The sequence below is a fragment of the Homo sapiens genome, chromosome 8, assembly GCF_000001405.40.
Source record: "Homo sapiens chromosome 8, GRCh38.p14 Primary Assembly".
NCBI classification, from domain to species: Eukaryota; Metazoa; Chordata; class Mammalia; order Primates; family Hominidae; genus Homo; species Homo sapiens.
The window spans coordinates 138,575,656-139,152,371 of record NC_000008.11 but is presented as its reverse complement, the minus strand read 5'-3'; the positions used below and the strand labels follow the sequence as shown (position 1 = coordinate 139,152,371).

The following is a 576,716-nucleotide window of genomic DNA, read 5'->3' as shown; positions in this document are numbered from 1 at the left end:
AGATGGTTTGATCAAAACACACTGAGAACACTGGAGCCCAACATTCACGTTCTGACAAGATCTCTTTCATGCTGGGCATGATTCTTACCCTCCATGGCACCCAGGTCCTGCATCTTTGAATTCAGAGTCACCATAATGGGTATATGTAAGCACATTCATGCTTTCCTTCCATAACTCCATTCTCCCATAGTTTTAACTCATACTAAAAAATCCCCAGACATTTGACACTGAAGCTAAGGTTACACATACCTGTGCAGAGGCGGCTACATTAAAAGATGATACTAAAGGTCATCAACCATCTAGATTTTAATTCACACATAAATCTCCCATGAAAAATCAGGGAAATAGGACTATCATTCAGCTGGACTAAGATGAATGGATCACCTACTATTTCTAAAGTGAGGATTTCACAGAAAATTGTTTCCTAGGAAGGAACCAAGTCTTTTTCTAGGATCAGAGACTCATCCCTGTATTTGTGTTTTGCTGCAGGCCAACTTACATGCACGCTTATGTGCACCAAACCTCAGAGTTATGCCCTATCCTCATATAACAAATGGAACCATTGCTGGATTTCCAGTTAGCACAGGGTCACCCTGTACCCAACCCAAGTGGAACCAGATGAAATGCTCTCTCCACATCACAATCTGGCTCTTGGCTTCATAGTTTATAGTAAGATGCCAGACTTCTTTGCAACAATCATTCCATAGTTTAAGAAGGAAGAAGTAAAGTGCTAAACAGTGGTATTTTAGTTTGAGGATGCCCTAAAGATTAAGGTGTCCAAAAAGGCAAAGTCAGCTTTAGCTCATGAGATGTCTCCACCTAGTCCCACCTAGTATTGAGATCTGTATCTCCTACAGCCATTTGTTTATAGAGAGGAGTGTACGCTGGAATGATGGCCACTTGGTCCCATGTAACAGCATCTAAAAGGAACTCTTGTTCTCTATGGATGACATAGTCCCATGTAACAGCATCTAACAGGAACTCTTCTCTATGGATGACACAGTCCCATGCAACAGCACCTAACAGGAACTCTTCTCTCTGGATGACACAGTCCCAAGTAACAGCATCTAACAGCAACTCTTGTTCTCTGTGAATGACATAGTCCCATGTAACAGCTTCTAACAGGAACTCTCATTCTCTGTGGATGACACAGTCCCAAGTAGGCATTGGTTCTGAGACTCATCCTTGGGCACTGGCTTCAGCTTACTGCCTGGATCAGAACTGCTTCACATCTGAGTGTCTGGGGACACTTGCAGGCCCTGCAATCCTCTAACCAGGGAAGAGGAGGAAGATCAATATTTAGGCAGAGATAGGGTAGATGCAGAGAACACCAAGCTATGAATATGGAGAATTTCCCAGAGCAACATCCTGTTTAGAAGTGACTTCAAGCCACATCTAGGTTCTTTCACTGAGTCCTCAGTTCTGTGCCAGTTAAAACACTAAATGCTAGGGACACACATCCTTATAGGGCACCTCGTATGCCTTTTCAGTGGTATGAGAGAGCCAGTGTGCTCCCTCTGTGACTCTAGCCGAAGATGAATATCCCCAACATAAAAAGCATGCTCAACTCAGACCCCAGTGGCAGACAGCTGCTTCATTCTCAGCCAGTACTCTCTTCAAATTTGACAGGCAACTATATCTTCTGTGGAAGTCTCTCATAGCACATTTTCTTTCGTATACTCAATGGGTCCATGTTGGATGGGGCGCTTGCCTCCCCAGTTAAAAAGAGAAACTGCTCTGGGTTTGTCGTTCCTGACTTTCCTTAAACCTATGCTTTCTTAGGTCACCAGTAGCCACTGTTTGTCTACAGACTTTCCCCGTGAAAGGGGTAAAGGCGTAGTTGAGGACAGCACGACTTCAGTGACCTTCCCAGCTGCAGTCTTTCCCTGCAGGGTGCTGCTCTGCACTATTCTTCCTGGAGCCTGGCCTTGCAGAAGGTATTTATAAAACCAATTTCCTGCCATACTAGAGGATATTGAAAGCCCCAAGACTTATTATAAGAAAAATGGGAAGGAGACTGGGATGTGGCCTTCCTGACTCACACCAGAAACATTGAGCTAAAGAGCTTCCTTGCCCACACTGCCCCCAGGAAGCGTTAGGTTTCTGACTTATAGTTTGTGTCAGAGATTTAATTTCTCATTAAACCAGGTAGAAAAAAAAAGTCAGTTGGATCAATATACACACGTCTAATTCCTCATAGCACTGGCCAGCCTTATACCTGCAAAAGATGGATACACCACTGTCTACACTTGTTCATCTGCAGCCTTGCTGGGAGAAGTCACTAAAAGAAGTTAGGTTTCCAAACCTAGACCCCATACCCATCGCTTTGTCAAGAGCAAAGTGCTCTTACATGGTTGTTCTAGTCACAATAATTCAAGGAGGCACTTGGCTATACTGCCTCCTTTCATTTTTAGGACAAATAAAGATGAAAATATGGCTAGAAAAACCACCAAGATCAGCAACGTTAAGTGGGACACAGTCTCACATGAGATCTGCAAGACGGTTTTGAATAATGTTGTCTAACAGATGCCCAACCAGCTTCAGGAATGAGCCTAGAAGGAGAAGAGCTAAGCCAGCTTCTTCTACCCTTAGTTATCTGGAGGGAGAGAGAATGCTGACCTAGTCTTATTCTGTGCATCTAATGGAGCAAAAGCAAAACTTGGAGAGGCTGGCATCTCAGACACAGGCAATAGAGGTAGTTTCCACCACTACTCACCATCTTGGGATGGGCGTTGTATACATGCACAACTGATGACAGTGTCAGATACACCAACTCTGAAGCAGAGTAGGTGTTAATCCAGTGGTTTATATACTAGGTTTAAAAATCTAAGACAAAGTATATCTACCATGTTTTTATCTCACTTGGGAACCTAGAAACTTCTCAAGTGCATAGCTTCCTTTGGCTTTCCACTACACCAGGCACACAAAGTGGCCACAAACAGCCATGTGCATGTGAGTCTCTTTGAAACAAAAGTTTTGAACTCCACACATGCCACTACTTAAAAAAAAAAAAAAAAGCCAGCCATGTAGGCTCAAGACCTGCCTGTTAACTTATCACACTCCAGTCAAGGGAGAGTCACACACAGCATCATCTGTTCTAGAATGAGTCTGACACCATATCTGACATTATCTTAACTCTACAGCTTTGCAAAAGCAGCCACAGGAACTGAGAAGACAGCCTGCAAGTGATTTTCCTAGGCAGGCCTGGGACAGCCCAGACCTAATGATCTTAAAATATTTTATAATGAAGAGACTCCAATGCTAAAGGCTCAAATATGCACTGAGCAGTCTTGGACAAAGGATATAATAACCTTCCTTGCATCATTTCTCATATAGAATTGGTGTTTTCCTCAGTAATGGTTGCCAAGTGCTGCTGTTCCCACCCTAGCCAATGGCAAGGCTGTCGGTGCCCATTTTGGCTTAGGCAGTAGTGACTCATTAATCCCATCCTTTAAGTATTATATCTAAGTTGTCTGTATTCCCTTATCTTGGTGCCCATGTAGTTGTGACAGGGCCTCTGCCCTCTGACTCATTCTTCCATCACTAAGATGCACATCTAAGCCAAGGGCTGAGCTGGCCCAGAGGAGCCCAAGACTGCAGACCTGACCATGCAAACCTGGGCAAGTCCAGAAGGTGAACAGTAAGTTTTGGCCCTGCATTGCTCTTGTTGTACCCTCCATGGCCAATGTTACCACAGTGGACAAACGTTATCAAGTTTGCCAGACCAGAGGAGGTTTTAAAAGTTATAATTTTACATTAAATGCACCAGCATTCCCTGGGTTGTCAATTTTTGCAAGTACTTTCTCACTTCTATTTACATAAAGAAGGTATTTTTGGAAATCCTTATTCCTCTGCAACTGTGGTATCAATCTGTAATACATTGTCCTCCAGAGGTATGGCTCCTCCCTGTCAGTTTTGGGAAAGTTTTGTGGAACTATGATGTCTGCAACATCAACCTTGACATGTGAGATTGATAGCATCCTTAGGTCTATAAAGAAATTGCTTTTCCCAAGCCACAGTTCTGTTTCTGCCTGTGTTGTCTCGGATCTTTCTGCCCACCACACTGAAATCCAGAGCTAGGCTAAAGGATTAGAGTTTCCACTCTATGAAGGTTCTAGAGTCCAATTCACACAGGAGATGCCCAGGAGAACCAGGGAAGTGGGATCTTTGCACAACTTAACAGATTAAAGCATCATCTGCTCTTTCTGGTGTGACCAGGAAAGAGTTGACAGTAATTTTTTCTTATAAAGGAGCCAGATGTTCTTCTGAGAGAGACCATTTATTCTTAGGTTGTTTTTTGCCTTCAGACCTTATACATGCTATTGTGTACATAGAAACTCAGATATGCTTTGGCTCCATAGAGCCAGAGGATCTTCTTTCATGATCTTGCAATTAGGGCCTGCTGCCTACGACAGGTCATCCGATATCCAACCAACAAGCGGAATCAAAAGAGGTCCTGTCATCCCCAGTCAGTCTGGCTCTTGGCTTCAACATAATTCATTTTCACCAACAGAATGCTATTAAGTGTCTGTAGTAATCCTTACGTACTATGTGTTTTGAAATGAGATATTGAAATGCCAAAATGTGGTATTTCAGTCTCTACTAAAGATGCCACAAAGGTTTTTAGGGGGTCCAAGGAGGCAAAAGTAGTCAATTTGGGGTCATCAAGTACTTCCACAGAAAGCTCATCCAGTATGGAGGTCACAGTCTCTAACAGTGACCTCTCCATTTATAGACTTCAGTGGGCATTGCAACGCTGTTTGGTTCTAGGTAATTTTATGGAGACCCCTGTTCTCTATGGACAATACAGCTCCCAACAGATTAACTCAGTCATACCTGGGCATCAATTTTTTTTTTTTTTTTTGGACACAGTCTTGCTCTGTTACTCAGGCTGGAGTCCAATAGCACAATCTCAGCTCACTGCAACCTCTGCCTCCCTGGTTCAAGCAATTCTGCTTGCCTCAGCCTCCCAAGTAGCTGGGACTACAGGTACACGCTGCCATGCCTGGCTTTTTTTAAGTAGAGATGGGGTTTCACCATGTTGCCCAGGCTGGTCTCAAACTCCTGAGCTCAGGCATTCTGCCTGCCTCAGCCTCCCAAAGTGCTGAGATTATAGGCGTGAGCCACTGTGCCTGGCCTGGTATCAGCTTTATCTTGCTGACTAGAGGAGGACAGCTCCCACCTGAGCAGTTGTGAATAGTCTGCTGGCCATGCAACCCTCCAATCAGATGTCTTTTTCTTCTAGTCCTCTGAACATCTGCACATGTTCTTCTTACTTCATATAAATCCTTTACTTGAAGTGTTCAATTGGGAAGCTTCTCGTCTTTTAGATTTTAACTCAAGCATCACCTTACCTGATAAGGCTTTCCTAAGTGTCAATGCACCTTAATAAAGCCTTCATTGGAAAGATATGCAATTATGATTGTTCAGTAAACCTGCTTGTTGGACCTATGAAGTATAAAATCCTTAAAGGAAAAATCACATAAGAGTTTAAGTCCTCGGTTTACAGGAGTTCAAACACCATTAACAAAATGAATGACCCTGAGAAAGTGATTTGGGGTACTCTTAAAGTCAGACTTAGCCCGGCCTACTTCCCCCAAAAGGTTTGCATCCTAAACAACTTAATTTGCTGGATCAGCAGCATCATTTTCACAACTAGTGTAAGTGGAAAAAACAAGGTATCAGAGACTTTGGTTCAGATTGTGACTCACCAAATGTCTAACAGCCATGTTTATTTTGTTTTCCTGAATCTCATGACCCTCATCTGAAAAAAAAAAAAAAAAACATGATTCTGATGCCTACCTGGATGAAATGAGTATTAGAGTATATAAAGTTGAATATGTAGAGTACCTGGCACATAGCCCATGACATAGAAGGCTATGTTCCATAAACCTTACTGGCTGACAAATCAAATGCAAAGGTAAGGCCGAATTTAGTAAGATTATAAATCTCTATACAGATATGGCAATGTTTTAATTTCATGAAAAGAACAAATTCTCATGATTAGGAATGCAAATCTTTGCCAAAGACAGCTGAAAAGAATTGTGTTTAATAGCAAAATAGCTTCTATTTATTGAATGTTTACTCTATTCCTGATTAAACATGCCACATGAAGCATCTTTTGATATTCACAGCATCATGAAGACTACAATCTTTTTTTTTTTTGGCAAATGAAATGGCAGATTCTGATGGATTAAGAATTTTGTTCTAGGCAACACAGCCGTAAGTGACAGGTCTCCCTGATGCTGAATCATGCCCTTTCCACCATAGTCTGCATTATCTTCAGCATGGATTCAGCACAGGTAAGCCCATGAGTCAGGGGAGCTCAGCAATTCTCCTTGTTGTGTTTCAGAGTTATCAGTAATAAAGACATTTGGCTTAATGATTTCAGAAACTAACTGGTCAAAACACTTATATCTCCTTGAATTTTTAGATTTAGTATTGTCCAAATGTCCATACTACCAAGAACAATCTAAAGGGTCATTGCAGTCCTTATCAAAATCCCAATGATATTTCACAGAAATGGAAATATCTTGAAGTTTACATGGATTCACAGAAGACTCCAAATAGCTAAGGCAATATTAAGAAAAAGTTGAAGTGATCACACTTTCTAACTTCAAACTATACCACAAAGCCATAGGAATAAGACAATATCCTATCAGCAGTAAAAATAGCATATAGGCCAATGAAACAGAATAAAGAACCTAGAAATGAACTCAAGTTTTCCATAAGGGCAACAAAAACATGAAGAATGGCACAGTGACAAGCACCTGTAGTCCCAGCTACTTGAGAGGCTAAGGCAGGAGGATTGCTTGGGGCTAGTTTGATTCTACCCTGTGCAACATAGTGAGAATCCCATCCCCTAATCTGTAGAACAAAAATACACAAAGGGGAAAGGGCAGAATCATCAATAAATGGTATTGGGAAACCTGGGCATTCACATGCAAAATAAGAAAATTGGGCTCTTCTCTTGCAACATGCACAGAAAAAAAATCAAAATGAACATTAAGACTTGTAAACCATAATTTTTTTTTTTTTTTGAGTCAGTCTCCCTCTGTTGCCGGGCTGGAGTGCAGTGGTGCAGTCTCTGCTCACTGCAACCTCCACCTCCCAGGTTCAAGCGATTCTTGTGCCTCAGCCTCCCAAGTAGCTGGGACTACAGGGCACACGCCACCACACTCAGCTAATTTTTGTATTTTTAGTAGAGACAAGGTTTCACCAATTTGGCCAGGATGATCTTCAACTCCTGACCTCATGATCTGCCTGCCTTGGCCTCCCAAAGTGCGGGGATTACAGGCGTGAGTCACCACGCCTGGCCTAAACTATAAAATTCTTAAGAAAACATGGGAAAATCTTAACATTAATCTTAGCAAGGATTTTGATTTTACATCAAAAGTATAGACAACACAAAAATAGACAAGGAATACAAACCAAAAATCTGCTTTATAGCAAAGGAAATGACCAGCAAAATGACAAGTCACTCAACAGGAAAGAATACTTGAGCAATATGTCCAATAAAGGGTTAATTTCCAAAAATATTTAAAGAATTCATGACTCAATGGCAAAAAAAAAAAAAAAAAAAAAAAAACTCCATAAAAAGAGCAAAGGACCTGAATAGGTATTTTTCCAAGGAAAACCTACAAATGGTGAATACGTTACATGAAATGATGCTCAACTTCACTAATCAGGGAAATGCAAACAAAAGTCACAATGAGATGTCACCTCACACCTGATAGAATGGCTATGATCAAAAAGATGAAATAACTTCAAGCAGTAGAAGAACAAACTCATACATTGTTGGTGGGAATGGAAATTGGCACAGCTATTATGGCAGACAATACGGAGGTCTCCCCAAAATTAGAAACAAAACTGCCATGTGATCCAACAATCCCACTTCTGGGTGTGTAACTAAGGAAATACAATTGTCTTGAAATATCTGTATTCCATGTTCATTGCAGCCTTATTCATAATAGCTAATATGGAAGCGACCTAAGTTCCGGCCAACATGAAGAAAAGTGGTACATACACAAAAGGATATTATTCCACTTTAAGAAATCCTGCCATTTGCAATATGGCTGAACCTGGAAGATATTATACCAGGTGATATAAGCCAAGCGCAGTAAGATAAAACTGCATGATCTCTTATGTAGGGAATTAAAATAGTCTTAGTAATAGACTATTGATTACCAGGGGCTGAGGTGGTAGGAGAGAAGAGATATTGGTCAAAGTGTGCAAATATTCAATTTTTAGATAAGTTCTAGAGGTCACATATGCAGCATGGTGACTTCAATTATAGTTATTAACTAATTAGCTAAGAGGCCTCAAGTATACTCAGATGGAACTGCATGAGGGAGGTATGTTAATGAGCTTGATTGTGGTAACTATTTCACATTGTATGCCTATATTACCCTTGTACATCTTAAATACATGAAATTTTTATTAATCATATCTCCAAAATGCTGGAAGATAGCCATCTCCTAGGTAAGGTCATTAATACAACTAGACAGGCTGACCTCAGATTTCAACCTTGCTCAGTTCAGTCCATACAAAGAGGCAGTTAGACCATTGATTATATTGACCTGGAAGGGATGAAGAGATTGCAGGAACACAAAAGCAGCATTTGGAGGAATTTTTGCAATAAGGAGTCCAAGTTTGATGGTTTCATACAACTAAAAAGTAGAAATTTTGTAGTCTGGAAGCACTTGGAAGAAACTCTAGGGAAAAAAAAAAATCAGACTGCCTCAAGCTGAGTAACTCAAAAAGCAGACTTCTCCAGATCCCATAGGGCTGAGTTTGATAAGGCTTTGGATCATCTGCACAGTGACAAAGTCTTGGTAGAATGTTCAATTTCTCAACATGGAAATCTTTCTCAAGTACTATTCCTAATTCAGCCCAGTTATGCCAACCCTGTGGCTCGACACAACAGCCTGGAATCTCAGGAATGCCTGGGAAGAAAACAGACTTCAGACCTTTCCAAACCCCTGGTCCCCTCTCCTATTGTACTTGTGAAGTAGAGCCATAGTCCTGGTTAGTCATCTGCTGCCAGGGCCCAAGTACCTCCAGCTTGGAAAGCTGGAAGTTTCCTTAGGTCACTTTGAGAAGCAAGCATGCAGTTAAGCTGCTGCATTGTCACCCAAAGCTGCAGCTGGGTCCAGGTTCTGTTTCTTTAGCATCAGGACTCCTGGTGTTCTCCAAGAACTGTTCCAGCTACAGAAGTCCCTTCAACAGGCAGTGAAAGGCTTCAGGGATTGTGAAAGCATCTGAAGGGATGTAAAAGTGGAAGGCTCATGTTGGACATCTACATTGAGCTCTGTCTTTCTCTGTCTCAGGCAAGTAGGGCAGTCACACAGGCAACAGGGGAGCTACTAACACCAATGCACATCTTGGATGAGGATTTTACACCAGCACAACTGTGATGAATGGGTCAGATATGCCAACTCAAAACAAAGATAGGCTTGAACCAAATGCTACATTTACTTAGTTTCATGAAGAGGATCCAGACCAGGAAATCCTTTATCTGCAATATCTTCATCTCACTGGGGGATTCAGCAGCTTTCCAAGTACACAGCTCCATTTGGCCTCTCACACAAGGAATGGACAGTGGCCCTAGACAAGAGACTAGTGCATGCGGGTCGTGTTAAAACAGAAGCTCTGGGCTCCATGTGTCATTAATCCTGTAAGTTCTATCCAAATAGGCAACCAGATCTGCCCGTTAACGTACCACCCCTGTAAGACCAGAATCTCAGTTTGTGATGCAGTCTCTTTCTGGTGTACCTGCTCTGAGTGTTTAGAAAGAAACCAGGTTCTATACATCTGGTAGTTTCTACTTATGTGAACCTTACCCACATAAAACTAATTGAAAGCACCTTCTACTCATGTCTATAAACAAACATTTTCCTCCTGACATAGAATTGTTTCAGAAGGAACAGGTTTTCTGCCTGTGTCATACTTCCTCTAACACAGATAACAGGAAACGAACAAGAAACAAACATGAGACAGCATGGAGGACAGCATGGAGAACAGCCTGGCTGCCTTTCTGGACTACTCAGGGGCTAAAGCTGGCCATGATATGGCCCACACATCACAGAAGGGAGTACCTGAAACCAGCCAAGACTTTCAAATTCCTCATGGGTATCTGAGCTCCATCCAATCAGATTGTTCCTCCCCTAGAAATTAGAACAGGAGAATTTATCTCCAGCAGATCAAACATTGGGTGGGTGGTTCAAAGCCCTTCCATTTATGAAAAGGGGGAAAAAAATCCAGCCTGTTAGACCCTCCTTGAATCCTGTCTTCTCTTCCCGTCACTTTTATAATGTGGTTAACTAGGTCCTAGGTTAGGAAAAAACATTTATTCAATCCTCCAACAAAACTAGGGCTCATATGAAAAAACACATTTCTAGTATATGTAACATGTAATAGCTCTGAAAATGAAACTAGATGCAAATCTCAGGCTTCTCCACAGGGCAAGTTCTAGCACTCAGTCCAAGATGAGAAAAGAAAGAATAGGTTAAAACATCACCGTCAATGCCAGTCACCTGTCCTTAGCCATAGTGTGTGCCTGGATGCTGTATGTGTGAAGTCAATGGAGATAGGAGTGGAAGGTTCAGGGAAACATGTGACATGGGGCTCATGCACACTACCAGTTGATTGCAGAGCCTGTAGAACCAATTTTACACCTACCAGTGATAAGGACCTTGGTGACTGTTTGTAGTTATAATAGTTAGGGTGACTCTGTAGATTTGGTGGAAGTCCAGCCCAAGGGAAACTTCAGTCTCAACTCGGCTGATTCATCACCTGATTGGACTCATGCCTCTCCAACAGACCCATTTCCCACCCAAATTCAGTTGACTGTTCCCAGAGAAAAATAAAGGGGTAAGAAAGTTTTCCGGCTTTATAGCTTCCAGCCCTTCAAACATTTTCCTGCCCAAGGCTCACTTCTGATACAACTCAAAGCTACGGAAATCTTTATGACCTAACAAAAGTTGCGTTAAGTGGGGGATGGGGAGTCCTAGGACCATTCCTCCAAACAAAATAACTTGTTTCTAGCTTTTGAAGGTGGTCTGGGTCAAACCATATGCTGAGAAACTTTGAAGAGACAATATTCAGAACCCTTAGCCCTCATTCATTGAGGGCATAGATTTAACCTTCCATAGCACCCAGGATCCTGTGACGTTGAGGTCAGAATGATCAGTCTGTTTGCATATATAACAGAGGCCCTCCTGTAACCCCTCTGGCTCTCCCATAGTCCTGGTCCCATGCTTAGATATCCCCCAAACAATTGACAGTTCAAGGGAAAAAAGCATGCTAGTACCAAGAAGGTCATGCTAGAGGATGAAGAGACCTGAAGTCCAGAAGGTTTCTAGAGCCCAATTCACACATGAGACTCCCATGAGAACCAGGGAAGTGGAATCCTCATACAGCTTGACTAAGAGGAAAGCATCACCTGCTATTTCTAGAATGAAAGGGAGGGATTTGCCATAGAAATTTTTTCTCTAAGAACCAGACCTCCTAGGATCAGAGGCTACTTATTCCTAGATTGTTACTTTTGCCTTGAGATCTCCCTACATGCACATGTGTGTACACAACTTCAGAGAAATGCTGTGTCTGTGGTAGGGTCAACTGAACATTTCTTCTTGGCTTTGGTATTAGCACCCAATGTCTACAGCCACAGGTCACCCTGTATTTAACCTCAGGTAGACCAACAACTACTAGGTGCTATCCCCAGATCTGTTGACTCTTGTTTTCAACAGTTTAATGTTGAGAACATACCATAAGGCTTCCTTGCAAAAAATCCTCCTACATTTCAAGGAGTAGGTAAATGACAGTGATATTTCAGTCTCCACTGAGGATTCCACAAAGATTAGGGTATCCAAGGAAGAAAAGGATCAATTTTAGGTTATATCTCCACAGCAAGCCCCATCCAGTGTGAGAATCTGTCTCCTACAGTGGCCATTTTATTCATAGTAGTCAGTGGGAAGGTACATAATGGTCATTTGGCCTAGGTAGTGGCATTCTGGTGGAAACTTGTTCTCTCTGGACAACATAGCTCCAAGCAGGCATCGATTTAAGAGTCATGCTCGGGCACCGACTTCAGCTTGCTGACTGAAGCAGAACAGCTTCACACCTGAGCAGCTGCGGGCAGCCTGCAGGCCCAGCAACCCACTAATAAGGTAACAGAGTAGCTGTCAATATTCAGGCACAGAGGGAAATAAGTGCAAAGACAAGCAATGGTTATGGAGAATCTCCCAGGGCAACGTTCAGCTTTGAAGTGGTTCCAAGGAACATCCAGTTTTTTTGTTTTTGTTTAAGTCCTCACTTCCATGCTTAAGGCCAGCGCTAAATCCTAGTGACACATCTCCATGTAGAATACACCTGTCTGTCATGTGAAGTACCTGTCTGCTGTTGAATTATGAAAACATTTTTGCAGAAAAACCATATGGTAATGTTACCTAGAGTCTTCCACAGGATTAGGGAATTGCCTGCTAGGTTTTCTGACTTTAGCCAGTGATGGATATACCCTGAAGATGGGAAAAAAAAAAAAAAAAAAAAAAAAGAATGGCAGATTCAGTGCTTGCTGAGCCAAGTATCAACTAGGGGTATACCTAGAGTGGTTAAATCTGATTAGTTGGTAAATTTTAGCTATGCTGCTAAAGGAATGGGGTTGGGGTTCCTCTGGGGACACATTCTATATTTCAATAGCAGACAGGTGCTTCATTCCCAGCAGTACTGTCTTGATCTGACATACTCACACATTTTTACCCTTCCTAGTCACTAATAGCCACCTTGTATCTATGAACTCTACCTTCAAGTGAACAAGGGTAAAGCGGAAAGTCCAGGACAGTACCAAGTCATTGATTCATTGATCTTGCACTGGTGCTTCTCAGCAGGAATGTGTCCCCAGAGGGACCCTGGCCCATTCCTTTTTACAACCAGCCTTGCAGAGAGGCTTCATCCTCAAAACCCCTTCCCTACCAAATCCGAGGCTATTGAAGGTCCCAAGACCCTGCATAATGATGAAATATGTAAAGGAAACTGTCTCTGGTCCTTGATTCAGGAATGCCAGTTCCCATGGTACAAGATAGCTTCTCACACCCATGCTGCCACATGAGCCACTAGAATGTTTCCAACTTTTAGTTTGTATGAGCAACTTCATTTCTAATTAAAACAAATTGGAAGATCAGCTTCATCTACACACCTGTTCTTTGAAGTCTATAACACTTGTTAGTCCTGTACCTACAAGAAATGCATACACTGCTTTCTATGCTGAGGTTTGCCTTGCTGGTGGAGCAGGGGAGTCATTACAGTAACTTGGATTCCTGAATCTAGACCCCATACTCAATAGTTCGCTGGTTGAGGGAACCATTGACAACTGGCTATCAGCTCAGTAACAAAGTGGTAAGAGAACAGATGGCCTAGACCATTTCTTTGAACACAGCATCCCAAGTGGTCAGACAGGGAGTATACTGTGATTTAACAGTATTCTGAGTCAGGCTTTTCCAGTCAGGAATGGACACACTGAGCTTAAAGCCTTTTCCATCCGCTGTTCCCATTGCTGCCCATCTTAGACTGTCCTAATGAACAAAGTTAGGCTCAAGGACAAGGGTCAGTGGGGAACTCAGTCTATTTCCCATTAGTGAGAAACACCAGGCCTGGAATTCACATTGGGAAGTGACACTACCTGGCTTTCAGGACCTCTTGCATCATCAGTAAGAATCCAGAACTTGATCCAAGCTCAAGCCTTCATTGGGCCTTTCATTTGATAGGCAAGCCATCTCACAGGCTACAACGTATGTATGGTACCAAGTGTCACCTACAGCCTTCCAAGTATTAGGAAGTTCTCTAGAGTTGTCTGGGGGGAAACAAGCTTAGAACCTTAAGTTTTCTAATGAGAGACTGTAGTGCTAACATTGGAGTCTCTACAAAACTGGAGCAAAATATTTTGTAAATATTCAACATAGTCCATAGTTTCACAGAAAAAAAACATTGTTAAACTAGAAACCATTTTCTTGATTCTCCATCTCATACAGATGGTGGCCCTGCCATATGGATAATCTGTGGAATTCCAAAATAATTTCACATGACCAAGTAAAGGGAAGCTGAATACTGCTTCCTCAGTCCTGATTAAAGAGATGGAGTAACTATGGCACTAAAGGCCAAGAGGTCATAGGGATACAAAACATGGCACCTACCCTCCAAAACAGGACTCACATGTGACCACTCCCAGGCTAAACAGACAATTGGCTTAGCTGGTGTTTTTGGAACTCAAGGTTAGAGTTTTCCATTGGAAACTGACACCATAGTTCTCCTGTCTGAAGCTGGACAGGTGGAACAGACTCAAAATGAGGTCTGAGGTCTGAGGCAGTGAGGACATGAAGCACCTTGGACTCTCCCCTTGCTACCATCCACAGTGTTCTGCCAGCTTCTCTCATTGACAAGTCCTGGGTGGAAGAAAGCTGGTACTGTATTTGGGAAACAGGCTTAAAGGTAATGTTCCTTGTGTTGGAGGGAATAAAAGGAATTGAAGTCAGACAGGACGAATAGCCACATAGTTACTAAGTACAGATGAGCTGCTCAGACTCCAGAGTTCTGCTGCATGCCATTTAGATGGACATTTACCATTAGGGTGCAGTTTCAACACAAGCTTGGTGAGGGGAAGAAAAAAGCATCTTTGCTTCTTTGGATTGTCTTAGTTTGAATCTGGATCAGATCCTTATAAGAGGCCAGTATTAGGGAATTGCTTACTGGGGACTCAGGCTCTAGACCAAGATAAATGCCTCCAAGATTAAAAAATACATACTTGGCTCATCTAGTCCTGGATCTGCCATTTAATCAGGAGAATCTCTCCCAAATGCATTAGGACCAGTCCTCCACATGCAAGGTGAAGGAACAACAAAAATCAATCATGACCTACACCAAGATGCAGACAGTTATATATTAGTCACTGTAACTATTCTCTATGCTGAAAAAGTTACATGGCTATACAATTCTTGTACGTTCAGACAGTTGTCACTATGTCTCAGATGTCCAATAGGAAACACATGACAAAAAGTTGAACTTTGGAGAGGCCATTGTAATGTGCAGTATGAAAACAGTGGATGGAATTAACCTCAAGTTAGATCTTATACAAGTACTTAGAATATGTCCAAAAATGACAAAACTTGAAGGATACATGGGAAAGTGAATTGTATACAAACTAAGTAGTGAAGTAGACATACAAATAGATTACCTGAAAGAAATGAAGAAATATTGATCAAGTTTTCCATGTGAAGACAACTATAAATCAACATGCAAAAAAAAGTCACCCAGAGTGCAGAATGTACATTTTAAACACCCACAGAACAAGTTGAAAGTGAATCAAAATTAACAGACTCACTAGTTAGAAGATGCCAGTTTACTGTGTCAATTGAGTGTCCCATTGCAGGTGATATTTTCACTCTGGTTAATAACCAGACAATCCTGTTATTAACTAGGTGTAGAACAAGGAAAGAACAATTCTGTATACCACTGGTTTATAACCTCCTTATGCAAGGGCAAGTTGACCGAGGGAAGAATGGCTTCTTAATTCCTCTAACCCTCAAGTCACTCCAGAGCCTCTACTTTCATTCTCAAAAGGAGGTGATTATGAATCTACAGGCTGGAGGGCTGACTTACTAGCTCCTGGATTGAGATGAATCACAATATGGGGCTACTTAGTGTCACTTGCCTGGCTGGAAACCTCAGCCCCCTAATCTACACAGCTGCCTAATGGAAACAAGTCTCCACTATGAGGAGAGACCATGGCTCAAGGGCAGACAGACATGCTTCCTAGTCTCCTGATTCAAGAGCTCTATTAGGTTGGCACAAGAGTAATTGTGGGTTTTGCCATTAAGAGCAATGGCAAGAACCACAATTACTTTTGCACCCACCTAATACCTAGCCTACCATATTAAGCCACAAAACGATGTCCCTAGCAACATCAGAATATCCAGATCCTCACCTTCCTTAATAATTAAACCCTGAGAACTGTCAAATGGTGTCTCTGCCAAGCAGAGGTCCAGTGCATAACAACTCTTTTCAGAACAATCTTAAATAATCCAATTTCTTCCCCTATACAAACTCTGATCTAGTATTTTTTGTCTCTACTGGTTCGAATTACTGGGACTTGTCTTCATCTACATACTTTCAGGTGTGAGTAATCTTCATGCAGGTCAACTTCAAGACAACTGGGTGTCAAGAGCAAGGAAGAAGACGGCCTATGAAGTGAATTTAACATACAATGATTAAAGGAAGTGCTACACTCTGCTGCCTCCTGCAAGTAGCACGTTGAAGACAGCTAAAGTCGTTCAAAAACCTGGAAAGAATTACTAAGATCCATAAGAGTTGACAAGAACGTGGAAGACTCCCATAACCACCTAACCGCATCCTGTGCGAGCCGCATAAGATGGTTTCTGGAGCTACTGTACAAACAGGTACAGGCTTCAGGAATACGAGCCTAGGTAGAGCAGCTACAAGCAAGCCTCTTACCTTAGGTTGCTGGAAGAAGAGATGTTGCTGACCCAGTCCCAGCCTCTGCATCTAGTCAGGGGAAAGGACTGTCACTTTGAGAGGCCAGCAGCTCAGACACAGGGACTGGGGATAACTCCTGCCACCACCCCAATCCTGGGATGAGCATTGTGCACACGTGTAACTGTGGGGATAGGGTCAGGTGGCAACTTGGAATACACACTTGGCATTAACCAAGTATTATATTTACTAGGTTGTATAAAAGGATCTAAGACAGGAACTGTTATCTACATTGTATTCATCTCTTTGGGGGACGCAAACTTTGTACATAGCTTCCTTTGGCCTCTCACCCACACAGGGCAGGTACAATGTCCACTCACAGGAGTTAAATGCATGTGAGTCACTTAGAGCTCAATGTACAGCTCTATGTACCCAGAAACAGTTTTGTACCTGTTAGGGCTCACTAATCTGTTATACTGTAGCCTGTCAATGCATCACTCCCCACTCCAGTTAAGGAAGAGTGCCACACATTAGGGGCTGTTCAGGAGTTTGACAACATTCTCCCCATTTATCTTAACTCTAGAGCTTGGCAAAAACCAGCCATAGAAGCTGTGAGAAGACAGACTTCAAGTCATTTTTATAGGCAGACCTGGATCAACACAGCTTGAGAAGTAGGAACTTATCAAAGCTCTTATGTGGAAGAAACTTAGATGACCACCTGCACTGACCTGTCCTGGATGAAAGGATGTCACTTTCCTTGTCTCTTCTCTCACATAAAGTCTAATTGACCTGGTATATTTCATTTCAAAGGATACCAAGTACTGTGCTTCCCACCTCATATGCCCAATAGAACTGTTCGTGCTCATTTTGCCCTAGTCAAGTGTCATTCATCCATCCTTTTCTGAACACTTCCAAGTTATCTTCAGTCCCCTCGTCTTGGTCCCAATGCACTCATGAGGGATCATCTGCCTTCTGACTTTATTCTTCCTGTTACAAAGGAGCACATCTGAGTAGAGGAGAGCACCAACCCCAGGGAGCCCCAAGCCTGCAAACCTGTGTGAACCCTGAATGGGAAGTGCAAGACTCAACAACCCTTCACTGCTAGTTTTGCCACTATGGATATATTGTAGACAAACATCCAATTTTTCTGGATAAATTTTACATTGTCTTAAATGTACTAGAGAGATCTTTGGTTTGACATTTTCACAAGTACTTTCTCAGTTTTGTTTACATAGAAGATTTGTCAAAATCCTTCCTCCTCTGTAGCCGAGTCAACGACACAGTCTCCTTTCAGAACATTTGTTCCTCTTTTGAGTGTCCTAGTTCTTGTTAGAAACCAGATTCTATGGATGCACGTTGGCAGCCTGCAGTTATGTGAACCTGAACACTGAAACATGGTTGAAGCACTTTCATGTCTATAGAGATGGCTCCTTTCAAACCCACAGACCTGTTTCTGCCTTGTCTTCCCTGATCTGTGTGCCCAGCACCAAAATCCCAAGAAACAAACCTGAGGTGGTTTGGTCTGGATAGGCCTGGATGTTCTTCCTGGCCCACTTGGGTGCTACAATTAGCCACAAACTCTCTACGAAAGAAGAAACGCCTGGATTTGGTCAGTATATACAATCGCTTTTGAAAAGGAAACTGGCTTCATCCATGTCTCTGCATTCTCAGCAAACTAACACAAGAACAGAAAACCAAACACCGCATGTTCTCACTCATAAGTGGGAGTTGAGAAATGAGAACACATGGACACAGGGAGGGGAACATCACACACCGCGGCCTGTCGGGGCATGGGGGGCTAGGGGAGGGATAGCATTAGGAGAAATACCTAATGTAGATAACAGGTTGATGGGTACATCAAACGACCATGGCACATGTATGCCTATGTAACAAACCTGTACACTCTGCATGTACATGTATCCTAGAACTTAAAGTATAATAAATTTTAAAAAAAAAGAAACCAGGAGCAAAAGCTCATGGGCTTCTATCAGTGACAACTCCTAGATATCAGTTTATGAAGCTGAGAAAGGCAGGAACCACAGTTTAGATCTCACCACCCTTAGAGCCAGTCACTTGTAATTGGCCACAGAGTGCCTGCTGCTCTGAATCTAAGCACAGAAGCAGCAGCACACAGGGGTGGAAGGCATTAGATAATGTGAGACGTAGACCATGTACACTACACTTTGTGCCCATTGAGCCTATAGAATAATTTTGTACCCAGTAGTTTAAGGAAGTGGTAACTCTGTACTTCAATGGATGTGACAGATGAGAATCCAAACACACAGGAAAACCTCTACCACCACTCAGCTGACTCTTCCAGCCCTTCTCCAACACACCTATTTTGTAACACAGTCCAGTTTAATTTTCCCAGATAATAGATCAAGATGAGCTAGCTCTCTTGCATTTCAGCCCCTAGGTTTCTCATTCTCCAAGATTCACTCCCACTGAACTCAATTCACCTGGTTATACAAAACTTCAAGGATATCATTTTTTATGACCCAAAAGAAACTAGTTATTAATGAAGTGTTCCAGATTATTCCTTTAAACAGGGTGATTTCCATGTTTTCAATTTCAGCTTTTGAAGATGGTTTGATCAAGATACCCTGAGAACATTGGAGCCCAACATTCACATCCTGACAAGATCTCATTCACCCTGGGCATGATTCTTACCCCTGAGCCACTCAGTCTGATGTGTTAGCAGCATTGTTTTGTATACCTAGTGTGAGGGTGGGGAAAAACTCCAAGGTGTCAGACTTTCAGATTTTGACTCAGGTTACTAAGAGGCATGTTTATGTCATTCCTGTGAATCTTATAATCCTCACCTAAATAGATGATTTTAGTATTGACCCAGATGAACTGATGAGTATTAGAGCATATGAAGTTAAATATACAAGGGTACCTGACAGCCTGTGACAGACGGTCTTCCGTAAACATTCATATTAGCTTATAGAAATCAAAACATAGGATGAGATTTAACTAGTATGATTAGCAGCTTTCTGTAATAGATATGAGGGTATACTTTTTTGGAGAATAACTTATGATCAGTCATGCAAATCTTTGGCAAAGGATTGATGGTATGGTGGTGTATGGTGAAGGGAATTGTACTGAATTGTAGACAGCTATCAGTTATTGAAACTTATTCTGTGCTAGACATTCATCCAAAATATTCCACATGAATTACATCTTTTAGTTCTTGGTTTTATGAGGGGATTAGCAGTCCATTTTACCAGTGAGGTATAATAGATTCAGAAGGTTTACGAACTTTATTCCGGGCAATCCAACCAGTGAATTACAGAAGGGTATCTGATGCCAAGTTATGCTCTTACCCCAGCCATCTTGACCCTCGTATTGGATTCAGCACAGGTAAGTGCCTGCAGCAGGAGAGCTGGGCAAGGCACCTCCCTTTTGGGCTTCAGTTTCATTATCTGAAGATGAAACATGACTTGGATCATGAGAATTCAGGAACCGCCTAGTCCTAGACATGACTATCTTCTGAAGTTTTAGAATCAGTGTTGTAACGTTTATACTACCCAAAGCAATTTGGAGACGTAATGTCTTTCAAAATACCACTCCACGGCTGTTCCACAATGAGGCTGTAATTGTGTTTCACATGTATCTTAACTCTGCAAAGAGCCACAGGAGGCTGAGAAGATAGACTTCAGGTTTCTTAGGCAGGCCTGGGTTAGCCCAGACCTGACAAGGATACCCAAGTTTCACATGGAGGAAACTCCAATGTTAGAGGCTCAAACATGCCCTGAGCCATCCTAGACAATGGGGTGTCACACTTTGTCCGTCCTCATATCAAGTTTTATTGACCTATATTTTATTTCAGCAAAGGTTGCTGAGTGCTGCCTCTACCACCTCCAAGCTCAATAGCAGAGCAGTTGGTGTCAATTTTGACCTAAGTAGATGTAATACCACCACCCCATTCCTTCCTAAATGAGACTCCTTCCTAAATTGTCTGCAGTTCCTTAATCCTTGTACCTATGTGGTCATAACAGAGCCTCTGCCCTCTGACCTCATTCTTCCCATTACAAAGAAGCATATCTCAGCCTGGCCCTAAGGAATCCTGAACCTGCAGACCTGACCACGCAAACCTGGCTGAGGCTAGAAAGTACAAGTTTTAACCCTCCACTGCTAATGTTCCCACAAGAGACAAACATTCAATTTGTCTGGATGAATACTTAGTTTTACTTTGATGTAAGTACTCCCAAGTATACATTGGGATGTCAATATTTTTGCAAGTACTTTGTTTTGTAAACATAGTCAGGGAATAGTAAGTTTCAAGAATCCCCTGTAACAAGAAATTTAGCTTATGATATAGTCTTTTTCAGAAGTATCTGCTCCCCTTCTCCTGAGGATTTTGGAAATAAACCAGGTTCCATGAGTCTTCTGGTCTCTACTTATGTGAATCTTGCCCCATAGGACTGATTGAAGACACCTCTATACATATATGTCTATATATAAACATTTCCCTCCCGCATGTAGGGCCATGTTTTGAAAAGAGCAGAATTGGTTTCCACCTATGTCATGCCTCTCTCTACCACTAAGATCCTAGGAAACAAACACAAGACAGCATGAAGGACAGGCTGGGCTGCCTCCGGGCCACTTGGGGAAACAAACAACTGGTCATTACAACTATCATAGAAGTGGGAGCGACTGCTACCAGCCAGGATGTTAGTGTCACCATAGACACCTGAGCTCCATTCACAGCTAACTTGGTTGACCTCAAACTAAACATTCATCCCCATCAAATCAACATCCAACTGTGACTCAAAGCTTTCACATCAGGAAAACTCCTTGATTCCTGTCTTGTCCCGTCACTTTTATGTTGTGGCTCAAATTCAACTGAGGGGAGGATAAATCAATTTTTCAATCCTACAGCAAAATCAGGGCTTATGTGAAAAACACGCTTCTAGTGTATACAATAGCTTTTGAAAATGAAGCCAGGAGCAATAGGCTCATGGGACCCTCCATCAAGCAAGTTCTAGATTTCAGAAGTGTAAAAAGCTAAGAGCAATGGTTTATGACATCACCAGGAATGTCAGTCACCTGTGCTTAGATATAAAGGCCCTGCTGCAGTAAGAACAAGTAAAGGCACATGGAAGGTTTAGCTAGTATAGAACATCACTCAATGCGCACTACTTTGTGCCCCTAGAACCTGTAGAATGAAATTCACACCCAGCATTTTAGGGAGTTCGGCAACTCTGTAGATATAATGGCTGGAAAGATTCCACATTCACTGATAATCCCACACAGAGGAAGTCCGTCTCTCATGAGACCAATGGGAAGATGAGTCAGCTGAGATTCACAAGGCTCTTCAGCATGCCTATTTCGAACATTTCAGTTTAGTTTTCAGAGAAGAGGCAGAGATCAGAGAAAACTATCATCCTCCAGCCACCAGGCCCTTAAATACTCCAATCCAAGACTGACTCCTGCTGACACAACTCTAATTATGCAGCCCTCCATCAAGATCTGTTACCTAGCAGAAGCTGAGTGTTAATAGAGGGATATTCTGGACTACCCTCTATATAGGCCTGTGCTGGTTAATGGTTGTTGACTGGATTAAGGAATACCTAGGGAATGGGTAAGACAATTTGGGGTATGTCTACGAGGGTGTTTTCAGAGAATATTGAAGTGCGAGTTAGTGGACTGAGTGGGAATGATCTGCCCTCAATGTGGGCATGCACCATTCAATCAGCTGGGGCCCTGAACAAGACAAACTGGTCTGAGCTGGAATTACTGTTTTTCCTGCCCTTGGAAATCAGAATTCCAGGCTTTTCAGCCTTTGGACTGCAGAATTTACACTAGTGGCCCCCTGAGTGTTTAGGCCTTACCAATGTGGTCTGAGCCTCACTACCAGCTTCCCAAGGCCTCCAAGCTTGTAGACAGCCTGGCATGGGACTTTTCAACCTTCATAGCTGAAGGATCCAATTCCCCTATTAAGTCTCCTTTCATGTATCTACATAACTTACTGGTTCTACGTCTAGAGAGCCTTAATATATATTGGTACCAGGAGTAAAGAAGAACATTTACATGTAGATTTTCTTAAGTATCTGGAGTTGGCTCTCTTATAAGATCCCAAAATTCTAAGGACTCTAGTAGTATAGAGAACATTGATAGCCCATGGCATGAACTAGAGAGATGAACAAAATAAGTATTTGTAAGTAATTCACCACTTATGAGGCAAGGAGCTTGGTGACTCTGCATATTGGTGACTCCACATATATTTTCAAACATTTGTAGAAAACAAAGGAATATGAATGTTGGTTGATCCTAACATCACTGGACAAAGTGAGGAAATGATGAGGTTCAAGAATTCAATTTCCCAACTCCAGCTCCAAATAGCCTAAGTGGTTGAGCATCTAAGTGTGACCCAAGTTGATCTCTCCAGTAGCCAGATCTGAAATTCCTAAGAAGTAAAACAAAAACCCTCAGGTGAGTGGCTGAATTACAACAGAAGTTGAACTCTCAGCCTCGCACAGTGTCTTTTAAAGTGAGGGCATTGGTTGGGAAAGAATGGAATCCTGTAAGTTGGGATGGGGACAGCTGGGAACATCCTGATGAAGCTGGAGACATAGAGTGCCTAAAATCCCGATGAGCCTTGTTTGTCAGGGACAATGACATCTTTACCCCACCCAGTGGTAGCCAGCTTTTTACCTCTGAGATTAACTCTGCATTGCCTGAGAAAAGAGTAATAGCCTCCCTGAGGAGGTTGCCAGAAAAGAATGCCAATTCTCCTCAGGATCCACCCTATATTCCTTTTTGCTTCGAGACCTGTAACTAGACTCATGCCCCAGCAGGCTCCCAAAAGATGAGAAAGTATGACTCATGAAGTGGTATGCTACCCAAAAGAACTGAGTTTTCTAATTATACAAACATATCTGGGGAACATATGAGGGAATGGATATTGAGGGTTTGGGGTAATCATGAAAAGAAACAAAGTTGGATCAGGCTAGATGTATTCATATGGGCCCACTAAGCAGAGATTTTGCATTTAACATTGCAGCTTGGAGAGTTAGAAAAGGCACTGGTTGGCCAAGATGTGAATGGATGACCCACTGAGCTAGCTGGAGATGCCTGGTCTTCCTTGGATTAAGGTGAGGCATGAATTAAAAGGCTTAGGGCGGTTGAAATACTAGGAAGTGTTTGTCACTTAAAACCTGCTGACTCATACTGAGAGGGTCTGGAAGACATACCTTTTGCTAATACTCTAATAGATTTGACGGAAGCCCTAGCATCCCTGAAGAGCTTCATATTTGTTCTTTGTGGACCAGATCTTATAGGGAGAACCACTGCCACTGAACTGGACAACTTAAATGTGGTGGAAATAATTAGGTCTTGGGGTGGTAGGGGCCAAGTGGTGGTATGCAAAGACAAACTGGACACAGTCATCACAATTGTCAGAGACCAACAATCTGAATTACGTAGATCCATGGCCTTGGCTAGATAATGTTTCTAGAAGTGAAACAGAAAGCCTACTAAATTTTTAGTTAGTCTGTATAACCAGGAGACTTCCAGGTCAAACGAGCAGTCTGACTCAAACAGAATCAAAATGGAATCATAGTCCCTCAGTAGATTCCCAGACTTGAGCCAGTTTATGAACCTAGAACCTATTGAATAAAGGGGAAGCCAGATCCCCTCCAGGACGGACCCCAGTCCAGCACCAGAAGTTTGTATATTAACCTGTCTCCCATTCTTCCCCCAAAGGGACTTACAGCCTTTAACCAGGGAAACTGCATCAGGGAAAAGCAGAGAATCAGAACTTTCAGGGACTGCTGGACACTGGATCTGAACTGACTTTAATTCCAGGAGATCCAAAACATCACTGTGGCACTCCAGTCAGAAAAGGGGCTTATGGAGGTCAGGCAGTTAATGGAATTTTAGCTCAGGTCTGAGCCCATTCTGTGGTCATTTTCCCAGTTCTAGAACTCATAACGAGCGAACATTTAGCTGGCAGAATCCTCACATTCATCCCCTAACCTGTGGGGTCAAGGATATTGTGTAGGAAAGGTAAGATGAACACCATTAGACATGTGTCTACCTAGGAAAATGAAGTCAAGAATAGTATCAAACCCCTGGAAGGATTGTAGAGCTTTGTGACACCATCAGGGACTTGGGATGCAGGGGTAGTGATTCCTACTACATCCCTGTTTAGCTTTATTTGGCCTGTGTAGAAAACACGTGGATCCTAAAAAGTGATAGTGAATGACTAAGCTTAACCAAGAGAATTTGGGAATGGAAATTATAGCTTCTGTACCTGATGTGGTTTCATTGCTTGAGCAAATTAACACATCTCCTGGTACCTGGTATGCAGCTATTCATCTGGCAAATGCCTTTTACTCTGTTTCTGTCCATAAGGCCCACCAGAAGTAATATTTTTCACCTTCTTGGTCTTATCTTATGGGTGTATCAACTCTAACCCTATGTGGTAATTTAGTTCAAGGGATCTTGATCACCTTTTCTTCCCAGAAGATACACTAGTCCATTACATTGGTGAACTTATGCTATTTGGACCTGGTGAGCATGAAATACCAACTAATGTGCACTTATTGGTAAGATATTTATATGTCAGGGGCAGGAAACAAATCTAAGATTCAAGGACCTTCAACCTCAGTGGAATTTCTAGAGGTTCAGTGGCATGCAGCCTGTTTAGATATCCCATCTCAGGTGATGGGCAAGTTGTTGCATCTGTCCCTTCTCACAGCCAAGAAAGAAGCACAATGTCTAGTGGGCCTATTTGGATTTTGGATGTAACACATTCCTCATTTGAGTGTTACTCTGGCAGTAAGTGACCCCAAAAGCTGTTAGTTTTAAGTGGGGCCCAGGACAGAAGAGAACTCTGCAACATATCCAGGCTTTATACAAGCTGCTCTGCCACTTGGAACATATGATCCAATAGATCCAATGGCATTTGAGGTGTCCAGGGTGGATAGGATACTGTTTGAACCCCTTGGCAAGGCTTCATAGATGAACTGCAGTGGAGGCCACCTTTAGGATTTTGGAGCAAGGGTCTGCCATCTGCGGGTAACTTTTGAGGCAGCTTTTAGCCTGCTACTATGCCTTACTAGAAACTGAACACTAGACCGTGGGCCACCAAGTTACCATAAGACCTGAGCTACGTATCACAAACTGATCATCATCTGACCCACCAAGCTATAAGTTTGGGTGTGCACAGCAGCACTCCAGCAAATGAAAAGGGTATGTGTGACTCAGCCCAAGCAGGTCCTGATGGCACAAGTTACATGAAAAATTGGCCCACTTACCCATGGCTTCTCTCCACAAATGCCAGCCATAAATATGGAGAATGTCCCAAGCAACATCCTTCTTTGAAGTGGTTGAGCAATATACCATACTCTTGTACTGAGTACTCAGAGCCATGCTTCAGCTGATGACATCTTTAAAGCCTCATGAACCATTTCTACATGAAGTACCTTGTTTCTAGTTAACATTCCTAGTTACACTGCCTTCTCACTGTCTGGACCTATGGACTCATGAATATCCTATGATCAGTTGACAGGAGACAAGGGCTTGGTTTCCAAATAGTTCTGCACAATATGAAGGCACCACCCATAAGTAGATAACTATAGCTCCTTTCTGGGACATCCTTGAAGGACAATGGTGAAGGAAGTTTTCCTGATGGGCAGAATCCCAGGCAGCTCACCTGGTTGTGCACTTTGGAAGGAGAAATGGACAGATGGGCTATAGCCAGTGGTTTGGCTAGATGATTAGGAACTTGGAAGGAAAGTAACTGGAAAATTGACAGACTTAGGGAAATGGTAAGTGGAGAGATCTGCATAAGCAAACGATGTAAAGATACTTGTGTCCCATGTGAACGCTGAGGTGTGATCTTGGCAGAGAAAAACTAACGATCAGGTGGATAGAAAGGACCCGTTATGTGGATACTGGGTTAGCCTCTTTTCCCAGCCACCACTGTAATTGCTCAATGAACTTGGAGTGGCCATGGTGGCAAACATTGAGGTTATACATGGGCTTAACAGACTTCCTCCACTGAGAGCCCAATCTGACAGCAGCAGAGACCAACACTGAGCCCCCAGTATGGTGCCATTTCCCCAGGGTAATCAACCAGCTACCTAGTGGCAGGTTGATTTCATTGGACCACTTCTGTTATAGAATGGACAGCATTTTGTTCTTACTGGAATAGACAGTTACTCTGGATGTGGATTTGCTTTCCCTGCATGCAATGCTTCTTCCACAAAATACTATCCATGGAATCACAGGATGCCTTATCTGCCATGTCCTTTCACATAGCACTGCTTCTGACCAAGGAATCAGTTCACAGCCAAAGTAGTGCAGCAACAGGCCCGTTTTTATGGAAGTCACTGGTGTTACCATGTTCCCCACCATCCTAAAACAGCTGGCTTAATAGCAGAAAAGCCTTTTCAAAACATCTCCAGTTCCAGCTAGGTGACAATAATTCATAGGGTTAGGACAAGGGTCTTCAGAAGGCTGTATATGCTCTGAATCAGCATCCAATATATATCGTATTGAAATGGAACTCTGATAGTCAGGATTCACAGGGTTCAGGAATCAAGGAGCGGACATGGGAGTGGTACTATTTCACCATTACCCGTGGTGGACACTCACTAGCAAAGCTTTTGCTTCCTGTTCTTGCAAATTTATGCTCTGCTGGCCTAGAGGTCTTAGTTTCAGAGGGAGGAATGCTTCCACCAGGAGACAATGATTCCACTGAACTGTAAGACAAGACTGCCACCCAGCCATCTCAGCTTCTCATACCTCAGTCAACAGGCTAATACAGGAGTTAGCATTGGCTGGGGTAACTAATCCAAACTGCCAAGGGGACATCAAAATGCTATTCCACAATGGAATTAAGGAAGAGTATGTCTGGAATACAGGAGAGTCCTTAGAACATCTTAGTGTTACCATGCCTTGTGATTAATGTCATTGGAAAATTACAGCAACCGTATCCAGGAAAGACTAGGAATGGTCCAGACTGAATACAAATTTGGGTTGCCCCATCAGGTAAAGAACCGTGACCAGTTGAGATACATCTGGGAGGTAAAGAAGATACAGAATGGGTAGTAGAATCCTGGTTATAAATGTCAGCTATGAACACACGACCAATTACAGGAAGTAAGACTAGTTGTCACGCATATCTTCTTCCTATTCTTTGTATATATATGCATAAAGTAAATACCTTTGTTTTCATTCCTCTTATTCCTTTATCTTGGAAGATTTGACTTTATATTGTGTTTGCATATTAATTATTCATCATAGTATTTAAGTTATGGAGTATCATAAGAATCATCCAACAACTCTACCTTCTCTAAGGCATTAGTGCATTTTTAGTTTTATGCATGATAGTTGTATCATATTAGGTGAAACAATTATCTTATTGTCTTTATTTGGAAGTTAGATGTAGTTTAAAGAGGTGCTTATGGGTGGCTAAGCTGATAAGGAGTAGACTTTTGATGGTTAGTTTTAGGTATCAATCTGACTGGGTTAAGGGATACTTCAATAACTGGTAAAGCATTCTTTCTAGTATCTCTGTAGGTGTTTCCAGAGGAGATTGACATGTGAGTCTGAGCAAGATCTGTTCTCAATGTAAGCGGGCACCATCCAACCAGCTGGCGTCTGGATAGAATTGAGAGAAGGAAAATTCACTCTTCCCCGTGAAACTGGGATACACTATTGTGAAATAAGAATTTCGGGCTCTCTAGCCTTTAGACTCTAGTATTAGTTCAGCAGATCCCCTGGTTCTCAGGCTTTCAGATGTAGACTGAGCCATGCTATCAGCATCCCAGGTCTCCAGCTTGCAGAAAGCCTGTCATAGAACTTCAGACTCTAGTCACATGAACCATGTAAACCTGGGCACGTCCAGAAGTGCCAGATTCAACCCTGCATTGCTAATGTTGCCACAGGGGAAAAACATATCCAACTTGTCTGAATAGGGGATTTTAAAAATACTCAAAGAAAAAATGCAAAGCACCCTGTGGGTTGTCCACTGTTTTGTAAGCACTTGCCCGTGTGAAGAGAATTTGGAAAGGCCATATCTGTTGGAATCCTTCCCTCTGTGCCAGGATTTTAGTCTGCTAGTCTCTTTCAGGGCTACCTGTTCCTACCGTCTTAAATCTTTACAGAAACCCAATTATGTAGTCCTATGTCAGATAGTATATTTATGTGAACCTTCACATGTGGAACTAAAAGCACTTCTCAAATTGATAGAAGATCCCTTGTGAGCTATTAGTTCATTTGCCCAAGTCATCCTTGATGTCCACCTAGCATTAGAATCCCAGGAAAAAAATCATGGAGGTAGCATCGAGGACAAGCCTGGCTGCCTTTGGGGTCTGCTTGGGCATGACAACTAGTCGATGACTGTCATGGAAGGGATGTTAGTGTCTACAACTGGCTAGAACATTCTTATTCATCATGATACTGGAGGTCCATTCATCACAGGCAGCCTGATCATCCCTGTCTTACATAATGGAGAAAAAGGTATCTCCAGAGAAGACATCTAATTGGAGACTCTCCAATATCTTTTACAGTCCTGAAGAAGTCAGACCCTATTAGACCTTGCTTAATTCCCATCTTCCCTTTCCATCAATTATATAGCTAAGTAGGTCATAGGTGACAGTGTATTTCTTCAATAATGCAATAAGATCAGGGCTCATGCAAAGCATTTCTAGCACAGCCTTTGAAAATAAAGCCAGGAACAAACTCAGGCTTAAAAAAAACACAAGACAACAAAAAAACCCAAGGGGTAAAGTCCAAGAAACCAGAAGTCTATGAAGCTAGAAGGGACAAAGCAGTAAGGCATCATCCTTTGCAGCAACGTGGATGGAGCTGGAGGCTATCATCCTAAGCAAATTATACAGGAACAGGAAATCAAATACCACGTGTTCACTTGTAAACAGGAGCTAAGCACTGGGTACACATGGACATAAAGACCGGAACGATAAACACTGGGGACTACTAGGAGAGGGAGCAAGGGATGAAAGGCTACCTATTGGGTACTAGGCTCAGTAGTTGGGTGATAGGACCATATATACTCTACACCCAAGCATCATGAAATATGCCTACATAACGAACTGCACATGTACCCCTGAATCTAAAAAGTTGTAGTGATCTAGTTTTTACTATTTAAGTGTACATTTCTAAGATAGGTAGACATGTTTATGGGGAAGATTAAAATGACTTGTGTTTTTAACATTCTTCATAACATATACCAACCCTTGATCTCTGCAGGAATTAAGAGTTTCTACACTAGTTTGCCAGTAACTTTGCTGAAGGAAATTACAAAAGCATGAATTCCTGAATCTGGGCCCCACACCCAGTAGTAAATAACCAACAAAGACCTATGAATCTAGTAACGAAGTGCAGGGAAGGACCAGGTGGTAGACCACACTGTTTCATTGAGCACAACATCAAGTGGTCACACAGGGTGTTTTTGGTAAACCGTCTTCTGAACCAAGCTTGTCTAAGAAATGGACACAAGACTTAACATTGCCCCTCTTCAGTTTAAAGCCTTCTCTATCTCCTGTTCCCACTGCTGCCCATCTTAGACTGTCCTAATGAACAAAGTCAGCTCCAAGGCCAAGGATAACTTTAGTCTATTTCATATTAATAAGAACTAAACCTGGAACTCATTTCAGGCAGTGACACTATCTGGCCTTCAGAACCTCCTGAATCATCAGCAATCTAGAATATACTCCTGAAAAGCCCAGTGGAGGCTGAGCTCATTTGATAGGCAAGCCATCTCATAGGCTACAATATGTGCATGGCTCCAGATGTCCACTAGTCTTAGTATTGGGAAATTTCTTAGTATTTCTGGGGAGAGGTATGAACCTAGAACCCTAAATCCTCTTTGAAGTACAGAGTCCCATGATGAAACTACGATAAAACATCATTGTTAAGACTCAGAGGTCTAATTCTGAGGCTCGCAGAGGCAAGGTGTTGTGTTTTTAAACCAGAAGACATTTTTCCTTAATTTTACCTATATGAAGAAAACATATGAGCTAGCCCTGAACATGGATAAGGTGTATGCAATTCCAGACATCTATAATAGTTTTATATTAAACAATTAGAGGAAAGCTGAATGTTCCCTCACTATTCCTGAGGAAGTATGTGGTTACTTATAATACTGTGAACCAAAATTCCATGCAAAGGAATGTGCCTGGTCTCCAAGAAAGGCAACTCATTTGCAGCCATTCCCAGGCTGATTGGACACTCAGTGATTTGAAGCCCAAGGGTAGAGCCTCCTCCTGGAACAATGACACCATGATTGTCCTGTTTCATGATGCTGGAGACATGCAGCAGACTCTAAAACATGGTCTGAGGCAATGAGGCATTGAAGCACCTTGATACTTCATTTCCTTGCATTCTCAGTCTTCTACCAAGTTCTCCCATCGACTGGACGCAGAAGACAGCAAGTTGGTACAGTACCTGGAAAATGTATGCTGAAAGTGTGCGCCATGACTGACTAGTCCATTCCTTCACTTCTGTGAGACAGGACCAATAGCCACATCAGTAGATACAGGTAAGCTGCTCAAACTCTGAAGTTCCACCACATACCATTTCAACAGATATTTCCCCATAAAGATGCAGTTCTAAATGAGGCTGGTAAGGGAAGAGAAGCAGCATTTGCTTCCTTGGACTATCTTAGTTTGAATTTAGATTTCAGTTGGGTATAAGAAATAGCCCAAACCCATTATTCAACCTTGAGAATACATTGGGAACCAGTCTTCCTTGTCTGTAACATGAGCAAAACTCAATTGTAAAGAGAGATAGATAACATTAAGTTATGTAACTTGTTATAACTTTGTTCCATGTATTGAAAAGCTATATTTAAGACATACATGGCAAAAATGAGCTAAAACTTTTAGAGATGAAGTCTTCACATATTTTATGTGCATGTAGAAATCAGTGGATGTGAAGATGAGATCGTAGAGGAAGATTATTGAACTTAAGGACAGCAATAGAAAATATCCAAAATGACATGCAGATAAATATACATGAACAGAACAGTAAGTTGCAGGCAAAAGTGGCCTAATACATGTATAAATGGATCACCTGAAGGACAGAGGGAGACATCTGAAAAGACAGTGGCTAAGATTTGATATTGGAAGACAACTGTAAGTCAATATATATTAAGTCAAACCTCTGAAGCACAAAGTGTATCTGAAGCACACATGGGACAAATTAACCGGATCAGTGAAGTGAATCATGGCAGTAGCAAGGACTCTTTAGAGTCCTCGATATCTGCTAGTCAAAAAGTGCCAGTTGGGAGTGTCAATTAGGTGTCCCATGGGAGTTGATGATTTTGACTGATTGATAACCAAGACCAGGCAATCCTGCTAGAGCCTAGGTGAGGAGTAGGTATGACCACCAGCAAGCAACATCAGCACCTCCTGGTTTATAAGCTTCCCACAGAAGTTGTCCTTCCAGGGATCAACAACTTCTACCTCCTTCCAACCCTCATATCACTCCACAGGCTTCAGTTTCATAATCACCAGCTTTGATAATGGAATCTGTGGTCTGGAAACTATCTTATTAGCTCCTTTTGTTGAAAAGAATCACAATATGGGTCTACTTTATAGTATCATTTGCCTGGCTGGTAAACTGCAGCCCCTATCCATGCAAATCCCCCATGGAAACAAGACTTTCCTCTGCTATGAGGAAAGAATACAACTTAGGGGTAGATAGAGAGCCTTCATACTTCCCAGACTCCTGATCCAAGGACTCTTACTACTACCTAGACCACCATTAAACTAAAAACACAATGTTATGGGAAACAGATGATCTTTGGATCCCTCCATTCCTTGTTAAGCCTTGTCTGGAAATTGCCAAGTAGCATCTGGACAGATGTTCTTTGCACCATGGCAAGAAGGCTCTTCCCAAAAAGTCTCCAGAAAATTAGTCTTTACCCATATGGATTCTAATATTTTAGCCTTTACTGGTTGCCTAACTACTGAGTCGTGAGATTGTCCCATCATCTAGGTACTTAAGAGTTGAATCAGCTTCACGTGAACCAACTTGAGAACTGACAAGATACCAGCTGAAATGTATTTTCTATTCACGACGATTCAAGGAGTTTTTCACCTATGCTGCCACCCTCTCAGAGGCACACTTGAGGACAGTTTTGAAAAGGATCAGAAAATAAGATCAACAATGCTTGGCCAGGACATGGAAGATTTCCATGAGTTTCTGACCATATCCTGCAGTAGGGTCATGAGATACTTTGAAGACAAATTGTACAATAAAGGAATATTGTACAGTTTCAGGAATATGAGCCCAGATGGAAAACAGGCCAACAAAATAATCTTTTATGTATCTGGAGGAAGCTGACCCAATCCCAGCCTCCACATGTAGCCAGGGGAAAGAATCACTTTGAGGCCAGCATCTCAGACACAGGCACTGGGGATAACTCCCACCACCACACCCCTATCCTGAGGTGAGCATTGTACATACATGCAGCTGTAGCAATAAGTCAGGTGCTAAGTGAGGTGACACTCAGCTTTAATTGAATATAGGTTTTATAAATGGATCTAGGACAGAAGATCTTTAATGTCTTCATCTCACAGGGAAAGCCAGGAACTACTCAAAGACACAACTCCCTCTGTGTCCTGTCTCCTACATGAGGCACACACAGTGGCCAGGGACAAAAGCCAAGTGCACATAGGTCATCTTGAAACCAGTTTTGGGCTCCATGTCTCACTGATGTCTTACTACTTTCTAGCCACATAGGTACCAGAGCTGCTGGCAACTGTCATTGCCCCTCCAGTCAAGAGTCCCACACATCAGGGGCTGTTTTTATAGGAGTTGGACACTATTCCACATTTATCTTAACTCGAAGCCTGGTAACAAACAGCTGCAAAAGATGAGTGAAGGCAGACTCCAAGTTATTTTCCTAGGCAGGCCCTAATCAGCCGAGACCTGATGAAGACTGTCTTAACAGCTCACATAGAGGGAACATTGTTAAAGGCTCAAATCTGTACTAATCTCTCCTGGACAATGGGATGTCACACTTTGCTTGTTTCCTCTGACATCAAGACTTACATACCTGATGTATTTCACTTTAGCAGAGACTGCTAAGCACTGCCGCTTCTGGCCAGTTCTCAATCACAGAGCACTTGGTGCATATGTGGACTTAGGTTTACATGACCCTTTCATTCTATCTCTTCTGAAATTGCTTCTCTGAGTTGTCTACAGTTCCCTCTTGCTGGCTCCTATGTAATCATGAAGGAACCTCTTCAGTCTGACTTCATTCTTCCTACTATATGAAGTACATCTGAGCTGAGGAAGCTGGCCCTCAAACCCAAGCCTGCACACCTAGCCAAGTAAACCTAGGTAAGTTCAGGAAAGAAAGTGCAAGATTCAACCCTCCACTGTTGGTTTTGCCACAAAAGACAAACATCTAATGTGATAAAGGACTTAAAGGTTTTTTTTTTTCCTTTGCTTTGTTTTCAAAGCATCAGTATTCCATGGGTGTCAGCTTCTCTGAAGGTACTTTCCCAATCTTTACATGATAAACAGGGTAAAGACACTTTTATTAAAGTAACTAGAGCTGTGTCACAGAGTGCCTGATGCTCTAAGCACAGAAATAGTGCTTAGGGCTACTCCTTAGGACTCACTCACACAGGAGTGAAAAGCTTTAGATTGCATGTGGCATGGCTCACACACGTTACTTTGTGCCCATTGAGCCTGTAGACCAAGCTTTGCACCTGGCAGTTTAAGCAACTGTTGACTATACCTCATTGGAAAGATTCCCTAGATTCCCATGAAAGTCCATCATAGGAAAACCTCTATCACACTTCAACTGACTCTTTCAAGTGGTTTCATGGGATTAGCAAGGCCCTTTTACAACATCCCCATTTCCCTACACAGAAAATAAATCAAGATGAGACAGCTCTCTTGCTTTCTTCTAGGGTAGCCTTCTCTGCACTAGCTTGGGTGCCCTTCACCTGGATGTCAAATGTTTGATTTCTGAATATGAAACAATTATGAGAGCAGAAGAGTTACAAGGAGTCATCATGAATATATACACATGCTGGTAGCCTGGGCCACAGACCCTCGAATGCTTTTCTCCAAGACAATTCCTGCTGACACAAGTGAATTAGACTCTCAGGAAAGACTGCTTTTTACGACCCAATAAGAAATATGAAAGAGGTATTCTGGATCACAAATTTAAACAGCCACTTCCATATTTCTATTATTCAGCTTTGAAGGTTGTTTGATTAAAATCACCCTGGGAAAATTAGTCAATACCAAGACCCTTAGCTTAAAAGTTCATTCTGGGCATGAGTTTTCCTCCACAGCACTTAGGCTTGTGTGTCTTTTAACTCAATCACCAGAATATGTACCTCTGTTCGTGATGCCATCCTACAACTCTTCGGCCTTAGTTGTTTCATACTCAAATGCCAACATTTGACATCCAGGTGAAGGATGTCCATGCCAGTGAGAATAAGAGGCTACAGTAGAGGAAGACATCATTTCCTGAAGTCCACGAAGCCTCCAGAGTTTGATTCACACAGGAGACTCGCATGAGAATGAACCAGGGGGAATGGGACCTCCACGCAGCTTGACTAAAATGAAAACATCACCTGTTATTTCTAGAACTACGAGGGATTTTATAGAATTGTCCTTTTTTTATGCAAAGAGTGAAGCCTTTTTTCTAGGATCAGAGACTATTTATTCCTGTGGTTTGTATTTTCTGCCTTCAGGTCAATGTAACTGCATGTGTGCACACAAAACCTGAGTTATGCCCTGTTCATGCAGTCAATAAAACTGTCCTTCCAATTAGCACAGAGTCTACAACAGGTCACCACATATCCAACTCCCACATTGAATCAGGAGTTGCTACCCCCAATATCTATCTGGCTTAGGCTTTAACAGTTTATTTTATCTAAGAAAGTGCCATCAGATCTCTCCCATACTATAAGGTTGTAGGTAAAATGTCAAATAGTCATTTTCTGATCTTCACCGAGGATGCATCCCAAGTCTTTTAGGGCATTCAAAGGAAGAAAAACACAGGTAGTCCTAGGTCATGAAGCATCTCCATAGACAGTTCATCCAGTATGAATATCTGCATCTTTTACAGTGGCCTTTCCATCTGTAGACATCAGTGGGCATTGTCATAAGGGCCACATGGTCCTAGGTAGTGGCATTTTATAAGCATCCTTATTCTCTGGAGAACACAGCTTCAAACAGCTATTGAATGTGATGCACTTGTGGGCATCAGCCTCAGGTTGCAGAATATATCTGAACAGCTTCGCATCTGGGCAGCTGGGGACAGTCCATAGTCCCAGCCGTCCCCAAACTGAGGAAATAAAGATTGATATTCAGGCAGAGGGAACACTGAGTAGATGCAAGAACACAAAGCCATGGGCACAGAGAATAATTTGTCAGAGCAACACCCAGCTTGGACGTGGTTCCAAGCCACATCCGGCTCTTCCACCAAGTCCTCAGTTCCATGCTTCATTTAAGGCCAGCCCTAAACACCAGTGACATCCCTATGTGAATTACCTGTTCCTCACGAAGCTTATGAGCTCAGATTTACCAACTTTGGCTATGTCCCTAGTCGGTGGATTGGCAGATCTAGTGCTGGCTAAGCATGTTGACTTCATCTTGGGGGCAGTCATCTTTGACTAGAGTCAAAGACCCAGTAGCAAACAGGTCCTTCATTTTCAGGCAGTGTGGTCTTCTGATTTGACAGATCACCACGAATCCAACCCAACTTGTGGAAAATCACTCTACATGTTTTTGTTCTATATCCTCATTGAGTAATAGGTCAGTGTTAGGAAGGACTATTGGCTCCAGTCATGAAAAGCCACACTGCTCTGGGTTTGTCACACCAGGCTTTCCTTACACCTATACTGTCCTAGTAGGTCACCTTTAGCCACCTTGTGTCTGAACTCCATCCTTCCTGAAGGAACAAAGGTAAAAGGAGGTAGTCTAGGAAAGCAGCACTTCATTGACATTCCCTGGCACCCCTCAGCATGGAGTTCCTTCCCATAGAGCCTCATGCCCTTTTTCCCTGTAGAGCCAGCTCTTCAGAAAGGCTCCCTCCAGAAAACCCATGTCCTGCCAGACAGGTTGGAAAGGCCAAAGGCTCATTCTAAGGGAGAAACAAGGAAACTGGGATCTGGTCTTTCAGAATCAAGCACCAGAGACGGTTCCAGAGAGCCTTGTCACCCACAATGTCGTGAAGCATTAGAATGTTTTTGATGTTTACTATTTATAAGAAGTTTAAACATGAAAAAAGTCAGTTAAGTTTGTATGTATTTGTAACTCTTCAGAATTTATCAGAACTTTTCTTGCAGAAACTGGAAATACTTCCTACACTGGGGTTAACCAGTAGCCTTGCTGGTGGGTAAGTCATTACAAAAGATGGGATTCCTGAATTTAGACCCCACATTCATTCAACAGTTCTCTTGTTGGCCATTTACTTTTAGTCCAGGTAACAAAGCTGAGACACCCCAGAATGATAGATTACATGTCATAGAATATATAACATACCTAATGGTTGGACAGGGTGTATGCTGGGATTTGAGTAGTCCAAATCAGATTCATCTGACTAGATGAGCACAAGACTAAGCATTGATTGCCCCATTCAGTTTACAGCCTTCCCCGTCCCCTGTTCTCATTACTGTCCGTTTTGGACCATCCTAATGGGCAAAGTTAGGCTCAAGGATAAGTAGAGAATGCAGTCTAATTCCTATTAATGACGAAAACTAGACCTGGAATCTACTTTGGAAAGTGACACTACATGGTATTCAGAACTTCCTGCATCAAATTTAGCATATGCAGCTGAAAGGCACAATGTAGCCAGAATATGTTTTATAGAAAATCCATTTAATATAGAGGACAAGACATATGGCCCCAAATGTAACCCAGAATATCCCACTTGTGGATAATTGGCTGGTATTTTGGAGAGACGTTTGTGATGGTTAATACTGAGTGTCAACTTGATTGAAGGATACAAAGTATTGATGCTGGGTGTTTCTGTGAAGGTGTTGCCAAGAGAGATTAACATTTGAGTGACTGGGCCTGGGAAGGCAGATCCACCCTTAATCTGGTGGGCACAATCTAATCAGCTGCCAGCAAATATAAAGCAGGCAGAAAAATGTGAGAAGGCGATACTGGCCTAGCCTCCCAGCCTACGTCTTTCTCCCATGCTGGACACTTCCTGCCCCTGAACATCAGACTCCAAGTTCTTCAAGTTTTGAGATTCAGACTGGTTCTCCTTGCTCATCAAGCTTGCAGACAGCCTATTGTGGGACCTTGTGATCATATAATAAACTCCCCTTTATGTATCTATCCTATTGGTTCTGTCTTTCTAGAGAACCCTAATACAAAGTTCAAGCCTGGAACCCTATGTTCTCTAATGGTATAGGTAAATCCTGAACAAAAAGCAGACCTGGAGGCATACCACCTGACTTTAAGATGTACAATACAAAGCTATAGTAGCCAAAACAAAGATACTGGCATAAAGACACAGAGAAGACCAATGGAACAGAATAGATAATCCAGAGATAAACACACATGTTTATAGACTTATTGTTGACAAAGTTGCCAAGAACATTGGGACAAACTTCTGAGTAGTGCTGGGAAAACTCAATATCCATATAAATGCTAGATCTCTATTGATCACACCATAAGCAAACACCAAAGCAAAACATGAAGACTTAAATCTAAGACCCAAGACTGTAAAATATTGAGGAAATGCTTCTGAACATTGGTTTGGCAGACTTTTTGGGTAAAACCTCAGCAGCACAGGCAATAAAAGCAAACAAACAGGATTATAGCATGCTAAAGCTTCTGCACAGAGATCAGTGAAAAGGCAACCCACAGAAGACGACTCCACCCCACAGAAGACGACTCCACCCCACAGAAGACGACTCCACCCCACAGAAGACGACTCCACCCCACAGAAGACGACTCCACCCTGTACGGTGAGTACTGCCACAGAAGACAAAATTATGTGGTTAAGTTGCTTTTAAAATAGCTTAAGTCTACCAGATTCTCTCCCAGTTTGTCAGCATTTTGTTGTGTAAGGAGAATTGGGAGAGAGAAAATTGAGGGTCCTTCTGAAACCACAACTTAGTCTATGACAGTCCTCTTCAGGATCTCTGCTCCTCTTCTCCTGAGTCTTTACTTTGAGAGAGAAAGCAGGGTCTATAAACTGGTATTGGTAGTCTGTCTTTATGTGAACCTCAACATATAAAACTAGTTGAAGCCCTTTCTATATCTATGAAGCCTTCTCCAGAATTTCAGTCCTGCTCCTTCACTACCACAGATCTTGTCCTGTGAGTTCAGTGTTGAAAACTCCAAGTAATATGAGGCAACTTCAAGGTCAGACCTGGTTGCCCTTTCTGAACCACACAGGGACCTACAACTGGCTGTGACAACTCCTGGATGGGAGACTGCTATTAACCAAGACTTTCATTATATGTGATGGATACTTATGACATTTATATCCATCTTGAGTGTCCCTGCTTGAACTTAAAATTCATCTCCAGAGCGGATATTACACGGGTGACACCTAAAGCCTTCCACTTCTAAAGTCAGATCCTGAACTTCCTAGCACTCCTTTGTAGTTAAGACCTAGGTGGAAACAAATCGTTTTTCTCCATTCGCAATGACAGGAGAGCTCATGTAAACAGGATGTTCTAGCATATGCAATAGCTTTGGAACACAAAACATGGAGCAAAACCTCAGGCTTCTCCACAGAGGTCCCAGCTCTCAGATCTAAGCTGAGAAGAGAAAAGCAGTTAATTAATGCTGGCCACCTGTGCTTAGCCAGAGATTATACATTGATCAGACCCTTAGTAGGGAACAAGTAGATGCACACTAATGTAAGGCTTTAGGTAATGTGTGACATTGCTCATGCACACCACCTGCTGCCCACTGAGCCCATAGAACAAACTTAGCACCCAACAGTGAAACTCTAACTCTTCATCCTTTCAATGGCTGGAATGATTTTGTATATTTGTAAGTGTTCGACATCCAGGAAAACCTCAGTGGTATCTCATCGGACTTGTCTTCCAATTTTTCTCATGGGGCCAGGCATGGTGGCTCACACCTGTAATCCCAGTACTTTGGGAGGCTGAGGCAGGTGGATCACCTGAGGTCAGGAGTTCAAGACCAGCCTGGCCAACATGGTGAAACTTGGTTTTACCAAACCCCATCTCTACTCAAAACAAAGATTAGCCGGGTGTGTTGGTGCACACTTGTAATCCCAGCTACTTGAGGAGAATCGTTTGAACCCAGGAGGTGGAGGTTGCAGTAAGCTGAGATTGCACCACTGCACTCCACTCTGGGCAACAGAGCAAGACTCCATCTAATTAACACACACACACACACACACACACACACACACACAATTTGTCTCATGAATATCACAAGTCTTCTTTAACATGCCCATTTCCTAAAAACTCAGATTTCAGGATAAAGGTTTAGGAACTTTCTTTTGCCTTCCAGCCTCCAGCTCCTTGAATATTCCATCGGAGGCTTAATATGGTGATACAACTCAGCTATACAAAGGTACACAGAAAAATGTCATAACAGAAGCTGGATGGTTTTTGGGGGTGGAGTGTTCTGAACTGTAACTCTAGTTGTGAACTTCGAGAAAGTTATTTTTAAGACCACCCTGAGAACAAAAGAGCCAACATTCAGATTCTGAGCACAAGAATTCAATGAGGGCATGAGTTTTACCTTCCATAGCACAGGCTCCTGTGACATTGGAGTCGGAAGGACCAGACGATATGTGAGCCTTTCCTATAACCACTTCTGTGTCATCTTGTTTCGTGTTCAGACATCCCCCCAGCAATGGGAGCAAGTTCAAAGGAATCGGGCATGCCAGTGCAGAAGAGGTCACACTAGAAGTTGAAGACAGTTTCTGAAGTCTGAACTTTGCAGAGTTCAATTTCACATGAGACCAAGAACTAGGAAAATAGAACCTTTACACAGCTTGATGAAACGAGTGCATCACCTGCCGTTTCTAGAATGACAGAGGAATTTGATAGAGAAATAGTTTCATTTCTAAGAAGGAACAAACCCTCCTAGATCAGGGACTACCAAATTACTAGGTATGTGTTCATACTGAGTTCTTCTTGCACACGTGTGTGTGCATATGATCAGAGATACACTGTCCCCATAGAGCCATTGGAAGTCTCTTGGCCTTGCAGTTAGTTCAGGGCATTTATAACAGCTTATCCCATATTCCCCATATTCAACACCAACTTGAACCAGAAGAGGTGCTGTCAAGCCTATCACAATCTGGCACAATCAATCTGGCTTAAACGGTTCATTTTAACCAAGATACTATTAGGCCTTTTTGCTAGAGTCTATTATGAGGAATAGGTAAAATGCAAACCAGTGATATTTTAACTTCACTGAGGATGCCCCCAAAGTTTAGGGGATCCGAAGCAGAGTCAGTTTCAGGACATGAAGTATCCCAACGAAAGCCCATTCAGTATAACATCTATAGGCCTTTCCATTTATAGATGTCGTTGGATATTGGAATAGTGGCCTCATCTCCTAGATAATGACGTCAATTCTTGCTCTCCGTTGTGCAAAACAGCTCCAGAATAGTCAATTCTGAGGACCAGGCTTAGATTTCAGCTTTAGCCTATTGATTTGAGCAGAACATCTTCATATCTAGGTGGCCGGAGAAAGTCTATATCCAGCAACCCCCAAATCAGTGAAGAGATTTCCTATGTGCCTGAATATTGTCAAACAGTACGTGCAGAGAACACCAGCCATGGGTATGGACAAGAGTTTCCCAATTTTGAAGTTAGTAAAAGCATGAATGTGGCTTTGAACAAGTCCTCAGTTTTGCCCTGTAGTTAAGGCCAGCATTAAGTTCGAGGGTCCCATCTGTGTGATGATCTTTGTTCTTAGCAAGAATTCAATCACCCCAAATTTTCATTCTGAGTATGCCCTTAGTGGGTAATTTGGCAGATCCAGTGCTTTCTGAGCCAAGTATGTCGATTTCATCTTGGAGGTGCCCATCATTGCCTAGAGTCACAAACAGCTCAGTAGCAGACAGAGCCCTTATTCTCAGGCAGTGTTACTGTCTTCTCATTTGACAGGCGACTACACATTTTCCTTATACTGATAAAGTATTTTTTCTGGGTGTGCCTGAGGATGTTGCCAGAGGAAATTATCATGAGTCAGTGGACTGGGAGAGGAAGATCCACCCTCAATGTGGGTAGGCACCATCCAATCGGCCGCCAGCATGGCTAAAACAAAGCAGGTGGAAGAACGTGGGATAAGCTGGCTTGCCAAGTCTTCCAGCTTTTGTCTTCTTCCCGTGCTGGATGTTTCTGGCTTTTGGACATCAGACTCCAGGTTCTTCAGCCTTTGGACTCCTGGACTTACACCAGTGGTTTGCTGGGGTCTCTCAGGCCTTCTCAGCCACAGACTGAAGGCTACACTGTTGGCTTCCCTGCTTTTGAGGCTCTTGGACTTGGACTGAGCCACTACTGGTTTCCTTCTTCAGCTTGCAGACAGCCCATCATGGGATTTTGCCTTGTGATCATGTGAGTCAATTCACCTTAGTAAACTTCATTATAGACATATCCTATTAGTTCTGTCCCTCTGGAGAACCCTAGTACAGTATGCATTGGAAATGTAATTTTTATCAGTTAGGAAGTCAGTTTTAAAATTTATACACATTTTAGCAACTATTCCTACCATTTGCCAGCCCTGTACCCATGAGAATAAGAAGTGCTACTTTCTACACTGAAGTTTGCCCATATCTGTGTTGAAGGTAAAGTTATTACAAGAACTTAGATTTCTGAGTCTAGACCTCCGCACCCAAGTTATCTATTGGGTTATCTCCTATGGGCCCAGGTAACAACGCTGAAAGACCAGGACAGAAGACGACATCACTTCATTAAACACCATGTCCCATGTGGTCAGACAGGGTATGTGCTGTGGTTTTATTTAACACATTTTGAGCCAGCTTGTCTAGAGACATGGACAAGACTAAGCACTGTCCCCATTCTGTTTGAAGGTTTCTTCCTACCCCATTCTCATTGCCACCCATTGTGATTTGTCCTAACCAACAAAGTCAGGCTCAAGAACAAGGATAAATGAGAACCTTTTTCTATTAAATGATTGAAATTAAACCTGGAGTTTACTTTGGGAGGGGACACTACCTGGTCTTCAGAATCTTCTGATGAAGAGTGGCAATCTAGAACAGTCTTCTGAGAAGCCCAGTGCAGCCCGAGTTCATTTGAATAGGAAGCTATTTTATATGGTTCAGTGTTAATGGCACCAAAAGTCAACTTCCAGGGTTAGAAAGTTGCCTACAGTTTCTGGGGAGAAGTTCAGGCCTAGAACCATATATTTTTAATTCCATAGGTAAAAGAAGTCTCTGAAACTGAAAACACTGCTTGTTCTGTGAACCTATGGATATTGAGTATGACAATGAGTTGTGTTTGTAAACTGAAAGCCATTGTCCTGTAATTTTACTCAGGGGATACAAGAGTTGGCCATGAAGATGGAAAAGGCACATGAATTCTAAGTGTCAAAAAGAATTTCATGTAAACAAGTAATGGGAAGCTGAACACTCCCTCACCCTTCCCTGAGGAAAGATGTAACAACCTGACAATAGAGACCATGGAAATGCAAAGTAGCATGCTTGGTTTCCAAGAGGGAAGACACTTGTGACCATTCCCAGGCTGACTGGGAAATGAGGTTAGCTGGTGTCTTTGAAACACCTGGATAGTCTCCCATTGGAGACTGACACCGTGGTTGTCCGGTCTGATGAAGCTGGGCCCATGGAGCAGACTCAGAATGAGGTCTGAGGCAGTGAGGAGGTGAAACATGTTATTACTTCCCTCCCTCCCATCCTCAGTCTCCTGCAAGCTTCTCCCACTGGCTAGGCCCAGATGAAAGCAAGCTGGTATTGTACCTGGGAAACAGTATGCTGAAAGGTAATGTGCCCCATGATTGACATAAAAGGAATGGAATCAAAGTCAGACAAGATGGATAGCTGCATCATCAGTTAACAGAGGCAAGCTGCTCAGACTCTAAAGTTCTACTGCACACCATTTAAGTAGATATTTACCCATAGAAATGTAGTTCCAAATGAGGCTTGTGAGTGAGGAGAAAGAATCCTTGTTTCTTTGAACTGTTTTAGTTTGACTCTATATGAGATGAGGAAGAGGCCAAACCAACACTCAACCAGGAGAATGCAACAAGAACTGGTATTCCACATGCACCAGGGGAAGGAATAAAAGTTGATTAACAGATACAGGCACAAGGAATATTTAATTGGTTACCTTAGTTGTTATAACTTTATACCACTTAAAACTTTGAGGCACTTTCCTACAGATATGAGTCATGTCATGAGTGTGAGTGGCTAAGTCTTGTTTCCTAGTGGCCATCACATCCTGTGGAAGACTTCAATATTTGGTCATAGCGTTAAGAGCTCTTGGTTTCACAGCCCACAAGCCCTACAAAATGACCTATGAGCATATGGTTATAGGAGTGTTTCATTATCACTGTCTTACGTTCAATAAAACATGCACAATGTAGAAGATGTCTAAATCAAACTTAGGAAGTCTCAACATCTAGGATGACAGTTACAGTGGTTGGGAATAGCAGTAAGCTGGATATTGCAGAGGAATTTATTGAACTTAAGGATAGAATAGAAAATATCCAAGTGAGAAAAATTAGGTATACTGTACATAGGTGAGTTATGGGCAAACTCAGTGGCCTAGTAGATGTGTAAGTGGTGTAACTGAATTAAGACATAATTCTGAGGAGATAATGGGCAAGATTTTTATATTTTAGGACAACTATGAGACATGGAATCAAATCCAAGATGTACAGGATACAAACAAGTTAACTGAATCAATGAAGTGAATCATAAGATTTAGCAGACTCATTTTAGAGTCTTTGATACCTACTATCAGAAAATGCCTGTTCAGTGTAATTCTTAAGGCAGATGATGTTTTAGCTGATTAATAACCAGTAAGACAATCCTATTTCTTAGGTGAGGGGCAAGGATAACCACAACCGCCTATGAACACCACTGGTTTATGAGCTTCCCGTGAAAGGCAAATTGTTTTTCCAGGGGAGAATAACTTCTTTCTCCTCCAACCTTCACACCATGATATTCAGTTTCATAATCACCTTGATAATGGAATCTGTTGGCTGGAGATCTTACTAGCCCCTCGGTTGAAATGAGTCACAATATGGGGTTGTTTTATATAGTCACTTGCTTGGCTGGAAACTTCAGCCCACTATACACACAGCTTTCTCATGGAAACAAGTCTTTGCCAAAAGGAGCAAGGACAGCTCAGGAGCAGAGAGACATCCTGCTTCCCAGGTTCCTGATTCAAGGACTACCACCTATCCTGCCATTAAGCCACAAAACAATATTCTTGAAGATATCAGATGACATCTAGATCTTTCTATTTAAGAATAATTAAGCCCTCTCTGTTAACTCTGGTACCATTTGTTGGGCAAATTTTTCTAGTATTTAGTAAGAGAAGCCTTTTTCCAGAAAAATTTCAAACATGAGACCCACTTCTTCCTTCCAGGTGAACTTTCCCTTTAATCCCTCCTGGTTCTTCTAACTACCAAGTCACGTCCCTGTCCCTTCCACCATTTAAGGTTCTTGTTAAGTGTCGAGTCAACTTAACACAAACCAACTTCAAGGTAACTGGCTGTCAAGAACCAGGAAGAAGGGGGCCAAATGTGGTTTTTATTCAGTCAATTTTGAGAAGTGTTTTGGCTATGATTCATCTGCCTTAAACAGCAAAATCCTCAAAAACCTGGCCAAGAAAATCACCAGGATCAGCAAGGCTTAACCACAACAGGAGTCCCATGAGCTTCTGACCATATCTTACATGAGGGACATTTGATGGTTTTAGGAGATATACAAACACTATTAGAAGGCAAGGTATAAATAAGTTGAAATAGTGAGCATTTTGTGACTATCTGCTCACTTTCAGTTCAAGCGATCATTCAAAGGCATTCATAGGACTTTCTCTCCCCTTCAGTAGTGAAGGCACATGGTTGTGGGTGCAAGTCTCAGGAGACTAATCTCTTTCCAAACTATTTCAGTACATCAGAAGTTATTGTCTAAACATCTAGATCCTGCATAGAGAACAAAAGAGAACCCAATTCCAAGACCATCTGTCTTAGAAGACTTAGGACACCCATAAAACCCTGTAATTTCTGCAGAGTTAGCAAGTTGGCAACTTTAAAGTCACACATTTTAGAAACAGGAGAGGGCAGATGGTCATGTTTATATAAAGAAAGACAATTTCCCACAGGCTCAAGAAAAAGGCAGAATTTAACCTGAATGGAGAAATAGGAAGAATGCTATTTACCATAACAAGTCAGAAGTATGATTGGCTCCTGGTTAGTCACAGGTCTAAAGGTGACTGAATCAGACTGAGTTTTTCTCCAGCACACCACGTATGTTCTATTCCTTCTGTGGAATGGAGAGAGGCCACTCACTGCCACTGGGATGGGGAGTCATGGCACAGTCCAGGATACAGAACTGCACAGCTCAGAAATGTGGGCATGATGTTGACTTCGAGAGCCCTTGGCTGTCCCTCTAATGGCCACTGTGGATCAAGCTCTGAGACCCTAACAGCTTGTTTCACAGCTCCCTGGTGACACTAGTCACAGCCTAGACTAGGACCAACTCAGCAATGGGACTCATCCTAAGATGAGCTCAAATACTTTGAAAAAACTTCGTGTCTGGTAGCAGAAGATGAGATGTGGACTCTCTCGGAGAAGGGAGGGTAGTCTACTTTTTGTTTACCCTGAGTCCTTGTTCTGAGTGGTGGATCTTGCTCAATTCAGATTTGATTATATCACGTGGCAGATTCAGGTCACACGATGACCAGGAGCTACAAGTAAATCAGCACTTACATTGGAGGACCAAGTGCAGGAAGTAGAGTACACAGTAGGTCCTCCCCTTGCCCCATTGGCAGGTTATGGTAGCAGTCTCACCATAACACAGAATGTGGAACTATTTTGGGTAAGATAAGACATCTCATCTCTAGCTGGTCACTCGGGGATCCTGCACTCATGGCTGGATTGTGATCTTGACAGATCTCACCCCCACCCCTAGACACTGATGTACTTGGCCCTAGGAGAGCAGAATCTGGTAGCATCTGGCTCCTGTTCACTCAGCACATGAAGTCCCTGTACATGCCAACATCCGATACTGTGATCAGTGGCTTTTTAAAGATCCTAGGGCTTCAGCAATATGAAGTGCAGGCCAAAGTTCTGGTGAATTCACAAGGCCCAACTTATGATGGACGCAGTTATTACATACTAAGGCCCCACCCTGACCAAGATAATGCTGAGGTAGGTCCCCAGTGTATCCTGAAGTTTAAGTGAGATGGACCTCCAGATGCATTGAATGGTAACTTGTTTACCTCAAAGTCTCACTTACCCACCGCCCTACAGATGCTCATGGGATCATCTCCCGTATCAACTTACATACCTATCCTCACCCTCAGGTTCTGCTTTATTAGTCAGCTTGACAGATGAGAACATAACTTGACCTGGAACTCAAGAGCAAGATGGGATTCAGGAATTGACCACAAGGTCCTAATTTGCTGGTTGTTGAGTGCAGTAGCAATACACCACTGCCACCCCTCATGTTCCAACATCACAATTCCCAAGACCCTCTAGGGAGGGGGGATTGGGACATGGTGCAGGCCAGGCAATATGCTGGTTTATATAAGGGCTCAGACACCATGTTGCATGGTATTTCCAGCAACAAGACAGAAAGGAAGGTGTTGCAGGGTGTTTCAGATGCACAGTATTTATTCTGGAGCTCTGTGATATGTTGATGGAAGCTTTAGCTGGACTTGCACCACAGTTCAACATCTCCTAAACAATCTTGCTTTCTCCTCCCATTCACTGACATTATCCCTGATCAACCTATCAACTCCTCAAACTCGGCATGTCCCTATATGCTGAGAATAGTTTAAACAGTGAAACTTACCATGTGTCAGCTTTGTGTCATAAGGCTTTAAAAATGGAATCCTTGTTGTAGTTCTCTGTGGGCACCCAGAAGAGATGGCAGAACATTGCTAGTCTGTTCAAATGGTCTGATAAGATCCAGGTTGTGTTTTCCCTCCCAGTGGCTTCAGAAGTGAGCTTTTCCAGCGATACCTTGGGAAAGGCTCATGGACCTCCCTGCCTCAGCATCTCAGAAGCCTGAGATAGGTTGGTCCAACCACTGGGAAGGCTTATCTCCTACGTCTCATGCCATGGGCCGTGATCCCCACATTTGATGTAAATTCTCGGGCTGTGTGATGGTTGATACTGAGTGTCAACTTGATTGGATTGAGGGATGCAAAGTAGTGTTCCTGGGTGTGTCTGTGAGGGTGTTGCCAAAGGAGATTAACATTTCAGTCAGTGGACTGGAAGAGGCAGACCCCACCCCTCAATCTGGGTACCATTTGATCAGCTGCTCTCACAGCTAGAATAAAGTTGCCAGGAGAAGATGGAAGAAGACTTGCTGAGTCTTCTGGCCTTCATCTTTCTCCCTTGCTGGATGCTTCCTGTCCCCAAAACATCAGACTCCAAGTTCTTTGGCTTTTGGACCCTTGGACCTACACCTGTGGTTTTTTCAGGGGCTCTTGAGCCTTCAGCCACAGACTGAAGGGCTGCACTGTTGGCTTCCCTACTTTTGAGGTTTTGTGACTCAGACTGATCCACCACTGGCTTCCTTGTTCAACTTGCAGACAGCCTATTGTGAACTTTACCTTGTGATCATGTGAGTTAGTTCCCTTTAATGAACTCACTCTCATATACGTATATTCTATTAGTTCTCTCCTTGTAGAGAATCCTAATACAGCCTCTCATCCTATGTCCAAGTCAATTTGACCTGCCCAAAGCTTGTTTGGAGGCCACGTAAAATTCTAGCTTCTCTAACCATTTTTCCAAGTCACCCCGTTTTCTTCCCCCTCTGGTCACAATCTTGTGATTGTTTCAGCCACCCTCACCCACTAATCCTTCAGCTATCCATCTCCAGGGTTTGATAATGTATTTAATTTTAGGACCTAGAGAACATTCTCTTGAATTTGGATCTGCAGATTTGAGATACTAGTATCTAGGCAGGTCATAATAACCCACAATTTCCTAATGATCTAGTGCCAGCTAATTCTGTAAAGACCTCAAAGACACGGGACCAGCATAACAACTTTTTAACAGACATCCAGATTAGCTGGTCTTTTCAAAAAAAAAAAAAAAAAAAAGATACTTAGAGTGATAAAAGCTGATGGTGTAGAGTGAGTCCCTAGTGTCACTCAAAAAGGTTTTCAGATTATACAAAAACAAGCAAGCTCCTGGAGCCAGGGTGTTACCTTCATTCCAAGGTGGCCTGAGAAGTCTTACAACAACCTTTGCGTTTACTTCCAGAGATCCAGAGAAGAATTAGAACAGTTACTGTTTTTTTTTTTTTTTTTTTTTTTTTGGTAAGGAAGCTCTCCCATTTTTCTCCTCTCCTTGACTCATTATTAGGCAGTCACCAGCTCAGTGGCAGGTAGACATCTCAAAGTCCCTCAGTCTTCACCCTTGGGGTCTGAGATGGTTTGGCTGGGTGTCCCCACCCAGATCTCAACTTGTAGCTCCCATAATTCCCACATGTTGTGCGAGGGACCCCAAGGGAGATGATTGAATCATGGGGACATGTCTTTCCCATGCTGTTCTCATGATAGTGAATGGGTCTCAGGATCTGATGGTTTTAAGAACAGGAGTCTCCCTGCACAGGCTCTTTGCCTCCTGCCATCCATGTAAGATGTAAACTTGCTCCTCTTCTTGCCTTCTGCCATGATTGTGAGGCATCCCCCAGCCATGTGGAACTGTAAGTCCAATTAAAACTTTCTTTTGTAAATTGACCAGTCTCAGGTACGTCTATCTGCAGCATGAAAATGGACTAATATAGGGTCTATTATCATTTATGGCAAAGTGAATGTTTAACCTTCTTGAGAGTTATCTAGCTTTTAAGATTATCGAATGGATCAGGCATTCACTTCACTCTAGCTTTACTACTTCACATTTGTATTAATTTTAGACGTTTGAAGAGATTTTTGGACATTCAAAATGCAACTGCCACATATTTCCAAGTGATTTAATAGACTTTCAATGGTGCTACAGATCCCTGCATGATTTACCTGGAGAAGACAGTTGGAGAACTTCCAGTTCCTTCAGATTCACACCTTCAGACAAGAGGGTAATGGTTACCGTGGCAAGTCTCTCTCATACCAAAGTCACTAGTCCTGCCTCTTCCTAAGGCTACATTGTTCTTTCAACATCCATTTCTACCTTCTCAGAGTGGCCTCAAGTTCTATTAACAGAAAAAGTTATCCAGACTAACCTAGGAAGTCCTGGTTTTGTGGGAGTCATAACTATTGCCTGTCTCACTCTGGGGATGAAATTCAATGGGCCTGTATTCAAGGGGGGCAAGGTAAGAGATACCTTAAGTCGACTTCCTGACTGTTCTAGAGGTCTGAGCTCTACCTGAGCCCCATTCAACACAGCTTCCCCTGTGATTTCTGCTTTTAGGTCTCTTGTCTAAATGTTGGCCTGGTACTTTTGTGCTCCAGATATTGGAGTGTTTTTGTACTCTAAATTTGGACTTAGTTTAACTCATTACCCTAGATTCCTCTCATCTTCCAAATCACTAAGTCATTTACCTGTACCCACAATAGTTGTACCACAACTCGTTTTATGAAGTTCTTACCTACTATTTCTACTTTGTATATTTGCTGCTTTATGGTCTCTTCCCATGTTGCCATGAATATACAGATCTTCCCTGTGGCAAAGTCTTATTTGTTCGATGTCTAGAGGCATTTAGATCCCTGGTCCTGCCAGAAGTTTCCTGAAAGAATATGCAAGCTGAGCATATCTGCTTTGGGTGATGCACCCCTGTGCTTTGAGATTAGGGTTAGCTTTCTCACACCTCTGAATTCTAGCAATTGTATTCCCATACTAGAACAGGCAATATTAGCAACCCCAATAATAGTTCCCACCAACTACGGATTTAAGAAATATGAGGCTCAGGAGAATGTCATCCCTTTGAAGTCATGGTGACAAGGTAGTGGCTAGCAATAAAAATATGAACATTAACTTGAGATTACCTTCAGAAATAACTTAAGCCTGTTGGAGTACACAAGTGTTCTCAGACTTTAGAATATGCAGCAGTCCAGGACAATGATGGTATGGGTTCTCTTGTGTAAAGCTTCTCAGCTTACAGGACAGTCTACAAGAACTTCTATAAGATCCCCAGAGGACTCTAGGATTATAATCCAGGTTTCCCTACTATATACAAATCCTTAGCTAATTGGCTGAGCTGCTTTAAGCTAGAGTCAAAGATTATACACATTCAAAAAAAAATTACTCCAAAGTTATCCCTAAAACTATTTGTCTATTTCTCCTATCCAATAGGGTACAGTCTATTGGATGATAGCAATTGCTCTGTAATACTGATGTCTCAGTGGGAGACCTGCATAGAGATCAGGAATGTTGGAAGTAAGGCCAGCAGTCAGTTTTGTCTTCTACTTACTCATCTGAATTGCCAGGCAATTACACATATTCAAGATCATTCTATAGGAGACTAGTCTACATTTTGTATCAGAAGCTATCTAGTTTCTCCTGAAGCAGTTTCATGGGAACCCTTCTCAAGACATGGAAGATGACAAATCCTGGAGGTTCCTCTTAATTCTGGGAATCTTACAAGTCAGGCTCCCTATGTGCCACTAGATGCCACATTCAGCCTGTTCTTGTAAGGGTAAAGTGACACTTAAATCTTGACTATATAGTATTTCCAAAGTCAAACCCCTAAATTCAATATCTCTAACTGCCCCACATCCCAAGAACTGGCCACCTACTAGATGTTTTGCATGTATTTATCCCGAGACAAACACTCCTAGTTCTGCAAGTGGAGATTCAGCTCAGGGCCCCAGAGTCCCTTGCTACTCGGAGCTTTTGTCACGTCTTTGTTACTGGCATAAGCCCAGTTCCTCACCCCTTAACACCCTGTTTATGGATAACCTTTAGACTGTCAGACCTACAGGATTTCTTCAGGTATAACAACTTTCTTACCCTACCCTAAACTCACAAGAGGATTCCTGACCCTCACCCTCATTCTACACTCTGCAAGTGTGCTGTGCCTTTGGGCTGTCAGTCTTGTCTCTAGCTTCACATATTTAGCAGCATTTAGACTTCCGTCTGCTCCACTAGCAATCGTAAGTAGTTGAGGATTTTGGTGTAGATCCAATCCAATTGCTTGGGCTCCAGAAGTTATCTTTTGGCCTGGCTATGCCACTGTCCTCACAGGCAGGCTAAAATGTTGTTAGCCAGTATCCAAAGATCATCCTACTCTTGAAGATTAACTCAATGGATGAGATCAAAGCAGAAGAGGTATCTTAGGAGATGAAATTGGTGATGTAAAAGTAAAAAGCAAGTGAAAAGATACAGAAACAGCATGGTATGGGCATGCAAAGAGGCCTGATGTGTGGTTTCAGAAGGAAGTTAGGGGAGAAGCATACTCAAGATAACAATAGCACTTTCTCTAAAAGATAGGATGCTTACTAACTGCTACCTTCAACAAGAGTATTTCCATTTCAGTTTAACAAGAGACTAGAACACAAGCCTTACTCGAGCAGGTTCATCATACCCCACCTATTCAACCCAAATCAGTTAGATCCTAAAGAGTATACCTGGACATATCAGAAGCTAGGACTCTCATCTTCATATTAGAAGAATTTAGCTCCTTCCAGTTCAACTGGGATGCAGCCAGGGGAGTTTCAGGGCTCTACCTCACTGATTCTGGCACTAGGATAGCATAAAACTACACAGCTGGAGAACACCAATTCATGTTCATGCCATGAGCACCTGCTCAAAACAGGAACAAGCTCCAGGGTAGCTAAGCATCCTGGCATTCAATTTCAGCAATGTTTCCAGGGATTTGAATACTTCCTGCCTTTTAAGGAGAGGAAATGGCTTTAAGAATTGCACAAACATTGGTCACCCCAAATCTACTTTTTAGGATCATCTGAAAACTAAGCCACTTATAAAATTGAAGATCAATTTTGAGGTTCAATTCCGGGCACATGGTGCTCAGGAGTTTCCTCAGAGGAACGTCAAGTACCACTAAAAACTAGGAACTTCAGGAAGAATTGTTAGAATTTGGGATTCTGAGACAGGAGAGATGCTTGCAGGACAGATTATCCCTCTCAAGGAGGCACATCCTGCCACCACCCAGGTGGTGGAGAAATAAACAGGGTAGGAGAAATAGACAAAGCTTTAGGGATAACTTTGGAATTTTTTTTTAGAATGTGTATGATCTGACTCTAGCTTAAAGCAGAGCTCAGCCAATTAGCTAAGGATTTGTGTATAGTAGGGAAACCTTGATTGTAATTCGAGTTCTTCTCTGCATTCCTTCCATCCGTAGGTGGCAAACTCTATATTGAGTAGGAGCACATAAGCTCCCAACTCAGAGCTTGAGATCTAGACTTCTGCAGTACTTCCCAATTGCAGCATCCTGGTAAGATGGCCTTACTAACCTCATCCATCTGTTCCTCATTCTCCTTTTATCTTTTGCATCTCATTGTCTCCTACTCTGCATCAAGGATGGTGGCAGGAAGAACAGTCAACATTCCATTAAGAGTGGGAAAGTGCTACCATACCATAGAAATGCAAGTCACTTCCACACTGGCTGCTGCTCCTTTGTGCTATTTTTCTGAGAACAGATGCTGTAGGATGACCATGTGCACATAAACAGGAATCCCAAGGCAGGGCTTTGGAGTAAGACACCACTAGAACAGGAGGTGTTATGGTAGCCACTGGCATGAGGGAGCCAATTTGGGAGGATGGGGCTGATGAAACATACAAGACTACAATGTGCACCAAAGAGATGAAAAACCTCCAAGTTTAGGAGAAGCACCTAGAAGGGCCAAGAAAAGGAGTGGTAAGGCACTCATTCTTCCTGCATGTGTCTTATCTTGATTTATCATGAGACTGTCTTGATGGTTCTGTGCCCCAGGCCTTGAACAGTGCCTGCGTCTCCTAGGCACTAGAGTTAGCAGAGGGAAGAACTCGCAATGCAGTGTCCAGGAAACAGGTGGCTGGACTGCGAGGCCCTGTGTCAGAGGCCAAGCTATACATTTCCCACATGGGTCTGACTCATTTCAGGATGCAAGAACAGGGCTTACAAGCCTTTAACTCTACATTCTAGCCAGTAGTACCCCGCCCCCGCCGACCATAAGATACCAGCTTTTGGATTAGGAGAAGGGGAGACAAAAGCAGGCCCTGTGGCAATGCATGTCCCAGGAGGGGCCACTGGGGTGTGCAGCTATAACATTGAGTAGGATGGGGAGGGCTCAGTCTGAGGACATGCAGGCCTCCACGGTAGTGTAGCTGCAGAAACCTGGATGCTGGCCATGGAAGCCCAGAAGAGCCTCAGAACTGTTTCTAGGACCTTAATGTCTGTGTGAGCTGGTAGCTTTTCTCTGTGGAGCAGGCTGAAAGGATAAGACAGGCCACTTAGGCCGCGTTCCCCAAAAGCAATTTACCATGAGAACATGTCTTAGTACACTCACTCACACCGTCTCGGAGGAGCCTCCAGTCAGCGCTGCCTTGCTGGGTTTACAGGACAATTAGGAGCCTGAGCTAAGGATGAAGGTTAAATGGAAGCAGGAAATAAGACTTTGTTTACAGGTAGGCAATCACCAGAGGCACTAGACTGGATCAGAAATAAAGGGTTGAATCCTCCACGCCAAAAACTACTTTGGTTGTTTGAGTAAAATCCAACCAGAAAATCCAGTCACCTTTTTTCTAAGACAGAAATACTGTGCTTAACACAGAAGGTGAAAGTGTATGGTAGCATTTCATTAGCAGACTCCTCGCAAGTACTGGGATTATGGCCACCTGCCTGATGGAGATTCACTACAGAATATTGGAAGCAAGAAGATTACTTTTGCTAGGTCAAGATTCTAGTTGTCCAGAATGCAGTTTCTGCCGTACAGTTTTATAGGTAATGAGCATTACTGAAAGACGCAGTAAGCCTTGCAATACTGCACCATACGGGAAGGCTTGCCAAATCCAACATCAGTATAGGTTTAGGCAAGAGGACCAGAGCACTTTGGGGCCCAGGGACAGAAGGCATGTGCCATTCTATTTAATGAATTAGAGGATTTCAGCTGCAAGAGTTTGAAGGGATAGCAAAGTTCACTACTACCTTCACACGCTTACAGGTCTCCCTTGTAATCTTCATGTCCCATCCAGTTAGTGTGGTCTAACTTGTAAGGAGATGCTTGCAAGAACCACAACCTTGCTTTAAAGACCAAAAGTTCTCTAAGTGGCCTGCACCTCTCAGTTCTAGGGGCACTTGCCACGTTAAAGGTCATTTGGCTTCCACAGCTGACGGGCTACCACTTTTCCAGCTTAACAAGCTCATTTTACCTTTTGTATAAAATCCATGCAGAGGTTTAGTTTGAACAGGCCCCAGGCTCCAGTCATTTTGAACTATAACAGGTGTCAAGATACCCGGTACTGATTGGGCACAGGGATGTCAGCTGCCATCCATTATGCAGGAGAAGATGTCATAAAATTCAATTTCCTTGATTTTTTTCCAGTTGAGTCATTACTTTCTGTTTAACCCAACACTTGGAGCAGTCTATTCTTGTTTACTAAACAAAGGAAAAGCTAGAAAGATCTTTCCTGTGGGGACCCTTCAGTTTTGCACAAACTGTCCTTCCTTACTTCCCCAAATCCAGTTTCACAAGCTCCCTGCAGCAGCCTCAGGGACCCAACTCCCCAGCCTTTTCATGGTGAGTTGAAGCTTCAAGATTTTGGTTTATTTCTAAACTGCTAGAAGAGACTAGGTCTTCACTGCCTCTTAAGAGGTAGCCTGAACTTCCTATATACAGTTCTCAGGGTCCTTTTCTTAAAGGGAAAAAGGGGCTTCCAAGGAAAGGAGGTACTCTGATGATTCCAGAGGTATATCTCCTGTGGAGCTAGCGCACTTCTGAGAGACCAGAGGTTTTCATATCTGCCCCCTTCAGGGTCATGGTGACACAGGGGAACAGGTGGAAACAACTAGAGAAGGCCTGAGGAGGAAATGGTTTGAGGGAGACCATTAGGAAGAGGCAACTTTGCCTTAATAATCATGAAAGCTCACCATTTCTGATCTTTCTGGAAGTCCACTCAACCCCTGCAGAGCCAGGCATGCTCCAGAGCTCCCAAGACCCTGGTGAGAAAAGGGGCCACCCACCCAGGCTGCCTTGTAAACCACGACCCACCCACATGAGAAGGGCTGCCTCAGGCTTCTTATCGACCCACTTGCTCCTCCCCCATACTTAACAGGAACAGTGCCCACCTAGCCTCGAATGCATTCTTGAGCTCCCTCTGCTGGAGCAGCTGGTGCCTTTTGGGTCATCAACAAGGATATTGACAACCACCTTAGAAACGAAAGACGAGGGAACAGGTCAACAGCTCACATCTTATTGCAATAAGCAGAGCGGCTCCTTCCTGGGTGTAGTCCTGACATTCCTGCGAGCCCTCAGGGGCCGATCCTGAAGACACGCTGGCACCTCTACACTCCTTTAAGAGGTAGTACTTCTGGTCCTCCATGGACAGAGCATGCATCTCCTGGGGTGCCACCAGGACATAGCAGATGTTTGCCTGGGCCACCCCCCTTGCTCCAAATACAGTGCAGGATGTTGCAATTTCATCACCTGAGCTACACACCTGTGCTGAAGCTGCAACTTGAGATCCTACACTACCCACCCAGGCTCCAGCAACAGGCCCTTAAGTTCTAAGATTGAATCCCTAAAGCCCTGAGAGGCTCTAGGTGAGCCAAGGCATCTATGCACTCAAGAGGACGCACTGCAGTTTGGCATCAGTAGCCAGCAGCATATCCTTATGAGTTCTGACACCTTTGAGGTGTAGAGGAAGGAAGAGGAACCAGGGCTGGGAAGTGGAAGAGGCAAGGTCTGACAGCCGGCAGAGGGAGAGTGCACCACCTTTGCTTTCAGGTGAGCAAAGAGACTAGGTTTTCACTGCCTCTTAAGAGGTAGCCTGAACTTCCTATATACAGTTCTCAGGGTCCTTTTCTTAAAGGGAAAAAGGGGCTTCCAAAGAAAGGAGGTACTCTGATGATTCCAGAGGTATATCCCGTGGAGCCAGCGCACTTCTGAGAGACCGGAGGTCTCTCAGACCTTGCCCCTGATGCCCAGTGAGTGCACAGGGAAAGCCCCTGCCTCCCCAAGGCCTCCCTCCTCTCCATGCCCCGTCTCTGATTATACTTTCTCAGAAAACATCTGTGTTTAACTTTCTACAGGCCAAATCCAATAAAGGAGAGCCTCTCAGGGCTTTAGGGATTCATTCTCAAAACTGTGTGAAGGAAGAACAATTTTGGACTTTGATGAGCAGACGTATACACATTTTAATTAGAAACATTTCATAAGAGAACATATTAGTGAGTAACTAAATGGGCAGCTCAAAGTTTTAAGTTTCACTGCGCACTAAGGAGTATTTATGATGCACCAGCATAAGTCCCTCACTGGTTTGGGAATCCCTGTTTGGCTTAAGAAGTGTTCCAAGACCATGGAATACTGTGGAGCTATAATGAAGAATGGAGTCATGTCTTTCCCAGTGGAACTGGGAACTTATCCTAAGTGATAGTTCCAACATGGAATTGAAGACTTATCCTAAGTGAAATTTATCTTATGTTTGATTTAGAAACAAATGCCTCATTCTAGTGGGAGCTAAACAGTAGGTACACATGAACAGGGAAATAGACAATGGGGATTTTGAGAGGGGGTGTGGATTGAAAAGTTACCAATGGGGTACACTGTTCACTATTTGGGTGATAGGCATGCCAGAAGCCTAGATCTCACCATTACATGATGTGTCCACATGACCGGTCTGTTGCTATGCCCCCCAAGTCTATAAAAATGTGATCTAGAAGCGCTGGTGTCCTAGACAGGACAATGAGGAGCAGGCAAGCTCACGTAGACAAGAATGCTGAAGTCAGAAGTGATTGGGAGGCTTCCAATTTAGCACAAGGGAAAGGAATTGGAGTGGACTAGGTCCCTGAGCATGACATGACATCAGACGATAGACGTAGTTACAGTGGGATCTTCTCTACATAAGATGCAGGCTTGGGAGAGCCTAGAAAACCTTCCACAACAGTTCTCTAAAACATACCCCAAGGGCCACTTTGAGCTTCTCTGCCTTTGTGGTTTACCATCATGACCAATGGTCAGATATGATCTGTGGAAGCTGTTGGCTGTTCTTAGGGCAGCATTTCACCTGGTTTCACTTACAATGCCTTTCCCAAAAGGAGAGGAAGCAGCAGTTACCTGGAATGTCTTAACACATGGCTCACTCGAGTTGTCTCAGAGGCCTCCACATTCAGCCTGCTGGATTATTTGCAGGTGAGCAATTAGAAACCTGAGCTATGAATAAGATTGATGGTGATGCTGGGAGTTAAGAATTGCTGTTTACAAGCAGGTAATTAAAGGAATCAGATTCAGTCAGAAACACCAGGGAAGAATCGCTCTGCCCACAAAGTTTCTTTTGTTGCTTTGAGTAAATTCCAACTGGCAAACCCAGATTCCACCTTTCTTAAACAGCATACTGTGCTTAACAAGTAAGGAGAAACAGAAGTATAGTAGCATTTTGTTAATAAACTCCTCGGTTACAGGGGTCACAGCACCTGCCTAGTGGAGACTATGCTATAGGATATTGGAAGTAATGAGAAATGGAGACTTGTTTCCCCCTACCCCCTATTGCTGCATCAAGATTCTGGATGTCCAAAATGTCGTTCATGGCATACTGTCTCACAGGGCTAGTGAACGTTATTAGAGTCATGTGAAGTAAATATTTGCTAGATCTGCTGTTAGTGTAGAACTAGGCAACGTGACCAAAGCACTTTGGCTCCTAGGCTGATGTTGAATGGGATAGCAAATGCCTTCTGTTAAGGAATCCTAAGGTTTTAGTTGCAAGCGTGAGGGACCAGCAGAGTCCTTAGCAGCCCCCTGCACACCCACAGGTGGCCCTTGTAAGCTTAATATAAATCCATAGTTAAATGCCTCCTTACAGTGGAGGCCACACAGAGTAACGCATGTCTTAAGGACTGAAATACTCCAGGGGGCCTGCTGTTCAGTTCTATGGGCATCTGCCATGGGAGAAGGCATTTAGCTTTTATGGTCAATTGCTGCCACGTTGGTGGCTGAACTTAAAGCTCATTTGACTTCCTTAGCACAAGTTTATGTAAAGGTTTAGCTTCAGAAGGCTCCAATACCTAATCATTTAGTCCTCAATGACAACAGGTGTCATACAAAATAAGAATCAGAAGATAACACCTGGTGCCTATTGGGCACGGGGATGGCAGTTACCATCCCATCTTGCAGAAGACAGCATGAAATTCAGTATTGTCCTGTGTTCCAGATGAAGACAGAATCATTTTGACTCATTTTCATTTAACTCAGTAGTTCTTTCAGAGACAACCCAACCCTGCATGCTTCTAAGCTAAACATAGAACTTTAGAGAAGATCTTCCCTATTAGGAACTTCCAGCTCTGCAAAAAACTGCCTTCCATTCTGCTTCCCAAATCCTGTTCCTCCAGCAACCATGGGGGCCCCCACACTATACTGCTTAGGAATTGAGGCTTCCTGAGACCTCTGTCCACTTCTCTTAAAGTGTGATTAGAGACTAGATCTTCATTGCCTTTTTAAGGTGACCCAAACTTCCCACAGGCAGTTCTCAAGGTCTTTTTCCCAAAGGGAAAGGGGGGCTTCTGAGGAAAAAAGAATATCTTTGAAGATTCCAGAAGTAGGTCATATGGAGCCAGTGCACTTCTGAGAGGCTGGCAAGAGGCTTCCATGTCTGTCCCTTGAGGGTCACAGTGAGACATGGGAGCAGGTGAGAACAGCCAGAGAGAGAAGACCCCGAGGAGGGGTTGGGCAGAGAGCGAGCATTAGGAAGAAGGAAGCAACTTTGCCTTAATAGAAAGGGAATCATGAAAGCCCACAATTCCTGATCTCCCCAGAAGTCCACCCACCTCCCGCAGAGCCATTCATGCTCCAGAGCGCCCAAACCCTGGCAGGTAAAGGGGAACCACCCACGCAGGCTCCCTTGTAAGCCGTGACCCACCCGGATAAGAAGGGCTGCCTCAGGCTTCTTATAGACCCTCTTGCTCCTCCCCCACACTTAACAGGAACAGTGCCCACCTGGCCTAGAGTGTATTCTTGATCTCCCTCTGCTGGGGCAGCTGGGGCATTTTGGGTCCTCAGAAGGATATTGACTTTGGTTCACGTGGAGAGTAAAGGGAACCAGTTAACAGCTTAGCAGCTTTTTTCAATGACCAAAGCATTCATTAGGGAAACGTGTTCCCTTATAGAACAGATTTAAAAAGTGGTTCATTCTTTTCATGTTGGATGGGGGTTGACAGAACAAACAACATCACCTTATTTCAAGGGAAAACCCTTCATATGTGGGATTGGTATATGAACTTGGGCTAAGACGACTGCATTTGATGGTGTTATATGACCACACTCCAGTAAGTTCTCAGGAACTTTGCTAAGATATCTATTGCTATTTGGAAATTACCTTTAAATATGCAATGCCTCTTCAAAAGTATTGACAATTCCCACACCTTTCAATTCAAGCTGTCTTTACCTTGTTAGTCAAGGTAATGTACCCATGAAATTTTTATGTTATAAATTCTCTTGGAGTAGACAGCTGGATATATTAGTGGCACTTCTTATTCAACAGTTTAACATGGATTTTATTTTTAAATTATCATTGAGGTGTTAAAATTAATCCACTTTTTCATTTCTAATAGATATAACCATCATGTAATATCAACCAGGTGACAAATGTACATTCCAAATAGTTTTGTATAGCCATATGCTTCTGCTAATCCATAGGAGTTAATTAACCAGGGAATAGGTCATCTGGAAAACCACTATGATCACTGAGCTCCACATAAACATAAATTTAATTACCTTGGAATTTTTTCCTCTATCTGAGATCCTAAGGATGGGCTCCCACTGACAACCCAGAACTTGAAGGGATTCATATGATTGTTAAGTAGAAGACAGATAAATTATCTCGCCAATTTTGCTCATTTCTGGCCTCTAGATTACTTCCATCTTTCTTTACCTTAATATCACATCTCACAGGACAGGTTCTGACAGTACCTTTCTAGGCAACAAGCATGGTATTGTCAGTCATTGGGAGACTTGCAAGAGACAGCTAAGGACTCAGATTATATACCTGCTGGGAAAGCCATCTGCATCACCTTCCCTGTGCTGCCCACCAGTGATGGCTGGCAGGCAGGCGCTTGAAAGTCTGTTGGGGTCAGCTCAGTTGTTGTATCTGTTATCTAATAGATGGTTGCTAGTCCTTATTAGCCCATCATTAAACTTAGGACACCAGATCTACAGTATTCTAAGACTGAGAATGGCAAAGGCCCTGGCATTACTAGGGCATGTCCAATATATGTTTAAGAATGTACAGTGCAGGGAAGAGGATTATAATAAACCTCCAAGAAATGTTGCTTCCTGCTCTTACAAGCCATATCCAACAGGAGAGGATGAGCACTTTCCATGTAGTAGCCTCTGTTTGTCCACAGTAAAGGACTCTTAAAATTGTAAGGACATTTCCTCAATATGCATCTTTAATTCTGGTCATAATACAACAAAACACTGATGAACAAAATTGAAAAAGACACAAACAAATGAAAAGACATCCATGGTTATGGATCACACAAACTCATATCATTAAAATGAATATCCTACCCAAAGCAACCTATAGATTCAATGCAATCCCTATCAAAATACTGATGTTGGTTTTCACAGAAATAGAAAAAAACTAGTAAAATTTATATGAAACAAAAAAGAGCCTAAATAGCCAAGGCAATTCTCAGCAAACAACAACAACAAACAAAACAAAACAACAAAACAAAACAAAGCCAGAGGCATCACACTACCTGACTTCAAAATATATTACAAGGCTAAGGTAACTAAAACAGCATGGTATTGGTGTAAAAACAAAGACTCATAGAACAGAATAGAAAACCCAGAAATAAATCTATGTATTTAGAGCCAACTAATTTTTGACGAAGGTGCCAAGAACATACACTGGGGAAAGACACTCTATTCAACAAATGGTGCTGGGAAAATTAGATGTTCATATGTAGAAGAATGAAACTGGACCCCTATCTCTCACTATATAAAAAAATCTACTTAGGATAGTTTAAAGACTGAATGTCAAGACCCAAACCTATAAAACCACTAGAAGAAACATAGGGGAAACACTTCAGGACATTGGTCAGGGCAAAGAATTTATGGCTAACACCTCAAAAACATAGGCAACCAAAACAAAAGTAGATAAATGGGACGGTATTAAACTAAAAAGCTCCTGCACAGCAAAATAAAAAATCAACAGGGTGAAAAGACAATCTTGTGAATAGGAGAAAATATTTTTAAACTATTCATCTAACAAAGAACCAATATCCAGAATATACAAGGAACTCAACAGCAAAAAAAACAAATAATCCCACTAAAAAGTGGGCAAAGGACATGAATAGATATTTCTCAGTATACACACATATGGCCACAGTTCTATGAAAAAATGTCCAGCATCATTAGTAATCAGGAAAATGCAAATCAAAGCAACAATGAGATATCATCTTACCCCAGTTAGAATGGTTATTATTAAAGGCAGACTACAGTGGTGTATACCTGTAGTCCCAGCTACTTGGGAAGCCAAGACTGGAGGGTTAGTGCTTTTGCCCAGAAGTTCAAGGCCAACATGACCAACACAGTGAGACCCAGTCTCCAAAGAAAAAATAGACCAAAGAAAAAAACAACAACAGCAGCAACAACAACATGGCCAGCACAGTGGCTCATGCCTGTAATCCCAGCACTTTGGGAGGCCAAGGCAGGTGGATCATTTGAAGTCAGGACTTCTTGACCAGCTTGGCCAACATGGTAAAACCCCATCTCTACTAAAAATACAAAAATTATCTGGGCATGGTGGTGCATGCCTGTAATCCCAGCTACTCAGGAGGCTGAGGCACGAGAATCACTTGAACCTGGGAGGCGGAGGTTGCGGTGAAATGAGATTGCACCACTGCACTCCAGCATAGGTGACAGAGTGAGAGTCTCAAAACAAAACAACAGATGCTGGTGAGACATGGAAAAGGGAGCTCTTAATACACTATTGATGGGAATGCAAATTAGTACAGTCTGTATAGAAAACAGTATAGAGATTTCTCAAAAAATTAAAAATAGAAATACCATGCAATCTAGTAATCCTACTACTGGGTATTTATCCAAAAGAAAAAGAAATCCGTATATTAAAGGGATACCTGCACCCTCATGTTTATGGCAGCACTATTCACAATAGCAAAGATATGGAATAAGACTAAGTGTCCATCAATGGATGAATGAAGAAAAATCCGGTATGTGTATTCAATGGAATACTATTTGGCTATTTTAATTTTATAATATATTTATTATAGAAATAATAAAATCGTGTCATTTTCAGCACTATGGATGAAACTGGAGGTCATTATGTTAAATAAGACAGGCACAGAAAGACAAATATCATATGTTCTCACTCAGATGTGAGAGCTAAAAAGTTGATTTTATGGAGGTAGACAGTAGAATGATAGATAGCAGAGGCTGAGAAGGGTGTGTGTGTTAGGTGTGGAGATAAGAGGAGTTTGGCCAAAGGGTAAAATGTTACCATTAGATAGAAGGAAAAAGTTCTTTTGTCCAATAGCAGAGTAGAGTAAGTATAGTTAACAACAAATGTCTTGTACATTTCAAAATAGGCGGAAGTGAGGACTTAAAATGTTATACGTACATAGAAATGATAAATACCGGAGGTGATGAATACCCTAAATGCTCTGACTTGGTCATTACACATTCTAGACATGTAACAAAATGTCACGTGTACACACTTGTATAAGTACAAATATTATGTATCAATAAAAAATTAAGTACAAATATTATGTATCAGTACAAAACTTTTTATTAAAAAACAGTAACCATAAAAAATAGGATGTGGCCGTGGAGATTAATCTATTACAACCTTCAGGCAGCTTTAGGAAGGGCTGATGTAAAACTGTGAAGCACATCAGCCCATTCAGGTGACAAGTGAGGAGTAATTCAGGGAATGCCCCCAGTGTACTCCCCAACTTCCCTTCCCTTCCCTTCCCTCTTTCTTTGTTTCTTTCTCCTTCTAGAATTTTGAGGGAACAGGAATGAGAAGCGCGATGCAGTTTTCCATGATTACTTCCAGAGTTTTTGGTGGTTTCTTTGTTACTTGGTATCTTGCATTCTTCTGGTCCTTTTGGATGTTTTATATTTGTTCCAACTTAAAAATATATTCTTATTAATATTAATTGTCAAGGATCACTTTGAGTTTTGTGACTACCTGTCTATGGAGGTTGATAAAATACAATACAAAGTTGCGGGTCTTCATAGTATGAACTTTTGATTAAGCTTACCTGTCTAGTGTCCCCTGAACTTGAAAATGACTCATTCAGAATTTTTAAAGGTCACTCTACACTTGGCAAAAATTATTGAGTAATGAAACCTTAGGGACAATTTAGGTTGAATGTGATGTAGTACATTTTGACTAAAATTGGTCATTTAGGAATGGATCAATCCTACCACCCTTCTCTTTTGCTCAATACTTTCTTCACACCAAAGTAGCTACATTTTCACAAAAGTCTTTTTCTTGTGAGTATTTGATCGAGACTGCTTATTCTGAGTGGGATATTCTTTCTTTCTAAATCTATTTTTTTGTCTTGCTTGCTTTTAATTTTATATAAATATTTAAACATTGGCTTTTTGACTCACAAGATATTTAAGGCCCATAAGTAAACAATTCATTATTGATAAAATTAAAGGGCATATAGGTTTGCTCATATAAACATTCTTATTATTCTAGTAAAAATTGTTTAGGTTCTTGTTAGTTTATGTATATAGTAATAATTATATATGTATAGGAATGTATATGCACACACACACACCATATATATAGTAAAAAGAATATATACTCTATATATAGTATGTGTGTGTATATGTACATAGTATGTGTGTTTGTGTATATATATAGAAACAAGAACCCAAACAATTTTACATTTTCTTTTTGATTCAACTGTTGCAGATTTTCTTTTTTTTATTTTATTATTATTATACTTTAAGTTTTAGGGTACATGTGCACAATGTGCAGGTTAGTTACATATGTATACATGTGCCATGCTGGTGTGCTGCACCCATTAACTCATCATTTAGCATTAGGTATATCTCCTAATGCTATCCCTCCCCCCTCCCCCCACCCCACAACAGTCCCCAGAGTGTGATGTTCCCCTTTCTGTGTCCATGTGTTCTCATTGTTCAATTCCCACCTATGAGTGAGAACATGCGGTGTTTGTCCTTGTGATAGTTTACTGAGAATGATGATTTCCAATTTCACCCGTATCCCTACAAAGGACATGAACTCATCATTTTTTGTGGCTGCATAGTATTCCATGGTGTATATGCGCCACATTTTCTTAATCCAGTCTATCATTGTTGGACATTTGGGTTGGTTCCAAGTCTTCGCTATTGTGAATAGTGCAGCAATAAACATACGTGTGCATGTGTCTTTATAGCAGCATGATTTATAGTCCTTTGGGTATATACCCAGTAATGGGATGGCTGGGTCAAATGGTATTTCTAGTTCTAGATCCCTGAGGAATCGCCGCACTGATTTCCACAATGATTGAACTAGTTTACAGTCCCACCAACAGTGTAAAAGTGTTCCTATTTCTCCACATCCTCTCCAGCACCTGTTGTTTCCTGACTTTTTAATGTTTGCCATTCTAACTGGTGTGAGATGGTATCTCATTGTGGTTTTGATTTGCATTTCTCTGATGGCCAGTGATGGTGAGCATTTTTTCATGTGTCTTTTGGCTGCATAAATGTCTTCTTTTGAGAAGTGTCTGTTCATGTCCTTTGCCCACTTTTTGATGGGGTTGTTTGTTTTTTTCTTGTAAATTTGTTTGAGTTCATTGTAAATTCTGGATATTAGCCCTTTGTCAGATGAGTAGGTTGCGAAAATTTTCTCCCATTTTGTAGGTTGCCCGTTCACTCTGATGGTAGTTTCTTTTGCTGTGCAGAAGCTCTTTGGTTTAATTAGATCCCATTTGTCAATTTTGTCTTTTGTTGCCATTGCTTTTGGTGTTTTAGATATGAAGTCCTTGCCCATGCCTATGTCCTGAATGGTAATGCCTAGGTTTTCTTCTAGGGTTTTTATGGTTTTAGGTCTAACGTTTAAGTCTTTAATCCATCTTGAATTGATTTTCGTATAAGGTGTAAGGAAGGGATCCAGTTTCAGCTTTCTACATATGGCTAGCCAGTTTTCCCAGCACCATTTATTAAATAGGGAATCCTTTCCCCATTGCTTGTTTTTCTCAGGTTTGTCAAAGATCAGATAGTTGTAGATATGTGGCATTATTTCTGAGGGCTCTGTTCTGTTCCATTGATCTATATCTCTGTTTTGGTACCAGTACCATGCTGTTTTGGTTACTGTAGCCTTGCAGGATAGTTTGAAGTCAGGTAGCGTGATGCCTCCAGCTTTGTTCTTTTGGCTTAGGATTGACTTGGTGATGTGGGCTCCTTTTTGGTTCCATATGAACTTTAAAGTAGTTTTTTCCAATTCTGTGAAGAAAGTCATTGGTAGCTTGATGGGGATGGCATTGAATCTATAAATTACCTTGGGCAGTATGGCCATTTTCATGATATTGATTCTTCCTACCCATAAGCATGGAATGTTCTTCCATTTCTTTGTATTCTCTTTTATTTCATTGAGCAGTGGTTTGTGGTTCTCCTTGAAGAGGTCCTTCATGTCCCTTGTAAGTTGGATTCCTAGGTATTTTATTCTCTTTGGAGCAATTGTGAATGGGAGTTCACTCATGATTTGGCTCTCTGTTTGTCTGTTATTGGTATATAAGAATGCTTGTGATTTTTGTACATTGATTTTGTATCCTGAGACTTTGCTGAAGTTGCTTATCAGCTTAAGGAGGTTTTGGGCTGAGACAATGGGGTTTCCTAGATATACAATCATGTAATCTGCAAACAGGGACAATTTGACTTCCTCTTTTCCTAATTGAATACCCTTTATTTCCTTCTCCTACCTAATTGCCCTGGCCAGAAGTTCCAACACTATGTTGAATAGGAGTGGTGAGAGAGGGCATCCCTGTCTTGTGCCAGTTTTCAAAGGGAATGCTTCCAGTTTTTGCCCATTCAGTATGATATTGGCTGTGGATTTAGAGCCTTTACTTCCTTTGACAGCCTTCCCATGCTTCCAGCATCCAGGCTGGAATCTCAGGATGACCTATGGTAAGTCCTGTGTTAAGAAGTGACTTAGAATGCCAGGTAGAAACTAAAATGTTACAGCCTCCTCTGGTTGCCACACGAATCCAAAGCAATGTACGATAAGCTAGGAAGTCTGTGGCCCGAGAGTCAGGGGTCACAGATTCTCCTCTTGGCTCCCCAAGTCAGCAGCATTGCATTTTTGATAAATTGTGTAAACTCTGATCCTCAGATTCCTTATGTGTAATGGGAGTATCTGGGCTGTATGATTTCTAAGGTTTTCTAATCCCAGCTGTGGGAGTCCATGAGTACTTGAAATTGCATAACCATACATGATTAGGCTCCTTTCTAAAAACAAATTTAAAAAATAGAAAGTGATGATGAATATTTCATGCTTATTATTTGGAAAATGAGTAGTTAGGAGGAAAGAGGGATTACCTGGATGAACAATAGCCTTGGATGCTGGGTTTGTAGGCAATATGCTTCATAAAATTCTATATTTATTTTTGAAAGGAGAAAGTTAGAAACACAGATGAATAACTTGCTTGAAGCATGAACATTATTTACAGCCACACCTGGGCAAGAGTCCCAAACGTGACTGAGTGTCAGGTCCATCCTAACTCCACCCTTCCCCCAACTCTTGCTGTGATACCCGTTTGTTACTCCTTTGACACTCCTTGATACTTTGGTACTTCTTGATACTTAATCCTTTGATACTTCTGGCATCTGGATCAACCTGTGCTCTGCGCTTCTTACTCTTCCTGCCTCAGTTATACCCTTTGTCCTATTGGTTGCAACTTTTTTTGCGGAGAGGGTCTCGCCAAAACCACAGAATTAATGGCACAGGGAGTAGGTAAAGCTCCATTTGAGCCAATGGGAACCTAGAAACCAAGTTAGAACCCACCACTATTATCTAGTGCCTGCTGGGTTTTAGCCCTTAGATACAGCTTTAAATATATCAGCTCACACAACCCTGGGGTATAGTCATGCATTGCAATCTGATAATTGAGAGTGATATTTGGATAGTTAACTATAGTGGTTTTCCAACTTACTTTTTAAAATATAACTTTGTTCCTCCAAATGGAACCTTATGTGGATATGTGTGCATGCACCTCAGTAACTCACACACTTACAATTCATTTGTAGGAAACCTACCCAGCAATTGCTCACTCTGTGCAGGTTGGGTATCCCTTATTAGAAATGCTTGTAATGAGACAAAGTTTTGGATTTTGGAGGTTTTCAGATTTTTGGAATATGTGCAATATACTTAACAGTTGATAATTCCGAATCTGAAAACCCAAAATCCAAAGTGCCTAGACTAATCAGCCTTTCCTTTGAGCATCATGACAGCACTCAAGAAGGAGGTAAAATCAGTTCACTAACAAAAAATCATAATATAATTGTGATTTCAGACAGATAAAGAGGAAGGGAGACACAGGGTGTTAGAAGAACATAGGAAAGGGAATCTATTGCTGCCTTACTGCTAGGGAGAAATAAGAGGAGCTGTGGTGGCTTCAGGGAGGAGGTAACAGTGAGCTGAATGAACCTTAAAGCAGGAGGAGGAAGAGATTCATGGCAATAGCCCTGTGGGGAATGAGGGAATAAGGAAGAGAAATCAGACTTCAGAGTAGAGCACAGTACTTCTGCTTACTTCCTTTAGAAACATATTTTAATTTCACGTATGAAAATTGTCAACGTTAAAAAAAGGAAGAGTCATTAAGAAAATTAAAAAACAAGTCACAGGTTGAAATAAAGTATTTGCAAAACTTACACTTGATAAAGACTTTTATCCGAAATATGCAGAGAACTCTTAAAACTAAAGAAATAAGCAAACAGACACCCAATTTTAAAAAACTGGCAAAAGACCTGAACAGACACCTTTCCAAAGATAATATACAGGTGGCAAATAAGCATATGAAAAAGATGTCAAATATTATTTGTAATCAGAGAATTGCAAAGTGAGACAATAATGAGATATCACTACATACATATTTTAATGGCTAAAATCCAAAAAATGACAATATCAAATATTGACAAGGACTCAGAACAGAAAGACCTCTTACTCATGGTTGCTAGAAATGCAAAATGGTGCAGCCATTTTGGAAGACATTTGGCAGCGAAATATAATGTTACCATATAATCCAGCAATTGTGCTCCTAGTTATTTTCTGAAATGAGTTGAACACTTACATCCACACAAAAACTTATACACAGAGGTTTATGGCAGATTTATTCATAAATCTTCCAAAAACTGGAAACAATTAAGATATCTTTTCATAGGCAAATAGATAGGCAAACTGTGGTACATCCCTGCAATGGAGTATTATATGGAAACAATAGGAATGAGCTATCAGGCCTCAAGACAACATGAGGAACCTTAAATGCTTATGGCTAAGGGAAAGGAGCCAGCTTGAAAAGACCCCCATTCTGTATGACTCCAAATGCCCTACTCTCATACCTTTTAGTATTTTTAATGTTGCATTTTGTTTTTGCATTGTAGTATAGTTATTTATGTTCATAGGTGTTTTAGTCTGCTTTTATAACATTTTGTTGAGTGAAGTATATTACAGAAACAGCCATGATACTTTTCAGCTATTCCCATCAAGGACTGAAGCTCAGAACTGTCACCAGTGCCCAAAGATTGGACACTGGGCATGAAGATATTGAGACAATCATTTCCAGCCATGAAGAAAATCAGCTGGTTATAATGATTAGCCCACATTGGAGAATGTAATGAATGAAGAAATGTAATGAAAATAGACATTTATGTGAGTGTTCTGCATCCAATAGTTAACCAAGCTGGAGGGTTCCTGGGGCTGTGATCTCAGCCCTTTGTAAAGTGACATATCTTGCTGCACACTGGACATGTGGTGCTGGCCAGAAATCAGCATTCCCAGTTTTAAATGGTAAAAAAATACACACAAACTAGCGAATACATAAAGTATGCAACATTGTACCATAAGGTCAAATTACACAGATTTTAAAACTAAAGACACACTGACTTCACCTCTTTGCTGCCGTCTCCACGGATTAGAGAAGTGTGTGTGTTCTCCCTAAATATGGCCAAATACCTGTGCCCATGCTGCCATGTTCTTTCTGTTCTGACTCACCAGGGGGACTAAGGCAAGCACCCCATCAGTCAGCAGGCAGTGGTGCAGAGGGCTGTTGGAGGTCTGCTAGCAGTAGACAGACTGGGTGGGAAGAGGCCTTCTGGGTGAGCAAACATAGCTCATTAACAAATCCAAGAGGATTGCTATTCAGAGTGTGTACCATGGACACTATGCATGAGAATCACTGATACAATTTCACCCAAATTTCAACTTGAATTGTAATAATCCCCACGTGTCAAGGGTGGGGCCAGGTGGAGGTAATTGAATCATGGGGGTGGTTTCCTCCATACTGTTCTCATGGTAGTGAATAAGTGTCATGAGATTTGATGGTTTTATAAATGGGAGTTATTCTGCATAAGCTCTCTTGCCTGCTGCCATGTAAGATGTGACTTTGCTCCTCATTTGCCTTCAGCCATGATTGTGAGGCCTCCCCAGCCACGTGGAACTGTGAGTCTATTAAACTTCTTTCCTTTATAAATTACATAGTCTCAGGTATCTCCTTATAGCAGCGTGAGGATGGACTAATACAATCCCTCTGCAGAGTTCAGCAGCAGTAGGAGGTTTATCCCCAAATGCTGGAATCAGAAAGTCTGAGATGAGGCCTGGGAATCAGCATGCCTATCAAGCACTCAGTTACCATACACACATGATGTTTGAGACCAACCACTCTGTCAGAGGTTGTACGGGGAGGCTGTTCTGACCCAGCATATCATAGGCTCACTTGCCATGGTAGGAAATCCCTTTCTCCACCTTTCCCCCACACTAACCCAGCTCCTAGCACAGGAAGGGCTCTTTTGTGGCGTTGGGGGGAAGGTGTATTGAGAATGTGAGTATAAATGAAGTAGCTCAGTAGCTCTGTGATGCAGTGCTGTGCCCTGTCTAACACTGGAGAGAGTGAGATTATCTTCACCAGTCCTCCTTCTGTGCTGGATCAGAGCAGTAAGGCATCTGAGGCTCCCTTAACAAAGTTCCACAAACTGGATGGCTTAAAATCACAGAAACTTATTGACCCACAGTTCTGGAAACCAGAGTCTGAAATCAAGGCATTCGCAGGGCATGCTTCCTCTGAAGGCTGTAAGGGAGACTCTGTTCCATGTTTTGTCTTAGCTCAATCACTGGGGCTCCCTGGTTTGCACATGAAGATGTAGTTCCAGTTTCTGCCTCTGTCATCACATGATGCTTTCCTTTCTGTGTCTCTGTGTCTTTTTTCTTCTTCTCCTAAGGACACCCATCATATTGGATGAAGGCTCACCCTAATTCAATATGACCTCATCTCAACTTGATCATGTGTACTAAGACCTCTTTCTCAAATAAGGTCACACTCACAGATACGGGGTTGAAGACTTCAACTTACCTTCCTGAAGGACAAATGCAACCCAAAACAGCATCTAAAACGTGATGATAAAAACACATTGTCACAGGTCATCCTGTTGGTCAGCAACAAAAATGATGAAGCTGGAAGATGAAATTTCCCTGTGGGGTGCCTGGATTACTCCTAGTTCTCTTCATGTGGTATTTAGAAGTAAGCCCTCTACAGTTAGATTGGCAATGCCTTTGAGGTTCATGGTTAAGCATGACATATGGAATTTCTCTGGGATCTGGGTATGTCTAGGCTAGAAAAAGAGTGACTTTTTATACCCCAAGCTGTTGAAAGGGGTCCCACTGCTTGCACCATTTGCTTAATTTAATTGCATTACAATCCTAAAAGATTTTATTTCAAACATTTTTCAGAATCCAAGCCTAGATGGACCCTTTACAGGGCACAATACACTTCTGCATTTTGTAGTAATAAATGGGTTAAAAACTAATTACTGAAGCACTCCATGGGAAGAATATGGCATGCATTAAACAAGAGACATTTTTGGAATCCTGACTATCCTTGGAACACAGGAGCAGATGGACACCTGAAAAACTCTGCCACCTGGTCAGTTCCACATAACTTTGTAAAAGGTCTTCTAGGTCATTTCTGAAGATGATTTTCTCACTTTGGGGGCAGAATTCATCCAGCAAATTAGCTGGCTGCAGATGCACCCTGAGGCCTGTAGTTGGCTGGGGTCCTGCTGAGGAGACGTTGGCACAGGCACCTGGTTTATGCCACTGGCAGCAAGAGTTGGCTTTGCATGCTGATGATGCTGCTGCCAAACACTTAATAGGTTTCAAATAATTTCTCCATCAATAATCCCATCTGTAATAAACATTTCACTTATTTTTCTTTATCGTGGGGCCGTCTGTCTTCCTTGTATCTTTACTGGACAAATTAGAGATTTCAATCCTGGTCTCAGTATAGGAGTTCCTGGTATAAAATCTATATCTCTATTGACAAGTTGTATAACCTTGGGCATGTTAATTAATCTTTCTCTGAATCAGGCTTCTTTGGTGTGAAATGGGGCTGATAAATTTGATAAGATAATTAAGATAATTTATGAAAAGCACCAACCCAAGACCTGCCCCACAGTGAGTGCATAATGAATGAACACTTTCGTTGATATGGTAGAACCCCATGATACACAAAATACAGTGAAGTCAGCAATAGGCCTCTATCTTCCATAGCAGGCTCATCCTTGTCATTTCACTAACTCTCGAATAACGCTATCTTATTTTTTTGTGTGTAATTATATTTGCTGATCTCACAGGGGCTTCACTGTAATGTAGTACTGGTGCAATATTTGAATGGGATAATATGCTTGGATATAGATTCAGAAATTGACAAGCCAAATACATAAAATTTGGCTTTATCATTGGTAATGCTTTTGTTTTTTAACATCAACACCCTGATATCTATACAGCAGTCATTATTCCAATATCAGTATATTTTAATGATATTATCTAACAATGCAATTCTCCAGTATTCTCCTTGTAGTGGATAAAGTGATACTTCATCCAGAATCTTTCCCCAAGGCTAATGCACCCATCACACAGCTGCTAGCAATATTGTTTGTGACGACTCATTGACATGCCCCTCACTGGGCCTGCTGCTTAACAGCAGAGAGCTGCCCCACCCTAAGGTGACACCCCCATCCAGGAGGTGGCTGAGACCCATGTCTGACTATACACGGATACAAACGCCTCAACTGAGGGGCCATCCCACAGCCAGAGCTCTCCATAATTGGCTGAGACCTCAGTTGCAACTACACTGCCAGTCAGCTTTCTCTGCCATATCTTACCGTCTCATTTCTTACTGTTGTACATACTGTGGATAATTCCTAATAAGCATCCTGCCTGTGATTTTCTATCTTAGATTTGCTTCAGACGACTTTCTTTTAAGACTTTCGTTTTGGAGATATACCTAATGCTAAATGACGAGTTAATGGGTGCAGCACACCAGCATGACACATGTATACATATGTAACTAACTTGCACATTGTGCACATGTACCCTAAAACTTAAAATACAATAATAATAAAATAAAATAAAGAAAAAAAAGACTTTCGTTTTGATATTCTGAAGAAGATCACACTGGTCCTTTCAGTCAGTGATGTTATTCTAAACACCCCTGCTGAACAGGTTGTAACCAGCAACCTAGAGGATATAGTGAGACATGTTTGTGTCAAAGGATTGCTAATAAAACCCACAGAAATCCAATTGTCTGCCACATGGGCAAAGTTCTAACAGCCCAGTGTTCTGGGTGCATATAAGGATATTCCTTTACAGAGAGATACAGCTTGCTGCAGTTTGTACCTTACAACCAAGAAAGAGACACAATGCTTGATAAATCTCTGGATTTTGATGGTAATATATACCACATTTGATGTTGTAATACACTTACTTATACGTAAATATAGGTAACTCATAAGATTGTAAGTTTTATCCAGGGCCTGTAGCTAGAAAGTGCTCTCAGCAGATTCATGCACGGTACAAACTTTGCTGCTGCTTCAGCCTTACGTGCCAGTAAATCTAACAGTACTGGAAGCGTCTAGGGCACAGCAACGTGTCTAGGAAGACCCCATTCATGAATCTCCGGAGAGACTTTCAGGGTTTTGGAGTAAAGCCATAATTTCTTTTGGACAATGATTCTCCTTTTGACAAGCACCTTCTGGTTGACGGGGTCCTAATCCATGTTGAATGCCCGATCTAGGACAAGTGACTCTGCAACCTCAATCTACTATCACCAGCTGAGTGTTACCTGAAAAAAAGGCTTTTGGTTAAACAACAATGATCTGTGAGACCAGGCCAAAGCCAATCCGTGAGGCATGGGTAACCTGCATGAGAAGGTGGTTCACATTCCAGTTAACTCCCCTGTGCTTCACCGTTTTCCCGACAACTCACATCTGTAGTCTCAAGTGCGGCTCCGTGATGCCAGTGAACACAACTGAAAAGAATCAATCAAGGTTCTGCTTCAAAGATGGGTGGGAAAAAAAGAAATCCTTCCTGTTTATAACATTTAGGTGAAGTCTTGGGACCTTGGCAGGTTATCTTGGCCTTATTTCGTCTTTCTCTCCTCTGTACTCCTATAACATTTTGAATCTGCAGCACCTCCACCCCCATTAAATTCTTTCTCCTAGAAGTGTGTTGCTGTCACTAGAAGAGAAGGGCTACTGCAAGACGGTCCCATGCAGGGGTAGCCCTGTAGGACTACTTCATAAGGTGGAGTGATCTGAAGTGGGAAGAATTGGGGTAGTGTTTTCATATGTCCATTTTGCAGTGGAAAAGACATTGCCTGTAGTGATTACAAATGGATTGGCTTCTTGGGGACTATGGAAAAAAAAAAACAACTCCTGGAAGTTAGGTGGCATATTTTAAAAAGATATGTGGATAAGCATCTTCAAAAGGGCATAGTGAATGAAGACATTTATGAAAAAACTAAATGACCATAAAAGGGAATAACACATGGGGTAAACTCAATAATTAGGTGGACAAGATGAGCATATGGATTTCGGTCAGCATATTTCCTTGGCAAGGCTGGCTCTTGCCTCATGCGTCTGTGCACATAGGATCTATAGCATCAATAATGGAGATTGTGCATGGACTCTACAACTTGGAGATGCTTCACCAAGCTAAACAGGACGCTGCTACCATCAAATACTAATAATGCCTTTATTAGAGTCTAATGCTAAGCACTCACTTTATAGGGTAACCAGACATTCAAATTTTCCCCAAGATTGGTGGTTTATGCTTCTTGCCCTTTTGACCCATTAGACACTTCCTTTCTTCTCAAACAATGCCCTACTTGAGATTATAAATCATGATCACTCTATAGATATTGCACCACTTCCATGTGTCACCAGATAGTAGGTATAGTATATCTTTTCTTTCTACAATGGAGTGGGCAACAATTTATTTTCATGGAAATGGATATGTATTCTAGATACAGATTTGTTTACCCTGCAGAAAATATTTTGAATAGAACCATCATTAAGTGACTTAAGAAATTCCTCGGTCTTTCACCATGGTATCCCAGTTTGCAATGACATCAGCCAAGGACATCATTTTTCTGTGGAGGATAACTTGTAATGAACTAAAATGTACAGATTAATTTATTTTTTCCATGTGCCTCAAAACAAAATCACTGGCTTGATGAAAAGAGGGAATGGGGTTCTGAGATTCAGGGCACAGTTTTGAGGTAGCATCCTGTGAGGCTGGGGTGCTGTACCACAAAATAAAGTATATGCCTTAAACCAATGGCAGTTTTTATCAGTTAGGGCCCAAACAGGAGAGAGAAACCACACAATATCTTGAAAGTGCAAAGTTTAATGTAAATAATTATAAACTATAATAGGGGATTACTCACAGGGGGCAAAAACAAATAGAAAAAAGAATACAACGATGGCAGATATGTAAAGCAGACAGCAGCACTAAGGCTGAGGCAGAGCACCCAGGGGAGGAACAAATCTGTAAGAACCCCATTCCCTGACTGGGGCTTAAATCTTGATCTCATTGGGAAGGATGCAGCCAAAGTCCACCAAATGACACAAAAGTTCACGGAGCTGTCACGCTGGTGGGGCTCACTGGAAATCTTCTGGGATACTGGGAAGGACTGTCCACAGTGGGTAACCATACCACAGAAATCACGAGAAGCCATTTTTCAGGGGTTTGGGGAAGCTGCCCATGGGAAGATGCTGCACTCGTGAACTTGCAGAGAAGCTTTCCTTTTCGGTGCCAGAGAAGCCCAAGGCTTGCAATTCGCAGGGCAGATGCTCCCGGGTGTTGCACTGGGGAGACACCCTAGAGCAGGTTGGGCAAAACTCCCTATGAGATGGTATAGCAGGCTGTTGGCTACCATGTGCTGCCAGGGTCTAGGAAGAGGGGCATTCTGCAACCAGGAATCTAAGCCCCATCCAACGGCAGTGTCCCTTTAGGACTGCATACAGATAAAGCTTTGCATTGTGCCTACTGACAAACTCAATCTATCTATAGGGTGTATTTCCATTATCAAAGAATAGGCAATGAAATATGGGTTTGGAGCAGAAAGGCGATAAGTTGATAACCAGCATTGTCCTCTCATATGACTACTTAGCTTCCATTGTCACCCCTATTCACACATTTTTACTTCTATCCAAGAATGAAACAACTTTATTTTTTTTATTTTTTTTTTATTTTTGAGATGGAGTCTTGCTCTGTTGCCAGGCTGGAGTGCAGTGGCACAATATCAGTTCACTGCAACCTCCACTTCCTGGGTTCAAGTGATTCTCCTGCCTCAGCCTCTGAGTAGTTGGGACTACAGGTGCCCGCCACCACGCCTGGCTAATTTTTGTACTTTTAGTAGAGACAGGGTTTCACTATGTTGGCCAGGATGGTCTCAATCTCTTGACATCGTGATCCACCCACCTCGACCTCCCAAAGTGCTGGGATTACAGGCATGAGCCACTGTGCCTGGCCCTGAACCAACTTTATATTTCCACCAGGCAAGATACAGCTATCCTTCTTGCAAGTACGGACATTTTCACATACTTTCTAAGTGTCAGGATGCACACTGCCAATAGTTATTACCCCCATAACTGGCCAAATTAATTACTCCTCAAAGACACACAGTGCCCCATATATGTTCTGTTACCAGTTGATTCCACAGTCACGAGCCCATTGGTGCACTTCTTTGGTATGAAGTGGGTTTCTTTCTTCAACATACACAATGTTGTCTGGAATGTCATGATGCTGAATAAGGCATTCTGTGAATTCACAGACGCTGCTGCTAGCAGAAGCAGTACAGGCAGAGAAGGAAAATCTACATCTAAAATCATATCCATTTTGGTGAAAGGAAATCTCACATGCTTCTATTAAGGAAGAGGACCAATGTAATCAACCTGTTACCAGGTGTCTAGGTGGTCCCCCACTAAGAAATAGTGTCATATTAGGGTCTCATTTATGGTCTTTTCTTTTGGCAGATCAGGGACTCAGCATTGCATTGGCCAAGTCACCCTAGATTTGGAAAGTCCAGGGTTGCACTAGCTGAACTCACTGGGAAACTGCCTTTTGAGATACCAGAGAAAGCCATGCATGGGGAGATACCAGGCCATGGAGCACCCCAGGAAGCTGCTTTCTGGGGTGTCATGGTAATTTGCCCACTGGTGGAATTCACTGGAAATCTGCCTCCTAGGGTTCCAGGGGAAGCCATGCAAAGGGAAGTGCTCCACCAAAGAACCCATATAGAAGCTGCTTCCAGGGGGTGGTGTGCTGGGGGAAGTCACCTCTGGGAAAGTGTGGCATGCTGTGCTGACTGCTGCATTCTGCAGGTGTCTGAGGCCTACTCTACTGACCTTCCTCCTGCACTGTCCCTTCAGCCCCCTGTGGTGACAAAGCTTAACATTGTGTCAGTTGTGAAGGAGAATGCTTACAGAGTCTAGCTCCATTATCACAGAGCAGGCAATACAGGGTGAGGCTGGAGATGAGACACAGTAAACCATGGAGGTCACATCATTCTACAGCGTGCTCTTCCCCATAAGCACATGCACGTGTCAAAGTCAAAGGAGGGAAAAAGAGAGTAGTCTATCTCTATTATTCCCAAGAGTTTTGTTTCCCATACATGCAACCTTATGCTTGATTGGTTTAGATGTCCAAGGGATGACTGCTGTAATCGGAATTTGCAGTAAAACTTTCATTAAATAAGAATCTGAAACTCCTTCCTAAGCATTTATTCCCCCTATGATATTACATCACCATGAGGAAAGGAGGGGCGCTGTGCTTGCTGGGGTGATTGGCTGTGATTATCAAGGGGAAATTCTGTTAATAAAACGCCATTGTCAAGAGACATACATGTCAAGAAAGACAATGTGTGAAATCCAAGGAATGCACTTTGCTGTCTCTTAGAAATCTCATTCCCCAAAATATCAGTCAACAGAAAATTGTGGCAATCCAATAAAGAAAGATCCACTAAGGATATGAGTCTCATGTCAATCAAGCCCTCAGCCACAGCACCAGGAAGAAATTCCAACTGACTGAGAGGCTGTCCGAGGGGCTGGGGAAGATGAAATGAGTGATCATAGAAGAAGGCTATGGTTTGTTAAATCATTCCTCCCAATAGCTACATAAGCAGTAATCAGAATGCATGTTTTGTCAATTCATTTAACCCCCTTTCTTCTCCCCATTACTTCATATAAAAATCACTGGTGATGCCAATATTTTAAGCTCCAGGTAGGAACTGAACTGTATCAATATTCTCTAAATCTCTCACTGTATTAGTCCATTCTCATGCTGCTATAAAGAAATACCCAAGAATGAGTAATTTATAAAGGAAATATGTTTAATTGACTCACAGTTCCGCATGGCTGGGGCGGCCTCAGGAAAGTTACAATCATGGTCAAAGGGGAAGCAGGCACATCTTACATGGTGGCAGGCAAGAGAGAGAGAGACAGAAGGAGAAAGAGAAGGAGAGAGGGGGGAGAGAGAGAGAAGGAGAGAGAGAGGGAGAGAGTGTCAAACACTTATAAAACAATCAAATTGCATGAGAACTCACTATCATGAGAACAGCATGGGGGAACCTGCCCCCATGATCCAATCACCTCTCACCAGGTCCCTCCTCCTGATATGTGGGGATTATGGGGACTACAATTTGAGATAAGATTTGGATGGGGACACAGAGCCAAACCATATCACTTACCTTCAAAAACATTGTAGTTATCTGTGAAATAAATGGAGTTTGAAATTACCTGGATATAATATGTTAGCATGAAGATCATTATGTGAACCTGAAGCAACTGTAAGAGGTTCTATGGGCAGTGCCTGGTTTATGGGCCATACCTGTTGCCCACAGGACATTTAGTCACCCTGCTACTTACTACTCCATGGCCTAGAAAAAATCAGCTTCTCTGAACCTTAGTTTTTCCATCTGTGAAACAAGTAAAGATGATAACTGAATTCTTGGAATTATTATAAGGCACACATAATATAAAGTCTACAAAGAAATTGGAAAATATTCAAATAGTATAAAATTGTGAGTAGTTATTAATTTTTATTGTCTTAAAAATTCTTGTGCTCTAGATGGCTAACAGAAAGGTCTTATAAAACTCTCACCTTGGTGTGTGTATAAAACAGGGTTCTAATAAGAAAAAAAAACAAAGAAAAAAACTAAACAAAACTGATGAACAGTATTTGTCAACAGAAGAGATCATGCTCTTAGTGTAAATATCTAGAAATATGCCCTGATACCTGCCATCAGAGCTTATCAGAGGCTTCTTAAAGCATTTTGGCCAGCCAGAGACCCTTTTTTATGTTTAGCTGTTTCAAAAGATCCAGGTGGCAGTTTAAAGTACATTCTAGAGCTAAAGCAGAGTTTCCTTTTCTGCATGACCTCCTGAAAACTTGTAGCCTAACGAGATACCCAGGAAACTGACCTGAACAGCATTTTTAACTATGGTACATGGTTATCTCCAAAGTCCAAAAAGACCCAAGGAACATTGTGTCCTCTTTTGCACAGTGGTACGGGGTGAAGGTGAAGCAAGTTCTCTCTGTATTTAGGAGGCTTATTCCAGTTTGTATTATACTCTGGATTCCCAGAAATGTCATTAATGTAGTAAAGTACTTATCCTGCTGAGAGTCAGTTGTAAGCCAAAATCTGACTGCTCTAATCCCAACTGACCAATGATATCCAGTGATATTTTGGTGCCCAGCGTTAGTGATGGTTCAGAGCCTGTGCCTGAGATAGTATTGGAATTTCCCTCTTACTGGTGCAGTTACCCTGGTCAATAGCCACAGGGTTTTCTGTGGCAATTGGATGTTTTAAATAATATATAATTTTTTTTAGCTATCTTTATTAACAAGTTTGAAAATATATTTCCCCATAATTTTATAATCTTGTACATCTAAATCTCCGAATCTACTATTGTACACACACTTTAAATTACTAATTTTAAAAATTGTGGGGTTTTTTGTTTATAGACATGGTCTCTGTCACCCATGCTGGAGTGCAGTGGCATGATCATTGCTCACTGGAGCCTCGACCTCTGGGGTTCAAGCAATCCTTCTGCCTCACTCTCCCAAGCATCTGAGATTGCAGGCATGCACCACCATGCCCAGCTAATTTTTTAAAAATTTATATGTTTAGGTACAGGATCTCACTATGCTGCTTAGGCTGGTTTAGAATTCGTGGGCTCAAGTGATCCTCCTGCCTCAGACTCCCAAAGGTCTGGGATTATAGGCGTGAGTTAGCGCACCTGAACCTAAGTTACTAATTTGATTTAATGTTTTTAATTTCAGTCTTTTCCTTTGAAAACTGGAAGTATTTTGCATGTTTGTTGTCCATGTTATTCATTTGAGTATTTGAGTCTACACAATTTTATGACTCTCTCGGTTTGTTTGTTTTTTCTTTCTTTCTTTCTTTTTTTTTTTGTTCCCAGGGTGACTCTTCTCTTTTCATGTAGCTTACTTTTCTATATCATCCTGTTGACTTTTTGTCCTAGATTTTTCTTATGTCATGGTTTTCTGCTCCAGTTTAGAGAGGCTGTGCCTCCTTGTATGTTTTGAAAAGTCAAATTGTTTAATTCTCATTGAAATGCAATTATATTTCATAGATGAAATAATGTTCTTTTCAGTCATCATTGAATGATGTGGTTTCTTTTCCAGATTGTATTTTTTCCAGTAGGTAGTAAGAGTGCTTCTCCTGGCATAATAAAGTGGTAGTCAGAAACTCTTCTCAGAGCTGCATGGGGATGTCACCTTGATGTGTTTCTAGCTAGTATGACCACAGGGAACTGTCCAGGGTACTGAATGTGTTTTTTCTTTTTTAAATCTCTGGCCTCCTTGTATAGAGCATTGCATCTTCATGGAATTTATAAATCCAGATCTAAATGATGCTATATGAGCTTATTGCTACTGTAGATGCATTGTCTCTAGCCTCCCTCAGTGGAAACATATGTATATGCATGCATGTGAGCATGAACACACACATGCCCCTTTAAATCTAATTGCTTTTATTATCTCTGTCTCTCTCTCTCTCTCTATCTATCTATCATCTATCTGTCTATCTATCTAATAAAACAGGATATGAACAGCATATAGTCTCTTTACATAGTTCTACCTTCTGTCTTGTCAGTAAAAAGCTAGCTCTCCTTCCCAATATATTGACTTATATGTTCAAACTCCTGTATGACCATCTACACCCACTTTATCCTGCCCCAGTACTGGATCTTGCAGACTGCTATTTCTGGTCATCACTGGGCAAGGCTTGAATCCCAGTTTGGATTCCATCCTATTGGCTATTTACTTTGGTCCGACCAATTGCTTTTGATCTAAATGAACTGAGCAAGGAAGGAAGGAAAGGAGGGAGGAAGGAAGGCAAGGAGGGATGGAGCAAGAGAAGGAAAGTTGGTCTATTGAGATGTTAACTAACCTTCAAAACTCAGCTCAGGGAAATCTTCCCTAGTCATTGTTGCTTTTGCTAATATCAGCAAGATCTTCCTCTAATGAGATCCCCAAATACTCACTGTCTACTGTATGAAATTTAGTACTTCTTGATGCCTCTTAAATCACTGCTGTAGAAAATTAACTTTTATAGAACACCTACCTGTGTCAGGCTCTGTATTGGTGTTTTGAAATGTATTTTTTTAATTCTACATCTCTAATCTTCAAAAATACCCATAAATTGTAAACATTCATAATTTTTAAAGCAGAACCTGCATCCTCATTTCACAGATGAAGAAACTTGAATGACTTGCCCAAATATACACAGTTTTAACAGGTGGGATAGAACAGATTACGCAACAACAACTTGAAAACTTGCTTATATCTACAAAGGTATTCATACAATTCTCACTCATACCACTTATTCTTTGCAAGTCAGATGGAACTATTCCTCATGTCATTTTCATCAGGACCTGGTTAGATGGAGCAACATCTGGAACATTGTGGCAGAGGAGGAGGACAATGCAGGCAAATGGTTGCTGGCTCCTAAAGCGTTTGCCCAGGATTTACACAGTTTCCTTACATATAGTCAAAGAAAGGGGTGTGGTCAAGTCTGATGTCCACAGGGTTGGGAAGTACAATTATTCTTCCAAGGGAAACAATATGTAATTTTGAACAATATGACAATGAATCAAAATGGTAAATAAAATCTGGCATTTGAAATCAAGTATTTTTTTCTTTCTCTGCTTCTAATCAATGTGTATTTCACTATTTGATATTTATTTTTGTTATGTTTTAAATGTATACATGCTAACTATGAATGCTAAACAGACTGAAACAGTTTAAGTGCAGGTTCTATGCTATTCTACTCTACAAATCTTTCCTAAACACTATTGTCAATATCAGTTATTTCCTTCTCTAACCTCTTATTCTTTAAGGTCTATGATCCTTGCCTCTGTTGCCCTGAGCTCTGCAGTGAAACTCGAACATTATTCAATAGAACAAATCCCCATCATCCTGGATCCATTGTCATTCTCCGTATGCTATTTTTTTGTAGTCTAGCTCTACATACATACAAATATACACACAAGGTATAAACAGTTTAATTACTTTCCCCTTTTTCTTTGAATGAAGACTAAAATCCTTGCCATAGCCTACCAGGTCCTGAGTGATCCGGTGCTCTCCGTTTCTCCAGCCTCATCCAATGCCTCCCCTGCTCAGCACCAGGGTCCCTGGACCTCAGTTCCGTACTCTTGCTAGGCTCTCCTCATCACAGGGCCTCTGATCCCCAAAGCCTGTAATGGCTTCTTCCCTTATTCACCACCATCCATTCTCATCGCCTCCTATATTCTGCTTTCTAACACTTAGAATAGGTGAAATTTTATGCTGATTTTGTGACCTTCTGTTTACTGCCACCCCAACTACATTGTCAGTTCAGTGTGGGCAGACATCATGCCTATTTTTTCTCACCTTCTCATCCAGCACAGTGCCAAAGTCCAGTGCCAAAGTCCAGCACAGTGTCTGTCATGGTGTAGGCTGAAGTTAACACTTACTGAATTAGTTAATAAAGCCTTTGTTGACTGCTGCTGTGAAGATACATTCTACCATTTCTGAGACCCTACTGATATCAGAACTGTTTATTTCAGACTACTGTGGTACGCAGAGAAGTGGCCTCCCAAAGATGTCCAAGTCATAATGCACAGAATATGTGGCTATGTCACCTTACATGCAAAAGAGTCTTGGGAGACGAGATTAAATTAAGGAACTTGAGATGAGGAGATTACCCTGACATCAACATGAGTCTAATGTAATCACAAGGCTCATTCTAAGAGAAAGAGAGGGGCAAGTGAGTGGGAGAGATTTGAGTATGACACATTGACGGCTTTGAAAATGGAGGAAGGGACCATGAACCAAGGGACTCAGGTAGCCTTTAGACAGAAAAAAAGCAAGGAAACAAATTATTTCTTAAAACTTTCAGAAGGAACACAGCACTGACAACACCTTGATTTTAACCCAGTGAAACCCACTTCTGATTTCTGACCTCCAAAAACAGTAAGAAAATACATTTGTGTTATAAGTCCCTAATTCTGCAGTAATTACCCACAGCAACAACAGATATTTAATACCTCTATTTTGGATTTTTTTTTTCTGATGACCCGCACTAGGGTTCAAACTCTACAAAGATAGGGTCCATATCTTTAGTACCCATCTTTATAGCCAGCACTTGGTTGCATCCCAGTCAAACTGACCTCTCCAATGGTTTGTTCACATTTGGAGGTTTTACTCCTATTTATCTTACAGGAGGGCTTTAGGCTTTGTGGTAGAAAGAGAAGAAAGAGAAGTGATCTTGAGAGATCCTCTTTGTTTTACTTTATTTCATATTAATCTGCGAAAACAATCAAGGAAAAACCAGTTCAGCTTACACATAATCTTCTAGACATGCCATTGTTTCTTGTTTCTTTCTTTCTGTTTTCTTCTCTTTTTTTTTTTTTTTTTTTTTTGGTTGAGACAGAGTCTCACTCTGCTGCCCAGGCTGGAGTGCAGTGGTCTGATCTTGGCTGACTGCAACTTCTGCCTTTTGGGCTCAAGCGATTCTCCTGCCTCAGCCTCCCAAGTAGCTCGGATTACAGGCATTCACCACCAAGCCCAGCTAATTTTTGTATTTTTTGTAGAGGTGGGTTTTCGCCATGTTGGCCAGGCTGGTCTCAAACTCCTGACCTCAGGTGATACATCTGCCTCCACCTCCCACAGTGCTGGGATTACAGGTGTGAGCCACCCCACCCACCCAACATGCCACTGTTTCTGTGACAGTTAATGCCTATAATGCCTGCCACCTTCCACACTTCCACACCTTCCACACTTACCACTGCTGCCAGATTTAGAAGTGCTTTTCTCTGCTCATGCATTGTAACTCATCCAAGAAAGTTTCCAGGAAATCTCAAGGCTACAATCAAGGTTGCATTTAAAGTATTTACTGAAGACTGCAGGGAGTGAGCTCACCAAGAAAGCTGGAGGACTATGAGATATTGGTGTACCTGAAGAGACTCCATAATAGTTACTCAAATTCCCTGTCATGAATAACTGTCTCCTAATAGGGTAGTAAAAATTATAATGGAAACATAAAATGCTTATAAGTGTGAGCTGAGGAAAAAAATCTTGGCTCATTTTGGGAAAAGAGAGACCCATTTTTCATCTCTGCTTTCCTACTCATTATATTATGTCTTACAAATTCAATAATCTCAAAGTCAGCTTTTCCCATCATATTAGGGACCCATCAATGAATTATGACCTTGCGTTACTCAAGGATTATGTGTAATCAAGATTTGCTTATTAAAGAAAAGGAGAAATGGTGAAGCAGCTTTGACCCTTAAACTCTTTTTGTCTTGTTTCAAATTTGAGTTTGTATTCATCTAAAAGGGAGATTTTGGCATTGAAATAAACTGAAATTTAAACAAGCCTCTTCTTCTGATTAACAGTTCACACATGTTCCTCTGCTGAATGCCTCCATGTCCTCCTTCTGCCCTAACACGGTAGACTCCATGAAGCCCTGGCTAAAGTGCCACATCCTCAAAGAGAAGCCCAATGGGGATGTGGAAAAAGCAAAATGTTCATTAAGTTGCCTTCTGCTGTAATCCTGGAACTCTGTTCATTAAACTTTCACTCAGGGACAATATTGCTCTTTATTCTTTCATAAAGAATATTATTCTGTATTATTTTGTGTTATCCTCACAGTAATCTTGCAAAGAAATCATTTTTCCATCAATTTTAAACATGAGAACTTGAAGCTTATAAAGATGAGGGAACTTATCCAAGGTAATTGCTGATTAAGGTAGCTTGAAGCCAAGCAGAAAACTGCTGATCTAATTCAAGTCTTTCATTTTCCCAATAGTAAGACTAAAGACAAAAGAAAAAAAAGTGAAATTTCTTCCAAACTGCTCCACAAGTCAGGATCAAAGGAATTATTAGAATGCAAACTTTTGGGCTTGATCATCAGTATATTTTTCAACACCTACATCAAAGAATATAGGTGTTATCTCATTCCTCTTTCACTGTGTATTTGAGAATACTGAGGTCCAAAAAGTGTAGGTAGAAACACTCTTACAAATAGATTTGGTTTCCCGTAACTAAATTATAATACCAATCATCAATTCTAATATTTGGTTAGACTGAATAATCCTGGATTCTGTCTAACGTTATTGACTTACTGAGAAATCAAAAACACCCCATTATACATCCATCCCCTTCATATTTATTCTAATGTATTTTCAGATTTTGGAAAAATAACACACATAACAAAAAGTAAATTCATCTCTTTATTACATACCCTAGCCTTAATTTTCTAGCTAGATAAAATTTCTATTAATAACTTATTGTGCATTCTTCTAGATACTGTATATTTGAATTTATAAATACACACACACACACACACACACACACACACACACACACACACAGAAGCTATTGGTGTTTTAAAATATAAGTGATACCGTAATACACATACATTCTATGAGCTGTTTCTTACTATGTTAAATCATGCCACAAAGAGAATGCATTAACGACTTACCTACCATAAGGTATACCACTGAAATAATTTAAAGCCCCTCATTAAAAGAAAGGTCTAGTGAGTTTGCTATTCTTTCCATTGATAATAATACCTTGGACTTATCTACTCAGGCTTAGTGATAAAAATAAAGATTTGTGAAATCAGAACACTAAGGTTTGAATCTTTCTGTGTCTGCCAACACTAGGCAAGTTCCTGAGATTCAACTTCCTTTTCTGTAACCCAGAAATGGTAATAGTTAGATCACTGGCACTTTTGCAAGATATAAATGAAATACTGCATAGAAAGTTCCTGGCACAAGGTGGGATACATTAAGTACTAATAACTCCTTTATTTCCCTCACATATTAGGTTTACTCCTTCCTATCAGACCATGAAACACAGGGAACGGTGTCATTCCCCTTTTACATTTCTTTAGATGACCTAGAATGAGCCTTGACATACCCAATTCCAGCATCTGTCTTTCTGAATGACTCCCAACCCCAACGATCATGCAACACATCAGAACCTACAATCCATCAGCATTACCAGCTTTGCACCATCCCTCACCCTCACGGAGTCCTCTGCCCTGTGTACCCAGTTTAGTTTCCATAGGCAATTATTATAATCACTCCCTTGCATCAACCTTCCAATTTCTTCATCCTTTCTTTCTTATTTGTTTTGAGGAAAAGCACCCAATTAGTTAAATCCAAATTTCTGTTACTCTGCTTTTGTATACATGCAGCTGAATGTGACTGGGGTGGGGAACACTGCTACACATAACTATGATGATTAGTTACAACTTGAATTCCTAACCATGGACTTCAAGCGGGCCACAGGACACCCCAAATGTCATCATTTTCCTTTTTACTCACTCTATCATTTGCATAGACATTATATCAAATCACCTTGTCTTTTCTCAAACTATATACATCCACTTCATTCATCTTTACCCTTACATCCTTTTACACCAAGAAAACAGAAGAAACCAGAAGAACAATTCAACACATTCACACTGCCTGCTACCAGAATCTGTAGCCATAGGCTGTGATATCTCTCCTGTTGCCATGTTTGTGTCAGTTCAACTTTCCATTTGTGTCCATGATCCCTTCCATTCTTTTCCACCCATGGATATTGCTCTGGCATTTCTACTCCTTTAATCTTATATGATTATTTTTGTTCTTATTCCACTAGATTACTGCTATCAGTATATGCAAACATGCTCTTATTTTTAGCCCTTAAAATACACATTCTTGATCTTACTCCTTCTCAGCGACCACCCCATTTTCTGTTCCCATACATTGAAAATATCCTCTTTAAAAGTGTCTATACACTCATTGTCACCAATTCCTCTATGCCCATTCTTTAAACTCAATTCAATAAGGTTTTAATTGTCACTTTCCACCAAACTTCTTCTGCCAGGATCATCAAGGACTGACATGTTGTGCAACCTAATGATCATGTCCTAATGCATACCTTATTGTATCTTTAAAGAATACTCGACCTGTTAATCCTCTCTACTCCTTGAACATATTCTATACTTAGCTCTGAGGTGCTACACATCCACTGTCTTCCTGCAGCACACATCATTGCCTTTCTCTTAACTATTTCTCAGCCCCCTTTTCTATATTATTCTCATTCTGCAACTTCTGAACACCAGAGTACATCAGATATCAGTCTTATGGTCTCTTCCTTTCTCTACACCCACTCCCTGTGTTATCTTAACCTGTCACAAGGCTTCACATAGTATATAACACTGGCAAATCCCAAATTTTATTTCCAAACCATTTTATTTCCAGACCAGACCTCTCTCCTTACTGTCAGCCTTCTGTATATAATGACTCACTCAAAATTTCCAGTTGCACATCTGGGTTACTCATGTGTCACAAGTCTAAATCTGAACTCCCCATCTCTACGCTAAATATTAGCTTTCCAGGTTTACCCTATCTCAGTTAACACCAACTCCAATTTTCTAGTTATTCAGACCAATAACATTGGGATCATTCTAAATTATGTTATTTTCATCATACACCATGTCCCATAAAGCAGCAAATTCTGTTAGTGCTGCCTCGAGAATACATCCAGAATCTGACCACGTCTTACTCTACTGCTGCTCACCTGCTACAGGCCCCACCATCTCCTCCCTATGTCACTACAATGGGATCCTGTCTACTCCTTTTTCTTTTGTCCTTGCATCTTATTTTTTATTCTCATGAGTTACCAGAGTGATCCTGATAAAAAATAAAAAAACAATATTATTAACATGTTCAAATTCTCCAGTGTTCTGCATGAAAACCAAACTACTTCCAATGGTTTAAGACTGTCATAAGAAAGAATGGTTTTTTAAAATTCCAATAGAAGACGTTTTTCTAACTGACAGAGAGAAAGCTTTATGTAAAAAATGAGGATTTAGGTTTTTCTCTTAGGATAGTATATATCCTTCCTCCCAACCCCTGTCAACCAGCAGTCTATTTTCTGCTTCTGTAAGTTTGACTATTTTAGATACCTCATATCTAACCTCTAACCTCATAACCAAGGCTCAAAATCGTGGTGTCATGCAGTGTTTACACACTATGAAATTCAGCTAGCATCCTTCATAGTAGAATTCACTGAATTTGAGGGCCAAAAGGTAAGGTAAGCCAAAGTGAAGGAGGAGCTGAAGATGACTTCTGGTTTCTAACATTCCAACATTTCAGTCCATCATTTTAGAAAACAACTTTCAAACACAAAATATTATCCAAGAAAAAACATGACTAGGTATGTACCTAGCATTTGTAACTTACAATATATTTTTAATATGAAACCCATGTGTCATGCAGTAGAGAATCCAAACTTTGCTCAAGTCAAGATATATTACACCTGTCACTATCTTCCCATCTTTAAACAGAATCACCCTGTCATGGAAGATTAGATTCATCAGGTAGAACATGTTCCCTTGGAAAATAATTCAGGCTCATTCCCCATTCTTTTCTGTAGTACCACAGATTTTTTCTTTTCAGTAAGCATTTTGAGGTGATGCAAGAAGAGAAATACCTGGCTCAAAAAATAGTACCATTCCTAAAAATAGTTGAAAATTAATTTAGACAATGCCTACATCAAAATATTCACCAAAATTTCAACATAATACTTGAAAAATAGGCCTTTTTTAAATACCTTAACATTCAGTTGTTATTTTTTATGAATTAATCACATTTTATTTTATTTGAATCATCTTTTTCTTTATTTTTACATCTTTATTGGGATGTAATTGATATACAAGAAAACTGTACATATTTAATGTATACAATCTGATGAGTTTGGACATAAGCATATGCCCAAGATACCATCACTACAATCAAGGTAATAAATATATCCATTATCTCCAGAATTTTCCCTGGTGTCTCTTTGCTTTCTTTGTAGTAAGAGCACTTAACATGAGATCTACCCTCTTAACAAAATTGTAAGGGCACAGCACCATGCTGTTAACTATAGGCACTAGGTTGTAAAACTGATACCTAGAATATATTCGTCTTATATAACTGTAACTTTATACACTCCCCATTTATCCTTCCCCCCAACCCCTGTCAACCACCAGTCTATTTTCTGCTTCTATAAGTTTGACTATTTTAGATACCTTATATAATAGAAATCACGCAGTATTTGTTTTTCTGTGACTGACTTATTTCACTTAGCATAATGTCTTTCAGGTCTATCCACCCTGTCACAAATGGTAAGATCTTCCTTTATCCTTAAATGGTAAGATTTCCTTCTATTTAAAGGCTAAATAATATTCACACACACACACACATACATATTAACATACACATATAACACTTTATTTATCCATTAGTGTTTGTCAATAGAGATTTGAGTTATTTTCATATCTTGGCTTTTGTGAATAATGCAATGTGCATGGGAGTTCAGGTCTCTCTTTAAGACCCTGATGTCAATTCTTTTGGTTATGTACCCAGAAATGGGATTCTGGGTAATATTGTAGTTGTATTTTTACTTTTTTGAGGAACTTCCATACTATTTTCCACAGTGGTACTACCCCACTGCTGAAGGGTTTAATGCATTTTGCAACACTAATATAATAAAGAAGAAAAATATATAAAAATTCCATTAGGGTGGAGAATCAATTGATAAAATATAACACCTACTTATAATTTTTTAAAATAGAAAATTAGTAATAGAATGAAATGTGTTTGACTTTATCAATGATATTCAAAATCATATACAACATCATACCTAACAGCAACATTTTAAAAGCTTTATGACTGAGATGGGAAATGAGATAGGAATGTTTAATATCCCCTCTTACATTCAATTTTTCATACCCAAAAGTCATGAAAAATACATAATTAAGATTAAAATAGGAATAAATAAAATAGCCATTATTTATAAACAATATGATTGTATAAATAGAACATTCAAAATTACCTACAAAGGAATGATTAAGATTAATAGGTATGAATATAAAAATCTGCTGAATTTTATATATAAGCATACTATACTAGAAAACTGAACTTTAAAAATGAGTTTCCTAAAACAGCACCAAAATATCAAATATATGGTCATGAATGAATGAATATAGTGGAACCCTCTACATAAAATCTACAAAAGATTATCAAAATAAAAAATGAACTACTAAATAGAAGGAAAATAAGTTTCCCTCCTCTTAGGATATAGAAAGCCACAACATAGCCTCGCTCCCAGCCTAATAATGAGAAAAGAAACAGATAATCTACAAAGTTATTAATTTTTAAATTTGTCAAAAAGCAGAAGTTGCAAAGCTACCAGGTAAACAATTCCATAGGATGTCTAACTCTTCTAGAGAGAGACAGGCCACACTAACTGTTTTTTCCTTAAACAGATGTGGTAGGTATATAAAGCTATTTTCAGAAAGAAAATAACTAAATTTTAATGGATTCTTGATGGCTGAGTGTGTATTAGTATGACAGTAAAAAGTGCTGGGAGTTCCAGATGTAAAGGGATTATACACCCTCTCACCAACTCCTTTCCTTGAAACTCTAATGGGTGTGCAGGGAAATTTTGAGGGTCAGAGCAAGACTTGGTTTCCTTTGCTGACACAACTTATACAGTTCTAATCAGCTGCCACTGATTACCCAAAACCCTCCCACATCCTGCAGCCCCAATTACAAAGCTTAGCAGATGCCAGGGCAGGGGTAGAGACAAGGCTGTTCGCTACAAAAAGAGGGGTAGGAGGCTCTTCTGTTCCAAAAATCAAGGCCACTTTCAGGAGAATAGAAGGGAGGAATAGAAACCTGTCCCCCACTCATCACTGATACAAGGCAAACCCCCTCTGGCACTAAGGAAGGGAAAAGAAACATGCAGTAATGGGCTGAGTAACACCCCTAGATACATCAAGTCTTTATCCCTAGAACCTTCACATGTTACCTTATTTGGAAAGAAGGTCTTTGAAGATGTGATTAAGTTAAGAACCTTAACATAATTGGGAGCTTATCCAGGATTATCCATGTAGGCCCTAAATGCAACCACATAAGATGGAGGTAGAGGGAAATTTGACTACACACACATAAGAGGAGCAGGCAGGCAATGTGACTGTGGAAGCAGAGATTGGAGGGATGTGGCCAAAAGCCAAGGATTGCACGCAGACCCCAGACTCTGGAAGAGGCATGGAATAGATTTTCCCCTGGAGCCTCTAGAGGAAGCATGGCCCTACCAACACCTTAATCTCAAAATTCTTGCCTCCAGAACTGTAAGAGAATAACTTTCTGTTGTTTTGAGCCACAAAGTTTGTGTAATTTGTTATAGCAGCCATCATAAACAAATACACCTGATCATGTCCAGGATCCTACAAGGATACAAAGCAGAGGCCTACTGGTTCTAAGAGGGAGAAAGAACACTTGCTCATCCCATATAGTACAGAAAGTCAAGCCCTGAGGCTGAGACACAGAGGCCCTGCCTAAGACTGATACTGGATCAGGAGAATCAAGAAACAACTACATCCCAGGGGGACCCTTAAGCTGGGTAACAGACAGTATCAGTGAACACATGAGGAGAGACAAGGGCAAGAGGAAACACCTCCCTCCACATGGTGTGGCATGAAGGGCCTTCTGCCAGCTGAGGGTGAGTCAGGCATACTAATAATAGTCTTCTAGGACACTTAGCCTCACCCCTAAAACAATAGAACTCGCATCATTTCACCTTGAAAGGAATTTGGAGTCTGTGACACGCTGGATATAACTATAACAACATTAAAACTCAAACCTAGCTTAACTACTAACAGAATTAATTCAACCTACTAATGTAAACACCTAACTGAAGGAGAGGTGTACCCATTTCTGAACACAAATATTATTTATTTCAGTCTTATACTGTTCTTTTACACATAACAAATGACAGACAATCTAAAATGACAAGAAATACATATATGTTGAAAGGGGTTGCTGAGAAACTTCTGTTAAGAGATAAAGTAAACAACAAAAGCAGACCCAGAGATGGCCCAGCTGTTGGAACTCTCAAACAGTAACCTTAAAATAATTACAATTATAATGTTTTAGGGACTAGTGGTAAAGATAAACAATATGCATGAACATAATGGGAAAATAAAGACATGAGAATTTAATAGTCATATGAAAGTGCTAGCAATGAAAAACATCATATCAGACATGAATGACTTTTCCAAAAAGCTTTAATAATCAAACTAGACAGAGCAGATATAATCAGTGAACTTGAAGATATAGCAATAGACATTTCCAAACAAACACAAATAGAAAAAGAGTAAGAAGATAATAATAACATAACAAAAATTTAGCTGTGAAACTATGTCAAACAATCTACCATATGTGTAATTTGTGTACCAGAGAGAGAAGAAAGAAAAATAAATAAAACAGGGCAGAATAAATATTTTAAGTGAAAATGGACATGAATCTCCTAAAAGTAATGAAAGACAGCAAACAGATCCGAATTCTCAGAGAAACACAGCAGGACACACTTAACACACCACAATCAAGCGGCTAAATAACAAAGATTAAGAGAAAGTATTGGAGGCAAAGCAGAAAGAAATATTAAGGCTGAGCATGGTGGCTCACGCCTGTAATCCCAGCACTTTGGGAGGCCAAGGCGGGTGGATCATGAGGTCAGGAGATCGAGACCAATCTGTCTAACATGGTGAAACCCCGTCTCTACTAAAAACACAAAAAACTAGACAGATGTGGTGGCAGGTGCCTGTAGTCCCAGCTACTCCGGAAGCTGAGGCAGGAGAATGGAGTGAACCCGGGAGGCGGAGCTTGCAGTGAGCCCAGATCGCACCACTGCATTCCAGCCTGGGCGACAGAGCAAGACTCCATATCAAAAAAAAAAAAAAAAAAAAAAAAAAAAAAAAAAAAGACACTGCTAATTCTTTTTTTTTTTTTTTCTTTAGAGACAGGATCTCACTCTGTTGCCCAGGCTGGAGTGCAGTGGTATGATTACAGCTCACCTAGCCCCAACCTTTTCCCACCTCAGCCTCCCAAGGAGCTGGAACTACAAGTGCACACCATCATGCCTGGCTATTTGTTATTTATTTTTTGTAGAGACAGGATCTCACTATATTGTCCAGGCTGGTCTTGAACTCCTGGATAAAGCAGTTCTACTGCCCTGGCTTCCTAAGGCACTGGGGTTACAGGTATGAGTCACCATACCTATCCTACTGCTAATAATTCTATTAAAACTCTTATTTCGTGTAAGCAGTCTAAGTACCTCAATTAAAAAGTAGAGATTGTCACATTTTGTGAAAAGTAAGACCCACCTATGTGCTGGATGTATAAAGACACAAATGATTAAAAGTAAAAAAATGGAAAATTTAACGCCAAGCAAACACAAGTCATAAGAAAGCTGGGGGGAGAGGGTGCTATATTAATATTTTTAAAGTAGGCTTCAGAACAAGAAATATTCCCAGAGTTAAAAAATAATAATTACATCAAGAATACATAACAATATTAAGTGTGTTTTATTAATTAATATAGCTTCAAAATACATACAGTAAAAACTAATAAAGCCAAAAGGATAAATAGACAGATCCACAATTGTAGTTAGACACATCAGTACTGTCTGTGAATGATCGAACAAGTAGGCAATAAAATCGGTAAGGGTATAGAAGACTCGAACTACACTGAGAACCACCTTGATCAAATGAACGTCATGACAGCAGCAAAATACAAGCTCCTCCCTGGTACATATGGGATAGTCACCAAAATCAAAAGTTATCTGGCCCCCGCTAAACACATTTTGTAAGTTTAACCAAATTTATCTTTCTGTCTTTCTTTACTTTTTTATTTAGTTTAACCAAATTTAAAACAGATTGAAATCATACAAAATGTTATCTGACCATGCATTTGTTATCTATTATGGTATAACAAATTACTACAAAACTTAGAAGCTTAAAACTACAAATGTTTAAATGACCTTCATAGTTTCTGTGGGTCAGGAACCCAAGCATGGCTTAGCTGGGTGGTTCTGACTCAGGGTCTCTCATGATGTCTCAGCCAAAACATAGGCCCGGCCTGCAGGCACCTAAGGCTCAGGCAGGGGATGACTGGATGCCTTCAGTCTGTCGGCAAGTGGGCCTCTCTATAGCCTGAGTGTGTTCACACGTGACAGCTGACTCTGCTCAGAGCAAGGGATGAGAACTACTTTGGTAAAATGAGGGAGAGGGGGTGACTACACCAGGGTGCGTATAACAGAAAATGGGGATCACAGGGGATCTTCTTGGAGGCTGCCCACCAAACACCATACCTATAAATAAATAAATACCAGAAGGCTATTTACATAAATGAAACAATACATCCTATTTACAGAATTGAAAATCTATAGTTTAAAGGTTCCAAGAACACTCAAATATGAATTTACAGGTTCATATAATTCCAATCAAAATACATAGCAAATATGTTTTGATTCTGGCATAATAATTCAAATGAAAGCATTGATTGAGAGGTGATCCCAAGAAACACAGATTGGAAGATTATTTTAAAGATGCCAACCAAGAGCACCCAAATTAATCTTTACATTAGAAATAATTCCACTCAAAATGTGTGGTGAATATATCTTGACTTAAGAATTGGGATAAGAATTCAAAGAAAAATTCTCACTTATAATTGGGAGCTAAGCTGAGTACTCAAAAGCATACAGAGTGATATAATGGACTTGAGAGACTCAGAAGGGAGAGGCTGGAAGGGGAGTGTGGGATAAAAAACCTACAGTTTGGATACAACTTATACTGCTTGGGTGATAGGTACACTAAAATCTCAGAATTCACCACTATATAATTCATCCATGTAACCAAAAACCATTTGTACCCCAAAAGCTATTGAAATAAAAAAATTTAATTAAAAAATAACGGGTGCAGCACACCAGCATGGCACATGTATACATATGTAACTAACCTGCACATTGTGCACATGTACCCTAAAACTTAAAGTATAATAATAATAAAATTAAATTTTAAAAAAATTTTCAAATAAAAATAATGTATTTGGAAGATGATTTCATGCAACCCAAGTAGAGGGATGGGGAAATGAGAAAGAAAAGAGAAAGCAGTCAATCAAGTGTGAGTTTTCCGCCAAGGCATTGCTATGGGCAACACCGAGCTTCATCCCAGTGTGCAACTTTGAGTTCCAATGTAGACCACAAACTTCACTCTTACCCTCCAAAATAGAAAAAAAGAAAAAACCTGGTGCCTTTATAGGTCAACTTCCATCAGTCATTGGTGGAGAGGGGCACTCCTGGGGATTTGGTGGCATTAATTTCTAGGCATTCCTAGCTTGTTTTTCACATCAGCAGAGTGGTGTGAAAACCCCTCAGACCTACAATGAAAACACCACCACAAACAAACAAACAGAATGCAGCTGGCCCCTAGCCCTAATGCAGCTGGACCCAATCAAACAAACAAACAGAATGCAGCTGGCCCCTAGCCCTAATGCAGCTGGACCCAATCAAACAAACAAACAAACAGAATGCAGCTTGTGGGCTTCTGTGCACAGAAATGGGAAGGTCTAAGAATTGGGCAGAGCACCACCTGCTACTACATAACACCTCTAGAGAATATCCCACGCCTTCACTGACATTTGCTCTAGGTACAGCTGCACACAGATCTGTGTGAAGATTCATCCTGAGCTTCTCACCTGAAAAGTGACCTGAACATCTATCTTCCTCAGTTCTGCCTCTGGACCATTGCTAAATCTATAGAAGTTCTCTTGGTCCACCTGAAAGCCCAGCTCAGTCCTCTGCACCAATTCATTCATGAGGAAACCCTCAAATGATAGCTGCCAAGCCTGTGGGTACATACTCCAGTCATCATTTCAGGTGAACAATTCTAGGAGCTGTTCTGCACATTTTCCAAGATGTCCAACAGGAACCAAGTCCTGACAGCTCACAGACAGGGCCACAGCAATGTGCATCTCTTGGTCTTCTTACTCTTTCACTCTTCCTTCTATGATTCCCTCTCTATTTTGGTTGATTGTCCCTAACCAGAAAAAAGAAAGGCAGTATCAGACTAAAAGGTACCAACCAAGTAACCATCATAAATATAAATGATTACAGAAGCTCTTATTCTTGTTATAATCCTGAGTGCAATTGTGATTACTGAGAAATAGTGTTACTACTGGTCATCAGCATTATCTTTATACTTATCCTGTTGAAAATAGTGGCCAGGCATGAGGGCTCATGCCTGTAATTTCAGTACTTTGGGAGGCTGAGGTAGGAGGATTGCTTAAGCCCAGGAGTTTGAGACAAGCCTGGGCAACATGGCGAGACTCCCATCTCTAAAAAATATTTAAAAATAGCCAGGTGTGGTGGTGCACACCTATAGCTCCAGCTACTCAAGAGGCTGAGGCAGGAGGATTGCTTGAGCCCAGGGGTTTGAGGCTGCAGTGAGCTGTGATAATGCCACCGTGCTCTAGCCTGGATGACCAAGTGAAACCCTGTCTCACCATAAAAAAAAAAAAAAAAAAAAAAAAAGAAAAGATACTTTGTTTCAAAGAGTCAAACATGTTGTGGATCTTTAAATAATTTGTCCTCACCTTTTGGGCTTCAGTGGAGTAAAAAATTAAGTCATTGTAAACTCTCAAGCACTATAGAATATGAAGTAAGATAAAGATAAAGACAAAGACTTTCTGAGGGGCTTTTGTTCCTCTAAATAAGCATAAATTCTTGTTATGAAAAAAGGTCAGGATCCCTCCACTCCCCAGGTAAATCATACATATGGTAAGTCATTGAGTAGAAAGATGCTTATCTACTCTAATGCTTATCTCCAGAGATGTCCAACATTAACATACTTACGTATTTCCCTTGAGACTTTTTAGCTATGTATATATACAAATGCATATAATTATTCTATAAATGTATTCTAAATATGATGATTATATATAGTATTTATTACCCTTTTCTAAGTTAAAACTGTGTTATAACCAAGAAAAAACTTATCTTTACATGTCTATATGTATATATAGTTGTGATTTTTAATGAATGTTTTAATAGTGTTATTTAGCCCACATCTTATTGTTGGAAATGTAGGGACTTTTGAGTTTGGACGGCCATGAACCACAGTCCTCCTAAAAGGAAAATCTGAAAACTTTTCTATGTAAGCTAGCTATTTAATTTCACTTAAATTTAAAGTATTTACTTGATGTACAGGTATTTATTATTTAATAAAGTATATGTATTGTTAATTTCTGCAAGCAATACTTTGGCATACTTTGGAGATATTGTGGTTTTGGTTCTAGATCAATGCAGTAGTCAGTCACATGAAATTTTGGTTTCCCAGTGCATATAAAAGTTATGTTTACACGATACTGTAGTCTATTTACTATGCAATAATATTATGTCTAAAAAATAATGTGCATATACATGTATGTTTATTGTGGCACTATTCACAGTAGCAAAGACTTGGAACCAACCCAAATGTCCATAAATGATAGACTGGATTAAGAAAATGTGGCACATATACACCATGGAATACTATGCAGCCATAGAAAAAGATGAGTTCGTGTCCTTTGTAGAGACATAGATGAAGCTGGAAACCATCATTCTGAGCAAACTATTGCAAGGACAGAAAACCAAACACCACATGTTCTCACTCATGGGGGGAATTGAACAATGAGATCACTTGGACACAGGGTGGGGAGCATTACACACCGGGGCCTGTCATGGGCTGGGGAGAGGGATACCATTAGGAGAAATACCTAATGAAAATGAGTTAATAGGTGCAGCACACCAACATGGCACATATATACATATGTAACAAACATGCATGTTGTGCACAAGTACCCTAGAACTTAAAGTGTAATAAAAATAATAATAACAATAATGTGCATATAAAAAATACTTGATTGCTAAAAATTTCTAAGGATGATCTGAACCTTCAGCAAGTTGGAGTCTTTTTGCTGGTTGAGGGCTTTGCCTGGATGCTGATGGCTGCTGACTGATGGGGTTGGTGGTTGCCGAAGGCTGGGATGGCTTTGGCAATTTTTTAAAATAAAAGAACAGTGAAGTTTTCTACATTGACTAACTCTTTCATGAAAGATTTCTTTGTAGCATATGATGCTGTTTGATGGCATTTTGCCCACAGTCGAACTTCTTTTAAAATTGAAGTTCATCTCCTCAAAATGTTGCCACTGCTTTATCAACTATGTTGATGTAATATTCTAAATTCTTTGCTGTCATCTCAACAATGTTCACACATCTTCATGATGAGTAGATTCCATCTCAAGAAACCACTTTCTTTGCTCATCCATAAGAAGCGCTCCTCATCTATTCAAGTTTGATCATGAGATTGCAGGAATTCAGTCACATCTTCAGGCTTCACTTCCAATTTTAGTTTTCCTGCTATTTCTATCATATCTGCAGTTACCTCCTCCACTGAAGTCTTGAACTCCTTATAGTCATCCTCGAGAGCTGGAATCAACTTCCTACAAATTCCTATTAATGTGGATATTTTGACTTCCTCCTATGCATCATGGATTTCCTTAATAGCATCTAGAATGGTAAATCCTTTACAAAAGGTTCCAATTTACTTCACCCAGATCCATCAGAGGAATCACCATCTATGGCAGCTACAGCTTTACAAAATGTATTTCTTAAATAATAAGACTTGCAAGTCAAAATGACTCCTTGATCCATGGACTGCAGAATGGATGCCGTGATAGCAGGCATGGAAACAACATCTATCTCCTTGTATGTCCCCATCAGAGCTCTTGGATGACCAGGTTCATTGTCCAAGAGCAGTAATATTTTGAAAGAAATCTTTTTCTTAGCAGTAGGTCTCAACAGTGGGCCTCAAATATTCAGTAAACAGCGCTGTAAACAGATATGCTTTCATCCAGGCATTGGTCTTCTATTTATAGAGCACAGGGAGAGTAGATTTAACAACATTCTTAAGGGCCCTAAGATTTTCAGAATGGGAAATGAGTGTTGGTTTCAGCAGCATTAGCCCCTAACAAGAGGGTCATCCTGTCCTTTGATTATTTGAAGCCCGGCATTGACTTCTCCCCTCTAACTATGAAAGTCCTAGATAGCATCTTCTTCCAACAGAAGGGTGTTTCATCTGCATTGAAAATGTGTTGTTTAAAGTAGCTACTTTCATCGATGATCTTAGCTAGGTCTTCTGGATAACTTGCTGCAGCCTCTCCATCAGCACTTGCTACTTCACCTTGCACTTTTGTGTTAAATAGAGTCAACTTCTTTCCTTTAAACGTCATGAACCAACCTCTATTAGATTTAGACGTTTCTTCTGAAGTTTCATTTTCTCTCTCAGCTTTCAGAGAATTTAAGAGATTTAAGGATTTGCTCTGGATTAGGCCTTGTAGCTGGTTTGATCTTCCATCCAAATCACTAAAACTTTCTCCATATCAGCAAGAAGCCTGTTTCATTTTCTTATGGTTCATATGTTCACTCGACTAGCACTTTTAATTTCCTTCAAGAATTTTATTTTGCATTCACAACTTGGCCAACTCTTTGGAACAAGAATCCCAGTTTTTGGCTGATCCTGGCTTTGGGCATGCCTTCCTCAGTAAGCTTAATCATGTCTAGCCTTTGATTGAAAGTGAGAGAGATGGAACTCTTCCTTTCACTTGAGAAGTTAGAGGTCATTGTAAGTTTCTTAATTGGCCTAATTTTAATATCGTTGTGTCTCAGAGAATAGGGAGGCCCAAGGAGATGGAGAGAGATGGGGGAAAGTACAGTTGGTGGAATAGTCAGAACACCCAACACTTACTGATTAAGTTTGCTATCTTATGTGAACATGGTTTGTGGTGCCACAAAAACCATGTTCTATTGTACTGTGATTACAATAGAAACATCAAAGATCACTGATCGCCTGTAATCCCAGCACTTTGGGAGGCCAAGGTGGGTGGATCACGAGGTCAGGAGATCGAGACCATCCTGGCTAACACGGTGAAACCCCGTCTCTACTAAAAATACAAAAAAAAAAAAAAAAAATCAGCCGGGCACGGTGGCGGGTGCCTGTAGTCCCAGCTACTCGGGAGGCTGAGGCAGGAGAATGGCATCAACCCAGGAGGCGGAGCTTGCAGTGAGCCCAGATCGTGCCACTGCACTCCAGCCTGGGTGACAGAGCGAGACTCCATCTCAAAAAAAAAAAAGAATAAATAAATAAATAAATAAATAAAGATCACTGATCACAGATCACCATAACAGATATAATAATAAAGTTTGAAATATTGCAAGAATTAAAAAAAATGTGATAGGGACATGAAGTGAGTATGTGCTTTTGGAAAAATGGTGCAAATAGATTTGCTTGCCTCAGGATTGCTACGAACCTTCCATTAGTAAAATATGTAATATCTGTGAAATGCCATAAAGAGATGCACAATAAGGCAAGCTATGCCTGCACAATACCCCTCCTAAATTATTAACATGGCCTTGGAGTTGCTCTCCTTGCCTCCGCTCCTTCCATTCCATCTTCTTCACGTCAGTCAGAATAAGCACTTAAAAAATAAAAATCACCTTCTGTCTCAAAATCCTGCAGTCTCTTCCTTGAAGGGGGCCAGCCCCTCCACACAGGTGGGTATTTCTTTTCAGGTGGAATGAGAGACTGAGAGAATAAATAAGACACAGAGAAAAAAGTATAGAGAAAGCACAGTGGGCCCAGGGGACCGGCGCTCAACATAGGGACTACCCGCACCGGCACCGGTCTCTGAATTCCCTCAGTATTTATTGATTACTACTTTTACTATCTCAGCAAGGGGAATGCGGCAGGAGAACAGGGTAATAGTGGGGAGAAGGTCAGCAAGAAAACATGTGAGCAAAGGAATCTGTCATAAATAAGTTTAAGGGAAGGTGCTATGTCTGGATGTGCACGTAGGCCAGATTTATGCTTCTCTCCACCCAAACGTCTTAGTGTAGCAAAAAGTAACAGAGCAGCATTGCCGCCAGCATATCTCACCTCCAGCCACAGGGTGGTTTTTCTCCTATCTCAGAATAGAACGAATGTATGATCGGGTTTTACAAGGAGACGTTCTGTTCCCAGGGACATGTAGGAGATGGAGGCCTTTCTCTTATCTCAACTGCAAGAGGCCTTTCTTTTTTACTAATCCTTCTCAGCACAGACCCTTTACAGGTGTCGGGCTGGGGGACGATCAGGTCTTTCCCTTCCCACGAGGCCACATCTCAGGCTGTCTCAGAGGGGAGAAACCTTGGACAATACCCAGGCTTTCTTGGGCAGAAGTCCCTGCAGCTTTCTGCAGTGCATTTTGCCCCTGGTTAATCGAGAATGGAGAATGGTGATGACTTTTACCAAGCATACTGCCTGTAAACATATTATTAACAAGGCATATCCTGCACAGCCCTAGATCCCTTAAACCTTGATTCTATACAACACATGTTTCTGTGAGTACAGGGTTGGGGCTAAAGTTACAGATTAACAGCATCTAAAGGCAAAACAGTTGTTCAGGGTAGAGATCAAAATGGAGTTTCTTATGTCTTCCTTTTCTACATAGACACAGTAACAGTCTGATCTCTCTTTCTTTTCCCCACACATCCCCCTTTTCTTTTTGACAAAACTGCCATCAACCCATAGTTGATTCCAATGGGTTGTATTCAAAAGGTGAAGAAAAGTTGAAAGCTCTAAGCTGTATTATCATTTGTAAAGAAAATTAAGCATAAATTATTGAGTCAATTATAAAATCAAATAAAATTTATAATAGAAATAGACCATAAAGCCAATAAAATTTAAACATTAATGAGATTCATAAAATTGTTTTGCTGAAACTTATTTTCCCATGTAGGGAAAAGAAAGCTCAGACCGTTATTGTGTCTATGTAGAAAAGGAAGACATAAGAAACTCCATTTTGAACTGTACTAAAAAAAATTGTTCTGCTTTGAGATGCTGTTAATCTGTAACTTAAGCCCCAACCCTGTGCTCACAGAAACATGTGCTGTATTGAATCAAGGTTTAAGGGATCTAGGGCTGTGCAAGTTATGCCTTGTTAATAATATGTTTGCAGGCAGTATGCCTGGTAAAAGTCATCACCATTCTCCATTCTCTACTAACCAGGGGCAAAACGCACTGCAGAAAGCCGCAGGGACCTCTGCCCAAGAAAGCCTGGGTATTGACCAAGGTTTCTGCCCACTGAGACAGCCTGAGATATGGCCTTGTGGGAAGGGAAAGACCTGACGGTCTCACAGCCCAACACCAGTAAAGGATCTGTGCTGAGGAGGATTAGTAAAAGAGAAAGGCTTCTTGCAGTTGAGATAAGAGGAAGGCCTCCGTCTCCTATGTGCCCCTGGGAACGGAATGTCTCATTGTAAAACCCAATCGTACATTAGTTCTATTCTGAGATAGGAGAAAACCGCCCTGTGGCTGGAGGCGAGATATACTGTGGCAATGCTACTCTGTTACTCTTTACTATACACTAAGATGTTTGGGTAGAGAGAAGCATAAATCTGGCCTATGTGCACATCCTGACATAGTACCTTCCCTTAAACTTATTTGTGTCACAGATTCCTTTGCTCATGTTTTCCTGCTGACCTTCTCCCCACTATCACCCTGTTCTCCTGCCGCATTCCCCTTGCTGAGATAGTGAAAATAGTAATCAATAAATACTGAGGGAATTCAGAGACCAGTGCTGGTGCGGGTCCTCCGTATGCTGAGCGCCGATCCCGTGGGCCCACTGTTCTTTCTCTGTACTTTTTCTCTGTGTCTTATTTCTTTTCTCAGTCTCTCGTGCCACCTGACAAGAAATACCCACAGGTGTGGAGGTGCTGGCTGCCTTCACTTCCTACTGCATGGAAAGAAAATTTCTGTTCCTTAGAAAGAAAATAGGGCTTTACGTGTACCCTGTCGCCTGCTGTTAAGTAGTTTCCTGTTGCTGTTGTAAGAAATAACCACACAGTTAGCGGCTTAAAACCAAACAATGTTTCAAATCTTGCAATTCTGGAGATTAGAAGTTTGGCATAAGCCCTACTTGACTCAAATCAAGGTATCCGCAGGGCTGCTTTCCTTCTGGAGGCTCTAGAGAAGAATTAGTGGGCTTGAAGTTTGTTCAGCTTCTAGAGGCTACCAACATCCCTTGATCCACAGTATAGTCTCTCTCTCTTTCTCTGTTTCTCTCTCTGCCTGTCTATCTCATCTACCTCCTTCTTTTACTTATAAGAATCTTTGTAGTTACTTTGGGCCCAGCCATATGCTCCTTAATTTAACCATGTTTACAAAATCTCTTGTGCCATATGTAGAAACATAATTACAGGTTCTGGAGATAAGGATGTGAGGATGTGGACATCTATTTTGGGGAAGGAGGCATTAACCTGCCTGCCACACCTGCCCACGTCTTGAGCTTCATCTCTTCCTTCTCCTCCTCTTATATCCTGTGCTCCAGCCATCCTGAACTACATGGGTCTTCCGGAAGACACTATACTCTTACACCCACCCTATGTCTCCACACTGGCTGTTCCATCTGCCTAGGACATCTCTTTCCTGAAATGAATACTTCCTACTTCTCCTTCAAGACCAAACTCGAGTACTATTCTCTCCCTGAATTCTTCCTGGTCATCCTCACATTCCACGTATGCAACACCCTCCTTTTGTTTACACAACTGTCTCTTCTATCCTCTTATTGTAATTACTACCCTATGTTATAACCATTTGTTCACTTGTCTTAGAGCACTTTGAGGTGGCAAACTCTGTCTCACTTATCTATATATCCCCCATGTCTAGGGTAGTCCTGGCGCATAAGAGACATTCAATACATTATTAATATATAGAAATGAATAAACAAATCTTATAACCAAGGTACAGTCTAGTCTGGTTGAATTAAGGTTTATTTGTTCATTCATTGACTTATATCAGGCATTTGGATTCAAATTGTGTTTATTGGACACCTAGAATTTCACTTCTCATGTTTTCCACTGAATTCTGCCTCACTTTTCAGCTTGGCAAGTATGATGCTTTCATGACCTCATGGACTCTTTACACAGCCTGTATTGTTCACATAAGCATCCTCATTTTTACACATAAAGAAATTGGAACACAAAATAGTTAAGAAACTAACCCTTGTTCACAAAGTGTTATCCTGAAGTATCTTGTGGTATAACCCATAGTTGATTCCAAAGGGTTGTATTCAAAGGGTGAAGAAAAGTTGAAAGCTCTAAGCTGTATTATCATTTGTAAAGAAAATTAAGCATAAATTATTGAGTCAATTATAAAATCAAACAAAATTTATAATAGAAATAGACCATAAAGCCAATAAAATTTAAACATTAATGAGATTCATAAAATTGTTTTGCTGAAATAAAAAATAAATGCCTGGTTGAAGCATTACATGGGCTGGGCATGGTGGCTTATGCCTGTAATCCCAGCACTTCAGGAGACCAAGGCAGGCAGATTGCTCGAACCCAGGAGTTCAAGACCAACCTGGACGACATGGCGAACCTCATCTCTACAAAAAAGAAAATAACAAAAAATTAGCTGGATGTGGTGGTGTATACCTGTACCTGTAGTTCCAGCTACCCTGGAGGCTGAGGTGGGAGGATCACCTGAGCCCAGGAGGTCAAGGCTGCAGTGAACAGTGATCACACCATGAGGCGCTCTAACCTGAGTGACAGAGGGAGACCCTGTCTCCAAAAAGAGGAAGGAAGGCAGGAAGGCAGGAAGACAGGCAGGAAGGCAGGCAGGAAGGCAGGCAGGAAGGCAGGAAGGCAGGAAGGAAGGCAGGCAGGCAGGCAGGCAGGCAGGCAGGCAGGCAGGAAGGAAGGAAGGAAGGAAGGAAGGAAGGAAGGAAGGAAAAGGAAGAAAGAAAGGAAAGAAAGAAAGGAAAGAAAAAGGAAGATTACATAAACATGGCAAAGACCTCTAATTGGGAGGTTGTTTATATTTTGACATTTTACTTCTTTTTGTCACATGGTTTTATTTCCTCACTACTTTTCTAACTCCTAATATTTAAAAAAGAATCACATACACGTTGATGTTACAACTCACCATGATATCAGTTTTGTTTTACTTGATCAGACATAAACACACCACTTACATATTGTCTTTCTTTTTTATTTTCTCTTTAACCTGAAAGAATTAAATTAATATGCTGGGTATTTTATGCCAGTAGATTCATAAACACAAACCTCTATCTTTGGTTAATAATGCATGACTATTCATGAATATAAAGTGATCCAGAATGCTTACATATTTTTTCATAATCATTCTAATAAATTTGAACATACATACACACATTTTCATATAGAATGTCAGAATGCTTACATATTTTTCATAATCATTCTAATAAATTTGCACATACACACACACATTTTCATATAGAATGTCAAGACTGTTGACAAAGTAGTCAAACCATAGTTACAAAAATGTGAAATTTGATTATATAAAATAAACATATTTTATGACTTAGATTTTCCAGGTGATAAGAACAATTAAAAAATTAATTGTGCTTTTTTAAACTTTTAGACTTAGGGGTAGGTATTTCATCATGTAACTATGTGATTCTCTTTTGATCTCTGGTTTGACTAATTGAAGATTTTTTTTTAAGATCAGCTTCTCATAATGAAACACAATGGAGAATCAAAACATGCAATTGAAATGCACATTTTATCTACCATGTGTCTATTTCCTGACCTATCAATTAAGACACCAGAAGGACCATTTTTCTATCAGTCCTTCAATATCATTCATTATCTTAATACATCATCATCCATTACTATGCATATAAAACAGAGACATTTTCTTGTTTAAAACTTTTCTGACGAATGTTCTACCTCTGCGATTATTTATTACCACTTAGGGCACACACATATTTATGAACAATATTTTATTTACTAAATCTGTCTATCTTTTTATTTGTAATTTTTAGACATCAATTTTATTCTTATACATTTTACTCAACCCTCTTTTATATAGGTCTATATTTTTTACTACTACTATACCCTTCACAGTCAAAGCTTTATTTTCTCTGCAATTAATTTTCATGCCATGTTAGATGAGTGTTTATCTCATTTTTCACTAAACTAAATTTCAAAATATGATTTAACAAATAATCATTTTAATTTGAAATGTGAACCACTCCTCGTCCATATATTAAAGTTTAAATAATTGATTGTCATTTTTCTACCACATTTTCTATCTCCTATATTGACACTACGGGATTGAAATTGTTTGAGGTTTACAGTAAATGTGCCATAAGACAGAATAAGCCTTTCACCTGTGGTCTTTTTAAAGGAAACTGTCTTGGATATTTTCCTATGTTTATTTTTTTTGGATATCCTTTACAGCCACTTTGCCACATAATACAACATCGCATTAAGATTGAGTTAAAGCTGTGTTTAAGTTATAAATTAATTTGGGAAAAATAAAAACTTTCACAAAAGTGACTGAGCCTCTCCAGGGAGATAGAATATTTATTTTTATAAATAAAAATAAATTTATTTTATATTTTTTGTTTCCGTTCACTTTTACATTTTTATTTGTTTTCAAATAGTGCATTTTCAAAGATAACACTGTGGTTTTTTATATTTCTGTCGTTGCTTATATGATAGAAAAAATTTTAATGATATCAAAGAAGAGTTGAGACACATTAGAAGCAGACATTAATCAATATGGCCAAGTTCATTCAAATCACTGCCTGAGGTTTTATCTACAGTGTGCCCACCTTCATTAGTGTAGTTTGTTTTCTGTGTTCACAGTCGAAATTAATAAACATGCACATTTCTAAGAATATTTAAAAATCTAGAACTTTCACTCCCTTCTGTAATTGAATCGCCACCCTCAGCCCCACTGTCCTTAACAGCTGACATTTCAATTACCCCAAGCTGCTTCTTCCCTGTGTAGAGCATTGACCCATTTGCAGTCGGTCCCAGAGCCCCAGGTTGCAACTGCTGGCTCTTCTACTGAATCCCATAAAAATTTGTCACTGGATTTTCCACAGCCACTGCTGTCACTGGTTTCTCTTCTGTCTGCCACTTAGTTGTTGACCATAGACTTTCCTTATGTTCCTTGGCAGGGGACCTGACAAGGCTTTGACAGTGATTCAGGATGACTTGGACCTTGGCAGTGGAGGGACCACAGCCAGGAAATGAGAAAGATGGTGATGATGCCTGTTGTCATTCTCCCCCAGCCTGACATGCCAACCAATGTCCACAATGTCCCCAGGACATCCCAGCCCTGTGCTGGGTGCTGCCATTTTTCCACAGGGTACCTGGTATCCTTACTAGAGACAGACTTTCCTACCTAATTTGTCTTCCCTCTTGATTGGGAACCAAACCTTTTGCTCCTCTGTGCAGATAGAGTGCTTTCTCCAGGCTCCTCTCAGGTGCAATCTTTTCTGCTTACCAGATGGTGGTTTTCACTCCATTGCTCTATAAGCTGCCATCTCAAATTCTTTCTCAGGCCTCTCCCAACATGTCCTTGGCTCAGTAGAATGCAAATTGTTGCTGATTAATATCCTGTGCCTATAAGTTGGTTAAAAAAAGTTCTACTCATTTCAAATATGCTTATCCATTCTTTAGAGCTGGTCTTTAACTGGACTAGGCAACCTTTGAAGAAGGAAGCTAGAATCATGGGTTGTCATATAAATATTCATTCACAACATTGTGGGTGCTTAGCCTTGAGGAGAAAAGGGTCATTATAGCTGTGACTTCTCCCACTCAGAATTGAAAAGACATTTAGATAATGTGGGGGAAATACTTCTTGGATGCTATCTCAAAACTTTGAATTTAGATGAAGAGATTCTAGCATTAAAAGTGATATTTCTTTTTATTTCATAGAATAAAGTTCTATCCCAAGGGATATCAAAATTTTAACTGGTCCCTTGGGAGGCAGCGAGCTTTCTGTCACCTTTGGTGTTCAATTAGAAAAGGGACAGCTACCATATGAGTCTTTGAGAAAGGCATTTGTTTGTAACATACCTATTTTACCCTTTAGAGCAATGATCACAATGTCAATCACCTTAGAAACATTACGGAAGAGTGTTAATAATTCCATCATTGAAGTCAGACAAATATGAATTCAAATTTAAGCTCTATCTGTCAAGTAATGTAGCCTTAGACAACATACACTTATTCTTCCATAACATTGAGGCTACGCAGGTGTCATTTTGCTCTCTTTTTGACATGTGCTAAACTAGTTTTTACTCCCTGCTAACTTGGAAGCAGAACTCATTCTCTTAGGGTTCCCTGAAATAATTCATCTGTACTGAAGCCGTGTTCTTGGTGGAAGAGGGTTCACATCATTTCACTCCCGCAGATAGCAAACAATTACAAAAAAAAAAAGGCAAACTTCCCCAGGCTTCCTTCTCACCCAGGCGTTTGCATGGACTGATTTGTTGTCTTTATTGTCCCCTTGTTTCCCATTCCACCTGCTACCCACGGACACTAATCTTATGAGCTCCCCTTTCTTTCCAGGTTCTAGCCCCACTCCCATCTTCAAATCTACCATTATGCAGAAGGTTGCAACTCTGTTTCAGCATAGCTCTCCAACTTAGGGTCTCAGACCCATCAGGCGCTCTTCAATCTAGGGGTTCTGGGACTTACAGAGGGTTCTTTCTTTGGAAGGCTTAAATTAGGAATCTTTTTTTGTGGTTTGACTTCTCCCTCAGAAAGCTCATAAATATTTCTCTTGAATAAGTAAAATATACTTTCACAAGAACGGTACTGGCCAATGAAATTTTCCCAATCTTTTATATATTTATTTATTTTTGAGACAGAGACTCGCCACTGCACTGTTGCTTGGGCTGGAGTGCAGTGGTGCAATCTCAGCTCACCGCAGCCTCCACCTCTCAGCTTCAAGCAATTCTCCTGCCTCAGCTCCTGAGTAGCTGGGGCTACAGGTGCACACCACTACCCCTGGCTAATTTTTGTATTTTTAGTAGAGATGGGGTCTCATCATGTTGGCCAGGCTGGTCTCGAACTCCTAACCTCAGGTGATCCACCTGCCTCTGCCTCACAAAGTGCTGGGATTACAGGCATGAACCATCACATCTGGCCCAAAACTTTAGTCAATAAGTGTTATATGCCTTGGTTGCATCATTTATAAAATGATTTATGATTGAATTATGTTAAATATGTGGCATCCATTGTAAATGTAGGAGCAAGAGATAAAAAAGGAGGATTAAAGCAATTGCAAATGCCCCAAAATTGTTTCCAAATAAATGACTGAATTGGTGAATGCCATAGGAAATTTCAAGTTCAATCAAGGTGCTATGGACTGAATTGTGTACCCACCAAATTTATATCATGAAGTCCTAACAACTTTTAATGTGATGGCATTTGGAAGTAGGGCCTTTGGAAGGTAATTAGGTTTAGATGAGGTCATGCAGTTGGGACCTTCATGATGAGATTAGTGTCTTTATAAGAAGGGAAAGAGAGACCAGAACTCTCTCTCCCTCTGCTACGTGAGGACAGAGTAAGAAGGCAGGTCCCTGATAGTCAGAAAGATGGCCCTCAACAGAACCTGACTATGCTGGCATCTTGATCTTGGACTTGCAGCCTCCAGAAATGTGACAGAAGAAATTTCTGTTATTTAAGCCACCCAGTATATGCTATTCTGTTATGGCAGTCTGAGCTGACATACATGAGGCATCCTAGGGACAGAGCTCCCAAACCCAACCAACATTCAATACCCTCTCACAGCTCAGGAGCGAGCTTGGCCTCACTTGAACTGGCTATTATCTATCTACTGTGCCTGCAGCTCCACAGTCGACTTTTTGCTATCATGCTGTATGCTCGGTGAGGCTAAGCTCTAATGAACAAAATCTTCTGGGTTCTTTAGCGTCTCACTTTTGTTTGGATTTGGCATTGGACAGCACTGGCGGGAGATCAGAAGACAGGATCAAAGACAGATGCGGTGTTTTGGGCTGTTTATTCCCTACTTTGGTGGCACAGCTGGGCAGAGGCTATCACTGTCCCCTATAGCTCCTTCCTGGGGGCCTCTCCTGTGCAGCTCCAGCTCTTTCTTGGATCCGATTACTCTATGTTCTCCCCCTGCCCCTTCACAGCTGGGGCGGAACCTACATCACAGGATTGCAAGTTCCTGTGTCTCTTCCCTTACCTCTGTATTTCCTTTCTTGTAGACTTTTCAGATGAACCATCTAAATGTAATTCTGTTTCCTGGATACAATGCTGGCCCTGACAGATACCTCACTCACAGTATATTATAAAAATATAAAGATTACTTGTTCCTGGATTCCAAATAGAGTGATAAGTTTGTTTAATAAAATATGAAGCATGACTGCATTAGAAAAATATATTATAAATAGGGGCTGTTTTAGCTTGAGATCCATAGACCTCAGCCTTAATGCTGAACATTTAGGGGTCACTTAAAGAACATTTAGGGGTCACTTTGTCCAAGTTTTCCTTCATCTTTTAAGGTCAGTTTTAGCATGCATATTCTGGTAGAAACAGAATGGTCTATGGTATCAGAAAGTTTTGGTTCAAATCCCAGCCCACATACTTAACTACTGATCTTGGGAAAATACTTAAACCATTCTTAGTCTCAGGTTTATCATCTTTAAAAGAAGTATAATATATGCAGACCAAAATCCCTTATCCAAAACCATATGCCCAGAAATGTTTCAGAATTTGGAATATTTTCAAATTCTAGAAGTTTAATATAATACAATGCCTGTTTCTAATATTGTGAAATGCCCTAAAAGGGTTATGGGCAGTACTCTGTAATTAAAATCATTACTGTTTTTGCAGGGATGCATGAATATTCATAAGAACAAAGTAAATGAAAACTGTAAATAGTGTCATACTATTTCTGGTCAGGTTTTCCAACAAAACGAGTTTTTACCTACCTTCTAGAGTTATTTTGCAATGACATTAATGCATTTCCAGCCAGTGGCGCAATGTTGGGGATATAGTATGTACTCAGCAAATGTCAGCTGCCGTTATCCCACCAGCATCATTACAGCAGTTACTATATGTTGCACGAGGACACAGAGCTTTCCCATACATTAAGCTTACTTTTAAGGGAAGGCACTCTCTGGTATATTGTCAAATTCTCCCAGGTTATCCATGAGGGTACGTAATCTCAGTGAGTAATATTTCCAATTTCCAAGTCTCCATAGTAAGTAGAGCTAGAATACGAGCTCAGATTTTCCATCTCAAACTCTGGGCTCTGTTTCTGTATTTATCCATTTGTTCAAATGAGGAACAACATGCATGGTATCTTCTCATGTATCTAGAGAGAAAAGCACACTGTAGGAATAGATCTGGAAGGAAACACAGTAAGCTGTGCATGGTGTGTGACTGGGTGTGGACAGAATCATGTGCCCCAGAAGACGCACCGTGGGACTGGGATGCACCAACACACTTGAAGTAGCTTGTGAGCTCTGGACGCTGGGGTAAATCCATTTGCAAATGTGCATTTATTTTCCTGTGGAAAGATGAGCTTACATCCATCACATATCCAAAAATACAGAGAGAAGTACAGACACACAAAATGCCTGGAAATGGGGCTTTTGTAGAAAGTGGGCATCCTGTTCCAGGAGGCTGAACCCCATGATATGCTCTCCCCAGGTGGATGGGACCGTGACAGTCCACAGCTGCCTCGGGACCCGATAATCAGATTCTCCTGGCAGAAGGACATTTCATTGCTAATTAGCATAAGGAGTTCTTCCAGGCTTCTAGGGCTGGGGCCTGGCAAATGATAAAAGGCTTGGGTCCTGAATGGTGCCCTTGGAGATGTTTAAATGGGTTTGAGAGGGAGCCTGTCACATCTGGTTGCTGTGATAATTGGATTATGAAACGGAGACAGGGAGAGAAGTCACCCAATGTTATCTGCAGAGGCTCTGCTGGAGGCCTGGAGTGGATAAATTGGCAGCAGAGGTGACCTCCAGAGGGTCACACACAAAGCAAGCTATAGAGCCAGAGTTAGGAGCATTAACTCACGGAATGTTTGGTGTCTATGGGGCCTTTTGAGGGTGTCTGGTACAATAGCTTCCAAACATCAGTCATTTCGGTGTGCTTTTTGAAAATGGAAGCTCCCAGGCTCTGCCCCTGTGAATTCCAGGTCAGCGGACTTAGCTTTGACCTGGAGGTGGGAGATGGGGGTCTGTATTTATATCATGCTCCTGGGTAATTCTGATACATGCACAGTTCCATAGTCACTGACCCAGGTCAACATCAACATTTTATTGATGGGAAAACTGAAGTATGGACATTTATTTGCCTCATATCAAATCATGATAGTGGCACCAAGCAAGTTATGTGTGTTGCACCTCACTTACTCTTCCTGGGCAGTCCTGCAATGGTGACTGTATTTGCTCAATTTGACAGATAAGGATACTGAGGCTCTGAGAGGACCAGGGACTTGTCCATGGTCACACAGCTAGTAAGTGATGAACATGAGAAGGCATCAGTGCCTCCCAGGACACCCACACCCAGGAGATAAACGGAAGGGCTTCTTCTCATGGCCCTTGATGTCAGCATGGTCTGGTCCGTGCCTAATCCTAACCTCATTTCGCAACTCTTTACCTCAATCATGATGCTCCAAAACATTGGTCTTCTTTCAGATGCTCAAAGAAAAGTGTAAAGCTCTGCTGATATCAGAGCCTTTGCACATGACATTCTGACCATGTACTCAGCTTTTTCCTAACTCCTTACATGATTTTCTTCTTTTCACCCATGCTATAAGCAGAGGAATCTTTGTGTCTGGCCGCACACACACATATAAATACATACACAAATAAATACACACATGTATATATACACATATGTAAATGCACACATACAGATATACACATATATACAAACACATAAAATACACACATATATACAAATACACCCATACATACACACTCAAACACGCACACAAGTACACAACATACAAATACACTCATGCATACAAATGCACACATATACAAATACATGCAAATATACACACATGTATAAAAATGCATGTGAATACACACACATATATACAAAAACACACACACACACTTAAGGTTCTTCAGTGGCCTCCCAGTGCTCATAGATAACAGTGATCTGGTTTGGCTCTGTCCCTACCCAAATCTCATCTTGAATTGTAGCTCCCGTAATCCCCACGTGTCATTAGAGGAACCCAGTGGGAGGTAATTTAATCATGGGAGCAGTTCCCCCGTGCTGTTCTCATGATAGTGAGTTCTTACAAGATCTGATGGTTTTATAAGAGGCTTTCCTCCACTTTTATTGGCACTTCTCCATCCTGCTGCCTTGTGAAGAAGTTGCCTTCCTTCCCCTTCTCTTTCTGCTATGATTATAAGTTTCCTGAGGCCTCCCTAGCTATGTGGAACTGTGAGCCAATTAAACCTCTTTCCTTTATAAACCACCCATTCTTGTGTATGTTCTTATTAGCAGCCTGAGAATGGAATCCTTCTTTTTTCTCTTGAGACAGGGTCTCGCTCTGTTGCCCAGGCTGGAGTACAGTGGTGCAATCTTGGCTCACTGTGTCCTCTACCTCCTGGGCTCAAGGGATCCTCCCATCTCAGCCTCCCGAGTAGCTGAGATTTCAGGTGTGCACAACCATGCCTGGCTAATTTTAGTACTTTTTGCAGAGGCAGGGTTTCACCATGTTACGGAGGCTGGTCTTGAATTCCTGAGCTCAAGCGACCCGCCCACCTAAGCTGGCATCATGCCTATAATCCCAAAGTGCTGGGATTATAGGCGTGAGCCACCGCGCCTGGCCTAACGGCTAGAATTCTTACCAAGACCTGGAGAGCCCTGCGGTCTGGCTCCCTAGCCCTCTCCAGACTCCCTTCACACACCAGGCTTTTCCTCACACCTTGGCCTTTAGATCCTGGACCCTCCCAGTGCTCTCTGCTGCCCCCTGCGGGGCCTTGGCTCGCCTATGCACTTTTGGCTTTGTTTACTTGGGGGATCGGAAATGAATGCTATTTCTATCCCTTTCAATTGAAACGCTATGATTTCACTTAAATCAATGATATGAATTCAATCAATGTTATTTCTACCCCTTTCAATGTCAATGGAAATGTCTTTCGATTGATTGATACCCAGCTGTGAGCATCACTTTTTGGGGGAAATCTTCCCTGAACTAATTGCACTAAACACCTTTCATAGATTTCCAATGAACCTTGACCATCACCATCGTAACCCTTATCATTTTAGTCTTCAATTTTTAAAACTGATTGTCTCTTTCTTCTACTAAAATACAATGCCAGGTTTTACTCATCATTAAATCCCAGAAAAGTACTTGGTACACAGTAAGTACTTGATGAGTACATTTGGGGGGTTAAATTAATGGGTCACCTAAGTACATACTTAAGTATCACTGCTGCAGAAAGGACTTCCCTGGATGCTTCCTAAGGTAGATTTCCCTATTATTTGTCTCAGTCATAGGAATAATGAAAAATTATAATTATTTAGCTAGCTTTTAACTATTTCTCCATAAGAATGGAAGTTGCGTGAGGGCAGGGGCGATGTTTGCCCTGTTCACTTCTAGAACAGGTCCTGGCATATATTCCGTGTTTGGGGTTCACTTGTTGGTAGGAACCAAAACTCCAGATTCTCAGTTCACAATTGTCTCCCCTCGACGCGTAACCTCCCACTGGTAGCACCCGGGCCCACTCCTCACACTATAATATTGGGACATGATTTCCACTTTCTGGATCTTTCGTTTTCCACATAAAAAAAGAAGGGGTGAAATCAGATGAACTCAAAGTCTCCTTCCAGTGTAGACACTCAGGAATTCTAGGATTCACTATCTCTTATCATGGATTAATGGCATTATTATAAGTTCTTATTACTTCTGAAGGGACTTATAGGACTTAATTCAGAGTTTGAACTTTATTTATTTATTTTTTATTTTATTTATTTATTATTTTGAGACAAAGTCTCGCTCTGTCGCCCAGGCTGGAGTCCAGTGGCACGATCTTGGCTCACTGCAACCTCTGCCTCCTGGGTTCAAGAGATTCTCCTGCCTCAGCCCCCTGAGTAGCTAGGATTACAGGCACGCGCCACCACGCCTGGCTAATTTTTGTGTTTTTATAGAGACGGGGTTACACCATTTTTTAGACCACTGTTTGGCAATATTTTTCCCTCTTACAAAGCACATGACAAATGAAGTCAAGTTTAGACTCCAATCCCATGAGTTAACTCAGATTTTTAAACAAAATATGCCGGAAGATAAACAATCCTATCTTTTATGAATTAAAGAGGATGGAAAGAGATGACATACATGTATTTATGAAGATTTTACATCAGAACACTTTATAAAAGAAACTACTTCACCCTGTGGGCAGGATGTCAAGAGTCCACGAGGGAAAGTCCATATCCTGGAGCTACTGGCAATGGTGAGTCGTGGCAACCCAAGCCGCACAGGGCTGGTGGAGGTGCAGTTATTGCAACACAGAGGAGGGTAGTTGTGATCGTTAGTCAAGGAACACAGCCAACTTGCAGAGATCCTTCAGGGAGAGTGAAAAGAGTGAGCACCCTGATTTGACCACCTGCCCTCCCTCTCATCTCTTGCTAGCACTCCCTAATAGCTAAATCTATCCCGGAAGCAGAGGGCATGCAGTCTATTGAAACGACCTATTCTGATCAGCACCCATGAGTTTAGGGCATGGTGGAAAAGGCAGAGAGTGCATGAGTTTGGAGCAGAGATAGAAAGTTTTCAGCATACAATCTTGAGAAGATATCAAAATGCAATCAAGAAGAATTTTATAGAGATAACCTTGAATTACTCTATTTATAAAGTATCTCGTTTGCAAACATCAGCATTTTAGCAAGTATTAGTCTTAAATTACTTGTGACACATTTCTAAATAATTTGAGGTACATCAAAGAATCCTCACTATGTTGTACTGGGAACATTACAGAGGGTGCAGAAAAGATCATTTAACTGGAACATATATGAACTGCTTTGTTCCTGACAATACTTCTAGAAAGTAAATATGTCAATCTGAAAAGAGTACAATGATCTAAAAAATACGATTTATGTGTAATATCATCTGCATATATTCTCTTAGGCACACCTTCCATTATAGGAAATAAGAAACAAGGTATATAACATACATTTACACAATTTTCAATTTAATGAATTCAAGGATTTTTATCCATCAGCCACATAAGCACCTGAGAACAATTGCAATCCTTGTTTTATCAGCAAAAGCATGATCACAGTAATGTGGTGCTGAATGATTTAGCCAAACCTGCCTACACTCAATGGACTAGATTAGTGGGGCATGGAGTCCAATTACTCACAATGCCTCAACCACGTTGTTCATCTATGACTTTCACTATGGGAAATTGCTCTTCAATTACATTTTAACCTCTGATTATGACAGAACCAAAAAAACTATTAGGTAAACGCTTCTTCCAGGAATCACTATAAGAGCTAGTTAAATTATCTACCAATTATATATGATCTATGAAATATATATACGTATGTAACATTTCATTATGCATTATAATTCTATGGACATGTCATAAACTACCCCAATATATGCATTTTATACACACACATGCATACAGACACACATTTATAGACACATTCTATGACTGTATAATGAACCACCCCAACATTTCGAGGTTTAATCTAACCAAAATAATTTATTTTCTTGAGATTCTGAAATTGGGGCAGAGCCGAAGGGGGAAAATTCACCTGTGGTAGGCAGAATAATGACCACCAAAATGCCCCCTTCTGATCCCAGAACCTGAGCATTTGGTGCAATATAAGTTCAGTGATTCTGTTATGAAATATGACATCAGGCTAGGGAGATTTGAGTGGGCCCAGTGTAGGTACATGAGCTCTTAACAGCAGAAGGGGTGGTGTGAAAAGTTCAAAGCCCATCTTTTTGCTAGCTTAAAGATGGAGCAGGCCATGGGAGAGGGAACTGAATTCTGCCAATGGTATGTCTACATGTCCGGGCAAGTGGATCTTTCTCAGAGCCCTCAGCAAGAAAAACAATCAATTCTTGTTTTTTAACCTTTTGAGATTCTAGGCAGAAATCTAGCTGAGCCATGCTGTACCTCAATTTCTGACCCAGGCAAACTGTGAGATAATAAATGGGTTTTAATTTGCTCGATGTGTGGCAATTCGTTATAGCAGCAAAAGGAGAGTAATACATGGTCCCTGCTCCATGGCATCTGCTGGGGTGAATCAACTAGGGCTGGAAGACACACTTCAAGATGGCTTTGTCTCATGGATGGCAAATTGCTATTGACTTCTAGCTGGGAGCTTAGCTGGGGTTGTCTTTCAGGACATTGTCTGTGTTTGATAATACCTTTCCATGTGGCTGTTGGGCTTTCCACAATACCATGCCTGGGTTCTCAAAGGGAGTGTTCCAAAAACAATCATTTCAACAGAACATACCCCAAAGAATATGTCCTTATGAAACCTCCACTCGCAAGACAAATGTCACATTGGCCATATCTAGTCAAATGGTCACGTTTGCCCTCAATGTTGGAGGAGACCACACAAGGATATGAATACCAGAAGGTGTGGCACATTGCAACCAAAATAACAGTTGGCCACAGTCCCCCTTCTAGTTCCCAATGATTCAGCCCTTTCCCACTTACAAAGATAACAATCACTTTTAGCCCAGAAACCCTCAAAAATCTCATCTCATAATGGCATCCTGTTCAGGCTTGAAGTCCAGGATATCATCATGTCAATCAGGTTCAGATGCTCGTAAGTTTCCTGAGGTACACCTGCTCTCATTCAGAAGTCCTGCAAACCAAAGACAAAAGTTATCTGCAGCTTCCCCAACACATCCACTATCAAAGTGAAGCAAGGAGAGGAAAACAACCAAATCGGAAAATGAAAGGCACATGGTGGTCTTTCATCAACAGCAGCTCTCTAGAGACACTAGATCCTTGCTTGGAGCCAAGTTCTGTGCTTGAAAGTGGTTCTCCATGGCTCTGGGCTCTTGACTCTATCCTCTGAGTCCTTATAGCCTTTGCATAAGTAATGTTTCATGTTTATAGCTGAGTAGCTTTCTCAACCTGCTTCTTGCATGTAAAATATTGAAGGCTCTGAGGTATCCTTTCATATTTTAAATTTCTCTGTTTCTTTTTCCTTTTCCATCAATACAAATTTCTTAAAATCTCTGTGGGTTTTCTATGACTCTAATTGGGGTTTACTTCATTAGACAAAAGCCTCCTCCTAAAGAATGCCTTCATTTCTCTCCCTGCCTTGTACTCAGCCTACAGTCTATGGGAAAATGTCATAAAGAGTCTTAGAAGCACTTCCATCTAGTTGAGAAGTTTTATGAGCTGTATTCTTATGATTCTTAGGGTCTGTTTGCCTAGCCAAGTTTAAAAGGCTCCACACTAAGTTTTTAAGATTCTTAGGGTCTGTTTGCCTAGCTAAGTTGAAAAGGCTCCACCCTAAGTTTTTGTGGTCATAACAAAAGGTCTAATGGTTCTACACTGGAACTGATCTTAACCTTGAAGCTATGCTTTATTGACAGCTCCTTGGAGTGGATGTTCACCTAGAGGCTGTTTCTTACATTGCAAATCTTTTACTAGGAGAAACTAGGAGAAACAATTTTATTTTTAAACCAAGCAATTTCTGGCTCCTGTACATTCTTCAAATTCTGCTTGAATATTGATCATTTCCTTCTTTCTATCACCTCACTCTTCCTGTACTTTATCATAGGCAGATTTTACAAAGTCATTTGGCATTTTCCATATTCTGCCTGAAAATCTCCAGGTGAGAGCTAAAAGATTAGGCGATAATGTTCTTTCGTCCATATTACATATATGACAGTTTCATTATGTTCTATGCTAGCACATGGATTAGATACCCTTTTGTCCAACCTCCTATTGCAATTTCTTTATTTTATTTTGAGCCCCCACCACCTAGTCCTAAAGCTGCCAAGATTTTGATTTTTGTAATGTCAGCAACTCATTTCTGATACCCACTTCTATTTTAACTATACCTGACTGCATAACCAACTACCCCAAATATCAATGGCCCAGAAAAAAGATAATCATTTTCTTATGATTCTGCAATTTAGGCAAGGCTAGGAAGGGGTGGGTCATCTCCCTCCACAAGGCTAGAGCTGAGGGATCTTCAAGGTGGCTGAGGGGTCTGTTTTCAGGATGGCTTCCTCATGTACCTGGCAAGTCAGTGCTGGCTGTTGGGTGGGACCTCAGCCAGAGCTGGCAGTCAGGTCTGCCACAGAGCCTCTCCAGGGGCTATGGTAACCATCTCACAGCCTGGCATCTGGGTTCTGAGAGGAAGCATCCCAAAGGTGAGTATTCCTGGAGACCAAGCCTCAGAGTGGACATTGCTGGCTGATGCTGCCTGAGCCTGCATTAGTCACATGGTCAAGAGTCAATGTGTAAGGAGATTACAAAAGTCACATGGGCCAGGAAGCACAGTTTGTTGGCTGTGTATGAATGGATACAGGGGGTGTTTGTGTGTGTGTGTGAGTATGTACATAGACAATCTACCAAGAAAATTTAAATTTGGGGACAAAAATCTTAGAGAAAAGAAAAAAATGAGGTGAACCCCAAACTGGATTGAGTGCTGCTGATTTTATTTTCATTTTTTATGTCAATGCAAATGACCAATAATAGCCAAGACAGTCTTGAAGTAGAACAAACATGGAGGGTTTCTACAATCAGATATAAATGATACGGACAGAAGGCAGGGAAATACTGGGTAGAAGATGGTGGTTCCCAGGCAAAGGTCTCACCCTCAAGCCTGGAAACCACAGTGTTAAATGAGAACAGTTATCCCCATTTTCCCACCCAAATGCTGATTTTCCCAAAACCACCCTGGCCCACCACACCTCCCATCCTGTACCTATAAAAATCCCAAACTCCACTGGCAGAGGAGCAGAGTGGCACAGCAGAGAAGGACAGAAGAGAAGAAGCATCTGAACATCAAAGAGGCACCTGGACAAAGAGGAGTTCAGCCACGGACAGCCAAACTCCAGGAGAAGATTATCTTCCCACTCCTTCCCCTTTCCAGCTCCCCATCCCACTAAGAGCCACTTCCATCAGTCAATAAAACTTCTGCATTCACTATCTTTCAAGTCCATGTGACCTGATTCTTCCTGGATGCCGGACAAGAATCTGGGTACCAAGAGGGCAGAGTATGTTACTCTGACTCTCCACTGAGCTGGTTAACACTTAGCCATCCATGGAAGGCAACTGCTAAATGGCATTGTTTGTAACACACACCCTCTGGGACTCCAGAGGTTGCAGGCAACGGCTAGATGTTGCTGAGGGCCGGTACAACATTCGTTCCTGCCCGTGCTTAAAGGCACTCACCCTGGCTCCTACACCCACTCATCTGCATGCTCCCACTCCTGCAAGGGGTTTGAGCAAAATGAGCCACCACCGCTCCAGCCCACCCCTACTCACAAGTGCCATAAGGGGGTCAGGAAACTCTCCCATCTCATCAAGTTTCATATAAAGTTTCACAATTAAGACAGCATGGCAATTGGTGCAAAAATAGGCAAATAGAGGACTGTAATAGAATAAAATTTCCACTAACACGCATAAGCTAATTATCAATGCAATACATAAATGATTGGTTCTATATAATTTGTATATTCATCTTTTGAGAATATTAATATTGATTCCTTCTTCAATGCATACATAAAATTTACTCCAGATAGTTTTTATATCTAAGTGAAAAAGGAATAGTGCTATAAATTCTAAAAAGTAACATTGGACAATGGCTTAATGCCATGTTGTAGGCAAAGGTATTTAAAAAGAAAATACATGTACTAACCATAAAATATTTTTTAAAAGATCAGTGCATGTAGAATATAATTAAGAACTTCTATTCATCAAAACACACCATCAATAGGGTAATTGTGCAAGCCACAGGTGGGAGAAGATGATTTTCTGACAAAGGACTTACATCCAGAATAAGTTAATCTTTTAAATTGATAAGAAAAGAAAGATAATTCAATAGAAAAATGAGTAAGAGATTGAACAAGCACTTTGCAAAAGATTATATCTAAAAGGCTTGTATGTATTTGAAAAAGTGTTCAACCTCTTTATTCAAATGCAAATATAAACCACAGTGAGATCCCAGTGAATTCCCCCACAGCCCCAAAGGCTAAAATGCAAATTACTGACAATACAAAGTGCTGTGAGGATTTGCTACCTTAATGCTCATACTATACTGGTAGGAGTGTAAGTTGTTACAACCATTTTGTAAAACTGGTTGGCAATATCTATAAAAACTGAACAAATGGATACTTTATTGCCCAGAAATTCCACTCCTAGGTAATAACTGAGAACGATAGAGCGTTTGCTTACCAAAGCTATGTATAAGAATTTTCACAGTAGCACCATTTGTAACAAAACTGGAAACAAGCCAACATTCATACTTAGTAAAATGTATAAACAAACATAGTCTATTCACATAATGTAATACAAAGCAGTGAAAAAGAGCTCAATATTGTCATACCGAATGGCAAAGATAAATCTTCAAAAGATAATGCCGAGTGAAGAAAATCAGATGCAGTGAGATATGGTATTGTTCCATCTCTGAGTGTGTGTGTGCACACGTGTTTCACGTGCAGGAAAAAATTCACCTTAGGTGATAGAAATCAGGGTCTCAGTGTGAGTGCACAACCCCTGAAAAGGACTTTGAAGGAGCCTTTGGGGTGCTGTTATGGCTTCTGCTTTTCCCTTGACCTGGGTGATGGTTACACAAGCAATATTTCCTTTGTGAAAATTCACCCAGCTGTACATTTCTTATTTGGGCACTTTGGGATTTGATTTTATGCTCAACTAAAAGAAAGTTTACGTTTAAAATGTTCTTTAGTTATGAAATGTGTGATCATAAACTATTTCATGGCAATTCCAATTTTGGGAGGCCTCTGCTGTTTAAGCTCCATAAACCATGTTTCGCCGTCATTTCTTTATTCAGTCATCAACTATCTACTGACCTCCTGCTCTGTGCACAGGCCTGGTTTACACTCTAGGGAGACATCAGTAAAAGAAACCAACAGAAGTGTCTTTACTCAAGGACCTTACATTTAATAGTAATGTGAGAGAATCTTGTTAAGTATGGGGTTATTTTTAGTTGAAAAAATTTTGAAAGTAGTCCCTTTCTAACATCCTTCATGCTCCCCGCTAATATATAAACTCTTTTCTGCCAATACCTTGAGCAATATAGGTATTTCTCCCAGAAGTGACCCTAGGAAACAGACCCACTCTGGAATTGGATTCTGAAATTTAATGGATTACACATTGAACACATGAACATCTCATCTCTTCACCAAGGAAAAATGAGACAGGGATGACTTGCCGTGTGCTGCAAAATCACGGACACTTGGATTGCCTCTGCAGCTATGTGATACGTGCAGGTAGAAGGCAAGATGTTGATTTAGTAATTGGCCACACCACTTAGTAGCTGAGGTTGCTACATAGTTGGCAGCTCCTGACCTGCCTGGAGAGCATATTTAGATAAAATGACAGACTTAAAGCCTTGAATTCTCAACACAGGTTACAGGTAGAAAATTAAAAAAATCTCCATGGCAATTCCAAAGGTATCCCTTTCCCCCTGTAGTTGCAAGTCTATGAATGTAATTATGTCCAGAGGCTGTTTGTAAGGGTCACGGAATTACAGTGACAATTAGATAGATGATTCTGCAAGTCTCTCATGCCAAGTCCAGGGAACAGAGGGGAAGAGAGACCTCAAAGCATGGACCATTTGGGTAAAGACAAGGCTGAGAACTGCTGAACTCTGCAATCCCTCTGAACACCCCTTACCACAAAAGTAGCACTTTCTCATATATGAAGGAATCAGCTTCTCCCTGCATTTAAAAAATTAAAAAATATTTAAATTAAAATATAGACTATAGTGGCCGGGCGCGGTGGCTCATGCCTGTAATCCCAGCAATTTGGGAGGCTGAGGCTGGCAGATCACCTGAGGTCAGGAACTTGAGACCAGCCTGACCAACATGGAGAAACCCTGTCTCTACTAAAAATACAAAATTAGCCAGGCATGGTGGTGCCTGAGACTGAGGCAGGAGAATCGCTTGAACCCGGGAGGCGGAGGTTGCAGTGAGCTGAGATCACGCCACTGCACTCCAGCCTGGGCAACAAGAACAAAACTCTGTCTCAAAAAAATAAAATAAAATAATAATAAATAATAAAATAAAAATAAATATAGACTATAGTAACTCTCGTTATATTGTATTCTCGAAAATAGCCGAGAGAACATTTTAAGTTATCACTACAAAAAAGATCAGTCTGTGCCACTCTGCAATGGGTACATATCAAAAGACTACGTTGTGTATGATAAATATATGCATTTGTTGTCAATTAAAAAATAAAATAATTTAGAAATATCTATTAAAACTTTTGAATGACCTCACAAAGGGTGGCTCATGCATAGAGGGATGGCCCCTAATGCCCCTTGCCTCTGAGCTGAGAACAAGAGCTTTATTCCAGCAATGGCAGGAAGGGAATGGAGGCTTTGCTGTAGGAAATGTGCCTCTATCCACCAACTGAGTTATGGAATCTTTTAATTCTTTATTGACAGAAGCCCGAGAAACTTGAGTGGGAACGTGTTCCAAGATTGTTAGACCGGGGGGATAAAATTTAACACTGGACTGTGCCTACATTATTGATGTGGGAGAGGTACCAGGACTCACTACTTAGTTAGTTGGATGAGGTACTAACCCTCTGCTTGGTTAGCAGACCAAATGCTTCACACAATGGTGAACACTCAATTCAGAGAAGCCAACATGCAGGACTAGCCCAGATACAATGTAAAAGGAGGCACTTAGTAGGCTTAGTTAGATGGGATTTTAATGAATCTACAATGTGCAACTCGCTTAGCTATCTTCTAGCTACATGCCCCAGGACTATGGAGACCTTCAGACACACCCGTGGGTGAGGGGCACCAGGGTTCTTGAACAGCTCTGTGGTGCCAAAGATGATGGCACCCTTGAAATTGAGCTCCCTGGTTTGAAAGGGATGATGGAAACAGAAATATTAGAGGCCATGTGGCAGGCCATAATTACCAAAGATAAGGTCGTGAAACCAGAGAGTTCCCTTATTCCCCTCGCAAGACATACAGTGGCTGGCTCCTTCGGTCACCCTACTGCTCAAACCCCTCGGGGGAGCTTGCAAATGGGCAGGTGCAGAGGCTGTGGGGAGCGCTTTTGGGCTCTGGCCCCAGGGAAGCATCCAGAGGTGGGTGTCTGTGACTCCTGAAGCCTGAGTGGGTATGTGTTACAGTGTGCTCTTTCAGCTTTGTGGTCTGCAGACAGCTTGTGTGAATCAACTCAATAGACCCTCTGCCTTATCACAAGGGCAGTGGGCCAGTGTGACAGCTTTCTGTATCCCGAGGTCTTGCCCAGTGCACCAGAAAAATCAGATCACACGTGGACTCCAAGGATGAGTGGAAGGTTATTTTGAGTGGTAGAGGTGGCTCTCAGCAAGATGGATGGGGAGCCGGAAGCGGGGGATGGAGTGGGAAGGTGGTCTTCCCCTGGAGTCCAGCTGTTCTTGGCTGATGTTCAGACGCCTCTTCCCTCCTTCTCTGCCATGCCACTCTGCCGATCTCCACCACTCTCCGCTGCTGTGTTCCTCTGCTCCTATCAATGTTCAGCCACTTGTGTCTGTGCCCACCAAGGTCTTGGGTTTATACGGGCACAGGATAGGGGTGTGGAGGGCCAAAAGGCAACTTTTGGGGCGTGAAAACAAATTCCTGTCCTCACTTAGGGACACAGGTCTTCAGGCTTGAGGGTGGGGTCTTTGCTGGGGAACTGCCCTCTTCTACCCAGTATTTCCCTGTCTCCTGTCAGTAGGTACAATTACCACAACAAGCCACAAGGAAGAAGATAACTGTTTTGAGAGGCAGGACTGTGTGATAATGGTGACTTAAATCATGGAGTTACTGGGACTTAATTGTGCAGCCTCTTATGGTGCTCCCTGAAATAGATACCTGGAAACATTCCAGATCTGGCAGACACTCAGTTGTTTTTGAGTCACTGTAGTAGGGATGTGTGGCCCTTTACCCAATTCCCAGAAATGAGCCAGCTTAGACACCCCTTCAGAGTGGGAAGCCAGTTCCTTTGAGAAGGAACTTCAAAATGCAGCCACAAGTGTATACTGCAAATTGTTACAGACCATCTTGTTAGGAGAATGAGTCCAGCAGACAGAAACATGGTCATAGATGTGTGGTATTTAGGAGTTTGGTCTTTGTCTTGTGGGGTAGGGGATCCAGCTCGGCATTTTGAATGACAATGTGAAATAGCCCATCTATATCTTATAACAGGTATTCTTGAGCTCATTTAGAGTGGTGCTGAGATAAAACACATGGAAACTTGAACCAAAGCAAGGCTCCTAAATATGGAAAATAGGGGTTGCATTAAAGAGACATTTAAATATGACAATTGTCAAGTTTTTGTGTTTGGTTGGATATGAGGCTTACAGAAGAAGCCAGAGACAAGCAATGAATTCAAAGATAAGATCATAAAGTGTAAAGAGCTCTGCATACACTCAGTTGCTTGAAATTCAGAGAGCAAAAGAGAGCCACTGAAGAATTATAAATGGGACAATTCAATAATTGGAAGTGATATTTTACCCTAAAGATACTTGTCAACTCCTACAAAATACTTCTGTTGGCAGACTGTACGATGAGTCTCCATTAGAGTATGTTAAGGTCCTTGGCTTTTCAAAATGATAGGAAAGGCTAACATATTTCTGCAAAAATGCAAAGATGGCTCAATATCAGGAAATCTGGTAATGAAATTTGACACATTTATATACTAAAGGAGTAAAAAAGAGTGAGCATCTTACTGGAAAAGGAAAGAATTGAACAAATTTAAGCATCAGTAACAAATTTATTCATGAGCAACAATTCTCTCCAAAATAGGAATAAAAATAAATTTCTTAACTAGTTTGAGTAAAAATCATATGAGATACACAGCAATAATTTACTAGGCCACATTTATAGACTTTAAAAACATTTAAATCTCTAAAAATGGAATAAGAATGTCCTTGTGAATGCTAAGCAATTCAGGATAGTGGTTCCTTTAAGGTGGGAGGGATGAGAAGGACATTGAAGAAGGGCGTGGAGAGAGGTCACCATCTATCTGCAGGGCCACTCTGCGTGTGTATATATTTTTAAAAAAGAAATTTGAAGCAAAAATGTATTAGTCCGTTCTCACACTACTATAAAGAACTGCCTGAGACTGGGTAATTTATTAAAAAAAGAGGTTTAATTGAATCACAGTTCCCCAGGGCTGGGGAAGCCTCAGGAAACTTAACAATCATGGTGGAAGACAAAGGAGAAGCAAGTACCTTCTTTACAAGGCAGCAGGGAAGAGAAGAAAAGCAAAGGGAAAAGAGCCCCTTATAAAACCATCAGATCTCATGAGAACTCAATCACCGTCATGAGAATAGCATGGGGGACACCGGCCCCATGATCCAATCACCTCCCACCAGGTCCCTCCCTCAAGAAACGGGGATTATGGGAATTACAATTCAAGATGAGATTTGGGTGGGGACACAGATCCAAACTATGTCAATGTCCAAATATTAACGTGATAAAAGTTGTTACTGAATCCATTATATTATTTTTAGTAATATTCTATATGTTTGAAATTCTGAAAAAGCAGTAACACACATCCAGGTTAAAGAAAATGTCTAAACAGCACATAAGAGTATACAGTACAAAATGAGTTTTCTTCCCCCTCTAACCTCCATGTCCCCATCCCCATCCCCATCCCCATCTTCCTCCCTGTTTGTAGAACTTTGCAGAGATGATCTCTGCATAGGTAAGCGTTTTACTAAATGGAGTCATACAATGTGAACAGTTCTTCACCTCATTTTTTTTTCTTCATTAGTCATTGAACCTCATGCATTTCAATATTCAAGCAATGCTTAGCAAGGAAGGATGAGCTCCTCTCTTGAGCAATCGAGGGCCTCCCCTCCCTGGCAGCAGGCTTCTACCTGGTCTCTCCTCTCTTCTTGTCTGCCCTCCACAACCCTGCCAGGCTCCCTGCCCAAGCATTTCAGAAGGCAAGGATTGGAGTCAGGAGACCTGGGTTTGACCCCTTTCCAGCTGTGAAACCTTAAAGGGTCGCATAAGGTGACTTACTCCATTTCTTACTTGATAGGTTTGCTGCAAGGATGAAAGAAAATCAGGCAGGAAAGTGCTAATAACAGTGACTGATGGTTTAGTGTGCAATGTGAGTTTGCTGCTATTATTATGATTATTTGTTAGTTCCTGATGTCTACTTATAGACAAACCATAGATTGGCATCAAGGGCCTCTCAAAACATGGCCTCACTGACTGCCCCCCATATAAGTGTGTGTCCCCCTTGACTATCCACTGCCTTTCCCTGCATGAGCTCCTGGTCTCACTGCAGGGGCCTCCACCTGCACCAGGGTGGCTCATGGGAAAGCTGCCCATCGCTTCCCCTCCTGAGTCAATCCAGCCTGACATCTGGGCTGCACTGGACTTTGCCAGCCTATTTTTCCTTCTGGAAAACCTGCTTCTCCTGACTCCTGGTGGCTCTCCTCACCTGTCCTATTCAGACTTGCCTGGCTGCTCTCCCTGGTCTTAACACCCTTAAATGCCAGAGCTCTCTGAGTCCTTTCTCACTTCTTACCTCTTCTCTAAGTTTATTCCAACCCACTGTGGAATGGTTTGCTTGCCTCTCTCTGGGAGACCTCTCTGGCCACAGTTCCCTGCTGTTCACTGATGACTTTCAGACCCTCCACGTGTCCCTCCTCACCAGGGTGGGGGCGCAGGCTTGTCTGCTTCCTGGGCTCTCCCCTTCTTTCCCTGCAAACCTGCTGTCTGCATCTGTGCCTGATTGCCATGAATGGCCCCACCATGCTCCTCAGCGTTTATCCAGCCTATCACCTGTGAGTTATATCACAAATTATACCACATCCTGTTAATTATGCCACAAAGATCTCTGTAATTACAATAAAGATATTACTAAGAGTTAACACTTAATCAATAGTTAAGTATTTGGCAGGCATCATAGTACGCACTTGACGTGTGGTGATTCATTTAGTAACAATCTTACGAAGTGGATGCTATTATTCCTCCCATTTTACACATTGAGCTGCAGAGGTGAATGTGCAGAGGTTAAGCTGCTTGGCTAGTGTAATAAGTGAAGGCCCTTACTAATAAATGTCTCATCTCCATGTCCGTTATCGGCATCTGCATTGCAGCTGCCGAAATGAGCTTCCTAAGTCAAATGAGAGCTCTGCTTCCCTAGTTAAGCTGTCGTCTGTAGTCAACAGGCGTTCTCCAGCAAGGTATATGGATTATCCTTCATCATCTACATCCTGCCTACCTGACCCAGCCTCAGATCCTGCCACTGATGCCCCATTTTAATGCCCAGAAATTCTTCCCCAGGTGATGCCTTCACGGACTCGCTGCAGGGATGAGTACAGCACGTGGAAAGCTCTTTGCTGCCACCTACTGGTCGTCTAAAACTATTAGAGAGGCTCGTGGGAGAAAACCCACAAACACAGCTCTGTATGGATCCTTGGGATGTCGACCAGTGGTTTCCATGGATTTTTATTTTGCACAGGACTCTCCTGATGCAGTTTAGTTTAGTGTAACATTTTCAAAATCAGCATTCCCAGAGGTGGGAAAGAGAGCCTGTAAAATAGAAAAAGAGTCCTCTGGGGCTCGGGCAGATGGGTTCCAATCTCAACTCTGCCTCTGCCCGCTGGTCAGTCTTTCATTTCTCTGAGCATTCTCTTCATTTGCAAGATGTGATTAATTAATACTTAATTTGGGAGGTTTCTGTGGCATTTAAGATCATGTTGGGCAATTAACTCTGGTTCCTTTCCGTTTTTACATGTGGAAAGAAAGAACAAATACTAAGCATAATCCAGAAACCACAGCACAATTAAAAAAGAAAAATCATAAATCTCTTGGCCATTCTTGGTAGTAGCTCAGACTGCTAAAATTCCTATCTTGGATCTGAGACGTTTTCTTCCTCCTTTGTTAACAGGCACACAGCTACAGAAATGCCTCAACTGTTACCCAAGAAACACTCTCCTTTCCTAAGAGTCCTTTACAGCAAAGCTCTGATGCTTCATTCAGAGTCTTCCTGGGCTGCTTGGCGGGAGGGTTGACATCCAAGGATGCAGGATCCCTGCAAGGGAAAAAGAGGACACAATCCCAAAGGATGAAAAGTCTGAGAAGGAGCTGATGGCACCGAGGTGAGGTCCCTGAACAGGGCTCTCCCACCTGCTATCACATCGTCCTTCTGACCCCCAGGCACCTGGCTGTGATCTCCTGGAGCTCCTTCTACGACTCCTTCTTCCCTTCCCTCCATGCTGACAAGGTCTGTCCCAACGGCCTGGATTAAATTCTGAGAAAATGACTTCACCTCCAGTGATGCCATCAGCACCTTGAAATGAGAATAAAATTGGCAAGCAGATGATACCAGTGGCCCCCTGCTGCTCGGTGCCGCAGAACACCAGGCTCTCATTTTCAGCATTGAGATTGCTTCTCTGCACCTCGCTGACACCCACATCATGGGTTCTCTCCCAGGGCAGAGGAGCTGAGCCCAGAGGCTCCTGCAGAGGGGGACCAGCCCCCGGCTCCTTCCCTCTGCTCTCCGCCCTGGCTCTCCTGCTCCCCCTTGCAGTAGGACAAGGATGCATGGTGCGACTCCTTCCTTCCCCAGAGAGGCAGGTTCTGTGCCTTTTCAGGCCCGGGTCACTGCAGTCACCTCCCAGGAGATGTGGGGACATTTCTGAGCTGTGTTCCAGCCCCTCTCCCTCTCCTGGCCCTGGGGCTGTGGGCTGGACACTGGCATAGGATCCTCATTCCCTCCCTTCACCACTTACTCGTGGGTCTCTAAACCTTCACCATGCAGTGCCCCACTTCTCACAGACCCCACCACCTGGTGTCATGGAATGCAGAGTCCAGAGCGCCTTCCACACTGTGGCCCCTTCTGCACTGTGGCCCCTTCCACACCGTGGCCCCTTCTGCAGTCAACTTGCCCAGCCTCAACCCAGCCCAATCTCTGCCTCCAACATTTAGAGCCACCTGAATCGCAAAGAAAGGCCAGTGGGTGTGAGATGTTTAGTTCCGGTTTTATTACCATTTATTGCCAAGTGACCCTAATGGAGTCTTACCCAAGGACATCAGTGAATGTGTTTGTAATTTTGGTTATTGTTGTTATTTGGTTATTGTTATCTCTATTATTGTTATTTTCTCAAAGAACTGTATAGCTACCTCATCTGCATAATGAATGCTGTTATAACTACCCCAAAATTTTTCGTTCAGCATTTAATAAATAATTTATTTCCATCTCTATTATATTCACACATCTCTATTTCTATCTCTATTATATATGCACATCTGGCTTATAAGTGCTTTTTATTATAGTGTTTATTATTGAAACAACCCTGATGATAGAAATCATTAACCCTATTTTACATATGACAAAGAAAAAGATCAGTTATGAAACACACACAGGCACAAACAGCAGAAAACTCCTCTAGCCTGTGACTTGTGATGATCTCAGGTGCATCCTGCCATCTTCCTACATCAAAGGGCAGCAGTACCCAGTGGAGGCTAGAGATCTGAGGAACAGGGAGACTTTCCCAGCTAAATGTCTACTGGGGCCAAATCAGTGGCCTCCTGAGAATCAGGCACCACGCAGAGATGGAGGCAGAGATAAATGACAATTGTTGAGCAGATTTGTAACGAGTATTCTGGAGAGACATGTGTGAGCCTTGTGGGCTTCCACCACAAGTTCCTACTTCTGGACTTGGCTCTGACAGCAGCCACTTCCCCTCTTTCCTCATTGCTAGAATGGGAGGGTGGACAAAGGCTCTCTCGCACTGCCTCTAGGGGGTCATGGTGCTGCTAGTGGGTTGCCTCTGATTTTTTTTTAATATCTGTTCCCTTGGGGCCAAGTTGTCTGGCAGTCCTTGCTTAGCACAGTTTTATTCTGCACACATTGATCACCACAGTCTACTTGGATAAGACCAGTCCCCTCCCAACATGGTTCAAATTCCAGTAGCCCTGGTGCATGAATGGTGGGGAACTCCATAACACACAAGAACACTTGACTCTGGCAGGCTGCTGGGTAGGCGATGGAATATGGGGGTCCTTCTGCAGTCACCCCACAGGTGGAGTCTCAGGATTTATAATCAGAAGAATCTGCTGTGAAGGTCCCAGGTCTGCCCTTACAAGCTCAGTGACTCTAAGCAAATCTCTCTGATCATCAGGTTGCTTCCCTAAAAATTCAAAAAGATAGTAGTAATATTTGTACCTGAAGGTTGCTATGAATATTTTTATTTGGTGAGAACTTTGGTGGGAAGTTAAGGTGGCCCGTGACTCAATGGGAAAAACATGCTTTGAAAAGTAGAGTCTTGCACACGCATTGGTTCACGTACATTGGATGGTTCACGTACATTGGACGGTTCACGTACATTGGATGGTTCATGTACATTGGATGGTTCATTCTTCTTCTTCTCTGACACTCTTGGGTCCACAGGACGCTGATGCTTAAAAGATGGTGGGAGATTTGACTCTTAAATTATAGAAAGGAATAAGCGTGTGAAAGGGTCTGGCAACCTATGAAATGGGACATTGGGAGGTCCCCAAGACAACCTCCGGGGGCCCAGCCCATGCCTCCTCCACTCACCACCTTCTCTTCCTTCTTGCACTTATTTCCATTCTTTCTTTTTTCTCCTTTTGCTCTTCTCCCTGTCATCTTTTGTCTCCTTTCTGCCCTTTCTTTTCTGTCTCCTTTTATAGAATACCAACCATGGTGCCAGATACAGGACAAGGACACGTGAGTAAACGAGACCTCATCCCTCATTCAAGAACCGTCTCATCTCCTGAAGTCAAAGGAGCATGAAGGAAAATAACCCAGAGAGAAAGAAGCAGGTGGTCAGCCCCAGCAGGGGACCAGCTTCCACCCCTGCCTCAGGGGCATGAGCGCTGAGGATCTGCATAATATACGAGAATGCTTGACCCAGGCAGGCTGCTGTGACGGTGGTGGGCTGTGGGTTTGAACTGGATTCTAATATTTTTAAGACAGGAAATTATCCTGAAAAAAGATGTAAATTATTTCTATACCCTAAGAGTAGACCAAATTTACCATTTTTTAGGGAAGACTAAATATTATGCCAGGAGATGCCCTATATGATAATGCACACATAAAGAAGTTCTTATCCCCATGTCTTGAGGAAAAAAATTTCATTCAGCAAAGTAACCTGAACAAGTTCTGTGAGACAGAATGAGAAAATATGTGTTCTGCTTAGTTATGGGAATTAATTGGCTGTGGAATAGGAATCTTTACAGACTTTGTTGCTTCTATTGGAGATATGTCACTTTTCTCCGCGTGGAGTTGGACGTAGCACTTCACTTACTTCTTGTTCTTACGGAGTTGTGTGACTTCTCCTAAAAGCAAAGGTGAGATGAGATCCTGAGGGCTCCAGGAAAAGCCAGCACACTTGAGATTTCCCTCATGCTGAAGGTGAAAGTAGGAGAGGAAAAACACAGTGCTGAGTACTGTTGCTTCTGGCTGAGTGCCAGATCAGCAGGTCAGCAGATGTCTAAGGTCACAGATCAAAGGCATTTTTAATTTTCAATTATCCACAAACTCTACCCTCAACCCTAACCCAACAAATTACAGGTGCAATTGACTCTACATTCCCTAGCATAGAATTCATTTCTCATAACTACATGGATGCAAACAATCTTGCAGCTTCATTCCCCACCTCTGCCATAATATGTTCCACATTGTCCCAATTAGGACCATGACCCCTCATTGTAGCAAATTTCCTACTGGTTCTGCTGAGAATAACCGACCCCATCTCTGTTTCTCCTGGTTATTCAAATGATAATTAAATTCACATCTGTGAGTATTTTTTCAGGCTCATCCCGCGTTGCAGAACTGCATGCTTCCTTTTGTTCCTGCATTTTTGCACACACTTCTGGAACAGCACATCCTATTTTAGAAAACAGCACAGAACAGAGGAGGCAGGTGAGCAAAGTGGTTAATAGAACCCACTCTGGAACAAAAGTACTAACATTAAAATCTAGATTTCACAACTTGCTAGCAGTGGGACATTGAACCATTTACTTACTCTTGCTAAACCTCAGTTTCCTCTTCATAGATATGCACATAATCACAGGAGCTTCTCAAAGAGTTGTGAAGAGTATTTCAAAGTGTTTAAATATCTAAGCATAGTGCCTGGCAAAGAGGCTCTGCTCGATTCCTATCCACTCTCATCCACATCACCGGTGTCCCCATGGTCAAGATACCGTCATCCCCATCAGAAGTAGCAGCCCCAGCATCCTCATCAACATCACCATCGTCATTCTCACCATCGCATCATCCAGCTCCCATCACCTTCATCATCGCCATCAACACCATCATCATCCTTACTATCGCATCATCCAGCTCCCATCACCCTCATCATCACGATCAACACCATCAACCTGTGTCATCATCCCCATCCCCAACATCATCATCATCACCGTCAACATCACCACCGTCATCATCTACAGGCCCAGGGCTAGTTGACTTCTTAGATTCGTAATGTTTTGAAAGTAGGTCCATGTTTTATTTACCTTTATGTCTGCTGCAATAACAGAAAATATCCAGCCCTATAGACAAGAAGGTTACCTCATTTGGGAGAACGCAAGGTTTTGTAATTTATTGATCTCATTTTACAGATGGAGAAATTGAGGCCTTGAGGGGAACTGACTTCCCTGAAGTCCACAAATCATGTATAGCAGAGCTGGGGCTAGTATGCAGGGCCCTCTTATTACATCGTTACACTGCAGGTGTTGGCTTAAGAAAACAAAAGGAAGTAGAAAACCTTGGAATCACAACGCTTCTAGAAAGAACTCTTGGCAATTGGATTTTCACATTTTAGCCCCAGTAAGCTGAAATAGAATTGAGCTGTGGTTTTCCAGGAGAGAGACAGAATATACACATAGACCATGTCCACAGATGACAACAGAACTCTGACCCACAACTCCTGTAGCAACCAGCTAGGAAGCCGGACCACAGCCTCGGAAGACATTGGCCCAGAATGATCAGGACTTGGTCAACAACTGCCAGTTTCCCTTATTCTGCTCCACTTTCAACTCAGGACCACTCAGATAAAGCTAAATATGCTCCCTAAGCCAATGACATCGGATGCTCCAGCCAGCACCTTCCCCAGTCAGCACATACCCCTGCCTCTCTGTGTTCCTCTGTAAAGCTCTTCCTGCCTTTGAGTCTCTGCCAAATGCAAGGGCTGAACTTTTTGCTACTGCAAATTCTGAAGAAATAGCCTCTGTTTGTTCTCATTTGGGTGATCTTTGTTTATTTCTACACATTTGAGATAAGGAATACTTTTATCAGGGCCAAACTAAGTCAGGGGCTAACATGAGGGCTATGATAACAGAAATGGCAGTTCACCTAATGAAGCCAGCTGTCTCCTGCACACCCAGGACTTCAGCCTGTCTGACCAAAACCACTGCAAATGTTCTTACTGACCTTTCCTTATCTACTGCCTAGGGTTGGAATGATGGCAACCTCCAGCCAGGCAGCCGAGGAAAGCTCTAAATGCATTGCTTAATGTGGTAGCTACTGGCTACGTGTGACTACCAAACACTTGAAATGGGGCTGGCAGGAATTGAGATGTCCTGGGAAAGCCATGCTAGATTTTAAAGACAATTAAAAAAAACATGAACTATCTCATTAAAAATTTTATATTCATGATACATTTAGGATCAATAAAATATATTATTAAAATTCATTTCACCTGCTTCTTTTTACTTTTTAATATGAATATAAAAAAATTGAAAATCACTCTGTGGCTCACATTCTATTTCTACTATTAGACAAGGTGGTCTAGACCACAGCGAGTGTCGAGGCTAAACGTCCCAGCTAGCCACCTAGACGCACCATTGTGTGGGGTGAGTCCACCTGTTTACCCTCTGATTACTGCAGAGTCTCCAAACTTCAAACAGATTTTCATGCCCCGAACCTTGGCCTATACCAGTGATCCTCAAGGTTGTGTTCCTCGGTCAGCGACATCAACATCTCCCAGGAACACTGCAGAAGTGAAGGCTGAGATTCCAGGCCAGGGCCACCGTCCTTCAGTGCGTGGTACCCTGCAGTCCTTCTCTAACGAGACGTCTGGATGAACCTGAGCTGCACAGAGGTGCTCTGTCCAAAGCACCCTGGCACAGACATTGATTTTTACCCAGCCATTAGTCACCCATCCCTCACCCCTTCATCCCTGCTAACAAAACCCTGGTGTCTCTCAGGCGGTGGTGACCTTGATTTGAGCTCCCCTGAGCTGAGACCAGTTCTGGCCTCCCATTCTCCCTTCCCCGATGCCTCTTCCCCACTTGCCTTGAGACTCAAACTAAGGGTAACCAGTTGCCAGGGCTCTGGCTGGGGGTGGCTGGGAAGCCTGCCACATCTCTTCTGTGACAGCTTTTTCTCCTCAGCAAAAGCAAAGCCTCCTTTTCTGCCTGGCCCACTTCTTTCCTTCCCGAGCAGCTTCTGCATGAGGACAGGGTGCTGGACCAGCAGTGGCTTCATGCAACATCGAGGGAAAAGCCTGGAACCCCAGGATGGCCAAGCTGCTGGAGCAAGCCTGGCATTGCCAGACCCAGTGCCTCTTGTTAGGAGGGATAACCAGGCTTTCTCCTTAAGCCCTGTTAATTGGATATTCTGTTACTAGCAGCTGAGCACATCCCAAATCATATAAACCTTGCACCTTCTATAGCTACTGAAATTCTAACTATCTGTGAAGGTCCACGCCACAGCGCTGTCCACTGGCAATCCTGGCTTTTACCCCAGCCGTGATGCTGGAAGATGGTCACAGCTAAAGAACCTCCCCATCCCAAACTGTGTGCGCCAGGAAACCACTTATAGCAAGAAGCCCTCCTCCCCAAATAAGGCGCATAGATGCCCCCTGTTTACCTATGGCAAGACCAGGCACAGACCTCCACATTCCCATTATTTGCCCCTTAAACAATTAGCAGAACTTCTTGTCCTCACTGATTAATTTAAAAACAACAACAACATTTTAACCAAACTCTGCTTGTTGCTCTTTCCCTGCAGACCCCAGACCCCAGCCTGAGTGCTCCCAAAGGCCCTCCAGGGAACAGGCTGCCTGAGGACAAAACTCCCACACACACCTGTTTCTTTCTAGACTCTTTCACTCTGTACTTTAAAAGATAAACTCTTCTGAGAGACTGGCAGATACCATGGTCCTTCTCTCCCTTGGCAATTATCCTTGGGAGTCATGTCTCCTTTCCTAAGTGTTGAATTGCTTTATATTTGACACCACCATCACACACACACACACACACACACACTGCGATAGGTAACCTGGAGGTGGCCCCCAACAATTCCCTCCTCCTGCTTCTCACCTCCTTGTGTCAGCCTCATCTTGAGTGTAGGGTGGACCTCGGGACTCAGCTCTAATGAATACAGTGCAGCAGAAAGGAGGGCACTTCTGAGTTTCAGTTATAAAAAGACTGCAGCTTCCAGGTGGGAGACTCGCACCCCCTCTCTCTGAGGACTCATGCTGGGGAGAGTCAGGTGCCGTGTCCTGCAGACCCTGAGGATGTCCAGGGAGAAGTTCCCATGCCACAGCCAGGGAGGAGCTGCCCACAGCCCTGGGAGTGGGTGATGTGGAAGGGAACCCATCGTGCCTCTAGGTGACTGAGCCATGGGTTCGAGGGGTGCCTCACGAGAGACTCTGAACCAGGACCCCACAGCTAAGCTGCCCCCAGATTCCTGACCCTCAGAAACTCTGAGCAAATGTTTATTTTTCTCTTTTCTTGAGAGACAAAATAGCCTGTGATTTCCTTATTCTCTGCCAGTTGGAACCTATGGTGTGTCTATTCTTTTATTAATATCTTTATTTAAAAATAAATCTCTATATTTAATTTAATTTCAGTTATTATTAAATATTTCTATCAGTTTCTACTCTGCTAAGAACATTTGTACATGTTAACTTCACTGAACGTCCTTCCCCATCATTTTATTTTTAATTTATCTTTACTTTTAAACCTAAAATAAAATATACAGTAACTTAAATATTCTAACTCACAATTAATTTTGTACTGTTCCATACAGATAATTTAACTGAAATGGGCAGTATTTTGGCTTATATTATTGATTTTGTTGGCACTCTCTGTTAGCTTTAGTGATTAGATTTTCTTTTTTTTTAAAAAAAAAAAATATTTCAATGAGAAGTTTCCTTCAATAAAAAGTAGATCATTCTGATGTGGTGTAGCTTGATATGGTTTAGCTGTGTCCCCGCACAAATCTCAACCTGAATTGTATCTCCCAGAATTCCCATGTGCTGTGGGAGGGACCCAGATGGAGGTAATTGAATCATGGGGGCAGGTCTTTCCAGTGCTATTCTCGTAATAGTGACTAAGTCTCCTGAGATCTAATGGGTTTATCAGGGGTTTCCACTTTTGTTTATTTCTAATTTTCTCTTGCCACCGCTATGTAAGAAGTGCCTTTCACCTCCTGCCATGATTCTGAGGCCTCCCCAGCCATATGAAACTGTAAGTCCAATTAAACCTCTTTTTCTTCCCAGTCTCTGTATGTCTTTATCAGCAGCATGAAAACAGACTAATACATAGCTCATTCTACGTAAGTTTACAGTACTTGTGTTTTGCTCTTCTAAAAAGTCAACAGAAATATATTCATCCTCCTGTTGGTTATTTTCTGCTTGTTAAGACATATGTAAGGCATTGTACACTGTGTCCATTTTCAATGTTGTTTGTCTTAATAATAATACTTTTCAGATTACAGTTACATTTTCTCTCATTTGATCCTTCTCATAACCCTGGGAGGAAAATTTATGATCTTTATCATAAATAAACTGTTATTATTCCCAGTTTACAAAGAAGGGTGTGGAAGCTCTAAGAAAGGAAGTAAAACGTGTAAGGTCGCATGACTAGTAAGTAGTAGGATACAGTTGTTTCTGCAAATCCTTCCCACTCTGCAGTCCCCAAGGATTTCCACCTAAATATACCGGAGAAACAGGGTCCTGGCTCCTTCCCCAGGCTCCTAATGTCCAGCCCCTGGCCAGGTTCCCTTCATAGCCCCAGAATACCTGCCCTGCGGTGTTGTGGATGGCGCAGGTGCAGCTATGGAGCTAGGGCCATCTCCTGCCTCTTCTGCTGGGCTTTTCCACGCTGCGTTCCTTACGATGTCCTCGAATTCCTAAGAAAGATTTAGACTCGGGCGATATGTTGGCGGCCTCTTTATTCATCTTAATTCCCTGACCATCAAGGAAGTGGCTATGGGAGTGAACCTATCAATAAAAGATGCCGTGGGTGCTCCACCAGGCATCTCCTCCCCCACTGTGGTTTCAGCCACAGCTACAGATGAAAGAGACTTGCAGATAGCAACACACTTCATGCACTTGCTGTTTTTTGTTATCTGCCTTAAGGCCTTCTCTGAAGCCATGAGAATTCACTCAGCATCCGTACAAAAGTGCAGTCAGGAGGTGTCGGTTGTCTTTTTGCTATTGATTTTTTAGTATTTTTTATATCATAATATAAATTATTTGTTAGATACACATTGCAAATATTTTCTCCCAGTCTTCTGCTTACGTATGAATTCACTTAAAGGTGTCATTTGATGATCACATTTAAAAAACAATTTGCTGACACCCATTATTTCTTTTTACTTTCTTTTAGGGTTAGTACTTTTGTGCCCTAAGAAACTTTTGTCTACACGAAGAGTGTGTATTTGAGAAAATATATATTCTTCTGTAAGTTTCATGGTTCTAGTTTTTAAAATTAAGTCTATGATTCATTTCAAATTTACATTAAATGAATTACTGTCTAAGGCCGGGAGTGGTGGCTCATGCCTGTAATCCCAGCACTTTGGGAGGCTGAGGTGGGTGGATCACTTGAGGTCAGGAGTTCACCACCAGCCTGGCCAACATGGTGAAACCCCATCTCTACCAAAAATACAAAAATCAGCCGGGCATGGTGGCACAAGCCTGTGGTCCCAGCTACTTGGGGGGCTGAGGCAGAAGAATGGCTTGAACCCGGGAGGCGGAGGTTGCAGTGAGCTGAGATTGCGCCACTGCACCCCAGCCTGGGTGACAGAGCCAGACTTTGTCTCAAAAAAAAAAATTGTATTGTTAGATAATATCATTAAAATTAAAATTGCTTGAACCTGGGAGGTGGAGGCTACAGTGAGCTGAGATCATGCCACTGCACTCCAGCCTGGGGCGACAGAGTGAGACTCCACCTCAAAAAAAAAAAATTACTGTCTAGATGATTGAAATAGGGATGGAGATTTTAAAAATATGGTTATCCAGTTGTTGGGCAAGTTAACCTTGCTAAATTTATTGAACAGTTCTAGCGTTCTAGCTTTCTTTTGTAGCTTCCTTAGATATTTCTACATATACAATCATGGGACCTGAGAATGCAGAAAGCTTGAGTTCTTCCTTTGTGATATTGATGCCCTCCCTGCTTCTGCATGCCTGTCGGTCTGCGGTCTAAGACTTTCAGTGCCATTGCATGTGAGTCGTGCAAGTGGTCATGCATGCCCAGTACCCAGTGACGGCAGGAAAGCACTCAGTGCTTCACAATTAAGTATGAGGAGGGCTGTAGTTTTCCGAGGACCCTTCCCATCAAATTCAGCGCATTGCCTTCTGTTTCTGTTTGGTGTAGATTTTTATCCTGAACAGTTATTAGATTATAACAAGTAATTTTTATTCTTCTACTAAAGTGGTCCTATGGTTTGTCATCTTAATTGGGTGAATGCAATGATTCTCACATGCAAAGCCACCCTTACCTTACTGAGATATGCCTTACCTCGTCACATTCTATGTATTTCTAGATTCATTTTAGTAATATCTTATTATGAATGTTTGCATATCTATCTATGAGAAATGTTGGTCTCTAGTAGTTTTCTTTACTTTTAATATCCTCCTATGTTGTCATTTTCAGGCTTATGCCAACTTCAAAGAGTAAGTTAATTAAGAAGCATTCCCTCCTCCTCTGTTTTGAAAGTTATGTTTGCAAGATTGGTATTATTTCTTGTATGTTTGATATAATTCTCCATTGAAGCTGAGTCTGAGGTTTTCTTTTGGAGGAAGTTTTTAAATTAAAAATTTCATTTTTTAATATGAGCTATGCAGATATCCCATCTCGTTTTATTTGTCTTAGAAAGTTGTGTTTTTTGAGAAAAAAAAAATTGTCAAATTTGGTCGGGTGTGGTGGCTCATGCCTGTAATCCTAGCACTGGGAGGCCAAGGCAGGCAGATCGCCTAAGGTCAGGAGTTCAAGACAGGCCTGGCCAACATGGTGAAACCCCGTCTCTACTAAAAATACAAAAAATTAGCTGGGCATAGTGGCGCACACCTGTAATCCCAGCTACTCTGGAGGCTGAGGCACGAGAATCTCTTGAACCCGGGAGTTGGAGGTTGTGGTGAGCCCAGCCTGGGTGATAGAGCAAGACTCCATCTCAAAAAAAAAAAAAAAAAGTCAAATTTTTTGGCTTAAAGTTTTTAAAAATGCCTCATTATCATTTTTGTGTCTGTTGAATATGTAGTAATATACCTTTTTTCCTGCTATTAGAATTCATGTTTTCTCCTTACTAAACCATTTGTAAACATTCTTTCATAAATCTATTTTGCTTTATTTAAGATAAAATGCATTCATTCAACATGTACAATGCAGTGGTTTAAGTATATACACAGAACTGTGCAAGTACCACCACAGTTTAATTTTAGAACATTTTCATCATCCCCAAAAGAAACCCTGCACCCATTAGCCGCCACTCCTCATTTCTCCTCCATCTCCCCCGGCAACTACCCAGATATAATGTCTGGATATCTTCTCTCTCTATGGATTTGCCTATTCTCTAATTTTTTAAGCCGAGTCTTTAATGTTGAATGTTTAGGTTGTTTCTACATTTTTACTATGATTAAGGCTTCATTAATATGAAATACATACAATACACTGTTTAAATGTTTTGCCTGATTATATTTTTGAGAGAGAAACTAATGCATATTAAAAGTCTGCTGTGTATTGTGTGTCTTCATAGACATATCTTAGCTATTAGTTGTTGTGTTTTTAAGAAGAGAGTATAAAAATCCTGCACTATTCTCTCTGTCCTATTTCTTCTTATTTTTATTGTGGTAAAATATGCATAATATGAAATGTATCATTTTAACCATCTTTAAGTGGACCCTTGGGTGGCATTAAGCACGTTCACATTGTTGTGCAACTGTCACCAGCTCCCAGCTCCAGAACTTTTTCATCTTCCCAAACTGAAACTTTTCCCCTATTCAACAATAATTTCCCAGCCAGGCATGGTGGCTCAAGCCTGTAATCCCAGAACTTTGGGAGGTCAAGGCAGGCATATCACGAGGTCAGAAGTTTGGGACCAGCCTGGCCAAGATGGTGAAACCCTGTCTCTACTAAAAATACAAAAATTAGTTGGGCGTGGTGGCGTGCACCTGTAGTCCCAGCTACTCAGGAGGCTGAGGCAGGAGAATTGCTTGAACCCAGGAGGCAGAGGTTGCAGTGAGCTGAGATCGTGCCACTGCACTCCAGCCTGGGTGATAAAGCGAGACTCCATCTCAAAACAAACAAACAAACAAATAAAAAAATATATTTTCCCATTCCCTTCTTTCTTTTGTCTTATTTCATTTAGCATAATTCCTTTCAGATTCGTCCATGTTGTACCATGTGGCAGACTGTAATTCTTTTTTAAGACTGAATAATATTCCACCTTATATGTGTATCACATTTGGCTTATCCATTCATATGTTAATGGGCATTTGGGTTGTTTTCAAATTTTGACTATTGTGAATGATGCCACTGTCAACATGGGTGTACAAATTTCTGTTTGAGTCTCTCATTTTAATTCTTTCATTTATATACCCAGACATGGAATTTCTGAATCACATGGTAATTCTATGTTTAATTTTTTGGAGAAATTGCCATACTGTTTTCCACAGCAGCCACATCATTTCATGTTCTTACCAGCAATACACAGGGTTTCAATTGTGACACAATTTTTGCAGAACACTTCTTATTTTCTGTTTTTGTTTTTGTTTTTTTTTTAATAGTAGCTGTCCTAATGGGTATGAAGTGATACCTCGTTGTGGCTTTGATTTGCATTTCCCCAGATTAGTGACATTGCGTATCTTTCCATGCACTTGTTGGCCATTTATGTATCTTATTTGGAGAAATGTCTGTTCAATATTTTTGTTCATATTTAACTTGTTTGTTTGCTTTTTGTCGAGTTGTAGAAATTTTAATATATTCTAGATATCAGTCCTTTACAAGATATATGATTTGCAAATATTTTCTCCCATTCTGTGGATTACCTTTATACTCTGTTGATAATGTCCTTTGATGCACAAAACTTTTAGATTTACTGAAGTTCAATTTATCTATTTTTACTTCATTGTCTGTGCTTTTAGTGCCATACCTGAGAAATCATTGACAAATCCAATGCTATGAAACTTTTCTCCTCTGTTTTCTTTTAAGAGTTTTGTAGTATTAGCTCTTATGTTTAGCTCTTTGATCCATTTTGAGTTCATTTTTGTATGTGATGTAAGCTAAGGGTCTAAATTTGTTCTTTATGGATATGGATATCCAGTTTTTCCAGTGCCATTGTTGAAAAAACTGTCCTTTCCTCATTGATCTAGGTGTCCTTGTTGGAAATGAATGAACCACGTATGTAAGAATTTATTTCTGGGTGGTCTATTCTATTCCATTTATCTGAATGTCTGTATGACAGTACCACACTCGTTTAATTATTGCAGCTTTGTAGTAAGTTTTGAAATCAGAAACTGTGAGTCCTCCAACTTTGTTCTTTTTCTTACCTGTTCTTTTTTGTTCTTAGTAAATCTTGCAATGGAGTTATTAATTTTATTTTGTTAACTTTTTCAAATAACCAAATCTTGATTAAGTTGACGTTATTGTCTTCCTTTGTTATATATCATTGATTTCTGATTTTATTTGTATTATTCTCCTTCTACTCACATTGAATTTATTTTTTTATAAATTTTTCATGTTCCCAAGGTGGAAGCTTAGTCAATTTATTTTAAATCTTATTTCTTTTGTAATATTGGCATTTGGTGCTAGGTATTTCCTTTTAAGTATTGCTCTAGCTGCATCCCAGCATTGTGAAATATTGATATTTTGTTATCATTTATATGAAAGTGTTTTCCAATTTTTTTAGATTTATTCTTTGACCCACGGGTTATTTCAAAGTTTATTGAATAATTTCCAAATAGTTGGAGCTTCTTAGATATGTTATTGTATTGATTTAAAATTTTATTTAATGTAGTCAGCAAATATACTCTGTATGACTCTCAATTGTGTGGCTTTCATTGAATCTTTTTGTGGCCCGACATTTGGTCTATTTTGGCAAATGTTCCAGGTGAACTTGAAAGAAAGTTTTTTTCTGCATTTGTTGGGTACATGTTTTTATAATATTAATTAAGCCAAATTAATGGTAGTGTTGCTCAGTCTATATTTGTTGCAGGCCGAAAGAGTAAGGGTTGTGATCAACTCAGTATACCACTGGAGGCCACATGAGTAAACAGCAAACTGTTCTCATAAATGCAGAATGTTGGCAAACTGACCAACTGCGTCTGCCACCCAGAAGGAATGCTGGGGGCAGTCACACCCTAAGTGCAGTGTTGCTTGTGATTAGGCACATCTGAAGCCTGTTAGCAATAATGTGAACCTGTGATCAATTAAGCAGTTGACCAGTCGTTACCTCGTGCTCCCTGCTGTTTCTACCCAATAAATGCGAAGGGCTGTAGAAGATCAGGGGTGCTGCCTTTGCTCACTAGAAGCAAGGAGCTCTCTTCTTCTTCCCCTGGCCCCTTCCTTAAAACAGATTCTTTCGTTTTAAGTTTTCATTCCTGCGTTCCTCCCCTTTCATTCAGTCCTGTAATGACGGTCTCAAGTAGTAACAGTAGTAACCGCGGAAAGTGACAGTCTTAGGTAGTAATTGTGGCAGTTGGCCACATACATTCTAACTCATTTCTTCTGATTCCTAAATCAATTACTCGGCTACTGAGAAAAGCATGTTAATTCTCCAATCACAAAGATGGATTTATCTATTTGTCCCTGTAGTTCTGTTGTCTTCACAGCAGTTGAAGCTGTTGCTAGGTGCATATAATTTAAGATTGTTATGGCATTATGATGAATTGGGCTTTGCTCATTATTAAATATTCTTTATCTCTGGTAATAGTCCTTATCTTGACGTCTCCTTTTTCATATTAATAGAACTCCTTCTGCTTTCTTATGTTTAGTGATTGCAAAGATATCCCTTCACATCCTTTCATGTTTAAACAGTTTAAGTATTTTTTTTTTCTTTTTAATTGGAGCCTCGTTTTGTCTCCCAGGCTGGAGTGCAGTGGTGCAATCTCTGCTTACTGCAGCCTCCGCCCCCAGGTTCAAGTTATTCTCCTGCCTCAGCCTCCTGAGTAGCTGGAATTACAGGCTCCCACCACCACGCCCAGTTAATTTTTATATATATTTTTTTTAGTAGAGATGGGGTTTCACCATGTTGGCCAGGCTGGTCTCGAACTCCTGGCCTTACTAAGGTGATCTTCCCACCTCGGCCTCTCAAAGTGCTGGGATTACAGGTGTGAGCCACCGTGCCTGGCCTGTTTATGTCTTTAGGTTTAAGTTATGTTGTTTTAATCAAGATCTACTTGGATCTTGTCTTTCCTTTATACAACTTTATAATCTGGACATTTCATGTGGTGAACTTATCCATTTGCAGTAAGTGTCATAATCACTATTTTTAAGTTTAGGGTTTCACTTGGGTATTTATTTTCTACTAGTCTCATCTGTTGTTACTCTGTTCCTTCTTTTACATTTTTGACTATTTCTTGATACCACATTATAACTGTGTTATGGGTTGAAAGTGTCCTTCAAAAAGATTTATTCATTACCTGTGAATGTGACCTTATATGGAAATACAGTTTTTGCAGATATAATCAAGTTAAAATGAAGTGACATTGGATTTGTGTGGGCTCTGATCCAGTGAGTGATGTTCTTATAAGAGGATATCTGGACAGAGACAGAGACACACAGAGAGCACCATGTGAAGATGGAAGCAGAGAGTGGAATAGTGCATCTTCTCATCAAGGAATCCCAAGTATTGCCAACATTACTAGAAGTCAGAAAGAGACAAGGAGGGGTCCTCCCTTAGAGTCTTCAGAGAGAGCAGGGTCCCATCAACACCTCAATTCCAGACTTTTATCTCCAGAACTGTCGGAGAAATACATTTCATTTGCTTAACTCACCCTGTTTGTGATAATTTGTTATGGCAGTTGTAGAAAACTGATATGATATCCTTTATTGTACTGTTTTTTTTTTCTTTTCTTTTCTTTTTGAGATGGAGTCTTGCTCTGTCACCCAGGCTGGAGTGCAGTGGCGCGATCTTGGCCCACTGCAACCTCCACCCCCCAGGTTCAAGCGATTCTCATGCCTCAGCCTCCCACGTAGCTGGGATTACAGGCATGTGCCACCAAGCCCAGATAAGTTTTGTATGTTTACTGGAGACAGGGTTTCACCATGTTGGCCAGGCTGGTCTTCAATTTCTGGCCTCAAGTGATCGCCCACCTCGGCCTCCCAAAGTGCTGGGATTATAGGCATGAGCAACTGAGCCTGGTCCTTTTATGTACTTATAAATTCAATGTATTTATGATATGTTTGAGTTGTGCTCTAAAGATTATTACAGACATAATTAATATCACAGTCTACCTTCAAACAATCATACACGTTAGAAAAAAATGTGAGAATCTCACAAAAATATAATTCCATTTACTTCCTTTCTGCCCTTTGTGCTCTGTACTTATAGATTTTACAAACCCCACAATACTGTGTTATTTTTGCTTTATACAGTCAATATGTTAAAGTGTACATGATAATAAATAAGGTTTTTAAATATACTTATGTACATATTTATAAATCTGATGTTCTTTTGTTTTTCTCATAGTTCCAAGCTCCCATCAGGTATCTAAGCTCCTTATCATTTCCAGTAGATTTACTCACATATTTTTCATAGTTATGTTAAAGTCCTCATCTCCTCATTTCAAACTCTGGGCTACCTCTGGATCTGTTTCTGGTTAATGTTGTGTCACTTAATTTTGGCTGCATTTTGGTTGGTTTGCTGCTACACATATCTTTAAACCTTTTTAAAATTATATGTATGCATTATATGCAAGGATACAGTAGATCCAAAGAACATAATAATTATGCTTAGAAAGTTCTCAGGATCTGACTACTGGTTAAACTCTAAAAACTTCTTTATGCTTTACTACCCATCTGGCAATTTTCTGAATCAAAAACTATCTCTGTCTGATTTAAAGCCTAGTCACCAGGCTTTTTTTTTTTTTTTTTTTTTGAGATGAAGTCTCACTCTTGTACCCCAGGCTGGAGTGCGATGGCATGATCTCAGCTCACTGCAACCTCTGCCTCCCGAGTTCAAGCGATTCTCTTGCCTCAGCCTCCTGAGTAGCTGGGATTACAGGTGCCTGCCACCACACCTGGCTAATTTTTGTATTTTTAGTAGAGACAGGGTTTCACCATGTTGGACAGGCTGGTCTCGAACTCCTGACCTCAGCTGATCCACCCACCTCGGCCTCCTAAAGTGCTGGGATTATAGGCATAATCATCAGGTTTTTGAGTCTCTTTTGTCCCACTTCTAGCCTTTTTCTTTTGTGGCAATCCATTTCCTTCCTTCTTCCTTGTCCCAGCCTTCAGCTAGCGGCCACCTTATACTTAGTGAAGCCAATCTCTCTCATCTCTCCGATCTACCTCCAGACTTTGGAAGATTGCTACCTTCCATTCCTGGCAGGCCACTCTAGGAGCTTTTCTATATTTTCTGCCCTGACTCCACCCAAAAACAAGCATTCACATGCAGCAGGAAAGGCTCCATCCAACTTGGAAGTTCTCTTTTAGCTCTCCTGCCTTCCTCCAACCTCTAACATATCATACACACTTGGCAAGGGCCCCAAGGAAAATGCTGGCAAGTGATTGCAACCAGCTTTGTGATGCAGGCACCTAGCAATTCCACTCCATCCTATCACCTCACATGTGGCCATGAAACATGGTAAAAATGTGAGCTGGTTTCTTCTTGGTTCTCCTATAACAGATTCACTTCTTCTGTCATGACCCTGGGGATGAAAACATATGTGGACTCCTCTCCTAGGAAGACTAGGAAGACTTCACTCCTTCTGGGAATTTAATTCTGGCTTTGTTTCTGCATGTGCAGATTTCTGATTTTTTAAAATTATGATTGTTGTATTTATTCAGCTTGTCCTTGGTTTTTAAGATGCTGAGGACAGTCGCTTGAGACTTTCAACATCATAGCTGGAAGAAGATGTGCTCAGCATGGCCATATCCTCATCTTACTCTCTGTACTTCCCTTAAACTCTGAAGTAGTGTGGCTCTTTCTCTAATCAATAACTCAAAAAATTAATCATGGTTATACTTTCACGGTAGTCAGAATTTCTCATGTAGGACTTGTTGAGTCACAAAGAGCAGTGTGGGTTGGCAGAACTGAACAGACCTCAGAAGCCGGCAAGACAACGCCCCTCATGTTTTATAGTACAAAAAGCTGGTGCATAGAGGGTGCAGAGGACTAGCCAGGGTCACCCAGCAACAAGTGGTCAGAACTCTTACTCCCCACTCTTGCATCTTTCCACTTTTGTAGCACCTGACTCTTAGAGCTTCAGTTCTATCATTAATAAAATAAGCAAGATGGATTAGATAAATGGATGGCTCCATTCAGCCTCATGAGTCTATTTTTTCCTTTCCTTGTGTCTGCTTAATCTTTCAAGGATGTCAAGGACACCATCCATGTGACATCATCAGAGGAGCTTTTCTATTTATGCTTAAAGGTTTGCCACAGCATGTATAGATGACAATTCCCGGGGGAAAAACAACAAGAGCTTTTTGTTAAAAATAATTCAAAGCCAAGATGACATAAATTTTTAAGAAATGTATTTTGAAAAAAAAATCCAAACATGTTCATGTAAGATATTCTTAAGGTATTGCCAAGTATAGTAGGAAGACTATACTCTCACAGTTACTTCACTGCCAGAGATGACCACCGTAAAGAGTTTACTATTTATTTCTTACAATTTTTATGGGCTTATGTTCATTTTATGTTTGTGTCCCTTCAATATATATTACTTCCCTGTGCTAGAATACCCTGCTGGATATCAGAGTATGGCAAGAACAAGACAGACAAGGCCTCTGACAGACTTCACCTTCGAATGAAGGAGGCAGACAAGAGGCAAACGAATGAGTCAACAACGACATCCCACAAGAAGAGGCGACAGGGTGACCGGGAAAAGAACTACTCCAGAAAACGCATCTCTCTCAGTAACAAAGGTCCAAATCATACGTAAGAATCAGATATTTTAAAATATGAGGTAAGAGTGAGATGGTGAGAAAAATGCAAAGACCCTGAAAAGGATCAAGTCAGTGCATGCAGCCCCCAGCAAGAGTGTCTCGAGTGTGGACAGCAGGAGGGTGGCAGGACATGCCAGGGAGAGGAAGGCAAATGCCACAGCCTGCAGCCTCTGTCAGTGGGCTTCAGTATTTTCCAAGTGCAGTGCAAAGTGATTGGAAGGCTTTAGGCAAAGCTTTCACAGATGAATTCCTAATTTAAAATATAGTTAAATATAGACACACATTTATAATGCATACCTAACTAAAATAGACAGCATACATTCATTCATACATAGACATTTTTTACTGAAAATATCCCTTATTGTTTCAGAAGGTTTTTTCCATATACTCTGACACATCTTTCAGTTAAAATGTGAAACAGTTTCACTTGTTGGCTTATTGAGAGTGCACACAGTTCTTTTCAACAATGTTGCATGATTTCTTATTATCTCCTCTTTGAACAGGAATGTTAATTGAAATGGTGATCGCATTTGTGTAATTTCAATTTGTTCGCTTAAGGTATTATTCACTTCCTCATTCAATTATTCAGCCATTGAGCATTGTTTGAACCTCTACAATGCCTACCATGCTAGGCATTCAGAGAAATATGAACAAGTTAAGGGTCCTGTCCTTAAGAGGCGTAGTCTGGAGAAAGGAGATCAACTGTACATGACCAAGGACCATTCAATTCTTTGAGAGTGGGAGGGAAGTTTGCACAGAGTACAAAAGAAACTCTTCTACGCTGAATGCTTCCCTGATCCCCAGTCTCCTAAAACTTGATCTCGAATTCCATCAGAGGAAAGATCAAGTTTCAGGAGCTTGGGGATCAAGGAAGCATTCAGCATCTCTGATGCTCAGGAGGAATTCTGAAAGATGAGGGTTAGCGGTCAGCTGGCAGAGGACAGGACATGTCCAGAGAGGCCAACAGGTGTATGCACAGGGCAGGATGCAGCCCAGCCTGTGACAAGTAAATGCACAGGGCAGGATGCAGCCCAGTCTGTGACAAGTAAAGGGACAGGGCACGATGCAGCCCAGCCTGTGACAAGTAAATGCACAGGGCAGGATGCAGCCCAGACTGTGACAGGTGAATGCACAGGGTAGGATGCAGCCCAGTCTGTGACAGGTGTATGCACAGGGCAGGATGCAGCCAAGCCTCTGACAGGTGAAGGGATACACAGGGCAGGATGCAGCCCAGCCTGCAACAGGTGAATGCACAGGGTATGGCACAGCCCAACTGCGACAGTTGGATGCACAGGACAGGATGCAGCACAGCATGCGACAGGCGGATGCATGGGACAGGATGCAGCGCAGCCTGTGACAGGTGAATGCACAGGGCAGGATGCAGCCCAGCCTGTGACAAATGAATGCACAGGGTAGGGCACAGCCTAGCCTGTGACAGATGAATGCACAGGGCAGGATGCAGCACAGCCTGTGACAGGTGAAAGCACAGGGCAGGATGCAGCCCAGCCTGGGACAGCCCTCCTCACTTAGCCACAAGAAGATGTCATGGTGAGGAGGAAGAACCATGGCCCAGGGGGTCGTGACAGCTGGGCTTCCCACTTGCTTTTTCCACCAACTCCCTTTGTCTTCATAGTTAAGACCCTATGCCTCTCTGTGCCTCAGCAGCCACACCTCAAAGAAGTCCTTGGGCTTTTGCATTCTGTGACTGTTAGTAAAAAGCCCGACATATTGTGGGGAAATTACTTGCTTTGACCTCTCCTGACCGCTCCTGAGCTCTGAAACCCAGCCAAGTCCTTTTCCCAGCAGACAATATTGAAACAATTAATGTAATGAGAAATGCTGATCTCAGTGAGGGCATCTTCAGCAAAATAAGGGGAATAATTAAGTAACACTGTCGTGATAGATTCAAAGTAACAAGGAGGCAATTGGGTCCAACTTCCTTCTGATAATTTGCTAGTCCCCAACAGCTCTGCCTGGTGGTCATTTGGCCTTGGCTTGACCATCTCCAGTGAAGGATCACTCACCATCCACAGGAAATGAACCTTCTCTCCTGGGTGGTCAGGATCAGATGCCACTATTCTGGAGAAGATCTGTGTGTTCTAGGAGATTTGGGGCTTGTTTGCAACCCGCCCTAAGCTACAGAGGTGTTTAAGACTGAAAGATTAATTCCATCCTTTCTGTGGTTCACCTCGGCCTCTAGATGCCTGACATTTCCCTTGCCACAGTGGGTGGTTTATGAACTCAGGATTTTGCAGAGAATCCTAAAAAACAGACCCCTCTTCCTCTCTATTTGTGGCTGCAGATACAAGGCTTGGAACTTGAACTACTGCTGTGGTTTCCCCACTGTGAGGGGAAAAAAAGGCAGCAGACATGAGGGAGGGGCAGAATAAAGGGAATTGCAGAGACAGGTCTATTAAACCAGCTCCAAACCCCACCTCCTTTATTGTCTAAGCCGGTTTGATTTGGGATTTCTGTTACTTATAAACAGAGGTATCCTAAAAGCTCTCAAAGAAACAGAGTTGAGTGTATGCACCACATCCCTGTGGGAGCTCAGCGTCCCTGAACCGCTGCTCGGGACCTGCTGGTCTGCATGAGGTCCTGGGTCTAACTGGAGTCCTGAGCATTCTGGACCCATGAAGTCTGCACATGTTCTATCCTCCAAGTTGTGTTTGCCCCACAACCCTCTCTGGGGAACCTCATTTCACAACATGCATCCAATCATAGCCCCTACCCTACGCCTGCTGTAAGGCTCTGCTTGGTCTTGCCCAGAAGTTTATTGTCTAGTCATCTCGATTTATGTTACCTCCTTCTAGACCCTGACTGCTCTAATCCACCCCCACCATGCACCCTGCTTCAGGACCACCCCTTGTCTGTCACTAACTCCTGGTGGATCATGCAATTCTGCCAGTGGGCGTGTTTCCCAGCCCCACAAGTGCACACATCAGATCTGCTTTTGCTCACCATTGTCTTCAGTTCTTAACACAGAGAAGATGGACCGGAAAATTATGGATAAATTAATGGATAAATAAATGGTTTTCCATCATTAACTGAAAGGCCAGTCCTTGCCAGGCCAAGTCTCTGCAGTTAACTCTTTCCATCCATCCATCCATCCTATGATATAGAACCCCCAGAATCAATAAATCAAATCCAGAGGTTTGTCCAAATGTTGCATGCCTTCAAAGAGGGAGAGAAAGGCACATCTCTTCAGTGGACAGGATCAGGGCTCCCTGCTCTGTGATACATTGGGAACTGGCAGGCCATGGAGTTATTATCTGTCACACTCGATTTAGGGAGATACTGCAGCTGACACACTCCTCTGCAGTTTAAGAAATGTATCTAATTGATTTCAGGGGCAGGAAGTGGTTTTTATAAAATGTATTGCCAAGCCCTTGAAATAGATATATGTATATTTGCACATCTCTAAATTGAAATGACAAAGTCAGCTGAGATTCTCAGGACAACTCTCATCACCTGCCTGGAAGGACAGGGGTTGTGCTGAGGTGCAGGTGGCAGCAGTGGCTTGTCACTGAGCTGTGCATCCCAAATCCTGTGTCTAAACATCAGCTTTACTGCTTGGGAACACAGAGGCAGACTTGGGAAACTGAATGACTGACCAGCTGTGCACTGGATTAGCATCCTTCCTGAGTCACAGTGGAAGGAGTGCCTCAGTGTGGCAGATTAGAGCTCAGGCTTTGCATTCAACTTGTGTGGAACACTGACTCCACTAAATGTGTAGCCCAAGGCATGGTGCCTAAACTCCAGTCCTATTTCCTCATCTTTAAATAGGGAATAGAGAGTTGTGGGCATTAAATAAAATGACCTAAAAGCAGTTAGCAGAGTTAAGTCAGCAGAAAACAAGTATTCAATACATCTCCATTACTATTTTCCTCAGTGAAATCAAACTCCACCTCACTGTCTTGTTACCCAGCCTGAGAATTCTGAGCCCCACACCATGGAGCGGTGACCTGCCTGGAAGACCCACAGGAGGCAATGACCACAGGCAGAAGGAGCTGTGTATGTTCTCATCAGAAGGCATGAGGGGAGGTCATGCCAGCTGGAGGAGAGGGTTCTGTGTGATTTGCTGCCTCTGCTTGCCTGTAGACTGAAGGGGGACTTAGGAGGCAGAACCAGGCCCAATTCCTTGTGTTGTCTGCAAGGTAAGCAGTTCAAGACCCAATGCCCACTCTTTAAGCTCTGATGGGCTGCCCCACTGACTTTTCAAGGGAAGCAAGAATGGAGGATGATATAGCTTAGTTTAGTTTCTAGGAATTAAAGTCAGACAGATAAAGGCAGAATGCTCTGTGACCTTGGAGAAACAGACTCTTCGTGCCACCTAAATTGCAAAATATTAAATGTGAAAGGGACCTTAAAGAGATTCTCATATTTTATTAAGACCAGAGAAGGAAAGTAACTTCCTCACACGGTAAGCTGCAGGAATGACCAGGTGTGGAATATGCTCATTTTGGCTCCAAGTTGAGTTACGTTGCATCATTACACATCGTTTTCACTTTCCACCCCAGATAATTTACATGTCACTTCTTTCTGAGAATCAAATGTTAGAAAAATTGCAAAAGATTTGCAATGGGGAGACGTGAGTTCTAGTCCTGGCTCTGTCCTGGCTGTGTGATGTGAATGGAGTCAGCTGGCATGCTGAGAAAAATGCTAAACAAGGATCAGGAAGTCTGGCCTCCAGTCCTGTCTCCGGAGGACTTTGGGGGAAAATCACTTTGGCTCTCTTGTCCTTCATTTCAGCATTCATAAATTGAGAGAGATAGACTGGACATCAATTAATTGATCAAAACTTCATCAATTTTGAAATATATGTGGTCCGACTTCCTTAGTGGTCAAAGACCAAGCATATCATATCTCTCTATCTGAAACAGTCCACTCTGGGCATAGTAAGCACTTGAGAGATATTTGGGGATAAATCTATAGAGGAAAGAAAGGAGTTCTAAAAATTACACTAAATGAAATAAACCCGTCACAAAAAAACCACATATTGTAAAATTCCATTGACATAAAATGTCTAGGATAAGTGAATCTATACAGAAAGAAAGTGGAGCAGTGGATGCCAGGAAGAGGGGGCTGGAGTGGGATGGGGAGTGACTGCCAGTAGGTAAAGGTTTTCTTTTGAGATGATATAAATATTCCAAAATTAGATTGCAATTATGGTTGTACAACTCAGTGAATACATTACACAACCATTGAATGGTACCCCTCAAATGGGTGAATTGCGTTGTGTGTAGATTATATCCCAACAAACAGTCGATTTCTCTAAACTAAGTGGTTCTGTCTTTGATCTGTCCAGTCTCCTGGAGCCATAGCCTGTGGGCAACTGAACTCCTCTTCCTCCCAAGGCCTTGAGATTTGGAGGCTGCCAATCATGTCACAAACACAAAGGGCTATAAAGTTATATCCCCCGAGGTGCCTGGCATGGAGATGTCTAGAGATCTAAGGACATTGCAAGTACAAAGCTGTGGCTAAAGGCCCCAGCAGGAGGGCACTATGGGGAGAGGTGGGCTGAGGGCTGAGGCCCCGAGCAGAAGAGGCTCACTTTGGGCAGCTCAGAAGTTCTGATCCTAAGCTACTTAGAGTGCCCCCAAAAAGTAAATGGCCAGCCAGCTGGGTCAGGCTGAGTGCAGCTTGGTAGACTAGGTGTGGTGGATGGGAGTGTGCTCTTCACCTACAGGCTCCCAGGGCTTAGATGAGGCCATTCCATTGGTGGCATTTTGGCTTCCTCTGAGAGGTCACTCAGTGCAATGAATTCCTAGAAGGCTGATGTAATGGGCTGAGTAATGACACCCGAAGTTACCCAGACTCTAATCCCTAGAACCTGTGAGTGTTACCGTGTAAGGAAGAAGAGACTTTGCACATGTGTTTTAGTCAGGAATGTTGAGATGGGAGAGTATCCCGGATCATCTGGGTGGGCCCTAAATGCAGTCAGAAGTGTCTTTTCAGGAGGGAAACAGAGGGTGATTTCACACAGAAGATGGCAAGGTGGCCCTGAAGTGACATGCTGCTCACCAGCTTTGAGGATGGCAAAAGGGGCCAGGAGCCAAGAAATGCGAGGGATGCAGCTCTAGAAGCTGGAAAAGGCAAGGAAATGCATTATTTTCTAGGGAGGGAGTGTAGCCCCAAGGCCACAGAGATTTGGGGCCAATAAAGCTGATTTTGGACTTCTGACCTCCAGAACTGTAAGAATGAATTCATGTTGTTTTAAAACAGTAAGTCTGTGATGACTTTTTGCAGTAGCAATAGTAAACAAATACAGCTGCTGATGCCATCTTCCCATACTCTAAAGTACATCGGAGCAGGTCCCGTGTGCTTAGGGGGTTGGGGGAGATGGAGAAAAAGAAGAATCATAAACAGAACCCACTAAGGAAGAATCACCTGCCTGGGTCTGCATCCTGGCTCCGCCATATAACCAGCCATGTGCACTTAGGCGAGTGACTTGTCTTCCTTCTTCCTTTGTTTCCTCATCTGTAATGTGGTGGAAATGACAGTCTCTACCTCAAAGGCTTGTGGTGGCAAGTAAATGAGCTAATAGAGGTAAAGATCTTAGAACAGTGCTGGCATCAAGTAAGTGCTGCATAAGCATAGTTAGTGTATTGTTAAGCTGAGAGACCAAGCTCATATGGGCAAAACTACCATGGGAGTACTAGTATAGAGCAACAGTGTGGAAATCAGGCGTGCTGCGTGAAATGCCTGGATTAGGGTCAAGCATAAGCGGTTTTGAGTTTTCTTGAGAGAAACACCTCCCTTTTGCTGGAGGCTCACAGCCCACCCTTGTGTACTTGCACACTGTGAGTTCCAGACACCTGCTAGCAGAACCCAGGCATTTGCCAAACATGAGACAAGGAAGCAAGCCTTCACTTATTTGCTAAATCACCAGGCACCAGGGAGCGCCTACACTGCACCTGCTGCTCCATGGGATACTGAGATTAAGAACATAACACCCAGTTCCTATTGTCGAGGGCCTTATAATCCATGAGGAAATAGAAGGAATGTGTAGAATCATTGTAAACCAGGTGGTATCTTAGCACGGGATTCTCTGAAAGCCTAAATGGTGGGGCTGGTTGATGGAAGGTCTTTTATACCATGTAGAAAATTGTAAACTTTGTTGCACAGGGAATGGGGAGAGGCATCCAGGTTTGAGAAGAGGTGTGGTATGCTTCCATTTGTATTTGTTTGCGTGACTCTGTCAGAAGTGAGCTAGAAGCTTCAGAGAAGAAATACAAATGCCACTAATTCGTTTATTTAACACATGCCATTTCACATTAACTAACTGCACTGTGTGCCAGATGCCATATGAGGTACGATGGTAAATTTTTTATGTCAACTTTACTGGGCCACAGGATGCCCAGATATTTGGGCAAACATTATCCTGGGTGTTTCAGTGAGGGTGTTTTTGGATAAGATTAACATTTAAATCAGCAGAATGAGTAAGGCAGATTGCCCTCTCTAATGTGGTGGGCTTCATCCAATCAGTTCAGAAAGAAAATTCTTCCCAGTTAGAGAGAATTCTTCCTGCCTGATGGCCTTTGAACCTGGACATCAGCTTTTTGCTGCCTTTGGATTAGAACTGAAACATCAGCTCTTTCCGGGTCTCAAACTTGCTGGCCTTTGTACTGGAGCTACACCATTGGCTGCCCTGGTGCCCAGGTCTTCAGACTCAGACTGGAACTATGACATCCACTCTCCTGCATCTCCAGCTGCCAGCACACCCTGCAGATCTTGGGACTTCATAGCCTCCATAATTATGCGAGTTGTTTCTTCCTAATAAATCCCTTTATATATATACATAAATCTGTAGTGAACAACAGCAGACTTTGCCACTTCAAAATACAGAAATGGCTTTTTGAAGACTCAGTTACAGTAGTACCATGTGGGTGGTGATACCTTGCAAGGCTGGGGCAAAGTTCTCTAGGAAGCTGTCTATGCTCTGAATCAGCATCCAACAGATGGTACCACATCTCCCATAGCCAGAATTCATGGGTCTAGAAATCAAGGGGTGGAAATGGGAGTGGTACCACTCACGATTACACCTGGTGACACACTAGCAAAAGTTTTGCTTCCTGTTTCTGTGACCTTATACTCTGCTGGCCTAGAGGTCTAGAGGGAGGAATGCTTCCACCAGGAGACACAACAATGATTCCACTAAACCAGAAGTTAAGATGCCACATGGTCACTGTGGCCTCCTTTATACCTGTGAATAAACAGGCAAGAGGAGGAGTTCCTGAGCTGGCTGGGGTGATTCATCCTGACTACTCAGCAGATATTGGACCATGACTCCTCAGTGGAGGTAAGGAAGAGCATGTCTGTAATAAGAGATCTCTTGGGTATCTCTTACTATTAATCTGCCCTATGTTTAAGGCCAATAGCAAACTACAATTCAATCTGGGAAAAACTACTGAAAACCCAGACCTTTTAGGAATGAAAATTTGGGTCACCCCATCAGGTGAAGAGCTATGGCCAGCTGAGGTGCTTGCTAAAGGCAAAGGGAATATAGAATGGGAAGTGGAGGAAGGTGATTATAAATACCTGCTATGGCTGCATGGCCTGTTATGGAACTGAGGACTGTAGTTGCCATGAAAATTTCACCTGTGTGTGTGTGTGTGTGTATGTGTGTGCGTGTGTGTGTGTGTGTGTATATATATACACATATATATATGTGTTCCCTCTCTCACCTCCCTATTATGTAACATAAGATGTATTAACTTCCTATCATTGTATTTAAGTTTCAAGATAGCAAGAAGAGTAAACACCTCTCAAGAACTTTACCTCCTCTTCTGGGAAAGTGTGAATGCATTGTTGGTTGTACAAAGGACAGTTATATCACATTAGTTGGAATGGCCTTGTTATTGTGTTTATTTTTAGATTAAGCATGGTTTAAGGAGAGGCATATGGGTGCCAAGTTGTCAAGGGGTGGACCCATGGTGGTTAATTTTGTGTGTCAACTTTACTGGGCCATGAGTTTCCCAGATCATCTGACTTTCCTCAAGATAGCTTTACATGGTTGAGCTCTCTACTGCTCGTTTGAACAAAGAGAAGCAGAACTCACTTGGCTCTGAATGTCCTTCTGGAAGTTGGTCTGCTTACTCAGATCTCTCGTGTAAGCAGGAGTTACTATGCTCAAAGCAATATAAATTATAAAATGGTTTTCACATATGTCACCTAATTGAAACCATGAAAGGACAGTGCATGGAGTGACAATTGTCTCAGTTTCATCCCTGCAGGACTGAGGTCTAGAGATGAGAAATGATGGGAAAGATGACTCACACACCTCCCAATGTGGCAGGAGGGGGAGAGGGATTCCTAGCTGCTCCTCAGTCACAGCCCTAATGCCATCCACCCAAACCAAGGTACTACTTAATGATATGAGCAATAAAATCATGACCAAACCCAAAAGCTGGTTTCAGCCCTGATCTTACAGTTCCTCTGAGCTGCTTCAAAATGCTGTTCAGTCAGCCCTCCTGGAAGCTCTCTTTCCCTTGGCACCCCTGAGCCACACTTTTCCCTTTTCCTCATCCCTGCAGCCTCCCCTCTGCTTCCAACCCATGATGATGAGTGTTCCCAGCTCCCGGACTCACCAAACTCACCCCCTGACCCTTCCTGCACTATCTCATTCTTCCTGGTGGCTTTGTCTTCCCACTGTGATGGGCTCTGTTTTCAGATTATCCCCCTTCATGATCTCCAGGACACCTTCCCATGTGCCTCCTGTATTTCAACAGCTGGATATCCCACTCAAACTCAAATGCATCAGCATCTTTTCTCATCTCTGATTTTCATTTGAAGGTATAAAGAGATCAGAGGAAGAAAGCTGAGTTAATTGTTTTTCTCAATTCTTGATGTATCAACAGTCAGGAACCCCCACCCCATTCTCTCTCATTTTGTTTGAATTCCTTTCCCCACCTTCTTTGAGTATATTCCTCACTTCCCCAACAGGTAGCTGCTACAATGTGTTTGCGAAGATTCCCTGTACGTGTGGGTATCCTTGTAAAATGTGCGGTGTTGTTTCCAGTGTCTGTATTTTAAATTTATATTCATGATATTGTGCTGATATTCCACTCAGCATCTTTAAGATCTCCTCATGTTGCTGCATGTTCTTCTAGTTTTTTTTTTTTTTTCTTTTGAGATGGAGTCTCACTCTTGTCACTCAGGCTGGAGTGCAATGGTGCGATCTTGACTCACTGTAACCTCTGCCTCCCAGGTTCCAGCAATTCTCTGGCCTCAGCCTCCTGAGTGGCTGGAATTACAGGCACCCACCACCACGCCTGTCTAATTTTTGTATTTTTGGTAGAGATTGGGTTTCACCATGTTGGCCTCAAGTGATTTGCCCGCCTCAGCCTCCCAAAGTGCTGGGATTACAGGCATGAGCCACCACGCCTGGCCAGTGTTCTTCTAGTTTGCCACTTCTGCCTGCTTCATAGCCCAGAGTGTGTGCATGTGTTCACACATTTTATCCATCTATTGCACCACTGATGGGCACCCGGGTTTCTTCTCACACCTGCTACCACAAACAAAGCTGATTTGAACTTCCTTATATTTGCTCCTTGTATAGCAGTTTCTCTCCTGGCTCATCAGCTATGCACCTTCTTATTTTTAAAAATTATACCTATCTTCCCTCTGGCAGCTGTACTGGGCTAGCCTGGCTGAACCATCAGCAGTTCATCCATGGTCGCCTATTCCACATCCCCTCCAACATTCTAAAGTGTACTTCTTTGTAATTTTTGTCACAGTAAATAGAGTTGCACCTTTAATTATTTGAATTAGCATTTTTAAATTACTGAGTTTGAACACTTTTAATAGACATGTTAGCCATTTAGACTTCTTTATCTGTCAGTAGGCTATGTATAGCTTCAGCTCTTATTTCTACTCCATTTAGTATATTTTTTTCAGAAATCCTATTTTTTATTACAGCTATAAATTATGTGTCAGTTTCAGAAAGTGTGGAAAATATTTTCCTGGCTCATCATTAATTTAATTGCTATGATTTTTAATAATAGTGACACAGTTAGGCTTTGTGTCCCCACCTGCATCTCATCTTGAATTGTAATTCCCATAATCCCCATAATCTCCACATGTCAAGGGAAAGACTAGGTGGAGGTAATTGAATCATGGGGGTGGTTTCCCAATGCTGTTCTCGAGATAGTGAGTAAGTTCTCATGAGATCTGTTGGTTTACAAGGAGCTCTTCCCCCCTCCCTCAGCACTTCTTCTTCCTGCTACCTTGTAAAGAAGGTGCTTTGCTTCCTGATATAGTTTTGCTGTGTCCCCACCCAAATCTCATCTTGAATTCCCACGTGTTGTGGGAGGAACCCAGTGGGAGGTAATTGAATCCTGGGGGCAGGACTTTCCCATGCTATTCTCGTGATAGTGAATAAGTCTCACAAGATCTGATACTTTTAAAAAGAAGAGTTTCTCTGAACAAGCTCTCTTTGCTTGTCTGCTGCCATGTGAGATGTGCATTTCGCCTTCTGCCATGATTGTGAGGCTTCCCCAGCCACGTGGGACTGTAAGTCCAATAAATCTCTTTATTTTGTAAATTGCCCAGTCTCAGGTATGTCTTTACCAGCAGCGTGAAAATAAACTAATACAGTAAATTGGTACCAGAAGTGGGGTGTTCCTGAAAAGATGCCAAAAATGTGGAAGGAACTTTGGAATTGGGTAACAGGCAGAGGTTGGAACAGTTTGGAGGGCTCAGAAGAAGAGAGAAAGATGTGAGAAAGTTTGGAACTCTGTAGAGACTTGTTGAATGGCTTTGACCAAAATGCTGATAATGATACGTACAATGAAATCCAGGCTGATGTGGTGTCAGATGGAGATGAGGAACTTGTCAGGAACTGGAGTAAAGGTGACTTTTGTTATGTTTTACCAAAGAGATTGGTGACATTTTGCCATTGCCCTAGAGATTTCTGGAACTTTGAACTTGAAGGAGATGATTTAGGGTATCTGGTGGAAGAAATTCTAAGCAGCAAAGCATTCAAGATGTGACTTGGGTGCTATTAAAAGCATTCAGTTTTAAAAGGAAGCAGAGCATCAAAGTTCAGAAAATTTGCAGCCTGACAATGCAATAGAAGAGAAAATCCTATTTTTTGAGGAGAAATTCAAGCTGTCTGCAGAAATTTGCATAAGTAATGAGGAGCCAAATGTTAATCACCAAGACAATGGGGAAAATGTCTCCAGAGCATGTCAGAGGACTTCACTGTGCTCCTCCCATCACTGGCGTGGAGGCCTAAGAGGAAAAAGTGGTTTCATGGGCCCGGCCCAGGGTCCCCATGCTGTGTGCAGCCTAGAGACTTGGTGCCCTGCATCCCAGATGCTTCAGCTGTGGCTAAAAGGGGCCAACATAGAGTTCAGGCCATGGCTTCACAGGGTGCAAGCCCCAATCCTTGGCAGCTTCCACGTGGTGTTGAGCCTGTGAGTGCACAGAAGCCAAGAACTGAGGTTTGGGAACCTCCACCTAGATTTCAGAGGATGTATGGAAACACCTGGATGTCCAGGCAGAAGTTTGCTGCAGGAGTGGGATCCTCAGGGAGAACCTCTGCTAGGGCAGTGTGGAGGGAAAATGTGGGATCAGACCCCCCAAACAGAGTCTGTACTGGGGCACTGCCTAGTGGAGCTGTGAGACGAGGGCCACCATCTTTCAGACCTCAGAATGGTAGATCCACTGACAGCTTGCACCATGCACATGGAAAAACCACAGACACTCAATGCCAGTCCATGAAGGCAGCCAGGAGGGAGGCTGTACCCTGCAAAGCCACAGAGGCAGAGCTGCTCAAGACCATGGAAACCCACCTCTTGCATCAGCATGACCTGGATGTGAGACATGGAGTCAAAGGAGATCATTTTGGAGTTTTAAGATTTGACTGCTCTGCTGGATTTTGGACTTGCATGGGGCCTGTAGCCCTTTTTTTTGGCCAGTTTCTCCCATTTGGAACAAGTGTATTTGCCCAATGCCTCTATCCCCATTGTATCTAGGAAGTAACTAACTTGCTTTTGATTTTACAGGCTCACAGGCAGAAGGGACTTGCCTTGTCTCAGATAAGACTTTGAACTGTGGACTTTTGGGTTAATGTTGAAATGAGTTAAGGCTTTGGGGAACTATTGGGAAGGCATTATTTGTTTTGAAATGTGAGGACATGAGATTTGGGAGGGGCCAGGGGCAGAATGATATGGTTTGGCTGTGTCCCCACCCAAATCTCATTTTCAATTCCCTCAGGTTGTGGAAGGGACCCAGTGGGAGGTAACTGAATCATGGGGACAGGTCTTTCTCATGCTGGTCTCGTGATAGTGAATAAGTCTGATGAGATCGGATGATTTTAAAAAGGGGAGTTTTCCTGCACATGCTCTCTTTGCATGTCTGCTGCCATGTGAGATGAGTCTTTCACCTTCCGTCATGATTGTGAGGTCTCCCCAGCCATGTGTGTCCAATAAACCTCTTTCTTTTGTAAATTGCCTAGGTATGTCTTTATCAGCAGCATGAAAATGGACTAACACATTTCCCCTTTGCCTTCTGCCATGACTGTAAGTTTCCTGAGGCCTCCCCAGCCATGCAGACTGTGAGTCAATTACAACTCTTTCCTTTATAAATTACCCAGTCGTGGGCAGTTCTTTACAGCAGAATGAAAACAGACTAATACAAACAGGAATTATTACTTTTCGTGTAGTGAAAACAATCCTTGTTTCCCCTGAGGTTGGGGCTGTCTGCTGACCAATGCTATCTCTCTCCACCTTAGTTGGCAGCCCCAATATGAACCATCTCACCTGGGTCAAAAGCCACTCATCATCCTGGACTGTTCTCTCCCCTCTCTACCAAATGCTAGTCACCAGCCCTGCCAATTGCATGGCCTGACTGCAATTGACTCCATCTCCTCTCACCCTCACCGTGGCTGCCCTGGTATGCCCCTTGTCAGTCCTCACCCAAACGGTCTATGGCACAGTCTCTAACCAGTCTCCATGTCTCCAGCCTCTTCCTACTCCATGCCCAAAACTACTGGCTGAATGATCAATTCAGATGCACAGTCCAACTGTAACTTTCTCCTGCTAGGAATCCCCAGTGGATCTTGTTGACTCACACTCTTCCCTCTAATATGGGTGATTATCAGAATCATTGAGTGAGGCTTTTTTTTTCCTTTTAATCAGAATTCCTAGATTCTAACCCAGAATTACAGAATGAAAATATTTGGGGATATGCTTTGGGGAGCTATATTTTCAGTAGCAGATGCAGAACAAACTGTCTTTCTGCTACACACCATACCCTCTATCCTCCAAATCCTGGAGATGGCATGCCCTGCCCCCTAAAAAGTAGTATCCTGCCAACATCCTCTACCAGGCCCAGCCTCAAGGCCATGGAGGTAATGCTGGGATATTTGTTCTTCCATGCACTAACTATGTCTTGCTTTTCTGCCTTTGCAAGCTTTGTGCTATCCTCTTGGGAATTATTTCCCTTATATTAAACCTAATTTAATTCTTCAAGGATTCTCTGAGTCCACTCCTTCTTCAGGAAGTTTTTTCTTGACCATCCAGGCTCACACAGACATTGCCCCTCCTTGGTGTCCCTATGGAACTTCTTGCCTTCATCTGCTTCACACATTTTTGCTTGGTTTTCTAACTATTTGTCTCTGCCTGTCCCTTTCATCAAACTCTGAGCTCCTTGAGATGGAGTTGTTCAAATTATTGCTGTACCTAGAACAATAGGTCTAGGATTTCAGACCTGAAAAGGAGGATGAAATCAAATTAACAAAAGTCTTCAGAATATCTACAGAATTGTAAGCAAGAACGTGGCCATTTCCTAGAGATCCTAACAACATCTTTTATAATATGAGTGTGTATAAGCTTCCCAGCCAAGGGCTTAATGCCTACAGGTTTATTGGGAGATTCAATTATCCATTACTACTTAACAAACCATCCCAATTTAGTGGCATAAGAAACTTAATAATTTGTTATTTTTATTTTTATTATCAATTATCACCTCTCAGAGTTCTGGGGGTCACCTGGACTCAGTTAAATGGCTCTCTCTGGAGGTCTTTCATTCCTTTGCAATCAGATGGTGGCTGAGATGGGGTCATTCTAGAAGCTTTCTCCTTCTTGTCTACATTAGTGCTGGTTGTTGGTTAAAAACCTTAGCTGAAACTGTCAGCATGAACACCTATACATGGCCTCTTCATGTGGCCTGGGCTTCCTCACAGCCTGGTGGCTGGGTTCCAAGAATGTATCTCAAGAAAGAGGAGTCAGTGTCATGGGCTCAATGTTTGTGTTCCCCACAAACTTTGAATGTTGAAATTTAATCCCCAATGTGATGGGACTTGGAGGTGGGGCCTTTGGCAGATGATTGGGTCATGAGAGTGAGAGTCCTCATAATAGGATTAGTGCATTTGGAAGAAGGGGCCAAAGAGTTGGCTCCCTCCTTCTGCCATGTGAGGATAAAAGAGGTCAGCTGTCTGTGAGCTGGAAGAGGGCCCTTACGCTTACCTGGCAACGTGGGTACCATGACTTTGAACTTCCAATCTCCAGAATAGTGAGAAATAGATTTTTATTGTTTATACAATCCAGTCCATGGTATTTTGTTATAGCAGCCTGGACTAAGAAAGTCAGGAAGAAACTTTATTTCCTTTCATATCCAAAAGCCATAGAGTGTCACTTCTACTATACTGCATTGGTCAAGGCAGTCACAAAGGCATAGAATTTCATGGTGAGGGGTTGTAGACTCCTCCTCTTGATGAAAGACTGGCAGGCCACATAATCAGAAGAGCATGTGGAGTATTGTGATGGAATTTGGGAACTACAGCTTGCTATCAATAAGCTACTTAACATCACTGAGACTCAGTTTACCCATCTATAACATATGGACATCAGTGCTAACCTCATAGGAATGTCAGTTGTGAGGTTTAAACTTGACATCTGGCTTCTGTTCAGTAAATATTAAGCATCTACTAAGTAAAAGCAGAAACAGATTGAAATTCCTGAGGTACACGGCTATAATGAGCCCACAGTAACTTTTGGCATCAAACTTCCTGTGAAAAATGGCATTATGTAGTGTTCAAAGTTAGAGCCTCCATCTGGGAATGGGCCTTTATGGAAAATATCAGAGGAGGAAGATTGCCTGACGGTGTATACAATCCCCTCAGCCACCTCTGCTCCCAATCCTCCAGGTTTTCACCCTCTTCTGAGCTGCTTACAACCAGATCTGGGCACGTTTCCAGCATCCAACACCTTTGATTTAATTAAACAAACAGCCCAGCCTGTGTTAGAAAAAGATGTAGAATATTCCCATCTATCCTAAAAGAAAGTTTGTATATCTCCTTTCATTTTCATCTTATTATGTCTCTCGTACTCACAAATTTCCTCCCATAAATAATACCTGCTATGACCTGCACAAATTTTACAAAAGAAATAAATGTAAAGCTTAATTTTTTCTGCTGTGATAATTTATGTTTATATACCTAGACCATTGCCTAACCCAATGATTGAATACAATTATTCATTGATTTTAGAAAATTACAATTATTTTATAATCATTGATTGTAATGATTTATGTCATTGATTTTAATAAAATCACAATGACAGTTTATTCTGGCATGACTGTCTAAAAGAATATATACATATGCAAATATCCCTACAAAGAATATATGTAGCATATATACGTAAGTGGTAAGTGAGCTTAAAGAAAGCACAAACCCACCAGCATAATTAATACCAGAACATTAAATTGTCAAAATGTGAATGCAACCACCAACCACTCAACTTATCCTCTGCCTCTCCCCCAAAAGTAAGTTTCATTCTGAACTTTGAATTTGCTATCTTTTTGCTCTTTTTAAAAATAATTTTATAGCCAGGTGCGGTGGCTCATGCCTGTAATCCCAGCACTTTTGGAGGCCGAAGTGGGCGGATCATTTGAGGTCAGGAGTTTGAGACCAGCCAGGCCAACATGGTGAAACCCCGCCTCTACTAAAAATACAAAAAATTAGCCGGGTGTAGTGGCGGGTGCCTGTAATCCCAGCTACTTGGGAGGCTGAGGCAGGAGAATTGCTTGAACCTGGGAGGTGGAGGTTGCAGTGAGCCAAAATCAGGCCACTGCACTCCAGCCTGGGCGACAGAGTGAAAGTCCGTCTCAGAAAAAAAAAAAAAAAATTAATTTTTAAATGTTTCAGGAGCAAAGTGCATAATTCTGAGATGGATCCTGGTAAGAAATTATAGAGTAGTAACTGTCTCGGAACACTGAAGTGTGAGCTATGCCCACTCAAAGACATTCAAAATGAGCTAAAAGTGACAACAGCAACAGCAGCATCAACAACAGCATATATATTGCTATGTAAAGTGGATTTCCAGGCTTGGCCTGAAGGCCTCCAGCTCAAAACCCTTGGCTTTGAGGAAAAAGTCTGAACCCCAAGGCAGGGATGCAGAGCTCCCTCCAATCTTGGTCCAGCTTGCTTCCCAGCCTCTTGTTTCGCTTGTGAAAATAAGAATGCAGATCAACCAAATTTTTTATATACTACCACTGGAAATGTAGATTCGCCTAAACACTATGGAACATGTTTCAGCATTGACCACTAACAGTGGAATACCCATACTCTATGACTGAACATGTCCATTATTTCAATAGAAATAAATGCATGTGACATAAAACAACATGTTCAAGTATATTTTTTGTATATTTGTTTAAAATCCCAAACTAGAAATAACTCAAATGTACATCAGCAATAGAAATGATAAATAAATTGTGTTATATTCATTTAATGAAATACTGTATTAGTATTCTCTAGAGGGACAGAACTAATAGGATATATGTATATATGAAAGGGAGTTTATCAAGGATAATTGATTCACACGATCAAGGTGAAGTCCCATGACAGGCCTTCTGCAAGTTGAGGAGCCAGGAAGCCAGTGGTGGCTCAGTCTAAGTCCCAAAACCTCAAAAGTAGGGAAGCCAACAGTTCAGCCTTCAGTCTGTGGCCAAAGGCCTGATAACCCCTCGCAAACCACTGGTGTAAGTCCAAGGGTCCAAAAGCCAAAGAACTTGAAGTCCGATGTTCGAGGGCAGGAAGCACCCAGCATAGGAGAAAGATGAAGGCTGGATGACCCAGCAAATCTGCTTCTTCCACCTTCTCCTGCCTGCTTTTTCTAGTTCCTCTGGCAGCCGATTGGATGGTGCCTACCCACATTGTGAGTGGGCCCTCCTGAGGGTGGGTCCTCCTCTCCCAGTCCACTGAGTCAAAAGTTAATCTCCTCTGGCAACACCCAGTCATAACCAGATACATCCAGAAAAAACACCCTACATCCTTCGATCAAATCAAGTTGACACTCAGTATTAACCATCACAAATTCCATAGGAAAAAAATATGACCTAATACTACTGTGACATTTTCCGTTATTGGACACACCAAAATATATTCCATCCCACACATTTTTCTTACAATGAGAGGTTGGCACTTCTCCACTGAGAGGTGATTTTTTTTTCACTTCTCATTAAACTGGGCAAAGCCTTGTAGTTGCTTTGACCAGTATAATGTAATAGAAATGATACTGTGTGACTTTCAATCAGGAGACTAAGTTGAAAAGGAGATATGACTCATGCTTTTCTCTCTCACTCTCTCAATAAGCTCAATTTTGCAACCCAAGCGCCGTATCAGAAGGAAGCCCAACTCACATAGAGATCCCACATGTTGCGGCTAAGGTGTCAGCGTTCAGCCAGACTCAACCAGCAGACAGGTGAATGTAGAAGACTTTGAACTTTCTAGCTGAGGCCTCAGATTGTGGTTTGTAGACAAGCCCTCCACACGGTGACCTGTCCAAAGTCTTCAGTCCGCAAGTATAATAAATGATTGTTTTATACTACTACATTTGGGGATGACTTGTTATGTGGCTATTATAACTGGAACAATTACATGCAAACAAGAATGAACCCCACAGACATAATGTTGAGTGAAAGAAGCCAACATAAATGAATACATACTGGATTAGTCCACTGGTAGGAAGTTCAAAATCATGAAAACTTGTCTACTGTGGTAGAAGTCAAAAGGCTGGTTACATCTCGGGGTGTATTGACCAGGAGTAGAAATGAAAGGGGATTCTAAAGGCATAGGTGATTTCCTATGTCTCAACCCAGGTGTTCATATCGTGAGTATGTTCACTTGAAAAAATCATCAAGCCTTACACAGCAGATCCAGAACTATTTCTTCAAAAACAAAGTTTACAAAAGCAAAAGCAGAGCTGTTCTGATTGAGGTGGGCACGGAGCTCCTGATGTTCACTGGCTCTCCTACCTCTTATCCCACAAAGAACTACCGAAGAACACCAAGAGCTTTATACGGAATGTGTTTTGGAAGCCTTGTGACTAAAGTCCTTCTCATTTTCCACATTCCATTATTTTTGTATCTTTAGTGCCTAACATAGGGTCTGGTATGCAACAGCTGCTTAGCAATGAGTGAGTGAAAGATAGCTTTCATTTGTCTATGGCCCCTACCAGGGTACTTTCTGGTGGACTGAGAAGAAAATCTGTTGGAAAACTTCTGGAATTGCATTAATTATTTTCGAAATTTTGGGAACACTTTCAAATCATTTGACAAATTACTGTCCATTTTGTAAATTACTGTCTATTTGGTAATTTTTGTTCTTCCAAATAGCCTCCCTCATTGTCTAATGGAAGCTTAGATTGTGGTTGTTTCATCCGATTAGTCCCAATTACTATTTATACAATGATATTTGAGGCAACATCCTCAAAGGAGTGCTCAAAAGAGACATCAGTCGCATTTAGGGTGTTAATAAACACTTATGTTTGTACACACTCTTTCGTTTGTTGAAATCCTACTCATTTCCCAAGACTTGCATCAAATATCATATTCGTTTTAATTTTTAAAAAACTATTTGAACAGGATTGGTGATCTTTATTAAAGATTAAATATTCTGTTAGAATTGGGGTAAGAGACATTAAGGAGACTATGTACTGAATACCTCCTATGCCCCAAGTGTTGCATTAGAGAGGTTGAAAACATTATTTATTTTACTACTACTGGAAAAAAATTTTTAATTTTGGACAGAGTTTCACTCTTGTTGCCTCGGCTGGAGTGCAATGGCATGATCCTGGCTCACTGCAACCTCTACCTCCTGGGTTCCTGTCTCAGCCTCCCAAGTAGCTGGGATTACAGGCACCTGCCACCACACCTGGCTAATTTTTTCTATTTTTAGTAGAGATGGAATTTCACCGCGTCAGCCAAGCTGGTCTCAAACTCCTGACCTTAGGTGATCCACCCACCTCAGCCTCCCAAAGTGGTGGTATTACAGGCGTGAGCCACCGCGCCCAGCCACTACTGGAAAACTTTCAGGGTAGACAAGGTGAGAACTATTACACAGAAAAGAAAATGAGGCTATCAAATCAGGCCAAAACTCTAAAATCTGAGTAAAATATATAAAACAAATATTTACAAATATTTGGCACAAACAACACAGAGCCCTCATTTACCCATGCTTTCTCCCTGGGAATGATTTCCAGATCATGGCACAGGAAGGTGAAGGCCAAGTTGGAAGGGGCAACCTCACTGGACAGAGGGGGTTGAATCCAGAGGTGGGAGATGATAAGGCAGCTGAGATTGGAAAGCAGGGTGCCAGAGGAGCAACTAGGAAGAGGAAGCCCTGGAAGTCTGCATGGAAGCTACCCCCAGGTCCTTGAATAAGTGACACATTGCTAAATATGGGGAGTGACTCTGAGTTACCCGGAAATAGCAGCTGCTAAGAGGCTGAGAGGTGAATGGAATTTCTCAAGATCAAACACTGTTGAAAAAAATGCTTTGGACCCAGCCAGAGTGCTAAGCATTTACCCAAGGTAAATGAAAATGTCTATCTGCACAAAGATTTGTGCATGAATGTTCATAGCAGCTGTATTTATAATAGGCAAAAACTGGAAACAACCCAGATGAATGGATAAACAGAATATGGTAGAGCCACACAATGTAATACTTTCTCAGCAATAAAACAGAATCAACTACTAGTGGAAAAAAATAACACCGAAGAATCTCACAATTACCATGCTGAATGACTAAAGCAAGACCCAAAAGAATGCATACTGCATGGTTTCATTTACATGTAAGTCTAGAAAATGTAAACTAAGCTATTGAGTCAAACAGTATATGTCAATGGTTGCCTGAGAAGGATGGAAAGTGGGGAGTTGAGGGAAGGATAGTTAGCAAAGGAGTTTTGGTAAATCTTTTGAAAATGGTTGAAATGTTCTGTGTTTTGGCTGTGGGGCATGTGAGTGTAAAAACTGTCAAAACTTATTAAATTATACATTGTAAATGGTTGTTATTCATTCTGTGTAAATTTTATGTTAATTAAGTTATTAAAAATAAAAAATAAGGAATAAAGGACAAAAGAACATATGAGACACATAGAAAATAATAGTGGTAGATTTAAAACTAACTATATCAGTGACATGAAATACAAATAGAGTAAACACTCCAAATAAAAATGAAATGAAATACAAATAAACACTCCAAATAAAAATGAAATTTAGAGTAAACACTCCAAATAAAAGCTGAAATGCAGCTGTCTGCTGCAACATGGAAAACAAAGCCTGACTATATGCTGTTTGCAAGAAACACACTTTAATACAAAGAGAAATATACATTGAAAGTAAAAGAACTCACAAAATTAAGCATACAATCCCCACCGCAAAAAGTGTTGGAATAGGTATATCAATGTTAGACAAAGCAGGTTTTAAAAAACAATGTATTATAAAAGACTAGAGAAATATTTTATAATAGTAAAAGGGTAAATTCAGCAGGATAGACATATGTCAATAATAATAAATTTGTATGAATCTGATTGCATAACTTCAAATGTGTTTTTTTAAAATGATAGAATTGAAAGGAGAGAGAACAAGTCTGCCATCATAACTACACCGTAATACACTGTCTCAGGAACCCATAGAACAAGAATCAGTAGAACAAAACGATCAGTAAATTCAGAGACTTCAGTAACACAATTAACTGACCTAAAGGATATTTATGAAATATGACCCCTGCTGTGGTTTGGATATTTGATCCTTCCAATCCTCACATTGAAATTTGATTCCCGGCTGGGTGAGGTGGCTCACGCCTGTAATCCCAGCACTTTGGGAGGCCAAGGCAGGTGGATCACAAGGTCAGGAGATGGAGAACATCCTGGCTAACACAGTGAAACCCCGTCTGTACTAAAAATACAAAAAATTAGTGAGGCATGGTGGCGGGTGACTGTAGTCCCAGCTACTCCGGAGGCTGAGGCAGGAGAATGGCATGAACCCAGGAGGCAGAGCTTGCAGTGAGCCGAGATGGTGCCACTGCTCTCCAGCCTGGGCGAGAGTGCAAGACTCCGTCTCAAAAAAAAAAAAAGAAAGAAATTTGATTCCCAATATTGAAGGTGGGGCCTATGGGGAGGTGTCTTGGTTGTGGGGATGAATCTCTCATGAATGAGTTGGTGCTGTCCTGGTAGTGAGTGAATTCTCACTACATTAGTTCCCATGAGCTCTGGCTGTTAAAAAGAGCCTGGCACCACCCTCCCCTCTCTTGTGCTTCCTCTCTCTCACCTTGTGATTTCTGCACAGGCCAGCTCAGCTCCCATTGGCCTTCTAATATGAGTGGTTGCAGCACCAGAAGCAGGTGTTGGTGCCACACCTCCTGTACAGACTGCAGAACTGTGAGTCAGATAAACCTCTTTTCCATATAAATCGCCCAGTCTCAGGTATTCCTTTATAGCAAAACAATAAATGGACTAAGACAACATCTAGTAACTGCGTTCCTTTCAAAATTTCAGGGCCTCTTTACGAAAACATAATTATAGACATAGAACAAATTGCCACAAGTTTTGAAAGATGAAATAATACAGTGTATGTTTTCTGATCACAGGTGAATATGATTTTAATTTAAAAGAAGAGAGATGATGAGAAATTTCAAATAACTGAAAATTAAGCAACACAATTCCAAATAATTCACTAATCAACACTGTAGCAATATGCTAGAAAATACTTTAAATTATATGATGATAAAAATCAAATTTTAAAAAACTATCACATCAAAAATCATGTTATTCACTCAAAGAAGGTCAAAGTGGGAAATCTATGGCTTCCAATGTATAAATTAGAAAAGAAAACAATATTGAAAACTAATAATCTAATATTGCAGTGCAGACTTCTAAAAAATGAATAGGAAATTAAACACAAAGGAAGAAGAAATAAGGAAACAATAGCAAATGAAAAGGTAAATCAGTTAATAGCTATAAAAGAAATAAACGGCCAGGTGCAGTGGCTTACACCTGTAATCCCAGCACTTTGAGAGGCTGAGGTGGGCAGATCACCTGAGGTCAGGAGTTCAAGACCAGCCTGGCCAACATGGTGAAACCTCGTATCTACTAAAATACAAAAATTAGCTGGGTATGGGGGCATGCGCCTGTAATCCCAGCTACTTGGGAGGCTGAGGCAGAATTGCTTGAGCCTGGGAGGTGGAGGTTGCAGTGAGCCAAGATCACGCCACTGCACTGTAGCCTGGGTGACAGAGTTAGACTCTGTCTCCAAAAAAAAAAAAAAGAAAAAAGAAAAAAGAAAGAAATGAACGATGGAGAAGATTAACAAAGTCAAAAGTTGGTTTTTGAAAAGATAAATAAAATTCTTGTGTCTAGCAACACTGACCAAGAAAGACAAAGAGGAAAACAATACCAATATCAGGAATTAAAATGAGGAAAGAACAACACATCCTTTAGGCATTGAAATGATAACAAAACAGATGATTATGAAAAAATGTATTCTGATTATTTTGAAAATCTAGATAAAATAGACAAATTCCTTGGCAAACACGATTTACTCAAAATAGATAAAAAAGTAATAAAAACATAAATAGCTCTAAATTGGTTAAATATGTTAAATCTGAAATAAAAAAGTTTCCTCCAAAGAGCTTGAGGACCAGATTGCTTCACAGGTGAATATTTCAAACCATTTATGGTAGAAATTGTTTTAATCTTATACAAAGTCTTTTAGAAAATAAAATTTTTTAAAAAAACATTTCCCAACTAATTTTATGCAATGAGCATAACGATGTGAAAAACTAAGAAGACTCTTACAAGAAAGGAAAATTACAGGTTAACATCTCTCATAAACTTTGATATTAGAATCGTACAGAAGATTTTGTCAAATACAATCCAGTGATCTACGAAGAGGGTAACACAATTTGACAAAGTGGGATTTATTCCAGGAATGCAAGTTTGGCTTAATACTAAAATTCTAATCATTTTAATTTACACATGAACAGAATACAATTGGAAATTTTTATGACCTTTCCTGTAAATATATAGAAAGCACTTGACAAAATTCAATACCTGTCAATGATCAAAACTTATCAGTAAATGAGATAAATGAAACTTTTAAAATCTGTTATAACATCAGCTAAAAATTTTCTGCTAATCTCATACTCAATGATTCAGTATATATGCTTTCCCTCTGAAAAAAAGGAACAGAAAAAATGATGTCCACTCTCCTCACCTTTAATTGGCTGTGTACTGGAGACACTAACCAGGGCAGTCATGCACAAAAATTAAATTAAAATTATGAGAATTTATAAAGGGATAAATAAAGCCATTTTTCTTTATAAATGCAACAATTATGGATGTAGAAATCACCTAATCTACAGTTAGAATTAATAAATCAATTTAGCAAAGATGTCAGAAACAAGGTCTGTATCAAAACAATTATGTCGGCCGGCACAGTGGCTCAAGCCTATAATCCCAGCACTTTGGGAGGCCCAGGTGGGCGGATCACCTGAGGTCAGGAGTTCGAGGCCAGCCTGACCAATTGGCGAAACCCTGTCTCTACTAAAAAATACGAAAATTAGCCAGGCATGGTTGCACGTGCCTGTAATCCCAGCTACTCGGGAGGCCGAGGCAGGAGAATCGCTTGAACCCAGGAGGTGGAGGTTGCAGTGAGCTGAGATTGTGCCACTGCACTCCAGCCTGGGTGACAGAGGAAGACTCTGTCTCAAAAAAAAAATAAAAATAAAAAACAACAAAAAAAGACAGTTATGTTTATATATATTGGCAAGAAATAATAGAAAAATAAATTTGAAAATACTGTTTGCAATTACATAAGAACATATTAAATATATAGGAATAAATCCATGGAAATGTGTATAATATTTAAATAGCCAAATATCTAAGAATAAATCTAAGGAAAGATATGTAAGAATTCCATACGGAACAATACAAAATACTGCTGAGAAAAATTAAAGAATATCTAAACAAATTGACAGATATTCTACGCTCATGGATTGAGACATTCAATATTACTGAGATTTTAACTCTCCCCAATTCATTTATGGACTCAATAGAATTGTAATTAAAATTGCAGCAGGTCATTCTTTTTATGTTAGTGTTGTGGGTATTGATAAACAAATTCAAAAGTTTTGTGGAAATGCTGTGACTATAGAATAGCCAAGGCAATATTTAAAAAGAAGTTAGAGGATCTATAAGTTTCAAGATGTAGTATGAAGCTGCAGTAATAAAGTCAGTGTGACTATCGACACAAAGATAAATAAAGCAATAGGTCAAAATAGAGAGTCAGAAAATATGTATGGGAAAAAATGAACTTTCCACACTATCCCACAGTATGCCTTAAACAATAATAATTGGAGGAAAACCATCAACATAAGTCTGAAAGTGAAAAACAATCTTCAGAATAAAACAGTAGAATATCTTTATACTCTGGTTTTAGGCAAAGATTTCTTAAACAAGCTACAAAGAACTACTCATAAAGGAAAAACAAGATAACTTGAACCTGGTGAAAATTAAGAACTTGTGTTCATCAAAAGCCAAAATTCTAAAAAGTCATTAGTTAACCTACACCTTGGTGGAAGTCTTTGTGACACATTCTTGTCTTGTGTTTCCCAGTATCCCATGTGCAGCCCAGTGCCTGACACCCAGAGGTGCAAACAAAAGATGTGCTTTCTCCCTGCCTCTCTTCCTTCCCCCATCTGGTGGCCTTATGCTTGTCTTGCGGGCATGAATTTCTGTATCAGCAAAGGAATCAACGTTCCACTATGCCTGGTATGAAGAATCATATAAAGGTTCACTGTCTAGTTGTGGGTCTTTTATTCTGCAAATGTTCTAAAGAACACCTAACAGAGAATAAGGATAGAAGATTTAACTTGAATGGCCAAATACATGCACAAACCAAAACCCACATGGACAACAAAGTACATTCATCAGGGGCATAGACTACAGCCAGACAGTTGTAGGTTTCAGTTCCAGAGATGGAATGTACTTGTTGACTTTGGACAAAACACCACGCCTCCTGAGTCTCATTTTTCTTATCTGTAATAAAATAGCATAACTGTATAGTAGATTGTTTTTAATAATTAAAATACCAAAACCTATTCCATGAACTACCAATTCCCATGATGCAAATAAGTATTCCACATATAAACTATTTCATTATCAAATATGTTTTGACAGTTCTGAATATAATTTTTTTAACTTCAAGACTCCTACAAATAGAAAACTAGAAAAGAGGGAATTTTTTTTCCTAGTGAACATTGTAATTCTCCAAGGGAGGCTAAAGTATTGAGTTTTTCAATGCATCTCTGACCTATGGAAGTATTTTTCATGATAAAGGACTAGTGTTATATGGACACACTTGGGGAAATGATGATGTAGATTACAGTAGACATTCCAAAATGCTATCTGCTATTATGATGATGATGATGATTACTACTACTACTATTATTGCAAATATAACTGATTATTAGTTTTCAGCAACAATAATAATGCAAGAGCCCTAAATCTAAGTCACATATTAAGATTTATGAAGCATAATTTTCCAAACAAAATTTTGCCTGTTGGATTTTCCTTGACTCATCTCTGAATTCTACTAGTTTTAGAATAGACAAATTGGAAATATAAAAATCCCTTCTCCCCTTCCTAATTAGTATGACGGATTATTGAAATGAGATTGTTCCATCACAGTAGAGATGATGCCATTGCTTTTAATTAACCATACAGGGATTTGAGCTGGTGGGAAAAAAAAAACATAAAAAGAGAAAAATCCCTAACATATTCATTTGCCTGGCTTGATGACTAAAGAAGTCCAAGAAATAGCATAGCTGTAGGCTTACCTTTACTCTTGAGTTCCTAATACAACAACAGATTTATACATACCCCTTTGCGTATTTATAATGGTGTTTCCATGACATGGGGCTGATGAAAACATGGACAGAAAGTGTTAGAATCACAAAATTCTTCAGCACCAACCTTGCTTCCACTGTCTTCTTGGAGTACACCATTCATTCTTCAGAAAGTTTAAATCATCATGTTGGTAGGTGATGAGTCATTTTCCATTATTCATGATTACATTCTTGTACGCAAACACCCTCAATGCGCCAGCATTTGTTTTACTCACTGTGATAGAGACCCCAGAGCACCACACTTGTGGCTCTAGGCCCTTCCAAAGCATTCCAAGAGCTCCAGGATGCATGGAATACCAGCAATAACCTGGGTCCGGGGGCCTGCCTTTGGGTTGCTATTTGGACTCTTTCCCAGGGGAAATTAGGGTAAGGCTCTTGCCATTCCTTTTCTCTTTCTAGCAGTAGGCCAAGATGGGCATGACACCTTTCAATTCCAACATCAGAAGACCCCATGGCTTCAGTTCACATTAAAATGACAACACTGGGTTGGATAAAAAATATGAGAATATTCAGTTTGTCACCAGCCCTGGCTATTTTACCTCTACTCAATAGACAGGTACTGAGTGTCTAGCTACCCAGCCCTGGGCTAGATACTGGAGAAACAGAAGCTCACAGTTATGTTGGAGAGAAAAATATATGCAAACTGATATAGTATGACACACTCAGTGCTGATGTAAACATAGTACCAAAGAGATTAATAAAGAGCTGAGTGACTGCAGCAAGCTTTACAAAAGAAGTTAACTTAAGCAGAGTTTGGAAGGTTGAATACAAGTTTGGCAGCTTGATAAGGTGTTAGGAAGGGCACTCTAGGCAGAGAAGACAGCACTTGTGAAAGTGCTAAGCAGCTGAATACACAGATGGACAATGGCCGAACCATATACAAAAATAAAGTTCTGACTTGCAATTGGCAGCAATCAGTCCAGAATGTCAACCAATTATCTGCAGCAACCAATCCAGAAAGCCAAACAACCACCCCTGTAACTATCAGCCTAAACTGGCCAGGTTGTGATAAATAACTGATAGTTTCCCCAACTTCCAACAACTAGAGAAAGCCTAAATTCACTCCTAAGCAATCACATGGGTTGCCCTACTTGTAATTAGCCCAACTCCAGCTTCCCTGTGCCTTCAGTCAGGGAATACCTAATACCTTACCTTTTTTTTCCATTATACAGCTTTCTACTCCTCTGTATGACAAATGTAAGTGATGGTGGCTGACTCTTTGTTATAGCAAACTCCGAATAAATAGCCTTTGTTTTTTCTCATTGGGTGATATTCTTTCTCATAGTACAGAGACATAAAACCTAGTGTTTTGTGTAAGTAATTAGTAGTAGATACTTATTGTAGGTGGTGTGTTTGTGTGTGTGTTTCTGTGAACGTATGCATGCATGAATTGAAGGGAGGGCAATGCAGATGAATTTGGAGAAACAGGCAAGAACAAAGCCAAACAGACTTCTGTACAATGTAGTAGCTAACAATTTCTGTATAATAACATTACCACAATCTTAGTTGCTTAAAACAATACACATTTATTATCTCAATTTCTGTACATCAGGAGTCCAGGCATACCTTGGCTTCAATCCAGGTGTGAGCCAGGGCTCAGTCTCATTTGAGGATTGACTGCGGAAGGAACTATTTCTTAGCTCATGTGCCTGGTGTCAGCATTTGTTCCTTGTGGGTTGTTGGTCTGAGGGCCTCAATTTCTTCCTGGCTTTTGGCTGGAGGTCGCTATACCAAGCAAACTAATGCCTCCCCAAAGATGCCCATTCCCTAATCCCCAGAATCTGTTACCAGACTTTGTGGGTGTGATTAAGGCTGATAAATGAGAAGAGGACTCTGTATTATCCAGCTGAGTACAATCTGAACATGTGAATCCTAAAAGTATAGAACCTCTCCTGGGTATAGTCAGTTAGGGAGAAATGTGACAACAACAAGGAAAAAAAGCAGTCAGGCTGTTGCTAGCTTTGAAGATGGAGGAAGGAGAAATGAGCAAAGAAATGCATGCAGCCTCCAGAAATGAAAGGCAAGGATCAGATTCTCCTCTTGGGCATCCTGAAAGCCCACAGCCTAATCAACACTTTGATTTTAGTCCTATGAGACCTGTGTGGGACTTCTGACTTCCAGAACTGTGAAAGAATTAATTTGTGTTAAATCACTAAGTTTGTAGTAATTTGTTTTGGTGGCCTTAGGAACTGACACAGTCACCTTCCATTCCTTGCCATGTGTTTCTCTGTATAGGGAGCTCAGAGATGGCAGTTTATTTCCACAAAGCCAGCAAGGGAGAGAGTCTCCTTGCAAAAGAGGAGTTACAATCGTATGTAACGTAATCCTGTGCATCCCAACACCTTTGCCAAATTCTATGGGTTAGAAGAAAGTCACAAATCCTGCCCTCACTCAGAGGAAGTGGCTACACAAAGGCATCAACACCATGAGGTGAAGGGAAATGATTTCTGGGATATGACACCAAGAGCACGGTGACAAAAGCAAAAATAGACAAATGGTACTCTATCAAACTAAAAAGCATCTGCACAGCAAAGGAAACAATCAACAAAGCGAAAAGTCAGCTTACAGAATGGGACAAAATATTTGCAAATCATATATCTCATAAAGGGTTAAAATCCAAAATATGTAAAGAACTCATACAACTCAATAGCAAAAAAAAACAATCAAAAAAATAATTTAATTGTAAAAATGGGTAAAAAATCTGAATAGACCCTTCTCCAAAGAAGATACACAATAGGTACACAAAAAGATGCTCAACATTACTAACCATCAGGGAAATGCAAATTAAAGCCACAATGAGATATCCCCTCACACGTGTTAGGATGGCTGTTAACAAAAAAAAAAAAAAAAAAAAGATTAGTATTGGAAAGGATGTGAAGAAAAAGAAACTCTTGTAAACTCTTGGTGGGAATGTAAATATGTATAGCCATAATTGAAAACAGTGTACAGGCTCTTTGAAAAACAAAATTTACCATACTATCTAGTCATTCCACTACCAGGTATATATTGAAAAGAATTGAAATCAGGATCTCAAAGAGATATCTACACGCCCATGTTCATTGCAGCATTATTCACAATAGCCAAGATATGGAATCAACCTAAGTGTCTGTCAGCAGATGCATGGATAAAAAATGTGATATATACATACGATGAAATATTATTTAGCCTTTAAAAATATCCTGCAATTTGATATAACATGGATGAACTTGGACGATATCATGCAAAGTAAAATAAGCCAGACACAGAGAGCAGATATTACATGATCTCACTTACATCAGGGATCTAAAGTAATCAGACTCACAGAGACGGACAGTAGAATGGTGGCTACTGGGACTGAAGACAGAGTGAATCAGGGAGGTGTTGTTCAAAGGAAAAAAAAAAAGCTTCAATTTTGCAAGATGAATAAGTCCTAGGGATGTACAGTACAGCCAAGCATCTATAGTTAACAATAGTGTATCATATACTTGAAAACGTTTTATGAGGGTAGATTTTATGTTAAATGCTCTTATCACCAAAAAAGAGGGAGGGAGGAAACTTTTAGAGGTGATAGTCATGTTTATGACATTGCTTGGAGTGAAAGTTTCATGGCTGTATACTTACAAACTCATCAAGATGTATATATTAAAAATGTATACGTTTTTATGTCAATTATACCTTAATTTTAAAAATCTGCAAGAAAGCAAATTTGAACACTGCCAATATAAGCTCACAACTTTGAATCCCTGTAGTGTTATGTGTCAGTCATCCTTGCACCAAAAATAAATTCAAGGTGACGCATTCCTTAGCTAGCCACCCCTTCAAAACAAAACCCACTGGATAAGGGCTGGGGGAACCACTGCATCTGGAGTCTGTGTGAGAGGAGAGAGAGTGAGAAATTTACTTCCTGGCTCATTCCACTCTCTTCTTCCTTGCTGGTCAAAGTACACCGTACAGGGGGTTAAGTCCCTTATGTTTCTGGGATTGTTGCCTAGACCCTTGAGTAAGCAGCTTGGAAGCCAGAGCATCTCGTGGTCCAGCCTAATCCATGCTCAGGTGCAGCAATTTCTCCCTTATCAGGTAAGGCTGCACACACACCAGGGCTCCTAGGCCTGTGGGAGCTTGTACTATGGCAGCTGTGAGTAGAGTTTTCAGCAGCACAAAGTACATAAGCCACCTCCTTCAAAGATACAAGGCATGTAGCCAAGCCAGGAGAAACGGGAACAGAAGGGGAGGAGCTGATCTAGGGTAAAGTATAATCCAGATTCAGTTCAATCTGAACATCTAAATTGAAGAAAAACGTGGAGATACAAGATGTTGTGAGTAATGTATTGAAACAATACAATAAAATGATACCCATGAATACCACATAAACAATACATTAGGGTCAGTTAGGTATGATAATTAGCAGCATTAGGCCTTTAAGAACTTCAGATAATTCTTAGAGTTTATGGACGAGCACATTTAAAATAAAGAAATAAAAGGAGGATTCAAAATCATAGGAAACTAGTAATATACTAGTGAAACCACCCCATAAACGTTTTTTTTTTTTTTTTTGAAATGGAGTCTCACTCTGTCGCCCAGGCTGGAGTGCAGTGGTGTGATCTCTGCTCACTGCAAGCTCTGCCTCCTGGGTTCACACCATTCTCCTGCCTCAGCCTCCCGAGTAGCTGGGACTCAGGCGTCTGCCACCACGCCTGGCTAATTTTTTGTATTTTTAGTAGAGACGGGGTTTCACCGTGTTAGCCAGGATGGTCTCGATCTCCTGACCTCGTGATCCACCCGCCTGGGCCTCCCAGAGTGCTGGGATTACAGGTGTGAGCCACTGCGCCCGGCCACCACCCTTATAAACTTTATAAAATTAATCAGAAAATAAGGGAAAGGGAGAGATGAAAATACACTCAGCTTGCAACACATTCGGCATTGATCATTAAGTCAGCTTGCTCTCTGACAGGTTTCCTCATAGCTGTTTGGTGCCTATCATCCTAGAATCAGGTAGACCCTGTTACAAGATCCTAGTTCTACTTAACTGCTCTATCAATAGCCACTTGAACATTACAAAATGTTAACTTTTCCCTTTGAGATATTCTTTTAGGTCTTGTATACCAGTGAAACCACTGACGTCGGCTGGTCTAAAGGATGCCACTTACTCCAGCTGTCTGAGGGACCCCATGAAAAGCTGATTCACCAAAGAATACAGTTTCCACATCTTGATGATTTCATACCCCCTACCTTGACCAGTCAATGACCCCAACTTTCCAGCCCCTTGCCCTCCATGGTCCCCTTAAAAACTCCAGCCCAGAATTCTTGGGGGAGATGGATTTGACGGTCTCCTCCCATCTCCTCACTGGGTGCCCTGAAATCATTGAACTCTGTCTGCTGCAAACCCTGCTGTTTCAGTGTAATGGATTTGTTACTACACAAGGGGCATCCAAACCTGTTGGCCCTATAACACCAGAATAGAACATCAAGTGAGTAGAACATCTAGAAATAAAAATATAATCATTAAAATTTTAAATAAAATTAATGAATGGGCCAGAAATGCACATATGAAGAAGGTGGCAATATAACATGTAAACCTGATATTAGATCTGATTATACTGCCATATTACTCTAAACATAATCCAGAGGGAAAGAGAATGAAAATTATGAAAGATGCAACTTTACAAGGATCTCAGAAAAGGAGACATTATACCCATTATAATAATAGAAACAAGACTATGACTGGGTCAATAGGTAATGAGGTAATGGCCAGAAAGATTGAGAACTTCCCAGACGTGCTGAAGGACATGAATCCTCAGACTCAGGAAGCACAGGAACCCCAAGACAGGTGAATAAATAGAAAATCACACCTAGACATATTGTAGTTAGGTAAAATAGCACCAAAGGCAGAGAAAAGATATAAAAACAAAACAGAACAAAAGTACACACAACGTTTCAAGAGAAGACAGTGATGACTTACACTGGGATGACATTTAGATTAAATTACTAGATTTTAGGAAAGATGTTTTATTCATTAAGATATTTGAAAATGCAGGAGGAAGTGGCAGTGTTTTTCCATCCTCCCAGCCTAGAGAAAGAGGACAGGTAAGGATACAAGAGATGCTTAACTAAAGAGTGGAGAGGCCAGATAGTACCAAATTGTCCAAGAACTTTCCTGTTCTTTGTCCCTGTAAAGTTTCACCCTCCTTCTGACAATGATGCTGCAATAAACAAAACCATGCAAATTAGCAACCAGGGGTGGAGTGACACATAGTTAATGAGCTCTATTTGACAGGATTGGCTTGGGTAGAGTGAGCAGAGTTTGCAAAGATAAGGAACAGTCAGCTAAATGGGAATGCACAAGGCATATGGAGGACTCTGCTGATCCTGGACCCGGGCCCCACCGCATAAACAAGCTATGAGATTTTAAAAATTTATGTTGCCTGCTTCACATTGCCTCTCACTGACAGTTCCTACCTGATGAGGGTAGGAGACCTGTCTCTGCTCTGCATGGAGCGCTGGGTTAGGGACTTTAACTCCTTCAGGGCAAGTGCTAAGGTCTTGGTGGTGTTGGTTTCCCATACATCCCAGGCATTTCTTTATTCCCAATTTGTCTAGGTTTTAGTCTGCTCCAAACATCCAGTTCTCCCTTGTTCACACACGCATATCCCACCTCTATGTTCCGCGCCCAAGGATTGTGACACTGGGTGAAAACAGTATAGCTATCTACACAGTGGAGTCCACAGAAAGGAAATGAGACCCTCAGATTAAGGCAAGAGCATATTTTCATGACTTTTTAAGATGTACTGAGAATGATCAATCTCTAAGTATTTGGGGGAACATAAAAAAATAAATAATCAATCAATTAATAAAAAGAAATACAGGCTGAGGCTGGGCACAGTGGCTCACACCTGTAATCCCAGCACTTTGAGAGGCCGAGACGGGCGGATCACGAGGTCAGGAGATTGAGACCATCCTGGCTAACACGGTGAAACCCCATCTCTACTAAAAATACAAAAAATTAGCCGGGCGTGGTGGCGGGCGCCTATGGTCCCAGCTACTCGGGAGGCTGAGGCAGGAGAATGGCGTGAACCCGGGAGACGGAGCTTGCAGTGAGCCGAGATCGCGCCACTGTGCTCCAGCCTGGTAGGCAGAGCGAGACTCTGTCTCAAAGAAAAAAAAAAAAAGAAATACAGGCTGAGTCATATCCACAGGCTAATTGCTTTCTTTCATAGTCATCTCTACCTGAGAAGAGGTCCTGTCTGGAAGCATTTTTGACAAAGACCTTTGTAAAAACTGAAGGAGGTCAGGCCATACCCACCCTAGGTTTCCAGTTTAAATTATTCCTCCTTAAGAGCCTTTCTGTCTGCTCATTTTAAAGAAACAGAAATAAATTTTTCATTATTCTTATTTGAGACAGCAATCAGCAGGGACAAAATCTACCTAACCAGGCGGGGACACAGTGTACTTTCAAGTGTGGGAAGGTCAAGTGTGAGATGGAGTAGGAACCCCTCTTTAGGGGCTTACAGGGCCCCCAAAGCATGGAAATAAAGGAAAATCTTGAGTTCCTTCAAGGGACATTGCAGGCACCTAGCTAGTCTTGGGAAGTAAATGAGCAAGCTGGTAAGCCAGAAGGTAATAGCAGCCTAAAACAATAGCCAACAAAGTTAGAGCCATAAGTTGTTTGGTTCCTCCATAGAGACTAAAAATAACATTTTAACATATGTCTCTGGGTTGTTTTTCAGAAACCTGGGCCCCCACCAAATGGATACTCTGGTACACAGACCTCAGATGAGGGGGAGCTGAGGACTGAGCTCTGCCCACCCTTCTTTATTCAAAATGTCTTCCTGGGGGCCTGGAGAATGTCATGCCCATGGGCCAGACCTAGCATTTCTTTCTGTTGTCCCAAAAAAATTAAACAAACTACCCTTCCTTAACCAATTGCAAATCAAACTTTAAATCTAGGCTGGGTGCTGTAGCTCATGTCTGTAATCCTAGCATTTTGGGAGGCCAAGGTGGGTGGATCATTTGAGGTCAGGAGTTTGAGTCCAGCCTGGCCAACATGGTGAAACCCGGTCTCTACTGAAAATACAAAAATTAGCTGGGCGTGGTGGCACGCTCCTGTAATTCCAGCTACTGAGGAGGCTGAGGCAGGAGAATCACTTGAAGCCAAGAGACAAAAGGTTGTAGTGAGCCGAGATCAGGCCACTGCACTCTAGCCTGGGTGACAGAGTGAGAGTCTGTCTCAAAAAAACCCAAAAAACCAAACCAAAACTAAAACAAAACAAAACAAAAAAACCTTTAAATCTACCTGTGACCTACCCCACTGCAGGAAATCCCACCTTTTTAGGCCAAACCAATGTTTAGTCTCCACATGTTGATTTATGATTTTGCCTGTAACTTGTGCTTTCCTGAAATTGACCCCTGTCTTTAAAACCTTTGCTCAGAAGCCATCAGGAAGCCTGGGCCTTAAGCATGGGCTGCCGGATTCTCAATGCTCAGTGCTCTACAAATAAACACTCTCCTTTCTCCCACTGCCAATGTGCATGTGGATGCTTGGCCTTACTGTGCCAGGTGAGAGGACCCAGTTCAGTTCAGTGATAAGTAGAGAAGGTCAGGGTATCTGACCTTGTTTTCCTATTTAGGTTTATTTTATTTTATTAATTGATAAAGAGCAATTTTATATATTTATGGAGTACAAAGTGATGTTTATATACACACATATATTGTGGAATGATAAAATCTGGCTAATTAATATATCCGTCTCCCCAAATATTTATCATTTCTATGTAACACCACCCTGCCGTCCAAGTGTGAACTCAAGAGGACAGGAAACAGCCTCTGACCTTGGTGAGCTGACCTGGTGCCCTCAGCCAGGCCTTGGTGCTCTCCTGCTGAACGCAAACATCCCATAGAGTATCAACATCAGACAAGGCCACTCTGTGCCCACGAAGGAGCCAGATAAAACAACATCCCTCAGTAGTCATGAACACAGACTTTGTCCACGCCACAAAAATGACCAAGCACCTCCCTCTCCTGGCTCATGTGAGTGACACTGCTACTTGACCAAGCATAGCATTAGCCTCACTCTAATTGGCCCTCTCTATAGATAAGACATTCCGGCATGGCGACGCCCCTGTTTCTTGATCACATCCAATCCAGAGCAAAGCCCGCTTCCTGAAACTCTCCCCAGTGTCACCTAACACAGGCCTAAACCCTGCGTTCACCTTCTGTAACACACCCTTACTGACATGAGCCAAGGTGCCCTATTCTGTGTGTTCTGCCTGCAACATTATGAACCCAATTGTGTGTCCCTGGCAGAGTTGTGCTTTAGGATATTGATATTACAGTCTCATCAGAGACCTTTTCTCTGCCCTCATCCCAGGTGAGGCATGAGTGGCGGGTCAGGGAAGAGTTTGGTGGTCTTTCACTCTGCTTTCCTGGTGCTCAGAGCAAAGGCGTCCCCCACCTCTTACCACCTAGTGTTCCATTTCTCCATGCACCCACCCTTCTCCCCCTTTAAAAACTGTAAAGTGATTGGGACATAAGCATTGCTGGAGGACAGCTGCCCCCACACAACCAGCCAACAAGTGGAGTTTTTAAACTCCATATTTGAGTTTAAAAAGTGATGTGGGAATGGGACAAGCCAAGATGAAAGGGGTTAGAGGAAGCATATGTGAATGCAAGACCTCCAGACAATGGGGAGACGGGTTCCTCCTCTTTTTTTTTTTTTTTTTTTTTGAGATGGAGTCTTGCTCTGTCACCCAGGCTGGAGTGCAGTGGCACGATCTTGGCTCACTGCCACCTCTGCCGCCTGGGTTCAAGTGATTCTCCTGCCTCAGCCTCCTGAGTAGCTGGGATTACAGGTGTGTGCCACCATGCCCAGCTAATTTTTGTATTTTTTTTTTTTTGGTAGAGACGGGGTTTCAGCATCTTGGCCAGGCTGATCTTGAACTCCTGACCTCGTGATCCACCTGTCTCGGCCTCCCAAAGTGCTGGGATTACAGGCATGAGCCACTGCGCCCAGCTTTCCTCCACTTTTTAAAACTCTGATTGCTCTCTTACAAACCAACCTAGTGGTCATGCCCATCATGTGCCCCTCTCCCCAGGCTCCCTCCCTCTGAAGGCAGACCCTGCTTCTGATCCTCGTTCGCTAATGATATTCTGCTCCCTACGCCTTGTGCAGTGCCTGGCACACATCAGGCACCCAGAAATATGATCCATGAGGGAATTGGCCCATGGGGCTCTCCTTGCTTAACTAGAAAGCGTTCATTGCCTCTCTTTCATTGCCTTTCTTGTCTCTAACTCAATGCACAGGAATTCTATTCACCCTCTAGGGCCCAATTCAAATGATACCTCCCATATGAAGCCTTTTCTAGAATTCGCAATAAGAAGGATTCATTCCTTCCTCTGTACACCCTGGTGAAGTCAGTAAATCCCTATGGAAAAATAAAAACATGGGAATGAATGAAGACCAAATACACAGTATGGAAACAGCTCTAAAAAGTCACCTTGATTTTATCCAGTCATTGCATCAAAGCTCAGAGTCCCAGAGGGTGAAGTCCAGTGGTAAGCTCTTCCCTTGCTGTTTGTCCATGTCACTGCTCCTCCTGGGGTACCTCCTCCCATCACCATCTGTAAGAACTGTCCCCATCCTTCCAATCCAGTCACAGCTCCTCCCAGCCGTGGAGCTTTGTCTGACCTCTGCAGCCCCATGCAGCTCTCCCGGCTCTGGACTCAGGGAGCCCATTAGCTGTTAGCTGTAACGAGGTGCTGACAACAGTTGATCTTCTGCCCTCTGGGGCTGGCAAAGGCAGAAATGTAAACAAACGATTATGGTGAACTGTAGGAATGTACTCAATGGAGATATGAAATTTTGTCATTCTGTATCTGAGCAAGGAATAATTAACCCTCAGATAGGTGTGTGTGTGGGGGGTGTTTTATTCAAAACAAAAGTCAACTCAAAGACTCTTGAATGTTAGATGCTGCTAACAGAAAGAAGAAAGACCACCTGCAAGGCACAGAAAGAAACAAAAGCTGAACTGTTTCCAAATTCACAGAAAGGAATGTCACTCATGCTGCCCAGGGTGCTGGAGGCAGGGCCTGGTACCTGGGAAGCTTTGTGCTGGGGAGGATGACAACACATCTTGGAGAGATATTGGTCTGCATCCTGCCTCGTCTACATGCAGGCAGCAGTGAGAGTAATGAGTCACTGCTGCTGTGCTCTCCACCCCAGACCATGGCTCACACTCAGTGGCCTGAGCAGCCCAGGAGGCTGAGGACAGCCAGGTGGACCAGCAGCCAAAGAGGCTGCAGGGAGCCAGCAGATGTGAATGGCTTTGTGTTCCCACTGGGCCGGACCTTGGCCACTCTCTGGAATTCACTTTAAAACTTTGGTGGAAAAGTATCAACTTTGTCAACCACTATGGACTTAAGCAAGGGCCTGCAGGTGGCTCCAAAATGGAGGGATGGGGGCTAGTTAGAGCTTTGGAGAAAAGGAAATTATAATGAGGACAATCATAAGAACAGCCAAACACTTGGTCAGCTCTGCATCAGCCTTTCAGGGGCTCTATTACCTCTGAGGCTCTCTGCAGCCGCAAGCGCAAGCCAAGTCTTGCTCACCTCACTTTACAGCTGAAGCATTGCAAATATTTATGGTCTACTGGCCCTGAGTGGTTATTGTACTAAGCCCTTGACATGCCCACCTCACTTAATACTAGGCAGAGCCCCCCAAGGGAAGTCCTGTTGCAATCCCCATTTATCAGATGAGCAAACCAAGCCTACTGGACTTTTAGTATTTGCACACAATCACACATTGTGAGATGGTTTTGAACCCACATCTAAGTGACTACAAATGATAGATAGAAATTCTAGGGGAAAGAGTGTAAGTCGGGAACCACGGAGGGCAAAGGGGCAGGAGGGAGAATGAAAACATTCCCATAAAGTAACTTCAGTCCAAATTAGAGTACATGCTGAGAGTCAGAAAAGCAGCTTCACTTTTCATGGTGGCCTTGAGCAAACCAGCTCATCTCTTAGGCCTCCCATTTCCAGAGTGGGAACAGTAGCACCTACAGTGTTAATAAAAAAGAGAAAGAAAGAAAGTATGGTTAATCCAATTTTGAAAACAAATATAATGCTGCTGTATGCTACAACATGAATGAACCTTGAAAGCATTATGTTAAGTGTGTGAAAGGAAAATATCTTGGGCCCCCCAAATCACTGAGCTAAGGGGAAAATTCTGCCTGGAAACTGCTCAGGGCAAATCTGCCTCTCATTCTATTCAAGGTCATCCCTCTGCTCACTGAGATAGATGCATACTCTGGTTGCCTCCTTTGGAAAGGCTTGTCAGAAGCTCAAAAGAATGCAACCATTTGTCTCTCACCTACCTGTTACCTGGAAGCCCATCCCTGCTTCAATTTGCCCCTGCCTTGCGGGACATAACCTATGTACTTCTTATATATATCGATTGATGTCTCATGTCTCCCTAAAATGTACAAAACCAAGCTGTGTCCCGACCACCTTGAGCACGTGTCGTCAGGACATCCTGAGGCTGTGTCACGAGTGCATGTCCTTAACTTTGGCAAATAAACCTCCTAAATGATTGAGACTTTTCTCGTCATTTTTCTCAATTGACAAGTGAAAGAAACCAGACACAAAAGACCACATATCGTGTGATGCCATGTATATGAAATACCCAGAAAAGGCAAATCTATAGACAGAAAGGAGATTAATAATTGCCAGTGGTGGCCAGGAGCGGTGGCTCATGCCTGTAATCCCAGCACTTGGGGAGTCCAAAGCGGGTGGATCATGAGGTCAGGAGATAGAGACCATCCTGGCCAACATGGTGAAACCCCAACTCTACTAAAAACACAAAGATTAGCCGGGAGTGGTATTGAGTGCCTGTAGTCCCAGCTACTTGGGAGGCTGAGGCAGGAGAATTGCTTGAACCCGAGGGGCAGAGGTTGCAGTGAGCCGAGATTGTGCCACTGCACTCCAGGCTGGGTGACAGAGCAAGACTCTGTCTCAAAAAATAATAATAATAATTGCCAGAGGCTAGGGGTAAAGGGGAAGTGGGGGATGACTTCTAATGGGCATGGGGTTTATTTTTGGAGGTGATGATATGTTCTGGAATTAGATAGTGGTGATCCTGCAAAACTCTGTTAATACACTAAAAAAACACTTTAAAATGATCAATTTTATGGTATGTAAATTATATTTTAGTATAAAAAAGTCAATTTATGTTGACATTCAGGCTGTGTACCAGGCTCCAGATTCTTTTTTACACCCTGGAGAAATCTATAACTGAAGGAGGAGTTAGGGGGAGGGCATCACACTGTTTGAATCTGGAGTCGTGTCAGCACTTTTACATTCATAAAATCATGAAACCTTGGCCTCCCATCTTTGAGCACATATGTTTGTTTTAATTTTACTTACAGGAAATGGAGACTGAGAAAGGAGTGATTTCAGTGGAAAGTAATGGGAATATTAAGCACTTTCCAGCCCCAGTAGAACAAGGAATGTCAAGGGAACAGGGTTGCCAATGACTATTACCAGTAGTAAAAATAATGACAGGCCGATGATGATGCTGACTCCCAAGAGTGGAGAGGCTACCATGTCCTAGAGGCCCTCATAAGCACTACATATGTATTACTTGAGTCTGAAACAACTGTACGAGGCAGGTGTTAATATTATCCTTAATAAATTAACAATATTAATATTGTTCAGGCTGCTATAACAATCTACCATAGACTGGGTGTCTTAAGCAACAAACATCTATTCTCACAGTTCTGAAGCCTGGGAAGTCCAAGACCCAGGCACTGGCAGACCTCGTGTCTGATGAGGGCTTCCCTTCTGTTTTGCAGATGGCGGCCTCTGTCTTCCTGCTGAGTCCTCACATGGTGGAGAGCAGAGAGCCTACCAGCTCCCAAAGTCTTCACTAATTCTAGCAACAATCCCAAAGTCTAGAGTTCAAAGTCACACCTAACTATCATCGAAATCAGTTATGGGTGAAGCTAGAGGTATGATTCATCCTGAGGCAAAAATCCTCTCCAGCTGTGAACCTGTGAAACCAAACAAGTTATGTGCTTCCAAAATACAATGGTGGGATAGGCGTGTGAACCCAAAACATCTGAGACAGGTCTCAGTCAATTTAGAAAGTTTATTTTGCCAAGGTTAAGGACATGCCCATGACACAGCCTCAGGAGGTCCTGATGACCTGTGCCCAAGGTCATCGGGGGACAGCTTACTTTTATGCATTTTAGAGACATGAGACATCAATCAAAATGTGTAAGACGTACATTGTTTCGGTCCGGTAAGGTGGAACAACTCGAAGTGGGGTCTTCCAGGTTAGAGGTAGATAAGACACAAAAGGTTGCATTCTTTTGAGTCTTTGATCAGCCTTCCACTGAATACACAATTTAGTCTGGCTCAGTGAATCTGCATTTTTACGTAAACAATAGGGCAGAGGAAGCAACCAGATATGCATTTGTCTCAGGTGAGCCTCAGAGGGATGACTTTGAGTTCTGCCTGTCCTTTGTCTACAAGGAATTTCCTGGTGGACACATTGTGAGGGAGGTATGTAGCTCCTTATCTTTGTAGCTATCTTATTTAGGAATAAAATGGGAAGCAGCTTTGCCTGATGTAGTTCCCAGCTTGACTTTTCCCTTGACTTAGTGATTTTGAGGTCCTGAGATTTATTTTTCTTTGACAAGCATAGGATAAATATTCCCATTCCAAAGGGGAAAAATGGGAGAGAAGGAAGGGATGACTATTCCCAAGCAAATCCAAAACCTAGCAAGGCAAATCCCATGAGATCCTAAGGCTCAAGAATAATCCTCTGACTCAGTGCTCTGCTCCTAGGGCCACTTGGGAGTCAATGTCACCGCTGGGACTCAGTGGGCAGCTTTCCACATCATGGCTCTCTGTAGTGGTCCCGCCCATGATGTGGCTCTCTTACTGTCCAGAGGAGGCTGGGAGAAGTTTAAGGTTGCTTGGCCACTTGAAACCTAGAGGAATCCAGCATGGTGCATGGTGCAGTGGGAGAATCCTGGCTTCCAACATCATATGTTCCCACTGTCAGAGTTAATACTGGGCTAGTCAGCTAAAGGTAAAGGCAGCTGTTTGCATCATTTCCCTTCAGAAAATACAGGAATTGGTTGCACGTGATGGCTCATGCTTGCAATCCCAGCACTTTTGGAGGTGAAGACAGGAGAATCATTTGAGGCCAGCAGTTCAAGACCAGCCTGGCCAACATGGTGAAACCCCATCTGTACTAAAAACACAAAAATTAGCCAGGCGTGTTGGTGCACACCTGTAGTTCCAGCTACTAGGGAGGCTGAGGGATGTGAATTGCTTGAGCCCAGGAGGCAGAGGTTGCAGTGAGCAGAGATAGTACCACTGCACTCCAGCCTGGGAGACAGAGCAAGACTCTGTCTCAAAAAAAAAAAAAAAAAAAAAAAATACAGGAATTGCATAGTCCAATGTGATAAAGAGAAACATTATTTCTTAAGGAAACCTGTGATTATGTTTCACAATAAAATGATAAACAGAGAACTGGATGGTGAATTTGCCAGTTGTTCTTTGTTGCTGTGGGCATAAGGTCCCTGTGATGGCAAGGTGACTGTGTGTATAAACTCTCTAAATTTTCACCAGTGGCTTGATATAATATTATATTGTGACGGTCTTTATACAACTGGAAGGAAAAATGAGTCCCGGTGGTCCCCTGCTCTCAGCCCAGCCTGGCACACACCCATGCCTAACTACTGCATCTGTTCCTTTGAGGTCTCTCTGGGGAAAGAGGTTTGGATGGAAGTACTCACTGTCTTCCAAAAAGAGAAGGCACAAGGACAGCTACTTATTTGGGAAATAGCTGTCAAATCAGTTACATTGTGATTAAATTAGCAGCATCAGAATTCTCACAGATAGTGTGTTTAGCCTGTATTCCTTGCCAGGATAGCATTTCAAAACCAATGCCATTGTGAGAAGAGGAAACAACGGGAGCTCACCAGTATCTCATATATGCAAATTGCTCTCGTGTTTCTACAGTGTTTATGCTATTCCTTATTTGATCACCTCATGCCTGCATTATCCATTACAGTAGCCGGTAGCCACCTGTGGATATTTAAATTAAAATTAAATAAAATTACAGATTCAGCCCCAGTCACATGAGCCATATTTTAAGTGCTCAATAGCCACATGTGGCTAGTGGCTGCCACCCTGGACAGCGGAGGCGTAAGTAGCAACCCATTTCCCAGCCCATTCATCTCCAGTGCTGGGGGTTGAATTTAGAAATTCATTTAGAAAATGGTTCACTGCCGGCTGGGCGCGGTGGCTCACACCTGTAATCCCAGCACTTTGGGAGGCCGAGGCGGGCGGATCACAAGGTCAGGAGATCGAGACCATCCTGGCTAACACGGTGAAACACCGTCTCTACTAAAAATATAAAAAATTAGCCAAGCGTGGTGGCGGGCGCCTGTGGTCCCAGCTACTCGGGAGGCTGAGGCTGAGACAGGAGAACGGCGTCAACCTGGGAGGTGGAGGTTGCAGTGACCCAAGACCGCACCACTGCACTCCAGCCTGGGTGGCAGAGCAAGACTCCATCTCAAAAGAAAAAAGAAAAAAGAAAATGGTTCACTGCATCACTGTGGCCTGCCTTGTCTGGGGATGAGACCCCCAACCCACCACACTTCATACCACAGCCATTGCAACATGTGCGTGTGCATGGTCTGTACGGGTGGCCTCTGCTTGCTTGCCACCATCCTCTCCTCCCTCCACACTCCTCATGTCCTGGGCCCCACCATGCTCTTGGGACCTTTGCCCATTAGTTCCTCTGGCTGAGACAGCTTTTGCCCAGGTCCTTTGCAGGCCTGGCTCCTCCTTAACCTTTAGACCTCACCTCACTTCCTAGGAGGGCCTCACCCTGTTCTAGTCCAAGGGTGCCTGGTCATTATTCTCTTATTTTCCCTTTTCTCCTTCTGAGCACATATCATAATTTGTCATGACATCATTTTCCATGGATATATGTATTCTTTCTCACCCCTATTTGAGTATAAGGCTGTGGGCAGAAACCAGGTATCATTTTTGCCACTCTGTCCCCAGAATAATGTGGCATTGACTGGTAATGTGACTCTGGGTAAGGTTCCCGTGGTTCAGTTTCCTCATCTGTAAATTGAGAGTGATGAGACTACCTATGTCATAGTTGTATTTGGAGGATGCAAATTTGGAGGACTCATTTTTGGATGAGTCCAGGAATTGCAGAAATTACTTGGGACCAAAGTAGCAACATGGGAAGGACAATGACTACAGACGCCCACTGTTCCGTTGAATGTAGCGACATCGTGTTTTCATTACGTTTTATTTCTCAAGTGTCACAGACATCACTGGCTGTCTCTTGGCTTTAGCCTCCATGACCCCTGTGAGATGTCACTGGCCCCATTCTCCTCTGCCCTCCATGAGGCCACCTCCTCTCAGTGATGCTTTGCCACTGTGGGATGTTGCTGTTACCTATTCATGCCTCTCTTCTCTTCTGGACTGTGAGATTCTCAAAGGCAGGGATGATACCCAGTTAATGTACACATCCTCAGGGCCTACATGGTGGCCAGGTGTGGAGGGGAAAAGATATCATGGAATTTATGCTCTCTAGTGAGTTCCTTCCTGACTATAGTGAGGGAGAGAGAGTGAGGAGGTAGGGAGAGATGAGAAAAAAATATCCCCAAGGGTCCGTATTAGTTTTCTATTGCTTTCTATGGCCAACCAATCCTAGGGAAGCTCAGAAACCTGAAAACATCTTCTACAGGTGATACAGCACTGCAGGAGGAGCTGGGAGCAGGCCATGAAGGGCCAGTGCTGGTTTTCCCACTCATAGTGTGTCCTGCTGGGTAAGTCACTTACCTTCTCTGAACCCCAGTTTCTTGTTCTATAAAATGGAGATAATGGTGCTTGTTCTGTGGGTTGTTCTGACAGCTCATTGAGAACATGCACACACACACACACACACACACAGACACACACACCACACACACATACATACACAGTCCCTTGCACATAACTTGAACTCATTGAATTCCAAATGCATTCTGAATTGCAAACCAAAAAGTATTTGAAACAGGCCTCAATCGAGCTAGAAGTTTATTTTGCCAAGGTTAAGGACATGCTCAGAAGAGAGGTTCATGCCTTTCTCCAAAGATAATTTTGGGGGCTTCAATAATTAAAGGTGAAAAGTAGGCTGGAGCAGGGAAGAAGGAGGGTAAGGTCACATTACTGAGTCCATGTGTTGCAAGAGAAAAGGAGCAGGTAAGAGAACAGTCAGTCATGTATTCATTTCATGCTTAGTGAATTGGCACTTTACATAGTGTGAGGTGAACATAGAGATATTTAATCATTGGGAGCGCTCTCTTAAGAACAAAAGGAAAGGCAGTTCCATGCATGACTCAGCTTTCGGCTTAATTTTTGTTTGTTTGTTTTTTTGTTTGTTTTGTCTTGGCAGAGTGAATTGGGGTTTTGAGTCTTTATTTTCCTTTCACAGGTTGAATTTTATTTTGGCTCTGGCTTTCATTCTGCTTGATATTGTTGAGGCTTTTTCACTTCCACAGTTTAGTGAGTGGGAGGGAGTGGCACCCAGTGGCTTCTTTTCCACCACTGTTCAACAAGTGGGACGGAGTGTTACAGCTATTTTACTCCCACCGCCCACAGCTCGGTGAGCAGCAGCACTGCAGCTCTTTTGCTCTCGTAGTTCAGTGACTTCCGGGTTTTTGTACCGTGACCAAGAGGAATAAGGTATATGAACACTGGAGAGTGAGTAAGGCAGAGTAGAATTTTACGGAGTGACAGAAAGAAAGCTCTGAGCATCAAGAGGGGACCCAAAAGCAGGCAGTCGCCTGTGAGTCTGAGTCCAGGATTTTTATGGGCTTAGAATGGGGAAGTGCATGCTGATTGGTCCATGGGTGGGCTTAGAAAAAGCACCATTCAATTGGTTAAAAGGCATCATTCAGAAGGTACCAATAGAGAGAGTAGGTAAGACTGGGATGGAAGTTCTCATTCTAGTTGTGGACTCTATCTGGAAGTGGCAGCTCAGTTTTCAGGCTTTAAACCGTCCTTGGCTTGAAGGTCAGGTTTCACCGGGAACCCACCTCTGTCTGCCTAGGAATCTGTCAGTCTCCTGTTGCTACCAGCATCAGGGTTGTTTCCCCCTTCTCATCAAACTGCATGCCATGTGCCAGATGCAGGTTACAACTGAAAGGTAGGTTCCATCAGAAAACAGAAACCAAGCAGAAAGGATTTAAAGTAGGTGTATTTGTATTTTAGGACTGTCATAACAAAGCACCACAAATGAATGGCTTAACAAACAGAAATTGATTCTCTCACAGTTCTGGAGGCCTGAAGTTCAAGATCAAGGTATCAGCAGGGTTAGTTCCTTCTGGGGCTGTGACAGGGAATCTGTCCTAGGCCTCTCCCCAGCTCCTGAAGGTTTTCTGGCCATCTTTGGTGTTCTTTGGGTTGCAGAGGTATCACTCTGATGTCTGCCCTCATCTTCACACAGTGTTCTACCTGTCTCCATGTTTCTCCTTTCCATAAGGACACCAGTCTTTATTGGATTAGGGACCCACCCTATTTCAGGGTAACCTCATTTTGACTAGTTACATCTGCAACTAGCTACTCCCAAATAAGGTCACATTCTGAGGTCCTGGTGGGGTAGGGCTTCAATAAATGGACTTTCGTGGGGGATACAATTTAACTCCTGAGAGTAAGGAATTTATTGCATAGATAACAGTTAGCTGAGCTGCCAAAGAGGAGAGAGATCAGCCCCCGCAGGAAGGTATTGCTATCTCTGTGGAGTCCTAATTAAAGGAAAAGAGTCAGGCTGGCAGAACCAGGGGAAAGCAAAGAGATAAAGCAAATAAGCTACAGGTCTGCCTTTCTTTATGGCCCAGGATGTATAGCCCTCCTGCACAGATAATGTTCATAACTCACAAACTTTCTGTTTATCCTCAAATGCTTCATTTTATCATCAAACATCTCCTTGGTGAACAGAAGAATGCAAGTTAGCTCCCTGCTGCCGTGGCATTATCAATCAACCCAAGAGCCGTCCTATAAAATCTCCAGCAAGTCTTTGTTTCCTGGCAGTCAGCTCCTCTTCTGCTGATTCTGCCCATTGCTCCTTGGCAACGTATTTTCCTACTTTGTCTAATAAATCTGACTTTCTTTACCTACAATTATCTTGGTAAATTCTTTTAACCCCTCACCACTGGCACCGATAGATGCTGCTTACCCACAACAACCTTGACCAGGAAGAACCAAGAGGTGGTATTTGTTGAACCTGGAGATTAGGGTTTCCTAGCAGCAGCTAAAACCATGGCAGCTGCCACGGATCTGGCACTGTGGAGGAGACGCAGTTCTGGCCAGAAAGGCTACCAAAAGTAAGAGTAAAGGGGAGAAATACCCTGGCTTCTCCCTTCCTGCTGCCTTCCAGTCTTCCTGTTGGCCTCATGTGGGAAGCCAGGAACCAGGGCGTCTGCGAAATGCAGTGCCCTGCAATGCCCTTGAGGATGTGAAGGGGAGGTCATGGATCTGAGAGCAAGGAGACCACAGTCAGCGCCATGCTTTTGCGTGCGTGCCCTCATCAGCCTTCCCAACGTCCACGTGGGGGAGGAATCACAGCCTTCATTTTACACATGAGGAAACCAAGACTCAGAACTCTTGAATACCTTACCCAAGGTCCCAAAGCCAGAATTCTGCATCAGAGCAGAATTCAAACTCGTTCCTGGTTGGCTCCAAGGCTGTGCTTTTTCTACTGCACTGGATCAGTCAGTTGAATGGCAGGATTGCACGTAATTCACACATTATCCTTCCCGGGACCTAGCACAATATCTACCGCATATCAGACATCGATAAATGGTGACCAAAATATAAATGGTAGTAAGTGATTCATTACCAAATAAATAGCAAAAATGGCAGGTGGTTTGGAATTTAGGGAAGAGGGAGAATGGTGTTAGCCAGAGTGGTTTCTGTAGGCAGAATATGAAATTGGAGCTGGTCTTGTGCCATAAGATACCAGAAGGACAGTGTCGGTGCAAAGAGTCAAACTCTGTAAAACCTTTGAAGAGATTGATTCTGAGCCAAATATGAGTGACCATGGCCTGTGACACAGCCCTCAGGAGGTCCTGAGAACATGTACCCATGATGGTCAGGGTGCAGCTTGGTTTTATACATTTTAGGAAGGCATGAGACACCAATTAAGTACATTTAAGAAATATTAGGTTGGTGCAAAAGTAATTGCAGTTTTCACCATTACTTTTTATTTAATTTAACCTGAGAGATTGTTTTAATGGCAAAAATTGCAATTACTTTTGTAATACATTGGGTTTGGTCCAGAAAGGCAGGAAAACTCGGGGTGGTGGTGGGGTGGTTATAGGTAAATTTAAACATTTTCTGGTTGACAATTGGTTGAGTTTGTCTAAAGACCTGAGATCAAACAGAAAAGAATGTCTGGGTTAGGATAAGAGGTTGTACAGACCAGAGTTTTATCATGCTGATGAAGCTTTTAGCTAGCAGGCTTCAGAGAGAATAGGCTGCAAACTGTTCCTTATCAGACTTAACGTCTGTGTTGATGTTAACGCTGGAGGGGTATAATGAGGCAAGTGGGACCCCCATTTCCTGTCATAGCCTGAAACAGTCTCTCAGGTTAATTTTTTTTTTTTTTTTTTTTTTTTTGAGACAGAGTCTGGCTCTTTTGTCACCCAGGCTGGAGTGCCGTGGCACGATCTCAGCTCCCTGCAACCTCAGCCTCCCTAGTTCAAGTGATTCTCTTGCCTCAGCCTCCCAAGTAGTTGGGATTACAGGCGCCCACCTCCACGCCTGGCTGCTTTTAGTATTTTTAGTAGAGACAGGGTTTCACCATGTTGGCCAGGCTGGTCTTGAACTCCTGACCTTCAGTGATCCACTTGCCTTGTCCTCCCAAAGTGCTGGGATTACAGGCATGAACCACTGCATCCAGCTCTCTCAGATTAAATTTAAAGAGCCCTGGTTTAGGAGGGTGTCCATTCAGATGATTAGGGGGCCCTATTTTATTTTTGGTTTACAACAGCGTTCTCTAGCTTGTGCAGTTGTACTTGTTTCGGCTCGGATGATGGCCTCAGCAAGTTCTTTCCTCAGTTTCCCTCCCAGGCCTCATTTCCTTTATCTAATAAATGTGGGCTGTTTTAAAGCAGAGGTTGTAAACTCAAATTTACAAATAGGCCAGCAGGTGTTTAAAGTGAGAAAGAGGCAATGACAGAAATGCCAGCGTGAGGATGGGGAAACCACAGGGGTGGAACTTACTGTGGCAAATTCTGATGCACCCACTCTCCCAGGGGCAGCTCCTCAGCTCTAGCCCACTGTGGCTTGTGGAACGTGTGTGCTCATTGTGGCCTTACACACGGCTTCCTCCAGAGAATCTGGGTATGTGAGTTTGAATGTGAAAATGCAACATCCTTCAGTGATGGTAATTAATTCAGATTTTTAAAATGCCATGTGAGCAATAATAACTGTAATGATATGAATGATCACCTTAAAGGCCAAGTGTGACCTGCAGGCTACTGGTTCTGCCCTTCTCTCCCCAAAACCTGACAGGGTGTCCTGCCAAGCAGGCCTTTTGGTGGCCCTCATCTCACCACTGTGCCTTTGGGAGGGGCTGATATTTTGTTATTTAGCTTTCAGAGAGAGAGAGGAAGGGAGAGAGGTTTGTGCTCCCTGCCCCTGAAGGTTGAGATCTTGCTGCCTGGAGCTGACAAGCTCTTGACTGCCCCCAGCTCAGTTAGTCTTCAAAGGGCTGCTTAATTGTTCTTGGACTGGCTCCAGGGAGCATCTGGCTCTTTGCTGGTGTCTGTTTACAGATTTTCCACATATTCTAATTGTGTTGCTCAACCTCAGAAAAGTGGACTCAGGCTCAGGCTGAACCTGCATCCTAGAGGGAGAGGGTCAGGAGCTGAAAGAGCCTATCAGAGCCCTGGTGAGGGAGGAGAGAAAAGGTTGAGTGGGGCAGGAGGGATGGCCCTGACCACCTTTTCCTGCTTCAGACATCAGCAGCAATGACCAAAGCAGTGTGCATTCCTTTGTGGTGTGCTCACCACCCCCGCCAGGCCCCTCACCTATGTCATCCTAATTCATCCTCACAGTAACCCTGTTGTTGAGGCATTGCTATTTCCCCATTTTGCAAAGGGTGAAATTACAGCATAGAGAGGTTAATGTCTTGCCTAAGGAAACTGGTTTTTAACTCTCAGGGCTGCCAAAGTGAGTCATCTTCTGGATTGTCCACGTGGCTTCCAGTGTCAGGTAATGGAAGACTTGGCCCTCACACCGCTCTGTATGGTCCTTCCTTTCAGCATCCCCAGGGTTTTAACCACGTGGCTTCCAGTGTCAGGTAATGGAAGACTTGGCCCTCACACCGCTCTGTATGGTCCTTCCTTTCAGCATCCCCAGGGTTTTAACCACGTGGCTTCCAGTGTCAGGTAATGGAAGACTTGGCCCTCACACCGCTCTGTATGGTCCTTCCTTTCAGCATCCCCAGGGTTTTAACCACGTGGCTTCCAGTGTCAGGTAATGGAAGACTTGGCCCTCACACCGCTCTGTATGGTCCTTCCTTTCAGCATCCCCAGGGTTTTAACCACATGGCTTCCAGTGTCAGGTAATGGAAGACTTGGCCCTCACACCGCTCTGTATGGTCCTTCCTTTCAGCATCCCCAGGGTTTTAACCACGTGGCTTCCAGTGTCAGGTAATGGAAGACTTGGCCCTCACACCGCTCTGTATGGTCCTTCCTTTCAGCATCCCCAGGGTTTTAACTGCACACATCCCCATGAGGCCTGACTCCTTCCCACGTACACCTTTGTGTCTCCTTCAGCTGCTCAGTAATCTGTGGATGAAGGGAGATGACTCGTTCCAGCCTGGGGAAGAGCTGGGATCCAGCCCTGACTCTCTGATCACTCACTGTGATGTTGAGTTGCCCACTTTTCCTCTCTATTTGTTCTTTTGCCAGCTCGCTGACTTTGGCTCCTTCTTAAATTGCATTGTTTTTTAATTACTTAATATTCAATTTGCTCTGAGTTTTTGAGCTTCTTAACATGGAAGCTTAGTTGATTGATTTTACAAGTTTTCCCTAATATTTGCTTTGAAGCTGAAAATTTTCTAAGCACTGCTTAATCTGCATCCTGTGATATTTTTCTTGTGCTTTCCTTAATACTCAGTGCACACTATTTTCTAATTTCCTTTGTGCTTTTTCTTTTTGGACCCACAGGCTACTTAGGAAAGCATTGCTAAATTTATAATTATTTGGGGATTTTCTAGATATCTTATTGTAATTGAATTTTATTTTGTTCAGACAACGTACTGCTTATATATATGTTCAATACTTTAAAAAATTATGTAGACTTTTCTTATGTCCTGGTATATGCTCTATATAAATGGTTCTCAACTAGGGGAGATTCGCCCTGCTCCTCCTCCACCCAGTCATTTGGCAATATTTGAAAATGTTCGGTTATCACAACTGGGACAAGAGTGCTACTGACATCTAGTGTTGGAGGCTGGGATACATTCTACAATGCCCTGCTCCACCTTCCCCACGACCCACCATCCCCACCCCATCACCACCGCTCCATCTCCACATTTTCATCCCGTTGAAAATGTGAATAGTGCTGAGTTGTAAAACCTTGTAAAATATTGTTTCAATATTCTATAACATGACTGATTTCTGTCTACTTGTTTTATTTTTTATTCAGAGAGCAGCACTAAAATTTCCAACTATAATTGTGAATTCATCTCTTTCCCCTTTAGTTCTGTTAGTTTTGTTTCATAGTTTTGCTTCACATTATACAAAAGTATAAGATGGTGAGAAACTCTGTTCTTAAATGCATATGTATGTTGAATTGTTATGTATTCTTGATGAATGGAAACTTTTATCATTATAAAATGCCTCTTTATCTCTTTGTCTTCAACTTAGTACTTTTTCTAACACTAATATGACTACAACAGCTGTCTTAGACTTAACTGTTTGCATGATATATCTCTTCCTACATTTTTCTTTCTGCTGTATCTCTGTATTTAAAGTATGCATATTAGAAACAGAATGTAGTAAGTTATTGCTTTCTAAAAAATCTAGCTAGCTGAACCATCCTTATCATGTTTTTGAGCTATTTAAGCTATTTATATTTAGTGTAATAATTGGTTTGATTGTCTTAAAGTTTAGTATCTTGAAATTTATCTTCCCTTTATCCCACAAGTTTTTGATCCTTTAAAAAAACTTTTCCAGAATTCTTTAATGCAAATCTATTGTATTTCCTATATTGACTTTTTCAAGTTTGCTTTATTTTACAAATTTATGCTAGGAAGTTCTTATATACAGAAAAGTTTTACATATACATTGTAAAGCACATTTATTTATGTCTATATATCATGGAATACACTTTCTCAAGTATGGATAATGACACATTATACAAAAGTATAAGATATAAAGTTATGAAGTCAACTTTTCCATTACTGCCTCCCATAAATATTTAAAATCAGTTTCAGGAAAATACAAAGTCATAGGAACAGAAAACACATCGGTGGCTGCCAGAGACTAAGGGTGGAGTGGAGGAGAGGGAATGACAATAAAGAAATAGCATGAGGGAATTTTAGAGGGCGATGGTAATGTTCTGTATCTTGATTGTGGTGGCGGAAACATGACTATGTGCATTTGTCTAAATGAGCCTAACACCCCAAAGCATAATTTTATTGCATGTAAATAAAGTATATCTTTAAAAAGGCAGTATGAAAATAATTAAAAATATTTTTTTAAATGGGGGCTGGGGAAGGCTGTTACATCAAGACATCAAGGCACAGCAAGAACATTTGAAAAATGGATAAAAATGTTCCAGAAAAAAAAGTTTTGTTTTCCTTTTATTTTAAATAATAAAGTTTGTAGAATGAACTTTTGATTGGAAGAGATCAAATTTTTAAAATTTAACAAAAATAAGCTTACTTTGTATTGACTTCTAAACCCCAGTTCTTTGTGTTATTTTTTAGTAGTTGCACTACAGATAAAATATACATCTTTAAAACATAAGTCTGATTTCAAATAACATACTACTTTTAGAATAATGTAAGAAGCATATAAGAGGTCTTTTGGATAGGACCTATAATTCCATTCATAATACCTTTTATCCTTTGTGCTCTTCTGATATTGTTTTAAAATTCTGAATACTTAAAATCCATGCTTACTTTTGCTTTTAACAGCCAATTGCCTCCGCGCGTGTGTGTGTGTGTACACACTTGTCAAAACAGATACCTATATAAATAAATAAAAAGGTGCCCTATAATTATTCACATATTTTTCTTTTCTCATTTTCCTTATTTCTCCTTATAGATCTGGGCTTTCTTCTGGCATCTTTTTCCATCAAGCTTAAGAACGTCTTTTTAGCTTCCTTATAGTGCAAATATGCTGGATGTGAATTCTTTCAGGCTTTACCTATCTGAAAATATCTTTGTTTTGCCTCAATTTATAAATAATATTTTGATGGATTTAGTCTTCTTAATTTGCAGTTATTTTTGTCTTTGAAATTTTCATTTATTTTTAATTGACACATGGTAATTGTAAATATTTATGGGGTACAATGTTATATGTGTATATGTTGCAAAATGATCAAATCAGGGTAATTATTAGCCTATTCATCACCTCATACAGTTATAATTTCTTTGTGGTGAGAACACTCAGAAACAGCTCTTCTAGCTATTTTGAAATATACAATGCATTATTGTTAACAATAATTTCCCTACTCTGCATTAATAGGACACCAGAACATATTCCTTCTATCTAAGTGTAATTTTGTACCTGTGGATCAACCTCTCACCATCCTCCTTTCCTCCTCCTTTCCTCTGGTTCTGGTAACTGTTGTTCTACTCTATATTTTTATGTGATCAGCTTTTTTTTTTTTTTTTTTTTTTTGAGACAGAGTCTCACCCTGTCACCCGGACTGGAGTGCAGTGTTGCGATCTTGGCTCACTGCAACCTCCGCCTCCCAGGTTCAAGCGATTCTCCTGCTTCAGCCTCCCAAGTAGCTGGGATTACAGGCGCCTACCACTACGCCCAGCTAATTTTTTGTATTTTTAGTAGAGACAGGGTTTCACCATGTTGGCCAGGCTGGTCTCAAACTCCTGACCTTGTGATCCACCCTCCTTGGCCTCCCAAAGTGCTGGGATTACAGGCGTGAGCCACTGCACTCGGCCTGTGATCAACTTTTTAAGATTGCACTTTTGAGTGAGATCGTGGGTTTTTTTTCTTTCTGTGTCTGGATTATTTTGCTTAACATCATGTCCTCCAGTTTCACCCATGTTGTTGCAAATGACAGAATTTCATTTTTTATGGCTGAGTACTGTTCCATTTTGTGTGTGTGTGTGTGTGTGTGTGTGTGTGTGTGACATATTCTTCATCCACTCATTGGTCATTGGGCACTTAGGTTGATTCTAGATCTTGGCTATTGTGAAAGAGTATTGCAACAAACACTGGAGTGCTGTATGTCTTCAATGTACTAATTTCATTTCCTTTTGATATACACCCAGTGGTGAGATTGCTGGATCATATAGCAGTTCTTTTTAATTTTTTGGAAACCTCTATACTGTTTTTCATAATGGCCGTACTAATTTACAAACCCAGCAAAAGTGTGTAAGGGTTCCCTCATCTCCATATTTTCACCAACACTTCTTATCTTTTGTATTTTTGATGTTAGCCCTTCTTACTTGAGTGAGGTGGTATCTCATTATGACTTCGATTTGCGTTTTTCTGACATTTAGAGATGCTGAGGAATTTTTCATACACCTGCTAGAATTTGTATGTCATCTTTTGAGAAATGCCTATTAAGGTCCTTTGCTCATGTTTTAATTGGGATATTTTATTTATTTATTCATGCCGTTGAGTTGTCTAAGTTCCTTATGTATTCTGTATATTAACTCCTTGCCAAATGTATAGTTTGCAGCTGTCATCTCCCATTCTGTAAACTGCCTCTTTACACTGCTGATTATTCTCTTTGATGTGAGGATCCTTTATAGTTTGATGTAATCCCATTTGTCTATATTTTTGCTTTTGTCGCCTGTGCTTTTGAGGTAATATCCAAAAGTCCTTGCCCAGTCCAATGTTGTGAAACATTTTCTTTACGTTTTCCTCTAGTAGTTTCACACTTCTAGCAGGTTTTTCTAATAGTTTTATAGTTTCAGGTTTCACAGCTAGGTCTTTAACCAATTTTGAGTTGATTTTTGTATATGGCGAGAGGCAGGAGTCTAGTTTCATTTCTGTGTGGTTATCCAATTTTCTCAGCACCGTTTATTGAAGAGAATGTCTTTTTTCCAATGTGTATTCTTGGCACCTTTGTTGAAAATCAGTTGGCTGTAGGTGTGTAGATTTACTTCTGGGCTCTGTATCCTGTTCTGTTGGTGTATGTGTCTGTTTTTATGCCAGTAACATGATGTTTTGGTTATTATAAATATGTAGTCTATTTTGGAGTCAGATAGTGTGGTTCCTCCAGCTTTTTTCTTTTTGCTCAAGATTTCTTTGGCTATTTGGACTCCTTTTTCATTTCATATAAATTTTAGGATTGTTTTTTCTGTTTTTGTTACTACCATGTAATTGATATTTTGATAGAAATTGCATTGAAATGAAGTAGAAACACTAGAAATGAAAAATATGAAAGAAACAATTGATAGAAATGGATCAGAGTTTGCCCAGTTGTTGGGTTTTGAGACTGTAAGACTGTAAGACAGTGATTGTAAAAAAATTTTTTTATACATATATAAAAACTATATCAAAGGTGAAAATTATGACAAATTTTTCAACTGTTCACACATATCATCCTGTGTGTTCCTGCAGACAGGAACAATTTTATTTTAAATATATTATCCTATTGTCTTTTGTTTTTTGTTGTTTCTAATGAGAAATCAGTCTTTTTTCTTTTTTTTGTATCATTGTTCCCTTATATGTGATGTATCTTTCCTTGGGCTTATTTTAAGATTTTGTCTTTCTGTTTTGTTTTCAGTGTTTTGACTGTGATGTGCCTAGATGTGTTTCTGTTTGTAGTAATTTCATTTGAAATTATCTTGGTTTTGTGGGTTGATAACTTTCGGCGATTCTAAAATGCCTCAGCCACTATCTCTTTAAATATTTCTTTAGCTTCATTCTCTGTCTCCTCTCCTTTACCTCCCCTTTGAATACAACTATACACTTTTGACTACTTGATATTGTTCTCTATCAGGTTCTCTGTTTCTTTCTATATAATCCCCTTTTTCCTCTATATATTTCAGTTTGATACTTGCAATTCACCTGTATTCAACTGTACTTTTCCTTTCCCCTGCTATGCTGCCAGTAAGCCTTTCAAATAGATTTTTTATTTCTGGTGTTTCTACTTCATTCTTTTCAGTGCAATCTCTATCAAAATATCAATTGTTTTCTCTCTTGACTATGGGTCAATTTTCTTGCTTCTTTTTATGTTTTACAATTTTTGACAGAATGTTAAACATTGTCTGAAAATGAATAGCAGAGATGGATTTAAATAATGTTTACCTTCAGATAATGACATACTCTTTTTTTTTGGAGATGGAGTCATGCTCTGTTGCCCAGGCTGGAGTGCAGTGGCACGATCTTGGCTCACTGCAACCTCTGCCTCCTGGGTTCAAGCAATTCTCTGCCTCAGCCTCCCGAGTAACTGGGATTAGAGGCACCCGCCACCATGCCTGGCTAATTTTTGTATTTTTAGTAGAGACGGGGTTTCACCATGTTGGCCAGGCTGGTCTTGAACTCCTGACCTCGTGATCCACCCACCTTGGCCTCCCAAAGTGCTGGGGTTACAGGTGTGAGCCACCGCGCCCGGCCCGATAATGGCATACTCTTCATGACTCACTGCCAGTGTGGGAGGAGGGGGTGCTGAGTCTACCTAATCTGTATGTTAAATGGCATTTTTTACACTTTTATTTAGATTTAGTGCACAATTGACTTCAATTATTTCAAAAGAAGTAAGGAAACGTTTCCTTGGGATCTGGACATTGAAAAAAAATCTCTAGAAATTTCTTTATGCCTTACAGCCTAGCTGCCAAATTTTGACTGTGGTATGTGTATCTGTCTGTCTATCTGTTTTCTCTCTCTTTCCTCAGATTTCAAATTTTATAATCTCTGGGACTTATTTTCTTTCTGGTGTTTCTCTTGTCCTTGGATTTCTATACCTTTGGAGATGCCTCTCTCTGACTTGCTACCTTGGTCTGAGGCTTCAGAAGCAATGTATTTAGTACACTCAGCAACACCTTGGACTACTTCCAAGGGGTTTCTTTCCACTGTCTCACCCTGCCTTCTGTCTTTGCAAGTCCCCACCGTCAACCTTAAGAAGGTATCTGTAGTACATGCTACAAAGACTTGGAATAACACAAAGGGGTTTCACCCTGCTCTCCTGTCCTGCCACTATGCAGCAGACAAAGCACCATATTAGCATGAGTTGTTACTGTCATGATGGATTGCCGCAGCCCCTTGCACTACTGTTTTTTTCTGTCTGGTGCATCCTTCTCTCCAATGATACACCCTAGCCTTATCACTTAAAGGTTTAGTTTGGTTCTCAATGAAGTTTCTTATGTACTCCCAGCCTGGGTAGAGGGTCTCCACAGCATTTTTCATATCATCAGATACTTCTTTTAACCAGTCTCTTCTATATCTTAATAATCTGCTTACTTCAATGTTTCTTCCCAAAGGTGTGCTATTTAAAGAAAGGGGCTATGTCTCTTTGTCTATGTGCCCCCAGTGCCTGGCACACAGTAGGTGTTCAGTACATGCAGAAGCTTCATCGTTAGGAGTTTAGTGCCACATGAAGCCATCAAGCATGTCAGCGCTTCAGATTTGTGTATGCTGCTGACTCATCCTACCAAACTGGTTTAACAAATTAGTTATCTTTGAGATTTGAAGTTAGATTGAATGTCCATTTTTTTATTGAGCAAGAAGGGGAGCAAACCATTATAATAATGACTAAGAAAATCTTGATGAGATGACATTTAAAGGGCATTGTCAGGAATCCAGATCCCAGGTCATTGCCTCCTCATGTGACATTATCAAATTTCTATCTGTATGGCCTCATAGAACTAAATAAGGTCTTGAAGCTAGTTTTATTCAATCTCTTCATTTTAAAGAGGAGGAAGACCAGAACCTAGAAAGGTTTCTGATTCTTTTATTTTTTTTTTTTCAAAGAAATACAGAAATTTGGTAGAAAATCCTGGCCTGGAAACTGGAATCCTATTTCTAGCCCATAAGACAATGCCTCAAAATATTTAGTTCAACAAGTATCCCCACCATACCCAAATTCCTGGCCACTCCCCAAACTCATGCCCTCCTAGCGCAGGAGGCTCCTAGCATGCACACCTACCTGAGTCACACTCCTGCCACTCCACTCTTTGAACCAATTCCACCCATTCTTCATCATGAATGCCATTTTCCACCTCTTCTGTGAAGCCTTCCCTGATAGCCCAGTTGTCAGTCCCTCCTCTGGAATCCCACAGCCCCTGTCCCTTACCCAGCCCCAGCACACATCATACTGTATTGCACAGCCCTTTATCACATCTGTTTCCGCCATAGAAAAAGAGCTCCTCATAGGCTGGGCACGCTTTTTTTTTTTTTTTTTTTTTTTTAATCTCTGTATCTAGGGCCCAGATCTGGCCTGGCAGGCTCACAGTGGGGACTCAATAAATACCAAATCTTAGAAGAATGTAACTCCTGTTCTGTGTTAAGGATTGCTCCAGGACCTCCACTTCCATCCTCTCTAATCCTCACGAAACTCCTACCAAGAAAGGATTACTATACCATGGTTACAGGGGAGGAAGCTGAAGCTAAGAGAGTTTAATGAACTTGAATGAAGGTCAAGCAGGTAAAAGAAAACCAGGTTAGTAACTTGTTGTTTTTTTTTTTTTTTTTTGAGACGGAGTCTTGCTCTATCGCCCAGGCTGGAGTACAGTGGCATAATTTTGGCTCACTGCAAGCTCTGCCTCCTGAGTTCAAGCAGTTCTCCTGCCTCAGCCTCCTGAGTAGCTGGGATTACAGGCCTGTGCCACCACGCCAGGTTAATTTTTGTACTTTTAGTAGAGACGGGGTTTCACCACGTTGGTCAGGCTGGTCTCGAACTCCTGACCTCGTGATCCACCCGCCTCGGCCTCCCAAAGTGCTGGGATTACAGGCGTGAGCCACCGTGCCCAGCCAGTAACTTGTTTATTTTGATTCCATATCCATTGTTCTTTTGATTGTATCTTAAGGGGCTGGGAGTGGGTACTAAGAGAAATGTGAGGCGCTAATGTGATATATTGCACTTTTGTGTATAGATGCTCTATTAGTCCATTTTCGTACTGCTATAAAGACATACCTGAGACTGGCCGGGCGCGGTGGCTCACGCCTGTAATCCCAGCACTTTGGGAGGCCAAGACAGGTGGATCACAAGGTCAGGAGATCGAGACCATCCTGGTTAACATGGTGAAACCCCGTCTCTACTAAAAATACAAAAAGTTAGCTGGGCGTGGTGGTGGGCGCCTGTAGTCCCAGCTGCTCAGGAGGCTGAGGCAGGAGAATGGCATGAACCCAGGAGGTGAAGCTTGCAGTGAGCCGAGATAGCGCCACTGCACTCCAGCTTGGGCGAAAGAGCAAGACTCTGTCTCAAAAAAAAAAAAAAAAAAAAAAGAAAACTGAGACTAGATAATTTATAAAGAAAAGAGGTTTAATTGGCTCATGGTTCTGCAGGCTGTGAGGAAGCCTCTCAAAGTGCTGGGATTACAGGTGGGAGCCACCACGCCCGGCTAATCTAGATATTTATTAAAATTATTCACCAGGCGTGGTGGCTCATGCCTGTAATGTCAGCACTTTGGAAGGCTGAGGTGGGTGGATCACCTGAGGTCAGGAGTTCTAGACCAGCCTGGCTGACATGGCAAAACCCTATCTCTACTAAAAACACAAAAAATTAGCCGAGTGTGGTGGTGGCTGCCTGTAATCCCAGCTACTTGGGAGGCTGAGGCAGGAGAATTGCTTGAACCCGGGAGGAGGAGGTTTGCAGTGAGCTGAGATCACATCATTGCACTCCAGCCTGGGCCACAGAGTGAGACTCTGTCTCAAAAATAAATAAATAAATAAATAAATAAAGTACAAATTACACATGACAACATATGAAATATTAGCCCTATTTAGATGCCAAAAAGCCCTGAATCTTTCTGTTCTGTGGAGGCTGCCTGAGCAGTACCCCGTATCTACACAAGATGGAAGGAGGACTGTAACACTCTTCCAGAGTCCACCTGCCTAATCCATTTCGCACTTTCCCTGGAGACCTGAGCTATGCTCACCACTGCCTTTCTGGTCAGAAGCTGTTCTTGATCAGGACTGAAGTCCTTTAGTTTGACCTTCTGTCCCAGCTGCCACAGTGGAAAGCCATTAAGCCGAAGTGAAATTAAATGACTGGTCCAATTAGAATTGAGGGGAAAGTCAGTAAGCGGGGAAGGGAGGCCGGGCAGGCGAGGCCATGGCCGGGCGTTCGTCACGCTTTGCACTGTGCGTCACTGCACCGAGTAGAGGAGGCTTGAGGTGATTTCTCCCATGGGAAGTAACTCTCCACCTTTGGAGGATGGGAGTCTGCAGGGCTGGGTTTGCCTACAGACCCTTGGGGATCTGTGAGGCCACCATCAAACAGCAAAGGGAGGCTCAGGGAGGCCAGGAGTCTCACCCCATCTGAGCAGCAAGAAGAGGAAACCTGGAGTCTGGATTCCAGACTGTGGGCCCATCTCCCCATCCTCTCACATTACCTCCAGAGACACTGGGATCCACCATAGTCACCCTTTACTTTTTGTTGCAGAGTCTTTCAAGGATACTGGGAAAGCTTATTTCTCAATCAAAGGGTCCAGATATTACAAGCCATCTGATACGTTCACAGACCTAGCTGCATCTTCTTCGGGTCTTGCTTCAATGAACGTCTCCCTCTGTCTCAATCCTACTCTTTCAGGGCACAGGGATCAAAGATCTAGAGACAAAGATATAGCCCCCTTCTCTTAGCCTGGGAAGGTATGCACAGGAGGCTGCCTGCAACTCTGTGCCAGGGAAGGAAGGCTCCCTGACCCGTGAGGGCAGGCCAAGAATCAGAAGATAAGCCACCACTCATAACCAGCAGAGGTAACCAGTGACTCCCTGATGGGCCCTTGACAGGCTTGAGGCTTCTGTGGCCCTAGGGCCCTTACCGCAGCACGCCCTTAGCCCGTCTCCTTCATCATCGTCATCAGCAGCAGCACTACCCCACTCCTACCTGCCACAGGACACTCTATCTAAGGCCTCCTGCCCCTTGGAATCATCTGGCTCACTCCTCCTTTAGGACTCAGCTTTTATGGAGCATGTCACATGATCTCTCACGTTTCTCACAGTAATCCATGTGACACAGGAAAAGTTATCCTCCTTGGAAAGACGAGGAGATGGGAATTTAGTGAGAACAGTGACTTGTCCAAAGTCATACAGTGTAGGCCGGGCGTGGTGGCTCATGGCTGTAATTCTAGCATTTTGGGAGGCCGAGGTGGGCGGATCACAAGGTCAAGAGATTGAGACCATCCTGGCTAACATGGTGAAACCCCGTCTCTACTAAAAATACAAAAAATTAGCCAGATGTGGTGGCATGCACCTGTAATCCCAGCTACTAGGGAGGCTGAGACAGGAGAATCACTTTAACCCAGGAGGCGGAGGTTGCAGTGAGCCGAGATTGTGCCACTGCACTCCAGCCTGGTGACAGAGTGAGACTCCATCTCAAAACAAGCAAACAAACAAACAAACATCCACGAAAAACAAAAAACAAAGTTAAAGTGAATTCCTCACTTGCCGCAGAGGAAATCCAGTCAGAATAATAGTGCAGAAATCGTCGTGTCTATTTAGAAGTCTGGAAACTGAGGTTTCACCTAATTGAGGGAAACCATACCCTACTCCCTTTTTCTGCCAATGACAAGCCAGAGCTACATGCATGCACACACACACACACGTGCCTACACATGCACACAGGGACATGCACTTATGTGCACATGCTCAGATAATCATATACTCACACAGACACATATATGTGCATACACACACATGGACACACACTCACAACATGGTGTTTTCATGCCACAGCCACGCTTACATACACCACGGTCCAACATCAGCTCAACACTACCAGGTTGAGAGATCTCAATTTCCTTGAATACATCAAAGACTATGCAAAAGATCTCATCGTAACATTCAGTGGTAGTAATTCAGTGAAAAATAATTCAAACACACCATCTTAGAACACAACTGTTAATACGTATAAGATACTTAAAACTGTTTACAGCCTTTAGATCAGTAGCTCCACTAGAGAGAATCACTCTTTAGAAAATAATGAATACAGAAAAAGGCTTGGGAACAAAGACGATTTTAGTGAGTAGTAATAATAATGATTGTCTTCCCAACAACATCTCTAGTCTCTTTCTCCTTGGCTCCCTTCTCCCATATAGTGGATTTAGGTGGCTGCAGCCTTTCCTAGCCTCCCCTACAGCCAGATAGACAGAGGAGAGAGCAATTTCTAACAAGACCAAAGGAAGTGTCTCTGCTTAGCGCTGTGCCGGGGGTGGGTGGGGGAGGGTGGGGGGGAAGGTGGGGGGGTGGGGAGAAAGGTGGGGGGGTGGGGGGGAAGGTGGGGGGGTGGGGGGAAGGTGGGGGGATTGGGGGAGGTGGGAGGCGTGAGTGGGGGGTGGGGGGTGGCATTTGGGAAATCGAGGAGAGTCCTGTATGGTGCTCTTGCGTCCTGCCATTTCTTGTCCGTCTTTTGAGAATGGGATCTCTGGATTTACGGAATTCCTCTTGCAATGCTGAGGGGAAAGGAAAGGTAAGAGAATGGCAGAAGAGCCAGCCCGAAGAGCGTCCACTGTGAAGCTGCAGGAACAATTCTTTAACTACTCCTCTAAACGCCTTAGGAAAATGGGTACTGTCTTTTGGTTTGACCCTTAGCTGCAGGAGAAAGCAGTAAAATGATGCAATAATTTTGCAGGATGTTCCCAATATGAAAAAAGAAGAAACCAATCAAAATATTCAGGGCATGGAGAATAATTTACTAATATACTATTTACATAAAGTAGAATTCACTATAGGGATTTAAAATAATATTTAGGATATGTTTGTAGTGATGTTGGCCAATATTTATTAAATTCAGTGATCAAACCATGACATATTTACTTACTGTATATTCTCAGTAATGTTCAAAATAGCTTTTTCTTAATTAAAAAAAGAGTCTGAGAGAACCAAATTGCTTGTCTGCAGTGAATATTCATGAAGTTTAAGATTTGTGAGGATTTTTAATTTTGATATTTAAACTTTTTAGTAGACTTCACATTTTCTACAGCATTTGTTTTGTATTAAGAGAAAAAACAGAAATGTATGTATGAGAAAACTGAAAGCAAGCACACTCCTTTAGTCTCTACAAATTCCTGGATTTCTGCAGGAGACTTTATAAATATAATTATAAATACAAAACTATATAAATCAATAAAGCGAATACATAAAAAGTCCATTCATATAAATATAAATCAAATCTCAAAGTAGACTTAAATATAAATACAAATATGGAAGAATCAAATTTCATAATTTCAAAATGGTATTAATGGTGCCTCCTGGTAGCTGAGAGAACAGAGATACCTTTTGCGATGGGACTCTTACACAGTCCAGGTCACGGGGAAAGTCTCCTATACTTGTCAAGGGCTTGCCTCTCTGGCCTCTCTGTATCCTCTCTAATTTATACCTGGCAAATTATTGTCAGATTTGATACACTATGCAGGAAGCAAGTGATTTTCCCAAGGAAAAAAACCGCTCTATAAAACCAAGTATCCAGCATCACCAAGGCTCTGTGCTGATGCCACCTCCCCAATGACCCCTTCCTTATCATTCTGTCTCATGCCCCTGTTTCATGTCCTTTAACACACGCACGTGGGAGACAGGATTCTGTGCATTTATTTACCCACCACTGACTCACTGACTTCTTCTTTTTTTTTTTTTTTTTTGAGACAGAGTCTTGCTCTGTCACCCAGGCTGGAGTGCAATGGCGCAATCTCGGCTCACTGCAAGCTCCACCTCCTGGGTTCATGCCATTCTCCTGCCTCAGCCTCATGAGTAGCTGGGACTACAGGCGCCCACCACCATGCCTGGCTAATTTTTTTTTTTTTTGTATTTTTAGTAGAGACGGGGTTTCACTGTGTTAGCCAGGATGGTCTTGATCTCCTGACCTCATGATCCGCCCGCCTCGGCCTTCCAAAGTGCTGGGATTACAGGCGTGAGCCACCGCGCCCAGCCTGAGCCACCGTGCCCAGCCTACCTACCACTGACTTCTGCCATCCAAATGGGGAGTCCAATTAGAACTCTGCCTAGCAGACAATAGGTAGGTGCTCAATCAACATTTATTAAATGAATAATTTAATTCATTCATTTAAAAATTGGGCCCCCTCTGTACTCAGCCCCAGTGTTAGGTGCTGGGGATGAAAAGATAAACACAGCCCAAACCTTATTTAGCATGAGGTTGCCTGAGACTTCAAAATGTGAAGCATTTGGGCAGCAAGTAGTCATCACATTGATGGGTTCACAGGTGATTTTGGAATTTAAGTTTTAGTTTTATTCCTGGATAAATGAATACACTCATGTCATAAATGTACTGGCACATGCACACATGTGATCACATGCACGCATGTGTGGATACCAACCTATTGTTACTCTGGTGATTATAGAAGCACAAGGAAATCCTGTTGAACACAAAACCTTGTGAATATAGTGTTGAAAATTCAGACTGTGATGGATAAGGAAGAAGCACCGGACTTTCTGTGCCACACACAGAGAAAGCCCTGACCATTTCTGGCCTGAGCTCCCAAATACATCTCTCACATCTTCCTTACACAATGCTTTTGATAAATAAGTTATGAGCACTAGTAACCAGGTGCTAAATAGCACTACCAATTAAGTTAAGTGTTATCATCTTTGGCTTAATTATCCTGCAAAATCCTGAAACTGATCTTACAACCAGAAAAAAAAAATGTGATTTGTTGAATGAAGTAGAGTGCCAGTAGAAATTGTGGAGGGAGGGAAACAAAAAGAAGAAATATTTCTTTTTTTTTTTTTTTTGAGACGGAGTTTCACTCTTGTTTTCCAGGCGCGATCTTGGCTCACCGCAACCTCTGCCTCCCAGGTTCAAGCGATTCTCTTGCCGCAGCCTCTCTAGTAGCTGAGATTATAGGCATACGCCACCATGCTTGGCTAATTTTGTATTTTTAGTAGAGGCGGGGTTTCTCCGTGTTGGTCTCTCTGGTCTCAAACTCCCGACCTCCGGTGATCCGCCCTCCTTGGCCTCCCAAAGTGCTGGGATTACAGGTGTGAGCCACCGCACCCGGCCCAAATATTTCTTTTTTAAATGTTGGTGATAAAAGAAGTAGAAGAGACATCATCAGCCAGTGCATTGATCACAGTTTCTCTCCAGAGGAAATAGGATGTAGATATATCTAGAAAGAGATGTATTTTAAGAAATTGGCTCAAGCACTTAGAAAAGCTGGCAAGTCCAGAATCTGTAGGGTGAGCCAGCAGGCTGGAGACCCAGGAGAGTCAATGCTGCAGTTCAAGTCCAAAGGGATCCATCTGCAGAATCACCTCCCACTCCCAGAAAGTCAGTCTTTTGTTCTATTCAGGCCTTCACCCGATTAGACAAGGCCCACTCACATTGGGGAGGGCAATATGGTTTACTCAAAGTCCACTGATTTCAATGTTAATCTCATCCAAAAATGTCCTTACAGAAACATCCAGAATAATGTTTGATCAGATATCTGGGCACCATGGCCAAGCCAAATAGACACATAAAATTAACCACCATAAGCCAGAAGTATAACCAACTTTATCTCAGCACCCTTTGCCTCCAGTGTACCCCTTCCCTCTCTACACAACCCTTCAGTGTTGGTTCCAACAGCCCCTTGCCATGTCCTTGCTGGGTCCCTGTGTAGTAGATAAGCAAATAGGCTGGCATATCTACTATGCCAGTGGCATTAGGTGTAGGTTGCTGGCATCCTGCAGGTGGCTACACCCAGTTCAGGTACCCATCATGGCCAGGCAGTGTGGTTGGGGTGGCAGTCGTGGTGGGTGGTGGAGGACGTGGGGCTCACTCCCCCTTCTGCTCAGACCACAGGCAGAAATGGTCTCTGACGGGGGCAGGTGCAGGCAGCCATGCAGAGTCATGAGGGTCATGAAAACCAGGTGGCATTGGGGAGTTCTCAGAAAGAAAGTAATGCCCACACCTAAGGGCATCAGTTCACTCATTGCCTCATCTTTGGAAAACAATGTGCCCATGATCAGGCATTTTATGCTACACGCTCACGCAAAAGACAGCGAGTCAGTCATGGGCTACCTGCCAGATCTGCGGCCCCAGGGCCTGGATGTGCCCTAAGCCCACCCATGACTCACCCGTTAGCATCAGAATCTAAGGCGCAGAGTAGGACAGTGTGGGATGCCGGATGAGCGACAGGAATGAGGTGGCCCATGAGCCATAGTGGATTTCTGGGAAGAGTGGATAATGACTCCAAAGGCATGGGGTGGGAGTCCATTTGGGTCTCCAAAATAAAGCTCATTCACCTCCCTGACCACAATTCACTCTGGCTGAATGCACTTTTCCCCGCCGTTCATACTAATGCCTGTGCTTTGGGGTTTGCAACAAGGATGCCTGCAGACCTTAGACAGCAGTCCTGTGCTTAGGATCCAGGCTGGCTCAGAAAGGGGCCAGAGCCCTGGGCAGGGACGTTACCCCCGCCGCCCGCCAGAGGGCCCACTTCCGTCAGAAATCAGCCCCTGCGGAGGCGCCGGTCGCTGCCCCGAGGCCTAGAAGTGCCCATTTTGTGGCTGCCTCTTGGAAGGCTCTTTGTCTCGCTGCTGCCCTGCTCAGCCCATGTGTCCCCTTAGCACTTTCCTTGGCTTTTTGTGTGGGTCCGGGGAAAGAGCTCCATTCTGGGAGGCTGAGCCACAGTCCCAGATGAGCCTCTCCTGGGTGGCCAGAAGAGACCCCAGGGGCCCCCAAGCAGGAAGAGTTCTCTGCCTGATGCCAGAGTCCCCTCCTCCACATCCTTCCTCAGAGCTTACCTGGCCTTCCTGGGGCAGCTCACTCCCTCTGGAGGCAGCTCCATCCACTGAAAAGTAATGCCAGTCGGCTTTTACTAGGCGCCTGTCATCTGTCACATGGCGTCAGGCACTTTCCTTGCAAGGGGTTTACCCCTGGTGGGATGCTGCTGTTCTTACGTGGTGCTCGTGTGTAGCAGAACAAACACTGAATTAATGATGATGGATGAATAAGCAAATTAACTGATTGCAATCTACATTTTACAGACAAGGACTGGAGGCGTAGAGTTGTTGAATAAATTGCCCTCAGTTACACAGCTAAGAAGGTGAAAATGCTGGAATTCAGATAAAAATTGGTCAGACTCTAAATCCAGGATCTGTGCCTAGCTGTCTGTGATCCCTTGCTCAAACCCTTCCCAGGACATCATAATTAGAAAGTGCTTTCTTCTTCTGAGCCGAAATCTGTCTCCCCGGAGGTTCCATTAATAGGTTCAAGGTTCTTTCCCTTGGTGTCCGAGCAAAAGGAAGCAGCCCAATGCTTTTCCGTATTAGCTTCTTACTTATGTGAAGGAAGTGCCAACCTCTGGGACTTTGATTTTCTACATACAGAATCTGAGGCTCAGAGAGGGGCAGCGATCTTATGAATCACCTGCAAGTTCTGGACCTGCGTTTAGAGTGTTGAGTGCTCATTCATGCAGTTCCCTGGGTTCCCACAGAAGAGAGAAGGTGGATTTTTGAAAAGTGGGATTCAGTGAACAGCATTGCTGCAAAATCACCTAAATCGCCTTCCTGGTATGTGATCCTTGGGTTCTTTTTGTTGATAACAGTACCTTCCAAGAGAAGATTGAGTGGTTCACGAGTAGTTACTCCTCCTGCCCAGTGAACAAGAGGAGATTTGGAGAGAATGGCTGTGGCGTGCAATATACTTTTTGTGCATCAAACTTCTGGGGAAGCAGGGCTGCATCCCAGGAAAGCCGGGAAGGCTGAGGTTGTGAGATGTGATTGGCCTTGGGCAGTGGGTCTTTCTGACTTCTATCAGGGGCATGGGAACTAGAAGTGGCCCTCCTGGAATGCACTGCAGACCGTCGTTTTGTGTCTTTGCATAGCCTGGCTTCTGTGGAAGGTCAATGCCCATCTGCAACACAGCAGCAGGGAGGTGCGGCCTTTGGGCCAGTGTCCTTCCTCAGGAGCAGCTGCATGCATGTCTCTAGCCCATGCCTTTTCCTTCTCATGGTCTCAAAGCTCTGGGTTCCTTCAAGAGGCACTGGGAGGAGCTTGCAGCCCTCTCCTGCCCCTCTACCTGGCAGTCACAAATACTACATCTACACCAGCACAGTCTCATCAGATCTCCGTGGTGTCAAAATTGTTAGGCTGTGCTCTGCACAGTGCTTTATGGAAAACCGCTCCCTGCAGAAATAAGTATAGGAAATACTGCCTGGAGAGTGACATGCCTGGGCGTATATTAATGATGTTTCATGTTCCATTATGAAGAACCTGTTGAAATGTGTTTAACTTGGTATTTCTCAAATCGTCATGTTGTTGTCATTGATTTTCTTCTCTCCTCCCCCTTCTCCCTCCTCCTCTTCCTCTCCCTCCATTTCTTTTTCTTCCCTTCCTCCTCTTCCTTCTTTTTTCATGAAACATCTATTTATATCTCGTAGGAGATAGTTTTGAAAATATTTCTCTGACCCATTTCTGACAGGGAGGAGATTGAGGAGATGAACTCTTTCTTTTCTTTCTTTCTTTCTTTTTTTTTTTAAGATGGAGTTTCACTCTTTTTGCCCAGGCTGGAGTGCAATGGCGTGATCTCGGCTCACCGCAACCTCCACCTCCCGGGTTCAAGTGATTCTCCTGTCTCAGTCTCCCGAGTAACTGGGATTACAGGCGTGCGCCACAATCCCTGGCTAATTTTTTGTATTTTTAGTAGAGATGGGTTTCAACATGTTGGCCAGACTGGTCTCAAACTCATGACCTCAGGCCTCCCAAAGTGCGGGGATTACAGGCTGTTTAATGATGTGAGCCACTACCCCCGGCTGGAGATGAACACTTTCCCCAGTACAGGAGTCTGGAAACCAACTGCCTCCTGCCTGGAATCTGAGACAGGGATGGAAAAGCAGGGATGGGGAGGAGGGGATGGAGACGGAGGGAGCCCGGGGTATCTGCATGCCAAATCCGTGCCCTGTCGCCTCCATCTTGTTCAGAATTGGAATTTCTGCCTCAGTTTCCTGTTCAATACTTGAGCTCCTGTCTGCGACTGGAGGCTATATGACTGTCTGACTCTGTCCTAAACCAAATATTTGGAAGCTCCTCTGCCCTGTGGACTCCAGGCATTTCTCCAGTCCATGACTCCTTGCTGTCGGTCACTCCTACCCACCTGGAGAGGATTTCTTATCTTATTAAAGTAAGAGCTGCAGTATGTTCTAGATGTTTTAATTGAATGCAATCCTTGTAAAAATAATGACTATTTCCCAGTACTAGCTTTATTTTCCAGATGAGGAAACGGAAGTTCAGAATGTGCAAGCCACTTGCCCCAAGTCATCCAGCAGAGGTAGATGTGTGAGTGCCTGCTGTATCAGCCTGCGGGGAAGGCTGTAGTTCAGCACTGGGAGCGGCAGCAGGGTGGTCTCAAGGCCATCACACAGGGCTGCCCATGCCTAGAGGGGCTCTTAGTTGGTTGAATACTCTGCCATCATTGGCAATGCTTACGAGTGTTGTCATTAAACTTGCATCTTGCAAGTAAAGTCTGCTAAGTCAATGGAGCATGCAAGTGAACACAGATCTGCCCACATTTCAGCCTCTCCCCTTACTTTTCTGTTTTTGTTGTTGTTGTTGTTTTTTGTGAGACGGAGTCTGGCTCTGCTGTCAGGCTGGAGTGCAGTGGTGTGATCTCAGCTCACTGCAGCCTCCACCTCCTGGGTTCAAGCTATTCTCCTGCCTCAGCCTCCCGAGTAGCTGGGACTAGAGGCACACACCACCATGCCCGGCTAATTTTTGAATTTTTGTAGCGGTGGGGTTTCACCATGTTGGCCAGGATGGTCTCGATCTCTTGACCTCGTGATCCGCCCGCCTCGGCCTCCCCAAGTGCTGGGATTACAGGCGTGAGCCACCACACCTGGCTCCCCTTGCTTCTCATTTGCATATTACTCAAGGCTCCAGGAGCACAGCATTGCAGTCCCTGAGCTCCAGGCGTGAGTGAGGCTGAAAGGCTGCACAAGCAAAGCACCCTACTTCTAGAACTGGCTACGGGAGGCACGGATGGCCCTGAGACACCACCTTTCCTTTGGAACCAGAACTTGCTCCAAACATGAAAAGAAGGCAATAGAAACATGAACAGCCGAGGGATCCCTATCATATCATTTCTCTGTGGGGGTCACCTAATTATGCTGAAAATATGATACAGAAGTCAAAGATTAGATGAGGAAACCCACAGTTCCTTTCCCGTCAGTCCTTCCTTGCTGGTCAGCAGGCCGGAAATCAGAGGTGGAGAGTGTTATGGAATGTGTGCAGACCACGAAGGGAAATAGAAAGAGCTGAGTTACTTTTGGGTCGCACTTCCACTGCCTGGTCAGACCAAAATACATTCGCATAGAGTAGCAAGCTATGAAATACAAACTGTGTGGTCTTGGTAATTCTGTATATGAGTTAAAGGGCCTTATTGGCATTTAAAATTGGCATTACGCAATATAATAAGGGATAATAACACTTAGCTAGTAATGTAAAATTCTAATTTTTCTTTACTTAGAACAATATTAAATACTATATAAAAACCCTGATAACAGGCTGGGCACGGTGGCTCATGCCTGTAATCCCAGCACTTTGGGAGGCTGAGGCGGGTAGATCACGAGGTCAGGAGATCGAGACCATCCTGGCTAACACAGTGAAACCCCATCTCTACTAAAAATACAAAAAAAGAGCTGGACGTGGTGGCGGGTGCCTTGTAGTCCCAGCTACTCGGGAGGCTGAGGCAGGAGAATGGTGTGAACCCAGGAGGCAGAGCTTGCAGTGAGCCGAGATTGCGCCACTGCACTCCAGCCTGGGCGACAGCGAGACTCCGCCTCAGAAAAACTAAAAAATAAAAAAAAATAAAGCCTGATAACTTGAGAGAGAAAGACAGAGATTGTGGAAGAAAGGAAAAAACTTGATATTTCAGTACCAGCACCTTTATCCTGCTTTTTGAACAAGACACCCCGAATGTGCGAGCCACTTGCCCCAAGTCTGGGACTGGTTCGTAGCCGGTCCCAGAAAGAATATCTTAAAGTTGAAAGGGAGCTTGGAGCATTTTCCTCTAACACTCTCATTTTACAGATATGGAACCTGAGCCCAGGAGCAGGGCGCTGTGTGAACGAGTGACAGTTGCTCATATATCCACCTTCCTGGTCGTGGCCCCTGGCCCCATGTGGCCCTGGTTCAGGCTCTGCAGGGCTGGCAAGCCGCCCACAGGAGGGGCTTTTCTCAGAGGCTGCCTTGGGCCCAGCGTTCTCTAAGGTTCTGCTCTGAGGGCAGAGGCTGCCTTTTTCACTGTTTTCTGAGAAAGGCCCAGAAACCCCTGCCCCCTCCCCAGCAAAGTCTCTTTAGCCATGTGAAGTCCCATGCTGGGAGGCCCGTGGCCCACCAAAGCCCCTCATTATGGCTGACACAATGCAAGAATGTCCCACTCAGCCTGGAATCCCGGCCGTATTCACTGTATTGTACCCGGAGAAAGAAGGGCGCCTTTAAGTACGGGGAAAAGAAGGGGGCATGTCTCGCCGTGAGCATAAGAGCTGGTGCCCACCCTTTGGTGCCTGGGGCCTCTGCTTTCCCACGGCTCCTGCCCTCTGGCCTTGGCCTCATCCTACTGGCTTTGAATCTGAAGGGCGTTTCCCAGGGTGACCTATTAGAGCATCTTGGGTGCATGAAAAAGAAAGGTGCTTATGTTGGAGAGGAAACCGGGCTGTGGGCATAGAAGGCTGAGCTGGGGTGGGCCGGGCCTTGGGAGGGGCGGGGAGCAGGTGGGGACTGGGAGGGCAGCTGGCCTGGGAAATTCTCTCAAGGGCCCACTTTGGAGCAGAGCTGTTGACTTTGCTTCAAAGATCTTTTCCAGCACTGCTTTTTCTCCCAGATTGGAAGCCTTTCATTTGTTCGACCTCTAACCAAATCTGTTTGGTCATCCCTTAAAACTACCCCCTCTCCTTCTTCTTTCCTTCTCCCCCATCTGACTGGCCCTCTGCTCTTGGTTGAGTCAGGACAGCAAGGAAGCATCCTCTGCCATTTTCCCCAGCCTGCCTGTTCCAGCCCCAACCTGTCTCTCCCATAGTCCCTGACCTCTTTGCAGCCTGGGATCAGCACTGACCTTGAGTCTGCCCCTAACTTAAGACAGAAGGGACTTCAGCTCCAAAGGCATCCTGGTGCTCACTCACACTGAGGCTTGGTCTTATCTGCTACTCCAGTGCTAACATTGGGGCCAACCACTCTCAGGTGTCTTACAGCCACTTTTTTTTTTTTCGTTTTCTTTCCTTTCTTTTTTTTTCTTTTGAGGTGGAGTCTCGCTCTGTCACCCAGGCTGGAATGGCATGAACTCGGCTCACTGCAACCTCCACCTCCCAGATTCAAGTGATTCTCCTGCCTCAGCCTCCTGAGTAGCTGGGACTATAGGCACCCGCCATCACACCTGGCTAATTTTTTGTTGCCGTTGTTGTTGTTTAGTAGAGATGGGGTTTTACCATGTTGGCCAGGGTGGTCTCAAACTCCTGACCTCAAGTGATCCACCCACCTCTGCCAAAGTGTTGGGATTACAGGCGTGAGCCACCGCGCCCAGCTGACTTTTTTTTTTTTTCTTGTAGTGAAACTCCCTCCTTATGGTGTGTGTGGCCTCCTGGTGTATGAAAAGACTCATAAGACTCAGATGCAAGCTTGAATTTTGGATTGGCCACTTTCCAGCTGTTGGAACTTGGATGAGTGTCTTAACTACCCTGAGCCTCCAAATTAGGGTTGTTGAGAGGATTAAGTAGATCAGATCTTCTAAACTGTAATCTCTGGGGTGGGGACTTGGAATCTCTCCAAAATGTTCCAAGGTGATTCTAAAGACCAGACAAATTCTGGGACCACCAACAAAAGAGACACACAAATAAATAGCAAAAAATCTCATAGTAGTGACAAGGGAGAGGGATAATTCCTTAAGTTTAGATCTTTGGTTATCAAGAAAGTTTATTTTTCATAAACAGTAGTTACCCGGGAGGGAAAGATAGTCGATCCTCTGGGAAACATCAATGGTGTCACTAAAGAGGACACTTGAGAAGGCAAATGGCAGTAGGTTAGATAAGGGGGACAGCCTGAAGGACATCCCAGGGCCACAGAGCCTGGAGAAAGGAAGAAGGCCAGGGCCTTCCCTTTGCAAACCCAGACAAAGCCCTGGTTCACAGTGTCAGGCGCTGTGGTCCAAGGACACATGTTTCGGAACCATGCAGAGACTTTGTCAAAGAGCAGATGACTGGGCTTCACCCCAGACCTCTGCGCCAGCATCTTCGGGGTATCTCTGCCAAATCCAAGACCTGTTAAAGTTGGACAGTGAATTGCCTGGAGTTGCTAAGGTCTCTTCTAGCTCTGATGTTCCAGCACAGCGTTCTCCAAAAGATGCCTTATTTGTGTAGAAAAATATGGAGCGTATATCCCAATGAATGTATTTTATTTTATAAAGTACGCACGAGTATGTCTCTAAATGCTAATATGTTTTGTATAAGATGTACTCACAAATAAAAACTTGAAAGTTGTTATAAAAAATAAAAAGAAAGTCAGGCCGGGTGCGGTGGCTCACACCTGTAATCCCAGCAATGTGGGAGGCCTGAGGCGGGCGGATCACGAGGTCAGGAGATCGAGACCATTCTGGTTAACACAGTGAAACCCCATCTCTATTAAAAATACAAAAAATTAGCCGGGCGTGGTGGCAGGTGCCTGTAGTCCCAGCTACTCGGGAGGCTGAGGCAGGAGAATGGCGTGAACCCGGGAGGCGGAGCTTGCAGTGAGCCGAGATCGCGCCACTGCACTCCAGCCTGGGCAACAGAGTGAGGCTCCGTCTCAATAAATAAATAAATAAATAAAAAATAAAAAAAATAAAAATAAAAAGACACTCAAATGCAATAAAAAAAACTGCCATAAGGAGATCAGCTGGGGCTCAAAAATTTTGATCACGTGAAATATGGGGTCTTGTAAAAGTTAAAGAAAAGCAATTTTTTAATTGGTCTGAAATGTCATAAAAAAGCAAAAGGGAAAAAGATAGTGAAACTTATATCCAACTGACCGAGCACAAACAGAAAGTCTAGACCTTCATGAGGCTGACAATCATTTCCTGATTGTCATTTCCAGAGACTCTGTGTGGTGGGCATGTCCTTAATCTTTGGAAGCAGAGTGAGCTCCCTTCTACCCCTGCCTTGCCCAGGGAGCCTGAGGTCTGGGATCATTCAGGGATTGCAACCTCCCACCTGAGTTTACTTTCACTCTGCAAATATTTGTCGGGAGGCTTTCCCACCCCTCAGCGAAAGGTAGGTGACTGCAAAGCCAGGCCGGGCATGTGAGCACAGGCAGTTTGTCAAAATAACTGATACTGCTAAGCCAGCGGGCTGGGACAATGGATGTTTGCAGAGCAGATGGGGGAGGACATGTAATTCCTATAATACAGACACAGGCATGTAATTTAGGAAAGTGGATTTGTTTTTCTTGAATAACAGGGACGGATAATGCCATGCCATGTAGCCAGGACTGTCTCTGGAAAATTCAGACATTATTATTTCTCTGTCCTGCCTTTCCAGCTCTGGCTCTACAGGTGTCCATCATAGGATGCAATCCTCCAAGCCCGTCCTCACTGGCCTCCTGGCCCCCGTCTCGTCACCCTCCAAGTTGCTGCTATGGACACAGATCAACCTCTGGGTGCAGCGCACCTGGCAGTGAGGTGTCAAGCGAGCCTTCAACCTCTCCCCACATCAATTTTCTCACCTTGACATTGGGGATCAGAGTGCCTATTGTGTATCCACTCATCCATTCATTTCAAGCATGTTCATGGAGCACCCATCACATGTCTTCCAAGCAACGACAGAGGAGATGTGAGGACCGACTGTAACAACCTAAGAAAGCACTGAGCAAATGAGAGATGCTCCACATATGTGGCTCTTTCACTTTCTCTTCTTTCCCAAAACACCAGTTTATAAATCAGCATCACAGCTCCAAAGCCTCTGTGTGTCTTTTCCCCTGCCAAGGATAAAGTCCATATTTCTTTGTTGACCTTTAACATTTAAGATATCTAAGACAAATCTATCTATCTATTTATTTATGAAAATTTAAGCTGTACACACCCTTTGACCACCTGGGGCCACTTCTTGGAAGTCCCCTACTTCCCATTCCACCCCAGTATACACAAACATAGATACACAGCAGAGTGATGTGTGTGTGTGTGTGTGTGTGTGTGTACATAAAGTTGTTTATGGAAGCACGTTTAAAGAAATGGGAATAACCATCTATCAGCTAAGCAATCATGAAGAAAACTGCAGTACTTCCACATATCAAGCTTAGTGAAGCTCTGCCTAGCATGGTATCTGGCATACTGGCATACAGTGGACACAGAATATCAGCAGAAAGAAAGTACAGACAAATAGAATACCAGGTGACCATTAGCAGGATAAGGCAGATCTAAATGAATCAACATTGACAGGTGCCCAAGATATATTGTTAGGTATTAAAAAAATCATGCTGCAGAATAGGACGTATAGACAGTCTGTCTCTATTTTACACAAAAGGATGTGTCTGTGTCTGTACCAGACTAAACATCTTTGAATGCACAGAAAATGTCAAGAAAGCTACCAAAAATAATTACTTCAGCAAGGATTCTTGGAAAGATAAATGGAGGATCCGCCTTTACCAGTCTGCTTTGTTGTTGTTTTTTTTTTTTCCAATTTAACAACATATCATGGACATCTCTCCATAGTCATGAACATTACCCCTATGTCACAATTTAAATGACTTACGGTCATTTGCTTAAGCAATCCCCTAGGGTTGGACATTTGATTATTGCCAGTTTCTACTCTTATAAACAATGCTGAGCTGAACATTCTTGGGAATATATTTTTGCCCACAAATAATATATTCCTGAACATATCATTGTTAATTTTATTGGTGTTACTTCTGGCTGTCTTTGATCACTGCATGCCACTTGATTGATTTCAAAATTAGGGATTGATTTCAAAATCTCAGCTTTTTCTTAGCTCTAAGACAGAATAAACTAACCTTATCTGTGAAATGGAAGTTTATAAAATGAGATGTTGCCAGCTAAGATGATGTAGGGCAATGACAGGGAAGATCCCTTGGCATGAACAGTCATGCCACCCCTAGGATGCCCAGGAATCATAGAAGGAAGGGAATCAATAAAAGGAAGGAGTTGTTGATGTAACTGATTCAACTTCAAAAATAGGGAAGCCCAGGGCATGGGAACCCTGAACAAGGGAAGAACCGGACTTGGGAATTAAGTGGCTTTAGCTGGGTCCCGCCATCAGCTAATGGCACTGTCTTTTTGGCTGAACTGTTTTAAATGCTACATGGGGTGAGACCAAGTAGGAAGGAGATTCTGATTAGCCAGGAAACCAGAATTTGACTTTTCAGGCAATAGTCGCAACTAACTTTTCAGAAATCAGAGAATCTTAGTGCTAAAAAGGAAGATTTTAAGTCATTTTTCAGGCTGAAATAGAGATGACAGTGCACAACTCTAGAAAACAGACTTAGATTTGAAGTCAGGTTCTCACCCTTCCAGTTGAGCAACTCTGGAAAGTTCTTTAACCACCCCAAGCCTTCATTTCCATATTCGCAAAACAAGGATGTTATCATCATCCTGCCAGGTATGGAGCACATTATAAATAAGACACATGATGTCTGTGTCAGGCCTCTCAGCCCAAGCTAAGCCATCATATCCCCTGTGACCTTCACGTAGACATCCAGATGGCCTGAAGTAACTGAAGAATCACAAAAGAAGTGAAAATGGCCTGTTCCTGCCTTAACTGATGACATTACCTTATGAAATTCCTTCTCCTGGCTCATCCTGGCTCAAAAGCTCCCCCACTGAGCACCTTGTGACCCCTGTCCCTGCCTGCCAGAGAACAACTCCCTTTGACTAATTTTCCTTTACCTACCCAAATCCTATAAAAAGGACCCACCCCTATGTCCCTTCGCTGACTCTCTTTTCGGACTCAGCCCACCTGCACCCAGGTGAAATAAACAGCCTTGTTGCTCACACAAAGTCTGTTTGGTGGTCTCTTCACATGGATGCGAGTGAAAGTCTGGACGTGTATCTGGCACTTAACCAATGACCGTAGTTATCGATATTATGATGTTGCTTTCTTTTCTTGAGAAGTTAAGGAGTCCTAGGAGGAGACATAGGTCAATGATTAAATCTAAGTCATGCAGTAGTTCTTCCTTCCTCTGGGACAGGTGCTGTCCTGGGCACTGGGGACCTGGAAGTGACAGAATTTCCTGCCCTCCTGGACCTTTTTCTGGTGGATGAGACAAATAATAAACATATACATAAAAGATCCGTAGTCAGACAGCTCTAAGGGCCTTGAAGAATGGAAAACCCCTGTAGGGAACAGAGAAAGAGGTGTGGCTAGTGTGGAGGGGTGGCTGTGAAGTTCTCCCTGAGGAGGGCCTTTGACCTCAGGGAGAGAACTGGACCCCTGAGGAGGGCTCCAGCCAGAGGGTTGACAGCAGAAACCCAGTAGCAGAACCCAAAGTGGGGCTACCTGGTTGGAGGCAAGGCGAGGAGACCATGGTGGTCGCAGCTCCACTGTGGGGAACCCACCACAGTGTTACCGATTGAAGGTGTCCAGGTTCTTGCCGTCTTGAACAAAGAATTGGACAAAATGCACAAATGGAGGGAAGCAAAAGCATAGATTTATTTGAAACAAAAGTACACTCCACAGTGTGGGAGCAGCCTGAGCACAGTGGCTCAAGAGCCCCAGTTACACAATTTTCTGAGGTTTCCATACTCTCGAGGTTTCCCACTGGTTCCTTGGTGTATGCTCTACGTAAATGAAGAGACTGAAGTGAAGTTACAAAGTCATTCACTCGGAATGCACAACCTATGTAAATGGAGAGGATGTTATTTGGTGTGTGTGGTCTACGTAAATGGAGAGGATGAAGAGAAGTTACAAAGCCATTTGCATTCCCATCATTGCGGAAGTGCTTCCATTTGCTTTAGTTCTAGGAAGTCATTGTGGGTAGGCCTTCTGTTCCCTGCCTCCAGGCCCCTATTCTCCTGCCTCAACAGATGGGCCTTTGGCTAAGGAACACTGAGGCCTGGTCTTCTCTATTTCATTCTAAGCACATGGGGTGGGGGTGGGGTGTGTGTGGTGGGGGAGTAGGGAAGGAGATTGGATTTACTCTTTCCAAGCATCTCTCTGGTGGGGGTGGTTGGGGGAGAATCGCCTGGGGTAGGGGAGGGAGGAGGTTGACCAGACTCCGTTTGAGTAGATCTTCATTTCAAACGCACCCCTGTTCCCTAAAGAAAACCAGGGTGACAGGGCTTTTAGGCAACTAAAGCCAAAGGCAGAGAAGCCTACGGTGCTGCTTCCTGGAGAAAACGCAGTTATTCAGTTTGTAGTCATCACTGGGTGTTCTCACCCAGACACTTTTATCTGAAAGCTCTGAGACTGAGGCGTCCATGCTTGCCCGGGCCCTCCTGTGGGATGCAGCTGTGGGAGGTTCCAGCTCAGGATGGCTGATCCAGGCAGGCTGGGCAGACCCAGGCTGGCCGCCCAGGGCCCAGGTGCAGAACCAGGCCCAACTTTCCAAGACCAAGTGTTTCAGGAAGCTGTGGTTATTTGCCCCACATGGGAAGAATCAGGTTTTCAAAAACCCAAGAAACATTGCAAACCTTATTTTATATTTTTGCTAGATATCGATGTGGGTACATGAACTTATAGAAATAAATAGAGTGTTACTATAAGTAATCTGTTCTACTCTTTAAAGGAATAATGCAACAAAACTGAAGGCAATTTTATCAAGTAAAATATTGTAGCATGTATATTATTTTAAAAACAAAATGTCATGTTACGGAAACCTACCAAAGTTTTCATCTCTGTGAAATGTGCGTGAGGGATGGTTTTGACAGATCTCCGAGAAGGTTAAAAACCAAACACTTAATGATTTGATAGAAATAAATTCTTAGCACATATTAAGCTGCTTCTATACACGTGGCAATTTTGCTAGATGCTATGGGAGATCCACATATCCCCTGCCCTGGGGAGTTGTATAATCAACCTGAGACAAACAAAATCTAAACTCATAAAGAGCCAGTTGGAATTCCAGTGCTTTGCCGCTGTCAAATAGGTAGGTGTACGATCAGTTTCATGCATTCACTCAACATATTTAGAGGAGTGCGGAACAATTACCACATTGTTCTAGGCATTTAACAGTAAGTAAAGCAGAAACAGCTCCTTCCTTCAGGGAACTTACATTTTGGGTCAGGTTGAGGGTTGGGGGTTAGGAGACCACCATATAATTAATAAAAGAACCGTACTAGAAGGTGTACAGTTTTCTAGAGGCCACCTACAGTTCACTGAGCACTTGCCTATGTCAGGCTCTGTGTTGGGTGTGGGAAGTCCACGAGTCGAGAGAGGACCCATGACTTCTAGAAGCTTCCAGACTTGTAGACACAAGGGCTGAAGGGACTCAGGGGAGGAAGACAAAGGCCATTGGCATGTTGTTGTGTAAAATATCCTGCATGCAAGAATGGAGAGATCAGAGATGGCAGGGGTGGTGTCCGGGGTGTGAACAGAGAGGAGTCAGGCCTCGAGGTCAAAGGGCCATGACTACATGGGGGAAATCTGACGCAGGGTGAGGTGTGGGTCTGGAGGGGAGGGGCCTCTCACTCAGAGCCTTGGTGAAAGTGACTGGAAGCTGAGAGTTAGATCCATGTGGGGGTTCCATCCAACCTCCCTCTCCCCTCCTTAACCAGGTGCAGTTTAGTTGCCTGGAACTTCCTCCAGGCCTTTGTGAGGATAGCACGATATGGAGCAGAAGAATTCTGCTCTCAAGACCCAGGTCAGCATTCCGCTTGAGAAGGGCCGGGGCCTTCTCTTTCCTTCTCTGTGTCGCCGGTTCTTCATGGGTAAAACAGGGGAATAAAACCTGGTGGCTCCTAGTCCTCTCTCTAGCTCCACAGCCTGTGGTTTCTGTGAGAACTTTACATTTGCTTCACTCCCAACCCAGCCTTCCCACAGGATTCACTGGTTTGCAACCGTTGTGTGGTCTATCAGAGTCTTTGCAGTATTCCTCCCTGTCTATCTTTGTAAACCCTTCTAAAACTTGTGCTTCGTAAGTTCCCTTCCCCTGCACTCTGTCAAGGATCTTCAATTCATCCTGGAGTTCTTTTCCGTCTTAATCTGTTCTCACACTGCTAATAAAGACATACCCGAGACCGGGTCATGTATAAAGGAAAGAGGTTTAATGGACTCACAGTTCTACATGGCTGGGGAGGCCTCACAATCATGGCAGAAGGCAAAGGAAAAACACAGGCACTTTTTACGTGGCAGCAGGCTAGAGAGCTGTGCGGGGGAACTGCCCTTTATAAAGCCATCAGATCTCTTGAGACTTATTCACTATCACGAGAATAACATGGGAAAAACCTGCCTCCATGGTTCAGTTACCTCTCACAAGGTCCCTCACACAACATGTGGGGATTATGGGAGCTACAATTCAGGATGAGATTTGGGTGGGGACCCAGACAAAGCCATAACACTTTCCTAATAAGAGTGTGAATCGCTAACAACAGTATAGGCCAGCGCCAGAAGATTATTTAATAATTGCCATCCATGCTTAGGGAAAATAAAGCATATATGATAAAAAGCTTGAGGACAATATAGAAGAGAAAAGTGATGGCCGGGCGCAGTGGCTCACGCCTGTAATCCCAGCCCTTTGGGAGGCCAAGGCGGGCGGATCACGAGGTCAGGAGATCGAGACCATCCTGGCTAACACGGTGAAACCCGTCTCTACTAAAAATACAAAAAAAATTAGCCAGGTGCAGTGTCAGGCACCTGTAGTCCCAGCTACTCGGGAGGCTGAGGCAGTAGAATGGCGTGAACCCAGGAGGCACAGCTTGCAGTGAGCCAAGATCAGGCCACTGCAGTCCGGCCTGGGCGAAAAAGTGAGACTCTGTCAAAAAAAAAAAAAAAAAAAAAAGAGAGAGAAAAGTGACATGTGACCTATGGGTCATTTTTCTTAGTTACTTTTTAGTCATAGAAAACAAAGTGGAAAAATATATAACAAGCCTAAACAATGATTTGCTTTTGGTAATAGTATTATGCGTATTTGTCTTACTTTTGCTTCTCAATATTTTCATGTATTTTTTCCAATGAAAATATTTTAATTTTGAATTAAAATAAAAAGTCTCATGCTTCCAGGAAGCTTCTCCATCACTTGAGCCAACTTTCACCATTTTCTTTTTCTTACAAATTCTTAGGAGCCCACAAGCAGTCTACCATGTCTGCCAATTGTATATAATCTTAGCTTTCTCTGTTGTGTTTCATTGTGTTTACCTCTTGTTTCTCCAAGTAGATTATAAGAATCTAAAGAACAGAGGAAGCAGTATTTATTTGGCTGCCTCTATTGTACTTGGCAGATCCATATGGAAACCATTTCACGAGCATCTTCTATCTGCCAGGTCTGGGGCACCTGTTATATCATGACTCTTTTGCAACAGATCCTTAAGGGTGGAAGGTTATAGTCTGCACTTTAAGATGTTAGAACTGAATCTCAGAGAAGTTAAGGAACTTTCCTGAGACCCTTAAACTAACCCACATTACATGGTTCCAACAAAGAGCTTGTCCCTGGTTCCATGCCCAGCTGGGCAGCTCATGAGTGTTTGGTATTCTGAAACCTCCTATCCTCCCTGTGGAGTGTGTGTCTCCCAACCATGCCAGTTTGGTCCCATCACTGTTTTGTGGCTTTCATATAATCTGTCAGTCCTGTGAATCTTAAAATGTCAATCTCATATCTGATTGAGAACCGATAGGCCGGACCTGTGTGAGTCATTTAGAGTGAGGCTTTCTCTCTGCCATTCATTCTTTTATTGTTTGTTTGTTTTGAGACGGAGTCTCACTCTGTCGCCTAGGCTGGAGTGCAGTGGCGTGACTTTGGCTCACTGCAACCTCTGCCTCCTGGGTTCAAGCGATTCTCCTGCCTCAGCCTCCTGAGTAGGGATTACAGGCACCCCCCACCATGCCTGGCTATTTTTTTTGTATTTTTAGTAGAGACAGGGTTTCATCATGTTGGCCAGGCTGGTCTCAAACTCCTGACCTCAGGTGATCCACCTGCCTTGGCCTCCCAAAGTGCTGGGATTACAGGCATGAGCCACTATGCCCAGCCATTCTTTTGCTCATTTATTCAAACATTTCACAAATACTGTTAACACCTTTCATGTATCAAGCACCAAGGTAGGTGTGGAGGTATGGCAGTGAACAAGATGATGTATTTACTGTCTTCATAGCTATTAAAGTCAAATTCAAAGGCAGAAAACACAGTTTTTTGTTTTCTTTTTGTTTGTTTGTTTTTTTAAAGGAAGAGGTCGGGCATGGTGGCTCATGCCTGTAATCCCAGCACTTTGGGAGGCTGAGGTGGGTGGATCACCTGAGCTCAGGAGTTCGAGACCAGCCTGACCAACATGGAGAAACCCCGTCTCTACTAAAAAATACAAAATTAGCCAGGCATGGTGTCACATGCCTGTAATCCCAGCTACTTGGGAGGCTGAGGCAGGAGAATCGCTTGAATCAGGGAGGCGGAGTTTGCAGCGAGCCGAGATCGCACCATTGCACTCCAGACTGGGCAATAAGAGCAAAACTCCATCTCAAAAATAAATAAATAAAGGAAGGAAGAAAAAGAAGAATACAAAAGTTCAATAAGTGAGAATTTTTTAAAAGGGTTGGCAGGCCCTCACGAATACCCTGTCCCAACCACTAGAATTTTAGAATGTAAAGAGATTCCACCCTGTGATTGTGTTATGCTCTATGGCACAAGTGGCCTTAATATAGGGGGATTACTGTGTAGGCAAAATCTAATCACATGTGTCCCAAAAAGCTGAAAACTTTCTCTGGCTGGTGGTATGAGGCAGAAAAAGAAAAGAGAAGCTGGGCGCGGTGGCTCGTGCCTGTAATCCCAGCACTTCGGAAGTCGAGGCGGGTGGATCACGAGGTCAGAGGCTCGAGACCAGCCTGGCCGATATGGTGAAACCCCATTCTCTACTAAAAAATACAAAAATTATCCAGGTGTGGTGGCATGTGCTTGTAGTCCCAGCTACTCAGGAGGCTGAGGCAGGAGAATCGCTGGAACCCGGGAGGCGGAGGTTGCAGTGAGCCACGATTGCACCATTGCACTCCAGCCTGGGTGACAGAGTGAGACTCTGTCTCAAAAAAAAATAAAAAGATAAATAAAAAAAAAATAAATAAATAATAAAAGAAAAGAGAGCAGCCTCCAGTGGCCTGGATGAGGACACTGTCAGCAGTCAGCTATCCTTGGGGCTGCTGCAGTAGGAGGGTGACTTCTGGAAGCTGAGAGCAGCTCCCCGCTGACAAGTAGCAGGAAAACAGGATCCTTGGTTCCTCAGTGGCAGGGAACTGGATGAGGTCTTCCAACAACCTAAGGAAGTTTGGCAATGGATTCTTCCCCAGAGACTTCAGAAGGAGACTTAGCTGGGCCAACATTTGACTGCGGCCTTGGGAAACCCTGGAGAGGCGACTCATGATGGATACAGACAGGTTTCTATTTCCACAGAGAAATATAAATCATGACTGGCAATTACCTGAAAGTTATTCTGCTATTTACCTGTGACATTAATGATCACAGTGATAGAATGAGTGGTAGAAATGAAAAAAGAATTAAGTCATATGGGGACATTTTCTTACTCTCTGTTAAACGCATATCCACATATTTGTGTGTGTAATGATATATATGCAGATTTTCTGTTCCTGTTGAATACATCTTAGAAATGTGTCATCCTGGCAAAGAAACAGTCCAGAAGGGGAAGGAAGTGAGGCAGAGTGATTTTAAGAATTGTCTTTCCAGAATCCATGCCCAGCCTCGTGGTTGCTGGTTGCAGAGATGGAAGAACAAAGCGAATGCCTCCTAATGCCTTTCTTTGTGGTAGAGCATGATGTCTCCAGAGCTGTGGATCCATGTTCATGAAGAGATTTGGTTTTGGGAAGCAGCAGAGAGAAGGGTTTGGGAGCCAGTGCTGTGTATGCGCCCCTAGTCCTGCCACCTCCCTAAAGCTTGTGCACTCAGGTGTGAAGGCAGGTGCTGTAGGGTGGGGAGGAGCCCACCTGTCTACACAGGCTCACCTGTGCTTCTCCAACCGGTGGAGGCATTTATCCCTGTTTCCCAGCAGCAGCAGATGGGAAGGCTGGATATTGAGGGGTTGCCTGGAGTGGGGTGTGTGGTGGGGAAGATCTAGCCCTGTCCACCATGGTGGGTGGTTCAGATAGAGGCAGTCCCAGCTCAGGCTGGGAGCTGCAGGGAGTGGCATGTGCTGGGCCATGGATAGTGGCAGTGCAGGGGCTCGTGGTGGAGAGCAAATTCTGTTCCCAGAGCCAGGACCTGTGCTAGATCACAAGGGCCATCAGAAGGGAGAAGCTGTTTTGGGGACCCTATTGTGGCTGCCCCTCAAATGTGCCAAGTTCATTTTCTCAGTGAAGACTTTGCCCTGGCTCTTCCACCCTGGTATACTCCCTTTCAGTCCTCCCCGTGTCGTCTGCCCTCATTTCATTTAAGTCTCTATTGAAAGGACACCTCCCCCAAGAGGTCTTCCCAGACTTTGCCCCTACCTTGTCTAAAACAGGAGCAACCCAAGGCATCTCTGTTTAACCCTGTTCCTTGTAACTACCTGGATGTCCATGACACAATGTTTTGTATAATCACTATCACCCCCACGGGTGGTACACAAGCCCCATGAAGTTCCCGTTAGTTCCTCTTGTTGTCATATCCCCTGTGCCTGGCACATGCTAAATGACCACCACGGAGCCTGCTCCTCTCCAGCCATTGCTATGGCGCCCTGCATCCAGGGATAAAGCGGGTCATGTGGGAAGCGAAATAGCTGGCACTAGGCTGTAATGCTTTGGGGTCTATGGTAAGCTGAACTCTAGCCTTCAAAGATGCTCAGGTTCAAAATCCTGTGAATATGCGTGTTCCTTTACATGGTGAAAGGAACTTTGCAGGTGACAGTGAGTGATCTTGAGATGGGGTATGCTCCTGGGTCATCTGGTAAGCCCAATCTCATCACCAGGATTTTTATAAGGAGGGAGATGGAGATTTAACTGCAGTGGTGGGAGCTCTGGCAACAGAAGCAAGAAGTCAGAGTGATGCAGGGAGGGGCCACAAGGAAAGGAAAGTGGGGAAATTCTAGAAGCTGGGCTGGGCATGGTGGCTCATGCATGTAATCCCAGCAATTTGGGAGGCCGAGGTGGGCAGATCACCTGAAGTCAGGAGTTCAAGGCTAAAAAAAAAAAAAAATGGAGTTCAAGGCCAGCCCAGCCAACATGGTGAAATCCCGCCTCTATTAAAAATACAACAATTAGCTGGGAGTGGTGGCAGGTGCCTGTAATCCCAGCTACTTAGGAGGCTGAGGCAGGAGAATCACTTGAACCCGGGAGGTGGAGACTGCAGTGAGCCGAGATCGCATCATTACACTCCAGCCTCAGCGACAGAGCAAGACTCCATCTCAAAAAAAAAAAAAAAAAAAAAGAAAGAAAGAAAGAAAAAGAGAAAAAAAATTCTAGAAGCTGGAAGAGGGGCAAGGAACAAATTATCTCTTGCATCCTCCAGGAGGAACTCAGCCCTGCCACCACCTTGATCTTAACCCTGTAGGACTCATTTTGGGCTCCTGACCTCCAGAACTGCAAGATAATGCATTTATGTTGTTTCAAGCACAGAACTTTGGGGTAATTTTTTACAGTAGCAACAGAAAATGAAAACAAGGTCCAAGACTGCTCAATGTGGGTCCCCACCTGGGAGTCACACAGGGACAACTTTCTTCTCACTGTGAAACCGGAGGTGAAGCTCTCACGGAGATACGCGATTTGAGAGCAGCTAGCAGATTCCCAGGTCTTGTAACTTTGGCCAATGAAGGTAGCTTGGGTCAAAAAGAGCAGCTCAGTTGTAAAGAGGCCCTGTGGGGATCCACCTGGGCTTCACAGTCAAGTCCCTACCACCACCTTCCAGCCCACCAAGGAGTCCCAGAAAAACCGTAGAGGGGACTTCTGCAGAGGGATTTTTGTTTTTTTAACTGGGCAGTTGGGAGCTCAGAGCCCTTGAGATTCCATTAGCCATGGTAGGATGCCTGCAGTCCAGTTGCTGGAACGGTGGCTGATGTATATTTCCTTGGTTTTAAAAGCTGATTCTGTCCCTCCAGACTTTTGTTTCCTTTGGGGTCTGGATTATATTCTATCCAGCTTTGCACTCCCAATGTCTGACATTAGTAGGTTCTTAACAAATGTTAAAATAAACGGGGAAAAAAGCCCTTGGGGTCACGCATGGCTGGAACTTCAATTTCCCTTCTGATCTCCCTTTACTTTAGAGACCTCATTTTACCTGTGTCAACAAGTATGTGCTGGTGAGGCTCTACCTTGAACCTGGAGATGATGCTAGTTCTCTCTCTCTCTGACGTTCCAGAACTTATTCAACTGAGTAGTCTCCCAGCGCACCTCCCCTACCACCTCCCAACTGTGCCACTGGCAGCAGGCTCTGCAAGGCCCTGCCCTGGCCATGCTCCTGCCCCTCTAAGGCACTTCTGTGACTCCTGGTCCTCAGGACCAAGTCTGTCCCCTCAGCAGGCCTTGCCAGCCCCCTCATCTGTGCCCTGCTCCTCACCCAGCCTTGTCCCTGGCCATGGCCCTCCACAGGTCCCAGGGCACAGGAGACTCGACTCTCCACGGGCTCAAGTCTTTCCCTCTGCCTGGTGAGCTCCCAATTCCCCTTCCAGCCCTGATTCCAGGGCCTCCTCCTCTGCATGGTGGCTTTGCCCATTCTTCAGTCTTCCACCTGCTCAGCACACCTCTCCTTAGCCCTGAATATAGGGTTTGCACCCCTTACTTTGTTCTCTGACTCATCTTTTTTTTTCTTCATAGCACTTATTATAACTTATTGTAATTTAATGTTGTGGTCTCATCCCTCTTTTCTGTCTGTGTTCCCACTAGTGTTACCGGAAAAGGATCCCAATCCAGACTCCAGGAGAAGAATTCAAGGCAAGTTCATAAAGTGAAAGCAAATTTATTAGGGAAGTAAAGAAACAAAAGGATGGCTATTGCAGGCAGGGCAGTGGCACGGGCTGCTCGACCAGATATACTTATAGTTCTTTCTTGATTACATGCTAAACAAGGGGTGGATTATTAGTGAGTTTTCTGGGAAAGGGGAGGGGATTTCCCAGAACTGAGGGAAACTTTTAGACCACATAGGGTAGCGTCTGGACGTTGTCATGACATTTGTAACCTGTCATTGCACTGGTGGGAGTGTCTATTAGCATGGTAATGCATTATAATCAGCATATAATCAGCAGTGAGAATGACCAGAGGTCACCATCTTGGTTTTGGTGGGTTTTGGCCAGCCTCTTTATTGCAACCTGTTTTATCAGTGGGGCCTCTGTGGCCTGTGTCTTGTACCTACCTCCTATGTCATTCTGTGACAAGAACGCCAAACCTGCTGGAAATGCAGCCCAGTAGGTCTCAGCCTCATTTTATCCAGCCCCTATTCAAGATGGAGTTGCTCTGGTTCAATGCCTCTGACACTAGTGTGCCCAGAGGCGCACGCGCTGGGCTCTCGCAGGTGCAATCATTCTCTTCTCTGCGTCCCGCCCTCCTGGTAACTGACAAGCACCCATCTCAGCCCCTCACCTTTCTCGTGATACGGCCAGCCCTCTCTTCTACTTGATGGGCACCTGACATGGTGAGGGTGGTGGGGTTCAGTCAACACATGTGAAATGAATTTCCACAAGAGTGGCTGGAAAACAAGACCGGAGAGGGAGGAAGCAGCTGGATTTTTGAGCTCCCTGGGTCACAGAGGAGCCCGATACTGCCTGTTTATGAAATCGTTGCTACCCAGCAGGCAACCAAATAAAGACACCCCAGAGTTTAGGAGACAGATTGGGAGCTGGGGGTGGGGGAGGTCACACAGATTAAACCATGTTCTCATCTAGTTCAAAATACTCCTGCCTGGCCCATTTTTAGGAACAGTGCTCAGAAAGAAAAAGTAGAAGGGTGCCCCGGGCCTGCACCTGTTCATGGTCTGCCTTTGGGGGCTGGAAAGCCCATTAGCCAGGCGAGTGTCCTCATCAGGCCAACGTGGGCCCATATCCCTGCTCTGCTGGGGGCGCTGGCAGACTATAAAGGCTCTCTCCGAGGCTTCACTGTCCTCATCCCAAAAAGAAGGACGCGATGCCCCTGTCCTCAGAGCTGAAGTCACAGCCAGTGAACAGGGCTGCCTGTAGGTGGAGCCCCTGGCACAGAGGGGTGCGCGTTACCTGCTCTCACCTGCTCAGACAGGAGGGGGCCTCTCAGATCTGGAAAAAGAGCCAAGCGCGCCCCCTCCCCAGGCCCCCTGGTGGCGCCAAACTTCCCAAAGTTTCGGGCAGCTGCGGCACTAGTCGGTGGTCTATTTCAGACCCGCTGGAAAAGGGAGCAGAGTATCAGTGAAGTCTATAATTGGACAGAAAGTTGTCAGCCCCTCTTTTGGGCTTCCCAGGGCCACCTCGTTACTGCCTGGACCCTAACGCTGTCCAGTCCCCCACAGCCCTCCCGAGGTCCCTGCCCACCTTTCCCCGCAGCCCCTCGCCACTGTCCGGGGCCTCGTCGGCCTCTCTCGTTTTCTCTGGGGTCCGCCCCTGCACCTCCGGCCCCTCCCCGCTCCCAGCCCCCTGATTTTCCTCCTCCTTCGCGGCTTGGCCCCCGCCCGCTCCCGCCCCGAGCTCCTAGGCCCGCCCCCGCCCCAGCTCCTCCCCAGCCCCGCGCTCTTAGCCGGGGAATCCCAGCGCTGAGGCCAGCTTGCCCCTGGGGAGGCTCCAGACAGCTTTGTTCCTGGGCAGTGGCGGGGCTGGCCGAGGCTGCGGCGTTTCTCCCCAAGGAAGTGTCTTCTCCGCTTTCCCTGTTCTTCTGTTTCTCACACACTTTCTATCTCATTCTGTAACTTTCAAGCCTTTCCTTCTAACTGTATGTATTTAGTTACTTGTTTTCAAGCTGGTTCCCTCTCTGGCCCCCTGGCCTGGGGAAAGCCTCCACACTTACTGCGGGTCTTGTTTAGAGTCTGAGTTTGTGAGATTATTTGGGGGAGAGTGGGCGAGTGGCTGACAGGTGACCCCCAGGAGGAGGATTCCTGGGGCTGGTGTCTTCTCCCAGCTGCTGCTTCCAGTGGGCCTGGGCCCAGGACTGGACCTCCGCTGGCACCCCTGAGTGCCTCCCTGCCAGGTAAGACCCGGGTTCTCTTCTTTGCTGCAGTGCTGAAGGTCACAGACTTCAGCTGACGCCCATCTTCCCAGATGACAGTGAGGGACGAGAGGCGGGGGGTGGATGCGGGCTGGGGAGATGTTCTCTCCAAATACAGACGCGTTTCCTTCTGAAGCCTGAGCACACTTCGCTCTTTAGGGAGTGACTATAGTTGGAAGCAGATGTGTCTGTGTCTTGACTTAACTTCAGAGTAAAATAGCGGCAAATCCGTGAGAACACACCTGTTTGATTCTAGCTGAGCAGCGAGGAGCTCAGCGATGGCCGCCGAGAGTCAAATGCGAGAGCTTGTTTTCAGATTGCTATAATACTTTAAAGTAGTTGAGATGTACCAGCTCTTTAAACTTTCAAGTAAGAAGTTTGCAGTAAAAGGAGAAAAAGATGCGGGGGAAATGGAGCAGGGGGTGGGGAAAGAATAGTCTTCGTTTGGTTTTACATTTACTGTCAGGGAACTTAGCTTTCTTGATCTAAATTTAGATCTCATTTCTATTTGAGCATTTTATCCCCCCTCTCCCAGCCTTCTCTAGGTCAGAGAGGTGTTTTTGTCCTTCCCCCAATCCCTGCGTATCATGTTCTGTAGCAGACCAGAGTTTCGTGTGCCACTTTATTGAGCACGATTTGAATTAGCTGTGTTATTGGAAAATGAGTCCTCACTTCTCCCCACTCAAGGCAAGACTCAGGGATGACAGGTGGACATGCTTATCAACCATCTGCAGAAGGAGGCACCGCCTGCCGGCCTGTTCCAGAGCTGTGTGCCGGGTCCCCCTCCTCAGAACTTCATTCCATGACTTGTCATCTTCCAGAGCCCCATCCTGACACTTTTTTTTTTTTTGAGGCCGAGTTTCACTCTTGTTTCCCAGGCTGGAGTACAATGGTGCGAGGTGCAGCCTCGGCTCACTGTGACCTCTGCCTCCCGGGTTCAAGCGATTCTCCTCCTGACTCAGCCTCCTGAGTAGCTAGGATTACAGGCATGAGCTACCATGCCCGGCTAATTTTATATTTTTAGTAGAGATGCGGTTTCTCCATGTTGGTCAGACTGGTCTCCAACTCCCGACCTCAGGTGATCCGCCCACCTTGGCCTCCCAGAGTGCTGGGGTTACAGGCATGAGCCACCACGCCTGGGCCCATGCCGACACTCCTATGTCTACGTGGGTCTTTCTCACTCCTAATCTGTCTCTCATTGATGATTTCTACCAGGCAAATCATGGAAAGCTGAAGGCCACATCTTCAGGCTCCTGGTTAAGTTCAAAGGTTCCAGGAAAATTTGAAATTGCAGGGCTTCATTTTTGTTAGAGGCCTGCTGCATGGGGTACGCTGCCCAGCTGCATGCAAGTTGCAGTTGAAGGATGTGAGCTTTGCTGCTAGTCTTGTCTTCCAGTGCTAACTCTGTTGCTCTCTTTGGCTGCCCTGGGTCAAGCAGCTATCCTCAGTGAGCCTCAATTTTCTCTTTTGCTGATGGAGCTGATGGAAGAGATAGAGATAGATAACACAAGAGGCATCTGGTACGTGGTGAGCATGCAATATATCTTAGTTTGCTTCTGTTTCACACACCTGGGGAGCTTCAGCAGGAAGCACCCCCACCTCATTCTAGATTTCCTTGTCGCTGTGCTACTGAGGCACTGCGCAACTGTGGGAAATGGTCACTTTGATATTGTTGGGCCTGTCTTATTAGACAAGATGCTGCATCCAATGAGGATTTTCTTTCCTGGGGTCCAAGAGTGGCTCCCAGGGATCCATGCATCCTTTAAAACATTTGGAGCAGAAGTTTGTGTCTGGTTTTTCTGTGGTTTGGTCAAACTTTCATCAGATTCACGAAAGGTTTTATACCTACAAAATGATTAAGTAAATGGCCCCTAAACGGATGCAGTCCACAGACAGTTTTAAGGCTTTGTGTGTAGTTTCAGTTATTGCCAACATAAAATGATCAGGAGATTTCATGTTACAAATCTTAGTCTCTGGTTTCTCTTTTGGCTGGAATCCCTGCAAGGCTGTCCATGGCTGGGGTGAGGATTAGCCATCCCCTTTAGACAAGGCATGTGCCCTCTGGTCATCCGCTGTCATCTGTGTGACCTGCAGGGCCTCTGAAGACCTGGGAGCTTGCTTGCTCTGAGTTAGAAGATCAGGGTTATCTCTCTCTGATTTCATTGTAAGAGGGTCACAGATAAGTGGAAGTGCATTTAGAGGAGACAAATCAGGCTTTCCTGGGAATAGAAGTCATAGCTTATGTGGAAGGATACTACCATAGAAAGGTCTTCTAGTGCAGAGAAGACAGTGGCCCCAGCCATTTGGAGGGCTGCCCTGTAGAAGAGGCAGCTGGTCTGCTGTCTTGGTCCCCAGAGGGTCCAGCTAAAAGGATGAGTGGAGGAGCTTCACTGGATGTTGGAGTCCAGTTCAGTTGGAAGACCTTTCCAAAGACAAGAGGGATTGATTCATTAGGGAGTGAGTCCCCCACTACAGGAGGCATTCAGACAGATGGGATGGCTGTTGTAAGGCTGATCTAAACCTGGAATGCTTGAGCTAGGTAAGCTTTTAAGGTCCTTCCTAGCTTGAGATACTGCAATTACCAAGCACTTCCCTTCCAGCCTTAATAGTCTGCTGGTCCCCTCCTGCATCCCTCTCTTCCTTCGAAGGTGCTTATGATGTTTTTGATAGAGGTCAACATGGGTGGTGTGGTTACTATGGGCCAGGACCATGGACTACGTGTGTGTCATTCATATCTCAGTTTTAGAAACAAGGAAATGAAAGATGAGAGTTTGAATGATTTACCTGGGGATAGGCAGAGGGAACAAAGAGGAAGCAGGATTCAAAGCTCATTTTTGTTTCAACTAAGACCTTTTTGCACATGCTGGGAATGATGCGGGCCTTCCAAAGAAAACCAGAAAATGAGAAAGGCCCACAGGAATGTTTTAGGGTAGGAAAGTTCCCTGAGGATTTTTTTTTTCAGCCAATCCCCTATTCAAGAATTCAAGACATATTTATCAGGTTACCAGATAAAGATAACTGCAAACTCGAGGAAGACCAAGCCCTAGTAAGATGGGAAAAGTGCCATTATCCCATTTCACAGACCAGGGAACAGAGAGAGTTCTGGGAAGTGGGAATGACTTGCCGGAACTGCATTTTGAGACAGAACTGAGTCTCAAACATAGGTCTCATGAGGCACCAGGACACAGAGGGATTGACCTTTCACTCTTCCCACCTAGGATCCAGCATTTGTGTGTGCCCATGTGGTTCTGTGTGTACATGTGTATGTGTGTGTGCATATATGTGTCTGTGTGGGTGTGTATGTTGAGGGGAAGAATTGGTGTCTGAGACAACCAGCCCAAGGCCAGGTGGCCAGACCGACATCTCTTTGCACTTTGCCTGAGGCCAGCATGAGGTTTGTTGAATCAATGAGTGAGTGAATACATGGCTACATGAATGAATAATTGAATGAATGAATCATATGACATGACCATTCCTCAGCTTTCTTATTTAGTAAAGTCAGCTCCTTGCTTTGTGGTGTTACTGGAGTTTCGTTTTGTATTGCTTCTTCACATTCCTGCAAGCGGATGGACCAAGATAGGTGAACCAGTCCCTGCCTGCTGCTGCAGTGAGCATTTTTGTTTGTGACAAGATTTCCCCCATTTGGCAATGATGTATCTCAGATTATTCTTAAGGAGTGGGATTTCTGGGTCAGAGGGCATTGGTATTTTGATGGTTCTCAGGACTTATTGGTTATTAGAAGCACTCATGAGAGGCTGAAAGCAGGGCTAACATCCTGGCACAAGCAAAGGGAAGTCCTGGCAGATACCCAGAGAGTGTTTGAGGGTGGCCCTGCCAGCCCATTGTGGTTGCGAAGATGCCCTGCTGGAAGCAACTCAGAGGCCTCCTGGGACAAACTCAGCCATGCTACCTCCCTCTTGCTGTCCACTTGCCTTAACTTGTACACTCCCAGTTACTAAAACCTCACTACTAGTTAACCCTGGCTGTGTTCTGATGGGTATCTTAAATTTTTTTTTTAAGTTTGGCTTATAGTAAGTTTTTTTAAAAAAATCAGAATTGATACCATCTCTTGGTTGAAACTGTATCCTAAGGAGAAGCTTTTCCTTTGACTGCACACCGGCAGGTCCAGGCCAATTGGAGCTGGCCTCGCCTGCCCCGTGGCTGAGTTGTCAGGGGCACAGTCTGCTCTTGATGCTATAAAGACAAAAAAAGAAAAAAAAAAAAAGGCAAGTCAGCCACAAAGATAAATAAGGAAAAATTAAACAAAATCTCATTTAAAAAATTGAGTATAAAACTTCACTTATGCAAGATGAATAAGTTCTGGAGGTCTGCTCTGTAACATTGTGCCAATATGTAGCAACATTGTGTTGTAAACTTAACTCTATTAGGAGGATAGATCTCGTGTTAAGTGTTATTCCTATAATAAAACAAAATAAAACACAAGTACAAATAAAACAGCCACAAGCTTCGTTGTGATTATACATTAAGGGTGATCACATATAGTTTTGCCAAATAATTATGACTATGATAGGCCCTTTGCATCTGCAGGCTGCAGTACGTCTATCACAGGCAGCTTGTCCAGTTTCCTCATCTGGTGACTGGATTCTATTACCTTTCTCCCAGGTTCTTGCCCACCTTCTTCTTGCCCATCTCCAGGGGCAGAGGGATTGCTACCTCCTAAGGCAACCTCCAGTGCATTGTTGGATGTCTGGTTTAAAATTTTTCCTCTTACTCAAATGAAAGCACTCTCTCTGCCACTGCCATCTGTCTGATCTTATTCTATCTTTTTGGGGTACTTAGAATAAATTAGATCTTTTTGCCTATGATAGATTTTGAGCTCCGTAAAAGCAAAAATAATATGCCCCCTGACCCCATGTGAGATTGAGTGCCAATTGGTGCCAGGCGGTATGTGAGATATTATCACATAGATCCTTTCCTCCTGTGAATTAACTATGCTGTTACCCCCTTTACAGATGGACACATTGGGGCTTAGGAACATTTGGTCCCTTAGATAGTAAATGGCAGAACTGGGATTTAAACCTATGTCTTGATACAAAGCCTATGCTCTTAACAAAAATTACAGACTGCCATACGTGAATAAGATAAATGTACATAATTCATATGAGAAAGCAGATGTACTATTTGGGCAATCAATTTTTTCTTTGTTATTCCTTGTTAGAATGTTTTAAATTTAAAAAGTAACAAAAGCATGTTTTTACAAGTGCAACAGTATCTGCAACTCTTCTGAGTTCTTATCCCCCAACTTAACCAATAGTAACATTCTGGCTAATATTCTTTCACAACTGATGTATATCCAAACATCTACATCAATCAAAATGCAGCATTTGAACAGTGTGGGAACAATAGCCAACACATATTTACAAACATGGGCATCTAGCACAGTGTCTGGCTCTTAGGAGGTACTGCATAAATGATTGAAAGGTTGAACTGTCATATTTTATTTTGCCTGGTTTAATGCTTGCTGTGGACCCAGTGGGAAGTGGTGCTGTGGTCCGCATTGTTTATGGCATGAATGAGCCTTTGTGTGGGGGAGTGGGGAGGGAGGGAGAGCAGAAAGAAATGTCTGCATGGACGGACAGGTGTTACGATTTGAGTGTGTCTCCCCAAAGTTCATGTGTTGGGAACTTCATCCCCATTGCAGCAGTGTTGGGAGATGTGGCCTAATAAGAGGTGATTGGGTCATGAGGGCACACCCCTCATGGAAGGTCTACTATTGCTGTTGTAGGAACAGGTTAGTTCTTGTGTGAGTGGGTTGTTATAAGATGAATTTGGCCTGTGGGTCCTCTCTCTGTTTTACATGCGTGCTTCTGCCTTCTGCTGTGGGGTTACCCTCGCTGGATGCCTGTGCCATGCACTGGGATTTCCCAGCCTGTAGCGCTGTGAGGCAAATGCATCTCTCTTTTAATAAATTGCCCAGTCTGTATTATTAAAAGAGAATCATTTTCAGTGCTTCTGTCTTAAGACAGTGGGCTAAGACAATGGGTAAGTGAGCAGATTAATGAAAGAATGAATGAGAAAGTAAATAGATGATAGGATAAATGTATGAATGAGTGAGTTAGTGGATTAATTTGCATCAACAAATTTGATCAGCCATTCCTGGATGGTTTTTCAGATCAAGGGGAAAGAAGGTTGGATTGCAGTAGTCCTTTGCTCAGACAGAACCTTTCAAGAGGTTTTTCTTGTACCCTTCCAGCTGAATTCTCCTACCAATAAATGCTCACACTATTTAAAAGCCTGAATTTGCTAGACACTGCACAGCACGAGGGTAATGAGCAGAGCTCCCTCCCACAAGCTCCCCTTGTAGGGGACTAATCCTGGAAGCTCCTGTTCAGTTTTGGTCCTGAAGCCCCACAACAGTGGAGACAAAGCCACAGGCTCCCCTAGGGAATGAGCTGGAGAGCCCCACACTGTGATGGAGAAATATCTTTTGGTCCCTCTGTGTTGGGCACATTTGTGAGTCAATTCCCTGGGAGGAGAACATGCCACAAAGCCTCCATTCCTGGCCCCTCCCTGGTACACACCTCACCTCTGTGTGCTCTTATCCACAGAGTAGCCGGGTCCTGGTAGCATCTAGGCCATTTCTTGGAAGAAAAGAAATGCCACTGGTGATTAGTCAAAGAAAGTCTTGCCCAGGTGTGGTGGCTCATGCTTGTAGTCCCGGCACTTTGGGAGGCCGAGGCGGAAGGATCACTTGAGGTCAGGAGTTCGAGACCAGCCTGGCCAACATGGCAAAACCGTGTCTCTACTAAAAATACAAAAATTAGCTGGGTATGGTGGCGGGTGCCTGTAATCCCAGCTACTTGGGAGGCTAAGGCAAGAGAATTGCTTGAATCCAGGAGGTGGAGGTTACAGTGAGCTGAGATCACACCGTTGCACTCCAGCCTGGGTGACAGAGCCAGACTCTGTCTCAAAAAAAAAAAAGAAAAAGAAAGTCAGTCTTATGTCAATCCACATGTTTTCTATCTTCTCAGAAAATAAAAGTTTCAATTAAAAATACAAGAAAGAGCTCCCTCTTACTAAGTTAAATTTGCCATTGAACACCCAGTTGAGACACTTCAACTCATTTATTTGTTTCTGTCTGTTACACTGATACATGATACTGCTCTGTGCGCATCATTGTTCCAGGCACAGAGGAAGAGAGACTAGACACGTTAAGTTTAAGCAGCTCAGTTGAGAAGACAGACCAATATGTAGGTAATTTTTTTTTTTTGAGACGGAGTCATGCTCTGTCACCCAGGCTGGAGTGCAGTGGCACCACCTCCGCTCACTGCAAGCTCCGCCTCCCGGGTTCACGCCATTCTCCTGCCTCAGCCTCCTGAGTAGCTGGGACTATAGGTGCCCGCCACCATGCCTGGCTAATTTTTTGTATTTTTAGTAGAGACGGGGTTTCACCGTGTCAGCCAGGATGGTCTCAATCTCCTGACCTCGTGACCCGCCCGCCTCGGCCTCCCAAAGTGCTGGGATTACAGGCGTGAGCCACCACCCCTGGCCAGTAGGTAATTTTTAATATTACTTGTAGAGTGCTAAGATCCATGAGTCTGTGGGAGCCCCTAAGGAATATAGTGGAACACTCCCTGCCTGGTATATCAGCGAAGTCTTCACTGAGGAGAAGGCACATAAACCAGGTTTTGAAGGATGAATAGGAGTCTGTCTGGCAAGAAAAATAAATTCTGAGGTAACAACACAGACAATGTCAGGAGTTAGGAAAAGAAAATGCAGGTGTTTGAGGAAAGGAGAGGAGTCTTTGAGGTTGAAGAATAAGGTTCATGAGGTGAAATGTGAGGTGAGGGATCAGGTTGAGAGAGGCCTTGAGGGGCCAAGAGGAGGCTTTAAGCTGGGATAGAACATGAACGAAACTGTCTTGTCCGATAACGTGGATGTTTAGGGTGAATGAGGTCCTTTGCAAGTTCACAGAGTACAGTAAAGGGGAATTTATAATCTGGCACAGAGGGAGGGGCCTCACTCTCAGAATGGAAACTCCTCAGAGGTTGTGTGGAGTGTGTCCCCCAGGGGCAGAAATGGGAGCTTGGCTTAGGGACTGCAGGGTCTCTTAAGGTAGGAGCTCTAAACAGCCTGGTTGCCTGAGGTTTCCCGGTATGAAACAGAGCTCTAAACTGGGAAAGGGGACCTAGGGCCCAGTCTGAGCTCAGCCACTGGCCTTTCCTTCAGCTAAGACAGCCAGCATCTCGGAAGTTCCAACACTTTAGAATTCTGAGATGCACTTACCGTCTTGCAAAGTAGTGAGTTTCTGGTCCCTGGAGATATCCAAGTTTAAATGAGTGTATAAGGGGTATCTAGAGGGAATTCGAGCATGGGCTAATGGAGGGTGTTGGGGTAGATCACTCCCTCTGATAGTTTTCTGAGTGGAATTTATATGGTGGTGCAAAAAGTGTTGTGAGTGTGAAGGAAGCACTGAAAAAGATTCTTTGGTAATGACAGCTTTCTTTTATCAAGAGCTTAGAGTTTGTCATGTATCTAATCTAGCTGTCTATCCATCCATCTATCTGTTGATATGTATTTTTAATGCTGCTATGACTGGGGACTCAGCAACTGATGAAGTAGATTAGTACTCCCTTTTTACAGATGAGGCAACCGAGGCTTAGAGAGATACTAGCTGAGGCCACATGGCTGGAGAGTGGTGGAGACAGAAGCCAGGCTCAAGTCTGTGGGGCCTCATGGTCCATGGCCCTCCCGCTGTGCTGTCTCACATCTCAAAGGGGAGGCGCTGCATGTGGCTTCTCATTATTCTCTCCCAGAAAAAGGGGAGCCTGCTGGGATGGCACCTCCAAAATCAGTGTGGATGCTGGAGCACTATTTATACATATTGCTTCACCAGACCAGACGCTGCTCAAAATAAATTAAACAGAAATATCTTTCTGTGTCCTCAAGACTCTGTAATCTGAGACAATTTCTTGTGAAATGAACTGAGACAGTGTACTAAGTGGGGGACTGGTGGGGGGAGAGAAAAAAAATTGGGAAGAATTCAATACTGAAAATGAGAAAGAAATAAAAATGGGGTTATTACAGCTCTACCACGTTTGAAGAAATGAATAAAACAATAAAGAGTGGTTAAGGTTTGCTTGTACTGATGGGTGAGGCAGGCTGAGGGGAGACTGAGAAGGGCTGTCCTGTCCTCTTGTGTGCATCCTCCCATCTGTGCTGCCTCTTCAACCCTATAGACCCAGGGAGGCCGCAGGGGTTGGGCCAGCAGGGGGTGGCGGGTGGTAAGGGTGTGTGTGTGGGGTGTCTCTGGATGGCTTTTGGAAGTTGGCCGTTGGAGAGGGAAGTTGAATGGGGTAATTCTGGAAAAGCATATCTAAACTGAGTTGTCAATCAAAGATGAAAGGAGAGGAAGAGGAAACAAGATATAGAGCCCAGAAAGCAGTTTAAGAAGCAGGGACTCCCCGTGTGAGCTCTGCAATGAGGTGGCGGTGTCTGCTGGGCCCTGCTAAGAGCAACAAGTGCTTCTCTGTGGTTTTGAAGTGGAAGAACTCCAGCTCAAATTAGCTTAAGCTTAAAAAGCGGGGATAGGGAAATATTTCTCTCGTGCAACACAGTAGCTCTGGGTACCTCTGGACTTTTGACAAATCTGGGTGCAGGGGCTCCAGGGAAGCATCTTATCTTGTTCTCGGGATCCAGTGTGCATCAGGATCCCCCACACACTGGCACATGGCCGTCAGCGCCCCCCAAACTCAGCAGCTCCAGCAGACGTGCGCCTCTTTACCCAGAAACCCTAGCAGAGGGCCTGGGGATGCTTGGCTCTTGTCAAATTCCAGCATCCAGGGGGATGTGGGGCCCAAGCCAGCTCATTCTGGTCCCCTGCCACCTCCTAGCTGAAAAAGCAGGGTATTCTTCCATGTACCCCATCAACTGATAGTAGGAGAGAGGTTTTTACTGAAAGCAAAAGACTGGCTCTGCTCTCTGAAGGAGGGAGGCTTGGAAGACAAAAGCAATTGTGGGCCCAGGTAGAAAACAATCACTGGTGTCAGGAGCCAAGCAGGGCGCCAGGTGAAAGCCATCTGGGGGCCTACCTCCAGATGCTGTTTCTGTTCTGCACAACAGGTTGAGGTGCCCGCTTTTCTCTCCAACTCCACTTAAAGCCCATTAGACCTTTATGGGATGCAACATATGATTTAAAATGTATGAGCATGTTTGCTACATGTTACCCCAAGCATAAAACTCAAACCACAACATTGAAGGCCCCCCAGTCTGTCCTGAACTGTCCCTTTCCATGGTTATTTCTGTTTCCTTCAGGAAGCCGTTGGTGATCCTGGGGTTGGGTGGCCCAGAATGTGAATCCAGCCTCTTTCATTTAATAGCCACATGACCTGGAACAATGTCCTGGCTTCAGGGTTTCAGTCTGTGAAAGGGACACTGACTCAGCACATCAGGCTATGGTGGGGATCCCATGTGACTGAGTAGACACATGTCCCTGCTCCATATTTGCTGTAGGGTTGATGCTCAATAATTCATAAGTTAATTCCTGGATAAATCCGTTCATATGAGGGTGGCTACAGACCTTGAGACAATTCGCGATAGGGAGGGAGCATTTTTCTTATTCACGTGTTAGCCCCGCCAGTCTGATCCATGGGTGATTAGTGGTATTAGGGCTAAAGTAACCACCCTTGAACAACCAGGGGTGGACGACCATGAAAACGTTTCATGTTTCCATAATCCCTGAGACCAACCGCGTTTGGTGAAAGCCTCCTGTCCTGTGCCTTCACAAGCCTTGACCCCATCCCACAACTTCCTGTCCGCTCTCAGGCATAACAGAGACCAGCCCAGTCAGTTCTAGTGTGTGTGTGTGTGTGTGTGTGTGTGTGTGTGTGTGTGTGTGTGTATATATATATATATTTATAAATTTTTTTTTTTTTGAGACGGAGTCTTGCTCTGTCGCCCAGGCTGGAGTGCAATGGTGTGATCTTGGCTCACTGCAACCTCTGCCTCCCAGGTTCACGCCATTCTCTTGCCTCAACCTCCCGAGTAGCTGGGACTACAGGCGCCCACCACCACACCTGGCTAATTTTTTTTGTTTTTGTATTTTTTAGTAGAGACCGGGTTTCACCATGTTAGGCAGGATGGTCTCGATCTCCTGACCTCATGATCCGCCCACCTCGGCCTTCCAAAGTGCTGGCATTACAGGCATGAGCCATCGCGGCCCAGCCTGTCAGTTCTAGTATAAAAGTGCAGGCCTACATCACAGTGAAGTTCTCTGCCCTCCCATCAGAGCCAATGCGAAGCCGTTGTCCTGAGGGACCTGGCTGGGGCCTTTTCTCTGTTCCTCTCTCTTTTTCTGGAGGGTTGAGGTAAGGATAAAGGGAAAGGAGAGGGGCAGTGGCCTCTGCTTTGATGGTTGTGGTAGCAGCTCCTCTGGCCACCTTTGCCACGAAAGCTTCATTGTGTTTCGGGCATCCACGTGGTGCCTCTCTCATGGAGCGCCTCACCTCTCCCAACTTGGGAGGTCTCATCTGGTGGGAACTCCCCCATGCCTCTTCCTCCCCTGTGCCTGCAGCATCCTTCACAGCGTCTTACAGCTGGAGTCTCCTATTTGTGCAGTTATCTCTGCTGGGCACCAGCCCGGTAACTCAAGCCTCACCTCCTCCTGTGGTGTCCATTTGACTCATGGGGAGCTCGCTTACCATGTCTCGGGGAGCAGGGGAGTGCAGGTAGCCCCGCCTTCCCCAGCACAGCCCCTCTTCCCATTGTCTTCTCCTTCATTCACATAGGTCCAAGCAGACATGCAGTCAGGCGACACCGGAGAGGTAGGTGCAAGCCAGCCCATGAAGGTCTGCAATAAGCACTCGGACTTTATCCAAAGGCAATGAGGGGTGCAGCAGGGTTTGTCCATGAGTCTTAACGATCATATTTATGTCGTTTTGGGTCTTGTGAGGATGTGTAGGAAGTCCCAGTAAAGGCCAGGCATGGTGGCTCATGCCTGCAATCCTAGCACTTTGTGAGGCTGAGGCAGGCAGATTGCCTGAGCCCAGAAATTTGAGACCAGCCTAGGCAACATGGTGAAACCCTGTCTCTACAAAAAGTACAAAAATTAGCTGGGCATGGTGGTATGTACCTGTAGTCTCAGCTACCTGGGAGGCTGAGGTGGGAGGATCACCAGAGCCTGGGAGGTAGAGGCTGCAGTGAGCTGTGATCACACCACTGCACTCCAGCCTAGGGGATAGAGTGAGAGACTGTCTCAAAAAAAAAAAAAAACAAAAAAAAAACCTGCCAGTAATGAGTGGATCTGAGGCTGGAGGCCATGTCTGAGGCTGTTGGTGGCAGGGATTCAACAACTGCTGGAGACTTTTCACTCCTCACCCCATTCCCCTTTCCAAAATGCTCCTTCCCATTAATCAGATCTCAGTTCAAGTGTCCCCCAACTAAGAGGAGTCTTTGCTTTTTTTTTTTTTTTGAAAGCAGTGGTGCTTTTAATGAAACTTCTTTCAAATCTGTGAACATGCTAGCTGTGAAGTAAATGCTTTTATTCTTTCCACAGGAAATATTTCCAAACAATGATTACAGTGTTATAGCTAATAAGATGCTGGACAGATGAGTAGCCAAAGAATACTATAAAACAACAAAATCTCATCAATGATATATCGAGGAGTCTTTCCTTTTACAGAGTGTAAAAAATGTCCTACCCAAGTCACCTTCTATCACATGACCCTGCTTTTTTTGTGTTCAAATCAACTATTACTCTCTAAAACCATCTTCTTTATTTATTTGTTACTTTGTTTACTTTCTCCCTTCTCTCTCTAGAAAGTAAGCTGGATGGAGGCAGGAACACTGCTACACCCGGTGATTAAGACAACGCCTGGCACACAGTCTGGGACTCAGTAAATCCTTGTTGAAGTAATTGATCAATGACTCTAAAGACCACAAAGCATAGTGAAAGAGTGGGCGATGGCTTTAGAATGAAAGTGGCCATTCAAGTCACTTGGAGCCCAGGTTTAAGACATCTTCATTGTCTCAAGAATACACAGATATGGCTTGAGTTTCATTTACAGTTTCTAGCAACTGGGAGAGAAACAGAAATGGCATGCAGCCTCTTCTTAAGGAAGTGATAAAAACAAAAAATATAACTGATAATATTTTTGAATTCCATAGCATAAAGAAGGAGGTTCGGAAAACAGGTCTCACTTTTTCTGTCTCCTCCTCCAGTCATCTGAATCCTTCTGCAATTTGGCAGTGTAGGGCTGAAGCCAATTCCATTGAAATCACTGGGATGTCTGAGTGGACAGGAGGCAAAGACCGGATAGATGCTATTGCTCTTTAGAAGGACCAAACACTCCTGATGGCCAGAGCTCTTTTTTATCTCCCCACCTGCAAGGCACCTGATCAAGCACTGCCATTCTATAGAGTGACAAACCAAGCCTTCCTGGTTAAATGAAAAGAGCACAGAATCTAGGATCATAATGGCCTGGGACTAAATCCCTATTCTACCCCTTCTGGGCGGTATAGTCTTTGGCATGTTTTTTCACTGCCCAGAACATGAGGTTACTCAGCTGTAATAAATGTTTTGCTAGCCCCTTCTGAAGAAATAAAGCAATGCAGGAGAAACAGCCAGTACAGTCCTGGTTGCTATTTATATCATCTGCATCATCATACCTTCGCCATATCTGGTACCCTGCAGTCTACTGGATCAGCTGCCATTTTTATTTATTTACTCATTTAACAAATATTTATTGAGCAACAACTTTGTGCCAATGGTAAGTGTCAGGGATCATGATAGGTAAGACCACTTTTGCTCATGAAGAAGCTTATGACCCAGTGGCTCATGCTTATAATCCTAGCATTTTGGGAGGCAGAGGTGGGTGGATCACCTGAGGTCAGGGGTTTAAGACCAGCCTGGCCAACATGGTGAAACCCCGTCTCTACTAAAAATACAAAAATTAGCCGGGCATGGTGGCGCATGCCTGTAATCCCAGCTACCCAGGAGGCTGAGGCAGGAGAATCACTTGAACCCAAGGGGTGGAGGCTGCAGTGAGCCAAGATTGTCCCACTGCACTCCAGACTGGCCCATAGAGTGAGACTCCCTCTCAAAAAAAAAGAAAATTATGACCCAATAGCAAAGACGTATTAATGCACGCAAGTTCAAAATATGAAGCAGCATAATAACACGAGAATCTATTAACCAGTCAGCACTGACTGAACCCTTGAGGGTATTGTGTCTCACCATCCCTGGATTTTCTTGGCTAAACCAGATCTTCTTATTTTCTGCATCATGTCCCCCTTTAAAGGTCCCAGGATTTTCTCAACCTTTTTTATCCGTAAAGTGGCCCTGAGCGAATATACTCTCTGTATTCATGTCTGGCATGGTGAAAGGTGGCAGGGCATGGTTTGGGCACTTGTAGGACTTACATTGTGATTGGACAATACAATGGACAAAAATAAATGAAGGATAAAAACAGGGAGGGTAGAAAAAGGAGAAAGGGGAGAATAAAGAGGGGGAAGAGGAAGAAGAAGAGAGAAAGCAGCAGGAGTGGTGTTAGAATAAGGAGTAACATATGGGATTGATGTGAGCAAGTCACATTTCTAATTCATCCTTGCATCTGCAGCATGTGGCTGAAGCTGTACCTAGAGCCGGGTGAAGAAAGCAGTAAGAAAAAATAGAAATAATCTGTGACAACGTATCAGGTTTTTTTGTATTTTTGTTTTCTTAAAGATGATGCTGCTTCCTCATAGGGAATTTAGTGTAGAGGGAAACAAGAGAGCAAGGAAGGAGACCAGTTCAGATGTTGTTGCTGTGCTCCAGGCAAGAGAGAAAGGAGGCTTGGTCTCCACCAGCAGGAGTGGAGAAGGGGAGGTATTGGCAGACCTGCAGTGTGCTGGGGTGGGAGATCTGATAGGGCTACAGAACGTATGTTCTATATGGGCAGTTAGCTAGGCAATGGGAACAAAGCTTGTCTTCAGGGGCCTCAGGGTAGCTTTTACTCTTGGGGACCTATTTCGCTAAGTTAGTCTTTGCTTTCCCTTTATCCTTGAGGGATATTTTTGCTGGATAGAAGATTGTGGGTTGGATGTAGGGTATGAGAGGTGAAGTAGCAAGTGTCTGAGGAATGCTCATCCCAATCCCATAAACTATGGTAAGAGACTTATGGGCATTTAAGGCAAGATTATCAGGATGCAATCCATCCTGAGCTAGCTATTTTTTGGGGAGTGGTGGCGGAGGGTATGAAGGATGGAAATTTGTGATATATCACTTTCCTTCTTGAATATTTCATTTTCGTGTTTGCTAAGATAACCAAAGGGCTGCCAGGGTGTTTCCATTTCTGGAGAAGGCAGAAATTCACAATACTGGGATGGTGCAAGGAGCTTTGTCTTTCTGGGGATCTGTTTTATTACGTACACCCAGATGAAGCAGAGGCTGCAGTTCTGTTCTTTAACTTGATTCCTATCTGCTGTAGACTGAATGTGTCCCTCTGAAATTCATATATTGAAATCTAATTCCTAATGTAATGGCATGTGGAGGTGGGGCCTTTTGGAGGGCTTAGGTTATGAGCGCAGAGTCCTAATGGATGGGATTAGTGTTCTTATGAAAGAGGCCTGAGAGATCTCTCGCCCCATCTGCCATCTGAGGACACCATGAGAAGAGAGCCCTCTATGAATCAGAAAGCAAGCACTTGCCAGACACCCAATCTGTGGGTGCCTTGATCTTGTGCTTCCCAGCCTCCAGAACTGTGGGAAATACATTTCTGTTGTTTAAAAGCCACCCAGTCCATGGCAATTTGTTGCAGCAGCCCAAAAAAGACATGATCTCTAGTTCAGCCGTTTTTTTTTTTCTGTTGTTGTTTTTCAGAATGAAGGAGAATTTTCTTATTCAAAATCAGCTTACTCATCTGTTGAAGCTGTGAATTTGTGTGAAAGGGAAATCATTCATCAATTTCTTCACTGAGTTTTTATTAAACATATGCTCTATGGGCAGTTAGCTAGGCAATGGGAACAAAGCTTGTCTTCAGGGGCCTCAGGATGGCCTTCACTCTTAGGGACCCATTTCACTAAGTTACTTATTATTATTATTATTATTATTACTTTGAGACAGAGTCTCGCTCTGTCACTAGGCTGCAGTGCAGTGGCATGATCTTGGCTCACTGCAACCTCTGCCTCCTGGGTTTAAGCGATTCTCCTGCCTCAGCCTCCTGAGTAGCTGTGATTACAGGCATGTGCCACCACGCCCAACTAATGTTTGTATTTTTTTAAGTAGAGACGGGGTTTCACCATGTTGGCCAGGGTGGTCTCGATCTCTTGACCTTGTGAATCGCCTGCCTCAGCCTCCCAAAGTGCTGGGATTACAGGTGTGAGCCACTGTACCTGGCCTAAGCTATTATTTGTGGAAGGGTCTGGCACAGTGCAGGGAGGGTAGTAAGGTAAATAGTAAATGTCTCCTTCCTTCTCCAGGCCTGGATTCATATCTTCTCTCTGTTACACACTGGCCATGTAACCTTCAAAAATGAATGATTTAGCCTCATGAGTCTTCCATTTCCTCATCTATAAAACAGATAGATAATGGAATGATAAGGCTGCCTTACAGTGATTGGCAAGGTTATGGAATGAGGTTACCTATGTAACTCACCTGGGGGACTTAGGGGCCTGAATGGATTTTTTTTTTTGAGAAAGAGTCTCTCTCTGTCACCCAGGCTGGAGTGCAGTGGCACAATCTTGGCTCACTGTAACCTCTGCCTCCCGAGTTCAAGTGATTCTCCTGCCTCAGCCCCGCAAGTAGCTGGGATTACAGGCACTCACCACCACGTTCAGCTAATTTTTGTATTTTTAGCAGAGACGGGGTTTCGTCATGTTAGCCAGGCTGGTCTGGAACTTCTGACCTCAGGTGATCTGCCTGCCTTGGCCTCCCAAAGTGTTGGGATTACAAGCATAAGCCACCGCGTCTGGCCTTGAATGGAATTTTAAACTTTCTCGTGCACTTTGCTCTATATTGTGTGCTTCTTTTTAAGGGTTAAGTCTGCCAATGTATTATGTTTTCCTTTTATTCATTTACTTCCTCATTCCTTAGTTTCCCCTTTTGTGCCCTCTTGTGGATTACTTCAACAATTTTTACAATTCCATTTTTATTTATTTATAATGTTTTTGAAAAAATATCTTTATTGAGTATTTTTTAGTGGTTGCTTCTAGGTACTGCAATGCATATAGAGAGCATGAGTCAACTAGTATGGATGTTTTACCACTTTGAGTTTAGTGTAGAAACCTTACTTTCATTTAAGTCCCTTTACCCTTCCCCTTTTAAAATACAAATAACATATTTAGAATTTCCTCTGTACACACTGAACACCGTATCAGATGATGCTATAACTTTTGCTTAGTCATCAAATTTTTTTTTAAAAACTCATGAAAAATAGACTCTATTATATATGCCCTTATTTTTATCCATGTTAAAGTCTCCACCTCTTTCTCTCATTTCCTTTTCTGTTTAGGAAGCTTCCTTTAGCAATTCTTCAAAGGTAAGCCTGTGAGTGGCAAATACTCTTAGTTTTCCTTCTTATGAGATTATCTTTGCTTCCTCTTTATCCCTGAGTTTGCTGGATATAAGATTGTGGGTTGACAGTTCTCTTTCAGCGCTTGAAGAATGTTGTGCCATTTCCCCCTGGTTTCTTGGTTTCAAGTAAGAAATTGGCTGTCATTTGTGTTTCCACTATAGACAATGTGTCACTTCTCCTAGATTCTTTCAATATTTACTTGTCTTTATCTGGTTTTCAGAAGTTTGATTATGATGTATTTAAGCATAAATTTCTTTGGGTTTATTCTGTTTGGGGATAAATAGGATCTACAGCTTCTAGGATCTCAGCAAGTTTGAGAATTTACCATCCATTATTTCTTTTAAGTTTTTGAGCTCCGTACTCTTTCTTCTCTCCCTGGATTGCTGTGATATGAAAGTTATGTATATTGCTATTATTTATAGATTTCTGAGGCTCTGCTCACTTTTTTTTCCAGTCTGTTTTCTTGCTGTTGCTCAGATTGGGTAAATTCTATTGGTCTGTTGTTTCAGTTTGCTGATTTTTTAGTCAGTTGTCTCATTTCCAGTCTAGTTTTAGGCCTGCTCTATGTTTTCTAAATGTTGTTATTGTATTTTTTTTTAGTTCTTAAATTACTTTTTGTTTCTGTTTTACATCTCCTATTTTTTGCTGAGAGTTTCTATTTTTTCATTTGTTTCAAGAGTGTTTGTTATGGTTTATTGAAGCATTTCTATGACTTCTGCTTTAAAAATATTTGTGACAAAATTTGGGTTATTCCAGCGTTGGAATCAGTTGATTGAATTTTCTCATTCAAGCTGTAATTGCCCTGGTTCTTGGCATAATAAGTTACTTTCAGTTGTATCCTCGACACTGGCCATTATTCTGAGAAACTCTGGATTCTATTTAATTTTATTGTTTAGTAAACAGTCACCTCATTTTGGTATAGTAAGATGGCCTAGGTGAGGATAGATGTTCAGCTCCTGGCTGGGCCTTGCTGATACCACCCCAAAAAAATACAGTGTTTTTTTTTCTTTTCTTTTCTTTTTTTTTTTTTAAGAGAAAGGTTCTTGCTCTGTTGTCCAGGCTGGAGTGCAGTGGTGTGATCATAGCTCACTGCAGCTTCAATTTCCTGGGTTCAAGCAATCCTTTTGCCTCCACCTTCTGAGTAGCTGGGACTACAGGCATGTACCACTACATCAAGCTAACCAGGTTTTTCGTTTGTTTGTTTTTTAAGGTAAAAATACACCATACAATACTCTTTACCATAAAAGTCACAGGAAACTATTGGATCAGGGGAAGAAAACTGAAAATACAGAAGTACTGTAGCATGCTCACTTATATTACAAAGTGTAGTAACTGAAAGTGAAGCTGACACTAAGGTCAGAGATGGGACATATGGGGCTTCTCTCCCTCCTCTGACTCTTGCCTAAACACTGATACCACTGAAAGCTCTGTTTTCTATTCTTCTATACTTTTCCAGGAATATCTCCAGCTCCAGTTTCTTTTCTGAGCTGTAGACTCAAGTGCCCATCTGCCTTTGATCTCTCCTTCTGACTGTTTTACAGGTACCTCAAATTTACCTCAGTATTTCCAGCCTGCACTCTTCATCTGGTCCCCTCACTGATTGGCTCCCTGATGCTCAAATTGGAAATCTGGGCTTGCTTCCAGATGTTCTTCTCCCTCAATCTCCTGCTCCCTGCCAGTCACCAGTGTCATAGAATCTGCAGCTGGACCACTTTGCCCATGGCTGTGTTATGGAAGGTTGTTGGGATTTCTGTTTGAATTGTTGCACTAGAACTCCTCATTGGTCTCTCTAATCCATCCTTGTCAACAGAGTTTCCTAAATCACATTGGTATATGCCACTCACATACATGTAAACATCCACTGGCCCCAGGGGCTATCCAAGCATGTCTGAACCTTTTCTCTGGGTCACTGCACAAGTCTCTAGGCTTTCTTGTTAATGTTCTTTCCTTACACTTGAATGCCTTCCTCCCCATGAATTCCTACCTTCTGCTCCAGCCTGAATTTTCATTGTTTTCTGCATCTTTTCCTCCAAACTACTGTGCTCCTTGGCTCATTCTATGAGTAATAATAAATGGGAGGTGGGCTATTCCTGGTGAAGGCAGCCCTTGTCCTTTTGCCTACTTCCCACTCATCTTTCCAGACTCAGCTCAGGCATCACCTCCTCCAGGAAGCCTTCCCTGACCTCCCAAGCCCAGGTTAGGTGCTTGTCCACTCAGCTCCCATGACACCATGTCCACTGACCATATGGAAATATAAGCATTTATTTCCTTGTCTGTCCATTAGGCTGCAAGCTCCTTGGACAAAGTGTAATGAAAAATGCCTACCATGCATTTAGGGCATGATTGAGTTACAGACTAAAACAATGAAATACACATTACCCCTATGCAGTCAACATCAACCCAGTTCTCTGAATTGCTCAGATGAACACATCTCCCCTTGATAGCCAATTTTTACAGTAATGGAAATCTTTTACTTTATAAAAATGATCACATCCATTGTCTCATGTAATCTCTTTCACATTTTGCTGAAGTAGGGGATATCGTTCCCATTTTATAGTTGAGGAAACTAAGGATTGGAAAGTAATAAAAGTAGTGTGGCTTAAGCACCATCTGTGTCCAGGTACATTTTAGGCTTTTTATATATCGTAACTCGTTTAATTAAACCCAACAACCCTGTGAGATAAGTGTTTTAATCCCCACTTCATACATCAAAGAGTTGACATCCAGAGTGGTTAAGTGAATTCCCCTAGTTTGCACAGCTAGTAAGCAGCATAATTGGAATTTGAACACAGGGATGCTGATTGAAAAGCTTAGTCATTATGCTAGCTGCCCCAAGAGTAGTCAGACACCTGTGACAGTGTCTGGTCTGGCATGTAGAAAGTACTCAGTCTGTATTTGTTGACTGAAGAGGACTTGCTCCAAGCTCCACAGAGTTGAATTTCGAATCCAGGATGTAGGCAAGCTTGGTTGGGCTCCAAGGCAGCCCTCTTAAGACAGGAGCCACCTGGTTCTATCTTCCCCTCTCTGACCAGCAAGTGCAGTTTGCATCACAGACAGCTCAGCAGGACTGTGCCAGTCGTTCCAAGCTGGGTCTGTGATAGAAGGACGCAGTTCAGTGCTCTGGACACAGACATACTATGCTCTTATGTCCCAACCAGATTCCTGCCCAGAACATTGCCCATCACCCCAGCAACACATCAGCAGTGCCTCATTCCCCCAGCCCCCACCCGCAATGGGCAGAGGCCAGACCCTCTGACTCAGACAGAGCTCGAACTCTGCCCAGGCTGCCCTAGCAATCTGCCGAATCTCATTTTCTCTCTCTAAATTGCTTTCTGCTCAGTGTTCTTCCTCCCCCCTCCTCTGGGTCCCTGAATGGGAATGCTGGTTACTATGGCAATGGGCTGGCTTGTGGAAGGAACTCAGCTCACTAAATTAATTGCTGGACTTTTGGGAGACTAATGGCAGAGCTCTGCCTCCCAGGGACAGGGGTGTGGCCTACATCCTGCCAGCTTGGCAGCTAACCCCTGAAAACAGCTCAGGGCTGGGTGAGAGAGAGAAGATGGAATAATGGTACCCCATGCTTGCTGGGGCTGCAACCTGAGATGGGCTGGGGAGTGTGGAGGTTCCAGAAACCTCACGTTTGGTGAACACCTACTCTATGCCAGGGCCTGTGCTGCAGGATTTGCAGAAATCATTTCCTGTAACCCTTACCATACCCCCTGATAGAGTAGAGATCATCCCTTTCTAATGGTTGAGGAAACTGAGTATAAGAAATGTTCATTTGTGCCACCAAGTGGCAAAGCTAGGATTCCATACCAGGGCTTCCTCACTCAGTAAACATTTTGTTATGAACACTCCATTTATTTCTGGGTAGAAAGCCATTCTCTTTTCCACAATCTCTTCCAGAAGATAGAAGCAGAGGGAATACTTCTTAACTCATTCTATGAGACCAGCATGGCCCTAATACCAAAACCAAATGAGGACATTACAAGAAACCACAGACCAGTAACTCTCATGAACATAGATGTCAAGATCCTCAACAAAATATTAGCAAATAAATCAAGCAACATATGAAAATAATTATACGTCATAGCCAAGTGGGATATGTCCCAAGTAGGCAAGGCTGGTTCAACATCTGAAAATCAATTAATGTTATTCATCACATCAACAGGATAAAGAAAGCCATGCTCTTCCCTCCCAGGGGTTAACTGAAAGTTTCTTCTGCAGCAAATTTTCCTTCTCTTTCAATGCTCTTGTCCTCTCCTTCTTGTAAACTGGATGACGCATAGTTTGGTGTTTGACTATATCCTTTGCTTTTTTCTCTCATTGTGTCTGTACTTATGAAATAAGTGTTGCTGCAGCCAGATTGCAAACATCCTGGGAGAAGCAATGTTGCTGAGTGACTGAGTATGGACCTATGGTTAGATTGTTTGGGATTGAATCCTTCCCATGACTCCTAGATATGGGAGTCATGGGAGGATTACTTAAGCCCAAGTTCTTCAGTTTCTTACTCTGTACAATGGAGCTAATTATGCCTACTGTTCAGACTAAATGAATTATTATTTATAAAGCCCTTAAAGTGGCTACTGCACTTATGAGCATGTAATGTACGTAAATGGTTTAATGTATGTTAATGGTTTAGTGCTGGGAAGAGCAGGGGCTTTGGCGCCCTTCAGATCTGATGCCAAGACCAGCTGTCATTACTAGGGTGTGTGCTTAGGGAAGTTGTCTATCCTCCCTGAACCCAGGTTCATCACTGGTAAAGGGGGTGATTAGTACTAATTTGCAAGTCTGCTGTGATTACTCTATTTCTAGAACATTTTCATCACCTGAGACAGAAAATCTGTCAACCATTAAGCAATCAGATGAGATATCTTTCTTCTTATTTAGGTCTTTAACTTTTGTCACTAGTGTTTCGTAGTTTTCAGTGTATGTGTCATTGTTGATTACATTTATTCCTAACATTTTATCCTTTTTGATGCTACCATAAATGAATGAAATCATTTTCCTAGTTTTCTTTTTGCATTGTTCATTGCTGGTGTACAGGAACACAACAAACTTTTTTTTTTTATACGGAGTCTCACTCTGTCGCCAGGCTGGAATATGGTGGAACGATCTCAGCTCACTGCAACCTCCACCTCCTGGGTTCAAGCAATCATCCTGCCTCAGCCTCCTGAGTAGCTGGGACTACAGGCTCATGCTGCCATGCCCGGCTAGTTTTTTTTTTTTCTTTGTATTTTTGTAGAGACGAGGTTTCACCATGTTGCCCATGCTGGTCTCGAACTCCTGAGCTCAGGCAATCTGCCTGCCTTGGCCTCCCAAAGTGTTAGGATTACAGGCATGAGCCACTGTGCCCAGCCCACAACAAACTTTTGAGTGCTGGTTTTGTATCTTATACTTCGTTGAATTTGTTTATTGGTTCTACCAGTTTTGGGGGTATTATTTGGGTTTTTCCACATATACGATCATGCCATCCGTAGCTGGACATGGTGATATGTGCCTGTAGTCACAGCTACTTGGGAGGCTGAGGCAGAAGGATTGCTTAAGCCAGGAGTTCAAGGCTGCAGTAGGCTATCATTGTGCCACTGAACTCTAGCATGTGAAACAGAGTGAATCCCCATCCCTAAAAAAAAAGATAAGGCCATCTGCAAATAGAGATAATTTTACCTCTTCCTTTTCAAGTTGAATGCCTTTTATTTCTTTTTCTTGCCTAGTTGCTGTGGCTAGAACTTCCAGTAGCATGTTGAGTAGATACGGCAAAGAAGCATCCTTGTTTTGTTCTTGGAAAAACTTTCAGTCTTTCACCATTGAGGATGACGTTAGCTGTGAATTTTTCATAGATGGCCTTTATTATCCTGAGGAAGTTTTTTTATAGTCTTATTTTATTTTTTTTATCATGAAAGGGTGCTGGGTTTTGTCAAATGCTTTTTCTGCATCAGTTGGATTCACTATGTATTTTCTTCTTCCCTTCATTCTGCTTATGTGGTATGTTACATTGATTGATTTTTGTATGTTGAACCACTCCTGCATTCCTGAGATAAACCTCACTTGGTCATGGTGTCTGTTACTTTTACTATGCTGCCCGAATTTGATTTGCATTTCTTTTTGTAAATATTTTTGCATCTATGTTTATAAAGGATATTGGTCTTTAGTTCTGTCTTTTCTTGAGTATTTAGAAAGATATATGACAAAGATTTCTCTAAAAACTTGGAGATTACAACATTGATAAAGCCGGGTTTCTGCAATGAGGGAAATTATCAAATTTCTAGAGCCTGGGAAAATACTGAACAACGATGGATGATCCATTTTATTTCCCGCCCTCACTGGCCACCATCTTTCTTATTTCACAAGACAAAGGCGGCTCAGTAGTTGCAGCTAATATTTGCTTTAACTTTTAGGATACATGTGCACAATGTGCAGGTTAGTTACATATGTATACGTGCCATGCTGGTGTGCTGCACCCACTAACTCGTCATTTAGCATTAGGTATATCTCCTAATGCTATCCCTCCCCACTCCCCCCACCCCACAACAGTCCTCAGAGTGTGATGTTCCCCTTCCTGTGTCCATGTGTTCTCATTGTTCAATTCCCATCTATGAGTGAGAACATGCGGTGTTTGGTTTTTTGTCCTTGCGATAGTTTACTGAGAATGATGATTTCCAATTTCATCCATGTCCCTACAAAGGACGTGAACTCATCATTTTTTATGGCTGCATATTATTCCGTGGTGTATACGTGCCACATTTTCTTAATCCAGTCTATCATTGTTGGACATTTGGGTTGGTTCCAAGTCTTTGGTATTGTGAATAGTGCCAGTTGCAGCTAATATTTGGATTTGTTGTATCCATTGAGTTCAGGGAAAGAGTGTGGGTTTAGTGCCCAGAAGAGGCCTAGGTTTCAGCCCCAGTCCCTTCTTTCACCAACTGAGTGACGTGGGGAGAGACACATACCTTCTCTCCACCTCAGTGTCCTCCTTTACCCAGTGGAAATGATGATGCCTGCCTTGAAGAGTCACATGAGCTCATGCAATAATCAGATACTGCTTGGCATATGGTAGATAATAAGTGATAATCAGTTACTTTCATAGTTCCTTGATGATGCCTATATTCTTCTGATGAATGACTCCTGGCTACCCCAATGTAATATGATACTATAACAGCATCAGATGCTGGCCGTTCATCATTCATTCATCAATCTAATGCTTATTTAGGTGACCACTACATGCTAGGAGCTGTTCTAGGTGCTAGGCAACAGAATGGACAAGTCCGACAAGTCCTTGTCTCCATACAGCTGTGAAGCATGAGAGGGCTGGGCGATCAGCTCTGACTTGCTAAGATTCTGTGCCTCTCCCCTGGACCATCTGACTCCTGACCTTGGAACCCTGACTGCCCTTATGTGTTCCATTTTTGGACAGTGCTTTTCTTCCTGTTCCTGTAGCTGCCTCCTGCTGCTCTCTGAGTATTGTCATTCAGACTATTATACCCTGTGCTCTCACAAGTGGCCTTTAGAGCCCTGGTAAGACCTGAGTGCACTTTGCCCTGAAGGTGGTAGGAACCAGATTATACCTCTCCTGAGAGCAACCTGCATGCCTGTCATGCATAGGGAAGTTCCCTAAGTACCACACTCTGGCCCACTCTGGGGCCTGGCAGATGCCATTCCTTCTGCCTGAAATTATCACCTATTTTTTGTCTGGCTGAGTCCTGCTCAGCCTTCCAAACTCACCTTGGAAGGAAGCTGGGAAGCCTGACCTTCCCCTGAAATAGTCAGGTGATGGACATCCCCACCTCTGTGCCTTCCCCTACAACCCCCTGGGCTTCCTTCTACCAGCACTCACTTGATCCTCCCTCCCCCTGGTGTGTGTCTTACCTGTGTCACAGGGTCATTGAGAACCTGTGCAGGGTAGGCTCAGTGTCATTTATCTACCTATCCTCAGCACCTGGCACAGGAGGGCAACTCGTGAATATTTCCTAAATGAAGAAATCAATAGTGAAATGTGTATTGTTTTCCCTGTCCAGGACCTTGGCTTTAACAATGAAAAATACGTTTAGAAATGTACAGCCACATGAAAATAAAATATACAGAAGGGAAAATACACTTAGCTAATAAGCCTCATGGAACAAAGAAATGCATGGGAAACAAGCAACAATGCCTCTTCTGTTGAGTTAACCAAAGATTGAAGGAGTGATAATACTCAATGCTAACAAGTAGGTGGTGACAGGAGCACCCGCACACTCCCACACTGCTGGAGGCAGTGGACATTGGTACAATATTTTCAGAAAGCAATTTGGCAATACGAGTCAGGATTCTTGCAAAACTCTTATGACCCCCTAAGTGTTTTTCTACAAATCTACCCTCAGAAAATAATTACACATGGGTAAGACTTAGGTGCAAAGATGTCCTCTGTAGCATATTAAATAAATAAAATGACCTACTAAATGTCCCAAAGTAGAAATTGCAATTAAAACAATGACGCCAGTGCCACAGGTATAGTTCTAGGTAGCCAATAATGGTGACATTTTTAAGGAATTTTTAATAGGCCAGACATTGCTCAAGATATAATGTTAAGAGAGACTGGCCGGGTGTGGTGGCTCACGCCTGTAATCCCAGCCCTTTGGGAGGCCGAGGCGGGTGGATCACGAGGTCAGGACTTCAAGACCAGCCTGGCCAACATGGTGAAGCCCCATCTCTACTAAAAATACAAAAATTAGGTGTGGTGGCAGACACCTGTAATCCCAGCTACTTGGGAGGCTGAGGCAGAGAATTGCTTGAACCCAGGAGGCAGAGGTTGCAGTGAGCTGAGATGGCACCACTGCACTCCAGCCTGGGCAACAGAGTAAGACTCCATCTAAAAAAAAAAAAAACAATGAGAGACCACAGTCTGGGAAGGATAGTGAGGGGCTAGGGGTGGGGAGAGGTGGGGACAGTTAACAGGTAAAAGAATAGAATGAATAATATCTACTATTTGACAGCATAATAGGGTGACTATAGTCAATAATAATTGTACATTTTAAAATAAAGAGTGTAGTTGGATTGCTTGTGACTCGAAGGATAAGTGCTTGAGGGGATGGATACCCCATTCCCCATGATGTGGCTATTTCATGTTGCATGCCTCTATCAAAACATCTCATGTACCCCATAAATACATACACCCACTATGTACTCACAACAATTTTAAAAAGTAAAAAAATATATGTATATAAAAAAGAGAGAAAACATCCCCAGCATGGAAAGGGGATGGAGAACAGCCTGCGACCTGAGGTCAAATCCCAGCATGACCACTCACAGCTGAGACTTTAATCCCTTCATGGTGTACTTTTTTCATGAGATAGTGGTTCCTAGCTCATAGCATGAACGTGAGGATCCAATAAGACAATATGTGGACAAAAACTGCTTAGCCCATTTCTTGAAACAGGCTCTTAATACTCTTTTCTATTAGTAATAGGCACTTAAGTAATCTTTTACTGTTGACAAAATCAAAAAAGGAGATCAAGTTTGGGAGCTAGTAAGTCCTAGGCAGAATAGAGACAGCAGAGGTGCTTGGATGATCCTATGCTCAGAAACTGCCAATAGTCTCGATTCTCTGAGTTCAGTATTTCCCTGTGGTAGCCGAGCCATCAGCCTCCCCTTCTTTCTTTCCTTTTTTTTCTCTCTCTTCCTCCTTCCCCTCTGCTCTTCCTTTCTCTCTTCCTTCCCCTCAAATATGAACATCAACTGAGCACCAATTCTGTGCTGGGCTTTGTGCCGGCCACCAGTACTACAGAAACCAATAAGACGCAGTCACTGCTTTCAAAGACCCTCCTCACTAGGCCACGGGGGAGAGAGGCCCTGGGCAGATGATGGCAGCCTGGCTGTGCCTGGGACCCCTGCCAGATCCCATGGGAACAAATACATGTTTAACCCTCAAGTGAGAAATATGACTGGATTCATTCATCCACTCATTCATCAGGGATGTGACAAAGGATCAGAGGGGAGAAGGTGATACGGGGAATAATTTCTCCAGATGTAAGCATCCAGATATCAGCCCCAAAGCCTGCAGAGGGTACCAGGAGGTGGGGGAAAAGAGATGGGAGTCTGTGGGCAAAATTTGGAGGATAGATATAACCTAATGGGTTGTTGGAAAACCAAGGTTCCATACAGAATTTTTGAGGCATTTGATATAAGCCCAGCACAGGGCCATAAATCTGTTTGAAGAAATGCATCTACAAAGGCTGTGCTAAAAGCTGTGTGAGGCTGGGCGCAGTGGCTCATGCCTGTAATACTACTACTTTGGGAGGCAGAGGCAGGCGGATCAACTGAGGTCGGGAGTTCGAAACCAGCCTCACCAACATGGAGTAACCTCATCTCTATTAAAAAACCAAAACTAGCCGGGTGTGGTGGCGCATGCCTGTAATCCCAGCTACTCAGGAGGCTGAGGCAGGAGAATTGCTTGAACCCAGGAGGTGGAGGTTGTGGTGAGCCTTCAGTCTGGGCAACAAGAGTGAAACTCCATCAGAAAAAAACAAAAAACAAAAACAAAAAAAACTGTGTGATACGTTGGCATTTGGTGAATATAGTAGGTAGGAGGGATTTGAGGCAGGGGCGTATCTCTAGACTTAACCCTCCAGGGACTAAGGGGTTGCAGGTGCAGCAGAGACACCTAGACTTGATGTAGAATGGGGGTCTGGCTTTCCTTGGAGTAATGCGCCTGCTGGTTATGGGGTGTCCAATGCCTGCTCCACCACTTCCAGGAGTGTGACCTTGGGCAAGTTATGTGACCTGGCTGAGATCAGGTGTAACATGCAGAATTGGAATGACAACAGCCACTCCATAGGGAGTTGGAAGAACTGATTGACCATCTGGAGGTCAAGTGGAGTGGGGGCGTTCCAGGATGGAGAAGCAGCCTGGATAGAGTGCAGGGTGAGAGCATGTTTGTGTCCTTGGAGCCACAAATAATTCCTAGGACTGGAGGGTGACCCTGCAGTAGGCACAGTGGGTAGGCAGGGCTCCCGCAGCAGATGAAGCCTGGTGGCTCATGATTTCAAATGTGCATTCAGCTCGCTTCCCCTGTGTGTGTGTGCGTGTGTGTGTGTGTGTGCGTGCACACACATATGCACATGGGTGTGTTTCAGGGGGATAATCCTAGAAATTGATTTGCCTGTGCTTGTCATCAGGCACAGCCCTGTTGCTATTTTCTTCACGGTTAATCCAGGTTTTTGGAGCTTCTCTTCTGATTCCTTTTAACATTTTAGATTGTCATTGATGAAGAGTGGAAATGTCAACATAATTCAGAGAAAGATCAGAAACAGAAACATACACACAGACACCCATGAGCTCACTCCCCTGCCACATGTTTTTTATGTTTGGCTAACCCCTCCTAGCCCTGGTCCAGGGTGCTAGTGGTGGCACGTGACTCCAAGCTGCAGTGGACATGCCAGTTCGTAGGATGTCATTTCATGGTTCTCTGCAGTCTTCCCTCTGGTCATTGTAAACACCTGCATCAGATTGGTACTTTACAAAGGGTAAATGAGTTTGCTCCCGACGTACTCCCTTGCCACCATCTTAATATTTTTCTGTTTATTAGACTCTTTTAAAAAGTATTCACCAATTATTTGAAGCAGAATAACCCTTATGAGGATTGTTTGCCCAACTGCCTTTGAGATAACTTCGCTACCATTGCAAACATTGAGGTTCAGGAATCCCTTGAAGAATTCTTCGTTAGTTCTTTCCTTCATAGGTACTTACTGACTGTGTGTAAATGCCCTAATCTTCCATGCCCAGTGAAGTTGGCCTGGCCTCAGCCTCCAGGGATCAAGCAGTCCACAGGGCTGACAATGAAGCAAATGAAGAATGAGAGTCCCAGCCCCCTGCTGAGGAGCTCAGGGTTCACTTGCAGGTAGCTGAGCAGTGACCCCCTCAACCCATAGGGAAGTGAGTGGTCTGGGAAAAATTTTCCAGAAGGGGAGCATCTGAGCTCAGCATTGCCAGAGGCTCCCAGGGTGGGTGTGGGGATTTTAGGTAGAGGGAAGCCCTCCCAGGGGGGCAAAGGGAGGTGTGGTACACCTGGAACCTGTGGGAAATGGCTAGAAAGTTCATGGCTACCAAGTGCAGCATGGTGGGGGAGTGAGGCGAGGTGAGAGGCCAGGCTGGACAGGGTGGGTAGATCATGGCAGGCCCTCATGCCATATTCAGATGAGGACGGTGACACTGAACGATTTTAGGTGGTGTATTAGTCCATTTTCATGCTGCTAGAAAGAATTGCCCAAGATGGTAATTTATAAACGAAAGAGGTTTCATTGACTCATTGTTCCGCATGGCTGGGGAGGCCCCAGGGAACTTACAGTTATGGAGGAAGGGGAAGCAGGTGCTTCTTACATGGTGGCAGGAGAGCGAATATGTGAGAGAGCAGGAAGAACTACCATTATAAAAGTAGCAGATCTCCTGAGAACTCACTCAATATCATAAGAACAGCATGGGGGAAACTGCCCCCATGATCCAATCACCTCCGACCAGGTCCCTCCCTCGACACGTGGGGATTCCAGAGAGGGAGATTTGGGTGGTGACACAGAGCCAAGCCATACCAGGCGGGATGTGGTGTGGAGTCCTCAGGCACAAGGCCCTCTCCTACTCCCTTCTGCAAGCCCATCTGCTAATTGGATGGCTGGGGGGATCCAGGCGTAAATCCATGAAGGGGAGGTCACACTTGGCTCTGCTCTGGAAGGTCACACATTCGCTGCCTGGAGTTGAATCCGGGAGGGAAGATGGGTTGGAAGGCTGGGTGTAGGGAATCCCCCTGGGCAGGGCCCAGAGTTTGCCTCTCACAGACTTTCAGCTTGAGAGCCTTCTCTAAGGGTGTCTTTCTCCACACAGGCCATGCTGCTGTAGACCCTAACAGCGTCTCTTCCTGGCCAAGAGAAGCCTGTCCCCAAGAACAGGAGAGCCATGGCCGGCCTCCGAGGGAACGCTGTGGCTGGCCTCCTCTGGATGCTGCTGCTGTGGAGTGGGGGCGGCGGCTGCCAGGCTCAGCGGGCAGGTGGGGCCACCGTGGGCTGTGCCATGCTGTGCTGGGGACAGAGCAGACAGCATGTGTCCGTGAGCATGGGCTGTGGTGTGTGCATGCAAGTGAGTTCACAACTGACTGTGTGAGAGAGAGGGAGAGTCCGGAATCCAAGTGTGAGTCAGCTGCCTTCTAACCTAGGGACAAAAAATCACCAGCTCCTCAGCAAGGGCCTGTATATGTCTGACAGTATGTGTATGAGTGTGTGAGGAAGTGTGAAAGTGTGAGGGAGAGTGTGTGAGGGAGTGTGAAGGAATGTGGGGGACTGTGTGTGGGAGTTTGAAGTGTGCGAGGGAGTGAGAGGGAATGTGTGTGAGTTTGAGGAAGAGTGGGGGAGTGTGAGGGAGTGTGTGTTTGACAAAGTGTGTGGGAGTGTATGGGAGTGTGAGTTTGAGGGAGTGTGTGAGGGAGTGTGAGAGTGTGTGAGTTTGAGGAAGAGTGTGTGGGAGTGTGAGGGAGTGTGTGAGTTTGACAGTGTGTGGGAGTGTGTGGGAGTGTGAGTTTGAGGGAGCATGTGGGGGAGTGTGAGGAAGTGTAGGAGTGTGTGTTTGACGAAGTGTGTGAGGAGTTCGAGGGAGTGTGTATGAGTGTGAGGTGTAGGGGAGTGTGAGGGAGTTTGAGGAAGTGTGTGAGGGAGTGTGAGAGAATATGTGTGAGTTTGAGGTAATGTGTGAGGGAGTGTGAGAGTGTGTGAGTTTAAGGGAGTGTGTGGGGAAGTGTGTGTGAGTTTGAGGGAGTGTGAATATGTGTGGCAATGTCAGTATGCATGTGAGTGTTAATGTGAGGGGATGAGTGTGTGTTCCTGCGAGAGGAGGAGAGAGCGTGACAGAGAGAGGGAATGAGTTGCTTTAACACGTCTTGGTCAGTCACATCCTGGGTTGTGAGCCTGTCTCTACCAAGTGTGTGCAGGTTTGGAGCTCGGGGAGGAGGCAGGGGTGAGGACCTGGCTGTGTTGTCCTGTGAAGGTTTTGGGACACATTCCAGGGGAAATGGACACACTGGAGCCCACTTAGCAAAGGCATCCAGGACAGTGAGAAAAGCGTGTTTATGTAGTAGACCCGGTAGTTGGGAAAGTTGACTGGAGATGAGAAGGCCCGGGGCAGGAGGGGAGAGACATGGCAACATGGTTTTGCTAACCTGTATGAGGGCCCCTGCCCTGGGGGAAGGCACTGGTCAGTGCTTAGATGTGAAGGAGGGGTCAGGGTCCACAACCCCGGCATAGAGCCTGCACACTGGGGTCCCCGATACACAGACAGGTGGGATGTCCATATACTGCCCACTGGGCAGCCAGGGAGACCACCTGTCACTGGATTCAGGAAGCAAAACGCTGAGCCCATCTTATAGGAAGTGATCTATATACTTTTTTCTTTTTAGAGACGGAGTCTCGCTCTGTCGCCCAGGCTGGAGTGCAGCGGCGTGATCTCGGCTCACTGCAAGCTCCGCCTCCCGGGTTCACGCCATTCTCCTGCCTCAGCCTCCTGCATAGCTGGGACTACAGGCGCCTGCCACCATGCCTGGCTAATTTTTTGTATTTTTAGTAGAGACGGGGTTTCACCGTGTTAGCCAAGACGGTCTCGATCGCCTCACCTCGTGATCCGCCCGCCTCGGCCTCCCAAAGTGCTGGGATTACAGGCATGAGCCACCACACCCACCCAGAAAGTGACATTCTAAGGCTTTTCTCCCTGGACTTAAAAAAGAAAAGTTGACATTATTTCTTTATCGAATTTACAGAGTTGTCTCTTGCTTTTTTTTTTTTTTCTGAGCCTCTCAAAGCCTGGCTAGCTGGAAAGACAGTAATAACTGTAAACATCCTGTTTTATACGCAGGGAACATGAGATTTCTGTGCCCATCTAGCCAACCCCAAATGCACAGCCAATGCACAGGATTATCACATTTAAAAGCAAAAAAGCCCTAGGGTGGTCTCCTCTGTGCCCTCATTTCATAGTAGAAAATGGTGGGCCCCAAAAGAGCACTCACCTGCCAGGAGTGGCATAGCCCCTGCCTTGGCGGAATCAAGGCCAGAAGCCAGGGCACCTGCCCGGGTTCAGATCTCTTCTCTCCACATCACACTCCAGCCTCACGGGCACACAATCCCGCCTGTTCCCTGGCCTCTGGGAGAAAATGTGCCCTGAGCTCAAAAGGGCCCCTTGGGGAGGCCTCCTGAACAAATGAAACTTCTGTAGCCTTCAAACAAATTTGTTCTAGGATTACAGTCTGCAGGCCGGGTTCTGCCTGGCCCTCAGCAGCAATTATCCTGAACAGCCTGGGACGTTATTGTCCCAAAGACAAAAGAATGATCTTTTGTGTCAAGGAAAAAAACTCCCCAGGAATGATCTCCAAGTCTGCACATCTGGTCAAACACACTCCAGAGTTCTAATCCTGTTAGGGATCAGTCCTGCTAAGGCTGGGATGTAACTCAGTGCCTGACATGCAGATTGTCCCTTGGATTTTCAAAACTAGAGGGAAAGGTAGGTGTGGAACATTCAAGGGTGGCATTGGCTCGGGTCACATAGGGAAGCATTTGTGGGAGTATGTGTGTAAATTCGTATAACTTTATTGTTTTTCTGTTTTTTGAACTTTATTGCTTGCAAATATAAGAGCAAAAAATACAAAAAATAAAATTCACTCATAGCTCTGCTTGCCAGAGGTAAGCAAGTGTTTCCCACTCAGTTTCTGTCATGCATACATACATACACAATCGCGCGTGCACACACACGCACAGGTTTTCTTTCCAGAAATTCTATGTTATACATATCATTTTATAAACAGCTTTTCACACCCAATGGTATATTGGAAAAGTGTATCCATGCTGGTAAATAAGGATTCCTCTTCAGCCATCACTGTCATGGCTGCCTAGCAATGAATACATCATGATTTTTCTTTAAGTAATTTATTTAATTCCACATAGGTGATTGTGTATTATCTCCAACATTTTTTTTGCCATGTTGCTGTGAATTTCTTTATACATCTTTTTCTTTTCCATTTATCTGATTGTTTTCTTGGGATAAATCACTAAGTTTGGAATTGGTGGATAAAAAGATACCCTCCTTTATGAGACTTCAAAGCCCCTGAGAGAGGGTGTGACAAGTCCATGGCCACTTGCTGAGCAGGCAGGTGCATTCTCCTCCAACTCTCGTGCACCCAGCCACTACCAGACCATTCTACCTTTCCAATCTGGTATTTCAACAAAGTGTTTTTTTGTTTTGTTTTGTTTTGTTTTATAGCCAAATGTTTGTGCCTGGTGTTCCCAGAGGCCTGGTCCTCTGCTTCTGTTTGGATGGCCAAACCCCACCTTCTGGAAGAGTCAAACTAGGGCTTTTTCTTCCTCTTTTTCTTCTTCTTCTTTTTTTTTTTTTTTTTTTTTTTTGAGAGAGTGTCTCACTCTGTCACCCAGGCTGGAGGGCAGTGATGTGATATTGGCTCACTGCAACCTCCACCTCCCGGCTCAAAGGATTCTTGTGCCTCAGCCTCCTGAGTAGCTGGGATTACAGTCATAAGCCACCATGCCTGGCTAATTTTTGTATTTTTAGTACAGACGGGGTTTTGCCATATTGGCCAGACTGGTCTCAAACTCCTGTCCTCAAGTGATCTGCCCGCCTTGACCTCCCAAATTGCTAGAATTACAGGCGTGAACCACTGCACCTGGCCTTAAGACCAGGGCTTCTTGATAGTTCCTTGTATATTTGTGCAGCATTCTAGAGATTGGAAAACACTTCCTCTTGTATTATCTGATTTTAAAGGGCTGAGTAGTTAAATATCTAACAGGAGAGCGCTTGCTAAATCAATTATGTTCATCTGTGCAGAGGACTCTTTGCAGCCATGGAAACCAGCATGATCAAACCAGAAATGGATTTCTAGCTTATAACTAAATGCAGGGAGAACAGCGTATGTATCAGTGTGTCTGGTACAGTCCCATTCCTATCAATAATTATATGGAAATAAAAAATAATTGAGTATATATGAGTATATATACCATGCTTTAACAGTGGTTATCTCTGTGTGGGAATATGGGCATTTAAAACATCTAAACACCTGTTTTGTTTTGTTTTTGAGACAGAGTCTCGCTCTGTCGCCCAGGCTGGAGTGCAGTGGTGCAATCTCGGCTCACCACAAGCTCCGCCTCCCGGGTTCACGCCATTCTCCTGCCTCAGCCTCCCGAGTAGCTGGGACTATAGGCGCCCACCACCTCTGCTGGCTAATTTTTTGTATTTTTTAGTAGAGATGGGGTTTCACTGCGTTAGCCAGGATGGTCTCGATCTCCTGACCTCGTGATCCACCCGCCTTGGCCTCCCAAAGTGCTGGGATTACAGGCGTGAACCACCGCGCCCAGCCTAAAACATCTAAACATCTTTTGATTGCATTTTCTGACTTCTTGGAAATGGGCATACATTATTTGGGGTAGGTTGAAAAATAATGAAAAATGGAGTCACCTTTTAAACAAAATAAAAGTGAAGAGATTGAGGCATAGTGCTGTGCGGTGGGTGTTAGTCATTTTAATGTGATGCTACCTACTGTCAGTTGAGCCTCACAGTAGTCTTGGGGAAAACTCATCATTATTGCCATGTGAAGGTGTGGAAACTGAGGCTCAGGCCTTTCAGGCAGCCCAGGGCCCTTGGGTCATGAGAGACAGGGCAGGTAGGTATTTGAGCAGGTGTGTGTGACCCCAGTGACCTGTATACCCCAGGACAGTGTCCTTTCCATGCCCATTTGCCCTACGCCACCCCTTCTCTCACCCCTGCAGGTTGCAAAAGTGTCCACTACGATCTGGTCTTCCTCCTGGACACCTCCTCCAGCGTGGGCAAGGAGGACTTTGAGAAGGTCCGGCAGTGGGTGGCCAACCTGGTGGACACCTTCGAGGTGGGCCCCGACCGCACCCGTGTGGGGGTCGTGCGCTACAGCGACCGGCCCACCACGGCCTTCGAGTTGGGACTCTTTGGCTCGCAGGAGGAGGTCAAGGCGGCTGCCCGGCGTCTCGCCTACCACGGGGGCAACACCAACACGGGAGACGCGCTCCGCTACATCACGGCCCGCAGCTTCTCCCCACACGCCGGCGGCCGCCCCAGGGACCGCGCCTACAAGCAGGTGGCCATCCTGCTCACCGACGGCCGCAGCCAGGACCTGGTGCTGGACGCCGCGGCGGCAGCCCACCGCGCTGGCATCCGCATCTTTGCCGTGGGCGTGGGCGAGGCACTCAAGGAGGAGCTGGAGGAGATCGCCTCAGAGCCCAAGTCCGCCCACGTCTTCCACGTGTCCGACTTCAATGCCATCGACAAGATCCGGGGCAAGCTGCGGCGCCGTCTTTGTGAAAGTGAGTGCGCCCGGGCCCCATGCGGCCCCTCCCAAGAGTGACGCCCCCTGCTGAGCCCACGGGAGGGGTCCTCGGGCAGATAGGGATCCTACGGCCGGCTCCAGGAAGGCGGGGGAAGTAGCAGGTGCAGAGGCTGAGGGGACCCACATTCTTGGGTTTGGCCACACAGGGAACCTAGTAGCATGGGCACCCCCTGGACATTCCTGTTGTCAGAAGGATATCTTCTCCCATCCAGAGGCAGAGGTCGCGGGCAGAGGCAAGAAGGGGTTTGGGATGAAAGAGGGATGGGTTCTAACCACCCTGCCACCTGGGAGATACTTGGTGTCTCATCTTTACCTCTGATGTGGGAACATCCTCTACTTACTGCCCAGAGCTGTGAAAGCTAGAAACTGTGCATGCAAAGTCTGGCCTGAAGCATTGGGTATAGCAGGGTCTCCGAAGGGGCAGTGATGAGGGATCACGCAAGAAGCATTCAGGCTCCCTCGGCTCTTCCCAGCAGCCCAGAGTCAGTCATTTAGACACAGTCAGGAGGTGCTTATCCCAGAGGCCAAGTGCTGTTGACCTGGTGCCCTCTGAGATAACCCAAGGCCTCTAGCTTATTTGTCTGGAATCTGTTGATTGTGGCTGGGGGTGGGGGAGGGGAGGCAGAGGGCTGATGGCCCCCAGGGCTCTGACCTGGAAGCCTGACCTCCAGGATTTAGTGGGGGTCATTCTGAGGACAGCGCCCTCCCCAGGACAGGAAGGATGAAGTGGGTTTCTCATGTTCCAGACTGTCTCCAGCTTCTGCCTCTGCCTATTGCATTGGGGTGACATTTGTCCTTCTCCAGTCACAGTGGGTGCTGAGTAATCTTCTCCTCCAGGCCCGGGAGGGGTTGGGCTTTGAAGCCGGTCAGGCTGAGTGTGGAGCCTCAGCCTCTGTCTTGCTGATTACTGCAGGGGGCTGAACAACCCCTGGCTGGGAAGCCATAGGTTACACCTTGGCCAGGGGCAGGGAAAGCTTTGGGGGCTGGGGCAGCATGGAAGGTGCTCGTGATGAGAGCAGCTGGGTGTGAGTCAGAAGGGGAGGCAGGGGCCTGATCCTGGGGATGTGCCTGGCTTGCAGCCCAGTGAGAAAACAGCTAAACCATTTCTGAAACTGGGGTGGCTCTAGGCTGCTTTACCACAGTATGACCCTTTTCTCTGTGTTGGCTCTTTTAATCTCCACTTATTTATTCAACAGATACTTATCAGGGCTCTACTTTTTTGTATGGCCTTGTGCTGATTTCTGGGGCTACAGAAAAAGACAAGACACAGCAACCATTCTCAGGGTGCTCATAGTCTAGAAGGCAGGAAAGCCACATAAAAGGGAATGTGATACCGGGCAGGTAAACTTTAGCAGCGTCTCATGTGCCAGGTCCATGTGTGGTCGTGGTATGTGTGGGGATACTGAGAATGATGGAGGGCTCCCTGGAGGAGGTGGTGCTTAGGTTGTTTAGAGGATGGGCATGAACTGCATGGGATTGAGAAGGATGCGATGGAGTGGGATTAAAGGATGCCATGACATGGTCAATGAACCATGATGGGCCCGTGCAGCTGGGGAAAGGGAGGAGGTTAGGGCTGCTGGGCATTGCCAGATTGTCAGGGTCCCCATAAAGGGGGGCCTTGTGTGCTAAGGTGAGGACATGCTGGAGGGTTTATGCGGGGGTATGACATGGTCAGATCTCTGTGGGGAATGGAATGCCGCTGAACAGCAGGACAAAGGGAGGTCCTTCACAAGACTGCTGGAGAAATTCAGATAATTGTGAGAGATCCAGCACCGATGACTTGGCCTGTGTTACAGAGGTGGAAATCGATGCCCAGAAGGCTAAGTGAAGGTAATCTACCCTAGAGCATGCAAGGCATTGGCTGTGGACTTCCCATACGTGACTTCACTGACCCATATCACAACCTTATAGGATAAGGATTCTCTCTTTTTTATAGATAAGCGCACACAGAATGCTGAGATCATGGAAGGCACAGCTTCAAGGCATGTTGGGCCCTCAGTTGTAGGCCTGAGAGGGGATGGGTTAGGTGGGGAAAGAGGAGTGATAGGAGACATCCCAGGCAGGACTGGAGCTATGGGATTGATCCAGGTGCACACTGGATCAATCAGAAATCTGCACAGATAAGAACTAGGCACAGGGTCACAGCCCCAGCTAAGAAGTAGAAATTCAATGTGGTAGCTCAGGAACAATGAATTCTACCTGTCATTCCAGAATCCAGAACCCCTTGATGCAGAGTGCTGGGAAACAAGGTTACTTCCGGATCCTTCCCACTGTTTTGTTTGTTTGTTTGTTTTTGCCATCCTGACAGTCTTGGTTCAGAGTGGTTCTGGATCTCAGCAGGAGCTTCATGCCCAGGGATGGCTCTGAGAATGGCAAAGACAACCCCAGAGAGGTCAAGTCCCTGGGATGTGCCACACAGTTAATAGACACCAGGGCTGGGAACAGAACCCAGGCCTTCAGACTCCAGGCCTCTCCCCCATGCCTCCAGAACATGGGCTTCACCATGACTGGTCTTGGTAAAGCAAATGTATTAATATTATCACTTTCAATGGAAAGGCCAGAGGTCAGGCAGCTTCAAACGATGAAACCTGGACCCATTCATTCCACTCTCCATTTCCAGGTTCCTCTGTCTTGGTGTTAACTCTGTTCTTGGCTTGCCTTATGTGTCAGAATTATACTGGTTAATGGGTTTCAGTGAAGAGACTCTGATGAAGGTTTTATTTAGAGGAGGGTGAGATCAACAAGGGATACTGAGGTACGCAGGAACTAGTGATGGGAGAAGCCAGCTGAGAAGGGATGGAGTATGTCACTAGAGTCCATGAGGGCTGAGATTGGGTGGCCCTGTAGGAACCTTAGTCATGAAGGCATACAGTTCTCTTGCCAGACCACAACACACAGGCAAAGAGGAGCAAGAAAGAAGCCCCTGCCCCGTATCTGCTCTTGCATGGCTGTTCTTCCACTAGCCTGACCCCGTCTGAAACCAGCCAAGCAAGGCCAAGTGATGCAGTCACAGTGGCTGGCCTCCTGGGCTGGGAGCAGGGCAGAGGCAGAGAATGGACATGGGAGGGCAAGTTGGGGACACCACAGCAAGACACCTCTCAGTGGATCTCAGAGCCATGTCTGCCTGCAAACCGGGGAGGAGAAGAGATTATTACCCAGCAGGCCTGGCACTCGGTCTCACTGGACTACAGTAGGTCATGTGACCATCCCTACACCAATCACTAGTCTAGGAGTGGAAATAGGTTGAATATTTTGGGCCTGTCACAAGACCTTGTCTAACATTTGGGAGTAGAGTTAGTTCCCAGCCCAGCTCCCTCAAGGAAAGGGATCTGATACATGAAGGAAAACCAGGGAGCTGTTACCAAGAGAAAGGGAAACCCTACACAGGCCAGCCCAGAACACACGTCCGCCCTGATCACGTCAAGAAAAGCTCATGGATTCTGTGAAGACAGGGCTTCTCCAAAATCCTAAAATTAGATGTAAGATTTAAGTGAATGCTCAGTCATCTAAAGGGAATCAGTTTTTGTAAATACAGCTGTGAGATGAAGAGGGCCTGGTCTATTCTGGCTACAAATGAAATGAAATCCCCTTACAATTGCTTCAATTAGAAACAAAGCAAAACAAAATAAAAGAGCTAATAGTAACATATTGGAAAGCAGCTAGTGAGATTGAATCAGGCAGCATGGCAGAATTTGAACACCAGAAATCTCTTGGTACACAGAGGATGCCTGTGGGGGACTTCACAGCCTGAGGAGGAACTAGTCTCAATAGAGGCCACTTATTGATGACCTGGAAAATGGTAGACTAAAAATATCAGGGTTTTTTTTGATGTAGTAGTCATTGAGTTAGATCCAACTCACTCATTCATTCAATAACCATGCATTAAAACAGCCATTCAATTCAATGTCATTTATCCATTCCTTCATTAACAGTCATGCATTATAGTAAACATTCCCTTCATTCATTCATTCATTCATTCAACAAGCACATTTAGTCATTCCTCTGTGCTGGACACAGGCCAGGTGCCCATGACGCAGTAGTGAATCTGGCATCCTCTTTGTCCTCGAGAGGGAAACTTGTCTACTTGGGGCAGCAGGAAAATGGCAGACAATTACACAACGGAATGTGTAATTTTATATATGCATTTGTTTACCTGCCTAGTGTATGTCTTCACACACAAGGATATAAGCTTCGCAAGGGCAAAGTCTGTTCCTTGTGGTACCTCAGTGCCTAGAACAGAGCCTAGTATGTAGGATGAGCTCCTAAATATTGTTTAAAGGAAATAAGGGCAGTGGCCTGACAGTTAATTCTGTGCTTGCTGTTGTGATGTGCGCATTAGAAGTTCATGGGCAATGATCTGTTTCACTCCCCACCCCACCCCCGCCAAAGAAAAGAATATAAGAACATGAAGCAAATCTGAAATTATAGCCAACAATAATGGAAATATTTAATGCATTCACATTTTGATGGACAGAGACAAATGGTTAGAATTTGAAGGCTGGTGCAGATTTAGAAAAGGCAGGCTGGCTGTTTTATGGTTGATGGCACAGAGGCACATAGGGGCTGAGTGGCCTGTCCAGGATTGCAGGGGACAGGTGTGGAAGTCTTTCTTTTGTCGGAACCTACTGCCTAAGAGTGAGTGCTTTCAACCATCCTTCTGCAATCTTACTGCATATCTAATTATCAAACCCTACCCAGTGTCTAGAACAGATGTGGCTCATACCTGGTGGCCAGTGGCTGTTTGTTGAATGAATGACTGAAACGAACTTGGAAAAAAATCAATATCCCCATTTTACAAATGAAAAAGAGTATCAGCAGACTGAGGAGTGGAATAACAACAGTAACAGCAGTAACGCATGGCCAGTGTTATTACAGACGCATTTCAGGCATCATATCTGACCTCCCTCCCCAGTGGCTTTCCCTAAGGTCTGCCGTGATGCTGGTGGCTATGTGTTTCCTTGGCTTTGGACACATTCAGGGAAGTGCCCCTGTGTCACGACATCAACTCCTGCTTCTCCATTGCCTGACAGAGGCTCCCAGGGGAAGCAATCTCAGCCTCAGCTTCCTGCAGTGTGTGGGGCGGAGGCCGAGGACAAGGCCAGCCCCGGAGCATCAGCTATAATTAAGAGTTTTCTCCACCCCAGGCTTTGTCGTGGCCACAAAACGAGCTTTATATAGCTTATCGGGTCACTGTAAGTGAGCCTGTGGAATGCCAGCTGGCCACAGCCGAGAAGGCCTCCACCTACTTCTATTTTGAGGACACACTATGGTGGTCCTCTCTCTCCTGTCCCCACAGCCAGGGAGTCCCTTGCTGCATCCTGTCTTTTGCACTTGGACTTTTGGGCTGGGATGTTGATGATCTGGATTAGAGCAAAGAAGCAGCCTCTCCTGTGCTCCCGTGGTGTTTTCTCTCTCCGGATGTGTGGTCATCCCCTCCCCCTCTCCCACCCTGTTGTGGATGTGTTCATAGTTAGCTCTATTCTCATTTAATGAGAGTTTTGACTCCTGGGCGCTTCCACTTGCCAATACGACTGAGGGTGGGAGTAGAGGGAGGCTTCTTTTGTGTGAGGAGATTCATTTTCCCATTTTATTGTTCACCTGTGGTTCTCGCTGGGAAAATGTCAGCATTTAAACTCCAGCTCTGCATTTTGATGAGTGTGTGATTCTGTGCAATTGACTTAGCCCTCTGCGTCTCAGTTACCTGTAATGTGGGGTCAGTTCCTCCTTGCAGACGGGTTTGTGGCCATGATCAGGGAGATTAGTCTGGTAGGTGTACTGATACTTATGGAGGGGCTCTCCTTTGCCTTCTGTTGTAGTTAGCAGGCAGAACACTTAACCTTTCAAATAAATTAATTATGAGGTTCACTTGAAAGTCTGTTTTGCACATTTTTTCTTTCCGTAGTGCAAAACACTTTTAGTAAATAATACAACTTATATATATAGTTGGGAATGGACTACATAAACATTTACAGGTAATATCTCACAACAGCGGATGCTTTTACCCACTCTTTTCACATATTATTGACTTATTTTTTCAATGCATATTCATTGAGCTTCTATTATCTTTCAGGTACTGTTCTGAAGCATGAGAGTTACAGGGGTATGTGACATACATGATCCCACTTTAAGGGTGACACTTTCCAGAAGGGAAAGGAGATGGGCAGTCCATCAAGTGATGGGCTAGGTCATTTCATGTGGTGATAAGTGCTTCAAAGCTGAGAAACCCAGTGAAGTGGGTCTCTTGGAGGAGAGAAAAGTTGCCTTGATCTTGGAATGGTGTGAAACAACTGTGCAAGCCAAGATTGATAGGCTGAGTTCCAGGCCCGGGGAACAGGGACTGCAAAGGGACTGAGTGGGAGCAGGACTGTTCTCATCTGTAGGAGGCAGGACTGGGGGCTCAGCCATGTGGCTTACCTTTCCCAGTTCACACAGCTCGGAGGGGCATCCGGGGGCAGTCCTGAATCTTCCCTCAGCGGGAAGAGGGCCTACCTCAGAGCCCCTGCAATTATCTTTCCCTTTGAAGACACAGCCACACATGTCCCAGGGGACGGCAGGGAGGCTGGCTGTTGGCAAGTCTGGGTGGCGTGTCTGGCCTGGGAAATTCTAGGCACTGTCTCCCTCTAAGCAAGAGTCTTGTACAGGAATCAAAGTGGGCATGGCCCTGCTGGTGGCATCACCCCTCGTGACCATGCCTTCCAGGCCACACTCCCACCTCTGTCCCCACATCCCTCTGCCTGGCCTGAGACTCCCTGGTAAACTCAGGGTGCACACACCCCACCTACACACACCCACACACACAAACACCGTGCGTACCAGGCACATCACACACCCTAGATAGAAGCACATGCACACAGACACCCCTCACAAACCACACCCTCACATACACACCCACTCACACACACATCCGCATATGCACACACCACACACACTCTCCACACTACACATACCACACACACCATGTATACTATATGCATACACACATACACAAACACTATGCACACCACACATACTACACACATGCCACATAGATATGCACCACACACCACATGCAAATACACGTTTTGCACACGCCACATGAACACACTGTATACCACAGACACTCCATAGACATATCACACACATACATGAACACATGCACAAACACCATTTACAGTCTGCACACCACACGCACCACATACACACAGTCTATATCTAGGCACATGTGCACAAACACCACACACAGCACACTCCCCACGTGCACACACTCCACATACACACCCATTCACCTGTACACACCACACACACTGCACACTACATATAGCACACACACCCCACAGAAACAGAAACCATGCATACCCCACACACTGCACATAGGCTATACACACCACATACACACTACACACCACACATATATAACACACATTCTATATACACACACCATACACCACATACAAATGCACAGTTCACACACACCACATATACAAACAGCACCCACACAGACACCATAGACACACCCACCCACCTACATACATACAATGTACACAGCTCCACACACCATTGGCCATGTACGCAACCCTCCACACCCACACACAGGCACACCATGCACATAAGACCCTCCACACAAACACAGACACATGCTCCACACACACCACATGCACACACATCACACACACATGCATATTATATCCATGTGCCCACATAATACTCCACATATGGCCTCACGTGCCACCCTCCACATACACACCAGGCACATAACACCCCACACACATATATACACTACTCATACACACATGCAGCACATATACTACACACACTACACACACATCTGGGAACATGTATGTGACCACAAAGTGACCCACCCAGCTGTTCCCTCTGGGTGGACCCGAAGGCTGGGAGGGATGGGCAGCAGTGTGGGTTGTGGGTTTGGAGCCGCCACGTAGAGGTCTGTGGCCTGGCACTTGGGACCAAGTCAGCCCAGGCCCTGCCCTCCAGCTGCAGGTCACCAGGAGTTCCTCTTGGGAGGCTTATTAGGACTGAGGTCACCAAATAGAAATCGTAATTGAATTACTTAATTATGATTATGTGCTGTGAAATTTTATGTGAAAATTACTGAAAATGATGGAAAACTAAAACCTCTCATCATTTGTTTTAAATGTGTGTACTTCAAAGAAGAAAAACAGTTTTCCAACCCTGCCCAGCCAGACCTAAGCCTGGAGATGACCCCTGGAACCGTTGGGTCACTGACTCCTGCCTCTGCCTAAAACTGTACGACCCATGTATTAGAAGCAACGAGCTTGTGCGACACAAACACTTCACTGTCAGCGCATTTCAGACCAGGGCATGCAGCCCATCTCATTCTCAATGGTACAGGTCTCCTTTGGCTCCGGGCAGCTTGCACCATCACCTCTTCAATCATTCCCAAATTGATGGCGATTTATCTTGCTTCCAGGGTACGGTTTCTTGCAACAATGCAATATGAGACTTTCTTATACTGAGCTCCATATGCACCTGTGGATTATTCCTGCAGGTGGATTCCTAGAAGAGGTTTGCATGGTCAAAGTAGCTCCATCAGTGGTTGAAGCTGGTTAAACCACAGCCTCTGGAGCTGGGTCACCCAGCTGGGCCTCCCAGCTCTGTCTCCTTCCTCTCTGTTAACCTTAGGACAGTTATGTAACCTTTCTCTTCCTGGTCTCTTCATCTGTAAGAAGAGGATGCTGGGCTGGGTGTGTGGCTCACGCCTGTAATCCCAGCACTTTTGGAGGCTGAGGCAGGTGGATCACCTGAGGTCAGGAGTTCAAGATCAGCCTGACCAATATGGTGAAACCCCCATCTCTACTAAAAATACAAAAATTAGCCGGGTGTGGTGGCAGGTGCCTATAATCCCAGCTACTCAGGAGACTGAGGCAGGAGAATTGCTTGAACCTGGGAGGCAGAGGTTGCAGTGAGCCGAGATTGTGCCATTATACTCCAGCCTGGGTGACAGAGTGAGACTTCGTCTCCAAAAAAAAAAAAAGGAGGACAATGATGACACTCTCTACCTTGTAGAGTGTTTGAGGATCTATTGAGTCAATACCTGGGGAACTCTTGATACAGTGATGGCCCTGAGTGTGGGCTCTTACTGTATACATTTACACACATGATGTATTTACTTGTGTGTGAGTGTGTATTTATTATGTACATATACTTTCAGGAAGATGATCGAGTTGAATACCTTTCACTTGGCACAGTGTTTCTTAACTTTTAAATTATTATTATCTACCCCCAAAGGAGCCTCTGTAAATATTTGTTTCCTAACTATCCCCCTTCTCTGAAACTGCAATACCATACATGTATTATATACCCCTGTATGCTGTTGGGTAGGGTAGCACTTTGGAGGGCCTAAGGCTATTATAGTATCTAAGATTCTCTCCCACTCCTACCCAAACTGAATTTTGCCCCCTTGGAAGTGATGTTGCCCGCTTTGAGAACCCCTGACTCGGGATGTATGAGAGGATCACAGGATGAGAAGTCAGGGAAGGCCTGGGATTGGAATCTGGTCCTCTCTTCCTCGGAGGCCATGACTGCATAACATCATCTTTGGTGGGTGGACTCAGGTCTAAAAGCATCAGTGAAATCCAGGCTTTCTTGTTTATTTTGACAAGCTAGTCTTTCGAACTTTAGTTTTCCCTGTAAAATAAAGACAATAGGCCGGGTGCGGTGGCTCATGCCTGTAATCCCAGCACTTTGGGAGGCTAAGGTGGGCAGATCACGAGGTCAGGAGATCAAGACCATCCTGACCAACATGGTGAAACCCTGTCTGTACTAAAAATACAAAAGTTAGCCAGGCATGTTGGCATGTGCCTATAATCCCAGCTGCTCAGGAGGCTGAGGCACGAGACTCGCTTGAACCAGGGAGTCAGGTTGCAGTGAGCCGAGATCGTGCCACTGAACTCCAGTCTGGCGACAGAGTAGGACTTCGTCTCAAATAAATAAATAAACAAACAATAAATAAATACAATAATAATACTACCTACTCTCTAGAGCAGAGGGAACACGCACATAAAATGCTCCCACTGCAGCCTGGCACAGTCAGTGCAAATCACAGGTTAACTCTTGTTATAACATGTCATTGCTAAGACCTGTGGTCTCATGTCAGCGGGGCTAGAGTGGAATCCCAGGTCTGCCACTTGCCAGCCAGGGATCTCAGCCAGGGACTTCACCTCTCTGAGCCTCGGTTTCCTTGTCTGTAATCTGAAATGATAGTTCCCAATCTGGCAGATAGTTACCAAGTTGTGGTTTTTACTGTGGTTCTTGTTATCATACTTAATATTTTTATGGCAAATCTATATAAAAAAGAACATGCCACAAATCAAAGTGCTTGGCAGTAACGTGACTGTATCTGAGCACCACGTCACAGAGAGGGAGTTGAGCAGAGTCGAGAAGTTCATCTGTCTTGAGTTCTGCATGGGGAACTGGTCCATTCCAGCAGGGAAGACCCTCCCTGATCGAATTCAAAGGACAGCAAACTACAGCCCAAAGGCCAGATCACTGGCCAGAAACCAATTTTACAAATTGTGTTACTGGACCACAACCATGTCAACTTGTTAACGTATTGTCGATGGCTGCTCTCACACTGGGATAGCAGGTTGAGTCTTTAAGACAGAGACGCATGATCCAAAGGCTATTTACTATCGGGCCCTTTACAGGAGTTTGCCAACATCGGATAATATACTCTGAGGTGATGACTGAGAATCTGGAGTTGCTGCCACCAGCTCCCAAGGTGCCCTTGGATAGGACATTTTGTGGGGGCCTCAGTTTCCTCCCTGGAGTGCTGAGTGGTGTGGCTCCTCTTAGAGGGTCTCTCTTCTCTTCCCTTCCATGTATTGGTCAAAATGCATGACCAGCGGCCCACTCTGTGTGACATCTAATGAAAGATATTCCCCTGCCTCCCATTTTTAGAGGTTAGCCATGTATTCTTAAAAAACCATTACACCCTCCTAGGTTTTGGACATGAATCCATGTCCCAGTGGAACTAGAAGGGGTTTGAGGTTCAATATGAATCAGCGCTGCCTGGCCATGGGGCCTTGTACCAGCCACATCACTCTGTCCCTGGTGCCATCCCGAGTAAAGTGGAGACTGCAGCATATAGGTGTGATGATCTCATTGACTAGGGTCATGCCATGCACAAGGCTTCAGCTCATGGAGACTCTGCATTTCACATGGGGGTTTTTGTTTTGAGTTGAGAAAGAGATGAAATATAGAGTGGCGACAATTAAATAGATAGTTGTAAAAGGACATACACCTAAACATAGACAATCTCTATAAGATAGTTGTAAAAGGACATACACCTAAACATAGACAATCTCTATATAAATATATGTCTCTATATAAATGTGCATTTATGTAAGAAATTCATGGAGGAACTCTGCACTTCTGAGTGCCTCTCATGTCCTGTAGCTAACCTTATCCTGGCAGAACTTGTTTTACACTTGTCAGAGAATGAGTAGGGATACGGGGTTATGCGATGTCTTGGGGATTTCCCAGAAATGTGGTTGATTAATCGTGATGCTTCTGACACAACCTCGCAGTTACTGGAAGACTGAAGGAAAACAAGTGTCAAAGCTGCATGTTTTAGGTGACTTGTTTTGCTGTAAGCTATGTGTCCTGTCTTTGTCCTTTTGATTATGTTTACCCTGGTTTCTTTGAATTTACCCCCACACAAACACATGCACAAACACACACACACACAGAGTCATACAAACATACATAGACACAGGCATACAAACACACACACACATATACTCACACACAGGCATACAAACATACACAAACATACACACACATATACACTCACATGCAGGCATACAAATAGGCACACACATACACATACACAGGCATACAAACATACACACACGTACACTCACAGGCATACATATACACACACACACAGGCATACAAACATACACACACACACAGGCATACAAACATACACTCAGAGGCATACAAACATACATATACTCACACACAGGCCTACAAACACACACACACATACACTCATACACAGGCATACAAACATATACACACATACACTCACAGGCATACCTATACACACACTCACACACCAGCATACAAACATACACATACACTCACACACAGGCATACAAACATACACACACATACACTCACACACAGGCATACATACACACACATACACTCACAGGCATACAAACATAAACATGTATACTCACACACAGGCATACAAACATACACACACATACACATGCATACAAACATAAGATACACACATACACTCACACACAGGCATACAAACACACCACACACGTGCCTACAAACATACACAAACAAGACACACACATACACTCACACACAGGCATACAAACATACCCACACATAGACACACATGTGCTCACATACATACTCACTACACAGCCCCACTTATATACACATACTCAGATGCACACACATAGACAACCAAACCTAGAAAGGGATGCTCAGGACAATAAAGACTGCTTCCTTTTGCCCCTTACCCTGGAACAATCTACGTGTACTTGCCCAGAAAAAAAAAACTCTGTTAAAACTCTGTCTGCATTTTGACTGTCTGTCTACTCTTGGGAAATATCTGCTTCCATATTCTGGAAATCCAACCAGTCAATTTTGCTTGATATGTAATAGACACATGGGATGTCTATTTGTTTATAATAGGTTCTTATTTACATCAATCTAACAACAGATGTGAACATAAATGGCTGAAGGGGTGGAAGGTAATAAGAGGAGCTCATTGGCACTGCCCTGGGGTGCCACAACCCCCTGCAGGTGAGTTCTGGCTCCCCTGAGCACCCAATGCCACGTGTGTTTTCTACTGAAGACATTTTCTGTCTTGGACCCCCAAATCTGGGGAATAGAAAGACATCTTCCTGCCTGTGCTCAGGTTGGGCTGAGAGTGAAACCCCCTAGCTGAGAAGGACTGTGCTGGCTGAGATGAGGTTGGAATGTGGAGCCAAGCACCTCCATCCATTGCCTCTGCTCATCTGGGCTGAGAGTTCTGGGCCAGATCTGGCTCTGCACTCCGATCGGCCCTAACCAGAGCAGCCTAGGGCAAGACAACAAAAGGAAGCTTACGTACTTAGTGTGCTCCTATTTATATCTTGTAGATCAAATTTTAAAAGTGTCCTGGAAAATAACTTCTTTCCTTCTAACTTGACAAATATGCCTGCACAAAAACCTGGGAGGCAGGTTTGAATACAGCATCCTTGGACTCCTTAAAGTCACACGCAAAATCATGGTAGCCCAGGGAGAGTCACACCCAGGCTCCCAGCCCCAGTCCGCGGCCTGGCCTCCTTCTCTTCGTAACTCCTGCTTGGTCTTGAGCCAAGGAGGGCCTCATCTGCATGTGTGAGGACCCCCTGATATATAAGATCAAGTTCTGTCCACAAACCTGACAGACAGCTGCCCCTTAAAGCCCCCTGGGCCCAGGAGACCCCAGGAATGGTCCAGTCCACCCTCAGGAGTACAGATGGGCAATGAGGCTGTACTTTAGAAGGAGAATGGGCCAGGTTCAGACCGTTTGGGCAGGGAGGTCCAAGGTCCAGATCCTGAAGTGCGGTCTAGAAGATGAGCATGGGGTCCAAATGGGAATGGTCCCTTGGTCCCTCCTCTTCCTCTGTGGGATGAAGTAAAACTGGAGGAGGTCCAGAGGAAGGCCCTAAGCTCTTCTGTGCCCAAGAGCGGCATTGCTGTTTTTCTTTTTTTCTGGGGAGGGGGAACAAAATGGAATTGAAAGAATACAGTTTGTGAAATCTGATAGGTATGTATCTGATAAATCCGAGAGCGGAAACCCTTTTCCACTGTTTATCTGTTGTGTGGATTCGGGCAGAAATCTGGAAAACAGCAAGCAAAAATCTCCTGCATAGACACATTGCAAAGATTCAGTGAGAGAGTATTTGTAGATTATCTATTATAAGTGAATCTAGACCCCACCTCACTGCCTCCTACATTGTCCACTTCAGAGAGGGGTTAACCAGAGCCCAGAGAAGGCAGGAGAGCAGTCAAGTAAAACTGCAGGAGGCAGAGCACAGCCACGGAGCCCTGCAGGCTCCCCGCACCCACTTCCGCGTTGCGTTCTCACCCCTCCTTCCTGGCAGCCCTTGATGCACAAATGTACCCTTAAGGAGTGAAGATGACTTGCTCAGTGCTATTGCTTTGTAGATTGGGACTCAGGTAAAATGGACCCCAGAGACTATGATCCATGTACCCCTAGGCCCCCAACACCATCCCTGAGCAGAGGTGGGGCTGGGATGGTTTCCCAGGCTGGAAGTCAGCTCATCGCCCTCCTCACTGCGTCATGTACAGTTGACAGCGGAGCCCACAACCAGGGAGGGAAGAGTAGAATTGTCTCATTGGGAACTCTGACCGAGCAACAGATTATTTCAATGTCAAAAAACAACCGGCCTGTGCAACGTGCTATGCTGTCCCTAGATGGGCAACAGGGCCTGGGCTGAGGCATGTCCAAGGCTCCATGGTCCACAAGGTTTTGTTGCTTGGAAGCCACAAGTGGCCTTAGGCATCTGCAAGGAAAGAAACGGGGAGCCGGCAAGCCTGCACTGAGAAATAGTAAAAGTCTGGGCTAGCAGAGGACTTTATTTTATCTTTTAAACATCTTAACTCCTGAGACCCAGCAATTTATATCCTGGTTAAACACTTGGAAGTTTACACTGACAGACCTGGGCTTGAATTCTTGTGTTTGCCCTCTGTCCCCTCTTTACTTATGGCTGGTCCTTTGTGTGTTTAATTTCAGCATCTGTGAAATGGGTAGAACAAGCCCACCTATGACTGTGAAGATTCAATGCATTAATACAGGAAAAGTGCACCAGGGGACGCTGGGCACAAGTCTCCTCCTCTCTGATTGATGCCCTTGTGTCCTTGAGGACATTACAAGTGCTCTCTGACTCAAGTTTCTTCACCTGAAAACATGAAAAAAAAAAAAAAAAACCTTGTATCTTTGCTGCAAACATTTTGTTCATTGATTCAGGAAATACTGATTAAAGGCTTACTGTGAACTGGAAACAGTATCTGCATTTCAGGGTAGTATAATAGTTAATATGAGGGAAAAAAACAAGAGGAAAGATAGCCCTTAAAATTATAGCTGACTATTATAGCTGGAAGTTATAATAAGTGCTCTGTAGGACATAAACACAGTGGGAGGGTAAGAAAAAAGGAAGAAGGGTTCTGCTCAGGTCAGGGAATTAAGGGACCCTTCTGAGGACACAGCCAGGCAAAGGGCACTCCGGGTGGAGGAAACTATAAAGGGACAGCAGTGGCCTCAGCTCCAGCCTCCAGAAGCCAGTGCCCCGCAGCTTCTGGAGTAAACACAAAAGCGGTAGAGGACTGGAGTGGGGCACGGACAGAGGCCGACTTCCCTAGGGTGTTGTGGCCACGGGAAGAATTTGGAGTTTTATTGTTAGTTGAGTGGCAACCCATTGAAGACTTTGTTTTGTTTTACTTTAAACTTTATTTATGTATTTCTTCATTTTGAGACAGAGTCTCGCTCTGTCTCCCAGGCTGGAGTGTGGTGGTGCTATCTCGGCTCACTGCAACCTTCACCTCCTGGGTTCAAGCAATTCTCCTGCCTCAGCCTCCCGAGTGGCTGGGACTACAGGCGTGTGCCACCACACCCAACTAATTTTCTTTTTTTCTTTTTTTCTTTTTTTTTTTTTTTTTTTTTAGTAGAGACAGGGTTTCACCATGTTGGCCAGGCTGGTCTTGAACTCCTGACCTCAAGTGATCTGCCCGCCTCGGCCTTCCAAAGTGCTGGGATTCCAGGCGTGAACCACTGCGCCCCGCCTACTTTAAGCTTTACAGTGAAGGATAGAAAACATCCAGATAGCTGAACACATCTTAACTGTACGGCTTGATGAATTTTTTGCAAACTGTACATCCCCTTCCACCCATTGGAGCAGTTTGACCAAGAGAGGAGTACTGCTTTACTGTGCTTTAAGTTCACTTTGCTTTGGGTGGAAAAGCAGGTTGCGGTCAGGAGACACAGAGGCAAGGGGAGAAGCTGGGAAGAGTCTTAGGCCAAGTGAGAGGTGCCTGTGGCAGGGTTTCTGTTCTGCTGTTTATTGTGAGGTCCAACCCCAAAGCAGCAAGAGAGAGGGGAAGGAGGCGAGACCCAGGAACATGTACAGAGAGGGTGTTACAGAGATGGCAGCAGCTGCCCCAGAAGGCGGCGCTGCGCGTTGAGTCCTGCAGGATGTCAGCATTGCAGAGAGGCCAGCCTGCAATCAGTGCCCTTGGAATAGTCTATCTAGATAGGGGAGGGGGTGGATAACTGGTGGATAACTGACTTGCCAGCTCTTTTGTGTTTCTGACTGGTTAAATTCCAGCCTGAGGAGTGTTAAGCCCTCTGTAAGTTCAAGGCTGTGTACCTGGTCCCTCTGTGTAGCTATGGGGAAAGCCAGATCCCATGAGCTTCATGTGAGCCCGGAAGCGGTGAGTGGAGATCTAACCTCCTTGCTCCAGTTGGTCTGCTCAAGACCCAGGACCCCTGAGGCCCCTGTCCCAGCAGGAGTGATGGATGCCCTGTGGAACTGCAGCCTCCTGGGTCAGGGCTGAGGATGTTGGTAGTGTGAGGAGTTGGCAAACCAGCAGAAGTGGTTGGGGTCTCTGCTGAACAGCTGAGGACCTGGGGGTGGAGTGGGGTGATGGCAGCAGGAGCTGAGCAAATCTGGGGAGGTGCATGAGAGATGACAGGGCAGAGCCAAAGGGGAGGCAGTGGAGATGGAGGGAAGTTCCCAGAAGGAGTGGTATCTGGAGAAAGAACATACGGATGGAAAACAAACTCCTGGGTGCAGAGCCACCCTCATGGCACTTAAAGTTTGGGGGCAATAGAGGGAGAGAGGTACAGTGGTGCGGGAGAAAGTGAGTTGTCTTTTTGTTTTTTGGAGACAGGGTCTTGCTCTGTTGCCCAGGCTGGAGTGTAGTGGTGCCATCATAGCTTACTGCAGCTTTGACCTCCTGGGCTCAGGTAATCCTCCCACCTCAGCCTCCCGAATAGCTGGGACTACAGGTGTGAACCACCATGCCATGCTAATGTGTGCATTTTTGGTAGAGATGGGGTTTCACTATATTGCCCAGGCTGGTCTTGAACTTCTGGGCTCAAGCAATTTGCTCGCCTTGGCCTCCCAAAGTGCTGGGACTACATGAGTCACCACATCCGGAAAGTTGTTGTCTTGAACTCATTGTATTGTTGGTGGCTTTGAGGTCACACATATAGAAAATTTAAATAAAGCTTGAGATCCAGAGAAGCAGAGCAAGATGAGAGGACAAGATGCACAATTTGAGGAGGTGCTGGCTCGCTCAGTCTGGGTGCAATGTCAGGGTGACCACCTGGAGTGAGGTCTCTATGCTGTGCCTCTGGACCCTCCCTGGCTTAGCCCAGTCCTGACTCTGCCACAGAGGGGATACACATGTGGACACCTCTTACACAGAACTGAATGAGAAATCGATTAGATCAAGGTTAAAGAAGTGAAAAGAGAGCTAGGGTGAGCTCAGAGGTCTTGTGATGTGTAGAAGTCTGACGGAGGAATGTGAGCCAGCAGGAAGCTGGCAGAAACCTAGAGGGACAGGGTGGAGAAGAGAGGGGAAGGGAAAGGGGTTTTAAGGTCAGAGGTGGGGTGGGTGAAGGGGTTGGCTGGTTAGTTAGGAAATGTGAGCAGATAACTGATCAGACAGCCCAGCACATAGTAATGGTCTGATGAGGAAATGGAGGATGGAAAGACTGAGCAGCTTGTTCTCAGCTGTCCAGGAGGAAATGGAAGGGATGCTGCTTGGAGGAGCTGAAGGTGAAAGCCTACAGCCACCGTTGCTTTACTCTCAAGGTGCGGGGATGGGCATGGCAGGTGTAGCAGAGCCCAGGATGCAGCGGCGGCTCACAGCCATGCAGGGATGCAAAGGTGGGAGGCCACACCGATGCCCATCCCTTAGCATGCCCCTTTGCCTGCAGATCCTCAGAGGTGACCTCAGTCTACAATGGGAGGTGCAGCACCTCAGTGGGTGCCCTGGAAGGAGGAGAGTAAGTGTGTGGGGGGGTGGCGCCACCCCTAGATTGTGTGCTACACCCCCTCACTTGCCCTCTCTAGGTCTCAGCCCTGTGCCCAGTGACAGCTCTGTTTTGTGGCTGGTTTTGTCCTTGGGAAGGCCGCACCAGATGCCAGATGTTCCTCACAGACATCTGGCTGTCATTCCCCACAGCCTCACCAAAGCTGCCTCAGGGATGCACCAGTGCCCATTCCAGGAGCCCACCTCCACCAGCCTTCCGGGGAGGGCCATGGGCAGCCATATCCCGTTCTGTCCGCTGACCTGAGGCCCAGTGAAGGGGTCCTGGCCTTGCCATCTGCCCCGACATGGTGTTCAGGGGGGCCTGACAAGGTGGAGGGCTGAGCCCAGCTCCTTGCCCTTTCCTGGGGGCTCCATGCTCCTGTTCCTGTGGCCTGCCTTTGTCACCGGCACTGATTTTGGGGTCACGACTGTGTGAGTTTGGACACAGACCACATGCCCAGGCTGTGTGCTAATGGGAGAACGTGGCTGGCAGTGGCACAAATAAATCACACCTTGTCTTGTTTGCATGTCTTCTCTGAGAACCACAGACTAAAAGAGGCAGGATATGTGGATGAGGAGGCATTCTGGGCTCATTCAGCTGGTCCTTTGCTTTCTGGGGACCGAGAAGGGAGATGGTTTATCCGCAGACATGGAGTGACTTAGGGTCAACGCTGGGACGAGGCCTGGCCTCCTGGGGCTTCGTCATACCATGTTTCTGACCTTCTGTCCTCCAACCTCTCCTAGGGAAGGCCTATCTCCTCTCCAGGGGCTGCATGAAATATCTCTTCAGCCCGCCTCTGGATTCATGTGATACACTTGCGATGTGCCACTCCTTTGATTTTATGCAGCTCCTTCTACTCACAATCCATGTAGGGAAGCAGAGAGGTGTTTTGCTTTGTTTTTGTTTGGTTTTTCCTGCCTGCCTGCCTGCTCAGCAACCCTCTCACCCGGGGTCGAGCACTGAGCGATAAAGACCCTGGGGATCTTCAGCTCCTCCTCTCTGAGCCTGTAGAAGCTCAGGGTTTGGAGGGTAATGGACTGACTAGGTTTGGGGAAATGTTTTGCTTGGCACCCTCAGGTTCCATGGTCAGAATCTCCAGGGGAAAGCTGGATGTGGTGGGCATGTGCCTGTAGTTCCAGCTACTCAGGAAGCTGGGGTGGGGGGATCACTTGAGCCCAGGAGTTGGAGGCTGCAGTGAGCTGTGATTGCACCACTGCACTCCAGCCTGGGTGATAAAGCAAGACCCAGCCTCTAAACAAAACAAATCAAAACAAAACAAAACAAAACAAAGAAAAAGAAAAAAAGAAAAAAAATTCCAGTAGGACCGTGCTCTGTGTGACTTGGAAGTCCTCCATATTGAACTTGGTGCTCTGTGCACTTTCTCTCGCCCACTTCCCATTAGAACCCTGAAGAGCAGATACTGAGAGTTTCCTTTGGTTCCAGAATTGAGCAGAGTGAGCCTTGGAGGGTGTGAAAAGGCTGGAGGTGCCACACACGTAAAGCACAAGGCTTTTTCTCTGTTAAGGAACAAACAGAACAGAGGCAGCAAGGACGAAGCCTAAAGAGATGTTAGTTCACACTGAACTGATGACGTCACCACCCAGGGCCATGACCTTGGGTCAAAGGTTTGATCAAAGACAGAGGGCAAAGCCATGTGCTGTCATTCCAGGGCCAGTTTTCCTGTAAAAGCCAATTATAACCGGAGGAGCAGTTCACAAAGCTATACCCTTCAGCAGGCGACCTCTATGGGTTTGGGTTTATGGGAAGGAGGCACTGGGCCAAGTGCCCGGGGAGGAGGCCCAGTCCTGGCGCGGTCTGGTGGGAGTTGCACCTTAAGGCAGCTCCTCTTTATTGACATCTGATTCCTTATCTGTAAAACAAGGGGGTTGGACCACAGGGTCACTCAGACCTTCTCCTGATGCTGAAGCTGAGTCCGTGTTATCAGAACATTGATTCCAGAGGGAACCGCTGTTCCCAGTTGACCCATTGCAGCTCAGCTCAGCTTTTGCCCTTTTCTTGGTTGTTCCTCTCCAGCCCCTCCTAAGATTTTCGGGATGGGGTGGCAGATTCGAGGAGCAGGAGGGGCCTGGACATGGTGGGCAGAGTCAGGAGCAGCTCCATGCCCCAGGGTCAGCCGATTCCCTCCGAGCCTCAGGTGCCTTGCTGTGAAATAGGGAGACCATAGGTGCCTGGGCATGGATCGGCCTCGGGGGCCAGGTCAGCCGTGAATGTCCAGGCGAAGCTGTGTTTGGCCAGGGCATGGAAGGGTGTGGTCATGTGAGGGGCCACACTGCAGTCCTGCTTGGCACTGACCCATCCTCATGTCCATCTTCTGAAGCTTCTCCCCAGATGTAGGGCCTGTGGGGGCAGAGCTGTGGTGAGGGTGGGCTCTGAGTGTGAGCAGTGGTAGTGGACCTGGGCCCAATGTCTCCGGGGCAGGAGGTACGCAGGACAGGAGTGGGGAGGTGGCAAGCTGGAGGTGGGCATGGGGTCAGCAGATAGAGGTAGGGGCAGGCGTGGGCAGAGGCAGGAGTGCAGGCGGATCCAGCCTGGAGGAGAGGGGAGGAAATGGGGATGCGGACAGCAAGGCCAGGAGGGGACAGGCAGGGAGAATCAGAGGGGCAAAGGCGGCCTTTCCCCAAAGAAAGAGGGGCAGGCACAGGGTGGGGGAGAGTGGGATGGGGACATGCAGGAAAGGTGGACACCCATTTGTCCCAGGCACACCAAAAGGGCAGGGGAGCAGCCAGAGAGGTCACTGGGAGCCCAGGGCAGGCCTATCCATGCCTGCCAGGCTGGGGCCCTCTTCCTTGTCAGGAATGTGTCACTGGCAGTATGCCCTAGAAGGCGCTGGCAGGAAGGGACCCACTGGGCCATCCTGGGAGTGTGTCCCACAGGCCGCCCACACAAAAGCTCCTCTCTCTGTCTCTCTCACTGCCTCTGTCTCTCTCTCTATCCCTCTCTCTTGCTGTCTCTCCTGTCTCTCTCTCTTGCTGTGTCTCTGTCTCTGTTTCTTTCTCTTGCTTTCTCTGCTCCTCTCTCTCTCTCTCTCTCTCTCTCTCACTGCCTCTGTCTCTCTCTCTGTCCCTCTCTCTTGCTGTCTCTCTGTCTCTGTCTCTCTTTCTCTTGCTTTCTCTGCTTCTCTCTCTCTCTGTCTCTCTCGCTCTCTCTGTCTCCCTCTTTCTCTTTCTCTTGCTGTCACTGCTTCTCCCTCTCTGTCTCTCTTTCTCTCTCTTTCTCTTGCTGTCACTGCTTCTCTCTCTCTCTCTGTTCCTCCAAGGCCAGCACCCCCACTGCAGAAACGCCCAAATGCATTCACACACAAATGCACACAGGGGCACATGTACCTAATGGTTTCATACAGTGAACAGTGCAGCCCTGCACACACATGCAGAGACATGCAGTCTGTTGGGAGTGCTCACACAGGTGCAGCAATGCGGCCACGCCTTGACTGCTCTAGGGGAGCCTCGGGGTGAGAGGCACAGCTGGCGGGTGCAGAATTGCCATGCCCTCCTCATTTCTTTGCCATTTGTAGTAATTTCTGGAGCTGCTAATGAGCAGGCCCCCCTCCGAAGCTCTAGGCACGGCCCCTTTTTCTGCAAGTCCCCCACCCCAGCCCCACTGTCCAGCTCTGAGCTCCTTCCATCCTGCCCCTGCTTTGTTTAAAGTCTCCCTCTAAGAAGAATCAAAGTCAGCCTGAGCTGTGCATGGCTCCAAAGGCCTCCTCTTCCACAGCAGGGAAGGCCAGGGCAGATTGAAGGACCCACTGTCCTACACCGTTGACAGTGGGTGGCTTGGGAACAGATCAGAAGCTACGTCGGTGGGGACAGGTGAAGTTGCTGAAGCAGCTCTGCCTGGGTGTGGGGTGGAGGCTCCTCCAGAAAAGGAATTGGTGTTGCTCATGGAGCCCTAATCTAATGAGTAAAGCTGGGCTGATTCATAAAATCCTTTCCGGGCACAATCGTTGCTCAGAGAGCTCAAGGGCATGGCCTCCTCAGAAGGTGGGAAGCTCCTTGTTCCTGGGGGGATTCAAAAAGAGCTACTGCACAGGGGTTGTGAGTAGAAGGAAGGATTGCTTTGGACAGGGAGTTTCCCGGCTGGCTTTGAAAGCTGTGGTGCTCCTGCTCCGATGCACAAGAGGCCCCACTGCACTCAAACGGGGAGGAGATGTTCAAATGAGGAGCCGAGCCTGCTCTCCCCCGGCCTAGCAGGCAGCAGCAAGGAGCATGCAGGGCCCCTGGAGCCACACTGCTGCCACTTGGGATCAAATGCTGGCTCTGTCACCTACCCGTCCTGTGACTTTGGATGAGGGGCTTTACCTCTCTGTGCCTTATTTCCCTCATTTATTCCAAACAAACAATAGCCATGAGAATTGCCACTCTATGGGGTTGTTAGAAGGATTCAGTTAATTGATATGTATGCAAAGTGAATTGAAAGATGGTTGTCACATAATAAGCACCATGTGGGCATCAGCTTCTGTGTGCCAGGCACTGTACTGGACATTTTTTATTTTCTTTTATCCCATCCTTATCAAAATTCTGAGAGGTAGTTCATTATTTTATAATTGAGGAAGCTGAGACTCAGAAGGATGCTGGAGGCCATGCAAGGTCACACAGCAAGTGGATAGGAGAGCCAGTCTCTTGACTGCTGGCTATCTGAGTAGACCCATCCTCCCCTCCCACCATCACCATCACCTCCTCCATCATCACCATCATCACCACTGCCATCACCATCAGCATCACCATCACCACCACCATCACCACCATTGCTACCACTGTCGCCATCAGCACCACCTCATCCACATCACCATCATCACCATCATCGTCACCATCATCACCATCATCATCACCATCACCACCATCACAATCACCACCACCTCTATCAAGCTGTCTCTATGAGAAGACAAAGACATTAGAATCTGATGGGGTCTCGGAGGCCAAGGCTGGGGCAGAAGGCCTCTTATTGTAACGGGAATAGAAATAGGCAAGTGTGAGAGCCAAAGGGATTGTTGTTCCTCTCGGGGCTCTAAAGGTGACATTTCTCATTGGTGATCATCAGTCACAGCAGCGAGCAGAGGCCCATACAGTGTGCTGAGCAGGCCAAAGGGGAGGGCAGTGGGAAGGGCTCCATCACCTTAGTCAGACCTGGCCTTGAGCCCTGCCTCTGCTACCTCCCAGGAGAGTAACCAGGAGCAGGTCACTCACCCTCTTTGAGCCTCAGTGTGTTTGTGTCACTGGGAATGTCAAAATCCTTCAGGAAGGCTGTTGAGAGAATTAAATGGAATCCACTGAAATTCTGGGCTTCAGGAGGGCAGAGGCTCTTGTCCTCTTGTCCTTTCTGTTCCCTGTGGCCTACTTAGGATCCAGGTGTAGTGGTCATGTCCCAGCAGATGGTGGACACCCAGGATGTGTTCATGCCCTCACTCCTCTGCTCTTTAGTGAGGCCATCAGCCTAATGATCATAACCTCCCAACAGAACACAAGCATCCCACAGTCACGATGGCATATTCCCTCTGTCCTGGCACACACTGTCCTGTGGCCAGACACCCTTGCACCATCATCCCTGTCCCTCATCTGCCATGTGACAGTCACAGCCACCATCTCTACCAAGCTACCACATCCTGCTCATTTAAGGGGTTCTAAAGGGTCTCCACACCCTTGCTCAACAGATGGATCATTCTACCCCACACTGGTCTTGTAGTTTACCCTTTCCCTTGACCATCTCTGCAGGGCACACTGTTGTGCAAAGATGGGAGACTGGGTGTCAGCCAAACTTGGGCTGGAATTCTGGGTATTAATGAGTTCTGTTACTTTGGAGCAGTCTCTTACTCTTGTAAGTGTTCGTCTTCCCTTCTGAGAAAATCAGAAGGGCTGCTGGAGGTCATGGTGTGTGAATGTGCTTGCCAAATCTAGGGATTCGGTAACTGACATGTCTTTCCTTTTTCTTTTCTTTCTTACACTAGCACCGCCTTAATCCCAAATGTTTGGAGGTATTTTTCAACACTGTTGAGCTCCTTGGAATAATGAGCTTGTTGGTTTTGAGGTGAACCAGGTAACAATCAGTCCACATGCTCTCTCATGGCACCCCAACTTTGAAGTAGAGTAATTAGCATCTTGCTAATTTTCTTGGTGAAAGTAATTTGTAAATCATTAAAGAGGGAGTCTCTTCTTAAAAGTTTTTAAAAAGAGAGAGACCTGTTGTGGAGGCATTGGGAGTATGTGTGTTTTCCTGAAACTTCCCAAGACAGCTCCCTCATGAGTCATTATTAGAGGATAGTATTAGAGGTTCAGACCATCTCTGAAACAAGGAGTTAGGGGAAGAAGAGTATGGGTTTGACATAGTTGCTGTCCCTGTTGTCTCCATTTGCTGCTCAGCCATTCTCCCTGAACCTGCTCCAATGGGGCCCTCGCCCCATCATTCAGGGCACCAATGACCTGTAGGATGCCAAACCTCACTATAAATGCTGCCCCTTCTTTTTTGAGACCAGGTCTTTCTCTGTCACCCAGGCTGGAGTGCAGTGGTGTGATCTCTGCTCACTGTAGCCTCTCCCTTCTGGGTTCAAGTGATTCTCTGCCTCAGGCTCCCGGGTAGTTGGGACTACAGGCACACATCACCACGTGCTGCTAATTTTTGTATGTGCATGTATATATATATATATACTTTTTTTTTTTGTAGTAGATATGGGGTTTCACCATGTTGGCCAGGCTGATCTCAAACTCCTGGCCTCAAGTGATCCACCCACCTTGGCTTCCCAAAATGCTGGGATTATAGGACTGAGCCACTGGGCATAGCCTGTTTCCCTTCTCATTTGACATTTAAGAATTGGTGCCTTGGACTGCTCCCTGCTGCGTGAAACACTCCCTCCACATACACTGCGGACCTCCCTCTCCCTGGTTCTCCTCCCACCTCACTGGCCACCCCTTCTCAGTCTCCTTTGCCGGCCACTCCTCATCCCCCGCATTTCAAGATTGGAGGCTGTGAGGGCCTAATTTGCAGACATCTCTCCTCTCTCTCATTCATCACTGAATGATCTCACTCACTCCCGATGCTTTAAACACTATCCCTGCTCCAGCAACTTCCAAATGGAAAGCCCCAACTGGGCCCCAAGCCTTGAAATCTGAAAGCTGAGCTTACAGATCCAGATGCTTGCTGAGCACCCATAGGACATCTCAGATGGAAAATGTCCACCATTGGACTCATGTTCTGTGGCTCCAACATTACAGCTGCACAGGGCAGAGCATTCACTTTCTAGACACTCCACATCTAATCTACCTTCAGATCCTGCCCAGTCTTTCAGGATAGATCCAGGGACTGGCTACCTCTCCTCTACCCCCACCACAAGGAACAAGTCACCATCATCCCTTCCCCCCGACCACTGTGGTGGCCTCCTGGCTGGCCTTTGCCTCCACCCTTTCCCTGTCACAGCCGGGCCCTCCCCCTGCTGCAGGGTGACACATCTTACCAGGGTCCATCAGCCCCAACCTGGGCCACTTCTACCTCATCTCACCATTGCTCTTCCCTTTGCTGAACTGTTCCAGCCATGTGTCCCCACTCTTCCTCACCTCCAGGTCCTTTCCCAGACCTCCCATGCATCACTCCCCCAATTCCTGCCTTCCTGTAGTTGCCTCCAATCCCCCCTTCCCCAAGTAGAGACATCCAACACCTCCAACCACCTGCTATGCTGTCCTCTCTTCCATCCCTGCCTTAGAGCTTCCCTACTACTGCCCCCACCTGCTGTCATCACACACATTTTGGAGACCCCAGTGCCTTATTTGATCAATTTCCATCTTTCTCACTGGATGGCAGATCCCTGAGGACAGCGAGCTTGTCACTTTGCCATTATTTTATGCCCAGGATCACTTCAGTGCCAGGTGCATACTGGGTGTTCATTAAACATGGGATGAAGGAAGGTTTGGTCTCAGAAGGTCTGCTGGCTGTCACACAAAAAGGCTGCAAGGGCTCTGCTGCCCCTGAGCTCCCCTTGCGCCTCCATCTCCTCCCCATCCTCTCCTAGAGAAAGCTCCACACAGTCTCTGGTGACACCTACTGGTGCTTGGTTCTTGAGCCATTCCCTGGGAGGGAAAGGAGGTCTGAGGAACCCTTGGGCCATTTGAAGTCATGGGTGATGGCTGGCACCCAAAGTCCTTGTTGGACAGGTAGCACTCATACATAGTAACAACCATGAGCAGCGCCTGCTGCTACCTGGCAGAGTGAGCTCTCCATTGCTCTGAATTCCAAACTCGGCCTTGGGCCACGAGGCTCTCCATGGCATGCATGGCATTTTCCCATTCCTCTCCTGTCCCTCTCGTCCTGCCACTCTAGCTGTGGGGCTTGGACCCTCCTCACCCTCATGATAAGCGAAGCCTCTCCAGGCTTAGGCTTTTCCCTGCTCTTCCCATGGGTGGACTGGTCTCCTTCTTAGCTCTCAGCTCAGATGTCACTCACCTTAGAGCTCTTCCCAGACCAGCTTATCCAGCATCTGTCCAGTGTCCCCGCTCCCAAAGCCCCATCACGTTGCAGGCATATTTCCTCCATGGCACAGCCTGCACACCATGGCTGACTTGCCTCTCTCTGTTGGCTTCTGTGCTGTTCTGTGTTGCTCTCTGCCTCCTCCACTAGCACGGGAGCACCAAGAGGGCAGGAGCCACTCACCTGTGTGTTCATGTGTTTGCACTTGTTCCTTGCACTGAGACGTGTGCCAGGCACTTGGCAAATATGTGTTGGGTAAATGAAGGGATAAATAAATGAGCACTTACTAGATGCCAGGTTTCATGCTGAGAACTTCCCATCCACTGTCCATCCTATTTAACCTTTAGGACAACTGTGGATGGAAAGGGGAGGGACTTTCGCCTCTGTTTTTGAGTTTGGAAACAGACACACAGGGGGCAACTGACATGGAAGAGGTGAGGTCTGTCTGACCCCAGAGCTTCCTCCCATCAACCTTGGAGCTCGAGGTTCTTTCCCCTGGTCTTGTCCTTTTTTGGCTTCTCTGTACTCTGGTGCACAGCTCACACTTGGCTGGGAGAGGACAGATGGCCCTGGCAGGCCCTTACCTTGTTACTGTTTCTTGTGCCTCATCAGTCTCCAAACAAAGACAACTGCATCCCCGGCTCCCATCAGGAAGGGCCCAGCTGTGCCGGAGCCCCACCCCTCATTCTTCGTGCCGCATCTTTCTGAGTTAGGGACAAGGAAGGGAAGGAGGGAGGTGGCCCTGATCTCCTGGGCCAGTGTTCGCAGCTGTCAGCAGGTCCAGGGGGATTTTCCTTTCTGGCGATATTTTGTCTACTGCATATGTCACACAGACTTCCTGTGAAACACTTGCATAAACATTTTCACAAAACACCTGGCACTCTGACCATGCCCTCTCTCCTGCCTAAAGGATCTGGGAGATGTGGATTGAACAGCCAGAGGATCTGGGCCTTCTGGGGAGGCAGCTGGTGCTGATACACTCTGGCCTAGAGGAGAAATGCAAGCCAGGAATCTCCAGAAAGTTCTGGAACAGGTGGTGGAGGTGGAACTGGGCATAAGAACCCAATGTCTGAACCCTGAGTTGTCTTCATCTTCTCACAGGGTGCACACCATGGCCCTGAGATGTGGTTAATAACAATTTCCTCCCGCTTTCAATTACTAGGAAAGTTACTTGTTCACCTGTAAAATATGGATAATAGTATCTGCCCTGCAAACCATGAGGAGGATTAAAAGAGAGCCTGTGTGTAATGCTGACATTACACACAGCGATTGGCTGGTTATTATTCTATCACAACCAACGTGGCTTCCAGTGCAGAGATTGTGGATAGTGGTTAAGAGCTCAGATGCCTACATCTGACTCCCTGGGCTCAGTTCTGTGCCACTTGTCAGCTGTGTGATGTTGGGTAAATTACTTAACCTCTCTGAGCCTTGGCTTCCCGTTGCATAAGCCAATGAATCCTATAGGTACAGGGTGAGGAAGACCCTTCTACAAGTCAAGACTCTTAAAAGGCAAAATGGGCTGCTGTAGAAAGTAGCAAACTGACCATCTGCTGGTCCAGGCTTTGGAGACACACAGACCTGAATCCCTATTGGCTGGGTGACCTGAGGCAGTTGACCTGGCCCTTGGAGAGGCTGCATCATGCAGTGGCCAAGAACTGGGTGCTGAAGCCATCATGCTGACGTTGCCACCTGCAAGCTGTGTGGCCTTGGGCAGTTGACTAACTTCTTTATGCCTTTCTTTCTACAGGAAGAAGTTAGTCCCCCTTTCTTTCTTTCTCTAAATAATAGCACCTACCTCGTAAAGCCATGGTAAGGATTCAATTAAATGTGTTAATGTATTCAACATGCTTGGAACAGCGTCTGGTGCACAGCAAGCCACCTACATGTGTCTGCTGCTTATGGAGATAACTACATCCTTCCAGCAGAGCAGCCAAGAGGCTCAGAAACAATCCACATGGCATTCCCAGTGCAGGACCTAGCCACGCGGGCGCTCAGTCCCTGGGAGCCATGACAGTGTAATCCTTATGAACATGATCCTTGGGCCCTTGTGTCTGCCATGTGTCTGTCGCCTGTCTGAAATGGAGATGCGTGGAAAATTCCTTGGCTGGCCTCGGAGCAGCGGAGGAACTGGACCTTGTGTCTGCTGGGCTTCTGCTTCAGCTCTTCCCTCCTCCGCCTCTTCCACTTGGATGTCATACATCTTGTCTGTGGTTAGCTGCACTCAGCAGCGGCCGCTGCGAGGTGATGGATGAGCCGTGATTGCTTCCTGTCTGGTATCCGGCAGGGCTGCCCTGGCATCCTTCCCTTGTTTCTACTGCTCCTGCTGATCTAACATGGGGCCACCGTATCTCTTCCTAGATGCTAGATTTAGGGAGGCATTTATTCAAATACAGAGACATTTCTCCTGTCTGATGAGTTTCTCATCTTGGACTCAGTTTTTATATCTGTGTAATGGGAAGAAAATCTACCTTGTAGGATGGTTGTTGTGAGTTAAATCCAAAGCCAGATGATTGACACACACACTGGGTACTCAATAATTGCATGTACCCTCCGTTCCCAACTGGAAAAACTCTTGGCCGAGAGCCAGGGGATGACAAGGCTGTGTGTTCTGCAGACAGAACCATGGTTGCGTCAACATAGAGCACGAGGACATCAGACGCCATATTGTGCAAGCCCTTTTCCTCCCCTAATGGACAAACAGGTGCCCCCCTTTTGCCATTTGGTAAACTGAGGCCAAAAAAATGGACGTGTTTTTCCAGGAAGACCACAGTAAATTCGTGGTGTTTTCCCTTAGAGCAGCAGCTCTGATCAATCAATAGGCTTCCGGTGAGAAGGAACGCATGCTGTGTGAAGAGATACCTTTTTTCTCTTCAGAAGTCTAGAATGTTCCACTTACCTAGAGAGTGAAGGAAAATGATTGTCAGGGGGTAGACAATAAATGGACTTTAAGGAAGCAGTGTCTTTGTCATTAGATGTTTTCGTTTTTGTGTTCTCATGTTTTCAAAAAGGAAAATCAACCAGTGAACCAGCCAAGAACAAATTCAATCCACATTTTTAACTCCTATGAATTTATCCTTGCCCTTAATTTAGAACTACTTCTTATGCTGCTCCTGAAGGATTACCTGAGAATTCCATATTTATTGGGATAGAGAAGGTAACTCAGTCTGTATTTCCTTTACCAAGGAAGTAATGCACCACTTCTCACCACCCTCATTAATTGTCCTTAGACATCCAGAAAGAGAATCTGACCTTCCAGCTGGTTACACTGGCATATCAGTGAGGCCCATAGGAAGGAAATGCATGCAAATTTGGAATGCACTCAACTGCAAGTGAAGAAAACCCATATATGGTGGCTTAAACAAATAGAAGTTTTTTTTTTTTTTTTAATCTTATGCCTCCCACCTAGGATTGGAATTGCTTGTTTGATATTTCCTCCATTCTCCTAGACAGTCCCCCAAACATTATGTTTCATATGCAAAGGAAGAAGAAAGGAAAGTAAACTCACCACCCCATCCACTTATCTATCCCTTACATCAAGGAAACCAAAAGCTTTTTAAGCAATCCTTTCCTTTATCCACAGCAAGCTTTGGTTATTTGTTTCCTTGGACAGCCCTGAATCACACATCCATCCCTAGCTGCAAGTGAGACTGGAAAGGTGGGGAATAGAATAATCATAATTGACTTAGACCAAACAGCTACAGTGTTTCTCCATGGGCTGAAAACTCTGTCTTTCTGAACTAAGGTGGCATTATTTAGCAACAAAGAAGTGGGAAATGGATATGGGGCTGATAACAAATGATGCCTGCTACACCTCCAGGGCAGGAGCTCAAGGGCCCATGAAATACTCTCAGTGGCTCATCAAAATCATAACGAACCCCATGCCTGGGAGGCTCCCCATTCCACCAGTCAGTGTTTACTTCTCAGCTCAGTTGTCAGAAGTCATTTCTGCTCAACAGCTGAAGGCCTGTTATGGGTTTGGAGCTAGAAAGACAGTGGCCATACAGAGGTGAGCTGAGGTCCAACCAGGTCTGAAGACTCCCACTCCCTGGGGAGACAGACATGCCCATTAGTGACTTCAGTATGGTGCCCTCAGCTCTTGGACACTGGGACCTGACGAAGGGCTCCCTACCCAGGCTGGGATAAATGGAAACAAGCCCCTGGGGTTGTTCAAGGCTGAGCAGTCTCTAAGATCCAGGAGGAGGAGCCCTGGGAAGCATGGAGACAAAATGACTCCCAGTAGCACTGATCCTTTCTTTCACTCACGTGTTTGGAGTCTGTTCCTGTTAGTCAGCCCTGCAATGCCCTGAAGGCAGGGAATAGGATGTCTCTCTCATCCACTTCTCTGACCCTAGAGGTAGCTCAATGCTTGGAACATATCTGGAGCTCAGTAAAGAATTGAGTTTGAATAGATGAGTGAATACAGAAATAAACAGATCATTCTCCAAGATGTGGGGATATCTTGGCCAAAAAGAAATGCAGAATGGCTTCCAATTATAGGCTAAGAGGAGCCATGGATGCTAACCCTACCTCCTTGCCAAGCAGGTGGACCCTGAGGACCCCACCATCCCCAGGAAGGCTGGCTGGAGGGCTATTTTGGAAGCTATTTGTTCTGACTTAACCAACTCAACTATAAACTGCCCCTCGAGCCTGGTGAATGTGTGAGGCTTAGTGATGGCCCCAGAGGGAATTTGCAGGTTGTTTTGAGAAAGATTTCTTAAAGCAATTTGAGCAAGTTCTATCTTTGAGTAGAATCTCCATCATTTCTGTGTGCGTGGTCCTCCCCTTGGGAAATTTGCAGAGATGTGACTCAATGGAGCAGCCTACTCTGAGGTCCAGCCGCCAGCCTCCAGAGATTTGCTCATCATCAAAGATAGATAGAACCTTCTGAGTCAACTCGTCTTAAATTTTAAACTCATTAAAATGACACGCAATTCCCAGCCTGTCTCTCTGGCAGGCTGCCAAACTTAAAGCAATTGATCGTCACCCCACAGCTGCTGCTGTCCTGGGTAGAGCTGTCTAAATATTGTGCTGTGCCTGTACCCATTCCTGTATGTAGTGCTAGACAGACAGCTTGGTACTGTTTCCAAAATAACCCCTTCCATGATGCTTGTCAGACCTGGTGGTGCCTTTGAGGATAAACATTAAAAATACCTCCTTCCAAATCAGGAAAGATCTCATTTGTTCCCTGCACTGAGACACTTATACCCTCAAATATGAGAAGAGGCCATTGTATATGGAACTAATGGGGTGGTGGAGCTGCCTAATAATGTGTGATTATAATAATAATGTGTGATAACCAAATTGCTTCATGGGCAGGGCTGGGTCTTCAGGGAGATAAGTGAGGTGCTTTGGGTGCTAAATTTATGAGAATACAGAACCTCCTTACAGCCTTTCAGTGCTGTTGTGGGCATAATCTTGCCCAATCCTCAAAGCAGCCCTGTGACAAATGTGTGCATATTAATATCTCCCATGCCACAGGTGCCCACGCTAAGACACACAGATTAAGAGACTTCTCTAAGCCACAGAGGGTAGGCGGGAGTGTAGTCAGCATGGACTCAGCACATTAAAATTCAAAGTTAATGCTCTTTCTGAAATTGTTAGAGGGACTGAAAGAGTTCATTTTTCTTCCAACTTTTTATTATTTATTTATTTATTTATTTATTTATTTTTGAGGTGGAGTCTCATTCTGTCACCCAGGCTGTCATGCAGTGGCGTGATCTCAGCTCACTGCAGCCTCCGCCTCCGCCTCCCAGGTTCAAGCGATTCTCCTGCCTCAGCCTCCTGAGTAGCTGGGGTTACCAGTGTGCACCACCATGCCCGACTCATTTTTGTATTATTAGTAGAGCCGGGGTTTCACCATGTTGGCCAGGCTGGTCTCGAACTCCTGACCTCAGGTGATCCCCCCCCGTCTTGGCCTCCCAAAGTACAGGCATGAGCCACCACACCTGCCCTTCTTCCAACTTTTTAGAAGTGAGGATCCATGAAGACTTTAACATATTTATGTAATATTGTATAATAATTTTTTATTGTATGACTTACTCAATTGCTTTTGTATAACTGAGTTTTACTTGTTTGGAATTTGCCTGTTTATGTAATTGTACCTGAAGCTCCATCAGATGACTTATGGAACATCTTTCTGGTCCGTCCCTGCACACAATTTCCATTTCATTGACATCCTACTGACTTGGAGGTTTCATGTATATGTGCATGCTTTCCTTTTTTTTTTTTTTTTTTTGAGATGGAGTCTTGCCCTGTCACCCTGGCTGGAGTGCAGCCACGTGATCTCAGCTCACTGCAAGCTCCGCCTCCCGGATTCACACCATTCTCCTGCCTCAGCCTCCCGAGTAGCTGGGACTACAGGCGCCTGCCACCACGCCCGGCTAATTTTTTGTATCTTTAGTAGAGACGGGGTTTCACCGTGTTAGCCAGGATGATCTCGATCTCCTGACCTCGTGATCCGCCCGCCTCGGCCTCCCAAAGTGCTGGGATTACAGGCGTGAGCCACCGCGCCCGGACATGTGCATGCTTTCCTAAATGAGGTTCCCTCTGCCTGTATCACCTTTTGGTCTTTTGTCTATCAGGCTAAATCTTACAGTTCTTTCAAAAAGAATCTTTCCAGGAAAGCTTCTCTGTCCTCCTGCGTTAGATTAGTTATTGTATCTGTGTCCTGAACCCCCCAGCAGCAGGCACATGTATCTACAACTTATTCCGCTATGTTGTTAATATTGATGTCCGTGTCTGGCTCCCTCGGACAAGGCTGTGAATTCCTCATAGACAGGAAGAAAGCCTTGTTCATATTTCACCCCAGTACAGAACACAGTATTTGCAGAGTTGATGCTTAACAAATACACAGGAAAATGAAAACATGAGTGAGTGCGGAGATGCCAGCTGCCTCTGCATCTTCTCCAGGCATTGAACACCTCACATGCTGCAAGGCAGGGTGGGGTCTTGTGTGCTGTCATATTTCACAGGGTGACGATGGGTCACATTTTCTCATCAGTCTCTGTTTCCTCTTGCTTTCCTCAGATGTGCTCTGTCCTAGCGTTCGTGTAGAAGGAGATCGCTTTAAGCACACCAATGGAGGAACCAAGGAAATCACAGGTAAGGGAAAAACAATAACCACGTGTGCTTGCTTTGGTGTATGATTTGCTGAGCCTGAGCATGACCCTAGTCAATTCAGGGGTGGCCTCACTGACCCTGTTCTTGTTCCCATATTTCACCAGAGTCCTGATAAAGTGGTTTGAATCGTGCAGGTGGCAGCTCTCATCAAAGAACCATCCAACAGGAAAGAACATACATTCACATTTTCCATTTGGCAGGCTGTGGATATTCTATAGGAGTCACTCAATAATGCATGAGAATGAATGAGTTTGTAAAGAAGCTGGTGAATGAGTAAGCAAATGATTGGCAAAGTGAGCAAACGACTGAATAAATAAATGTGTTTTGGAGTGAAAGCGAGAGTGAATCAGAGTTATAAATATATGAGTGAATCAATGGGTGAGAGAACAAAGAGACACGTGACTGCAGACCCAGCAGCAGAAAGAAATACCGCAGAGTCTCACCAAAGGCTGTCAGGCATATGACAGAATAGAAGGCTGCGAGGGTGCGGGGTATGGCCGAGGTGGTTCCCCACCATCCCAATTACCCGAACATGGATCCAGTCCTCCCTGTGGCCGGGCACCCTGCTCAGCACTTTAAATACATATGGCAAAGAAGTTTTCTTCTCTCCCAACTCCCAACCAGGAAGCCACTGCAGAACAGCAGCCCTGCTCTTCTTGCCAATGCCCCTGGGTTTGGTGTCTCTCCTCTCCCTCCTGCATCATCTTGGGTCCAATTCTAAGCACTTATGTGTCCCCATCCTAGCAGGGAGCCATGTGAGGTCAGGACGAAGTGTTTGGAAGGTACTGCTGGGACCCTGCTTGCATCCCAGGGACCTTGCCATGTCACCGTGCTCTGCTGTCTTAAAGATGCCAGCATCTGCATCTTGTGCCTGGGGGATTTTTCTGGAATGGTGGAAGGCTGCTCTGCCTATGTGCACAGTGGGAGAAAGGTGCCAGGGAGTGAGCACCCCCCAGGAGCAGCTCCTAACCAGTGACCCTTGGTATAGAAGCACCCGGCTCTACTGCTCCTTAGGTGGGATTATTCTGAAGTCCACATTTGACCCCGTTTCCCAGAGTTTCCTAGGGGCAGTCATCCACCAGGGTAACTGGCCTCATGCCATACTCTATCAGCTGCTTTCTTTCCCTGAATCCTGCCTCTACTCCCTGCTCAAGCACCTCTCCAATAAACTACTGGCACTTTCAGAGGAAACCAAACAAAGTGATATTCTCGAGGTGGGGCACCTGCTGCGTAGCTGGTGCCCAGTGGGGTGCTATCACTGTCAGGGTTTATTTGTCTAATACATGAGATAAAGGTGACTTTCATCTTCTTCACTTTGTTAACCTAATTTCCTTGAAATAAGTGTATTTATATCTGAGCTATTGGGCTGCTGCAAAAATAATTGTGCAAAACTTTAATGGCAAAACCATAATTACTTTTGCACCAATGCAATACTTTGCCAAGGTGTAAACCTTCTGGTCAGTTTCACTTCAACATTCCCACTTTTTGCCTTGGTAATCCCCAGCGAGGCTCTGGCTCTCGGATAATCTATTTTCTATCCACTGGAGTGTGAATGTGTCTGCGCAACTTTTCCCTGAGACCCCTCCCATTGATATTCGTCTTCAAAGCAAATTCTTACCTTACTGCATTATATACCTGTGGCTTTGGGAGCCGTGAGTCCTTCATAGCAGTATCACCCAAGTAATTCATTATCTAACACACATATCCATAGAAAGGAATCATTATGACAATAGTGTGGTTAATAAAATCATAGTAATAATGAATGCCTCCTGAGCATTTACTGTGTGCCAAAGGGTTTGCACGCATTTCCTCATTTACCCTCACAGCACATGAGATGCACTCCTCTATATGTTATATGGGACACACTGTTGTACATTTTACAGTTGGAAAAACTGAGGCACAGAGAGATTGAGCCACTTGCCTGAGTTTGTGGCGGAATGAGGATTTGCACTCAGACCACCATTCAGCAAAGCCCACATTTGCCACTGTTTTGCCACATCAAGTGGCCAGTCTTGGAGCTTGGACTGTACAATGTGTATTTCTAGGTAACTGATTCAACAGAGTGAAGAACTGAAAGCCGTATTTGTCTTAAAAATCAGGCAAACTTACCCAAACCATCAAAAGTTACTCTCTTTTCCTGCCATAGGAAGGGAAAAATAGGCTGCGTTGCAATATTCAGAGCTCTTCCCCATGGACTGGCCACTCCCAGACATAGCACTTTTGCTGTCATTGCATCTACTTGGTGGCTGGAAGAGTTGAAAGAAAATTGCACTTCCTTTGCTGCCCCCAGGCCCATCCAGACCACTGTTGTCTTTCCTTTGGAGTTTTGTAGCATCTCTAATCAGCATGTCAACCTCCAGCACTGCCCTCTTCCCTCCTCTTCGTCAAGGGCTGTCTTTCTAAAACCTGGATTCCTTGGCTCCTAGAATCTAGTCCATGCTTCCTACTCTGCAGAAGAGGTTCTGACTCTTCTGTCCTAGCTTACTCATGAATCTATTGGAATGCTTGCTAGCCCCCAAAGATGCAGTACTCCCCTTAGCTGATGGTATTACCTCTGTGTGGTGTGTCCATCCCCAACTTATTCTCACAGTGAGCTCCTATTCATCCCCCAAAGCCCAACTCAACAGTCACCTCCAGGAAACTGCTTGAAGCCCCACAGGGCAATTAGTTGCTCTTTTAACATTTTATTCTATTCTGAGAACTCCAATCTGAAGGCATTATAATGATTTGCGTCCCTGTCTACCTCCCCAGCAAGCATATGAGCTGTTTGAGAGCAGGACTTGTTTATACTTGGGCTTTATTCTTTGTGTCTTAAGAGTAGAGGACCGTACCTGACACTTAGAAGGAATGTGACAAATGTTTGTGAAATGAATGGATGGATATATGAATGAATTAGTGAAAATAAGAAACATTAATCAAAGGATGAAAACATGAATGGTTGGATGGGAGGCTGGATGGAGGGATGGACAAAATGATGGATGGAAGAAGGAAGAAAGGAAAGGAGGGAGAAAGAAGAATGGAAGGAAGGAAGGCAGACAGACAAATGAACAAACAAACCTGCCTGCATCATCTGTAACTCAGCATGAATTTAAAGCTTTTCTTGTCATTCTGTAGGCTGAAGAATAGCAATTATTTTCTACTTAAGAATAATTCTGGCTGGGTGCAGTGGCTCACGCCTGTGATACTAGAGCTTTGGGAAGCCAAGGCAGGTGAATTGCTTAAGCTCAGGAGTTCAAGACCAGCCTGGGCAACATAGTGAAACCCCATCTCTACAAAAAATACACACAAAAAAATCAGCCAACTATGGTGGTGCGTGCCCCATCTCTACCAAAAAATACCCATGAAAAGATTAGCCAAAGCTGAGGTGGGTGGTTCGCTTAAGCCCAGGAGGAAGAGGTTGCAGTGAGCTGAGATCACGCCACTGCACTCCAGCCTGGGTGACAGAGCAAGACCTTTTCTTAATAATAATAATAATAACTGATTCTTGCTGGGAAGATTCAGGAGCGCGTGTGTGTGTGTGTGTGTGTGTGTACTCACACATGAAAATGCAGGACTTTGAACAGATTTCTTAGTCTACGACATATGTGGAGGATCCTTTCAAAGAGTCTGTTTGGTGACCGGGACCCTCTATTATGGGCCCTCCTGTGTCAGTCCACAGCCAGAGGAGTCCTGAAGCCTCCCCTCCCTCTTTGGAGTCTCCCTGGAAAAGAAATCACAATGTCAGCTGGGCATCCTTCAGTCTGAAGAGCAAATACTGTTTGTGCAGTTCTGAATGCACAGAGAACCTGCTTTATCTACCGTCTCCTCTAATTATAACCAGCCCCGAAAAACCGCTCCAGCCATGTTCAGGCTGAAGAGGGAGTTGTGGAGAGATGGAGCCTCAAATTTGCCAATTTAAATGCCATTGGGTAATAGGGACAGCTTCTGTATTCTGGAAAAAATGCAGTCCCCAAAAGCCTCACCTCCAGGCTTTCCCATAAATGACTCTGGCTATTTTTAGGGCATATCTGGGCTGGGTCTGGGAGCACGAGGATGAGAATAGACGCAGGAGATTGGAGGCATAGGTCTTAGATGGCCCTGCTGCTCACCAGCCAGCCAACCTTGGGTCAATCTTTTGACTTCTCTGAGCCTCAGTTTCCTCACCTATATAACAGTGGATCCTACAGAATGTCTTCAAGAGTCCCTCTCAGCTCTAAAAACCAAATGTTCTACAAATTCTAGCCAATAAAAGCGTTAGGCAACTTTTCTAGAAGTTTAGCTACTTAATGCTTAAAGCATATGTTAGGCATGTGCAGGTCTCAAATTTGGCCACAGACATCCTGGATGTCTCTCTCTTCCCACTTGGGCCCCCCATCCAGATAATCACCAAGTCCTGCCCATGATACCTTCTAAACCGCCCTCCAATTCAACTGCTTCTTCCATCCCTCCCTCCTCACCTGCCCTCATCTCACTCACCTCATCTCTGCCCTCCAGTTCCCAGCTGGAACTCTGTGTGGGAGCAGAGTGCCTTGGGCTGCGTTAAACATTGCAAATGCCCAGTGTGCATTGTACCTTTACCTACTCCTGGCTGGTCTTGCCCCTCCATGCCCTGCTGCCAGAATGACCTTGGAAAATAGAAACCAGATGGTATTTCTCCCTCACTTTAAAGCCCTCTGTGGCTCCTCATTGCCTGAAGAAAGAAACCCAAACTCGCCGATGGAGCCGACAAAAGCCCAGCCTGACCGGCACCAGCCCACCCTATTCCCAGCCAGTGTACCCTCGCCGTGGGTCCTGACATCCCACAGTAGCCCAGATGCTTGTTCATGATGGCAACCTGAGCAGCCCACGCAGCATCTAACACATAGGAGGCCCTTTATAGTGGGTCATGAATTCCTTCATTCTCTTCTTCTCTCCTTCCACAAATGACCCTCAAATGCTTGAATAGGAACAGCAAAAGCAGCAGGCATTTTAAGGATGGAGAAACAGATCAAATCATCCCTTTCCTGAAAGAGCTCTCCATCTACTGGAGGAGGCAGCCCCATAAACATAAGCTGCCTGCATCTTACCCAGACCCATGGAAACTCCAAGAGGAACTAAGGCAGCTAAGGGGGTGGGGGAGGGCAGCAGCAAAGTTCCATCCAGGTCGACCTTTGCTGGATGAGGTGAGGAGCACACAGTAGGTACCTGGCACAGCAGGTGCAGCCAGTGACCTGGGCCATCACTAAGGTCTTCTGACACCACGTGGTCCAGCGGCTTCCCTGGCTTCAGCGAGGTGCTCCCTCTATTTTTTGCATAAAACAATTGCTTTTTTTTTATCTCACAGTGCCTTGCATCACAGCCTGCTTTCCTCGGGAACATTTTTTATTCTCCTTCCCAGCCCTTATTTATTTTGGGCAATTTATCTTTTTTTTTTTTTGGTGCCCTTTGCTGCCACCTAGTTAATTCCTTGTTGTTCCAAGTTTTGTTGTATTCAACTCTTTGTTTTTGTTCACTGAAACCAATAAAAGTGGAACCAGAAAGTAGAGCATAGGCTTGCTTTTTGAAAACAAGTCTATTTCATATATTCTCTCCAATATGACTGCTGAAGGGAAAAGCAGATGAAGGTGTCCATTTTTAGTGGTGTTTGATGGTGCTGTGAAGTAGAGGATCGGCCCACTTTGCAGTTCCCGGCCCTGACTTTTCCCAGGGTAGGCACGTGTCCGCCCAGATTCTGGACCAGCTCTTAGGCTCTCCTCACTCCCCCTCATCCCTCAGTGAGTGTGTGAGGGGCTGCTGAGGCCACCTGTGAGCCTCCTCTGAGTAAGAGCCCTCACTCCCCATGAGCCTCCAGGGACCCCACCTCTGTGAGATTCCTCAGGTGGCCCTGAGAAGTGGCTGCCTATCCCCTTTGCACAGATGACAAATGGGGGCTTAAGGGGCTGAGAAATTGCCCCAAAGCCGTGGAACTGCTGAGTCTGAGAACAGGGACAGGAACCCAGGTGTGGCCGGCTGCGGTGCTCTCTTTCCCTCCACGCCACTGCTTCTGCTGCCTCAATTACACTGGCTGCTGCTTTTCTTCAGCAGCGACCCCCTCCCCCAGCTCCCACCTCAAGAACTCCCAGGTGCTGTCTGTGCCCCTCCTCAAGGTGACAACCCTGCAAGGCACGTCCTCACCCCTACATCACTGAGGAGGAGGCCACCAGGACACGTCCCACCTCTGGCCAGGGCTGGGCCAGGTTTTGAACCTAGAATGGGCTGGTCTCAAAACCTGTTCTCACCTATTCTGCCTTTCTCTGGGACAACATCTAATCCTAAGCAGACTGTACACTTTAGGCACCAGTTTCATGGAACCCTGGAACCGCAGGGCCCTCCAGGTCTTCATGGCCAAGCTCCCCCATTCAGAGGCACCAGCCCCTCCCACTGCTGGGGCTCCTCAGGCCCCAGGACACTTCCAGACACAGAGGCCCCAATACAGGGGCAGCCCGGTGGGTTGTCAAAGGCCCCTTGTTGTATGGGGCCCAGTCAGTTCCAACAGCTGCTCCTCACTGGGCCTGCCTGGGAGCCCAGAGCTGTGGGGACTCTCCATGCTTCTGTCCCCAGGCGATGCTGAGACTGCAGCCTCTGGGGCATTGAGGTCCTGTTCAGGTGGGCTGGGGGCTTTGTCAACAGCAGTGCAGGGGAGAGATGAGGGACAGGGAGTGCTCCCAGCATGCATTTGGTGAATGTCTCCCAATGTCTGGGTGACTGGCCTCGTCCAACTTGGGATCTCTCGGGGACTCCCCAGGACTCCCTCTCCGGTAGGTGTGGCGGCTGCTCCCAGTCATGCACTCTGGAGGCCTGGTCCTTATAACCAGAGTGAAAGAGGTGGGGCTCTGGGGTGGTGGCAGAGCTATTGCCAGGGGACCAAGCTTCACTTGGGTCAACAGGTTCCCACTGTGGTCCCCAGGCAGGGACAGTGGGGTTGACCGAGTAACTCCTGGGTGCTGGCTTCCCCCCAGGTATTTAATCCCATCATCACACTTAGGTCTCATGACACCCCTGCAATAAATCATTCTCTCCATTTTTCCAGTTACGGAAACAGGCTCAACAAAACCGGATAACTTCCTCACTGTCCCAGCTGGAACTCTGTGTGGGAGCAGAGTGCCTTGGGCTGCGTTAAACATAATAGATGCCCAGTGTGCATCGTACCTTTACCTGGGATTAACCCCATGGCTTTGAGTAGGAACAGCGGCTGTTCTGTTAACTCCCATCTCCCAGCATACTGAACGGAGGGATTCTTCACTGCGTACAATTGCACATTCAAATTAACTGTTATGTAAAAAATGCAGTTTGACTGGGACTCTTCCCAGCCATGGCAAGAATTGGGGGAAATATGATCAACAGTTTTTGGTGCTAAAAACACAAAAGATGATCAAATTGTACCCATTATCCCAGTTTACAGATGAGACTGATAGAAAGAAAATGACTCAGCCAGGATCACAGGATATTGGTGTCAGGGAGACCCACCCACCTGTCCATGCCGCATGTTTATCTAGAGTTTGTGAGGGTTTAGAGGAGTGATCATGTTCTCATTCAAGGTGAGGGACCCATTAGAGCATCCAGCATTTAGTGAGCAACTGTTGTGTTTCAGGCATGTTCCTACATTTTCTCATTTAAAACTCAAAGTGATTTTCCAAGACGTGAATGTCTAATAGTAGAGTCAGAATGTATTGCCACTGGCAGACAGGCAGACACTGTGCAGGGCCATTGTCCTGTCCAGGCCTGATGACTGGTCTTTTCCTTTTCCTTTTCCTTTTCCCTTTCCCTTTCCTTTCCTTTTCTTTTCTTCTTTTTCTTTGCAACAGAGTCTCTCTCTGTCGCCCAGGCTGGAGTGCTGTGGTGCGATCTAGGCTCACTGCAACCTCTGCCTTCTGAGTCCAAGCAATTCTCCTGCCTCAGCCTCCCAAGTAGCTGAGATTATAGGAACCCACTACCACCCCTGGCTAATTTTTATATTTTTAGTAAAGACAGGGTCTCACCATGTTGGCCAGGCTGGTCTTGACCTCCTGACCTCAAGTGATCCACCTACCTTGGCCTTCCAAAGTGCTGGGATTACAGGCGTGAGCCATTGTGCTTGGCTGACTGGTTATTCTTAATGTCCCATTTGGTGGATGAAGACATGAGGTCCAGAGAGGTTGAGTAAATTACCTGAGAGCTGGCAGGGAGAGAAAGTGTGGGAACAGGGATTTGCATGTAAATTGTTATCATAGCCCTTACTTGTCTACTACACTGTTATTATTATCCCAATTTTACAAAACTGCAGAAGAAATAAGCCCAGAGAGGTTGAGGCTCGTACTCAAGGCCACACAGCTCATTTGTAGGACTTCAGTCAGGAGTATCTGGGTATCTGGTCCACGTGCTGGGTGTTCTCTCCCCCACACAGTCTCTACCAGGGACCAAGGCTGCGTTACAGCTCAGAGTGAGGCCCTATGTTCAGTTTGACAAATCTGCACTGTGGGCCAGCCCTGCAGGTCCTGAGGGGGATAGGGTGGCGAACTCAGCAAGCTGGGCCCTGTCTTCAAGCAGCTGGCGGGTCAGGAAAGCTGGCCTCACTCAGCCTGTGCCTAGTGGCAGCCTCTCAGCTGGATCAACCCATGCACCACAGGGGACCTCAGTTGTGGGACTGTGGGTGCCTGTTCCCTCCCACAAACCAACCGTCTCCAGAGATGCTGAATCACTCACACTAGTGTGTGTAAACAAGCACGGTTTGGAGGGGTGCTTTTTCCATCTATAATGAAGCTTCTGAATACTGTTCGCATCTTTAGGACCCAATATCATTTAACAATTATATCATGAATTCCATTAAATAGCCTGTGTGTGAAATGCTATTTAAAAATGACATAATGGCAGCTCTTAGTCATTTTCCAAGAACTTGACAACCTCAGGATGGCAAAGGGCAGGGAACGGTCCAATCCAAAAAGTGCAGGGTTTCAATCCCAGAGCAACCTTGCCCTGCTCAGAACCCCCTTCCCAGACCATCGCAGGCCAGAGCAGGCCTCTACCTGGTAGCTTCCTCCCGGAGCGCCTTCCCTGTCGCCCCAGCTCTGTTCCTCTCCAGTGCCGCCCCTGCTCACTGACTCTTCATGCCTGGAATTGTATTGCACACTTGCACTGTGCATTTTCTTATTTCTGGGGTCCCCACAAGTTCCAGTTCTCCTGGAGCCAGGATTTTGTGTTGGTGCCTGCTCCAACCCTGGAGCTCACAGGGCTTGGCATATTGGAAGCTCTCAAAAACATCTACTGAATAAATACATGACATCTATGGACAGAATTTAGCATTAGAGGATGCTGTAATTGTGATGAGAAAACAGTAAATATAAAAAGTGCTTTGTTGGTGATCTACTGTATGTCAGGTACTGTATGAAGAACTTTGTATCATTTAAGTCTCACAGCAATGACGTACATTCGAAAATAATCCCCTTTTTACAGATGAAATAAAGCCAGTGCTCAGAGATGTCAGGCAACCTGCCTAAGGTCACCCAGCAAAGATATAGTGATTAGGATCACCACCCAGATCTGTCCGGTTCTAATACTCAAACTTTATGTCAGGACTACCTGCTTCCCTCCCTGACATTTCTTACACAATGCTTGGCGTGGCCCTGGCTCTCAAAAGCATGAATGAATAAATAATCTCTTTGGGCAGAATTTAGTGGTAAAAGAGGCTAAGAGGCTTTAATCATTATGTTAGTCCTACAAGTCCATTTCCTGTTTTTTTTTTTTTCTTTTTCTCTTTTTTCAGTAGTGCCTTAGAGTATTGGAAACAATGAGGAACTCTTCCTAAAATCTCATGGGTTAGGTGTGAATACCGAGAAGTATATTATCCCTGGGGGGGCACAGGTGAGTTCAGCCTGGTGCCTGCCTTCAGCCGGCTTCCCTGTAACCTGCTGAGAGCTTTCCCCAGTGTCTGAGAGAGACAGTTTCAGGCGGGTGTTGAGTCACACTGTTAGCCTCCAGAACGAGTGTTGTCCTCAGGCCCCTCTGAGAACCTGGTCTGCAGAAAGCATCCCATTGTGGGGGAATGTGGACAGCGTGTGCTGGTGGTTGTGGGGAATAACTTGTAAAAAGAAACCCACTCTGTGAATTTCTCACCATATGCCGAGTGACACATATTTAGGGTCTTACACAATTATCACAGAGCTCTACCCAGTAGGCATCATTGCTGTCCTTCCACAGTGAAGTACCCAAGACTCCTGTGGGTCATGTAGCTTGCCCAGTGTCACATACACATGGCCGCTCAGGATCAAACCCCCGTCCTTACCCTTGACCCTCACCCAAGTCCAAAGCCCCTGATTTTTCTGTTACTTTACATTGACAATGCGTATAAGGTCCTCTCTTAGAGGGAAATTAAACTGAACTAAGGAAAAACAAAGCAAAACAAAACAAAATCATTTCAAATAATGCAGTACCATGAAGACAGTTTATTCCTCTCTGATGTTTCTCTCTTTAAAAATCAGGAAAATTAAAAGCTGCCAAACTGTTACCCACGTAAAGTCCAGATGCAAGGCAAACATACGGCTGCAGGAAGGAAAGCCGTGAGTGGCCGTTCGCCTGCAGAGCCAGCCTGCAAGAGCGAAGAGCACACATCTGGGTTTCGTGAACACCAAGACCCTGCGGCCCTCACACAACCAGGACACCCTCCATTTGTCTCACGCTTAACCACATGCACACACATTTTCTTGAGAAAGCCAGTTGTCTGTGTTCTCCTGCACCTTTTTCCTGGAGTTGAAGCCAAGGCTATACGTCCCATTACTCGGGTGCTTGTGTTTTCTCCCTGAATATGTATTTGAACAACTCCCTCCCGATCTGTTCTCCTGGGGCAGGATGGGCAGGCTGCCTTTGCAGACAGCGGATGTGATTTTCCTTTGTCTCTTATACTCTTCCTTCTCCAAACTCACTCCCAGCTCTTCTCTTTGTACAGGTTTTGACCTGATGGATTTGTTCAGTGTGAAGGAAATCTTGGGGAAGAGAGAGAATGGAGCTCAGAGTTCCTATGTACGGATGGGATCCTTCCCTGTGGTGCAAAGTACTGAGTGAGTGGCCACTTCTCTTTCCAGACCTGCCCAGGGTGTCATGGGAAAGGGCAAGAAAGGGGCCCAGCAGCCTGTTTCATACTTGGCACCGAGCCGGGCTTTAACCTTCTCAGTGCCTTGTAAGGTTGCCCTGCGATGAAGCAGCTGAACCACTGGACCAGGGAATTCGACCTGTGTTTTAGCCAATCTATTATCATTGACTTCATTGGTTCTCTGATCCTTCTACACCTATCTCTCCATACACATTTGGCATTAATCATTCATTCATACATGTGTTTTTCTGTCCATTCATGAAATAACAAACGGGTATGGTTTAGTAGTGCATAGCACCTACTAAGGACCTGACACTGCATTCATGGCAGGCGTGGCTTCACCAGAATCTCGGAGTGGCTTTGGTCAGTTGAGACTGAGTATCACTGTTGACTGGGTACTTGGCTTTACAGATTACTGAATGCCCTTGTGCCTCGAGTTTCTCATGTTTTCAATCCAAAGTGAACGTTCCTGCCTTGCTACATTATTGATAGGATATGATGTAAAGATTTGTCCAGTTCCTGACACTTATTGGGCCTCCAGTCAGGGGCTAAAGATGATACCAAAATGAATGCTCTATTCTTCTTATTACAGGCAGACAAATCTTTTGAAAACAAAAATGACATTGTTACCCAATCCTGACCCCAAGAGAGGGTTCTTGGATCTCGTGCAAGAAAGCATTCAGGGCGAGTCCACGGTGCAAAGTGAAAGCAAGTTTATTAAGAAAGTAAAAAAATGAAAGAATGGCCACTCCAGAGACAGAGCAGCCCCAAGGGCTGCTGACTGCCCATTTTTATGGTTATTTTTTGATGATATGCTAAACAAAGGGTGGATTATTCATGCCTCCCCTTTTTGGACTATATAGGGTAACTTCCTGACGTTGCCATGGCATTTATAAACTGTCATGGCGCTGATGGGAGTGTAGCAGTGAGAACGACCAGAGATCACTCTCATGGCCATTTTGGTTTTGGTGGGTTTTGGCCGGCTCCTTTACTGCAAGCTGTTTTATCAGCAAGGTCTTTATGACCTGTATTTTGTGCTGACCTCCTACCTCATCTTGTGACTTAGAATGCCTTAACCATCTGGGAATGCAGCCCAGTAAGTTTCAGCCTCATTTTACCCAGCTCCTGTTTAAGATGGAGTTGCTCTGGTTCACACGCCTCTGACAATATTGTGTTATGCGACCTCTCTTCCATCTTTAAACTATTAATATTTAATTCCTCCAGTGTTCTTAGTAAACTAAAAGGCCAGGAAGAGGAAGGTCCCTGTGTGACCCAGCCCTGTCCTGCCTTTGTGGCCTCCTGGCTCATCCTCCAGGCCTCCCTGTCTACCTCCTGTCTCTGTTCTAGGTCCTCCCAGGCATCCTCCTCCCACTGGGAGGCCTTAGTTCATGTTCTTCCTCTACCTGGGACACGTGCCCTGCTCATCCTGCAAAGCATGCTCACCCATTATGCTCTCTAGATGCCTTCCTTGAATCCCCAAAGTCAGGCCTTCCCCTTACCTACCCTCCTCCCAATTTGTACTTCTGTACAGAATGTGTTAAATTTGAAGTTAGCTGATCAATTGTGCAATAGTCTTATCTCCCCTGCTCAATGAGAAGTCCTAGAAAGGAACTGAGTCTTGGTTTCTGCTACAGTCTCGGCACCCAACTAAGCCCTGCCCAGAGTAGGGAATGAGGAAATATTTGCTGAATGAATGAGTCAACAGCCCGTAAGGAGTGAAAATGTTCTTTCAGATGCTAGTCTGGCAAAGACTGGCTTTGAACGCCAGCTCATAGAGTAGGGGTTTCTGCATGTGTGTGATCCTTTTTGTTTTTTTAATTCAATGAACATTCTCTGAGTGCCAGCCACACACCAGGCACTGTGTCAGACCCTAATGTCATTTCATCCGTGGCTCACAGTGTCTGCATTCCAAGAGCGATTCTACAGAAGAAGAAATGAGACAAGTCACTTCCTCTCTGAGTCTCGTTTTCATGAAACAAAGACAATAATCGCTGTCAGCCAACTCTTGAGAGAGTCATTTTCCCAGACAATGAGGTTGTTCTCTCTCCACACACAGCCAGGTGCTGGAGGATGTTATTATGAATCACCTGGCCCCATGCTCATGTGGGGGGTGCACAGGGATGAGCAGAGTCTACACCCTGTTTCCTCCTTCACTCCCCCTCACTTCTTTGCCTAATATGTCCAATTCACCACCTATTCCACTTGTAAGCAGAAAAAAATCACATGGAACTTTAAGAAAAAAATGCAAAAGAGAAGGAACAAAATAAAGAAAGCAAAAGTTACACAAATCTAGTGGAAGGGTCTAACCAAGGACCACTCTGCTAACCTTCTAAGGAAGCACTTGCATCAAAGAGCAAAGCGGCCGAATTCAGGCAATGCTCTGTGGAACACAGCATGGGACCCCGATTCCGGTCACGGATTTGGCTCCTTCCTGTTCTCTGAGAGTTGCTCTGAGGAGGAATTTCCACATTTTTTTTAATGGCAAAGCACCCAAAACAAAATCAAATTGGCAAAGCTCTTTCATTTCAAGAAAGGATATTATACTTTTAATTTCTAAAGCTTTGAAGTTTAAACACATATACATAAAACTTTAGTTTGCAAGTTAATTTTGTTCATAAAGAAAAGTTGTCACTTTTAATATTTACATTTTTTCTCACCTTTTTAATATGTAAAGGGCATTGACGCACCTTATCTAATTTATTTCTCATGACAATAACAGAAACGAGCAAGGCAGGTATTACACTTTTCACTTAGCTGGTACAACATTTGAGACTCAAAATGGGACAGTGATTTGTTCAACACCTCACAGGTCAGAAGAAGCAGAGGCTGGCCTCAAACTCAGGTCCTCTAATTACACACCATTTACCCTTCCACTGCCATCTCATATCTGCTATATTATTTGTGGAAAAGATTGGATTCAGCTATTTCCTTTCTTTAGATGTTTTCTGTTAATGATCTTTTTTCTCCCTGATTAAAATGACTGATACACATATGTATGTATATATAGGTACATATGGGTACATATATAAACACACGTGTAGGTATATACATATATATATACACACACATGCACATATACCCACATATGTGTGTGTATAACCTAAGCAAAAGTTATTATAATCAGGGGAATAAAAAGTCATTAACAGATAAATCTGTACTTTTTCTTATGATACACTTGTCTGTGTGTATTTCAAAGGTATAAGAAGAAAGTGTGTTCAGGGAAAAAAAATAGCATAATTGGATTCATTAAGAAAATAAGGAGAAAATGGCCAGGTGCTGTGGCTCATGTCTGTAATCCTAGCACTTTGGGAGGCCAAGGCAGGCAGATTACTTGAGGTCCAGGGTTCGAGACCAGCCTGGCCAATGTGGTGAAACCATGTCTCTACTAAAAATACAAAAAATTAGCTGAAACCCTGTCTACTAAAAACAGAAAACATTAGCCAGGTGTGGTGGCGGGCACCTGTAATCCCAGCTACCTGGGAGGCTGAGGCAGGAGAATTGGTTGAGCCCGGGAGGCAGTTGCAGTGAGCTGAGATCATGCCATTGCACTCTAGCCTGGAAGACAAAGCGAGACTCTGTCTCAAAAAAAAAAAAAAAAAAAAACAGGAAAGGAAGGAAATAAAGAAAAGAAGGAGAAAATGAAAAACAAAGCAGCATACTGATCTGTAGCTACAAAGCGTGTGTCTGTGGATGCAGGTGGGGAGGCCCCATCTTCCTCCTGCATGGGCAGTGACTGAGGGTGTCTCTGAATGCTGAGGGAGGCCCAGGTGCTATGAGTGATGGGCCCTGTTCCTACTACCTGGATGTGATCCTGGGTGAAATCCCAACTCAGAGAATGACTTTGAACAACTGGGCTGTCATCTCCCAGCCTGGAGATGTAAACTGAGAATCAGAATCTTGCTCGCAGGTCCTACAGCCAAACAAAGTCCCTGCGGATCTGCAAGTCTGAGAACCAGGAACTCAGACGCCTCCCCACTTCCCTTCCTGTCTGTCTGGCCAGGCAGGGTCCACCTCCTCCAGCAGGGAAGTCAATATCATGTACATTCCTGAGGCAGCCCCCAGCCCCCAGGGCAGGATTGGGCTCCCCCACGGCTGGCTCTGCAGTTAAGGTGCAGTCAGCTGGTGATTAAGAGAAGAGCCCAGGAGAGCAGGTCCCAGGTGTGTCTCCCTCTGCCACTTAGTAGCCAGATGGCATGGAGTTAACCCCTCAGAGCCTGGGTTATAGCACGAGGATCAAAATACCTTTTTTTTTTTTTTGAGATGGAGTCTCGCTCTGTCGCCTAGGCTGGAGTGCAGTGGCATGATCTTGGCTCACTGCAAGCTCTGCCTCCCGGGTTCACGCCTTTAATACCTTCTTTATAGATTCTCGTGAGGAAGAAATTAGGCAATATGTGAAAAGAGTTGTGGTGAGCTTGTGTTAAGCTCTCAAAAGATATGTATTTTTATTAAATCTTAGACTCTTATGTCAAATGAGATCCTAAGTGTAAGTGCTTTATTGAATCTGAGAAACACTATGAAAAAGTAAGCTAAACTTTATTTTGATAGGATGTAAGTCTAGGATAGATCAGTGGTTCTCAACTAAGAGAAATTTCACCCCCACCCCCCAGCGAACCTTGGGTAGTATCTGGAGGCAATTTTGTTGTCACAACTGAGTGAGGGGTTGCTACTGCCATCAAGTGGGTGGGGGCCAGGGAGGCTGCTCAGATTCCTACAAGGCTTGGGACAGCTCCCACATATGTGTTGTCTAGGATGCGTCCTCCAGGAAAATCAACCAGGTCCTGTACTAGCACTGGCGAAAGAGAGGTTTCTCCATGGAAACGGCTGTTGACAGTTTTCAAAGTTCTGCATTCCTTCAACTTTTATGAAGTGCCTGCCGTGCTACTTGGGTGCTGAGGGACAGGGATTTGTCAGTGTTTCCTCACCAGGGACCTCACGAGGAAAACATGGGGAGGATGGAGAGCTGGAAGACAGGTGGCTATGAGTCAAGCAGATGGGGAGAGATGAGGAAGGGGAGGGGGTGATGTCAATGATGTTTCCCAGAACCCTGTTGTGGAGGGAAGGAGAGGAAGAAAGAGGGGAAGTGGGAGATGGCTCAGGTCCCGGCTGGGGATGTGCAATCAGGAGAGGCTGCATGTTGGTGGGGGTGGCGGGGTTCTGTGCTGATATGCAAGAGGCAGGAGGGAGCTCAGGTGCCCTGTACATGATACAGAGGAAGATGGAAGAGCAGCTGGCCTGAGAGTGCTCCGAGGACAGAGGGACTGAGGGATGGCATCTTGGTTCTCGGTGGGGGGGATTGAGCCTCCATAGAAGGGAATTAACAATTTTCATTTCTGAATTTGGAAGAGGAAAAGCAGCCCGAGGACTTGGTGGGGGTGGAGCAACAGGGAGCTGAGGCCTCCCTGAGGTGAGAGGCTGGCTCCACAGGCCAGGCAGGAACCTGGGCCTTGTGGGAGAGAAGAGGATGTGCTACATCCCAGTCTATTCTGGCCGCCATGACAAAGCACCGTAAGCTAAGCTGGGTGGCTTATACACAGTGTTTACTCCTCACAGTTCTGCAGGCTGGGAAGTCTAAGGTCAGGGTCCTCATAGACACCATCCTTCCCTGTACTCTCACATGGTGGGAGGGGTAAACAAGCTCTCTGGGGTCTCTCTTATAAGGGCACAAATCCCATTCGTGAGCTTTCTGCCCTCAAGACCTAATCACCCGCCACCAAAACCCCATCTGCTGTTACCATCACCTTGGTGTGAAGATTTCAACATATGGATTTAGGAAGACAGCAACATTCAGACCATGGCATCCTGGCATCTGGGACAGGGCACCAAGCAGGATAAGGTATATCCATTTGTCCTGGCTGAGGAGGATGCAGCAGGGAGCAGCGAAGCTGGGTGTCTCTCCATATTTGATCCCGGGGGCGTGACCATTTAGCGTTTACTGTGGATGTCATCAGAGTCATGGTGGTGGTGGAGAGATGGAAGCAGACGCACCATAGGGATGGATTTGAAGGTGCTGATGTTGGAGCCTCGGGGGTCATGACGATGGTCTAGGCCACATTGAGGCCCTGACCTAAGGAGAAGGCAGTGAAGGCAGGCCAAGAAGGTGGATGGTGGAAATATTTAGGAAGTCAAATTGGCAGGGCTTGATCACTGCTGGGTTGTGTGGGCTCACTTTGCTGGCTCCCTGCTCTCATCGCCAAGCCTGGTGTCTTTGTCTCCATTTTTCTCCAGGGATGTGTTCCCCCAAGGTTTACCTGATGAGTACGCCTTTGTCACAACCTTCCGGTTCAGGAAAACCTCTCGGAAGGAAGACTGGTATATCTGGCAGGTCATCGACCAGTACAGCATCCCACAGGTAAGGGCAGCAGATGCCTTATCTCAGTGGTCCTGAGCTTTCTGTTCCCCTCTCACAGTGGATGGCACCACCCACCATGTTTTCTCCAGGGCTCTTATCCCTGGGCCTAGAGAGATAGAGAGCCTGGCGTATGGAGGCTCAGAGGACCTGCAGGGGGGATGTCATGAGACCCAAGAGGTCTAGCTTCTTGTCCTAATGATAATGTAGTACCAGGCCTTCTGATGGGGGTAAAGAAGACTGAGTTCCTGTCCTCCAAGACACTTGGTCTAGCCAAGGACATGGACACCAACTCTGCTGTCCTGTGACACCTATATTGGCAGCATGAGTGACCCAGCTTCGTGATGCAGTGGAGGGCACTGGCTCAGGGTCACATAGACCTGGGTTCAGGTCTCGTGTCTACTCCTTCATTCGTGTGGGTCCTGGGATGGGTTACTTTATCTTTCTGAGTCTTGGTTTTCTTAGCTGTAAAATGGAAAATAGAGTACCTACCATGAACCGTTGGTGGGAGAATCAGATGGAATAATGGTCTGTAAAGCATCTAGAACAGTGTCTGATACGTAATAAAATCTCATCATGAGAAGTTCCCTTCAGTGTTCTTCTGAATGAAGCTCTGGGTCCTGTCTTTACTCACCTCTGATGTGTTTCAGCTTTCAGTTCCCATGAAGGTAGGACAGCTCTCCACCAGCACACAGTCCGGTGAGGAAAGAGAAATCTGAAATTCAAAGCCATCAACACCATCTGTTGGTTTGAGATAAAAGCAACACTACTATTTGTTCTCTGCCAAATCCAAATCCCCTTGTTCTCAAGTCATAGACAAACCGTTTCTTTCTCCTCTCCTAGTAAAATGAACTGGATGAAGATATTACTCACTTTTCAGCTGGGAGATACTGACTAAACTTTCACTGGGGGCTAAAATAAAATAAAAGCATGCTCAAGCAATTGGACTCCAGCAGTCACACTCATGGCCTGCCATCTGAGAGGGCAAGATACTCTTAAACAGTGAGCTCACCCTCCCAGGTTGAGGCTGGGCCCTGACTTCAGATGCGTTTGCTTATCAACATGTACATACTCTTAGTAGGAGCTGGGGATTGTTTGGAGGGCTTTACAAATACTAATTCATTTAGTCTTCATAATAACTCTGTGAATATTTTCTACTGTTAGCATCACAGTTATGAGGAAACTGAGCCACAGAGAGGCTAAGAAATTTGCTTACCTTTTGACAGGTAATAAGAGCAGGGGTTGAGATTTGAACCCAGTCATTCAGGTTCCCACATCTGTGCTTTTAACCATATGCTCAGCTGGCTTCTGTTCCAAGCCTGTCCTGATCAATTAGTCCTGCTGAATGATTTTTCCATAACATCCCTGGTCATACTGAGATGCAGAGACATTGAGACATTTTCAAACTAACTGCTGAGAGGCTTGATTTTGTAAGTGTGGAAGGCTGAATGGAGGAGTTGGGATTCTTCTCCAGAGGCCACTTTTCTGGAGAAGTCCATTGCATTCCCATCCAACTCCATCTCCAATTGCACAGGTCTTGCTTCTCCATTTTCTCAGGGTCTGGTGCAGTGGGACTGGGCACCTGACATTACATTCTTGTGGGTGAGCCTGCACCGCCCCCTCAGTCTGGGATCTCTTCCTTCATGGCATTTGCAGAGCTGTCTGTGTCCTGTCTGCCATGTGTGCATCTTCCCCTCCTTCTGTCAAAATGAGTAATGGGATGAAATACCACAGAACCATGGAGAGATGAAGTCTGTCTTGAGATTTGAGATTCCTGTCTGAAGAGGCACACAGAAATTTACCCTTGTTAATCAAGGCTTGGTTGAGTGCCCGTCACCAGAAGTGCCAATGATGCGCACTTCCACGCCCTGGGGAAATACTGGCTAGACACAGGAAAGTTGGATAAAGACCTATAAAGAAGATGAACTGTGAGCAGAGTGGTGTTGGTTGCATGCCCATGCACTCTGTCAGTCATGGCAGATCTACAGATAGAGAAGTTCATCTACAGATATATATGTGCATGCTTTCATTTGCCATTTACAACCACCCTTAAAAGCTGACATTTTCCCCATTTGTCATTTGGGTAAACTGAGGCTGGGTTTCAATAAGTCTTGTAGGCCAGTCTAGGGACTTTTTGTTTGAGAAGAGACTCTGTGGAGTTGCACAGGCCCAGAAATAGGAGGACAAATTAGGAGAACATAGTAGTGATCCAGGCAAGTGTGGATGCCGGCAGTAATAGAGAGATTAGAAGAAACAATCAGGTTATAGATTAATTTTGAAAATAGAACCAGTAGGATTTGCTGATGGAGCTGACATAGAAAGTGCCTTCCCCAGGGCCACCCAGCTAGTATTGGTAAACACAAGACATCGGACTGCTGGATGCCCTCCCTTGCTCTATATCATGCTAGAGGCAGAAACATGGGAAAGTCATGTCCCCAGGAAGCTCTGAAGGTTCAGGGACACAGTGCTCGAACATATGAAATAGAAGACCATGTTTAATCATGCAATTATTAGCTTTATATGTATTAGAAGTATTAGATCATTTGACAGGGTTTCATAGTTTTCTATTTTATGCCCTACTCATAGCATAAAATAGGTGATGGAATTAAAATAAATCCCAGTCTTCCTTGGTTGTACTGAAGCCATGTGGAGCACAGAAAAAGAGACCAGAAGACCCAGGTTGTGTTGAATACGTAGCTGATCCCCCTGCACTACGTGAGCACCTTCCTTTAACTACAGAGACTCTTATTCATTTGTTCATTCCTTCATGCATTCAGTACCTTGTTATTGAGTGCCACTGTGTACCATGTGTTTTCCTAGCCACTGGGATTACAGAGATGAAGAGAGAAAATGCCTGTTTAAAAGCATGGATGGGAAAGACAAAAAAGGTGAACAAAAGATACGCATAAGATAATTTCATATACTGATGCTGTGCTATGAAAAAAGTCAATAAATGGTTGGGCACAGTGGCTCATGCCTGTAATCCCAGCACTGTGAGAGGCCAAGGCAGGCAAATCACCTGAGGTCAGGAGTTCAAGACCAGCCTGGCCAACATGGTGAAACCCCATCTCTACTAAAAATACAAAGATTAGCTGGGCATGGTGGTGCGCACCTGTAGTCCCAGCTACTCGGGAGGCTGAAGCAGGAGAATTGCTTGAACCTGGGAGGTTGAGGTTGCAGTGAGCTGAATCACTCCTCTGCACTCCAGCTGGGATGACAGAAAGAAAAAGAAAAAAGAAAAAAGCCAATAAATCACATCTTGGGATGTGAGAACAGATGGCCAGGTTAAAATCCAAGAATACATGTTTATCAGAGAAGGTTTCACTGCTGTGATGCCTGTGAACTTGCTTAATTCATTATTGCAAATATTTAGAACAGTGCCTGGCAAATAATAAATACTATATAAATGTTTTATATATATTATACTTCTCATAATCCTCGTGACAATTCATTAATTAAATTATCGTGGATCAATTTATATGATCCTCTTCACAAATAGGCACTACTATTGGTCCCATTTTACAAATGAGGAAGCTGTAGAAAGGTTAAATAACTTACCCAAGGTCACACAGCTAAAAAGTGATTCATTGGTTTAGATGTAGGCTAGCAAGAGACAGCCCCCACTGGGCCCACATTTTTGACGAGTGCTGTAGCAAAGTAACTGGGGTTAAGGGAGCTGATGCGGTTAAGGGATAAGGGTTAAGGAAACCAACAAGAAATGCCAAGGCATGCCAGGATCAGCCACAGGAGGAAGCTACCACCTGGGCCTGGATAGGCAGGGGAACGGGGAGGAGATGGTGAGTTCTAGAGTCACAGAGGAGGATATATGTCCAAAGAACTGGGGCACATGGAGGGACAAAGCCACTCAGGAGCCACAGGGAAGCCAGGAGGGGTGGGAGGAATAAATACTCCAACTCTCTCTCTTCCTGCTCACTGGTCTCCATTCCAATGGACTTCCCATGGGCCAAGCTCAACTAGAAGCCAAAGGGTCCAGGAGCCGAGAAGAAGTCCTAAAAGGTCAGATCCTGGGAGCAGGGAGCCCCAGGGAAGGGCAACACGTGAATATTAGAGCAGATGAAGACTAACCTTGCAGAGATGGAACAAGGAAATACTATTTCATTCACTCAATGGATACTCATGTTCTGTGCCTTCTATTCTGTTCATACTTTTGTGCACTGATTGTGTTGTGTTCCTGACACCTGGCATGTTGCCTGCTGGGCACACAGGATGTTTGGTGACTATTCTGGAGGGATGACAAAATAAGTACATGGATGAGAACATAATCATTTATTCATTATTAAAAAGCAATCAGGCTGAGCACGGTGGCTCACATCAGTAATCCCAGCACTTTGAGAGGGCAAGGTGGGCAGATCATTTGAGGTCAGGAGTTTGAGACCAGCCTGGCCAAAATGGTGAAACCTTGTCTCTACTAAAATCACAAAAATTAGGTGAGTGTGGTGGTGCACACCTGTAATCCCAGCTACTCGGGAGACTAAGGCGGGAGAAGAGAATTGCTTAAATCTGGGAGGCAGAGGCTGCAGTGAGCTGAGATCACACAACTGCACTCCAGCCTGGGCAACAGAGTGAGACTCCATCTCAAAACAAAACAAAACAAAACAAAACAAAAAATCGGAAGTAAAACAGTAAAATCTTCTCCAGAATTTGCCCATTCCAAAATGCCTGTGCATTTTCCGAAGGCTACCCCAATGACCCAGACAGGTCAGACCTCTGCTATCAAGAAACATTTTATGGGAGCCCCAGCTTTATCCTCAAATAAAAGACAGTGTAGGGTAATAGATCAGGCCTGAAGATATTTTTGGTTTAACCAGCCCACGATTTTAAAAGACACTGAAACTAGTTGGGATTTCTGGCTGGTCTCACAACTCAAGCCCCTCTGTGCATGAATTGTCTTGGAGTCTCACCAAAGCTCTCTTACCCGCATAGCCCTTCCAGACAGTTGAGGCTGTGACCCCTGAGTTAATGTATGAGTGCAATTATTCCTTTTAATACTGGGTTTAGAACAGCCTGCAAGGTAGACATCATTAACACCATTGTGCGAGGAGGAACCCGAGGCTCTCAGAGGTGTGACGGAATTTGTCCAAGCTCAGGTGGCAGGTGACCAGCTGGTAAGAGTCACAGCCAGGATTGACTCAGGATTGCCAGGTCTGACTCTGAACTCCCGTTTCCCATTCTCTCCTTTTCCCTTGGCCCCAAGAAGCTCAAGGAGTCTCTGGTCCTTTCCTCCCCAGGTCTCCATCCGGCTGGATGGTGAAAACAAGGCAGTCGAGTACAACGCTGTGGGTGCCATGAAAGATGCTGTCAGGGTGGTCTTCCGAGGTTCTCGGGTCAATGACCTCTTTGACCGGGACTGGCACAAGATGGCCCTGAGCATCCAGGCCCAGAACGTCTCCCTGCACATTGACTGTGCGCTGGTGCAGACACTACCCATCGAGGAACGGGAGAACATTGACATCCAGGGCAAGACTGTGATTGGCAAGCGCCTCTACGACAGTGTGCCCATTGACGTGAGTACCAGGGGGCCTTCTGCAGCCCAGGTTCCAGGCCACCGGGGAGAAGCCTTGGGAGCTAAGTGCCCTCAGTGTTCTCCACACCTGCATGAACCAGGTACCAAATCATCACCTTGGACCGTCTTAGAAGGAAAGACCCTGACTCAGAAAACTGCCATATTTGAACCCCAATTCACCATCACCCATGTATTAACTCATTCGGTTATTCAACCATTCCATCAATCATTCATCACATATACATTGAGCACCTACTATGTGCCAGGCACTGTGCTCTGCACTGGGGACACCGGTACCCGCAAAAGAGAGCAAGACTGACATGGATCTGGCCGCATAAACAATTTTAGAGAAAGGTAGCTCCTAGGTCTGCAAAGTCACACACACACATACATACATATATAGATACATATGTATATGAATATATATATGCAGGTAGGTGGATAGGTATATAATAGTTTCTGATAAATTTAAATACAGATTTTTTCCTTCTTCCTTGATTGTAAAAAAAATTGGAAAATATGTGGAAAATAAACAATAATCATCCTCATTGCACCAACTAGGGATAACAACTGGCAATAACTGAACATCCTGAATCAATGTTCTTTCCTTCTTTTATTTTTCCTCTTCCCTCCTTACTTCATTTCTCTTCTGTTTTTTTCATTTCTTTAATTTTTCTTTCTTCCCTCTGGAAATACATACCCACATCTGTAGCCACAGAGATGCATACACCGTAAGTATGTACATAATACAATACACACAGACACCTTGCACAGTGATCCACATGTTCCATCTTCAAGCTGAAGTCAACGTTAGCTCCCATGCCCAAGAGCATCCCCCACTGCCTGAGAAATAACAGGAAACATGATGTGGGGAAAGCTCTTTCCAAAACCATTTTATGTATCTATGTATACATAAGCATAAGCAAATATAGTACCATTACGCATAGGATAGATTCTTGGAAGTTTATGTAAATAATGGACTACATCTGGCTTTTTTTGTTTTCTTTACTCAAAATCATGTGTCTAAGCTTTTATTTTTTTTTAGCTAAAGCATAATGCTTTGTTATATATTCATTCATACGTCATTCATTCTCCTGTTAGTGGTATTTAGATAGTTTCTAATGTATCACTACATAATTAGGAAGCCTTGGACTTTGAAAAGGGGGGTACATCTCCATGCACTTTACTTATGAGGAAAATGTAAGCAACAGCTGTCCTTTAAGCTTGAGATATAGATTAATTGAGAGCATTTCTTGGAGGTATGTACCCTCAAGTTTAATGATTGGGCTGTGGGATACACAATTTTTAACTTTCCCATGTATTTCAAATTGCTCTAGAAAGTGACCTTTATATGTGTGTATGTATGTGTGTGTGTGAATATATATATATGTTGTGTGTAAATATATAAATTATATATAATATATAAACATTATATAAACATATACATACATTATAGACATAAATTATATAGATAATGTTTATTTAATTTATATCTATATAATTATATATACCATTATATATAATATATAAATATATAAACATGTGAACATTATATATAGATACATATAATTTATATCTATATAATGGTACATTATATAGATATAAAATATATGTGTATAATGTTTTGTTGTTTTGCCAGTCTGCTGGGCATAGAGGGTAATATTGCGGTTTTCATCTGCATTTGCCTGATTACCATTGAGACTGGAAATCCTTCCCTATGTTTACTGATGGTTCCCACGTCCCCCTTTGGTGATGCTAGGCCATATCCTTTGCCTGTTTTACTACTATGCTAGTTTTATTTACTGAATGATTTCTAGATAACCTTTACATATTTTGTATACTAATTGCTTATTTGTTATACATGCTGCAAAATTGTTTCCTGGTCTGTCAAACATAAACCATAAGGAAAAATGAGTAAGTTGGGAAACATAAAATTTTAGGAAGTGGCATTCTGGCAAAAGACATCATAAACAGGTTTATAGACTTTGTCATAACTTGCTTTGTTAACAGAATGATAAATCATCAAAAACCCTGTGCATACCAATTTTTAAAAATTAAGCTGAGAGTGAGTTGGTCAGGGGTAGTGGGGAGAGGAGAGATTGGGGCTTGCAGAGGTGGGAGGACAGACACGTGCAAACTGCAGCTCACATGCCAGCCACTGCCAGCCAGCTGTAACACCATCGCCCACGTCACACACTGTTCATGTTTTCCAGGCTTTGTTTATCTGTTAGATTGTTTAATCTCTGAAATGGGAATCACACCCTGTTTGTTTTTATATGCAGTTGCTGAGGGGATGAAATAATAGATGTGGAACCAAGTTAAGCAAAAAATAGTAAAATAAAAGTAAAGCTATAAAATCATTATTCAGCCTGCTGCTAATTCTAGCTACTTGTGCAGAGGCTCTGTGCCACGCATTGCACTAAAGTGCTCCTTTACCCCATTTCTGACCAAAATCTTTACAACTTCAGAAAGTAGATAGAGTGGACATCCTCATTTCACAGATGGAGAGAGATGCTCCTGGAGAATTGGAGGACTCTTCTGAGATCACAGAGCCAACAAATGGCAGTTGGGGTTTCCACTCACGCAGCCCGTCTTCCAGGTCCATTTGCAAACCTCTCCCTGCCTAAGATAACAGACATCAAAGGGCTGGACAAGATGGAGCTATGGGGTATTTATGACACAATAAGGATCACTGTTATCTCCCTCAGAGTGTGCATCACGGTCACAAACACAACCCTTCTTAATCCTAAATTCAGGCCAGGTGGGTGGATGCTGCTCACATTTTATAGGTGGGGAGATTCCAACTGAAAAGTATCAGGTGACTTGTTTAAGTTCCCTGTCTTGGGCAGCCAGGCTAGGACTCTGGCTCTGTGAGCTCCATGGTTCTACTGTCAGCCCCTGAATAACAGTCCCTGAAGCAGATACCCTCTGAGCTGTAAGGAACCCAGAGAGCATCTTATCCAGCCCCTCATTTACTCTACAGACAAGGATACGGAGGCTCAGAGGGAATAACGAACATGTCCAAAGATATAGAGCAAGATTAGATCCTTCTAACCCTGGTTCCAAACATCCAACAATGAGATTTCCACTATATTTCTATTTGAGGTAGTGGGAGACTATATTTGAGTTAAAAGTCTCCTAAAATAAGTGCCAACTTTAGCAAATAGCCCCACATCCCTAAAAATGCCTGTCTTAGCCTTTGAGTTAAACAAAATTGTTCTGGAGTCCAAGCTCCCCTATAGCCTCTCTGGTGCTGTTTCCTCAGCTGTAACAAGAGAAAAATGAGCCCTCCCTCCACAGGGTTGTTGTGTGATTAAATGCTGTATCATATGTGAAGTGCTTATAAAACTTCCTGGAATACCGCCAGCTTTCAATAAATGCGTCATCATGAACATCATCACCACCATCTTCACATTATCATGGTGGTGGTGTCAGGTTTTGAAAACAGGAAGAGGATTAGCTTCTGGTACTCTCCAAGGTACCCATTTGTATTATATGGTCGACCCCTAAACAGGGGATTGGAAATCAGACCTGAGTTTCCTTCTGGACACATCCCCACCACATACAACACCCTAGTATAGTAGAAGTAGTTGGTTCCCCACCTATATCCCCCTGGGTCCTCATCATTTCAGTGCATACCAGCTGTGCTGCCAACTGCCTGCACCTGTCTTGCCTGAGGGCTTTCCGTCTCTACCAGAGACAGTGCTATCCATTATCAAGCAGGCATCAACACCCACAGGAGCAGCCCTCCGCCAAGGACTGGTGGCAGTTGCAGTATCAATACCCCAGCTCCCTCACCACTTGACATCCTAACTCTGAGTCACATATTCTTGACGGGCTCCAGAGTTCCCCAACACGTGTAAACTGCAGATGCTCACAGTGGTAACACCCTTGATAACAGCCCTTTACAGGCTAGCTTCCTTTCCCTAACTCACTTTCCAGCTCTGCTACCAGTGCTCCCAAATTAAATAAAGATGCTACTTCTTGAATAGACGTTTCTAGGTCTACTAAACTAGACTAAAACACCCAGGCCAGTGGCCTCACCTGTCTGCACCTTCACTTCCTCATCTATAGAAAGGAGACAGTGGAAACTCACACCTGTCAGAGCTATTGTGAGGATTAAGTGAGATCACCAGTATGTAAACACAGCACCTAACAGTGCCTGGCACATGGGGAGTTCTCAGCTGGGTTAGAGGCAATAGAGAATAATGAAGAGTGTCCATGGGGGTATTACACCCATTGACTGTTCCATGTTGCATTTTTATGTTAAAACCAAGTATCAAGAAAATATATAGGAGAATCAATACATCTCTACCTCTTAGTAAATCTTCCAGAAGCATCAGCTGTGGTACTTGTAGCCACATGGTTTGGGGCATCCTACACATTCTACACTGAAGCTTCATCTGTGGCTGACACTGTGCTGTCATGGACTCTGTTTTCCTTGGTTCCCACCACAGCCCTGTGAGTCCATCTCACAGAAAGAAAAACTGAGGTTCAGTTTTCCTAACTTGACCAGCTGATATGACAGAAAAGTAGAGCTGAGGCTCAGACTGGGCCGTGCTGAATGCAGCCTTCCAGCTGTCTGTGCTCCCTAATTGGTTTCCACACTGCAGCCAGCAAAGGGTCTCTAAGCTGCTGATGGGTGGGATACGGAGGGAAGCTGGGATCCAGGGAGCCAAGCAGACCCATGCAGCAGTTCAACCCATAATTGCTGAGGGCAGAAACCGGAGCAGGACTTCCAGACAGGAGTGGGGCAGCACAGTGATGTCAGGAGGTGAAATCCCAGGGTGTGGGGCAGGGAGGAAAGGAAGAGAAGGATTGAGTGGCTGGGGCAATGCTGGCATTTCAGGCAATCGGAAAGGGGCCCCTCTTGGCTCAGAGGACCTCTCACCCCACCTGAGAACGCCTCTGTCCAGATCCCCAATCCAGTGTGCTCTGTCCCTGGCCTGCCTCCTGTCTCCTTCTTCTCCTTCCCTGTCCCTGCGGCCTTGCCAGGCAGTCCCAGCTGCTGCGAGTATGTTTGATAATGAAGAAAGCAGGGCTGTCTCTGAAAGTAGGCTTTGTTCAAAACCACAATTTTTCATTTTGTCATTTTCTCCTGTTTCTGGGCTGGTTCTCTACAGGAAATAAAACAGACAGATGAATGGTATTGTTATTGTTTCTGCTGAACAAAGTCAGTGGGGTGAGGGGCTACACTTCAAGGGGCACTTCAGTGTGCAGAGGGACTCCCGAGTCCAACATGGGCCTGAGAAGGGAGCAGGGGAGTGGTCAGTCCAGGGCACTTTGCATCAGTGTTCAATGCAATAAGCGTTCCCCCCTCCACTGACTGAGCTCAAGCTCCATTTGATAAATGCCCATCCATTCATCCACTCGTCCACCCAGCCATCGATTGTACGGCACTTTTATGAGTCGGACTGCTCCAGCGAAGGACAGGAGACAGGAGACCTTGCCCTCGTGGTCTATGTTCTATTAGGGATGTTTAAAAAACTGAGCTAAGAAACAGACAGAATCATTCATTGTGAGAAGTGCTGTTAGGACCACATTCAGGATGTTGTGCTAGAGTGACAGGGAGGGCCTGTGTGTGGACAGGCGGCTGAGGAGCCAGCGCAGGAGCAGGAGGGGTGGCAGGAGGAAACCAATGTGGCTGAAGGAAAGGGAGCAATGAGCATGGCAGACTAGGGGTGAGCTTGAACCATGTCCTGCAGGGCCTGGGGAGAGCGAGAGATTGTCGACAGCTCTGATACATTAGCAAGAGTTCGGCTTTCGTGCTTGAGAAGGCAGCACTGCCTGGGATTCGGTCCTTGCTCTCGGAAGTCCTGGAGCCTGGAAGGAAGATGGACATACAGACGTCTAATTATCCTTCAGTCTGCTGTGTCTGATGTTAGCTGTCTGTGCAATGTATTAGTCTGTTCTTATGCTGCTAATAAAGACATACCCAAGACTGGGTAATTTAGAAAGGCAAGAGGTTTAATTGACTCAGTTCCAAATGGCTGGGGAGGCTTCACAATCATGGTGGAAGGTGAATGAGGAGCAAAGTCACATCTTACATGGCAACAGGCAAGAGAAAGCGTGTGCAAGGGAGCTCCCGTTTATAGAACCATCAGATCTCATGACACTTATTCACTATCACAAGAACAGTATGGGGATTCAATTATCTCCACCTGGCCCCACCCTTGACACATGGGGATTATTACAATTCAAGGTGAGATTTGGGTGGGGACACAGCCAAACCATATCATGCAAGATGCACATGTGGCAGAGAAGAGGGCCTGATGAATTCTTGGCTGTAGAGGGAGGTGTATCAGTTACACCTGTGGCTGTGTAACAAGTTATCCCATCTCCCCCAGCAAAAGCAGATTAAAACAACAAACATGTACTGTCTCATAGATTCCATGGATGAGGAATCTGAGAGTGGCTTAGCTGAGTGGTTCACTCAGGGTCTTTCACTGGGCTGCCCTCAAGCTGCTGGCCAATGCTACAGTCATCTCAAAGCTCAAATAAGGCTGAAAAGCCACCTCCAATCTCACTAGGAGCTGTTGGAATCTTCTTGTGAGCTGTGGAATGGAGGACCTCAGTTCCTTGCTAGTGTTTGCAGCCACCCTAATTCCTTTCCACCTGTGCCTGTCCACTGAGTAGCTGACAACATGCTACCTTCTGTGCCCCATGGTGAGTGATGAGAGAGAGAGGGACACACAGAGAGACAGAGAGAGAAGAACACACTGAAGACAGCAGCCAGTCTTCTTATGACCTGATCTCAGAAGTGACATGCCATCACTTCACACCAGGGGAGGGGAATTAAGTTCCCAATCTGTGGATGTATTTGAAAAACAGCCCCTAAAGGGGATACCTGGATATGGCTCTGGGTGGTGACTGGGAGATTGCTCGTTGCTCAAGGGCTTTCCTAGAAGAGGTACCACGTGCTAAAGCGTGAATGTGCAGGTGTGGTTTGCCATGTGGTTAGATGCTGCAGAGTGCAAGTGCAGGTGAAGAGAGGGACACCTGGGGAGCCAGGCAGGGCCAGGCCCTGGCAGGTGGGGTGTCCCACGAAAGGGCCTGGGCTTTGTCTGTAGACTGTGTGTGTGTGAATGTGTTCATGCATGTGGATGTTTTAGCACCACAACCCCTTTAAATTTTAGGTTTTTTACGTGTTACGTCTTGTTTAAGGGGCTGTCATATTAAAGGAGGTGATAGAAGTAAGTTTTTATTTTAAAAGTTCACTGAAACAACTGTGGAAATGCCTGGAGAGGTTGAAAATAGGGATATGTGGAACTTGGAGGCCTTTGCAATAGCATCATTAAGGATCTTGTTCAATGCAGTGCTGGTGACCTGGAGAGAGGATGGTGGTGTGCCTCTGTGTGCGGAGCGGAGGGCAGAGGCCTTAGCACCTTCAGTGTAGAACAAAACGCTGGACTTTAACGTGTCCTGAAGCCCCTTCAGTGTAGAACGAAACGCTGGACTTTAACGTGTCCTGAAGCCCCTTCAGTGTAGAACGAAACGCTGGACTTTAACGTGTCCTGAAGCCCCTTGCACGGGGGCTCTCCCTTATGGAAGGAAGGGGTTGTATTAGTCTGTTCTCACACTGCTAATAACGACATACTCAAGACTGAGTAATTTATAAAGGAAAGAGATTTAATTGACTCACGGTTCCATATGGCTGGGGAGGCCTCACAGTCATGGCAGAAGAACAAGAGACATCTTACTTGGTGGCAGTCAAGAGAGAATGAGAGCCAAGAAAAAGGGGAAACCCCTTATAAAACCATCAGATCTCGTGACACTTATTCACTACCATGAGAACAGTATGGGGGAAACCCTCTCCATGATTCAGTTATCTCCCACCGGGTCCCTCCCGAAACACATGGGAATTATGGGAGCTACAATTCAAGATGAGATTTGGGTGGGGACACAGCCAAGCCAGATCAGGGGTGTGAGCAGATGATGCTTAGCTCCTTGTGAAAATCCAGAGTGGAGCCCAGGATAGGGGTATCCTGGGGTGGACTCAGGAAGACCCCAAAGAGGAAGTGGAACCAGATACCAGGACGGGGCCTGTGTGAAACCACGGAGGTTTCTGGGTTCCAAAGTCCCTAAAACTTATCCTCTCTCCTTGCTTTCCTTTCCAGTTTGACCTACAGCGGATTGTGATCTATTGTGACTCGAGACACGCAGAATTGGAGACTTGTTGTGATATCCCCTCGGGTCCGGTGAGCAGACTCTCGCACAGAGAGGATGGGAGGAAATGGGTGTGTGGCCTCCAGAGGGAAGGGGAATCCAGAGCTTAGGGTTGGGTGGTTGGTGGTCAGGGAGACATCCACCATCAGAATATGGCCTGAGAGGGAGCTTAGGGTATGGGCTGGGGGAGCCAAGCCATGCAGGTTCCTCCAGGGCTACTGTGGTCTGTACCTTAGTCAGTGTAACCCCAGTGCTGCTAGCTGAGTGATGAAGCCTTGCTCTAGGGGATGTAGGAGGCAGGGGCTGGGAGGGTGTTTCTAATGAGGGGATGACTGTCCGTGCCACCAGCGCCCAGAGGAGGGAGAGGCCGCAGTGCCCTGGGCTGGTCAGCAAGACAGGGAGGTCAGGACATGGATGGCCCAAGACACCAGGGTTTGCCCCTTCAATCCCTCTGTGCAGGCTCTGCTCTGTTCTCGGACCTCAGCCTCTGCCCCGTTTCAGGCCTCTCCCTTTCCAACCCTCTTTGCCAAGTCCTGGTCACAAGGCTTGCTTGAAAGACTCAAATAATAATGGAGCCTGCTTCCCGGGCTGCAGGGTGAGATCCACGCAATGCCTGGTTAGCCTCATCCCCAGGACCCAGTTCCAACTCAGCCAGCGCACCCGGCTCAGGGCTTCTGTGGCATGCAGATAGACAGCAGGTGCTGGGAATGTGCAGCCAGATGGACCTGGTTGTGGAGTCAGAGGGTGAGGGAAGAACAGAATGGGATGAAGAAGGAAAAGGAGGAGGTGAGAATAGGGACAGCGGGAACTGTTGAGCACTTGCGAGGTGTGAGACTGTGGGCGGTTCACCCAGATTGCTGAGCCAGCCAGTGAAATGGCTGAGCCTGGGCCGGCCAGGCTTTCTGCCCCAAGGCCTCAGGAGAGACATCCTCAGCGTTTTCTCAACCTTTGGCTGCCTGGTTCTGAGGAAGCACCCGACACTGTGCTTCTGCCAGGGAGTGCCTGCTGAGTGAAGAGCCAGGTTCTGACCTCCTGGGCTTTCCTTCCAGTGCCAGGTGACCGTGGTGACAGAGCCTCCACCTCCACCCCCACCCCAGCGGCCTCCCACCCCAGGCAGTGAACAGATTGGGTTTTTGAAGACCATCAACTGCTCCTGCCCAGCTGGAGAGAAGGTATTGTCTGCAGTCCACCTTCAGCCCCAGCAGAACCCTGGGTGGTGCAGTGGGAGTTTCCCATCATGCATGTGGCCTTTCAGGTCAGGGGGGCACCAGGAGGCCCATGGCTGTCAGCTGACAGCACCCTGTGTTGTGCCTTGGACCTCTTGCTTCTTGTGCACACTGGAAGGGGATTGCTGCATACCAGGTCCTGATGAAAGCTTTCTAGGAGCAGAATGTGCGTTCCCCAGGCTTCCCAGGTTACTCCTTTGTGATCTCCACTCAGGGGTGACTGAGTCAAATGAGATGCTGTTTGAGAATAAGACTCAGAAGAAGACAGTGAGTGAGGATTTCTATGTGCTTTGCAAGAACACACCCTCATTCCTTTCTTCTCAATGTTTTCTTTGATTAACCATTCACTATCATTCATATATATATACACGTGTATATATATATATGTGTGTATATATGTGTATGTACGTGTGTGTATATATGTGTGTGTATGTATGTGTATATATATATGTGTGTGTGTGTGTGTGTGTGTATATATATATATGTAGAGTTTTGTCTATGTGTTTCTATTTTTAAAAAGTGGTGCATTTCTGTGAACACCACCACGACCGTCCTAGAATGGACTGAGACTAGAATAAATATCTCACTGTGTGCCCAGGGCTGTGATTTGTTTTCTTTTTCTATAGACAGTGACCCTTGATAAGGGGTAAAAAAGTTCTTCTCCATTTGAGTAGAAGGAACAGAAAGATTTACAAAAGGCAGACGCCAAGTAGAACTGTGCTGGGGAAAGTGTCTGCGAAGTTCTGCTGAGCCAATGGCCCCGGGGCCCTTCATCTCCTGTACCGGGCTGTATTGTCCCTCTCTATCTGTTCCTCTCAGCTCAGTCCCTGCATGTGAGAGGTGCTTGGTGACTCTGCTGGGGACAATGGATGCATAGACAAACAGACGAGATGACGGTGGGAGTTAACTGGAGTGGGCCTGCTCTGGGTATTGTAGCAGCAGTCTTCTTTTCAGAAGCCTATCCTGGTAGACAGACTGGCTTCCTTCCCCTCTCTCCTCTCCTCTGTTCTCCTTCACACTCTGCCTTCCTTCTTTTTGTGCTACCCAGAAAGCCAGACCGTGAGGTACAGGGAACCCTTGGGGAGTTCTCAGTTAATTCGGACATCGAACTCTGGCCTCCCTTGCTGGAGGCCCAAGCTGGAAGCCTGCTGTGAGCTTAGGCTATTTCTGGTTAGTGGGTGACCTTAAGAGCCCTTCAGCCTGGGGCCTGTGTAAGGGATGAGATGGGGCGGAGGCAGGAGCCAGGGCTGGTGCACACAGTGCCAAGCAGCAGCTCCTCCACCCACCCCCGGCAGGCTAAGGTCCACCGCAGTCAGGCTGAGGATATGGTTTTTACATGTCAATGAAATAACAGAAGCAGCTGTTGAAACCCAAATCCGCTGGAATCCTTGTTTAAAGCAATGAGCAGGATGAGTGATGGCATGGTAAGGTTTTGGTCACAAGCCAGTGTGCACACAGATGGACTGTGCCAGGAGCGATGCCAGACCCAATGCCTGCTCTTCTTCCAAGACATCCCAAGGAATTCTTTTCTGCACACATTATTATCTGTGTCATTTCCCTCTTCCCTCCTTCGTGTCCTCTCCTTCCTTCCTCCTTCCCTCCCTCTCTTTCCTCCTCCTTTCCTTATTCTCCATCCATCCATTCAATAGTTATTCATTTAGCACCTGCTATTTCCATGACAGCATATTCCTTTTTCTCCCTGTACTTCTATTTGTTATAACAATTATCACATTAGATTGAAAATGTCTCCTTATCGTTACTTCCATAAAATCATAAGTTCTGGATAGCAGAGATTGGATCTTTCCATGTCTGTATTTTCAGCTACTAATACATAGCCTGGCACAGAGAAAGCCAATAAATAAGAGCTGAGTTGATATATAAGTCAATCAGGGTATGAAGACATGGATGGACAGATACGTGGATGGATAGATGAGAGGGAGGGATAAAGAAATACACCCTCTCACTTTGGGAGGCCGAGGCAGGCAGATCACGAGATCAGGAGTTTGAGACCAGCCTGGCCAACATGGTGAAACCCTGTCTCTACTAAAATACAAAAATTAGCCAGGCGTGGTGGTGTGTGCCTATAATCCCAGCTACTCAGGAGGCTGAGGCAGGAGAATCTCTTGAACCCGGGAGGCGGAGGTTGCAGTGAGCCGAGATCGTGCTATTGCACTCCAGCCTGGGCAATAGAGTGAGACTCTGTCTCAAAAAAAAAAGAAAAAGAAAAAAAGAGAAGAAGAAAAAGAAATACACCCTCTCCTCCTTTAGGCAGGACAAGGTCTGGCTGTTCCAGCCCCATGCCTAGGATGGCATGATTCAATAATGACTTAATCACTCCTTCATTCCTTCTTCTAAAGTCTAACCATAGACATTAAGCATCTGCTATGTGCTGTGTACTATGCTGTACACTGAGGTTTTAAGACAAATAGAATTTGGCCCTCAAAAATTCTGTAGTCTACACTCTGGTTAGGAAACCAGGAGCTCTGAGGCCTGGCTGAGCCCCAAGGATCTCACAGCAGGCCTGCTAGAGAACTTCCCAAGCACAGGGGGGTGAGAAGGGAGCCTGCTGCTTCCCTCCCCACAAAATAGCCCCGTGGAGCGGAAGAACTTCACAATGACCTCATTAAGCAGGTATCATTTCTGTCTCTTTCATCTTCGTTTCAATAAAAAAAAAAAAATACAACACAGGGGGCCTAGGAAGTCTGAATGTTTTCTCCTAGGAGGCAGAGCTCTGGCCACAGACAGACATTGTTTCCAGTGGTTTAAAACTTCAATTGAGTTTGCAAAACATTTTCATTATTCAGCTAGGTCAACATGATGCCTGGTGTTGCATCTCTATAAGCAAACATCATGGGGAGAGTGAACTGTGTACCAGGCACTCTTGTGGGCGCTAGGTGAGGAGAAACACACAAAAAATTATTTATCTTCGTTTGCCTGAGCAAATGACATCTGTGAATGCATTTAAAAATGTGTGTTCCGGAGCTGGCCAAGTGTGCAACTGTGACCAGAGTGTAGATTGCTGTTAGCACTAAGTGAACACATAAATGGATGTACTGCTGCCTTTTTTAATGTGGTGATATTTATATCTATAAAATTATATTAATCGTGTTGCATTTGTTTTCAGCTTGGCGACATTTACATGTATCGAACACGTACAGATTACATTTGTAAATCCAGTAACCTGATCTTTACACATTGTTAAATTGAAACAAAGTTTACATTTAGAAATAGCTTACATATATGTCCTCTTTTGTATTTTAGTGAACAATAACTACATGAACCGCTAGCAGTCAACATAATTTTCTTTTTAATTGAAGTGATGATATATTCAGGTAAAAATAGCTAGTGAATACCCCTTTGGGTTTTTTAATTTATTTACATATTTAGTTTGGGTATTGACAAACTATATAATTGCATATATTTATGGGGTACAAAGTGATGTCATAATACATGTATACAATGTGGAATGATTGAACTCAGCTAATTGTCATATCCATCCTCTCAAATACTTACCATTCATTATTCCTCCTGTCTGAGGCATGTAGTCTTTGACAACGTGTGTGTATTCCTCCCGCTCCATAGCCTCTGGTAGCCACCACTCTGCCTTCTGCTTCTTGGTGTTTCATGCTTTTACTTACACAAGTAAGCAGAAATGTGGTATTTGTCTTTCTGTGCCTCAGTTTGCTTGTTTCTATCTTGTGTCCACCGGTAGCTGCACCTGGAGGCTGTGCCAAAGCTTCCCGTATAGGTTTGCAGTTCAAGAGCAGAGACTTTCAGCACAGTCAACCAATTTCCTTGCCCAACTCATTGGTCGGCGCTGGGCTTACTAAGCCATTGGCTTCTAAGCATGTGGGGGTGGATTACCATCCAGTGTTGAGAGAAAGGGAAAATTAAAATAGAAACTTACTTTTTTGTTGTCTTTCTTCTTTTAGGGTGAAATGGGAGTTGCTGGCCCCATGGGGCTCCCTGGTCCAAAGGTCAGTACAGGCATGGCAGAGGTGTAGTTTAGAACCTCACTTGTCCTCTCCTTTGCTGTCTATATAAGACAAAAGATGGTGTGTGGGGATGCTGCCTTGCTAATATTTTGCCTCAGAGCTTGTTAAATTAGATGGATAAGAGCAAATGTCATAAAGTCTGAAATCCTGGGAGCCTCTTAACTGCCCAGAACCTCCAGTTCTCAGTCTGCAAATATGAGCAAGAAAGGGTTAGATTCCCAGAGCCCTGGCTCAGGTCTCATTTGCTCCAACACGCTCAACTCTCCATGGTCAATTAACTTTGCAGCAATTGGTTGAAGCTGCTGTATTCCAGAAACTTTTAGGGGTTGGGCTTTTAAGATTCATTAAACTGCATGACCCTTTAAACACATGATTTCCAAATTCACTAATTGCACCAAGCCAGGTAGGGCCCCTCTGTCCTCAGTCACAGAGTGGTCTCATTCCTCTCTGTCACTTCCCAGGGTTATACTGTTTATCAAGGCACAGTGGAGAGTTCACCATCATCCCGTGTTTGAAAGAGGAACTGAGTGTGTGGGTGAAAATCACTGGAGACAGCTGGGCCTCTCCCTCCCCTCCCTTTCTTTCCCTTCTCTCCCTAGCCTTTGCCTCTCTTTATGTGTCACTGTCTCTCTCTGTCTTTATCTCTCACTCTCTGTATCTCTTTTCATCTCTCTCTTTCCTTCCACTCTGTTCTCCCCCCTATTTCTCCTCCTGCATTTCTTAGTTTGAATAATGTATTCAGTGCATCATTAGTGAAACCTGCTGAGGGCCAGGCCCTGAGGTCAATGCTGGGGTTAGAGGATGGTTTAGACAGGACCTGACCGTCACATGCCTGAGTCTCGTGGTGCAGACAGACCAGGGAGTACATGGAATCTCTTTCTTTTTGCCCACTTCTTTCCCATCTTCCATCCTGTTCCACTGAATTGCAGTGACAATGACTGCATCTGCTGTGTGTCAGGCTTGAGTGGGAGCCTACCTGTGCCTCAGACAGCAGGCGCTGTGGGGTAAGGATTACCGTTCCAGTGCCCGCTGCTGTGAGCTCAGGGCTCTGCACGTTGCAGGTGGTCCCTTCTTGTTGAATGAGTGATAGCAAACCCTAAATCAACCCTGCGTGACAAGCAGCATTGGTCCCATTCTCCAGATGAGAAATCAAAAGCCGAAATGGTGAAATGACTCGCCTGAGCGATGCTTTCTTCCTGTCCACCTTTGCTGGGCATTCTTCCCTTCCTATGCGTCCCTCCTTGCTTCCTCTCTTGCCTTGTCTGTTTCTCCTCTCCTCTGCCTTTTCTCTTTCTCTTTTCTCTCTCTCCTGACTGTAGATATTTCCTTGGCATCCCTCCCTCCCTCATCTCACACCCTTCCCTGCTTTGCCCCCACTGTGCTAGGATGTGACACTACGGACACACACACAAACCATCACACACACACACACACCCCATAATACAACATCACACACACACCATCAAACACACCATCTCACACACACCATCACACATATATACACACGTACCATCACACACATACCCCATCACACATACACATGCCATCACACACACACCATCACACACCATTACTTACACCATCACACACACACACCATCACACACACACCACCACACACCATTACCTACACCATCACACACAAACACACCATCACACACCATTACACACACCATCACACACACCACCACACACCATTACCTACACCATCACACACACAACCACACACCATTACCTACACCGTCACACACACACACCATCACACACAATCACACACACTATCACACATACACACCATAATATACCATCACACACACAGTCACACACCGTCACCTACACCATCACACCTACACCATAATACACCATCACACACAAACACACCATCTCACACACACCATCACACATACACACACACCATCAAAAACACACACACCATCACACATACAGACACACACCATCACGCACCATCACCTACACTATCACATACCATTACACACACACACACCATCACATATACACACACCATCACTACACCATCACACACCATCCCACACCATCACAAACACATACCATCACACACAGACACACACCATAACACACCATCACACATACCATCACACACACACACCCTCACACACCGTCCCACACCATCACAAACACATACCATCACACATAGACACACACCATAACACACCATCACACATACCATCACACACATGCCATCACACATATACACACACACCATCACACACACACACCATCACATGCCATCCCATATCATTACACACACACCATCACACACACCACACACCATCCCACACCACCATACACAACCTTTACACACTATCACACATACCATCACATGCCCACACCATCACACACCCATGCACACCATCACACATCCACACCATCACACAGCCACACCATCACACACACACCAAACACCATCCCACACCACCACACACACCATCACACACACACACATGCATGCTCACATCATCAGACACCATCACACACCATCTCACACACATGCACACACACCCCATCACACACCCAATCACACACACACACCACACACACACACCCTCATGCACATACCCATATGCACACACACCCCATCACACATACATACACCATCACACACACACCACCATACACCATTACCTACACTAACACACACACACACCATCACACACCATTACACACACCATCACACACACTATCACACACACACCACCACACACCATTGCCTACACCATCACACACACACCACCACATACCATTACCTACACCATCACACACATGCACCATCACACACACGCCATCACACACACCCCATCACACACCCACCACACACAGCCACCACACACATCACATATACACACACACCATCACATATACATACGTATGCACACACACACCCCATATCACACACACATCCCATCACACACACACACACCACACGCACCTCATCACACACACACCCATCACACACACACCCCTCATCACATACACACCCCTCATCACACACACCATCACACTCTCACACACACCCGCTGCCCCCTCAGCTCCTCTCCCCTGGTGAGTCTTCTCTTTGTGCTGATGGAGAGCGGCTCAGCCCAGGTGCCAGCTGGTCGCTGTGAGGAGGATGGCAGGGGTTTCTGCATCACCGAGCTCCTCTGAGAAGTCACCTCGATTCTCGGCTGTGACGGGAGGAAAGCGCAAACTACCTGGGGTTTCATAGGCCTCTCAGTAGAAGACATTTGTGTGAAGCAAGGGCTGTTTAGTAATGGCTGCCTCTGCTGTGCTTGAGCAGAGCAGGCCCTGGGCCCCACAAGGAGAGCAGAAATGGTGGGAGGAGAAGAGCACTGAAAAGGGCAACTGATGCAGCCACCTGGAGACCTGCCCGGCTCCTGCAGAGCTCACTTGCAATCGTGGTCCTATAGTGTCATCCGTCACATTGTCCCAAACCATGGTTAGGACCCTGAGTCAAAGGCTGGGGTTCCTGGTGGCTCCGTGTCCCTACACAGAGCTCGGGCTCTGTCCACATGCATAGGCTGAGTCTGCCAGGTGCAAGGCCCAGTTGTGATGTGGGAATATAAAAGTGACTGACTGAGAGCCTGGTCCCCAGGACTCATAGGCCAGGGGGAAGGGAGCAGGAAAGAGAGGATTGGGATAGTATGAAGAGAGTCAGGATAGAGGGGCCCAGGAGCTGAGGGGCTGAGAGGGGAGGCCCCATTGCTACCTGGTAGGACCTCAGGACACCTTTCTGCTGACAGCCCTGACCAGCTGGGTCCAGTAGAATAGACAGGAACTGCTCAGGACAAAGGAGGCAGGGAAGGGCATCATAGCCAAAGGGAATAGCATAAGCAAAGTAGCCATGTGTTCTTAGAATATAAAAGATGAGCTGGGAACAAGAGAGATAAAGTTTCAGATCAAGAACAAAGACAAAAGAATAGAATTGAAGGCTCTGTTTCCTGTGCCTACACCTATCTTGGATTGGCTCATGAGATGGCAGGAGATTTAGGTTCCAGTTCAACACTTGGCTTGTGATGAGTTTTTCCTCCCTTGCAGACACAGTTTTTTCCTCTACCTGCTCTCTTTCTCCTCCTGGACAGTTATGAGGGCCCCAGGTACACAGGGATGGACTTGTTATACAAATTGAATGCCCAGGGGACTCTGGTTGACACTTGGAAGTTTTGTTTTATTTTATTTTATTTTATTTTTTTATTATACTTTAAGTTTTAGGGTACATGTGCACATTGTGCAGGTTAGTTACATATGTATACATGTGCCATGCCCGATCTCGTCTGATCTCGGAAGCTAAGCAGGGTCGGGCCTGGTTAGTACTTGGATGGGACACTTGGAAGTTTTCAAAGCACCTTTATGCTCTTAATCTTATGTGCCTGCGTGATGACGTGCCTGTTTATGGAAGAGAAGCCTGAGGCCCAAAGACAGTAATGGTGTGCTCCTGGGAAGTGGCAGAGCTGCTGTTCAAACCTGGAACTTCCACTTCCCCTTCCGAGGCCCTGGTGGTGGGATCAGTGGCAGGCCATTCCCAAGGATGAATGTGCAATGCTTTCATGCACTTGCTTTCCTCAAGAAGTCCGTGGTTCCTGGAATTGTGATGTTGGGAGATGACTTAGATGCTTCCTCCTCTCCAGGGGTGGGACATGTGGCCTCGTTGCAGAAATGGCAAAGATGAAGTCAGCTGCTTCTAGGGAATTGGAGCAAGGTTGGCCGTGAGGGTCCTGTGTGTGCAAGAGCCCTGTCGGGAAACCTAATCTGATGCTTGTCTCTGGTCTCAACCCCTCAGGGAGACATAGGAGCCATTGGGCCGGTTGGCGCTCCTGGACCTAAGGGAGAGAAAGGTGATGTGGTGAGTAGATGGCTGCTCCTCTACATGGCTGAACCTCAGGGCGGGCGTGGGGGACCCAGGGCCCTCCGATCATGCAAATCAGCAAGTGTGGGCTGAATACCTGGCAGGGGCCAGGCACTACTCCCACACCACCCTCAAGATGAAGCCCTAGCTCCTCTCCATGGGCATGGAGGCCTGCTGAATATGGTCTTGGCGGACTCTCTAGCCTTGTCTCTTGCCACCCCATAACCAGAATTCTGTGCTTTGAATCATCACAGTTACTAACCCTCTAATTTGTCATTTTGTTGTGCCCTTCCTGACTCTGGCCATTACACAGGCTCTTTCCTCTGCCAAGAATAATGCTTCCTTCTCCCCACCCCTGTTTTCTCTTCCCCATGCCTTCCTGCTTGGCTCATGAGTTCTCATCATTCCTACTCAACTGTGTCTAATTCTCCAAGACATCACTCCAAAACCCAGCTCTGTGTTCCCACAGCACCTCCTCCATCCCAGCATCAGAGGACTCCCAGGTGTCCTGATCTGTGATTTATAGTCACAGAGTTTCCAGCACCTGGCCTAGCATGAATTGTATTCATGAATCTTTCAGCTGATGAGTGAATGCAATTAATGATGGGTCAGGAAAGAATTGCAGAGATGAAGTCACAGTTCAGGGTGGCCCTCAGGAGCTGAATGGCTGAGAAGTGAATTCCGGCTTCACCAAGATACTTAACCTTTCTATCCTTAGTTTTCTCATCTGTAAAATGGGGATAATAAAATAACGTATTCAGTAGCATTATGAAGATTAAATAAATTGATGCATGTAAATGGTTTAGAACAGTAGTGAGTGCAGTCAGTCCCTGTCCTGGTGGAAGCACTAACCTCTGCCCTCCTGCATAGAATCATGTAGCATCAACAGCACAAGTTTGGTGTCAAATGGGCCTCAGTTATTGTCCTTGGCTGCAGCCTTTATTAGCCGTGTGACCTTGGGCAGGTTTCTTTCTTTCCTTTTTTTTTTGAGATAAAGTCTTGCTCTTGTCACCCAGGCTGGAGTACAGTGGCATGATCTTTGCTCACTGCAACCTCCGCCTCCCAAGTTCAAGCGCTTCTCCTGCCTCAGTCTCCCGAATAGCTGGGATTACTGTGTGTGTGCCACCATGCCCAGCTAATTTTTGTATTTTTATTAGAGATGGAGTTTCACCACGTTGGCCAGGCTGGTCTCAAACTCCTGACCTCAGGTACGCCTCGGCCTCCCTAATTGCTGGGGTAAAGCCTCATTTACACATTAGCAAAATGAGGAGTATAACAACTACTTGGTTTACAAAATGCCTGGCCCATAGTGGGTGATCAGTGAATGACCATTGTCTTTTTTGATGTGTGTGATTATAATTAGTTCCTTCTGTGTTCTCAGTGCTCAGGAGGAAACCCAGGAAACAAGCCTCTTCCCTAGAAGAATTAGCATGGCAAATGCAATTCCCTCAGCACCCCACATTGTTGCCCCCTCATGCGTAGTGATGCCATCTACTCTTGGCACGTGCATCCTATGGAGTCTAACCTTTGCTCCATGGAACAACTTTTGACATAGTCTCATCACGTCTCTAATGGGAATGACACTGGTTTCTCAGGCTCGAATGACTTGCCCTCAGTCATAGAGGCTGGATGTGGCAGAGACAGAATTTACACCTGCATCTGTTTTAATCTGGGTCTTGTGCTCACTTGGCTGTGCTTCACCTTCACCTACACATGCATATCTACCTCCTTTGTGTAGGTAGGAAGCACCTGTTGTGTGCAGAAAGACATGGAAATAAGGAGAGCTGGTCACATTTACCAGCACTCACTGCACTGCTGGCTCTGCATTACATGCTTCACAGACTTGGGGCTCACTTAACTCTCACATCAGCTCGGTGACGTGAGGCCTAGTGAAAGGCCCACCTTACAGATGAGCAAACTGAAGCTCAGAGAAGAGTGGTAACTCATACACATGTGGTTTTTTAGGAACTCACTTGTCAGGCAGTAGGTGTAGGAAATGCCAGGTCCATTCCTCTCCTCCATGTCTGGGACAAGACCCACTTTAGGACACGTGCTGTCACTTGTAGCTGGGTTCAAAGGAAGGGAGATTGGGAGGACATTCTGAATTCAGAGAAACCACCAGAATCAGCCAGAGAACAAACATGGTTGTACTCTGGAGCTCTGAACTCTGGGAAGCGGTCCATCGCATAATTATGATCATTATTGCCTGCCTGATATCATCAGCAGCTCTATTGAGGCCAAATAGCACTGTGATTGAGGAAGCAGCACTAGCATCAGGCAGCCTACATTCAAATTTTGGTTCCACAACCTACTAGCTTCATGAACTGAAGAAGTCGCTAGAACTTTCTGAGCTTCACTTTTCACATTTGTGAGACAGATATAAAAATAATATCTGTAGTGGTTCTACTTCTGAAATGGCAACATGAGGAACTCTGTGAATCTACTCCCCCCAAAAAGATAATACCTGGTGAAATTCCAACATTTTTCACCTCCTGCGTCTGGAGTTCCAGAGCCTAAATTCTTGGCAGATGCAGCCAAGGGATAGGGCTCGCTTCCTCTCCCCAACCCCCATTCACAGGGTGGAGGTGCAACCTCAGGCATGACAAGCCAAGAATGTTGGGATTCTGATCAACCCTTTCCAAGCTCAGTCATACAGTGGAGGCTCCCCAGTGAAGGATGCAAGCTGAGAAAAGCAGAGGCTACTGCTCCTTCCCAGCCAGGGCACCGTTCCAAGAGAAGAGGGCCATGGTCCCAGCTCCCAGCTCCCAGTTCCAGAGCAGGGATGCAGATATTTAGCCCAGGGTACAATCCTTAGGAACGAAGAACTCTGAAGCTCTCCCCAAAGGCACTGACTTTGAAACAGAATGTGGAGAAGTATAAGTGTAAGAGTTCTCTAGAAACAAAGGAGATGATGGTGGTAAGAAATTAAGAGGAGTGTGGTACTCTATAGTAAACCACAACTTTACCAAAGCTAGTTTACCAGAAAGAACCAGGGGGAAAACACCACTAAGAAGACTGCTCCTGGCATCAGAAAGAAACCTCAATGACTGCCCACAACAGCTACCCATGCAAAGGGGACCTGATTCAGTTTGATCAGACTGTAGAGCAATGAATGCCATGTATAGCATTGCAGAAAATAGTAAAGGGATCATTTGGAAAGTAATGGAACCTAAGAGCTGGATTGAATGTCAGCAGAGGCAGACAGTTTGACCGAGAAATCAAGAAAGAGACTTTCAAAACGAGTCTTGTTAAAACCATCGTCATCCTGGGGTGATTATGTACAGGTCCAAGGCCATGCCCTCTGAAAATTGGCCTCAGAGATGAACACTGGGGAAGGGGGATAGACTTAATTAAAATAATCTAGCCAAGTCAGTGAGCAAATAAACAAGAAAAGAACAAAAACAATTTTTGGTAAGGGAAGTGTCAATATCCAGGATTGCTATATTGTCTAAAATGTCCAATTTTCAACAAAAATTATGAGATATGCTAAGAAACAGAAAAATGTGACATAAACCGAAAAAGGCAGCAGACAAGAGAAACTGCCTGAGAGAGGATACAAATATCGGATTTAACAGACAAAGCCTTCCAAGCAATCATTATAATTATGATCAAAGAACTAAAGGAAATTATTCTGATGTAAGCAAAAGAAGGCATAATGACATATTTCATCAAATACAGAATATCAATAAAGAGTTAGAAATTATAAAGAACCAAATGTAAGTTCTGGGGTTTAAAATTATAATAAATGAAATAGAAAAAACTAGAGGGGCTCAAAAGAAAGATCAGAATTCTTGAAGATAGATCAGTAGAGATGATGTAATCTGAAGAACAGAGAAAAAATAATGAAAAATAGACAGATTATTGGAGAAATGTAGGGGTTCATAAAGTGCATGAATCTGCACCTACTGGGAATTAAAGCAGAAGAGGAGAGAAAGGAGCAGAAAAGTATTCAAACAAATAATGGCTGAAGGCATCTCAGATTTTATGAAAAGCAGTAGTCTGCATATTCAACATGCTCAGTGAACCCCAATTAAGATAAACACAAAAGAGATACACACTTACAAACATTATAGTAAAAATGCCAAAAACCAAAGAAAATTGAAAGTAGCAAGAGAAAAAAATGACTCATTATTTACAAGGAAACTCCAATAAAATTAACAACTGACTTGTCATCAGAAATGATTGAGGCTAGAAGGCACAGGGATGGCAAGTTAGGTATAACAATACATTACAACCATGTATGGTTGGTGTTAACAAACACGCATGTAATACGCATAAAAATAATAGCACAAAAAGAGGGAAGAAGGGATAGAGCTAAGAAGGAGTATGTTTCTATGTCTAACTGGAAGTAAGTTTTTATAAATCTAGAGTAGACCCTATTAAGTTATTATGCATATAAGAAACTCTAGAGCACCCTCTAAGAAAATAACTCCAAAATATACAGTTAAAAATATCATGAAAGTAGTGTAAATGTTACACTAGAAAGTACTCAATTCAAAAAAGATCAGTAAAGGAGCAATAAAGGAACAAAAGTGGGACAGGAGACCTGTAGAAAACAAAAACTAATATGGCATATATAAATCTAATTATATAATAATATATGTGAATATACTACATGAACCAACTAAAAAGCAGAAATTTTAAGAAAGTTTATAATAACAAGATCAAACTATATCCTGTCTATAGAAGACATACTTTAGATTCAAAGATACAACCTATTTGTACAACAACAAATTTGTTGTACAAATAGGTTGTATCTTTTGTATTCAAAGAGACAAATAGGTTTCACAAGACACAGATAGGTTATATCTTTTGTATTCAAAGAGACAAATAGGTTTCAATAGGTTGAAAATAAAAGGATGGAAAATAAACATCTTGAAAATAAAAAACAGAAAACTGGGGTGACTGTACTAATATTAGACAAAATAGACTTTAAACCAAAAAAATCAATAAAGGGAGACATTTTATAATAAAAAATTATTTCTTAAAAATATAGCAATTATAAACATATATGCACCTAACAAAACCCCAGAATACATGAAGCAAAAACTGACAGAATTTAAAGGAGGAATGAAAAACCAATCAACAATAGTTAGAGACTTCAATACCTCCTTTTCAATAATGGGTAGAACAACTAGGAATGTGGAGAAATTGGAATCTTCATGGATTGCTTGCATAATATGGTGCAGTTGCTTTGGAAAACAGCCTTGCAGCCCTTAGGTTAAAGACAGAGTTACCATATGACCCAGCAATTCAATTCTACTTTTAGGAATATACCCCTCAAAAATGCAAAGATATGTTTACACAAAAACTTTCACAAAAATGTTTATAGCAGCGTTATTTACAATAGCCAAAAGTAGAAAACCCAAATGTCTGTCACCTGAAGAAAATGTATGTCATATGCGTACAATGTCATATCATTTTGCAATAAAATGAAGTACTTATACATGGTCTGACATGGATTAACCTTGGAAAGACTTTGCTGAGTGAAATAAGCCAATCATAAAAGGCCACATATTATATGATTCCATTTATATAAAAAATGTACAGAAGAGACAAATCTATAGAAACAGAAAACAGATTAATGTTTTCCTAGAGCTAGAGTAGAGGAAGTGTGGAGTCATTGCTAATAGATATGGGTTGTTTCTGAGGTGATAAAAATATTCTAAAATTGTTTGTGGGGATTTTGTTGCACAACTTTATACTAAAAATCATTGAATTGTACATTTTAAGTAGGTGAATTATATGGTATGCAAATTATATTTCAATGAAACTGTTATGGAAACAAAGAATAGTAACTATAATATTGAGTTATTGGAAACATTAAGTGAGATGATACTCATGAGAATGCACACTCAGTTAACAATAGTCACCATTTCTTTTAGTGGCTACTGGGCAGAGCTGATGAGAAAATATCTAATCCTTTCAAATCTCGGGATGATGTTGCCATTTGCAATGTCATGCCATGGAGATGCTCTGTAGTGAATCTTTGCCTTCTTTCATTTTTCTAGGGCATAGGACCTTTTGGCCAAGGGGAAAAGGGTGAAAAGGTAAGCATCTTCCTTTTATCACACTCCTCCAAGGGAATGGGACAGAGGACTTAGGTTTGGGGGAGGTGTGTGCTACTGTTATGTTGCCTGGAAAGAATTCGAGTGGGGGAAAAGAGGTGTCCTGGGCTGTGTAACTGGCCTCAATGTGTGTCCTCCATGGCTTGGGTGGTTGAAGCATGTACTGTACTCAGCAGAAAGAGAGAAGGTGGAGACAGAAAATGGTAAAATGGTGGTTGAGAATTGAGTAGGACACATATATCTTGGGGAATTCCAGGCATATTCTGTTGGAAATGTTGACGTTTGAACTATACCCGAGAAGTGGAAATCTGGGGGCAGGTCCCAATTAAGATAAACACAAAGAGATACACTTACAAACATCATAGTAAAAATGCCAAAAACCAAAAAAAAAAAAAAAAAAAAAAAAAAAAAGGAAAGTAGCAAGCAAGAGAAAAAAATTACTCATCATTTACAAGGAAACCCCAATAAGATTGGAGGTAAAATAAAGGACATCAGAAGAATTTGTGGGAAAAATAAAGATGTTCTCCCCAGCTATGCATGTTGCACCTTCTTTTACCTGCAGTAAAATATGCACAGGCTTGACCAATCCTGGGAAATATGGGATTCCTCCTAAAGAAGAAATTACTCTTAAGATGTTAGCCTATAAGGATAAATAGAAAGCAGAGAGCCACTAAAAATGCCATTTTCTACTCATACGAGCTATTTAAAAAATGAAAGAAAAAAGAAACAAAAAATTATCGTTTTCTTGGAGAGGCAGCCACAAGACTTTACAGTGCAAATGCCCGTTGATACTTTCACTGGAGTACAGGCACGCGTGGACTCAAAACATAGTGCTGTTGGATCCTGAGAGGTCATTCATCGCTCAGAGGGGGTCACATTAGTCCCTTGCATAGGGCTGGTTATGTAACACATGTAACACTCCATTAAGTTACAGTAGAAACAGCTCTCCTGTGGCCAGCTCATTCTCTCCCTGTAGGCACTCTTACACATCTAGCTCTCCTCTAAGGAGATAAATCAAGGATATGCACAAGTACATATCCATGTGTAATTTATAAGTGAGACTAGAAATGACACAATGCTGTGTGGTGGGCAAAATACATTATTGTATACCTCAATAATGCAACAGTATTTGATGATGCAAAATGACATTTAGGAGAAGAACTAATGACCTAGAAAATGCAGTCAATATTCTGTTCATTTTTAAAGCATCTTGCAAAATGTGTATACAATATGACACCAGCTCTGTGTGTGTGTGTGTGTGTGTGTGTGTGTCTGAAAGAGAGAGAGGAGAGACAGAGAAATTAATGATGGAGACAAATACCTATTATTAACCACTGGCTGTCTGTGGGTGAAAAAGTTATGAGGATGTTTATTTTCTCCCTCACATTTCTTTGTGTCATTCTTTATTTCACAATGAGCTCCTCCATTAAAAGCATAGGCACACATGTAAATTGACTACCTCACAAGAATGAAAAGCAGTTTGGGTGTAGCACAACACACAGCATAACTTAAGTGGTACGACCAGGCAGATGTAGTTCATGTCTCCATTCCGCCACTCTCTGGCTCTGCCATCAGTTTTGAGCCTCCATCTCCCGACCTAAAAATCTCCTGCCGCTTTCCATGACTTCTCTGTGACTTAAAAGCACAGCACCAGGAACCAAATGCTCAAATTCAGTAGCTACTTTCTTGTTTTACACTTTTTTTTTTAAATGAGTTTCATTTAATTGTGGTAAGGACACTCACAACATGAGATCCACCCTCCTAACAAACTTTTAAGTGTGCAGTACAGTACTGTTGATCATAGGCACGGTGTGGCACAGCAGATCCCTAGAATGCATTCGTTTTGCTTAACTGAGATTTTTTGCCCATTAATTGGCATCTCCCCATTTCCTCTCCCCCAACCCCTGGAAGCTACTTTTCTACTCTTTAATTCTAGGAATTTGACTATTTTAGGTACTTCATATGTGGAATTATGTAGTATTTGTCTTCCTGCATCTGGCTTATTTCAGTTAGCATAATGTCCTCCAGATTCATTCATGTTGTCAAAAATGACAGAGTTTCCTTCTTTTTAAAGGCTGAATACCATTCGGTTGGGTATTAAAAATAGAGCTACTGTATGATCTAGCAATTCAGTATACCATGTTTTCTTTTTCCATCCATCCACTGATGGACATCTAAGTTGTTTCCATATCGTGGCTATCATGAATTATGCTGCTGTGAACATGGGAACGTGAGCATCTCTGTGAGATCCTGATTCTAACTCTTTTGAATAAATATTCAGAAGCAGAATTGCTAGATCATACAGTAGTTCTATTTTTAATCTTTCTTTTGAGGAGCCACCATACTGTTTTCCACAGTGGTGAGACCATCTGCGTTCCCACCAACATGTTCAGCAGCTCCTTTTTTTTTTTTTTGGAGATGGAGTCTCACTCTGTCGCCAGGCTAGAGTGCAATGGCACGATCTTGGTTCACTGCAACCTCTGCCTCCTGGGTTCAAGTGATTCTCCTGCCTCAGCCTCCTGAGTAGCTGGGACTACAGGCGTGCATCACCATGCTCAGCTAATTTTTGTATTTTTAGTAGAGACAGAGTTTCACCATGTTGGCCAGGATGGTCTCGAGCTCTTGACCTCAGGTGATCCGCCTGCCTCAGCCTCCCAAAGTGTTGAGATTACAGGCGTGAGCCACCGTGCCCAGCCTAGCAGCTACTTTCATTGTTGCTTGCATGCTCGGTTCCAGTGGGCAGAGGCCGAGCACAGGGTATGAAGAAGGCACCCGGGGATTCCTCCAAATCAGGATCCGGGACTTCCGGGGTCCGGAGGTCAGAACACTCGGTCTGGGTTGTACCTGCCAGGCAATACCGTGCAGCTCTGTGACCTCCTTCCCATGTTCCTCTGGGACCAGCCTTTCCTCTCAACTAATGTGTCCTTCGCGTGTGTTCCTGTCACCAGGCAGGGACCGGAAGCCTCCTTCCTCCCTGTGGGCTGCAGGACATCTCTGCCTCATTGGCTCTGGGGTGAGCTCACAGCGGGCAGCCTTGGATGCCTGTTCTCCTCACACCTGAAGGCACCTTCTGGTGCCAGGAGTCCTACCTGCAGCATCACATTCAAGGGTCTGATGCCGCGAGGGCATAGTTGTGGCCATGGAGACCTCCTCACATCTTCGATGTTGGCAGGAGAGACAGGCAGCTGAATGGACGCTGGCACTTCTGGCTGTGTCCTTGGTTGACATTTTCCTGCAGTTGATATTTTTAGCAAAGTCTGAGTCTAGATTCCGCCACATATTAGCTGTGTGATTTGGAGTGAGTCACTTCCCTCTCTGGGACTCTGCTTCCTCTGTACAATGGAGGAGGTGGGATGAGATGATGCATAAAGTCCTCTTCAGGCAGCAGCTCTGAGATTAGGGAATCAGCCCACCCCCAGCCTTTGCCCCCTAGGGCTCTTTTCTGTAACTTGAAGTCTCTACTTCTCCTCCAGAAATGAGGAGACCAGAGTGGGCCGAGGGAATTGATAGCGTCTAGAGAGGGTAGAAGGCCACTCGTGACTCATGCATTGAGACTAGGCTTAACAAACTGGCTTCTTAGCTGACCGTTGTCTCCAAAGTAATTGACGCATAGGTTGGATTGAGTTTGAGGGTATTGGGTAGACCAGAGCTCGATGAGTCCAGGGATGGTAATACTCTTATTCTGGCTGTTTCTTTTTATATATTTGGAATTGTAATTAACCACTGCGGCAATGTGCATTGGCTTCTGCATGTACCAGGCATCCTGCTAAGGGTATTTCATACTTACTCTCCCATCATTAAGACAATATTTCAGGGAAGGCAATGCTGTGCCCATTTCAAGGATGAGGAGAACACGGCACTGAGGTCAAGTGACCTGCACAAGGTCACACAGTTAGTATGTGCCCAGGAAACACAATCACTGATTGTTACTAAAATGACGGGAAGCTGCAGAGCTGATTGAATCACTGTTCTTTGGCAGCTAAGGAAACTGAGGCTTAGACAAGGGGAGTGACCTTGGCCCATACACTGAATATAACAGGAACAACAACAGCACACTCTCATTAGCTGATGTGAGGGGTTGGTGAGTTTATCCACGGGAAGAGACAGCCAGGGACCTGGTAAATGAAGCAACTTCAGAAAGACTGAGCAAGAATCAGGTCTGAGTCATTCTCCAAGTATGAGGATCAGTTCAGGCACATTCTCCTGGTTAGTCCCATTAGAATGGACTCAGTACTTTCACTTAGAAGGACAAGGACAGATGCTCTTTTCTCCCTGGGCCCAAGGATGTAAGCATGAGAGCCTTGAAATTCCCATAGCCATGTTGCTACCATGAAAGGAGCCAGTTGAAAGAAGATGAAGGTGACCCTGAGACAGATCGGTTGCTGAGTAGAGAGCAGGCTCACCTGAGGCAGATCTCCAGTGTCTCAGAGCCGGGAGGCTATGCATTTCCTGCCAGTGGTCTTAGCTTTCTTTATGAACAGTAGCTATTATTAATATTGCAGGTAGAGTTGGGTTGGGATATTGGTGGTGGTGGCCTTTCAGGCAGGGATTTGCCTAGACAAGGGCCTAGAGGTGCGACAGTGTTGGGTCCTGAAGAGACCCAACTTTCCTGGAGTGGACAGGATGGACCTGATGGAGCCTGGACCACATCTTACAATATTCAGGGGCCCTGACACCCACCAGGAATGAAATGGGGGCAAAATGTCCCACAAAGCCATGCTTGGGTCAGCAACTAGGGACTGAACATTTGGTAAAGGGGGAAAATACAATAACAAGCACCACCAAAAAGTCATGTCTTCAGCATTTTCACAGAAATCCATATGGCAATAAATAAAACTTCATATGGATTTTCTGCTCAGATTTCACAGTATGGTGCACCAGAAAAAAAAAATCAGCAAGCAAATATAAGAAACTCAGCTAAATTTTACTGGGCTCGTTGACTCAGCAGTAGATAGAATTTTGGGTCACAGAAACACAGTTCATTGTCTTTTATGGTTTTCTTCAATTTTACTGGCACCATAAACCTGACAGGGATGAATGTGGTGAAAGGTGAGTCTCTGAGCCAGACAGGTAGTCCAGGTTCTTCCAGCTTCCTGGGATGCAGCCTTCTCAGAGCCTTGGCTCCACATCCTGAAGAGGATGCCAAGTGTGCAGGAAATCCACCTGAGAGTTCTGAAGTCACGGCATTGGAGGGTGTTTGTGGGGTGGTTTGCTAAACAAATAAGAAGCTAATTACCAAATGGAGGAAAGGTCAAGGTGCCTGGAATTCCTCTGCTCCAGATGTCTTTATTTGGTTTACATACACTGTCCCGTTTGAAAATGCAAGCGCTCTTAAGTTTGCAATTGACCTTAAGTTGGCACTGGAGTTACGCTGTTCTGTGTTACTTGGCAGATGGAGTCCGGTGTGCTTGGTGTGCACATCCTGCTGGACATGATGGGACCCACAGGACCCTTCCCCAGTATTTGTCTCCCGCTGATTCTAGGTTTATCTTTCCGTGGTAATGCTCAGGATATCTCTGCCTTCCTGTTATTGATTCTTCCTCCTTGCACGCCCAGCATCCTGCTTTGCCTGCTGAAATCTTAGGGGTGCTTCTAATCCAGTCACCATCAAGGTGCCCAGCATCAAGCAAGGCATTTCTATGGGCATTGTCCTATTTGTCCCTCCCATAGATTGCAGGTGAAAGACATCATTATTGTTATGCCCATTTCATGGAAAAGGGCACTGAGGCTTAGAAAAACATGCCCACACATTCATGGGATTGATTTCATTGTAAAAGGATATAGGAGGACAAAATAGTTTATAATGAGCTCTGGCTTGCTTGAAATCATAGCAAGTACTAGCTGAGGACCCAGCATGGTGCTGGGGGGCTAGGCAGGGACAGCAAATGGGGGTGCGAGCTTTGGAGAATGATTAACTCTTAAGAGTAAATAGGAGGGTAGGGACGTAGGGTGTTTTAAAAAAAATCACTCTGACCACTGTATAACTGATAGGGCACAGCCATTGGAAAGAAGGTATGTTCCTACTCAGTCGTGCTTCTCATTGGGTGGGGGCCCTTTGGGTGACAGTCAGGTCTGCAGTCACAGAGAAGCCAGGTCTTCCCTTATCCCAACAAGACAGACACACCTTGTGCTGTCCACAGTGTTAAATAATGGGTTCTTCTCACCGGAACCAGGTTATTTCTTCAATGTTTTTCAAAGGCAGGCTTTAACTGAAGTTATAAGAAGATTGCTTGGAGGTAGAATTGGACTGCAGAGCGGGAGGAGGAATGAAGAGGGAGTTCCACGACATGTGGATTTTCTTCCTGGAGCCTCTCTCCCAGAGTGTTGACCAAGAAAGGTCTCTGGAAACCACAAGACACTTCTGCATATCAGGGGAACCATGGTCTGAAAGTGGTGCTCCCCAAATTCATATGTTGAAATCCTAACCCCCAAGGTGATGGTATTGGGAGGTGGGGCTCTTGGGAGGTGATTGGGTCATGAGGGTGGAGCCTTTATGAATGACTGGATTGGCCTTTATAAAAGAGATCCCAGAGAGCCCGTTTGTCCTTTTCACCATGTCAGGTTACCGTGAAAAGACAGCCATCTATGAACCAAAAAGCAGGCCTTCACCTGACACCAAATCTGACGGCACCTTGATCTTGGACTTTTCCAGCCTCTGGAACAGTGAGAAATAAATTTCTGTAGTTTACAAGCTACCCAGTTTATGGTAGCCCCAAAAGACAAGGGGTTTCTGCTACTATGAGATATTTGGCACAATGAGGGATGGCACACACACTTTTGATTTTTTTAAGTTCTCCCTGAAGGCATAAGATGAGCATGTTTTAGCAATAGCAGCCATGCAGAACTTATTGGCCAGCACTGGTGATTTTATCTGGAATGGTATAGTGACTTTGAAAAGGAAGTGCCATGTACTGGGAAGAATCATGACATCAGTCTTTTATTGACCTCTTAATGTTCCAGGCTATTCAGTTTATGAGCTTCAGCCTCTGAGACTTCCTTTAAGAAGGGCAGGCCATGGCCAAGGTGACAGAGCTGGTTAGTAAGTGGGGCCAAGCCTGCATCCACCTGACACAAGACACAAGAGTGGGGATCCCCCATTTTTCACCACGGCATTGGTCAATGTCAGTTCCCTGCCCCTCCTTCAATGTGATGCTGATTTCTGGGAATTATTGACCCTCAAAAACCTTATAGGAATCAGCTTACTTTATATAAAGACTGCATTATAGAGCCTCTGAACCAGAAAATATAAATTATACATTTGTCTTTATATTTGTGAAACTTCTAAGATATAGATATATTGACGCCATTTGCCTCTAGCTCTGGGTCCTTTTCTCTTTGTTCATGGCTGGCTTAATCAGCACCCCCATCTCCTATTCTTAGCCTGTGCATTAATGTGCATTATTCATGGTTATCGAGTTGGATAACTGTGGTTGAGTGCCTTCTATTTTTACGATAATTAAAGGGTTTAAGGGGAAATTAGTTTAGCTGCTTATGTGCCCTCAAATAGCCTTGTAGGTTAGGGGCAAAATGCCCAGAGTTAGAATAAATAGAGGTGCTGCAGGCCCTGTCCATGGTGCTGAAGGACACATTGGGGAAGTTCTGAAGTTCACAGCACTGCAGGGCCTCAGGCAGAGCTGGGATAGGAATCTGCATTTCTCCTCTAGCTCCGTCTGACACTCAGGTGCTTGCCAAGTCTAATGGACCAGTCACAAAACCAAGGGCTTCATACAAGAGGGTGAGAGCGCTTATGGGAAGGGTAAATGCTGGACTCCTGAACTGGGAGGGCAGGGGAAGCTCAGGGTGCAGACCCCGGTCACAGACTGGCTGGATCTAGAACTTGGCTGGGTCACTTAGCAGCTGTGTAACAGTGGGTCAGTTACTTAGCCCTGTAACCTTTGCTTTCCTCATGCATAAATTAACAACTATAATAATACTTGCCTCGGAGGGTTTCTGCAAGGATTAAATGAGCTAATGAAAATAGATGACTTATGTTTGTAAAAAGTGCTCATAAACGTTAAACATAATTACCATTGCACCAGCATAGTGTTCCATTTTTTTATAAACCAAATGACGTCTTCTGCGCCCTCAGCATTAATGAGGTCTTATTCCCAGAGGCGACCAGCAGCAAAATGTCAGAGCTCTTCAGCCTCCCCACTGAGGAGGACTTCTGTAACTCCTAAAACCTCAGGAAGCCTAGAGAGTGTTATTAGAAAGCATGTTCCAGGAGGCCAACATAAAGAACCTTCCCTTTCTTCAAATTCACCTAAAATAATTCATAGATCATCAAAGAATCATGATAGTACCTCGTATTTACAAGAACTTGCTATCTGCTAGGATTCATGCATGTGCTATTTAGTTTAACTTTCATGGTAAATATTGCTGTCCTTGTTTTACAGGCTATTCACTATAAAATGAAAATTCACCTGGGACCAAGCACAGGTGACTTTACCTCCTCATGGGGATGAGCCAGGATTTGAGTTCATGTTTTCAGACTTCACAGCCTGCATTTGTCATGCTGGCAAATGATTGTCAAACTTGAGACAACTTCCAAATCACCTGGAGGACTTGTTAAGCCAACAGGCTGGACCCCACTCCCAGAATGTCTGATTTAGTATGTCTGGGGTGGGGCCTGAGAAGTTGCCCTTCTAACGCAACCCCAGGTGAGGTTGATGCAGCTGGCCTGTGACCATGCTTTCAGAACCACTGCCCAGCATATTCCTAAGACCCCACTAAAGGGCCTACCAAATGGATGAAGAATATTAGTAACAGCACCTCTAGCAATGCAACGATCTTTTTGTTAACATTTAGAAATAGGGCCTGATATTTAATTAGCCAAAAGAGCAGCAGAAATATTTGCTCTCTCCTTTCTCTGTGTCTTACTTGATGAGGTAAAAGGATGATCCCTGGGGCTCTGGATGCTGACAAGTGGGTGAGAGGAGATGGATAATTTCCTGCTAGATGGTTGCCCCCCTCCCCATATGCCTCCAAATGAGATCATGGAGGAAGTGAGTTTGTATGTGGTGGAGGGAGAGGCAGGGGTGGAAGACAGGTCAGAGCCTGGACTTGGAGCCAAGCCCTGATTTTGAGTCACAGCAGCTGTTGTGAACACAGGGAAGCCCCTCTTCTCTGAGCCTTGGTTGTCTTCTGCAGTGAATCTCATCCATTGTCATTCTCTTATATCCTGAGTGTTGATTTTCTTTTTATAGGTGGAAAATAGAGGCTTGGGTAATTTACCCAAAATAATAGTATCTGATGCTTGTTTTGAATTTCTTTGTATACGAAGCATTTCCCAAGTATTTTCTCAAGGCCTCTTACCAGCCATCTTGAGCCAGAGGTACTCCTCCTCCTTGTGTCATCTCCCTTCCAGGTGAAGGAGCTGAGACACAGGAGGGGAATGAGTCTGTTCTGCTCTGTTAACATGAGACAGAGGCTGCATGCAGATCAGACCCTCTCCTCCCAGCCTAGGCTTTTTTTCCCTTCTCTTTCTCTCTCTTCTTTGCTTACTTCCTGCCCTTTCCTTTCTTTTCCTTTTTTTTCTTCTGTGCTTTATTGTGGATCCTTAGCTTTACATATTCTTTTAAAGATCTTTCTATGCCTGACGTTATCAATCTGGGGGCAACCTCTAGTCTTTTCCCCACTCTTCTCCCTGACCCATCCCATGCACTTGGATGAGTGTTCTTAGTTATCAAGAGATACAATGGAAGAGCTCACATTTCAATAATACTTCATAGTCTGCAAATTATGTTCACATTTAATTCTCATCTGAAAGCCTGTAAACCTCTACTTTAGAAAGGATGAGAGGCTCATAGAAGTTAAATGACTTTCCTGGTGGAAGATGAATAGGCAGCTCAGGGCTATAACTTTCTCTTTTCCTTCTTTTTCTTTTTTTGGGATGGTGTCTAGCTCTGTCGCCCAGGCTGCCAGGCTGGAGTGCAGTGGCATGATCTCGGCTCACTGCAACCTTCGTCTCCTGGGTTCAAGCAATTCTCCTGCCTCAGCCTCCCAAGTAGCTGGGATTACAGGTGCCTGCCACCACTTCCAGCTAATTTTTGTATCTTTAGTAGAGACAGGGTTTCACTGTGTTGGCCGAGATGGTCTCAAACTCCTGACCTCATGATCCACCTGCCTTGGCCTCCCAAAGTGCTGGGATTACAAGCGTGAGCCACTGTGCCCAGCCTAACTTTCTCATTTCAAAGATGCTATGGGCAGCTGATGATGAGTCCAGCTGGGGAATTTTGGAAGGTCTATCACAAGGGAATGGTGAAGATGTTTTATAATGTTAAGAATCAGTGATACTAATATTAATACTAATGAAATATTTGAGTTAGGTTGACTTTCTCTTGGGGCAAAGTTTTCATAGGGCAGGAATCATTCTAGTAAAATGCTTGGATCTCAGGATGACTTGCAGGTGGATGTTTCTTAAAATCTATGTATTTGCAGTGCTGACTTGGTTATCTTAACCATGTAAAAAAAGATTCAAAAAGAGATGTTACCGTCTCTGACTCAGAACATATTCACTTCTACAGAGACCTCTAGTTCTCTTCTTAGAATACACAGTAAGGGTGGCCACATCCCTGAACAAAGCTGAAGGGACTTTCTTCTACTACCTCAGCCATCTAAAACCAACACGCCTAGTTTTCCATGTCCTTGGGAAGACCAATTCTGAAGTTAGGTTGACGATCCCTATTTACAAATGAAGACCAAGACTCAGAGCACTTCGACAATTTGTCCAAAGTCATCAGTACTTAGTGATGGGGAGGCAGGGAGAGTGGGAGGTGGACAGTGTGAAGCTGTGGCTCGTTGGCTCTAAGGACCATTACCTCTCTACCACACCCGCTGTTCACCTTGTCTCTGGGGCTTACACAAGACTAATTTTAAAGTAGGAGTCTTCCATTCCCTTACAAGCCCACAGGGCTCTAGAAAGAATTGAAGCACACAGGGCAGTGTGGACACTATGTCAAGCCAGACACTGGGAATGCAGAGGTGCTTAAGTCCTGCTCCACATCTCACAGAGCTCCCATCTTGTGGACGAGAGAAATTCACACAGACATCTACTGGGCATCTATTTGAAAGAACCAACAACGCTAGAAAACTGGCAGCTGGGAGGAGAGGCCAAGGTGTCCTGCTGCCCCCTCCTTTATTCCTGAGAAAGGAGCCCATCCCATCAAGACATCCCTGCCTCTGCGTTCAGCTGCAGGGTTGCCCAACCCACCAGAGCCAGAAGACAGACTGGTCATTCGAGGGCGTGCCATCGTAAGTGGGTGACCAACATCTCAGGCGAGTCACCCCCAGCGGCCTGATTCTGGAGGGAGGCACTATCTAGCGCATGCCCTCAGAGGAAGTCCTCATCCTTTTGTGATGCTGCCTGCTATAGGAAAATCTATCATTGATTCCTAGGGTTGTAGGGATGTGTCTCATGGACTGGTGTCCCTGGAAATGGACATCATCATTTGCCCAGGTTAGTGCAAGAGGCAGGTAGGGGTTGGAGCATGGACCTTGGAGACACAGGCTGTGTTGGGAGCTGAGCCCACTTTATTGCTCACCACCGTCTCCTGGCTCCACGCAGAGCTTCTCCGCCTCTGAGGCAGTCAAATGAGTGTTCCTTTCAGTATCCCCAGGGGAGCAGGGCTGGTGGAGGCTGAAGAGGAAGGGCAGAATCCCTGGAGAGGGAGAGCTAAGGCTGGATGCTAAAGTGTGAACTACCCCAACCTGCCTCACTCTGCCATGTAGACTCCCTGGTAGCCATGAGAAAGTCATGCACCTGCCCTGTGCCCCAGTGTGCCCGAAGGTAGGGTGAGGATAGCAACGCTTAGCTTATAGGGCTGCCCCACAACCAGGGAACTGATGTGAGTTCGGACACTATTAAGTGTTGTGAAGATGTTCGGAAGCACACTCTAGGGCCTGGAGTCTGGCTCTTCTATAAGCACTGTAACTTTGGGCAGATTAAATCTAATCTAATCAGCTGATTAGATTAGAGCTAATCAGCTGTCTGTGACTTTGTTTCATAAACACTGAAATGGAGATGATGATTCTGTCTCTTTCATAGAACTGTTGTGGGGAGGCGTTGAATGCAGTGATGGATGTAAAGTGCTCAGTGCCTGGCGCCTTGTAATAATAGATAAACTATCCTCAGCAACATCTGTACTATCACATTAATACACTATGATTAATATTACTCTACTCTGACTGTTGGTTCTGCCATTATTAAACATGCATGTGTGTTTAATCGGGTAGAAATCACCTCCTCCTGTACTGGTTACCTCTTTCAATCTCAGATTTTAAAATTTAAATTCCAGAACTGCCAAATGGGGAAGTGGCTCAAGGGGAGGGGAGGTGGCTCCTCATTTTGCTGATGTGTAACTGGAGGCTGAGAAAGCACCTGCCGTGACAGCATGCTCCAAGGAAGATGCTTGTGATAGTTTAACCCACAAAAGTAAACCAGTGGCCCCCACTTTTCCCAAGAAACAACTGATGACAGAAATCCCCTATCCTTCCCATTGAACAATCCTTTCTCTCATGAAATATTCCCAAACCACTTGTCTGCCCCTTTGTATCCAGCCAAGGATGGACAGGTATCCTGGAATGAGCATGTCTCCCGCCTTCCAAAAATCACCCCTAAATACAACACTTGCCAGTCTGAGACTGTCTCAGTGTTTCCTCTTTTAACCCTAGAAATAAGGTTGATTCTCCAACTAACATCTTCGAACCCTCTGCTGAAATGAAAGCAATGGCAGCCTGGTCTCCATCACAAGTTTAAGAATGAACAGCCCTTGTTCATTTTGTCTTGGACCCAGTTTTACCCTAGATGAGGCTCTGAGAAGCAGCAGTCCCTCTCCCTGCATGGGCTCTGGGCTCTGGGCTCTGAGCCACAGCAGGTCCTTCCATGCCCTTGAAAAGGGTCTGGTAGGCCAGGGCCTCATGGAGAATCATCAACAAGGGCATGAGTAAGCCTTCAAGAAAACCCACTGTAAAGGAACTTGCTTCACTTGGTTTAACTCTGCACTTTTTTCCACATAGTTGTTTGATCAAAGAATCCCCATTTCCTTTGGAAATGCTCTGGGAAGCACCTGGGAGGATTTTAATACTTAAAACAACTTTTCACAGTGGCCGTGTGTGATGGTTAATACCCTCAACTTGATTGGACTGAAGGATACAAAGTATTGATCCTGGGTGTGTCTGAGGGTGTTGCCAAAGGAGATTAACTTTTGAGTCAGTGGGCTGGGAAAGGCAGACCCACCCTTAATCTAGGTGGGCACCATCTAATCAGCTGCCAGCACAGCTAGAATATAAGCAGGCAGAAAAATGTGGAAGGAGAGACTGGCCCAGCCTCTTAGCCTCCATCTTTCTCCCATGCTGGATGCTCCCTGCCCTGGAACACTGAACTCCAGGTTCCTCAGTTTTGGAACCTGGACTGGCTCTCCTTGCTTCTCAGCCTGCAGATGGCCTATTGTGGGACCTTGTGATCTTGTTGTTAGTTAATAAACTCCCCCTTTGAAAAAAATATATATATATTTGTTCTGTCCCTCTAGAAAACCCTAATACACCGTGATTGTCCCCATTTTATAGAAAATTAAACTGAGATTCAGAGAGTAAGGAATTTGCCCCAAAGTACCCACCCTCCTCTAAGCGAGGGTCAGAGGGGTGGTGTTCAGCCTGCCCTTTCCATGAATGACTGCTTGCTAGGCTTCCTTGCTGGAGACATCCCCTCTGCCAGTCCCCACCCACATGAAGTTACTACCCCTCAGGGCCCAGGATTAGACCCTCCTGGTCCCAAGCCTGAGAACTGCAAGCAACTTACAAGTAAGTCAGTGTTGTGTCTTTGCACAGTCCCTTTGTCTCTGCTGTTGAATTGTCAGGTAAGGGCAGCAGAGCAAATCTGTGTGGCCATCCCCAGAGGCTTATGGTGCACACAGCAGCTGGCAAAGGTGTTCTTTCCCAGGCCACAGGTGCGCTGGTGGGGTGCTTCCATTGATCCGTCTGTCATCGTGGGCCTGGGTCACTGGGAGAACGGACAGTACCAGGAAGCCCAATTCTGTTCCCACAGCAGAGTGTGCACACTTTCATTTACCAAACCTTGCCTCACCTTGCAGCCATCCTGCTGCTGGTAACAATATCCACACTTCACACCTGAGGCCAGTGGGACTCTGAGACTTCCAGGGTGTGTTTAAGGTCTCACAGCCAGGGCTGGGCACCTGCAACCTTCACCTCCCTGGTTCAAGCGATTCTCCTGCCTCAGCCTCCCAAGTAGCTGGGATTATAGGTGCCTGCCACCACCATATCCCCCATGCCTAGACTTGGAATTACTCCTGTAATTCCAGCACTTTGGGAGGCCAAGGAGGTGGATTGCCTGAGCTCAGGAGTTTGAGGCCTGCCTGGGCAACATTGTGAAACCCTGTCTGTACAAAAAATACAAAAATTCGCCAGATGTGGTGATGTGTGCATGTAGTCCGAGCTACACAGGAGGCTGAGGTGGGAGGATTGCTTGAGCCGAGGAGGTCAAGGCTGCATGAGCCATGTTCATGTCACTGTACTCCAGTTCGAGTGAAAGAACAAGACCATGTCTCAAAGAAAAGGTCTCACAGCCAGGAAGGTCTACAGCTGAGATGGACTCATGTCTGTATCATGCCATGGCCAGAGACATTTGTCTGTCAGTCTTTCTTTTCAATATCACACTGACTTATGTCAGACAGAATGTTGAGGCCATGGAAGGCACTTCATAGAAATTTTAAAAGCATGTATATGCCTGCATGTTTGTAGATAAAATCTAGAAATATATCTGATATGCTTTGAGAAAATAATACATATCTCATAGGATTATGATGAGTAAATCAGATGATGTATGTAGAAATATACTTTGGCACATAGTGTTTTATAAACTTTACATAGTAGAGTTTCATCTCTTCATTTGTTCATTGAATACCCAGCACCCGCACTGTATAGATGGAAACAGCCCAGAGAGAGGCGCAGCCTTGCTCAGTGCCACACAGACACTGACGGAGAGCTGGGAGTGGGGCGGGGAGATCTCAGGCAGGATCCTTTGATTGGCACCAAGTGGTGTTGGAGCTGGGCGGGAGCTTAGAGGTGCTGGAGTTACCTGTTTCAAAATTCCCTGCCCCAGCCTTCTCCAGGATGTGTGTGGAGTAGAAAGTGGGGTGAGGAGCTGGTCTAGCCCCCAACTTCCCACAGCTGCACCGTGTTTATTCATGTCATGTGTGTCTGCATGAGATTCCTTAGAAAGAAGTTTGTCCCAGCTAAAATTAAAACAAGTTGAATACCTTTTCTAGCCCAGTGGTTCCCAAGCAGGAGGCTTTTGGCAATATCTGAAGACATTTTTGGTTGTCACCCCTGGAGGGTGCTGCTGGCATCTAGGGATGCAGCCGAGCATCCTACAGTGCACAGCTCAGCCCCATAGCAAAGGCTCATCCAGTCAGATGTCTATGATGCCAAGGTTGAGAGCCCCGCTGCAGCCCAATCCTCTACTTTACACATATGAGACCAAGCCCAGGGCGAGGAAGGGCCGCACCTCCAGCTAGTGAAGGACTATGGACCAGAGCTGCTTCCTCCCACATCAGGTGCATACAGATCTTCTGGGTATGTGGCTATGACATGGACCCTGATGTAGATCTGATGTGAAACCTGGGAATCTGCATTTTATACTCTCCCAAGTGATGCCTATGCTGCAGGCTTGTGGATCAATTTTTGAGCAGCAGTCTTGGTCACAATTTCCTTCCCTTCCTGGCACGTTCTCCACTGCACTAGCATTCTGAGAGCCTGTCTCAGTTATTCTTTACTAATTGCTATTCTCTTTTTTTGGCTTTAGGGTTCCCTGGGCCTGCCCGGCCCCCCTGGGAGAGACGGCAGCAAAGGCATGAGAGTAAGTTCTGTTCCGTCTGCCCTGGCTCACAAGGCAGTACTAGGCTGGTGATCTCCTGGTCAGAACCCCGTGTCCTTAAGTGGGGTGGCATTGCCAGGGCCAGACTTGAGTGGGGACGTATTTATATTAGGATCCTCGCAGATACCAGGAGCTCAGCCTAATAGCTGTGACAAGACCAGCAGCAGCTTTGCCCCCCGGGTATCGCCTGCCTGTCCTTGGAAATGATTTTTCATTTAGTTAACAAGTAGTTCTGCAAGGCAACCTTGTTATCCCCCGTGCCTAGACTTGGAACTAGCCCCAGCGAGGCAATGGATTTGCTTAAGACCCCAGTTTGTAGCTGGAGGAGTCAGAGTGAGACCCAAGCAACACCCCACACCCTATGTGGCAAGCCAGCTTTCCTCCGATCATTACCCCAAACCCCACCTCTTCATCTCACCTGCCTCTGAGCTGCAACATCCTCCAGCAACCCAAGCTCAAAGTGATCTCAGCTTCGGTGGGTCAGTCTCCTCTCCACCAAGCATCCAAGTACACATTAGTTCTGCGTTCTTCACCTCTCTGATCCCTTCGCCATGTTCAGCCACACATGATCAGGTCTCAGAGAGGGAACCTGGCTTGTGAGCAACGCTGAGGTCCACAGCTGGCAGCACTTTGGGACAGGTGGTCTAAGATCCTGGAGACAAGGGAGAAAGGGGAGTTACTTGGACCCTAGACTCTCTTCTCACTCCACTCTAGGTGGCCAACATCCTTTCCATGAAGACAACCGTCAGGGTGGCGCCAGTTTTTACACTTTCCCCCTGCTCTCTCCAAAGTTAATTTTGTTGACTTCCAGCCACAGAAGTGAGTAGGAGTGGAGCTAATACTGTGTTGCCAGGCATGGTGGCTCACAACTATAATCCCAGCTATTTGGGAGGCCGAGGCAGGAGAATCACTTGAGGCTAGGATTTCAAGGCCAGCATAGGCAACAAAGCGAGACTCTGTCTCTACAAAAAACAAAACAACCGGCTGCAGTGGTGCGTGCCTGTAGTCCAGGCTACTTGGGAAGCTGAGGCAGAAGGATCACTTGAGCCAAGTATTTTGAAGTTATAATGAGTGAGCTATGATCGTGCCATTGCACTCCAGTCTGGGAGACAGAATCAGACCCTGTTTCTAAAGAAAAAAAAATACTGTGTGCAGCAAAGGTCCGCTTCTTTGCTTATAGAAATAGCATCTGAGGGGAGCCCGGGCCCTGCTCACTGGTGGCTACCTTGTTTCTGTGATGTGTTCTGAGCTGCAGGAAGCAGAGGCCCTGGGAGACTGTGGGCTTCTCTGGTGTACCTGGGCCTGTGTCCCACTGCCTATGACTTTGTGTTGTTTTGTTTGTTCAGGGGGAGCCAGGAGAGCTGGGAGAGCCGGGGCTGCCGGGTGAGGTCGGCATGCGGGTGAGTGTTGCTGTGAGCTGGGCCCTTCTGATGCTCCCAGGGGACAAGGCCCAGTGCAAAGCCAGTTGCTTTAGGTGCAGAAGAGATGCTCAGATAGGTTCCCTGCCCCTCTTCTCATATAACTGCTTGCACATTTGTGTGTGTATATCCACACACAATTCTTACAAAAATGTATTTATATCATACTTGGTCATTTATCTTTGTTATTTAACAAGAGATGAGAGACATCTTTCTCTGTAAATACAGATGGGCCCCACACATTCTCTTAATCAATGCATAGAATTAGATGTATTGGATGTACCCAATCATACATGGATATATTGTAATATATAACATTCATATGGATGTATTGTAATATATAACATTCCCCTATTTATGGTCCTAAGGACTATACTAATGTCATTTGTTTTCCACTAAAATTAATGAAGCACTGAATATGCGTGCATGTGTGCATTTGTGTGTTTCTCCTTATCTACTATATTTTTATTGCAGTAGGATAGATTAAAAATTGGGATACCCTTGGCTGAATGAATACATGTTGTTATTTTAGCAGACTTTAATAGATAATTTCCAAACTAGTTGTTCAGAGGCAATAGCACTTCATGGTCTGGTTAGCAGAGGTACCTCCAGGTCTGCAGACTTCTGAGCTCTTTGTCAGGACTTGTCCAGGCTGTACTGAGCCCATGGCAAAGTGTGAATGATGAGCCACAGGAATCAGTTGTAATGTTTCAGAAGCTATGAACATATCCAGACCCAGGTCATGGGGAGGCCGAGGGGCACGGGGAGAGTGAAATGGAATAGTAGCATCTGGCCTCCTGGTGGTTCATAGGCACACACCTTTAGCTGTTTCTTGAAGTCAAGAGAATCTGGGTGTGAATCAGGGCTCCACCAGGCAGCAGATGGCATGACTTCTAAATAGGGAAGGGAAGCAGAGGTCGAGGGAGTGTCTGCTGGCGAGACCTGTGCCAACAGCATGGGCAGCACTTGGTGAGAGGTGAGCTAGCAGCTCTTGTCACCAAACGTGGGACTGGCTGAGCTGTACGGCTGCACTTGCCTTTCTTTTCCATCCCTGAAACTTTACTCTGTAAATGCTCTTCTGCAGGGGCCCCAAGGACCACCTGGACTCCCCGGACCTCCTGGACGTGTCGGAGCTCCTGTAAGTGAAGGCACTTGTCTGGGCAGGGGTTCTACCCCTTCTCCAGGAATCAAAAACCAGGTTCTAGCAAGTTCCTCCACCTGCATCTAGACAGTAATGCTGTTTTGCCTTACTGATGCCAATGAAGTGTTGGTATCTCCTTTCTTAGACCAGAAATTATTAGATGTTACAGTCCATAAGAATCACCCAGAGAACAAGTTTAAATGCATATTCCTGGGACCCCTTTCTCACATCAAGAAGCAGGGTAGATCCCAGGAATCTGCATTTTTAACCAGCACCACAGGATTTTTGACACTTGATCTAAAGAATTCATTTTCCCCAGCCTGTCCTGTACTGTACTCTTGTAAGAAGGGTGGAGTCTACTGAATTCTTAGCCCCTGGAACAGTGCCAGACTGTCCAGTATGGTGTTCAGTATGTCCAGTGAATAAAGAGATGAACAAACAGATATGGTGTATGAGGAACAAAGTAGCTTCTCGACCATTTAACACTATTCTCGATTCTCTATAAAGACACATGCACACGTATGTTTATTGCAACACTATTTACAATAGCTAAGACTTGGAACCAACCCAAATGTGCATCAATGATAGACTGGATAAAGAAAATGCAGCACATATGTACCATGGAATACTACGCAGCCATAAAAATGGATAAGTCCTTGTCCTTTGTAAGGATATGGATGAAGCTGGAAACCATCATCCTCAGCAAACTAACACAGGAACAGAAAACCAAACACTGTATGTTCTCACTCATAAGTGGGAGTTGAACAATGAGAACACATGGACACAGGGAGAGGAACATCACACACAAGGGCCTGTTGGGGGGTGGTGGGCAAGGGGAGGGAGAGCATTAGGACAAATATCTAATGCATGCAGGGCTTAAAACATAGATAAATGAAAGAAGCAGTGTAAAATGTCATTTTCAAGCAAAGCAGCTTGAGTTGCCAGGGAGACATTGAAGACCTCTGATCTCTGTGTGTGACCAAAATATTTAGATGAAATTAAAACAGGAAGGATGCCCACTCACCCTTTAGGTCTGGATGGCCCTGCAGATGCTCTGCTCTTTAGGACGGCGTCTTGTGGCCTTGGCCCTGTACTCTCTCTAGGTCAAAGATGTGTGTATCATTCCAGAAATCAACAAGGAGGCCTGGGTGGCACCCGCTATCTCTACCATCTTTTCCATAGAATGCCCCAGGGTCTCTTCTCCAAGAAAGGAGAGAAAAGGGAGTGGAGCCCACAGGGAGCTCACATAGATACACAGGACATGTTCCTGCTCATCCTGGAGGTCCCTACCCTGCGCCATTGCCTGGCCTGCTGGTTGCTGCCTGGGGAGGAGCTGTGCTTTTTTCAGCTCGTGTGGGTGGCCCCAGTGCCTCACCGTGTAATCTGTGCACCTGGGAAGAGCAGGCACATGCACTGCCAGGCCTTCTGCTTCTCAGAGTAGGGCAGTAGCCTTCCGACACAACCCCTAGAAGATTCCTGTGCCAAACGAGGGATCGACACAGTCACTCACTGGGTCAGTTAGTCATTCAACAAATGTGTATTAGTGCCTACCAAGTGACAGGCTCTGTTCTAGACTCTGGGGATACCATATTGAAGGAACTGCCCTAGTGGGGCTTACATTCTACCTGGGGGAGGCAGAAAATGCAGCGTTCAGGGCTGAGTATTATCAACAAAGTGACGCATGGTAAGAGGATCCAGTGACCCTGGATGATGGGGTGGGGGGAAGCAGGGGGATCATGTTTTGGATCCTGCACTCAGAGAAACCCATATCCTGGCTGACATTCCCACCTAGTCTATACACAGAGGGGCAGGGAGTCCACAGCACAAGGTCTAGGTGCTGCTCTAGATAAAGGCAGGATGAGCAATGGGGACAGACAGTGACCCTATCCCCGAGGGAGGAGGGGCGATTGCCTTAAAGGAGCCATTCTCTGATTCAACGTTGGGACCCCTGGCTGGGCACCATGGTCATGGGGTATCACAGATGTAGTGTCTTGGGGGGAACTGACTTTGAAGCCACATTTCTGTCCTTGGCCACTGGAGTTCAGGAGCCGGGCTATGTCCCAATCTATGGCCGTGAGGACCTGGATCGCCTAAGCCAAGGGACAAGCCCAGGAACTCACGTCTCACTCTGGAAGTGGCCTGCCTCTGCTGCCCAGGCCCAGACGACACAGCAGCTGCTTTGTGGCCTTAGACTACACAGGGAGACAGGGTCCTCACTATCACCATCCCTGCCACCCTGGGCTGGAAGCTGCCAGGCAGTTTCTCCATGGACACCCCCACGGTGAGCACAGAGAAGCCAGATTAAGATGTTGGGTCACTGCTCTTTCTTTGTCCCCCAGGGTCTCCAAGGAGAACGAGGTGAAAAGGGAACTCGAGGAGAAAAGGTATTTATAGTCTGCACTCATTCATCAATACGGCTTTCCATAGAAAAGGGAGAGGGTGCATGGAACCATCTGCTCTGTGTATGCTCGTGTGTGTGTGTACACATTTGTGTGTGCATGTGTGCACATGTGTGTACATGTATATTTGCATGTGTATGTGTGCATGTGGCAGGCGAGGGCTGATGCAGACAGTGTTAATTTCCCACCCTAAATGTAAGTTGTGCTGGGAAGGCTGTGGTCTCAGTACCTGCAGGTATTGTCATCCTCTGCACCAAGGCGGAGTTTAGGGTTTCCAGACCAGACAGGTTTAAGGATTGGACTCCAAAGTCCCAGTTGCTGCCTCAGAGGACTCGTATCTTACTTGGCAAGTTACATAACTTCTCTGGTCCTCAGTTACCCTGGCTCTCAAACAAATGGAAGAATGAGTGGTGACAAGAGTGGCATTGGTGACCTGCATTTGAGCCACAGTCACCAAACGTTGTGAACTGGCCCACACTCGGGCTCTTAAATGTAGATTGCCATGCAACCAACATGTCTGAGGAGGCCTAGGTGGAGGCTCCTTCATGACTGCTGCCAGGTAACAGTGGAAGGGTTCTCCGATTGGATTCCGCCATATGTGCTGACATTGTTGCCGGTTCATGGTTCCCCTGGGGAGTGGTGGGGATGGCTGCCCAACCACTGCAACTCCCACCCAGCTCCACCTTCCCAAACCATAGCTGCTGCTGAATTTTCAGTGTACTCTTCCCAGCCCCATTCATTGAGTTCCTTACGATCTGGAGCAATGTGTCCCAAGAGCTGGGGCTAGGCCCTCTCGCCTAACCCATGTCTGAGATGCTTTGCTGGGGTCTGCTGCATGCTGTCTTCCTGCAGGATGTGACTCTCTAGTTCCATAGGAACTTGTTCTTCAACCTTAATTTACATTTATTTTAAGATATTTGAAAGATAGTGAAACATAGCCTGTAATCCTGCCATCCTGATACAACTATAGTGGGCACGTAGGCATATTTCCCTTGGGAATTCTTACACATGGGGAGTGTCCCTCCACAGCCACATCATCCTGTATTCCATGCTGCGTCCTGTTTGCTGTTCCGACATGCAGCGTTTTCTCCGTGCTGCTGTAGAGTTTTTAGAGCTTGTTTTAAATGACTGCACAGCGTTCCACTGAGTGAATAAACCATAATTCAGGTACCCATTCCCCTGGCATTGATCATTTACAATTGTTTCCAGTTTTTCACTTTTAAAAAGAATGCTGCTGGGCGCAGTGGCTCACGCCTGTAATCCCAGCACTTTGGGAGGCCGAGGCAGGTGGATCACGAGGTCAGGAGATTGAGACCATCCTGGCTTAACACGGTGAAACCCCGTCTCTACTAAAAATAACAAAAATTAGCCGGGCTTGGTGGCGGGCGCCTGTAGTCCCAGCTACTCGGGAGGCTGAGGCAGGAGAATCACTTGAACCTGGGAGGCGGAGGTTGCAGTGAGCCCAGATTGTGCATCTGCACTCCAGCCTGAGCGACAGAGCAAGACTCCGTCTCAGAAAAAAAAAAAAAAAAAAAGAATGCTTTTGGTGAGCATTTTAAAACTTATAGCTTTATTTATTTATTTTCAAATTTATGATTATTTCCTTAGGCTGCTTTCCCAGAAGTGAAATTACTGGTCAAAGCAAATGAATCTGTCTGTGGCTCGCTCACGTTGCTTTCTGAAAGGTCCCTTTTCATTCAGGGAGGCGGGGACTGGCCTCGTTCCCCAAAGCAGGCTCCCAAACATGATTTTTGTTTGTTTGTATATTAAATTTTAATCATTTTAACTTTAATAAGCAAAACCCTTACCGTTACCTCTTCCGAGAGCTTTCACATGTTTCTGTAGATTTGTTTGCTGGTCAGCTCTCTCTGTGGGCCCTCTGCTCCTTCCCTCACATGGTGAGGACATAAAAGTGGCATTTGGAGTAACTGAGGCTCTGGGCACACAGGAGCGTGAGTTGCTGTGCAGCTCTGGTGCTGGAGGGAGCAGGGGTCTTATTTCAATCCCCGTGTAGCGGAGAGTGGGGTTTGAGGAACTGCCCCGCAGCAGGGCTGGGCTGTAGAAGCCAGAGGAAGCTTGAGACTCACATCCAAAGCGTGTGGCTCAGCAGTGATTCAGACAGAAGGCCCAGGCATGTGGGGGTCACACGCTGGCTGTCACCTGAGGGTGCAGTCAGAGGTGGAGCCTGTCCCTGGCCTGGAGTCTGAAACAGGCTTCCAGGCATCCCGTCTTCCCTCAGCACCCACAGAGTGCCTGGTGCAGGCCCTCCATCAAGGTCCCAAGAGTTTAGCGGGCAACACCTGCCAACACATGGCGGATATTTACGTAGTCAGCTCAACACACGGCTGCAGGTGTGCAGTGCTTTACTGTCGAGCTGGGGCAGAGGTGGCCTTTGATACACATTTGCTAAATCAATAAATGAATAAGAGATGACTCCTTCAAATCACATGTCCTACGGCCAGATCCCCTGTAAGGACAATGGATGAATCCAAGGTGTGGGACCCCCCACTCCAAAGGACAGGAGCACAGAGCCAGGTTGTGTGAAGACAAGAGACAGCCGTATTTGAAGGGGATATGGAGGCCGAAGACTCCTAGTGCCTTGGTCATCAGAACCAAATCCAGTACCAATGTGGTCCCTCGGGGGGCAGCCAGAAGCCGGGATCAGCCTGGGAAGGCGGTGGCTTCTCCATTTGTCTGAATCCTGGGCTGGGCTGAGCCTGTCAGGGGAAGGCCACTCAGGGGCCTGTGGTGGTTCCGCTCCTGGGGCTTGTTTGCCTCATCTGGGTTCACTGTTCCATGAGCCAGCAGTCCAGGAAAGTGGGTGTAAGTCACACAGCACTAATCTGAAGTGCAAAAAGAATGTTTTTTGTTTGTTTTGCTTTGTTTGTTTTTTAAAGAATATATATTTTTTAACTGGGGGGCCTGTCCCCAGCCTCAGTGTCTGCAGCTAGGCCACACGCGGCGCCGGGGCTTTGCAGAGACGCCTCCCAGCACTCAGCACCCTCTGCCTAATGGAGAAACATTGAAGACATTCTGAAGAAATCCAAAACTATGGGTTTTTTGTTGTTGTTTTTTGTTTTATTTTTTCTGAGACGGAGTCTCACTCTGTTGCCCAGGCTGGAGTCAGTGGTGCGATCTCGGCTCACTGCAACCTCCACCTCCCGGGTCCAAGCAATTCTCCTGCCTCAGCCTCTCCTGAGTAGCTGGGACTACAGGCATGCGCCACCACACCTGGCTAATAAAACTATGTTTTAAGTATTTATTTTCTTTAATGTGCCAGAAAGAATCCAAAACTACAAGCATAATCTCTGACCTAAGAAACCTACAGCGTGATTAGAAATGTATGAAAAGGTGAATGGACGCATCCGTTCCTGTATTCTATTCATTGCCTCAGTCACGTGCCCACCCACCCAGCCATCCAGCCACGAAGATTGGTATAAAAATCTTTTTTTTAAATACGCTTTGCTCAAGCATCTCTCCCTCAGAAGTCTTGCTGGGTTTCCCTGGACCTGTCCCAGAGCCTCTCCTTCTGTGCTGCTTAGAACCCCTGTCCTCTTCACCGTGATGACCTTGGTCAACCACATGGCATTTGTTTGCCTTTCAGCCACCCACCCCCACACACATATGTAGACTCTTGGATTTTTAACATAACGCACCTTATTCACCTCTGGGTCTTCCCTGCGTGAGCTGGTACCTGCAGCATGGCCCGTGGCCAGTCCTCTGTTGACACATGGGTGAGCACCGGGCCCATGCGAGAGACGATGCAGGAACCAAGATCGAACTCAGCGTGCAGACGGCCTTCCCTCACAGGTGTGGAATGGGACTTTTTGGCGATGTGCGGGTGGGTTTAAAGGGGGTACTCCACGCTCAGGGTTAGACGAAACCCTGGGAGTGGATGAGACGGCCAACAGGAAGCTGCCTGGACCACCTCACCTGAGCCAGGAAACATCACAGGGAGAAAACACTCACTGAGCGTCCACAGCAGGAACCGTCTCCATCGGAACAATGATCTCCACGCTTCCTGGAGGCTGCGGGGGCTTCGGGTGAGCTCCTGAGGCGCGGTGCAGTCGGCTTTCCCAGAGAAGCAAAGAGCTCTCCGCAGGCCCCGGGGGGCCAGGTCTGCCACTGGGACAGCTGCCACAGCTACTGGAGCCTCCGTTTTCTCACTTGCAGGATGGAAATATTAATGTCTTCTCTGAAGCCGTTGGAAGGTGGATAACAGGAACAGCGTCCGGTCCATAACTAACACATTCACAAACATTTATTACTTTTTCCCACTTGCTTCAAGAGAAATCCAGTCTGTATGCACTGTTTTGTTCTTGCCAAAACACCGTTTGGAAGCAACAGGCTTTTTTCCATGTAGCGTTGGACGTTTTTCCAGCAAGCTTTTGGAGTCTTGCTTTAAGACTTTTGTTCAGTCAAGGAACACTGCGGTTTTATCAAAATCCTAAATTATCAGACTTGGAAAGGGCTGTAGAGAAGCCGGGGGAGAACTCCTGATTGTGAAGCGGGGGAAACTGAGCGCAGAGGCCATGTGTTTCCTGATGCCCTGTGGCCTGTTAGAAAGCCAGCAGGATCCAGAAACTCCTCATTTCTGGTTTGGGCCTTCCCATCTGTGGGTTACCAGGCCCGAAGGTCAGAAAGGCAGAATGCTGGCGTATTTCCCCTAGACTGTCGCCATAGCTCTACCTGCTGTGGGAGCTTCCTTTGGGGTAAGCTCAGGAAGCGAAGATCATCCCCTGGTGAGGTGCAGGGAGTAACCTCAGCCACGCCCCCATCAGCCTCTGAGTCCCTGCAGCCTGCACCAGGTGACGTGGCCGTGGCTAGAGCAGCCCTGCACTGTGATCCTGGGGCCTGCCCTTGAATCCCAGCTCGGGGCTCTGCGAGCAGTGTGACCTGTGCAGAATTATTTAACCTGCAAGTCCCAGGTTTCTTCACTGCAGAGAGTAATTTTATCTACTTCATAAGGATATGATGAGGATTCCATGAGTTAATATTTACAAAAGGCTTAGAAAGGTTCTGGGCAGCATGTGCTTTATATATGGGGTTTGAGGATAGAGAGAAAGAGAAAACAGACACGGAGAAGGGGTGAGGATGAGCCCGCACCTCTGAAGGTCAGCTTTGCACTGCCTCCGACTCCCTTGCTGATGTGCTGGTGACTCACAAAAGAGCTGGCTCCTCTCTGTGCCTCTGTTTACCCACCTGCCAAGGAAGAGCCTGGGTTGCGTGATGCCGAACACCCCTTTTCAGCTCTCGTATTGGTGGGTGCTTACAGTTTATTTTCTCAGGAACCTCTCTGATTTCTTATATCAGCAAGAAGGTTTCCATCTTCTCTTGGAAAAAGCCCTTCCAGCTGCCTGGCCTTGCCCAACATGGGGTGGGACAGTGCCCCAGCCCTGCCTTAGCAGAGACAGCCACCATCGTCCAGCACTGAGGCCACCTCTAACAGCCCCAGGGCAGGGCATTCCCTGTAAAGCAGGGAGACGGCCCTTCATCTGGGGGTTTACCAGATCATGTCTCTGCAGGCACAGTGAGGTAACTGAAGGCTCTGGAGGCATGAGGAGGTCCAGGTGGCGGAGCCCGAGTGGGCTGTCCAGGGGCTGCTGGGCAAATCATAAGGTGAATCCAGCCAGGCACAGAGAGGAGTCTACACACAAAAAGGGCCAAGCACTGGGCGTTGAGGGCCCTGTTTCCACCTAGAAAACCATGTCTCCCAGACAACGTTGGGTGGCTGTAAACATTCCAGTCCTGAGGTTCCCCAGGTGTCCTGCCCTGACTCAGAGCAAGGAGGGGCCTCAAAATGGGAAGAGCACCAGCCTTGGAATCGGAGGAACTAGGCTGTCACCCTGGTTGGCCTCCACCAGTGCAGGTACCTTAGACAAGCTCTGGACCCCTCTGGCCTCCATGTCCATACTTGACATTTAGGGGTGGATGGTGATGCCTCTCCCAGTTAGTGGCTCTAAGGATCCAATGAGTTATGAGAGCAAGTGCAGGGCTTGGCACCTGGTAGAAGGTCCCTAAGCAATTAACAAAAGAGAGTTGGTGTTTTGAAGGGACTGAAGCCACAATCCACCCTGCAGACATGGGCACCTCTGTCTTTTCCATTTTGGCTCCCAAGTCAGCCTTATAAAAAGTCATCAATAAGTCTCACCCCCAATTTGTGTTGCTTTTGAGGGGTTGGCAGTGTCATGCACTAGGAGTGACTGTGATAAGTATTTACTGGGTACCCGCTGTGTGCTGGGTGCCTACAGATGCCCGCATTCATCTTCACTCGGTTGCCTTTATGGAGCAGCCACTTGGCAGCTCGAGATCTCAGGTACCAAGTCCGTGGGTAGCTCCAGGGCTCATCCCGAGACACCTTAGGATGTGCTGCTCCTAGAACAGGGTGGTGGTGGAGTCCCCACCGGGAGGACAAGGCAGCCCTTTGGGTGGAAGTCCCTGGGAATGGGCATCATTAGCTTGGAGGTGTCTGGGTGGGGGCAGCCAGGGTGGCTCTCAGCTCCTAAGATGCCATCTTCCCCCTTCCCAAGGAGACCACAGGGTGAGGGCATGGATTCCTTTGTTGGGTGAGCACAGTAACATAATTGGGTGGGTGGGAGCTGCCTGAAGACTTCTGTGTTTCATTTATCTTCCTCTCCTGAGGCCACGTTATGTGGTCCGAGTACAGCAGGGAGCTCATTGTTGAACTGTTGAGTTCACGTCAGTCAGTACAGTGCCTGCATCCATTCATGTCATGAGCATCACTGCACGCCAGGCCCTGCAGGGGGTAGAAGACAAATCACATCCAGGCCTTGACTCTTAAACTCACAGCTTAGAGGGGAGGGTAAGATTTGCAAAGTATAGGACAAGGAGAGCCTACGTGTCAGGAGAGAGGAAGAGATGAGATGGAAACTGAATTCCAGAAGAAAGAGAAGCCACTTCTGGAGGGGGCTGGAGAGACAGGAGATGGGAGAGTCTTCATGGGGGAGGTAGCATTTGAGTTGGGTTGTAATGGCATCCTCTTTTTTTTTTCTTGAGATGGAGTCTCACTCTATTGCCCAGGCTGGAGTGCAATGGCACTATCTCGGCTCACTGAAACCTCTGCCTCCTGGGTTCAAGCAATTCTGCTGCCTCAGCCTCCCGAATAGCTGGGATTATAGGCACCCACCAGCACGCCCAGCTAATTTTTTGTATTTTTAGTAGAGACAGGGTTTCACTATGTTGGCCAGGCTGGTCTCAAACTCCTGACCTCTTGATCTGCCTGCCTCGACCTCCCAAAGTGCTGGGATTACAGGCATGAGCCACCATACCTGGCCATAATGGCGTTCTTTACTGTGGGTGGTGATCTGTTAAGTACCCAGAATTTCACCTATGTTATCTCACAAATTCGAACCAAAAAACAACAAATGAAGGGTACTTTACATATTCCTATTTAATAAACGAGTCCGTTGTGATTGCTAGGGGTTTGAGTTCTTGTCAAAGCACAGGAAAGAGGAGCACCTGCATGTCTCTGCCACAGTGCACGCCCTTCCACTGCCTTCTGCTGCCTCCGGATGTTGGTTGGCGGAGAGGAGAATGGAAGGTGGGCTTTCTAGAAAGAGGCGATCCTGTGGCCAAGCCAGGGGCAGGCTCGGGCAAGAGTGTGCTTCAGTGACAGTCAACAGTGCCGTGCAACTGCTGCTGTGGCCGAGAGTGAGCAAGACAGATGGGGAGGGTCCCCTGCTGCCAGGCTGAGGAGGCGGCTGCATCCTGCAGGCCATGGGAACCATGGGGGGCTGGGAAAGGAAGGATGTCCAGAAATGGATTTTGGGGAGACCACTTTGGCAATGGGAGAGGCAATGGATCGGATCGAGGGCAGAGGCGGAGGGCCAGGAGGCTGTGGGGAGGATTTATGCAGGGTGTGCTGAGGCCCTCTCTGCATGAAGTACCACAGGGACACCTGGGCCATCCTGCTCATCAAAGGCACGAAGGGGCTGCAGCCGATTTCAGGGGAAAACAATACGTTAATTCAGTTCTAGCACCCATGTTATATGAATGGTTTACTGTATGTGAGGGAGAAGGAGAAGAAAGACACCACGTGTCTCCCTCCCACACTGAATGTGCTGATCAGCAGCGAGGTTTCAGAGTGGTCAGGCACGGGCAGCCGGCGGTTTTCTGCTTTCAGTGGAGTGGGGGCGCCCTCTGCTGTCAGCAACTCAGAACCGCAGCAAGTGGCCTTGGCCTGGAGGGGCTCTGTGGGCTTTGCAGCCAGGATGGAGACCGGGCGGTGCACTGTCTGGAGACTGGGTTTTCTGCCGTGAAAATGGGAACAATATCCCATACGATCGCTTGAAATGTCAAATGAGGTAGTGCCTGTTTCAGCACTTGGTTCTCAGAGCAGAGGTCCAGTCCTCTTTCGTTTGCATAAGCTTACACTTTCCTATTGATTCCGGATATGAGAATCAGAGTAGAGTTCTCCTAATACAGCTGGCTTTTTCCTTTTTTGTGTGTTTTGTTATCCTGGTGGGGAACTGGAGCCCCAGAGAGGAGCAGCCTCTCTCCAGGTGGCAGCCGGCCGTCAACAGAGTCAGGATTAGAATCCAGGTCTGGCTACTCCTTACTCAGTGCTCTCCGGGCCCTTATGTCCCCAGCACCTGTCCCTTCCCTCCTCTGCTGTTCCCCTGTTGCTGGTCCCTTCCAAGTGATTTCTTTGTCTTTCTTTCCCCTACCCCAAGCCCATTCCACACAGTCATCCTTCGTTTGGCCTAACTGACTGTTAATGCGCACCTTCCACGTGCCAGGCAGTATTGTCAGCATCTCACGTAGATTAGCTCACGTGGTCCTCACAGCAGCTTTACTGGGTAAGTATTAATATTATGCTCCTTATTTGTAGAAACCGAGTGACAGAGCTGCTAAGGAACTGGTCCAAGGTCACACAGCTGGAGCGTGGGAGAGCCAGGGTTTGGATCTGAGTCGTGCGGTTAACCACCACCCATGTCCCCTCTACCCCGGAGCCCGGGGTCTCACTCTCAGTCTGCAGGAGCCGAAGCCTGCACTCAGCTGCATTTGTGTAGCCAGTGCAGTGCTAGCAAAGCTGGCAAACCCAATCAACAGCAGCAAGTCTGAGTGGAGGGCCTGCAGGGGGGCATGGGTGCCCTAGTGTGGCCTCAGGATGGGCCCACACTATGGCATGGTTCCACTGCCTGTCCCAGATGCTGTGGCAGGCATTTCAGCTTGAGACCGCACTCTGAATGCCACATCTTCTGTCTCTCTCCCTGTCCCTGACTGTGTGTGTCTCTCAAACTCTCTCTTCTGTCCTGTCTTTCTCGGTCTCTCTGCGTCTGTCTCTGTCTGCGCCTGTCTTAACTGTCCCTCTGCTTCTCTGTGTCTCTTTATCTCTCTCCTGTCTATCTGTCTTCTGTCTTTTTCTGTCTCTCTCTCCGTCTCTCACATCTCTTTGTCTTTGTTTTTCTGTTACTGAGTCTCTCTCTCTGTGTCTCTGTATCTGTCTCTGTCTCTCTCTGTCTCCATCTGTCTCTCCCCCACCCCCACTCTTCTCTTTCTCACTTATTTCCTTCCCTCATGTATCCTCTCTCATTCCTCTCGCCCCTGCTAATGACCACGCATCCATCAGGCCCGCAGCCATGTCCACCTCGCTCCTCTGTCACATGCCGGCCAGCAGTGCAGACTGCTGCCCCCAGGTCCAGCCAGGCCCTCTCTGTGCACCTGCAGCTGTCCTAAGCTGCAGTCAGAGGAACTCTTGGCTCCAGACTCCACTCATCTTGGTGTGCAAGTGCAGGGAAGTAAGAAACAGGGACTTGGGCAACAGGCACACTTGGCCTTGCTCTGAGGTCTCTGGGAGAGTCAGGTTCCAGGGTGATTGTCAGGTCCACATCTATGCCAAATGTCACACTCGGATTTAGGGTCCAGCCCTTGCTGAAGTCTGAGGGGAGTGGGTGGATGAGCAGATGGCTGAAAGAACACTCAGGGGGCCATAGGGCAGGTGAAATGTGGTTCTACTCAGCAGCTGTCTCATCAGCAGCTCACTCACACTAGCTCTCTTACACTGTTCTCCCATCAGCAGCTTACTCTCACACTGTCTGCTCGGTCTTGGCTGCTTAGCCTGGTGGCTCCTCTCTGCTGAGAGGACACACAGCTGTGCAGCCGGCTCTCCCTGCCTTCAGGGTCAGCAGCTTCACTCTTTCTCTCTCTGGGCACAAGGAAGCTGAGCTGGGTCCTGCCTCCCCGCCGTCTGCAAGACAGACAGCTTTGGCTCTCTCTCTTTCTCTGGGCGTGACCACACCTGCACAGTGTCAACAGGGCAATTATACCTTTTACAGACAATAGTGGCCTAGGGCCAAGGGATGGCCTTCCCATGTTGTGGCTCCATAGCTATGTTTCCATTATACATGGAATTGTGCGCCTGCGTTCCAAACTCACTGAGTCACTCAGGCCCGGATGTCCGCCTCAGCCTATTCCTTGACCAAAGCACAGCCATGTTCCTTACAGTGATCTTTAGTAGGGTGGCCTGTCACAAGGAAGTGCACTCAGGACTGGAAATCAGGAGACCTCGATTTGAGTCCTGGTACCACCGCTAAGTTTCTATGTGCCTTTGGACAAGGTGCACCCTAGGGCTCCCAGTTTCCTCATCTAGAGGTAGAGGGTGAGAGTCCATGGGCTCAAAGACCCTTGTCCACTCACCAGCCCAGGCCCCGCAGTCCCTCCAGGGACTCTGCTCCGACCCTCCCCCTCCAAGGCAGTAGAAAGAGACCAAGGACGAAAGGACAGGAGGGCCGGTTCTGGCGCCAGTGCCAGCACACCCAGCTGGGGTGAAGTGGCTTCACCTCCTCCGGCCTCAGTTTCCTCATTTCTTGTTGGTGCTTGGGCCTGCCAACCTTGCCAAGTTTGGAGGAGAGGATATAGTGATAGATGTGGAATCACTTGGCAGAGACGAAACCCAGGCAGCTCCACTCACCATTCGCCCCAAGTGTCACGTGATGCAAAGACTTTTTATTTTTATTACTTTTATTTTGTTTTGAGACAGAGTCTCACTCTGTCGCCCAGGCTGGAGTGCAGTGGCACGATCTCGGCTCACTGCAACCTCTGCCTCCCAGGTTCATGCCATTCTCCTGCCTCCTGAGTAGCAGGGACTACAGGTGCCCACCACCATGCCTGGCTAATGTTTTTGTATTTTTCAGTAGAGATGGGGTTTCACCATGTTGGCCAGGGTGGTCTTGAACTCCTGACCTCAGGTGATTTGCCTGCCTCAGCCTCCCAAAGTGCTGGGATTACAGGCATGAGCCACTGGGAAAGCCTTTTTAAAAGATTAGTGTATAATTGTGATTGAAAATACAAGTGTACATCAATGTTCTGGAATTTTAAAATAATTTCTGAAAGATAGAAAACATGTAGGATTAAGTTTATGTAGAAGCAAGGCCAGGGGCCTGCAAACCAAACTGCAGAGCCCAGAGAGGGTTGGGACACCCCTACGTTCACATCAGTGGGTATGGGGAATGGGGGGACCCTGAGGCAGGCGTCAGTGATTCACTGGTTTCCTGCACTTGGAGACGCAGAGTCAGGCAGCCCCTGCCCCATTCCCTGCCCATCCTGGGCAGTAGGAAGCCTCAGTATTTGTTTCCAGATGAAAGGAGAGACCCACTCCGCAGGTAGCCAGCAAGCCCGGGGAGAGATAGGAGCAGCCACACAAGGAAGAAAACCTTCCTCTGCATCCCACCCACGGGAGGTTCCCCCTGCCCTGCCATCCCCAGAGGGAGCGGCAGTGAATAGAATCATTGTCCACTGGTGGGCAGGCACCCACAGCGAGCACAGCAGCCATGAGCTGAAAACCAAGAACCTGCAACCCCTGGAAGAAAAACAACATCCTGAAAGAGAGGAACCAACCTCAAACGGAAAAAGCAGCAAAGAAATCACGACTTGGGAAATGAGGTTATAAAGAAATAGAAGGAGAGTTCAACATAATTTGTATATATAATCTTCCAGTCATTCAGTAAATGTCAGCGGGGCCCACACTGAGGCTCCAGGAACGGAAGAACCAAGAGTGAACGCACCTCCTGTCCTCGTGTGACTGGGGAGGTGCGTGTACAGGGATAATAGATGAAAATTGAATTAAGGGAGATGAGGGAGAAGAAAATGAGACCATGCTGCAGCCGAAGAGAGTCTCTCATTTAGATGAAAAGGTCAGGAGGGGACACTGAATCTGAGCCCCGAAGGGTGCAGGGGAGGCAGCGGAGGGAATAGGAGGCAGGGAAGGCAGAAGCCGGAACAAAGTGGCTGTGTCTGAGGAGCCTGATGAAGGAAGCCGCAGCTGCTGGGGTGCAGGTGGGAGACTGTTCAGATGAGCCTGAACCCACCATTTGGAGTGTCTGCCCCACGGAGTTCTTGCAGCCCACCTGGAAGAAGGACCCCCACTGGGAACACCAGGCCTGAGTTAGCCCAGGACTTGAACACACCAGCACCTGGGAGTTGGCTCAAGAAAACCAGGGCACAGCTAGGGGAAGACGATGGCACTGACTCACTACCTATCCTCAGCAGGAAGGTTTTCAGTGGACTTGCTCATAGGGATCTTTTTCTTTTTCTTTTTTTTTGGAGACAGAGTCTCACTCTGTCGCCCGGGCTGGAGAGCAGTGGCATGACCTCAACTTGCTGCAGCCACTGTCTCCTGGGTACAAGCCATTCTCGTGCCTCAGCCTCCCAAGTAGTTGGGACTACAGGCACACGCCACCACACCCGGCTAATTTTTGTATTTTTGGTAGAGATGGGGTTTCACCATGTTGGCCAGGCTGGTCTATAACTCTTGACCTCAGGTGATTCACCCGCCTCAGCCCCCCAAAGTGCTGGGATGACAGGTGTGAGCCACCACGCCCAGGCTTTTGTTTTCTTTTTTTTGGGAGTCATAGCTATCTTTTGAGGAAGGGGTTATTATCATCCCCAGGGTAATCAAAACACTCTCAGAGAGGTGAAGTGACTGCCCAAGATCCCACAGCTAGTAAGACACTCAGTCAGCTCCGTCTGAATGTAAACAGATGAATGCGCAGATGGTGGCTTACCGCTAGCCAGCAGTTCACTCTGAAGTCTATGTTGAGTGCTGGGGATGTGGTGCATGTTCACACGTGTTTACGGGACAAATGAATGATGCATAAAATACACCTGCAATTTTATGAACTGCATTACAGACCCCACTCACCCATGGCTTTGTTTGACCCCCATGAACCGTGAGATGAAGAGACTGTGTGGCTCACAGAAGGCACATGGCCATCTCTTGGCCACAGATTTGAAAAGTGAAAAGCAGAGGGATGACTCTAGTTGTTCTGACCCTAGACCTATGTTCCTTGTCCTCCAAGACACATCCCGTCTAGGGCTGTTGTGTGTGTGTGTGTGTGTGTGCACGTGCGTTTGGCACCTTTTCCCCACCCTCCTTGTCCATGACGGTCACTGTGGGGATGTGTGCTGGGCTGCTGCCTGTGGTCACTAACCTCTTTATTTCACCATTTGCCTTCTTTTGCCAGGGAGAGCGAGGCCTGGATGGATTCCCTGGGAAGCCTGGGGACACAGGACAGCAGGTAGGTGGGTGCTGGCGCTGTTGGGCTAGGTTTCATCAGCGGTCAGAGGATGGGAATGACCAGACCCCACATAAAGCTCCACAGAGCCTCAGCACCTGGGCCTCCTCCTTGCTCAGCTGGAGGCTGCAGGAGGCTTAGGACCAGACCCCGGCTGTGTGGCTGTAGGTTGACTCTGCGAACCCCAGAGCTGGAGGGATCCCACTTGAAATCCATTTTACATCAGGTAAGGTGGTGCGTTATCATAATGTAAAGGCCTCTGACCACGCGCACGTTTTCAAGGTGATGTGTGTAAGCAGCGCTCATTGCCGTCTTGTCCCCAGAGGGAAGGATTCAAGACAGCCCCAGTGCTCCTCAGTACAAAGCTAGTTAAATAAATCAGGAGGCATCGACACAGAGAGTGCTATGAGGCTGAGGACATTCATGAAGAAACTCTGGATGCACTGATGTGAGGGGTCTGCAAGACATGTGGTTCAGTGGAAAATAAAGAAAAGTGTTGGGAATGGTGTCGGGGGAAAATGCATCTGGTGACTTACAAAGACCGTCGCTAGAAGAAGACATAAGACGATGATAACCTTGCTGCTTGGTTGCCCCCAGAAGGGGACTTTAAATGTTTATGCACTTCAGTTTTGAACCATGTGAACGCATCATCTATTCCAAAAGAAACTACATTTACATATTTAAATTTAAAAACTAAAATGAAATAAAACCTAAAATCATACATTCATATTAAAGCCAATTAGTAAAATACTATGTTGCATAGCATAATTTAACATATACATCAATTAATATATTTATTGATATAAAAATGAAACCATAGATAAAATATATATGTTAATTATATTAAATGTCAATGAATTACAATAAATATTCTAATATACTATATTAATATAAATTAAACTTATAGTTCATTCCATCTCCCACAAATATCTGGATTTGTATTTATTGTCAGGTAACACATTGGAATCATACTTTTTATATCTTGCTTTTCTTCCTTCAACATTGTATCATAAACGTGGAACCATTTAAAAAAATATTCACCAAAGGCCTGACTCAAATGACCAGTTAATGGTCTATGGTATGAATGTACCACGATTTATTGACTTGCTTAAAAATATCCATCGTGCAGTGCCTGGTTGCCAGGCCTGGCTCTTGTCACTGGAAATACCCGCTTGGTGATGGCAAAGAGGGAAAGGAATCCTTCCCATGGATGAGTGTGCAAAAAACAATAACCCAGCACACAGACCTAGTGCTGGTGGTGTGGGCTGGCCGGCGAGGGTCTCAGGGTGCAGGGGAAGCCAGGCAGTGGGGTTACAGATCTTTGCTGTTCAGAGTACAGAGGAAGTGAGGGTGCTTTGCATGCATCCTTGAACGCATGTCTATGTCCTTAGGATCTTTTCCTATACAAAGCCCTCTGTCCATGGATGGAGATTGATTGTGCAGCTGCCCTCCAGGCCCTCCCTGGGGTCTGTGAGGACGCTGGCTGAGGACTACCCTGTGCTCTGTGCTGTGGCTCCTGGGCTGCTCCCACGCCCTGCTCCTGCAGGAGCTGGGGAAGCTCAGGCGTTCTCTTGGCCGCTGGTGGAAAGCTTCCCAGCAGGGACATTGAAGAGCAGGAGGGACAAGTCTTCAGCATCCTCTGCACCAGACTTCTGGGACTTTGATTTCCCTGTGGCCCTAACTAATCCTGGCCAGAGTCTGGGCAGCTCTTCCCTCTTCCCTGGTGCCTCACCAGTCCTCAGCTCTAAGGATTTCCTTCAACTCCACCAGACTCCACCTTCTATGCTCCCTGGGCCGGGGCAGGTCCTGGTTATGTGCTTCTTCTTCCTCTTGCCCAGGCCCTCATATCCCTAAGGAAGGGGTCCTTTGTTTTCTCAGAATGTGTTATCCATGCTGCAGAACCAGCGCAACTGCAGATGAGAAAGCATGGAGATAGGGAGCTTAGGTTAGTTGAGGAAGAACTTTCTAGCAATAAGCACAGTCCAGAAAGTCAGGTCTAAAGGGACTTTGGCTTCTGAAGAAAAGTCTAGCCACAGTGGGCAGCTGTCTTTCAACCTGTTTCTCCCCAACACCCCACCACCGTATCCGTAGTGCCCATCATAATCTGCCTTTTCTTTCTTTCCTCCAGGGCAGGCCCGGCCCTTCTGGTGTGGCAGGACCCCAGGGAGAAAAGGTGAGCGAGCCTGGGGCTGTCAAGGGCTCTGTGCCCTGGGCAGGCAGGTGCGGGGACTGCCCGCCTTGGCAAACCAGGCTCAGGGAAGGGGCCTGGGTGGCAACTCTGGGAACAAAGCACACACAAAGGGTGGTGGCTGGGGCATCAGGAACTCACATAAGACATTTCTGGCTATCATATTGAATTTTTTTTCTACTTTTAGGAATAAACATACATTTGAAAAGCAAAGAAAGTTCTGTTATATAATATATAATATTTATATAAAGTTCTGTTATATAATATTTAGATGTATTAAAATGTAAAAAAGCATTACAGTGCTTTTTGGAATAAGGAAGGCTATAAATAAATATTAAAAAATCTTACAAAAACTTTTTCCTTTTCTCTTCCTCTTCTTTTCTCCTTCTCTACTACATTTTGCAATTTTTAAAAATCAGAATCAGAATCCTGAAAATGCCCTAGGTATTTGAAAAACAAAATAAGGGTTGTATCTTACTTTATTGGTCATCTATTTTAGAATATCTTCCAGGTTTAATGAAGTAAATTTGCTGCTAAGAATTTCTGCATCTCAGATGCAACAGTGGCAGGTAGACATTCTTTGCAAAATGTGAAGGGCCTACAAAAATGTCCATGAAAATAGCCTTCCTAAGCATTGAGGGTCACGAAGAAGGAAAAAGAGAAGGTGTGATGTTGTATTCTGGATTGGCATAGGAGGGGTGACGAGACATAGCCTGAGCTCAAGTGCAAGAGGATGACATTCTTCCAGGTTCCTAGACAGGCCCTTAGGAAGGCATCAGACATTGGGTTGGAGAATAACTGGGGAGAGAGAAGGGGCTGAGACGGGAGACATCCAGCTCAGCTCAGACGGCTGAGACCCGATCAGCATCGCTTCTTCTCAGAGCGGCTCACCGCAGAGTTCAGGTGAAGGTCATTGTCTGACTCAGACTGGTTTCCAGCATATGCTCTAAATATGGGAGAAGGCTGCTCCAACTCCTTATGGAAGCAGACAAGGTATCTGTTATAAATAAATAAATAGTACGGGCTGACACAGACCTCAGCTTAGGATGGGGGCTGGAGAAAGTTAATGTCTTCCAAACTCGCTCACTCGGGCTTCAGTGCTAGCCGAGTTCATTATTCTCTCTCCTTCTAAGTATTTTTAGAGTTGAGATGTATATTGTTATATTATCCAGGTGTCAGGATTTTAATATATTCTTGCAGTTCCTTGACAGGGGATGCTAAGTCCTAAAATAAGCAGTTTATTTCAAGTCACAAAGAGGGAATGAGCCTTGAAGTCTGGATCTAGGTGATGACTCTATTTCTTGCTGCCGCCTATGTGTGGGTGTTATAAGTTTCAACCTTCCACCTTATTTAGAGATTGGGTTTGGCCCTTCATATTTGGGAAACTGCTGAGTTATTATTTCTTATTATGATAAATGCAGCAGAAATGGGAGGAGAAGGTCAAGGACCATGGCATGATTTTGGGGTTTTCATTAAAATAATTAAGAAACCAGTGAAGCTCAGGTGATATGATGCCTCTCATCTCATTCTGAGATCACATCCTTGAGACAAATCTTAGATGCTACACAATTTGGGAAAGTCACTGGAACTGCAGAGACGGTCTTTTTAAACTGCTTCATTTTACAGATAATAGACCGAAGTCTAGACAATTACAATTTCTTGCCCAAGCCCCAAAGTGAATCTGATTATTGACCAAGGCCTATCATATTATCTGCCTGTCCATTCGATGATTTACTGCAGATCTAAATATCAGGTGATGCATTTTTATGCCCTTTTAATGATTTTACTGGATTGGGTCTATGGTTGCACTAGTTACCTACCGCTGTATAATAAATCATCCTGAAACTTAGTAGTTGGAAACAATCATGTATGATCTCACACGATTCTGAGGGCAGGAATCTGGGAATGGCATGGCTGGATTGTTCTGCTTCACGATCTCTCCTGAGAGGCAGACAAGCTGTCAGTGGGGACACATTAATAGTTATCTCAAGGGTCCACTGGTGCTGGAGAATCTACTTCCAGGCTCACTCATGTCATCACTGGTAGGCCTGAGTTTCTTGACAGCTGTTGGCCAGAGATGTTTACTTCCCTTTTACATGGGCTTCTCCATGGTACTGTGCACAGAAAGGGAAATTGCTCCCCAAAAGTGAGCAGTGACTGGTTCAAGGTTGGGGGAAAGGAGGGAGTCTGAGATGGAAGCCACAGTCATTTTTATCACCGAATCTTGGAAGTCACCTCCCAGCACGTCTGCTGTTTCTGTTAGTCACATAGAGGAACGGGGATGGTGTGGGAGGTCCCCACACAGGGTTGCATGCAGGAAGCAGGGACTACGGGGGACCGTCGTGGAGACGGGCCACCACAGTGGCCACAACTGATCTTTACAAAAATGTGTCACCCATATTGTGGGAAGAAATTGATTCTAGGAAAGACTTTTGGTCCTATTATGTACTAGACTTCTGACCTTGGACAAGTTACTCGGTGTATCTGTGCCCCAGTTTCCTCATCTTTAAGACAGGAAAGATAGTATCATAGGGAACGAGAGTGAATCCATGTCCAGTCCCTGAAGAAAAGCCTGCAAGGCAGAGTCTCTCCAATAACTGTTAGCTGTATACACACAGTTGTTAGGGATGGATACGAGGGTCTTAGTTTTCCTACCAAATTTGTTGGAACATTGGCCCTTATATGGTGAGTTGAGAGTAATTAAAACATGTGTTGATTGATTGATTTCATAACTGTTATTGGAAACTCACTTTTGTGGTGTAATATAATAATAATATTATGAGAAATACAACAATGAAACCAACAGAAGGGAATGTGACAGTTGACACAAAGTAGTCATAAAAAAGACATGATTTTGAACCTCAAAAGATTCATTATTCAGCCGTTCTCTCTCTCCCTCCACACACACATACACACACACATAGTATAGCTCAGAATGTCTTCTAACAATCCTGTATTACCAAGATATGAATAAGGTTTGTGGGAGTCTAGGGGAAATCTGACTCTGTTTGGAGATGTTGAAGGATGTTCGTGAAGAAGTGACTTGATATCCGCGCTGGGATCTGAGTGTATGGAGATCTTCATGTTCTCATGTCCTGGAAGTGCCTGCAGGGGCTATAGAGTGGTGAATGCAGTGTGTGTGCAAGCACATGTGTGTGAGAATATGTGCTCGTGTGTGTGCACGTGTGTGCAGGGGTACTGGCAGCATGGAGAGAATAAAACAGAATAGAGAAGCGTTTCTGAGGCAGGACTCGATTTCTCTGTGTGAAAAACAGGAAGGTACAATGAAGAAAACTGGCACTCAAGGTTTTTGACATAAAACATGATGGATCGGGATTTTTAGAAAAACACTTGATGCTGTGAAAAGTGAGGTGATTTTTCCAGGTCTCGGGCAGGGATGGGAGACAGGGCATTGGAAGATACATTGTAAATGTATCCATTTTGGTCTCAGAGGAAACATTTTCTGTCCATAGAATAGAATCCCCAAGGCAGTGAGCGTGTGTCTTGAGCCATTCACTCTTCCCCCTTAGCCTTAAGACCTAATAGATGCCTTCAGCTTTAATTGGTGATTCATTTATTCATTTACTAGCTTCATTAACAACAGGTTTTAAGTGTTTCCCATGCTCCCTGAGCTAAGCTCTAGGTAAAAGGAAAAGTTATGTCCCTACGTCATGTGTGGAAACATTGACTATATGTATTTTCCTTGCTTTAGCCATAAGGCACCATAGAAATAATACTAAAGATTTTTCTGTGATCAAAATTGATAAATATGCTTCATTTAGGACCAAGTTGTAGCGCACACGCTGGAACATCCGGTCAGGCCACAGCCGTCATAGCCCAGGGGACCTGGAGGCCAAGGAGGAGGAGGCAGGAGACAAACCTTGTGTATAAAGTGACTTAATGAAAATGGATGAGAAGCAGTGCCACATTTTTAGTTACTTATTTGATAAATACTTATTGAATGCTGACTGTGTGCGGAGCTATGAACCTGGCATAAGAGACCTGCCAAAATATATCATCACAGCTCTCACAGTGCAAAGACAGTGGCTGGCGCAGGCAGGGGCTCAATGAGGCTGCTCTCAAGCCGCAGAGGCTGGTGAGGGCCCTGAGGTGTTCATGGAACATGACCCAAATCTAGGCACTAGATTGGATGTGCACAAAATAGAAAATAAGACTCCTGCCAGCAAGAAGCCTATGATCTGAGGCAGAGATGAGGATCAGAACCCGAACTTTGAGAATTTCAGAAGACAGCAGGCTCGGGCAAGACGAAGATATGTGTGGTGGTGCACAGGGAGGGGTGTGGTCCCCTGGGCCCACAAGAATAAGCCTCAGAGGGATGGGACTGCCACAGAAGGTGGCACCAGTAACTATGCTGAAATGTTTGTCGTTTCTGTGCAGGGTGACGTGGGACCTGCGGGGCCACCTGGTGTACCAGGCTCAGTGGTGAGTCAGCAGTGGTTGGAATCATGGATGCAGGTGCTGGTGGGATTGGGTGGTTGGATGAGTCTTCACCTCTAAGAATAAGGCAACGCTCTTCCAAGGACATGGGTTGGATAGAAGGCTTTCAACACTAAAAATGGGGCAGAATCAGAGAAAAGTCAGGAGGCACGACATGACAGCATGGCCTGTGAATGAATGGCCTTAGTGCAGCTGAGAGAGGTTGACTGTGGTTGCGGAAATGCCAGCACCTTTGCTAATGCTTGCTTTGTCTCTCAGGTGCAGCAAGAGGGCTTGAAAGGGGAACAGGTAAGAGGCACACGCGTCTTCTTCTCATGGGGATTTAGGTCACAGCAGAAACAGAAAAGCCACAACCATGATCTCAGGCTGAACTCAGATGGAGCCTTTCAGACTTCAGTTGCCTTTCTGCCAGAAATGCAAATACCCACTCCCATACCTCTACTCCCTATCGAGAACTTGGAAAGTAAACTTTGAGTCAGGAGAGGGCCATGGGTGATGGTGGGCCTGATCATATGGGGGAAAAGTCATGACTAAACATCTGTTTGGCTTGTGTTACCAGGGAGCTCCAGGACCCAGAGGTCACCAAGGCGCCCCCGGTCCTCCAGGAGCTCGGGTAAGTTGTCCCTCTCCTGCGCAGGGTTTGCTCTGCACGCTTCTCTTACCAATGGGTTTGGAAGATCAGAGTCATTCCCGGCGCTGAGCATGGCATTATCTCAAGCGCCTTCACATCACCTGAGTGGGTTGTGCTGTTGTGGTCACGTCTCACGTAGGAAAAACTGAGCCTGGAAGAGGTGGGATAACTCTCTCCACGTCAGGCAGCTGCCATGTGTGGAATGGGATTGAAGTGTGGGCACCCTGCCTTCAGAGCCCCCAGTCCCCAGCGGGCCATGATGGGGGTTTCTGGGGATTCAGTTTGATGTTTTATTTTCCATTCAGATAAAGTAGAATAAAAACATTGGACACTTACATGCCGACTGAATCACTTCCAACGCACTCACTTTTCCCATGTTTCTGGTCAGTTCTGACTTTGCAGTGGCCTGGGACGTTTCAGCCTCTGGTTTCTCCCCCTGCTAAGAATTTAATGATATGTAAATCACCAGTTGGGAAGCGGCCATCCAAAGGGCCCTTGTGATTATCTTATGATGTGAGTTCAGATATCGAGAATAATTAGTAAGAATACAGTACCCTCCACAGGGTCCCTGCTTTAAAGTTGCTTCTTCTGGCAATGTGCTGCTGTTGCTTTCAAGTTACTGTATTTTATTGAAAGGAATAAAATAACTGACTTATAAATGAACATAGATCAGATTTATTTTAAGCTATTGAGGCCCACTCTTTATGAGGATATATTTATATGTTTTTGCTGGGGTAAAACTAGAAGAAACTTAAGGGATGTTTAATTCTAGGAAAATTAGAACAATTTTATATCAAAGATTTTGGATCAGAAAATCTAACTTATGTCTCTGTGACCTCTCCAGGTTCGGTTTCCAGAGCTGCCCACAATTGTAACTGTTGAGAGATTTAAACTAGATAATGCAGAGAATGCAGTGTGTTCCAATATTTACCTTTCTATGCATACATACATGTATATTTCAGATCTATTATTGGCAAGTATTGAAGGTCTATACTATATATGTTTTCTTGTGCAAATATATGCATATTAAGTCTGCAAGGGTGAAGATGTTATTTTTCATCTTTTACCAATGAAAACATTAGTGCAGAGACATTGAGTGGTTTGCACAAAGTCACATAGCTCTTGAGAAGCAGAACTGAACTTGAACCTAGATCTGACTGTGCAGCCTCTCCTGTTTTCACCACGGAGTATACAATCCTTCCTCTGAGCTCCGTAAAGGGGAATTACTTTACTTCATGGTCCCCATTACAGAAGAAGAAGCTAAAGATAGCTAGCTCTGCTTAATCATGAGGCAAACTTCTTGGCCTCTTCCTGAGATGAAAATATATGGGTAGTCCTCACCCTTTACCTAGATTTTGTTACAGTAAATGAGGGAGGGAGAGAAGGAAGAAACCTCAAACGTTTGTGACCACCTACCTTATATCAAGCAAAATACTAAGGCTGAAGATATAGGGATGAAATAACACATGAGGCACCCTCAGAGTCTGAAGAAGCAGCTATGTGAAAAAAGAAATAACTGCAAGCAAACATTTGCAATTTCTAGATGATGAATTGGAATCCCCTGCACGTACCATTTCTAGGGTCCATTAGACAGGACATGCGGATGGTCTTGAATCTACCTACTTTCAAAATTCAGGATATCTTAGCCTGATGCCCCACGGGGTTCCCCGTGGTTCTGAAGATGTCTTCTAGCCTAGACAGAATGGGATTTAGTACAATACATGATGTTAGTGATAAGATTCCCTTCGGAGTGTTCAAAAAGCAAACAGCCTAACTAAAGGCCTTATTAAGAGAAGAACAGTAATGAGAGGCCCAAGACTATAAGATTCTTTAGTCGAGGACCAACATCTCTCCCGTCTCTCAATCCACAGGGTTTATCACATGGTGGGAACTTAACACACGCTTGTAGAGCTAGCCCTGCGGCAGGTGTTCAAGAGGGCCAGTAAAGTGAACCTGTCTGCAGCATGAGCTACAGAAATAGGGTCATGGAAGGTACTTGGGATTAGGAACCAGAGCACCTGATTTCATGGCCCAATTTGTCCACCAAGTAATTTTGTGGCTTTGGTGACATTGCTTAATCTCTGATCCTCATTCGATTCACCCCTAACTTGGAAATCTACCGCAGCAGCATCTTCTCCTATGTAAACATACTATGAGGTTAAATGAGCTGCTCTCTGAGGCAGAGCCCCATGGAGCCTGACTGAGCCCAATGCTGATATCAACTGTCACTTCTCTCTGCTTTTGAATCCGCAGCAGCACCTAGCTCGGGGCCTTCTGCAGAGCAGTTACTTTCTAAATATTCATTGGGTTGAATTGAATTGAGAAGCTGGCTTCAGTGACTTCTGTTGAGAATGGAAAATTTTGAGTTTGTGTTCAGCAATCCCAGAGAGAGGAAAATATATCCCATTCTCGAAATGGAAACAGTGTTCAGCATTCTGCATCCAAATGCTGGCATCTTTCATCCATTCCCTAAGATGAAACAGGCTTTGATAGTTTTACCAATGTCTCATGGAGTCACTAAAGGGCCAGAGATGTAGATCAATGCCAGCTATTTCTTGACGCTTAAAAATCTCATGCCTTTAGGGCCTTCTCTTTCTGTGTGTCCTGAGCTCAACAGAATCTCCTTGTTAGGAAGAGAGATCCACACCTTTAATTACTGCAGTTTGTCCATTGATTTATTCATTTACATGGCGTTATTAAGAGAAAGGACCTTTGATGTAAATGCAGCTTGGTCACGTACAGTTACGCAAAATTTAGCAGCAGTAGCTATTAGTATGATAATTATGAAAATAATATTTATCGAAGATGTGGAAATTGAAATGCAGAGAGGGCATTTCTGGCCAAATTCACCCAGAAGTGGTGATAGAGTCACAGCTTAAGCTTAGGGTTTCAGTTTCCCACTCACATGATATGCCTCATTCTGTGGTATAAATCAGGGTTCTGTCAGGGGACCTGGGTGCTGTGCCCCAGCTTTAGAACCCATTCATAACTGCTCAGTAGGTGGTTGTATCATCCCCACTTCAGAGATGAGATAACCGAGGTTTAACGGCACCAAGTGACTTGCCTGAGCTCATGAGGCAGAATCGAGGCAGGACGAGGGGGCAGGATTCGAATGAGGTCAGTATGACCCCTCCCTGCGCCAGTGTTCCTTGGTTAATTGATATTGATCTTTCCTAGGCAGTTTCATTCATTTGTCCAGACTATCATGTTTTGCATATCACTGTTGCCTGAGAGTCAGATAGTCTATGCCAGTTCTTTCTGAGCCAGCAGGCTGCAGGGAAAGGGCACTGGGCTTAGAATCAAAGACACTTAGGTTCCAGACAGTTCGCTTCTGTGTGCTTTGTGCAAACCACTAAAGCAAGCTGTTGGATGCTTACAGTACTCAGTATAAAGTACGAACTAGGTTTCTTACATCCTGACTGCTCAACATACTTAATCAGATCTGATAGATGTACATGTTTTAAAGTGTTATAGGTTTGAGAGAATGGGACCTCCGAATTTCCCCATCAGAATGGGATGGTATTACACTATTCAATGAGGGTGAGATTCTAAAGCCTAAGCTATGCCATTGAGCCCTGCATTTACCATTATGTTTCTCTCTCTTTTTCCTTTTTCTCCCTCCTAAAGGGTCCAATAGGCCCAGAAGGCAGGGATGGACCTCCTGGTTTGCAAGGTCTCCGAGTAAGTAAACTCTCTTTTCTTTGTGATTCCTCAGCTCACCCACACTGGTCCCTATTTTATAATGCCATGCAGAGAAGATAGACAGTGTCAGTTTCAGGGACTTGAAATGAATATTGGAAGTAGAATGAAGGGTTGGATTCAGTTCATCAAACATGGTTGAGGTTCTACTATGTGTTCTGCCTTGAGTTGGGCTTCAGGGACATGGAGATCAGTCTGTTGTCTGCCAGGAGTCATATATAGAGAGACATGAATCCATTGGGTGATCACAGCCCCAGAGCAGGGAAGCCCAGTGCTGAGGGTATACAGAGAAGAGGCAACTGAGTGCATCTAATATATCCATGCCATTATTGAATATCATATCTCATGGTATTTAATTAATTTAATTAAGCACCTGTTTTCCTATCTAGATTGTGCACATTATTGGATATGATATCTCATGGTATTTAATTAATTAAGCACCTGTTTTCCTATCTAGATTGTGCACACCATAAGGGTATAATTCACCAGTAAATTCAGCTCTTGAAACAATGCCGTACTTTCTGAGGAGGGCTGCAGAAGCATGCTTGGGTTGTACCCCTATCCCCTCCAATGCTCCCACAGCAAACTGGACTGAAAGCCAGACTCAACTCTGTGTCCCCAGTTCCCACCAAGGTACCTGGCACAGGGCAGGAAGTCAGCTCACATTTGTTGAACTGTAACCGTTAAGCTTGTATCGCCTTTTACTAGTTCACATGGTTAACAATCTGAGGGCCACAGGCATCCACAGATGGGCAGGTAGCTCCAGGGACCAGTGAGCTTCCTGCCTCTGGAGGTTTACACCACTGATGGGTGGGTAGGAATGGAGTCCTGGCATCTGGGAGAGGCAGCCCTCATTCCACGTATGGCCTCTCTTAGCCTGCACAATCTGTAGCTCAGTGACGTGGATAGTGCCATATATTTTGCTGTGGATTGACTTCGTCTAAGGGGGTTGCCTCCCCATCACAGTTCACATCCTCCGTTCTGAAAGGGGGTGGCCTGCTCTTCTCATTCAGCGCCGACTCTGACCTGTGCTTACCCACTGGTTAACTTCGATCTTTGGTTTTCAAAGAACTGTGCCTCCTATAACCCTTTTGAATTCTCAAAATTCTACAAATAATTTATTTTAAGGCTAGGTGAGGCAGGGAAAGGCATCAGGAAGGTGCACTGGGTGAGAGAGATTGTATTAGTCTGTTCTCACGCTGCTAATAAACACATACCCGAGACTGGGCAATTTACAAAAGGAAGAGGTTTAATGGACTTACAGTTCCACATGGCTGCGGAGGTCCCACAATCATGGCAGAAGGCAAGGAGGAGCAAGTTACGTCTTACATGGGTGGCAGCAGGCAAAGAGGGAGCTTGTGTAGGGAAACTCCTGTTTTTAAAACCATCAGCTCTTCTGAGGCTCATTTACTATCATGAGAACAGCATGGGAAAGACCTTCCCCCATAATTCAATCACCTCCCACCGGGTTCCTCCCACAGTGTGTGGGAACTGTGGGAGTTACAATTCAAGATGAGATTTGGGTGGGGACACAGCCAAACTGTATCAGAGATTCACTCGCCCCCACTTCCCATTCAGCATCCCCACCCCTGGCTCAGTTTCCCTGTCAGTCAAGTGAGGCAGTCAGGTGGGTCAAAGCTAGGTGTCTCCCTCCTCCATAGAGTGGAAGGATCCTGGGCTTCAGAACAAGATGCACCTGGGATTGAAGTGCTGATCCACGTCTCAGCAGCTGTGTGACCCTTGCAAGTTACCTGGTCTCTCCAGGCCGGTTTACTTCTTGCTACAGTGGGGAAGATATCACCATCAGCTGTGTTGTTAGGAGAAAAAGTGCTCAGCAAGGGACTTGGCCCTGGTTGGGCGGCATGATGTGACAGCTGACATGGCTGTCATTCTCTCAACATGCTCCCGCACATGCTCCTGCACAGTCTTAAGAGAAAACAACAATCTTTGTACATTTATGTAATTAATGTGTACGTGAAGCTTTTTTCATTTTGCATTGAACTTGGGCAATTGTTATTTTTCCAAAGTAGAGTTAGATGATGGGTGGAACTGTTTATATAAAGATGACTGTGAAGGTTTTTAAAATCTACATCTTTATCTAATTTACTCTTGTTAAGGCAAGGAGGGAACATCTTGCCCAGAGCTCACTCACCAGGCTCATACCTTCTGTATTAGTTCATTTTCATGCTGCTGATAAAGACATACCCAAGACTGTGTAATTTATAAAGGAAAAGAGAGTTAATGGACTCACAGTTCCATGGGGCTGGGGAGGCCTCACAATCACGGCCAAAGGTGAATGGACTCACAGTTTTATGTGTCTGGGGAGGTCTCACAATCATGGTAGAAGGTGAAAGACATGCCTTACATGGCAGCAGGCAAGGAGAGAATGAGAACCAAGTGAAAGGGGTTTCCCTTGTAAAACCATGAAATCTCGTGAGACTTATTCACTACCACAAGAATAGTATGGGGGAAACTGCCCCCATGATTCAATGATCTCCCACCAGGTCCCTCTCACAACACGTGGGAATTATGGGAGTCAAGATGAGATTTGGGTGGGGACACAGCCAAACCATATCACCTTCTTAGATACAACTTCTTTAAACCTGCTGGATGTGCTTCCCAGGGTGACTGCCATCATCTTCAGAAACACTTTTTACCCTTCTGAGGAATACCAGCCACCCATGCAATGGTGCTTGGCCTGATCTGAGCTTAACACAACCCACAGGCCTTGGAAATTGGGCAATTCACTGGGTCTGGAGATTTGAGGAATAAAACAAGGAGATCCAGAGAAGCAAACAGGGTGAGGGGTTGGGGTGCAGTGATGATGGGCAGGGGTAGGATATGGTGTTTATTGAGCTCCAATTACATGGCAGCTCCCATAACAGCTCTGCCATCCCCATTTCTGCAGATGAAGGACAGGCTCTGATACAGCACAGCCACCAGTGGCCCCTCAGGGATTCGCACGTGCGGCTGTGCGTCCCCAAAGTCTGACTTCTCATTTTCTCCCTTCTTTCTTTCCATGTGTCAGTCTGTCAGAAAGCTCATGTTGACTTCTTGTGATGCACAGACACTCTGCTAAATGCTTTGGGATTTTCTGAAAACATTAAGGTCTCAGCTACTAGGAGCTCACAGGTCGGCTAAGGAGCTCAGTGCATATAAACAGATGACCTCAGTGGAGACTGAGGAAGACTACAGATGTTCAGAGGACAGAGGGAGATCTCAGCTTGAGGGAGGCCACTGAGAGGAGCCGGGGGGCTGGAAATAGGCACATCCAAGGGAAAAGGTGATGTTTGAGGTGGCCTTGCAGGAGTGAGTGAGTTTTCCATGGGAGTCAATGGGAGCATTGAAATCAGTGTTTTGGATATGGGAAGTGCCCCCTTGAGAAGGCATCCTGCCTCTGCACACTTGCTTGTGCCCCTCAGCTTCGACCTGGACTTCTTCCTCTTCAGTTTGGAAACTCATTGGTGTAATTAAAATAGCTGCAGACATGGCTTCTAGTTGAGGCTCTGCTGGCATCTTATTGGGGACTCTCAACCAGTCTCTCTTTTCTTCCTCTTGTGTTCCCTTTTCCAATTTTTTTCCTATTTTTCTTTTACTTGCTTTTATTCCCTCCTGCCCCTTTTCTTCTCACCTTTCCTTCCACAAATTCATCCATTCAACAAACATTTCTTCTTCTGTATCTACTGGGTACCAGGCATTGTTGTAGGCAAGTGAGTAGTTCAGGAAGAAGGAAGCTCCTGCCCTCATGCTGTTTATATTCTGGCAGGCCGGGGGAAAGACATGAAATAGCATGTAAGCAGGTGATGCAGGAAGGCCCCATGAAGACAATTTTCCTTGAACAGGCTCTCCAGAGGTGAGGACATTGGCCAAACTGATAGCTGGGGAAGAGCCTGACAGGCAGAGGTCCTGGGGCAGGCGCAGGTGTGGAGTGGTGGAGCCCAGAGGTCCATGTGGCTGGACCCAGCAAGGGGCCTGGCAGGAGACGAGCTTCCTTTCAGGCCTTGTGGGTCATTATAAGGACTTTGGCTTTTACTGTGAGTAACCAATGGAGCTTTTCCATGTTTTCAAAAAATGTTTTGTGATGAAAAACAAGTTTATGATGAAAAAAATGTTTTATGATGAAAGATCATACACAAAAGTAGAAAGGACAGTAAAATGAACCTTCATATACCCTAAATGCACTCAACATTTATAAGTTATTGAAAAACTTCTTTTCTATATACCAACACTCCTACCCACCACTGAATTCACTGAAAGCAAGTCCTAAAATCATCACATCATGTTGTTTCTAAATATTTCAGTATGTTGTCTCCAAAAGAGAAGGAATTTTAAGAGACACAGAACCATAATACCATTATTTTACCTAAATCTATGAACACTGCTTCTTGAAGCTGCATCAAATAATGTCAGGTTCCAGATGGGCCTATCTCATACATTTCTGGTCGTGGTTGCTCATGCTGGGGTTTTGAGGGTCGCAGTGGCAGGGCCCGGGTTGCACCCTAAACACATTCATGTGTCTTATTGCATTGAGAACAGACTGCAGGAAGGAGGCCAGTTAGAAGGCTCCCACGGTGATCCACTGAGAAAGGGCAGGGGCTGGGCAGAGCACAGGGCTTCTGAGCACCCATCCTGGTTCGGGTCGGATGCCAGGTGGAGGGCATGCTGAGGTAAGGACAGAAGTCATGCTCTGAAAGGCCCAGCGTCTAGTAAAGGAGAGTGAACTAAGAGTGACAAGGCAGGATGGTGGGAGCATTAGCACAGGGTGCAGAGCAACACAGAGGATGGCTCCCCGCTTGTCTTGCTTCCTCTAGTGAATGAAGGACGATGAGCAAGTGGGTTTTGGGGGCCCCATGGCCTTTCAGTCATCAAAGGTGATTCCCTGATTCAGGTTGTGTTCTGTCATTTGGATATTGCTAGCTCAGTGCCTGCATCTATGGAGAAAAAGGGAGTAGAAACAAATTGTAATGTTGTGGGCTTGGAAGCAGCTTCCTGTTCAGTCGCTCTCTAGCTGAGTCAGGAAAATGCAAGACAAAATGACTTATTCAAAAAATTATCTCTCTCCTTCCCTTGCCATGACCTGTCATTTCCTCCTCATCAACTTCAATTGAAACATCACTCAGAAGAGCTCCTGAACATCACTGCACATGCTCAGGCTGTGCAAGGGAAGAGACGAGGCTGACGGCTGACAGCAGGCTGGAACCTGGGCATGGAGAGACAGACACTAAACATGGGTTGGGGGGCAACAGAACCCAGGCCCTTTATTTTAGAGATTAGCAACAGGCAGACAGGATAATCCTCGGCAAAGTAAATGCATTCATTTTGGACAAAGCTGGTATTTTTCCACATTGACATGGTAAAAGGGGGAATTGAGAGCGAGGCACGCTCCACGCCATCCCCGGAGCTGCAGGAGATGCCCGCCCACCTGCCCGCCTGCCTGCTTGCCTGCTGGAGGGCGGTAGCAGTCACCAGGCAGAGAGATAGAGAAGGACTGCATTTCTCTTTCCAAGGCTTTAATTTCCTGCCTGTTGTCTGAGCTGGGCATTAAGGAGGTTGATCAGGGAGCACTGTCATCTAGTTGAAATGAGAGATGCTGCAGTTACGTCTGAATCCTGAATGTTTTGGCGGAAGACCCAGCCTGGCTCAAGGCCACTGCAGCAGTGGGACCTTTCAGAGCTTCCAGGAGGCTCACTTTTCCAATAAAAAAATTGTCATGCCCGAATCATCCACCTCAAAATGGCTGTCACTGTTATTCTCACACCATCCCATTTTAATTTTCTGCAGATTTATCTGATATTTTTCTTATTTGAGAATTTGTTTTTGTTTTCTTTAATAGAATGTAAGACTATGAGAGGAAGGACTTTTTCTTATTTATTTTTATAACCACAGTAATGAGAAGAGTCCCTCACACCTGTAAAACATACATATTTTATGGACACATAACATAGTTATAAATACAATAGGAATATGCCTATAAAATACGCATAAATAGATAATGGCATTAATTAAATAGGTAATGACATTAATATAATCTCATACAGTTAAGGAACATAAGTGAATGATTAGAAGAGGACAAGATTCAGAACTGGGTGCCTGGTCACCTGGGTTCTCACCTTCCACAGGGGATGGCTCATTTTGGAGAAGAGAATGTGGTCCCTTCTTACGCCCTGCCTTGCTCTGTAGCACTGAGTCTCAGCTGAAATCGCCTAGACATCATCTTTCATCTTCTCTGGAAGATTTAAAAAAAAAAAAGAAAAGTTGGTAAAAAAAAATTGTATATTGTGACACATTTCAACAAAATGTAAAATTTGGAATGTCTATAGAAGCATTGTGGCAACAGGGATCTTTGAGACTCACAGTGAGAAATATATCCAGAAACGTGAATGACCTTCTCAAGGTCACTTAGATCTTGGTCATTGCTCTTCCCACAGCGGGTGACAACCTCTTTGGTTCATCTGATCATTTTCTCAGTATCTTCTGGTTTCTCTTCCCTGTCATCAATAGATGAGGACTGGAGAGGTGATCCTATCCAACAAGATGTCCCCTCTTACAAAGACGGCAGTGCTCCCCACCCATCTCATGGGGTTCTTGACTGTCATTTACTTTAAGAATGCATTTTAAAAATGGAATCTCTCTTTATAGATGTATAGCTAAGAGAAGGGAGAAAGGAAATAACATTGATTGAATAGTCACTGCATAGCAGGCACTTCCCTAGGGAATTGTTTGCACCCATGATTCTCATTTAATTCCCACAAGGACTCTCTGAGGTATGGCGGTTTTAATCCCATTCTACTAATTAGGATTCTAAGACTTAAAGGTATACATCAAATTACTGAGTGTTACCCAGGCTGTAGGTAGTGAGGGTACTTATACCTGGGGCATGAGATCTGCCTGGCTCTGAATTCTCCACCCTCTTTGCTTCAATATTGTGAGTATGAGTGTGTGTGTGTGTGTGTGTGTGGTGTGTGTGTGTGTATCCATGTGCATATCAGAATTCTAACATGGAAGTTAACTGTCCTTGCTGTGCATGCTTTGAATAGATCTAGGACCCTCAATACCTGACCATGCCTGTCCGATAGGATGCACTGGGCACACATCAGCTTAATCCCTGCCTTTCGCTTGGAACCAAGGGTCTCATTATTGTTGAAGGTTATCTGGCCCACCAGCTCTGATTTCTAGTAGATTTGAGGAAGGAAACATGGCCAGTCTTTTTTTGCAGTGGCAGCCTAGGTTGAATTCGTTTTCCTTTTTCATTCTAAAATCTCTTTCCTGCCTTTTCCTGCTCTACCAGGTGGTAACAGTGTTGTTTGGATCCTAGGCTACTGTTTGATTCATTTCATGGCATGAAGCCAGGGTTTATATCAGGACACCCTGGGTTTTCCCTGCGCACCTGGTTTCAGCTCTAACCAGTAGAAAATAATCATGTTTGACATTCTGAGGCCTGGAGAACAGGAACTGAGCAGAAGACCATACGGCACATATTAGAATCAGTTGCACAAGCAATCCTTTTATCTGTTAATGGCCCCTCAGATGACTCTGTTAACTCATCCTGGCTGGGAGAGAATTGCTGTTCTGAATTTATAGGCTTCCTTCCTCTCCATGGGCAGACAGGCAACCTTGGAAATACCAGTTCCGCTCAGCATCTTGGCATTCAGAATGGCTTGAAAAATCTGCCCTCTTGATAAATTACAAACACTTAATCCAGATATTGTGCTGGGTAGCAATTTAAAAGAGAAGAAAAGAAAAATGACAAGAAACAGGCCTATCGTTAGTAAAACAGCTCTTTATTGCTACAAAATTTATTTTTTCTAGCACTTCTCAAATCTTTGAAACCAGTTATGGGACAAAACTGCAGAGATTACATAGCCGCTGCTACATCTACCTTTACTAGAGTTGCCACTATCACCACTGCCACCAATAATGTTAGCATCACCATCACCATCACCACGATCACCACCATCACCATCACCATCATTACCACCAAAACCATCAACTCCACCATCACCATCATGATCACTACCACCATCACCATCAACTCCACCATCACAATCACTACTACCATCATCAACTCTACCATCACCATCACCATCAACTCCACCATCACCATCACAATCACTACCACCATCACCCTCATCAACTACACCATCACCATCATCTCCACCATCATCATCACAATCACTACCACCATCACCATCAACTCCACCATCACAATCGCTACTACTATCACCATCAACTCTACCATCATCATCACCATCAACTCCACCATCACCATCGTGATCACTACCACCATCACCATCAACTCCACCATCACCATCACAATCACTACCACCATCACCCTCATCAACTCCACCATCACCATCACCATCAACTCCACCATCATCATCACAATCACTACCACCATCACCCTCATCAACTCTACTATCACAATCACTACTACCATCATCATCAACTCCACCATCATAATCACTACTACCATCATCATCAACTCTACCATCACCATCACCATCAACTCCACCATTACCATCACAATCACTACTACCATCATCATCAACTCTACCATCACAATCACTACTACCATCATCATCAACTCTACCATCACAATCACTACTACCATCATCATCAACTCCACCATCACCATCACCATCAACTCCACCATCACCATCACAATCACTACCACCATCACCATCAACTCCACCATCACAATCACTACTACCATCATCATCAACTCTACCATCATCATCACCATCAACTCCACCATCACCATCGTGATCACTACCACCATCACCATCAACTCCACCATCACCATCACAATCACTACCACCATCACCCTCAACTCCACCATCACCATCACCATCAACTCCACCATCATCATCACTATCACTACCACCATCACCCTCATCAACTCCACCATCACAATCACTACTACCATCATCATCAACTCTACCATCACCATCACCATCAACTCCACCATCACCATCACAATCACTAGTACCATCATCAACTCTACCATCACCATCAACTCCACCATCACAATCACTACTACCATCATCATCAACTCTACCATCATCATCACCATCAACTCCACCATCACCATCACGATCACTAGCACCATCACCATCAACTCCACCATCACCATCACAATCACTACCACCATCACCATCAACTCCATCACCATCACTACTATCGTCACCATCACCACCATCATCACCATCACCATCAACTCCACCATCACCATCACGATCACTATTACCATCATCAACTTTACCATCACCATCACCATCAACTCCACCATCATCACAATCACTACCACCATCACTATCAACTCCACCATCACCATCACCATGGCTACTATCATCACCATCATCACCATCACCATCAACTCTACCATCACCATCACCATCAACTCCACCATCACCATCAACTCTACCATCACCATCACCATCAACTCCACCATCACCATCAACTCTACCATCACCATCACCATCACTACTATCATCACCATCACCACCATCATCACCATCACCATCAACTCCATCACTACCATAACCATTAATGCCATCATCATCAATGCCACCACAAGACCCCATCACCGCCACCACCACCATTATTATCATCAAAATCACCAACTGCTACCATTGTCATCACCATAACCACTATTACTAAGTACTTTGTGGGCGTCATCCAATTTAAACTCTGTGGCACTGCTAGGTGGTTGAATTTTGAAACCAGATCTGTTTGACACACAGTCTATCACCCACTACAAGAACACAAAGGAGCCAGAATATGACTCTTACTATTTCTTCTTCCTCATATTCATTATCATCTTCCTCCTCATTCTCATCACTCTCTGTTACAGTTGAGGGATGCTTTATTGTGTTTTATAAATAACTTCCTCAAATATTAAATCATTTCTTCTCCTATTATCTTTTGAAATAATTATCATGATTATAATCTTCCATGTGGGAAAACAAAGACTCAGCAAGTTAAATGGCTTATCCTTCCAATGTACCTTAGATTTAAACTTCTTTTCCTTACAATATCATAGAGGAAAGGGGTTGGAGAAAGAACACAGAGAATTCCTTTGATTCTACTCACTTGGAGCTTTGTACCCCACCCCGGCAATTCTAACTTGTTAGCTCTTGGGTGGCCCCAGGAAATCCATGACTCAAGTATTTATTTCTCATCATTTGAGCTGTTGTCATTTCTGCTCAAGCTTCATGGAAGAGATAGCACTGAACTGGGATGTGATTTTGATGGGCTGAGATGTGAAGGGAGGATTACAGACAGAGGGAGCAGAATGGCAACGTCTCAGGCATCAGAAGTCCTAAGTGGGTATTTGGGGCTGAGCTAAGCAGTCCATTTGGGCTCTTGCTTAGGAGATGATGGTGTGAACCCTGGACACCAAACTGAAAAGGTAGGTTAGAACCCCAGGAATCTCCAAATCAAACAGCTCAGATGCCTGCAGAGGTTGGCCCAGGAGGGCCTGAAGGAAGATACTGGGCCTGGGAACAGGGTGGGTTCCTGTGGCTGTGGCTACAGGAAGGAAGGCCACCTTTGAGAGGCACTGGAATGGCCCATGATGCTGGGGGTGCGGAAGGTACAGATGCCAGAGAGATGTTACCCTGAGGCTTCTCTGGATGATGCCCCTTCATGGATGACCCATGAAAGACCTGCTCTGACACTTTTCTTTCTCTGGCCTCTTGCCACCTTTTTGGTTTCTTTCTCCTTGCTGAAAACCTAATGCTTATGGTGTCTGCTTCCATAGATGTGTTTCTTTGCATTTCTCTCTTGTCTACCACGCGCCTCCTACTTGCCCATACATCTGCTCTTCCAGATCAATTGATTCAACTTTCCTGGCACAGGAACACCTCCTGAATTCATGCCTTTTACAAGTCCTGTTGTCAACTTAGGTGTTCACCTTCCTGAGCATGAGTAACGTTGTTACATAAGATCCTGGGGTCAGCTCAGGAAGCGGATTGCTGCTGAGACCTTGCTGCATCCCCAAATGGTGATTGTGTCACCCTGGAGAGGGAACTGATGCTTCATCCCCCGACCACAACGGCATCTTAATGAGTCATTCTGCTCAGTCATGGCCCAGACCTCTGCATCTCTTCTCTCTCATCCTTTCTTACCAACCATTAGATATTCCGATCTCTCCTTTCAGTCTTTCCTCTCAACACAGTTACATTGCTGGCTTGGATTCTAACTTCCGATGATTATTCACCAGGTCCTCCCACTGACCTTGAGGGAAAATGGTTTATTCATCTTGTAAATAACCGGTGACTCTCTATAGAATCCCCTGGAAGCAACTGGAGGGGGTGTCTGTCTAGATAGAAAATGGAAGGTGTCTGGTTTCCTTTCCCTGAGGAAGGGGAGCTGGCAACTCTTAGCTGTCTTATGATCAGCTTCCCGATGTCTGCATTAATCAGAGCTGGATCAGATGGATGGAGAAACCCAGTGCCTCCAAGGCTTGGCTGTCTTCTGAAGGTATCTGTGACCACATCTTGAATTCTACCTGGCAAGTATCAAGAAACTCATTGTGACCCAGACATTATCGCACCCTCCAGCCTGATGGGTTCACAGCTCAAAGGTGTGGATCCAGGGGCTTCTAAACCAGGCTCACTCACTCTCTCTGCTAGTCAACAAATCTCCAAGTTGTATCTTCCCTTCCTCCCTGATATCACTTTTCTCTAACTTTTCACTGCTATCCTCAGTGCCACCGTCATGGCTTGGGACTGCATAGTTCTCAAAGGGATGATTTATTCAGCCCACAAATGTCTATTGAATGTCCACTGTGTGGCAGGCACTGTCCTGAGCCTACAGTATATAGCATCAAACAAAACCAGAGCCCGACTCCACTTTCAGATGGCTTGTGTCCCAGTAGGGGTAGACATGCAATAAATAAGCACAAACGCCAATGGTGCATCTGGTGAGGATCCGCACTAAGGAAATTACGGCAGCGTGAGAAGACACAGTGGGACAGAGGGAGTGCTATTCTGGTGAGGCTGGCCAAAGAAGACATTCAGTTAAAGGAGCATTTCAGGAGAAACAAAATTGAATTGAAAAACTGATCTATGTGGATACCTGGGGAACAAACCCAGGCAGAAGGAAACGCCAGTGGACAGACCTTCAGTTTGGAATGCATTTGGCAGATTCAAGGTGGAGGTGGGAGGCCACTGTGGCTGGAGGTGGGAAAAAAGTACATGGAAATGAGAAGAGGGTTGGAGGAAATGAGGTCATGGAGGGCAGGCTGGAGGTCATTAAAGTTCTGCTCTATGTGAGCTGAGAGGCATTGTAGTGTTTTGAGCAAAGGAGATGTGACATGATTTATGTTTTAATGATATCATCCTGGCTGCTTTGAGGGGAAAAGTGCAATGGCCAAGTGTGTTAAGGGAGGCACTGTTTAGAAGGCTACTGCAGTGGTTCTGGGGAGAGAGAATGGTGCGCTGGTCCAAGGCAATGTTATGGGTTATGCTGGGCAGTGAGAGAAGCAACTTGAACAGCCTTAATCCATCCTCCCTGTTGCTCCCAGGGTGTGCCTGAGTTGGAGATTCCGGGACAGTAGAGAAAAGCAAGAGTCACCAAGGGGCAGAGAGAAGAGGGCCAGAGTTGCTGAATGAGAGGAGAGGACGATATCAAGTTTTACAATCTCACAGATACACTTAGAGTTATTTTGTAGAAAGCATCCCTTTTAATTCTTCAGAGCCCTGAGAAGCCAGCAATATTGGTACAGGCTTCAAGTCTGCATAGAACTGGGTGTGATCTGAACTCTGCCCCTTACTAGCTGTGCAACAAGAGAGACATGAGGTCTGAGCCTCGATTTGCACACTCGTCAATGGGATGAGAACATGGGCATTCCAGGGTCCTCTTGCAGAGTAAATTAGGAAAGGATCAGGTGGGAAGAACTAGAAAGAGAGTTTGCCGTGAAATAGACACTCAAAAAAATGTAGATCTTATCAAGGTCTTATTTTACTTTCAATTCTTGATTGTAGTGCTTTTATTTAATCAAGAAAACCACCAGGACAATGCCAAAAAGGGCTGTATTCTGTTCTTCAGATAACCTCTGTTATACAATATATGCCATTACCACATTATGTAAATTAAACTAACCAACACACACCTTACCCCTATTTAAGGAGATGGCCTCAGGTCACCCCACAACATCACCCTGCTGGATACTGAACATGTATGCACTGAAGCGTGGATTCCCACAGCAGAAGAGCAGAAACGCCCTAAGTAACCTACCTAGCCACGAGGAGGGGGTTGTTTCAATGCATCATGCCTCATTTGCACAGGGAAAACCATGCACTTGTATAAAGGATACCAGCAACTCTCCATGTGATATGGGATGTGGCTTAGATAAATTAAATGGAAACAAAGAAGCAAAGTTTAACAGGTTGAATGGCAAGCTGAAGTCTGTGAAGAAACGGGGGACGGGGGAGTGTGTGTGTTGGTGTGTGTGCGTGTGTAAGGCTTACCAATGCATAAAATCTCTCTGGGAAAATTAACCAGCATCTAGTAAGATTAGTTGTTTCCAAGGAAAGGAACTGAGTGGCTGAGACTGGGATTAAAAGGAGACTTTTCTTGGGTATACCTTTCTGTATCTTTTGAACATGGGTCCATGAGTTACCGAACACATTTAAGTTACAGAGCTGGGATCCCAAGCCTTACTGCTGACCTCAGAAAAAGCCTGAGTCCTTTTTCTGATCCCACATTGTTCCTCTGTGGGGCACTCCTGAGGGACAATTGTTAATCTGGGAGGTTGAGAGTAATAAAGACCCAAATGTCCACCGAGACTCATTATTAAACCCCCTCTGGTTGACAATTGCCTGCTTGTTAATTTTAGCTTCTTCTTTTACACTCAGGGGAAGAAAGGTGACATGGGACCACCTGGAATCCCTGGATTGCTGGGGCTGCAGGTAACTACCTTTTACATTCTCTTCCATAGCAACGCTGCTTTTCTCTGATTAAATAAATGACCAGGCAGCAGCTCTCAGGTGGGCAGCCAGAATCCTGCTGGTCACCTCATCAAACTATTAAAAAGAACAGCCAGTGGGTCACGTGTCCTCCCTCCCTCCTCCTGTGCTGTCCTGTGTGGGAGCTGAATGGCCATTGTTGGCTATCCTGAAGGAATTTCCATCTGGAGGCAGATGGGGGTGATAAAAGTGATGAGCAGTCCTAGGAGAAAGGGAAGTGCTGGGAGGCGAAGGGGGACCCCAGGACGAGGTGGTGGGGAAATCAGTCATGAAGAGGCTTGTCTCGCCTTGGCAGACAAGGCACTGCCAGCCAGGCTGGAATGAGCGGAGGGAGGGCCTTCCCTGGGGCACAGCTCTGCAGGGACCTGGTGGGCCGCAGCGCAGCGCTGGGCAGGAATGGAGCAGCATGTGGTGCCGCTGGAGCACAGGGCATGGAGCAGCAGGGGTAGGAAGATGAACCCAGTGAGAGTTGTAAGGGGATCAGCCACAGAGGCCAGAAAACCAAAAGGGCGGCCACTATCATAGGAGCTAAGAGGCCTGGGTTTGGGTCTCAGTCTGTCCTCCAAAACACTGGGACATTGGCCAAGTCCTTCCCCTGCTCAAACTGAGATGGGGCCTCAGTTTCCCCATCTGTAAAATGATGGGGTTAGGGCCCCAGTCTCAGAGGCCTCTGTTCCTAGGCAGGTGCTGTTCTCGCTCCCTGGATTCTCTGCCTCCTCCTCCTTCTTCCAGCTTCTCTGGGTCTCTTAGGACTCAGTTCTGGTGTAGCTTCCTCTGTCCTCATACTTGGCCCAACTCCCACAGGCCATACTTGGCTCTGCTTCCACAGGTCCAGCTGTGCCATCCTAGTGCCGGCCATGTGGATCCTGACACCCACCCATCTAGATAGGCACCCTCAGGGTCCTTGTCCCCATGTCATAGATGAGGGGTGAGGCTCCAGGCGCAGAGGGCTTCACTCAGGGCCACCCTCTGCTAGGCAGATGCCTGGCTTCAAATCCCTTCCTCCCTGCATGACCGAGGCCCTAAACTGTCTTAGTCTTCCTTATTTTCAAATGCAGCATCACCATGGGTCCCCCACAGGGTACCACAGTGTGGACAAAACATGGCAAGCCCCTGAAGCTCTCTGCCGGGCCTTTGCAGTGTACAGAATTCCCTTCATCCTTTCTTTGAGCCCCCCACCCACCAAAGCTTCACTCCTGTCCCCTGATCTGGGCCTCCCCTGGCATCAGTAAGTTCATGCTGAAGCAGGATCAGCAAGCAGAAGGCACAGAAGGAACCCAGTGCTCAGCTCTCGCCATAAAAAAGGAGGGCACACCTGAAGGTTGAGGAGAAGAGCAGTGACTATGAGAGGTGATAATGAGGTCCTGAGGCATAGCGCACAGGGGGTAGACAGATGTGGCTGTCCCTGTTCCCCTGGCCTCTTTGGCACCAAGCAGGTGGGCACAAGTCACTGCTGGGCTCTTCCGTTTGGTCCTCCTGGAGCTGTGGTAAAGCAGCTGGCTTCAGCACCACTCGGGACTGGACAGCCCCACCTCCACACCAGATTCCCCGGGGTGGCGGTCACACTGTCCGTCCCTCGTTGGCAGGGAGGCACTCATCCCGAAAACACTGCTCACTGCACTTCAGAAGCCAGTTTTTCCTACTGGCTGACATGAAAGCACTCTAGTGAAAGATGGCACCTTGGATGCAATCTGAGACTTCATTTCTGCACCCTTGACTCAGGTCAGGATGCAGCAGGGAATAAGAATATACGATCCATCATAATTCACAGTGTTCTAAAGATTTCACATTCACTGTGGCATTTTGCTATTAATAATGAAAAATAGAGTGGGTTTTGCCTTATGTTTTATTACCTTGCTTCATAGTGAGTCAACCTTGTGTATTTTAAAATTCACCATCAATGCAGCTCGATCAAATTATTTTAAGCTATAATTTTTCCCCCTACAACTCTTTGTTTGTTTTCTGGGAAAAGAGATTTCGTTCTTTCATTTTTAACTTTGAAGTCATTTTCATTCAGTGAATCTTTACTGAAGGCCAGACATTGAGCTGTGTGCTATAGATATAAATATTACCAGGCTTTCATGGCAGGGAGTAGCACCCTGTAATTGTGCACCCTGATGTGTTCAGGGATCTCAGTGGTTCAGAACCAGGCAATATAGCATTTGCAGTATGTACCACCTGGTGGCCTGGATGGGGCCACTGCCTGATGGAATCGAAGCTGTGTTCAGGTCAGCCACTCTTACGCTAAGAGGCCAGGTTTCTTTTTCTTCAAAGTTTAATTTTATTTTACTGTAAGTTCTGGGATGCATGTGCAGAACGTGCAGGTTTGTTACGTAGGTATGCATGTACCATGGTGGTTTGTTGCACCTATCAACCCGTCATCTAGGTTTTAAGTCCCACATGCATTAGGTATTTGTCCTAATGCTCTCCCTCCCCTTTCCCCCAACCCACTGACAGGCCCCAGTGTGTGATGTTCCCCTCCCTGTGTCCATGTGTTCTCATTGTTCAACTCCCACTTATGAGTGAGAACATGTGGTATTTGGTTTTCTGTTCCAGTGTTAGTTTGCTGAGAATGATGATTTCCAGCTTCATCCATGTCCCTACAAAGGACATGAACTCATCCTTTTTTATGGCTGCATAGTTTTCCATATGCTACCTTTTCTTTATCCAGTCTATCATTGATGGGCATTTGGGTTGGTTCCAAGTCTTTGCTATTGTAAATAGTGCTGCAATAAACATGCGTGTGCATGTGTCTTTACGGTAGAATGATTTATAATCCTTTGGGTATATACCCAGTAATGGGATTGCTGGGTCAAATGGTATTTCTGGTTCTAGATCCTTGAGGAATTGCCACACTGTCTTCCACAGTGGTTGAACTAATTTACACTCCCACCAACAGTGTAAAAGCGTTCCTGTTTCTCCACGGCCAGAGCCTGGGTTTCTATGCATCTCAGCCATTTCCTCTAATTCACTCTTCCTGACATATCCATGTGTCTACCTTGCCTGGGCCTGGCCTCTGTTTTCTCCTGCTTACTATCATGCATTTGCTTATTCATTCATGGATTTATTCATTCAACAGTTTTTTATTAAGTACGCACTGGGTACCAAATTCAGCCCTGGGGACGTAAAATCTAAGTAACTGCAGTCTATGCCATGAGAATTCGTACATTAATGGGCCAGAAAGAGACACAGATAGAGGAGGTGTTTTCATCTGAACCCTAAATCTCATATTTATTCAGGCAAGGTGAGGCCAACAGATCAGAAGACGACTGTCATTGAAGACAGTTTTGCTCCTCACAGTTTCCATGGATGGGAGCGTCTATTTCCCGCAGAGCTTTCGGGGAGCAACAGAGGCAGTTTGGAGGCAGAAAGGGTGAAAGGCAAACTTGGGCAGGAGCCACTACTGGTCAAGGGCGAGGCAGGGTCAGTTGCTGAGCAGGCTTAGGATTGGACAGTTTGAATAATTTCCGCAGGCTCCAAGCTGTACAGGTGGTTTCTCACGGTCTAGTACCTGGTCCAGGGGTGATTTAGGGCAGAGAGGTAGTGTCCTGTCCCACACCACAGGGGCCTGATTGAAGAAGGTGGACTAGGGATGGGCTAATTTGCAGATCAGGGTCCTACTCTCAAGCAAGTCCTTTGCTATCTCTAGGTAGCTAATCCTGGAAGGGGAAGGCCCTCCCTGCATCCACAAGGCCTCAAGATGTGAAAGCATCATCAAACAAAAGCACAGGATTAATCTGGAAGGAGAATCCACTGAGCTGAGCTTTGGAGAGGAGGTCAGGGCTCTGTGGAGGCCCAGAGCAGGATCTTGACACTGACCTGGAAAACCGAGGTTGATCCCATGGCAGCCTATCCCTGAAAGAGCAGTGGGGAGAAGTAAAGGGAAACATGTGTGTTTAGTTTCTGCTGTTGCCAAGCATTCTCTTTAGCTTTCATATATAATCGTGTCTATTCTTTATAACTGCCTGTGAGCAAAATTGCTTACCCTCATTTAAAATCTAGAGAAACCAAGCTCAGAGAGTTTAATTAGCTTTGCGTTATGGGAAGAGCCAGCACTGCCATCTTGGAGCGTGCAAAGCCCCAGGGTGGCTGGGATCCTATAAGATGCTTTTTATGCCTGTCTTTCAGAATGAAATATTCCACCTGCTAGAAAATTTTACAATAAATCTATACATCCATGATGTCCTATGTGGTGACTCCTGTATCCTGGCAGCCTTTTAGGAAAATTGGAAATCTGGTGTCTGGGCTGGCCAAGTGTTTATGTGCAGGCAGTGCGGCTTGGTGCTGTGCTCAGGACAAAGTCCCTTGAATTGGTGGAAATGCAGGCAGGGGAGGGCTTGGCCCGAGAAGAGGCTGGGTGGGCTGTGGGCCTGGGCCTCTGTGCAGAAACCCCTTGAAGTGGGAAGTCATAGGGTTAGTGCCACAGGGATCTACCATCTCAGAGGAAGACTCCCAAATTATGAACTGCTTCCCCCCAAAATAAACATGTCCAAGTCACGAAGGAATTTGATTGTCATGCTAATTTATGCAAGTAATTTTCATGCATCTTCAAATTCCATCTAACTTTATAAATCCAATTGGAACTAGGTGGTTATTAGGAATAATTATTCTTTACTAATGATAATTAGGTTAATTAGTCATTCATGCATCATCATTGTAACTACTAATCATATTAAATAGTCACTGTAGTATTAGAGGGACCAAGTGTTTCTTCATTAGTAATTGGACTGGTTAATTAATAAGTGGTTAATTACTTGTTTTCATTACTAATAATGAGAACAGTCATATTTTGTTGTTAATATTTATGTCTGTTGACTAATTTGTTACTCATTAATAATTAGATGATTTGGTTGTTTAGATATTTTGTTAACAATTAAATGAGAAGAAAGAAAAGTAACATTTGTGAAGTCCTCTGAGTTCTGGCCTAGTTCACACTTCTTTAATTCACACGTAGTGATTTGAAGAAGGGGCCTCCAACCGTTTTATGGCAGCTGGAATGAGGCTCTGAGAGAAGTCCATTGTCCAAGTCCATTGACATAGTATGAGGCCACCTGGGATTTGACCCAGGTCATCCTCAACCAAAGTCCCAGATTTTTCTTACGTAAATTTCTACCTATCTGTTCCCTGGCCCACAGGGGAAGAGTGACTTGCCCGCAGCACCTGTGAGTGCTCCTGACAGTGTCGCTTCTTGCGTTTTATTCTTGGCCTTCCTGTAGTCCCATTCTTTCTTGAAAGACTGGAAACTCTAATATTCTCATCTATAAAAGGACAATAATGTGTAGAATCTTTGGCTTTCTAGACATTTTTTGGCGGGAGAAAGTGGAGGAGAGGAAGGGAAAGGGGCTTTCTAGTCCTAGAAAACCCAAATGCCATTCAAGTATTTGCAGAAAAAGATAGAAAATGAGTTCAATATTGCTCTCCTATGATTTGGCAATTAGTCTTCTGGTTTCATTGGGAAACTTACCAGTGAGGTAACTCAAATGGCTGTTCTGTTTGAGGTATTGTTCAACTTGATTTCCAGAAGAAAAAAGGACATAAAATGAGGGTACTGATTTATCAGAAGGCCAAAGAAGATTGGTCCAAACTCAACAGTAGCTATTGAGCCTCACGGTAAGGTCCCCCAAGGCCATGGAAGATGCTGAAGTGCCATTATGTCATCCAGGAAAGCTGAGATGATGTGGAGCCTCTGTTACAGAGTGTTCTCTTATCTGGAAAATGCAAGAGCTTTCTGGGATCCCTCAGCCAACAGCAGCACGGGTAGACCAGCACTCTGTTTACATTCACAGTTACCCCCAGAACTCACTCTCTCTCTCTCTCTCAGGCCCTGTAGACTTTTTAACTAAACACATCAAATAGATCAAAACTGAATCCATCATGCCCCACAGCAACCCCACACACCTGCCCATTCCCCTGCAAGGCCCTCCCCTTTTGAGTATCAGGTTGTGTCCCAGTCCCAATCCAGCTGGTCACCGCATCACCACTGAGCTCTGGCTCAGACCTGCCCCTGGTCTGCCTGCATCCCTCCCCCTATCACCTTCTTCCAGTGCTGGCGCTGGCTGCCTTCTGCCTGCTCTCATATTTGTCTCATGGTCTCTCATCTTGCAAGTTTTCCTCCTACCATTGGCTGCTAAGGACACTAGAAATGTGTCTTTATTTATTTTTTTTGAGACGGAGTTTTGCTCTTGTTGCCCAGGCTGGAGTGCAATGGTGCAATCTTGGATCACTGCAACCTCTGCCTCCCAGGTTCAAGCGATTCTCCTGCCTCAGCCTCCCTAGTAGCTGTGATTACAGGCATGCGTCACCACACCTGGCTCATTTTGTATTTTTAGTAGAGATGGGGTTTCTCCATGTTGGCCAGGCTGGTCTTGAACTCCCGACCTCAGGTGATCTGCCCGCCTCGGCCTCCCAAAGTGCTGGGATTACAGGTGTGAGCCAATGCGCCCAGCCTAGAAATGTGTCTTTCTAAGCATAAGTCTTTTTGTGTCACTCTTTGATGCCACCTCTATTATTTTTGTGCTCCCTCGAAGACAAAGCCTTGTTTTCTTGCCCCGGGTGTGTGTGTCTCTTCCTCCCCTCCCCCTCCCATCTAGCCATGGCTCAGCAGCTCCATCCTCCTGTGGCTTCCTTCCTCTCCTATTCCACTCCCCTCTGTTCAGGCCCTACTAAGCCCTTCCACAGCAAGCTCACCCCACTTTTCGAGATGCTCCTGATTTCTCTACCATGCCTTCCTCTGAGCTCCGTGGCCTTCGAGCACCTCTTTTGTCTCTCTGTTTTCATTCTTTTCAACAGGTATCTCATGAATTCTGCTACATGCCGGAAGCCATGGTTTTTATACAAAACAATTCTGCACAGAAAGTATTTTTGTACCTACTATATATTTTTAGAAACCCTTGCCGTAAGTCACACAGCTGCTCAAAATATAACCCTGCCTTCGATCCTAAGCCCTCTGATGCTTTTCCCGGGACACCAGAGGCCTGTGTTTTATGTGTCTTACTAGGCTGTAATTTTCTGGAGTGGAGGGCTGAGTTGTCTTAAGACCCCAGAGAGAACACAGCGGTACGTAGTAGGCGTTGGCTGGGGGAAGGAGCCCTGCCCACCGCCATACTGGGTCTCCAGGGATAACTTCTTCCAGGTGCTCCAGGATAGTGCAGGTCCTTGGCTTTAAGGATCAAAGCTGTGCCTGCCCACTGCCCCTCTCCCTTTAAAGGCATCACCCACACCCTGTCACCTGTTGACACCCTCTTCCATCCAAGGTGTGAATCTTCCCAGACCCTGAGTGCAGGGACCTGCACATGGGCAGGGAGACAGATACTGTCCAGGGGCCTTGTGGTAATATGGACAAAATCCTTGTAGGATGCCAAGCATATAGTCAGTGCTTTAGGAAATTCAGTTTTCTCCCTTCCTTTTGGGGGAGTGCCAAAGTAGAAATAGCTATCCTAGCCGTGGGCTGAAAGGCCCTCACGTCCAGGTCCTCACAGGATGCTCCTGTCCTCCTACCCCTCCCTCACCAGCCCTCCCCACAGCTGGCCTGAGGCTGTGTCAGAAACAAAGCGAGTTATGCCAGAGCTGAAGTCCCAGCTTCAGCACCTGTGTGGTAATCAGGACAAGGCTGAATGTAACCCCCAAGGCGAGGCGGCTGCTCTATTTAGAGTTTCTGCCCACACTGTGTGGCTCTCTGTGGCCATCTGAAGGCAGAGCATGGCCAAGAGACCAGGGTCTGGGGTAGGTTGGCTGCAGCTGGATCCTGAGGGCTGTTCCCTCCTGCCACCACACCTGGCGTTTCCCACTTGGACTTGTGAGCACGTCCCCTGTAAATTGGAAAAGAGGCTGGAAGCAAATCACCTCACCCTTTTTGTGATCCCTCCTGGAAGAGCTTTCCAGACTTTCAGACAGTTGCTTCCAGCTGCTTCCAGCTTCTCTCTCTCTGTAAATGGCTACGGCAGTTGCTAGGTTTAATGACTGGGTAGGCTTTCCCTCTCTTTCCGAAGTGTACAGCATCAAACAAGCAGACAGTGACTCAACCTCTGCTGTGTGCATAGCATGGAACCAGTTGCTGTGGTCTTACCAGGGAGATAGACTTTGAGATCTTCAAACCCATATTTAGAGCCCTAAGTTCTAGTCTCCCTTAACATGCAGAGTCTTTTAGGAGATCTCATTGTGTTAAAGGGTGGAAAGGGGCTGTAACAGCAGGGTGAGACCCGTGTCCTTGAGTGGGGACTGTACAGACAGTTTGCAAGGCTGGGGTACTGGGCTTGGGAGGAGAGAAGGGATCAGGGTGCTGTATCCATATATGAGCTTTATCTAATATCAGTTCATTTTCCTCCTCTGTAAATTTAATGAAAAAGCCCAGCCTCCCATGGCCAGTGGAGGGCTGGAATGAGCTGGTGTATGAAACACAGGTGGAGCATACACTGAATGGAGGTGGCCGAGCCCCTTGTCCTGCCTTTCTGGTTTTTTTCTCTCTCCCGGGTTGTGCTTCTTCCTGGGATGTTATGCTCACGGGCTCATCAGCAGTGCTAGTGGTGGTGGTGATGGAATACGGAGCTGGCCTGGACGAGTCATGCCCAAACCTGGCAGCTCATCAGAATTACCTGGTGTCTCAAAAGTCACTGACCCTTGGGGCCTGTCCCTGACCTGCTGTCTCTGAATCTAAACAAGGGTTCTGTGTACCTGCATTTGTGACAGGCCCTCCAGGTGTATCTGCAGCAGCCAGAGATGATGGCTGTGTGACCTAAAGTGGGTCCTGACCCTCTTTGGGCCTCAGTTTTCTTCATTGTCAGACAAGGAGGTTTAATTTCCACTAGGAGACCGCTAAAGAGCCATCACCTCTAACGTGCTATGAGACTCCAAAACTAGCAAGCAGCAGCAGGGCAAGGGTGTTCGCAAGGGGCAAAGGAGGAAGGCAAGCAGGGCCAGAGCGAGGGGCTGGTCAGGGGGCCGGCTTCCTGGGCTCACCTTTTTTGAAAAAGCATAAAACACTCCAGAGGTCATCGGCATCCTTAGACATGTAAGGAGGGAAGGGAACTGAATTGTTCATTCAGACTGCTAACAAAGAGACTCCTGTATGCTTGGGAAGGGCCTTCGGATATGCTCTGTGGGCTTGGGGTGCTATGAGGCCCTCAAAGACCGTGTTGAGGTAAAATTAGATCACCTGTCACCCCCATAACCCCAGTGCTTTGGGAGGCTGAGGCAGAGGATTGCTTGAGCCCAGGAGTTCAAGATCGGCCTGTGCAATATAGCAAGTCCCTGTTTCTACAAAAAAATCATAAAATTAGGCATGGTAGCACACGCCTGTAGTCTCAGCTACTCAGGAGGCTGAGGCAGGAGGATCACTTGAGCCAAGGAATTGGAGGCTGCAGTGAGCTATGATTGCACCCCTGCACTCCAGCCTGGGCAACAGAGCAAGACCCTATCTCAAAAAACAAAAACAAAAACAAAAAAACATTGCCTGGAATGTGCCTCTGGAGTGTGTGGGAGCTGTGAGTGTCACTGCAGGGCTCTTGCTTTGCTGAGAGAAGTGAGGGGCCAAGCTGGAGCAGTCTGTGGAGGTAGTAAGGCTCAGCCCACGATACAGCAAGGCCGGGAGGCTTCTTTAAAGCCTTCCAGCAGCCCTCGTCCATTAGGGAGGACCCAGGTTGGAACCTGCCCAGGGCACCCTGCAGCCCTGCCCTGCCCCTCCGTTGCTCCAGCTGTGAACAAATGTGTCTGATGAGGGAAGATGCTACCCCTAAGACTTGCCAGGACGGAGCGAGCTGCCGAGAAAACTAGGTCCAGGTGCCCCCAAATCCTGTTCAGTAAATGGTCCTGGTCTATGCCTGTTTTCTGACTCACGGGTGCCCCCAGAGGGAGAAAGGGGAACAGTTCACCGATGCGGCCACCTCTGCCATTTTTTGGTATTTCTCGCCCTCTAGTGGCCATGCAGTGTTGTTCTTTCTGAATGCAAACCCAGGCTCTCGGCTTCTGGCTCAATTCAGGAGATTGCCTCAAGCATTTACTGAGCGCCTGCTGGATGCCACACCCTAGGATAATCACTGTGTGAGGTGCAGGGGGAACAAGAAGGGCCTGCCCTCGAGGATCTGTGGATCAGATCAGCACAGTTAAGTTGGTTTTGAGCACGGAGCAGGGAGAGTTTAATTCCACTGGGGAATTGGAGACCATCTCAGAAAGGTGGAGATGGCTCAGAAGGGAGGTGTGGGAGGAGGGGAGGGGAGGGGGTATCCAGAGAGAAACCTGAGCTAGAAAAGTCATCTGCACCTTCTGGACGCTGTGGTGCTGGAGCTGAGGGAGGAGGGCGTGGTGAACTCGCTTGGAAGAGCACTACCCTTTAGAAAATCAGAGCCACTGAAGGTGGTTCAGCTGTGGGATCACTGGCTGTTCTAAAATGAGCGGGTCCCTGCGTGAGGACTATCAGGAACCTGGATATATGCAGAACGCCACATCCACTCTCCCTCCCAGCCCTGGTGTTGTGTGATTCCAGCTCGCCCCTGCTTATAACCCCATGTCCACCCTTCCTCCCTCTGGTCACCCCAGACTGCAGGCTGCTTTCCTGGACACACGTGTGACCATACACGTCTTCTTGTGCTCCTTCAGTTACTTCCAAGACCTTCACGGCAAAGTCGCTCCTCCTCACTATGACAGCCCGTGGCCTCTGAGGTCCTGGCTCAGCCTCCATCTGCCCTGTGCAGGCCCACACTCTCTTCATGTGGAACTGTTGGCTGTCATTCAAAACGCAATACCTTCAACAGCAGCCGGCCTTTATGAATGCAGCCCACCTGCCTTGTTGTTTATTTCTCGGGCTTTCTTCAGTACTCAGGTGCCTTCTCTGCCCACTTGCCTTCATCCCTCTGAGTGCAGCATCACTCCCAGGTGCAAGAACGACCTGGTGTCCCAGGACCCCCTGGACCTAGATCTGTGCTCATAGGTTTAGTTGGGCCATTTGTCTTTTTTTCTTTCTTTTTTTTTTTTTTTGTAGATACAGGATATTGCTCTGCACCCAGGCCAGAGTACAATGGCACAATCACAGCTCACTGCAGCCTCAAACTCCCAGTCTCAAACAATCCTCTCGCCTCAGCCTTCTGAGTAGCTGGGACTACAGGCAAGAGCCCCTATGACCAGTTAATTTTTATTTTTTTATTTCTAGGGAGATAGGGTCTTGCTATTTTGCCCAGTCTAGTCTCAAACTCCTGGCCTGTAGTGATCCTTTTGCCTCAGCCTTCCAAAGTCCTGTGATTACAGTTGTGAGCCACCATGCCCAGCCCTTTTCTACCGTAATTATTTGTCTACATGTTTCTCCCCTCCCCAGCCCTCCCCCTCAACCAAGACAGGAGCTTGGAAACGGGTCTTACGTTTCTGTTTGCTAACAGTACCTGCTTCTGTTCCTGGCCCGTGAAGATGCCCCAAAGTTTAAGTGTAGACCATGAATGATTTAAATAGCACAAGAATCTACATCTGTCAAGCAGCTGTGAGGACTGATCTCCATAGAATCACGGGGGAACCTTCACAAGTACAGATGCGAGACCCACTCACCCCATACCTAGAGAACCAGAAGGCCTGGGCGTGAGATCTTTTTACTCACCCCTGGTGATTCTGATCCTGGCGCCAGCCCTGCTCAATGACTCATGATTGAGAAGCACTCTTCTGGAAGGCCTTTATGCATGGGTCAGACTATGTGTGTGTGTGTGTGTGTGTGTGTGTGTGTGTGTGTGTGTGTGTGTCTGCACATGTGCACACATATATGTATTTACATTAAATGTTCAAACATTTTGAATATATAGCAGAATAGATAATATTACAGGCGATGGCATGCCCATCACCCAAATATGAAATGTTAGCATTTTGCAAATTTTGGTTCCAATCTTTTCCTTTTGCTTTTGCTTATTTTTGTTTGAAAAATCAGGCATTACAAATAAAGTTAAAATCCCACCTCATCCTCCTGTCCCCTTCCCTTTGCCTCTTTCAAATGCCCACTGTCCCTAGGAGGCTCATCAGGACCCATCTGTAGCCCACCAAATGCTCTTTCTCTACAGGGCCCTCCAGGACCCCCTGGTGTCCCAGGCCCCCCTGGACCGGGAGGTTCTCCGGTAAGACTGGCTTTGATTTTCTACAGGGGCTCTTAGATGGTGGTTTCCTGGCCTGTGGGACCTGGGGACATCTTTGTGAATGGCCTCTTGTCTTTTATCCACCCAAGTCCAGTGCAAAAACACACACAGGAGGACCCCGACACGTAGAACCGCCAGCTTCTGGACTCTCCGACCTTCGGAACCCTTAGGTTAGAGTATCACTGGAGCTAATGTGGCACTTTGGTGGCTGCCTCCAGAGTCCAGCATGTAGAAGGCATGTTAGCCTGGGGTTGCCCATTCGGATGTCTTTTTGTAGTTTGTGATTTGGCTTTGAGGCAAAACAGAGGACCCGGGCAAGCATTTGCTAACATTTCCCCTCCCATCTTTTGGGGCTGCTGAAAAAGTGTCCTGAAAGTGGGCATGGGGGAGTGGGGAGAATCCACACCCACCTACGGAGTGGGTCAGGCCCTGCCATCAGCAGAGGGAGGCAGCTCCCTCTGTCCCGGCAGGTGGCATTGGATAGGAAGGACGCCCCGACTGCAGGCCGCACAAGCCACGGACGTGTCAACTTCAGAGGTGCAACAACTCCGCGTTTCACAGCGGATGACCAAGGACAGTAGAGGCCCCAGGGTGCCCTCCTCAGACCCAGAGGCCTGGGCCCATGCCAGGAAAGAGGTTGAGTCAATGATCTGATCTCTGAACAGGCCAGGCTAACAGGGTCCATGTGGTCCCCTTTCAGGGTTTGCCTGGAGAGATCGGCTTCCCGGGAAAGCCTGGACCTCCTGGGCCCACGGTGAGTGTTCGGAAACATCTTCCTGCTCCCCTCCTCCCTCTCCCCATTGCTCTGGGGGGAGCACTGAGCCCTTGCAGCTGGCCCAGAGCCACTTTCCTAGAGCTGAGGACTCCTTGGCCAGCAAGGCCTGCAGCCCCGGAGCTCAGCTGGGTCTTCTTTCTGTGGTGGCTCACTCGTGCTAGTGCCCTGTCTGTGGGAAGGCTCCCTGGGTGCCCTGGCCAGGGTGCGGATTAGGACCACAGTCCCTAGGCCACTGACCTTTCTCTTTTCACCAAAAGACACATTCAAGAGTCCTTTGCTGCTGAAGGCATGACCGCTTGTCCTTGAGGAATACCCAGAGGGGACCAGAAGCAACAGGCGGGGAGCTGTGTGGCAGCCCTTCCCATTACGATCCTGATCATGTTTTCTCCCTTGCAAACTGAGAGACCTGGGGGATCTTAGGGGGCAGGTGGAGCTTAGAAAACATTAATGTCTCCCCAGATAGGAGGGGCACAGTTAAAGTTGGCTTGCAGCTCTTTAGGGCAGGATGATGGATGACGTGGGCTGAGACCTGGGTAGATCTCATGATCTACCCTCAGGGAGGCCCCTGGGCCACCTTAAAGGGATTTCCTTACAGCTAGTTCTCCCTCATTGAGCCCAGATGGGGAAGGCCCCAGCTGGAAGGCTCCTGATGCTGGAGGAGGGGTGAGGCGGAGGTGAAGCAGATTGGGTAACACATGGGGCAGGTCTCCCCACTTCTCCATGGAGCACAGATCCATGGGAGAATGTGGATCAAGGCGCCCAGGGGGCCTGTGGTCGTGGTAACACCAGCGTCCTCCCCAGCTCTGTTGCTCCCCAGTGCAGCATGCCAAAGGGTACTGGACATGAATTCAGTGCCGCGCTGGGCACTCAGGTGATCTGATTGCGTGTGGGAGGAACACTGGCTGAATGGCACCATCACCGGCAAACGTTTCTAAACACACAGTCAACTGCAACGTCACCAATAAACATTTTCCATGAGTGACGGGATCATCTGAAAGCTCAAACACATGAGCAATCCCATCCGATCCAAAGGGCTCATCAGAAAGTATGCAGATCGGTGTGAACATTCAGAGGAGGGGAGCGTGTTAGAGGAAGAAAGACACTGTGAGCATTTCTCATCTGTCAAGATGCAGCTGTAGCCACAGAAGGTTTGAAGCACAGCTTCTGGCCTTGGCATTTGCTCCTGGTCAAGATCCTGCTTTCATTGACTCAGGCAGCCTTAATCCCCTCAAAAGCCCTTCCTCCTGCCTTCCTAAAGCCTTGGCTTCCAGGACACCTGCTCTGTGCAGGCGGGGCTGTCTTTTCACTAGTCGCCAGTCCAAGCTGGAGGCACAGGGAGAGATGAGTCAAATTGGGTGGCAGCAGGTTCTGTGGGTGGAAGAATCACCAGGGTTATAAAAAACGTTCACTTTTGAACAGCACTAATAGCTCTGAAAGCAATAGCACAGAAGATATTCCGCTGGGGGAAATGATTTCCCTAATGTCAGTCATGGGGAAGAGTGTGTGTGCCTGACACATTTTTTTTTTCCTTCAACTTTTAAGTTCCAGGGTACGTGTGCAGGATGTGCAAGCTTGTTACATAGGTAAACATGTGCCATGGTGGTTTGCTGCATAGATCAACCCATCACCTGGGTATTAAGCCCAGCATACATTAGCTATTCTTCCTGATGCTCTCCCTCCCCCTGCACACCTCCCTCCACACCCCAACAGGCCCCAGGGTGTGTTTTCCACCACCCCCCCCCCGCCCCCATGTGACCCGATATCATTTAAGGCACAGAGGAAAAGGAGAAGATGAAGTGTCTCTGGTGTAGTGGAAGGAGCCTGGAGGTGGAGTCCGTTAAACCTTGCAGGTCCCAGTCACCAGCTCTGTGACCTTGAGTGAGTCACTCAGCCTGCAGAGCCTTCGTCTCCTCACCTGCAAACAGCTGCAGTAACACCTGTCCTGCCATATCCTCATGGTAGAAGGAAACTCCTGGTGTTGGAAAGTATAACGTGGAGCTCCTCAGTGCTGGCATTCGAAATAACAGGCAGTAATGCCAAACCATGCTGAGAGATTGAGGTTTTGCTTTTTTGAAGGACAAGAGGAAGGGAGGATAGCAGTGGGAAGGAAGATACAAGATGGCAAAAAGATTCTGGAGAGGAGAGAGGAGGAGCAGTGTGGACATTGTTGTCCCCAGGGCCTCCTGGAAGCTGAGGGTAGAAATAGAACCATCAGAGCAAGATTTGGCAGATGTCCTCCCACGCCCCCACCCTCCATGCATGGCCAGTGTACTGAAAATCAGACATTGCCCAGAGGGTGATATTTGCTTCAGTAGTAACAAAGGGAAATGTGGTCAGACAGAGACCACAGTCGCTCTGGAGACAGGGCCCTGCTAATCAAAGAGCAGACGCCCGAGCCTCCTGCATTCTGGCTGCAAAAACAGCTCCTGGTTTGAAACAACTTAATGTAAGCCTTTCCTAAATATGCCTTTCCTTTTTATTTATGTTTTCCCCTCTTGGCCCAGGGACCCCCTGGAAAGGACGGGCCAAATGGACCACCAGGTCCGCCAGGAACCAAGGTTGGTCACTGATGCGGTTGGCACCAGTTTGGGAACCCAAAACACAGAAACTAAAGAGATGCTTGATTGTTGGTGAATTCTACAACAAGTCAATTGCCTGGGTCTTCGATCAGGATTCAGTTGAAATGTTTGGATTTATGGGGTCAGATGGGGGAAGGCTCCTTATTTATTCTCAGATAACTGCAGAAGGATTTAGAAGCCCTAGGCTTTAAAATTTAGCCAGGCACAGTGGCTCACAGCTGTAATCCCAGCATTTTGGGAGGCCTAGGCAGGAATTAGCCTGGCATGGGGGTGGGCACCTGTATTCCCATTCACTTGGGAGGCCAAGGTGGGAGGATTGCTTGAGCCCAGGAATTTGAGGCTGCAGTGAGCTATGATTGTGCCATTGCACTATAGCCTGGGCAACAGAGAGAGACCTGTCTCAAAAAAAAAATTTGATCTGTTAGAAATACGTTTATTTATGTATTTATTTTATTTTCAAGGAGGAAAACTTCTAAATACTCTTACTAACATAATAAGAGATTTCAATTTTAACAATGTTCTGGTGGGGCTTATGGTAGAATTATTAAGGTAAGAGTCAAAGGTTAAATAGCATAAAACTGGGGAGCAAATACAGGTTTCAATACTTTAAATGAATTATTATACAACCATACCAGTATTTTAGCAAATGAACAAATGAACTTTATTCTTTCCTGTGAGCACACCCAGACTCAAGTATGCACCTCAACAGTCCTTGAAAGGCAACTTGGAAAGGCAACTGTTGAATATTACGGGAAAATGTGTTGTCATTTTTCAATAAACAGACTTACAAGGTCAACTTCATGGCAAAATACAGAATAAGTGTGGATTTAATTTAGTTTTCTAGGCATTGAATGTAAATATTGTGAATTTTTTTCTTTCCCGTCTTTTGAGACAAAGGATCATGGCTGACCAAGTATTTTTTTTATTCTTAGAAACACTTATGCAACATCTTCCTTTCTTCTAAATCTCTCAATAAGAGAGAATGCCAATTCTCCTCAATTATATTTTTCTAAATCAAAATTACAGCTATTGAATATGGAACCTAGGAGGCTGAATGAGCTGCTGTGTTTGATGACTGTGGTTAGGTAATCGCAGAGTTGAAGCAGTTCAAAACCACCCGAGTGCAGGTAGTTCTCTTCCTTCCAACCTGTGCCTAGTACTTTGTGTTGTTTAATCCAAGCATGGCCCGTCTCCTGTTAACTTTGCTCTGTATTCCTTCCAGGGAGAACCAGGAGAAAGAGGGGAAGATGGTCTGCCTGGAAAACCAGGCCTTCGGGTATGGACTTTGCCTCTTTTTCCCATTATGCTTGCTATTCTGAGTGGTCTATTTGGGGTGGTGTGTGAATCTCGACTTACCATAAGCATAGCGTCTATATCAGCTGGGACCTGGCAGGAGACACATCAGATACTTGAAAAGGGGCAGGGTTAAGGGCTCCAACCAGGATGACAACATGAGGCTGGCAACAACAGAACCAACACCACCTCTAGGACAGAAGGCACCAGAGGAGGGAGTGGTTCCTCGGAACCAAGATCTGCAGCTGGAGAAGAAGGCACTATCCCCCACGAGAGCCGGAAAGAGCCCCCACCCCCTTGAGAGCCGTGGCCTTGGGAAGAAGAATATCATCAGCGTCTGGCTTATCCTGGCAGGGAGGGAGTGAGAGGAACAGATACAAGTGCTCGCTCGCTCTCTCTGAACTGTGTTCTACCTTCACTGCGATGCTTCCTAATCCCTTGACCCTACAGAAAGCCAGAAGGCAAGGAAAGCTGGCAGATGCAATCCGTAGAGTTCAGCCTTCTCGGGCCAGCTTCCAGTGGGTGGTGAGGTGTGAAAAATGGACCTGAGGGGGAAATGGAGGCTTCCCAGCATGTGACTTGGACAGGGCAGCCCCTGTGAGTGGAGAGCCCTCAAGTGCCCTGTGTTGATGGTCATGCTTTGCCCAGGCCCCCTCCAGGAGTGACTGCTGCCCTGTGAGGCTTTTCTGCTGGGCCATGTGTGTGTGGTGTGAGTGTGCACGTGTGCATTTGTGTGTGTGCACGCATGGAAACCTGTGGTGCTGAGGAGACAGTGGCCAGACAGGAGATTGCGGGGAGTTCTGCTCCTCCCGCCCTCCACCCACAGGGCTCCCGCTCTACTGGGGTATGAGCTACTGAAACCCAGTGACCGGGTCTTAGTCAACTCTGCACCTCCCACTGCCCGCCCACAGGCAAGCACTGCTTAGATACACAGTACGGGCTTGCTAGGTGGAGAATGCATGATCAAATTCAGCCCAGCCAGAGCACAGGAGTGGCCTGGATCCCACACAGTGGGGGAAGCTGACCCCGTGGGAGGGCATACCTCAGGGCATCCGTTTGCTGGCCAGGGAAGGTGCTGGTGGGCACATCCCGGGCCCTTATGTTCCCTATTGTTTCACTCTTTCATAAAGTGGTCATTTTTAAAAGACCCAATTAAAACCAAGCAGAAAAACACACAGATTAAATTGCATCCAAGCTGTCTCAAGCACACCCAGGTTGACTCAAACTGTGGAAAGAGTATTGCCAAGAGCCACTATGAGCCTCCCACTTCCTGGATTCCAGATCCGAGGAACTCAGCCCTCATGGCCCCCATGAATGTACCAGTGTGTACCAATAAGTCCCCCCATGGCCACCGACAGACACTATATCCTTCTTATTTTAAGATTCAATATTGACATTTAAATATATGTCTACACCGATCCCCATGACATTGAAATGTGATGTCATGTAATTTGCTGTGTGTTTTTTTTTCATGCCTGTCCTGAGGTGGTTGTGTGTGTAGGGGAGTGAATCACATGGTCTTAAAAGTACTCGGGCCACCTTTCAGTGTTTGATTGATTGGATTGAAATTCTATCATCTTCCAGAAAGGATTGAAAGCATTTATCTAGGTTTGCTGTTCTTGACTTCACGAATTTCATGGAGTCAACCATACCTTATGGTTGTGTTTCCTCAAATTTGTGAATTGGCAAATCCTTCTGGGTTTATACTGTATGAACCCCACCTTTCTATTCAGTAATGAAGCAATCCATTCCCATCGAGTTTCTCATGCAGGGTTCTGTAGATGAAGGGGATTGATTACGACAATTACTGGGCTAAAATTATAGGGACCCTCTGGGATTACTCCAGCTTTTCAATCTATGTGTTTTATATTTCTGATCATCACTCATGGTTGAAAGATTCAGAGAAGCCTACTGCTTTATCTCATGTGTCATTTTTATTCAATTTCTAAGGCTCTGTGTTCAAAACATTTCTCTGAAAAGTTTAAAACTGAATTTCTCCGGTCATGACGCTTTTCCAACATACTCATAGTCCTAGAGGAGCCCTGGCAGAGGGTCTTGTTACTTTATTTTGACAAAGCATCAACTGAAGATAAAAATTATTTTCCAAGATGATGATGACTAAGTCATGGATGGCAGATTTGTGAAAGTCCACTTAGAGGGTAAAGCTGTCTGCGGGATGAGCAGAGGCATTGACATTTTGAGGCTCACTTCGAGAATTCAAGAAGATACCGTTTCACCTCCATTGTGCCTTTGGATTGGTGTTCACGACCCAAATTCAGGGAGGACTTCAGATGGTCTTCAATTTTTTTTTTAAACCAAACTCAGCCCCTTATCCTTTCTCAGCATGTAAGAAGCAACTCCCACTGCAAATGTGCTACTATTCTAGCAGATTGAAAGCAACAATTTGAGTGACGAGTATTTGCACAATTCTGGTTAGAGCAATTCTTACTAATTGTGCTTGTAAACATTGGGAATTGATGGGAGCATCGGAGTGTGTCTAGAATTTTAATAAGTGCTGACTCCAGATGTGTGACACCAGCGCTACAGGATAAAATGTGTGCTTACACTAAGCCACACTTTTAATTACTTCTTTTTTTTTTGTCTTTCTCTCCAATAAGTTGGTAGTTCTGGCCTTTGGTACCAACTGAGTCTGGCATAGCTGCACAAAAAATCTTTATAGCCTGCATACCACCTATTCATTCATTCTTTCGTGCATCCATGCATTCATGAGAAAACCACATTTCCTTATTAAAATCTACACTAAAGGTTTTAGTAAATAGCATATGAATATTAGAAATACATTGTCATTCAAGAAGCTAGTTATCTTAAAGACACATGGTTGGATAAAGATGATAGTCCGCGCTCACCACCACCATCATCATCGCAAAGCTCTTTTCATCAATGATTTGTAAGAACCTGGGAAGTGCAGCAGCCTGATTGATGCTCTTGGATCAGAGATAAAGCCCCTCTGGCCCTGTGTTCCCCACTTCATCCGGACCACAAAGTGCTAATTAGGAACTGTTGTATTCCTCCAAGGGGACTAAACCTGGCCAACACAGTGAGACTCTTTCTCTACAGAATTTTTTTTTAATCATTTGTGAGTGGTGGTATGTGCCTATAGTCCCATCTACTCAGGAGGTTGAGGTGGGATAATTTTTTGAGCCCAAGAGCTCAAGGCTGCAATGAGCTATGACTGCATCACTGTACTAGCCTGGGTGACAGAGTGAGACCCTGTCTCTAAAAAAACTAAAACTAAAAATAAAAAAATAAATTCTGGCCGGGCGCAGTGGCTCACTCCTGTAATCCCAGCACTTTGGGAGGCCGAGGCAGGCTGATCACGAGGTCAGGAGATCAAGACCATCCTGGCTAACATGGTGAAACCCTGTCTCTACTAAAAATACAAAAAATTAGCTGGGCGTGGTGGCAGGCACCTGTAGTCCCAGCTACTCGGGAGGCTGAGGTGGGAGAATGGTGTGAACCCGGGAGGCAGAGCTTGCAGTGAGCCGAGATGGTGCCACTGCACTCCAGCCTGAGTGACTGAGTGAGACTCCGTCTCAAAAAAAATAAAAAATAAAAAAAAATTAAAAAATAAATTCTAATGGGACAGTTCTAAGAGTTGTTTCTTTTGGGGAAAGCAAAAGACTATATGAGAAAGTGGATTCTGCTCTGCAAAAATGCTAAACACTTTGGTCTTCAGAGCCCATGACTCTTGGGCCTCTAACCATGCCGTATATTTGAAAATTAAGGGTTGTGGCTGGCAGGTGCTATGAATGTGTGAGGACAACTGGGAAATGGCAGTCATCTCTTTAAAGTGAATGGAGAATAATGGGGTATGTTTTATTGCATTTTCAGGGAGAAATTGGGGAGCAGGGCCTGGCAGGCCGACCTGGAGAGAAGGTCTGTTTGTTTGTGCTTTTATTCATTCATTTTATTCATTCATTCATTGTTATACGCTACATCTTGTATAAATTATTTAGATGCCAAGAGGAATTAATCCTGGTTTTTGGGAGCTCACTATATGTCCAGGATAAACTGGACATTGAAGAACAATTGAACAGATGTCACGAGTGGTGGCCTGCAGGTGTTGGGGGCATAGGAGAGGGCTTCCCAGACTTGGGGACTGTCAGAAAGGATGCTGAGAAGGTGACATTGTTGCTGAGTCCTAAAGAAACAGGAAGGGTTAGACACCAGGAGAGGCAAAATAAGGGTTCCTGGGAAAGGAAACAGCTGAAGTAGACAAGAGCTTGGGGATGCCCTAGTGAACGAAATTCTCTAGAATTCCGCTTTCTCCACTGCATTGCTTTCCATGTGATGTCCACTAAGCCAGAACATCTCCAGTTCCTGGAGAGCAGGAACTGAGAGCACATGGCCTGCAGCTTGGCCCCTGGGAGAGCCTTCCTGTTGACGCCTTGTGAATATTTTGTTCTCACAGGGAGAAGCAGGCCTCCCAGGGGCTCCAGGCTTCCCAGGTGTGAGAGGAGAGAAAGGAGACCAGGTAAGTGTGGCAGCTTCCTTCCTCCCACACAGGAACCTCGCCCATCTCCACAGAGAGCAGCCCCCTGTGGAGTCTCAGTCCCTCGGGACAGTCATAATTTTGACTGGGTGAAGAGTGTATTTCTCAGTGTTGATGGAAGGGACGGGGAAGGGGATAAGACTACTTGGGTCCTTGAGCTGGGACAAAGGACCATTGCTGGGAGATGTCTCTGGAAAGGGCAGAGCATTTTCAGAGGAGGCAGATGGGGCTGAGGGGTGGAAGGCACCATCTGTCAGGGGACAAATGGAGAATGAGGTGCTTCACGCCTAACTGACTAGTTCCCCTCTGAGTTACACTTCACTGTGGCCACTTTGCTGATAAGGCAAGGACAAGTGAGAGAGAGAAATATATACATGTATGTTTTTCCAAAGTCATGTTGCTCTTACCTTGAAGAGGCAGGAATTCAGCTCGGTTTGGGTTCTAATGTTTTCTAATTTTATCTTTTATTATAGGGAGAAAAAGGTGAACTGGGACTTCCAGGACTGAAAGGTGACCGAGGTGAAAAGGTAGGAGAAACTTGCTCTCATTCTGACCATCAATTATTATTAGTTGGGTTTTTCTAAAGGAAGAGATTTTCTGCAGAATATACTCTATCTTTTTTTTTTTTTTTTTTTTTTTAAAATGAGAGTCTCTCTCTGTCATCCAAGCGGGAGTGCAGTGGCATGATCTCGTCTCACTGCAACCTCTGCCTCCTGGGTTCAAGCCATTCTAGTGCCTCAGCTTCTCAAGTAGCTGGGATTACAGGCATGCCCCACCACACCTGGCTAATTTTTGTGTTTTTAGTAGAGACGAGATTTCTCCATGTTAGCCAGTCTGGTCTTGAACTCCTGTGCAACTCCTGACCTCAGGTGATCTGTCTGCCTTGGGTTTCCAAAGTGCTGGGATTACAGGCATGAGACACCATGCCCGGCCTGTACTGAATCTTTACATTTCCGCAGAATTTAGTTGCGTTCATGACTCCACAGCTGCTTTTTGAGAAAATAATACGCTAGACATAAACCTCAAACTTTATTGTTTGCAATTATAAACTTACAAAGAAGATAATAGTATTGGAGTTGACACCTTCATCTCACTATCCATCCGTCCATCCACCCTTTTGTGCCTGTGACATGCAAGCACTGCCTGAGCTCCTGTCCTGTGCTGAGTGCTCTGTGTCGCCTGTTTACGTTCAATCTCTCTCTGAACACCACTGCCCCTTTCACAGGTATAATAGACATGATTAGCCCAGGTGTGAGGGCAATGGAGGCACCAGCGGGGTGTGAAGAACGAGCTGAGCAAAAACCCCATGTGCCCTGACTCCTATATCCTTTCCCCTGCATCGTTCATGAGCCCAGCGTGTCATTGCTTGTGTGGTTGACCCTGGAGCCAGCCTGAGTCCAGGCAGACTGTATCTAAATCAAGGGGGCATCATGGCATTTGTGGAGCCCTACTGTGTGCCCTGAAGTGCACAGAGAGGCTTCGTTGGCATTGTCTTCCAGGCAGACACCATGTCCATCAGGAGCAGCACAATCAAAATGGACAGTGGAAGAGAATTCAATGACAGAGTAATTGCAGGTTGTGGACAGTGCTTAGGGAAGCCGATGGGATGTGGCCATACCCTCCAGGACTAGGAAGAGCAAGAGTGGGAAAGGACAAGGGGAGGGAGCTGTCCCAGAGTCCAGAGAGGCTGGCAGCCATAGAAGGAGCCTGGCAGTCATTCTGGGCAGAAAAACAGACAAAACCAGTTCTCCTTGGCCTGACATCCTCAGCATCTCATCCCGTCCTTCTCTGTCCTCTCCATCTCCTACTAGACCACTGGGATCCAGGGGATGAGGTCAATGAGACCACTGAGGTTGCCTCCTGGGATGGAGAAAGGAACAGGAGTGGATATAAAGGGACAAACAGAAAACAGCCACTGGTATCCATAAGCGTGTTTTGCACGTGAAAAGAGCTGAGACTCAGAGAGATTTTGATACACGCCTAACCTACAGAACCACGGGTGGGACTGCATGGCCAGCCCAGCCCACAGGGTCTGACTCTGATTGCTTTGGAGGGAGGCTCCAGACTGCCACTTGCCTTTGGCAACATGCGGGCAGGTTCAAGGAGGAAGAATGCACTTTTTAAATCACAGTGTAACAGAGGATGTATGCCTACTCTCTCCAACCTTCTTTTACAAAAACAGGTTGGAGAGTATGATGAACCCTAACTTGGCACACGTGGTCCGGGAAGGAAAGTCCCTTACTATTTTCACCTCCTAAGGACTTGGATCCCTGGTCCCAGCCCCTTCTTAGAAGAGCAGCCCCCACTCAGGAGCCAAGCCAGCACCCAGGATAGTGTCTGGTCTAGAGGTGCAAGTAGGTACTTCATCTATAATATTTCAGCTCATGTCAAAGCCCCAGAGAAACCTGTGCTGATCAGAAAACATAATGGAATTTTTAGAGATCTGCTTGGTGAGACAACTGCAGTTGCATGAACCCCCTACGGCGGGGCGGTGGGGGTGGACTCATAGGGTGTGATGAGGTTTTGTTGTGGATGGAGTCAGGGGTGAGGCTTTAGACTGGAGTCAGCATGATTTGGTCAGAATTTGTCCACTGGAAAATCGCTGATTAGTTTGACACATGCGTGAGCTGTTGCCAAAACCGCACATGCACGAGATGTTTGTCCACGGGCCTATTTGTCTGAAACACAAGATCCTTTGCTAAAGCAGAGTGAGCTTGAACAGCGTGCGGGGAAATCATGGGTTCCGTATACTCAGTATGTTTTGCAAGTTGCAATTTCTTGAGTTTTCCGTTGCTCACTCTGGTGATCTTCATAACAATGAACTATGAAGTCATTTTCGTCTTAACCCCCAGTTTATAGGTGAAAGAACTAAGGCATAGAGAGATGTACTGTCTTACCCACACTCACAGAACCAAAGCTTGGCTGGGACCACATGCTGACTCCAGGCTAAAGCACCGCCCCCCCACCCCATCCACGACAAAACCTCATCACACCCCAGGAGTCCACCAGACATAGGGGGTTCACACAACTGTAGTTCGTCAGTCGAAGGGCTCTTTTGCCAAGCAGGTCTCTAAAAATTCCACTATGTTTTCTGCCCAGGCTTACAGAGTGAGGGTGGGTGTGAGTCCAGACAGTTGGGCTCTAAAATACGTGCTTTCAACCACAATGACTGACATCCTTTCTACTAGATTCTAACTTGTGCTTCTAGTTCTTACCCTTTCACCAAAGATACGTCCATTTGCTCTGACAGTCATTGTCTAAGAAGACTGATAGAACACGTACCCTCTGCTGATAGAACATGTACCCTCTGCTGGTAGAACCCTCACTCTCTGTTTGTAGAATACTTACCCTCTGCTGGTAGAACCCTTACCCTCTGCTGGTAGAACACTTACCCTCTGCTGATAGAATACATACCCTCTACTGATAGAACATGTACCCTCTGCTGATAGAACATGTACCCTCTGTTGGTAGAACACTTGCCCTGTGCTGGTAGAACCCTCACTCTCTGTTTGTAGAATACTTACCCTCTGCTGGCAGAACCCTTACCCTATGCTGATAGAACACATACCCTCTGCTGATAGAACATGTACCCTCTGCTGAGGAGAACATATGCTCTCTGCTGGTAGAACCCTTACCCTCTGCTGATAGAACACGTACTCTTTGCTGATAGAACATGTACTCTCTGCTGGTAGAACACATACACCCTGCTGATAGATGCTGATAGAACCATTACCCTCTACTGGCTCTAAAGGGGGTACAGGCATGGACAGGGTTGGGAGTCCCACCCTGAGTAAGGTGCTGTACCAGGCACTTGCTTTTCTTGCTGTTTCATGCTCAGTTCTGACCAAATGCACCTCTAGTTCCACGGCAACTTTATAAACACCTGCCCCAAACCCCTCATAGGAGTTTATTTGTGCTTGCCTGCAGCTTAGTAGAAAGAGCACCATTCTTGGACCCATAATGCTGGCCTGGAGTATGGTCCTGGTTCTATCTGCTGTGTGGCATCTTCCCTGACCTTCCTGTGCCTTGGTTTGCCAGTCCAACAAGGACCCTCAGAGTTGTTAAAGAGCATAAGGATTTCCTGTTGGTGGATGACTTGTGGCAGGCTCACTGAGTGCAGGACTGTCCTGAGCACCGTCTGTGTAGGGACTTAGGTAATCTCAGGCCAACCCCATGAGGGGTCACTGCTGTCAACAACATCCCCACTTGATAGATGAGGAAACAGAGGCACAGAAAAGCTAAGTTGCTTGTGCAGAGCTGCATGAATAGAGGTTTAGAGTCAAGATCTAAACCCTGCCAGTGCACATAGAAAGTCCTGGCTCTTAGCACAGAATGCCACACGCTAGGCCTGCCCTGGGGCTGCCTCAGGAGGAATGGCACCCACACACCCAGAGGGCTCTTGCATCCTTCCTCCTCCTGCATGATGCTTTTCAGGGTGCCCCATTCTCCCAAGTTTACTTTCTCCCCTCCAATTTCCAGATCTTTTTCTGCGCAGGTGCTTTCTGGGCTCCAGGCAGTGTCTCCCATCCTCCTTCTCTGGGGCTGGAGGCTGAGGACTTTGCTCCAGGCAGACTTGCGGTCTATAAATAGAGAGCCCAGAGTGGAAAAGGCTCTGCCTCAGTAAGCCATTCAGGCCTGCTGCTGCCGTGGACTTTTCAGAAATGCAGTTTCTATTTGAGAAACTCATTTCCAGAATGCAAAGGCTTAGCGAGACCATAAAGCCCCTTTGATTACTTGGACGGAATTGCCAGGGCCATGGCAGTCACATTCAAGCTTCCAAAGAATCTGGTTTGCCTTTCTTTTCCTCCAGAGAAATATGTGATAATTGACAATTTTGGTCAGAAAATCCAAAAGAAGACATTAAGGCAACATTGCCCTCTTCTGACTGTGCTTTGCCTGTCTCTGCCTCTGCTTCTCCCTTCACGTCCCCTGTTCTTCCCCATTACTGGCACTTAGGCCCACAGCATCAGGGAAGGGTGTGTGTGATGCTCCTGTTCCAGCAAGGGGCGCTGACAGTCAAACACGTCATGGAGGAGCTGGGATTAGAACCCAGGCCTGTTGCATCAACCCTAACACCCATTGATCCTTCTTAGTCAAGCCTCTTTTCCAAAGGCAGAGAGCCCCCATGGGTCTACCTGCTCCAGCTCGCTGTTCTTCCCTTGTCCACAGCCCTCAGGATGAGGAGGCTATTTCCAAAAGGCAGTCTTCATGCCCTCAGGGTGAGAGACACATCTCTCCTCCAGCCCTCTTCTCATTGATACCCATTCATATATTCAACTGGGAAAACACTTAACTTTGATCATTGGGACATTTTAATGGAGAGTAAATTGGTTTAGATGAGATTGGTTCTGGAGCTTGAGTTCAACAATGTCAGGAAGAGAATTGGGTAAAATCAAATAATACACAGTAACACCAAGAAAGTGCTTTTGTTTCTGAAGCTACTGGAACTTTAGTCAGAGCAATGCCACACAATTGTAAAGGGCATGCATTCTGAGCTTAAAACCAGGTTCGGCCATTTGCAGAATGTGTGACTTAGGGCAGGTTCATTGACATTTTTATGCCTCAGTTTCTTCATCTGTGAAATGGAGATATATATATATAGATAGATAGATAGATAGATTATGGGCATTGCTACAAAGATGAAATGGATTCACACATGGAAACTACTTAAACCAGGAGCTGGAATCAAATGCTAAATAACAATAGAAATAATGGTAGAAAAGGATACAACATTTTATAATCATATTATTGTTGTTGACTAAGGGCGAACTTGTCTCTCTCTAAGCCAACTATATTCAAACATTTTTCTATTTCATAACCATATTTGGAAGGCTTGCAAGAGAGCCAGTCCTGGGCTGGTTCAAGAAGCAGATCTAGACATAGACACCTGTCCCCTGGGACCATGTGGCACACATGAAATGACAGGCTTTGGAAACTGTATCCACTCACCATGGACTGTCTTGCGTGGAGCAGCTCAGTGACGTCCTTTCCTCAGGCCAAATGTAATAACACCGTACTCCTTACGGTCTTGCTCAATCTCTGTGCCATGCTGTGAGCTGTATGTATTATCAGCATCATTGTTCTGCAAAGAGAAAACATGCCAAAGTAGGTAAAATAATTTATAAAATGGTATAGTTAGGTTTCAAGCTCAGGTGATTCAACTCCCAAGCCTGTGTTGCTTATAGGAATGTAACACTGTTCCCCCCAGGTTCCTGAGAAGAGCCCACTCCTTCATGGGGGTGGGGCAGGGCCTGCTGGCATCCCTAGGACAGCTGGACTTCAAATGTGTAATTGTGCTCAGGGCATGTGTGTGAGGATATTTGCTGTAACAAATCAACATTAGTTATGATTGCAATCAGAGGAAAACCACATAAATGTCATCAACAGGAAGATGGATAAGAAATAACTTTATTACCTTTTTTATTATACTTTAAGTTCTAGGGTACATGTGCACAAGATGCAGGTTTGTTAGATATGTGTACATGTGCCATGTTGGTGTGCTGCCACCATTAACTTGTCATTTACATTAGGTATATCTCCTAATGCTATCACTTCCCCCTCCCCCCACCCTACTACAGGCCCCAGTGTGTGATGTTCCCCACTCTGTGTCCAAGTGTTCTCATTGTTCAATTCCCACCTATGAGTGAGAACATGGGGTGTTTGGTTTTCTGTCCTTGCGATAGTTTGCTAAGAATGATGATTTCCAGCTTCATCCATGTCCCTACAAAGGACATGAACTCATCCTTTTTATGGCTGCGTAGTATTCCATGGTGTATATGTGCCACATTTTCTTAATCCAGTCTATCATTGATGGACATTTGGGTTGGTTCCAAGTCTTTGCTATTGTGAATAGTGCTGCAATAAACATACGTGTGCATGTGTCTTTATAGCAGCATGATTTATAATCCTTTGGGTATATACCTAGAAATGGGATGGCTGGGTCAAATGGTATTTCTAGTTCTAGATCCTTGAGGAATCGCCACACTGTCTTCCACAATGGTTGAACTAGTTTACAGTCCCACCAACAGTGTAAAAGTGTTCCTATTTCTCCACATCCTCTCCAGCACCTGTTGTTTCCTGACTTTTTAATGTTCCCCATTCTAACTGGTGTGAGATGGTATCTCATTGTGGTTTTGATTAGCATTTCTCTGATGACCAGCAATGATGAGCATTTTTTCATGTGTCTGTTGGCTGCATAAATGTCTTCTTTTGAGAAGTGTCTGTTCATATCCTTTGCCCATTTTTGATGGGGTTTTTTGATTTTTTTCTTGTAAATTTGTTTAAGTTCTTTGTAGATTCTGGATATTAGCCCTTTGTCAGATGGGTAGATTGTGAAAATTTTCTCCCATTCTGTAGGTTGCCTGTTCACTCTAATGGTAGTTTCTTTTGCTGTGCAGAAGCTCTTTAGTTTAATGAGATCCCATTTGTCAATTTTGGCTTTTGTTGCCATTACTTTTGGTGTTTTAGTCATGAAGTCCTTGCCCATGCCTGTGTCCTGAATGGTATTGCCTAGGTTTTCTTCTAGGGTTTTTATGGTTTTAGGTCTAATGTTTAAGTCTTTAACCCATCTTGAATTAATTTTTGTATAAGGTGTAAGGAAGGGATCCAGTTTCAGCTTTCTACATATGGCTAGCCAGTTTTCCCAGCACCATTTGTTAAATAGGGAATCCTTTTCCCATTTCTTGTTTTTGTCATGTTTGTCAAAGATCAGATGGTTGTAGATGTGTGGTATTATTTCTGAGGGCTCTGTTCTGTTCCATTGGTCTATATCTCCGTTTTGGTACCAGTACCATGCTGTTTTGGTTACTGTAGCCTTTTAGTATAGTTTGAAATCAGGTAGCCTGATGCCTCCAGCTTTGATCTTTTGGCTTAGGATTGTCTTGGCAAAGTGGGCTCTTTTTTGGTTCCCTATGAACTTTAGAGTAGTTTTTTCCAATTCTGTGAAGAAAGTCATTGGTAGCTTGATGGGGATGGCATTGAATTTATAAATTACCTTAGGCAGTATGGCCATTTTCACAATATTGATTCTTCCTATCCATGAGCATGGAATGTTCTTCCATTTGTTTGTGTCCTCTTTTATTTCCTTGAGCAGTGGTTTGTAGTTCTCCTTGAAGAGGTCCTTCATGTCCCTTGTAAGTTGGATTCCTAGGTATTTTATTCTCTTTGAAGCAATTGTGAATGGGAGTTCACTCGTGATTTGGCTCTCTGTTTTTCTGTTATTGGTGTATAGGAATGCTTGTGATTTTTGCACGTTGATTTTGTATCCTGAGACTTTGCTGAAGTTGCTTCTCAGCTTAAGGAGATTTTGGGCTGAGATGATGGGGTTTTCTAAATATACAATCATGTCATCTGCAAACAGGGACAATTTGACTTCCTCTTTTCCTAATTGAATACCCTATATTTCTTTTTCCTGCCTGATCGCACTGGCCAGAACTTCCAACACTATGTTGAATAGGAGTGGTGAGAGAGGGCATCCCTATCTTGTGCCAGTTTTCAAAGGGAGTGCTTCCAGTTTTTGCCCATTCAGTATGATATTGGTTGTGGGTTTGTCATAAATAGCTCTTATTATTTTGAGATACGTCCCATCAATACCTAATATATTGAGAGTTTTAGCATGAAGCGTTGTTGAATTTTGTCAAAGGCCTTTTCTGCATCTATTGACATAATCATGTGGTTTTTGTCTTTGGTTCTGTTTATATGATGGATTACATTTATTGATTTGCATATGTTGAACCAGCCTTGCATCCCAGGGATGAAGCCAATTTGATCATGATGGATAAGCTTTTTGATGTGCTGCCGGATTCGGTTTGCCATATTTTATTGAGGATTTTTGCATCGATGTTCATCAGGGATATTGGTCTAAAATTCTCTTTTTTTGTTGTGTCTCTGCCAAGCTTTGGTATCAGGATGATGCTGGCCTCATAAAATGAATTAGGGAGGATTCCTTCTTTTTCTATTGATTGGAATAGTTTCAGAAGGAATGGTACCAGCTCCTCTTTGTACCTCTGGTAGAATTCGGCTGTGAATGCATCTGGTCCTGGACTGTTTTTGGTTGGTAGGCTATTAATTATTGCCTCAATTTCAGAGCCTGTTATTGTTCTATTCAGGGATTCAGCTTCTTCCTGGTTTAGTATTGGGAGGGCGTATGTGTCCAGGAGTTTATCCATTTCTTCTAGATTTTCTAGTTTATCTGCATAGAAGTGTTTATAGTATTCTCTGATGGTAGTTTGTATTTCTGTGCGATCGGTGGTGATATCCCCTTTATCATTTTTTATTGCATCTATTTGATTCTCTCTCTTCTCTTCTTTATTAGTCTTGCTAGTGGTCTATCAATTTTGTTGATCTGTTCAAAAAACCAGCTTCTGGATTCATTGGTTTTTTGAAGGGTTTTTTGTGTCTCTATCTCCTTCAGTTCTGCTCTGACCTTAGTTATTTCTTGCCTTCTGCTAGCTTTTGAATGTGTTTGCTCTTGCTTCTCTAGTTCTTTTAATTGTGATGTTAGGGTGTCAATTTTAGATCTTTCCTGCTTTCTCTTGTGGGCATTTAGTGCTATAAATTTCCCTTTACACACTGCTTTGAATGTGTCCCAGAGATTCTGGTATGTTGTGTCTCTGTTCTCATTGGTTTCAAAGAACATCTTTATTTCTGCCTTCATTTTGTTATGTAGCCAGTAGTCATTTAGGAGCAGGTTGTTCAGTTTCCATGTGGTTGAGTGGTTTTGAGTGAGTTTCTTAATCCTGCATTCTAGTTTGATTGCACTGTGGTCTGAGAGACAGTTTGTTATAATTTCTGTTCTTTCACATTTGCTGAGGAGTGCTTTACTTCCAACTATGTGGCCAATTTTGGAATGAATGAGATGTGGTGCTGAGAAGAATGTATATTCTGTTGATTTGGGGTGGAGAGTTCTGTAGATGTCTATTAGGTCTGCTTGGTGCAGAGCTGAGTTCAAGTACTAGATATCCTTGTTAACTTTCTGTCTTGTTGATCTGTCTAATGTTGACAGTGGGGTGTTAAAGTCTCCCATTATTATTGTGTGGGAGTCTAAGTCTTTTTGTAGGTCTCTAAGGACTTGCTTTATGAATCTGGGTGCTCCTGTATTGGGTGCATATATATTTAGGATAGTTAGCTCTTCTTGTTGAATTGATCCCTCTACTATTATGTAATGGCCTTCTTTGTCTGTTTTGATCTTTGTTGCTTTAAAGTCCGTTTTGTTTTATCAGAGACTAGGATTGCAACCCCTGGTTTTTTTTGCTTTCCATTTGCTTGGTAGATCTTCCTCTATCCCTTTGTTTTGAGCCTATGTGTGTCTCTGCATGTGAGATGGGTCTCCTGAATACAGCACACTGATGGGTCTTGACTCTTTATCCAATTTGCCAGTCTGTGTCTTTTAATTGGAGCATTTAGCCCATTTACATTTAAGGTTAATATTGTTATGTGTGAATTTGATCCTGTCATTATGATGTTAGCTGGTTATTTTGCTCATTAGTTGATGCAGTTTCTTCCTAGCATGGGTGGTGTTTACAATTTGGCATGTTTTTGCAGTGGCTGGTACCGGTTATTCCTTTCCATGTTTAGTGCTTCCTTCAAGAGCTCTCATAAGGCAGGCCTGGTGGTGACAAAATCTCTCAGCATTTGCTTGTCTGTAAAGGATTTTATTTCTCCTTCACTTATGAAGCTTAGTTTGGCTGGATATGAAATTCTGGGTTGAAAATTCTTTTCTTTAAGAATGTTGAATATTGGCCCCTACTCTCTTCTGGCTTGTAGAGTTTCTGCTGAGAGATCCGCTGTTAGTCTGATGAGCTTCCCTTTGTGGTAAACCGACCTTTCCCTCTGGCTGCCCTTAACATTTTTTCCTTCATTTCAACTTTGGTGAATCTGACAATTATGTGTCTTGGAGTTGCTCTTCTCGAGGAGTATCTTTGTGGTGTTCTCTGTATTTCCTGAATTTGAACGTTGGCCTGCCTCGCTAAGTTGGGGAAGTTCTCCTGGATAATATCCTGAAGAGTGTTTTCCAACTTGGTTCCATTCTCCCCGTCACTTTCAGGTACACCAATCAGGTGTAGATTTGGTCTTTTCACATAGTCCCATATTTCCTGGAGGCTTTGTTCATTTGTCTTTACTCTTTTTTTCTCTAAACTTCTCTTCTTGCTTCATTTCATTCATTTGATCTTCAATCATTGATACCCTTTCTTCCACTTGATTGAATCAGCTACTGAAGCTTGGGCATGCATCACGTAGTTCTCATGCCATGGTTTTCAGCTCCATCAGGTTATTTAAGGTCTTCTCTATGCTGTTTATTCTAGTTAGCCATTCGTCTAATCTTTTTTCAAGGTTTTTAGCTTCTTTGCAATGGGTTCGAACATCCTCCTTTAGCTCAGTGAAGTTTGTTATTACCGATCGTCTGAAGCCTACTTCTATCAACTCATCAAAGTCATTCTCAATCCAGCTTTGTTCCATTGCTGGCGAGGAGCTGCATTCCTTTGGAGGAGGCGAGGCGCTCTGATTTTTAGAATTTTCAGCTTTTCTGCTCTGGTTTCTCCCCATCTTTGTGGTTTTATCTACCTTTGGTCTTTGATGATGGTGATGTACAGATGGGGTTGGTGTGGATGTCCTTTCTGTTTGTTAGTTTTCCTTCTAACAGTCAGGACCCTCAGCTGCAGGTCTGTTGAAGTTTTCTGGAGGTCCACTCCAGACGCTGTTTGCCTGGGTATCAGCAGCGGAGGCTGCAGAACAGCAAATATTGCAGAACAGCAAATGTTGCTGCCTGATCCTTCCTCTGGAAGCTTCGTCTCAGAGGGGCATCTGGCTGTATGAGGTTTCAGTTGGCCCCTACTGGGAGGTGTCTCCCAATTAGGCTACTTGGGGTTTAGGGACCCACTTGAGGAGGCAGTCTGTCTGTTCTTAGATCTCAAACTCCGTGCTGGGAGAACCACTACTCTCTTCAAAGCTGTCAAACAGGGACATTTAAGTCTTCAGAAGTTTCTGCTGCCTTTTGTTCGGCTATGCCCTGCCCCCAGAGGTGGAGTCTATAGAGGCAGGCAGGCCTCCTTAAGCTGTGGTTGGCTCCACCCAGTTCGAGCCTCCCGGCTGCTTTGTTTACCTACTCAAACCTCAGCAATGGCGGGCGCCCCTCCCCCAGCCTCGCTGCCACCTTGCAGTTTGATCTCAGACTGCTGCGCTAGCAGTGAGTGAGGCTCTGTGGACGTGGGACCTTCTGAGCCAGGTGCGGGATATATTCTTCTGGTGTGCCGTTTGCTAAGACTGTTGGAAAAGCACAGTATTAGGGTGGGAGTGTCCCAATTTTCCAGTTACAATCTGTCACGGGTTCCCTTGGCTAGGGAAGGGAATTCCCCAACTCTTTGTGCCTCCTGGGTGAGGCAATGCCCTGCCCTGCTTTGGCTCACACTCCGTGGGCTGCACACACTGTCCAAAAAGCCCCAGTGAGATGAACCTGGTACCTCAGCTGGAATGCATAAATCACCTGTCTTCTGCATTACTCACACTGGGAGCTGTAGACTGGAGCTGTTCCTATTCAGCCACCTTGGATCCCCCTTCACTTTATTACCATTTACACAATAGAATAGTATATAGTGATATAAATGATCTACCACTACGCATATCAATATGGATACTTCTGAAAACAATGTTTTTATATGTCTGAAATAGTTTATAATTTGGAATGTACATATGTAATTATGTATGTATGTATCTATCAAGGTAGGTGCAGGGTGCACCTACCTGCACCCTGCAGAAGACAACACCTTCTGTTGTCTGGGGAAAATAGTGTTAGCTGATCTGTTGCAGCATAAGCAGAGTTGGGAGGAAGATTAATGGTCATGGATTTTCCATTTCTCCATCTAGGGTGAAGCTGGTCCTGCAGGCCCTCCCGGGTTACCTGGAACTGTAAGTTACTCCGCTTCTAATTCTTTCTCCTCTGAATTCCTATATTGGGATTCGTACTCCCCCTCCAGCAACTGCCACTACTTAGTTTTAAATATCTCCCCTATTGGAGTTTGCCAATAGCTAGGCCTATTCCTAGGTCCTACAAACCAAAAATATATACACTTCTCTAAGAACCATCCTATGCTTATTGATTTATTCAGCAAAAGCACAATTATTTATCAGAATGGGTGCTAGATACTGAGAATACATATCTGCCTGTCACATATGGGGAAACTGAGGTCCAGAGACAAGAAGCAGTTTGCCCAGCGTAAGACTGCACTACCATGACCCAGGAACTGGGCTTCATTCATTGGCCCTCTATACGTGTTAGGGTGGGCATGGTGAGTTGGTATTGAGTATCAGTAAGAGTGTGGGCTTTGAGGGCATGAAGACCTGGCTCCCAGCTCTGTCATTCACCAGCATTGTGGTCATAGTTATGGTCTAACAAAGTCAGTTTTCTCGTCTGTTAGAAAATATTATACCCAGCTATCTTGTACATGTGGAGTGAAAGTTAATTGAAACTACAAAATATTTGGCAGAGTTTCTGGTGCATTATAAATATTAAAAATCTTAAAAATTGCTATTATTATTATTTATCTTACTCCCAAGAACTGTATAATGGGAGCACATTTTTCTTTTTCTTTTTTTTTTTTCCACTTTAATGTTTCTTCCTCATCTTGAGATCCTCTGTTTTGACCAGCTGATTTCAGGGAAGTTTGCACATGGCTTCTTGGGCTGGCCCTGACCCTAAACATGTATCAGGAGTTGGCCAGTTACTGGCCCTTGCAGGGGATGCCAGGAGAGGAGAGAGCCTGTGCACTCAGAAATCCCATTTGTAGTGTGGCAAAGAATCTTACTCTGTGCTTTTCATCACACCGAAATCATTATTCCACAGCTCTGTCTCCTCCCCAGCAATGCTCATCAAAATGAGACTCAGACATTCCATAAGGGTGTTGGAAGAAATTGGGATCACAACTTTAGAGTCGGAATTAGTCATATCAAATTTTTGTTTAAGATTGATAACCTACAGCATTGGCAGGGGTGCAGGGCAGCAAGCAGTCTCATACCTTTTTGGTGGTAGAACAGATTGGACACACCTATTTGAGAAGTTACTTGGCAGTACCAATATATCACAAAGTGCCTACCCCTAAGCTTAGATATTCCATGTCTAGGCATTTATCCTGCAGAAATATTTGTATGTGTGCATTTTTAAAAGCATGTATAAGGATGTACATTGTAGTATCACTTATGACAATAAAAAGTTAGAACAGACCACATGATCATAAGCACAAAGTTAAGTGAATCACAAAATATCTGTATCATGGAATTCTACAAATTAATATGCGTACAATATGTGTATGGTCTTGAAAAGATAGTGATACTCAAATTAAGTGGAACTAGGCAAATTAAGTAGAAAAAATCTATTAGTCAATCACTGCATATTGAAAGATAAGAACACAGGCTCCCCAGGCCACCTATGTGGACGCCAGTTTCTGTCCTGACATTCACTAGCAGCTTGAACTTCATTCTGTGGTTTACTTCTGTGTCCTCCAATTTTCTTATCCATAAGGCAGGACAGAAACAGATAGTCCACCTCTTAGAGTTATTGTGAGACCACATGAGTGAAGGCCTCTCAATGGCTGTAAGTAATCATCTGTAGTCGCTGTTACTATTTGTATAACTTGCACAAAGTTATATATTTCTAAACATTTATAATTGTGTGGAAATATATAGGAAATAGTTAAAAATATGGTAAACTGAAAAACAGTGCCTTCTAGAAAAGGGACAGGGGTTGGGGACATGGAGGGCAAGATATAGGAAGCTACTTTTTTCCATCTTTTTTTAATGTATTGTGGTTTAGGACCATTATCTATGATGTTTTTTGTCCATTTACTGCTTCTTTCGGGCCCGTGCTGGGACCCAGGCATCTGCATGGATCAGATCTGTCAGGGCTTGTAGCCTAGTCAAGAAGATAAACTAACCCTACAGTGGCAAAGATATAGCTACATTGCAAATTATAGTAAATGTGATCCAGGAAAAGAACAAGATGCATCAACAAGAATAACATGGGGACCCAAATTATATTTGCATGGTGGAGAGGGAAGAGGGATCCGTGAAGACACGACATTTAAAAGACACCTGCAGGTCTCCATATGACCTTAGTCATAGAAAGGGAGAGGAGAGTATGTTCCAGGCAAGGGGAACAGTATTTGCAAAAGCTTTGAAGCTGGAGAAAGCATGACACCTGAGAAGCCTTTTTTTTTTTTTTTTTTTTTTTGAGACGGAGTCTCGCTGTGTCGCCCAGGCTGGATGGAGTGCAGTGGCGTGATCTGGGCTCACTGCAAGCTCCGCCTCCTGGGTTCATGCCATTCTCCTGCCTCAGCCTCCCGAGTAGCTGGGACTACAGGCACCCGGCATCACGCCTAGCTAATTTTTTGTATTTTTTAGTAGAGACTGGGTTTCACCATGTTAGCCAGGGCGGTCTCAATCTCCTGACCTCGTGATCCGCCCGCCTTGGCCTCCCAAAGTGCTGGGATTTCAGGCGTGAGCCACCGCGCCCGACCTAGCCTTAAACACAGCCTAGGTGGGGGTGGCCAGGCTGAAGGAGCCTGCAGGGGCCAGTCCGCCAGAGTCTTTGTAGCCTGGGCTCTGTCAAGCAGGGATTTCCCCTCCTCTCCTACTCTCCCCAACCTTGTCTACTACGCACCTGCATCCCTGCCTGATGCCCAGCAGATGGCAGTAGTGAGAAGGAGACATTGTGACATGAATCCAGTGTCCTGGCAGAGCTCTTATGGACACCTGCAGGGAAGAATGTTTCTTTCCCGTTTTACCGATGGGGACATAGAAGCTGAGGAGACATGTCCAAGGTCACACAGGGTTTGGAGCTCAGGTCTTTTGCCTCCAGGGCTCCGGAATCTAACCACTATGCATTTCTGCCTTAATAAATAAATAGCCAGGGATTTTAAAGAAAGATGTGAATCTAATTGTCAAAACTAATAATCGTTCCAGGAAGCTTTGGGGCTGTATTCTTTCACTTGTAAATCTCTCCAAGGCAGGTTTTAAAAATGAAACACTGGGTTCCTTGATGCCCATCTTTCTAATCTCTGTGGTTTCCTTTTCAGACATCCCTGTTCACACCACATCCACGGATGCCCGTAAGTAGTAGCGGTGCCTCGGGGTGCCCAGTGTGCCTCGGCCTGGAGGGCAATGTCCAGTGTGGCCTGGGAGCCTGGACTGGGTGGGGTGAGGACTCAGCCCCATCGCGTTCATCACTGTCAGGGATCTGGGCTGCTGGGCTTGTCCTGAAAACAGGTGGAGAAAGGGCCTTGCAGGGAGCTGGCTCCAGGGTCAGGCAGGACATTCCAGGGGCCTAGAAGTCACCTCTCATAGCTAAGAGCAAAGGCCAGGCATCTCTGGGAAAAGTTAATTCTTCAGTAACACAGAGAGTAGCTGGTGGTTTTGAGGAGAACAGAATTATTTGAGATGCCAGAACATGAGAGTCAGAGAGAGGCAAAGATGTTCCCCATGGATGCTGGCAGTGAAGGAGACCAGAGACAGGGGTGTCAAGAGGGGACCCCATTCTCAGGCTGTTCTGGGGACTGGAACCTGAGATGTAGCCTGGGGTGTGCCGATGGACAGAGAGTGATGCTGGCTACTTCCACACACAAAAACACTTGGCAGGAAATAAAGCTTAGCACTGCAACGTCTAGAAACCTTTTTCCTCTCTTTTCACGAATGGCTCTTCAGAAAATAGGTGTTTTCAGGATCTCTTTATGCTGTAGGCTGAAGCCAGAAAACATGCCATTGTTTCTTTTGCTGCCTTTGATGCAGTTCTTCTGCTATTAGGGCTTGACCTGCGGGACAGCTGAGAGGCTGAGGTAGATGTCCATTTCAGCTGTTGCTATCTTCATTTATTCAATATTAAGTCGATTCCATTTTAAAAGCTTAAAAGAATCCTGCGTGTGATGCAAAAGAAGGAAGCAGGTAGACAGACTGAGTCAGGTGCTAAAATCACTGCAGGAGAAGGAAGGATTTTGTGCTTGGGAAGCATAATGGGGAGATGGGGGCATCCTAGGGCAGCATGGACTTAGGGAGAAGTGGGTGAGAGGCGTCTGCGGGAAAGAGCAGGTGCACAGGGCTCTGGCTGTGAGCCTTTCCTGAAGGGAGAGAAGGCCCTGATGTTAAAGGAGCCCTCTTGTCACTGAGCTGTCAACCACTAGAGGGCACTGCTTCACTGCCCTCCTGTCCTGGAAAATGTTCCTTATGTTTCTTCGCTGAGACCTAGTTTTCTCAATTATAAAATTGGGACAATAAAAATACACTTTCAGGATTAAATGCAAATAACAGGATATTTGCACTTTACATAAAACATTTATAACTCTGCTCCGCTCTGGCAGAGACAGGCACTCACTGCATGAGGACACAGCACCTCCCTCACCCGCAGGGCGGGTACTCACTGCATGAGGACACCACACCTCTCTCACCTGCAGGGCGGGTACTTACTGCATGAGGAACACCGCACCTCTCTCACCTGCATGGCAGGTACTCACTGCATGAGGGACACAGCACCTCTCTCACCTGCATGGCAGGTACTCACTGCATGAGGGACACAGCACCTCTTTCACCTGCAGGGCAGCACTCACTGCATGAGGAGGCAGCACCTCCCTCACCTGTAGGGCTGTCGCTCACTGCATGAGGAACTCCCTTACCTTTCTGCCACCCTGTCTTCTCACCTGCTCTCCCAGAGAGGGGCTTGGAAGGACAGAGCACCCCATGCAGCAGCTCAGCTCCGGGCGTTTTCCTGGCACTGCTGCAACCAAGCCTCCTAACAGCCTTGAGGGAGTGGCACCTGTGTCCATCTTACAGGTGACGGTCCTGCAGCTCAGAGGTGCTAGGGAACTTGCCAAGAAGGCCCTACCAGCGAGATAGGAATTAGGGGCTAGTGTGTCAGCCATAGCGCACTGGATGGAGCGTCTGTACCGCCGTTGCTTCAGTTCCGGCTGGCTGTCCTGTGCAAGGGGCTTCCCATCACACTGCCTGTCCCTTCCACTGGTCACCTGCCTTTCCTGGACCACCTCCATGTATTGCCTCCCCCTGCCCCTGACATCTGTGGGCCTCCCTCCCTCAGGTCCACCCTGAGCCCCTCGGGGTTGAGACAAGCCTACATGTCCAGCCTCTCCTTAAAGGAATTGCTCTGTAAAAACACAACTTCCAGAGCATTCCACTGGGAAGGCACGTGAGGGGCCTGTGCCGCCCTCCACCTTGAGTCCCAGCACTGACATCCTTCCTGCAGGCTCTGCATTGCTGCGGGAGCCTGGGAGCCAGGAAGCCACTCTCAGATGCAAACAAGGAAATTATGTCTATGGAAAAAAAAAGTTTCATTGTGGGCAATTGCCTGAGTCTCCCCGGGACTGGCTTCGTCACCATGGCAACCCATGTTTGTATTGATGGATTTGGAAAGTGTTATTCTGTTTGACTTCTCCCTGCTCTGCTCAGGCACATGCCTTTGAGCCCCTGCAGTGCAGGAAGAGGCTGGGGAGAGAGCAATTTAGAGGGGTGTTAAGGTCTGCCGCATAATGAAGGAAGAGAATGGAAAGGAGATGAGGGGGTGGAGGGAGAAGCCCGACTCATTTTGTCACCCTCTCTGGGACTGAGGAGGCTCCTGGGGATGGCTGGTGGCTGCACCTGATGAGGTGACAGGGTGCTGGTGGTTTGCAGAGGACAGAGCAGGCTGTTTGATGGTGTGCATATCCCTGGGGTCTGCAGATGTCAGAACCTTTGCTGGAGGAAGGAGGGACAGGCAGCTTGGTGCTTGGGGAAGTTACAGTGGAGAACTCAAGCAGGGTTTTGTAACTGGAGGCTCATCAGTTGTTCCAAAGCAGTTATCTTAGGAAGGCTCTGTCCAACCGGCCTGATTCTACCCCCTCACCCTGCTAAGGAGGCTTCAGGATGCCCAGGCAATGACCAAAGCCTGCAGAGATGATCATGAGTCCCAGAGATGGTGTTTAACTTGGCTGAGGTCACCAGGGGGCAGTGGGGAGGAGATGGAAGCCAGCCAAACTTACACATTCAACAGCTACTGACAGAGCCCTTCCAGGGGGCCCCTGGAGGGAAGGTGCTGCCTCCTGACTCCTAGGCTCTGGGGCAGGAATCTCTTGAGCATCTGGAGTCCTTCTCTGGCCCTTTCTGACCCTCCGTAGGTCCTCACTTTGTCTTCCTGCCACTGCAGTCCCGTTCACCAACACTGGAAGAAGACTGTACAAATGTCTTCCCTGTGTGTCTCCTGAAACAATCCCATAAGCCCTTTTGTCTTTATGAATTGTGTTGCCAATGACTGGAGGACCAGAAAAAGACTTGCAAATCCCCACCATGGGTAGTTTTCTAGGAGGAAAACATGCTAGAAATAATGGTATTATTGTCTGTGGTGAATGGGGCTAGACATGTCTCCTTCTGAGCTCAATGGCAATGGAGATTCTAGGCAGAGGAATGAGCTGGCATCCGTTGAAACCTCCTCTGTATTGGTCACTGTGAAACACTTTGCAAACGCAATCTCACTGAATCCAGGTCACAGCTGTACGAGGTAGACCATGTCGGTTCCATGCAATAGGTGATGCTGAGTGAGGAAGACAGCCGCAGGCCATGTGGTCTCCAACTGCCGTATCAGAGAGAGGCTTGGGAAGGGAGGGCAGGTAGAAACCATGGCTGCAAGGCCTCTAACATTTGCAGAGACATAGAGAGAGAAAGTAGCATGAAACCCTTAGTAGATAGTGTCTTTCTATGCTGATTTCTCCACCAAGTAAAGGTTAGAACTACTCAGGTTCTCTAATGTAGACATTAGACTCTTTCTTCCAGATGCATCCATGGCCCTCCCTTCATCTCCTGCTCTCTAAAGCCGTGTCTTGCAAACACCCCATCCATGTAGGACTCCCTTCTACACCCAAGGCAGATGCTCATCCCAGCTCTCCTTGGGCTTATCTGTGGCAGGGGAGCCCGATGTCCCCCTAAGCAGGCTGTGGGGATTTGGGACAGTAGCAGGTTCTGCTCCTTGAGAAGGGTTGCATACTGCCTTTCTGGGTACACGTGCTCTGGTTGTTATCTGCCGTCCTGGAGAACTCTGCAAACCTGTGCTGTTTCTCTTTGATGTCTTGCCTCTGCTGCACCTTCTCTGTACCATTGACCTTCACCCTATGTGAAAAGGGGACCACCTCTTTATTTTGCAGATATGGAAACTGCAAAAGTCATATGGGGTCCGTATGGGTAACTACTTTGCCCAAGTTTATATGGCCAATAAGTTAGAGGGCCAGGGCTCCCAAGACAGGCTGTATGGGTCTGAAGCTGAGACTGTGTCCACACTGGTTCACTGGCCCCACTCCTCTCCTGCACAGTGGCCCTTCAGCTGTGGAAAGATACGCCCTTGAGCCCTTGGAAAGCTGTCCTCACTGTAGTCCCCCATCTGCTCATCTTCTCCTTGTTCCATATGAATTGCAGGCTGAGGATCACATGTCCCTTCAACCCTCCTGGGAGATGTGTTGGGCACCCTGGATGTGGCTCCCTGGAAGTGAGCCTGCCCCATCTTGGATCATTCCATACTGGGCCCACCCAGGGTACTGCCTGTCCAGCCTGTGTCTCATCCTTTCTTCAGCAAAAGTTAGACACACCATTCTGACCACCCAGAGTCTAGGGTTCAACCCCCAGTCTGTCCCCAAAGGTCTGGGTTCCCTTAGTTAAGCACCCCTCCCCAGCTTCTCTATCTAGAAAGGGGTTGGAGCCAGGCACGATGGTGAGGACCTGTAGTTCCAGGAGGCAGGTACACAGGAGGCTGTGCAGGGAGGATCGCTTGAGCCCAGGATTTCAAGAAAGGTCTGGGCAGTATAATGAGACCCCATCTCTACTAGAAAGAGAGAGAGGAAGGGAGGGAGAGAGAGAAAGAGAGGGAGAAAAAGTAGTGTTTGGGCCAGGGGCCCTTAAAGACCCTTCCTCCTCTCAAAACTCTTTCCATCATTCACTGATGATCTACCATGTGCCAGGCTCTGAGCTGGAGGGGAGATGAATCAAACCACACAACTAAGTGTAAAACTGCGGCCATAACAGGGCTCAGGAGGAGAAAGGCACAGTACACTGACCTGCTGTAACAGGAGGGTTGGGCCCATTTTGGGGTTCAGCTTCCCAGAAGAAGTGATTCCTGACCTGAAAGATGAGTCAGAATCAGTCCTGGGGAGTAGGAGGGAAGAACCCCCAGGCAGAGGGAACAGCCTTTGGGGGTGGGGACCTATCAGGTGATACACAGGACTGGAGGTGGCCTGTGTGTCCGGAGCTGGGGACATGTACCCTGTGACGAGGGGCAGTTCTCCCTGAAGTCCACTCTACCCTATGCTTCTCACCAACAGGGAGAACAAGGGCCCAAAGGAGAGAAGGGCGATCCAGGCCTGCCTGGGGAACCGGTGAGTCTCTTGTGTCCCCTTCCCCCGCAGGGCTGGTTACCTGGAGACCCGGACTCCAAAGGCTGACCAGCTGTAGATCTGCACCGTGCATTCCACACCCAGGAGCCACACTGAATGGAAGGCAGCCCTTTCTTCTCCTCAGGACGCTAGCTACGTCCCCTCCTTGGATCTCAAATTATACCCATTGCAACGTCCCCGCCCCATCCGCCCATCTGCTCAGAACCAGGAGGATGAGCTGGTTCATGGCAACTTGTGTGCTTACAGGGACTGCAGGGCCGTCCTGGAGAATTGGGGCCTCAGGGACCCACTGGACCACCGGTAAGAAAACCATCCCTTCCCCTGCTGGCTCAGAGACTTGGAGATCCCAGCCACACTCTCTCGCTCCAGGCCACCCTCCCCAGTTCTCTCCCCTGGCATTTTGGGAGTAGACGCTGGGCAGAGCAGCCCCAATGTGCTGCAGAGGCTGAGTGGCCCTCACTAAACGCCCCAGACACAGCCATGGGGCCAGGCCCCACCTCTGTACCCCTGGATGTCCCTACTCTGTCACTAAAGGGTTGGTGTAGGTGAGCTGCAGGTTTCTGCCGTGCTCTCCCTTCTCCTGCTCAGCGGGATCTGGAGAGCAAGGGCCTCTGCACATAGGGGGCACCTTGGTTCCCAGAGGATTTGCAGAACAGGAAATGGATCCCAGTCATGGAGTGGCAGTGCTGGTTTAAGTGACACCTGGTACATGTTAGTGCTTTGATTCTGTCATTTTGCTCGGTGTTTGCCTCTGCACTGGATCTTGGTTCTCTGGGAGACTCTGTGCTATGGTAGGAGATCCTGCTGGGGTGACTGGGGACCTTGCCTGGCTGTGTGAGCCCCTCTGAGCTACATTTCTACAGAGGGTCGGTGCTGACCCCTATACCCTGGGTAGGTGGTGAGGATGGAATGAAATCGCGATATGACCATCTCCAACAGAGGGCCAGAAAGTAGTGATTTTCTTCACCTTTTAGACGGTGCTCCCGGGCCCCTTCAGTTTGGAATAATGCTTCTGATGAGCACGGTATTCCCGAGACCTCCCTGCTGTGAGGGGAAACAGCATCACTGAGGGTGTCTTACCCCCGCCCCTCTTTTATTTCCTGTGCAGGGTGCCAAGGGACAGGAAGGTGCACATGGGGCTCCTGGAGCAGCTGGAAACCCCGTGAGTCCCTATGATCGGCCTGCCTCGTGGGGGAGCCCCGGAGGGAGGCCCCGCCCAGTGTCTGCTCTGCTCTATGGCTCACAGCTCTGGGCTAGCTAGGAGGACGTGGCCCAGAAGGTTCACCCACACTTGAGTGGTTGGTGGGAGTCAGCACGGAGAGAGGTTCTGGCCTCCACCACCTTCGTAGCATTTCTTGACTTTGTCCACATGCCCAGCGAATGAAAGAAATCTCTTTCTATGCACATGTGGATGAGACACACACAGACCTCCCCTCGCAGGTGAGGTTGTTACTCCAAGAAGTGTGCTTACATGCACAACCACGTACATGTACTCTACAAACCAGAGAACACACATCCTATAATACATGCATGCACAGGTGCACACACACACACACAGCCCCAAACACACAGATGCAGCCAGGAAAACATACAGACACCTCTATGCACACTCCTCAGCTGCTCCTGGCTCACCCATCCTTGGGGCCAGATCCAGGGTGTATTTGATCCCCGTGGGGCTGGCACTTGTTCCTGGAGCTGATTTGGGCTCTGTCTCATGGTGCGGAGCCAGAGAGCTCAGGCTGGACTGTGGAGCTGGCGGAAGGCAGGACGGGCTGACTTATCCCCGGGTCTCTGGGGAGCAGTGGTGGCAAGAGGAGCAGCAGCAGCACACGTCTGGTCTGCTCCTAGCACCACTGCCGGGTGCCCTGTACCAGGTAGAGGGTGCTGATATGACCAGGCCACCATGCGTATGGTCAGGTTGGAACTGGGTCTGCCAAGGTAGTGACCAGTGTGGATGCCACAGTGGGGACAGATGGCAACTCCTCCCTGCTTGTGGAGAGAGCCCTGGTTCCAGCTCAGCCTGGAGGGGAATGGAAGCAGAGTGTAGGCAAGGAGGAAGCTGGGAGTGTTCTCCGTGAGTCCTGACCCTGGAGATGTGCAAAACCCGGGGACAGTGGGGAACAAGGCCTGGAGGAAACATGGGCAGCCTCCAAGGCCGTGAGAGTTCCCTGCTTCTCTGCACCTATAGAGTTGACCCACCTGGAATGTCCTCACCCACATCTCCTGTCATGGATCATTGCCCGGCCATCAAGTTCTAGTTCAAATCCACTTCTTACCTGATTTTCCAGTCAAAGCCAACACACACACACACACACACACACACACACACACACACACACACACATGCACTCACACACACACCTCCACACACATGCACACACGTACGTGCACACACACATACACACACATGTACATACGTGCACAATACACATGTCCACAAACATGCACACATGTGCACACATACACACATCCACAAACATGCACACGCATGCACACACATACACCTCCGCAAACATGCACACATGCATGTGCACACAAACATGCACACACGCACACATACGTCCACAAACATGCACATGCACGTGCACACATACACCTCCACAAACATGCACACATGCACGTGCACACATACACACACACCTCCACACATACACATACCACCACAAACATGCACACACGTACACACATACACACACCTCCACAAACGTGTACACATGCACGTATACACATACACCTCCACAAACGTGCGCGCACACACACACCTTCACAAATGCACGCGCATGCATACACCTCCAGAAACATGCACACATGCACGTGCACACATACACACACCTCCACACATGCACCTCCACAAACATGCACACACGTACACACACCTCCACAAACATGCACACATGCACGTGCACACATACACCTCCACACATACACCTCCACAAACATGCACACACGCACGTGCACACACACCTCCACATACACACACCTCCACAAACATGCACACACACGTACACACACACACCTCCACAAACATGCACACACTTACGTGTACACATATACACACCTCCACAAACATGCACACTCACATGTACACACATAAACACACCTCCACAAATATGCACACATGCACTGTACACATATACACACCCCCACAAACATGCATACACGCACGTGCACACATACACCTCCACAAACGTGCACACATGCATGCACACACACCTTCACAAATGCACACGCACACATACACCTCCACAAACATGCACACACGGACATACACACATACACACACCTTCACAAATATGCACACATGGACGTGCACACATACACATACCTCCACAAACATGCACACACGGACGTACACACATACACACACCTTCACAAACGTGCACACATGGACGTGCACACATACACATACCTCCACAAACATGCACACATGCACATGCATACACACATCTCCACAAACGTGCACACACGCATGCACACACATACGCTTCCACAAACCTGCACACACGCACGTGCACACATACACATACATATGCAACTGAGATCTGAACTGTTCATTTTTCAATGTTTCCTTTTCCTCATGCACTTAGGATAAGGCCAAACCTCACCTGAAATCCTCTTCTGTGGTTAGGTCCCAGCCCTTCTCTGCCCACACCCAGGCTCCTCCACACCCCTGTGCCTTAGCTCTAAGGAACTTCCAGAGTCCTCCTGCCCTCCTGCCTTTCACCTCTGTGCCAGAAGCCCACTCACCTGAGGCTTGGTGCTTGGGACACCACAGCCCTCCGGAGAGGAGGTTCACGTCTGCAGAGGCTGTCAGGTCAGCAGCAGTTCCAGCACATTGCGGTGAATTGAGTATGAGGCAGATTTGCAGAGAGAGTGGGGGCAACTACTTCTAATCAATGCGTTTGGCCTTTCTAAACTTCTGTCTCTGAACAGGGTGCTCCCGGACATGTCGGTGCCCCCGGTCCCAGTGGCCCTCCAGGAAGTGTGGTGAGTAATTGGGAGAGGGCATACGCACGGCCCAGCCACCAAGCTAGTTAATGTATCCTCCCCAAAAGCCAGAGGCGTAGGATACATGGGAGTAAGGGGAGGATCCTTACTCCCATTTTCCAGACGGAGACACTGCTGTCCTGACATAGACCACCCAGAAAGTTCACACACCTGAGCCCTAGGCAACTCGCCAGCTATCCAGAGGGTAAACGCAGCTGTTGGCATCTGCAGAAAGTCTGTACATTTCACTGGTGTTGGAATCAACACCCTAGTTTGCTTCAGAAGAAAGAAAATGAACCTAAAGAAGTCAAAGGTCCCCTGACGGCTATTGGGGGACCTGGATTCGAATCCAGCTCTTTTATTAATTGACATGACCATCTTGGCAAGCCCCTCCTTGAGGTCTCGGCTAGTTCATCTGCAAAATGGAGACAATAGCTTGGCTGCTTCACCTTTAGGGTTGCATCTTTTTTGGCCTGACGAGATTCTGCCTTTTCCATGTCGAGGCCCAAGGTGTCCGCTAAAGGACCAGCTTTAAGATTCACCATAAACACCAATTTAGACTTGAACATTGTTCAACAAAACACTCCATGACATCTAGTCAAGGGCAACAAAGCGTTTTTCCCCTACAATAGATTTAGGTCAGTCTTGTTTCTTCATCAAGCCTTTATAGGTAATAAGCATAGTAGCTTAGAGGACTGAGCCTTTATACATGCCAGGCATGGTACTAAGCACATTACATGTGTTCATTCATTTACTCTGCACAGCAACCCTGCTGGAGGAATATGTGTTCATTCATTTAATCCACACAGCAACCCTGCTGGAGGAATATTATTATTTTACATGGAGGCTTCCTGCAGCCCAGCCTGCATTCTTCTGGCTGGGAGTCTTCTCTGGCCTCTAAAGAGTATGTTGTTGAGCCACGTGATGGGTGGCCAGCAGCACCACCAGCAGAATAGCTCAGATCACTTGTTCTCAGCTGTCATCGCTCTGAGCGTACGTCCTGCACAGGATCCCAGAGTCACAGCAGGACAGAGCTCCAGTGGCCAGCAAGTGTATTTCTTGCTGCCTGTTCTCCCCTGCTTTATTTATTTTTATTTTTATTTTTTGAGGTGGAGTTTAGCTCTGTCACCCAGGCTGGGGTGCAGTGGCATGATCTTGGCTCACTGCAAGCTCCGCCTCCTGGGTTCAAGTGATTCTCTTGCCTCAGCTTCCCAAGTAGCTAGGATTACAGGGGCGTGCCTCCATGCCCAGCTAATTTTTGTATTTTAGTGGAGATGGGGTTTCACCATGTTGGCCAGGCTGGTCTTGAACTCCTGACCTCAAGTGATCCGTCTGCCTTGGCCTTGCAGAGTGCTGGGATTACAGGCATGAGTGTTCTCCCCTTTTTGCTTCTCTGTTTCCCTACTATTGCATCCATGGGACGCTTGCACTTAAACCATGTCTCAAAGTCAACCTTTTGGGGACTCCAAAGACACTGTTGGAGCAGATGCCCCAATGCTAAGGCTGGGTTCTTAAGGCCATCCTCATCTTCCCAGAGTGTTCACTGTGCCAGGCCACGCCTTCTGATAGTTCACATTCCAGAGCAGGCGGTAAAGCTTCCAGCAGACCATGCCTGCTGTTAAGAGCTCTGATGTGCACTGTTACAAGGCCAGCCCCCCCCCCGGGAGAGCAGCAGTCATGGGCAGGGAGGAGGTGGAGCTTTGGGGAATTTAAATAAAGTATGGGAATTGGGTGGGAGCTGTAGTCGTTGACTTCAGGGGGACCTGATGATTCTTCCCTGGGGGTCACGAGCCACCAAGAGTGACCAGTCATCTTTAAATTCACCATGTCCGTAATCTTCCTTGCCACAGGGTGCTCCCGGCCTCAGAGGCACCCCAGGGAAAGATGGGGAGCGTGGTGAGAAGGTAAGACCAATATGATCTCTCAGCACACAAGTGAATATCCTTAACTTCTTACAGGCACTGAAGGAGCAGCTCACTCTGCTCGGGCCTGGTTTAGGAACCAGCAATCAGAAGGGGTTTACTAAGTAGGAGGGAGAGGAAGACTGTGCCATCCCATTGGCTCATTTATTCCTCACAACAGACCTGAGAATCAGACAAGTGCCCATTAGACAGATGTGGAGACTGAGGCTCTGAGAAGTTAATTAGTTTGCTCTGTGTCTCATAGCAAATAAGCTACAGAGCTAGGTCTGTCTGACTCCAAATCCTGTTTTCTCTCAATTCAGTGCACCAACTTATCCATTATACACCTATGCTCACACACGTAAACCTTCCCAAGCTATGAGATTTTTTTTTTTTCTTGAGACAGGGTCTCACTCTGCCACTGAGGCTGGAGTGCAGTGGTGTGATTTCCACTCACTACAACCTCTGCCTCCCGGGTTCAAGCAATTCTCATGTCTCAGCCTCCTGAGTAGCTGGGATTACAGGTGTGCGCCACCATGCCTGGCTAATTTTTGTATTTTTTGCAGAGACGGGGTTTTACCATGTTGCTCAGGCTGGTCTCAAACTCCTGGACTCAAGTGATCCACCCGCCTTGGCCTCCCAAAGTGCTGGGATTACAGGTGTGAGCCACTGAACCCAGCCTGAGATTTTAATTATTAATAAGAGAGACACATGTTCCCATACCAATTAAAAAAAAAAAAAACCCAGAGGCCAAGAAGGAGAATCTACACCCTTTTAAGTTCCATTCTGCATTTCTCTGACATAGCACCTTAGGAAATGTCTCTGAGGTTAATTGGTGACACTGAGCCAGGGCTCAGGAAATCAGACGTACTCATTTGAATGATTCAGCGTTTGGACCTGAGTCAAATGCCAGCTCTCTTGCCCTAGTTGCATTGATATAAGCTAGGGTGACAAAAGTGATTCTCAACAGGGGGTTTTTACCCAGGGAGATATTTTTTGTTGTCACCACTAAGGGGAGTAACTGCTCCTGGCATCAGTGGGTAGAGACCAGAGAACCTGCTAAAAACCTCACAGCACATGAGACATTCCCCTTATAAGAACGATCCTCCCTGAAGGTCAATAGTGCCAAGGTTGAGAAACCCTGATCTAAATAAAGCACACTCTCTTTGAACCTGGATTTTCTCATCTGTAAAATGAGGGTGATGCCGCATTGATCATAGGTTGTGAGGATTAGCTGAGGAATTGGGGAGTCATGTGCAAAGGACTCAGCAGATAACAGGTGACAAGGGTACCATGTGGTTGTGTCCTGCCCTCCCTGCGTGAGCAGATCACACTAGTATCCATGGACAGGAAGAGACGATATTGGGGCATGGATTGTCCACAGAGGTCCCTCCTAGCACACACCTGGCCAAACTTCTTAACATGAATTCTTTCAAGTTCAAGTTCATCTACTTGGTGCCTTTTAAAGAATCACTTCAGTTCTTATGTTTTTGCATAATTTAACACGAGGAGATGTCATTTGCCTTTTTGCAGGAAGGTTCAATTTTAAGATACACGTCTCCCAGAAAAAAAGAACTTAGTGCAGAGAAAAATGATCAACACATCTATGAAGACTCTCTTGGGTTTTTGGAGTGTTGATCATAGGCTTAATAATAACCCTATGGGCCGGGCGTGGTGGCTCACGCCTGTAATCCCAGTACTTTCGGAGGCCAAGGCAGGCAGGTCACTTGAGGTCAGGAGTTCATGACGGGCCTGGCCAACATGGTGAAACCCCATCTCTACTAAAAATACAAAAATTAGTTGGGTATGGTGGCACATGCCTGTAATCCCAGCTACTTGGGAAGCTGAGGCACAAGAATCGCTTGAACCTGGGAAGCGGAGGTTGCCTTGAGCTGAGATCACATCACTGCACTCCAGTCTGGATGACAGAGTGAGATTCCATCTCAAATAATAATAATAATAAATAATAATAATAACAAACCTTATGTAATACAGGTACAAACATTCATTTTTTGAAAAGAAGATAATGCCATTTCAGACTGCCTAGATTAAGCAAAGGAAAAACATCTGGATTCATCTGGTATTCCTTAATTATACCATGTCTGAAGGACGGCACATTATAAGTAGGACATTGGTAACCTGGAAGGGGATGGCCTCTTAGGAGGACTAACAGGTGCATGTTCAGAAACCAGAAATCAGTGGGCTATTGCCACATTCAGCCTCTAGAGGGAGCCAAATGCCTTTCCTTGGCTGAGCAGAGGCCCAGGCTGAGGGCCGGGCCCGGGATTTGGAAAGGAACCTCCAGGGCTCTGCAAAGTGGTAAAAATCCCGGACATCACAGCATACTTTTTCCCTCTCACACCATGTCCAGGGGCTGGCCTGCGGCTAGGGGAAGCTGATCCTGCTCCAGGCTTGGAGAGAGGCCCTCTCCATCCTTGCTTTGCATATCCTTGGCTCATCTTACCTTACCTCTGCTCCATCTGAGAATGTCTGGAAACACTGTGATTGCAGCTTCCACCCAGGGCAGCCCAGTCTGGGGAAAGGAGTCCGTCTGGTTCGCGGGGCTCAACCCAGTGTTCCACAGTCAGGGCCGCCACAAGGGCTGTTCAGAGCCCTGTCGTCAGAGAAGATGAAGCACTGGCCTGGAGCAAGCTCAAAGCCCAGGTCCTCAAGCCGACCCCGGTGCCCATGCTAGCACTCTCACACTCTCTCTCTCTTGCTCTCTCCATTGCAGCTTTAGGCTCTGTTCTTATAGTTGAAAACCTAACTGTAAGAGGGATTGGATTGTATCTACAGGGTTCCAGGGAACAGACTTAGTGTCCAATGTTGGGAAGATTTCAGAGAAGGTTGAGTATAAAGAAATGTTGCATAACAGAGCTACCTGACAAAGGAATGCCCAGTGTGGAGTGGTAGTGAGGTCTCCGCTCCCAGAGGAGTTCAAGCAGAAATGAGGGCTGATCTGTAAGAGATGCACCGGAAATAGATTTGCCCGCACTGGGTGGGAGGTCGTCACTAACGTCCTTTCCTTTTCCATGTTTTGCATTGAGTTGATTGACTAAGGCTGCAGTAACAAAGTATCATGAACTGGGTGGCCTAAACAGCCAAAAATGTACTTTCTCCCAGTTTTGGAGGCTGGAAGTCCTCAGTCAAGGTGTTGGCAGGACTGGCTCCTTCTCAGGGCTGTGAAGGAAGCATTTGTTCCAGGCCTCTCTCCTTGGCTCATTGGTGGTGTCTTGTCCCTGTGTATTTGTGTCCTCTTGCCTCTATGCATGTATGTCCAAATGCTTCCTTCTTTAAAAGACGCTACTCATATTGGATTAGGACCATTGGGGAGGGTCACACTCCAGTATGACCTCATCCTAACTTTAATCACATCTGTGCATTGAAGTAGTAGGGGTTAGGACTTCAAGACACGAATTTTGGGGAACACAATGTAACCTATAACACACATTACACAGTCCATCTTTCTGTGTCCCAGAAAGCATGGGCCTTCTAAAATCATAAAGGCAGCCCCAGGAAACCTACAAACCTACTCAAGCTGCTCCCCCATAGAAAAGCTTCGTGCTGAGTGTAATTGACCCTGGGAAATGTCTACTTTTCTTTCCAGGGTGCAGCGGGGGAAGAAGGCAGCCCAGGGCCAGTTGGTCCCAGGGGAGATCCTGGTGCTCCTGGGCTCCCTGGGCCACCCGGAAAAGGGAAGGATGGAGAGCCGGTAAGTGGAAGGTCGGGGGTCCCAGTGCCTGTAGAAACCAGGTGAAAATTAGAGAAGGAAAAGGAAAAAAATCTAACTGCCAAACTTTGCAGAAATTGAACCGTGGCCAATGAAATGGGCCTGGTTGGGAAAGGGGTTCAGGCTAGGGCAGCACAACCTCATGGACTGCTGGCCACATGCCAGCCTGGGCCAGTGCTGGGGATACAGAGATGGATGAGACAGGCTGCGCCCTGGAGATGCTCCCATCTCATGGAGAGACAGTCAGGCAAACACATCCCCACAGCTCAGGACAAGTGTGGTATGCGTAAAGAAGGACTTCTGGTCTACTCTGGTGCTTTCAGCCAAGACTTCCAAACGTAGAATCATGGTTTTCATTGTGGCTGTGAGTGCCAAAGCCCTTCAGCCTGAAGTGAAGGTTTCAAAGCCTGCTTTGAAACGAGGCCTTGCCCCTTACTTGCGCAAGTCTATACAATAAGGCTCTTCAATGGGAAAGCAAACTGAGAGAGGCTAAGAGATTTCCTGAAGGCCACACAGAGACAGTAGGAGGCAGAGTCGGAATTCACATCCAGGGCCTTGTGGCTCAAAACCAGATTCTGTTTCTTTTGTGCAAGTCAGGTCATAGTGAGTCTCACCCATCTCTGGGTCCCCAGCAGAGGATGCAGTCAGCCTGGCACGTGGTGGATGGGTCAGTGTTCACTCTCAGCTCCATGATTGTCCTTGTATTATTTATTTCTCCAGGGACTCCGTGGATCACCTGGACTCCCTGGACCCCTAGGAACCAAGGTGAGTGCTTGTCCAAGAAAACTGTGGGTGCCACGAGTTGCCGTTTGAAAGAGAACGTGGAAAAATTGATTATAAGCATCTCCGGTTACCTCAGTCCACTTCCATGTTTCTCAGCTCATCGTGTTCCATTTGACTAAAGGTTCTAGGACTTTTTTTTTTTTTTTTCGAAATCTTACTCTGTTGCCCAAGCTGGAGTGCAGTGGTGCGATCTCAGCTCACTGCAACTTCAACCTCCTGGGTTCAAGTGATTCTCCTGCCTCAGCCTCCAGAGTAGCTGGGACTACAGGGATGCACCACCATGCCCGACTAATTTTGTTTTGTATATTTTTAGTAGAGATGGGGTTTCACTATGTTGGCCAGGCTGGTCTTGAACTCCTGGTCTTGTAATACCTGCCTCGGCCTCCCAAAGTGCTGGGATTACAGGTGTGAGAGAAGATAGAACCAGTGCACCCAGCCATTTCTATGACTCTTAACTGTTACATTGAAGTAGTTGTCATATAATCGGTACTTAATAAATACTTACCATTAAATGAAGTGGTGGGAGACACTGACTTTCAATCGGCAGAGCGATAGGTCTAAGCAGTCTTGAATTATGAGTCTCATTGTGGTACCAGATGATTCTAAAATTTCAGAGGCTTAACACAGTAAAAGTTCATATCTCATGGACACTAGGTCTATGGGAGTCTTGCTGTGGGGAGTTCTGATCCACACAGCCATTCAGTGGTCACGTGTGAATCCCATGGCTCTTCCATCCTTTAGTTTCAGAATCTTCTACCAAATTCTTGGGGTGCAATAATAAGTAAAGGAAAAGAGAGTGGAGAACCCTGTGGGAGGATTTTATGGGCCAGGCCTGGAGATTGCTAATTCATTTCCACCAACACCTAGTGACAGTCACACAGGGGAGACTGGGGCATGTCGTCTGCTGAGGCACACAGGAGGAAAAGAGAAATGCTTGCTAAATACCAGCCAGTCTCTTCCTCAATTCAGTTGCACCCACAATTCAGAAACTATGACCTTTTTCATGGGGAAGTGTTCTTAGGAGAAATTTCCTGAGTGGACAGGGAAGTTTCCTAAAATACCTTCTACAATGAATCATTCATTCATTTACGCATCAATTACCAATCAATTACCAATGCATTCATTACTTTATATACTGCATGTCTGCTGAGTTTCTTACCACATGTGTAAGATTTTAAGGTGAGCTGTGGGATGACAACAGTGCATATCATGTGTTTCAGGACCTCCAGTGGCTCACGGTTCAGCCAGGAAAACAGATATGTCAACAGACGAAAAGCAGATGAGTGCTAGGAGAGAGGGTAGCTCAGGGCACATGTGGGCTCAGAGGGGGCTCGCTAACCCAGCATGGTTTCATTACCATGGCTTCTTGAAGAAGGAGATGTTTGTCCTGGTTTTAAAGTGCATGTAGGGCCGGGTGCGGTGGCTCACATCTGTAATCCCAGCACTTTGGGAGGCCAAGGCGGGTGGATCATGAGGCCAGGAGTTCAACACCAGCCTGGCCAACATGGTGAAACCCTGTCTCTACTAAAGGTACAACAAATTAACTGGGTGTGGTAGTATGCGCCTGTAATCCCAGCTACTTGGGAGGCTGAGGCAGGAGAATCGCTTGAACTCAGGAGGCGGAGGTTGCAGTGAGCTGAGATCATGCCATTGCATTCCAGCATGGGCGACAGGGTGAGAATCCATCTCAAAAATAAATAAATAAATAAAAATAAAATAAAGTGCATCAGCAGTTAGCAGGGGAAGAAGTTGAAGAAGGAGTCATTGGCAGGGGAATTAACAGGGAAAAAGACACTGAGGCATGAGGCAGAATGTGTTCAGAGAAGAGCATGAGCTCTAGGTATGCCCATATCCAGTGAAAATTATTTGACTAACTCAGATGCATCAACTTTTAAAAATGTGGGTGAAACAGTCAATGACTGACTTGAGAATGTTTACATTTTGGGCTTTCATTTGACATGCATATTCAAAATAATAATAAAAGTGTTATTGTAAAATTATATTACTTCTTTTGTACTTGCATATGTCTATGAAAACAATTTTTAAAGTTTCCTATATGCCTTCAATGTCTTCCGTCATCATCCCTTGAGCCACTTTCTAAGTCAGCTGGCACTTCTCCAGAGCTGATTACTATGCATTCCACCTGAGTTCTTTAAAGATTCAACACTTCTGGAATGCATGCATGCTGCTATTACTGAAAGTTTTATTCTAAGCCCCAGAAACCATTCTCCAAACAGTAGGAGATGTTTTTTCCCCTTTTTATTTATTTCTTTCTATACTTGCACCTTTGGTATCTCAACAACATAAACGCAGAGTGTATTGCTTCTCAAATTGTATGTGAGAGGCTTGCTTACAATAACATGCAAGATATGAAAATGTGAGGCTCCAGAAATAATTACTGTTATCTATATTAAATTTCATTGCTTCATGGTTTCCCCTTATTCAAGCAGGTGAGGTGACCTCTGTAAACATCCCAAGCTTACACTAATTTGGTCAATGTAGACCAATGTGCTTTTTCCTAAGGGTGATGTTCACAGTCAAAATATTTTTCAAAAGGGAAAATGTTTTTGTGTGATATGAGTAAATACATAACCACTCCTCATTTCCCTGACTGCGGGATCATATAAAATAGTTCCATATGCCTGGAACAGTGGGTATATATGGAGAGGGGCAGATTAAGGAATTAGGACCTAGATTCTGGAGGATTTTGTGCATTAACCACCAATCTGAAGATACGTGGCAGGCTCCCCCGTGATGTGGTGCACACAGCCCAGTCCGATCTGCAGTGCTCAGGGGCTCCACTTCTTTCCCCTTAGAGGAGAAGGACCTCAGGGACCCTCAGGGCCTAGAGGGCATTAGGATCTAGAGGGTATTGATAGCCTCTTGGAAGACAGGAAGGTGAGAGCACCAGAAATGGTGGAGCAGCAAAGTGGCTTCAAATGCTCCTTCTGTATGACCACTGATCTAACAGTAGGAGACCTTTTTTCCCCTTTATCCTGTTTATTCTGTAGCTATATCTTTGGGATCTTAGTGATCCACTGATCCAATGGATCCCAAAGATCCACTGATGGGTAGGCTCAGAGTGTATTACTACCTAACTCACAGGCAGAGTCTGGGGGAAAAATAAATGTTATCATACAAGTATGCATACATACAGTTGCCTAGCATAGTGCCGGTCACAGTTACCTGCTCAGTAAATATTCATGATCCTTATTATTAGATCACCCTGTGGGGTCTGCTTTAGACCTTATTATTAATTATTATGATTATGCTTAGATCCTTATTATTAGATCACTCTGTGGGGTGGCAGCAAGAAGGCAGGGGTTTATCTCTGCAGGCATGCAGTTGTTGGAGGAAGCCTAGGGGAAGTGGGGGAGGCAGCATTAAAGAGCAGAGGCAGGCTGAGACCCCCCCCGGGGGGAAGAGTGCAGACATCCCTGACATGGGTCCAGTTGACCAATCAGTTTCAACTCCGTGAGTCTCAGAGCAAGTCATACTGCTCCTTTGGCCAAATGTTTCCTCCTACTTAAAATGTGAGATGTCTAAACACATGACCCATTCCAGTGTTGATATTGTGTAAATGTGTAAGTCAGAATGTGGCTTAGAAAGCTTTCCATAGTCAATTGGCATTGGGAAGACAAATTGGAATTTGAGGTCATCTTTCATTGAAGAATGGGTTGCTCAGCCGGAGGAAGAAGGTAAGAAGCAGGGGAAGCTAGGGAGAGGTGGAGAAAGAGATCCTAGAGAGGGTGACATCCACAAGGCTTGCCCTGGTACTGTCCCAGGTGCTGATTGAAATTAAGGAAATTTCCTTAGGAAATCAAGGAAGGGAGTTATTTGAAGGTTTTCCTTGGCTGCCCCTTGGCCCCTTCTAATTCCTTATAACTGCAGGAAGACTCTTGAAGATGCCAGTACTTCTCTTGAGTGGCACTTGTTTCTAGCAGGATAAGTAAGCTTTGGCTTCATACAGAACTGGGTTAGAATCCCAGCTCAGCTACCTACAAGACAGATGACTCAAAGGCAAGTGGCTCAAGTGGCTTTGTCTCTCTGAGCCTCAGTTCCTTTTCCGTATGAAGGAGTAAAGAGTGTTTAACCCCTACAGGGCTCCTCAGGAGATCTATGATCTTATGACACACAGCTGTTGCTCAATAAATATCATCCTCCGTCTACAACCCCCACACTTCCTTCCTCCCACATCTCTTCCTTGGACACTGTGCTACCGATTCTAGCTCATGTGCTCTGTTCTTTCTTAACCATTAGCCTTCTGGCTTTTCCTGTCAGAACATTAAGATATTTTTGCTCTTCTTGGGGCCGTTTTCTAAAAGTTTCAGTTTATGAAATTGTAAGGTCATTTCTTGGGGGAATTTGTTAGCATCACAGTGGACCGTAAACAGACAAACGGAGCCACACCTAGTGTAGCAGAAAGCAGTCAGTGACTCCACGCTTCCAGACTGGGCTGGGAGAGGCCTTTCTGTCATGCTGCCTCCTCTGAAAAAGTTTATTTTGGTCAAAGGCAGATCTCAATGCCTGACACAGAATGATGGATGGAGGATTCTTTTGTTCCTGCATCCAGGAAATGGTTATTAGCTGCCACCTGTGCCAGACCCTAATCTGGACACTGTGGATACAGAGATGCATAGATCCAGTACCTAACAGAGGGGCTGAATTATTTTAGGTGCTTGGTAAACATTTGTTTGGTGAAGAAATGAGTGAAGATTTTCTACTTTCAGGCTGCTTGCGGAAAAGTCAGAGGGTCAGAAAACTGTGCACTGGGAGGGCAATGTGTTAAGGTCAGTGAAGATCTATGCAAACATTTGCAAAAAGACAGAAGGACAAGACAGGCAGAGGCAGCTTTATAACAACAAAATAATGGGACTGAGTCTTAGTTGATAAGTAGGCTTTGGAAGCTTAGAACATGGATGGAAGAAGATCCCAGACAAGGGGAAATAGCATGTATACAAAACAGAAGAGCAAACAAATACCATGGAAGCATACAAACTAGGTTGTTGACATGACTTAGCTTGCAATGGTCATGGTTTGCTGATGTACATGGACCATGGCCTTGGGACAGGAAAGGGACAGTTTCTGTTTCAAACTAAAACAGAAAATAAGAATAACAGGAAAATCTGCATTAAGATTTTTAAAGCAAAACCAAAGTGCAAAGAAATATAGATTTATCTGACATTTATATGTGTTTAGTTCACTTTCTATCTTCTACCTCTGCATATAAGGTAATAATAGAGGGAGGACTGTTTGAGTTCAGAAGTTCGAGACTAGCCTAGATAACATAATGAGACCCTATCCCTATAAAAAATGTCAAAAATTAGGCAGGTGTGGTGGTTCACATCTGTAGTCCCAGCTATGGAGGGAGGCTGAGGCAGGAGGATTGCTTGAACTTGAGAGGTCAAAGCTGCAGTGAGCCATGATTACACCACTGTACTCCAGCCTGGGTGACAGAGCAAGACCTTGTCTCAAAAATAAAGAAATAATAAATAAGTGATAATAATGCAACCATAATATACAATGTATTTCTCAACCTTATATAGTTGTTTTTAAATGTCTTCATAAGATACATGAGGATTTGGTAGAACTTTTTTTTTAATTGATGAGGACCCAGTGATGCAGAGAGGTTGTGGGACTTACCGAAGGTCACAGGATGAGGTTGATTTGGTCCTGAGACTGGACCTAGAATCACCTGACTACCAGCTTGAAATCTTCCTACATGCCCCTCTCCATTGCTACAATGAACTGGTGACAGATAAATCACATGTCATGATGGTCATTCTTGGTTCATGACACTTGTTTCCATATTTGTCTTATTTTTTTTTTACTCCCTCTATTCCCCAACCACCCCATAGAAACTAGTTAGATTTTCTAGGGATCCGAAGTATCTTGAACTTCCAAGAACCATTCATATCATATTATTCTAAAGAAACAGATTATACTAATTGAGAATTTACAGAAAATTTGAGGAGGGAACTGCTGGCAGAGATGAGGGCAGGGCAAGGGATGTTGCTGACTCCTAGGGACCCAGAAACAGCAGGTAGTGTGACTCAGAGGCCCAGAGGGACCAGGGGAAGAAATGATGTCAAGGAGACCTAGTGAGAGATTTAGGTCTTGGTTTGTGTCTTTTGTGAGAACTTCGCAAGGTCTGTTCCTTCATATCCCCATGAACATCCCTTCTCTTCTGAACTTAGCACTGAGTATTGACAATGGGCACTGAGTAATCTTCTGGGCTTGGAATCTAGAATATGGTTTGCAGTGAATGAATAAGCATTAGTTGAATGAATACATAGCTTATGTACTCATCCAGGCAACGGTTGTACTATAGGAAAGGCAAGTCATCTTAGAGCCATGAATGAGATATTTTGTAATGCACAATAACCTAAACCTTAATAAAGCAACAAATTACCTAGCAATATCGAGTTCTACCTTAATTAGCTGCAACATTATCTCATTGGCTCTTCATAACAAGCTTCTGAGGCTGTTTCCGTTTGTCATACGAGTTAACTCATTCCAGAGGTATTAAGTGGCTTGAGCAAGATCACCTGCCGTCTTGGCCTCAAGCTTGACTGTGGTTCAGCTGGCTGAATAAGCTCAGGATCATGGCCTCCTACACAAAACTGTTGGGGCCATGTCTGTTTTGGGCCAAATTCAATTTCGATTTTGGAAAGGTAATATGCAAAATATACACATAATGACATTTATGATAGTATCTGGGGCAACACCCCTAATCAAGCACATTAATCCTTAGGCGACAAAAATATGTAAATTTTCAACACACAATGGAATAACCAAAGACTGCAAATAGCACAAGTCAGGTTTTGCTGCCAACTGAGTTGAGATCAACACTTGTTTTTAAGGGCTGAGGATTTTGAAATTACGAATAAGGCGTGGCTCGGCCTTGGCCATGTTCTCCAGGAAATGGCAAACAAAATTTCTTCCCTTTTTCAATTTCTCCCTCCTTTTTCCTTTTCCATCAAAGTCCAGCATGGCAGTACAACGAGAACAGAAGCAAACACAACTCCTAGCTCAGGTTCAGTGCTGTGCTGGGCTCTGTGCCAAGCACTCTCTCTGCATAATCTCATAGAGTGAGCACAACATCTGCAGACCTGGCAGCTCCTGTCCTGTTCCCCTTGTAGGTGAGGAAACTAGAGCATAGGAACTCATCACTTTCCTAAGTTAACAGTTAATAGGTGTTGAAACCAGAACTTAAATCCAGGCCTCTGACACCCACGTCCACACTGTTAACTATGCTTGAAGGCAAAGGTCTTATCTCGGTCCCCTTTAGGCTCCTCCTCCCACATCCAGAAGGATGATGTGCAAAATGTAGGTACTTGGCAAATTATTGGTGAATTGATAAATTAATTTATGGGTGATTTGGGATCTAAATTGAAATGTGGGTGCATGCGCAAATCTGGGGTATAGTTAGGATGAGGGTCTGATGTGGTTTGAAGAAAGCATGGTAGATTTGGACAATGCTCACATGGGGAGGGCCATAGTGTTATAATCACATTTAGAGCCATGGTCAAGGTTGGTCCGGGAGTGGTCGTCCTTGAAAGGTATATAATCTGAGTTGGTGGCTGTGGTCCCTGAATATTGGGCTGAGTGGGATGATGGGCTGCCTGGGTAGACTATAGCATGGCCCATGGAGGCCAGGTGGCAGGAGAAGCCTGCAGTCAGGATTCTAGAAGAAGCATGATTCATTTTGTACCCTAGCCCTCTCCTTCCTGGCACTGACCTCCTTGATCTTATTTTTCTCTCTTTCTAGGGGGATCGAGGAGCTCCTGGGATCCCTGGTTCTCCTGGCAGCCGTGGTGACCCAGGCATTGGGGTTGCTGGCCCTCCTGTAAGTCTTTATTTATCCAGCTCTTACTTGCTTTCAGGACATACAGCCATTTCCTGTTGGACCTGCCTGCAGAAACACTCTTTTCTTTCTTTCTTTCTTCCTTTCTTTCTTTCTTTCTTTCTTTCTTTCTTTCTTTCTTTCTTTTTCTTTCTTTTTTTTTTTGAGATGGAGTCTCGCAGTGTTGCCCAGGCTGGAGTGCAGTGGTGCAATCTCAGCTCACTGCAACCTCCGCCTCCCAGGTTCAAGTGATTCTCCTGCCTCAGCCTCCCGAGTAACGGAGATTACAGGTGCCTGCCACCACGCCTGGCTAATTTTTTGTATTTTTAGTAGAGATGGGGTTTCACTGTGTTGGCCAGGCTCGTCTTGAACTCCTGACCTTGTGATCCACCCACCTCAACCTCCTAAAGTGCTGGGATTACAGACGTGAGCCACCGCTAGTTCTAATGAATAATTCACATCAGTCTACTAGGTGTTAGTTTACAAACTCACTAGGGGTGATAGCTTTAAGAGTTGCTAAAACTTTGAGTTATAGGGATCTTAAGAATCAATGAAGTGTGTTCCCGTTCAGGTTGAGGATTGCTATCAATATCTTCGGCCTCCACCTGAATGCCTCTAGAAATAGAAGGCACACTTCTTTCAAAGCCAGTACATCTGGCTCTGCAGTTTAAAAATATATTTCCATAGATAATGGAAATTCAGTAGAATTTTGTTTTCATTGAGAATAACATTATGGTATCCTGTAGTTTCCACCCACTGCTTTTAATTCTCCCTTTTGTACCACAAAGAACACATATTTTCTTTCCTTCTTTACTGAATGATAGTTTTTGGGACATAAGACCAGTTTACAACCTTGAAGCCTATTCTTCTGTTTAGTCCGTTCTTTGATAAAGACATCATACCCTCTTAATGCACCTTAAAAGTGCATTTACTTTGTCCTTAAAAGCCCTGTCTTGCTATTGTTTAAAAGAAGCTCAAATACTCAGTGCTTGCTAAGCCATGGAATACCTAAACTACCCATGTATTATTGTTGTTGTTACTATTATCTTAACCCAAAAGCACAATCTAACTTTATCTTTATTAAATGCAACTGGAATATAAACTGGAGTAATACATGGTCTAGTTGCTGTCTGGTATTGCATTCAATAAATGAAGGCCACGACCAAGAGTGATTAAGAGTAATATCATTCTTCATGCATGACTCTCAAAGAATAAGAAGGAAAATCCAACTTATTACCCAAAATATTACTTGTGAAAGAAAATCCCCCTTTCCTTTTCTTCTGTGGTTCTCTTACATCCAGAGTAGTTCTTGGGCCTCTCACTCTCTCCCTGAAATTCTCCTTCGTCCTCCCATTTTGGAGCAGGCCTCCTGGCTTCCACACCAGAAATCACCCCCTCACTGTTATTTCTACCCACTCACAATGATGGGTTGTTTCATGGTGACAAGAAGACCAGGTAGCTCTGTGTCTTCTTAGATCTTCCTGAAAAGCATGGAAGGAGGCGTGTGGAATGCCCTTGGGAATGTCTAGTTTGGTTAAACTGTTTTCCTTAAAACACATTCTCAGGTAAAACTGCCCACTTCATTACATTCATTTTACCTTTGTTCTTTGGCTATTTTTGTTGAGTCTTTTTGTAACTGGAAGGAACACTGTAACAATAAGTGCAGCGAGAGAACACAATAGTTTATGCCTTCTTCTTTCTGAAATTCTCCTTTAATAGGGCCCCTTCTGCTGGAGTTAGGATGCTGCTTCATGTGGCACTCGCTCCTTAGCATAGAGAAAGGGTTGTAAGTGAAACTGCAGACCCGTAACCTGAATGAGGCACCCCCATCACTTACCAGGGTTCTACGTGACCCTGTCTACTCCCTGCAGATTCACCTTATCAGCCCTTACAGAAAGCTGGCTGTGGAGGCGGACACAATTCACCCCACCTGCCACCGAAGAGCCAGCAAAAATCACCCATGAAATATGTTCCCGCCTAAGTAAGTCCACCTGAAAAGTAATTGGCTGGCTCTAGTCAAGAGGCTGTAAATCAACTGTTTAGTATCTTGGCTACCTCTTGGACTTATTAAAAGCTTCCGTGGTGGATAAAACCTTATTGAATTTTCATAAATCCTATCTCTGGCCACAGCCCAGGCCAGTAATGGCCTGGGAATCTGTATGGAGTGTGCAAAGATATGCTGAGCTAAGCAAAGGTGTGTGGAGGAGGTGAAGAAGGGGTCAGCGTGGGGGTGGGTACATGTCAAGTTCACTGGGGATGCAGTTGCCTCGTTACAGGAACATTGCCATTTGCTGAGAAGTCCTGTGTCATATCTTGTGCTGGGCCTCAAAGCATCCACATCTACCTCCTCATTTGGTCCTGGGCAAGTTGGTTTTATCCGTTGGTTAAGGCTGGGATCCCATGTAGCCCCTAAGGAGGGGATTCAAGAGCAAGGAGTTTGTTTGGGAGGTGATCTTAGAAATCACTACTTAGGAAGTGACAAAGTGAGACAGACAAAGAAAGCAAGCCAAGGGGAGGGTATGTTACTGAGCAGAAGGCCACCGTGGGTACCTGGGACTCACCTGTACAACAGCCCCTGAGTGACTGCATGGCGTTGTTGCAGAGTTGTTCTGCAAAGGGAGAGAAAGAGCTGGGGAGTTTCTGTACCACCTCCTGCCTGTGTTTGGTTGGAGGCTGCTCCCTGGGGAGTCGACTCCCAGAAACTCTCAGCCTTCCCTGTGGTTGGGCCAATCATTCACCTGTAGCTAAAGAAAGCCCTGGGCAGGTGCATGCCCAGGGAACGTGGCAGGAGGGAACTGACCTGTCCACTACATCACTGTTTTCCAGGTAGACAATGTGAGGTTCAGAAGGTGACATGATGTGGCCAATGCTACACAGCCAGCCCAGGGCAGGGCCAGGATACAGACCCGCTTCCCACAACCTCTGAAACCAGTCCTTTTCCCCCTGCAACACCTCGCTTTGTGGCTTCGGCAGGATGGGCAGGATTTATTCATTTCCATTAATCTTCTGTGAGATCCCTCAAAGAAGGCACATTAAGGATAGATCCGGCTGGGGCCGGGCATGGTGGCTCATGCCTGTAATCCCAGCACTTTGGGAGGCTGCGGCAGGTGGGTCACCTGAGGTCAGGAGTTTGAAACCAGCCTGGCAACATGGTGAAACCCTGTCTCTACTAAAAATACCAAAGTTAGCCAGGCATGGTGGCGCATGCCTGTAATCTCAGCTACTCAAGAGGCTGAGGCAGGAGAATTGCTTGAACCTGGGAGGTGGAGATTGCAGTGAGCTGAGATCCGCCACTGTACTCCAGCCTGGGCAGCAGAGCCAGACTCTGTCTAAAAAAAAAAAAAAAAAATAGATCGGCTGTAAGTAAGTTACTCTTTGCTTCCTTCCTCCCGTGATGTCATGCTCCCATGCCTTTGGCATCCAGGGCAGCACTGACTCCCTGGAAGGGAGCCAGGAGCTCTGTCTGCCAATCTCTGCACTGTCACCAGGCAGGGGGATGAATGAGGCCATTGTTTGGGGTTTTGGCTTGCTGCTTCAAGATATTAACAAACAAACAAAAATCCCTTTAATCTTTAGGTTGCCTCTGATGTTCCCTTAGCAATGTTTAAGTTGCTTACAAAATGAGCCTCCTTAGGCCCTGGGACAGATTAAAGTCCAAATTAGTTTGACTGAAGGAGCTGGGGTTTGTGAAGATAAGGTCCCACATGTAACCCAGGACTTGCTCCTTCCTACTCGGGCCCTCAGTTTCCTGATGGATCAGGTGCCAGCAATTTCTGCAGCAGCATCAAGGAAATTGGGAGGAATACAACATGATAATACTGGTGATAATACCTGCTTCCCTGCCTTTGCCCCAGTGATGTCATAGCAATCCTGTTTGCCTGATGTCTTTCTCAGACTTTGCAGCCTGAAATGACGTCCCTTTTTGAGCCTCTCACTGTCCCTCCCTGGAATTAGTTGTACTGATGCCTTACATCAGTTGGTCCAGGCATTGAGGACGCACATACAAAAGGGACAGAATTCCCAGGCTCCCTGCCCTCCAGTGGGCCTTCTAGCCTAAGAGAGGCAGGAAGCATGGCCCCGTTATGTGCAAACAAATATCTCAAGTGCCCTAACAGAACAGTTTTTTTTTCATCCCCCCACCTTCCAAGGAATAATATATTAATAATAAAGATAACAGCCACTGAAATATTAGAGTAATGGCAACCACAGCCAACATAAAGTGCCTACTTGCAGGGACAAGAGTGAGCAAAGGCCTCCATGTCTACCTCTCATTTATCTCACAGATAGTCTCTCATTTGTTTCTCCCAGAAACTCTAGCAGGTGGATTCCACTTTTCTTTTCATTTTACAAGTGAGGAAACAGAGATATGAAGCCACTTCCCTGAAGTCACCGTTAGGACATGGTAGAGCTAGGACAGGAACCCCAGCATTCTAACTCCAAGCAAATGCCCTTAACCACTCTTCCAGCAGGGGTACCATACAGTTGGCCCCTGAATAATGTGACAGTTGGGGTGCTGACCCTGCACAATTGAAAATTTGAGTATAACTTTTGACTATCCCAGTATTTAACTAATAGCCTACTGTAGACTGGAAGCCTTACTGATAATACAGTCAAGTAACACATGTTTTGTATGTTATATGTATTATATACTATATTCTTACAACAAAGCAGGCTAGAGAAAAAAGTTATGAAAAAAATCATAAGGAAGAGAAAATACATTTATAGTACTGTACAGTATTTATCAATACCGTAAGTTTGTGTTGTTTGCTTGTAAGAATAGTCCATTGGAAATGGCTGCAGCCACAGCTGCAGACCTCAGTGTAAGGTACACATCAAGCCATTCAGCTTTTTCTTGTAATATGACGACTTTTCTCTGCTCCGTGGAAGAACCTCCAGCATCACTTGTAGTGCTTCATGTGGGTTTTCTGGTGTTATTCAGTGTTTACAGTATTGCAATAAACACGACAAAGAAAAAAATGCAAGATCTGCGAGAGAACGCTTTCTACTTTGGCAACACAATTTACTGGAGAGACAGACTGCTCACGCAGAGATGATTAGAATCACGCAGCATTTAAGCAGATACTCACAACACTTGAGCTCACCACAATCGCAACAGGAGGTGGCCATGAAATTATTATAGTACTACGGTCTGGCTACCATTAATTTTATGCAGTTATGACTTAATGCTGCATGTATGTTTCTTTACATTTCTCTCAACAGCCACGGTGCCATGTATGGTCTGTGTTTGTGTGCACACATTTTAACAAATTGTAACTTTTTATTATAGATTTGTGTATATTTTATGATACTAAATGATACAACAGACTAGTATCTCTCTATATTTTATGCATTCATGACATACCTTACTTTTTCTTAATTTTTCAGTATTTCTAGGCCACTGGGTCATTTGGCAGTTTTTAAAAATTGTTGAAAATCTCCAAAATATTTTCCACTGTATTTACTGAAAACAATCTGCATTGAAGTGGACCTACACAGTTCAAGCCCATGTTGCTCAGGGGTCAACTGTGGTAACAAAAGTTCGTGTTCACTTTAGCCTTCACACTCACCAGTGGCTTTTTTTTTTTTTTTTTTTTTTTTTTGAGACAAGGTCTCGCTCTGTCCCCCAAGCTGGAGTGCAGTGGCGTGATCATGGCTCACTGCAGCCTTAACCTCCTGGGCTCAAGTGATCCTCCCACCTCAGCCTCCTGAGTAGTTGGGACTACAGGTGCGAGCCACCATGCCTGGCTAATTTTTGTGTTTTTTTATAGAGATGAGGTTTTGACCTGTTGCCCAGACTGGTCTCAAACTCCTGAGCCCAAGCCATCCACTTGCCTTGGCATCCCAAAGTGTTGGAATTACAAACGTGAGCCACCGTGCCCAGCCTACCGGTGGCTTTTTATGTGCATGATTGCTCCTGCACGATTGACTTCCATGTCCAGCCTGTGTGGTTTTTTTTCTTTAATTCATGTCTTATCTGCCTGCTTTAGTCCAGTTCCTTTGATCATAAGAACCAAAGCCACTGACGCTGTCCCAAGAATTAGGCTGGCTAGATTCTGTTAGGTGTGAGTACCCCCATCTTGTCTGGATGCTACTTGGGAACACTGGGCATTTGTCCATGGTTACCCCAGGCCCCAGCTCCCGGCCTTGCCCCCATGGCCGATGCTCAAGGAATGTGCAGGGCTTGATTCACTGAGATCCACTCTTGCCCTGCCCAGTGCACAGAGCTGCGTCCTGTGGGTAGTGAAGGAGGAGGCTGAGGAAGGTGTAAAGCCACACACCACCTTCCAGACTCCAGGGCTCCTGTATTGCTTCATGTATAACCAGGAGCTGAGCCACGTATAACCAGGAGTTGGTTTTTATATAAAGTCTCAGAATGGCCAGGTGCAGTGGCTCAACCTGTAATCCTAGCACTTTGGGAGGCCAAGGCAGGTGAATTGCCTGAGGTCAGGGGTTCAAGACCAGCCCGGCTAACATGGTGAAACCACATCTCTACTAAAAATACAAAAATTAGCTGGGTGTGGTGGTGGGTGCCTGTAATCCCAGCTACTCGGGAGGCTGAGGCAGGAGAATTGCTTGAACCTGGGAGGTGGAAGTTGCAGTGAGCCAAGATCATGCCACTGCACTCCAGCCTGAGCGACAGAGCGAGACTCCATCTCAAAAAAAAAAAAAAAAAAAGTCTTAGGAGTTTCTTCTGTTGATGGAGATAGAAAATAGTTTTTAAATAAGTTTCTACTGCCACCTCTGATTGGAAACTCTCCTTTCTAAATGAAACCATTTTGTTGTTCTCAGTAATAATTCCTAAGGTACACTTAACATGCTGGGCACTTGGCTTGACATGCCACTGCCTTCCCTGGTCTTCCCGGCAGTCCAGTAAGGTGTAACTATTACTGTCTCCAGGTTTCAGATGAGGAGACTCAGGCTCAGAGAGGTTTAGGCAGCTGGCCTTGGTCACTCTGCTAGTGAGAGACAAAGCAGGCATTTGAACCTGCGTTGATCTTGCCCTGAAGTCTGCACTCTTTGTTTCTAAGCGAGAAGACAGCCTCTGCTGTCCCTGTGGCTCCAGGAGCCTCCTTCGTGGCATGGTGGGAGGAGCTGGGCTGTCCTGGGCTGTTTCTGGTTCTGCACAGTTAAAGCCAGCACAAGAAAGGCTTCTTGGTACCGGACATGGGAAAGGCCAGACACTGCCCTGACCGGCCTCCAGGACCCTCATCTCTGCCTCCTTATCAGACCCCACGGCCGTGGCCGAGCCCTCTTCGGCACTCCCTGCTCTCCATTTCCACACTTCCTGCTCAGCTTCACTCTGCCCCTGCATCACTCGTGCGTTTTCCCGCTGGTCTCCCCAGGTGCCTGGCCTCTGGCCTCTGGTCTGTTCCCTCTGACCCCTTCGCCACTCCGCAGCCACAGCTGTCCTCCTAAAGCCTGGATCTGAGCCCACCTCTTGCCTGGTGGGTAGCTTCAGAGGCCTCTCCAGCAAGGTGCTCAGGCCCTTCTCCTTCAGACTCCAGCTTCCCTGGGGCATTCCTGGAGGCACCCCTGCTGCTCTCTGAGCACAGAGTCTGACTTCTCCTCTTTGCGTAGTGTTCTCCTCTGCCAGAGACATCTCTGCCTCATCCTCTTCTCTACCTGTGAAGCCCCCGACCCCACTAAACCTCTTTTCGCCTATCCCCCTCTGGGTGAAGGTTCCTCAAACTCTCTCGGGCTGATGCCAGTAGCTCTAGGCATCCCGTAACCCTGACTCACTGAACCTGATCAATCATTACAACAGAGATTTTCCTCTCACCTGGAGTGCTTCACATAAGTGGGCTCCATGCCATGCAGCCACTTGGCCACCCACCCCAGCACACAGCACTAGGCCTGCACACATGTGAGGTACTCAGATCAAAGATTACGGAGAATAAAAGTTCACTTTATTTTCAGATCTGTGCCTATGGTAGGGGGAACAAAGAGGTGATCAATTCTGAGAGAAGGGAAGCTGGTTTTTAGAACAGCCTGACAGCAGAGAAAGAAGAGAATGTGTTTCACATATCTAAAGCCATATGCGGCTTTCAGTTTTATAAAACTTTACTATAGTTGTCAGAAAACACCAATAGCATGGCTGTGCATGTGTATCAGATGTAAGTGTATTCATATGTGTGATATATATGTGCATGTGTGTGTGTGTGTGTATATATAAATTTTTATTATGGAGAAATTCAAATATACTAAAAGTAGGTAGAATAGTAAAATAAACACCCATATAGCCACAACTAGTGCCAGGATCCCACAGCCAATGACCATGGTTTTCCTCTTATCTGCTACCTTCCATTATTTTGAAGCAAATTCCAGACACATTTTGTCTGTAGATATTTCAGTATATGTTTCTAAAAGATAAGAATTTTAAAAAACAGAACCACAATCTTATAATATACCCCTTAAAAATCCATAACACCATCAAATATCTAGTCAGTGTTAAAATTTCTAATTATTTCATACATGTCACGCTTCTGTGTTTTTTGTTTGTTTCTTTAAGATCCAAATAAACATATAGCGATTGGTTGGATGTTTCAAATTTTTTTTTTTTTAGTCTGATAGAATTTTCCACCATCTGGCATTTGTTAATGTAATAGCTCAATGTGTTCCTCTGTCTCTGTGGTTCAGCTAAGTTGGTACTCAGACCTAGAGGCTTGATCTGATTCTGGCTTGATGTTGTTGGCAAGACTTCACAGGTGGGGTGTTCATCCAGCAGGAGGCACATGATGTCTGGTGGAGCCTCTTTGTGATGCATTCACCCTGTGATGTCTAATGCTCGTACCAATTAGTACATCAAGGGTTGCAGACTGGCGCTGTTCTAGTTCTATTCATTCTTTCTTTATTAGCTGGAATAGTTCTATACAGAGAAAAGTTCCCTAAAGTACCCTTTGGATACCTAGTGGTACAAGACATATGGAAGGCAGAATATAAATGCTTGAAGTCTTTCCCTTGTTTTCAAATAATGACTTGGTTCCCTAGCATCTTGCAAAAAGGACCAATTAGATGCTTATTGTTGCTGTTTGTTCTAAGAATAATTTTGAACTCGGGGATATAAACACATTTGATGTGTTTTAAATTATTGCAGCTTGTCTTCCTTTTTATGCTCATTTTGTCTTGTCTTCTGCCAATGGGGGTCTATTTAAGTCGATTCTGATTACCTTTGACACAAACCTAGCAATCTTTGATGGTCTCCTTGCTCTCTCTCTAGGTTTGTCGTGTACATTTTTTGTCCAGGTCTCTGATCAGTCATTTCTTCAAGAAGTCATAATAGTTTCTCTTAGTAGAAACTGGTATCAAAGGCCCAAATCTGGGTATTAGGGTAAAATGACTCTTGAACAAACGCATCAGAGGCCGTAATTTCAGAGAAGAGGGTTGTAATTGTTGAAAACATATTTGAGCTTCAGATATAGGAATGACATTAGAAAGTCATTGTATAATCCCCTTCTTCAGCACACCTTTATCTTTCTTAAAAGTAGACTGACAGAATAGACATGGGAACTCCTTTTATGGTTGGGCACTGCCTGCTCCTCTACTTATAGTATCTTCTTTTATTTCTGATAACACAAGGCAAGGTGATACTCTAGATTTGTATTACAATTGAGAAAAGTGAAGGTCAGAGAAGCTGTCTAAGTAACTTGCTTAAGGTCAAACAGCTGATGATTGATAAGCTAAGATTTGAAATGAAGACCTTTAATTTAAAAACGCATCCTTCAAAGTGGATTTTCTGTTAAATGACATAAGAAAATAACCTGGAGCCTCGTATGGTAAACAAGTTAAATGCTCAAAGTGGATCCTGGGATTTAACTTGAAAACAAAGGGTGACTCTCAAATGATGTGACATTTCCCAGGCCATAACAAACCATCCCTCATGCCCTTTCCTTAAGGAATACATATCCATCCTCCCTGGGAACTACTGTGAAAGGAACACAGTTCAGATGCAGGTATGGTGGTCCATGTGCACCACTGACCTACACCTTGACAGAAGCAGTGAGGTAGAATGAAGGGAGCACTGGCTTCTGAGTCAAAGAGACCAGAGTTGGAATTCTGAGTCCATTATTTTTTCTGCTTCTCCTTAGCCAAGCTATTTAATGGTTTTTAGCTTTAGTTTCTCCATCTATAGCAATGAAATGTTGATAATACCAATTTGTAGGCCTCTGATTGGGGTTAAAGTGAGAGATGATCCATGTATGGAGCAGATAGGACCACTCCTGGCATATAGACCAATAGCTGGAAGTCCCCTTTGTTTATGCAGGTGTGAGTTATTCATTCATCTCTGTTTCCCTAGCCAGACCTCCCTATGTGTCTGTATGACTCTTTCAGTCATTTCTGGAATGAGATAGAATTCTGACAAATGATGAGAGATTTCAAGAGAAAGAGAGAAGCAAATGTGCTATATTCTGGTGATTTATCATTCATTTGGTCAAGAGGAAAAAAAGAATAATTTCAGAAATTTATTGTGACTTGCCACTGTTAGTCATGATCATTGTGTGTCTTAAGAATTATATATATATATTTTTTAGTTCAGTTGCCACTCTGCATAGGTTCTTCAGGAAATAACATTTGCCATGATTCTTAAAGACAATTATTCTGGGAAATTCCTATTTTATATTAGTTTCAAATTAACCTGGTTATTACATTTATTTTAATGACTCTACATTTCTATTTCTAAAAATGTACTCTGGCTCTTTTGATACCTGCCAGATCTTTCTGGATAATGCCATGTTATTTTCTCTGTTTTCTTTCTTTTTTTTTCTATATGTAATCATTTTAATAGACCTTTTTTGTTGCCTGTATCTGACCACCCCATCCTCCAAAGTTCGTGGAAACTCAGTTCTACCACTTGTTATGTCCTTGTGGTGAACAGCTTTGTAATTTGAGATTGCAGTTTTGTGTCCTTTGGGAATCTATCTGTGAAGATCCTTTAGCTGCTCTGTATGCTCCTAGGGGATTTTCTTTCTGGGTGCCCAGAAGTTGACTTGTGTGTAGGCACATTGCCTTTGAGCTGAAGTTCTGCAGGACTTCTGACTTAGAGCTACCAGATGCCTGTAAGGGCAGGGCCCTGAGGGTGAGTTCTCAGAGGAGGCTTCCTTCATCATACACCTGCATCCCAGACAAAGATGGGTGAGCTTCCTTGACATCATTTTCTTCTCTACCCCTTCACTTTACTATCTGTCCCTTTACAGAAAAAGCCTGTGGACCCCTGCTATAACCTACTGAAGGATTGCCTTTACTTACTGTTCTGAGTTTCAACTTACTGATCAAAAGGGCTTCCAGCCTCGCTTCCTGTCTCTGCACAGCTATCAGAGTCCTGCTCCCCTCCAGGGCAGGTCTGTGTAGATTTAGGGCACTGCTTCTCAGTTGTCTCTTTCTCTAGACCTCTGGAGATTTTCTCTACTTTCTCTAGTGCCCAAATACACACTTAAAATGATGCTTATTCTATTTTATTATTAGACAGCTCTGGGGCATATTTAATGAGTAGGCTTTTAGGTTACCCCTGACACTATACTGCAGGAACCTTGGCGTTGGTGTGAAATCATTTTGCTCTCTCGGGAATGCCTTAGGGACATTCTCGTGGGCTGTGCTACAGGGAGATGCAGAGCGCACTGGACTGAGGGCAGGATGTGGGACTAACCTCACCCTGGCCAGTGACTCCTGGCGTTGCTAGGGCAGGTCTCTCTCTCTCTCCTCTGGACCTTAGTTTGATTGTCAGTGAAAAGAAGGGATGATTGGCATTGATTCTCAAGTTCTCCTCGTGCTTTAAATTTTTCATTTTGATCAAATGCTATTTGCTGTGCTCTAGTCGGCTATGTTCTTGCAATGCACAGGGCACTTGCTGAGTGCTAGAGAGAGCATGGTAAGAATGCAGACTCCACAGCCACCTCATGGGAGCATTCAGTCCATTCAGTGAAGAGGAGTGGACCAACAGGCAGTAACAATGCTGGACTTTCAGTCTTAGGCAGGGTGTGTACAGGGGCGGGGACTATCCAGTGAGCACCCTGGGAGAAGCCAGAGGAGGCTCTCCACAGGCAGGATTTCTCAAAGGAGAACCAGAGTGTGACAAGAATGTTTCCAGGCAGAAAGGCAGGACAGAGTCTTCATGGAAATGCACAAGCATCGCAAAGCCTCAGGGGCAAGGGACGGTCCCACTCGCTGCAAGACTTGGAAATGCATGTGAATGCCTTCCAGTCAATCAATGAACAGCATCTTAAGCATAATATCTAGAAGCCAAATTTTGTCTTGGCAAAGAACTGGGCACAGTGGAGGATGCCAGACCCATGTCTGTGTGTCTGTATCTGTGTGTGTGTGTGTGTGTGTGTGTGTGTGTGTGTGTGTGTGTGTGTGCGCGCGCGCGCGCGCACCCCTTGTTGGAGAAGGGAGCATGACTACTGCAGCCTCAGACACTAGCGCTATGGCTGGGGAATGTGGTCGTTATCATGCCCGTCCTTTCCCAAGCAGAAAGAGCCAGTGCATCTCCAAGGGGGTGTAATACAGGGAAGTCGGGGCTGCCAGGTTCAACCTCACACTAGAGCTACAAAGTAGAGTTGGGCCCAGGTGTCAGGAGCCACGCAGGGATGATGATAGGGTGGCATCAGTTGAGGAGCAAATGGAGGAGCTTCCAGAGAGATTTTCATGAGCAACGTTTGTGGGTGGGTAGGTGGCAAGAGGGTATGGCAGTGTGGCTTCAAGGTGGGAGGAAGTTAGTGACTCCTCCTAGGACAACTGAGGACCTGTCTATGGAATAAACACCATAGCTTGTTTACATCAGCATGCCATTTCTACTTTGCTTACATACTTGTTTGTTTGTTTCTAGGGCCCTTCCGGACCACCAGGAGACAAAGGATCCCCGGTACAGTATGCTTTAAATAAAGGGATGAGTTTCTATGGGAGGAATCCTGCTCGAATCAAAGCAGTTTTAAATGGGAAGCACCAAAAACTGAAGTAGATTCTGAAATTTCCTCCTATTATTGAACAGTGCAGACTGTCCAACCTATGAACTCTGACCTGTGGAATACAGTGTGATAGATGTACATATGAGCAGAGAAGGGATGCCACACCCATATTATAGTCAGGCAAACAGACTGGCTTCAGTTTTGGGCATCTTTTCAACACAGAAGGGTGGCCATGGTTTAATGAATTCAGCCAAATTGCCTGAAGAACTAATTTTGAATCCTGGTTTCACCAATCCCAACCACACAGCAGTGAGCCAACATGGGGATTGCTCTTAATCTGTAACATAGGCAGAGCAAGACCCGGGAGCCACTGTGGAGACCTGGTGGACTGACTTCATGCTGAAGCAACAGGAGGGCTCTCAGTCAGCCTTCATTCTTAGGAGCAGCAACCATCCATGACATGCCTGTGCGTGCATTTACTGGGAAAATGCGATTTCCTATAAATTCACCCCAGGGGAAATAGCTGCATTGTAGCAAGTGGGATGATATTGTATCTTATGCCATGTGAACGTATTTTAAATAACCTTTATTTATATGATTTCTGAATTCAGGACAGGGATTGCTTTGTGTGTGTGTGTGTGTGTGAGTGACAGAGTCCTGCTCTGTCAACCAGGCTGGAGTACAGTGGCACGACCTTGGCTCACTGCAATCTCCGCCTCCTGGGTTCAAGCAATCCTCCTGCCTCGCCCTCCCCGGTAGCTGGAATTACAGGTGGGAGCCACCATGCCCAGCACAGGGCTACAGGGCTCCTTATACCCATTTTTATAGATGAAGAAATTGAGGCACTACGTAGTGAACTGATAGACGTGAGATTTCAGAGCAAGTTATGGCAAAGTAGAGGCAAGACAGGTGGGACTCTAGATGGAGGGGTCATGTGAGAGGAGGTCTGTGAAGGCCCAGGAGATGCAGGGTCAGCTCCTGAGCAGCCCGGTAGCACAGTTCCAGCAACTGCCAGGAATTCCCACTTTTAGACCAACTTAAGGAAAAATCTTACGGGAAATGAGATCCATAATGAAAGATATCTGTGCCGTTTCCTGATGTTGTCCAGAAAATTGCAGCTAGAAATTATTTTCTTACAAAGAGTTGTAATCGCCAGGCATATGCTGAGTGTTGTGCTGGGTCTTGCACAAGGAAACTTCTTTAACCACCTAGTTAGAGCTCTCGGGGCTGGTTATCCATAGGACATGAAAGGAGTGAGCCAGGGTTTGAGCTCAGGCCCATCTCACCACAGGAGCTGTCTCTTTCACTCAAGCAAGGGAACTATACAAATGGGGTCCAAGTTGTCAGGCTCAAAATGAAGATTTTCCAGAGCATTCTCTCTGTGTGTCGAGCACATACCTCCATAGGGTACAGTCAGTTGAGTAAGCTCTGAGCAGGGTGCTTTGGCACACATGTTGCATCAGATTCCTCATAGCAACAGACCATGTGTTGAAGGAGAGCCAACTATTGCCAAGGAGGGTGTGTCCTTATTTGCTTAAATATTGTAGGGTGTCAGTGTCTTCTTTTCTTTTTCTTCAGGGATCACGAGGCTTACCTGGATTCCCTGGCCCCCAGGGCCCAGCCGGCCGGGACGTAAGTACAGAGAAATGGCGTGGACTCAGTGAAGGCCCTTACATGACCCCTGAAAGCCCGCCCTCCACCATCTCCTGGCCTCCTTTGACCATGTGGCCAACTTTGTAGCCCGGTTGAGGATTTCCAGGAAGCCCCATGGACATGCTTTTTATTTTTGCTCTTCTGTTGAGTGTGGTTCATAATTTTGTATTATCCAGTTTTATTTCCTATGTTTGTGTTAAGTTTTCAAGATCTGTTCAACTCCTGGGTATCCCACACAATGTTCCCTAATTTCTTGGTCAATGTCTTACATACCCTAGTCAGTTCTGCTCGAATCAGGCACTGCCTTCTCCAGGGACTTGCCCCTGACCCTTCCCTGGAATGGCTCTCTCTTTTCCATGGAATTCCGCAGATGTATGTCATGCTCATTGTGAGGATGTGTTCCTTCCCACTTTGTGACAATGACAGTCATCTCTTGTCTCCATTGTTTGGCCTTTGCTCAGCCATCTCTGAGCTCTAAGAAGGAGCCCCTGTGTCTTATGCATCCTCATGGTCCCTGGTGCCCAGCAGCGTGCCAGGCACATAGAAGGTACTTGATCCATACTCATTGACCAAATGGTAAATGACAACCATGAGTCCTTATAGGACAAAGGTGTCTGGCACTAGTAAGCAGTGGTATTTATTGCTTAGACATACAACTTTTCATCTCTGTAGTTTTAGTTCATTATAAGCAGGAACAACAAAATGTCCTTCTCTTCCTTGGGTTCTGTTTCCAAAGAGAAGGTTACTGTCTTATTCCTGCTTCAAAATATTCAAATTTCACTGTTCCACTCTCAGCATTCTTATAGCCAGTCTAATAGGAGTATTTTTCTAGTTTTCAAAGCCATTCCTTCCACTTGTTTGGGAAAGCACTGGGAAAGTTTAAGACAGGGTGTGTGTGTCTGTGTGTGTGTGTGTGTATGTTTGTGTGTATGTATGTGTATGTGGGTGTGTGTGCGTGTGTGTGTGTGTCTGTATATGTGTGTGTATGTGCGTGTGTGTGTCTGTGTATGTGTATGTGTGTATGTGTGTGTGTATGTGTGTGTGCGTGTGTGTCTGTGTGTTTATGTGTGTGTCTGTGTGTCTGTGTGTGTGTCTGTGTATGTGTGTGTTTGTGTGTCTGTGTATGTGTGTGTCTGTGTGTTTGTGTGTCTGTGTATGTGTGTGTGTGTCTGTGTGTGTATGTGTGTGTATGTGTGTATGTGTGTCTGTGTGTCTGTGTGTGTGTGTGCATGCGTGCATGCACATGTTCTGTGTGCATGAGTTGTTTTTAGTTTTGTGTTTAGGACAGGAGTTGTGGGGGTAGTTCTAAACATTGGTTGTCATTGTCGAATTCTTCCTGGGAAGCCATGGGTATTCAGCTGAGATTAGAAACCACGCATTTTTATTGGTGCCAATCCTCATGGTCTGATGATTTTTTTTCCCCACTGAGTTACACTTAGCAGATAGAGAGATTGGCAGAGGGTGTGGGTAGAGTGGGTCAGGATCGTGTGCTTATCACAGTTAATGTTTTATTTCCTTCTTCTCTTAGGGTGCACCAGGAAATCCAGGAGAAAGAGGGCCTCCTGGCAAGCCGGTATGTCATCTTATGGTTCTGGATGAATATTGACTATCAGTCAGGGCGTAAGCAAGAGAAAAAATGCAACTCAGAAAGTTCAAGAGGTTTTAACAAAGGAACATTTGACAAAACTGTGGGCAGAGGAAACTAATATGGGATGTTGTGAGACTCAGAGATAAACTACAGTGGGAAGTCGTTACCACCATTATGCCGGTTTTCAAAGCCCAGGGAGAGTAGAATGGTGAGAAAGGGATTGCACATAGGAGCTCGGTCATGGGTCAACACCGCTGTCAGAAGGCTTGGCCCAAGGCCAGGAGGTAGGGATGTCTCCCACCCTCCAGTTTCCTAACAGTGCCTCGAGTTGGGCAGTTCAACTGCGGGCCAGCAGGCAAGCCAGCCCGGGAGACATTCCAGGGGTTTAACCTCCCAGGCATGGAACGGGACAGAGAAGGGTGAAAAGTGGATCTGGGGTGAGCAAATGAGCAACAGCAGCACCCATTGCAGATCCCTAACTTGCCCGTTTCCTAGCGCTTGACTGGGTGAGGTCAGCCTTCCCAGTTGCCATCTGTTTAACATGGAAGAAACGTTCTTTCTTGCCTCACAGTGAGACCAGGGGAATTTGTGAAAGGTTGCGGAGATGGGGACAGCCCTGAGTGTTGGTTCCTTGGCAATGTGGCCTCAGTCCAGCCCGAGAGTCCTATATATAGGCTTCCCTGATGCGAGGCACCCTCATCTCCTGGGACACCCTCTGACTGAGTTTCCAATGCCAGAGAAGCCCCAATGGTTTAGCTGAGTAGCCTGGCTATAGGTGGACCCTCTAGGGAAGGAGCAGTGGGGATGTGCTGGCCTGAGAGAGTGGGAGGCAGCTGTGCGGATGGAGAGAGAGATGAGTCCTTGGGAAGAAGCTGCCTAAGATGGAAGAGACAGCAGCAACCAAGACTGGGGAATCGCAGGCCTCAAGAGTGAGTTTTTAAGTCTGGTTTCAGAAAGTGAGATGCTCACCTGGGCAGAAGCTTCACCTTGAGATGGATCTGAGAGGCTGCCTATCTCTTTTGTAAGCCTGACCTGCTACAAATTCCAGGCAAGGACCCAAGGCTCAGATGTCCCTGTGGGTGTGGATGACCCCCCATCCCTTATCTCAGTTGGCGGGCACAGCAGAGACCTGGACAGGGATCCTGGTCTGCCATTAAGGGTCCTGAAACTTCTCACTGAACACCTTCCAATGAGAGGAGCATAAAGTCTTGTTGGAAGTTAGGGACATCTTAATTACTCCTGTTTCCTCCCCTGTAGAGTCAGCTTTGCAACAGCCAAATAAACCTCACTTTATAATGAAGCCACTTCATTATCAAAGTGAAAAGCTCTGGTGAAGTGCAGGGAGAGTGAGGTTCAGGCCAGAAGTCAAGCGGGGGTTCAGATGACCTCTGCCAGATCTGGACTTTGACATCTCCCTGCAAAGATAGTGAAGTCAGCATAGTGCAGCTGATGATGTGGATAATCATGATTGTCTCTCAGGCGGTCAGCAGCAGAACAGAGAGCTGAGGGGAGAGAGAGAGAGGGAGAGAGAGAGAGAAGAGAGAAGAGAGAAGATCTGTTAGATTAACTGAACATACTCCTCCCGAATGGTCCCAAGTATGGCCCATTGGCTCTCAGGTATCTCTGAGCTCACTAATCAGATAAGGCATGGTTGTCTCAGGGATTCCCTCATGTTCAGTCATTTCCCAGAAGGACTCACAGAACTCAGAAAAGCTGTTATGCTCATGGCAATGGTTTATTACAGTAAAATGATACAGATTAAAATCAGCAGAGGAAAAAGGTGCACAGGAAGGAGTCCAGGAAAGACCAATACAAGCTTCCATTTGTCCTCTCCCAGTGAAGTTGTGCAGACAGCACTCAATTCTCCAAGTCACGGTGTGTGACAATACTCACAAAGTGTTGCAACCATGGAAGCTCACCGGAACCTTGGTGTCTAGGGTTTATGTTGGGAGTCGGTCACACAGGCATGGAGTGCCCACATGGCTGATCTTCATCCTCTCTGGAGGTCAGACTGAGGTATGTGTCCAAGGCACCCACCATAAATCATATTGTTAGCATTAACTACCTGGCTTGACCCAAGAACACAGGTAAACAAAGACACTCTTACCAGGCAGGACATTCCAAGGGCGTAGAGGTAATTCCCAGGAACCAGGCAGCAGCCTGGACATTTCTTTGGAATGTGCAGGGTTTGGACAACACTGGCCTGCTGAGCTAATTATTAATTACACAGTTCCATCCCTCAGTGGGTGGAGAGAGTGACCCAAAGTGTTTCTCCAGTGCTGCACCCACCTGGAGAGAAGCATAGAATTCCTGTTCCAGGATCCTCCTTCTGTGTCAGATTAGGTTCTCTGGAAGCACAGCCTGCAGTGGGGATTCTTGTGCTAGTGACTGATTGAGGGAGTGCTCTCAGGAGAAACTTACGAGGATGGAGGGAAGCAGGACATGACAGGGGAAAAAAACAGTAAAAAATGTGTGTTCAAGTCAAGTCTATTCCCTGCCTGATCCCACATGGAACTCTGGAGTGTGAATGGAACCACCAAGCTGTCCCACCTTGAGGCCAGGCCCAGCTCTTTTCACCCTGCCATCAGTCAGTTATCGGCTGTATAACCAGCACCAGGGATGAGGATGCACCGAGAATGGGGAGGATCTAGGTAGGATGTAAACTGGCATCTACATCCCCACACTGTCCACTGTTCTCTGAGCCCATTGGGCCCAACAACAGGTGACATGAGTGACTGACTCATAGAAGGCAGAGACGGCAGTCTGCCATATCCTGAGTCCACCTTCACAAGGCCACTGCCTCCATCCACATGCTGGTCCTGTGTGTCTTTTGAGACTTGTGAGGTTTACAGAAATGAGTCACAGCAAGATGTTAATGAAATTGTATCCAAGACCACACTGTACCTAGACTGAAAATCCACTCCTCATTCTCTCTCCCTTTGTGACTGGTGCCCAGCCATTGTGTCTGATATAACTGACTCTAATTATGCAAAGGACTCAATGGCAATGTAAGAATATCCCTAGTAATAGAATGCCAGCAGCATTAAAATATACCAATTTGAACCATATGAACCCTTTCCTATTATTAACTTCCTAGGGGAAACATATACGGCCTGAAAATAAAACACCTTTCCCTTTTAAAAGTTTTAATAAATTGCTATAGCAAAGGTTGTCTTTTCTTCAGAGGACGTCACTCAGATAACTGGGGAGGTGTTGGCCTTGGCTTTAGCCGCTGCATCCTAAGTGAGCTTTCACTGCAGTGCGGATAATTCCTTGAGCACCTGCAATCTGATTTAATTCAACCCCAGTCTCTCTCAGTCCCTCTTTCAATAGCCCAGAGCATTGATTGAATTTCTGAGCTTATCAACACACAAAACCCCACCAGCACGTTTCAGGCCACTGCAGCAGTTACCTTGAACAAACTCGTGTTACCTGTTTCATGGTTTTGCTAACCACAGGATGGCACCGAAAGCCCATGGGGTCAGGGATGGGGAAATAGCCTGAAAAACTGCCTTGGTTTCAGCCTTCCCAAAATGGCAGACTGAATTTGTAATTCATACACCTAAACTCAAACTTAATGAGGAGAAATCAGCCACCATGCATTTAGTTGTTAAGTCTACCACCTTGCCTCTGCTGCCTGGGTCTTCTGGTATTCCTTTTTCTTTGCAAAATTTAGAATTTTGCAAAGTAGCACACCAGTCTCAAAGTCTTACCTAAGAATCCCTTCTTTCCTTTACGGTCTGCCTTTTAATTTCCATTTTCCTTCCTAGCCTTATGTTCCTTGCACCCAAATATTTTCTGAGCCTTCACCCTGTCTTGGGTTCCAGGATGGCTGTGGTTGTAAGAGCCACAATCGTAGCTCCAACTCACAGTGGGTCTGAGCATGAATTCATCCACCTGCAGACTCCTACCTACCTGTAGAGGCTCTGTAATTATTCCTGATTTCTGAAATACCCTTTCTGGAATTAAAGACTTTTAAGCCATAATGACAAATGACGTGTAAAATGCTGTTTCACCTGGGAGAGCTGAAGACATTGGCTTAAATTCATACTAGGTTGTGGATGACTGATAGTAACAGCTGTTGCTCTTTTGGGATATCCATGACAATCCAGATTGCAAACAGTTTGCCGCTTTGCCTCCCACGGTACTCATATGACCTATCAGGTTTTGGTGGTCGGGGGGAAGAGGGAAAGCTGGGAGAAGAGAAGGGGCAAACAGAAGGAGAGTAGGGATGGCCAAAGGCCAAAGTCAGTCAGACTTGGTTAGGACTGGCAGTCTGTGCAGTTGCTGTCTTGGAGGAGTGTTCTTTCTGTGGCTCCCAGGCTTGGGACATCCACTGGGCTGTCCGTATCCCACGCACGGCGCAGTGTGTCACGTATTGTGTCACACTTTAAAGTCCTTTTGCTTTCTGAAGATGCCTGGGATTTATTGTATATATGCATGTACGTATGTGTTTGTTTCTTTTTATTTTGACAGGGCCTCTCTTCACTACTGTCTCCAGGGGACATAAATCTCTTGGCTAAGGTAAAAGCATACAATAAATGCGCATGTGTTTTGAAAATGGTGATGGCGGGATTGGAGATCTTGATAATAAGTTGGGGTTTTTTTTGAACAACTATTTGGTAGTATTAACGATAACAGCAGCGCCATTAGTTGACAACTCAGCATGTGGCTGGTGATGTGCTAAATCCCCCTGTCCAACACAACAGCCACTGGTCACATGCTGCAATCTAAATGGAAACTAATTAAAATTAAATACAGGCCAGGCACAGTGGCTCACCCCTATTATCCCAGCATGTCGTGGGGATAGCTTAAGCCCTGAGCCCAGGAGTTTAAGACCAACCTGGGCAACATAGAGAGACCTGATCTCTACCAAAAAAAATGTTTTTTAAAAATTAGCTTGATGTGGTGACATGTGCCTGTGGTCCCAGCGACTCAGGAGGCTGAGGTAGGAGGATCACTTGAGCCCGGGAGGTAGAGGCTGCAGTGAGCCATGGGCATGCAACTGCACTCCAGCCTGGGTGACAGAGCAAGACCCTGTTTCAAAAATAATAAATAAATGCGATTAAAAATTTAGGTGCTTGATCACTCCAACCTCTTTCTTTACACATACTTAATAGCTGCATGTGGCTGGTGGCTGCCTTATTGGGCACTGCAGATATAGAGCAGAACATTATTTGGAGCTATGCTACACTAAATGTTTAATGTGCCTCCCTTATTTAATTTTCACAAATATTCTATGGGATCAATACTATTTGTTGTGTTATTCAGCATATAAGAAGCCTGAGATACTGTGAGGGTCAATGAATGGAATGGAATAGAATAGGACATCCTAAGAATAAAATCCTTTCTCGCTGACACCAGAGGCTGGCCTTTAACCCAGACAGGACTAACTCATGTTCTCAAAGGAGGGCCAGCGGCAGAGTCAAACAGCCTGGACCTGGGTCCTGCTGGGCCAGGACCAGAGCGCAGGTTCAGTGAGGTGATGTGGGCTGTTGGGCCTTTTATCCAGGACAAACTCAGATGTGAGTGCAGACTTGACTGGTTTCTAGAACCACATTTGCTTTTCCCACGAGAGGAAAAGGTCCTGAGAGGTTGAACATAACTCGGCCAAGATAGGGCACAGCATGGCTGGAGTTACACCCGAAGGCTAAGTTGCACAGGTGCCCAGGTGCCTGACCAAGGACCTGGGGTCTTCAATGTTGAGAGCTGTGAAAGGCTGTGAACGAGGGAGAGAGAGGTAAGGTCTATACTTCAGAAAGAACAGGGGTGCTGCAGCAAGTGAGGAGGCCCCTTCTGCTGTCTGTACTTCAAGCCTCTTCGTAACTCTGGGTGAAGGGTCAATACTGCATTTTGTGACTGGTCCCTTCCTTCCCTCTTGTTCTCTAAAAGACACTGGGTGATTTCAGAAAATACCTACTTCATACATGAAGCCAAGAGAGGAAAACAAAAGAAAAAGAAAACCTTCTCGGAAGTCTGGGGCGTTCAATCTCACTGTAAATTGAGATGCCTTGATGGGAAAATTACACCTTTTATTAAAAAATAAGTAGCAGAACAATCTTTACCAGTTTTTGTTGACAAGTGCGGTAGTTATTTTTTTTCCACATTCAAGGACATGACAAGAAATCATTACCTATTGATTCAATCTTCTGTTTATTACAGGCTTTTATTAGCCTGGATTCTTTTTCTTAATTCCCTCACTCTAGAAGGAGCTAGGTTTTCATCAGCCACCAGCCATCTCCACCCCTGACCCCTCACCCAGAGGATTTCAACCTCAAGATGTCCCAATCTTTATGTCAATAATAAGAGTGAGCACTGAAATGGCTAAGCATCATTCCTCACGGCCATAGCACTGAGACAGATATTTAGTCAAATCAATATTTCCTCACTATGAAAGGATACAGCTGTGCTCATCAGAGCAGCTGGAAACCCCAGAAGGAATGCAAGCGCCTACGTGCAGGGTAGCCTGTGGAGACTCACTGGTCCCACAGAGCTGAGCTTTGCCTGGAAATTCTATAGTCAACAGCCTGGGATGAGTGGATTTGGCCAGGTCTGGGGAACAGACTATGTTCATCTTCCTGTTTTGTGCAGTCACTGGCTGTCATCTCGATGTTGTAAGTTAGAGTCTGCTGGTCTAGTCTAGGTGGCTGGTGGCAGATGTCTCCCCTGCTGAGACATCTTGTATTACAGAACATTTGTCTCTGCCCCAGAGAGTTTTATAACTTCATATATCTCTTTCTGGTAGTTGGAGAACTGACTGGGTAGTAAGTTCTAAGAGTCCCTGTTAAATGAATGTCCATAGTTGGATCTGTGCCCATGGAGGTCATCTTAAAATTGTCTCCATTACCCTTGCAGAAATATTATATTATTAAATCCTCAAAAACAATCCTGTGAGTGGTTTCTGTTGCTGTCTGCATTTTACAGATGAACAGGTTAAGCATAGATGGGCAAGACACTTGTTCAAATCACAGACCTTGTAGTGGTAGAACCAAGACTCAAACCCAGTGAGACCAACTCTGAAGCCTTACGCGTAGCCTCTCTACTATCCGATTCATCTTTACGTGAGCCAGAACTTCCTGACAGCTATCTGATGAAGTCCAGGCAGCTAGTGAGTTCTCTGCCTGTCACATAGAGATTCGGAGATGAAGGCTACACAACTCTTTGGTAGGAATATCATAGTGAGGATTCAGATGTCCAGTGAGAAGGTGGATGAAATGACCTAGAGGTCATTTCCTCTCCTGGGAAGCAATGACTGTTATTTTCTCCATGTAGTAAGCATTTTGTTGAGTGCTTACTTGGTACTTCAAACCACACAAAGTACAGTATTACATGCAATGACCTAACAAGCTGAGTTTGTTGAAAATAGTTCAGACCGGCGGGGTGCGATGGCTCATGCCTGTAATCCCAGCACTTAGGGAGGCCGAAGCAGGTGGATCACTTGAGGCCAGGAGTGCAAGATCAGCCTGGCCAACTTGGGAAAACCCCGTCTCTACTAAAAATACAAAAATTAGTCAGACGTGGTAGCATATGCCTGTATTCCCAGCTGCTTGGGAGGCTGAGGTGGGAGAATTGCTTGAATCTGGGAGGCGGAGGCTGCAGTGAGCCTAGATCACACCACTGCACTCCAAGCTGGGTGACAGAGCAAGACTCTGTCTCCAAAAAAAAAAAAAAAAAAAAAAAAAAAACCAGAAAAGGAAAAGAAAATATTTTAGACCAAAGGAAGGGGTAGAGACTAGAGGGAAAGAACATTAATAGATTACATACAATGAACCCTGAAATATGCTAGGCACTTTGTATGCATTATTTTATTTAAATTTCACAACAATCTCCTAAAGTAGGAGAATGATCCTTTTTTACAGGTGAGGAAATAGACTCAAGAAGATTAATTGACTTGCCTGAGATAACTCAGAAAGCCCAGAGATTGGGAGCTAGTATTGATGATCACGGTCATCTGATCTGCAAATGGGGCAAGGCCACAGATTTAGGGAGGAAAATAAACAAAACCGTAATGGCACATGTAGCAGCTAAAAGTCACTATGCTTTCACTCTGTGTCAGGACAGTGTCAGGCATTTTCCATTAATTGTCTCATTTATCATAAGACTTTGACATCCCCATTTCACAGATAAGGAGACTCAGGGAGATGAAGCCATGATTCCAGGTGGACAGAGGTTCAAGTGGCGTATGGGCAAGCCCATTTGGTTGGAAACACAACCCTATCCAGTTTCAATACATTCAGAGAAAGTGTGAATTGCCCTCTGAGCTGGAGTTTGGTGCAGGGCCAGGAGGGACTCGGGGGGCTCCCAGGAGCTCTGGAGCCAAGGTGAGCATCTGTAAGACTGCAGATTGGGGTGATCTCACCCTATGCTCACTGGATTCCAGAACTGGGTCAGTGAGTTGAGTCTAGCTCCCTCACAGGTAGGTCTGGGTCTCCGACAGCTCTGGTCTTCAGGAAATAATCCTGCATAGTATGCAACAGGCCCAGGTTGAGAGCCCTGCCAGAAATTAGAAAGAAATAGGAAAGTCATAAGATTTTTGTATTACTCAGGTATAATCTTTTTATGTTATGGATCCCACTGCAAAGAATGGCTTCCTATCACCAGGGCACCCTTTAAGTCCAGAAATATCTCAGTGGCTAGAATTTTTGGTGTCATCAGGCTAGTTCCATTTGCATCCATCCATCCATCCATCCATCCGTGCATCCATCCACAGTTGCAATGTTTCATGGATGCATCTCATCTTAGAGTACAATAAGAGAAGGTCTACAAAGAGGCGAGCTCCTTTCAGCTCTGCTACTCTTTCAAGCAAAGTACAGTTATCAAAAGCAGCTCATCTAAGTAAACTGAATATCTCATACACTCTTGCTTTATATATCCCAGTATTTAACTCTTTCCATCCTCCAAATAATCCAATCAGCTTTGCAAACTAACCACTAAAAGAAGATGGCACAAGTCGCCAGAATGTCAGGTGGACAGTTAATTGGTTGATCGGTCAGTCAGTTGGTTAGTTAGTTGGGATGCCTGATTCATTCATTTATAGCACTCATGCTCTGTGGAAGAATATTTGCCATGAATTTGGCAAGCAAAGATAATTCTACCTCTGTCCTCTGAGTGCTTACACCTTCTGTTTGCCTGGTGGAGAGAGGATGGAATAAAAGACCATTCCAACAAGGAGACTAGTACTTCAGTAGTGAGGATTCCTGAGATTTCTGGGAGCAGGAAGAGCCTGTCCCCATCCTGAGGCAATCAGGAAGTCTTCTTGGAGGGGGAGACTTCTAAAGAATCTCCAAAGACTGAGTAGGTGAAACAAGTAAAAGGAAGGTGGGCCATTCAGAGATGCTTTTGTGATGGAAAAACTTGACCATCCTGAAATCGGAGACCAAGAAGAAAACAAAATCACCTGCAGCTTCACCTCATGGACTATGAACAGTGCAGCTTCCGCGTATTTTTGCAGGTGCCTTTGGTGGGGCTTTCAAAAGACCATAGTTAGTGCATGTATTTGTGTCAGTTGACAGCGTTGAACTGAGAGCTCTTCAAGACACACACTCACTGTGGTCCCAAACTTAGCACAGTGCCTGACACATAGTAGGTGACTTTCAAGTATTTTTTCAATGAGTGAGTGACTGAGTGAATAAATAAACTAACAATAATGGCTAAATGTGTGGGCATTATCTATCTATATGTATCTGTGTATCTGTCTATCTGTCTATCTATCTATCTATCTATCTATCTATCTATCTATCTATCTATCTAATCTTTCTTGAGAGTATTCTAAGTGCTTTACTTGTGTTATCCATTAAACTCCGATCACAAGGAGAGAGGCAGGGTGGATGAGAGGGAGGATTAGAGAGAAGGCCATGGAGGGGGCAAACCAAGAGGCAGGTGGATGAGGCAGGCTGGAGTACAGTTAGGTGAGTTTTATTTGGCACATAGTGTGCTCCAAACTGTAAGATCCAACTAATCAGAAAACACATGCTCTGGGCTCAGAGGACTTTAAATTTACTCGAGGAGCAATATTTACCTGCCTTAAAGAAGTAGAACAAAGCCCAATTCCAGGGAACATTGATTAAGTGCTTGCCTTGGGTAAAAAATAAAGCTAAGCATGGTCAGAGTCGGCATTGTATCACAGAAACAAAGTCCCAAGGGTGTGTGCCTGTTGCCTTGTTTATCCTTCTTCCTTGTTCAGAAACCACTTGACGGGCAAATGCAGAACAGAGAATTCAGCTCCCAGCTTGGCCTCTAACATCAGGGACAGAGCATGCTATTTTTAGTAATACTAAATGTTTGTATTAAATCTGCACTGTTAATGTTTTCAGCTGCTCACAGATCATTTTACATGGATTTTTGACATCATTTCCTCAGGCTATCCTTCCAGAAGTCTGGGTGGAAATAGGGGGAAATGGAGGAATATCCAGATATGTCAGTGCTGAAACCTAACTTTTAGTTAAGAAAGGGAAAATGCAAAGTTTAGACACAAGAGTATTTAGATCATGACTCAGTCCACCTGTTTGCTTTTCTATCTTCTCTGGAATTTAAAAACCAAATCTCCATCTGGAGAGATAGCAGCCAGGGCTACTTTGCTTTGCTTTGAAACTGTATTTGCTAGTTATTCTCTCTTTGTCCCCACCTCTCTCCCCACTCTCAGGATGTGTGCAATGACTGCCCTCCTGGCCCCCCAGGCCTCCCTGGTCTACCAGGTTTTAAAGGGGACAAAGGTGTCCCAGGAAAGCCAGGGAGAGAAGGCACAGAAGGGAAAAAGGTAAGGAGAAAAGGGGAAACTCGATTTTTATCATTACAATGAAAATATCATTCTGGAGATCTCAGTATTGCCCCATCTGCCTCTGAAGGTGTTCAGGGTTTGAGGGGTTCAAGATTCAAGATAGATGAGGAGTACTGGGTTGTGAGATACAGCTATGGAAATGGTAGGAAGTGGGTATCTATGGGTCTTTGTCACTTTAAGAAGATGTTGATTGTGACTTCCCAATACATGCTGACACCTGGAAACATACACTCATTCAGTTACATTCCTTTCCACCTTGTCTTTCTCCCTTCCTTTCTTTTGTCATCCAACAACTTTTGCCTATCTACTATGTAATAGGCACCAAGATAGGCACTTCAGACTCATAGATCAATCAATGGATCCATCCATTCATGCATGCATTCAATCCCTTGTCATTACCTGTTTATGACACCCCATTACATGTGTCTTATATGTCAGTCAACATGTAGACAATGGGGAAGTTCAGAAGAAAAAGGCTGAGACCCTATTCTAAAGGAGTTCATGGTCTGTCCTGGAGCAAAACAGAGGTAGGGAGTTTCATGGGTGCTGGGGAAATAGAATTGAAAACAAAATCTCCTCCCAACCCAGAAAACTTCTTCACAAAGGTGGAAGAGAAAGAAAACCATTTTAATATTGAATTACATTTAAACTAGAATATAATGTGCATTACAGACAATCTGCTAAGAGATGGTAAGGACAGGAAGAAATCTCACTCTTTTATATAGCTAAGCAGATAAAGTCCATTACAGACATTTTCTCAAGATAAGCAATACTTAGTCCTCAAGTAGGAAGTCTTGACAGTGCTATTTGTCACATACGTTCATCTTAGATTCACCTGGTAATTCAGATGGCCCTCCGTCTTAGCTAATTGGCTTTATCCAAAGTGAAAATAAACTTCTTGCATCTTTATGTAAGAAGATAGTGTTGCAACTTGGGGAGATACCAATCCCTAGACATTGGGAGATAGTGGTGGATCTTCCTTGCTGATCATATTTCACAGAGATGGATCCTAACTCCTAGAGAAAGACATTCCTGGGTCATCAAACTGGAAAAAAAAAAGCCTTCTTTGCCTTTTAAAAGGATTTACACACATTTCAAAGAGACAGATAAAGAACTGACAATGATCTGTTTTCTAAAGTAAATGCTTTAAGAAAAAGTCTTAGGTGAGATTCTCTTTCTTTTCAAAAAAGAGAGAGTTAAGCCTCTTATTTGTGGTTTGTATTTTACCCATACATGGTACAGGGAATACAAACACAGATGTGAAAGATGACCTTTATTCTGACTCTCTGAGCCTTAAGCAGTGCTTGTTCCCTTTCCACCAGCTCAGCTATGCAGGATATTTGAGCATAGACCCCGTGGGCATGCCACAGTCCTCGAAATTTCTCCATACACTCGTGGGCGTGCCACAGTCCTCGAAATTTCTCCATACACTCTGGAACCCTGGAAGGAACAGGGGCCAGTGCTAAAGCTGATTTGACTAAGAATAATTTCACCTAATTAAATTCTCCTGGTGATCAGCTTATTAAAAACAGGCCTTTATTTGATTTGCAGCATTTCTTGTATCATGTTTTATCAGATAGTAAATAAACATGTTTGAATGTACTTACATCCATGTCATGGGTCTTTCCCATTGCCTTAATTTTAAACAGCTCAGAAGATCATTTAGTTCATTAAGATAGATGGGTCTTTAGGAATTTATTCCAGGAGTCTTAACCTCAAAGATTCTTGATATCAGTGCAGAGGCTGTCAGGGTGGCATTTCTAAATCACTTAGGGAGATGTTTAGATCAGTCTTTTCCAGACCTTTCTACCACAGTTGCTTTGCATCAAATCACTGGGAATGAGGCTTGTATTCTGTGTGTTTACTACAACTGCTACACAGTGATTCTGATGTTCAGAACCACTCAATGTTCCACAACTTCTGGCAGGACCTGGCAGGGGGCCACGAACCCCCACCCTCCCACCTGGGTAGTCCTTTCTCAGAGTCAAGCAGCTGACACTCCAGGTATTACAGAACTTAGAGTGAAAATAACCATAAGAAAATGGTTATGAAAGTAACTATAAAGAACATGCAATGTGTGCCAATATAATTATACATGCACGTATATTTGTAAAGCACAAACACGCACACACAAATGAGATCCTACATAATTCAGACTCTATTTCTTAGTGCAGCACACTTTTTCTCTCTTCTCAACTGTATTAGTTATCTATCACTACATTACAGATTGCTCCAAAACTTAGTGGCTTAAAACAACAAATATTTATTATCTCAAATTTCTGGGGCAGAAATCCAGAAGTGGTTTCGCTGGGTTGTTTTGGCTCAGGTCTTTCATGAGGCAACCCTCAAGCCCTGAGCTGCAGTCATCTCAGGGTCCATCTGGTAGAAGATCCCCTTCCATCCAGGTTCACTCTTGTGGCTGTTGATGGAGACCTCAGTTCCTTACCACATGGGTGGGCCTCTCTGCAGAGCTGCTTGAGTGAGATCAAGACGTGGAAACTGGTTTTCCCCAAAATGAGTGGTTAGATAGAAAAAGTGCAAGGTGGGGGGCGGGGGATGGTAGCAGGCCAAGGTGGGAGTGAGCCATCTTATACTCTAATCTCAGCAAGTACACACCATCACTTCTGCCATGTCCTGTGGGCCATAGAGACCAAACCTGGAACAAATGGCAGGACGGCTGCTCCAGGTTGCAAATATGGGAGGCAGGGGCCATCAGGCTATCTTGGAGACACACCAACTAACCATATTAATGGTGGGTCATGCCATGGTTGCACAGCCACACTCAGTACTACCACTTGCCTATACCCTTTGCTCAGACAGGCTAGGGGCAGGGGTAGCTGACGGAAGTCCCAGTGGAAAATCAGTGAAGGGAGGTACGAGGCTGATGGCATGGTGATGACCCTGGATGTGGGCCTGATACTCATTCTTGTTTTCTTTTTTTTTCTTGTATCCCTGATACAGGGAGAGGCTGGGCCTCCAGGCCTACCAGGGCCCCCAGGAATAGCTGGACCACAGGTCAGTGAGACTTCATAACCATCTGCATGGATCTATTCTGCTCATCTCAATGGTTAATCTCAATTTAAGGAAGAGTGATGGCCAGTGTAAAGGAGTGGTTTTAAAATCAGAAAACCCCTGTTCTGGGTCTAAGCATGGCACTGACTATCCTATTGACCATGGGCAGGTCACTTCAATGTGTGGAATCCCAGTTGCTCATTTACAAACAACTGCTTGTTGGAAAGTATGAAATGCATGGAAGAATTGGACTGTGTGGGACCTACTGGTTAAGACATGAGTTTTGTGGTCAGACGCCTCCACTTAACTCCCAGTAATGACAAAAATACAAATGGTGTCAGATATTTGTTAAAATGGAATGATATGATACATAAAAAGGATGTGGCACTCAGTTGAAAAATACTAGGAAAGTGCTTTTTGAATGCAAGCGAGCACTGTTATTCTCATGTGAGTGATAAGGCATCTGTCTAAAAGCAGCTCTGTGGCTCTGTGGTTTCCCAAAGCCAGGGAGGACAGCCTGAGAGAAAGGGGGGTATAATCTGAACCCCAAAATAGGCAGGGAAGCTCTCTGGCTGTCAAAACAAATGTTCTAGGGCTGGGGCTGTTTGAGCTGTTGGTGGTGTTAGTATTTAGCTCTAAGAAGAAACTGCCTGAGTGCTGGTATGGGGACAGATAGACCCACACCCTCATTCCCTTCCCGCTGTCATTGGTGCTCCCCAGAGTGTGCTCCCTTATCTCTTGTGGCCTCTGTGCTGCTGCAGAATGAACACCTTCCCCACCAACACTCAGGGCCAAATGTGTCCCTATGTCTCTTCCTGAGGCCTGGCTGGACATAGCATGCCTCATCTGGTAGAAGAGGTGGCATAAAATTGTCAATAGGAGAGAAAGCTCAGAAGTCAGTCCTTGGGGTTAGAATTCCATCTCAGCTGTGTGACCTTGGGATAGTTTCTTAACCTTTCTGGCCTTTTGTTTCCTAAAGTTAACTAGGGACTATGAAAACTATGAGCCTACAGGCTTATTACTGTGCCAACTGCGGGCAAAATGCTCCCATCAGTGCCTGGTATATTGTATCAACTGAAGAATGACAAAGTGTGGCTGTTGTGATACCTCAGTTGTTGTCTCCTTGGTTGAAAAGCATTTAAACAAGAGACACACAGCAAAGGAGATGCAACATCGAGTAATTTATTGCAAAAGAAAAAGAATACTTTGAAAGTTAGGGCAGAATAGACACTATGCCTGAGAGAGAGAGGATTCAGGGCGGGCTGCTCGCAGGGATGAGATAGCAAAGACCAGCATTAGGGAGACTCCCTTTATGGGAGACTTACATGATTATTCATAAAGAGGTGGGAAGAGGCGTTACTCATAAGCACGTTCTGAGTGGTCCTCTGGCTGTACATGTGCAGTAGCTGTACATGTTTGTTCGTACGTCACATGTCTCATTAGCATCTTAAATCTCCACCCAGGGGTATGTTTTTTACCATTATAATGAGCAAAGCGTCAGTTTGAGGATGGGCAAAATCAAAGTGCACATGCTCTCTAGAGGGGAAAGTCCCTACTGAAGATAGCTTTGCGTGGATGAGCTCAATTATAATGTGAATGCTGAGGCTTATTGTGTTGCTTGTACTTACTGTCACCACGGTTGCTGCATCCCAAGAACATGACTACCTGTCCTGTCTCAGGTCCACAGACTTGGAAAGGAGATCTTTATTTCTCACATAGGATTGCACTTGCGGGCCGTCCGTCCCACAGGCTGGGAAGCATAGCCTCCAGCAGAAACCAAGAGCAAGTGCCTCAAGGGAAGGGTAAAAGCAGCAGGAATTTATGCTGAGCAGGCTGGCCAAATGAATATATTTAAAAAGCTATAGGAGAAGTCATGAATCTTTACAGAAGGAGAAACATGTGCATGGGAAATTGAGTTTCATGCCTCATAATGGGTCATGTGTTCAAAAAATGGCAGCATTAGCATGATCCAAGGGTGGAGTTTTTAAAGTTTTGAAACCTCTGACGTCAAAAGGTGAAGCAGAAGACATGAAAGCTTTTGACTACACGTGCTCTGTGAGTTGGCCAAAACTGGTCCAGAGATGGTGGTCAGGCTGGGAACTCAGTTTTTAAGGATTTTCTGGGTCTCCTTGGCCAAGAGGGGGTCTGTACAGTTGGTTGGGGGGCCTAGGATTTTATTTTTATTTCTCAGTTGTAAGTGCTCATTTGACATTAGCTTTTTTAGCCCTTACGGTCACAGTGGTGGCAGCCGCATATTTAGGGTGAGGATTTGGGAATAAAATTTAAGAAGCCAAAAACCTCAGCAACCTAGGTAAATAATACTTTAATGCAATATTTTATAAAATTTAAAAGTAATGCAATCATTTCATGAGGAACAAAATATCAAAATTTAAAATAAAGACATGACCCAACCCTCCACTTGAATGACCTACCTAACTCACTTCTGCCAAATTCCAGCAGTGTCAAATACCTGTGTTCATTTACATTTTGATATTTCAATCATCTTGAGTTATTTTAGATTGACTTTGGCTTTTTAAAATATTGCATAGGGGTCAGGTGTGGTGGCTACCACCTGTAATCCCAGCACTTTGGGAGACTGAAGCAGACAGATCACATGAGGACAGGAGTTCAAGATCAGCCTGGCCAACATGGTGGAACCCCATCTCTACTAAAAATACAAAAATTATCCAGGGATGGTTGTGCACATCTGTAATTCCAGCTACTTGGCCAACATGGTGAAACCTCATTTCTACTAAAAACAGAAATTAGCCAGGTGTGGTAGCACAAACCTGTAATCCCAGCTACTTGGGAGGCTGAGGCATAAGAATCGCTTGAACCCGGGAGACAGAGGTTGTAGTGAGTGAAGATTGTGACACTGCACTCCAGCCTGGGTGACAGAGTGAGACTCAAGAAAAAAAAATTTTTTAAAATATATATAAAATAATATCCCTATGCAATCTATCTGTCTATCTATCTATCTGTCTATCTATCTATCTATCTATCTATCTATCTATCTATCTATATTGCATAGGGATATTATTTCTTTTGGCTTCTCAGCAAGAGGTATTCAGTACCCAAGGTGAGTGATTCACTTTCCTTACCCTAGGCCCAGCCCTGGAAAAGGGTGTTGGCACTGTTATTATGACTGGTAAAAAGCAAGCAAAAAACCAATAATTCTATGTTGTGACAACAGCACCAGCCTTGTGGTATATCAAGATGGAAAACACCCAGGTCTCCCAGACCCTAGCTGACAGCTTAAGACATCTAGCGATCATGACCCGTGGACTGTGAAGATTTAGATGGTTTTGACAGAGGCAAGACTCCTGCATCAGGAGTTATAGATATCAGATCTCAGTGCAGATAGAACAAGAGATTTGCCCGGGGCAGTGTTAGATTGAAAGGTATCAGGAAAGTGTAGCATCTTCAAATGTTGGAACTCCTTACTGGGCATGACCTTCTCTTTCTGGGATCACCAGCTGAGGCCAAGCTTCTTGCCCTGTAATTTCAAATTTTAACTGATCCTTAAGTAACCTTTGCTGTCAACTTGCTGGCTGCTGGGCTTAGCCTCTGCTGAGGGGGAATTGCCTTTTTTTTTTTTTTTTTAAGATAGAGTCTTGCTCTGTTGCCCAGGCTGGAGCGCAGTGGTGCAATCTCGGCTCACTGCAACTTCCACCTCCCAGGTTCAAGCGATTCTCCTGCCTCAGCCCCCTGAGTAGCTGGGACTACAGGTGCATGCCACTACATCCAGCTAATTTTTGTATTTTTAGTAGAGATGGGGTTTCACCATGTTGGTCAGGCTGGTCTCAAACTCCTGACCTCTTGATCTGCCTGCCTTGGCTTCCCAAAGTGCTGCGATTACAGGCATGAGCCACCGCACCCGGCTAGAATTGTCTTTATTCAAAGAAGTAAAATCATATCAATTAAACAGATAAGGAGCTAGCTCCATTAAGTATGGACTGTTTTCTCCTTCAGCCCAAGCCTGCATGCAGTGCTGATGTTTTCAGTAACGGCCCTGCTTTTGTTCCCTTATAATTTGCTTCAACGGAGGGTTTGCTCCTTTAAATATTCTGAGAACAGAAAGCTTCCATCCAGAAAAAAAGAACAACAATTAGTGCTGCATCTGAAATACAGGGGTTCTTCTTGCTCCATTTAGGAGCGGATGGTGACTCCAACCATGAGAAGTCCTTGGGGCATGTGATCTAACCCTGCATGATGAGCCCCAGGCAGTTGCGTTGGGCAGAGTGCTCAGTGTTCCAAGGAGCAGGTTACTATTTCCTGCAATTGTCAGCATGATGCTAGGAGGCAGAGCTGTTGTTTCACTTTACAGATGAGGAAACTAAGGTTTAACAAGATTAAATGCCACAGCTACAAAACTAGTGGGTGGTATAACTGGGGTTGACCACTAGTAGTCCAACTTCAGTACCCTGAGTAGTTATTGTCTTGTCATACTCCTTAGTAACAGCTGATACCAACACCAGCACCCAGGACAGCTCCTAATGGGGTGCAATGCTTTAGTCTACACTATATCTGCTAATGCTCCTGTCTGCAATAGCTGCCCCTTGTCACCACTTATTGTTGAGAAAATGCATCACAGAAGGGTTAAATGTGTCCTCTGAGGACTCAGTCTATTGTGGTTCTTGGCTTGAAACCCAAGCCAGCTTCTATGCTTGTCATTTACCCCACACTACTTTCCAGAAAATAGAAAGACTGTTTCATTTCCTCTCTGTTCAACTTCATTTATCAAACAGTATCTCCACTAGACTTGGGGATGTGAAGATGAGTTTGTAAACTGAAAATGCTACCCCTGATGGAGTACTTACAATCATTGTCAGCATCCTTTCATAACCAAAGGCTCTGGGCATTCATTGGTCTCCTGCACTGCCAAGAGGGTTTGGTTCCTTTGTTTGCAGTTGCAATGCAGCATCGGGGAAGTAACTTCCCCAAGGTTTATCTTACAGATTTGCAGCTGCTGTCTTCAGTGGCCGGCATGAGGAGGCTCATGCCACACGGTCAACTACAGAGCTCCATTCTAGGACTTTGAACTCACATAAAACACTGACTTTAAGATATAGGGTCTGGAGATCGTTGCTGCAGTTGTGGTTATGATCCGTGTAAAGGAGGAAGAAGCAACAAGATGGTAACCACAGCAATGACCCTGGGAGCATGTATTCTACAGAGTTAGACGTAAATGCCTTGTTTGGGTTGGAAATGATGACTATTCTGTCCCCTACGAAAAGCGTTTTTATTTCCTTCTTATAGCATGTTCACCAACCAGTAATAGGACCTAAAGGGGGCCTGGCATGGATCCAGAGACACCCAATGAGCAAAAGTCCTCATTTGGAGGGTATGGATGACTCCGAGGAGGCAGAGATAATACCTGCTGCCATTGGCACTACCTGAAAAAGCCTTGGGATTCCCATCCTGCCTAGAAAATAACCCAGAGCCACTTACTCCATGTTCTTTCCTAGAGCAGAAAATTCTTTCCGTCTGTAACTGCCACGGTTCTGAAAGATTCTCACCAAGCATCACCTTAACAGTTTCCTTTCAAGTCAGGAGGTATATAGAGAGGTCAGATATGGGCCATTCCTTTCATAGCCTGATGCTGTGACAGAGAAGAAAGACCTACAAGCTTGCAGCGAACACTTAGGAATGTCTGATGGAGGCAGGAAGCCAACAAGGCCTGTGGGCACAGGCCTGGGCTTTGGAAGCCAGTGGTCCCCAACCCACTTTGCCTCTTATTAGCTGAGTGAATTTTCCTTGCTAATTATAGGACTTGGGCATTTATTATTCTCTGAACCTTGGGTCCCTCATTGGTACCTTGGGTCCCTCATCTGAAAAAGAATTGTACAATCTGTCTCATAATGAGAATGCGAGAACTGAACAAGGGGGAATTTACAAATCACAGCAGGTAGGAAGCATTTAATACATGTAACTGCAAGTGGTCCTCATAATACTTGCTTCATTTGAGTTAACAACAACCACAACAAATTGTCAGTAGAAGAGTAAACGACTGAAAGAAAACTAACACCATGGAACAAGGGGTAACCTGTGAAGGCCACCTGGAGGAGGTAGGATTTTAGTTGCCACCTGGAGGAGGCAGGATTTTAATTGCATTGGAGGGTTAGTTAGGAATTTACCAGCTATTGGTGGAGAAAGGTTTTCCAAGCAGGACAACAGCATGTAAAAGTTTAGGAGAAGGGTTTGTTCTGAGAGTCGTAGAGAGTTACTAACTTGGGAAAGTTTAGTCCCTGCCCTCAAAAGTTTGAAAACCTTTTGAGAAAATTGCCTGTTCAGTGTGTTCATGAAGGACAGCACTCTTAGAGCAATTCCTGGTATGAATGTACCTTCCAAATGATTGTTTTATCATGTGCTTAGCACATGATGGTTCTGGAAAAATGTAATTAAAAACAAAATCTCCCAACTCAGAGAGGTTTTCCACGAAGGTAGAAGAGAAAGAAAACAATTTTATTATTGAATAGCATTAAACCAGAATGTGATTTGCATTACAGACAATATGCTAAGAGATTGCAAAGACTGAAAGAAATCTTACTCTTTTAGATAGCCAAGCTGATACAACCACCTATCACATACGTGTTGTCAAGATAAGCAATAACTAGTCCTCAAGTGAGAGGATTTAATGACACCGCATGTCCTTCCTAGATTCACCTGGTAATTGCGGTGGCCGTCTATGTGTCTGTATTAACTAATTGACCTTATTCAAAGCAAAGGTAAACTTCTCACATCTTCATGGCAGGAAATAGATTTGCAACTTGGAGCCAGGCATCTGCTGAAGTTGGGCTTCTACTGTTTCACAGGAACTGGGAGATGGATAGGAATACTATCTCTTTGCTGATTCTATTTCAAAGAGATGGTTCCTAGGTCCTTCAGAAAGACATTGCTGAGTTCCTGGGTCACAAAGCTAGCAAAAGTCTCATTTAGCTTTTAAAAGTATTTGCATACCTTTCAAAGAGACCCCCCCTAAAAAAAAACTAACAATAACAAGTTTTCAAAAGTAAGTGTTTTCAGTAAACTGAGTGGGGCGAAGTTTCTTTCCTTATTTTCAACAGGGGGAATTAAGCCCTTGAAATGACTCTTTAATAAACCTCTTCTGAAGAGGACTAAATATGAATGCCCAGTGCACATGGTTTTTATCTGTTTCATTGATTGTTATATATCCAGTGTATAGAAAGCTGTCTGGCCTATGCTCAGCATGGTCAGTCAGTCTTTCTGACTATAAATCCAGTGCACTTGACATCTTGAAACCTGTTGGATAAGGCATCATGTTCTAGGAAAATAGCCGGAAAAGTAATTTGGGCAGAGAAAGCCAGCTTGGATATTTGATCATCAGACAAATGGATCTGGATTAGATTCCAGACCTTGCTTTCTATAAGCTGTGTGAGCTCAGGTGAATGACTGAACCTGTCTGGTCTTCAGATTTATTATCTAACACTCTGATAATAAGCCCTACCTCAGAGAGTAGACTTACTGGCTCAATAAGAGAATAAAGACATATTAAATATTTTTGCATCAGTTCAAGATATAAACAAGGAAATATATGTAATGGGATATCATGTGGGAAGCCTTGGCAGAGTTCCTGGAAGAGTCGGGGCTCTGTAAATGTCAGCGCCCTTCTCTGGAAGGAAGTGAATCAGGCTTGGGGGTGGGTGTGTTTGCTTTGATCCCTGACCTACGTTGGAGTAGGAGACAGGGACAACTGTGGAGATCCTTGAGCTGCTGACATTTTCATTGTTGCAACATGAGTGTTGAAACTAGTCTAAACCCAGACTGAGGACTGGAATTTGAAAGGAAGCCATTTACTTTTAAGGCAATTGTCCTAAATGTTAAGGAAGCAGTGGGCTAATCTGTGTCACTTCTTTTCATTGATTACAACATGATCTGCAGAGGGTGTGATGCCTTTATTTAGATTTAGAAACAGTAAAAATAATTACGTGGAAAAATGTCAGAAGAAATGCTCTTTCTCTCTGACTCCATTTTTTTTCTCTTCTAAACAATGATATTTAGCACTTCACAGATATGAGCTCACCTAACCCTCCCAATATATCACAGAGAGAGAGGGGGGATTATTAGATAGTCACTGTCATCAGTGGTCTGCTGAGGTGGTAGAACAGTCTGGATTGAAAGAGGGCTGGACTTGATGTTTCCATGAGAGAACTGTGGGGCACTGGACCCCCTGAAGGACCCTCCTAGATGGACCTGCCCCTCATCCTTTATTTACTAGATGAACAAACTGAGACCAGAGAGTGGACATGATATGCTTAAGAATGCAAAGTTAAGGGATGACAGGCATAGAACCACAACAAAGATTGACCTACAGTCACAAACCTATTTAGTGCATAATGCATTCTTTTAAAGGAATTGAAATGTTTTTGTTTTAAAAACATTTTGCTGAAACACACTTATTAACACAATAAAGGCAGAGCTAAGGTAGATAATAGTTAAAGAATTTGAACCTTTGGATGTTACTTTCTTGGGTGGTCTGTGAAAAGTATTTTTGGTAGGTTGTATATTTTGAGCATCTTGATGACCATGATGATGATGACAATGGCAATAATGATGACAATGATGATGATGAGGATGATGGTGATGACAATAGTCATGGTGTTGTTGATCATTATGATGTAGACGATGATGATGGTGAAGATGAGGATGATGACGGTGATGGAAACAGTGATGATAATAGCTCTGGTGGTGCTGATGTTGATGGTGATCATGATTATGATAGTGATTATGGTGATGATGGTTATGGAATAATAATGATGGTGATGGTGATGATAATGATCATGATGATCATCATGGTGATACTGACAATGAGAATGATGATAGCTAATGTTTTTTTGAGAGCTAACACACAACCTGTCATAAGTCTAAGCACTTTGTATATTTTAGGTCATTTAACTCTCACAGTAACCCCATGACAAAGATACTATTTTATGATTCTCATTTTAGAAGTAAGAAGACAGAGAGTTTAAGTATCTTGTCCAATGACACACAGTTAGCAAGTGGCAAAATAAAGAAGATAATAATTATGACTAAGATTTATTGAGCTTTTACTGTGTTCTGGGCTCTATGCCAAGTGTTTCCCATTTGTTATTTTATTCTCTAACATTTTCACAGGGTAGGCATCATTGTTTTCTTGTTCTTGTAGGTTACAAAACAAACGAACAACTTGAGCAGTTTTAGTGAAGTGGCTCCTCAAAGTCTCACAGCTAGTAAGGGAGGGAGCAAGGAACTTATGTATGGATAAATTCTTCCAAAGCTTCCCGTTTGGTGCTGCTGCTCCTGCTGGCCACCATCTAAACTTCTCCTTCTCCCTCACCCTCACACCTGTTCTGCAAGGCCTGCAGACCCTGGGTTTATTCTGCCTCTTTTCCTGCCACTCCTGGAACACCACTTGTTTTTAACTGACCCTTTTCTCTATAGCCTGGACCACTAGCCTATCCCACACTATACCCACAGCTAGAACCTAGGACAATTTCACATCCTTTTAATGGTTTCCAGTGCCTACAACTAAATCTAACATCAGATGTTGACATGCAAGGCTCTCAAAGAAATGAGCCCTGCCTGCCTCCCTGGCCCCTTTCCTGCTGCCCGCTCTCCAACCCCATACCCCAAATCCCAGTTAAGCCATTTTATCACACATCCTCAACCAGGCCCTGTTTCTATCTATCTGCTGCCACCGTGCCTGAGCTACCACAGGAACTTGATAAGAGATTTTTGGAGAATTAATGAATGGATGAATGAATGCATGAAAATGATTTTTGTTTTCCTATTAAAATTTCCAGTGACATCTTTCTTTTCTTTTTTTTCCTTTCAAGGGAAGTCAAGGAGAACGTGGTGCAGATGGTGAGGTTGGGCAGAAAGGTGATCAGGTAAAAATTTACTTTATAAGGAACCATTCACCCTGAGGAAGGAGCACTGTTTCTCCCAGGTGGCTTCCATTGTACAATGTCATTCCTTGTCTCTTCTTTGCCTGTAGCAGGATTTTTTAAAATCTCATTTTTATGGTTTTCATCTTGGTATCTCTGGTTCACTCTAAGTGCCCTCTCTCCCTCAATTATTGGAGAAGCCTCCCTGCCTTTCCTTTCCTTTCCTTTCCTTTCCTTTCCTTTCCTTTCCTTTCCTTTCCTTTCTTCCTTCTCTTTTCTTTCTTTTTGTACTATTTTACCTTTACTTTTTTTTTCACTGAAATGGACACTCATTAAAAAATTCCCCCTTCTTCCCTCCCATCATCTCAATTAACTGTTGCCTGGCTCTCTTGCTGCTAGCTGAAATGCTTCACAGATACTCCATGCTCTGATCAGATCAGTGCCCATCCAGGCCTGCTGGACCACTGCTCCTAATGTGCTATAGGATGGTACCAATAAGGGCTCACTGCTCTCTCTGTGGATCTGAGCATGGCCTACCTATCATCCTCTATCCAGCACAACCAGCTGATTTCTGCCCAGTCCAATTCTACCACCCTTCCTGCCAACGGAAATGACTGTTATCCTTCTGCTTTGCTGCTGTCATCCTTTTCCCTGTTCTCTTTTCTCTCCTCTCCCAGCTGCCCTCCCCTTTACTTCTCCCTCTCTTCTGCATCTCACAGCCAGTGCTCATTGTCAGCCAATTCCATGCCAGGCACTGCACCTGGCTCTGAGATCTGGAATGACTCGCAGACAAACTCCTGACCTCACTGGGCTTGCAGTTCAGTGAGGGCATGAGGGACATGAACGAGTAACCCACAGGCAGTGAGATGAGAGCAGTGCTCAAAGTCTGAATGAGCTCCTTGGCTAAAATCTCTTCTGTATTTGGAAAAACAAAATGTGTTTGGATTATTCTTATGAGAATGACTTATCAAAGGCAATGTACTCTACATTGAATGGTGTAGCCTGTGGTTTCAGTGGTAAGGCTTGGAGGTGGAGGGCAGAGAAATCATTTGTTTCTTGGTGGTTTATTTGGTTTCATAACATTGTTGTACAAGACTAAGTGTTAGATTCCAAGCTTTGTTCTATAACTTTTTCAGCTCATTCTATAATATGCAATAGACTCCTCTACACATGGAGAAACAAATCTCTTGCTTAAAATAACTGTAATATTGCCAGAATATGGAGGCTGTAATTCAGTTAACCTAACCATTTCCATTGTGTACATTGTGTTTCTGTGCATTTATTTGTTTTTTATGTTTTTATTATGAAACACTTCAAGCATATCTAAAGAATAAAGACTGTAATAAAATGAACATTTATGTACCCTGCACTTAACCACAACAGCTTTCAATTATTATGGCCCCTCTTGTTTTCATTTATGTCCTCAACCATTTCTCCACACCCCCTGCCCACACATTATTTTGAAGCAAATCCGCTTTCAGGACATGTTTGTTTTTATAAATGTTGTCAGTTATTATTGAGATATATAAAAAGAAGTCCCTTTTATTGTCAGTGTCTTTAAGCAAAATTGTTAGTAGGGTTGGAAGGTGGATTCTGTATTGTTTTCTGAAATTTGATATTTGCACAAAGTAAAAAGTATTTTTCAAGTCATTTTAAAGAATTGCATCTTGTGTTTTCCTAGGGTCATCCTGGAGTTCCAGGTTTCATGGGGCCCCCAGGGAACCCTGGGCCACCAGTAAGTAATCATCTTTAATCCCCTCCTCTTTCGGCCTTGACATTTGAATGCACATCTCAACTCACCAGGCATGGTATGACACTGAGCATATCTCTCATTTTAAGGGATGGCCCAACACCCAAAAGGTGACAGAGTTGTCCTAAAAATGCAAGTCCCACAGGCATGTGGGGGAAAGTGCAGACGGTCTGGAGTAGGCTTGATGGACCATGCAATTAGAGTGATGTTGGGACTGGGGGACATTGGCAAAGACAGACAGACTTCTTCTTTTTTCAAATTGAGCTTTGGTGGGTAGGAAGCTAGTATTTCAAGATTATGATGGCAAGCAAAGAAGGTAGAAAATGAGAAATTGTAAGCAGCTTTCCCCATGTTATGGGGAGCCTGTCTTGATATTATCTCAATGATCTCCACTGGGCCCCCTGAGCAAATGTTCTCTCTGCTTTTACAGTAGCTGTAGCCTTGACATTGACTGGTGCCCTTCTCACCATTTCCCTCTGCCTTCAGTGTAGGCTGCCCATAGATTAGTCATGTTCCTCCTCTGATCAGAGTCCACTGCTGTTGCAGCCCACATATCCATCATGGGTAGCCATGGCAACAGGCACTGGAAATTAGTGTTCCTGCCAAGCCCAGGACCAGTCCCCTGGGATTTCCCATGGGTTCCACATGAGACCCTTGTCCCAGACCTTGCAAGGAGAGGATTTCTGGAATGACTGAAAGACCACCGAAAAGGATCCCCCTTCAAATAGGAAATACCCTGTTTGAAAGTATAGTGAAAAGAAGTTCAGTTAGGAGTATAAATTTAAAATATATGAAATTAAGCTTGCTTTGTCATCTTTTTAAACAACTCAACTTCTAGTTGTTAACTGTGTGTTAATTAGTGGAATAAGTTAAGTTGTTTTAAGTGTATATTTTCAATAAAATCCGATGAAAGCATGACATGGCATCTTTCACTTCATGTTGACTTTTAGAGCAAACTCACAAAAAGGTAAATTATCTACAAAAGCACTATTCAGTTTCCCAGAAAGCCTACTTTAAGTCTTTAATATTCAACACATTTTCCTCCCAAGCGCCTTTGATGTTAATATTATTTTTAATTTCTCAGCCTCACATCTTACCTGGCCCAACTCTGCCATGTGCACATTTGTGAAGGATATTGTAGGGAATTTATCAGTTTGCTGTCATTTAACTTCACAAAATTCTACAATTCTTTCAAGGCTTATAATTTCACTTAGTAGTTGCTTTGCACTGTATTTGAATATTATTGGATTTTGTAGCATCTGACAATCAGCAAAAAGAGAAACTGATAATGATGCTGATACGATCAGTAGTAGGGAGAGGTGTTAGTGTTAAGCAAAGAGGGGCAATTGAGAGGTAACTAATTTTACTTAAAAAATAGTTTATTCACGAATAATTGTATATTATGATGACATTAGCTTCCTAAATGACATTGTGCTCCTTAACAGCTGAGGATCTCAGAAAATGAATAATGGATTACAGCCTCATCTCCACTCCACCCTGGTAGTTCCAAACCCCATAACATGTTCCCAATGAAACCAAAATCCTGATCTGTTCTCACTGGAAGCTGCAATAAGTTAGAACTCTATGACTGCTGTAGGAAATGACTCCTGGCTTATTATTCTCATGCTAGATGATGTATTGGAGGCCCAGAAACAATCATAATCAGAAGCCAGCTTGTCTGTCTCCAGCTGATTAATGCTTTCAATTCACTTGGCAGATGTTTATTGAGCTTCTATTTTGTGTCGTGCTTTGTACTGTTAATAGCCTGTGAGAATGGATGCTGAGGCAGCTGCCTGTTTAGGTTCAGCAGCCAATCATGCAGAAGCAACTCCACAGCAGAAAATTAACCTTTCTGGTCATGTATGCATTGTTTTAGTTTTGCTCTTTGTTGTTGCTTGTTTTCAAGTGCTTATTAATTGTCAGGCCCTGTTGGAAATATGCAGGGATATGGGTAGCGAGCTGACAAAGCCCTTTCTTTTAGTATTTATTTTCTGGTGCTCAGTCAGCATCCTTATTCCAGATAAAACACTTACCCCATCCCCATATGCAGTAGGGAATTTTTTTTCAACTTGGCAAGATTCCAGACTCTAGGATGCCAGAAGCTTTTTATCAAAGTTATGTGGAAAAATCTAGATTTGTTATATTAGCTTTGGACTACATATTTAATTAAAGCATGAACCTTAGGTTACTTGTTAAAATATTATCACTCTCCCTTTATTTCATGAACATTTACTGGGTCCCTACCTAGTAGAAGTGATAGAGACAAATCTGATTGCACCCTGCCCCAGGAGTTTGTCATACATGGAAAATAAGACAGGTCTTCTACAGTTATATCAAATTTCCTTGAGATCCAAGACCATGATGTAGTCATTTTTACATCTCTAAAATTTGGCTTGTACCTAGTACAGTTTAGGCGCTTGATAAAAGTATGCAACAATTAAATAAAGGCTGCTGGAAAGACATCAATAGAGTACTGCGGGAACTTGCTTATTTATGCTTTTATATTTAGTTAATATCTGCAGGATTCCTTGTTGTGGGTGGACAATAGACACTTATATTCATGGAAGGTCCCTATTGGACAGCCCTTAGCATTTCTCTGGTGCTAACTCCTTATGTGTCATGAATTCCATTTTCTCAACAACCCATGTAAAATAGGTGCTGTTCTTTTCCTTCATTTTACAAAGGAACTGAAATACAGAGGGGTCAAGTAGGTTTCCTAGGCTTATACAGCTGTTGAGTGGAGAAATGGGATATGGGCTCAGGAACTCGAACTCTAAGAGGCTGCACTCTTAACCAATACCCTCTCTTCTGTGCCTAGCACCTTGTAAGCATTGCCGCATTGCTCCTCCCCTTCCTAATGGCATGTGCAATTTCCAGCCTTTCACTGTGAAGGAAACTAAAGTTGAGAGATGTTACATGACTCAACCAAAGCTAGTAAGAGGCACATGTGTGAATTTGTCTAAAGAACTGCTGCCTTCATAACCCAGTCAGTTCAACTTCTAATTCATTCATTTATTCAAGAATATTGATTATTTACTATATCCCAGGTACTGTTTTAGTTCCAATGAGGAACTAAATTTAGTGTTCCAATGAGGAACACTAAATAAATGAGAAATCAATAAACACTAGCATGTCAGATTTTTGCAGGTGCTATGGAGGAAGGTAGACAGAAAAGGGACCTCCCCAGGGCAGGGATGAGGAAGGGTAGGTCTTTCAGTTTTGGGTCTGGTAGGCAGAAAACCTTTCACTGAGAAGCTGATATCTGAGCTAAGACCTGTAGGATGGGAGGGTATGAGGCTGTGCATATGTGAGGGACTAGAATGTAGGGGGAAGAAACAGCATATGCAAGAGTCCCCAGCAAAAGTGTGCCTGGAGCTCACTTTGAGCTGCTTGCTCGGCTGCATAGAAGTCTTCTTCCATTCATCCATCTGTGCATCTCTTCACCCTTGAGTTGACACAGCAATTGCCTTCCTAATCTCCTGGAAGATAAATCGAGTTGTCCATTTATTACTTTTTGTCCTGAAATGTTGCCTGATATTAGCTGAAAATGCCCATCCTGAAGTGAGTTCATTTACTGTTTTCAAAGGGGTGACTGCCTGGCTAATGCATTGGCCCGTCCTAAAATGTGGATGCTATTCTCTGAACATCATGTATTCCCAGAGAATAGCTCAGCCTGATGAAGAGGCAGAAGCACATTTGAAATATTTATGGTTCAGGAAGCTAGGAAGGGGCACAGAATGTAAGATCTGTGTGTTGCTATATTAGGATGTTTTTACATTGCTACAAAGAAATACCTGAGGTTGAATAATTTATAAAGAAAAGAGGTTTTATTGGCTCAGTTCTGTAGACTGTACAAGCATGATACCAGCATCTTCTTGACTTCTGATGAGACCGCAGGGAACTTCCCATCATAGAGGAAGGCCAGGTGTGTCACATGGCAAGAGCAGAAGCAAGAGAGTAAAGGTGGGGAGGTCCTAGACTTCTAAACAACCAGATCTTGCATGAACTGAGTGGGGGCTCACTTATCACCAAGGGGATTGTGCTAAACCATTCGTGAGAGATCTGTCTCCATGATTCAGTCACCTCCCACCAGGGCCCACCTACAATATTGGGAATCACATTTCAACATGAGATTTGGAGGGGACAGATAACCAACCATATCAATTGCTTTGTATTCAAAGCAGAGGGTGCTAATGACCTCTGTCTAGATGCACAAGAAACTAGCTTTCTGCCTTGTCTTTTTTAGGGGGCAGATGGAATTGCAGGAGCTGCTGGACCACCAGGAATCCAAGGGTCACCTGTAAGTTCCTCAAGGAATGGGATCTGTTTTTAATCTGTCTTTAGCCTTTCTGGAACCCCAGGTGTTTGCCAATTCTGCTCTTGTCCTGTGTGCCTCCTGTGGCTCACATATTTTTGAGGTTCTGTTCACTACAAGTCTTGCAATGAAACTGCTGGAGGGTTTGCTTTCTGTTGGACCCCTGTTTACTTTGCTGCTAAAGTAAAGGTTTGGTTGGAATGATATGAAGATCTGTGATTCCAGAATTCAGTTTACAACTGTCAATGCAAATAAGCCCTACATTTAGGCCCCATATCTCAATTTCTTGTCAGTGTGGTTTCTATATTGAGCAGGTGCAGGGAAGTGGAAAGGCTCAGTGCTAACTCACCTAGGACTATGGTGTGCACCAGGGGAATGTCAGACAAGAGGCAGCTATTGTTATCCCAACTGTTCAAAAGAGGAGAATGGAATTAAAAAGAAGTCACTAGTCCAGGATCCCAAACCGCAACCAGTGGAGTTGGCATTTGAACCGAAGGCTTTTATCTCAAAATCCAGATTTCATTTCTTGAAGCTGCCAGAACCACTCTTGGTTTCAATGCCATAAAGGGTGAACCACAGTTTAGTAGGTATTATGTTAGTAGCCAATACATGCATGGCAAGTAAATGAATATATGGTACATAAATATTCCTTATCTCCATCTGACAGCTCCTCCCACTTTGGACCTGTAAGTTAGAAAGGCCATGAATCATTATCCACATCTTATAAATAAGGAAAGTGGGGATTGGAGAAGTGAAATGGCCAGTTCAGGGTCACACAGTGAGGGAATGTCAGAGCCAGGCGCAATCCCTAGGCCACAGGAATCTCACCATCATATTCCAAGGCCAGCTAGCAAGCAGGCCAGCCCTACCCTGGTATCTCTGGAGTTCTGTGCAAAGGGCATTATTACTTAATAAGACTTCGTCCATGTCAAAGGAGGAGGTCAGAGTCCCATGGGGTTATGTCACTTGGTCAAAGTCATACGGAAATTAGTGTCCAAGTTGGGAGTTAAGTCAATTTGAGATTTCTCAGTTCAGTGCTCCCTCTGCTATTCCACATTGACCCACCATGTGGGTGGTCCAGGCAGCCAGACGGATGTTGAGTCTGAAAAATCACAGCCACATGGTTCTGTTTAGGATCCTCATCTGGTTTAGGATCCTCATCTGGTTAATCCTTTTGAAGCCGCCCATCTAGAAGTCCCAGGATGAATAAAATATAAAATATACTGGGCCGGGCACAGTGGCTCATGCCTGTAATCCCAGTACTTTGGGAGGCCAAGGTGGGGAGATCACCTGAGGTCAGGAGTTTCAGACCAGCCTAGGCAACATGATGAAACCCCTCTACTAAAAATACAAAAATTAGTCTCGCACGGTGGCACATGCCTGTAATCCCACCTACTTGGGAGGCTGAAGCAGGAGAATCGCTTGAACCTGGGAGGCAGAGACTGCAGGGAACTGAGATCGCACCACTGCACTCCAGCCTGGGCGACAGAGTGAGACTCCATATGCAAATGATTTCCCTAATAAAAACTAATGGATTGTTTGCCTGAAGAGAATAAGATGTGGATCCAGGGCCAGGCACGGTGGTTCACACCTGTAATCACAGCACTTTGGGAGACCAAGGTGGGCAAATCATCAGGTCAGGAGATCGAGACCCATCCTGGGAAGCCAAGGCAGGAGGAACACTTGAGGTCAGGAGTTCAAGATCAGCCTGGCTGTGAAACGCTGTCTCTACTAAAAATACAAAAAATTAGCTGGGCGTGGTGATATGTGCCTGTAGTCCCAGCTACTCGGGACAGTGAGGCAGGAGAATCACTTGAACCAGGGAGGTGGAGATTGCAGTAAGCCGAGATTGCGCCACCGCACTCCAGCCTGGGCAACAGAGTGAGACTCTGTCTCAAAAAAAAAAAAAAAAAAAAAAAGATGTGGATCTAGGATATAAAACTACCACATTCTTGGAATTAAACTGTACTAAATAAGACTTTGATTCTGTCATGGGACCACTCCTCAAGCTATGGTAGCACTTGAAGCTGTCCGTGGTGCTGAAACTTTACCATAACCATCAAACCAGAATATACTGGAAGTTTTGTTTGCCCAGTGAGCACTGGTAGTTACAAAATAGAAGTAATTTTTTTTTCTTTTTCTTCTGAAACAGTTTCACTCTTGTTGCGGAGGCTGGAGTGCAGTGGCACGATCTTGGCTCACTGCAACCTCCATCTGCTGGGTTCAAGTGATTTCTGACTAATTTTTGTATTTTTAGTAGAGATGGGGTTTCACCATGTGGGCCAGGCTGATCTTGAACTCCTGACCTCAAGTGTTCCTCCTGCCTTGGCTTCCCAAAGTGCTAGGATTACAGGCATGAGCCACGGTGCCCAGCCAATAGAAGTAATTTTTAAAAGTTAAATGGGGGCAAAATTATAATAAAAAGATACATACAAACCTTAGTTCTGTTGTATTTTGAATTAAAAGACAAACTGTTTGGCAGGCTTTTTGACACAAAATAAAGCCCTTTACTTTGATTTTTGGTAATGAATGGAGTCCCTTGTCATCTGTCACATAAAAAGAACATCCACTGATCAGTTTTTGTTACTTTTTTGAAAGGTGGTTGGAAAATATAACAACATATGTATAACAATATGAATGTAGAGTTCTAGATTGTTAGGATTTTTTTTCCTAACCTTTTGTAGGTATCTTATCTTATAGCTATATCAATTTAGATGGTGAGTGGTGAATGACTCACTTTTGGTCAGCGTCTTCAAAACTCTGACTTAACTTCTATAAAAAGGGTATTTTTTTCCACCTAAATTTTACTGGATTGTTTAATCAACAATTAAATTGTATGACTTTCATAGCAAATAACTGATGCAAACAGGCTTAGGAACAAGCACATTGACTCCTTGCAAGCCTTGAACTCATCCGGTAGGAACAATAAAGCAAGGGTGTACTGCAGGCAAGGGTGTATTGTAGTGTTGTGACCAGGCCTGGGTTTTTGGAGAGGATGGGGAGGCTGGTTTATAATGGGGATTGGTCAAGTGGAGGTTAGTTAAGGGTCTACCATGTTTTAAGTTTCAGCCTCTCTGCCAATGGAATTGATTTCTAAATAAATAAAAGTCTAGTGATGGCAAGAAGACTGAACGGCGAGTCAGAGGTGGAGTTCTTTCCTGGATCTGCCACATTCTTATTATGGGACCATGCTCTCCTCACCTGAGTTTAAAGAGAATGGTCTAATATAGTACTTGGCAAACTTTTTCCATAAAGAACCAATTAGCAAACATTTAATGCAAAATCAGCCATAGACAACATGCAAACCAGTGGGTGTGACAGTGTTCTGATAAAACTTCATTTAACAAATCTGGCAGTGGGCTGAAGTTTGCTGACTCCAGTCCTAGATCACTGGTGTTTCCACATTAGGGAATTTGAAAAATAAGCATCCAGGAAGGAACCCAGGAAGCTCCATTATCAATAACTAAAAATCTCTAATAATAACTCCATCTTTGTCTTGGGTTGAACAAAAATATCCACTTAATTTTCTTATGTGTTTTTAGGTGTTGTGATGTGGGGAGGGTTGAATATTTTGTTTTATCCTGGTTATTATTGCGCATTGCCTAAACCTTAAGAATACCTCGTTTTGTGTGGCATGTGAATTAGAATGTAAAACCTGGCACCTGTGTCTTATCTCCCAGTAAGCACTTGTAGGAGATTATAAATTTGTCAGCTCTAAATACTCATGGTAAAGACACAGGGTGATATGATAATACTCACCATGATAGGAATTAGGGCACTGATTATATAATGCTGATTTATAAGCCCTAATTGATACTTATGTAAGTCTTTGATGAATAAAATGGGAAATAAAATATTAATTAATGAAATTTGGTAAAACAGTTTTTCAAATACAAGGAAAGAGATAGTAAAGCAATTATTGGTAAAACATGTAGGAGCCTCTGGAAAAATGATGAAAATAATAAACCATCCTCTATGCATGCACCCCGGTCAGCTCCCCACTTGTGTACAGTCCTGTATGCACAACACCTCAAGGTCCTGAGGTATGTGCTGTATGGGTAGAGAATGTGAATTTCAGGAAGTCTGGGGACAAATACAGAGTTGGATCTGGACCCAGGTCTTGTGGATACTAAAACCCGAATAGCTTCTTCCCACTGGCATTCCAATATTCAGTTTTCCCTGAGCCTCTGTATTAATAATATGGCCAGAATGAGCTCCAGTGTGTGTACCAACAGGGGTGGCTATGCTCAGCCCCAGGGAACCTCACTGCCTTGGGGGAAACAGCTCAGAAAGCCATGAGGCTGATACAGAAGCACTCCTTGTTTCTCACCAAACACTCACTCCCCCAACCCATGAATGCAGTTCCTTGTGAAGTCATTTACTTCCAGAAAAGCCAGCAGAGGTTTCATGGTGTTTTTATGTCTTGGATCTTTTAGGGGAAAGAAGGCCCTCCTGGCCCCCAAGGCCCATCTGGATTACCCGGAATCCCAGTAAGTGGCTTTTATAAAAACAAACAAACAAAAACAAACTAGTTTCTCTTTATAAAAACAAAGAAACAAAAATATATTCCACTGTCAAAACAAGGCCTGGCCACTAGAATTTTGAGTGTTGTAGAAAATTAGAAACAAAATAATCACTAACTTGTTTATCAGTCAAAGCCAACTAAAATTTGGGTAGAATCAGTCTTAATCTTGTACTTCTTTTAGGCGTATATTGGTTGTTTCTTATTTGTTTAAATAGTAATTTTTCTCTCTCTACATATATATGTATGTGTACTTGTATATATATGTTTATATTGTTAAAACAAAACACACACACATATATATATAACTGTGTTAATTAACTATTTGTGATAATGTAAACATTTTCCATTTCCCATATTAATGTTAAATGTTCATAAACTTTACATTTAATAGACGCAATGGATGCACCATAATGCATATTATCATTTCTCAGTTGCCTCATAAACTTTACAATTATTTTAAAAAGCAACTACAACGGACAATTTTGTATGCATAGCATTTTAAAAATTTCTTTATGATGATCCTCCAAAATGTGATTGGCTTGCCAGAGTAGAGAAACATCTAAGGTTCTTGACACATACTGCAAAATTGCTTTCCAAAGATGTTGTCCTGAACTTTTCCATTTAATATCCTTCTCATTAGAGTCGAGCTGTTCAAGGCATTTGTAATAAATTCCTCCACAAAGGCCATGCACTGCCTTCTGCACTGAGAGTGAATTCTTCTGTGGCTCTTTGGCCTCTGCTTGCTGCTGTAGCACTTACTGTCTACAGTCCCCCAACCCTGCCCTCCACTGTGCCTTCTTTTGTTCCAGCCACACTGGATTTTTTTTTGATTCCCAGAATGCACTGAATTCTCTCCTGCCACACTCTACAACCCTTCCCAGGCTACCAGGATGCCTCTTCCCTTCTTTCGTTAGTAGATGCCTTCGATCTTCCCCCATCTCATCCCAGCTATCACTTCCTTCCCTGCTCCCCACCAGGCTAGGAGAGGTTCGATCTTCCTTTTCTTCGGAGTGCTTATCTCATCTGGTGATCGCATTTCTATTGGTGTAATGGATTGATTAATTCTCCATTATTCGTTGGTCTGGTTGAATCACTCATTCAACAAACAACTCTGTTTGTTAGATCTGAGGACGTAACATTGAAGCATGCCTGGTAATTAATCATGGGGTTATATTCTGTGCTGTAGGTTCTGCATGAGCTGGAACTACATCTGCTTTTGTTTAGCCTTGAGTCCCCACACATAGTGAGCACACAGCAAATATTGACAAAAGAAACATGTGGATGAATGAATTGCTTCTTAGAGCTTTTTCTCCTACAGTATCTGATATGTACTGCCATTGATCAAGAAGGCATTTCCTGGGCATCACTGACAGTCCTGTCTGTAACTCTGCAGCCTGGAGGTTAAGTAAGCTGTCCAGGACACACAGATCTGAAGTGACATGCTGGGATGTTGGTATGAACTACAACTCTGGAGACTAGGATATCATAGCAGTTAGGAAATACGTACTGATTTAATTTTAGCAATGGTAAAGCTAAGGAGAAGAAATTTCAATTTGGATTTTGTGTTAACCCGTTATCAAAGTTCTAGAGTACTGGAGAAGAGAGATACAACCTTACATATGATTATGCTATTTTCTTAATAATATCCATTTCTCCATCCCTCCCTCCTTCCTCCCTCCTCCTTTCTTTCCTTCCAATGGAAATCTGATCATGTTACTTCCCTCTGCTCACTGTTGTCCTTAGGCTTAAGCCAAAGACTGGGCCCTGTTACTTCCCTGGCACCTTGTGAACGACCCCAGCTTTGTTCTCTGTTTCTTTATCACTCTGTTTCCACTTCAAGGACAGAAATGAACAATGCTTATAGCCTTTCTGTGACCCAAACGTGCTCCTTGCTGTCATTCACTGAGCCCCTCCTGTGCCCACAGTAGTGAACCATGCTGAGTACCTTCCTGCGTGTTATCAAATGTCCTCATTATCATCGTCAGCATCCACATTCCCCCCTCACCCATCACTGTGCTCACCCAAGAGGCCCAGACACCAGGCTCTCATGTTCTAAACTTGACTTCACGAAAATGCCCAGGAGAGGCTTCTTTAGGTCAATAGCAATAATAATAATAATGCTATTACAAAATGTATTGCTTTCCCACTATATGCCAGATACTGCAAGTCAGAGATCCACAGCTGGAATCTTGGTGTTGAGAAAAAAACCAGGAAATCAGAACAATTCTGTCCGTTGAGACACTGCCTTAGCTGCCAACTGTGAAGGCAACTGCTGGAAGCTGGGCAGGAAGACATGCTGAAACTGCCTTCGTCTTTCCATCCCCTCGAATCTTCTTTGACCTGATAACCAATTTGAGTTTCTCTTGCAGGGAGAAGAAGGCAAAGAGGGCAGAGATGGAAAGCCGGGTCCCCCTGGAGAGCCGGTAAAGGACTCTAAACTTCCTATTATATCACATGCCAAATCTATTACATGTCAAAAACAACTACTTTGTGTGAGGAGCTATTTTGAACCAGTCTCGAAGATAGGCATTTTCTATGCATTATTTCATTTACATACTCCTGCACAGTAAACACTGCTGTCCCCATTTTAAAGCAGAAGAAACCTGGGCCTCGGGGAGGTGAAATCATGGCCCCAAAGTCACATGATGGGCTGGTGACAGAATCTGAACCTGAGCCCAGGGCTCCTGTCCCTGCTCCACATTTTGGTTTACTGCCCCCTGTAGCCTCAATCCTATTGATGTGATAGAGGAAGCTGAAGTAGATGAGCATCGCCTGGAGGAGAAATCTGATATCTGGAGAGATCAGGATACCTAGTAAAATCTGAGTGGCACCTGCTAGCTCCAGACATTGTGGGATTACACACACACACACACACACACACACACACACACATAAATATATATATATATATATATATGTACACACACATACTTGTAACTCTGGGATAGGGTTTTCTCATTTTGGTTTTGGTTTTGGTTTTGTTTAATGTCAGCTGTCCAGGGGCACACAATGAGATGGATCAAGTGCTAGTGAGAATGTCTTGGTGGTCCCAGTAGCTGTTAGTTGGGAATGTGCAGGGATTTACAGAGACCCGTATCTGTGACTTCAAAGCTGTGCTCACTGAGTTTGGTCAGTCCTTCTTGCCTACGGATCAGAGATTCATCATGATGATTCATCGGTTCCTAGCACCTCTTAGGTCTTCCCAAAGCCCTTTCACAGACACTACACCAAGGGCAAGATGGAGGACGGCATCAGTGGTTTAGAGACCTGGGTTCTCCAAATGCCCACCAGTATGAGACTAGTTAAATGATGAGCTGTCCACCCCATAGAATACCAAGGGCTGTCAGAACGAATGAGGATGTTCTCTAGATACTGATGCAGGACTGCTCCTAGATAGATTGTGAAGTAGAAAAGCAAAGAGTAAAACAATGTGTATAGTCTGTCCTATTTTGTGTAAAAATAGTTGTGGGCCTATCTTTTTCTAGTGTTTATCTAAAGGAACTCTGGAAGACTCCATAAAACCCGCATAAAAGTAGTTCCTGTCCATGGGAGGATGATTGTCAGACAAGGGGACATAGCAGTAGGAAGACAACTTTCTTTTCCATGGTATTTTATTTTACTGTTATCATCTTAATTTTTGGAGCCATGAGTATGCATTACTTACTGATAAAATTAAATTTAAAATATAGTGATTAAATAAAAATATTTTATGCCAAAATTACAACAACAACAATAATAACAATAGCAATAAAAGCTTGCTTCGGATTCTGGCCCCACTCCTTCCCAGGTTTTGTGATCTGGGTGACTCAGAAAGCATCTATGAGCTTCAGTTTCTTTTGAAATAGAATGAGAATAATATACCAACTTGCCAGAGTTGCTGGGTAATCATATAATGTAGAAAATGTGTCAGATGCATCAGGCTTATCTAACTGTCAATGATTTTAGTAAGCTACTTTTCCCAGCTGCCCTAGTTGTAGCTCCTGGTGAGGCTAGAACTGCAGAGCCTTTAGAACCACTAAGGGGAGTTCCATAAAAGTTTCTACAGTGAGGTTTATGTTCCATTTAATTTGTTTGGTCATAAACTATTATGACTCATTCTGAATCTTACACAACTTGCTGGAAGCACCTTCTTTATCATTTTACACTGTTTGCCAGATGCTGAAACCAAAATTCATTGCTGAGAGCAAAAGAAAGAGCTTGTAGCAACTGAGCAAATTGAAAAGTCTCAACGAGCTACTGTGGACTGACACCCAGCAGAGCTGCCCATGATGGGCAAATGACATTCAGCCTGGGCAAAAATGTGGCAAGGGTAGAGAGAAGCACACATATCACACTGTGGCTGACAGCAACTGCGTGTGTGCCTAGGGTGGGGCACTGAGCACTTCATTACATTTTTCCACTGTAGTCCCCAGAAGAACCTTATGGGCTGTGGGTACCATTATTTCTCCCAGATGAGGAAACTAAGGCACAAAGAGGATAATAGCTTGATCAAGGGCATAAAGCTGGTAAATGAAGCATCTAGGACTCACACTCCTGCAGGCTGACCCCGGAGTTCACTGCTGCAGAGCAGTGCATTGACCTTTCTGCAGAACGTGTATTATGCTGAGAGGCTGTTGTTTACAGTTCAGAATAACTGAGGACACTGGTCTTCATTCAGTCTGTTTACTCAATGCCTATTTTGATGCAGGTAGAGTATTTAGGAGGTGATCCCCTGAATCAGTGAGGGAGGGAGGAAGAGAATGGAACAGAGAAAGAAGGAAAGGCAGGCTGGCAACTGGTAACTGCAGGCTGGCAACTGGTAACTCCAGGCTGGGGCCCAGCCTCACTGGCGATCCTCTGACTGCTTCTGGAGGCATTGACTTCCCTGCACTTGGGCCTTCCACACCTCAAAGTCAAGTACCCATTACGGTCAGGGAACATCTTCATTCTATGTCCACCCTTCAACCTATGCAGGAACTGCTCCACAAGGAGGCAGACACCTCCCTGGGTGGGCCCCAGGGGATGTGGTTGGAAAATGGCAGCATCTGCTACAGGTACTAGGTGGCCCCTCTTCAAGTTGAGTTGCTCATTCAAAGTTTGTATATGGGAGGGGCACAAATGGATAGACAGACCAGCCAGATAAATAGAACATAGGATGGATGGATGGATGGATGGATGGGTGGATGGATGGATGGATGGATGGATGGATGGATGGATGGATGGATGGATGGATGCTTGGTTGGTTGAATGGATGGATGGATGGATAGATGGATACACAGATGGATATATAGACAGCCTTTTGAGTTGCCTGTTGCTTAATTTTTATTAAGAGATATTTGAGCATTAATTATACTGTAGGATGAAGTGCAGACTCTGGAACCAAAATGCCTGGATTAGAACCCCAGCTGTGTGACCTTGAGCAGATGACTGAACCTCTATGTGCCTCAGTGTTTTGCCTGAGGGTTAACAAGAGTCAGGCGTCAGTGACATCATAGTGAAAACCTTCAGTAGCTGCTGGTTGTTCCATTTTTCTACTGGTGCCTTGGGCCAGTGATGGCCATCACAGTTGACTCTGAGGCAGGAGCCAGGCTATGTACACCCTCTATCACAAAGACCTACAAGGGAGGACTGTCCCAAATTTACAGATCCAGAGATCCGGAGAAAGGAAATGGCACTTTAAGATCACACAGCTAAACTAAGAAACAGACAAACCTGGAAGTCAGGGCTTTAGGCCCCACCCTTCTTTCTATAGTTTTTTTTTTTTTTCTAAATCCAAGGATGTTCCTTTCTCTCCCCACTCCCCAATAATGGGCTGCATATGATTTCCAAGGTTTAAAACTTGTAAACATGAGGTGGACAGAAGGTTTGGGAACAGGCATGTCTTCCAGGCCCAGCTTGCTGCCCCTTCTGCCCACCCATCAAACTTAGCCTTTCATCAACTTTCCTCTGCCCGGCCTCCCCTCATTCTTCCACTGACCCCATCTTCAATTTATATGAACCTGAGTTGGCAAGCCTCTTATTGTCTTCTGTTCCTGGTTTGGTTCTGTGCAGGGCAATGCCAAGCTGTGGGCAGTAAAGAATTTTAAATAGCAAGAGTGTCCTGACAAGCTCTTTTAAGATGATGGGGTGAGGAAAAGGCTGTGTACGTCACAGGTCGCCCTGCCAGTAGGTACTGCAGCTGACCTGGAAAGAGCATCCGCTTAGGTGTGGCGCTCAGCTGGAATTCAGCCTGGCTTTGCTATTTAATACCTTCATAAAAATATAACTTTGAGCCTCAGTGTTGCCATCGGTAAAGTGCAAGTGTTAATAGCGGCCTTGACATGGTTTTTGCAAGTGGGCATAAAGTCGTCTGTAACTAAGATGGCCATATAATTTCTCATCCACACCAAGATGCTTCTGATAGTGAAAGGGGGGTACTAAGCATAATTAATTTGGAGATGCAACCTGTGTAACCAGCACCATCCCAGGAAACCCAGGAATATAATAGGCCTGAATACATGGTGGAGATTTGTGTAGATTAAGAAGGACCAAGACACCAGGGGAAAGGGCTGACAGGGTGGATAGAAACTGGCTTGTGGGAATAGATTGGTAGGAAACACAGAGAGCCAGGAATAGGAAGATTCTTACAATGTTGTCCTCAAACTCTTCTTTTCTTCCTTACTCTCAGGGCAAAGCAGGAGAGCCAGGTCTACCAGGACCAGAGGGTGCCCGAGGCCCACCTGTAAGTGTGTAGTGTGTGTGGGGAACGGTAGAACCAAGCCCATCAGCTACATGGCTCTCACCACTGTGAGCAGGGCTAGCCCAGACTGCCCAACCGTGGGGTCCTAGAAGTCCTTCTCCTCCAGACGGCTGTGCTTCTGTGCGGTCAATTCAGCTTTGCCACACTACATAGCTGCGAAATTCATTTTCACAATTGCAGCCATGACCTTGTTGTTGCTCAAAGTTTTCTATGTTCTCATCTGATTCATTATAATTTCAATGGGTTTTCTCTGGATAATAGAACGTAAAAATGAATCTTAATTTTAGTTTTGAACACTTTCCATAGCTAAGGTTTTTTTTCCCAACTATAAAAGTAACCCATTCTCATAGCCTAATGGTATTAATAATAATGATGATGGTAATAATAAGAAAAAGAATACAAAAAATGGTATTGAGAAGAAAATTAATTTACTTCTAATTCTATAACAAAGAAGTAAAGTTTTTAATATTCAGTGTATTTTTTCTAGTCCTTTTTTCTATATATGAATTCTAGCATCTATATATGTACATCTATGTCTAGCTATTATACATATAAACAGACACAGATATTGTTTACCTACAAAAATGAACTCTATGTATTTTAGGGTTATTGGGTTTTATGCTAAATGTTTCACCTCTTCATAATTTCAAAATTGTTTTCACAATTTCTTAAATTGCTTTTAGAAAAAAATATGATTTTAAATGATTATCCTAAAATTATCTGGATTTTATCTAGCAAATCAAAATCCTAGCTCTATTTTCTTAATGTTTTTCTTTTAAAAAATCAACCTCCTGGCTCGTATTCAATAAGAAGGAAATAAAATACAAAAATAAATTTTCTGTTCTCTTAAATCCCCTTGTTTTTCACATGATTGCACCAGAAAACACCCAAGAATGAGGAATACGACCTCTTATGGGGATTGCAACACTGAGCTAGTGATCAATTTATTAAAGGTGGTTCTTGGCTTATTGGAGTGACAGGGGCTACATTTCAGCCAGGAAACCCATGGAACCTGTATTGGGGGCAAGACCCATCTGTCAACTGGGAGTTGTAATGAAAGAGCTGAGGTTAGAAAGCCAGGCAGGGAAAAGAAGACCAAGCTCCTCTGGCTGACATAGAATAAGTCAGGACAAAGCTTTGTAGAATGGAGTGGGTTTTCAGATAGAAAGACCTGGATTCAGCCTTTACTTTGTCATTTATTGACTTTGTGACCTTGATTGCAACGAGGACCTTTCTGAACCCCTGTTTCTTCTTCTATGAAATGGCAGTCATAATAGCTCCCATTCTTGCAGAGTGGTCGTAAGTACTAAAGGAGAAGGTAGGACATGTAACGTTCCCAGCAGAGTGCCTGACAGGCACTCTCTCAGTTGGTGCTTTTGTCATGATTAGATGGGAGGAGAGCACACCAGAGTCTCTTCCTCTGGGCTGGCTGAATTTGGAATTCTGGGGTCCTTGAGGAAGATGCCAAGCCCCAAGAAATCCCTAGCCCTTTCCAGGGAAATGTAGCTGGACTGTTTTGAATAACTGGAGAGCACTGTGCAGTCCTTATTCAGTCTTATTCAGTCCTGACAGCAACTCTGCAGAAGTAGGTTCTAGCCTAATTTTACAGATGTGGAAACTGAGTTCCAGAGAAGAGAAGTAGAGCTTCCAAGATCCCACAGCTGCAAAATGGGAGCCATGGTCCCATCTCAGACCTAACTCACAGTCAGCCCAGTTGCATGAAACTTAAGAGCATATGGCAATCCTTTCCACAGATTAATACTGCAAAGCTATGCCAGGCGGGCATTTTTGTTATCCTTGAGCTTTAGCTTTACATCCACTAAGTGCAGATTTTCACACAGATTGGCCTGGAGGTTAGAAATGATGGCCTCAGCTCTGCTAATGGTTTAATCTTCACTCACAGGGCCTGAAACTCTGTAGTGGTGCTTCAGGTAATATGCCTCCAAGTTGCAACTCTGGACAAGGAGACCCCAGCACTATGGCCCGGGATGTAGCTCCCAGAGCTGAACCTACTCAGGGGTGTTGGTAGGACCAGCAATGGCCACAGGAACAAGGAAGGGGCCACAGGACCTAACTCTGGGTGAAGGTGATGTTCCCTACAAGGGAATCACCTGACTCAGGAGCCGTGCAGAGAGGGGCGGGCCAAGCTATATGCTGTAAGCCTGGAACAATCAGGAGGAACAAGGAGAGCAGGAGACACCTGAACCAGTAGGGCAATGCCCCAACACTCTGAGGCATTTGTGGGATGAGCCCTGGCAGCCCTTCCCACAGCATAGAGGGGGCTGGGAAGAAGGGCTCTTGGTATCCAGTTGTCAAACCTCTGGCACCGAGCATGGCACCAAGTAGGGCTCAGTATCCTGCAAATGGTAAAGAATGAGCGGGGGCAACGTGGGTCAAAGCCGGCAGGGAGGTATGCCTGCCCACTTCTGCCCCAAGAGCCTGCTCTATCATGGAATAACTCCATTCTCTTCCTTCTAGGGCTTCAAGGGACACACAGGCGATTCTGGTGCACCCGGTCCCCGGGTAAGTGGGCGCCTCACTTTGGAGGTCCCCCCAGGTGGGCAGAGCTTACACTTCCCAGACAGAAGATACTTGCAGCCTGCAGGCCATGGCAGTGCCTTACCCGAGAGAGGACGTGGAGCACACCAGCATGGAGCAAGCCAGCACAGGGACACCTTTGAAGCACCATGCTCACCTCTTGGCCTAATTCCCTCAGGTGGTTTTTCTGGGGGCCAGACATCATGGCCAACCAGTTTGGCCAAATAAGTCTGGACTCAGGTGTGTCACGCATGTCAGCCCTGAGCCTTGTGAGGTGGTTGTTGCTATTAGGTTCTTTTTGCAGAGGAGGAAACTGAGGCCCAGAGGACATGGGTGATTTCCCAAGGTCCTAGAGCTTATAAATGGAAAGCATCACTTTTACCCCAGATGGGAAGACTCCAGAGACTATTTTCTTATCCTTTAACTCCTCTGCCTCCTCTGAATGCCCAGAATGGAAGTGACATTATGGGTCAGCTGGTTAGATCCCTTGCATGATCTAGATACCAAGGAGCAAGCACAGGTGTAGAGAGGGTCAAGTGGATGAGCAGATAAGGAGGCAGCATTCCAAGAGTAGATGCCAGAGCCTTCAGCTGCTGTTCTTCCCTGCTTGAGCTGCACAGAGAGGCACAGCATGGCTCCAGGCACTCACAGCTGGCCTTGGGTGCGCCACAGACCTCAACTCAGGGCCGCCACAGACCTCAACTCAGGGCTGGGGCTCTGCGTATGGAAGTTGACAGGGCCCCTGGGCCTCTCCACCTCTCCCAGCTCCTCAGGTGCCCCTGTGGTTGAGACAGCCAGTGGCTGAAGCATCTCCTTCCCTAATAGCAGGCTTTTTTGTTCCTAGGGAGAGTCTGGTGCCATGGGGCTTCCTGGTCAGGAAGGGTTACCAGGAAAAGATGTAAGTGGGGTCCTGTGGGACCTGGCTGGGCTGGGGCTGGGGGTGGGTGTATCAAGGAAGTGACACCCAGAAACTGCCCCACAATGGCTGGTGGCAGCACTGCCAAGAGGCACACAGATGACATCACAGGATTGGTTGGCAAGGATGAGATTGGCGCCTCCAACCTAGTGGGTGGGTCCCTGGGCTTTATGGTTGATAAGGAAGCTTTTCTGGATCAGTCATGATTTGTCCATTGGTACAAATGATAGGCCTGTTGGATCCAGCCTTAAATGGACTTGAGAGGCATTTCAGAGTTTCTCGCAGATTATTTCTCCTTCTCTCAGGCTCTGCAGTGCTCAAAGAAACCACACACCCCTCACCGCCACCACCGTGTGCTGTGTTAATTGTATACCACTTGAATGGCTCTCCCTTTTATTTGGTGTTGGGATCTTGGCAGAACAAGAAAAAAAAAATTTTTTTTTTTTTTTTTTGAGATGGAGTCTCACTCCGTCGCCCAGGCTGAAGTGCATTGGCGTGATCTCATCTTACTGTAACCTCTGCCTTCAGGGTTCAAACAATTCTCCTGTCTCAGCCTCCCGAGTAACTGGGACTAGAGGCACCTGCCACCATGCCCAGCTAATTTTTGTATTTTTAGTTGAGACAGAGTTTCACCTTGTTGGTCAGGCTGGTCTCGAACTGCTGACCTCAGGTGATCCACCTGCCTCGGTCTCCCAAAGGGTTAGGACTATAGGCGTGAGCCACTGTGCCAGGCCAGAACAAGGGAAATTTTGACCCCAGGTGTACAAATGAAAAATTTGAGATCCAGAGAGATAAAGGGACTGACTTATGGTCACCCAGAGAGTCAGAGGCAGGAATAGCTTGCCTGGAGCCCAGAATCCACCAGCTCCACATCCCCCAGGGACCAGCCCTTTGCATGTGGCGTCCTGCAGGGTGGCTGGACGTGTGAGATGCAGAGTGGCATCATGGAACTGGCCGATTGGTCAGATGCAGAGGCACCAGGTACTGAGGTACAAAGTTGTCTCATGCCCACCATGTGGGTCCTTCAGAGCCTGCCTTTAAATTGATGAAGTGGACTCTTCCCCAGTGGCTCTTGACACACCGGAGCACGTGGCCCCTGTGGCTGATCTGCTCCCAGGAATGATGGAGCTGGAAAGGATACTCAGGAGAAATCTGACCTAGTTCACATGTGCTTTCTTAGCTGTGGAATCTGTCTTATAAGATCAGTGTGTGGAGCCCTGTGCATACACCTAAAAGTAGAGCCCACCCCAACCCCACCCAAAAAGGGGCTTCTCAGAAGCTGAAGGGCAGCTTGAGAATCGTGATACAGTCCATCCCCTCCCCCTGCACTTCAGTTTGTAGAAAAGGTGATGCAGGGTGCTACCCAGGCAGGAATGTGACTGAGGTCAGCTCGCCCAGTACATAGGGCTAGAGCTGGGATGGGACCCTGGGATGCCAGGTGATGGGCTATGCTTCCTTCCCTCCATCTTAGCCATTTGACTTTTATTTTAAAAATCCATTTTCTAGAGTGTTTTTCAGTCTACTTTGTGTAGAAGCATGTCCAAGTTTCTGATTTTTTATCCATCACAGGGTTAGGATTATGCCCCGTCACAGGGCCGCTTGGAAGACTCTGCAAGGTGGTGGTGAATCACACTGCTTAGCAAGCTGGCAGGTCCTATGCACCTGGGTGGCATGGGTTTTTCACCCTGGTGACTCAGACATGAATGGTTCCAGGTCACCGTCTAGCGAATCAGGAAAAGAACTTCAAGAGAGATTCTCTCCTCTGATTGCTTATCTTATTTCAAGATGGAGCCACCTGAAACCCCTGTGGGACCAGGTGGAGGATGTCTAAGAAGTAACTGAATAAATGGATGCACAAATGCGGGCCTGCGTGCATTTACTCACCCACAGGAAGGGAGTTTGTCCATATTTGGAATAATGGACAATTAATGATGAAACATGCTGGACAATTTGTTGGTTCCTTTGGGTAACTTGGCGAGGTTTGGTTAACATTTGAAATTGGGATGCCATCACCTTCACACAGTGACTTGATGATGACACCATCTCTCTGTCTTTGTTCCAGGGTGACACTGGACCCACTGGGCCACAGGGTCCCCAAGGACCAAGGGGCCCACCGGTGAGTTTTGCTTTGCGACTAATGTGCTTCATGTTATTACAGGACCTTTTACCACAATGATATTTAGTTAGTTCCCTCTGGTGCCACTGTATATATTGTTAAAAAATTGTAATATGTTTTAGCAGTTGGTAAATAGCTGCCCCCCTAAGTCCCCCTAGTCACCTCCCCCAACACTCAGATTCTTTTCTGGGACCATCCCCCACAACAATATAAAAATTACAAAGGTGCCACGGGGCACTGCTGGAGCTCTATAGGACCTTGCCCCGAGGCTGTGCTCTAGCTCTGGGCCACACCAGGGGTTGGTGCTTGCTAGAGGTTAGTTTCCCGAGGCTGCTGTAACCAAGTACCATGAATGGAATGTGGTACGTGGCAGAAATGTGTTGCCTCGTGGTTCTAGAGGCCAGAAGCCTGACATGCACACCAACAGGGTTGGTTCCTTCTGAGGCTGAGACAGAATCATTCCAGGTGTCTCTCCCAGCTTCTGGGGCTTTGCTGGCTCTCGAGGGCGTTCCTTGGCTTGTGGGGCACCACCCTGGCCTTTGCCTTCATCTTCACATTGTGTTCTCCCTGCTTGTGTCTCTCTCCAAAAATCCCCCACCCCTTCCTTTTTTTTTTTTTTGAAACGGAGTCTCGCTCTGTCACCCAGGCTGCAGTGCACTGGCGTGATCTCCGCTCACTGCAAGCTCCACCTCCCAGGTTCACGCCATTCTCCTGCCTCAGCCTCCCGAGTAGCTGGGACTACAGGTGCCCACCACCACGCCCGGCTAAATTTTTATATTTTTAGTAGAGACGGGGTTTCACTGTGTTAGCCAGGATGGTCTCTATCTCCTGACCTCATAATCTGCCCGCCTCGCCCTCCCAAAGTATTGGGATTACAGGCGTAAGCCACCGTGCCCAGCCCCTGCTTTTTTTTTTTTTTTTTTTTTTTTTTGAGATGGAGTCCTGCTGTGTCACCCAGGCTGGAGTGCAGTGGCGTGATCTTGGCTCATTGCAACCTCTGCCTCCTGGGCTCAAGCGATTCTCCTACCTCAGCCTCCCAAGTAGCTGGGATTACAGGTGCGTGCCACCACGCCGCTGATTATTTTTTTATTTTTTTATTTTTAGTAGAGATGGGGTTTTGCCACGTTGGCCAGGCTGGTTTCGAACTCCTGACCTCAAGTGATCTGCCCCACTTGTCCTCCCAAAGTGCTGGGATTACAGGCGTGAGCCACTGCGCCTGGCCCAAAGTTCCCCTTTTTATAAGGAATCCAGTCCTTGTTGGGTAAGGGGCCCACCCTATTCAGTATGAACTTATTTTAACTAATTACCTTTACAATGATCCAATTTCCCAATTCGGTCACATTCAGAGGAACTGAATGTTAGGACTTAAAAATTTGGGGGGGGCACAATTGAACCCCATAGCATTCCATATGATGGATACATATCTGGATGTTATATCTGCCTGTTTGTGCACAGAGGCAAATCCTTCTCTTATCTAAGAGCAGCCTGAGAGGATGGAGAAGGTCCAAAATAGATATTTAGGTGCCTAGTGCTGTGCAAAGAGAAAAGCATAAATTATCCCATTTAAGCCCAGGGGCCATCACAGAAAGGCAGCTTTGATATCTGTGTCTCTCTATATATTATCAATATAATTCATGCTCATTGTAGAGGCAATCAGACAGAATTGAATGTTACAAAGTAACAAGAAAATTCCCTTTTCACCCCCACCCAATCCCACCCTCCAGAGGAAGCCACTGTTAGAAGCATTTTGTGTATCTTTTAAAATATTTTCAATATGCCTACAAGCATATAGAAGACACATTTTGTACCCAACGCTTTATCTTTCGCAACTGGCTTCTTTTGTAAAGCTTGTATGTTGTGTGTTTTTTGAATGAGTAATGGAATAAACAAGTGAATGAATATTGGCTTCCCAAGTCTAGGTCATGCAGCTTGTAAGAGCTTTAGGTTGGTTTAAGACCAAGACTTTCTGATGCCAAATCCTGTATTCTCCACCCTACTGTGGACAAGCATGGGCTTTGTCTTTGAGATCCTAGAGAGGGGGTGTGTGGCAGGTCCTATGAGGTTGGATGTCCCTTCTTTTCAGAACTTAGCAGGTAGAGTCACAGTCTCCCCTGATGGGGCCACAATGACTCAGATGAGCTGAAGCCCAGGCTCCCTGGGTGTGAGCTCTCAGTGGGGTGATATCAACCCCACGGGGAAAACACTGATTCTTGAGGTGTCAAAGAGTGTGTGTCAAATGCAGATATGGATACAGCACATAAACAGATGTGTAGCTTAGCTGTGATATTAAAACTTCATACGGAGAGATTAGGAAAAAATGTGTAAAAAGGCAACTGGGGAGGGAGTGATAAGGACAAAAATTTGAGAAACCCTGCTCCAGAGCCCCCCAGGAGTGGGGTGGTTCTGACTGGGTCCCCCCCAGCTCCCTCACTGGGCTTTTGCATCCAATTCTGGAGTTCAGCCATCTGGGCTTGATTTCCTCCTCTCCTGTATTCATCACATGAACTAGGTGAGTTGCTGCACTGCTCCCAGGACTCAGTTTTCTCATCTGTAAAATGGAGGCAATCTGGACGGAACAAGGAGGCTGTAAGAATCCAGCAAGGTAATCCAGTGAAGTGAGACAACAGTGCCCAGCCCTTGGAATGTGCCCCAAGCCAGGTCTTCTCCATTTCTGGAGGCAAGAGGGGCCTTAGCTCTGCTTCTCTCCCTGGCCTCTTGGCATAGGGCAGCGATCAAATTCTTGATGAGTGCAAACACATTCAAAGGCACAGAAGAGGGAAAGCGAAGTGACTTCTTTTTTTGAGACAGGCTCTCACTGTGTTGCCCAGGCTGGACTTCAGTGGCATGATCACGGTTAACTGCAGCCTCGACCTCCTGGTTTCAAGCCATTCTCCTGTCTCAGCTTCCCAAGTAGCTGGGACCACAAGTGCATACCACCATGCCCAGCGAATTTAAAAAAAATGTTTGTAGATATGAGGTCTCACTATGTTGTCCAAGTTGGTCTCAGATTCCTGGGCTCAGGCAGTCCTCCCATCTCAGCCTCCCAAAGTGCTGAAATTATAGGTGTAAGCCACCATGGTTGGCTGGAAAGTGGCATTTGGAGAGCAGAGAGTACTCAGAACAGGTGTGTGAGGTGGAAGACGGCAGCTGGCCTGGTGAGATTGTGCAGGGCTTCACGTACCACATGCGGGGTGGGGCATGGCCCTGAAATCCCAAGGCCCCCAGAGGCCGCTGTGTGGTTCTAGCTTGCTCCTATCAATTCTCGGGTACATCATAAGGAATCTGATACCAAAAATGAGCTGCTGAAGTTTGCCAAATATCTACTTTGTTTTTAAACACAGAATAGTTCCGAGTTCTTTCTCTGACAACCTCATTTTTACTCCATTGAAATTTCTGTGCTTTTCTGAGCGAGGAGAAGGATTCTGGCAAGGTCACACAACTTTGAACTAGACATTGAATATGTATAGAGTGCTTCCATCAATAGTTGTGATGATTGCGAATGTATGTGTGGCCTGAAAACTGTCATTTTGCTTTCTCTAAAATCTACAGACACCCAGAGGTAAGAATAGGCCATATGGCAACCACCTCACAGCCACTAGTTTCCAACAAGCACCAGTGGAGTGGTGCATTTACATGATTCATTCATTTTCTCCCCAAACCCTGTGAGACAGGTGTGATTTCTGTCCGCATTCACGGATGAGAAATGGAAGCACAGAGAAGTCTAGTAACTTGCCCAAGATCACACTGCAAGTCAGTGGCACAGCCAGGATTTGGACTCCAGCATTCTCATTCAAGAGCCTGCAGCTCAAACACCCAGACTGGCTGATGTGTGCTAGAAGTCCTTGTCACAAAGATCATCCTGGAAGGAGGGGTCTTAGAATAGGAGTTTGGAGCTCAAAAGGGTTGAAAAGGGGAACTGTGGTTTCCATTCCTGGGAAGCAGAGATCCAAGGGGCTTGGCGAGGGACAGCAGGACACAGGAGTGGCTCTGCAGCCCAGGAGGGAACCAGGTTCCAGCCCCAGTAGGCCTCAAGTGCACAGAGCACAGGCACCCACCCAGAACCACCCTGCCTTCTGTGCACATGGCCTGTGTTGGCACCGTATGCTACTGTGTCTTGGCCCTTATCCTCTCTGCAATGTCTTGGCCCTTATCCTCCCTGCGAAGGGAAGATTAGAGAAAGAAGGAGGAGGGCTAGAATTTCCATAGGGATAAGGCAAAGTACATATTTTTAGAGGGACACAGATGGGTTGGTGGGCGGAGGAAGGTGCAGGGAGAAGCGTTATGCAGCGTTCGCGGAAGGGCCGAGTATGGGTAAGCAGTCCACAAATCCAGCTGGCTGCTCTGATTTTAGACCTTACTAGCTCAGCGATCCCTGGCAGGTCTGTGATGGGGATTCTGGGATATGGGGAGAAAGACGTCTGTGCTGCATGATTCCCAGCAGGATCCAGTGACATGAGGCCATGGCCATGCATGTGCTTTGAAGGCTCAAGGTGGAAGCTGTATTTATGATCGCTGACCCATAAGGCATGTCCTTAAGGAGGGGCAGAGCAGTGTGAGATGGAATCAGTGCTGCCTATGTTCAGATCTCAGCTCCTTGACTTGCCTCGCAGGCAGGTGGCTTAGCATTTCTGAGCCTCAGTTTCCCCATTTGTAAAAGGGTGATGATGTTTGTGTCTGATGTGAGCAATGAGTGAGTTAATGCATGCAAAATGCAAAGCTCTTAGAAGAAGTCTGGCATGTAGGAAGTGCCCGGTCAGCATCAGCTACTTTATAGTGGAACATGCTTCCGTGAATCCAACGCATTTGTGAATGCATGCTTCGCACATTAGAGGGCATTCACACCTCTTGGTTAAAGGATCAACGGAGAGTGATTCTCTAGGATGTCCTTGGTTTATTATTTAGCAGGAAACCTCCTGTGTGTCTGGCACTGCATTGGAGACACACAAGGAGGCTCTCTCCTCCTAGGCTGGAAATCCAAAGAACGACAAGGCGTAGACTCTGCCTTTGGGTTACTCGTGGTGGGAAAGAGAGCCAGGTAAAGACACAGCAGCCAACGGGAATGTGCCCTGAGTGGGGGAGTGTGGTGGGCAGAGGAAGAGACGAACACAGCCTGGGGAATTGAAGCTGTGAATTTTTGGCTTCATAGAAATTTGTCTGATCCTGAAAGGGAGTAGCCAAGAACATTCTTGAGCTTTCTTGTTTTTACTCTACTGGGATCCTGTTTGTTAAATGTATTCACCGAAACTATGAATGTGCACAATATATCTCTGTGAAGTTAGAGAAAATTAGACTTGGAAGCCTCAGTCCTGGAATCTGGAGTGAATGGACCTTCCATTTTGTAGCTGCATGACTCTGCACAAGCCATTTTTCTTCTCTGTGCCTCAGTATCTACGTATTTTAAATGAGAGTATAATGATCTCCTTAGTCGGGGAGTACAAGGAGATAAGTGCATGGACATGCTTCCTAAGCTGAGACCAGCACTGTGGCAGTGTGAGCAATTATGTGTAAGCTGGGTTGTATTAGATGGTTTGTTTGTTCTTCAACACAGCAACTGAATGGATGGATGAATAGATGAATGAATGAACGTGGTCATAATTATTTACTATGCCTCAGCTGTGGGCACCATTCACCAGGCTAGACTTTTTCATGCCCACGGACTCATTTGATTTCACAACAATATTATGAATTAAATATTACAAGTTCCTTTTAGAAGTTGAGAAACATCCTCTGAGTAATGAAGTGGTAGACTGAGAGCCACACTGGCTAGAGTAACAGATTCTGTGTAAAACCAAGTCCTGTGCATCAGTCTATCTCTTTGTTCCACCGTCCTGCTCTTTGATGCCCTGGCAGGATGATTACCTCTGTTTCTTCCACCAGGGCAAGAATGGATCACCGGGATCTCCAGGAGAGCCTGGCCCTTCAGGAACCCCTGTGAGTTCTCTTTGGCTGCTATGTGATGGCATCAGGGTGGGCTTTGAAAGGGCTTGTGGATCACATTACAGATTGTCCAGCCTCTGTCCCTAGAAGCATCGGTGGGGACATATGGGTTTGAGTGGTAGAAATAGGTTGGAGGTAAGAGGCTCCATAGGGCCATTTTTTAAGGTTTAAAGTATATATCATGCGATTGGCTCTTTGTTGACTATAACCGTAGGCATCTATGGTCTACATCCATAGGCACCCAAAACAAACATTTTTTAAAAAAATGTTTAACAAAGTTGTAGGGTAGAAGTTTGATGTTTCCAGAGGATGGGAGGATGAGGTCAGACTGAGCAACCCTTACCACCTCAAATGACAAAGTGTGCAGCATGGGAATGGAGGTAGGGACGGGGGTGGGAGACAAAAAGGATCAACAGGTAGGTAGCAGAGAGAGCTCAATGGGCAGGCAGTAGAGAGAGGGTGCATACCAATCAGCAGAGTCCTGGTCAGCTAGATATCAAATACAGGATTTGGGGTTCAGTCCTGGTAGGTGGGGAGACATGGTGGGGAAGATGGTTCTTTAATGGGTTCTAGGGTTGGATGAGAAAAGCTCTGGCCACTAGTCTCCTTCCAATCTAGTCTTCTTGTATTTTTACTTGCTAAAATTGGCTGCCTGACTCAGAAGGCCACCTGCAAGGTGTGAGCCAACTGTCAATTGTACCGGGCAATGGGCTGACCAGGACTTGGTACTTCGGATACTGCGGTGACCAGCTCATCTCAGTTTGTGAGGAACTTTCCCAACTGGAAAATCCTGCATCCTGGGAAACCTACTGGTTCCAGGCAAACTCGGCATCTGATCACCCTAGCGGAGACCCTCCTCTTGTTGGACTAGGGACAGCTATGCAAAAGGAATCCAACTTCCTAGCAAACATAATGACCTCCCTCAGGGGCTGTGGTATGGGACCTGTTGCTGCTTGTGAGACAGAACAGAGGAGGTGGGATTGGGTCAAGAGGCTGGACCCATCACCTCCCCTAGTGCAGAGTTGATCCTGGAAGTACTGACCCATGCATGATGGCTCCCCAGAAAAGTTGAAGTTGAAAAATTCCCAAAGTCCTTTCCCAAAATGTGATTCTACCAAGTGAGCTTTGGCCGCCTCATGGGCAGTGGTATGCCATCTCACTAGAGCACTCCTTGGAGAGCTCCACACATCTCAGGGTCTTTGTTAAATATCTGTCTCAGTTTGTTTTCGTTGCTTCAAATGGAAAGACCCTTGGCTGTTTACAGGGAGACCTCATCTTCTTCCCCTGGCTGTGACAGCACTACCAGGAGTCCCAAGACCCCGTGTCTTTTCCTAACCCATGCCCCTCCATCATGGGAGGATTTGTGTGTTGTGTGGATGTCTCAGGCCTTTTGATTTCAGAGTGGTCACAAGGTTTCCAAATCTGCTTGAGTTGGTACGTGACCTTGAGGAATTAATTCTCAGTTTTCTCTTTGCAGGGCCAGAAAGGAAGCAAAGGGGAAAATGGCAGCCCAGGACTTCCTGGCTTCCTGGGTCCCCGTGGGCCTCCGGTAAGCAGAGAACCCCAGTGGGGCCCAAGATACCTGGCTCCAGGTAGTGATGTTCACATGCAGTACCTTCCCTGCCACCTCCTGTGTCCTCAGTTCTGTCTGCTCAGGCCATGATGACCTGTGTGGGGTCAAAGTTGCATCATGGTTTAAGAGACAGTGGAGTGCCCAGAGGTCACACCTGCATGGCAATCTCAGTGCCATCACTCCTTAATCATGAGATCTTAGGAAAGTGTCATAACCTCTTATGCTTTAGCTGTCTCATTATGCAAACGAGGATAACGACAGCATCTACTTCTGAGGATTAAATGAAATCATTCATATAAAGGGATCAGCAATGGTTCCTGACCCACTGCAGGTGCTCAATAAATACAAACCATTGTAATGATGCATGTGGTGGGACAATGGTGTTGATCATGATCCTAGAACTTGAAGGACCCCTGGAAATAATAGTAAAGGTGAGCAAGTTTGAGCCGTAGGGTCAGAACATGTAAGTGATTTACTCAAAGCCATGTGGTAGGTTTGCACTCCAGCTTGTCCTTGAGTCAAGGTCTCCTGACTTGACAGCTTAAGGCAGGGGGAAGCTGTAAGGTAATCTTTGCCAAGTTTCTGGACAGGGAGATGCTGAGGGATTCAAACATTTCCAAGTGGAGCCCTCTGGTGTCATCTGCATATTGCAGTCCACTCCCTGGACTGCTGACCTGATGAATGAGGCTTGCATGTAACATACCAGAGTAGAGAGCTTACCCATGTTCTTGTCCATACCCTCCAATTTAATTCTGACCCCTCTGCATGCCCCACTGCCAGCCAAGCCCAGCCCGTTGGAGGTGGTAGCCCCTCTTACCCTTCTCTACCATGCTGCCCAGGCTTTGCACGGTCCCATTCACTGATTTTTACGTGGGCTTATTCACTCCCTTGCTAAAGGCCAAGTCTCCTTCTCCATCCCCTTGTTAATAATCTGCTGCTACTGAGCAGCCAGGCACCCACTCCTGTGGATGCACTGCAGCAATTGCTCCTGAGTCATGATAAGAGTGGGGTGCTTGTCCAGCCCTCACTACATGCCTGCCACTGCCCAGTGTGCTTTTGGAGAACTAACACATTGACACCTCACAGTAATCCTTGAGGCAGGTACAACCACTGTTCTCATTTTACAGATGAAGACACTGAGGCACAGAGAGCTTATGGAAGTTGTAGGGAGGTTGTTTAAGATCACAGAGCCAAACAGTGGAGGAGCCAAGAATTGAACCTGGAGCCCAGTGTCTTATTGGTTTCTTGTTTCACACATTATGGGCCTACTTCTCAGAGAGGCCTCCTGATCACAACAGGACTATTTGTAAAATCGATATCCTGGAGGCCCTCTTGGTGGAGTCATATCCATCCCATTGACAAGGAGCTCTTAACCCGTGGCTCTTCTTCCTAACCTGGGGTGATTTTTTGCTTTCCCCTGCACAGGCTGGCCAGAGAGCCTGTCTGGGATGTCCTTGGCCAGGTAGACCATCGATTGTTGTCTTTGCTGGAACATGACTTGAGTGGAAATGTCAGTTTTAAAGACAGTCTTAGTACTGACATTGGGCTGATGCTGCAGAGCCACTGATATTCTGTTCTGTTTTCCAGGGAGAACCAGGAGAGAAAGGAGTCCCAGGCAAGGAGGCAAGTATCACACGCCCACTCACCCCTTGGCAACCCTTTACCACCAATGGGCAGTCTATGCAGGCTCAGGCCCTGGGCTTAGAAGGGCCCACACTTGCCTTAACACTCTCTACCTTCACTGTTTTGAAATTCTTAATGCCTTTTGAACACCTGGCTCATGTTTTAATTTTGCCCGGAGCCCCACAAATTATGTAGCCAGTGCAGGGGCACCGTCTTGGTATGTCTGTTTCACTTGTTTATTCCTCAGCATCCAAGCTATCAACAAATCCTGTCAACTCTGACTTCAAATACCTGTAGGTTTTGTCCAGTTCTCTCTGTCTCTGCCACTGGGACTCTGATCTGATCTGTCACCTGCTCTCACTTGAACACTGCAGTGATCCTCTAATGGATCTCCCTTTGTCCAGCCTTGCCCCTCCACAGTCTTCTACCCAGCAGACAGAGGGTCTGCTGAGCATAAGCATATGGAGACACTGCAGTACAACCTGCAGGTCTGCCCTCCCCCTGCACTCTCCGTGGAATCCAGGCTGCCACAGTCCCACCACTCCCCTCCTTCTCTAAGCTCTAGTCACTGGCCTCTTAGCTCCTGAGACGTGCCAAGTTCTTTTCCAAGGGCTCTCTTTTCCCATGCTTATTCCTACTCAAACTGAGGTCTCAGCTGAAATATTGCCTTTGCCAACTTTCCTTGACACTGAAGCAAAGCAGACCCCCCACAATGCTTGGTTTTAGCACCCTGCTCTGTTCTGCTGTAGCCCAGGAGACCAGCACAGACTAGATACCAAAAATATTTGATGAGAGATGAACAGAAGAATGACTGAATGCAGAGAAAGTAGGTCTATGGAAATTAGCTTCTCCGTTTCAAGGCCTGCATTCTCCCCCTTGAATGAGGAAGACGCATTTTTACCCTGTGCCTTTGGGTCACGTTCTTAACTTCAGGGAGGTGGTCACTTCCTTGAAGCTGAGTCGGATAGCTTCATATTCGGAAAGTGTTTACTCCTCACCCCAGCCATAGGGTGCCACTCACTGAGTGTATCATTCATTCATTGCCCAATCATTGTTTACTCTGCTTCCTGGAATGAGGTAAAGAGGAAATACCCGTAGCTCCCATTTCTGAGGGCTGCGTCAGCCCCATGTGCTTGTACTTGGGCTGCTGCCTACACGAATTCTCTTTGGACTTCTCGAATAAATTCTAGGCTAAGCAGGCATCCTAAGTCTTCCAGATATGATCCAGCTCTCCCCTTAGAATGGGAGCCTCCTGCTTCCTCATGCCCAGTATATCTCCACCTTCTCCCATCCAAGGCTTGGTCCTCACTCTTCCACGCACCTATAATGCCTTTCCTGCCGCCTTTTGTTGTTAAATTTTATCCAACTTTCAAGGCTCTGTGCTTCCCAACTTAAAGATTCATCCAGGAATACCGAGGCAGCTTTTGGTAATTATGTTACAGCAATTAAATCAGTCTGCCTTGTGTTAGAATCAACTCATGCCCACCGCCACCTCATGGACAGGTTGTGAACTCTGTGAGGATGAGGACCATGTCTTATCTCTGTCCTCTGCATAGGTCTCAGGGCTGAACATGGCACCTGCATGAAAGGGATGCGATGAATGTTTCTGGGGCTGAAATGGCCAGGCTCAGAAGAGCTCAAGAGTACTCTCTTTGACTTTCTTCTCTTTAATCAATGTAGAGTCTATCAACCAAGAGATGGGAAAAGAGCCCCCGGGCTGAATTTCCTTCGCCAATATCAAGCTCTGCTTTCCAAATGTGTGCTGTCTAAGAGGCAGGCAGACAAGCATACCTTGGTCATCATATCTGGGGAGAAAGAAAGTTAGGTGTCAGCTGGCAGGAAAGTAACCCATGCGTGAGAATGGACACTGGCCAGAGGGATTAGTCAATGCTTTAGAGAGGAGATGGCAGAGGAGCTGGGGGCAGAGAGGGAAGAAAGAGACATTCCAGGTGGAGACAATGACAGAAGCAGTGGGCACTGTGGGCCGTGTCCCTTGTTCCCTGACGTGACTGCCCTCCAGAAGGGAGTGGGGACTGTGGGAACATAGAAGAGGGCCACTTCTCTAAATGTTGGGTGATCGGGGGGCTTCCTGAAGAGGAGACCTGCAGGCCAGGTGGGAAGTAGGTATCCGGACAGAGAGGTGGGGAGCATGCTGCAGGCACAGGGCAAGACAAGGAACAGAGGCCATGAGACCGCAGAACTATCTGTCCCCTGCACTAGAGTCATCCAGGGCAGTGACAGCCTGTTGAAGACAACAATTCGTGCAGGGCCTCCTGGACATGTTAAAGGGAGTGGGGTTTATCCCACAAGAGGTAGGGGAGGAATCTGGAGGGGCCAACCCAGGGCTGGTGCCATCAGTCAAAGGTGGACAGTGCCAGGAGGAAAGGAGAGAAGGCACAGTGTGCCGCCCCCACCCCCACCATGTAGGCATAAATCAGAAAGGAGCCCTCGGGGGACCTTATCTTTTGAGGGTCCCTTGTCCTCAGCATGCAGGACTGTGAAGAATATCCAGCAAGGCAAGGACACCAGTGCAGAGGGCCCGGGGCAATGACTGTCCTTTCTTTCTCCTTGCAGGGGGTCCCTGGGAAGCCTGGAGAGCCTGGATTCAAAGGAGAAAGGGTGAGTGGAGAGCACAGGCACCTTGAACACGCCGAACGCGACCTTTGCACAGTGGCCACAGGATGTTGAGCCTGGCCTTTGTCCAAGGCAGTTAGTAAACACCCGCCTGGATCATGCCGCCTGTAGTGATTTTGTTCACTTTTTCCTGGATGATCACCAGCCCCACAAAGGGAGGTTCTTTTCCTCCCAGTATTGTTTGTACTTGATGTTATTATTATGTTTTTCCTTTTTTTCTTTTTGGTTATCATTTTAAGGACTAAAATCATCACAATTAGAGATTCAAAGGCAAGCCTTGGGAGACATTGACAGATTTCTTTCTCCCCGTGTGCGAATGCCCGCCGAGACGGGCTCGGCTCCCGAAGTGCCAATTTGCCAGGAGCCAAATTTGTCGCTGGAGGTGACAAGGGAACAGATTTTCCCATAATGAATTGCCTTGGCGTTATACTCAGAAAGCCTTTCTTTACATTTCATTTCTCCAAAAAACAAGAGGGGAAAAGACTTTTTTTTCTTTTTTTTCTTCTGAAGAGCCTGTGGAAGGCGGACGCGTTCTCACACTCACGACTGCTGCTCCCTTTGGAGGCTTTATGCGTCTCGTTTGCCCACAATCCTGCGTTTGGTCAGCCTCACGCTGTCACACTGTTGCACGACACGGACATGGACGTCCCAGGCACCCCCAGCCCACCCCCGCTTGTTTTCCATGGTCCTGAAAAGAATTTATCTCGGCTTTCTTCGCAAGTGGGGTGGGTGGGGAGCCGGCTGGCTTCTCCCACAGCCAGAGGAGTGAGAAAAGTGGGGGCAGAGTCTCAGGGATTCTCCCCCCTGGATCTTCCTCCTGTCTCCTTCCCATGACTTTGATTCCTCTATCCCGTGGCTGTTGGTTCCTGAGCGATGGAGCCAGGGACATGAGGGACATGTGGCTGAGAAGGCGTTGATGTTCCCCCCCGAGAATGCGACTCAGGCAGCCGTGGGAGCTACTGGCACAGGATATGGGCTTGAATTTCGGTTGAGAGCCAAGGAACTCAGACCACCAATGGCATCTCTTCTTTAATACCTAATCAATAGGCGGAGAGCTTGCCTTTTCCCTGTTAAGTGCTTTCATGGCACATTGCCAGGGAGCCATTAGACTACCCTTTTCTTTGTACTCCTGGGAACATTTGAAATATGGGATAAGTCCTGTCACCACAAAGTGATTGTGAGATATTTAATGAATAGAAAATTCTGTACCATGCATGAGATAGGGCCTTAGCATCCAGGTGTACAAATATCAGGACTTTACTAGACCCCTGAATTCAAGATCACTGACAGAGATTGCAACGTCCTGTGAAATGCATCACGCTTGGAAAATTGAAGTGACTTCTTTGGACCTGGCTACATTATTATTTTTGAATTCACTGATTTTGGGTTATTGTTGAAATATTAAAAGCAATACAGGTACATTGTTCAACAGTGAAAATTGCAGGACAAGTGAATGCAATGAAAACTTTGTGCCCCTTCCATCTCACCCCTTAGCCCCATCTCCTCTCCAGGGTCCATCACAGGGCTTTGGCTTTTTATCTTTTCAGAGGGAGTCTGTGCACACAGAATTGTGTGTGGTGTGTGTTATAAATGTGCATTTACCTTGTATTTAACCCCCTCCCCACTCTGAGCATGTCAGACGTTATCTATTGTCTCACTCCTTGCATTTTTCATTTAAGTGCGTATGTTAGAGACGGTTTGGTGACTGCACTGTTTTCCTTTTCTGTGGCTCTGGGTCACGTTCTCAGCCATGCCACACATTTACGATTACCATCTGGTGTCTCTTCTTTTTCTCCCTGTGCCTCCCTTTCTCAGCTACATCCCAGCAATGGAGTTCCATTATCTCTGAGGCCATTAATGTGGCTGCCATATTTTCAGACCAACTAATCATTTGAACTTGCTGGTCAAACACACAGTAGCACATAAAGGCAGAGGACTGGACTGCCCTGGGCTTGCCATAGTTCCCAAATCATTGGTCCCGCACTTCCAGCTCTGGGTCAGCTGTGGGGAGAGATGAGCCCTAGGCAGTGTTGGAGGCCATTGGATAATCCTCTGTGAACTCCTTAGAGCTGAGAGAAAGGAGAGAGAGATGACCTGGGAGGGAGACACCTCTGTTGAGAGAGGACCACTGTCTCTCTAGAGAGCAAAACCAGGCCATAAAGGGGTCAGCAGCTCCACCATCAGTCTCAGTTGCCAGGGCCAGCCTTCTCCAGGCAGCCCGAGGAGCTGCACTCTTGGGATTGAGAATAGGATTGGAATTCCGCAATCAACATTCTTATCCTGTTCTCTATAGACTACCTGTGTGACCATGGGCTGGTGGCTTTCTGTCTCTGTGCCTTGCATGTTTTCTTTTTTCCTTTTCCTTTCTTTTTTAAAAAACAGAGTCTCACTCTGTCACGCAGGCTAGAGTGCAGTGGCATGATCATAGTTCACTGCCGTCTCAAACTCCTGGCCTCAAGCGATCTTCCCACCTCAGCCTTCCAAGTAGCTGGGACTATAGGCAATTGCCACTGTACCTGGCTAGTTTTTTTAAAAAAAATTTTGCTAATGATGGAGTCATAACATCTTGCCCTGGCTGCCCATGTTTTTGTTTTGTTTTGTTTTGTTTTGTTTTGTTTTTTGAGACAGAGGCTTGCTCTGTCGCCCAGGCTGGAGTGCAGCGGTGCGATCTTGGCTCACTGCAACCTCCGCCTCCCGGGTTCACGCCATTCTCCTGCCTCAGCCTCCTGAGTAGCTGGGACTACAGGCACCTGCCACCACGCCCGGCTAATGTTTTGTATTTTGTTTAGTAGAGACGGGGTTTCACAGGGTTAACAAGGATGGTCTCGATCTCCTGACCTCGTGATCTGCCTGCCTCGGCCTCCCAGAGTGCTGGGACTACAGGCGCCTGCCACCACGCCCGGCTAATTTTTTGTATTTTTAGTAGAGACAGGGTTTCACCGTATTAGCCAGGATGGTCTCAATCTCCTGACCTCATGATCTGCCAGCCTCAGCCTCCCCCATATTTTCATTTGTACAATCAGGACAGTGCATGTGATGGATTCTGGGGCTCTTCTCACCCCAAGCCACACATGGGCCACCCAGGGCCAAGGTCTCCCTTTCAGTGATCTAAGAGGCAGACTGGGGGAACCCCTTTTGCAGCTGCATGGGGTACAGCTTCCAGCCCTGAGACACATGCTGACATGCTTATTTCCTCCTTAGGGAGATCCTGGGATCAAAGGTGACAAAGGACCTCCTGGTGGAAAAGGCCAGCCTGGGGACCCTGGAATCCCAGGCCACAAAGGCCACACAGGCCTGATGGGTCCCCAAGGACTACCTGGGGAGAATGGACCAGTTGGACCCCCAGGGCCTCCAGGCCAGCCGGGATTTCCAGGACTGAGGGTAAGGATGCTAATATGGCTTTGGACTCGGGGCTCCTCGGGGCCTAAGGGGGAGCCAGGGAAGTGTGTGGACTTCAGAGGCACCAGTTTACAGATCCCAGTCTTCTAGTGACTGAAGGTATGACCTGGGGCAGGCTACTTTTCCTCTCTGAATCTGCCGTTCCTTGTCTGCAAAAAGGGAAAACAAAATCCTCTTCTGATTTATGATGATCAAGTGAAATAACGTGTCTAGCTTAAGAAATGCTCAAAAATAGTCCCTCTTCTGTTCAACCCTCTTCCTCGTGGTAATGAATCCTTAAGACTTAATTTCTTGGGCTGTAGAACTCTTCTGCCCAGGACCTTGTGCAAAAGGCAGTTGAGAAGACACCCAGCTCCCAGGGGTCTGAACTTCACTGTGGGATGGTTTACCATCCATTTCGATGCCTGGCTATGCCACTCTTGTATCTGCCGACCTAGAGTACTCCTTCGTCCCCCTGCGTCTCTCTTTCTCCAAAGCTGGGAACAAGGGCTTATTTAGAGTGATGATGGTTTTTTCTTTCTTTAAACATCCTTTATTCTAGTAGCAGCACTTTCATTTTACACAATCTCATGACACAGGCATACACGGGCTATAAAAAGATAAACGCAGAGATCCCCTGGTGGAAGTCCATGTGACCACTCCTTCCGGCTCAACAGCCCATATGGTCTTCTGGAGACCCTCATATTTCTCAGAGCCCAGGTCTGGATGACCTCCATGTCCCTGCCACTTCTGATGCTCTGCAGTCGCGTCAGTTCCTGGTGGCTGTGGTCAGCCTGGGTTTCAGGTGCCCTGAAAGACGCCAGGCAGCCAGAGCCTGTCTCTTGGCCAAGTCAGTGGAGAGGCTGGAGCACTCAGCTGACTTCCAAAGCCCTCTTGGAGCTTTGCCAAGTTCTGCCAGTCCTGCTGCTATGGGCGGTGATGAGAATACTGGGACTAACATAGAAGATTCTTGGTCAGAATAAAAGAATAAGGAAACAGAATCTATCTCATGCCAGGTATGGGGCTACAGAGATGAGCACCGTAAGACCCCTGCCCTTGAGGGGTAGACAGTGCCCTGGAGCAGTCAGGCAGGAAGGGACCAGCTCTGTACAGCCTGAGGACAGCTCCTCTAAGTTCTTCTAAGAATCACATACCACTCTTTGAGCTTGGAGACAACACTTGCTCCTCTGGTTGTCAAACTCATCAGCTTCTGTGGACCAAGCACCAGGACTTGGTGAGAAAGTTGTTTAGAGCCACAGTGGACCTAAGCAGGGAAAACCAGAGCATGGGAACCAGAGTGGCCAAGTAGCCAGGCAGGGGAAATCCACATGAGTTCACATAGAAGGCAGCCTGTAGGCTATGTCCAAAAGGTGGACACAACTTTGGCAGCAGAGATTAGGGGCCAGATCTCCCAGGTCCAGTGCGAAGAAGGGAATATGAGTGGAATTAATGGGCACAGTGGCTTCAGCAGGAAGGAAATCCAGTGAATACGCTGGAAGGGTATGGAAGGAAGGGCAGTAGTGGCTCAGAGAGCCCAGAGTCCGGGTTGCTGTGTAAAATGGGATGATGCTGCCTGCATAACAGAGAAGAGAGGAAGGGATTAGAGATGTGGAAAAGATTGGGCTAGGAACATGTGCTTCCCTGTGTGGGTATATACCACCTACGAACTTCCTGGTTTCCCAAGTCCTCAGGGTTCTTAGGTGGCAGAAGTTACTGGGAAGATGAATGACTCCACCTTCCCTCCCTCCTAGGGGGAGTCTCCATCCATGGAAACCCTGCGTCGGCTTATTCAAGAAGAGCTGGGGAAGCAGCTTGAAAGTGAGTATCTGGACTGTGTTACGGTCTTGCAGAGAAGAGCCCAGGAAGCAGTTCTCTCACTCAGCCTTGAATGCTTTTGCATCCTGGAATAAGAAAAGCACTTGACCGGCAGCTCAAGTGTAGACTATCAGGGTTGGGGAATGCCCTGAAGACTGTTCTGTCCTTTATCTGACACATACTTTCTCTAGGACTAGTCCTTCAGCTTTCACTTGGTTACCTCTAGTGAAGGAGAGCTCACTATCTACAAAAAGAGCTCTGCTATGATCAATCATTTATTCTGTGCATTGAGCCATTTATCTAGTCTGTAAAGAATTTTGTTTAGTTACTGCTATGAGCCTCATGAAACTCACAGTCCAGAGGAGGTAGATAAACAAATAGACAAGATGATTTTAGTAAAGTCAATAGAGGTTCTTAAATTTTATTTGTCACAGCAGGCATTAAAAGAGGACAGATGAACATACCTAAGATAGTTCAGAGGCCAGGGAGTGGATTAATGAAGGCTTCCTGGAGGAGGGGCCATGTGAGCTACAAGTTGAAAGATGAAATGTGACCCCAGGTCTATGGAGCAACATGTATGAAGGCCCTGAGCAGGGCAGGCAGGCCTAGTGCTTTCAAGGAACTAAAATCCTTTCAGTCATGTTGCATTGACTCATTGTTAAGTCCCCAGGTCTAGCATGTGCCTGTGCGTAGCAGATGCTTAGGGAGGGAGGAAGGTAGGAGGATAGTAGTAATCGTGCCAACATGTTGGCATTTGCCAAGATCAGGTGAAGTTCTCAGCACTTGCAAGTGTTAACCCAAAGCAGCCTCCAAACAATCTCATGAGGCTCATGTAATTATTGTAAGAATTGTTAGAAGCAGAATTATTAGGGGCTAAGTAACTTAAGGTTGATGAGCTGGGAAGATCTGGCCAGGATTTGCACCTGGGCAGCCTCACTGAAGGTTCTGTGTTCTTCATCACCAAGCTCTCTTGAACAACAGCCTTTCCCATTCCCTCTGCAATAGGAAGTTAGAGGAGAAGAAAGTCACACAAGTTCTTGTTGCAGCAAAGAAGAGAAATCCATAACTACTTTCCAGGAGCACAAGGACAAAAGGGGAGGGCACGTTTATTCACATGATCATGTCTCAGTTATCTTGCACCTCCCATTGCGAGAGTCTGTGCTGGGAGCAAGGACACAGCTATAAACAAGACGGCCCTCCTTCCTGTCCTCTTGGAGTGTCCAGGGGAACACAGTCCATTTCCATGCAGGAAAAAGAACACGATCTTTTTCCTGTATGGAAATGAGGGCAAAGGGCTGTTTTCTGAAGCACACGTTAAGGAGTGGGTTTTGGGTGGGAGAAGGAGGCGATGAGAGGAGGGAAATAAGGAACAAATTGGTGGGCACCATGGGTGGGTGGTGTTCTGAGGTCTCATGTGTGTAGATCTCTGAGTTCTACCTTCTGAATCCTGGATTCATCAGTGACAGAAATAACCTTTGCTTTTGGGGGATTTCTAGCCCAAGAGCAGAGACAAGAGCCGTTTCAAAATGGTTTGGATAGAGAATCTGCTGGGCTGAGTCCTTTCTTCCAAACAGGCCTTTGAGGAAGGAGCATCCACTCCACTTTAACGATGAGAAAATCAAGGCTCAGAAAAGTTGAGCAATTTGTCAAGGTCGCAGAAGCCAACCACCTGTCCTCCTGCCACCTTGTGAGAGGAGTAGTAGGAGGGAGACACTCTGGGAAGTGATCAACCAGGCAGTCAGAAGAGCCTGACTCTACCCTGGTTTCCCCTATCAAACGCCGGGGGCCTTGGGTAGCCTCCCAGCCTCTGGTTTTGGTCACACTGTCTGCAAAATAGCAGTTTGGGTCTGATTACCTATGACTGCATGGCTAACAAAGACTGCCCTTGGTGGCCACCAGATGTGCATATATCCCCTGTCCCATTGAAAGGCTGCCAGACCAGCACTGGACCTCTGGGTTTTTTAATCAGTTCTGTCATATTAACATTTTAGATGTATAGGATCTCCAGTGACCATCATGTCCAGCCCTTTAGCTTATAGATGAGGACTTTGACATCGGAGAGGAAAAGTGACCAACATAGCTTTGTGTAAGCCATTTACCTCCTCCACCCCAGCATCAGTTTCCCCAACTGACCATTGCAATTGCTACTGCTGCTACTGCTGTCCATGCTACTATGGCTTCCGTCGTTCTGCGCCTGGGGTAGCAGCCAGCATCTCCTGAGCACTTAGCAAGTGCCAGGCACTATTCCACATGCATCATCTCACTTACTCCATCCTCATTCCAGCCCAGTGGGGTAGGGTGCGGTTTCTTTGTCTCCATTGCGTAGAAAGGGACACCAAGGCTGAGAATGGTCAAGTAGCTTGCTCAAGGCCACCTGGCTGTCCGTGGCTGTCCTGGGATCCCAGCCTGGGCAGACTTGCTCCAGGGGCAGCGATGGTCACTACTGATTAAGTCACCCCATGGCCAGCCGCAATCAGAAGGTGCCCATACAAATGCTGCACATGTGTCATGTGACGTGTCATTGATGTTGTTTCTGCAGCTATTATCGGCCCCTTGGTTCTGAGTTGTCAGTGAGTAGCCATCCTGTCCTATGTCCGTTTCTGCAGCTATTATCGGCCCCCTGGTTCTGAGTTGTCAGTGAGTAGCCATCCTGTCCTATGTCCACTATCTGTTCTTCATGAAATGCCTCTCTTTTTCTACTTTACAGCCAGACTCGCCTACCTCCTGGCCCAGATGCCCCCGGCGTACATGAAGTCATCTCAAGGCAGACCTGGGCCCCCAGGGCCCCCTGGAAAAGATGGGCTTCCAGGCCGGGCCGGCCCCATGGGGGAGCCAGGTCGTCCTGGGCAGGGGGGTCTGGAAGGACCCTCTGGACCCATAGGTCCCAAAGGTGAGTGAAGACCTGGAGGAGATATGCTCCGTGTACTCCTGGAGGGCGGAGAAGGAACAGGGCTGGGAGGTGGCACTGCATGCATTATTCATGCCACTCTCATTCCCTGTAGCTTGGTAACACCCAGAGTTTTGGCATCATATAATTTTATCATATGCATAAGAGGCTTTCATACTTGACATTTTTACAAAATTATGCTTCTGCTAGGAAGATTGAATCAGTTCCTTCCTACTTTCTTGTTCTCTCTCCATCTCCGCTGCTCAAGTTTCAGGGAGGTAAACAACATGCCTCCTTTTTCCCCTACTGAGTTTAGCACTGAGGAATAAGACATTTAATCTCAATGGAGATTAAATGCCAGCCTTAAAATTGGAACAAAACAGCTGTTAACTGCCCAGGTCTCAAGGCAGTGACTTATCAGGACATCAGAGCTCCAGCCAACAGAAGGTCTCTCCTTCAAAGGGCGGAGGCCATATGATTTAACTCATCACACAGTGGCAAACAGGTCAGAAGAAGCCAAGTGTCAGCAGAACACTTACTCTCTCTGCAGGAAGACAGATGTGAGAGAGAGAGGAAGGATTAAAAAATAAATTTAAAAACTTTTTTTTTAACAAAAGGTTTTTTTTTAAAAAAAAAATTTACTTCAAGTTCTGGGATACATGTGCTGAACGTGCAGGTTTGATACATAGGTATATATGTGCCATGGTGGTTTGCTGCACCTATCAAACCGTCATCTAGGTTTAAAGCCCTGCATGCATTAGGTATTTGTCCTAATGCCCTCTGTCCCCTTGACCCCCACCCCCCGACAGGCCCTGGTGTGTGATGTTCCCCTCCCTGTGTCCATGTGTTCTCATTGTTCAGCTCCCACTTATGAGTGAGAACATGCCGTGTTTGGCTTCCTGTTCCTGTGTTAGTTTGCTGAGAATCATGGCTTCCATCTTCATCCGTGTTCCTGCAAAGGACATGAACTCATTCTTTTTTATGGCTGCATAGTATTCCATGGTGTATATGTGCCACATTTTCTTTATCCAGCCTATCATTGATGGGCATTTGGGTTGGTTCCAAGTCTTTGCTATTGTAAATAGTGCTGCAATAAACATACGTGTGCATGTCTCTTTATAGTAGAATGATTTATAAAAGGTTGTTTAAAAAATATTTTATCTATTTTTTTAAGCTTGCCTGCTTTCAAATAGCTTATATAATTAATAATAATTTTTGAATAAGGCAATTTCAAATAAAGATAAAAGACAGGAGACCAGCCCCATAATTCACTCCTGTCCGACCGATTAGGAATAAGCATGGGGCAGGGAAAGGAGCATGTGGTGTCATTTTAGCTGCTCTGGAGTGACTTGGAGTTAGGGAGATGAATGCTTCTAACATTGTCCTCTTTTGATCTCCCATTTTCTTACTAATTCTTAATTTGCTTATCCATTTCCTATAATGTTTCTCCTACTTGAAAGGCTTTTTGTTAAATTTGTATATTCTAGTCCTACTCATGTGATTTCATAAAACAAAATATATAAAATAAATGTCAATAAGAAAGCATAAAACAGAGAACATCAGATTGTGGCAGAATACTGACCAAACACGATTATTATAACAATAAAAATGAATGGTCTGAAGTCCCCGTGAACCAGCAGAATTTCAATTGGGGTTACAAGAGAAAATACACTGCATGCAGCAGATATTCAAGAAACAATATGGCAAAACAAGTGATTGATTTAAAAAACAAGGGTGAGAGACAGTTTAATCCAATCTCCACTATCTTCATTCAAATATGATCTCAAGTGTCCTCCCAGAGAAAATGGATCACTCTCTCCTCTGCATGTCTGTAGTGTTTTTTTGAAATTCCTATGATGGCATTTATCGCATTCTGTTTCATACTAGAATGTTCTTCTTGCCCTATTTGATTTCTCTTATTGAATTTCAAGCTTCTTGAGAGTAGAGCTGTGTGTTACTTATCACTGCACATGCCCACATGCGTGTTGAATTGGTTATATACCATCCAGTTTCTTCCTGACAAAGGTTCAGGTACAATGCTTTGAAAACACAGGAAGCATAGACATATAAGAGGAGATGCATGCGGACTTCTGTGTGTACGGCATATGAGAGAGTGTGTAGGTGTGTACATTTGTCTGAATGAGTCAGTATGTGAATATGAGTGTATGTATACAGTTGTTAATATGGTTTGAATATATATATGTCTGTATGGAATTGGGTAGATACGTGCTTGAGCAAATGTTCATATGTAGATATGTGTTTAGGAGGGAGTGTTTGTTTATTTTGGTGATTCCATGTGCATACTTCTGAATGTGAGTGTGTGCTGGAGTGTGTGTGTGAATGAGTGTGTGAGTGGGAATTGGGGTCCTGTGCGGCATGAGTGTGTGTGCTCAGGGTGGTTTAGACTGGAATGCCACAGCAGCCCAGTGCTGCCCCTGCACCTCCCGCAAGGTGGGACGCCCAGTTTCTGTCCTCCCCGGGGGTCTCCACCATCAAAAGTGCATGTTTTTCTTCCCAGGTGAGCGAGGAGCCAAAGGTGACCCAGGTGCACCTGGAGTTGGCCTCCGAGGCGAGATGGGACCCCCTGGAATCCCAGGTATGACTCATTCTGCAGTCTCAGGGGTAGGGTGTGAGCTACCCTGGAGACCCAGCACCCCTGCCCGTGGCCCCACAGGACTCAGCAGTGAGCGGAGAGGAGGGCTTAGGCTCTACAGATGAGGAGGAGACAGAGATCACTCACTTGGTTTCATTAAATATTTCTAAAATACGACCTTCTTGACTTACTAAGAAAACTGTAGTGTATTCTATGAATTGTTGAAGTGTATCCCGCGAGTTTAAAATTTCATGAAATGGTCCTGGGAAAAAAAAATTGACTTGGGCTAAATCAGGAACTGCTGGGGACTGTGTTTCTCTTTCAGACATTTCTGGTGCACATTCACTATTGTAAGTGCTAAGGACTCTCGCATTAAAAAATGTGTCTGTTTTGTTTAACCTAGCACTTTCGAAATTCACTTGAAAGAGAAGTCCTTTTTCTTTCACTATACAGTTGTTAATATCCTTTTAGTATTTCTCAGAATATGTTTTGGGGAATGCTCACCCAGTGGTAGGGTGGTTAGCTGTCCCAGGGCTGAGGATGTTTCTGGGAACAGAGGATTTCAGTTTTAAAGCCAAGACATGACTTGAGAAAACTGGGGCAAGTTGGTCATGCTACCCAGTAGCCATGTTGGAAGATCTCTGCAATGCAGCAATAATCACATTCCAGAATTAGATGTATAGGTAGAAGGTAGAAGAAATTTGACTTTTGAGGCTTCTATTTTTTATTTAACTTTAATTTCTGTGTTTGCCTGAGGTCAAATCTGAATATTGATCTTATAGAGAATTTCGATTTTAGTATTTATACCTTCATGATTTTCCAAATTTTCTAAAGTGGATATTTATTATTATTTTTGTTAGATAAGATAATTAGAAATACATTATTAATATTTATTTTTATGGCTCACCTATTTTCAAATAGCTTACAATATTAAGAATAACTTTTAAAAGAAGGCAATTTCAAATAAAGAGTAAATGGCAGAACAGAAACCATTTAAAAGGAGGAAGTAACTGTACCAATAATTATCCCATTTCAGTGGCTCTTAGCCCAAGGAATGAATAACACTGAGGCCTCAAAACTTGATCTAGGCAGGATTATAGATTAAATAGCTATTACCAAAGCATTAATAGAGTTAGTGAAATATCTACAGATCTTTTTAAGTAAAAAGTTTACTTTGTGTTTATTTTATATGATATTTTCTGATAAGACGATTACTAAGACATAAGAAGGGATGTCACTACTAGGGTTAACCACAAGGCTTAGCACTGACCTTCCGAGTTGCCAAAGGTAAGAAGAAAGATAGGTTGATTATATATGATGTCATGATGCTTACTAAGTGAAAGGATAGAAGTTTGTCTATAGGCAATATTTTCTGGGTCTCAATTTTGGACTATTTTAAGTGTCACTTACTTGCATCCTAGATGTTGTCTTTGGCCATGATTTTACAGAATAGCTTAATGTAATCCAAATATGTGGTTCAAATTTAATGTGTAGATAAAGCTGAGAAAATACAGATTTGGAACAAGTTGGATGTTACACAATGGAATGTCACCAGGTGTCTCTAAGGTCATGTGAATTGGGGCTGAGGGTTAATGATCAGGACTTGGTGTCCACTCTCCACTCAGACTCATTCCCTAGACCCATGTAAGAACCCAGAAGGCCAGGTCTCTCATCTGACTCTTCAGTGGAGAAATATGCCCTACCTGGTCTCAATCTACCCTTGTTTCTTTCTCTCCAGTGGTACCTGGATTACTATCCTAGGTCAAATAGTTAAAGCAACCCCTTCTTCTACATATTGAGGTGCTCCTGCTACCTGGTGTTTATGTGGACCACTCTAGTTGCTCAGAGCTCCCAGACCATGGGGATGCTCTGTCTGAGGACGTTTCAGGTCCTGAGTTCATAGTGAATGGAAGCTGTGAGTTCAGGGCCCATCCCCTCCCAGAAGGATCTTGAACCACCTTCTGTTTCTTTTGCTCCTTGGGCCAGGTCAACCCGGGGAACCTGGCTATGCTAAAGATGGACTTCCTGGGATCCCTGGCCCTCAAGGGGAGACAGGACCAGCTGGACATCCTGGCCTCCCAGGACCTCCCGGTCCCCCAGGCCAATGTGACCCTTCCCAGTGTGCCTACTTCGCCAGCCTTGCTGCCCGGCCGGGTAATGTGAAGGGTCCCTAAAGGACTCTGGAAAGCCAGAAGACTGCAGTGGATTTCTGAAACTTGAACTCAGAGCCCAGTGGGAAGCCAGAGGTCTTGAAAGACTTCAGCCATGTGTTCCTTTTTTTTTTCTTTCTTTTATCGTTTGCTTTTTGTTTTATTTTCTTGAGAGACCTCAAAATTATTAAATCCAACAGACGCTGCCGGTCGGTCAGATTATTATTAATATTATTGTTGTTGTTAATTATTATTATTATTTCATATGCTGATGCTTTGTGAGTTCTTTTCCACTCCTTTAAAGTTGGGAAAACTTGATTCGTGGGGCAGGAGATTGTTTCTTCATTCTTCTGACAGCCCCCATCTGACGCGTAACTGCCCATTTTAAGGAAACTCTTGGTGCTACAAAACCCTGACCAGACACTTGGCAAATTTACCTCTTTCTTCAAAAGAAAAACTTTAAGAAAATGAGCCAATGGGCTTCATTCTCAGTCATGCCCGGAGATCACCCAGGAGAAATAATACAAACACCACCACTGTCCAGAGAGAGTAAAGAAGCAGAAAGAGAAAGAATTTGCAACCATGAGGAATGTTCCCACCTCCCGACGGGACGTGCATTTGGAAAACACAGAATCAGCCCTCAGGGTGCACTCCAGCCACCTCAGTGCTCTAAGCTCACAGAAGTGAAATAATGTCTGTGGGTTGGCAATGGCTTTGTGGGATCATATGTCTTGGCCAAAGATGGGAAAACCTATGTTGAAGAGGCAGCCCTTGAGTGTTAATTTGTCTTCTAAACTGTGTAAGGCCCCTTCAAGTTCCTCTTGTTGGTTTCAATTATATTAATTATAAAACAAGTGGATGTGGTGACCATCCACTTGTGTTTCCCTAATGATGGGCAGTTGGCCAGGGCACTGACCAGAGCTGGGAAATTTGTATCTCCAAGGCGGCTCTGTCTCTGAAATAAATGGCATCAAGTGCATGTGTGTATGCGACATGCCCTGCCTGAACAGGTGCTCAATAAATCCAAGTTTCCTTCTCTTGAGTTCCTCTTGATGATTGATTTCTTGTATTCGACTTCCACCTGAATGTGAACTCCTCAAGCACTGGGATGTATCTTTTTCTTGTGAGAACCGTAGCACACAGTCCACATGTTCAGCCCACCTGGTGAATGAACGAGGGAGTGAATGTGTGTGCCAGACTGAGCTAGTCCAGGGCCGTTCATTAGCCTCCCTTCATATGGAAGCAGACATTTAGATGTGCACATTTATGCAGGATCACAGTGGGGAGGGAGTGAAGCAAGTTGGAAGGTTTTAGCAGAACCTTTCCTGTTAAACTGCATCTAGAGGCCAAATGAGTCACCAATACTCTTCCTGCATTTGTTCTTGACTGACAGATTGACTGGTGGACCGACTGATCGATCCATTGATTCATCCATTCATTAATTTGTCCATTCACCCAAGCTGTTAGCCACTTACAGACTAAAGCAGTAGATGTTTATCAAGAACTTCCTTTGTGTGATCCCCTGTTCTGGATGCCTCTAATTGATTTAGAAACTGGGAACATAAACATTTCAAGAAGTTTGATGTTTCCATGGGTAAAGAAGTATTATTGCAATGATTTAAAAATGAAATCTGATACCCATTCCTTGTGTTCAGTCAGCTGGTGCTGATTCTGGGGCTGGATGGGTGTCAGGGGTCCAAAAGAAGCCATTCCTGTTGGTGCAGAATGAGACAGCCTCCCTCTCAGTCTTTCTCACGTTTACCATCTCAGTTGGTTTTCACAACCATTGAAGATGCAGGGGTATTACTCTAATACCCTTTTTCATTTGAAGAAACTATCTCAGGGACCTCAGAAATACTCTCATCCAGTGACTTTTAACATTTTCTGACCATGACCCACAGTAAGAGGTGTAATTTCTTAGTGACTCAGTACATGCATACATATATAAAGCAAGGGTTTTGAAATAAAATATCTACCTGATCAAGTGTGCTTGATCGAACATTTACTATTCTATTTCATTTTTATTGTTGTTGTATGAAATAGACTAAGTTTTAGAGCAGTTTTAGATTCACAGCAAAATTAAGAGGAAGGTACAGATTTCCATGTGCTCCCTGCCCACCCCCAACCACCCACATACACACACAGCCTCCCCCACCCACCCACCTTCCAAATCCCACACCCTAGCGGTACGTTTGTTACAGTTGATGAATCTACATTGACACGTCACTATCACCCAACATCCACAGTTGACATGAGGGTTCACTCTTGCTGTTGCACACTTTATGGGTTTGGACTAATGGATACTGATATGCCATTATCCACCATTATAAGATCATACAGAAGAGTTTCACTGCCCTAAAAAGTCTCTGTTGTCTGCCTCTTCATACTCCTCTTCTCTCCTAACCTGTGGAAACTGCTGGTTTTTTAAAATTGTCTCCATAGTTTTGTCATTTCCAAAATATCTAGTTGGTATCATACAGCCTTTTCAATTTAGCTTCTTTCACTTAGTATTTTGCATTTAGATTCCTCTGTGGCTTTTTCTTGGCTTAATAACCCCCTTTTTTTTAGTGCTGAATAATATCCCATTGCCTGGAAGTTTCAGAATTTATCCATTTACCTACTGAAGGGCATCTTGGTTGCTTCCAAGATTTGGCAGTTATGAATAAAGCTGCTATAAACATATCTGTGCAGGGTTTTGTGTGGATGTGATTATTCAACTCCTTTGGGTAAATACCAAGAAGCACAATTGCTAGATCGCATGGTAAGAACATGTTTAGTTTTGTAAGAAACTGCCAAATTGGTCTTCCAAATAGCTGCATCCTTTTCCATTCCTACCAGCAGTGAGTTTCTGTTGCTCCACCATCTCACCTGCATTATGTGCTGTTAGTGTTTGGGATTTTGGTCATTCTAATAGGTGCGTAGTGGTATCTCATTGTTGCTTCCATTAGCAATCTCCTAATAACATGATATCCAGCATATTTTCATATGCTTATTTTCCACTTGAATATCTTCTTTGGTGAAGTTTATGTTCAGATGTTTTGCCCATTTTAAAAAATTAAGTTGTCTGATTTTAATTTTTGAGTCTCAAGAGTTTTCTGTATATTTTAGGTAAAAGTTCTTTGTCAGAAACCTGGCAGTCACAGGCCTGAAGTTCCCAATTACTGGTACAGGGTGAGGTGTTCACCTGCCAGGTGGGACCAGAGGTCAACAATGTGAGCTGGACAGAAAACCAACCCAAATGTGTTGCATTGAAAGGATGGCTTTTCATTCTGAGACTGGAATCTCTCTAATTTTTAGGGTTTAAAATGACTCATACTGTGAGAAATAATAGTGAGAGAAAGAGAATGTGGGGTGTGTGTGTGTATGTGTGTGTGTGTGTAGAGTAATATTTACTTCTTTGTTTTTTATATCCTTACTTGACAAAATAAAGATCTGGCTCACCTCCCTTATATAGTTCCCAATAATTATTATTTTGTAATTAGCAGTTCGTAATTCCCACACCTGGGAATATCTGGTGTAATCCAAATCCTTATTTTTCCCCCACAAATGGGAAAAACAAGGCTCAGAAAGAAAGAGTGATTTTCCCAAAATTCTAAGTGTGGAGCCCAGTATTTGGATACAAGAGTTCATACCACTTCTCTGGTGAGTCCCTTGATATGCCTGATGGTAAAAATTCATAGGGGAACTTTATTTATAACAGTATAGATTCTAGGGAACTATTCCAGAACCACTGAATCAGGGTCTCTGGGAGATGGTATGGAATAATCAGTGTTTGAAGTCTCCCCAGCAGATTTTAGAGATCTCTGCCCTACCCACACTTCCTTTGCTGTCTCCCTCCCAGGCTAAGCACCATTGAGGCCTCCTGCTGCTCAGTTTTCCTGAGTCCCATATATTTCAACCCAAACCTTGGGGCTCAGTGTTTAGGTAAACCCAGAACAGGACTCAGATGTCCCCACAGATTTTGAGATCTTCAAAGATGAGATGCTTCATCCTCACTACTGTGAGCTTGGAAAGATGCTTTCCTGGGTTGGGAAGAAACAGATAATTCACTCAAGTGGCCCAAGGAGTTGGGCTCAAACCTGGAGTGACCAGCACTTTCTAGGCAGCCCTTCCTACTTGCTTTCTGCCAACTGCTACAACCTGAGGGTCCATCTCTGCAAACCCCTTCTTTCTTAGAATGCCATAGGGTAGGTACAGAAAGAGTTGATTCTGTGTTTTGGAGAAACTCAGCACCTGGTTCAGTAGATGTTCAATAAATACACAGCAGATATTCAATAAATAATGGATGAGACCAGGGGTTTCCCAAAGACCTCCGAGGTGTGTTTTGGGATACCTGGGCCCACATGGGGTTTCTCCCATATAGGGTTGGTCATACAAGCTCACTCCTCTTCCAGCTGGAGGAAGGGGAATGAGTAGAATTCTGCCATATTGGCCTTGGCTCAGGGACCACTTTGCCTTCTGCGCAGGGCACCTGCATGCTTTCTTGTTGGGGGCAGGTTGGTGACCGGCAGCCCTGGCTTCTGTGGTCTAGGACTTGGAAGAACTTCCCCAGCTTGAGTGCAGCCAGGCTGCAGTGCTGGGTGACCCCCGTTCATTTGTTGATTAGCCTCTCTCTGATCCCTAAGAACTGCCCAGCTGCTTGGCTTTAGTGTTGCAGCCCATCCCTTTGCCGCCCAGTGCACTCCAGTTGCTCAAAACTGGAGACATCAAAGGAATAACCAAGTAACCTCAGTTTCCTCCTCCATTAACTAAAATTGACAACATTAATTCACAGGATTTGGGTGAGGATTAAATTTTTTAAAAGTAGGGCAAACTAAACCATCCTTTACAAGAGTCTCTTTGCCACCCTTTAAGAACACTTGAGTCAACTTTGCTCATTTGTTTACTTTAATTCAAGGAGAGGAGCACTTCTTTTTAAACCAGTGGGTGCTTACCTATTTTTCAAAGCATGTTCCTTTAAGCTTTATCATTTGTTCCTTGCAACACAACTGTGATGGGCCAGGCATAGATCTTTGCCCTTCCATTCATTAGGAAACTGTCAGAGGGGTGAGGCAATTTGCCCAAAGTCATGCACAAATCTCCCGTCTCCCACTCCCTGGAGAATGCCCCACCTCCCTACACTGTGACACAGGACACAGAAGCATGCTCTAAGCCAGCAGACAGCAGCCTCACTCTGGGCCACCTTTGTCTATGTCCCTCCTGGACTCTCCTGGTGAGGTGAAGAGAGCTGACACTAACCTGTGTTTTTCAGAAATGTTCTCCAGGGCAAAGGAGAAGCTGTTCATTAAATCATTAAAAGGAGGGAGGGTGTATTTCTGGTTGCATCTTTGACGTGGTTGAGGACACGCTATTTTAGGGGCATAATTTTGTTTCTCTTCCTTTTCTTTTCTTACCAATTTTGAACATTTGTCTTCAGGTTGCTTTGATGGTGCTATTTTGTGAAGCTAGGGTTATGAGGGTAGTGTATGTGGTTGAAGATAGTGGGCTATCTGCGAAGCTGGCTTGAAAGTTCATTTCGGAAGAGAGGGAACATGGGGTAAGTGATGTATCTGTTCTCCAGATACTGAGGCCTGAAAAGGCACAGACAATGAAGTAATACCAGACACAGACATTTCCAGACCAACTAATTCCCCATTTCTTTTTATTATTATTATTATTCTTTAAGTTCTAGGGTACATGTGCACAACGTGCAGGTTTGTTATGTATGTATACATGTGCCATGTTGGTTTGCTGCACCCATTAACTCGTCATTCACATTAGGTATTTCTCTTAATGCCATCCCTCCCCCCTCCCCCAACCCCACGACAGGCATTGGTGTGTGATGTTCCCTGCCCTGTGTCCAAGTGTTCTCATTGTTCAGTTCCCACCTATGAGTGAGAACATGTGGTGTTTGGTTTTCTGTCCTTGCGATAGTTTGCTCAGAATGATGGTTTCCAGCTTCATCCATGTCCCTACAAAGGACATGAACTCATCCTTTTTTATGGCTGTGTAGTATTCCATGGTGTATATGTGCCACGTTTTCCTAATCCAGTCTATCATTGATGGACATTTGGGTCAGTTCCAAGTCTTTGCTATTGTGAATAGTGCCACAATAAACATACGTGTGCATGTGTCTTTATAGTAGCATGATTTATAATCCTTTGGGTATATACCCAGTAATGGGATTGCTGGGTCAAATGGTATTTCTACTTCTAGATCCTTGAGGAATTGCCACACTGTCTTCCACAATGGTTGAACTAATCTATACTCCCACCAACAGTGTAAAAGTGTTCTAGTTCCCCATTTCTACAAGCATTCCTCCTAAGGTGTTCTTGGTTATTGTCTTCACTAGTTACAATCCTGATGTTTGGGAAAAAAGGAGTGAGAATGAGGAAGGTTAGCCTTGTTCTGAGAGGCATGCTTGGCTAAGAGGCCTCACACTGACAACTTGACCTTTGGCTGCATAGTTAGCCAGGATCCTTTGTGTGTGGCAGGACAAGCTGTTGCCATGGAGACATTTGTGAGGTTGTTTGGCCTGGTCTCACTTTGGTTCCCTTCTGGAATGCCCCCTGTCGTCAGTGAAGAATAGAGAAGTTGGCAGGGATGACAGAGCTCCCTGCCACTCAGAGCGGGGCTATTCTCCATGGTCCGAGTGGGTGGGGCATAGTGGGCAAACGACAGTCCTTCACTCTGAGCAAACACGGGTCAGGTGCTGAGGATCCGACAGTGAACAGGATACAGGCCCATTCTCAAGGAGCTCGCAGTCTAGGAGACTGGTCTATAATTAACTCCCAAAGAGTGTTTCTGGGCAACACATACAGAGACAGACATGCATGGAACAGAATCTGGCAATTGAATTTGATTAGAGCTATAAATAAAATTTATAGGTATTATAGAAGACTCCACAGTAGAAATAAAGATACTATCATCTGCCAGTGAGCATGCCCACTGAGTGCCTGGGGCCTCACACACTTTCTCTCACCACAGTCCTGGGGAGCAGGTGCTTTTCGCCCCATCTTCACAGGGAAGGACTTAGCGGCAGGGGAGAAGGGCCGCCCCCAGGCTTCACAGCAGCAAGGAGTCAAATCCTGCTATGAAATATGAAGTCTCTGAGGCTTGGCCTCTCGCACCCAACCACCCCACACAACTGGATGTAGGGTGAGGCTGAACCGCATTTGGGACCTCTCCTCATCTTATTCAGGAAATGAGGAGCTCTTCCTTCTGTGGGACTCCACCCTGGGGACCCTTCGGTTCTGTTTTTCAGAATCTTGTTTTCAGGGCATAGGAGTTGTCTGATTTTCACGGGAACCTGTTGAGATGATCCTTTGAGGACATGCAGCAGGCCTGCAGAAGGCAAAATGCACCCTCTCTCAGAAGGGATACATTTAAGGAATTTGATCCCACAGAAGGAATCAGGACACACAACCCCACTCAACTCCCTGCCTGCCATAGCACAACAAGGGTTTCTGAGGGCCACAAGGAGGAATTTAAGCCCACGGGGGTACATTGGAGAATGCTGGGTGGACTTAGCCCATGACACACAAAAAACTATTCCTCTTGGAAAAGCGAACGTCAGATGCCTCACAGCTGAATGTGGACACCTGAAGGGAGAGTCCAAGAAAGGAGTGGATGAGTAAAGTTAGGAGATGGTGGTTCTCAGGGTGGCATTCATGAAAACACTTGGTCAGAAAGGCCCAGAGACAGTGAGCACAGCCATGAAGGACCTGAGCCCCCGCCACGAGAGGTCTTCAAGCAGAGAATGTTCCAGGCACGGCAGGGGCTCAGGACGCACCCTTAAATGGGGTCAGCCTAGGGAAACTGCACTAGCTTCTGGGGATTCATAGTTTAAAGCTGAGGAATGGGGCTTCGTTTTTCGGGAGGATAATGAGAACAGCATGCGGGGTACCAGGTGGTTACTAAGAGAAACATGGTAAAGGAACAGGTCACGTGGCTTGTGTCAAAGAGAATCTTTTAGGTCACAGTTGGGTAGCAGCAGGGGTGGAGTGAGGTGGGGAGAAAAGAGAAGTGACAATGATGAATCATCTTCTACAGGGCAGACATTGGCCTAGACACTGTAGGAACGCTGTTTCATGTGGCCCTCGTGGCCAGCATCTGAGGCAGGAATTGATACTTCTGCGTTTGAAAGATGAAGCATTCAAGACTCAAAGTCGATGCTCCCCAGATCCAGTAGCAGGGGAGTGCAGAGATGGAAGAAGAGCCTGGGTGCTCTCTTTCTTCTTGATGGTGGGGTTGCCCAGAGCTCCAGGTGAAATGAGTTCAAGAGCAGGTGCCACTGGAATGCCAATCCGGAATTGCTGCTGCTTGCAAGATAACACACCAGGAGATGAGGAGGACAGAGGCCCAGCCCCGGCCAAGCTCCAAGGGGACTTGTACTAACCTCTATCCACTGGAATTGAGACGAGGGATGGGAAGACACAGGCTGGGCTGTCATCATCCCAGGTCCTGGATGGGGCTGAGCCTCTTGTATTACCAAGTCTGCCACTGTTCTGGTGACAACCAGGAGCAGCCAGACCTCAGGTCGGGGACAGACCATACCCAGGACCAGCCTGCTGGGACCCCTAAGTAGCCACAGTTCCCTGAAAGGAATTAAGAGAGACAACAGAGAAATAAGTCCCAAGCTAAAGAATACTGAAGCTGTAGGGTGGCTTAGAGACAATTCTGTAGTTGAAACAATTAAAGGTTCAGAAAGGGAAAGCCACTTGGCCAAGATCAAACAGCAAGAAGGTGCCCTCAGACTGCAGATGGCTGCCATGCCCGTGAAACATGTTGACCATTTTTTAAATTCAGCACCTTGATTTTTGCCTTAATTTATATTTGACTTCTTCATGAGGCATAACATCTGTATTTTTAAATCAGATGATAAAATGAAAATAAGATGATTACACTGAAAAATGTGTCTATCCATGTCCACCAGTGGGCTATGAACACCCTTAGACGGACACCACTGGAAAGAACAGTGTGGGGTAAGGGATCAGACAGAACCAGTGTCCAGTCAATTACTAGTCCCCAGAAGAAGGCACCTGACTTCTCTGCCTGCAAGCAGGGAGACGTAATCCTGACCCCCAAGGGTTTTAGTGAGGTTTATCGGAGATGCTGTGAAGGACACAATTTTAAGTCCAGACAGGATCAATAAAGGGTGCTCTGTGAAGCCAGGTTAGTGCTGAAGGCAAAGAAAGAAACTGGCAACACTGATCCTTTACTTAAAATTTGGTATTTTGTTCATCATGGATTTTTTGCATTGATTCTGATTTTTAAAAAATACTGCATTGACATATTCATCTTGAGAATATTTGTGGCTCACCCATACTTCTCCCCCACAGGCGAGCTCTTCACTTGTCTCACCCCTAATCCCTGTCCTGCTGGAGTGGGCTGGTGAAGTGCCAGAGGCAGCCTGTTTTGGCAGGAAAACCAGACTGTCCCCAGGGCTGGGCTGGGTTAACTCTGAGATAGCACCAGGCAACGTACAAGTTAACCCAGCTAGCAGACCAGATTACTTGGGCTGAGAAGCCACGGAGTTAGACAAATATTAGAGGCTCTGAGGGATGATTTCTTCCCACCTCCTTACTGCAGGGACAGGGAGATGAAGCCCAGAGAAGAGAAGGGGTGTCTGATATGACTTGCCTAGGCCAGGCTCAGTGGCTCACACTTGTAATCCTAGCACTTTGGGAGGCTGAAGTGAGAGGATTGTTTAAGCCTAGGAGTTTTGGTCCAGCCTGAGCAACATAGTGAGATCCCATGTCTACAAAAAATCAAAATGGCCTAGTGGTACATGGCTGTGGGTCCCAGCTACTAGGGAGGCTGAGGTGGGAGGATCACTTGAGTCTAGGAGGTAGGTCTGGTGAGTGAGCTATGATCATGCCACTGCACTCCAGCCTGGATGACAGAGCAAGACCCTGTCTTAAAATAATAATACTATTAATAAAATGGCACACCCTAGTGCAAGAGGGAGGCAGTTCATAAGGCGCCCCTTCCATTCCTCTCCAAGGTCCTATGCTGGAGGGTGCCCAGCATACCTGCCTCAGGGGCTACTTCAACTAAAGCATCTGCAGGAGCTAAGACTGAGCCCCAGGGACAGAACTGGCTCCCAGTGGAGTCTCTCTAGACTCCCAGGGGAGAGCGTCCACCTGCACAATCTCACTCATCTCTACCTGGGGTCCAACCACCTTCAGGAGCTGCCCTAGCATCTCATCCTCCCTAACAGCTGCCTGCAGTCTCTGTACCCTGAGCTGGGGCCCTGTGCGGAGGCCTTGAGAAGCCTCCCTGAACTGCTGCCAGCTGTAAGGGTGCTCAGAAAACCCTGGACCTTCTAGTCTGCTGACCCCTGGAAAGGAAAGGTGGCAACCTACAGATGGATCGTTCAGCTTCCGTGGTCCTGTTTTCATTCCTGTGTCCTGGAAGCCCAAGCCTCACCTGCCTTTGGTTCTTGGGGCCTCAGCTGCAGAGGCCCAGCCACTTACTCAGCAGGTGGGAGGAATTTCCTGGCTGGAGGTTTTCTCCTGAGAGGGAAGCCCTGAGTGTTTCACTCCCCATACGTGGCCTGCCCTATGGCTCATTCCTTCACTGCAGAACTAGATGAGATTCAGAATGCATTCCTTATTAGCCGGAAGCTACTCGATTCGTCATTTAATGACTTATTTTTAAGTCTAAGATAGTCTGTTAGCAGCGTTAGATGAGTTTCTTAGCCCTCTGGTAAAAACAGGAGCTCTTTGTGTGATTGAGTGCATGCTTTTCACGGGTTTTCTCCATTTAGCATCCATTTTTCTGGGACCTCTGGTTAGGAAGCCTCTTAAGGGTGCTCATTAACAGGCACATTCTCTGTGTCTGGAACATTCAAGCAATTGATGATCTTGCACATATACCCCATGGGACTGAGTGACAGAGATGGGGCTTCCTCCCTCTCTGGGGTTGATTTTAGCCACCTTTCCTCTGATGCCCACCTAAGGAGGTGAGTTCCTCCAAACTTTAGATTACAGCAATACCGTGGTTTCCTGCTGTGCATTTTCTGAGCATGCCTACGCCAAGACTTGGAAGCTGTAGACAGTGAGTCTCCTTCCATGCCTGTGGCCATCTGGTCTCTGAATGCCCTGACAGGCACTCATGGTCCGTCCTCAGCCGCCTCTTCAGGCCCAGCTCTATGAATTACACCTCCAAGTCCTTCTTCATAGACACACTCAAGGATCTTCAGTTCTCTGAGTGCCCTACCATTCCCTGCAAAGTTGCCCTTCTGGCCAGGACATCCTCCCAGGCCACTACTGCACCCTCTGCCCTGACTCTCTGGCTCCCACGTGTCCTGAGGGTCGACTCAGCTCTACCACTGCTGTGGGAGCTGCCCCAATGCAGTCAGACGGAAAGCACATTTACAGTAAGGGTCCGACTCCTGACTTGGAAGGACATGGGCCCTCCTCTCCCACTTTCCAGCGTATGCTTTGGACAAGTTTCAAAAGCATCTCGACATGTTGATTTCCCCCTCTCTTAATGGGAACATAAATAGTGCCTTCTTTATAAGTTTGGAGGGAAGTTTAAATCAATTATTCTATGAAAGGTATTTCAATATCTGACATGTAGGAAGTATTAAAAAAAAGCTGGCATTATCAGCAGCATCGCCATTATCATCATCATTTGCATTATTAGCATTGAGCTGAGAGAGCTGTTCTATGACCCCTTTTCCTTACAGTTCCCAGAGCCTCCTGTGGCCAGGTAGCTTTCAGCGACATAACAACAGGCAGGGAAGGATCAGTCACTTGCCTTTCCTCCCCTGTGCCCCATCTTAGATAAGGCACAGGCAGCCTGCTGGTAAGCTGGACTCAGGGGGTATAGGGGCTCACTGCTCTTTGGATCTCCAGTCCTCAAGCTAAACCGCTCTTTCATGCTTCCATTCCTCCACCCTCAAGATCCAAAGGGCTTCCCGTCCCCTCCATCCAGCAGTGAGGACAGGAGGAGTAGAAGATGATGGAAACCCACTCAAGGAGCCTGGCAAAGAGAAGAGGGGAGGTGGGGAAGGGGCTATGGGTGGGATTGGAGTAGATGGAGACGACAAGAGCTTCTGATTGCTCAGAGGGTGTGAGAGGTGGTGTAGGAGAGTCCAGGGTGAGTGGTCTCTGCCCACCAAGAGGATAGCCCCAAGCTCTGGCTCCAGTTAAGTAAATCAGAGAAGTCACTTTCCAATCCTCGTTCCACCTGGAAATCCATGTGAGTGGAATTGTTTCATTTTAGCATGAAACAAAAAGTGATGAATCCTTCCTTGAGATCCCATATTGCATCTATATTTATTTTTTATCTATCTATAGATGGAAAATGGCTTTAAATCAATACCTCCAACTCCAGCCAAAAACCACCAGGTTCCTTCTAGTTTTCTCTTTCCACATTTGTAACTCTGTCTTTCAACAATGAGAAATGGGCTCCATTGTCCTAATATCTTTATTTATTTCACCAATTCCCTGTACACTCCCATTGCCACTGCTGTTATACCCCCGACCTGATCCAGGCTCTGACACCCCCCAGGCCACCTCCAACCCCTGTGGCCCTTCCCGGAAGTCATTCTCACCCACTGAGGCCGTGTCATCCTGAGCAGGCTGCCCTCTCCCCTCTCTTTCTGCATGGCTCTGCCTCCACACTGTGTTTTTCTCACCTTGACTGGGCTCTGACACCTCCAAGCAGGCATCCTTACCCAGCACAGACTCTGAGCTCTTTGGCCAGTCCCGCCCCTCTGTGTGGACATCTTGCTCACCCTGCTGGGGCTCTGACACCCACACAGGCTGTACCCCTCGTCCTGCTTGGGATCTGTGCTTCTCTGTTTTCAGAATCCTTTCTTATCTGCCCGGTGGATTGTTAATCCCTGAAGGTCAGAGTAGGCCCATCACAAAACATCACCTTGTGAGACTGGGCATCAGACTGGCCTTTTCGTGTGAACAAAGCCACCCAAGCCATCCAGGTCTGAGTGGAGAAAGACCCTGGGAAGCCGCTGGAGATCTGCCTCCACGTTCTGATGCCAGAGCTCGGCCCTCTACTCAAGATCCTTCAATCACACTGCCCTCCCAAGCCAGGAAGCTGGGCCCTCACCATTCATTGCAGAGGGCTCTTCAGAACCCGCAAGAGAAGAAAACAGTTCCAGGCACCATTTGACTACATTATTGAGTGACAAAGAGAGGACAGAGAGATGAAAAATTCAAGTGACCTGCAAGGCTGGAGGTGTTCACACTCTAAGTTCTGCTCAATCAGCTGCCCTGCAGCCCCTGAAGCTCATCCGGCTTTAAAGCACCGCCCAGCCCCACACTGTCACCAACCAGCTGGTGTCCACGTGGGAATGAGCATCCCTGGACATATTGGTCCCTTTGGAAATGTGGAAACTTCTCAGGTGCTGAGATGGGTGACTTCTTTATTCCACTGCTTCAGCCCCTCCCATGCTTCTCCCCCGTTCATCCCCAGCCACTGCCTCAGTGTGAGTTTGCTCATTTCCCACCTTGGGGGGACCAGTGTCCTTTCTCTGGTCTTCCCCTCTCAGTCTTCCTTCCCTCCTGCCTCCAGGATGCTTATCCTGAAAGCCCATGCCAGAGAGTCCTCTCCAAGCCTCAGCACTTTCTAATAACCTTAGATTGCCTGAAACCTTCCACAACCAACCTTT

At 44.8% G+C, this 576,716-nt stretch overlaps 1 protein-coding gene across 13 annotated transcripts, besides 14 other annotated features; it reads left to right on the top strand.

Annotated features, from left to right (window-relative positions):
• Positions 130,319 to 130,820: an enhancer, noted in NCBI's record as "H3K4me1 hESC enhancer chr8:140033795-140034296 (GRCh37/hg19 assembly coordinates)". NCBI's record gives its function as "activates a minimal SCP1, AML or CMV promoter by ChIP-STARR-seq in naive H9 embryonic stem cells {active_cell/tissue: H9 hESC(naive)}" and the evidence as "EXISTENCE:reporter gene assay evidence [ECO:0000049][PMID:30033119]".
• Positions 154,256 to 154,757: an enhancer, noted in NCBI's record as "NANOG hESC enhancer chr8:140009858-140010359 (GRCh37/hg19 assembly coordinates)". NCBI's record gives its function as "activates a minimal SCP1, AML or CMV promoter by ChIP-STARR-seq in primed H9 embryonic stem cells {active_cell/tissue: H9 hESC(primed)}" and the evidence as "EXISTENCE:reporter gene assay evidence [ECO:0000049][PMID:30033119]".
• Positions 197,435 to 198,123: an enhancer, noted in NCBI's record as "OCT4-NANOG-H3K27ac hESC enhancer chr8:139966492-139967180 (GRCh37/hg19 assembly coordinates)". NCBI's record gives its function as "activates a minimal SCP1, AML or CMV promoter by ChIP-STARR-seq in naive H9 embryonic stem cells {active_cell/tissue: H9 hESC(naive)}" and the evidence as "EXISTENCE:reporter gene assay evidence [ECO:0000049][PMID:30033119]".
• Positions 198,814 to 199,502: an enhancer, noted in NCBI's record as "NANOG-H3K27ac hESC enhancer chr8:139965113-139965801 (GRCh37/hg19 assembly coordinates)". NCBI's record gives its function as "activates a minimal SCP1, AML or CMV promoter by ChIP-STARR-seq in naive H9 embryonic stem cells {active_cell/tissue: H9 hESC(naive)}" and the evidence as "EXISTENCE:reporter gene assay evidence [ECO:0000049][PMID:30033119]".
• Positions 200,572 to 200,866: an enhancer, noted in NCBI's record as "tiled region #9382; K562 Activating non-DNase unmatched - State 13:Ctcf". NCBI's record gives its function as "activates a minimal TATA promoter and a strong SV40 promoter by Sharpr-MPRA in K562 cells {active_cell/tissue: K562}" and the evidence as "EXISTENCE:reporter gene assay evidence [ECO:0000049][PMID:27701403]".
• Positions 215,892 to 216,186: an enhancer, noted in NCBI's record as "tiled region #3511; HepG2 Activating DNase matched - State 12:CtcfO, and K562 Activating non-DNase unmatched - State 20:ReprD". NCBI's record gives its function as "activates a minimal TATA promoter and a strong SV40 promoter by Sharpr-MPRA in HepG2 and K562 cells {active_cell/tissue: HepG2 | K562}" and the evidence as "EXISTENCE:reporter gene assay evidence [ECO:0000049][PMID:27701403]".
• On the top strand, positions 238,331 to 564,137 carry COL22A1 (collagen type XXII alpha 1 chain). 13 transcript variants are annotated; one of them, XM_017013150.3, is made up of 65 exons: positions 238,331 to 238,753; positions 269,128 to 269,290; positions 274,056 to 274,132; positions 274,259 to 274,622; positions 308,214 to 308,288; positions 319,222 to 319,333; positions 325,591 to 325,714; positions 330,961 to 331,236; positions 339,353 to 339,433; positions 340,451 to 340,573; positions 344,560 to 344,604; positions 349,438 to 349,500; positions 355,515 to 355,553; positions 371,392 to 371,445; positions 372,810 to 372,863; positions 373,966 to 374,019; positions 376,362 to 376,406; positions 389,906 to 389,959; positions 392,085 to 392,129; positions 396,543 to 396,587; positions 396,861 to 396,890; positions 397,162 to 397,215; positions 400,861 to 400,914; positions 414,795 to 414,848; positions 426,932 to 426,985; positions 427,704 to 427,757; positions 430,283 to 430,336; positions 431,580 to 431,633; positions 435,503 to 435,547; positions 436,083 to 436,145; positions 436,637 to 436,690; positions 449,025 to 449,066; positions 452,228 to 452,260; positions 457,493 to 457,546; positions 457,811 to 457,864; positions 458,673 to 458,726; positions 461,498 to 461,551; positions 463,402 to 463,455; positions 467,060 to 467,164; positions 467,903 to 467,947; positions 475,737 to 475,814; positions 488,632 to 488,667; positions 490,289 to 490,342; positions 491,892 to 491,936; positions 496,428 to 496,475; positions 502,594 to 502,707; positions 505,690 to 505,743; positions 515,577 to 515,630; positions 517,309 to 517,362; positions 521,624 to 521,677; positions 526,129 to 526,182; positions 528,587 to 528,640; positions 532,864 to 532,917; positions 535,414 to 535,458; positions 536,318 to 536,371; positions 538,452 to 538,505; positions 544,383 to 544,436; positions 545,920 to 545,991; positions 547,603 to 547,638; positions 550,213 to 550,257; positions 553,474 to 553,653; positions 555,402 to 555,468; positions 558,173 to 558,355; positions 560,871 to 560,948; positions 562,932 to 564,137. In XM_017013150.3, exons 2-65 carry the CDS (start codon positions 269,200 to 269,202, stop codon positions 563,117 to 563,119), a joined length of 4,695 nt encoding a protein of 1,564 aa, XP_016868639.1. In that variant the 5' UTR covers positions 238,331 to 238,753; positions 269,128 to 269,199; the 3' UTR covers positions 563,120 to 564,137. The 13 variants fall into 13 exon arrangements, 12 of the variants coding, with proteins under 12 accessions (XP_016868639.1, XP_011515188.1, NP_690848.1 ...); XM_011516886.4 differs by having other exon boundaries at positions 274,056 to 274,171; NM_152888.3 differs by adding an exon at positions 472,696 to 472,755 and having other exon boundaries at positions 274,056 to 274,622.
• Positions 238,385 to 239,230: an enhancer, noted in NCBI's record as "H3K27ac-H3K4me1 hESC enhancer chr8:139925385-139926230 (GRCh37/hg19 assembly coordinates)". NCBI's record gives its function as "activates a minimal SCP1, AML or CMV promoter by ChIP-STARR-seq in naive and primed H9 embryonic stem cells {active_cell/tissue: H9 hESC(naive and primed)}" and the evidence as "EXISTENCE:reporter gene assay evidence [ECO:0000049][PMID:30033119]".
• Positions 303,273 to 303,774: an enhancer, noted in NCBI's record as "H3K4me1 hESC enhancer chr8:139860841-139861342 (GRCh37/hg19 assembly coordinates)". NCBI's record gives its function as "activates a minimal SCP1, AML or CMV promoter by ChIP-STARR-seq in primed H9 embryonic stem cells {active_cell/tissue: H9 hESC(primed)}" and the evidence as "EXISTENCE:reporter gene assay evidence [ECO:0000049][PMID:30033119]".
• Positions 357,996 to 358,496: an enhancer, noted in NCBI's record as "H3K4me1 hESC enhancer chr8:139806119-139806619 (GRCh37/hg19 assembly coordinates)". NCBI's record gives its function as "activates a minimal SCP1, AML or CMV promoter by ChIP-STARR-seq in naive H9 embryonic stem cells {active_cell/tissue: H9 hESC(naive)}" and the evidence as "EXISTENCE:reporter gene assay evidence [ECO:0000049][PMID:30033119]".
• Positions 363,059 to 363,259: a silencer, noted in NCBI's record as "peak7186 fragment used in MPRA reporter construct". NCBI's record gives its function as "represses an SCP1 promoter by STARR-seq MPRAs in K562 erythroleukemia cells {active_cell/tissue: K562}" and the evidence as "EXISTENCE:reporter gene assay evidence [ECO:0000049][PMID:32103011]".
• Positions 380,729 to 381,699: an enhancer, noted in NCBI's record as "H3K27ac-H3K4me1 hESC enhancer chr8:139782916-139783886 (GRCh37/hg19 assembly coordinates)". NCBI's record gives its function as "activates a minimal SCP1, AML or CMV promoter by ChIP-STARR-seq in primed H9 embryonic stem cells {active_cell/tissue: H9 hESC(primed)}" and the evidence as "EXISTENCE:reporter gene assay evidence [ECO:0000049][PMID:30033119]".
• Positions 384,511 to 384,670: a silencer, noted in NCBI's record as "silent region_19571". NCBI's record gives its function as "represses an Ori minimal core promoter by ATAC-STARR-seq in GM12878 lymphoblastoid cells {active_cell/tissue: GM12878}" and the evidence as "EXISTENCE:reporter gene assay evidence [ECO:0000049][PMID:35858748]".
• Positions 457,260 to 457,760: an enhancer, noted in NCBI's record as "H3K27ac hESC enhancer chr8:139706855-139707355 (GRCh37/hg19 assembly coordinates)". NCBI's record gives its function as "activates a minimal SCP1, AML or CMV promoter by ChIP-STARR-seq in primed H9 embryonic stem cells {active_cell/tissue: H9 hESC(primed)}" and the evidence as "EXISTENCE:reporter gene assay evidence [ECO:0000049][PMID:30033119]".
• Positions 457,761 to 458,261: an enhancer, noted in NCBI's record as "H3K27ac hESC enhancer chr8:139706354-139706854 (GRCh37/hg19 assembly coordinates)". NCBI's record gives its function as "activates a minimal SCP1, AML or CMV promoter by ChIP-STARR-seq in primed H9 embryonic stem cells {active_cell/tissue: H9 hESC(primed)}" and the evidence as "EXISTENCE:reporter gene assay evidence [ECO:0000049][PMID:30033119]".

What these genes read in the sequence shown, in the direction of transcription:
- COL22A1 (NM_152888.3), top strand. Translation starts at nt 269,200, where the DNA reads ATGGCCGGCCTCCGAGGGAACGCTGTGGCTGGCCTCCTCTGGATGCTG. An exon ending in CCTGTGGTGCAAAGTACTGA is followed by an intron (nt 319,334 to 325,590) that starts GTGAGTGGCCAC and finishes ATTTTTCTCCAG; the next exon opens with GGATGTGTTCCCCCAAGGTT. An exon ending in CTGGACCGGGAGGTTCTCCG is followed by an intron (nt 426,986 to 427,703) that starts GTAAGACTGGCT and finishes GTCCCCTTTCAG; the next exon opens with GGTTTGCCTGGAGAGATCGG.